Source organism: Lampetra planeri, chromosome 49 (genome assembly GCF_965212315.1).
Source record: "Lampetra planeri chromosome 49, kcLamPlan1.2.h2, whole genome shotgun sequence".
Lineage (NCBI taxonomy): Eukaryota > Metazoa > Chordata > Hyperoartia > Petromyzontiformes > Petromyzontidae > Lampetra > Lampetra planeri.
The window spans coordinates 5,868,542-6,381,239 of record NC_136155.1 but is presented as its reverse complement, the minus strand read 5'-3'; the positions used below and the strand labels follow the sequence as shown (position 1 = coordinate 6,381,239).

At 45.7% G+C, this 512,698-nt stretch overlaps 4 protein-coding genes across 4 annotated transcripts; 1 reads left to right on the top strand and 3 right to left on the bottom strand.

The window, feature by feature from the left end:
• Nucleotides 1-12,186: 12,186 nt before the first annotated feature.
• Nucleotides 12,187-47,120, top strand: LOC144733911 (carnitine O-acetyltransferase-like). Its single transcript, XM_078615916.1, has 15 exons — nucleotides 12,187-12,515; nucleotides 18,390-18,513; nucleotides 19,939-20,174; nucleotides 25,031-25,149; nucleotides 29,060-29,113; nucleotides 31,021-31,186; nucleotides 33,327-33,501; nucleotides 34,307-34,485; nucleotides 35,357-35,457; nucleotides 35,995-36,117; nucleotides 37,364-37,486; nucleotides 37,731-37,866; nucleotides 38,623-38,685; nucleotides 40,727-40,864; nucleotides 41,989-47,120. Exons 1-15 carry the CDS (start codon nucleotides 12,489-12,491, stop codon nucleotides 42,220-42,222), a joined length of 1,998 nt encoding a protein of 665 aa, XP_078472042.1. The 5' UTR covers nucleotides 12,187-12,488; the 3' UTR covers nucleotides 42,223-47,120.
• A 3,533-nt stretch (nucleotides 47,121-50,653) lies between these two features.
• Nucleotides 50,654-235,429, bottom strand: LOC144733910 (voltage-dependent P/Q-type calcium channel subunit alpha-1A-like). The gene is made up of 50 exons (XM_078615915.1): nucleotides 234,995-235,429; nucleotides 227,298-227,558; nucleotides 219,746-219,851; nucleotides 214,321-214,460; nucleotides 176,978-177,069; nucleotides 175,920-176,072; nucleotides 174,845-175,038; nucleotides 159,658-159,761; nucleotides 153,024-153,139; nucleotides 146,367-146,423; nucleotides 144,829-144,933; nucleotides 141,947-142,156; nucleotides 140,137-140,249; nucleotides 139,442-139,554; nucleotides 138,043-138,174; nucleotides 136,645-136,717; nucleotides 135,643-135,760; nucleotides 132,103-132,170; nucleotides 126,301-126,407; nucleotides 121,611-121,637; nucleotides 118,384-118,831; nucleotides 116,973-117,136; nucleotides 115,239-115,387; nucleotides 113,378-113,525; nucleotides 108,051-108,180; nucleotides 106,185-106,244; nucleotides 104,975-105,081; nucleotides 102,891-102,987; nucleotides 98,854-99,014; nucleotides 97,211-97,351; nucleotides 96,843-97,044; nucleotides 95,522-95,686; nucleotides 92,704-92,814; nucleotides 92,127-92,210; nucleotides 88,311-88,427; nucleotides 85,748-85,813; nucleotides 84,055-84,146; nucleotides 81,998-82,148; nucleotides 80,669-80,796; nucleotides 78,641-78,737; nucleotides 77,945-78,050; nucleotides 72,697-72,804; nucleotides 71,449-71,558; nucleotides 70,675-70,934; nucleotides 67,509-67,638; nucleotides 61,234-61,344; nucleotides 58,291-58,326; nucleotides 56,205-56,367; nucleotides 55,144-55,364; nucleotides 50,654-54,785 (listed from the first exon to the last, which is right to left on the bottom strand). The coding sequence occupies exons 1-50, from the start codon at nucleotides 235,120-235,122 to the stop codon at nucleotides 53,904-53,906; spliced, it is 7,362 nt and encodes a 2,453-aa protein (XP_078472041.1). The 5' UTR covers nucleotides 235,123-235,429; the 3' UTR covers nucleotides 50,654-53,903.
• A 16,701-nt stretch (nucleotides 235,430-252,130) lies between these two features.
• On the bottom strand, nucleotides 252,131-266,220 carry EXOSC2 (exosome component 2). Its single transcript, XM_078616147.1, has 9 exons — nucleotides 265,995-266,220; nucleotides 264,006-264,107; nucleotides 263,281-263,326; nucleotides 261,273-261,362; nucleotides 259,223-259,288; nucleotides 258,053-258,121; nucleotides 256,544-256,720; nucleotides 254,783-254,911; nucleotides 252,131-252,611 (listed from the first exon to the last, which is right to left on the bottom strand). The coding sequence occupies exons 1-9, from the start codon at nucleotides 266,120-266,122 to the stop codon at nucleotides 252,531-252,533; spliced, it is 888 nt and encodes a 295-aa protein (XP_078472273.1). The 5' UTR covers nucleotides 266,123-266,220; the 3' UTR covers nucleotides 252,131-252,530.
• Nucleotides 266,221-274,990: 8,770 nt separating this feature from the next.
• Nucleotides 274,991-428,112, bottom strand: KCNT1 (potassium sodium-activated channel subfamily T member 1). Its single transcript, XM_078616014.1, has 30 exons — nucleotides 427,925-428,112; nucleotides 362,692-362,771; nucleotides 359,903-360,020; nucleotides 356,498-356,551; nucleotides 354,040-354,088; nucleotides 353,194-353,253; nucleotides 348,688-348,762; nucleotides 345,829-345,912; nucleotides 342,150-342,244; nucleotides 339,282-339,462; nucleotides 330,962-331,126; nucleotides 327,823-327,959; nucleotides 326,561-326,624; nucleotides 325,455-325,563; nucleotides 322,462-322,570; nucleotides 321,573-321,722; nucleotides 320,532-320,764; nucleotides 319,922-320,192; nucleotides 316,461-316,566; nucleotides 314,188-314,360; nucleotides 311,153-311,224; nucleotides 305,642-305,776; nucleotides 303,775-303,886; nucleotides 300,078-300,179; nucleotides 298,359-298,442; nucleotides 295,941-296,204; nucleotides 292,549-292,870; nucleotides 287,482-287,544; nucleotides 285,074-285,158; nucleotides 274,991-278,246 (listed from the first exon to the last, which is right to left on the bottom strand). The coding sequence occupies exons 1-30, from the start codon at nucleotides 428,110-428,112 to the stop codon at nucleotides 278,123-278,125; spliced, it is 3,864 nt and encodes a 1,287-aa protein (XP_078472140.1). The 3' UTR covers nucleotides 274,991-278,122.
• Between the last annotated feature and the right edge of the window lie 84,586 nt (nucleotides 428,113-512,698).

The following is a 512,698-nucleotide window of genomic DNA, read 5'->3' as shown; positions in this document are numbered from 1 at the left end:
TGAAAATATTTTTTTTGTTACTTTAGCCTCATTGTGTATTTCAGAGAGTAGACATCAACTTCGTCTTTACGATCTCATAAACTCTATGCAACACAAGTATGAAACGTATTAACTGGGCATGCAACAATTCTTGATTTTTCGGTCTTGTATTTTTTCCACACCATCAGCTTAAATGTATAATAGCCTTCCGTTGGTGCGTAATTTTCATTAACATAAGGTAACCCCGTTCTTGCGCACAATTCAATGCATACAGCATGAGCATAGGAATAGATTTTAGATAATGAATCGGTGCATGCCTAATGGGCAGAACAAAGTGCTGCGCTGTTTGGCAATCATCGCTCAAGTCAAAGTACTGGGGCATATGCCTGGACGGAAAATAACAGAATTCGATGTAGAACCTAACCCAATTAATCTCCCCTGACGCAATACCCCAAGTGAGCGCAGAGATTGCAAATTCCAGATCTTAGGGTTGCCACCTATCCTGGTTTTCCCAGGATTGTCCTCTTCGAGGTAAATGAGCTGGGATAAATGTAAGTCTTCCTGGGGCATTAAACGTTCATAAGGGGCCGTCCATAAATGACGTCACGCGATTTTGGACGATTTTTGACCCCCCCCCCCTCGTCACACGGCGTCACAAAATGTCAGACCCCCCCTCAAATATGATGTCACAAAGCTCTGCCCCCCTTCAAAAAAAGTATATAAAACATTCTTGAAATTGCTTTAAACTATTGTCATTGTAGTGCGTATTTAATGTGGCGCTGCACTCTGATGTAGGAGAAAACATTTATGAAAAAGTAGATTTAATTAAGTAGAACGTGTTGTCTATATTTATTTAAAGTTGCGCATTTTGATGTGACGTCACATTTCTCAAACCCCCTCGTCACACATCGTCACAAATGTCTGACCCCCCCACCCCTAGGTGCGTGAGTGACGTCATTTATGGACGGCCCCTAATAACGTTTTTGGGTTAGATCGCATAGGTATAAATGTGTCGTAAACCTCCACCACCCGATGCAGCTAGTAAGGTTTGTCACGTAAACAACGCGGCAAACGTTACTGGCTGTGTCACCATCCAGCTGGATGGCATTACCCGCGAAACGTCGTACTCAAGTTGTAAATGTTGTGGATGTACTCTCCAACACGCCGGTGGGCTGAAGTAGTAACTAATTGGCGCGTTGTTTACGTAACAAACCTTACTGTGTCGGTTGGTGGAGGGTTACGGCACAACATTTATAACTTACGCGATCAAACTCAAAAACCTTAATTATGAATATTAGTCGCGAAAGCCTACGTGTTAAGCTAAATATAAGTAGGTTTGATATTTTCTTGTTAAAAGCCCGGATTTTTTTTTATTAAACAACAAACGTTGTAGATTCCTTTGGCACGCAGTTCAACATATGTTCACTAGACGGCAGTGCATAACCACACATTTATTGGCAGGAAGCCGCGTAAGTAATTTGAATTCGGTAGTTTAAACTGGGTTAGTTGGTGGTGGTGCTGCTGCTGCTACTGCTTTAAACGTCCAAATGATGGGCCACTTTGTTGAGCTTTCATTTGTGGCCGGTCGCTTTTGGAAAATAAATTAATTCCTCAGTGCCTGCCAGGATGGTGATGGTTTAGTTGCATTTGTTTGTGTTTGGGTGATTTGTTTACCTTTCTTGTACTTGACACTACTATCGTGTTTTTGTGCTGTTTGTTGTTGTAACGTTCTTACCCGCCTCTACTGGACATATGTGAAAAAGAGCTTTATAACTCATCGGATTTCTCCAGTGTAAGTAAATATTCTGCTTTGGCAGGAAGTGCACAAAGCACAAATTGCAAAACATAAACCCTCAACGCATTCGTCAATGACACTACTTTAAAATTTATGAAAAAATTAGTCGACTTTTTGGCCAAAGCACATCAATCTAATTATGTACATGAAAAGAACGTTCTTTGCTCCATACAATTCAAACAGTTGGTGCGAACTCCACAGGATTGTCTTCTCAAGTGTGTGTACATTTTTGGCAGACGGGCAAATCATGCGCACTTGAGGTATTGCCTGGAATATTTTGATTTTCGATCTGACCATTCTTGTCAAACCGGTTAACCACATAATGTTGTTCCGGCTTTTTTTAAATGCCACAGCATATCGTGATTGGTTGTGAAAGTCTGAGCAGGAAAAAAACTTTACCACCATCCCAACAGGGTTTCTAAGTCGATAACACTATATTGCAATACCTTTGACCGGAGCTTCCAATAATTGCAGTCAACAGTCTTTGCTATTGCGATTGCAGGTAGCGTTCTAAGTCAATAATTAACTGACGAAGGTAACGTACAACACGACATACAGAGTTGTTCTATACACAAAAAAATCACCACTTGCAACACAAATGTTAAATACCGCACTATGTATAACACGTTACGTTAATTAACAAAACTACATTGCATGCACATTCCTTTACCGTTCATTATTTCAATAATTTTCATCAAAGGCAGAAGGGAAAATACAGTAAAATAATCGCCCATTAAGTGTGTAAGGACGGGCAGTGTAACTTTAACCTTTGGATTAGATTACGTGTGGAAGGGTGCCCGTGGCCTTTGTGGTTGGCTTGAATAACATGTTTGTTCTCGCTCAGACTTAACATTCTGAAGTCTGGTGCGGGAAAAGACACGGCTCATTGCAAGGGCAATGTTTGAAAGCTATTAATTTAGGACTTTCAAAAGGAAGGTTCAGCTTTTTGAAATAAAAGTTATTACGATAGGAGGGTGTTGGTAATGAATTGCCGCGATTTTTTAATCGCAAGTGGATTTTTTAGCAAGTTCTAACTCGATTGCTAATTGTAGGGGTGCCGTTAATTGCTGCTGTCATTCGCCAGTCAGGCAGGATATATGGTTGACTGCCGCAGTCGTTTATGATTTGTTGACGACAATACATGTGCTCTGACTTCCCTGTATTCTATAGAAGAAGAAAGTAAAAAAACACTATTCTGCGAAAATCTGAAATTAATAATGTCAAATGGTGTTTTCCATAAAAAGGGCGACAGATTTGTACAATAGGCCGTACACCATTTCCTTCCCTTGTCCTCCAAAAATAGCATAACATTCAAGTTCAATGCATGACTACTCAGAACTCTGTGTATCCATTGGGGAAAGAAAGAGAAACTAAATTAGAGAACCAACGTAACCTAAACATAATGGAAGGTGTCATAACAAGCAGTAGGAACATGCACGCAGCATAGAGGAAGTTGAGGATTTTAAAAATGAAAATACTCAAGTAGCCCTTGTAGAGCAGAATGGGACAATGCTGCGTAAAATAGACTATGACGTAACTAGTGAACACATTCTATGCAGGTATTTATAGCAAAAAAATGCATACACCTCAGGAAACTAATATTATTTTTCAGGCGAGGAGGAGGATGTTCTAGATTATACACCTGGAAGAGGTAACAATTTCCCCTCCAGAGAAAGCTCCCGGAAAATAATCACTTTGGACATCAAAGAAGTGGGACCTACTGCTGGATCAAAGTTATCTGAGCCATTTATTAAATGATTGCACAGAAATTGCCTCAAGTCGTTGGATGATGCCTCGATTCTTGGTCCGTTGAACAATCGGGGATACGAAAGTAATTTAACGAATTACAAACCCTTTGGTTTTTTCGACAAAGTCACGTAGGTAAAAAGGAAAATTAAATAAATTAAATCACGACGTTTCGGAGGCAACACAAGCTTCCGTCTTCAGGTGGCACCGTCACAACAAAATTACTGTACCCGAAACGTTGTGATTTAATTTATTTTTATTTTATTTTTTACCTAGGTGACTTTACCGAAAAAACCAAAGAGTATGGACCCTTGCAGTCACGAAAACTTAAAATCTAGAATGAATTACAAACCATTAGCATATTATTTATGTACATGAACTGCACATGAAGACCACATAGACCAGAATAACAGTCAATCCAGATGCCAACCAACCATGAGAGCAAGCTGGTTAATGAAAAGTATTATCCAAGATAAATCAGATTTTTTGGTAAAGTCACGTAGGTATAAAATAAAATAAATCACGACGTTTCGGGTGCAACACAAGCGTCCGTCATTAGGTGGGAAAGCTTTTCCGAAACGTCAAGATATAAATCAGATTCTAGATAGTACCAATGCATGTGAAATAATACTACTCCTAGGCTTTTGTTAAGATAATTAGTGGACTTTTGCAGGACACAATTTCTAGAAGGGACAATAGTTAAATTATGTGACAGCTGCAATAGCGATGCTGACGACATGGATGGGTCATCATCCAGCAGTGGATGGAGAAATGGCTCGTGATGATGATTACAACTGGAAGTGGCAAATCTAAATAAATGCATTGAATGATGCTCATTTAGAAATAGCTATGCTGTACAAAAGCATCTAAAGATGGCGTACAGAGCAATTCACATAATTATACTGGTAGGAACCACCTGGTTCCACCAGCCCACAGGGGATTATTGTGTCCGTCCGTCGTGCATCCAAAAATGGGAGGAAGGGGGGAGGGTGGGGAGGGGAGGGGCTGGGTGGGGAGGGGAGGGGCTGGGTGGGGCTGGGTGGGGAGGGTGGAGAGGGGCTGGGTGGGGAGGGTGGGGAGGGGCTGGGTGGGGAGGGTGGGGCTGGGTGGGGGGTGGGAGGGGTGGGGCTGGGTGGGGAGGAGCTGGTCAACGTTTAACCTACTCACGCCGGCTTGTGCCCGCCCTCACAGTCGGGCATATTTGCGGAATACACCACGCCGCCGTTGACCCTGGCCATTGACCGAGCAACCCAACGTTCCTACCAGCTCCCTCCGCAGGAATGTGTTAAACGAAAAATAAAAGTGACACATCAATAAAAGTATGACGTCATGTGATCTTTGTGGCAATATGGCAATGCACGCAGCTCATTATCATTAAGACTTTCTTTACTTCATTGCTATACTTTATGTTCCTTGTTATGATTTTGTCATCTTGGTTACCCAGGTCACTCTTTCAAATGTGACTCCATCCTGGCCTCTTGAGTTCTCACCTGGTTAGCGACCGTCCATAAATGACGTCACGCACCTTGGGGGGGGGTTAGGCATTTGTGACGATGTGTGACGAGGGGGGGGGGTTGAAAAATTTGACGTCACATCAAAATGCGCAACTTAAAATAAATATAGAATTGTTATAACAACACTGATTGTTATAATAACACTCCTACAACATCAGAGTGCAGCGCCACATTAAATACAATGACAATAGTTTAAAGCGATTTGAAGAAATGATGCTGCTAATCCTACATAATGCACGGGCATAATATGACTTTGAGACCCCCCCACCTCCTACGCATTCCACAAGTAGTGACTAATCCCATATCTGCATTTTCCATAAATATGCTAAAGTCCTCTTGATATGCAAATGCCTTTGTCAAGGCGCCCTTCCCGCTCTAACCCAGCTTAAATATACGCTGCCAAGCTTGGTGGTGCTCATTCAGACGCTGTCTTTCCGACAGACCTGTTCTTCACCTGAGGACGGCTGCTTGCGTTGTGGCCGAAACTTCGTGAGAATTGTATTTTATTATGTTTATTTTTATTCTTTTATTATTTTCCTTCTACGTGACTTTACCGAAAGAACCAAGAAGATTTGAAGCATGTTTTATTTTCAAAATGGAAATATGTTTTTGGGGGGCGGGGGGGGCAGAACTTTGTGACGTCATATTTGAGGGGGGTCTGACTTTTTGTGACGCCGTGTGACGAGGGGGGGGGTCAAAAATCGTCAAAAATCGCGTGACGTCATTTGTACACAAAAAAAATAACTTGAAAAATGTAACGTGAGTTCAAATGCCAAATGGGGCCAATTCAACCCGTAATCCCTCTATGGACAATACAATGCATACTTCATTCTGAAAAATAAATAACGGTAGTCCTATGAAGACAATGGTGTATGTCATTGAAATATTGATTTCCACCATCATTGGTTCTGAACTGCCACCCAGCGTTTGTTTGGGAATATGCATGCGTTACTTTGTCAATGATAAAGCATATAGCCTATAACTATACAATACTTAGATTGCCTCTCGGCCTAGCCCAGTGGTATTATGTGACCTAAATGACAAATAGCTTTCAAGTTAACACGTGAACGTTGTTGAGAATAGCCTGACCTTCATGCCTAAGTTATCTGCCAAAGCAGGCAATACCGGCTCAACAGGTATATTTGTGTTTGTCCTGATCGAGCACGTTTCCTTTTTATCACACACATCGGCCAAGTGTTTATTCATGACAGTAATGCCATGTGTCAGTTTTCTATACACGTTGGGAACTTTTACAGGAGATAATTTAGGAACTGTTTCGGGTATAGTAGTTTACTGAGTTCAGTTTTCAGCACGTGGAGAAAAACGTTGGACTCCATGGCAAACAAATACGCGATACAACCTCAACAGACATTGGATAGTAATACAGCAGGCCCGCGAAATCCTACGCCCTGGTTTAACAATTAACTACAGGAGCACGTTTTTTTTAAATCTATATGGCTTGTTGTGGTTGCGAAACCCGAATAGTTCATGTTATACCTTAACCAATGTGTCGTGGTCCATGAGTCAGTTGTGGCTTAGCAGAACCCATGTAATGTATCTAATTAAAATACACTGGGACTTTAATAGCGATTGGCACATATCCATTATCTGAACATTCAAATACAAAAATAGCCTTGGGTGATGGTGCTCACCTCATGTGTAGTGTGGGTCCCTATAGGTACTTAGCATCATAATTATAATCTACAGCCCTTTGTCAATCCACTGCTGGATGAGAACTCCCCATGTTGTGTCACTCATGCTTCACCATGCTGGTCACCGTGGGCTTGTGCAGGGCCTGGGGTCTGATGTTGGTCTGAGCTGGGAGTCAAACTCAGACGATTGGAACTGCACTGCCACGAACAACACGTTCCCAATCGACCATTCAATGTGTATTCACTTTCCATTCCAATGTGTTATTTGAATAAAAGTTGTTGGGTGTTAGGATGATAAATGTTTACGTCCTTCCAAACGTATTCACTTACTCGTGTTACTTAAAATAATACATCTTTTACATTCCGTCAAATAAATGCATTTTGACTTCTATTCGGCATACGACTGTCAAAATATTGTACAGTTGATTCATTACAAGACAAAAACAAGTATCTCTTGTGTAAGATAAGCAATTATATATTGGGGGACCTTTTGCCAGTATCAACACGGTGAAAAAAGAAGAATAGGCATTATCCTTTCTGGAAATAAAACAGGTGTTAAAAGATGTTCAAACACCAAATACATTCCTTGAAATAGATATCTATTTGGTGTTTGAATATCTTAACACCTGTTTATTGCAAAAAAGGGTAAGGCCTATTCTCATAAGCAATTATGATTCAGGGAATGTTAAATTACTCAACCCTTTTGAATACAAACAGGTTTTTCTATTCCCACAAGTTGATGGAGTGGGTGAGCAGTGGCTTCCAGGATAAGTTCTGAGCACAGCTAACATCAATGATAACTTAACTAGTCCAAAGTCCAGCTTCACCAATCTATACTGACCGGTGTGGTGAAGTATGGTCAAACAACTGCTCATTACATGAAGCAGTGGGGAGGCCTTCATGCCTTTATCTAACAGCAGATTGACGTAACTCTAGAAATTCTATTTTTGTTATGTCCTCTGTCTCTTAATGGAATCATTTCAGATCTTAAAATGTACGAGAAACCCCATCACAACAGAAAATGATTGCAGGCCAGACCAGCACACCCTATGTTTAACAACTCAATGACAACGCACTTGTCATGAACTTGAGGTTACGCTTATGCGTATAACTGAACTGCTGTAAATGCAATGCACATCTTAGTGTGTTGTTGTAAAATATATTCCCGTACAGCCAGCATATGTGGCTAAACATGATAATGTTTGTATCTACAGAGCATCACGAGATATAAGGTCAACAACAGTGAGTCAAACAGAGAGCCAAATGAGTCAAAGAGCCAACGATAGCTACACGAGTGGGAAACACAGTCCAGCCCTGGACAACAACAGCCGCCATTCGCCAATAAGTGTCGGTGATGTGACCACACCACTTGTGCCAGGCTAGGTGCACTTTGAGGCCGTGTGAAGTGTCGAAGGCTCGCTGGCAGGGCACTGGACAGGTGCAAGTGCCATGGGTTGAGTAACCACAATGACTTGCGGATGCACCACCTGTGCATGCCTGAGATCAGAATCAGAATATTTATACTGGAGGAATCCGACGAGCTGTAAAGCTCTTTTCACAGATGTAAGTAGGGCGGGTCAAAACGTTACGATACAAAAATATGATAGGAGTGCAAAGTAAGGTGAACAAATCACTTAAAAACATACAAATACAGCTGAACTATTTTTTTATATCTTACCCAGTAAAACCCACTAAGGTGTTCACTTATTTTTCAGAAGCGACCTGGCCGCAAATGACCGGACGTGCAGGCTTACGTCTAACGGACAGCACACGTCAATATAATAGCATTAAACTCCACAGCCACGCAGAGTGGCTTGCTGTGCGCTGCTGCAGCAGCAGCAATAATAATAGCTGCTGCCGCTAAACGCGTGGATTTAATTCTCAAGGTTAGGCTGTTTCCATCAGCTCGCCGCGACACCGGCAGAAGAAGAAGCAACTTGGCTACGAACGGCCATACCGCCAATGTCCTTTGGACACGCCGGGGTTGGAGTGGCCAATGCCTGTTGTAAGTTGGGCACAGCGGTGCGGTTCTGGTGAGAGAGTGCCAAATTGTGTGAAACAATAAGAATAGGTTTTACCCTCTCTGGCAATAAAACAGGTGTTAAGATGATCAAACACCAAAGAGAAACCTTTTGCAAGGGATCATGTCTGCATTAACCACACGTAATTGTGTGGTGAACATGCAAACAAAACATGCATTTATAACAGTGTAACAATTTTTTATTTGTTTTTGTTCCTGGGTAGTAAGTGTTATTTCCTCATTGCTTATGCCTCAATAGTACAGAAAATGACTGTTATTCCCGAGAAACTTTGCTTTTGTGACCAGGACATTGATATTTTGAAATGTACCTATTTTCCAGAACATTCCAGATAGATTCAGTGCTGAGTAAACTTGGAGTAACTTCTGGAACAGTATAGAACTTTCCAGTAATATAAACAGTAGTATAAATACAGGGGCCTTAAGCCCACCAGTTCAGTTTAGTTCCAGCTGCTAAGTGGACACATATTTGAATTTTTATGAGATGACATCAAGAGGCTGCAAGCATCCGGCAGACGCATTTTGCTGTGTCTGCGACCAATTTATGAAGACGAGCGAAAAAGTACTCTGAGGAAGCATCTGCTAAGATGTGTGAGGCCGACAAGGCATATTTTAGCATGCCTGTCGGGGATCAAAACAAACCCTGGGCACCTCATTTCACCTGCGAGCAATGCAAAAAAAGTATTTAAGGTAAGATGGACAATTGTTGCTTGGAATTTTATGTTATAAAATTTGTTACAATTTTTAAACTGTAAAAGTTTTTTTTATTTAAAAATGTTTTACAATTTTCAATGTTATTGAAAAAATATATATCATATAGGAAAAATGTTGCGAGAATCTCTTACACATTAGTCAAGGGTGAAATAAATGTATTTTTGTAGGATGTTACAGAGGGGAAAAGAGAGCCATGAAGTTCAACTATCCCAAGAATTTGGCGGGAACCCACTGACCACTCAAGCAACTGCTACTTCTGCATGGCGAACCCTTCCAAATGTCGGACTGACAAGAATGCACCTGCTATCACGTATCCGGACCTTCGTTCATCCATCGCCCCGGTGCCACACTGCCATGAGCTCCCCATACCCACTTCTCCGGAGAGAGAACAGCCATCTTTAGAAGAGAGTAGCAAGTCAGAGAGCGAGGAAGACGTTGTAGATCCAGATGACAATTTCAGAGGTGGAGCTGAGGAGAGAAACTCATACTACCCCAACCAAAAAGACCTCAACGACTTGATCAGAGATCTTGGTCTCACCAAGTCCAATGCCAAGCTTTTGACGTCTAGGCTCAAGCAGTGGAACTTGTTGGATGAAAGTGTGCCAAGTCGCAGATCATAGGAAGCGTCACCAACCTTTTTGCAGCTTCTTCACCCGTCAAGATGGGCTCTGCTTCTGCCACAAGTCTGTTTGAGGCAATCAAAATCGCCTGTAACCAGAATGAGTGGCGTCTCTTCATTGACAGCTTATCCAGGAGCCTCAAAGCCGTGTTGCTCCATCAGGATAACATGTACCCCGTCTCTTCCCCTGGCTCACTCGGTGCACCTCAAAGAGGATTACAACAGCATCAAGACCTTGCTGGACGCCTTGAAGTATGATGAGTACGGCTGGGAGGTCATCGGAGACTTCAAAATGGTGGCATTCCTGATGGGTCTCCAAGGCGGTTTGACCAAGTTTCCCTGCTATCTTTGCCTTTGGGACAGTAGGGACACCAAGGCGCACTACCACAGGCGGGACTGGCAACAGCGGACCGAGTTCTCTGTGGGGAGGAACAACGTCAAGTGGGAGCCACTGGTGGACCCCCGGAAGGTGCTGATGCCACCACTGCACATCAAATTGGGCCTTATGGAACAATTTGTCAGAGCTGTAGATAAGGAGTCGGCAACCTTCAAGTACGTTAAAGACTTCTTCCCTAAGCTGTCTGAGGCAAAGGTCAAAGCCGGTGTCTTTGTCAGACCACAGATAAAGAAAATTCTGGAGTGCAATGAATTCCCCAAGAAGCTCACTAGTAAGGCGAACGTGGCTTGGGACAGCTTTGTCGCAGTGGTTCGTGGCTTCCTGGGCAATCACAAGATCGAAAACTATGTGGAGCTGGTTGAGACTGGTGTAGAACTACAGCACAATGGGCTGTAGGATGTCCCTCAAAGTCAATATGCTTGATGCTCATCTTGACAAATTCAAGAACAGAAGCGTACTCGGAGAAGCAAGGCGAGCGCTTCCACCAGGATATCACGGACTTTGAACGCCGTTACCAAGGACAGTATAACGAGAACATGATGGGAGACTACATTTGGGGGCTGAATCGTAAAAGTGGTTTACAGTAGAATCGTAAATCTCGAAAAATTACTCACTTCTAAATATTTTGTAGTCATTTTTTTATTACTTCAGTAAAAATACATGTTCATTTTGATTCATATATTTTTTTCTGACTTTATATGAACGAAAAGACACAAATTCTCCCAAATTGAAAATAGGTAAATTCAAAATATCACTGTCCTGGTCACAAAATCAAAGTTTGTGGAGAATAATCGCCATTTTCTGTACGTTTGAGGCATAATCAATTAGAAATAACGCTTACTATCCAGGAACAAAAATTGTGTTATTTAATTGTAATTATATAAGGCATTGTTTATTTTACACTGATTGGCTTACACCAGAGACAGCCTTCTTTAGGGCCTTGTCTCACCAGTGTCAACCCAGAGAACGCCGAACGTCTGGTACAGCAGACCAAACAGTTTCAAAGACAATATTAATTATCAGAGCATGTTTTTCGATTTAAAGCTTTCGTGACTGCAGGGATTCATCTTCTTGGTTCTTTCGGTAAAGTCACGTAGAAGGGAAATAATAAAATAATAAAAATAAACCATAATAAAATAAAATTCTTATTTTTATTATTTCCCTTCTACGTGACTTTACCGAAATAACCAAGAAGAGCATCTTCTTGGTTCTTTCGGTAAAGTCATGTAGAACGGAAATAATAAAATAATACAAATTAAACATAAAATAATTCTCACGTTTCGGCCACAACGCAAACAGCCGTCCTCAGGTAAAGAACAGGTCTGTCGGAAAGACAGCGTCTGAATGGGCACCACCAGGCTACGTGACTTTACCGAAACAACCAAGAAGATGAATCCCTCCAGTCACGAAAGCTTTAAATCGAAATTCAAGAAGAGCATGTTTTGCTTGCACGTTCACCATCATACAATTACGTGTGGTTAATGCAGACATGATTCCTCGCAGAGGGTTTCTATCCGGCGTTTTATTGCCACGAAGGGTAAAAAAACCCTCTTATTTCTCCATACTTTGATACTGGCAATCACGAAATAAAGGTCCCATTAAGTTTCGAATCGCCTTTTCTTTGCCATGGCCCACCGTCGTTGAAGGGCATTGGTGGGAGGGGCGAGCGGTGTGGGCGGGGCTTGCAATGCACGGGGGGTGGAGCCAACTCGCCTTGCCCCTCCCCCTTTGCCTTGACACACGGTGACACCCACACACGCGTGTCCCGTGTGTCCCCTTCTGCCCAGCGGTAGTGTGGTGGTGGTTGTTGTTGGTAGTGGTGTTGTTGACGGTGCTGTCATGTCGTGTCCCGTCGCGAATCGGCGTTCACCAGCGCAGGCCAGCGAACTGCAATGCGAGCGTTGAAGAATAAAACAAACCACAACGAAGGGACCAGGCAAGCAAGCAAAGCTTCGTCTTCTTCTTCCCATCGTCATCATCAGTCACCATCCCTTCCTTCGTCTCGCTCTCTTGACGAACCGACGTGACGAGAAGATGCTGTCTCTTCTGAGAATTACAGTGGTAAGTCGTGGTGCGCGCTTCGCCTTACGCCGTCGTTTCGTAACGATTCAAAGCGTGGCCCGGGCGTGGGGGATGCGTGCATTGGGCGGATGATGTTGTGTGCCCGGGCCAATTGTGGGTTTCAGAACTGTTGTCAATTCTCGTGGTCGCGAGGGTGGGGGAGGACATACTGCTTGTCACTGTGATCACCGTTAGATTGTCTCACTGTACCACCCACCGTGCAACCCACTACCCCCAGCGCAATCAATGTTGCAAGACACTCAAACGGGGTGTACATCTTTCGCCTTTTGCATGCCCCGATAACAGCTGTGTTGTGTTTTTTTCTTCTTCCTCCCCCCTTTTGGTATTTCCTGCTCACAAAGTCCTCGCTGCCCTTGACACAATAATAAATTGTCGTCGTCATCGCTACCCCGTTTTGACAGCAACCCCAGTTAGCACCGTGCATTTTGATCTACGCGCATACATTTGCCTCGGGTGTCTCGCATGCACATTCTGCACTGGTGCAGCCCTGCCAGATTGGTATCCCCTTGCTGCTGCTGCAAATTCTGTTTCTGGAAGGACCCACTCACTATCACGCCCAAGCACGTCCTATCCTTGAGAAACGACCTTTACGTGGGGAAATAATGGAAGGATATGCATTTCATCTCCATACCCCCCCCCTCCCCATCTACAATACGGACATTGGTACAGTCCGCTGCAAAAGTCTTGAGGGCCATAGCAACAACGGCCTGCACCTGCGACCTTTTGGAATGTTTCATTTTACGTGGGGGTGGCCGGAAGGGATGTTCTTGAGACATTCACAAGCCTCTTGGTTACACGATGCAAAAACAACCATTACGTCATCTTGTTTTCTCTCTTATGGTTCTGCTCCAGTAGCAATTCGGCAAACTCTACGGTGTATATGTAGTAATAGGAATATTTTCAGCGGATATCAAAATGTGGTCCTCTGAGCCATTGGCATTTTAGAAAAAATATGGCACAGAATTTCAAACTTGTCCTGTTGTTTATGGCTGTGTTAGGTTTCTTAACAATGCACATAGCTCGTCTCCGGCTCAGATTTGTGTTACCTTTGGATATTTTTGTTGTTGCCAGGAAGATTTACCGCGAGTGTGTGGTTAATTATTATTCTTTTTATAAGCCACTGCATTATATACCGTGCAACGTAAATGTGATTCCTGGCCATGGCTAACATCACTGGCAAGTGATATTGGAGCCAGACCTGACCTTCCCCACTTCTGCCTGTTACCAACTATAGCTGACCAGCACGGCGAAGTATGATCGATGCGGCGTGGGGAAGCCTCCGTTCTGCAGCGGATCATGAATAATGATAATCTTGATTTCATGATGAGCCTTTTCATAATGAAATATCTCTAAACGCTGTACATTAGAAAAAAACACACTCCCAAGTTCTGTATAGGTAAAATCCAATCGAAATACAGTGAAAGCTGATAATCATAACTACACTCGCAATATAGCTAAAACGAAAAAAAACTCAAATAAAAGACAATAATCTAAATATACCCTTTATCCAGAAAAGCCTTTGTGTCACAGAACTTCTTTAGAATGGCACTGCATTAGAATGTTGGGCAAATTCTCGACAGCAGATACTGATACATGTAAAGTTTTTCCAAGGGTGGTTGAAATAGAAACCCTATTGATCTGGTGGCAACAAAACAAGCCATGTATTCAGTCCACGCGCCAGTAGTATTGAATGTCACCAAGGTACATTCATGCAACTCGGCTTCATTTTTAATGGGGGGACTATGCTCGCAGTCATGGATAATGGAGAAAAAGATACCTTCCTTAGCTAATCAGATAAATGTAATACATTTATTATGTAACAAACTCAATAGACAGCGAGAAAAGTACAGGAACACGTTGATAGTAAATTAATCTGTCTAAATATCGTAGTGTTTATATGTTCATATATTTGTTATACTGTGGTTACAAAATCTGGTTCATGGTTGTTTTATTGGAATGGAAACTCACTTTTATCACAGAGTGGAAACCAAAATTGGCAGTAACATTCCTGTTAGCTGTAAGTCAGCTACAAACCTCCTCAATGAGTGTCTCCAAATATGGTCGTTACTTTTACAATGTCAAAAACTCGCTCGTAAATAAACTTTGACCAGTTTCAGAAAAAAAAACAAAGTCAAATGCCAGGCCTCTATATATGTATGTAGTTTTCATTGTAACTGCCAGGTACAAACAGTGCCCAGAGTGACACAGCCCTCCCTCCATCTGTCTTATTTTGTCATTGTTTACAGGTTTCCTGACCTAACTCATGGTTATATTTAACTAGGAGGGAACACTTGATCGGGATGGGTGATTAGTTGTTACTGGACACCAAGAGCTGTCAGCCAACCAAATCTGCTCGCCAAAAAAAAATGGTAAAAATAGTTGCCCGTTCGCAAAGCCAACGTGTGGGATGTGTGTACCGCATACGCACAGTCATCTATCTCCACAGCTAAACTCTAGACCCCAAGCATCGTAACTTTTAGATTGTTGCAACAAAAATACTTTCACGTTTTTTGAGTTGTATCAAATAATTTCCCAGTGATATTTTTCAACAAACATCTCCTATGAAAAGATCCACCCACGATCGTAATACTAAATGCGCAAATGGCCCTGGGTAAATGGTATTTTATTGCGTAGATTTAATGTCAGAAATATAGTATAACTTCTAATTTTTGTAGTGATGTAGTGGCCAAAGATTGCAGATCCTATTTTCTGTGATGTCTGCTAATTTATTTTAAAACTTTATAGCAAACAAACATTTCAGATAATAGGAAGTTGTTCTGCAATATGGGATGGGAATTAACGTGGATAAATATGAAAAATATTAAGAATAGTGCACGGATAATAGGAGTATCTGCAGACCCTACAGCTCCCACAGATAAAGTTGCGGGTAATAGTTCTGCTGTTTTGTGGAAATGTATAAGATGTTGCTTGTAAGAAACGGTTGAATTTGTTTTCTTGTGCCACATGTCCCTCATGTCCCCACGTCATGTTTAATTATGATACGGTCCACAGTATATATATAGACACATATTAAAAGCTAAATATGTCTCCAAATACCCAGAAAAGTATCAGGAGCTGCTCATCTTGAACCGGCGTTGGAAATTCCACATTTAATTTGACAGGGACTAGCCTCGCTGAGAGAGTAACTGCTGTTGATTTCCCACATAGGGGTGCTCAAGATCGTACGAAATTTCCCCACCACTGAGAAATATTTACTAAGTCGTGTTTTTATGTATGTTGGACTTCTTTCGCACCGTACGTTGCCAACCGTGGAAATCGTAGATGTGGGGGAAGAACAACAAAGTAAACATAATTCTAAATAAATTAGTTTTCAATCTACCATCGTGTGAACTTGTGCGTCACAGAAAGACACCGCAGTGTAATTCAAACAAACAATCGACGACTTAATAAACAAGAGCTTGCTACCCTACCAACTGAGCAACTTCAGTCCTTGCAGTGTATACACACATCGAAATCGTCATCATGAGCCGTGGCCAATAACCATCATGAGATGAAACCACCTCTCAAAGCGGCCGCCACCTCCAGTAATTACACGATGCAATAAAATTCCGCTATGTGCTGGCATACCAGCTGTGATTTTTTCGTTCCATCTCATTGGTGGGTATCCTCTTCGATGCTTTCCATCCATTGGCTGCTATTCAAGTATTATTCTTGACCACCTGCCATCCCTTCTAGCAACGTGTCATGCCCACTTACTTTTCTTAAGAGTTTTAATGATGTTTTTAGCCTTCGTATGTTTTGAAATACACTTGTTCCTCTTTTTTTTCTTCTATCAGTGTAATTACAAAACTAAATATTTATTGAGTATTATAAATGGTAATGATGTATATAGAAAGGCTCGAAAAATGCTATTTGGTAAAGATAGTCTATTCTGAACTATAACTATAATATTATGAATTTGGACCTCCAAAAATTACAACTCCATAACATTTGGGGATGCAAAAAGTTTTGTTATAAACTGAGCTCGAGGAAAATATTCATCTGAATGTTTATAATTTTGCAGAATGCACTGGTTAATCATGTTTTGTAATCCAAACGCAAACAATTCACATTTAGGGCCTTACAGAATTTCAGTATTTATTTATTTTCGAATTAAGTTTGCATAAAACATTGCATTGTCAATAATTTAAACTATTCAGTACTTTCCAGTTGTTTGGGAAAACCAATAGAAAGCATGCGCAACCAACTTATATTTATAACTTGGTGAAATCACAACACCTTGCATTGCAGAGTATGTCTGAATTTGTAAATATATGGCTGGAATATTACAAAATATGCAAGCGGCTGTGTGTGAGTTCAAATGCCGGGTGGGGTAGGTACCTTACTCTTGGTTATTTCGGTAAAATCACGTAAAGTCAGCGGTTGTTTCTTGCTGTGGTTGTCCCACCTGATGACGGACGCTTGTGTTGCGCCCGAAACGTGATTACATTTATTTTATTTTTCTACCTACGTGATTTTACCGAAAGAACCAAAGAGTATGGATCCCTGCAGTCACGAAAACTTCAAATCTAGATTGGCGTAGGTACCTGTTTGTGCGGATGAGTTGGGAAAGGGTGTCTTAGCTGGATTCCCCTTGAAGTGCAACTGTAACGAGAGATGATCGAGATCACATGATGCAGGTTCACTGTCCCTGTACACAGCTTATCTGTATACATTACAGTACGATTGATCAGACCAAATCTATCCGCGACAATTGATGCCTCGATTCTGTGGTGTAGGACACAGTGACTTGTATTCAGAACTCTCTTCAGCGATCAATGTGTCAGGGAACATCTCTGCAAAATGACAGCCATTCCAAAGGCACCCCAATGGCACTCCAGTAAGCCAGTCTTCTCTTCCACAGATAGTGCACCTTTTACCCTCTGCAAACATTGCCCATCACGTAACATTTTTTTCTTTTGTTTCAGAGCTGCAAAATGCCAACAAAATGTAACGCAATTTTTTGTTGACTGTATTGAGAACATCCACTTGCTGCAATTGATAAGCTTTGTTTAATCATGAGTGTTCAGAACCTGTATTGAAGACCTGCTTCTCATCCGTGTTGTATCTTTGGGGATCCCCTGAGGCACATAGCAACCGCACTTGAATTGTACAGATATAAACCGTGAAAGTGTTTTTTTTAATTGTATTTGAAGTGTTGTTTTACTCACAAATGTATTCCTTTTGTGCTACCAGCATCATGTTATAAGATGGAAAAATCTATTCGGAAATCTTGCAGAGCAGTGCATCATCCAGTGTCGAAGAATGGCTGCACTTTCGTTTTATTACAGGGCTTCTCCAAAAATCATCCATCAAACGGCCTTTTTATACTTTACAAAGTAGGGTGCACACCTTTGAAAACACTCTGCTATGAGATTGTTTCATGGCAGTTTAACGGGTATACATTTTTTGTCAATAAAAAAAACTGGAATTTCGTCAAATGAATCAACACAGCCAAATAGAACACGACGGTTTGTTTGTTTGCAGTCATCGGTGACCAGGTGATGATCAGGGTGAGAAACCGGTTTTAAACGCAGTCTCACAGGTGCCAACTCAGTGTTCTGACCTCTGAGTCAACTTATAATATAAAATGTGTGTGTGTGTACTGCTGCATAGGTTTTTGTGATTGTGCTGTGTACCTGCCCAGTGTGTTTTCGGGTTTGACCACGTGCTGTTCGTCGTGATAGTGGACAATTAGGAACCAAATTTGCTGGGAGCTTCTTCCAAACACTGAATCGAAAGAGTCACCAGCACGAAACGTTGGACATCGTGCCGATCAAACAGGCAGCACGACTCGGAAGCGCGCGGGAGAGTTAAATGTGTGTGTTTAAAACTGTTTATGTAACCGTGCAGGCAAGGCCACTCAACGGGCTCAGGATCTATGGACAGCCGACTGTCGCGTGCCTTCCCAGCAGCAGTAGCAGCCACAGGGACCATGAAGCCCCAAGCCGTTGCTTTTCTGGTGGTCCCCTGCTGGGTAAGAAAATCACGCATTAGCCACCTGTGGGGGGGGGGGGGGTGATAATTGTTGTGTTTATGTACGGCAGGCTGAGGAAGCCAATACTGAAAGACAGCCACAATTATCGTTGGGATTCTGCCGCGGTGTAACGGGCAGCACACTGGACTGGTAATCCAGAGGTCACCGTGTTGATTCTCCTATCGTGGCAGATGAAACAGTGGTCTAAGTTTTTAAAAACCCCATGCCTCTGTCCACCCAGCAGTATAAATAGGTACGAAACAATGGGTTGGCATTTTGATTTAAAGCTTTCGTGACTGCAGGGATTCATATTCTTGGTTCTTTCTGTAAAGTCACGTAGAAGGGAAATAATAAAATATTTTTTTATTTCCCTTCTACGTGACTTTACCTTCTACATGACTTTTACCAAAAGAACCAAGAATATAGTGGGTTGGCAGTTAGACTGCGGTGGGGTGAAGTGTGGGTACCTCTTACAAGATGTCTGACCAGTGTGGAAGAGTAGGCCAAATACCTCCTAGGCTCTTGTGTCAGCAGCGGCACGAGCAAGAACATTGCAGGGTTACACCTTTACCTTATACCACTTTTCTATTTTTTCCCAATTATATATTTGTATTGATTTATTTGGAGGAAATGGAATTTTCAGAGAAAACTCATACATTCAAGTGAAAAAGTCTGAAACTCCACACAGATAGTCTGATATAAGCTACTTGCTCTGCTACCCTACCCTACAAGAGGGGGATACAGACTGGACTGTCAAGGACATGGCTCAGAGGGCAAGGGTAAGAGGCAATTGCTCCAACTCTGATAACTGCAGCTTAGTGCCTGTGAGTCCCACGAGAGAGAATATTTTTGGTGTTGGTAAACAGGTCATAATTCAGCTGGTTGCAAGACTCAACTCACAGCTGAAATGTCACAATTCTAAATCTTCTTCAGGGGCTGACTCAACTTGTCATCTCTCTGGGGGTGGGGTCCATAGATAAAAACCACCCTGTGAAAGGATAATAGTGGTTGTCTTTGCGATTGACTGGTCCTGACCATAGAATGTGGAACTTCAATCACTGTCTTAGAGATGCCAACAACGTATGAGCATCACTGAATTCTCAATTGTGCATTGGCACACCTTGAAATCTGTATATTGGTTATCCTAATATATAATTATTAATATATATAAAAAGCTAGAACCCCGATGTCACGCTAACTCCGTAACGCTACCATTAATAATAATCATGAGCGGAACATTATTTTCGATTGCATTTTTTCAGATTTACTGCAATACGTCCATCCTTGGATGGGCTATAGGCTAGTATATACACAATATCTGAGGTTTCTTATTGTCACGATTACACACTACCTGTCTATTAAAAGGATTTTGTGCTTGCACACTGTTTTAAAACGAACTGCGTGCCTGCTGTCCTCTGCCACCAGGGCCAGACCCAAGCCCAAGCCCCAGCACCTCCGCGGACGGTTCCTCTCTGCCGCGTCTGCCGGTGCCGCCTCTCAAGCAGACCCTGGAGCGCTACCTGCGTGTGCTGGAGCCGCTGGTGACGCCCGAGGAGCTGGAGTACACGCGCAAGTTGGTGGCCGAGCTGGCGCGGCCCGGGGGCCTTGGGGAGGTGCTGCAGTCCCGCCTGGAACGCAAGGGTCGCAAGACCGAGAACTGGGTACGAGCGTTGCGCCCCTCGTCATAATTGTTGTACAGCCACAGAAAATTCTGCAGTTGTACGATTGCATCATGTTGTTTACCTGATAGCAGTAAAATAAATCCGAAAAATGTGTCCCCCAAAATGTATTCCGATTCAGCTATCGCTGTCAGGTTGTGAGACGAACAATCTGTTTGGAGCTCTCCCACAGCAGTGTGACCAACCTGTGTTAGAGGACAGTCTGCAGAAGCAGCTAGCACAGAGCTACTTTCTGAGATTCCTTCAAGTAACCTCTAGCTATGCACGGTGCAAAAGAAGTTCAACATACATACATATATGGTTAGCAAAATGAGGGACAGCCCTTTCCAAAATACCCTCTAAAGTCCCTTTTAAGAGCTCCCTCTGGTGAGCACGCAATTGCAGGGATGTACCTTTACCTTTATAATGAGAAACAGATGCTACAGAACTTTTGTCGGATTGTGTTCTTGTCAATGTCCCAACGTCCATCTGTCCAAGCAGAACAGCCCCCAGCTGCCCCAGAAATCGAATTTTCCTCACGTGAAATCACTCTGTGTTGAGTTCACTAAACTTCAATGTCCTCAGACTTGTCTATGCTGTTATTGTTATGGGTAAACACCCCGGTGGCCAGGATGATATTTCTAAGCACAAATAGTGATGTTTATTTTCTTCTCCTGTGGCAAGAGATTGTTTATCATTTCATTTATGTTAAATACCTTCCAGTAAATCTTTCTGAAGTTGAATGTCAACCTCAAGAGGTCCTGAATTATAATCTTGCACACAGTTTATATGTGGAGTGAGTGTTACGATTCTACATATTTTTCGATTTAAAGCTTTCGTAACTGCAGGAATTCATATTCTTGGTTCTTTCGGTAAAATCACGAAAACTAGAAAAAAAATATTGCTGTAGTTTTCACACCTGATGATGATTGCTTGTGTTGCAATCGAAACGTCGTGAGAATTTTTATTATGTTTTATTTTTATTATTTTATTATTTCCCTTCTACGTGACTTTACCGAAAGAACCAAGAATATGATTCTACATATGCTTTCACGTTTGGAGGTACCAGCAGTGTCAAGATCGGCTTCTCTGAAGGAGGTTCGTGAAGGACGTGATTAGGGAGTAGAGGTAGTAGCCCTCCAGAAACAATGTTGGCCAGAGGAGTGACGCTCACAACAACGAGCAGAGCACCGGGCGGTTAAAATGCAGAAGGTTGGCACGGTGGGGAACACAGTTGGTGAATCGGCCAGTCTTCTTAGTCAGTCAACCCATGGCACCTGGGTCTGTTCCGTGACCTCCTACCAGCAGGCTTTCAACACTTCACGTGGCCTCAAAGTGCACGGAGCATGGCACAAGGGCCTTGGTGAGGTCACCGCTAAGTAGTGTTGAACGGCGGTTGTTGCTGCAAAGTTCTCCAATGCGTTTGTGGGTTCTACCGCATGTTGTTTGGCACGATGTTCGACAAATCACATATGAGGAAAACGTCAGACATAATGTAAGACATGATGCCGAACAACACGTGGCACAACCCTAAAACACTTTGGAGAGGGTGTAACAATGCGCCGATTTAAAAAAAAATTATATTGATTCTTAAGATCACGCTATATGTTGGTAATGGTTTCACATTACTATTGCAGCCACTAGTAGCACAACAATTCCCCACAATATAAAAAGAGAATTGACTGAATCACAACAATGAATCATATTCCAACAGATGGCTTCACGATAAACTTAGGAATTCACTTTTTTATCCATGGTAATGGAATCCATTGTAATGGACTCCATGGTAATGGAATTCAAGGAATTACACCATAGAACATGGAACCTGACAATCACAAAGTTTTAATATCGTTTTGGTTCATATGGATTATAAATGCTGTCACACACCAAGTTAATGTCGTACATAACAGCCCATTGCATTGCTGCATCTAATTTGCCTGCATTATTCTTTTAACTACATTGACAAGGAACTGCCTGTATGCAACACTGTACTAGATACTCGACTGAAATTAACATGGAGAGACAGAAAAAAATAACACGTAGCTTCAAGGACATAACGTGGGTTAATAACGTCATTGAAACTGGGATGACAGCGAATGGTCAATAATTTATGGAGTTGCAGGCAAGGTATGGAGCTCATCCGAGAGTACTGACCCGACTCGTGTGCTGGTGCTATGTGGATTATCGCACCGTGAGAGGTGGGGGCGGGGCATGGCGAGACCTTCATTGAGCAGTGGATTGACCATGGCCATATGCTGAGTGAACCATGCATGCGCCTGAAGTCACATCAAGACAAATAAAGAACCTGTATGGCCAAAGTCAAGTGAGAGTGTCTCCCTGCTCACAATTGGCTTGATTCAATCGTGGAAATTCCACATTCCCATGATGGGAGCCATACAGTAAATAGGATGATCACCCGTTGACTTCTCACAAAGTGGCACTCCTTTTAAAGGAAGAGTAGACGGAGTTTACGCTCACCGGAATTTGAACTGGAAACCTCCCGATTGCGGTTGGAGCGCTGTAACCGCAGTGCTCAAACTACAGTATACCATAAGTGGGGCATGCCACCGCATTATGATTGTTGCCAAAGCGACATTCAGAGACAGATTTAATTTCGTATTAAATCGCTTTACATTGTAATGCAATATGCACCATTATTAATGCGCGACAGCTAGACCATAGTTATAGCCAACTTAAATCCAACAAATCCTTTAATTTAAAAGCCACTTTTTGATTGATGTCCTTCAAATAACAGCTGAAACATATGCTTATCATAGCTTCTGGGTATTTCACAAAGCTGCTCATCATCATCAGCTATGGTCGATCTACTGCTTGATTAAAGGCCTTCCCAAGTTGCCGCCATCCCTCCAAAACCTGCGCTGTAGTAATCCAGCTAGCACCTGCACACATGCCGATTCCATCACTCCATCTCCTTGGTTATCATCCTCTTGCATGCGTTCCATTTCTTGGCTGCCACTCCGATATTATTATAATTGATCACCGGTCATCATTTCACCTAGCAACGTGATGGGTCCTAAGCCAAAGTTTTTTCTTAAGAGTTTTAATTATGTCACTAACCTGCATAGTTTCTCTAATCTATGTGTTCCTGTTTCCTTCTTGCAGTGTAATTGCAAGCAGGCATCTCTCGGCATGCTTCTTTGTGTACTTGTCAGTTTTTGTTTCCTTTTGTTATTGTTAATGGTCATGTCATAGTGAGCGATACTCCCTGAGTTTAGTAGTTCTTTTTGTTACACATTGATCTATAATTTGTCATTTTAAAGTTCAACTCCAAAGGCATGAATCCCAATATGCTGTTACATTCACTAACTGATATATTAATATGGCAAAGTATATGCCTTTTAATTATATTCATCTCACGAATATATACTTTGAACTTTGGATTAAAGTCAGATGCAAATACCACATTAGCATGGGAAGTACATCACACTGATACAACTGTGAAATGCCCACCCACAGCCATATACCCATTGACTATTGGAAACAAACCCGACCTGGTTCAACCTAATCACATTCCGTGAATCTCCCTGTCCATAACTCCCTACAACTGCAAGTGCAGGCAGCTAATAGCAAGGTGTCAAGTTCAGCAGGTCAGGCAACGACTGTGAGCTTTGCTCTCATGCCCATGGTTTACATTGGTTGTTTTCAAGCAGTGGAATCCGCTTCTGTTGCAACACACCCTGTTATTGCTCACACACTATTTTCATTGTCAAAGCCACCCCAATCCCCCATCCCGCCCCCCCACCGATCTCACCCATTGAAGCTGTAAGTAAACAACTTGAGCACTTCACCTCTGATTATTGGAACGCTGTCTGTGTTCCAGTGCATGATAATTATGTTCAGGCACGCACAGAATTCATAAACAACAACTGAAGTGCTGAGTAGGTTTGACCAGTGGTATGGAGCCCAGAGATGTAGCCTGTACCCTTGATCTACTTTTATGCAGCACGGATGTTTACGGAGCCTGATGCAAATAGCTGACAAGGACCTCACCCCAGATGAACTCAAGTTCGAATGGGCACCCTCACCATACTTCAACTGGGCCCCGGGAGCAGAGATTGTCGTATTTTGTTGTTGTTGCTGTTGCGATGTAGCCCCGGCCGCGTGTGAAGAAATTGTGCACGGAAGTATTTTTTTGTCGCTGCACGTTATAGAGTTTAAAAAGTGGGTTATATCATGATTGTTATGTATTTCAGAGCCAAACTTTGCCAGTTGATTTGCAGGATCTTTACAGAGGCGATGCTTGTCAAATGCATATTGGCATCTTTCAGTGGCTGCTATATTTTCAGATGCGGCAGGGTAGTACAGCATTGTTTGTGTTTCAGAGCAAGAAGCGCCTGGGTTTGATTCCTGACACGGTTGCCTTTCCGTGTGCAGTTTATACGTTCTCCCCCTGTTGTGCATGAGTGTCCTGCAGGTTCTTGGGTTTTCTCCCATACATAAAACAAAAAATAAAATATAACCAGCATTGGCAAAACCTTCCAATACTGAAAATATACCCGCGAATGAATTTTGGATTTTACGTAATAACATGGCCCCCTACTTAAATAGTTGAGCTTCAGTGAGGCTTTCCTGTGTAAACAAGTGTAAGAACAATAAAAACGTGTTGACATGAATAAGCAATGAAGTCAATGATTTTAAACTCCACTGCGGTGCTCTTTTTTTGAAAGCAGTCATTGTTCTCGTGCAAGATAGCCTATCGCTTAGGCAGTGGCTTGCTTCAACGTCAAAGCACGCTGATTGTGTGCTACTGATTGCCATCGTTGTGTTGCCAGTTGTGCCCAGGTTATGAGTGTTCATGGTTGTGTGTGTGCGTGCGCCTGTGCTGGTTGCTATTGCAGCTGTTGGACTGGTGGGTTAACACGGCGTATCTGGAGTGCCGCACGCCTCTCGCCGTTTACTCCAGCCCTGGGGTTGTCATGCCCCGGCAGAATTTCCGCGACACCCAAGGACAGCTCAAGTGAGTCCTCACTGATCATTTTGTATGGCCGATGTACGGTAACCATTGGAGATTCCGTTCCAATTTCTTCATTGGAAGTTGGTGAATTGCAGATACACCATCCTGAAAATTATATTTAGGGCATCTCGAGGTTCTATGGTCCATTGTTTGGTGTTGGTAGCTGCAGATACACACAGGAGAGTTTTTTTTTTTAAAGTTCCACTTGTACACAATCGCCTCATAAACATATTCCTTTGTTTGTGCAGATCCGGTTAAGCGGTGCCCATTGTTTAAGTGAAAGATGGAAGCCGGGCAGTATGGTGGTGGTGCGGTTGCTGAGCAGGTGTTTTTTGGGCACGTTGCTAGAAACCCTTCAAGCAACATAGGACACCAGTGACAAGCCGGTGGTGGAGCTGAAGGCAGGCAGGTGAAGGCATGGCCACATTAAGTTTATTGTGGGCCCTGAGTTGTTAACTTTTGAGGGTGCTTGGTTATTTCAGTTCTAGTTTTTTAAGTGATATACGAATCGTAATTTTTTATGTAATTAAAAATGAACAAAATTATTTATATTTTGGCACATAACTGATAAGTAACAAATAGCGACGCTATGGCTTAAATTACCAGGTGACCTATGGGATTTATCTTTGTGCAACAGTACTGTGATTCATCCATTAGAAAAGTCGAATGCCCCCACATTAAGCCGGCCCTGGCTGCAGGTCACTATTAGCAACAAATGCATTCATCAGTCGACTGCTGGATGAAGCCTTCCCCACATAATAAAACAGAAAAGGTCGAATTGGTGTACAATTTTGAAACCGACTAAACACATAAAGCCAATGTGTGAGCCTAATTGAGCATTATTACATAAATAATAATGTCCTGCCTCTTTGTGAACCTACTGCTGGATGAAGGTCTGGCTACCCCGTATCGATCATGGGAGTTGTTTGACCATACTTCTCCATACTGGTCAGTGCGGGTTGGTGAAGGGGGCACCCAGGTCTGGTTTAGATATCATTCACCACTCATTTTGGCCATGGCTGAGAATTGAAATCAGGTCACCAGTTGCGCTATGAACCACTGCACCACCACTCCTCAATGAAATTGTATGCGGAGGAATACATTTAATTGGAAACATGGGCAGGAGGCATGTTTGCTTGAAGATGGGAAATGGAATCTAAATATACATTGCGATAACTGAGGTCCAATGGATAGGGTTCTTGGCTGCCAATGTAGGAGACCTCATTAACAGCACATGCCAGTGGGGAAATTTTACTCCATGTATATACTTAAATTTCAACAAATATTGCATAGCAATATAGATGGGGTTTTCTTTTAAATGAGTTAACAAAACCAGTATTGTTCTTAATTAGGTGCACGTTACAGCAGACGTATTATTGTGATCTTTTCAACAATGTGATTGTGTTACCACCATGGGCAGCCAACCTGATACCCGCTGCTGCGTGGTATCCATGAGATTAAAACAAAGACACAATGGCTCAGAAGAATCTTCACAGTTTGCCATGAAAATACAGGTACAATCCACTGCTGCATGAGGATCCCCCAACGTGTTGTGCAGGTTGTCATAGGGGGATACTTTACCACACGAATCAGTGCGGAATGGTGAAGTTTCAGTTTCATTTATTTGGTAAAGCCCTGTGAGCCATTCGGCTCTTGAATCGGGTGCAACCGCAACAAACAAAAAACTAAAACATGAACAAGAAAACATCTTAAAGTGACTATGCGCAAACAGAAAAATACAGGAAAAAACTGCAAAGTCTTCCAGAAAAAAAAGCACTGTACACCAACGCTGTGCACAAATCCCAGTGGGATGCAAGTCAAACAACAACAACCACAAGACAACTTAGATTAAAGCCATCATTCTAACTCCGTACTACAACAAACAAACATGGCCAAACCAAAAAAACTTTTCGAAATCACCAAAATAAAGCCATAAGCAATGTAACAGTGATCATAGGAACTGTGACCGAAATTTCACAATAAACGACATAAACCACCATAGCTGGCTGCATGAGTCATTCCACAACAGCAGGAGCATCAGTCGGAGTATCAACATTTTTAAATGCACCTTTAAAGATCAGCACACAAGCAGAGAGCATTGATGCAGGAACAAAGTAGAGTGCAACAATCGATTTTGCTGCACTCCTCTCTGCTGTTCACATTGTAATGATACTAATTTTTATCTATAAGGCGAAAAATTCATACAGGGATCTCAGTGCGCCATGTACAAAGTTAGGACATATATATACTACAAAGTCAAGAAGCCACTGGTCATCCATGGCAAGTGTAGGCCAGGTGAAACAGGTGAGTCTTTAGCCCTGCAAGAGCTGATAACACCATTTTTATGCGTGGTAGTTGCCCATCAAATCACTTAGCTTTCGAGATTGCATGAGATTGCATGCATTCTGGATGAGTTTGTCAAAGGGGACATGACCTGAAAGTCGCCAGTTGAATATAACTTTGCAAGCAGCAGGAAAACATCATCAACGCTCCAGTAAAAAACGTGTTAGAAGTAATTTACGATTCAACACTTGCTGCTGACGTTTGAAATGCTGATGTGTGTTGATACTCGCAATATATACCGATTCATTTTCACTCCGAAACCTAAGCCCCATGTTGTCAGTTACAAGCAATCACAGGAATCTGTGTGCCCCTCAGGGTGCCATCACGTCGTGTCAAAACGCCTTCTCCGATTATCTTCATGGTGTCCACAATGTGCCGTTACCCCTGTGTTAAGATATACCATCACATGTTGCCCGCCATATAATAAGCGGTGATGAAATATAGAATGACATGCGACATATTGCGAGTGAATATAATTGGAATATGTAAAAAGGTAAATATAGGTCAAAGGTGCAGCCCTGCAAAAGCTTCACTCATGCTACTGCTGGCAGAGGGGCCTCTGCTAGAGGGAGCTGTAGAGGGTTATTTGGCCTACTCTTCCACACTGGCCATTCATTTTGGAAGAGGTAGGAGTATCCACACTTCACCCGACCACAGGCCCACTTGCCGATCGTATCACTGTGGTGTACCTATTTTCACTGCTGGGCGGGCAGAGGTGGGAGGCGTGGACGATTTAATTGGCGACCTCTGATTTTCAAGTCCAGTGTGATGACCATTTATCGACAGCAGTATCACCATGATAATATTTAAACACAAATCATGACGATGGGTCACGAAACATTCACAGCATCAGACCATCGCAGTATTCACTTGAAGCGGCGACTCGTCCAGGACGTTCGTTGAGTTATTAATCTCATTAGAATTGGAAAATCCTAAATCGCCCTCTGTGTGACTACCATTATGTTGCCTGTAACATTTACAACAAACACGCTTTAACCAAACAGAGCCTTAGGTAGCCGTCAGGGCAACAGGAGATTGAAGGGGCACCCTTTAAATCGGTGACCTTCAGCGATTTGGTGGGAACTCCACATTTTTATTGCAGGAACAAATTAACATCACGAAAACCACTGCTATTGACCTCAGACAGATGGTGAGCTATCGTCCCTTGTCCAGATTTTGAACTTGCAACGTTCAGATTGTGAGTTGAGCAGTCGTGCCATGTGCTAATGATGATGATCATCAGCACTGCTAGATGAAGGCCTCCCCACATAATTGCCACTCATCATATTCTCGCGATGCCACAATCCATTCCGCTCCTGCATACAAGCTAAACTCATCGCTCAATCTCCTCGGTGGTCATCTTGGGCAAGCTCCCTCATGCGACTGACATATCATCACCAATCTCCACTATTAGCCATCCACCCTTCAAGCAATGTCTCCTGCCCAATTAACTTATTTTGCATTTGTTCTGTTATCCACGTGTTCCAACCTCTTGTCAGCAGATATGACACCAGAGTAACAGCTAACATCTCGGTGAAAACCTAACACTGAAGTCTGTTTTCCATTGCAGGTTTGCAGCCAAGCTTATTTCTGGGGTACTGGACTTTAAGCATATGCTGGACACGTAAGTCACATCCTATTACAAATCTCAGAGAGAGAGAGAGGAACTTTCTGCTATGCAGAAGCGCCGTTTCCCCAAAATGTCACCTATTTTATATATTTCTTCCCTTTCAGGGCTCACGGTGTTATTGACAAATGTGTGACCTTGTGTTGGTAAATATTTGTGCCTGTGCACCACTGCCAACGCAGCACCAAAAATTAGATGTGTATTATGATTACCACTTGTTTGTGTGAAATGCATATTAAAGACCCGTTCTTGAGCTACAGTCTCTGTAGTCTTCCGATTGCGGCCATGCAAAGCTGTTATTGTAGATTGCCGGATGCTCTTGTGGCTGGGTTCGGATTAATTGAGACATCGCTTCTTTGTCATCACCTTCGGAAATGAAATGGCCAAAACGTTATCCGGTATGCTGTGGCTTTAGAGAGACGGCATTTGTCCTTTTTGGTAATGGAATATGACATCACGGTGCCACAAAGCTTGTACTTATTTATTAGCTTGCAGGACCTGTTCTGCAAGTGGTTGCTTTCTAAGTGTTACATTTCTATACAGTATATATCTAGCGTGCCCTTTATTTACCCATAAACGACATTGGCTGTGACAGTGTAAGGTGCAAGTGTGATGTGCAAGTCGTGGCACGATTTGCTTATTGTGTAGGTATTGTTTGTAAACAGCGTCAAGAAAACCAGTTTGAAACAAGCTGTCAGGTGCATTACTCTGACAATACGAATGCACAGTATGTGGTGTTCATTTGTGTTTGCTCAATGTATACAGCTGGGATTTCATATTTCAAAGAGACTGATCCATGTACGTAAACAAAGATCCTTTTGATTTATATCCTGCCATATGCATTTAGTGTAATTATTTGTTTTAAGTTTAGTTTTTGTCTCTCTACTGTTCTTTTGATTAGCATTCCATGTATTTGCTGTGGTTTACAGTAGCTGTTATTTATAATTGCAAGCTATAACTATGAAATTATAATTGTTTTACTGTAACTGAAACTATTAAGCTTATCCTTATTTGACTCATGTCTCCGTTGAAAATGATATTTGAATACTTTGTTGGTTCTTATGTTATTTAGGTTTCTTTTGGTACAGCTAAAATGATTATAATATCATTGCACATTATTATAATGTTACATGAATTTGCATTGCGGTACATTCTTTGTATAATTTACAACAAATACTTCTGTGTGAGCTCTTGTCAGTTGAAGCCAATGCCCAGATACAATCCAGAGCGACCCCTGCTGACGTGGAGGGAGTATTTCAGCTGCTCAGCCCTGGCCATATATTTGAAACGAACGGGCATCTGCAAACATTTAATCATTTGCGTTATTTTCATTTGTACCCTTTATAACGAAAGATGTTCAAAATGTAATCAAGTTTTAGTGTAAGGTTATCTTACTCTCAGGGATGTTTTATTTTGCAAGCCAACCATATTAATCAAACAACAGAAAAAGGACAGGGTGTAGATCTACAAAACACATTTGGTCTTGATAGCTACCCTTTGGCTTCCATATCGGTATTAAATACTTCTAAGGCCAATGACAGGTTGGAAAGTAAGTGTTACAGAATCCTTGCAAATGCATGATTTTCCTTGTTCCATATTTGTTTTTGGGTAAGGCCACGGAGTGATTTTTCCGGCAATTTTTTTTTCATTAACCCTCCACTCCCCGACAAGATTGCCACGTTAGCAAACACATTGTTCACACGTGCCAGTGTATCGATGAAAGTCTCTGTCCAATGAAGTTGAAGACATTTGTCACGACCGAATTCAACGCCTACACATGATGTTTCGCTCAAACTGCTTTGAGCACCACGAGTTGGTTCACCCGGCAATAATTGAACGATTTTTATCCCCTTGTTTTTGTATACATTTCCCGCCCCCCCCCCACCCCCGACATCTGACGGCAGGAATAGTCTGCCGCACGGCTACTTCCACGGCAAGCCGCTGTGCATGAACCAGTACTACCAGATCTTCTCCTCGTGCCGTATCCCTGGCCCCCGGCGCGACACGATCGTCAACTACTCTCGGCAGAACAATCCGCCTACCCACATCACGGTCGCCCACAACTACACCGTAAGGAATGCCGCGCGACTCCGCGCCTATGCTCAGGCTCGACAGCTGCGTTGCACAATCGCTTCGGTCCCCTAGAACGCCTTTCGCCTGCGGTAACGTGGGGAGCGCTGTGGTGGCGAGATGTTAACTATCGCGCCAGGTATGCAGGAGGTCGTGAGTTCGATCCCGACCCTGACGCCTGTTGCGTATGTCGAGTTTGCATTGTCTCTCGCCCTGTGGTCGCGTGGATTTTTCTCCGCGTCCTCCAGTTTTTCCCTCTACATTTAGACTCAACACGCGTTAAGAGTATTTGGCTGCTAGAAATTTCCACATGATCAGCCGCTTCGTTGAGCTATCATTTGTGGCCAGGTCGCTTCTGAAAAAGAGCTATGTAGCTCAGTGGGCCTTACCTGGTAACATAAACAATAGTTAGATAGTTAATGTTTAATAATAATAAAAATCCTTGGTCACATCATGACCCTGTGGGATGCACGAAGCAAACAAATAGCTGCGTTGAGTTATCGGAACAGATTTGTTTGTTTTAGGACATTGAAATAATTGTGATTAAAAATAAATAAACGTCGTGGCTGTGGAGGCCTGAGAACTCTATAAATAATCAATTGTGATTATCTGCAGAAGTGTGAACACTACTTCAGGAATGACAGCACAATATAAACAAATCAAGTCGGACAGCTAAACCCACAGATACAAATTCACGTATCATCACTGCACTGCTTTTCTGGACATCTGTGAAACTACTGGACATGTGTTAGAGAGTGCTTGATAGATAGCTCATGAGATTTCTCCAGGATAAGTGAAGACTCTGACTCTGAAATGTTCTGATTCGTGTTGTATATATTCGGTCTTGGAAAATTAATTATAATAAAACTACACCTTCCTGATTAACATAATTACATAAATTAGCATAATTTCGGGAAATTACACATTGTTCTATTTTAATTAAATGTTTATTATTTTTATTAATTTTCCAAAACCGAATATATACAACATTCGTTCCTAATATCCACACATTTTCATAAGTGATATACGAATCTGAGCAAAGAATATTTGTTACGCACTCCTATTTGTGCCTTGTTTTGTGTTTGAGATAGACTTTTTATAATGTAACACAACCTACTCGACTTCCGTGCTTTGTTTTACAAATTTGATAATTCCAAGACATCAATTTTCGGCAACACCTCAGCCGACAAAGTGAGAAATGCACGTTAAATACATCACAGCAAAGTCGATTCTCAAGCATCCGGGGTAATGGGGAGGAAGGGGTGACCAGACAAAAAAAAACACCGGTGAAACAAAACGGACATAAAACTAAGCGAACAAGTACAGGTTTCCCGAGCTTCGTGCGCTAGTTGATGCATTGCAAAAAAGAGGGCGCACAAAGCGAAACAGCACGAGATCGCTGCCTGCTGAGTAGCGCATACACCACAAACAGTACACAATGTTGTCGTCCGACCGCATAGCGGCACGTAAGTGAATTTAAACGTATAAAAAAGCTAATTTTGGTTAGAAATCGGTGAGCCGCATATACGCTAAATCGCACAAAGCAAACCCGGATAAAGCTAGGGAAGCCTGTAACATGTATTCCTTCCCTGCGTGAAATGGCAGTAAAGATGGAGAATGTGTGCCTGCTCCGCTTTTATTGGGGTCCTTTTAAAATAACCACCTTGCTTAGCGACGCGTTTGTGATCGTGTGGGCACCGTCATTGACCCTCGCACATTGAAGGTTAGCCCATAACCCGGACAGTCTGCTCACGGATAGTCACGGCTTAACTCTACTCATCTTATATTCTTGGTTCTTTTGGTAAAGTCACGTAGAAGGGAAATAATAAAATAATATTAATATAAAAACAATAAAAAATTCTCACGACGTTTCAATTGCAACACAAGCAATCATCATCAAGTGTGAAATCCACAGAGATAAATGTTTTTTTAATTGTTTTTATATTAATATTATTTTATTATTTCCCTTCTACGTGACTTTACCGAAAGAACCAAGAATATGAATCCCTGCAGTCACGAAAGCTTTAAATCTAAATCTACTCATCTTATCCCAAAGTTTTTTTATTTTAAGATTCAAGACTGTTCAATAATTATCTTTTGTCCACGCTGGTTTTTTTTTCTGCTGTTGTTGATGTCATAGTTCTTTAAGCTGGAGGTTTACCACCCGAACGGAGATATTCTCACAACTGGCGAGATCTACCAGCAGCTGGAGAAGATCTGGAACTCCTCCATCAAGACCACCAAGGAGCCGATTGGCATCTTGACAGCCGAACAACGGCACCGCTGGGGACTGGGCCTCAACATCTTGCTCAAGGGTGGGGAACCCACAGGCGGCAGCCTATAAGCACCCGTTTTGTGGAGAGTCGTCGGCGATCCAAGCCGGAGTCAGGCTGAACCCGACCTTAGCATTCTGAGATCTGAAGAAACTACATGAGCAGAAAATCACCCCTCCTTGCCATGGCGTATATGTCCATCCACATAAAATATAAACGTATTTTTTTTTTTACGAATCCCATGAGCCAAATCGACTGTCTTCTGGGACTGTGTTTTTTCAGTGTTGTTGATGGGATGTGTAAACATAAAAAAATTGCGCTTACATTTTTTTACATCGAGGGACAAATATAGGAAGAGAGGTGTATTGTCTTCTCATTTATCTTGTTACTTGTATTCTCCACAACGATGGCTCATTATTATTTTGGCATGTGAAGAGATCGCCCATGTTCCAGGAGAATTGGTCATGGGCATGTCCACTGTACAAGTAGAGGTGCAGCCCTGCAATTGCTTGTTCATGTCACTGCTGACAGAAGGGGCTTTGGAGAGCCTCCCTAGAGGGTAATTTGGTCTACTCCTCCGCGCTGTCCAGACATCTTGCAAGAGGTGGGAGCACCCACACTTTACCCCACCACCACATGGGACCTACACCGATCGACTATATCTGGTGTGTACCCATTTATGCTGCCGGGTAGACAAAGGTGGTTGTTTCTAATGCCGTACGGGGAAATAGGCATTTAACAGGTGACCAGTGTGCTAACCATTGTTCTACGGCAGTATACATCTCCTATCCGTGTGTCTGTGCAATACGTGAACGGCCGTGTAACAGCTGTGACGTTTTACCCACAGACAAGCTGAACAAGGAGTCCTCGCGGGTCATCCAGAAGGGCATCTTCGCCGTCTGCCTGGACGGGCCCATGCGGTGCGAGTCCAACGACTTGAGCATGAGCCAGATGGCCGCTCAGATCCTGCACGGCGGCGGCAGCAAGGCCAACACGGGCAACCGCTGGTTTGACAAGACACTGCAGGTGAGGCGAGGGGGCCAGGTGGCTTGAAGGTTGCCAGTTGACTGCCTTCGCAAAAACACAAATCCATCACCTTCACTTTGGTTAAAATAATAATCTCATCTTATGTAGATGTATATATCGCTTTATTAAGATTATGACAGTGGTTGATATAAAGATTGGGGGTTATTAAAAGTGTACATATCGTTGAAGTTAGGAGCACAGGTGGGAATGGTTAAGGAGGGGTTGGAGGTAGGCGTATTAGGGGTTTCCGTAGTGATAGGGGTTGAGGTAGTGATTGGGGTTGGGGTAGTGATTGGGGCTGGGGTAGTGATAGGGTTTGGGGTAGTGATAGGAGTTGGGGTAGTGATTGGGGCTGGGGTAGTGATAGGGTTTGGGGTAGTGATAGGAGTTGGGGTAGTGATAGGAGTTGGAGTAGGTGTTGGTATAGTGATTGGGGTAGTGATAGGGGTAGGGGCAGTGATAGGGGTTGGGGTAGTTATAGGGGTTGGGGTAGTGATAGTGGTAGAGGCTGTGATTGGGTTTGCTGTAGTGACAGGCGTAGGCCTGGTTGTAGCTGGGGGACAGGGGCAGGGAGTAGCAGCAGTAGGATGGGCTAGAGGACAAGAGATGGCGGTTTTTAATGGAGGATGATTGTTTTATGTTCAGTGGGAGTTTGTTCCAGTGAACTAACACTAATAATAGGCAGTGTTCCGGGCAATGGGACCCTCTTCATAGCACATAAATTACATGCTGGGAGCTTATTCAGCCGAGTGAGGGAGTTTTGTTACTCATGCTTGGGCACCACTGTCAATGCACCGTCAGCAAAATAATGTGTCGACCCCTTGATTGGAAACCTGGTGTTTGATTGTCATTGTTTAACGACGCACGACAGTTCATCATCGGCGAGGACGGCACGTGTGGCCTGGTGTACGAGAGAGCGCTCGCTGAAGGAGTGCCGATTATGCGGATAGCCGACCACGCGATGGCTTACTGGTAACAGTTCGGTCTTTAACACAACATCTGCAAGCACGGTGAACATTCCTTATCACAGCTGTCATCACTTCGATCGGTTTATATCCCTATAAGATCATCGTCGTCGTCATCATTATCAACGTCGTCGTTTTTTGCGCTTGTCATTAAGATTGAATATTTATCTGCATAGTCATCGCTGTAATCAACCCCTGTTATCAACATCATCATCTTTGTGCTAATCATTGAAATTGTATACTTATTGGCACTGCCATTGCAAAAATCACCACCTGTCATTGTCATTATCATCCTCGAAATTGAACACTTCACACTGGTGTCACGGCATGGGGGGGAGGCCTTCATCCTTCGGTAGGTTAACAAAAGGATGAAAATGGTAAAATAGCAAGTAAGCTTTTTTAAATATATATAACACCTTTTCACAAGAATTCGTGATATTAATCTAAATTTTCCTTTGGACTGCCAAAGTTACTGATACATATCAGATGACAGGTCCTGGCTTGAGCTTCATGGCGCACGTGTTTGACTTGTTTCTCGTTCCAGCAACAAGAAGGAGTTTACCAAGTGCATGTCTAAAGAGCATCTCCCCATACCCACCAAACTTTACTTCAACATCAACGAAGAGGTGAAGCGCATGATCGAGTCTGCCAAGTTCCACCATGACATGTGAGTGCACGGAGATATTCTTTCTGGCGTGTTATAAGTGCACCGGAGCTCACGGTAGAACACTACCCAACGTCACTGAAAATCTGCTTCTGATACCGAGGTCTTGAACTGTTACAGCCTCACGTCTGTATACACTACTATGAACTACACTATACACTACTACACACTACTATACACTGCACCACCATACACTACACTATACACTACTTGTCTGCAAAATCTGCCGCGTATATAAATGTCATTATATTGTATTATTTGAGGAGGGGTCGACCATACTTCACCACTCCGGCTTGCGTGGGTTTGGCGAAGGGAACGCCGAGTGCCTTGCCTGCCTGCTGTTGGGTTCCCCTGTCCCAGTATCGCTACTCGGGTCTACAAGGACATTAAAAGTCTCTTAAACTTGGGCAAGAAAGTGAATCTTTAAAGAGGTGGCTCATCCTAGGTTCTAAAAATAAGTACTTTAATGATAATTTTGTAGCGTTGTGCCTTGCTTTGGTTTTCATGACATTCGTTCGTTTAGGCATCACGATAAAACATTAATTTTTTTACAAAGAGTAAATTTCGATTTAAAGCTTTCGTGACTGCAGGGATACATATTCTTGGTTCTTTCGGTAAAGTCACGTAGAAGGGAAATAATAAAATAATGAAAATATAACAATAAAATTCTCACGACATTTTCTTGCTGTGGTTTTCACACCTGATGATGATTGCTTGTGTTGCAATCAAACGTCGTTATAATTTTATTGTTTTATTTTTATTATTTTATTATTTCGCTTCTACGTGACTTTACCAAAAGAACCAATAATAAAGAGTAAATTGTGAAACTACTTTGTATGTATTCACCATTGGGCTGTACAGCTCTCCGATGTGTTTGCGGGTTGTACCGTGTGTTGTTTGGCACGATGTCTGACGATTCGCATCACGTGCTGGGAGCTTCTTAAGGAACTGAAGAAGCCGAAGAAGCTCCGAGCACATGGAGTGAATCGTCAAACATCGTGGCAAACAAAACGTGGTGCATCCCGAGAATACATCGGAAAGTGAAATCTTTAGGCTTGCATGAGATGGTGACACAAAGTCTGAATCTCCAAGACTGCTGTCTAATTTTTTCGATCGCAGCCGTAGTTAATCATCTCACGACCTACAATTATGAAGTTAATTAATAAATTACTACGTTAAGTTTAAATGCTGTTGCTCGGCCTTTTAACCAGAAATGCAATAACTCCTCTCCCTTTCCTTTCCTTCACAGCCAAGTCGGAGACCTCGACATCCAGTGCTTTGTCTACACAAAGTTTGGCAACGCATTTCCCAAGTTCCACCGCCTCAGCCCTGATGGCTATATCCAGATGGCCCTACAGCTTGCTTACTTCAGGTGATGACCTCAAGAGAATACATGTGCGTAGATGCATATAGACTGGCACAAGCGCGGTGGTGACGTCACCGCCACTTAGTGGCTATTGGCGGCTGTTACGTGTGGTTAGTGCACTTTGCTATGAACCTGATGACCTCGGTTATATTTTCAGCGAACTAACACCGTAGAAGCGCGATATCTGAACCAGTGCTGGCTCTCCCCCTGGACGTCTCGGCCTCAAACAAATCCCCCACTTCATCCACAGGCTGCACAAGGAGCTGAGCGTGGCTACAGAGAGCGCCACCACGCGCATGTTCCACCTGGGGCGCACCGAAGAGATCCGCTGCACCTCCATGGAGTCGCTGCGCTTTGTGGAGACTTTCGATGACGCCAACGTGTCGGTACGGGCACCAGCTGCCAATCTGCCATTCAACAGTTGTCTCCGTCTAGCTCGCAACGACATGTAAATAAGCAGACGGTGTGGGGTCTTTCCATATCTGTCCTCTATGTAGAAATGTCAGTATTTTGTTTTCTTCTTCACAGCCCATCAGAGATACACGGCCTGCTGAGAGAGATTTATTTCTCAGCAGCGTCGGTTTAATACAAGCAAATTCTGTCCCTGATTCAACATTTAGTGTCTCATCAGCAGAGTCAGGCTTGCTGAACCCAATGCAAATATGGGTAGTATAGCCCACTTGCTATTTTGTTAGTTATATTCTCCAAAACCGATGCAAATTATTAATTTGTATTCTCTATCTAGTGTCATCCTTCTAACTCAGGGTCAATGTGTGATTATATACAGTAAAACCTTGGATTGCGAGCACAATTCGTTCCGGAAACGTGTTTGTAATCCAAAGCACTCGTATATCAGTTGTGATCACGTGACGCTTGGCAGACAAAGCGTATACACATACTACTCGTATTGCAAGACCTCGCTCGTTTATCAAATTAATATTTATTAAAACATTTTGCTCGTCTTGCAAAAAACTCGCAGACCAAGTTACTCGCAATCCAAGGTTTTATTGGTAGCTTCATTTATAAGGTGTCTTGCCTTAGTTTTTTTTTAAAACGCATGTTAATGCGATTGATCATAATTGTTGATATATATTGTTGTTACTCTTGTAAATACGAAGCGAACATTTTCCTTTTCTGAATAGAATGAAGAAAAGATGCAGACGATGAAAGTGGCTGTGGAGGCACACAAGGAGTACACGCAGTGGGTGAGTGCCATTAGGTGAGGGGTAACGGTGAAGCCCTTGCGATTCCTTTGCTCGCGCCACTTGGTGGAAGCGCCTCCACGAGAGGGAGCTTCATTTGTCACAGTTTCAATCTGACCAGACTTCATGGAAGAGGTGGAAGTTTCCCGCACGCTTCACCCTACCACATGCGACCTGCCGATTGACTTAACTGTGGCGGCACACACCCATTCATGCCGCTGGGTGGACAGAGGCGGCGGTGACGGCGGCGGCGATGATGAGTTAAGAAACCAGCTCCGTCATTTCAACTGCTGCTGCAGCCGCCGGCCAGGAGTACAAACCAGACCGGAGACTTGCGGGTTTCGCAAGTTCCCAGTGCGCTGACCGTTAACACCACGGCGGCATGAAGTGGCTACGGCTGTGGAAAATGTTTAAATAGATTGGGCTTGGCAGCGTTATAAACGGACTTTTTGATGAGCTATGAGTTTAAACTTGGCCACACTGCCACACACCAATGATTGTCACACTTGTGCACTTGCCACAGTTGTTTTTAGGCACTTTTGAATGCAAAGTATGGGCGTTAAACAAAGAATTGCATGACTAATTATGGTGTCATGTTTGGCAAGCATCCCCTTTCGAGAGGCCGAAATACCCTTTAGAGTGCTCCCCCTAGTGGAGGCCCTTCTATCAGCAGTGGTGTGATTAAACTAAAAACTATAAAAGAAAGTTATTTTTCCAGGTAAGGCCCACTGAGCTATATAACTATTTTTTCAGAAGCGACCTGGACACAAATGATAGCGCAACGAAGTGGCTTATTGCATGGAAATTTATAGCAGACAAATACTCTAAACGCATGTTTATCAATGGGGAGAGAAAAACCAGAGGACCCGGAGAAAAATCCCCGTGACTACGTGGAAAACATGCAAACTCCAAATATACAGGCATCAGGGTCGGAATCGAATCTACGACCTCCCTAGCAGAGCTGCACCTTTACCTTTTATGCTGCCGTTGTATCTAGGAACAACTCATCTTCAATGTGCCTGATCTCATCAGATCTTAGACTTTGGAAGGTGTGCAAGGTTGAGCCTGGATAGTGCTTGGGTGGGCAATTCCCTTGCATAAACAGGTGTTATAGGCGGCTGCTTCATTGTGGGCAGCAGAGGGAGTTCAGTAAAGTCTGTGGTTATACTGTACCACATCCCTCTCTATGAATATGCAGTGACGAGCGTGAAGTATGAGTAAATAACAGAGGTGGGACAAAGTCATTGTTATGCAAGTCCAAGTCGAGTCGCAAGTCATCAAATTCATGACTCGAGTCTGACTCGAGTCCAAGTCACATGACTCGAGTCCACACCTCTGGTAAATAATGGCCACATTCTGCACAGAATGGGAAGGCCCCTTATCCGGCAGTGGATTGACAAAGGGCCGTACATGTAAAAATGTAAATAATAAAATTAATGTGATATTAAAACGCAATAGACTACATATTTAAAAAAGTTAATTATGGAACGCACGTAAAAAAATTCTGTATAATATAAGACACAGATCTAGATTTGAAGTTTTCGTGACTGCAGGGATCCATACTCTTTGGTTCTTTCGGTAAAGTCACGTAGGTATAAAATAAAATAAATTAAATCACGACGTTTCGGGCGCAACACAAGCGTGGGACAACCACAGCAATAAACAATTGCTGTGGTTGTCCCACCTGATGCTGAAGCCGTTCATTCTACCTGATGCTGATGCTGAAGCATCAGGTAGAATGAGCGGCAAGGGGATTCCAGAAACGGGGTGATGTTGATATGTGGTTTTTACCTAACTAGGTATTTTTAAAGTAATTTTCAAACTTTGTTACATTTGACCGTGTTTGCCAGCACACATGGCTCACTTTGTTGAGTAACATCACGGGGTCTTCAGCTCACCTCTGTGAAGTTGAAGGCGCGTGCTATCCACACCACAGCAAGACTTCTGCAAACAAATTGCGCCATCGATGCGTGTCCATGTCACTGCGTTGGGTTTTGTGGTTTTCAGAGTGAGAAACGCAGGGATTTGTTTTGTTCTCTACCAGGCCGTCAATGGGCAGGCCATCGACAGGCACCTGCTTGGCCTGAAGTTGCAGGCGATTGAGGATCAGTACAACATCCCGGAGCTGTTTATGGACACATCCTATGCCATTGCCAGCCACCTCAAGCTATCCACCAGCCAGGCAAGCCACACATCACGATGCGTCAGTGTTCCTGACTTCATAAAAGTGTACGAGTTGCAATTGATTGAACGATGAAGGGTATTGTTTTTTTTACGAAGGTCATATGGAGGGGTCATGGATTTTGATGTGGGTATTGCACAAGCATCGTACAAAGCAAACAGGTTTTCAACTGGAACAAATTAACATGCATATTTAAACATCATAAGAGAAAACGGGTAAAAAATTATGAAAGAAAAGAGACCGGAGGCATTCATAAAAACCACAGGTTATGAACAACGATTCTAAATACGCCTAAAAGTAAATTCGGAATACAATAAATAAATATATATTTTTAAATGTACAGTGGTACCTCGGTATACGTCGTTAATTCGTTCCAGAAGGTAGGACTTATACCGAAAATGACGTGTACCAAACGAATTTTTCCCCTAAGAAATGAAGGTAAAGGAAATAATTCGTTCCAGAGTATAATAAATTATATTTTATATGGCATATTATACATTAATGGGGTTGTATTAAATAATTTAGACACTACTTATTACTAAAATGCATACATAAATTAAAATAAATAGAAATAAAAATTAAATTTTACATCACTTTACCTTGCTGAAAGGAGTTTATAGCCTACGAGGATGTTGGTGAGGAAGGGGAGGAGTCGTGAGCGGGGTCTACGCGGGTACGCGGTGACTCATCCCGACCCATACAAGTTCTATCAAGCGCCTCGTATCCCAAGCAAGACGTCGTATCCCAAGACATGTTTTTCTCGTCAAAACACGACGTATACCAAATTCGACGTATTCCAAAGCGGTCGTATACCGAGGTATGACTGTACTGTGCTATGAATCCGGCGAACAGTTTAATTCCTGTCTATGGCGAACGTCAGTGATGAGTGATATCTGAACCTGTCCAAGCCACCCCCTCCCCCCCGCCAACTCTTCAACCCACATAGACCAATTTGGAGAAGTATGCTCAAACAACCTCGCGCTGTGTGCGCCGAGTTCTACATCCAGGGAGCTGATTGACAAAGGGCAGTCGAGTGGAGTAATTGTCACGCGGCACAACGTAACCTCCCGTTTCTTTACCCGCCCGTGCACCGTTTGCACCGTCGCCACCCGTTGGCTCGGCAGGTCCCTGGCAGCATGGACGCGGTGATGTGCTATGGTCCCGTGGTGCCCGACGGCTACGGCGTGTGCTACAACCCGCAAAACGACCGCCTCAACTTCTCCGTCACGGCGCTCAACAGCTGCTCGCAGACGCACGCCAACCTGATGGCCGCCGAGATCGAGAAGGCTCTCACGGACATGCACGAGCTGCTGAGCTCGCGCTCCGGGGACTCGCCCTGGGAGCAGGCCCAGTGGTGAAGGCACGCGGAGGGCACAGCGGGGCACAGCGGAGCACAGCGGGGCACGGCGGAGCAGCAGGCCTTCGAAAGTAAACTAACTAACTAAACTATTTTTTAGTTTAACACGTAGGCTTACTGGGTAAGGCCCACTGAGCTATATAGCTTTGTTCAGAAGGGGCCTGTGGCTACAGATAATAGCCAAACAAAGTGGGTTATCACGTGGAAATGTATAGCAGCCAAATACCCTTAACGCATGTTGATGCTAAACTGGGGAGGGAAAAACCAGAGGGCCCGGAGAAAAATCCACATGACCACGGGGAGAACATGTAAATTCCAAATATACAGGCGTCCAGGTTGGGATAAAACCCACAACCTCCTGTATACCAGGTGAGATAGTTAACATCTCGTCACTGTGACGCCCATAAACCAAAGGTAAAAATGGCACGCGAGGTGGCTGGGTGGCTCAGAGTGGCGACGTGTCAGCGCGCCTAACTGCTGCTGCTGGGAATCCAGTTTCCACTGTGGGTTTCACCCACGTGATTGAAACGAGTATCTCAAGTAGGGTTGCCACCTGTCCAATCTCAGGACGTAGCCGTCCTGGGAAATTTGTTAAGTGTCTCTGAGGCATTCAACTTTAAAAGTCTCGGTTTTGTCAATTGTGCGATAAAACACCACTCAAACAACGTATATATACGTGGTTATCCATGTATTCTGGTATCGTGAAATATTCTATTTTTCATGATATCGCCTGGTTTTAAATTTTGTGGCAAACCCTACTTGCAAACCAGGGCTCTCCAATTTTATATAATATCCGTACAATTGAGGCAATTGCATTTAAATCCGATCATGGCATTTGGCAATCCTCACTAATGTATTAAATTATAATATATTATTATTAGATATGTCTGAGCCTACCGGGTAGTTGGTTTTAAAATATCAATCGTAATTAATCTAAGGCAGGATGTCGATGCTTCTCAACCTGTGTGCCAACCTTTGTCCTTCAGTGTTATCTTCGCTGGGGAGCGGGAGTGTAGCGGTTAGCGCAATGCGCCACAGACCTGTGAAACCCGGATTCGATTCCTGCTCACGGCCAACACCAGTGACGTTTATTTGAATCGGTCCTGGGCCTCCCCTAGGTCGACTTAGCCTCAAATAATTACCTGGTGCGATGTGTAAACATCGCCACTGGGGAGACAAAAGCGGCCGGGCATGGTGCTGGCCACCCACCCCCTTGTGTGCTGTGCCGGCCCTCATAGGTGCTCGCTAACAGAACTTGCCCCGATAGTCTGTTAAGGCTACATGGGGGACCTTTGTCTGCGCTGAAACTGTGAGAGTAAAATTAATAAACATAAGGAATCGTTCCCCGAAGACATGGTGCTACAAAGTTTGGGCCTTGCTAAATTTTAAATTGGCAAACCAAACGCCCTGCGGATTGAGTTATAACTAAAAAAGTTTGGAAAACATGACACCCAAGTGCAGTGAATGGTTATGTTTTTATGAATTTAAATTGACAAATTGAGAGAAATGCAGGTGTTTTCAGGGGCCTTAATGTGACATTAAATGCAAATGAGGCTTAGTTTGGCTATAAGGTGGACATTTCAAACCATCTCACTGATCCCTCGCACGTAATATTCCCAATGATGACTGTGACGCATTCTTTGGGAATGAATGTCAGATTAGGCTCCTCTGTGTGCACTGCTGTTTAGTGATCCTTCAGAGCTGAATCGCATAGCACAAGATGTCCACATAGCAGATACTGTGGTATAGCTAGCACCATGAATGGAAATATGCTACCAACACCCAGGAGATGTCTAGTTTGACTTAAATATCATGTCACGCCAGACCAAGTGTAAGTGACTCCCTGCGCAGATGCTCGCTGGCATGGCAGAAGTCAGTGGTGGCACTAGGCATTAGCAAACCAAGCAAATGCTTATGAGCCCAAGTAGCTCAAGGGGCCCCAGGTTCTTGAACAGTATAGGGCTGCATCAATTATCAGCTCAAATTCAGATGCGAATTAACAAGCTATTTAACGTACAAAAAGCCAATTAATATTTCATCTTTATCTTGTCCAAATCTTATCACTGCATCTACATGTCTACATATGTCTTATCTCGCAACATATCCACGAACTCCCTCCCTGAAGCTCTTTCGTGGCGAGAAGATGTTAACCTTGGTATTTAGGTCCTCAACATGTTGCCATATGCAAGAGTAGGATTTATCAAGTATAAATATCTGTTCTGTCATCTCGCTGGGACATGACATGTTGAAACTGAGCCCCCCCTCCACGAAAATGTACTATTTAGGCCCCCCAATGGGCTAGCACCACCACCACTGGCATTAGTTGTCCATTGGCAGCACTGAGCGAATAGTTGGAAAGCTATTGAATTCCAACAAAGTGGTACTAATTTTATTGACCTTGTTAGAGATGATGGGTTGAGCCAAACACCCAACCTGGAATTTAACTCGACTACCTTCTGATTGTGAGTCAAGGGCTCTTACAGCAGTGCCACCATTATCGTGAAACAATCAATGTGCGCAAACATCCTGTCATCTCTTACTGTGGTCATTTTATTTTAACTCAGGAATGTTTTGTTGTTAAGTAGATGTTTATTTTAAATAGTTTTAATGCTGCATTAGTGTGTTCACTGCAAAAGTTCCGTTTTAACTTTTCACGTGGCATTTTGTTAAATGTGTATTTCATTAAATATTTGCTCAGTTTGCATCTACCATAATACCTTTATTTAACTTTAAAATGTGTTGTTTGTCGTTATGGAGTATTTAAAAGTTATGTTGTACCGCATATATAATGTATTTATGCAAATGCTTGTTTTTGCATTTCCTTCAATGTGTTGGGCATTTTAAAACTTGTAGTTGCACTGTTAGCACCAGACTTGTGTGTGTTTTGCTTCATCTATGACAGCCACTTATTAAGATATATTTTACGACTGCATAGGTTTTCGCGATTGTGCACTCCGATGTAGGTTCGGGTCGCACCGCATATTATTCAGGATGATGTCCGACGTTTCACGAGACGTGCTGAGGACCTTCAGCACATGGAGCAAAATGTCAGACATCATACCGAATAGAACGCAATACAAGCTGAAACACATCGGAGAATCGGACACATTTTACATTGCAATGTGGCATGTCTTTTGTGTGCAAGAAAGGAAACTGTTGTTTAACTTTCAACTAATCCAACAGGGTGCCAGTGTAATGTATGTAAAAGCTTCATTGTCATCACCATCATCTTAATCGCAAAGGTTTATATCCTCTGTTTGGCACGTTTCGCTTGAATGGCTTTGACGTGAATGTGAAGCAATCTGCACCAACAACCTCTGTAATACGTGAAGTGAAGTGTGAGTGATTTGTTCCAAATCTATCTGCTGCTCCTCCACCAGGTAGTTTATTTGCTCCCACGCAAAACCAGCAGCCTCCGTGTACTGTGTGCACCTCTGCATGCTTGTAGTTCTCAACTGCAGCCACATTTAACAAATGAAACGTCAACAACAAAGGGGGCATCAGCGCTCGTAACAACAGCTGGCATATTAGTCCATGAGCCCAGAGCAAATACATTACTCGTTGGTACCCACCGATTATGGGGTGGCTTTCGTGGTTCTAATTTCTTGGTGCGGCCAATAACAGCGAATTGTGATATCCATTTGAAATGAGTGGGTTGCCGGGTAGTTGGCTCGTATTATTCACGTGAATAAATTGGCACGGTAAAATTTTAGTTCCCTTTGTGGCGGTACCAATGTCAGCTCATGCCCATGGACTATATTTCAGAATTCAACTCTAGTGGTAGTGTGTGTGATTAGATTGTGTTCGTGGTAGGTGATATTGTTGAGAGATAAAAACATTTAGACAAGGTGGCACCTAAATGTTGACAATTTAGATTGTCTTGCTTTATGGCGGGAACTAAATATTATATTGGCAGTTGAGCACTTATGGATTATGTAAGGCCTTTTGATTAAAATGTAGAGTATTTTGATGAATGTTCACTTTACATTTAATATATTTAATATAATGCACATGGCCAGAGTGGCATAAATAAGACATTTCAGGGCTGCATCTCCATCTATATACTCACACATATTACATGGATAGTTGACATAGTTTCCATAGATCAGAGAAGTAATATGCAATGGATGTGTACAGGAGTGTGTTTTTGATATGTCGAAAGCCATTTGAGTTGGACAAAATTATTGAAGACATCTTAAGAACCCTATTTCATTTCTTGGTATGAAAAAAATATAGATGCTTAAATGAAATGAAAAGCTAAAGCATATAAATGTATTTTAAGAGTTAAGTATTACTATGTATGTGTTGCAAACGTAAACCAAATATGTCTAATATATTGTAACATGGCTGAATTATATGTGTACGTGTGTATTTATGGTGTTTGCACTGTTCATGACTGGAATTTAATCAATGCAGCAGAAATATAGAATGAGGAAAATGGCCCTGCAGTTTGATTTCAATATTAAATCATCATCCTGAAGCCCGGATGGCATTTCCTGGCAACGTAACAAGGCCTATTCTTTGTTACCCTTTTAAAATGTCCCATTACAAACCTATTATCATCAGTCACTATTGGCCACTGCGAATTACCATTTGCCGAGTGCCTCCTTAATTTAACATTGCCGCAAGTGAAGCTTTACTCTTGCCGAGCCATTTCAGAGCTCATTCTGTCAAGAGAAGTGACAGATTTAGTCTGACATGCCTCAGTGTGCACACGCGAGAAGCAAGGCTTCTCAAATTAATTGCCTAAAATTAAAATCATGCCAAAAATGATTTTGTTTGAAGACCGGACAATGTTTAAATTTAACGTTTGCGTGAACAGGTTGATAACTGTGATCCCAATGATTTAATGACGTTATGCTCTTACGGTGAAATAAATGTTTTAATGTGTTTCATCTACATTCTTCTGCAGCAAGATATTCTTTGGATCTTTTTACATTTGCAATGCTTGAATTTTCTTATATATATGCTGCAATGGGGTCCAAGTGACCGCTAGCAGTCACTGGAGGCCGCTGCATTGACCACAGTGTTCAGCAAAAAAACTGATTATTTAATTAATTTCAGATCCCCCAAATCGTGAAACGTCATCATATTTAGTAGGATATGGGGGGCGGGGCAATAACCATTACACCTCTGTACATCAACAATCCTCACCATCACCCCCATGCAGTATAGCCAAGCTCTAGCTGTGTAACAACAAAGCTAATGCAGCAATGGCATGAAAACAGGCATGTTTGCCAGTAGGGATGGGGGGCGCGATATTGCTATATGGTTTTTCCACAATTAAGTAATTTAATCTAAACTAGATTTTTTCATTCAGGTATATAGCTCTTTTTCATAAGTGACTTGGCCACAAGTGATAGCTCAGGGAAGTGGCATATCGTGTGGAAATTTACAGCAGCCAGATACTCTAAACGCACGTTTCTCAATGTGGAGGGGAAAACCAGGGGACACCGAAAAAACATTCATGTCACCACAGGGGTGAACACGCAAACTCCAAATATACAACAGGCGTCAAGGGTCGGGATCGAACTCATGACCTGCATACCAGGTGAGAAAGTTAATATCAAAATTGGACACGCAATGCGAGCACACGTGGCAAACTCTTTATCGGATGTCACGGGATCTTCAATGACGACCGTGAAAGCAGTTGGTTTGCATTTTATTAATTCAAGCGCAGTATTAACCAGGGAAACCACTGGGCTCAAACCAGGGAAACCACTGGGCTCAAACCGCGTACCTTTTTGTAACAAGCAATATATCCGCTATCGCTGGGCCATATAGCGATGGCTTTAATAATGAGTTGTAAAGTATTGTTGTCGTCCTGTTAATATATCATTGCCATTGAGGTCCCTAAAATATCGCATGTAAAACCATCGAGATTTGTAATGCCAAGGCTGGCATATCCGCTTCTATCTTGGGTTCCCAAGTAATGGAATGTAAATAGTCATTTAACAAGTGGAAAATCGTGCTCGAAGCATCTGTAATGCTTTAAGCACGATAAAGTAACGTGTTTACCCGCCCCCACTGGACATCTGTGAAAAATTTAACCCGTAAAAACAAAGTTTTTCACTAACAGGACCCTGCGGGGTGAGCTGGTAGGAACGAATAACCAAAGAATATAAACATAATGTATTATTACACTTGTTTAGCCAGGAAAGCCCCACTGATTCTAAAGGTTTTTGTAGGGTCCTGCCAAGTGTTTGCAGTAGGGGGCGATGTTGCTACACCGAATCGGACGATACGAAGGGAGAGTGTGAGGCCTAGGTCTAGGCTTTAGGCCTAGCTGTAGGCTTTAGGGCGCCGTGAGTTAATTTTTAATTTACCTGTTTTTATAATTCATGTAAAAACTTTAAATTTAAATGTCTCTATTTAAAAGCATCAGGGAATGTAACATTGATAAACATAACTCCCTTGCACACACGCAGGGGAACGATACGAAGGGAGAGTTTGAGGCGTTGTTCGAGGCTTGAGGCCTAGCTGTAGGCTTTAGGCCGTCGAGAGTTATTTTTTTATTTAAATGTTTTTATTATTTATGTAAAAGCTTTAAATTTAAATGTTTATATTTAAAAGCATCAGGGAATGTAACATTGTTAAACATTAACTCCCTTGCACACACGCGGGGGTACGATACGAAGGGAGACTTTGAGGCCCAGTTCTAGGCTTTAGGCCTAGCTGTAGGCTTTAGGGTGCTGTGAGTTTTTTTTAATTTAATTTCAAAGTTTTAATGAAAATATATCTCAGGGAATTATCAGGGAATGTTACACGTGTTTAGCCAGGAGCCTCATTAATTTAAATGTTTTAATTAAAAGCTATCTGAGGGAATTATAAGGGAATGTTACACTTGTTTAGGCAGGAAAGCCTCATATAGTCTAAAGGTTTTTGTAGGGTCATGCCAAGTGTTTGCAGTAGGGGGCGATGTTGCTACACGGACGGACGGACGGACGAAATAATCTATTGGTGGCTGGTCCACTTCGTTCCTACCAGTATAAATCCTTTATATGCGTGGCATCGGTTTTATTTTATTATTCATTTCTGTTTTTCTTGAGTAAGAGTTTCATTTTTATCACATTGGTATTTTAAATTAAATATGAAATTTTTTTTTCCTAAAAAGTGGAAAATTTTGGAAAAAAATTTCACGAAAATAAATTGTCACGCACAACGAGTCTGTGTGTAAAATGTCAGCTCGATTGGATCACGGGAAGTGAGTTAAAAAACGACCGAAAAATTTGCACGGTCGTAAGCGCGCAAGCAAGCAAGTGAACTTAATATAAAGGATTTAAAAAGAGCTTTATAGCTCATCGGATTCCTCCAGTGATTCTCATTCTAATGCGCACAGCGGTCTGGCCACAGTGTTCACTGCATTCATGTTGAGGTCTCTGGAAGTGGTTGAACTCAAGGTTTGTTATTCTTGAGTTCGTCGGGAGAGTGAATTCCACGCGACAGGGCCTTCTGGAAAGCGCGGGTCGCCACGCGTCTCGAGGCGGGGTTCGTCTCACGACGACGACGATGACGAGGTTCCACCACGAGCAGCAGCAGCAGTCGACCTAACGAGTTGTCGATCATTGGCGACATGCGCGTGAATAATACCCGACGAGTAGTCCTTGTTTGTCCTGAAGCTAGAAATGTAAACAAAAGGAGAATGGCTGCTTAGAATGAAGTGAACTCGTCTATGGCAAAAATTGCCATTTTCCTAATGGACCGCTGATAAAAATGTACTGGGTTATGCATCACTGTCAATATTTGAAAGCATCGACGGAAATAGAAGCACAACCAACTGCTTTACTGGCTGGTAAGATGACAGATTGAGGCTTCAGTGTTGCTCCCAGCACACATTGTGTGGTCTGCTATTGGTAAGTGCTTCAATTCTTAAATGCCATGTGGTGGCATTTGCAAGATAAAATGTAAAAATGACAGGACAAAATATCAACACTATACCGTTTCAACTCCACCATGGACTTTGAAGACCAGAGTCGATATCCAATACAATGAATTATAATTTACAGCCCGCTAATAATCCACTGCTGGAGGAAGTCCTCCCTACGCCATGTTCGGCATGGGGTAAGTTTGACCAGACTCGACCATGCTGATCAGTGTTGGTCGGTGAAGGCAGGGAGCATATACGTCAGCGCATAGAAGTACAGTACAACAATGGATTTTGCTGCATTGCTGTGCGATGTGCATCGCAGGACTCAATATCAACTGGTTTAGTTCACCGTGGTCACAAATCCAAGCACGATCCACGCTCAGCCCTGCTTTGCTTTTGGGACCTGATGAAAATCGGGCACATTCCGGGTCTTTTAATAGTCGACGGCTCGATCATGTAAAGTGTTTGTATGGCATTAAAACGTCTCAAAACAATGAGCACATGTGAACGAAGTGTCGGCAAGTCAAACGGTAAGAGCGTCACACGGGAGTCTGAACAGTTGCATTCTTTCATTTTTTTTATTTTAAAGGTATATTAAGGACTCTGAATAATACAAAACTGTTTGGATAAGAAACAGCATCAGGCTTTTTTATTTTATTTTTTCCGTGTGTGATATTGTGTCTAACAGCTGTGGGCTTCACAAAGACTGCTCCCTAGGGATGCAGAACTCACTGGGCACGCCCGTGCACTGTGACCCTTACGCTCTGCCATCTCAAAAGCGGAGAGCTTTTATTACTATCACTCTATATACGTTTGTAAAGTTGTATGTTGTATTATTTATTTAAATTGCAAATAGAAACTTTGACACCCACACACCCCCCCCCAAACCCCACACCGTCCCCTTTTGCTCAATATGAAACCCCCAATAAAATCCACAAAGATGGATGCGAGAAACGAGGTTAACGTAAAATCAAATCTTGAATTTGTTAATTGTTTTCTTCCAAGTTGCCCACTCTGCCTGTTGCGGGTTATAGCACACTTTTTTTTTTATCGCATGCACCACATCACATGCATATATTTGTTGCAGAAAAGCACAGGGTTCAATGAGCGACGCAGCAGCAGCGTCGTCGATCTGGACCGGTAACGAGGAGCGAGGCTTGACGCTGGCCGCACGAATCGAATGAAGGCGCGCTTTGAAAATTAAACTTGACAGCACGCCCACACCCATCCGCACCCCCCCCACCCTCCTCCCCAATGAGTTTGGTCGTCAAACCACCGTGCAACCTGCGTGTGAAACACTCATTTTGTTACAAACAAAAAAAACACCGACATCACGTTTGTAAACGCTGGGGTATTCTGTTTTTGAATGTACTGCGTGTACATTGTCATTTCTTGAAAAGCGAATATTTGTGTGCGTGCTGCCGTGCGGGAATTAACGCCGCCTCTGGCTGTTCAGTGATTGCTTCCAACGGTGATCTCTCAGAATGGGTCACATGACCAAGCTTGGCCGTTTTCTTGGTGGACATTTAAACCATAGTTGAGAAAAAATTTCTACATTTTTTTTTATATCAACACTGCAATTAATTTATTCAGAACTAATGTTGAATGAAAAACACCCTCGGCTAAACATCATCTCAACTTTACCACATTACCATCATCCAGTAATTTGTTTTACTGAGCCGAGCATATTGCTAAAACACTGAGAAATATTACAGTATTTTAAAGCTATATAATACTCTTTGCAATTTGCCTCAATTGCAAAAGAACATTATTGATTTGTTGATTAAAACTGAGTGTTTGCTTTGGGGAACTAATTAAGATCAATACAACACCATTACATTCTTTAAAACAATCGTCACTATTAAGTCATTCTGCTTTCCATAGCATACCACTTGTTATGACGCTTTATACAGCGCTGATAAGCATCACAGTATTTGCAGGTTTACCAATACAGTGCTTTAACCTAAACAGACATTTTACTTGAAATTATCCTGTTTTTACACAGAGCCTTTCCCAATAATATACCGTGCCAAAAAGAAAATATTAAGTGACAGAAAAAAGCCCTGTATAATATAAAATAGGATCTGTGAGAAAAAAAAATGTATAGAAAACAATATAAATCATCATCATCATCATCAGCAACCATGGACTACCTACTGCTGGATGAAGGCCTCCCTCCACACTATTTCCATCCGTCACAGTCCCATCTCACTCCTGCGCATCAACTGATCTCATGGATTCATCTCTGCGGTGGTCGTACTAGGGGGTACGTTCTATGCTTTGGTTGACAATCTGCGGCCAATTTCGTCCATTGGTCTTTTCAGCGATGTGTCCCACCGAAGCCCACTTTACCTCCTGTAACAGTCAACGTGATGCGATATCATTATGGGAATTGTTCGAATTTACAGAATGTAAATAAAAATCACGCAAGCTACGTACAATGCGAAAAAAATACAATCGGCATTCGAAAGAACATACTGGACATCGTATGTACTAATACATATTGATGGAATAAAATAAATGCAAAAAGAAAAACCCATATTGCAAGCTGTTGACAAACCTCACCTAAATTCAAAAGTAATTTCCCCCAATAAACATAGAAAACCATCTGCGCTTTACACGCATACCATGTTCAAGTCAAACAATTTGACCGGCAGCGCCCATTGGTGTGCTCGTTTAATCATCCACATTTAAAGTGTAGCTTTCCTGTCCTTTACACAATGTAAAACATTTATCAAATGTATTGCCCGTTGATAAATTATCCTGCCACTGGCAACTCGAGTTGGCAAAGGAAGGGTAAAAAAATTAAATATCCATTAAAAATGTAATAACGACGACAATCGCCATAACAAAATGAATCAATATGCTCAATATACACGATCCGAAATCCCAGAAAGCCCAGGCTTTCAACCATGTAGCAACGTGAGTTAGGTTTTGGCCAACATCGCAGGATTAGCGCTGCACAAGGTACAAACGTAAACATGCCCACGCAAAACGGTAAGGGCCAATCTCTGATCGTAGCGCGACTGACTCCCGCAAAAACCCGCGGGCGAAAACGCACACCCAATTTTTTGTTGTAAATCCAGCCGAGCGCCAGTAAAGTCGCCTTCTCCTCCACGCGTTACTTTTGCGAATACTGCAGTAACAAACGGGGGACGGGGAGGAAACCTGTTTAAAATCTGCGGAGCAGATTTTTTTTCCCGTTATAAAACAACCGTATATATATAAATCAATCGATTAAGAAATACAAATCCTGCGGGTACTCCGCAAAAGGCTGGGTGGCAACACCAATACATACGCACGCACACACCCACGCACGCACGCACACGTCTCAAAAGCATGCAAAACGGCGCGCAGTTGCATAGCCTTCGTCAAAGGCCACAAAGCGCCTTGGAGCATTTCTGCAGCATGCGTAGATTTAACGGAGGGGGTCTTGGCACCCACCACAAAACAAGCGGACTCGATCGGCAGAACAAGGCAGTCAGATTCTTGCAAAACAGCAATGCAAATAAAGCATGCTTGTCGACGATCGGAGAGGAGCGATGGCACGACTGAATTCGGAACGAGCTGAAAAACCCAAGGCATGACCAACGTTACCGTGAAAATCAAGCTCGAGATCTGGAGGAGGAAGTAGAAGATGAATAATAAAAAACAAAAAAGACTTTGCCGTCCTTCTCAAAGCCGCCATGCAACTGTTTCCACTAAAGTCGCTCTATTTTATTACTGTCGTGTGTCCCTACTGGTTGACGCTTCATTCGGTCGCTCCGGAGGGCTGCTGCGCGCGATTGCGCACCCCCCCCCCTCCCCATTCCTCGCTAGCACCAGTCGTCTTCGTCCGTCTCGCTGAATGTGTTTCGTTTCCTCGCGGAACTGCCCAAAACCGCCCCGGCTCTCACGCGAAATCCGTCCCCGCCGCCCTCAGTCCCGTGCCGGCCGCCGGCCGCCCCGGCCCCGCTGTCTTCCACCGTCACCGCCACCGTCGTCGCCGCCGCCGCCGCCGTCGCCGCCACCGCCACCGCCGCATCTCCTCCTCCTGCCCCGGCGCCAAAATGGTTCCCGTTGAGAACCCTGCGGCCTCCCGCCGCGCCAGGCCCGGCACGGCATGGCTGCTGCTGCTGCCCGCCCGCTGCCCCTCTGGACGGTGCCTTGGATGAGGCCGCGCCACCTCCGCCTCCCCCGCCCCTATCTCTGTCTCGATCTCGCTCCCTCCTTCCCACCCTCGTCTGCTCATCCACGCAGAGGTCCAGGTAAGGATCGGAGGCGTGGTGTTGCCACCTGCGGTGCTGCTGCTGCTGCCGCAGTTGCGGTTTACCTTCCAGCAGCCGCTCGGTCGCGCTGGCGTCATCGCCGCACGCCGTCTCGCCCACCGTCGCCGCCGCCGTCGCCCCCGTCGCCGCCCTTCTCAGACGGGGAGACACGTTCCCCGGCGCCTGTTCCCCGCCGCAGATCTCCCCGCGACCACGCTGCGAGGCATGCGGAGAGGACAGGGGCGAGTAGCCCTCGAGGACGAGCGAGGAGACGCGAGGCGTCGTCGTCGGCGGCGGCGTGCCAGACTTGGCCGCGCGACGGGCCGGGGAGTACATGACGTTGGGCCGCGGCGTCGCCGGGGTCTGCGGCAGCTGGCGGCGGCCCCTGCGGGGCGTCACGGAGCCCCCCGGTGACAGCAGGATGGGGCTGCCGCTCAGTGAGCGACTCGTCTGTGTGTGGGGGGGGGGGATGAGGGGGGGGGGGAGGCAACGGTGAGTCAGAATCGGATTTAGACTGGAGGAATCTGAAGAGCTGTGAAGAGATTTTTTTCCCACAGATGTCCAGTAGGGGCCCGTCAAAATAAAAATGTGGGGGCGCATGGAGCACTGGACACACGAGCAGAAATTCGCCGTGACACGGAGCTACTGTGCTCACGAAATCGTGCCGATCTGTAATATCTGCCCCTTCCAGTATTGTGAAATATTCACGTTCCCATGATACGGCCCGCTTTTCTTTTTGCACCTCGTGAGGCGGAGCATGCACGTGCACGCGTGCCGAGGAGCATAGTAGCGGCACAAAACCGCTTACCTGCCTGCCACGCTCTGGCGAGCGGTGGTCCGGACAGGTGGGAGGGATGCCAGGGCCCAGGGGCTGCTTGGAGGGGTCACAAGGGCCCGGCCGAGGTCTGGGCCTTGCCACTCGCTCCATGTCCATGTCCACCAGAGAGCCGGTGTGCTGCTCTTTGCCTCCTCCTCCTCCTCTCGTCGTCCGCTCTCGGTCACCCCCGACAACGAAGCCACTGCTCCCTACTGCTGAGAATCAGAACCACACAAGGTCCGTGTATGAGTCTTGCGTTTTTTGTTTGTTTGTTTGTGTTTCGTTACAAAGTTGGCGAGCACAAACGTAAAGGCCCAACAAAGCACAAAGCGACCAGCAACAAATGGCGCTGTCAGAGTTGCTGTACTGCAAGAGTGAGCGCGTTTCTTAAATTGCGTTTCTTAAAAAGCTATGCGCGCTTGACAAAACAAACGATGGGAGGGAAATCCAACATGCGCAGTGTAAGAGAAGAAGCATAAAGAGAAGTGTGTGATGACCTGCAGTGTGGCGAGTGAGCGGGTGAGTGAGTGGGTGAGTAACTGAGCGACTGAGTGGGTGAGCGAGTGTGTTGTTGTGACCTGCAGTGTGGTGAGTGAGTGGGTGAGTGAGTAAGCGGGTGGTTGAGTGAGTGAGCTGGTGAGCGAGTGTGTTGTTGTGACCTGCAGTGTGGTGAGTGAGCGGGTGAGTAAGTAAGCGGGTGGTTGAGTGAGTGAGCTGGTGAGCGAGTGTGTTGTTGTGACCTGCAGTGTGGTGAGTGAGTGGGTGAGTGAGTAAGCGGGTGGTTGAGTGAGTGAGCTGGTGAGCGAGTGAGTTGTTGTGACCTGCAGTGTGGTGAGTGAGTGGGTGAGTGAGTAAGCGGGTGGTTGAGTGAGTGAGCTGGTGAGCGAGTGAGTTGTTGTGACCTGCGGTTGAACACAGTAGGGATGAGACAAAACGGCCGATCTGTTAGACTCGAGCACTTAACATGGGTGGAGGAATGACCGGGTGAAGTTTATGGGAACAGTGACCAAGGCAGTAGCAGTAGCAGAGTGACAAGGTGGTTAACTTCGCACCCGACTCCCCGCTGTAGCGGTGTCGCACGCTGCGTCTCTGGGCCCTCGGGGCCCCGACCGGGCTGACCCTCTCCAGCGAGTAGTCATCCAGCTGCGGCCCAGGGGACTGCGCCTGCCCCAGCAGCGACACGGACCGCTTCATGGGACTCGTGTCTCTGATTGGCTAACGGGGACACAGAGAGGGGCCCACACGCGCATGTGCACGCACACGCACGCACACGCGCGTGTGCACGCACACGCGCATGTGCACGCACACACGCGCATGTGCACGCACACGCGCGCACGAGCCAACGCGACAAACGTGGGCGCGGCGAGCAGCACGGCCAACGACACAGAGGACAGAGGATGGGGAGGGGGGGGAGGAAATTGTTAAAACGATTGCTTCCCCCTGAAAATTGAACAAGCAAAGAAAATCATGCATATGCATAGATACGGTTATGCTTTCTAGCGTGCGTTTGTCCTCGGAATGATTTATTTTGATGTTTTTAATGAATGCCGCAGAGCGTTGGGCTACTTCCTTGATTAATTTGGCCGGTTTCCAATGGAGTAAGTCCTCAATAGCAACACAACTTTACACCACAGACAAAAAATAATTCCTTTTATTAATCCAGGAAAGCCTCAGCGAGCCTTAAATCATCTTTCTCAGCCAGGTGACAGGAACCAGAATACCGTAGAACACCCATGCACAGATAGATTCAAGAATCCACTTTCATGCTGGCATCTCCTGGATAACTCACAGCCCAAGCCTATATCACCTGGTATGCTTGGCAGTTTCCCATCCAAGTACTAAGGAGGCTCAACCCTGCATAGTTGTTTAATGAACTGACAAGATGTGGCACAATCGGTATATACAGTTAATACGACTCATGTATACATCTCTGTGAAATGCTTAGAGAATATATCAAATGCGTTCCAAAGTAACGATTTTCCAAACCTGTGCAGGCAAATCCAGAGACCGCAGATGGGATGCATGCCATGCAGTGGTCACAGTACGTTCATGGTGAGTGAAATTAAGCGTGTAAATAATGTACAGGTGTGTATCGACCATCAGCTGTGTTCGTGTTGATGTTTCTGTGAAAATTGGGGCCCAGAACCGAAGTTCAATTAAAATGTAAAAAATAATGTTTTAACCATAATAAAACAAACATACTCGTACAAATTTGCAACATGGATGTTACTACGTGCCCAGAAGTCAAACCCAAGCCGTGTCAAATCTTCTAACGAAAAACGTGCAAAGATGTGGAATGCAACCTTTGCCCCCATCACGCACAGCCAATTTAAACTTGCATTCGTAACGGATCAATAAACTGTGGTTTATGCCCCTACGAAGGGGGGATCCAAACGACCATCATCATTACCCATATTTAGCAAACGTTCGTCAATAAAAATGTGGTCTTAAAAAGAAAGAAAAAAAACAAAATATATAACAAGCAACGTTGTTGGAAATGACCCTTATTCAGAGCAAATACACCTTCACACCATTTTTTTGCTATGAAGAAGGATCATGACCGATAATGCTGTCCATTCTATATTTTTCCTTTTAAGGCCAAGGTGTTATTGACGAATGCGTTGAGTTTTGTGTTAATTATGCCTATGCACCACTGCCAATAGAGCAGCAGCATCACCAAATAATCCCACTGTAGATCAATCCACAATTAGCCTCTCATCACGTGTCTATAAATGATTCACCAAGATTATTTGTAATGGAATACTAGAATATGTAGAGGCTAACCAACCACGTGAGCGAGCAAGATTAAGGATGGCTTCTCTACCGCCAACCACGTTCATACTATCATGCAAGTGCCGAAAGACATCGATGGATTTCAAACACCAATGTGGGTAGTTAAGTCTCTGTGCTCTATGAAAAGGCATACAATTCAAAACAACACGGAACAAATTTGGCATGACACCCCATTCGCGAGTACCGACACCCGTGGGCAAAATGAGGCGATTGGTCGAAGCAGGGAGGGGGAGGAAGGGCGACGCAGGATGGTATTGTGAAAAGTGTGACGGGCAAGACTTTCTGGCGCACCAGACGCAATGTAGGTGAACAGTGGGAAGGGTATGAAAAGCAGGCGTTACATACAGGGAGGCTGGGACGCAGAGGCTGAGAACGTCTCTTCTGCACACGACACAGCACCACGTGACGGACGGACGGGTGGGCGACGGCCAGAGATGGGTTACAAGCCGTGGACAGGAGACGACACACGTGACCAAAGACGACATTTCCAAGGAGCGGACAAGGGGAGGGACAATAGAGAGACAAAGGCAGGGATTGGGTCTCAGAGTCAGTGAGCAATTAAGGCCTGGTAGAGCACACTGCACAGCTGATGGGAGAGTTAGTCACCAATTAAAGCGTTATTATAATCAAAGGTCAATAGGTTCATGTTTCCTTGATCAAATGAGCAGTGAGGTCAGGGCCACCCGGAGGTGGGAAAAAAAATTCTGCCATGGACCTCACACAAAGTTTTATTGTCGCTAATGCATAAGAGGGCTGGGCCCCACATTGAATCTTCCCTGGGCATCGACATCCAGGCCTCCAGGAACCCATGGGCAGCCCTGAGCAGAACTGACTTCAAGTGGTGAAAATTCCATGTTCTTGTGGCAATACCAGTAATATCAGAGGATGGCGACGTTTGACTCTCTGCAAGTGGTACTTATTTTTGTCATGAACTTTGGAGGAATTCTAGATCCCTGACTGGAGTATAAACATGCCATCTTCAACTGGTACACCTGTGGCATTGACCACAGCTGCTTTACAAGTATATTAGAACAGTCTTGCATTGTAGAGCAAAACAAATGTCTAGATATTTTGAATGTGCTGTTGGTCTGCTGCAATAAAACCTGATACGCAGGGTCAGGTTTTATTGTCTAGAGATATTGTAAAGAAAATACAACTACAGTAAGGTCTTAGAGTACGCGGGATCAGAGTACGCGGACCCGCTCACACGCAACTACTTTTGCTACTCTCACGGGGCGGGAAATGAGTAAAATTAGCCCCCACCATCACGTGAACGTGTACTTGCGGGCGTGTAAGAAATTAGTCCAAATAAATCTCTAGTGTTCTATCTGACCTGGATGCTCCCAATGATTAATTAGTCATTTACGGCACAGTACTGTACTTTGTTAAAGATTCATGTACATTTATATACATGATATATACTCACGCTAACATTTTATATCTACACTCGTATATAGGCAGATGCCAACTTACGCGAATTCGCGCTTACGTACGCGGGGTTACAAGGAACCTAAACCCCGGCCGCGTACTCTGAGACCTTCCTGTAATTCTAAGCCTCTACACATCTCCCGCGAATCTCAATACACTCATTACTGCCTGTGACGTCCTCCTCTGAAAGATAACGTTGAGAGAGAATGAGCCATCGTTTCACAGTATTCAATCGCGAGTTCGGGGAGGGAATTAAGGGGGTCATTAGAAATCAGTGGGGGAGCTAAAAATGAATCACCCTGTATTAAAATACAGATCTAGCGTCTCTTCTCAACAGGTGATTGAATAATATAAAGGTGATTGTTCCGTATCTCACAGAGGACCAGAGCAAAGATGTAACACGTGTATCGATATCGGTGGGAGCATATGCTGAGCATTAAAATGTTGATTTCTTCTTTTTTTTTGCCAAAAAATAAATAACACCTCGGGGAAGTAGTTTATTATTGAACTAAATGTTTTGGTACAAGTCTAAATTGAATAAGTGGGTTTCTTGCCAATGTTTTCAGGTGATAGCGGGTAAGTGCGTGTGTGTAAAAATACACACGTGTATAAAAATGTTCATTTATATGTAATTCCCTCGATTATTTTGGTGGTGCATCCGTCAATATTTGGCAGCAGTGGTATGTCAAGAAATTGCAGCCTTTAACGTTACCTCGATAAATGGATCACCCTCTATGTTTCTGGATGGATGTGTGGCTGGACCATATCCAATGTGCATGAGTAACAATCAAATGTATACCAATCACTGTCTATCACACGAGGACTAAACTTAAATCAGTTGCTACATGGGCATATATTCAGAAGTGATTTTATTGGATTTCAACAAGATACTTCGATGCGCATCCACTATGTATATGTAAATCTACAAATGCCCCATCACTTACAAATGATGAATGTTTTTTTAATAGGAAATTATTATTTTGCATCATCCACTGGATGGCAAAAGAGGGCCTTGGAAGAGGAATTCAAGCTCCACCTCTTCTCTATTTCCCATTCTCTTCTTCTCCTCTCACCCCTCCATGCTTTCCTGTCCCTCCCCTGCCCTTTCTTGCCCCATGAGTACCCCTCTGTCGTTGTCACTCATTCCTCAACCCTTGCAGCACGCCCTCTGCCATCTAAATCATTCTATTTTGTCACCGTTTTAAATATTACTACGTTAAGTGCCTTGAGTGATGGCGTTCTACGAATATAAAATACGATTAAATTAATTGCCATCCCATGTTTTTTTTTATCCTCTTTGGCCTAAAGTTAGAAAATGAACGTGGTCCACCTTAACCTGCTCCTGTTTAAGGAGGGAAGCCTACACAGAGAACACCACAACTCCACTGTCATGCTGATACTCGTGTTTATATGTGCCCTCTGCTGTGATCGTTGATGTTGGTTCAATAAAATAATAATAAATGTATTAGTTGCTTCATGAGACGCTCGATATGGGATCAAATAGACCCCCAAGAGCCCCATGCTGTGTGACTGGGCTTAGGTCAGCCGCTACTCAGTCATCCAGCTGACTCCCCAAAAAGCCTCAGCAAATGCCCACGGTTATTTCAATCACATGCATCATTACGAGTCAGATTAACTGAAAATTTGACTGAAATAAAAGAGGAAAAAGGAACTAAACCTACATGAAGGGAGAGGTTGGGGGGGGGGGGGGATTACATATTAATTTATTACAAGTGGCCAGCCAGCTGTGATCTGAGCCCTTGTCAGAAGAGACAATCCAGCTTTTGATAAAGTCCACTCTATAGGCGTACAAGGCCCATGGTGCGATAGCAAGCGGTGTGTGTGTGGGGGGGGTTGTACCTGGATGTCAGGCGTGAGCTTGGGTAATGACGTTGTGCGCCCGTAACTCTCCAATGCCATCTGTGCCTCTGGGTCGTAATACCCAGGGTGCACCATGTCCCGCATTTCCAACTGCTCCCGCATCACAAAAAATAATAGCAAAAACAAACTGTGATGGATTTGTTATTATTTGCGATGGATTTGTTGTGAACACTGCTCACATTTCGGGCAAATCACCCAATGATGCTGGATGTAATTACCAGCGAAACGTCGTACTCAAATTGTCAATGTTGTGGATTTACTCTCCAAAACTCCGGTGGGCTGAAGTAGTAATTAACTGGCGCGTTGTTTACGTGACAAACCTTACTATGTCGGGTGATTGAGGGTTATGACACATTTATACTTACGGGATCTAACCCTAAAACCTTTATTATTAATACATTTTACTTTCTATTCTAAAGGCTTGGTTTTTATTTATTTAACGCGCCATTGTGTACCTGTACAACCCGCTAGTCGACCTACACCCATTCTGACCTATCAATCTGGACAGCATGTGTGTTTTTGGTTAATGCGGGCAGCATCCATGTGGGAGCACAGAAAGTAAGGATTGTGAATGGATTTTTCTTTGCCTTCATCAATATAATCATGCAGCAGTAATAAATAATTCGCGACAATTGTTTGATGATATACACAATGACATTTATACCAGCATATATGCATTTGTAATGACCGTAATTCTAGACCACTCATCCGAAACAAACGTGCAGCCAAACAGACTACCAGGAGGTAGGCCGGGGCCTTCCTATTGGTGCAGAGAGGCCTTCATAGTGATTGGTTGGGAGGGATGGTTTGAAGTGATTGGAGGATAAGTTCAAACTAAAAAAGGCAGGAAGCGACGGTGGAGAAGCGTTGAGGGAGAAGGACGGTGATTGGCTGAAAGGAGGGTGGCGAGAGAAATTTCGAAAGAAGGGGCTTGAAAGGGATACGAGGGGTAGGCCTCGGAAAGGTAAGGTAAAAGGTAAAAACAACGAGCCTACCTTTACCCTACCTTTTATCTTACCACAATACAATCACTCTAACCTTGCCTTTTACCCTTTAGCAAGGTAAGGTAAAAGGTAAAAGGTCAAAAGCAACGAGCCTACCTTTACCCTACATTTTTCCCTTACCCCATACAAATTACCCGATTGCAGGGTAATTACTGGGGTACTACACATGAAAAAGGTGTATAACAGGTAAAGGCTAGGTAGAGCGCTTTATTCATATAGAATACTCTCGATGATTCCAATTTTAAATGGAGGCCACGGACTGCGCCACGGAGCTTTTAACGAGCGGTAAACAAGGTATTTACCGGGTAATTCTTCCGCGCTACCTTTACCCGACCCTTTACCCGACCCTTTACTTACCCCTTGGCATGTCGACACCTTTACCCTTTACCTTTACCCTTTTACCCGGTAAAAAGGGTAAATTACTCTCCCCGAAAAGGGATTTTCGGGGAGAGTAGGAACTTCAAGAGTGAAGCCAGAAGCGGGGCCCAGTGTTGGTGCTGTGTCAAATAAATAAAGGCTCCAAGTACATTGCGTGTCGGCGTCTTTACACATGCGCACCGGTAGAATTTTTACATCTCAGAATCACAAGCGATTGCAACGGATTGGGGAGATCCTTATCCAGCCGTGGATTGATCATGGCTGATGCTGATGATAAACACGCCATGCTACCTGCATGATTCCACGTAAACAACAAAAGATTGGCCACCTTTGCTCCTCGAATTAATAACACCCACGTGGATGGTTAAGCGAATAAAAAAATCATTACCGCGAATAAAATCTCGTTGCGCCACTGAAAATAATTTTTATCGAGTCAACGTTGTGTCAAATTGTCGACTGAACTGTGGGGCAGAGCCCTGCTGTGGACACGCCAGCCGGGAGGTTTTGTCTCGCTTGGCCATCGTCGTGGGCTGGGGGGCGAGAGCCAACATCAATGTTCATTATCTATGGCACCTTTTTGCCAGTATCAAAATTGGCGTTCTCTGTTCTAAGACCGGTGAGACAAGGCGAAACAAAAAGGCTGTCTCTCTGGTGTAGGTCCCATCAGTTTCAAAGACAATGCATTATTTTATCAGAGCATGTTTTTGTTTGCATGTTTTGTCACGCGTATATGTGGGTTAATGCAGACTTGGTGCCTTGCAAAAGATATCTGTTTGGTGCATGGACATCTTAACACCGGTTTTATTGCCAGAAAGAGTCAAACGTATCGTTAATATATATTTCCAAGCCTGCTTATTCCGGGAAGACGTCACATTTATGCTGTTGGATCAATCAGTTTCAAGAAAATGCATATATTATCAGAGCATGTTTTTGTTTGCATGTTCACCATAAGTACGTGTGGTTAATGCAGACAGGATTCCTTGAATAAGGATTCTGTTTGGTGGTTTAACATCTTGACACAGCTGTTTTATTGCGAGAAAGGGTAAAAATCTATTGTTATATAGTTGTGTAATAAGAGGCTCACGTGGTGATCGGCTCTGCCGGTCCTGCTTTACAGCCAATGGGGGGAGAGCCTGGGAGCATGGCCCTGGCGTGATCGAGGGGTGCCAGCTAGGGTGATTGGTTATGCTGGTTTTGGCCTCAGCCAATGGGAAGACAAGTCAGGGGCGTGGTCCCGGGAGTTGATGGGGAATCTAGAAGATTCGGCGCAGGCTACCAAGGATTGGCTGGAGCGTACCACGTGACCCAGGCATTAAATAAGGGGAGAGATGAACGACACGTGGTCAGACGAACGAAGGAAGAGAGGGGCCACGCGCGAGCGGGGCTCAGAGTGCCACGTGGCCGTGCGTCCCTTGTGGTCTGTCTGCCCACTTCCCGTTGCCTGCCAGCAGCGGGGAGTACTTGTGAACTGGAATAAATAAAAGGACCGATTCCACAAGTCGTCTCCAAGAGTATTATTACAGTCGGATTTTCATCGCGTTACACTACGTAAAACTTCTACAGTGCACGCAGACACACGGGCAACACCGAGCCTCTTAGCTGAATTGGCTGAACACAGCACTAACAATGCGTGCATTTTACATTCTTACAAACGTATCGTACTCCCGTTTCCCCCAATATATATAAGTGGTTTAAAAAAAAAATCAATACAGATCGACTTGTTCTTGTGAGTTAAAATTGGCAGTGATAAAGAAACTGTCCCTGTCAAGAACGAACAGCCCACATGGCAGCCGTCGTTTAGTTTTGACGCGTTGACAATCTGTGTGTGCGAGTGAGGGCACCTCGACTAGATCCCGTGGCCTTGCTACAAGGTGTTCCTGACAGTGATAAGACTCCAACTACTGGTCAGGTCCTGTCTCATATGCATACAAGGAGGTTGCCTCTGGTGTAGGCAAAATCCGTTTCAAGGACAACGCATATACTATCAAAGCATATTTGTAGGTGTATATTTGGGGTATGAACATCTTAACACCGCCTGTATTGTTGCCGAAAAGGCTGAAGCCTATTCGTTTTTCATCATCTGGATACTGGCAAAAAATGGTCCCACAGATATAAACTGACTTGAGCTTTCGCCTACTTCAGCAGTTTTTTCTTGCTGTAGTTGTCCCATCTGATGACGATTGCTTGTGTTGCGATCGAAACGTGATTTATTTCATTTTATTTCTACCTACGTGACTTTACAGAAAGAACCAAAGAGTATAGATATAAATCTATATTCCCTATGCTTCTTTGGTAAACCCTATGTTTAAAAACATATTCTATTGTGGCTTTAAATACATGGTTATGAATGGCTATGCATGTTTATGTAAATCCACTGCTGGATGAGAGCCTCACAATGCCATACTTCACCACGCCGGTCAGTTGGGGTTGGTGAAGGGGGTGAGACCCAGGACTGCTTCAGATATTACTCGTCGCTGATTGTTGGCCATGACCCGGAGTCAATATCGGCAAGGAGGGGTCGTAGCGCAGTGCGCGAAGCACTGCGCTACCAAGCAACCTCAATATGTGAGCACTGCAACCTTAATACCGTGATACAATTTGAAGATAAAGCTAAAAAATGTTTTCAGGCTGCCGTCTTCAATGATTTCAGGTTACCACAAGTTAAGCTAAGCCAATCAAAACTAAAAAAAAATATTTAAAAAAACTACAGAAAATTCTGATGATTGTAATAATGGTTAAAAAATAAATGCTCAAGTCAGTTTCCATGGCTGCCATTTGTCTTCACACAACAAAGCACAAAGCCTGCCTTCCTTTAACATGCAAATTATGAAGCTAATAAAAATGTGTTTACCGGCGCAAGCGCCAAGAGAACGTAACGGTGATAAATATTGTGCGTCCGTTCATTTGATCACGCACTGCCTTTATAAGCCCAAAGTGCCTTTTGGCAGCTGAGCGGAAATAATATATGAGAAATATAATTGCACATAAATCGCAGGAACTGCATGGGCAGTGCTGATAATGCATAAGCCCAGGTTGTCTGTCATCTTTGTGACCAAGGCTCGGCACGAGGGAGAATTAAACACCGCATATACGCAGAACGAACGCTCCGTGCCCTTCATCACAGCTGAATGAATGGAGATGTATTTTATTTGGTCTCGGTAGCTCGTACAAAGCCAGAGAGATCCTATGACTCACGTGCAGAGAGATTTTTCACAGTGAGTGCTTAATAAGAAAAGCACTGTCAAGAGTGACGTACATATATATGCACTACCCACTACAAGTGTTCTTTTGACTTGATGCGTAAAGTCAGGGCATGGCCATATAACACTGGGAAATACATCTAATAGTGGAATCTGAATAAAATGCAGGTCCTAGACTGTTAGCCATGTGTTAGTGGAACCAAGGGGCATAGTAACAATGCACAGGTTACATAATCGACATTTATTGTAAAGCTCTCGATACATGCATCGAATCGTTGCGTTTGAGAATCTATACATATGTAGTGACAGGGTGGCATCTGTTGACCAGGAGGGATAATTACGGGTATGGGTGCGTTATATAATAGCCAACCATAAGAGAGGCGCAACTGGGCTAAAGGTCAGGGGCGGGGATCAGTCGGGAAGCTCCGGAAACCTGCTCGATGGTTCTAGAAGGGGGCGTGGCCGGAGGCGGAGCTTGGCCACGCCAAGGAGTATATAAGGGGGACGTAACCGGGGGTTTGGAGCTGTCGTGGGGGTCCGGGTCCTGGCTGCCATCACTGTCTTCGCCGTCATCCCTTCTTCATCGTCCGCTGTACGGCTCCCATCGTCGTCGTCGCTGTATTAGTCAGCCAGCTATATAGTTAGATGCCGGCGATGGGGCGTTTGAGTTGATCAGCTATGCGTAGCCCAGTATTTATATGTCTCTCAGTGATTGTGCCTGTAAAGCGTGAGAAATAAACAAGGAGCCCTCAACACGTCGTGTCTCGGAAGTCGCTCACTACACATAGACAGGGAATCCTCGACTTACGGACGAGTTAGGTTCCGGAGGTCTATTCGTAAGTCGATTTTTCCACTTACAACTTTACTCCTGTCGATTCCAAACATGTACGGCATGTACCCTAAACACGGGGAATGGCTTTAAAAGTTGTATAATCTCCTGTAGATGCCACTGGTTCTTCATATTCTGCAGATGTAAATGCCACTGGTTCTTCATGTTCTGCAGATGTAGATGCCACTGGTTCCTCATGTTCTGCAGATGTAGATGCCACTGGTGCTTCATGTTCTATAGATGTAGATGCCACTGGTTCTTCATGTTCTGCAGATTGTAGATGCCACTGGTTTCCTCATGGGCCGACCATCACACTCACCTTTTTCCGTCGAGGAGCGTAAAACCATCATCAAGCGAACTTCAGTCATGCTTGCAGCAGCGGCTCTCAGCTAGCCATCGAACAAAGATGGTCGTCGCCGCATCGCGCGACACTTTCAGATGCGTTTCTGGGGCCGTCTGGAATGCTCTTCCTTGTGATATTAGGTAGCCACTGGAGCTATGCACTTTTAAATCATCTAGATTGAAAACTAATTTCTTTAGAATTGCTGTTTGTGTTTAGTTTGTTGTCCTTTCCCCGCACCTCCGATTAACATGATTGGTTATGTACAGTGTGAAATAAATTCAACATACATACATACATCACGCGGACATTTATAGCACCCAAATACTCTAAACGCATGTTTCCAAATGCGGAGGAAATAACCAGAGTACCCGGAGAAAAATCCACGTGACCACGGGTAGAACATGCAAACTCCAAATATACAACAGGCGTCAGGGTTGGCATTGAACCCACAACTTCCTGTATACCAGGCAAGGGAGTTAACATCTCGCCACCACGCTTACCTGGGAGGGCGGCCGTGCGTCTGGCTGCTCGTCGGACCAGCCCCGCTCGCCAGCCCGGCGCTGCCGCGTGCGCTGCACCATCTCCTGCGCCCGCTGAGTCACCCACGACGGAGACGCCCGTAGATCCCCGCTGCCCAGATCGGCAAGAGCCCGGGTTGGGGGGGGGGGTATAGCGGCAGGAGAGAGGCGCAGAGTTTCGAGATTCAGATTCAAGACTTTCACTAATAGAGGTTTTTTTTTGGGTTAGATCGCGCCACCACCTGGCACAGCCAATTAGTGAGGTTTGTCACGTAAACAAAACATGCCAATTAGTTACTAGTTCAGCACACCGGTGTGTTGGAGAGTAAACCCACAACAGTTACAATTAGAGGACGACGTTTGGCCAAACTCAAGACTTTCTACTTCCTCCCCTCTCTTCTGGCAATGACCGACGCGTGTCATGTTAAACGTGTCCACCCAGCGCTCGCTGAGCTGCGTTGGCTTCCGGTTTGAAAGTCCATAGCTCCAGTGGCTTCCTGATATCGCAAGGAGGAGCATTCCAGACGGCCACAGAAGAGCATCTGAAAGCGCGCGATGCGTTGGCCATCTTTGTTCGATGGCCGGCGAAAATCCGCTGCCGTGAGGATGACCGGAGTTAATTGAGCGCAAAGACGCATGGCGCATTATATCTCCTTCCCAAGTTAAGTCATTGTTCGAGCACAAATCATCAGACGAGTAGAAGACTGAATGCTTTTGAACCAAAGTCACTCACAGGGTGCCGGCTCATTTGCATGAGCCATGCAACAGTCTACTTTCTACATCCTAAATCGCCTTTGTCTCTTTATTTCCTATCTTCTCTGTGGCCGCCCGAGCTGCATGTGTCAGCGATTCCATGCATTACGCACAGCGAACCGAACGAGACAGCCCACTGTCCCGAGCAATGAATTACGAGCCGATCGTGGAATCATTCGTACGAATAATGAGAAGAACAAGTAAATGTTGCCAACAGTGTAGCAGAGACCGGAATAACACGGCGCTACATTCTCAGAATGTATGAGCATCAGCTGATGTTGCAAATGTGCTGAGAAAGCACTTGTGAGGATATGTTCCACCTGCTAACAGCAACAACAACAGTGCCGCACATGCACAACCAACGCAAGGGCGGTGCCACGCGCAAATTTCTCGGTCCTTGGTTCGTTGTTCTCAAACGTGCCTTATCGGTACTCGCTCGGATGGCAATTGCAGACACAGATTTTCGTGAGCAATTTTACGTCTCGATCAGAAATGCTGATGACATCAAGGTTTTTGTCACATAGTCTCACGTAGGAAATGTGTCATCAAGGAACGCTCCGACCGTGATTTTGGGAGAGAATATCGTTCTGAAAAAGATGGAGAAAGCAGCAACTAATGTTAGATTTGAAGCTTTCGTGACTGTAAGGATTCAAACTCTTAGGTTTTGTCGGTAAAGTCACGTCGGGGAAAATAAATAAATAATAATTTAAAAGAAAATCTATTAGTAATAAAATTCCTAACAGAAATAATAATAATATTAGTAGAAATTAATATTTATTTATTTATTTTCCCTTACGTGACTTTACCCAAAAAAACCTAAGAGTAGCAACTAATGTGACATGAAACAACGACGGAACGTGAATGTAATTAGAAAGCGTGTCTACATGAATCACAACGGCATACGCACGCAGATTTATTCCCATAGTGGATATCAGCAGCATTTGCCACCCAAAGTGGTACCTACACAACCCCCCTTTGGTCCCATGGGTTACCTCCAGCCAATCAAAACGACCGGCGCAATGCACTTGGGCAGCATGATGTGTGCAGGCCGGTGTGAGGTCTTTCGGGCCTCCGGCAGACATCCACAAATGGGGTCCCCCAGGCACCCCCTTGGATATGCCTTCATTGCTGCAATTAAAATAAAAACGTGCTGCTGCTTCTGCTGTTTCCGTGCCTATGCACCCATGGTTAAAAGGTTTTTAGTAAAATGCACGTTAAGTCTAAGCTTAAACGCGTGTTCCCACGATGTGTCTCCACGGGGTTTCAGAAACTACTTTAGACTTAAAACGTTCGTGACTGCAGGAATTCATATTCTTGATGAAGACCGCTTGTGTTGCGATCGAAACGTCGTAGGTTTTTTCTTTAATTTTTTTAATTTCTTATTTTTATTTTATTTTTATAATTTAATTGTTATTTTATTATTTTTTTTCTTTAAAACTTTTTTTATATTTTTTGGTTTTCTATTTACGTGACTTTACCGAAAGAACCAAAATATAGACAAACTACTTTCTTCAGCTGCGCGGCTCGGCAGTGTGGGAATTGTGTGCGTATACGCGCGGAGCGAGACTGCACGTGGCGACGTTTCCTCATCTCACTTCTTTGTCCCACCATGGGATGGCTGCGGGCTGATTTCATAGCGCACGCATGATTCAAAGTTGCATCGTTGCACGTATTTATTCATTGCCTGCAATGTATATGATATATATTTCCTCGCTTAAAGCGTTTTTTTTTGCTGAACGCGGCACTATTCAGGAATGCATCTACTGCGTTAAGCGGAATTACCGTACAGTGATACCCTGGTTTACTTAGGGGTGGGGGGACGGGATTCCTTCCTGAAAGGTGCGACAATGAATATCTAAACGACGTCAATCAAAGCGACTTACGGGGTGAGGTGGAGGCGAAGGTTGAGAGGCGACGGGTAACAGACGATGCCGTTGGCGACGTGAGTGTGGGTTGAGGCGACGCAAATCAGGAAGTGGTGTTAATGACGGGAGAGACGAAAATCAAGGTAATATCATCCATAATAAAGGTTTTTTGGGTTAGATTGCATAAATATCTGGCTGCCGCCTGATGATGCCGGTTGTAATTACTGGTGGAACATCGTAGTCATATTGTAAATGTTGTGGATTTGCTCTCCAACACACGGGTGTGCTGTACTAGTAACAAATTGGCATGTTCTGTTTACGTGACAAACCTTACTAATTGGCTGTGTTGGGTGGTGGCGGTTTAACGACACATTTATATTTACACGATCTAACCCAAAAAAAACTGCATTATGTCTAAATCAGGGTATTACTGCATCTTTGGTTCGTTCTGAAGAGGTAACCGGCGACCTCTTGATTCCAAGCCACAGCGCTCTCACCACCACGCTATCCACGTCACAGCGCTGCCTCACCAGCGATTGGGTTCGCCCAGGAGCGGCTGTCCGAGCTGCAGGTCCTCCGGCCGGCCGGGGGGCGGCATGTCCATGAGCTGTCCTCCCGGGCCGCCGGTTCCCATCGGGCCCCTTGGGTCGCCCCCCGCCCCCCAGGGACCTCCGGCACCACCGACGCTCCCAGCAGCCACCACAGCCACGACCGCCCCCACCGCTCCCACGGCACTCCCGGCACCGCCGGGCCCTCCCGGTCCTCCCAGCCTCTGGAAGAGCGTGCGGTTCTGCGGTGGGCGACCGCGGTGACGGTCAAAGAAAGTGAGCGTCATTTTGCTGCAGTTGTTCAAATGGGGCGGTGCTCATCCTATTGGGGGGTTTGTACAAGATGGCTATCGCACGGGGGGAGGTTACATCGATGAAGGCTGACCAGGGACCAATGGCGAGGTTTCTGTTAACCAATGATAATAATATTATCATCACTCATTAACCTATGGCATACACACCATTCGTATGATATGGTGGTTAAATGACATCATTATCATTTTCTGACAGCGCGTGCTTTATTAGCGTCACAGATTGCAAAGCTGCAAGTGATTCGAGCACCGCCGACGTCACCAATTCCCCGCCGACCACCTCCCGTCCAGTGGCACTATTACGTCGGGCGATCGAACCAACAATCGGTCGGGTAAAACTGATCGCTCAAAAAAGTTTCGAGATGCCGGCGCCGGCTGCGTCTCAGCCGCCACCGGCGCCCGGCAGCGCCAGTTCGCTCTCAGGGCGACGAGCGGACGTGCGAACCTGCTGCATGGCGGCGGCCTGCTGGAGCTGCATCTTCTTGTTCTTGTTGCTCTTGTAGTAGTTGTAGATCATCATGGCCGCGTACACCTTGCCCACCGTGAGGTCGACGGCTGGAGGTGCAAAGCAAATCGCCGTTCGCATCGAGAGACACTCTCCCCCCCCCCGCCCCACCTCCGACCAGACGCTCTGCTCAGTACCACGTGCACGGTCACACGGCGTTGTTGGGACGTCCCTTGACCACATCTAAAACTGTTTTGGGATACCTTCGCCGTACCTAAACATGTTGTGGGTGTTTCTCAGCTGTTTTTGTTGTGTTGCGGCATGTTTCATTATAATAATGCAATTTATAACGCGTGCAAATTTGCGGACGCAACGGCCGCAACTCAGAGGCGCGGAGCCATAGCCGCATGTAAAAATGTTGAGGGTGTCTGGGTCAAACACAACACCTTATAGTGGCTCTGCCAGAACCCACACATGTAAATGTTATATATATATTTATACAAATATATATTTTGCGAGATAATCCAATGTATTTCTCAGCAGGCATTTTTCGTTATCATGTTATTGTCCTTCCCCCCGCACGTCCGATAAGCACAATTGGCTACGTACGGTGCGAAAGCAGTTCAACGTACATACACGTGCATACATCTCGACTTATCAGCAGGTTCAAGGTCAGAGTGTCTCCAAGATCGAACAAGCGCTGGCAAAATGCTCATTCCCATGATGAGTCCTCATCATGAGACGCTTGTTGTTTTGTTCATTGGAAGTGGTGTCAAAGTGTCTCCGTACATGAAATGAGCACGACTGCCGCGATTTGTTCGGCACGATGTCTGACGTTTCGCACCACGTGCTGGGAGCTCCTAAAGCAGCTCTCAGCACGTGGAGCGGACCGTCGGACATCGCGCCGAACGATCGCACGGCACAACCCTAACACCACATCGGAGAATCGCACAGCACGACCGCGACAACCCCTCGCAAACCTGCAGCTCCAGAGCCGCACGCGGATCTTTCAGGACCGCTTCGTTGACGTTGCTTATTAAGGACCCACCGTCTCGTATTCACCACATAGTGCATTGTGGCTCCTGAAATATTGAGGATTCTTTTGATTGAATTCGTAAAGAAAATGGCTCTTCCTATCACTTTGGCTGCCGACCCCCTGGTCTATACGATTGCAATACTCTCACGTTCACGTGAATTCTCTCACGTTCACGCGTCTTCCCTCGAATCTTTAGTGAAAAGTAACGTCACCTCTGTGCGGTGGCACCAGGATGTCCAGCGTCTTCTGAGAGAGGGTTGGCCAGATTGCCATCATCTCCTTTCGCAGCTCGCTGTCGCACTCAAACTTGTCGGCCCCAGCTGCCAGAACAAACCGACAAGGCATCATCAGTTAACGGGCGCCATAGTGGAGAGATATTCACTACATCGTGAGGTATACAGGAGGTTGGTGGGTTCGATCCCGACCCTGATGCCAGTATATTTGGAGTTTACGCGTTTTCCCCATGGTCACGTGGATTTTTTCTCCGGGTCCTCCGGTTTTCCCCTTCCATATTTAGAAACGTGCATTTAGAGTATTTGGCTCTGATACATTTCCACATGATAAGCCACTTCGTTGACCTATCATTTGTGGCCGGGTTGCTTCTGAAAAAGAGCTATATAGTTCAGTGGACCTTACCTGGTAAAATTAAAAGTTTATAGTTTTAACGTCAACGTGCCTCTAAGGAGCCAATGACATGAAAGGGGAAGAGACAAACATGCCCCAGTTAGCCCAATGGACTGAAGGGGGCAAGCCAAAGTCACGCTAGCGGAGGCCCAGGACAGGTTTAGATGCCACGAAGCAAACGCTGTGGATTAGCCACATGCTCAGCGGTGACAGCTTGACGATGGAAATTCTGGAAGGAGGGATGTTGCGAAGGAGGTCATGCTTGCAGGCAAAGTAAAATTCTGCTTGACGATTTAAAGGAATGGTGGGGGGGGCTTACATTGGCATGAATAAAAAAGCTCAAGATCAGAGAGGATGCCTTGCAATATAAATTATTGGCCCAAACCACTACCTATATTATTGTACTCTGTAAGCCCATGAAGGAGATTAAACAAATTTTATCTAGTATCATGGGGATGAAATTATATGATGAGGAGTGCCAAAATTATTCTCGGAAACAGCGTTCCGAACTGTTCCGCCTTAAGTTAACCACTGAATAGAACCCATGCTGTCAAGTTCACAGGGCAGTATGCTAACCCACTGTGCCACGGCTCTAAACGTAGCAGCAAGCAGTAGCAGCAGTAGCATGAGCACTCAACTGGAGCTGTAATGAGCAACAGCCTTGAGGGCACGTGACATCAGTTCACGGTGAAAGAGAGAGAGGGAGAGAGCACTTGTGCCGAGATAAATGTGTGAGCACAGCCGGCTTAGCCACTCATGGGCTGGCAGTGCTCACCAGCGCAGATGAACGTTCAGTGGTGAGCAAAACTGCTCTGTCGAGGCTCTTGAAAAATCTCTAAACATCAACACTGTGGAGGGTGAAGTTATTTGCATCAGGGACGTGCGGTCAGGGGAGGCAGGTGAGGCAGAGCCTCATCTGTCATACTCCAATGAAAATGGCTGTTACGAAAAAAATAATCAAATCAAATCAATATTTTGATTTTTTCCACTGATCTGTGTTATAAATGTCATTTCTGTACGATTCCAATCATTTTTATAGCCAAAATCGCCAAATTTTCTGGTCTCCGCTGCAAATACAGGAAGAGACGAGAGGTGAGGCTGCGAAAAGCTCAGCCTCCCCTCTGATTGCGCAACCCCTCAGTAACTGGATGGAGCGCGGGCAATAAGCGCGTGCCTGTTACTATCTCAGTATGTCACCAATGTAATGTTTGTAGACCCCTTAATTTCATGCCCTCGCCTTCCATACTTCAGGTAACCTATTTCACGTATGTGTATAAAGATATTTAGGCTCGCTGGTCTCGTCATGAAACTGCAATGAAAAAGCACCAGGGGAGGCAGCTATCACATCTGCCTCACTGAGGGGGACGTGTCTAACACGCCCCCCTCAGTGAAGACACGCCCCCTCAGTGAGGCCACGCCCCCTCAGTGAGGACACGCCCCCTCAGTGAGAACACGTCCCCTCAGGGAGGACACGCCCCTCTCAGTGAGGACACGCCCCCTCAGTGAGGACACGCCCCCCTCAGTGTGTGAATCTGGCTCTGACACGAGCCAGTGCCTCCCCAGCCATTGACCTCACTGCACGTCACTGATTTGCATGCAGCTGTCATTGAAGGAAGCACACTGGCCATACTGCGTGTTTGGGAATTGCCTTTTTGAATAAATTAGCTTTTGTCTCACTCGACTTCAACACTGGCACCGGGCCTGTGCAGAGCACGGGTGATGTTTGTGTAATTTCGAGGCAAGGGTGTTGGTGGATCATGCAGAGATGCGGAAACTACGAAACCCTGGTGGGCTGCGAGGTGTCCAGAAGACGTCAGCACAACTGAGCCCATAATATGCACGCTGTTGAGTGGTTAGCCCATTGTATGTGTGGGGTTTCTCCGGGTTTCTCAGGTTTCATCCCACATACAAAGCAACGAACTGGTCAAACATCCCAACGCAGAGCCCTCCTGGAAAGGGTCTCAAGACTCACCGCTGCTTTCCCGAAGTAATACATAAATGACGTAATTCTTATGGGTCGTATGTATTTTGTACTTCTTTCGCAGCGTACGTAGCCAACCGTGCTAATCGGAGGCAGGATGCGTAAGGCGGGGGGGGGGTAAAGTGTGGGTACCGCCACCGCTTCCATGAAGTCTGGCCAGCATGAACGAGTTGGCCAAAACACCCTCTCTAGAACTCTTCCTCAAGTGGAGGCCCTTCTGCCAGCAGTGGCGTGAGCAGGTAATTGCAGGGCAGAACCCTTACCTTCATGATTATGGTTGGTCATCAATGACATGTGATCATTGCTAATGTGGACAGAATGTACAGGGTGATCTATTTACAGATATCCCCACTGATTTCCAATGACCTTCTTTCTTCCCAACAGGTGATTGAATTAATGTGAAAACGATGTGGCTCTATCACCTCACAGAAGAGGAAAATAAAATGTTCCATAATGTGTGAGATTGATAAAAAACATGTAAAGGCTTTGGAATAAACCGTTCCTCTCTCGAATTTTCCCTGTGCCATTAGTGGGGTATCTACAAGTAGATCATCCTTCACTCGTGATTATTATCATCGGCCACTGTCAATCCACTGCTGGATGAAGGCCTCCACAAGCCATCACCACCTCTCACGATCACCCTGTACTACATACAGGTGCCGATACCTTGGCATAATTTTCAGGAACAAAAAAAAGTAGATTCTCCACTCCCCTCGAAGTGATGAGGAATAAACAGAAACAAAACCACACTGAACCACAAACACTCCTGGTTCAGTTCGGGCCACTGCGGGCAAAGCAAATGTCAGTTTAACACGCTTTCGGGACTAATATTATCCATTATAAAGGTTTTTTTAGGGTCAGATCACGTAAATATATAAATCACAATGGATAACTGTGAGCAATAACAAGTATTGTGATATTTTGACCCAAAAACAGCAAAATATACAATACATAATGTACATGCATAATGTACATGCATGATTGACATGCATTATATATGTTGATTAAGTGTGAATAACACAACCAATAAAATATATCCATTGTAATTTATATGACTACATTAACTACCCCCTGGCCTTCGCACCCGATTGGCTCACAGGTGATGACATCACATGTATCCCTCTATTTAAGACCAAAAGAGGAGATTTTTCCACAAATCTGGCTGTCGCCTGATGAGGCTGGTTGTAATTACCGGCAAAATGTAGTATTCAAATTGTAAATGTTGTGCGTTTACTCTACAACACACCGGTGTGCTGAACTAGTAACGAATTGCTACGTTTTGTTTACGTGACAAACCTTCCTAATTGGCTGTTGGGTGGTTATCAGGGTTTAACGGCACATTTATATTTACGCGATCTAACCCAAAAAGAAAAAAACACTCTTTTGTGGAAAGCAAATGTTATCCGCCGTTTGGCCATCATGGCAGCAGCATGCTCAATGGCAACGCGCAGATGAGAGCCCCATGAAAATTTTGACGTCTGCAAAAGAGCTGACACAGGTGGCGATATTTACATGCTGAAGCGGAGAGCCCTTTTAGTCAAGCGTTTTGCGTTGATGCAGCCGTGGACCGAAATAGCCATTCCACGGTTTGATCTACGGCGCCTCTAGGTACACAGGGGATCTGATTTGCACGAAAAAATATATAATAATATTGTGATGGCACACTGAATCAATTAACGTTTTTTGGGCACCCGTTGTACGTGTTATTTTCCAGGCGCCCGCAGATCTAATCCATCAGAGATGTCGTCTGAGTCGTGAAAACATATTGGTATTACATCACTAACCCAAGCAAGGGGCGTACGATTTATTGACGGAAGTTTAAAAAAACTTACACCCACCAGTTGTTATAGCACAAATATTAATTTGGGCCTTGTTTATTTCATTTGTAACATTTCCATGGGCACTGTGATATTACCAGAGTCAAGTGAAATGGCTTCACCGGTCGCACGCGCGAGAGAGGAGTTCTGTGCTGAAACTCATCGTCGTCAGCGGTGCTGAGCCAACGCATTGATTACAACTCGTGAGAGTGGCGAGGGGCTTCGATGGGCAATGTGAAATAAATACCCGTTGCTTTAAAATATCTTGCAAAAGGAGATTGACTTCAAGTAATGAAATATGATTACGTTGCATTTTGCCAGTTTTGGTTGACAGATTGCTGACATGGTTGCTAAGTCAAGAAACAAATTTGCCAAAATTCCAACTCAGGTCAATGGGTTCAAAGTGCGGTACGCAAACCACTGCACCGTCGCTCCACCGAAACAACTACGGTACGAATCTTTAACAGCGTAAGGGATGCCGAGAGGCAAACCCTATTCAGTAACATATAAATAAATGGATATGCACTCACCGGGTCTAATGGCTCGTGAATTTGAATCGCGGCGCTTGACTCTCATTGGCTAGGAGCTATCATGGGCGGAGCCAACGTAGGGGGCACAAATTTTAATTTGAAGGTGGAGAACGTTCAAATCATCGGATCAGTTGTCAGGGACAACCAAGTGGAAATTAGGGGAGTGTGGTTTAAGAGACCGTTAGGAGAAATTAAGAAGATTGGTGGAGAGTCTTGGGAAGTTCCAGTAAGGATGGAGAAGAGAATAAAAAGAGGGATTGAATGGTATTTGGGGGGCCTGAAAGTTCGTATGTTGAACTTATTTCGCACCTTATGTAGCCAACCATGCTAATTGGAGGTTTAATTACCTGATGTGTGTAACACGCTGTGCGGAAGATGTAACAAAGACAACGTTCAAGACTCACCCGGGCTGGAACTCCTTTCCAATAGCACAATCACATTATGAAATCACAATTAAACATGAATATTTCAAGGGAACTTCAGATTTCGGCAAATACAAGCTACCTACCCTTGGCAATCTTGATGTCCAACGCTGTGCGAATGAGTGCCATGAGGGTGGTGGTGAAGTGAACTGTGTTGTCCTCAGCTATCGGCATGTCCATCCGCACGAGGCGCTGGCACAAGAAACACAACAAGAATCCGAGATAAATTATTAACAATAATGATCGAGAGAAAGAAAAAAATCAACCATATGTCTAATATATTTTTTCTCTCGTATATGTATTCCAGAATAATAATTATTATTTCAACCAGATTTACTTAATTTACTTTTCAAATAGAAGACTACAAGTCATATCAGAAATGTATTCCAAGGCCAGTACGTTTTTCCCGCAGCGATGAAGTAAACGTATATTTTATGTATTGATGCCATATCTGCATTTCAAACTCTGACCAAGCAAGACCCAGGCCACTTGTTGCGATGCGTCATTTGTAAAGACAAAGCTTCACGGGTTAAAAACGCGAAAAACTCCCCGCAAATTATTCAATAGGGTAACACATCGCGACTTCGGTCCCTGCTGCGGTACTTGATGCAGGACCCCTCCTAAAGAAGACAGCCTTGCGACTCAGTGAGGCTTTCCTGGGTAAGTAAAGGGCACGAAACTAACAAACAAATAAGTAGCAATCTGGGTCTGGGCCTCGCCGCCGGTCACTGAATGAACAGCACAGTGAGTGTGCGCGAGTGAGTCGACGGTACGGAATGCACCTTGTACGCGATGCGAACTGGGCACTTCTTTCCGAGGCCGAGCGGAGGGGACATGTGACGCAGGAGCTCATACATCTTGGTGTACGTGATGCGGCCTCTAAACACACACACACAACAAAGACAATAACCTTGACAGATTGTTGATGCAAGTGCTCTTAGCGAGCACCTATGAAGGCCGGGTGACGTCAAAAGCACCACGCCCGACCGCCTTTGTCTCCCTAGTGGCAATGTTTGCACACTGCACCAGATGCTCATTTGCGGCTGGGTCGACCTAGGGGAGGCCCAGGACCAGTTCAGATAATCGTCACTAGTGTTGGCCGTGAGCGGGAATCGAACTTGGGTCGCCGGGTTTGTAGTGCAGCACGCTAACCCGCTACACCACCGCTCCCCACTATACACACACACACACAAAGCACCACGCTCAATGTACAGTGTGTGGGTACAGCAGCGTTACGGCTCTCCGATGCGTTCTCGGGTCATTACCGCGTGCCGTTCGGCACGATGTCCGACGTTTTGCTCCACGCGCCCGGGGAGAGCTTCTTTCGGGAATAGAATTCGGCACGACATTACAATGTCTGAAGACTATTACGAAGCATATGATCAAGTTAAAGGTGCAAGGGCCTTCATTCTAAAACGAGAATAGTAGACTCTCAATAATTATCCGCATATATTTCCGATTTGTGCACCTGAGATTTTAACATAAATAAATAACTCATGGATTTTTTCTTAAGCCCAAATTAATAATATAAAAAACAATTATACATTGTTATTCTTGGAAATATCTATTGCAAGTCACGTGCTTAAATCAGACAAATATGTCCTCTGGTTAATCCGAAATTCACGTGATCGGCTCTACAGTACAGTAGTTGCATATCTTTACAACAGTGGGTGGAGTTTTATTGATTTTCATAGGCGTGGTTCTACTATACACTTAGTTGTCTTCTATTAACAAACTCAATTGCAACAACTTAAACATAATCTATACCTATATTAATGGTTATTGGCATAGAGATCCACAGAAAATTGTGATATATTTTTGGATTCATAATATAGGTTTTTGGGTCAGATCGCGTTATTTATAAATGTGTCGTAACCCTCCACCGCCCGATACAGCCAAACAGTAAAAAATGTGTCACGTTTTTCAAAGGACAAAATAATTCACTTCTTTAGCCCACCGGTGTGTTGAAGAGAGAATCAACAGCATGTTAAAATTTGAGTACGAAGTTTCGCTGATAATTACAATCAGCTTCATCGGGCAAGAATGGTGAAGCTCTCCTGTTGCTTCCGGTCTTAAATAGAGCAGCATCAGGGTGACGTCATCATTTAATTCAATCTGGTGCAGTGATTCGAGGCAAAGAGGCGGATTGTATTGTAATTATATAGATTGGTAATCATTCAATTGTTATTCATTGGTATTTGTTTCCCTTATAAGGAATTGTAATTGTATTTGTTTGATAATACGCTTCCAGGCCGCACTAAGCCTGTAGCTGTCAGAGCGATTCAAGTTATTTCTGTTTCTCTCAATTTCAATGGATTCTCTAATTAGTCTTGGCCATTCGCAATTTTTTATTATCCGCGGATGTCCTCCCTATCATTATCGCGGATAATCAAGAGTCTACTGTCATGAACCAATGCTCATCCCATTTTGTGATCCTGAGCCAATTGTGAAATTCTTCATTCCCATGATGAGGGCCAGTCTCTCCATAAGACAGTCAGTGTTTTGTATATTAAGAGGAGTGTCCGAGTCCAAGTGTTTCCACGCTCAAATGAGCATAACTCTGTAACTCTCCGATGTGTGTTTCGATTTGTGCTCTATGTTGTCCGGCATGATGTCCGTCGTTTTGCTTCATGTGCTGTTTTTTTTTAACGAACTGGATAATAATTGCTCAGCACACTGAGTGAAACGTCAGACATCACGCCGGACATCACGCCGGACATCACGTGGGACAACCCTAAAAGAGAGCTGTACAAGCAGCACAATCGCGAACATCCGACGCGGATATAGCGCCGCAGTTTCTTTTCACTCACGTTGCAGCCGGATCGTAATCCCCCCAAATTCGCACAAACTCGTCGAGGTGATGAGGCCCCAGGATGGACGAGTCCCGGGTCAGGTACTCGAAGTTGTCCATGATGACTGCCACGAAGAGGTTGAGCATCTATCCCGGCAGGAACAGCACAACGTAGTTTAGATACAAGAAGGGTGCATGTCCCTGCAATGGCTCACTCACATCACTGCTGGCGGCCACGGCTAGAGAGGCAGCTGTAGAGAGCCCCTTTATACTGGTAGAAACCTCCTGGTTACACCAGCCCACAGGGGATTATTTTGTCCGTCCCTCCGTCGTGCAGGGAGGGACTGGGTGGGGAGGGAGGGGCTGGGTGGGGAGGGGAGGGTGGGGAGGAGCTGGGTGGGGAGGGTGGGGCTGGGTGGGGAGGGGATGGTGGGGAGGGGCTGGGTGGGGAGGGTGGGGAGGGGCTGGGTGGGGAGGGTGGGGCTGGGTGGGGGGTGGGAGAGGTGGGGCTGGGTGGGGAGGGGCTGGTCACCCCGTGGTGCCCTTATAAAACTCGACGTTTAACCTACTCACGCCGGCTTGTGCCCGCCCTCACAGTTGGGCATATTTGCGGAATACACCACGCCGCCGTTGACCCTGGCCATTGACCGAGCAACCCAACGTTCCTACCAGCTCCCTCCGAAGGAATGTGTTAGAAGGTACCGTGCCTACTCTTTCACGCTCGTAAGAGGTGGAAGTAGCCACACTTTAGCACACCACACGTGGACCGGCCGCTCGACTGAATGTGCTGAACCCGTTCAAGCGTACGCTGCTGCTGGGTGGACGGAGGCACTGAGGGATTTAATAAACTTGCCCCATTGTGTCCACTGCCATGCCAGGAGATCGAATTGAATCGAATTCAACCATTGCACCACAGCAGCATCCCAACACAACAGCCTTGTGGAGCGTGAAAAAAATGTCGCTTTTAGAGCTGGCCTCGGTTAAGTTAAGTCAGCAAAACTATTGTCCGTTCAAGAACATAGTTTCACTATTTTAAGTGGCTTCTCGATTTGAATCGGGGATCTCAGTATTGTTGGCTCAAAGCCTGTGACACAGTCCCCATTATCTGAACCGGTCCTGGGCCTGCCCTAGGTTGACTCAGCATAAAATGAGTACCTGGTGCGGTGTGTAAACAACACCACTGGGGAGACAAAGGCAGCCGGGCGTGATACTGTGCCACCCACCCCCTCGTGTGCCCTGCTGGCCTTGAAAGCTGCTCGCTAACATCACTTGCCCCAACAGTCCGTAAAGGCTACACGGGGGATCTTTGTCTTTGGTTTTTGCGCGTGGACGTGCGTGCGTCGGGCACCAGGAACGAGCAGAGGAAGATGAACGAGACGAAGTAGAAGTAGGCGAAGTCACTGCCGCAAACGTTCTCGCCGTTAAGCGAGTGCTGCTCACACGGCTTCTTGCTCAGGCAGGAGAGCATGATTTCTTGCCACGCCTCCCCGGTGGCACTCCTACATGCCCGGCACCACCGTCGCATGTCATCACAATACCATGGACTCACAGTCGGAGATCATCGCAATACCACGGACTCACAGTCGGATATCATCGCAATACCACGGACTCACAGTCGGAGATGATCGCAATACCACGGACTCACTGTCACATTTCATCGCAATACCCTGTTGCAGATCATCGCAATACCACGAACCCATCATCGCAAGGATTGAATATGCAAATACCATGATGCCAATATTATAGATTATCACATGACCATAAACTCACCATGAAAGATCATCGCAACACCATGAACACATTGTCAAAGGGACAGACACAATACCCTGGCCTCAATGTCATAAATGACCACAACACCATTCAACTCACGACTACAAATTATTTATGGGTTGCAGTGCAGCTGCATAGTTAAACGCCAATAAAAGCAGAATTCCGTTTGGTATCTCCATATAACATTAAAAAAAAAAACTTTCAACCTATCAGGCTATCGGCCCACCAGACAAACATTATCAGGCAGCATTTGTTTCGTCCTTCCGAATCAAGCTCATAAAATAAAAGATTTTGGATCAGCAGATGTTATAGGCTAGATTACTCCCATATATATGCATTATTTGACTCCATTCAATATAAAACACCGTCAAGCATAATGGCTGAAAGGTTACTGCAATACTACCAACTCAAGATGACAAATCCTCACAACACCGTGAGCCCATCATCTCAAGGACAGACACAATACCCTAACCTGTGACGCAGATGCCCCACAATACCATGACCATGACCTCAATGGCGGAGAAGTGGCTAAAATTCGTGGCACGCACTATCACAGATCACAACAATGCCCCCAGGACTCCACCCGTCACAGAGATTGACAGAAGACACTGACCTCATCTTCAAAAGTACAGATACAATCCCACAATTACTATAAGATCTTGACCCCACCATGGCAGGTCATCACTACCCTCAAAGCTGATCGTGGGCAGGCACAGATACGAGGATCTAAAGCCTGTTGTGACATATCATCGAAATGCAATGACCTAAATGTAAAAAACAAATCAGCACAATACCTGAACCCTACCGCCACAATAACAGACACAACCAAGTGACAACCGCCATCCCCCTCCCCACAGACACGGATCATTAGAACGTTCGGAAGTCACTGGAATCTTCACCGACCAGAATGGTGAAGTATGGTCGTACGAACCCCCATGACCGACGCGGCACGAGAAGGCCATCATCCAGCAGCGGATTGACACGGGTTTGTAAGTTATCATCGACAACAATGTGCACGTGTAACGCGGCAGCGATCAACGATGCTGGTCGTGACAAAAAGTAATATTTAAAAAAACTTCTTTAAAAACACGCTTTTATGAGATGTACCCTACTAGTAATGGAAGAGCTCCACGACTCCAGGAAGTGGCCCCGAAGCTTGCCATAACGTAAGGGGCCGTGGACAATTACAGCCAACGTCAGTTTAACGTGGACAATTAGAGCCAAGCCGATACATAACATATAAAAAAGAATGTTTAAAAATATGTTTTAAAATTTTTTATGATAGAATATAGTATTGTCATCAGTATGACATAAGTATGGCAAGTTTGCAGTCGATACCGCATTGGGAAGTGGGTTAAAATTGAGTTACAAGATTTGAGCATACAACAACGACAACAACAGACAGAGTTAAATAAAAGCGTGTAATAATAAAAGCATGTAATAATGAAAGTGTGTAACAATGAAAGCGTGTAACAATAAAAGTGCGTAATAATGAAAGCGTGTAACAATGAAAGTGTGTAACAATGAAAGCGTGTAACAATGAAAGTGTGTAACAATGAAAGCGTGTAACAATGAAAGTGTGTAACAATGAAAGCGTGTAACAATGAAAGTGTGTAACAATGGGCCACAGCATACCTGAATAGGAGCATCAACGCTTGAAAGAATGTCTGGAAGTTGTTGTGCTCGGTGATGCCCCCCTCGTCATCGAGTTTCACGTTGCCAAACACCTTCAGATGCGCACAGGTACACACACACACACAGAAGACAAAAGACAAAGATCCCCTGTATAGCTTCAACAGACTGTTGGGACAAGTGCTGTTAGTGATTAGTGAGCGCCTATGAAGGCCGGTGCAGCACACGAGGTGGTGCTGTGGTCAGCACCACGCCTGGCCACCTTTGTCCCCCCAATGTCGATATTTACACACCGCAACAGGTACTCATTTGAGGCCGAGTAGACCTAGGAAAGGCCCATGACCGGCTCAGATAATCGTCACCGGTGTTGACCACGAGGGGGGAATCGAGCCCGGGTTGCCGGGTTCGTAGCGTATTGCGCTAACCACTACACTACCGCTCACCACACACACACACCGCCCCCCCCCCCCCCATGGATTAGTGTTGCTACGGGAAGCAGCATCGTGTTTGACCTGCCAACACAGAGGATGTCACGAGCTTTGTGGGATGAAGGCACCGAGAGCTGCAGCACTAAGTGGCTCATAGTCTCCGATTATCCTCTCTTGCCGTGAGAATTAACGAGGCACCCCCCCCCCAACTCACACCCCCCGCATAAATTACCGCGCTGATCCCCGGCCACGTACGGCAACTGAGCGCCTGTAATTAAATACAAAATACAAGATTCAACTCGGCACTGGTGACCGGGTGGCTCATGGGTCAGGGAGCCGAGCTGACACTGCTGACAACCTGAGTTGGAATCCGGGCAGTGGCGTGCGAATAAAAAAATCAAACATCGTGTTCAATTCCATTCTGCAACTCAACTTGGCTGAATACCAGCTGCGAAAATGTTTTTTTTGTTTGACTGTCATGCAAAGGATATCGCTCTCGTATTCCGGGTGGGTTGGAGAAGTGATGTGCCAGCCCCTCCATTGTGTGGGAACCAGAGATGCACAGAAAAAACTCGAAGTCGACACATCAATGGGGCTCCGTGACATCCACTTCTGTGGGCCATTCTCGAGCACAAAGGCTTGCACTGCTCTGTGAGAGATGGCAATGGATCCTTCTTCTCAGGGCGTGATGCCAAGAGCATAATCGGGTTAACATTGTGGGAAATTGATTACCATGTACACGTATTCAAAACCATATTCAACTTGCTAAAACTTTCGTCATTATGTCGGCCGGCATTATTGACATATTGCTATATTGGCATGTTGCTGTCCATCTTGTTATACATGTATATACATATATATATACACTGCATCTGAGTGGGTTGTCAATTTAGGAATGAATTTGTTAATTAATTAATTTGTAAGTAGGTAGGGGGAGGGGTCAAGCATGTAAGAGAGGGGGACAGGAGCGTACGTCGTGGGTAACGAAGGGGTCGTGGACGGGGAAGGTGGCAGAAGGTGAGGAGTCTGGGGGGTTGAGAGGGGCTCTGAGAGACAGAGCTAAACGAAGCCCTTCCTCTATTCTCCCGTCGTATGGGTTGCTTCAAAAAAGCAGACTTATTGTAGGAGAAGCAGAAAGTTGCCAAAGGTTTACACCAACGTTCTGCAGAAAATCCAGGGCCTCTGGGGTGAAGGTTTTGGATGGCCTGAGCTCAGGGCATGCGGAGAGAGTATCAGAGAAGGCCAAGCGTCGATCCCCACCACATTACCTGCATGCCCACGATGGCGTAGATGAAGAACAGCATCGCGATCAACAAGCAGACGTATGGCAGAGCCTGCAGCGACACGGACATGAGTGATCACATCACAGACGCTCTGAACAGGTTCTTCCTAGACACAGACACCCTGAACATGTTCTTCCTAGGCAAGCTTTGCATGCATTTTTACCCCGGTTCTCATAACTTGCTATTGCAAATTAAATATTTGTTCTGTTTGAAAACCAGTCAGGTCTTTCCTTTAGACGTCCTCACTAATCACAAACGTGCACAAAAGTAGTTGTTCATACGAATAGTTTAGATGCGTAACAATGCATCGATTATACAATGAAATTGATTCCTATTCTAATGAAACACAAGTGTGAAAATATAATATGTACGATTCATATATATATTACTCGTTAATCATTACCATCATGGTTGCTGTTCTCTTGAACTTCACTCATTGAATCCTTAACCCATATTGAGGCCTCGGCCTATCAGATTCTGACTGTGTCATCTCATCCACGCTGTCGTCAACCACCACCACTGCCGCACTGCAGGTCACCTCCCACTTCTCTATCAGCCCTTCCACTCGCACTGCTCCGCTCGCACTGCTCCGCTCGCACTGCTCCGCTCGCACTGCTCCGCTCGCACTGCTCCGCTCGCACTGCTCCGCTCGCACTGCTCCGCTCGCACTGCTCCGCTCGCACTGCTCCGCTCGCACTGCTCCGCTCGCACTGCTCCGCTCGCACTGCTCCGCTCGCACTGCTCCGCTCGCACTGCTCCGCTCGCACTGCTCCGCTCGCACTGCTCCGCTCGCACTGCTCCGCTCGCACTGCTCCGCTCGCACTGCTCCGCTCGCACTGCTCCGCTCGCACTGCTCCGCTCGCACTGCTCCGCTCGCACTGCTCCGCTCGCACTGCTCCGCTCGCACTGCTCCGCTCGCACTGCTCCGCTCGCACTGCTCCGCTCGCACTGCTCCGCTCGCACTGCTCCGCTCGCACTGCTCCGCTCGCACTGCTCCGCTCGCACTGCTCCGCTCGCACTGCTCCGCTCGCACTGCTCCGCTCGCACTGCTCCGCTCGCACTGCTCCGCTCGCACTGCTCCGCTCGCACTGCTCCGCTCGCACTGCTCCGCTCGCACTGCTCCGCTCGCACTGCTCCGCTCGCACTGCTCCGCTCGCACTGCTCCGCTCGCACTGCTCCGCTCGCACTGCTCCGCTCGCACTGCTCCGCTCGCACTGCTCCGCTCGCACTGCTCCGCTCGCACTGCTCCGCTCGCACTGCTCCGCTCGCACTGCTCCGCTCGCACTGCTCCGCTCGCACTGCTCCGCTCGCACTGCTCCGCTCGCACTGCTCCGCTCGCACTGCTCCGCTCGCACTGCTCCGCTCGCACTGCTCCGCTCGCACTGCTCCGCTCGCACTGCTCCGCTCGCACTGCTCCGCTCGCACTGCTCCGCTCGCACTGCTCCGCTCGCACTGCTCCGCTCGCACTGCTCCGCTCGCACTGCTCCGCTCGCACTGCTCCGCTCGCACTGCTCCGCTCGCACTGCTCCGCTCGCACTGCTCCGCTCGCACTGCTCCGCTCGCACTGCTCCGCTCGCACTGCTCCGCTCGCACTGCTCCGCTCGCACTGCTCCGCTCGCACTGCTCCGCTCGCACTGCTCCGCTCGCACTGCTCCGCTCGCACTGCTCCGCTCGCACTGCTCCGCTCGCACTGCTCCGCTCGCACTGCTCCGCTCGCACTGCTCCGCTCGCACTGCTCCGCTCCCACTGCTCCGCTCGCACTGCTCCGCTCGCACTGCTCCGCTCGCACTGCTCCGCTCGCACTGCTCCGCTCGCACTGCTCCGCTCGCACTGCTCCGCTCGCACTGCTCCGCTCGCACTGCTCCGCTCCCACTGCTCCGCTCGCACTGCTCCGCTCGCACTGCTCCGCTCGCACTGCTCCGCTCGCACTGCTCCGCTCGCACTGCTCCGCTCGCACTGCTCCGCTCGCACTGCTCCGCTCGCACTGCTCCGCTCGCACTGCTCCGCTCGCACTGCTCCGCTCGCACTGCTCCGCTCGCACTGCTCCGCTCGCACTGCTCCGCTCGCACTGCTCCGCTCGCACTGCTCCGCTCGCACTGCTCCGCTCGCACTGCTCCGCTCGCACTGCTCCGCTCGCACTGCTCCGCTCGCACTGCTCCGCTCGCACTGCTCCGCTCGCACTGCTCCGCTCGCACTGCTCCGCTCGCACTGCTCCGCTCGCACTGCTCCGCTCGCACTGCTCCGCTCGCACTGCTCCGCTCGCACTGCTCCGCTCGCACTGCTCCGCTCGCACTGCTCCGCTCGCACTGCTCCGCTCGCACTGCTCCGCTCCCACTGCTCCACTCGCACTGCTCCACTTCGGAATTCCCTCTCCCATCGTCTCGCCTCCCCACACTCTTTAAACATTACCTCGTCTGTTGCAAACTTCAACGGTGCTGTTTGTTGCAGGTTGCTTGGCATCTCGGGCCTTTGGGTTTGTGCTTAGCAATGGTGATTAGAATAATGATAATAAAAAAAAGTGTATATACTGTAAGTATCTGGGCTGTACCTTGAACGACTGCAGGAACGTCCAGAGGAGGATGCGGATGGTGTAGCCCTGGCGTAGGAGTTTTATCAAACGTGCCGCCCGGAAAAGCCTTAAGAAGCTTAGGTTGATGAAGTTTTTCTGTAAGGAGCAAGGAAAAGTGCCTGGAACATAAGAGACTTGCCAGCGGCGAAGGCCATGGCACAACGACGCACGCCATTCATGGAAATTCAAAGATGCTCTTTGGTTCTTTCGGTAAAGTCACGTAGGTATAAAATAAAATAAATCACGACGTTTCGATTGCAACACAAGCAATCATCATCAGGTGGGAAAACCACACGTGATGATGATTGCTTGTGTTGCAATCGAAACGTCGTGATTTATTTTATTTTCTACCCACGTGACTTCACCGAAAGAACCAAAGAGTATGGATTCCTGCAAGTCACGAAAGCTTCAAATCTAAATCCAAAGATCTCAATTTAAAAGCATACTTTTTTACGATGACTTTTCAACAAGAAAAGTTCAACAGTCTGATGTGAATCTCTCGTCCGCGCGACAATTTATGGCTCTCCGGTGTGCTCTCAAGGTTGCACCGCGCGTTGTTCGGCAGGATGTCCGGCGTTTCGTTGTGCGCTACCACGCCGGGAGCTTTCGTCAGGAATTGAATTTATTAATTCAGGAAGTGGAATTCATTTTTCGATTTAAAGCTTTCGTGACTGCAGGGATTCATCTTCTTGGTTCTTTCGGTAAAGTCACGTAGAAGGGAAATAATAAAATAATAAAAATAAAATATAATAAAATAATTATCAGCCGTCCTCAGGTGAAGAACAGGTCTGTCGGGAAGACACCTGCTACGTATTGTTCAGCGTCTTCCCGACAGACCTGTTCTTCACCAGAGGACGAAACGTCGTGAGAATTATTTTATTATGTTTTATTTTTATTATTTTATTATTTCCCTTCTACGTGACTTTACCGAAAGAACCAAGAAGAAGTGGAATTCAGTTACGGAAAGAAGCTCCCGTACACGTGGAGAGAAACGTTGGCCACACCATATCGAACGCTACACGATTACGAGCTGAAAACTAGACGTGGAGGGATTTAAACCGTACGTCACGTTTCTGATATTAAGGTGTTTGTATGATGACGATCGCTTGTGTTGTGCATGGCAAGCAACCCAGTCACTGCCTTGCAGCATGAGAACTGCTCAAGGCTACTGTCCAACACTGACACTCGTCCGCTAAATGAATGCAACAATTATAATAATCAGCAATGCAGCGAAGTCACTGCAATTAACATCTTGTAATCTAGCATCTAGAAAGGCAGAAAAGGGTCTATGGACCGGTCAAGCGATTTAAAGACCGTCATGTAGGAATATGCTGTGCATTCACAATTAAAATTTTACATCAATGCCACTCTTCGACCAAATACCAAGCAGCATTGTTGCCACAAGTGCTTTTTGTCCCAATTGCTGTTTGATCTCTTGGCCCAGTATTCATAAACCGCTGCCACCACATCTCTCCACATTTCTCAGTGGATTTTTGTTTGTTTGTTTTAGCACTTGTCATGACACCTGCTAACGTATTGTTCAGCGTTGGAAATGTCACGTGTTCTGTATAATACACGATGTATGTGTGTTGATCTTATTTTCGCACTGTACGTAGCCATTCATGCTAATTCGAGGTGCGGGGGAAGGACAATAACATGATAACTGAACGTGCCTGCTGAGAAATACATTTGACTTTCTCGCAAAATTTAATTAAATGTCTATAGAATATTTACATATATGGGTTATGGCAGAACCCCTGTAACCTTTTTTTAGATGCGGCTATGAGATATGCCGCAGCATAACATAAAAAATGGCTGAGAAACACCCACAACATTTTTAGATACGGCGAAGATACCCCACACAATTTTTAGATGTGGTTAAGGGACACCAAAAAAACGTGTGTGACCGTGCATATGGTATACATACACGGAGAGCTGTTCACAATTCAAGTCAAAGTACATCTCTACATATTTACAAAAATAACGATAAAAAAACTATATATTTTTGTAACCGCAATCCAACCACCGCAGTCTGCGCCACAATGGAGGGGACACAAAAAGCCACGACGTACAGATGAGAAGAAAGTGTGGCGTAAATATGCATGTGCGTATGTAGACTTTATTTTGCACCGTGCGTAGTGAACCGTGCTAATCGAGACACGAACATGAACGTGTGTGGCACCGACTCAACGGGGCGGGGGGGTAGGGCGGGTGGGAAATAAAACCACAGCCACCGTGTGTGCAAAGCCATGCGACTCGCGTGCTCGCGTCTAAAAGGACCGTGCCGTGTGCATGCAAAACTAACCGGGCCGGGGCTCTTTATGGGAGATGGCGTGGCAATGGCATGGAAGATGGAGGAGAGGGAAGGCAGGGGGACAGGGCAGGACGTGGTCAGGATTGACGATGCGTCGGGTGGGTGTGTGGAGTGGTGGGGGGGCGGAAGGTGATGGAAACAAACGCACACACGCGCAGAGACGCACGCATGCACGTGCGCGCGCGCGCACACACACACATCAAGAGCACGCATCGAGTCAATCGGATGGTGCGTACGAACATCAAAATGAGTTGAAGTCAGCGATTAATAAAATTTGAAGGCAGGGTCGGGGGGGGGAAGAGTATGGTTGGGGGAAGAGCGAGCCGATCCTCCGCACGGTCACCGCTGTAGATGCTTTGTAGAGAATCGATCGTTCGATTCGCACCGCCACTCAGGCGGGAGAATTCGCAGAGCACTCCATCTGCGCTAAAAGTGGCTGTTTTGAGGCCCAATTGCAATGACAGGAATAGCCCATCGTGTGCCGAAATCAAACCCATTATTTCAAAAATGCAAGTCAAAAGATTCCCGGTTCATGAGAGCAATGGTGTGGCACTAATTTCTGTTCGTGGCCCAAAAGCAACGGTGGATGCTGTTTCCGCATTCCCATGGCAGTGGTCAGTTTGTATCCAGGACAATGATGGAAAAATGAATCGTGATAAAAACGTAAAAAATGTCTTCATGGGTCTCCATTATTAAAGACAAGTATAGAATGAATATCACCGTGATGACAGTTAAATGAAGCTCAATGATTTAAATATGAAGAGATGAGACATGTAAGCTGCAAAGGATGCCAAGGGTGGCATTGTGAATTTTAAAACAACAATTTAGCCAATGTGTTCAATTCTCTGGAAATTAATTTCCACCTTTCGAATAAAATAATGAAGCCATTTAATTTTTACCCCTAAACTTCTTTATATGCTAATTCAATGCAGGCTAACTCTAATCAAGTGTCCTTCTAATTGAGCAATATAACAATAAAATATTAATCGACATATTCTTTGGGTCATGTAGACAGAAAAAAATAAAAGTAAATAAAATAAAACTACGACATTTCGATCACAACACTCGCTTGTGTTTTGATCGAAATGTCACTGGTTGTGATGTTTCCTTCTTGTCACCTTCCAAGTTCCCTTTCTTTGTCACCTTCCGTGCTTCACCATGGTGCTCTCTGACCCCAGGGCACATATGCCCCGCCCACTGCATTCCGATGCCAGGACGCTTGTGCCACGCCCATTTTAAACCTTTAAAAACAGCTTGCCTTCAGTGGCCTTCAACCATTTTTCCTCCTGATGACGATCGCTTGTGTTGTGATCGAAACTTCATAGTTTTATTTTATTTACTTTTATTTTTCTATCTACGTGACTTTAACGAAAGAACCAAAGAATATGAATTTCTGTAGTCACGAAAGTTTTAAGTCAAAATTTAGTAATCGACAAACATAAATGTGTGATCGACTGATATTCGAATACGGACAAACTTACCCCAAGCTCCGTGACGAGAATGTCTGTGATGCTTCCCAGCACAGTAACGAAATCGAACACGTTCCAAGCATCCCGAAAATAGTTCTGTTGAGACAAACAAACACGAACTTACAAAAGTACTATTACAAAAAAGAAAATCAACATGTTCTGCTTATTGAAGCGACGAAAAAACACTTGGCGTTAAGGTCAAAGTGCCTCCCTGCTGAAATGTACAATTGCACAGCGCTGATCTCCATTGGCAGCCTGGGACCAGTGGTGGGTATTCCACATACCGATGGTGGGAAGCTGACTGTGCATGGCATGACGACTATTCAGGGCTTGAGTTCTCATGGAATATTTTCTATAGCCCCCCACCCCCACTAACCCCCAAAATGACTCAGAGCTGGACCACTCTGGCTGAAATTAAGCCCTGCTTATTAATGGACTCCCTGCAGCATTGGAGTGATAGGCTAAAGTTTCCCAGACACCACGATTTTGAGCTCACAACCTGTCAATTGTGAGCACAGCACTTTTAACCGATGATAACACGCCGCGCATAATCCATCATCCCTTTAGCACACCGTGTGGGGGAGCGTACCAGAATTCCAAACGCTACAATCTTCAGTTTGCACTCCAGAAAGAACAGCACGGTGAAGATGATGTTGAGGTTGCGCAGAATTTTCTCGTACTCAGGTGAAGCTTCGTGGTACTGCAAGAGGGAACAAAACGCTGCACATACAACTATACCATTGAGCACAATATATATTTTTGTTACAACTCAAAGAGAGCCCGATACAAAGCGCCGATCACAGAACGGAGGGAGGAGGGGACGCAATATCCGCGAACAGCAGCCCCCGAGTTCGGTACAACAGGGCTTAATGAAGTGGGGGAGAATTGGCCTCACTGCTCAACCCAGGTGGGGAACCACTAACGGGGACGTGAATGCTCATATATGGGGAGGAGAAAATGGTTAAGGGAGAAAGATAACTAACATATTGGGAGAAAGAGAGGGACAGGGGAAGAAGAGGAACCAAGGGGGGGGGGAGCACAATTTTTCTTCTTGGTTCTTTCGGTAAAGTCACGTAGAAGGGAAATAATAAAATAATAAAAATGAAACATAATAAAATGCAATTTACATGACGTTTCGGCCACAACACAAGCAGCCATCCTCAGGTGAAGAACAGGGCTATCGGAAAGACAGCGTCCGACAGCCTGCAATCACGAAAGCTTTCAATCAAAATTTGAGCACAATTTTCTTTTTAATATCACAATTACCGAGCACAGGTCCAAAGGCCCAAGACACGCAGTGGGCAGAAGGCGTAATTCATTATATTTAAAACGTTTCTTGAATTTCTGACGGTTGTAAGAAAATGGTAGAGAAAAGAGAGACGATGAGAGGGATTTAAAAGTCGGGCAGTATGCGAGGGAAGAGCAGTGTTGTGACCTGCACTATGGGGGTTAAACACAGGACTGTATGGGTTGAGACGGAGCGGTCGGTCCGATCGTCTGAATTCTCAACATGGGATTGAGGAGTGAACGAGCAAAGTTCTTGCGAATGGTGACCACGATAGCAGCGAGAGAATGACAGGGAAAACCAAAATTCTGCAAACGCAAAGCTATGCGCAATGCCAGCTTGTGGCGGAGGTGTGATGCAGGGAAGGTGGTTTAAGAGGGTATTCAGAATGCGACAGGAAGGATGTCACGAAATCGGTGGTTGCACTCTTTTTTTTGAGGAGCACTGGTCTGGAAATAGCCAGCATCAGTACATGATTTGATGTCACTGCAAATTAATTATCCATTTCGTTTCGTGAATGTGTCACCTAAAAACTGCAAAACCCATGATGAAATGTGTCACCCTCTCCACCAAAATAGAGCCACAATCTGCCACTTAAAAATACATGTTTTAAATATTTCAAGAAAACCCCACACTGAAACTTTTAATTGATTCAATGGCAAATCTGACACAAGCCCATAGGTCCCAAACACAGACTCTTCGGGGCCAGGCGCTAGGTGTCCTCGCTACAAACGATGATAAGTAATAATTTCACAAAAAGAGAGAATGACTCAGTGATGCGAGGAATCACACAGATAAGCGGGAAGGCAGCCAGGTGGAAAGGTGGCATCAACAATTGCCCAAGCTCTGCGGGTCCTCGATATATGGAGATGTTTTCAGCCAATTAATTTGTCCTTTGAAAACGTGACACATTTTTTACTGTTTGGCCGTGTCGGTTGGTGGAGGGTTACGACACATTTATAAATAACTCGATCTGACCCAAAAACCTATATTATGAACAATTAATAAGTGTTTACACGTGGGAGGAAGCCGCAGCAGCCTGGAGAACACCTACACATGTGAGGGGGGGCAACACTCTATCCCACACAGATGGAACGATAGAGGTCAGTCCACATGTTGCTGGTCTGCGTTCTCATGGCAAGCCAGGGTATGGTTCCTCCTAGAATGCCACAACGTTTAGGTGATCCACCAACCCTCGCAGCCTCTGCAGTGCTGGATTACAGGCGCATGCCACCAGTGCTTGGCTATGAGTGTGCGTGCATGTCAATTAACCCCAAAATCGCAACTGATTTCATGAATTGTCAAGATTCAAGGTTGCAATTCAATTCAAGGACAGATTCATTTTTGTCTAATTTTAACATCTCATTTGCATTGTATATAATTTTCTTTAGTCTAATACAATTTGTTCCGTCCATTAGCCTAAATGTAACAAGAGCATAACATTTGCATGTAATTTCCATAGATCATAAATAACCGAGCCTCGCACGCACATTTCTAATGCACGTTCTGCTAGCACAACAATAAACCAATTAAATAAGGCATCATTATATACATATCCACAGCTCCAATCTTCAGTTAGCGTTTCCGTGTGTTCACCGTCTCATATACCTCATTAACATTGGCAAATCCGAACATTGTATGGTCCTCACAATACTGCTGGTTTTCTATTGGCTATTTTTCATGCCAAGCCAGAACCAAAAACGGTGGCATGCTGGCCTCACGAGACATCTAAATCTGGTTCGGGGCCAAGCAATGCGTCCACTGAGTGTGGCATCAGTCAAGTTCGCAGGTGACACAGCATCGCCACCTCCATGCGACTCAACTCGTCAATGAGTGTGACATCAGTGGCACGGCTCGTGTCCTGCAATGGAAGAACAACCTGGGCACCTCCTGACCCGTGCCGTGCTCGTTTGGAAACAACTCCGGCGTGGCTCGGTTTGTACAGCAAGAAAATTGGCATTTAGTGCCACCACTACTGCAGCTACGGATCGCAGGCCCTCTCTAGAGTGGCTCCCAGCCTCCATGATGCAACCCACCCGGTCACCCCACCCAGACCCACTGCTGGCGCGAAGGGAACGGGCGGGAGGGTTGGGGGTTGGGGTCGTGATAGGGGTAGAGATACCTTCATCATGAGGACGATGGTGTTGAGCGCGATCATGGCCATGATGAAGTACTCGAATGGCGGGGACACCACGAACTTCCACATGCGGTACTGGAAGGTGTTCCTGTTCTGGGGCATGTAGCGCGTCAGGGGCTTGGCGCTCACCACAAAGTCGATGCATGCCCTCTGCGAGAATAGGACGCATGTGGGACAGGAGTGCGAAGGCATCGGTAAATGGGAGGAAAGTGAGAGCGGGGTTGGCGTTTCAACGCAATGCATTAGTGTGTTCAGAGATGACCCGCGGTGCCAGGGTTTGAGCAATGAGTCAGCACCACCAAGATCCCCGCGTTCAAATCTGGACAGCAATTGGGTGAATAAATAAATGTCAAACTTTAAGTCGAGTCATTTAGTGAGGTCAAAAAAAGATAAAGGTTCAGCCTGCAATTGCATGCTCACCCCACTCGCTTGTGGCAGGGCCTCCACTCGAGGCATATCCACAGAGCTCTTCTCTTTTCTTGGTGAGTGTATAAGCACTCATTATTTGGCTGAGATACATTTCCACATGATAAGCCACTTCGTTGAGCTATCATTTGTGGCCAGGTCGCTTCTGAAAAATATAGGCTCAGTGGAGCCCTACAAGGTAAAATAGAAAATATATGTTTTTTATAGTTTAAAGTTGTACTTATAAATTGGCTGAAATTATCTCAGAATTAAAAACCATCGCAGGATCCTGAAAAAAGTCCCTGGGCTCATTGTGGCATTCGTGGATACATGTTTGGAGGGTATTTGGCTTACTCTCCCACGCTGGCCAGAAAACTTAGAAATAAGCACACACTTTACCCCACCACACCCTACCAACCTGCTGATCGACTAACTGTGGTGCACTCATTTATACTAAACTATAAAACGCTATTTGATTTTACCAGGTAAGGCCCGCTGAGCTATACAGCTCCTTTTCAGAAGTGACCTGGCCACAAATGACAGCTCAACGAAGGCGGCTTATCATCGTGTGGACATTAATATCAGCCAAATACTCCGAACCCGGAGAACAATCCACGTGATCTCGGGGAGAACATTCAAACTCCAAATATACAGCAGGGGTCAAGGTCGGGATCAGAGCCATGACCTGCATACTTGGTGAGGGAGATACCATCTCGCCCTATCCTGCTTGGTGTACAGGGATAGTGGAGAGAGGGGTGAATTGAAGAAACTACACCCAATGATTCAAGTGCCACGCCAGGAGATAGAATAGCAGTGGCGACCTCTGGATTGTAATTAACAGTGCATGCAGACCAGTCCACCGTGGCAACAGCTCCACCACGAACACCGGTGCACCACCAACCTCATTTTTCTCCAAGCTGTACTCGGACATGACCTTGTCTCCTTGCTCTTGGAAGGTGATGATAATCAAGGCCACGAAGATGTTCACGAAGAAAAATGGGAAAACGACAAAGTAGACCACGTAGAAAATAGACATCTCCATGCGATAGCCGGGGCTGGGGCCTTGCTCCTCATAGGTCGCCTCCACCGAGTGCCTGAGAACTCTGCACAGACAAATTAAAAACATATTATACAGTTACTACATTGTAGTCGGTGACGGTGCAGTCCTTCACGTCACTGCCAGGGCGAGGTTCTCCGTGCCAGAGGGAGCTCCGGAGAGCCCCCCCCCCGTGCCCGCTGTGGGGTGTGCGTTTTAAAACGGGCACCCACTCTGGCCAGCCTTCACCAGTGGACACCGTGAAGAGGGTGAGAAGGGCCCACAGCACGTTGTCGTAGTGGAAAGGGAACTTCTTCCACTCGCGCCTCTCCGCCTTGACCGCGTTGTCCTTTCCATAGAGCAGGTAGTAGCCACTGGAGAGGAGTTAGAATAAACTTTAATTCTCGATTTTAAGCTTTCGTGACTGCAGGGATTCATCTTCTTGGTTCTTTCGGTAAAGTCACGTAGAAGGGAAGTAACATACTATTAACATTCCTTCCCTTTATTAATGCTACCCCTATCCCCTCCCTTTGATGCTGCTAATCCTGCATAATGCACGGGCATAATGACTTTGAAACCCCCCCGCCCACCTCCTACGCATTTCACAAGTAGTACTAATCACATACCTGCATTTCCCATAAATATGCTAAATTCCTCTTGATATGCAAATTCTTTTGTCAAGGTGCCCTTCCCCCCTTCCAACCCAGCTTAAATATATGCTCCAAGCGTGGTGGTGTTTCATTCAGACGCTGTCTTCCTGACAGACCTGGTCTTCACCTGAGGACGGCTGCTTGCGTTGTGGCCGAAACGTCGTGAGAATTATTTCATTATGTTTTATTTTTATTATTTTATTACTTCCCTTCTACGTGACTTTACCGAAAGAACCAAGAAGATGAAAATTTAATTCGTTCACGTTCAGAATTCCATCGTTATTCCCTAGGGATACACGCTCCGGAGATGCTCGTGAATAGTGAAACGTCGTGGATAATGATATTGGCCTATAGCTATTGCACAGCACAACGTCTGCAGATGCTTCTAAAGCTTCAAGAAGTTAGCTCTCTCTCATCTCTTTATCTCTCATCACTGTATCTCATCACTTTCTCGCATCACACTCTCGCATTACATTCTCTCTCGTCCCTATATCTGTCATCACTTCATCTCATCAGTTTCTTTCTCTCTCTCTCAATGCAGTCGCGTAGAGTTCCAGATGTGATTAGCGGATACCTAAAATCGCGAATAGCAAGTTCATGAATAACAATGAATGCTGTATATAGGTTAACATCTAGTGTACATTTGATTGATTGTTTCTATGATGTCTTGACATAAGAAGATGGGTCAGGTGACACTGTTTTAATGACTTCCTGGATTATATTCAGACTTCCATAATCTCAAGCAGAAATCCACCCATACAGAGACCCACAGACTCGCATAGATAACCATAGACACACACAAAGGCCCAATGAGAAATTGAAATCTGCTGGCAGTGGCATAAAGAGCAGACATGCAGTCATCATCATTAGTGCCTCTCTGCGTGGTGGTGGTAGTGTTGGTGGTGTCAATGCTAGATTGGCCTCTGTGGAGGAGGTTCGTGAAGGATGCTGCTGGGGAGTTGGAGACAATCGACCTCCAGCAACAACGGAGGGCAGAGAAGCGACGCTCTCAACAACGAGCGGAGCGCGGGGCGGCTAAAATGTAGCAAGTTGGCACAGTGGAGAGCACAGTTGGCGCATCTGCCAGCCATCTTAAGTCAGTCAATCCATGGCACCTGGGTCTATTCCATGACTTCCTGCCAGCGGGCCTCTGACAATTCACGTGGCCTCATCGTGCACCTAGCATGGCACAAGCGCCGTGGTGACGTCACTGCCACTTGCTTCACCTGCACTCCTTCTCCAGGGCCTTCGAGTTGTCGGTGCAGTAGAAGAACTTCCCCTTGAAGAGCTGCACGGCGATGACGGCGAAGATGAACATGAAGAGCATGTAGACGATGAGGATGTTGAGGACGTTCTTCAGGGAGTTCACCACGCAGTCGAACACGGCCTGCGCGGGGAGGAGAGAGCAGCAGCAGCAACAGGGCAGGAGGAGGGTGAAGGAAAGAGACATGCTACTGCGTAGAATTTTTTCTTCGGTCGTTAATGCGACCGATATTATCCATTCATAAGGTTTTTGGGTTAGATCGTGTAAGTATACATTTATCGTAACCCTCCATCCACCCGACACAGACTGTAAGGTTTGTCGCGTAAACAAAACGCGCCAATTAGTTACTACTTCAGCCCACCGGTGTGTTGCAGAATAAATCCACAACATTTACAACTTGAGTACACCGTTTTGCTGGTAATTACATCCAGCATCATCGGGCGATTTGCCAGAATAATATCCATAATAGAGGTTTTTTTCGGTTAGATCGCGGGAATATAAATGTGTCGATAAACCCGCCAGCACCTGACACTGCCAATTAGTAAGGTTTGGCACATAAACACAATATGCTAATTCTTTACTACTTCAGCACACCGGTGTGTTGGAGAGTAAACCCACAAGATTTACAATTCGAGTACCGCGTTTCGTCAGTAATTGCAACAACCAGCATCATCAGGCGGCAGCCAGAGTTGTGGAGAAATCCTCCTGCTGTTTCGGTCTTAAATAGAGGGATACATGTGATGTCGTTACTTGCGAGCCAATCAGGTGCCAGGAGGGGGGGGGGGGTTAATGTTTCTCATACAAATTATGCAAATTAAATGCTTTCCTGGTTGCACTGCGCAGCTCTGCGACGCGTCCCCCCCCCCCCCCCGTCCCCCAGCAGGGTGTGCAGCGAAACGTCGAACACCGTGCCGAACATCACGCGGTACCGACCTTACCACATCGGAGAGCCAGGTAAAAAGAGACGTATTACACGTATCTTATCTAAATTTACATAGTGCCTTATTCCAAGGCGTTTTACAGCAATTATACAATTGTACACGACCTGATAGTGGTTGAGAGTGAGTGGGGTTGTTATTCAGAGTGGTGGTGTAGTTATGGTGACATGAGAACAGGTGGGAGTGGTTAAGCAGGGGTTTGGGTAGTGATAGGGGTTTGGGTAGTGATAGGGGCAGAGGTAGTGATAGGGGTTGTGGTTGTGATAGGGTTGGGGTAGTGATAGGGGTTGGGGTCGTGATAGGGGTAGTAAAAGGGATTTCCGTAGTAATATGGATTGTCGTTGTGATAGGGGTAGTGATAGGGGTAAGGGTCGTGATAGGGGTAAGGGTATTGATAGGGGTAGGGGTAGTGATAGGGGTAGGGATAGTGATAGGGGTAGTGATAGGGGTAGGGGTAGTGATAGGGGTAAGGGTAGTGATAGGGGTAGGGATAGTGATAGGGGTAGTGATAGGGGTAGGGGTAGTGATAAGGGTAAGGGTAGTGATAGGGGTAGGGATAGTGATAGGGGTAGGGATAGTGATAGGGGTAGTGATAGGTGTAGTGATAGGGGTAGTGATAGGGGTAAGGGTATTGATAGGGGTAGGAGTAGTGATAGGGGTTGGGATATGCCTGGCTGTAGCTCAGGGGCAGGGAGTAGCAGTAGCAGGATGGGCTTAGGGGACGAGAGGTTTGGGGTTGTTGTAATGCAGGAACGGAAGCAGGTTAGTGAAGGTGATTGTTTGATGTGTTGCAGTGGGAGTTTTTCCAGTGAAGGGGAACAAGAAGGGCAAATGAACAAAGCATAGACACGTGGCTATGTGATCCACACCACGCACACACACACACACATATGAAAACAGCACACATAAATACCTCATATGGCTTCCATGTTGGGGGAACCACTGTTAGCGAGCACCTATTAAGGCTGACAGTGCGTATCCAGAGGTGGTCTGGTCAGCACCACACCTGGCCCCAGTGCTGATGGTTACACACCAAGTACTCATTTAAGGGTGATTTTACCAATCGAAATTCTCTGGATTGATTCAAATATCGCTCGCCACCGATGTCTGCCGTGACCAGGAATCAAACTCGGGTCACTGGGGTCTTTGCGCAGTGTGCTCACCACGACGTCACCGTTCCCAAGTAATGATCTAATTTCACTCGAAGGAACAAGGGATGTGGTATTGATGATGAGCAAGACCAGGAGTCAGAAACCTGAATAACAAGAAGAGCCGCAGTTTTAGAATTGAGAGCTTCTCGCAGCTGGAGTATTGCAATCATATAGACCAGGGAGTCAGCAACCAAAATAACGAGAGCCATTTTTTCTACAAATTCGGTCAAAAAAAGATCCTCAATATTTCAAGAGCCCCAATGCATGTGAATAAGAGATGGTGGTCCTTAATAGATAACCTCACGGAGCAGTCCTTAAAGGGCCGCACGCGGCTCGGGAGCCGCAGGTTTTGCCGACCCCTGAGTTACGCTCATCGCATTGCAAGTGGTGCCACACGGCGGTCAAAGTACAGATACTCCTATACTTACGGAAGAGTGAGGTTCCAGAGGTCTCAGCACTTAGCACAGGATTTAATTCATCTCAGTGTTTACTTATCAATGCTCAAAGTTAGGACTATGTCAGAGCTGACTTTCACACGCTTTTTGTCATTCAGGACAGAGAGCATATGCATATTAATCTGCTTCTCTTATCTCATTTGCCCTGCCGTTCCACCACCCACTTGAGAAGCGACTTGGACCCATCGTGACAATCGCACAAGCGTTGTAGTGTATAGATACATTGTGAGTCTTTTTAAGAGGGGCGGTTAGAGTAGAGGGATTTCTCTACTTACAAACGAGTTAGGTTCCACAGGTCTGTTCATAAGTCGATGTGTTCGTAAATCCAACTTTTCTCCAAACGTGTTGTATGGCATGTACACTTAACACGGGGAATGTCTTTAAAAGTTTTATAATCTCCTGTCGGTGAAGATGCCAATGGTTCTTCATGTTCTGCAGTTGTAGATGCCGCCATCGCTACCTATTGCTCGGCAGTTGAACTTACGACTCTCGGTCCAAACAGGCAACTGGACATACGGACAGGTTGGTTCGTGTCTCTGAAAGTTTGTAAGTCGAATGTTCGCATGGAGAGGAGTCCCTGTATGGGCATTGCATCTGAAGATGCTTGAGTGGTGGAGAACGAATTCTAATGAGGATTCAGGTCATCCATGCTTGGCCATTTTATTTACAATTGCAGTTGATATATAATATCTTTTATATATTGGACACAGACAAATAACTGATTGAGATGCGATATTGGCACTAGAAATGTAATTCTAGATTTGAAGCTTTCGTGACTGCAAGGATTCATACTCTTAGGTTTTTTCGGTAAAGTCACGTAGGTAAAAAATTTAAATTAATAAAAGTAAAATAAAACAAATTAAATGTATTACTACAGAAGGATACTGCATCTAAGCTGGTCCCAAAGAATGACCAATGTATAAGTAATAAAAAAAAGTTGTGAATAGTAGAAGGCATTGATGAGAAGGAAACTGCCACTATTTGGGCACACATGTAGGATGGACAACAACAGAAAAACGTAAAGTGTGTTGTTGTTCAGAAAAATGGAAGGAACCGGAAAGAGAGGAAGACCGAACAGAGAATGGCTTGATGATGACGACATAAGAGATCGGTGCCAGAAAGATGTGGCCACTACTTGAGCATATTGTCACAAGACAGAGGAAAGTGGAGATCAATTACGAAATGTGCAGTGGACACCTATTGGTGATCGGCCCATGTATTGTGAGGATGATGATTTTATATATAGATATCGCATCGAATAGGGCGAGTATAGCTAATCAACAATTACAGTACTGTAGAGATATACCTTAAATATTTCCGCAATTATGGAGGAAGAAAAAAAATCTGAATCTCTATATATCCTGGAGTAGTCCGATGAGCTATGAAGCTCTTTTCACAGACGTCCAGTAGGGGGCGGGTCAGAAATCAATGCATGAAAGACGACGGTGGTCATACCTTCAGCTTCGGGAGACGTTTGATGGTCTTCAGGGGCCTCAGCACACGCAAAACCCTGAGGGACTTGATCGTATTAAGGTCCTTGCCTCCCTTGTTGCTGGAGGTAGCGACGGACAAACGCACGCACGTGCACACACACACACACACGTTGCCACAGGGAAGTGAGATAATGAGGAGCTGTATCACAGCCGAGAACAGTTGCACCACATGCACTTCAGGCAACTGTTCTTCTCGCCATCGCTCAAATTATTAATATTTGGATGGGGGGGGCGGAGGGCGGTGGGAGGGAGGGGGCGCGGAGGGCGGTAGGGGTTCCACGCCTCTGTCTGTCTTCTGCAGCCATCATGCTTTGACTCGCCCCAATCTGAAACCATAGGGAGCGTCCTTCCACTTTGGTTCGGAAATTCGGACTCACGCTCTGCGTGACAAGACCAAAACGGGGGGGGGTGGGGGGAGGTGCTACAAAGCGGCACGTGAACAAGAACGTCCTCGGTGGTGCCTGTGGCGTCAGGTTCGGGCAAGTCAGAGGGGCGAAAGTTTCTGTTGCAAGTAGCTCTTTATTATTCCCTTCGTTATGGCTTTTCTCTCTCTCTCTGCATCCGGTGCCACATGCAAGGGAGCATATCTCTACGTGAGTAATGCACATTCTTTTTTTTGTGGGTGCCTCCGGGCATGCTAGGAGTTCTGCCGTGCAGGGGTGGAGAGGTTCAGAGGTGAAGAGGAGGGGTGGTGCCGTGCGAGTGGCTCCGTGGACATTTACCCTGAGGGAGTCCTGTGTGGTGTTTTCGAGGTGAGTGAAAATCAAGGGGACGTTGGATTTGAAGCGGAAGAAAAAATAACACGAAGGCGTTAGGGGGAAAGCTAAAAAGAAAACAGAAAACACATCACATCTTTCACTCACACAAAACAAAGACAAAGACAAAGATTCGCCCGTATAGCCTTAACAGACTGTTGGGGCAAGTGCTATTAAGCGAGGACCTATGAAGGCCTGAACGATACACGAGGGGGTGGGTGGCTAGCACCATGCTCGACCTACTCGTCTCCCGAGTGCCAATACTTACACACCACACCAGGTACTCATTTGAGGCTGAGTCGACTTATGGGAGGCCCAGTACCGTTTCAGATAATCGTCACTGGTGTTGGCCGTGAGCGGGAATCGAATTCGGGTCTCCGGGTTCGTAGTACAGCACGCTAACCGCTACACCACCGCTCCCCACTCACTCACACGCACGGAGCACGCGGACGCTCATCTTCTCGACAGGCCCAGGACTGGACACCTGGGGCAGAATGCCACGTGGGGCCTCCATTATTCGTTGGTGTAAAACAAAAACAAATGGCCCATTTTTGGGCCCATCTTTGTGTTAGACCCAGAGTAAATTGCCCGTTCTGATCCCACCCTCCAAATTCTGGGCGGCACTGCTTCTCAATGTCAAAGGCACATTACCGAAAGACCCAAAGAGCACACATTACAAGTATGTTTATGCGTTACATAGGGACAAACACAAACTATCTTCCAAGTATTCGTTTTGCTCATATTTTCACCCCATTAAACACATTTATTTTGAGGTCATTATGCCTCAACGATGCCTTGCATCAGGCAGGGGTTGGGGGGTGGGCTCAGCCCCCCTTCTGAATTCTCACAGTCAAGTTATAAATGCTGGTCCAATAATAATCACCACCAGTGGCAGAAACTCTCCAAAGTTCACCATTTCGGTGAACACCAATAACCACATGCAATCATAATACAGCCATTTACTCATAAACACAGGAGGGTGGGAGCTAGAGCGGAACACAGGACATACAAAAGCAGACAGCATAGCTTGTAATTCTGTTGGGCATTGAATATTTCTTTAAAGTTTGTTTAGCATTGACTGTGACATGTGTTCCCCGCTGAGTATTTTTGTATATCCCCCAACCTCACCCCACCCAACCTACCTGTAAACACGGTCACGTTACACGGTTGGCTAACACGGCAGGTGCACTCACAATACTCTCCAATAAACGTGGTGTTTTTTAATATTTGTTACACTACGGCAAAAAAAAAACCCGCGTCTGTTGTGCAAGTGTGTCCGCAAACTACTCACGAGAAGACGTATGCCATCAGAGCACCACTGACAACAATGAAGTCCAAGATGTTCCACAGGTCACGGAAGTAGGCTCCGGGGTGGAAGACCAGGCCCAAGTCGATCATCTGCCAAGCACGGCGTTGCATACGAGATACTGTACCAAATAAGACTGAAAAATTAGTATGTATTTATTTAATCTACCGCTCTAATAGTAATAATCATGAAGAATAATATGCAAAGAGAGATGGGACGTCTGGAACGGGCTGCCCAAACGTGTTTGTGGAACCTGATTCACTGGAAATTTTCCAGAAATTAATGTGTCGTAACCCTCCACCACCCGGCACAGCCAATTAGGAAGGGATTTGTCACTTAAACAAAACGCCAATTAGTTACTACTTCAGCCAACCGGTGTATTGGAGAGTAAATCCACAACATTTACAATTTGAGTAGTACGACGTTTCGCTGGTAATTACATCCAGCATCATCGGGCGATTTGTCTACGTGTTAAACAGGTGTATTATTACACATTTGGCACAATCGGGGACGTTTACGGTACCGGGTAGGGCATACTGATAGATGTCTTAGCACAGCTGTCTCAAAGGGAAGATGATCCTGGGAAAAAAAACGGGACCGGTGGCAACCACGGTCTTGCCACTTTGGGGTGTTTGGCTTAATGAGTGCGGAAGGAAACGCGAGAAAGTCCACACGCATATCAGCAGTTGAAACTCAGTGCTGTCGTCTCGTATAAGTTAAGTAAACATGTAAATGCGGAACCCTGCAGGTGCTTGCCCATGCCACACTGCAGGCAGAAGAGTTTCCCGCTCGAGGGAGCTCTGGATATTTTGGCCTACTCTTCGACGCTGGCAAGACGCATTGGAAGTGATGCGAGCACCCGCACTTAAACCCCACCGCACACGCGTCTTTACTAATCGGCCGTGGTGCATGCATTTATCATGCAGCGCGTACTGAGACAAAAGGGGATTTAAGAAACTTAACGATATAGGGCAGTGCCAAGAATTTGCACGAGCGTTTTCATTAGTTGCACCTGTTAACGTCTTCAAATGCAATACACTTATACCAATGCACTACGGAAATTTGCATGTTTTTTTCATTCATGTGCACTTCCACTTGCAAGCAAAAAATGAAGTCTGTTCTTGCCCACCCTTGCTGGAGCTCGCATGAGGTGTACGTGAAATTAAAAGTGGCGTATGATGATGAGGATTCATACTTTTATGAAGAGCTCAAAAGTGAACACTCCGGTGAAAACATAGTCAAAGTTTCTCAAGATCTGAAAGAGAGGCAAACAACACGAGGAGAGACACAGCAACGTTGAGTGCAACATCATATCTGCCCGAGTGAATCATTTATCAAACCGAGTAATACCCTCCTACTGAGATTCGCTATATGCATGCACTGCAATTTCTGACAATAAATAGAGCAGCAGTTATGATTTTTTATTTGGTGGTTAATTTAAAAGTTTGCCATCAGCACTACAACACTTGGCATGCAATAACCTAACTTTTTTCGAATTACGATCCAGGAGGTTTTTGTGGGCGTACTTTCAAGAAACGTGCAACTCCACAAAAAGCAAAATAGCCATTGCTGCTGAAACACATCGGTGCACAAAAGCATCAAAGGCCGATTGACAAGTAATACAATTGATGTTATTCGCATGGAGAAATGGACTTTACAGGTCCGTTCACTACTTTAATGAAAACAGACCACCTGTTTGTTCACTGCACATTCAATTCACACGGTACAACATCGCATATTCGACTCGCTGGGAACATAGGTATAGGCGGATATGCGAAAAGGTCGGATATGTGAGCATATATAGATAATCCCAGTCGCAACGTGTAGGAAAAGGTCACCGAGCAAAAAACAAAAAGAGCAAACTGCTTTGAACGCGGGGTAACGTGTCGCTGTGCTTTAGACGTAAGCGAATTTGTGAACATCTGTCGAGAAAACGGCAGCTACAACCATGCACAGACAACGCTGTGCCCTGTGCGGGCGATGAGGCGATCGCGGTGGATATGCGATGGTTGCACCGAATACAGGAATCAAAATGGACGTCCTCTCCGTTAATTTCGCTGTTCGTCACAATGGTCTTTCACAATTGGGGACAACCTGTTCCGCGGTCTTCCCTGCTAGGTGCAAAAGCACAACGGATGTCATCGAAGTGGCGGTCGAACGGCCCACAAAAGGCATCCCGGCTTGAAAACAACAGTTGAAAAGGTCCTTCTCAGGTGTGAAGCTTTCGTGACTGCAAGGATTCATATGCTTAGGTTTTTTCGGTAAAGTCACGTAGGTAAAACATCAAAATGAATACAAATAATTTTGATATTTTACCTACGTGACTTTACCGAAAAAAACCTAAGAATATGAGTCCTTCTCAGGGCCAAAGTGAAGTGAATTGCCATACGAAAGACGAATAATCTTTCACAAGAGCTCAGAGTTGGTTATATTTTGTAAACACATGCCTATGCTGTGCGTCCCGGATAGCCCTACACAAGTTTGAAGCATTGTTAGCGGGGGGGGGGGGGGGGGGGGAATGGATTTTATGTTATTTTTTTAGGTTTTTTTTTGCTCTACCAAGTGAGAACTCAAGAGGCCAGGATAGAGTAGTCTCATTTGCAGGACTGACCTGGGTCACCAAAAGGACGAAAGCAAAAGTAAAATACAGCAATGAGGAAAAACAGAAATTAGCGCAAAGCTACTGCATCACACGAAAACATCGCACGAAACATAAATCAATGTTAAGTAACAAATGGCACTCCCATGGAGCTTTCATCTTTAAGAAGGACACACAGCTGAGGCAAATATCTATAAGATATAAGCTACTTGATTTTTGTTCTGGTTGCCATGTTTCTATAACGGCCGCTCCACCCCCCCCCCCCGCCGCTTTGTGGCTGAGATATTGCAACTTCTGACTCACTTGCTTCCTTGCATTGAGTAGTCGCGAGTCATGGATACACATCGAGGAACCAAGAGACGAAGCAACGTCCAGGACGAGCAACGGCTGGCTACGTACGTCGCGAAGCTAAAAGTTCAACGTACGTACGTACGTAGACATAACGCGACCTCCGGCCCCCACCTTGTTCCAGGGCGAGTCCGCCTCCACGGGGTCTTCAGCAGCGAGCGCGATGCTGCTCATGGCTATGACGAGCAGGATGCACATCTCGAAATAGCGGAGGGTGACGATGTAATGGCACAGCCTTCGGAGCCTGCAAAATAGCACAGATTTGTTAAAGCACGACGGTAGTAGCTCGATGTGTACGTAAGCGCGTTGGACTTCTTTTGCACCGTACATAGCTGCATGTGCTAATCGTAGGTGTACGGGGGGGGGGGGGGTCAACAAACTATGGGTCTCTGTGTGAGTCTATGGGTCTCTGTGTGAGTCTATGGGTCTTTGTGTGAGTCTATGGGTCTCTGTGTAAGTTTATGGGTCTCTGTGTGAGTCTATGGGTCTCTGTGTGAGTGTATGGCTCTCTGTGTGAGTCTATGGCTCTCTGTGTGTGTCTATGGGTCTCTGTGTGAGTCTATGGGTCTCTGTGTGAGTCTATGGGTCTCTGTGTAAGTCTATGGGTCTCTGTGTGAGTCTATGGGACTCTGTGTGAGTCTATGGGTCTCTGTGTGAGTCTATGGGTCTCTGTGTGAGTCTATGGGTCTCTGTGTGAGTCTATGGTTCTCTGTGTGAGTCTATGGGTCTCTGTGTGAGTCTATGGGACTCTGTGTGAGTCTATGGGTTTCTGTGTGAGTCTATGGGTCTCTGTGTGAGTCTATGGCTCTCTGTGTGTGTCTATGGGTCTCTGTGTGAGTCTATGGGTCTCTGTGTGAGTCTATGGGTCTCTGTGTAAGTCTATGGGTCTCTGTGTGAGTCTATGGGACTCTGTGTGAGTCTATGGGTCTCTGTGTGAGTCTATGGGTCTCTGTGTGAGTATATGGGTCTCTGTGTGAGTCTATGGGTTTATGTGTGAGTCTATGGCTCTGTGTGGTGAGCCTATGGCTCTCTGTGTGGTGAGCCTATGGGTCTCTGTGAGTCTATGGGTCTCTGTGTGAGTCTATGGGTCTCTGTGTGAGTCTATGGGTCTCTGTGTGAGTATATGGGTCTCTGTGTGAGTCTATGGGTCTCTGTGTGAGTCTATGGGTCTCTGTGTGAGTCTATGGGTCTCTGTGTGAGTCTATGGGTCTCTGTGTGAGTCTATGGGTCTCTGTGTGAGTCTATGGGTCTCTGTGTGAGTATATGGGTCTCTGTGTGAGTCTATGGGTCTCTGTGTGAGTCTATGGGTCTCTGTGTGAGTCTATGGGTCTCTGTGTGAGTCTATGGGTCTCTGTGTGAGTCTATGGGTCTCTGTGTGAGTCTATGGGTCTCTGTGTGTGTCTATGGGTCTCTGTGTCAGTCTATGGGTCTCTGTTTGAGTCGATGGGTCTCTGTGTGAGTCTATGGGTCTCTGTGTGAGTCTATGGGTTTCTGTGTGAGCCTATGGGTCTCTGTAAGAGTCTATGGGTCTTTGTGTGAGTCTATGGGTCTCTGTTTGAGTCGATGGGTCTCTGTGATGAGTCTATGGGTCTCTGTGTGAGTCTATGGGTCTCTGTGTGGTGAGCCTATGGGTCTCTGTACGAGTCTATGTATGTGTGCACGTTGAACTTCTTTCGCACCATACGTAGCCAACCGTGGGGGAAGGGATACAAAGATATATGAAGCAGACACGTTGCTGGAGCTTCGTGCATATATTTAAACTTCGTATATTTAATAACTTATAATATTAGCACTTTGGGGATGCGTTCTTAGCCTTCGTAACTTAAAACTTCGTACTGTAAGCACTTCATAACTTGCCAATCATGTTGTAAACAAAGACAATTTGTATTGAACATAGTATCAGATTTTATATTGTACGGTGTCAAATCAGCTTCAGTTTACAGCTCTAAGTCAGTGCTGTAAGTTCCAAGTTCCTATGGCAGGGGCGAGTCTCACCATAGAACAACCACTGTTGACTAGACATCCGTGAAAAGGAGCTGCACTCTTCCAGTGTAAATCAAACATCTGATTCTGACTTCCCCACAGAGTGTTACTCACTTTATCGACCCCCAAAGGGACGATGGGCCGAGTCAACCCCCCTCCCATACCCTTACAATTGTGAGCCGTTCGCTCTCCTGCTTAGCCACCCTGCGACAAAGTCGAGCTGCTGTGGGGCAGACAGCCACTGTGGAATTGTGGGAAACATTTCCAAGGCAACCGGTGGCGTTCCTTTGACTCGCAACATCGTGTTCAAACCAAAAACGGTTTCATTTGGGTTTAAAAGTTGAACGCACGAGATGGCCTTAATTGAATCATGAGGTCATGACACACCCCATTAAATAGTGTGTAAGAATGTATTGCTTCAGCTATCCGTTCATTAAACATCTATATCATCTATAGATTCGCACTATGAAAGATTACACGCGTACCTTCAAAAACTACTAATATAAACGTCAAATTATCCATATTTTGGGCAAGTTACTGAACCCTGCACTCCTAAATACATTAAAGATCTTGAAATGCAGGACTTTCAAATGCACGTCAATTGGTGAGATTATTTTCCCAGGAGAAACTTGCCGAGTCTCAACACTATTATAAAGGAGGGGTCCTACACATGGGTGTTTGGGTTTTTTGGCCCAAACCTCACAGCCGAAACCTACAGCACCTGGTATTGCAAAGGAAGTCTCCCACCCAAGAACTAACCAGGCTCAACCCCTGCTTAGTAAATCTATACAAGCAAAAGGTGGTCTGAACATTGTGCAAAAAGATACACACAATACGAATTGATATATTGCCTTACATCCTCTACTCTGATTGCCTATAATGAAAATGCCCCAGAATGCACCTGATCCCATCATATCCCAAGAGCTAAGCAGGATGTGGAGGCTGGATAGTGCTTAAGTGGTAGGCCACCGTGCAAGAAACGGCTTGTCACAAGGAACACGGGGACTACGTTGCGGACAGCGGAGGTCAGTGTGGCAAAAATCAATCGTTGTACTGTGCTTCTACGCTTCCACATCGATGATACCCCTCCACCACCACCCGCACACTGGTCAGCGTGGTGACACGTGGTCAAGTGGCTGCGGAGACGTTCACGCAGCGGCGGTTCAGAATCAGAATATTTACTTCGGACTGGAGCAGGAATCCGATGAGCTAGGAAGCTCTTTTTTTCACAGATGAGGAGAGGAACTGTACAGACGTGTGCCGTGGTAAAATATTGAAAGCCATATTCTTAGGTTTTTTCGGTAAAGTCACGTAGGTAAAACATCAAAATTAATTAAAATAAAATAAAAACAAAAATCACGACGTTTCGGAGGCAACACAAGTCTCCGTCATCAGGTGGGACCGTCACAGCCGAATTAGCTGCATCAAGTGAGGCATCAAGTGAGGCTCACTTGATGCAGTTAATTCGGCTGTGACGGTCCCACCTGATGACGGAGACTTGTGTTGCCTCCGAAACGTCGTGATTTTTGTTTTTATTTTATTTTATTTTCATGAATTTTGATGTTTTACCTACGTGACTTTACCGAAAAAAACCTAAGAATATGATTCCTTGCAGTCACGAAAGCTTCAAATCTAGTATTGAAAGCCACTTTTTTCAACGGTAGGTTTCCCTGCGGGGGGGAAAAACCGCTGCTGAGCTAAATTAATGTTCCTGTTTGGTTGCTGCTGCAGCCAAGCTGGCTACGATTGGAGTGCGAATGACGAGATGAGATTTGCAGGTTAAATAAATGCAAATCACCAGCAAACACACATTGCCACACACAGTATATATATAAATCTCCTGTCTATTTTAGAATGAAGCTCAGCTATTCGAAAACAACCCCATCAGCAGAATATCCAGATAAGAAAGCGGAATGAACATTTCCTGCCGCACCCAACGTCCACCATTCAATTATAGTTGAGGCTCTTAAAAGTAATTTGCTGCCCTCTGTCAATCCAGTGCTGTTTGAAAGCCGTACCCAATGCCACGTTGGTCATGGCGTTTGTTTGACCATACTTCACCATGCTGGTAAGTGTCACGTGTCACTTAGTGAAGGTGTGGAGAGGTAGGAGGGGAAGACTCAGGATCAATTCAGAAATCAATCACCGCCAATTTGAGCCGTGGATGACAATTGGACTCCCAGTCGCTGAGTTCTTAGTGCAAGGAGCTATAATGTTGACCTCAGGGAGGCCCAGAACTGATTAAGATAATCGCCACTGAAATTTACCATGGCTGGGAATTGAACGCAGGGCATCGGGTTTTGTAAGGAAGTGTGCTAACCACTACGCAATTGCTTCCCACATGCAAGTGATCAGAGTAAACATACGCACACACGCGGTAACCTCTGAGTCGGAGTAAATTAGTCAGCTACCATGCCCTCCTATGACATCCCATGCAGGATAAAAAAAGCATGTGTATGTTAAAAACATTAATTCAATAGATCAATTTTAATATGACATTTTCTGGAGCTCTCCATCCACATAAATGCCAAAGCCACATAATGCCTCATGTGTAGAACATTCTTTTTTTCCACAGCCAATATTCACATTAACATTTAACATGAAACATCGGGGTCGCGCGAACGACTACTCACGACTCCACGTCCGCGCAATAAACGTGTCCAATGAGACTCTACTTTTCCAATCGTAAATGTTTTATACGTGCAGTATTTGAACCCCAGGCTCTCGCGTAAACATTATATTACAATGTAAACAAAAACTTTGTTCTTTTTCACCAATGGGTTTGAAGGATGGTGGCAAGTGTTGTCTTGTTAAACTATGCCTTTTATGTACTGTTTACAAAGTGTGTGAACACACTTTGTAAACAGTACATAAAATAGTACGCGTTTTCAATGCGCTGTTCATATTGTAACAAGCGCTTATACCAATGTCACTCTACAGAGTAGTGGGTCGCCGCTCCTCTTATCCGTATTGATACGAGCGGTATGTGAGGACTATGGCTTAACCGCAAAAAAACTTATCTGCACAGAGGTAATAGGATTGTCATCGATTGATCCTGGCTGCAGACATTGGTAGGTCACAAATAATAATGACGATAAGAGGGCAGTTTCACTGTATTATGCATACCGTTATGCCAAAGAAAGGACTTAAGTCGTGTAGGCAGTTTGAGCAGCTTTGGATAAGACTTATGATCCTGCCCATACCCGAGCATGGAGTAAATTCTCTTGTTCAGCTCTGCGCATTCGTCCTCGCCGCTGTGCTTGGACATAACATGACAACAGAACAATCCGCGCTAGGCGGGTCGCGGCGTTTATGTGCGCGGTGGGACGGAGTCGCCAAAAATAAATGATTTAATAACGATTTTGACTTCCGTTTATTCTGGACCCCGGGGTCCCGCCATGAGGTGCATTCGAACGCGGCCAGGTGATAAAGGCATTTTCAAAAGGGCCTGTACTTACGGATTAGTGGAGCTGAATATAAACATGGAGCTGTACGGCAGGATGGGCTTATGACGTTTGTCATCATCGTCATCATTATCTCCCTTCTCGTCTTTCTCCTCCTCGGCCACATCATCCGGCTTCTTCAGTTTGACCAGGGCGCCGATGTCTGATCGTAGGAGCGCACAAATGACACTCGTGAAATCCAACACCCTCCGAAGACAATGGGCAGGAAGGGTTAATACATTAAGAGGCAGCTGTCGTCCAGTGTGCATGAATAGACGAACACACTAGAGCGTATTTAACCCGCCTGACAAATGCATTTGTGTACAAAAGAGCTGGTTACATTTTTTTTAAAGATCAATATTGGTGGCGTGCACTATGCCGTATAGAATTTCTGCGTGTTTGTTGGTAAACAACACCATCTGCGTTCTTGCGTTTAACAATTGCAGGTGACGGAACAGATATATACATGTAAATAAAAGATGCGAGAAAATACATTGTCCTAATTTAAAAATATGTACAATGAGCGTGATGCTGTTTTTATTTAAGTTTCCATTGGAAGTCGTACATTATTCTTGGAATGGTCATTACGGGAGTATATAAAGAAAATAATTATTTTTCAGACTAAGAGGAAAATTGAAACGATCAAAAGGCTTCACATCACACACATTACTCCATCCGCAATGCGGAATAGTTATGATTATTGCTCGCTACTCAATAACACTCAGTCTTAATGTGCTTTACCCGATCTAACCCCATTGGCCTTTTCACACATCAACCGCACGCATTCACCACAGTAGAACATTGCTTTAGTGTGGCCACCAAGGGCCCAATTCTGTCGCAGAAGGCCTATCTTGAGATTTTTATCATTGACGAAAAAAATCGAAAATTAACAGCACCCTTTTGCCAATCCACTGCCGGATGAAAGCCTCTCACCATGTCGTCTCAGTCACAGGGGTCATATTTGCCCATGCTTCACCATGCTGGTCTTGGTGAAGATGGGAGGGCGGGTGGGGGGAGGGGCATGACTTGGTTAAGATATCACTCTCCACTGATGTCAGCTTTGGCCGGCAATCAAAGTTGAGGTCGCCAGGTTCATGTTCATAGCACTGCTTTTTCCACACTTTTCTTTCTTTCTATAAACCATCATTCGCCATTAAAATGCATAGCAAGCGTCTGTCGATTTACACAATGGGCACGTTAGAGACCACAGTTATGTGTGAACGCTGCCATTCTTAAAAGGTCAAATGCGATCGGAACAATTTTGTCATCTTCACGTTCTTATTTGATTGCCCGTATTGTCTGCGTCGTTGCGGTTGCCACTGTGGGAATCGGCAGCGGAGTGGGCCGAGCAACTGCGCTCCGAACCCGGCGAGGCGGAGTCAAAACCAGCGTGGGGCTGAAGTCGGTGACAACTATCTCAACCGGTCCCTGGGCCTGCCTCTCCCTAGCTCGCCCCAGCCTCACGTGGGCACTCGGCGCGGCGGTGCAGCCACCAGCACTGGGGGCAGAAACCAAGGTGGCCAGGGGTTGGGGTGCTCGCCACACCACGGTCTTAATAAACAGGGAAGTCCAGAAAGGGGAGGGGTTGTGGAGTGGGGGGGCATTTGACATTTGCTCCGGGCCTCACGCAAAGAGTTTCCCACAACACGCCCCGTTTTATTGTTGTTAATGAAAAAGGCCTTCCCCCTCTCCCCCCATCCTCTTCCCCAACCTGCCTCCACCTGACATTCTGCAATGGCCTGTCGCCCGAGGCCTCCATGAATCTATAGATGGGCCCGCTTAATAAATAGGCTGGCTCGCTCACAGTACTTGTCCCAAAGGTGCATCTCGACTACAGCGGAGCTCTTTATCTTTGTTGCTGCTGCTGCTACTGCACCTGGCGCATGAGCAGACTCCCCGGAGGGCCCCGTAATCATGACAGGAATCCTCACGGATGGGTCCATCTTGTTGATCTTCTGATTGGGCAGCTTACTGCTGACGACCGTCTTGTCGGAGCTTTTCAGGTCTTCCATGTGGCCGGCTTTACTGCTTAGGAAAAAAACAAAAGCAGTGAAGAAATTAAAACGTACTGCTTAAGAGAAGGAAAACCGATAAAATAATTAAAACGTATAGACAGTCGTTTTGTTAAGAGAGAGAGAGAGGGATGTCATTCTAAAGATGTTATAGAAAGGCTAGAAAACCAACAATGTGTCACATATATAAACAAGTAATAATTATAATAATTTTGATTCATTTAGCATCTTAATATGAGGAACATATATTTAAGCTGTAAAGGAACAAATAGTTATACCAAGTAACATCATAGAAGTCGATGCTTATAATGATATAAAATACGAAAAGCTACATTTTTCATCTTGCCCTGCCTTCAACTTTAGGCTAACATTTGAACCGGTTGTTCATTGAACCTTGGAAAGTTTGTGTTGGGTAAACGTAAAGGGTGCTCCTTCCAAATATGACATACGGCTTGGAATAACTCACCTTTATCAGGTTATTTTTGTAAGCGCGCATTGCAAACCACGTTTACCAGCTACGAACACTCAACCAGCTGACTGCAAAGGTCAGAGCCATGGTGTTAAACTTCGTAAGAAAACACAGCATAAGATGCCCTTTCGGATTCACCTTTTTAAACAAATCCACGTCACCTGTGCCGTTGACCTTACACATCAGGCTTACTGTTCTCCCGGTGATAGTTTTTTTTCAGAACTGTGCAAAATAACAAACAAACAAAAAATCCCAGGGGAAGGAGGTCTCACGACAGGACAATCACCCACGAACATTCACATCGTTTGAACCCCAAGCCAAAGCGAAGTGCTATCTGATGAGATACCGGGGTGGTTGCATATTTTAGAAGGCTACAAATGGTTGTTTTGTGGGACAAAAGAAAAGCGAAAATATTGTTTTTTGCAAAACCTTCGCATCTGTTCAATTCGTCTCTTGGGCTCTGCCACACTGGGAAACGTGGTGGGGGGGGGGGGGGTATTTACATGTTGATTCATGCAGCCGCTAAATTACCGATTGTGATGATAATGCTGCAGCGAGAAACGTGTGAAATCATAACACTAATCATTCTCCAAATTACCATATGAAAATTGTAATATATGTTTAATCCGGCATGTAACAATTCAATGATTCTTACCCCCCCCCCCCCTTCCCAACCCTCCACCTCCCCCCCCCCCTTCAGTTTTGGTTGCTTCTCTAGTCTGTGCATTCGTTGCATAAATTGCAAACACGGTGGAACTCCTCCGCTCATCCCATTACGTGCGCCCTCTATTCGTGCACATGGCCTCCCATTGCCCACGCGTCAAATCTTCGCATTACCCGCACTTCTACACGGATAGGAGGAATAACCCGGAAGTCATTGAAAAAGTAGGCCTATTGTGAGGACTTAACCACAGTTGTTTTGCGCCCCCATTTAATTGCAGATGCCAGATGTTGCGCAATTTCATCGAATGTACCGTGAGTGTACAAGAATGAGCTTTATTGATCAATGGATTGCTGCGGAGTTACAGACCCAACGCTCGCGTACACAGCGAGGCTCGTCACCTATGGCAGTGGGGCTGAGAACGGGCCACGGGAAAACTTCGTTTTTATTTGTGTTGTGTAACCTCACCTGCGCTGACGGGCCTCCTTGGATGCGGGGTCGTCACGGCAACGACCTTTGCCCTCTTCCTGCTCGTCCGTCTCGTAGGTGGAGTGCGCGCGGTGGCGCTGCCTCCTGCCCCGAGCGAGGTCCTCGTCCTCCCCTTCCATCCCCTGCACGGCCAGGGCAGGTATCTTTGTGGAACACAAGGCAGTGTGAGCGACGGTGCAAAAAAGACAAAGATCCCCCTCCCTATAGCCTTAAGACTACTATTTAAACCATTTTTTTTTATCTTACCAGGTAAGGCCCACTGAGCTATATCACTCTTTTTTTATTTCTTTAGAACTTATTTTTGCATTTAGTTTGTTGTCCTTCCCCCCGCACCTCTAATTAGGACGGTTGGCTACGTACAGTGCGAAAGAAGTAAAAAAGACATAAATACAGTATTGATGTGACCACAAATGATAGCCCAACGAAGTGGCTTATCTTGGGGAAATGTATAGCAGCCACATACTCTAAAACGCATGTTGATTTTAAATGCGGAAGGAAAAATCGGAGGACCCGGAGAAAAATGCACACAACCACGAGGAGAACGTGGAAACTCCAAATATACAGGTGTCAGGGTCGGAATTAAACCCACAACCTCCTGCATACCAAGTTGCAGCGGCAAAAGCTTTTGGGGCAAGTGCTTTTCGCGAGCACCTATGAAGGCCCACATGTCACACGAGGGGTTGGGTGGCCGGCACCACACCCGGCTGCCTTTGTCTCCCGAGCGGCGATGTTTATGCACCGCACCAGGTACTAATTTGAGGCTGAGTCAGTTCAAATATATGCCACTTATTGGTCATGCGTGGGACCTGAACTCAAGTCACCGGGTTCATAGCGTAGCGCACTAACCACTTTGGATAACCACACACACACACACAGCGCCGACCACACTCGCCATAGCCCAGGACCAGATAGACCCAAAATGCACCCAATCGCATCGCAACTTGGAAGCTAAGTAGGGATTAGCCTGGATACATGCTGGGCGACCACAGTGCTGAACAGGTACAAAATGTGGCATGGATATGTGGCATGGCAGCGCAGGTCAGTGCAGCGGAGTCTATTGTTCTATTCTACTCTCGTGCTCCAAAATCTATGCTCTCCGCCTTTACCGAATCACAGTGTCCAGCGCGAGCATGGTATACTCAAACAAACTGCCACAACCAACGTGGGTTGGGAAGGCCTTCATCCAGCAGTAAATGTTGCAAGTAATTTGTCGTGAATACACCGCAGAAAACACACACACACGCATATCTGCATTTATTTATAACACAAACGCTCTTTGATCATCTTGGGGTAACAACAACATTGCCACATTTGATGGAGGGGGGGGGGGGAAAGGAAAAAGAGAAAAAAAATGTAAAAACTTTCAAACAAAAGTCGTCCAAACTCGTACCGGGCGCAGATCGTTTGGCCTCCGCGGTGCCCGCTGCTCGCGATCCTCCTCCAGCGCCTGCTCCTTGGGCTGCCTGCGCTGCTTGCCACCGCCACTATCGGCCGCCCCTCGATCGCCGAAGGCTGCGACGGCGACGGCCACGGCGCCGCCGTCGACGCCTCGTCCGGCCTCGGGCAGGAAGGGAATCCCGGCGACGCCGGCGGCGCGGGCGACGTCGCTGACGCGGCGCCCGTCGCAGGGTGGGGGCGACACGGTGAGCGGCCGGTCAAGGTGGCTCTTCATGTCGGGGCGGATGTGCAGCGACGAGGCGAAGCGGCGGCGCTCCTCGGGGTCGAGCTCGCTGTACAGCGCCTCCGAGCTGGCGCGCAGGTTGATCCGCCGCAGCTCGTTGGTGCGCTGCTCCCACACGGAGCGAGGCTTGCCGCCCTTGCCTTGCGCGTCCTTGCATCTGGCGTGCGTGCGTGCGCGTTGCGAGAGCGCGTTGCGGACGACAAAGAACGTACGGCGGTTAGAGACGTCGCCCGAACTGCGAGGGAAAGATGCCGCCGCTGCTGGGAGGGATCATGGCCCCGATGGTCAAGAACACCGACGATGGAGGGGCGGCCATGGAATGGAACGTGTTTGGGAGTACGCCCACCAATGGAGACGGAGCGATGGAATCAGCTCGTGCGCAGGTGGATTATTGCATCGCAGGCACACGGGAAATGGTTGCTTGGGGAGGCCTTCATCCAGCAGTGGTTTGATCATGGCTGATGGCAGAGGTGGGACAAAGTCATTGTTATGCAAGTCCAAGTCGAGTCGCAAGTCATCAAATTCATGACTCGAGTCTGACTCGAGTCCAAGTCACATGACTCGAGTCCACATCTCATAGGTGGGACAAAGTCATTGTTATGCAAGTCCAAGTCGAGTCGCAAGTCATCAAATTCATGACTCGAGTCTGACTCGAGTCCAAGTCACATGACTCGAGTCCACATCTCATAGGTGGGACAAAGTCATTGTTATGCAAGTCCAAGTCGAGTCGCAAGTCATCAAATTCATGACTCGAGTCTGACTCGAGTCCAAGTCACATGACTCGAGTCCACATCTCATAGGTGGGACAAAGTCATTGTTATGCAAGTCCAAGTCGAGTCGCAAGTCATCAAATTCATGACTCGAGCCTGACTCGAGTCCAAGTCACATGACTCGAGTCCACACCTCTGGCTGATGGTGATTAATGTTAACAAGTAAAATGATGTTGAATTGGGGATGTGTAAATAACTGGTGTTAAAGCCATTCGAAAGCGGGTGAAGCCCACTACGAGCGCATAAATAAAATGCATCCATACAACAGTGCACACAAATAAATAAAATTCTCGAACATAATAGAATCCGGTAATGACAAAACAAACTGTAAAAACTCCACCGATGTTTCTACTGTTAAGAAAAATAGCACGTGTGATTTAGCCGCGCGCACCGCAGAAGGTTGACTGGCTCGCTCACTTGCTTTGCGTGTCTTGAAGCGTGAAAATAATAATATACAACGTGGCAAATAAACACCGACTCCCAATTACGACGGGGCTACATCGGAGAGACATCATTGCACAAACGTCAGCCGATGAGGCAAGAGCAGAAGAAGTGCCAGAAAACAAATTAATGAGTATGTGCCCAAATGCACTGCAGAGATGGCGGGTGTTGTTGATTTAAAAATGGAAAAAAAATTCACGTTTAATTATTTAACATTTACCGAGCAGATTCGAGCAACATTAGTCGTGCGGACGTTCAACACGAGTTTTCGCCACATCAATAAAATGCGTAATGTACTGGAGCAGAATGGCAATGCTTCATTAGGCGCGCTACATTATTTCCCCATGATTAGCATCGTGAATGCATGTTTATCGCTACATTAATTTACACTATGCACATACATCCGATGTTATTACGGACCCCCTACTTCCAGTTGCCCATTCAATAAAGAGATCTATTTGATGGCCTAATAACACAAACTGGCTGCATGCTAAATGTTCATTGGAAAATGTAAAAGATTAGTTGCCAACATTATGCTCCATCTATCAGTGCTCAACAGCATAACTAATCACCTGCCCGTGGCAGCAGAATAGATTGGATGCATTTGTCCTCCAGGTGATTTAAGTTCGTTACGCAACACTGCGCTTCTACGTGTGAGACCCACAAATAGAAGCGTTGCGAGCGAATGCGTTGCGAGCGAATGCGTGGAGAAGAGTTCACGTTAAGATCGGCAACGGAAGCAGAGGACAAATATTGTCAGGCTTTTTGCCTTCAGTGCTATCGATGAATCTCAAACGCGTTTTTTTTCAATTCCACAATCGGCGTCATGTGATGAGACGGAGCGCCCTTCTTGGGACTCTCGCAAGACCAGTGCCTCGTCCTGTGTTAAAGCAAAGAGAGAGAAAAACGCAGAAGGAGATATCCAAACCAGGGCCACTGCGCTTTCCCAATTGTCCTACGAGACTGAAATGTCTGCCACATTACAGCCAAACTTAAAAGCTTAATTATCAGAGCTGGATTTCGTTTGAAAACTTTTTAAAAAAAATATATATTTTTTACTTAATGCGATGTTTCTTTTGTGCAGTCATTGGTGGCTGGACTGACACAACTCCATCAACCAAGAACCCACTTTAATCCTTCGGTAGCGGCGACCCGGAATCGAACCCAGGCTCAGCACTCGGCTCGTGGGCAAACCAGCCACCTCCCCAAAGCTCAAACCCCTGAAAAGATTAACTAATCACACCCTGCACTGTCAATTGGACACAATACACCAGCTGCATTGGGCAAGTTCAATTTGAGAGAGACAAATGTTTGCAGATGGCATGTACTGAAGCCCCACGTCATGTTTTAAGAGGTTTGAATTAGCTACTGATTCGTGTGGAGACAAGTCATTGCGGTTTTCTTTTCGTCGTTACACGTATTTTGTCTTTCGTCTCATTCCACGTCATCTAAATATTAATATGCACCTAGGCCAGGTGAAAGACTACAACTCTATCACCCGTAACACGCAAAAAATCCCATCGGGTAATAAATGCCAGTGCAGGAAGGCGGTTCAGGAACTTAAAATGAACCCGGGAACGAACCTTGGCTTCATTCGCTAAGCGTCATTCCCCTACGGAGCAAGCAAGCAAAAAAAAACCTCCTCGAATCAGCATCTCGCTAGAAGTCGGCCGCCCCTGAAAACAAGAACCGACGGGAGCGCCGACGCGACCGACGCGAACTCACAGGGCATTTAAATTGAGGGTCGACGTCCTGGGCAGAGCGGAGAGGGGGGATTGATGACGTCGAGCCACGCGCGTCGAAACGTGCGTCAGCGCATGGGTGAGAGAAGAACACAACAAACACATCGACGTTAAAAGGTCGCCCCGGTCAAAAGGTCGTCGACGGCGGCCAATTCGACCGGGGGCCCACAGGCGACGTTTCTAACGTCGGGAGGAGAGGAGAGGAAAAAAAATCCCTAAACCCGTCGATTTTTTTTTCTCTTTTTTTTGATCATTCTTTCCGAGCTGCACTGCCGCGCAACGAACGGTTCCTGTAAATCTGCAACCTGATTTGCATGGTCGCATTGTCTCTGGGGGAAATGCTACCGGGAAGCGGCGGCATCGTGCGCAGTATCAGGGGGGTCGTCTGTTAGGGCCAACAGCGCGAACAATAATTGTGGGGTAATTGAATCAAGATGGGCGGGAGAAGAAAGAGTCGGCAACGATTTTAAAATGCTCGGGTCTTTTTGTGGAGACGCTAAGGTTTGCAAGCGATGTGTATCTACTTATTTGTAAACTGTTTGGTTAAAATGATAATTGTTTTTTTAGCCTTCTATCTGGCAACAAAACTGACACCTTTTTTACAAGGAGTCATGTTTGCATAGACCACAATACCTGCAGTCATAATGCAAACAAAAAACACAACTCTGATAATGTATGCACTGTCCTTGAAGTTGATTGGTCCACACCCGAGACAGCTTTCCTTAGAGCCTAGTCTCACATTGTGTTGGACCAGATGAGGTTCCAATGGTGTTTGGTTAAACTCATTGTGCCCTGCTGTGGAACGTCACGGGCGAGAAGGTGTATAAACAGACCTCCGTTGTTCTGTCTCCACTTAATGATACAATGTTTAAGATATTGGCCTACTGCCATTGCATTCAATATCATCCATCAAAATTTCTTTAACAAGCCAGACCCCGCTAATGAGGCCAAGAAGGTCGAAACCGGTCCAGAGTTTGCTTGCTTACACAAGTGCCGCTGCGGTAATATTGGTCTGGAAAGCCAATAGGTTGACGGACTAAACAGATATTGGACTTGTATGAAGAGACGCATACCAGAGGTATGTGTATTAGATGTCATTCAGGTCGTATGACTGATACCCCCAAAATTCAAAGAGGCACCATTATCGTGCTTTCGGTTGTTCTCCCTCTAACTCTGTGTGGTGAGGGACCTACGCTTCAATCGCTGTCGACCTTTGAAAGTGATCTCGCCGTGACAGGCTGCCATTCACAAACGTGGCCCACACGCGTTCAACAAAGGCAACATTTCACTGCTGGACTTTGACCCACTGCCCATACAGAGACGGCCAACGCTGTGTCCAACAAACACCCCCGTGGCACGCGATCTCGCCGGGTCTCAGAAACTACGCAAGGCTGAGTGAAATATCTGGTCTGCATGACCATTGAGATGAGCCAATTGGTCAAATATACAGGGTGCTTTAAAAAAATGTTAACACTTACGTGGACCTATCATTTTTAATGGAAAAAGTACACGGATGATACGCTGTAACATGATAACAAATCGAATGTTAATAGCTTCAAAAAGTCAAAGAGTCACCACTTATTCGCCATCATCGTCAACACATGCCTGGAATCTTCTCCAGAGACCAGAGGCACATTTCTCATGGTATTGTTGCAATTTCTCAGAAGTGTTAAACATTTTTTGAAGCACCCTGTATATTGCGCCGGTCGGACCTGTATATCGTTAGCGCTCGTGTCAACGTAAACAAAAACTAAGTCCAAGTTTATGCCCCCTCTTGATTTGCTGCCTAGGAACAAATAAACCAAACGCACCCAATAGTGTCCCGTCTCGCAAGCTAAGCAGGGCCGGGTCTGGATATAGCTTAGATGGACGACCGCATGTAACTGGTGTTATATTCTGTTAGGCTGCATCGTGGGTTGTGCATGAAAAAAATCCATTGTAATGCTCCCATCTCTATAATTCCACCCCTTCTCCAATCAGCACTGGCCAATACGGGTGAAGTATGGTGAAGTAACCCCCTTCTCACGGTGTGGAGAGGCCCTCATCAAGCAGTGGCTTGACGGGGGGCCGTTCACTTGGACATTCAGACAGTCAAGACATTGCGCATTTACATATTTTTGTAGAAAATCTGTACATATACGTTATCTGATGCAAAGACGTGAACTTGGCATCAGGTTTACAGGATTTGGCACCCATATGATTTGAGCTCCACATCACAGCTGCTTGTGTAAAATACCGCTGCCAGCAACGTTTCTTGCGCTGACACACACACACACACACCTGTAGATACGATCACGCAATAAATTGCAAGCACGGCAAGGTTAAACACGGCATCCTTGAGCAACAATAATAACGTTAAAGCCACACGCTGTTATTATATTACACCAAGGCCACACGTGCATCAAATCACATCTAACAGTTGAATGTGAAGTGGTTGGAACACAACTGGGATTTATTACAGACCGGGTTCTCAAAATGTTGTGAGTCAATGGTCTCACCCCGGTCACCAATGACTGCACATAAACAATGCAAATTTGGTTTTCGCTAAAGTTGGCCAAATTCCAGATATGAGAATTGAAATACATTCGTTCGATTGCCGTGCAAACGAAAATCGTTGCTTTTTTCCTCCTGATGACGATCGCTTGTGTTGTGATCGAAACGTTGTAATTGTTTTATTTTATTTACTTTTATTTTTTCTGTCTACATGACAAAGAATATGAAAACAATAGCAGCGTGGGTGAAAGCCCCTCCTCCCACTCCCCTGCCCCCCTCGTCCCGCCCCGCCTAATGTGTTGACATAACAAAGGCCTCCTTGAAGGCGTTTTGCGGAATAAGTTGAGTGAAATATCTCGGCCATTCGCACACACACGGAGTTGCGACGCTCGGTGAGATATCCAGATGGATTTTTTTCTGGGATTACGAGACCGGTAGAGAGAAAAAAACGACCAACACAAATATTTAGAGCATGGGACCTTCTGTGCCAGTACCAAAATATGAGAATAGGTTTTCCCCTTTTTTCTGGCGACAAAACAGGTGTTAAGATGTTAAAACACCAAACTGAAACCTTTTAATCGGAAACGCCTTTTGGCGTCCTCTGGTCTAACACCGTTTTGAGACTAGGCTCAAAATAATGCTGTCTCTGGTGTGGACCAATCAGTTTCAAAGACAATGCATATAGTATCAGAATACGTTTTTTGTTTGCATTTTGACCACAAGCATTGTGGTTAATGAAGACATGATTCCTTGTAAAAGGTTTCAGTTTGGTGTTTTAACATCTTAACACCTGTTTTGTTGCCAGAGAAAAGTGGAAAACATATTCTCATAAATATTTAGTGCAAAAAAATAGACACATTTTACGATACACTACAAATAGAGGAAACGGACATCTAGAGATTGAAAGGGCTATTTTCTTGGAGCAGAGTATACGGGGGTTGCATCGCACGTGCTCGAGAAGGACATCGAGACGGAGTTGTGACGTAAGTGTAGATGAAGACACCTCGTAGAGAGCCAATTCGTAGGCAGAAGATGAAAGGATTGCAGCCAGTTGCATAATAATATTCCTCAAGTGAAATGACCTCGTCATTCACATTGGTGTGCACTACAAACGCAGGAGAAATATCTCTCGAAATATTTAACGCAACTGACCACCAAGTCTGGGCTGCAGTGGGAGTCTCAAGCAATGTGCATTGCCACAGGACAGGAGTTTTATTCTGTAGGCCCAGCAGCAGCAGCGGAGTAAGTTCCTAGCAAGTAGGCCGATGTTCATCACATGCATAACCTGTGTATCCCTGTGTGTGTATAAACGCGCGCAAGTATTGTTAAGATCATGCACATGTGATGTTAAATTACCAGTCGAGTTTTGATTTAAAGCTTTCGTGACTGCAGGGATTAATATTCTTGGTTCTTTCGGTAAAATCACGTAGAAGGGAAATAATAAAATAATAAAACAATAGAAAACATAAAACAAATAAAAAAATATTTTAATTATTTTCTTATTTCCCTTCTACGTGACTTTACCGAAAGAACCAAGAATACCAGTCGAGTGTATATATTTATTTATACAGTCCCATTATTTGTATGCATCCGTCCAATGTGGCGCATCTGGCAGAGAGATGGACCCCCAATGAGATCCTGAGCTGTGGGTCCACTCAATCTTAATCAGAATCTGTGTTTATCCTGGAGAATCCGATGAGCTATGAAGCTCTTTGTCACAGATGTCCAGTAGGAGCGGGTCAGAAAGTTACAACAACAAACGCTACAAACAATGATCGGAGCGCAAAGTTACGGGAAAGGAATGAAAATCACAAAAAAAAAAAAATACGTGAAATAGATAAAGTATATAATTTCAAATTGCAAGGTACACCAATTCCCAAGTTGGTGCAAGGCAGAAGAACAACAGATAGAGCAGTCCCAGACCACACCAAGACCACACAAAGTCCCTCAATAAAATTGCACGTAAAATGTTTACTATCGTGACACTGGCAAGGATAAAAAGTTACAAATCACATTCCCAAAATGCAGCCGTATCCGGCACCAATCTTCTGCTTCAGCATGTTTTTTGTTTAAGGAAGATTTTTTTTACGAATAGGGGGGAGTGGGAAAATCAAGATTGTTCCAACAATCAACAATCAATCGTCGAGCAGTGATCATCGACACAGCGGTGGGACACTTACGCGCTGACGGAGAGGTTGGTTGCCGATATAGGGCTCACTTCAGCCACCTCGCGCGCCTTTTGTATCGCCAACTTCTGCGTCGCCGCTTCTTCCTCCTCCTCCTCATCCTGGCCGGACAGATGCGATCAAGTCACTCGTTAAAAATCGACACAGTCGTCGAGGGCACTTGGCGCGACAAAATGAAGGTGTGCGAAGCAAGCCCGCGTCGTCCTTATAGTGAGTTCATTTCTATATTTGAAGTTTTCGTGACTGCAAGGATCCATACTCTTTGGTTCTTTGGGTAAAGTCACGTAGATGAAAAATATAAATAATAACAAAAATCAAATCACGACGTTTCGGAGGCAACACAAGCTTCCATTATCAGTAATTTTGCTGTGGCTGTTCCACCTGATGACGGAAGCTTGTGTTGCCTCCAAAACGTCGTGATTTAATTTTTGTTATTATTTATATCTTTCATCTACGTGACTTTACCGAAAGAACCAAAGAGTATGAATTCATTTTATAGAGCGTCATTCATGCAATTGTCATCCCACAACGCTGCAACATCAATTTGCCGGTCCCTTACACAGATGATACGAAAAACAAAACTCACACTTAGCAAATAAAAAAAATAAAAGACGAATACATAAATAACGAGAGAAACAAATGCACATAACAAGAAAATGATCATCATAGAGATGACCGTTAGTTCCATCCCTCCCAGCCAGCCAGCAAAACTTTCTATCTTATATAGAGGCCTGTCTCTCTCCACCTTTGTCTTACCCTATCTGTACTTTATATCTCAACTCATCTCGATTGCTCGCGTTGTCTCTTTCTATTTGTTTCTCCATTCATCTGTACCCTCGTCTACCCTCTCCCTCCCTCAATATTCTTCTCCCTCCAGTGGAACTCACCCACTTCCGTCTCCCCAACCTCTCGCCCTGCTTTTTCCGCTCTCTTACCTCTCGCTCTCTCTATTCCCACCTGTCCCTTTCCCAGCGCAATCTCTCTTAACCCCTCCCGAAACCTCCCCTCCCCGCTGCTTGTCGCCTCCCCCCGCTCTCCTCTTTCTGTTTTGCTCTGTCTCTCTTTCCTCTCCATTTGACAACCCTCTCACGCTGTGCCTGCCCCCTCTCTTCGGTGTCCCTCTCCTTTCTCCCTCCCTCCTCGATCTCCCTCCCACCCTCCTCGATCGCATTTGCGTGGGATACACGGCCAGGATAAATGGCGTAATGGAGAAGCACGGACTGGTCTCAACGCTGTGGAACGAGAGTGACATCGTCGTCGTGCCTACGGTGCGCGAACACGCACACGTACCCACCCGTGCGCCAGCCAGCCAGCCAGCAAAACTTTTCTTTCTAAAATATAGTATTGGAACAAATAGTTTAACGCCGCTCATACAGGGCTATAGCCAATTAAACGCATGGATAGATTATAAATACCGTACTTTGAAGTAAATGTATTTTATGAACCCGAATGATATATCTAAGCAAAATATTTTCACTGCAAGATGTCATTATGAAAATGAAGAAGGATCCCAAGAAGTGATGTCCTATGAGACATTACTGCTGTATACCGTACGTGGATGAGCAGTGGCACGTGGGCTACAGCACTGCGCTATAAATCTAACAACCTGAGTTCAATTCCCAGAAACATCGATCCCAGGATATTATCTCTCCCTTCATCAAGCTACACCGACCAGCACGGTGAAGTATTCTTAACGACTGACAACATCTTAACTACCTCGTTGGGTATGTAGGAGGTCGTGAGTTCGATTCTGACCCTAAAGGGTTGTATATTTGGAGTCTGCATGTTTTCCCAAATATCGTGTGGATTTTTCTCCGGGTCCTCCGGATTTTCCCTCTACATTTAGAAACACACGTTTAGAGTATTTGGCTGCGATAAATTCCCACGTGATAAGCCGCTTCGTTGAGATATCATTTGTGGCAAGGTGAGTTCTGAAAAAGAGCTATATAGCTCAGTGAGCCTTACCTGGTAAAGCAACAAAAAAGTGTTTATAGTTTTAGTGTATTTTAGTATTATGAATGTATTGCTTTATGAAAAAAAAATTATTGGGTAAATACATTTGAAATTAATATGTATGTACGAACTTATTTTGCACCGTACGTAGCCACTTCCGATTAGTGTCATTGGCTATGTATGGTGCCAAAGAAGTTCAACATACATACATACAACCGTGCTAATCGGAGATGCGAGGGAAGGACAACAAACTAAACACAAAAAAGCAGTTCGAAAGAAATTCGTTTTCAACCTACATTTAAAAGCGAATAGCTTCCTAATATCGATCAGAATGAAGAACATTCCAGACCGCGACAGAAGCGCATCTGAAAGCACGCGATGCAAGTGGTTGCCTTTATTCAATGGTTAACCAAAAGCCGCTGTCAAAATATTATAAATAATTCGGGTTTGTTTGGCTTCGTGCCAATATCTAAAGCAGATATTTGGGTGCCGTCATGGATATATTTCCGTAGCCAATTCCCACCGTTCGACTCCCCTTCGCTTGTTCCAGGCCCTCTTGACATTACACTCCGTAGGATCGACGCCTCAATGTGAGCATTCACGTTCTTTCTGTTGTACGCCACCCACTTCGTCATCTCACCCTGCTGCGTCCGTCAGACTTCCATAACCGCGGAACCATCCACATTAATGTTACAGACTCGTGACTCATGACACCATCTTCTTGGTTCTTTCGGTAAAGTCACGTAGAAGGGAAGTAATAAAATAATAAAAATAAAATAATAAACTAATTCTCACGACGTTTCGGCTACAACGCAAGCAGCCGTCTTCAGGTGAAGAATGAGACACTGCCAAGCTTGGAGCTTATATATAGGCTGGCTTGGAGGTGGAAGAAGAGCGCCTTGACAAAAGAATGCGCATATCAAGAGGAATTTAGCATATTCACGGAATATGCTAAATTCCTTTTGCATATGCTAAATTTCTCTTGATATGCAAATTATTTTGTCAAGGCGCTCTTCTTCCACCTCCAACCCAGCTTATATATAAGCTCCAAGCTTGGCAGTGTCTCATTCTTCACCTGTAGACGGCTGCTTGCGTTGTAGCCGAAACGTCGTGAGAATTATTTTATTATGTTTTATTTTTATTATTTTATTACTTCCCTTCTACGTGACTTTACCGAAAGAACCAAGAAGATGAATCCCTGCAGTCACGAAAGCTTTAAATCGAAATTCATGACACCATGGCTGGTGCTATTAGGATAATGAGATCCAGTACTTGCCGGTAGAGGCCTGGTGTGTCAATATAGCTGTTCGGTCTCAACGTCTTGCGACGTCTAATCCAGAAATGTTGAAGGCAACCAGTGGGTCCTCCTTCCCTCCTTGTGTATGTGTTGGTCAATTTCAGACACTCTCATTTCCATTCAAGTACTTAAAACATAACATTTGGCCAGGCAAGACGACTTTGCTGAAACGGGTCTGTAGACTTGGTGAGGCTTTCTTGGGTGAGCAAATTAATTATTTGCCAATATTATCAAGGGATGCTGCCGGTCGGCGAATTTGACTTGCAATTGAGAGATCGCCCCTGAAAGTGTGGAAACTGCCCTGTGGGTCTTAGAGAAGTGGGGCAGACTCGAGAACAGAACGTTTTGTTAAGGACTTTGAATGTAGCGGCCAGAAAAAAACATTGAGTACGTGGAAGAATCACGAACACCCCCCCCCACCCCTCCCATACACAACGGCTGAATTAATCAGGCCTAATCCCAGCACTGGAGCAATCTGAGCTCTAATCTCAGAGACAAGGAAGGTTTAGACTGGCCTAAACCTTAGATCGGTCTTAAATACCTGAGACCAGAAGGGCAATGACCTGGCCAACGCTCCCTCCCACCTTGCCCAAGGAGCATCCCCTTCCTCACTCTGATGACTCCGGCGTGCCTGATATGCCGTCGACGTGCCCGGCAATTGCGTCCAGAACGTCACGATGTTGCGATGTGTGACGTGCGGGGAGGATGTGGAATATGAAAAATATTGAAATATATTAAACTATTTTATTGCATCTGTCCACGCAGCAATGGGGTTCATGGGTGGAGTTTGGGGGAGCAGGGAATGGGGGGGGGGCAACGAGCCCCTCCCCCAAACTGAACACCTTGATTCAGATATCTTCAGTAGTTTACAATTAAGATGAACAAAATATTAATCATCTGCACCCGCGATTCCTCATGTGAGGGACAAAGCGAACCCCTTGCTCCCCCCACCCCAAATATAGAAGTCAAACTCTGCCCATGGGTTCACCGTCGTCAATCCCCATCGACAGGCGATGTGCAGTGGGGTGACACGTGAATACTTCCACGTCTGGTGTGCGGCCAGTGTGGGTAAGGAGGCTACAGCACTCTCTAGAGGGGCTCTCTCATGAGCGGCTCCCTCTATTGGAATCCCATCTGCGGGTTGAATTCATGAAAGAAAGAAAAAAAAATTAACCCGTAAAAACAAAGTTTTTCACTATAAATCCTTTATATGCGTGGCGGCTAGAGTCTTCTCGTCCTCTGGCTTGAGATGGCTGCCACCTATGGGTCAGATGATTGTCTGGCAGCATTAAGCAATTGGTAATTAAATATTTAAAAAATGTTCCATAAACAGTGTAAAATTTTGGAAAAAATTTTTCACGAAAATTCATTGTCACGCACAACGAGTCTGTGTGGAAAATGTCAGCTCGATTGGATCACGGGAAGTGGGTTAAAAAACGACCGAAAGATTTGCACGGTCGTAAGCAAGCAAGCATGCAAGCAAGCAAGCGAACTTAATATAAAGGATTTAAAAAGAGACCGGTGCATCAAGTATGTGTGTATGCTGAACTTCTGTTGCACCGTACATAGCCGACCGTGTAGTTATGCTTCCTCCTAATTGCTTTCCCCACCGAGATTGTCGCTGCACTCGTGACATGACATTTCAACCCCCGAATCTTCAGGGTGATGGATAAAAAGCATTGTGATAGGGCTTGGCAGTGGGCGCATGTTTAATAGTTTTGACGTTTCAACTGGCACTTGACTTTGGGCTTAGCGTGGAGCAGCACAATCCTTGAATCAATTAAATAGTCTTAGCTGGGATGCTCTGCAGAAATATATTTATGAAGATGTAATATAACATTTTTCAAGAAATCCTCCATCTATTAAATCAGACCGATGCTTAGAATATTTTAGGCTATAATAGTTTAAAAAAAAATATTTGTAGTGACTTTGCACGCCATTTTTTCTCACAGCATGTAGAACTTTTAAACCTTGAATTATTTTAATGCGAAAAATATATGTTCCTTTTCGAATTCGTATTGTAGTGCACCCACAATTAATTACATTCTGACACTTGCAGTGTGCAATTGTGGTGCAACTCCCGACCAATAACTCGAAAAACAATGTAACCAATCGTTTCATACGATTGACGCAACATTTTTAAATTAAACCACAATACCAATGTCACGATGGCCATAAATAATAAATCGACGCGTGCGTGGGGTTCTCTCAGTCACATATTCACTTTAAGATTTTTTGTTGTTCATGTTTTTGTTTTTTGTTTGTTGCGGTTGCAAGAGCCGAATGGCTCACAGGGCTACACCTAATAAATGAACTGAACCTCTCTCTCTCTCAATCTTCTTGAGTTGTCATACACTTTTAAACAGATGCCGGTAGACACGCACAGCGACACGGGGGGGGCCCTACAAACGGCACGTAAATATTTAACCACAGCCGCCGCGTCATCGTCAGCCACACGTGCTCACGTGCAGAGGACCTCGTTGTTAAACGAGCCGGTGAAACGCTTTCCGTCCCAGGGGGTGGGTGGGTGGGGGGTGTACACGCACCTTCGTGAGCTCCTGCGCGTTGGCCAAGTTGTCCACGGCGATGGCGAGGAACACGTTGAGCAGAGTGTCTGAGTTGGCGCGCTCGTTAAGGCTATACGGCCGGGTCATCACCTCCGCGTGCCCGCTGGCAAATCGACAAAAAACGTGTATTCTCACATCTAAACGGAGCCTTTGTGAGATGGGCGCTATCGATAGTTCCGAGGAATCTCGGCTGCGTTCTTCGGGTCATGCCTTGTGCTGTTCGACATGATGTCCAACGTTTTCGTCACCCACGTTCTGGAAGCTTCTTCAGTTGCGAAGAACCCGAAACACATCACAAACACGGAAACCGACTAAGAGGTTCCCGAGGAATGTCCCCTGTGCTGCCATCTCGAAGGCTGCTCAGGATTCACCTCTTACTCCCAATAATTTGAACTTCATGGTTCGGGTTCATGATTCCATTAAACAAATGAATCCTCTTTTATTATTGTTCTCCTGCCTCTTTTGTATTAATTCTCATTTATTCTGCCCATTTTCTACAATGCCATTATCTCCACTTGCCTAATACAGCATCAACATCTCAAAATATTCGTGAGCAGAGTCGGGGCTCTATTGAGCTCGTCCGAGTGGAGGCCCTTCCACCACCAGTGGCCTGAGCACGAAGTTGCATGGCTGTCCAGTTTGTATCGCAGCTTCCCTGGGATCAACCGACAATAATCCGTTGCCTATGTTTCTCTTTTGCTTGTATCTTTGGTTTCATTGTATCGTGATTGGGTCCTTACTGGTGTGTACTTGTCTTTTTTTTTTTATCTCTGATGCACAACGCTTAGAGATTTGAAAGCCGTTTTATACAACGGAGTTGATTATTGTTGTTATTAAATTTGCAGCAATTTTATACAAACATTTTCTCCGCGCATGGCTCGGCGCATGTGGAACGTGCGTAATAATAATACATTTCAATCAATTAGTTGATGCGCAGTTTGTTTATTTATTTATTTTACTCGGTGAGGCTCACTGAGCTATATAGCTCTTCTTTCAGAAGCGACCCCAATGAAGTGGCTTATCACGTGGCAATTTTAATAGCCAAATTCTCTAAACGCATTTTGATTCAAAATGTGGAGGGAAAAACCGGAGGAACAGGAGAAAAAATCCACACGACTACGGGGAGAGAGAGACACGCAAACTCCAAACATACAGTCGTCAGGGTGGGGATCAAACTCACAACCTCCTGCATACCAGGCGAGGTAGTTAACATCTCGCCATCACGGCACTCCCATACTGTCACGTGACATGCCTCATACTGTTAAGTGCGGGAATCACATGCTAGCATTGCTTTCGTAGACACAAGCAGGATTAACTCAGGAAGTGGCCAAGCATCCCCAGTAGGAAGTTGTCTTGAAACATTTAATTCGAGTTTCCTATGTTAACAATGCAAAGAAACAGCGCATTATAAATAAATTAGAACCAATTTATCCATGTCATCTTTCACAAAAGCAATGTTGTGAAGGTTTAAAGGGATGACTACACTTTCTATTCATGTTTCTTACATGAGTTGCTTGGAGCCACAATCCATTTTCCTACATTTTAGAGATTATTTCTTTATTTGCCTAGGAAACTAAACACTAGCAAACTCGTATTGAATTTTACACGTAGGCTTTCCAAACCAACATTATCCATAATAGAGGTTTTTGGGTTAGATCGCATAAATCTATTTGTCGTTAAACCCGCCGCCACCCAACACAGACAATAATTAAGTCCGAAACAGGAGGATTTCTCAACAGCTCTGGCTGTGGCCTGATGATGCTGGTTGTAATTACTAGCGAAACTTACTGCTCGAATTGTAAATGTTGTGCCTTTACTCTCCAACACATCGGTGTGGTGAACTGGTAACGAATTGGCACGTTTTGTATACGTGACAAACATTACTAATTGGCTGTGTCGGGTCGTGGCGGGTTTAACGACACATTTATATTCACGCGATCTTACCCAAACACCTGTATTGTGGATGGTATTGAATTGAGTGGTGATTGGACTTTGGCTAGGGATCAAAACTATGTTTTTATTTATACTGTCTGTGGAGCCAGCTCGGCCAGGATTGGGCAAAGTCTCGCCAACTACTTATCACCCAGGCAACTGGAGAGAGGCACAGACTAAGTGTTACCAACCTAACTATAACTCATTTAATAACAATTAAAAAGACAAATGATGTATACAATATATATATATTTATTTTTTATCTCATCAATGGTCCACAAAAATAATTCCTTTGCATAGGGGCCACCGGTTAAGAGCAATTAACTCGCCATAGGAAGGTGGTCGTGAGTTCAAATCCTGATAGTGCGACAACTTGGCCCCCATAAACCCCAAAAGGCGCGCACATTCAAAATGTGGACGTTTCAAGGAGAAACTGGCTCACCGCCATGGCAATGTGACACCGCTGGCTCTGTGGCTCAGTGGTGTCAAGAGATTAGCAGCACTGCGAGCTCATTTAGGCAGGGGAACACTACGTCTGAAAGGACTACCGAACTATAACCGTTACACACTGCTTACGTGTTCATCACCAGCCAGCGAATACTGTGCTTCCACGACCAACCTGTGCTGGGTCATTCTGAGAAAACCCCAGAAGGGCGTGTTTCTTGTCCTAACACACTCAGAGTTTAGTCCCTCTAATTCTGTCCCCTCCACCGTATCCTTCTCATTATTTTTGTTAGGTGTAATGTATGTTTGGATGAGATTTAGACTTTTAAAAACTAAAAATTAACACATTCCTGCGGAGGGAGCTGGTAGGAACGTTGGGTTGCTCGGTCAATGGCCAGGATCAACGGCGGCGTGGTGTATTCCGCAAATATGGCCGACTGTGAGAGCGGGCACAAGCCGACGTGAGTAGGTTAAACGTTGAGTTTTATAAGGGCACCACGGGGTGACCAGCCCCTCCCCACCCAGCCCCACCCCTCCCACCCCCACCCAGCCCCAACCTCCCCACCCAGCCCCTCTCCACCCTCCCCTCCCCACCCTCCCCTCTCCACCCAGCCCCACCTCTCCCATTTTTGGATGCACGACGGACGGATGGACACAATAATCCCCTGTAGTCTGGTGGAACCAGGTGGTTCCTATCAGTATTAAATATTCTGCTATTCATTTTCAACTAAAATAAGGCCCCGGCCTTGACCGACACAAGAGACACCACTGACCACGCGACTCTCTCCGATGGCAGCCCAACGTGTCCCAGTTAAAGGTCGTCAACGCAGCCAAGTTTGAGCCGTCGAGCCAGCTCCGTGGAGGTTCCCAAGACAATCGGAGCCCACCTGCCAGGCGGGCATACTCCCCAGCGGTGGTGAGAAAATGGCGTCTATCTCGTGCGCCAGTGCGAGTCTTGAACGCCACGTGCGCATCGCGCGTCATCGACCGGACGTGGCGTGCTAAATCCTAAATGCGTAGCTGGTGGGGGAACACACGGAGGTGGGTGGGGGGGGGGACCTCCTGAATGAATGATTGAATGTGCTCCCCTTGCTTTAAGATGGAAAAGCAGAGTTCGGATGAATTCTCTGCGAGAAAGGATACAGTTGCCGAATAGCGTGAGGACAATGAAGTAGATGCAGAAAATGGTTCCTCGATTGATGCCACCCTGAGATTTTATCGCATCGTACATGACGACATTCCAGTCCTCTCCAGTGAGAATCTAGGACAGGAGAAAATACAACGAGTAAAAAAAAACCATCGCTGAGATTGTATGGCTTATTGTCAATAAAACTCTTGGATCAATATCTCCCCCCATGCCATTTCGATCATTAGGGTCACTTGACTACACCATGTTGATCAACGCTGGTTGGTGAAGTTGGGAAAGGGGGCTAGGTTTGGGGAGGGTAGGGCCAGTCGAGATATGACTCACCACTGATATTCGTCATGGCCAGAAACGATACTCAGGTCACCAGGTTCACAGCACAATGGTTAACCACTGTCCCACTATCCAATAATAATTACAAGGAATGAATGTCAACTATGTCTGTCCAGGTCGTTGAACTGGAACATATATCTGAACCCTGGACACCACATATCCAGTATACAATTCACTACAGGCTGTGGCTACTAACCACATGCCAACTACTCCAATCAAACAGCGACGTTTCCATTGCATTGGGATGTTTGGTCAATCAGCATGTGGGAGGAAACCAGAGTACGGTAAGTCCTCGGCTTAACGCGTGTTCTCATGGCGTGGTTTCACTCGGCCCAACGCTGCAGAGGTTCTGAGATTCAGGGAGATTTGGGCAATTAACATGTGTCACAATTATCATGATCTGTCACCAACAATCTTGAAATTATTTTCATTGACATCATTAATATAATTTGTCCGACCCAGTGTAATCATCATCAGCATCATCATCAATAATTATTCCACACAGATGGCAATTAATATAGCACCTAATAGTCTGACTGTACCAGATATAGCAGGTTCATAAATAAATTTGATTTGAGACAACGGAGCCAAGTTCATCCCGCAGAAAATTCAGTTAATTAATTGATGATGATAAAATATTTTTTTTTATAAAAAAAACTGTCTCTCACCTGGAAAACTGTCATAATAGCAGCTGGGAAGGTGTCGAAATTAGTCGGTGGAGTACATTCTTCAAAATTAAACCTAGCGACAGAGCAGCATTAATGAACGTTAGACTCGCTCAGTCGAAACGGGCATGTACGAGCTTCGCGAAGACATCTCTATTATATAAATACGTTTAAAATGTAATCAAAATATGAATCTGTTCAAAATATAATGGAGACCGTCAGGATGTTCACGGTAACGCCCAGAGCAAACCACCGCATCTAAGAGCATTTTAAACGTGTGTTGGGGTGACGATTATCACCATTGGTCGCCCTGAGCCTGCGGTGGAAACTCTACATTATCAAGGCAGGGTCCAGTCTCGCCATAGGAAAACGACTGCAGAATTCCCACGAAACGGAACATTTGTTTGACCACAGAGAGATGACGGGTCTAGTCGACTACCATCCTTGATTACAATTCACGACTTTGAACTCATTGTCCGCAATGCGATGTGCCCTGGTGAGATGTGCACTTAAAAAATGGAAACAAAATATATACGGGTAAGGGCATGCACTCCATCCAATGTTCCATGCAACCACATCCATAGGCAGCACAGATGCAGATAATAAAGCGTGGTTTCATTTTGCAAATGGTTTAAATCACGGCGGTTTCAGAAATGCCGTACCCGTGTGCCAAAGCATTTGCGAAAATATGTACATTTTCTTTTACATTCTTGGTTCTTTCAGTAAACTCACGTAGATAGAAAATAAAAAAATAATAAAATTAAATCAAATAAAAATTATTTTCTATTTATTCTTTTCATTTTTAAATTGTCTTTTTTTGTACGTCCCTTTACTGAAAGAACCAAGAATATGAATTTCTGCAGTCGCGACAGTTTTAAGTCAAAATTTATATTTTCTTTGTTTCCAAAAAAAAAAAAAATTCCGTTCTGGCCCACATGCACAACGAACGATACCGTCAAAGGGAATCGTGTGCGGCGATTGACAAGATGAGTAGACGTGGCCAATGTCAGAAATATTTGAGGAGGCCGATGCCTACGAGCATGGCACGTGGTTGACTGGGCGTGGCCATTGAAATGTGGGTGGGGCTGACTGCGGGAAGGTCGCCCTGGATTTCGATTTGAGCCTACGAAAAATATTTGGAAGCTTTAAACTATTTTAAAAAATTTAGCAGCCAAATACTCGGAACGCATGTTTCTAAATGTAGAGGTAAAAACCCACAGAACCAGGAGAAACATCTACGCGACCACGGGGAGACCACGCAAACTCCCTATCTACAGCAGGCGTCAGGATCGGGATGGAACCCACGACCTCCTGCTTACAAGGCAAGGGAGTTAACATCTCGCCACCGCGACTGCGATCGATTAGTGGCGGCGAGGCCAAGGCAAGGTGGACACCACTCACTGGCCGCCAAACAGTTGCATTCCCAGGAGGGCAAACACCACGATGAACAGGAAGAGCAGGAAGAGGAGCGAGATGATGGACTTCATGGAGTTTAGGAGCGACACCACCAGGTTCCGCAGAGATGCCCAGTACCTGGCAATTGCAGATAACGACAAGACAGCGACTCCCTCGACGTGAGACGTATTTACATGCATGCACGTATGTAGTGGTTAGCACGGTTTGATTCCTGGACACGGCTAACATCTGCGGCAGGTGAAATCTGAACCAGTTTTTCACGAACCCGCACTGGCCAGCATGGTGAAGTCTGGTCAAACAAATGCCCACAACTGATGTGGCATGGGAAGGACTTCATCCAGCAGTGGATCTACAATGGAGTGCAGAAAGAGCTCTAGTCAGTGTTCTCTGCTATAGCTCTTGGCTGGAGGCAACGTGTCTTCTCTTTGAGCAGATTCATTATGCTCGAGCGATTGACTGAAATGAAAAGTAAATGCTCTAAATAAATCCCTGGCAGCTCTGTGTTACAGGCAGTTGGGAATGTGTACGGCAGCATTGAGTGCCAAGCTGGCACTACTGAGATCCTGAGTTTGAATCCAGGTAGTTACCGGTGAATAAATTGGGTTCTCAAGTGGAATGAGTTGATGGTACTCGCCAATTCACTAATGGCTGGTACCATCAGTTTAACTTTTATCCTGCATTTAATTTTGCTAAATTCCAGCCATGAGAATTAAATATTCGGCTTGAATGTCGTGCGACGAGACGTTTATTTCATATGCAGAGGAGGTGGGTAAGTGCTGCCATCGACTGTGTAGACAAGAGGTCACTTTCAGGGATCTCAGAGGTATCTCTGTGATATCCACTTTCGTGGGCCCATTCTACGACACACAAAAATGTTGCACTGCTCTGCTGCTGTGAGAGATCCGAATGGATTATCCATCTCATGACATGACCCCGTTAGCACGTCGGAATAAAATAGTGAAATGACAAAAGCATTTAAACTCTCGGGTTTTTTTCGGTAAAGTCACGTAGGTAAAAATAAATAATACGTAATAAATAATAAAATAATAGAAATAAAATCATAAATCACGACGTTTCGGGCGCAACACAAGCGTCCATCATCAGGTGGGACAACCACAGCAAGAAACAAGTTGCTGAAGTGGGCAAAAGAGCTGCTGTAACAAGGGGCTATATAGGTGAGAGACGGGGGAGGAGCCAGGGAGGAGATATAGAGGAGGGGGGGGGGAAGTGGGCGGGGCTGGGAGTGGGAGGAGGAAGACACTAGAGATGCGGATATGAAGGGGGCTTTTGGCTGAGTTTAGGGGGGGGGGTTTAAAGCATTTAAATCTAAAACTAAAAAGAGATCACTGCTCCAGTCCGCCGCCCATGGCTGACGGCCACTCACTTAGTGACTTTAAAAATCCTGAGCAGACGCAGCGCTCTCAGCACCCGAATACCGAACGATGTTCCTGGCTGAATCATGGCCCAGATGATCTCAAAGATGCTGCCAATAATGACCTGGAAAGAGAACGGTGCAGTCCTTTATTGATATCTAACATTATAGCACGCTACTTGTTTTATTATTATTAATAGGCATGTAACAATTAATCGGTAAAAAGTTGAATGTTATTCTTGAAATATCTGCATCAATCGGTCGGTCTAAGAACGAATTATTTCGCAATTCATCTTCATGTTTTGCCAATTATATTTGCGGTAACATTTTTGCTCATGCGAGCCAACATTTTTGCTCGAATCAAAATACGTGTTTTTTTTTATTTCTGGTTACAGAATGGAGTTCTGCTAATATATTATTTTATACATTATCCTGCACAGCAACGCATAATGAGATTGTATACAAAGTAGACCGATGGAGCGAATACAATTGAAATAGGAAAGGAGACAGCATGAAGATGCGGTAAAAATGGCAAAAATATATTATTAATTGCTGGTTGAATTGCATCACCATCACGAACTGCGACAACTTATCAAATTGCTAGGGGGGAAGGGGGGCGAATCATTACATGCCCATGAATAAACAAACATTAACCGTATATATAAAATCAACGATTGATAAATAAAAAAGTCAAATTATTCACGTACGCCAAAGTCAAAGCAGTTGAAAGATGAGTGGAAGTAGCTGCGTGTGCCGAGTCCATACATCTTGAGAAGCATCTCGGACAGGAACAGACCCAGGAATACAAACTCTGCGTAGGCTGCAGACACAAGGGAAGGCGAAGATGATGGCACAATGGGGGCAGCACAAGAGAGACGGCTGTGGCACCGGGGCACAAATAGTTGACACAATTGGGTGGTACAGAAGGGGCTGGCGCAGCGGAGTAACTACACAGCACGCTGGCACGTACAACGTTTGGTTGCGGTGGCCAGGTGTCACAGGGGTGAGAACATTAAGCCGGCAAAGTTGAGATCCGGGGTTTTCATTCCAGGTAGCCCACCCGCGATAAAACTGTCTTTAATAATTGTACGCGCGCGCGCGTGTGTGTGTGTGTGTGTGTTGTGTGTCGGTGTTGCACAGATGGCACAGTTTGGGGGGGGGGGGGGGGGGAGCAACAGTTGGTGAATCTGTCAGTCATCTCGGTCCATTTAACCTACACCCGCGCGCTTTTGTCCCAGTGACCTGCCGCTGCCACCACCGCCAGCCGTCGGCAATTCCGCGTCGGCCTCCAAATCGCACACACACACAGCGCTGCGGCGATAACACCACCGTCGTGCCGGATGAAGCTAGCGCGGGGCCTGTAGCATATGTTATCAAGGGGCCCTAAATAAATAAATAAACACATTCAAACACACACATTTTAACTTGCATAGCAAAGTAATTGCATTTTCTTTTTGTTTATTTTGGTAAAGTCACGTAGAGAAAAAAAATAGAATAACACGTGTCGATTGCAACACAAGCAATCGTCATCAGGTACGAATGAATGGTGTTGACTTATGTTAGCCGACTCTCTGTGTTGTATCGCATTATATTTCTAAGTTTACTAGGTTTGTTTTCTCATTCATTCGGACCTGACGATGATTGCTTGTGTTGTAATCGAAACGTCGTATTCTATTATGATTTAATTTATTTTCTTTCTACGTGACTTTACCGAAAGAACCAAAAAGTATATTCCTGCAGTCACGAAAGCTCCAAATCAAGTTTGTATTTTCTTATTTGCTATACAGGCAGATAATACGACAAATCACTAACTTTAAACACCCAGTCGTTCACAAAAGTTTAAGGCAGTATAGTACTATAGTAATAGAGCAAGTGCATAATCACTGAACCGGAATTGATAGCTTGAAAGCATTAGCGTGGGGCCCTTCAAAGTGCGGGACCCGTAGCATGTGTAAGCTACTTGTGCTCCGAGGATAATCCGTCACTGGGTGGCCGTTGTCTGAGTGCGGCAATGATTGCGCTACGCTGCGCTACGAACCCCGGCTATGACCCGAGTTCGATCCCCGCTCGCGGCCAACACCGGTGACCTTTATCTGAACCGGTCATGGCCCCCCCCTAGGTCGACTCGGCCTCAAATGAGTACCTGGTGCGGTGTGTAGTAAACATCGCCACTCGGGGAGTGTTGGCCACCCACCCCCTCGTTGTGCCGTGCCGGCCTTTGTAGGTGCTCGCTAACAACACTTGCCCCAACAGTCTTGTTAAGGCTATACGGGGATTTTTGTATTGTGTGTGTATATGAGTGTCGGTGTTTGTGGGAGCACTGGCACGTGTGTGGTTCGGTCGGTATGCGTGTGCGCGTGTCTGTGTAGTTATGGTTCGGGGAGGGATATCGGGAGCAGTTAGCACGCCGCTCCACTCGCTAACAGCACTTGCCCCAACAGCCTGTGCAGTCTATACGGGGAGGGGGGGATCTTTGTCTGTTCATTTGTGTGTAGCGGCCGGGGGGGGGGGACTCACTGAGTAGGTCGGTGAGCAGCACGGGCTGGTCGTAGTGGACGATGGCGACGCACAGCGTGTTGAGGCCGACGAGGCACAGCACGGTCCAGTAGAAGGTGTGCGACTTGACCATGCGGCGGATGAAGAAGCGCATGCGCTTCTCCTTGCGCTGGAAGTATGACGACGTCTCCTGCTTGACGCTCACGATGCTCGCACGAGCGAACGGCGAGCCTGCGGTGCGCACAGTTTGTCCCCGGCCAGAGAACGATGTTGGCCGATGGCATTCGGTTGTCGTACCCACCACCACACCACCGCCCCCCAGCCACTCCTGCCCAACATCTAATTCTCCCCGAGTTACTTTGCGATTTGTATTGTGCGTCTCACTTGCTAAAAGGTGTTAGTTCTCGCATCCCCCCCCACTCCGTTCCTTCCTTCCCCTCTCCCCCATCATTCTCCCTGCTCCCTCTACCCCCTATCCGTTCTTAAGTTCTCCCTGCCTTGTGTTCCCCTCCACAATAAAAAGTACATTTTGCTCCCGCACGCGGTCCCTACCTAGGTGGGGGCAGCGAGCCCGATCTCCCCCCCCCCATATGCCCTCCTCTAAACCCAGGAGCACATAGGTCAGAGTTCGGGACTTCTCTCCCTGAAGTTTCTGTGCCCCCTTCCCTGCGTCGCGGTTCGTGCTCTGTACCGGCCTATTGTTGAAATACAATTTAAAACAAATTGTTAGTTCTACCTTCTTCCAATGATCTAATGCGAAATTAGGACATGGTTTGCATCTATTGGCATCTATCGGAAGCAATAGAGGGCTCGAAGAAACCCACGATTCGACGCGCGTCTACATCGCGTGAACTAACGAGATGAAATGCGATCAATCACCGGTGTGTGCCTACTCGGTCACGTGAACGTCATCAAATGTGGAGGCGTTCGGTGTCTCCGCGCACAGTCGAGGCATGCGGTGGCGCTCATCTCCATTGGTGGCCGCAAGTCAGCGGTGGGAATTTCACGTTCCCGTGGCGGGAGAGCCAGACTCGCCGTACGATCGCCACCGCTAAATGATAACGAAGTCCGACCGGGTATTTAACCGATGTACTTCTGATTACGAGTCAGGCCCTCTTTCAACAGTGTCACGCAGACAATACATAGAAACATCTAATAACATGGACACAACTGGAGAAGCGGTGGTGCAGCGGTTATCGCACTGAGTCATGAACCCGATAACCTGAGTTTGATTCCTGGCCACGGCGAACATCAGTGGCGAGTGATATCCCTAACTGGTCTTGGGCCTCCCTTCATTGACCTGCACTTAATGGCTCAGAGAAGAAGAAGAAAATAATACCCATGACCGGGTTTTTATGCAGCAGTGCTTTGATGAAGGGCTGTTAATTGTGAGTGTTTTTGTTATTATGATGACTGACACAGTAACAATATCAAAACGAGACGCTCATGGTATTGCTCCTCTATACTGTGTCACTGCTGTGGGTTAATGTGGTAGCATTATGATCTTTGAACAACATTAACCTCTAGATCGCGTGAATATAAATTTGTCATTAAATCCGCCACCAGCTGACAGCCAATTAGTAATGTCACCTAAACAAAACGTAGCAATTCGTTACTAGTACAGCACACCGGTGTGTTGGAGAGTAAACCAACAACATTGACAATTCTCCAGATCCTGTACGTAAAAAAGTGTGTTGGGCTATGTATCTGCCTTGCTAAAAAAAAAAAAACTTAGTACTGTCACTATTAATAAGCCCTGCTCTACAACTCGTATATATATTAAAAGGTAAAGGTGCATCACTGCAAATATTTGCTCATGCCACTGCTGGCGAAAGGGCCTCCGCTCGAGGAAGTTCTAGACAGCCCCATTCGCGAGGCTGTTTTGGCCTACTCTTCCACGCTGTTCCAGACATCCTGGAAGTGGTAGTGGGAGTCCTCACACGTCACCTAGCTTCGGTGGTACCTATGTATACTGCCGGCGTGGACAGGAGTGGGGTGGTGGTACTTTGAGAAGCGTGGTCCGTTGTTTCAACTCTCACACTGGCAGATCAAACCGTATGGATTGCAAGTGCAGTGCTTACCACTACAGCATGGCATCTTCCGTATATTTCTGTATACGAAAGGTAAGTTAGCTCGAAAGCACTGTGGAAAGAGTGCCAGACTCAAAGTTGTAAGGTTACGAGATAACATTCCGGTCGGTAATTCGCTAAAATAACACTTCTGCGTTAAGGTCTACTTTGTAGTAAGTCAACAAATGATTGTCTGCTGCAGAGACTGACTCAGTCACGGCTGTCAACGGAGGTGAGCGCCATTCGATTCCTCTGAAGCTGTTAAGAATGTACCATTTAAAAAAGCAGTGCAGGAAACAGGGGCAAAGGCAAAGCACATCGAATGAATGTTGGAGATAACTTTTTGAGAACGTGGTGCTTTTTTCTCGCTCGCAGTTTTATATGAGACGGCTTTCCATTCGCAAGTAAGTAATGCTCCTGCGTAGGTTTCAAAGGTTGCACTGTTTATCTCTCCGATGGGGCTTTCGGGTTGCACCATGCGTTTGTCTGGGTATGATGTCCGACGTTTCGCCCCATGCACTTTGAGCTTCTTATTAACGGTATTATTATCATTATCATCATCATCACCCACTTCCTGAAGAAGCTCCCAGCACGTGGAGAGAAACGTTGGACATCACGAGAGATACCATCGCATCATCTCGATTGTTATCCACTTCACGAGGAAGCTCCCGGCAACCGAATGTCACCGTTCGCCGCTGGACCGTGAATTCACGATCCACGTCGCACTGAACATCGCGCGGCGCAAGCGGAAAAAAAACGCATCGGAGAGGATTGGGGGTTTAACGCGGCTGGATGTTTGGCTGCTCGATGGAGCAATGCGGCTTGTGAACCCACCCGAGGCTTTCCCTGTGGATGTGATGTCAGAAAACCTCTCATTGAGACCCTCTTCTGCTTGAATCAGATCGGTCCGACTCTTCTTGAGCGTCGCTCGTCGAAGCACTGTTACATTTAACCAACGATAATAATACAGGGTATAGTGCACTCATTTCACACTCTGTGTGTGTGTGTGTATTTATATAAGAAACAAAGAGCCCCCCCCCATGTCACCTTTTTTTCAGGTTGCCGGGGCAAGTGCTGTTAAGCGAGCACCTTTGAAGAAGGCCGGCACGGAGCATGGAGGGGGTGGTGTGCTCAGTACCGTGCCCTGCTGCCCGATGCCAATGCTGATGTTGACACACCGTACCAGGTACTCAATTAAGGCCGAGTTGACCTCGGGTAGGATATTCGGCACTGATGTTGGTGGCCGTGATCGGGAATGGAACTTGGGTCACTGGGTTTGTGGCGCAGTGTGCTAAACCACTGCTCTATAACTGCCCCCATTGTTATATTTAGTCACACAGACTAAACAAAATGAGAGAGATCCCTTGTGTCAGGATTACAGACCGTCGGAGCCAGTACTGTTAGCGAGCACCTTTACAAGCACAACAATTCTGATACATCCATTAAAAGCATGATACAATGCGGCTAATTACACCACAAATTTGGATATAGCACCGGTGAAGACATATATATGAGCTGCGGGGGAAGGACAACAAACTAAGCACAAAAAGCAGTTGTCAAGATATGAGTTTTCAATCCATAACACCAGTGGTTTCCTAATATCGGAAGAACATTCCAGACGGCCGCAGAAACGCATCTGAAAGCGCGCAATGCGGCGACCGCCTTTGTTCGATGGCGAGCCAAAAGCTGCCGCTGCGAAGATGCTCACAGAGAGTTCGCGTGATGATGGTCTATGCTCATTGACTACTGGAGAGGGGAAGGCGGGAGGTCGGGAGTGGCTTGCCTGAGGTTGTTTCCTCTCCTGTAATTCACAGCACACCGGTTTTTAAGCGCTGGTGTAAGTGACACACAGCGCCGAGACACACTTTAAAAGTGCGCTGCTGCGTGCTTTTAAAGTGCCGCAACTATTGATGAATGCACGCCCCATGTCATTTTTGGACCTCCTGTGCCATCCAGTTACGGTGTTGCATCGGCGTGGACAATACCACGCTGGAGTCCCACCTCTGCCTTTAGGCCGGGCCTCGATGTTTACACACTGCACCTGGTGCTCATTTTAGGCTGAGTAAACCTTAAGGGGGCGGAGGTGGGGGGGTCCAGGCCAGCTTCAGTTACATTGGGAGGAATTTAAACCCAGATCACCAGATTCGAGCGCACTGCAATTTGTTCCACTGTGTCACCACTGCCCCCCCCCCACCATCATAAGTTCACAAACATGCACGGCAAAATGATCCCGCATCCCATCCCAGCCTACAATGGTGCCTTTGTTTACGCGTTTTGCCAGCTGCATCTCAAGATGCCGGTGTCAAGTGGGGGCTCTCCCCCCACCCCACCCCCCCACCTCGACGACTCTGAGAACCGACAATCCTTGTTACCGTCGAAGGCAGACTTGTCCTCGGCGTTCCGGTCCTCTTCCGCCAACATTACCTCTTCTGGAGGCAGCAACAGACAGGCGAACGAAAACAAATTAACGAGAGATAGAAATAAGGAAACATTTGCACGTAATGTGGCAATGTAATTATTCAACCGCGCTTTCTCTCTCTCTCTCTCTCAACATGTATGTTTTATTTCACCAGGTAAGTTCCCGCGAGAGCTCGACGGCTCTTTTTCGGAAGCGACCTGGCGATCACAAACGAAGAAGTGGCTTATCAGCACAAGGAATGGCGGAGCCAGGATTTTCAGGTAGGGGTGGCAACCCCTCCAGCAATGAGTTGTTAGTAAGTGAGGACTTGTCCCTTGCTTTTAATTCGACGCATGTGCAGCGATGGCGCAGCCATCGATCGAGGGTCGAATTCGAAACGCGTCGTGTGATCGGCATCGCGCTCGCTGAAGGTGTTTGCCTTCAGGGAAGTCGTGTGCTGTATACGCAACTGCGCACGATTCTGTGAGTCACTTATAACTGTTTTGCCGTTACTTTTTGACAATTATGGACTCAGACTATTGTCCTATCATCTCATAGAGTCCCTGGCACGTAATAATATGCCACACAGTGGCAGTGGGTGTCGCAAAATGCTGATTTATTACTAATAAACGCCAATGATCCCATCGAAATTAGGGATTTCGATCGGATCATTGGGGGGGCACGTGCCACCCCACCCCACTCCCACACCCCCCCCCACCCCACTGGCTCCGCCAGTGATCACAAGGAAATGCATAGCAGCCAAATACTCAAAACACATGTATCTGAAGGTGGAGGGAAAAACCGGAGGACCCGGAGAAAAATCCACGCGACTCAGTGGGCCCTACCTGGCAAAAAATAAAATTCGTTTCGTTTTTTGTTTAGTATTGACCTCAAACACATGATGGGACAGTATACGCCTGATAAGGATTTGACCTCGCGACTTTACGATTGCCAGTCTCGTGGGTTTGACCCGGTGCAGCACCGAGCTTAAAAAAATAAAACGTGAACACACATATACGCACACGCACGCACGAGCACACAATATATATGGGACAAAGTGGTAGGACCTTACTCCCCCCGGAGGCAACACGGAGTGTAAAAAAAAAAAACATAAACACATGGACAAGTAAATAATATAAATTTCGATTGCAAGCATGCCGCCGAGTGTAAACATTGACGAGGAAGAGAACGATAAGAACGACGAATGCAACGTCACAGCCCCCAGTAGCTTTCGTGAAAAAGCGATTACGGCAAAATGGATAAGTTTCACGTCGAGGGACGATCGACGGGAGAAGGAATTAAACTGAGGCCGCTTAGAGGCGCCTCTTTTAAAGTGTGACCATTAGGAATTCAACAAAACGCGGCGGCACGCAAAACTGGCTTAATGGACGCGCCGCGGCACCGTCTCTCTTCCGCTTCCCACATTCGTCTCCTTCTTACCCGCAATTGGTAAATCCCGCGGATCCCACAGTGACGGCCAGAACGGGGAAAGCCAATTAATTCGGTCAGTGCCCCCGTGTGCCCCCACGTGTGTCTATAAATAGCGTGTCACAGAATCATTCGCGTGTTTTACTTAACCGGACAAGCGTTGCACACGTACGGATTTACACAACAGCGCCTCTGCGTGAGTGCGTGCGTGCGTGCTTGTGTGCGTGCTTGTGTGTGCGCCAGTGCTGCGCTGGAAACCGAGATGCTGTGTAGGTATGTATTTGAACTTTTTTTCGCACCATACGTAGCCAACCGTGTTAATCGGAGGTGCAGGGGAAGGATAACAAACTCAACACAAAAACAATTCAAAATGAATATTTTTTCAATACATACATGATTTCAAAGTGCACAGCTCCAGGGGCTTCCTAATATCGGAAGAAAGAGCGTTCCAGACGGCCGCAAAAGCGCACCTGAAAGCGCGCGATGCGGTGACCGTCTCTGTTCGATGGTTAGCCAAAACCCGCTGCTGCTGCAAGGATGACCGGAGTTTGAGTGATGGGTTTATGCTCCTTTTAACGAAATCGACATGTGCCGTGGAGACCCAGCGACTATACAGCTCCACGTGGAGGTGTGCCAGGTTGTGGGATCGTGAACGTTTGGAGGCCGCGCGGATAGAGCCTTCGTCTGGCAAATTTTGTTCAGTGGTTAGTTTGTTGTCCTTCCTCCCGCACCTCCGATTAACGCGGTTGGCTACGTACGGTGCGAAAGAAGTTCAACATACACACACACATGAGTACATTTGGCATACGCGCGCCATTTTTGTCGCGCAAGGCCATCACGAAGGCGCTGCGTTTCACAGATGAGCATAGTCCGCAGCCGTTTCAGCGCAGGTGACGCCGTTGCTCTCCAGTGATTAAGTAATTTGCGGGTAATTTTCCTAATTTGTAAAACTTGGAGTGTGACACCAGCAGACATGGCCAACTCCACGTCTGGGGATCTTTCCCGTCCACTGTGAAATGGGCAGCGTTTACGTTTATGGTTCTTAAAAAAACTATAAACTATTATTTTTATTTTACTAGGTAAGGCCCACTGAGCTATAAAATTATTTTAAAAAGCAACCTGGCCATAAATGATAGGTTAACTAAGTGGCTTATCACGTGAAATTTTACAAAAGCTAAATACTCTTACGCATTTTTATTCGAAATGTGGAGGGAAAAACCGGAGAACTCAGAGAAAAATCCACGAGACCACGAGGAGAACACGCAAACTCCAAATATTCGTACAGGCATCAGGATCGGGATCGAACCCACGACCTCCTGTATACCAGGCAAGGTAGTTAACATCTCGCCAAAGCGGCCGAATTGAGTGGGTGGGTTGACGCTGGCTGATGATGATGATGATGACAATGATCAGTGGGCGATTGTGAGAGCCTTTGCTGCACCAGCAACTGAAAATCAGCGCTTCGTTTCACGAAGAAAAAATAGGGGGGTGAAGAGGACAGGGCGGTTAATGCCACACAGGCATCACTTGGGACAGACAGGCAGACAATAAAGCTCAACAAGGGGGCCGAGCTGATGCATCACTTTATCTAACGTAGGCAGGCAGCAACGCGCTGTGATTGAGTGTGGCATGCCAATGTGCGGCCATTAAGCCGACCCTCCCGAGTCATAAGATAGGAGGGTCTTCTCTCGGTCCGTCCAGCCACGTTGAGGGCTTTTTTGTTTCCAGCATACCGCGTTGCGTTGCGCGTCTTTTTGGTGCCGTGGCGGGCAGGGGGCGCGCCTGGCAGGAAAAGTCCCCCCCCCCCCCAACTGCCCCGTCACCGGTCGCCCCCGACGAGTCGCCGTGAATGTAATCAGCTGACACCGGTGGTGGGTTTGTGTTACGACGGAGATGAAATTGCGCCAATTTCGTTGCGGTTTTGAATGCGTCGCCGCCGCCCCTGCTGACCTGCGGAGCGATGAGCTCGGTAGACAACAAAGATAGCTTTGTTGCGCATTTTAAAATAGCCACTTAAGAAGTGTTGGCAAAAAGCTGCTGGTAGCCGCTTTAGTATAAAAATAAAACATTGCAACAGAATCCCGCTCTGCTTTCGTTTTTAAACAAAGCAGATGTTGTGATTTATGATAAAAAAAATTAAGGGTTAGACTGATCACGTAACGATCTGACCGATTTTTTTTCGGTTTCGCAACCCTCCAGTCTCTGACGTAGCCAAACAAATAAAATGTTCGCGTGTGTAAGCATTTTACATGCAAATTTTTTTTTATCATAATCGCTTCGGCTCACGAAGAGCAATCCTGAACAACCAAACGTAGCCATTAGATAGCGACGTTTGGCTGAAAACTGTGTCCAACAACATGAGGTTAGAAACCAGGAAGGCAGAATGGACTTTGGCTATGTTGGGTGGTGGAGGGCTACACGGAAGAAATTAAAAATTGGCGACATCATTACATGGCCTAACCCAAAGATCAATTTTCAATCAAAGGAGCCAATGTAGTGCAGTTATCTCGATAATGGGCTCGTGATAATAAATGGCGTTTACTGCGTGTGATATTTTGTAATATATGATACGGCAGTAAAGGTGCATCCCTGCAAATACTTGTGCGCCCTGTTGGTGAAAGGGGCATCCACGAGAGGAAGCCTCTAGAGCAGGGGTCGGCAACCTACGGCTCCGGAGCCGCATGCGGCTCTTTACGGGCTGCTTCTTGACAATATGTACGTATGTACAGTATGTACTCAGATGCATTGCGGCTCTTGAAATACTGAATTTTGTACCGAATTGGAAAGAAATGGCTCTTCTTGTTATTTTGGTTGCCGACCCCTGCTCTAGAGGTAATTTGGTCTTCTCTTCAATGCTGGCCAGAGCTACGAAAACCCACACTTTGCCCCACCTGCTGATCAATTAACTGTGGTCGTAACCATTTATTTTGCTGGGTGGATAGTGGCGGTGGGGGAGGGGGGCGATTTAAGAAACTTGTGCCGTTATTTCAACTGATGCACCGGGAGATGAAACCTTCTACCTCTGGGATAAAAGTTCAGTGTGCTCACCATTACACCACAGCGGCATTTTTGTCAGGAGCGACCTGGCCACAAATGATAGCTCAACGAAGCGGCTTTCCACGTGGAAAATTTATAGCAGATAAATAGTCTCTACGCATGTTTCTAAATGTGGAGGGAAAAAAAGAGAACCCGGATAAAAATCCACACGGCCACAGGGAGAACATGCCAATTTTAAATATACAGGCATCAGGGTCAGGATCGAGCCCACGACCTCCTGGTCACAAATGATTGCGCGAAGAATACCCATCATATTACATTTGGTTCTGCAATTATAAATTTGGCTAAATTCCGTCACGTGATGAATATTTCCCCCAGTGGCAGAACGGCTGCTATGGAAGTGCTGCCCCATATTGTGCACCCCAGAGGTCTCTTGGAGGGGTCACAGATGTGGCTCTGCGATATCCACTTCTGTGGGCCATTCTCAAATATAAAGGGTTGCACTGCCTTGTTAAATATTTAAATGTATGCTTTGTCTCAGGAGATCACGATCGAGACAAAGTTGGAGAAAAAGATGAAGACAAAATGTAATTCCTTGTTACTCATAGCAACGTACGACCCAACCTTTTTGAAAGGTGCAAGTGATCGCATTGCCAAGTAAAATAATATATGGTAATTACTTACTATATTCTGTAATGGGGCATAGAATAACATTTTAACTTAGCTTAATCACAGTGTCTAAGTGAAAGCATTTGAGTAAAGGTTTATGTTTTCAACAAGTGTTAACATTAGCATAAGCATTTGCACAAATGTTATCATTAGAGATTTTTTTTGCTGTTAACTAAATAAAAACAAGACTTCCCCACGTATTTATTCCGGTTTTAAAAATTAATATAACCCTTGGTAACTTAATCAGCATCATTAAAATTACGTTGAGGTGGCCGGGTGGGTCAAAGGTCACAGTCCAGAAACAGCAACACTGAGAACCTGGGTTCGATCTGGGATTTAGCTGCCCATGGTGGTGAGGTGACGATCTCAATGCGGCCACTAATCTATGAAGAAAAAACCCTCCTTAATAAAAAAAAAAGTTGCTGTAAATACATAATGAGGTTTTCTATTAATTTCGGCGATGACAGTTAAAACATTGGTTTGATAAGTTAAACTATACAACTATACAATGTTTTTATTTTACCAGGTAAGGCCCACTGAGCTATATAGCTCTTTTTCAGATGCGAGCCTGGCCACAAATGATAGCTCAACGAAATGGCTTATCACGTGCACATTTATAGCAGCCAAATACTCTAAACACACGTTTCTAAATTTGGAAGGGAAAAGCGGAGGACCCAGAGGAAAATCCACGCGACCACGGGGAGAACATGCAAACTCAAAAAATACAGGCGTCAGGGTTGGGATCAAACCCAGGACCACCTGTATACCAGGTGAGGTAGTTAACATTTCTCTACCGTGGCGCCTCGCAGTAGCCATGCAACAAACTCAATTCCATAGCATCGTGTTTGTAAAAATTGGTAAAGACCAAATAACTTCCTGAAGGGTTGAATAGGGCTTGTGTAGCACTTCTAGGATACGACGCCAATAGTGAGTCAGGAATATAATCGGTAAAAGACCACCAAAAATCGGTCACCACATGGTGTCTATTATTACATTCCACCAAATATGAGAGCACAGGGACTAAGAGTGATATCATCCTTTGGTTTATCGGTAAAATCGATTCTTATGCTCATGATACATACAGTAAATCGAATCATGCATGGCAAGAATCAACTATTTCAATCTGTAAAGCCTGCACATAATTCGCTATCATGTTCCCTGCTGCCACTCAAGGCTGCCACAATCACCACGACATTAAAAACAAGGTATGAAAAATCATGCATACGCATGGATGTTGTAATGCTCTTAAACATGGTTGGATGTATTTAATTAAGCAAGTTGTTCATCACAACACAATAAGCCGCTTCATATCGGCTCACATTTACCGACGTCACCGTTGACAGACGGAAAAGACTAAGCTAACGACTGAACACTTTCAACGCCAGTTGGAAAGTGATGAAAACATATATTCCGTTATTGAATCAAACCGTGACCTATGATCACGATAATCTGTCAAACCGGCAGGGGAGAGAATTGTTAAACGTTTCACAAGACACTGCTGGGACAGAGATGCCTCTGCCATCTTGCCGGACCATACCTGCTTTGCAGATCCACTCCATGTAGCCGTTGAGCTCCCGTTCTATCTGCTGTTGGCGCCGGAGCTTGAGAAAAGCCCTTCGATTCTCCACACGCTCTCGCTCCTTGGCAAACTCCCTGTGCCCCACCGCACAGCCCAAAGCGCCAATGACACACACGCGGACACACGTCATCACGAAAGGGCAGCACGTCGGTATCGCGGCCAGAGTTCGTGATGTTCGTATGTTGAACTTCTTTCGCACCATACGTAATCAACCGTGCTAATCGGAGGTGCAACTGCTGCTCGTGGATTTTTTGTTTGTACCACGCAATCCCACGCCCAGCATCGATTGCAATCTCGTACAATGTCCTCCCGACCTGCGGAATGTTTCAGTTTCAGTGTCATTTATTAGGTATAACCTTGTGAGCCATACGGCTCTTGACTCGGGTGCAACCGCAACAAAACAAAAACATGAGCAAGAAACATCTTAAAGTGACTACACGCAACAGAAAAATCCTGGAAAAAACAGCAAAGTCTTCCAGAAAAAAACACCTTATTTCAACGCTGTGTGCAAAAATCCGAGTGGGATGCAAGTCAAACAATAACAACCATAAGACAATGTAGATTAAAGTTAGCAGGCTAACTCTGTACTACAACAAACAAACATGGCTAAACCAAAACGTTTTCAAAATCACAAAAATAAAGCTATAAAAACAATGTAACAGTGATCATAGGAACTGTGATTCAAATTTAAGAATAAACGATAAGCATAACATGTACGACCAAACTTTGCAGCCATAGTTGGCTGCATGAGTCACTCCATAACAGCAGGAGTATCAGTAGCAGAATCAAAAAATTTTAATACACCTTAAAGATCAGCACACTATCATCAAAACTCAAGATCATACTTTGCAGCGGTCATCCGGAATGATACATTTGATTTCAGGCCATTCTGAATAGCAGTGGCGGCTAGGGGTGTACAACTCCTCTAGAGCAGTTTGGAGTGAAGATCTCACAGGTAGTGATCCAAGTTGCAGTTTATTGGCGATAGCATTCCAGACCCTGGGGGCATCAATAGAAAAGGCCCTTCCTCCAGTATTTGTACGGCAATAGGGAATGTGAAGCTGGTAAATGAGCGAAGACCTTAGGTCACATTTGTTCTTCGAAACAGTGAGGAGATCCAGCAGGTAGTCTGCTGATTTTTTTGTAAGTACATCGTGAATAAATAAGATCTGATGCACAAGCCGTCGATCATTAAGAGAAGTTAAGTTTGACCCAATGTAGAGATTGCAGTGGTGGGTCCTATATGGGCAAAACTATTTCACCTTTAGGGAGGCCCCAAGAAGCTCTCTCAGTGCAGACACAGCTTCAATATCCTTCCCACTAGGCAGTCTATAGCGATTATTTGGGAGAGTTATTTTGAGTTATTCTGAGAGCCAGACCTTCAAAGCAACATTTTTTTACAAGGAGTGAGCTGGTGAACATGCAGTAGTATTACGAATATAGATGGCAATTCCACCTCCTTTAGACCCTCGGTCAAGCTGAAAAAGGTTGTCGTTAATTGGTTCTTTACCCTTCTATCTGGCAACAAAACTGACACCTTTTTACAAGGAGTCATGTTTGCATAGACCGCAATACCTGCAGTCATAATACAAACAAAAGAACATAACTCTGATAATGTGCACTGTCCTTAAAGTTGATTGATCCACACCCGAGACAGCTTTCCTTAGAGCCTAGTCTCATATGGGTTGGACCAGATGACGCCAAAAGGCGCACAACTCAAAGACAATGCACCATCAGAGTATGAGAGCTCGGGGCAAGCATCTACACTATGGGAACCTCAAAAGGTGTCAGTTTTGTTGCCAGATAGAAGGGTAAAGAACCAATTATCATATTTTTACTGGCAAATGAGGTTCCCATAGTGTAGAAGGTCGTAATCTGCAAGTCATTGACGGCAGGAGTGAGAAATGTTTCTGTTAGGCAAAAAATGTCCGGGTCCAGATTTGCCACTTCTAGTTTTAGTTGACATAATTTAATCACAAGCCCTCTGATGTTGACATGTAGAACGCCAACACCTTTTCTGCCTGAAAAATCTACAGAATTATACGAGTTCTTTACATTTGGGCCAGGATGAAGCTCAATACCTCCCAGAAAAAAGAAAAGTCGAATTCATAGTTTGCACAGGTATTTTCTGTGAAAGGATGAAGAGCGGCGAACCTTGTACGAACAGCAGCAGCTCGCAGATGGCGACATTTTTAAGAGCAGAATGAGTTCTCCCCGTGGTCTCGTGGATTTTATTCTGCAGGTCCTCCGGTATTTACCTCCACATTGCGGTGAAGAATACTTGGCTTCTGTAAATTTCCACATGATAAGCCATTCGTTGACCCATCATTTGTGGCCATGTCGCTTCTAAAAAAGAGCTTAATAGCTCAGTGGGACTTAGCTGGTAAAATAAAAAAAAAGTTGTTTAGTTTAACGGTAATAGTTTAGGTCAGGATGTTTTCAGCCACTTAACGATCACTGTTTATGCACGTGAGTGGAAACCAGAACACCCAGCGAATAACTCCCCCACACAGATCGGGCGGGTGATATTAGTCCACATTTTGTCGCACCCCCTTCGCCTGGCTAGCCACTGTCCAGCACCTCGACTCCCACGGGAAGGGATTTTTGCAACATTTGTGACATCCACCGACCATTGCATCCACAGTGCTGGATTACAGGTCAAGTTGCATAGCCACCACCACCGTGATTATGGACTCAGTACTTAAGGTGCATGCCCAGGATAACATTTGCTTTATAAACATCAAGTCAGTTGCGTCAACTGGGTCGGTCATTTTTTTTCTTTTATAAACCACCGTCCACAGAGGAACAATTTATTATTCAGCATGCTCTCCGAGTCAAGTTCAATTTGACAAAGTAATAGCAACCCACCCCCCCGCTCCCGCTGCCCCCCCCCCCTCCCCCCCGCAAAAACCACCACCACCCACAGGCACCTTTTTGTGATTTAATTTCCCGAGTGCTCTGTCATGTATTCGGAAAACCTCCATAATGTGTAAGCTTTAGGCCCTTGAAACATGCAGATCAATTTTAGGATGAATGGCGTCTTAAGTGAAACGCATTTTTTTGCCTTTTCCCTGGGAATTAATTTGTTCATTAAATACGTTTGCTGTCCTTAACAGCGCTTTGGGGGGAAATGTGTGCAAATATAATTTTGAAAATGAAAAGCGCACTGCTGCCTGCAAGATATTTAAACAATATAACATGTTGTAAATTAAAATGTACCTTATACAAATTTACGTTGAGCGTTTACCATTATTAATACTATCATCATGATCCATATTTAGTAATTTTATTTACTGAAAGTAGAACCAGTTGAGCCTTCACGTGGCAATCACGAAGTGTGTCAGCACTTACTGTGTGACTCGTTTCACGGTGACTTCTCAATGAGCGCAAAAGTGCTGGGCGTGTTATTAATTCGCTTCACGGCGTATTTATAAAATGGAAGGCAACACCGTTGTTCCGAAGCTCACGGCACATAAAATGTCGCGGTTTAATAACGTACAGTTCGCCACTCTTGTTTTTCCCCTCGGTACAATGAAAACGTGCGCACGGTTCGAAGATAAGCCGCTCACAAAAGCTGAACAACTGCAATCTACGAATACAAATCTGCCCGGGTGGCTCAATGATAGGGCAAGCGCCTCGCAGTCGGAAGTTTGAGGGTTAAAATCCCGTTTGTGGTGGGGGAGGGGGGGGGAAAGGGGGTTATTGACTCAACCCATCATTCCTCCGGGATCGTGTAAAATTTGTACCACTTTGCGGTTGTTCTTTGCAGAGATACCCACCACCCCCCACAGCCACAGGGATGTGGAATTTCAGTTGTCGGCTGAGGGCTGCAAACAGAAGATGAGCACCGCCTCGATGCTCACTTCAGAAGGAAAATCTCGTTGACTTTGAGTTGTTGTAATGTGCGAATTCGAGTTGGACTTTAACCGTGTCATCATCGTCTGCTTGGACATCACTGGATACAAACCGAGAAGCGCGTCAAGAGTGACGACAAAGGAACCGAGGCATCCTTTGTCCATTCCGCGGCATGCAGGTCAATCCAATATGGGGCCAATGAATAATTTGAAATCGCAGGGTCAGTACTTCACAAGGCAAGTCCACACCACCGCCGGTGCTGAAGTCCACAGATAACAATGGTCCCGCAAAAAAAGAAAACCACTTCTGTTACGGCATTGCGTTACATCATATCGACCCCGCGTGCATAAGTGGTCATGAGTAAAATTATTAAGCACCTTGCACCACTTAGGATCACCCATCACTCAATGCATATGTGTGTGTGTGTGTTTGAGTGTGCGTGCGGGGAGCGGTAGTGTGAGCGGTTAGCACGCTGCGCTACAAACCCGGCGACCCGAGTTCGATCCCCGCTTACGGTCGACACCAGTGACGATTATCTCCCCTAGTTCGACTCAGCCTCAAATGAGTACCCAGTGTGGTGTGTAAACATCGCCACTGGGGAGACAAAGGCGTGGTGTTGGCCACCCACCCACTCATGCACCGTTCCGGCCTTCATAGGTGCTCGCTAACAGCACTTGCCCCAACAGTCTGTTAAGGCTATACGGTGATCTTTGTCTTTTGTGCGTGTGTGCATGGGCGCGTGCATGGGGAGCGGTGGCTCTGCAGGTAGTGCTACGAACCCGGCGACCCGAGTGAAATTGCCCCTCTCGGCCAACATCGGTGAAGAATATCTGAACTCGTCCTGGGCCTACCCTACGTCGACTCAGCCTTAAAGGTGCAGCGTGTAAAACATCAGATCTGTGGAGACAAGGGCTGCGTTGGCCTTCGTAGGTGCTCGCTAACAGCACTTGCCCCAACAGTCTGTCAAGGCTATACGGGGGATCTTTGTCTTTTGTGCGTGTCTGTGTGCTGCGTGATTGCGTGCGTGAAGACATGCACCTGCGTAGTCGTCATTTGCACCGCATTACGTACGCGAGTCCGTGTGTCTGCGTCTGTCACATCAATCGATGCGTCCTTTACGCACGTCTTATCGATCCACGATTTTATGAAGTCAATCGCACACATTCCACCTGCACAGCATGACATGAATCCCATTCGGTTTAACACGTAGGCTTTCGCGACCGATATTATCCATAAAAGAGGTTTCTGGGTTAGATCGCTTAAATATGTGGGTTTACTCTCCAACACACCGGTGTGCTGTACTAGTAACGAATTGGCACGTTCTGTTCACGTGACAAACCTTACTAATTGGCTGTGTCGGGTGGTGGCGGGTTTAACGACACATTCATATTTTGATTTAAAGCTTTCGTGACTGCAGGGATTCATATTCTTGGTTCTTTCGGTAAAGTCACGTAGAAGGGAAATAATAAAATAATAAAAATATGAAACAATAAAATTCTCACGACGTTTCGACTGCAATACAAGCAATCATCTTCAGGTGTGAAATCCACAGCAAGAAAAATTTGATTTTTTTTTATTAGAGAATTTTATTGTTTAATATTTTTATTATTTTATTATTTCCCTTCTACGTGACTTTACCGAAAGAACCAAGAATATGACACATTCATATATTTACGCGATCTAACCCAAAAACATCTCTATTGTGGATGAATCCCATTGTAAAGATGCCTCCCCATGTCAAATGCTGTCCCGACACAGCACCTCATAAGCAGGCCTGCCAAGAGAGATTTGGGGCCTCAGGTCCATAATATGTTGGCTGGAGCCCTCATCTCTTCCCATCCTCCATCGTCGCTCTCAAAGGAAGAAACCTTGCTTCGGCTAATATCGGCCATCATTGTCATCATCGTCGTCGTCATCATCATCATCATCAGCCATGATCAATCCACCGTTGACGGCCTCCCAAACCCATCACCATTCCCCATGAGCTCGCGCTACAATAATCCACCGACCGCCTGTTGCACGAGTTCTCCTGCTGTGTTTGTTTCACCTGATGACGGTTGCTTGTGTTGCGATCGAATCATCGTGATCTATTAATGTTCTACCTAAGCGACTTTAGCGAAAGAACCACATAGTATGGATTCCCGCAGTCACGAAAGCTTCAAATCGCGATTGAGCTGATGCTGTCACTGCAGTGCTTTGGCATACGTACGTACGCATGCATCAATCTGCACCGTCCATTCCTCCTATGCAGGACATGGCCGTTGCCTGCACACCATCGGAAGATTCCGCGCATGCTACCGTGCCCCGGAGTATAAACTAAAAACGGAACATTTTTATTTTATATTCTTTGGGTCTTTCGTTAAAGTAACATAGATAAGTTCATAGAAAATAACAAACAAACTACTTTTTTTTATTTTACGAGGTAAGGCCCACCGGGCTATATAGCTCTTTTTTTCAGAGACAACCTGACCATAAATGATGCCTCAACGAAGTGGCTTATCCTTGTGTAAATTTACAGCGGCCAAATACGCACGTTTCTAAATGTGGAGGGAAAAACCGGAGGATCCGGAGAGAAATCCACGCCACCACCAAATGTCCAGCAGGCATCAGGGTCGGGATCGAACCCACGGCCTCCTGCATGCCAGCGAGGGAGATAACACCTCGCCACCGGTGGTGCCCCAGTGATTTGCTCGTAACTTGAAAGGTGAACCCGTGCTGACGGATGTGTGCTGCTCACCCGGATAGAACTCCCAGGACAAGGTTGAGCATGAAGAAGGAGCCGAGTATGATGAGCGGCACAAAGTAGAGCCAGTTCCACGTGCTGCCCAAGGCGTCGTTTGTCTGTGGGGACCACGGAGGGATCGGGGGGAGGGGTGTTAGGGGGGAGAGGGACCGGGAGAGAGAGCGGGGCCAGGAGAGGGGATACCGTTCGTTAATATTCTTAGGTTTTTTCGGTAAAGTCACGTAGGTAATAAGTTTAAATTAAAATTAATAAAAGTAAAATAAAAATAAAATAAAAATCACGACGTTTCGGAGGCAACACAAGCTTCCGTCTTCAGGTGGAACCGTCACAGCACGACTGCTGCATCAAGTAAGAGAAATTCCAAGAAAACAGTCCTTGTATATATACTGGTTGAGGGTGGGAGGAGCCATTGTGAGGTTCGGTGCGGCTGAAGCACGTATTCGCTAACAGCACTCGTTCGTTAAGGTGGAGCTGCGATCTCGTGGGACTAGTCAGGCTTTAGCGTTGTGATTTCCAGATATATAATGAGCAATGACAAATATACGCAGAACCTTAATTCAGTGTCTCCGTGGATATACATTTTAAAAATATGTGTTTTAGTCAATCAGCCTATTGGCGGCTCCAGACCAATTTTTGTTGACACGGTATTTGTTTAAGTTAAGCAAACTTTGCAGCAGTTCAAGACTTTCTGGGTTCCACCAGCAGTCTGTTTTTTTTAAGCTGGTTTATCTAATGTTACTGGCAAGAGAACTCCTGCTCGGACTCCTGCTAGGACTACTGATGAAAGAGAGTCGGTCCCTGTAATTAGGCTTCTTCATCAAAAGGTCGCTGCGACTACGCACGCATAACAGTGCAATGCGAATGACGAAACTATGTTTTATGCACGCTTTGAAAAAGTCAATGAAAGTGTGGAAAAAGGTAACGTTGTCGTAAAAACTCACAAGTCAATGTTTACAATGTCGGAGTGACTAAAACCTATATATATCATATATTTCAGTATTTTTATTAGAAGAAATGACAGGGCATCAGCAGGAACAAAGACAAGGAATTGCATTTGTGGGGGCGTCCTAAACCGGGAGAGAAATAAAGCACTTTGTTAAAAAACACACACACAAAATGAACATGATCAAACGCGCACATTATTTACGCGTCATGTGATACGCGACATGCAACGAGAAGGCACTTCAATGTGGCAGTAAAGTACGGCTCCCACGACTCGCAAGTCAAATAATCCTCAACCTCTTTCATGCAAAAAAAGACGTGAGATGAAGATCCCCTCCCCCCACATACAGCCATAGAAGAGTGCTGTTAGCGAGTACGTTTTAATGCTCGTGGAGTGTCAACGATTCAGAGACGAAGTTTCTCGGAGGCACTTTCTTAAATAACAACTTTCACGCTCTCGTCCACACACTCTTCACAGTAGCTCAGCCTCGCCTGTACACAACACCAGCCGTCTAACACTGACGGCGCTGACCGAGATAGCCAACTACTCTCCTTCGTAGCGCAACGTCTAGCGGGGACGTTTAGCGACGACGGCGACGAGACGACAGCGGCGACGAGACGAGTCCACTCCCAGAACCGGCAGCCTTGAGCCCCCCGCTCTCGGCTCCTTTTATGCTCCCAGCGCAGCCTGGCTCCGCCCTGACCGCGCCTCCTTCTCGAACCCGCTAGCAGGTTCCAGGGGCCTCCAAACAGGGTCCTCCGTGACCCTTGCCCTAGTTCCTCCGCACTGCCAACACCACGTGATCACGCTGACTGGCGTGTGTACTGTCTGTCCACCACAGTTGCCGCCGCTGTCCACCAGCCGGCGCTATTACACTGCACTAGTATGCATAATCGAGGTTTTTAGTGTTAGATTGTGTAAATATATAAATGTGTCGTTTAAACCAATCACCACCAGACACAGCCAACTAGTAAGGTTTGTCACGTAAAGAGAACATGACAATTCCTCACTAGTACAGCACACCGGTGTGTTGGAGAGCCAAGCCACAAACATTTGCAATCTGAGTACGATGTTTCGCCAGTAATTACAACTAGCTTCATCAGGCAACAGCCAGATTTCTGGAGAAGTCCAACTGTTTCATTCCTTATGTAGAGGCGTAGATGTGGTGACCACGCTTCTGCGCTCTTGCGCCACGTGGGGGGGGGGGGGGGTTACTGAAGTAACGTACATTATGCGAGCACTTTTAACTTGTCCTTCCTGTCTATTGTGTGTATTAACATAGCCGTACCAACGGTAATCTCTATTGCAGTATGCTGCCCTTTGCAGGAATGCATTTAAATAACGTGTTATTTGATGATTCGCTTCCACGCAGCAGTAAGGCGGTTAGCTATCCGAACGGTTAAAGTTATTTTTATTTATTTAAATTTCGATAGATTCTCTAATTATTCTTGGCCAGTAGTAGCTAGTTTTGCACAAGTATGCGTGTTAAACTTATTCCGCACCGTACGTAGTCAACCGTGCTAACCGCGGGTGCGGGCAGGTGGGACAACTAAACACACACACACACACAATGGAACATAAAGCAATTGTGTGGCCAGGACAATGCCCAACCTCCTTTGCCTTCCCAGTCGTGATGGTTGCAACACTGCTGGCTCAAGCTGGGAGAGAGTGCAAAAACGGTGCTGAGACCACTTTCCAAACTGATGTTATCCATCGTCGGGAGTCTTGCCGAGTTCCAAGCCCGGTGTGGATGAAACCACCGCACGAGTGGTACCCAGAAGCTGTCATGGGCCTGAAATGAGTAGCTGGGGCGAATGTGTGAACGCCTGCACTGGGCAGAAGAAGGCGGTCAGTTATGGCGCTGGCCAAAGTACCCCCGTGTCATGCTGCCGTTAAAAGGTGCTTGCTAGGACATCGCGTTTATGTTATTTTATTTCCGGTTCTGTTTGGTTACATCCCACCCCCCCACCACCTTCTTCCCCTCTGCCATAAATACCCCTTGCTCCCAATCGTTACCCCTCTACCGCTGTAGGGCATTGAGTCCTCCCCCAGACCCCCCCCCCATCACCCCTTCCCCGATCGATCCCTAATTTAGAGGGTGCATCGCGCCGGGTTTCGTTCATATAATTTGCTGGTTCCCCCCCCACCCCCTTTTCGAAACATACTTTGTATTCTGGGTTCTTGAATTACTATAAAAAACACACACATATAAAATATATTTTTGAAAATCGCCTGTTAACAGCGCTTATTATAAACAACTGCCGCACAGATCGGCGGCACGATGCGGCATCCTAAAACAACACCCTTGGCCGACACAGCATTGGACTGACAGTGGGGCGCAAAAAAAAATATTGAAAAATAAACAGCAGCGGTGCAAGCAGTCTACATGAGAGAATAGTTTTGTTTATAAGTCCATTCGCTGCACGAATGCATTACACACGCACACTGTTCAGCCTCTCTCCTCAACTGATTCCTGAACTCACTTCTCTGAGATGGAAACAGCGCAGACACATTTTGAAACAGCATGGGGGCATGTGATCTGTTTGGTTTTGTGTGACACCTGCAATGCATTGATTTTCAATGAACAATTCTAGTTTCGTCTGCCATCTAAGATGCTCCTCTGTCAATAGTAGGGTTGTCACCTCCACGGTATATTCAATAAAAATTGACATATCGTGGGAAGAAGCAAGTGTCTTTCACAACACAGAGAGAGGAAAGAACTTGAGTGGTGTATCATTATTGTACAACTGAAAAAAAACAGGAGTTTTAACGTCCTGGGACGACTGTTAGAATTTGGCAGACAGCTACCTCAATAAGAGGGCGATCCCGTGAAGATCTGGATGTTTCAATCCTCCGCGGTACTCTCAAAGGACTGAATACGAAAAAGTGGAATTCCAGCGAGGAACCCAACACGGAGCGCTTGCACGGAAGTGTAATACAAGAAGCACAGATGAGGGAGGCTCCATCTGACAAATGACGAAAGCTGATGATGAATGGCTTTGGTTTGTGGCCAAGGGTTTTTTTCATTCAATTCGTTTGAACGGCAAGGATAGGAATTGGGAAATAGACACTGACCGGGAGTGGGTGGATGGGTGGGCGGAGCGGGGAATGGAATGGCAGTCAAGGTAACATCGGCTTCATATTCTTAGGTTTTTTCGGTAAAGTCACGTAGGTAAAAAATTAAACCTCTCACTTGATACAGCTATCGTGCTGTGACGGTTCCACCTGAAGACGGAGGCTTGTGTTGCCTCCGAAACGTCGTGATTTTTATTTGATTTTTATTTTACCTTTATTAATTTAATTTTTTTACCTACGTGACTTTAACAAAAAAACCCCCAAGAATATGTAACATCGGCTCTCAAACATCGCCCAAAGCCCAAGCCCCCCGCGTTGAGCGCGGGTGGCAGCACCACAGCCGCACAGCGGGTGGGGGCCTGCCATTCGTGCCACGACATTTTCAGCAACGCCCCAAACGGCGACCGCGTGGCTCCAAGCGCCGTGGCTTCAGGGCTGCAGGCATTGCCCCACCCCCACCCCGGCTTGTCGGTCCCCCGTCGCCCGCGTGTCACGATCAAACTAAACGGGAATGCGTTGTCACGTTCACGGCTCCCCGTGTGGCCGTCACACTCGGCACCTCCGATTAGCGCACGGTCGGCTACGTGTGCCCCAAAGCGAAGTGCAGCACACGCACGCAACGCACGTGGGCGGGCGGGCCCCTCCGTGCTACCACGCTGAGGATGCGCACCCGGCCCTGATGACAACGAGTTTGGCACGGACGGTTGGTGGCGCTCGGCAGAAGCTTACGGGTTGCGCCATGAAATGAAAGCTCAAACTGAGATCCTTGCAGAGCGAAAAATCTCACAATTCTACTGACACCGTTTAAACAATTATCGTCAACGGAATAATGAGTCTGTTTCCTTCGCTATATCCCACACTTGCGATGCAAGCGAGTTACGCATCTTGTCCGTCACGTCATGTTTGTCGCCGGGCGATGGGTTCCCCCCAAAATGTTTGGTGGTTCGGGCTCCCGGGAAGCACCACTGAGCACAGGGTGACGTAGGGCAATATTCCTCATCGCCGACAGAATGACAAATCTGCACCTCACGCAGATCAACATTCACTTTGGTCATTGCAGCCAGGGGTTTGAAATGTATCAGGATTTGATTGCTGCGCATACAAGAAGGATTCTGAAGTGATGGTCCACACCTGTCTGGGGTTTTTTCGGCCGACTTGTCAAATGAAGGAGTTTCAGGCTGCTTCTGCGATCCATCGTAATATCACAATCATAACAGTTTGAAAAAGTAACGTTCTTTCCTATTATCCATGACAATGGTGTAAGGGTGTTTTGACAACGTACCCTTGGATATATGTCAATAAAATATGAATACTAGAATGAATCTGCCACCACTGCCGGGAAATTCATTTTATCCATAAAGACCGTGGATGATGTGATTAATACGTCACTCCTGGGATGTCCACTTCCTAATGACCCATTCATTGATGAGCGTCCAAAATGGGAAGAATTTGCTGTCATTTGTGGGTCACTTCTCTTGTCCATGGACACATTTGAATAAAATTGCAGTGTTTGAATAAGCGTGGCTATCAAGACTAATAAAGTTGTAAATTTCATGGGTTTTCTGCAAATCAATTGATAAGATGAAGAGCAGTTATGTATGTATGCAGATTTGAAGCTTTCGTGACTGCAAGGATTCATATTCTTAGGTTTTTTAGGTAAAGTCACGTAGGTAAAAAAATTAAATTAATAAAAGTAAAATAAAAATAAAATAAATATTTTTTTTTTTTAATTTTTTTACCTCCGTGACTTTACTGAAAATACCTAATAATATGTATGCAGAACTTCATTTGCACCGTTCGTCGCCATCCGTACTCATCAGGGATGTAGGGTGTGTCTTCCTCTAAATTACGGTGTGCGATGCTCTACTCTCTAAAACGTGATTTCCAATGTTTTGACAACGGAAAGGCATGTTGGTCATTCTGAAAAATGAAAGATATGATATGAGGACACATCAGCAGATCATACCCTCTTCCACTTGATCAAACTGATAGGCTCTACACTGAAGAGTGGTCACCGCACAGACAAAGTTGACACATGTACTGTCTATAGTGTCCTATAATAAGGTAGCGTTAATTACATTGCCCGCTGGACTGTTTTCAGTCCATACGCCTAAATGTGTCGCTGTCAACACAGTCACGTACGTGATAATTGTCCCGAGTTGCCCGAGTGCATGTTTCTCAGCCTCCTGACGAATAGCCCCCCCCCCCTGCCACAGTTAAAATGCCTCGGAATATCTCGCGCACCGAATTTAACCACCTGCAGTGTTATCTCACGCAGCAGCTCCCATATGTTTGGCCTCGACCACGCACGTTCACAATGCTTCGAGTACATCTGAACTAACGGGCGCAATAGCCAGTGAGTGCTCTCCACCATCCTGTTCACTCAGAGCACTCTGCTTGGTGCATTAACGTGCGGTCAGGCGTCTTATATAACTGATGCATTTGTATGCGGAGGGTGCGATTATGAAGGTGCATTTTTCCTAAACACTGTTACCCTTTAATGGGATTTACATTTTGACAGCCAAGCTCCGGCAATTATCATTTTGCGCAAATGCCCCGTTTTAATTGCCACGTGATAAAATTATTTGACCATTACCCGTCACCACTGTGAAAATGAGGCTCCGTATTAATCAGTTTTAAATTGATAAATTTGCATTGCATCAATGAAGAACGTAGGCACGTGTCAGTCATAGCTATTATCGGCAGTTCATATCTTAAACTCGAGCCGCTGTAAAAAATAATTACACATACCATGTAAATCCGCAGCCCTTCAAATCGTTACACCACTACTGGCGAAAGGGCCTGAGTGAGACGGAGCTCTTATAGAGCTCCTCCAGAGAGTATCTTGGCCTACTCTTCCATGCTGGCCCGGCATCTTGGAACAAGAGGGAATACCCACATCATTTCTCACCACAGGCGACCTACGCCGCGATCGACTAACCGTGGCGTACCCGTTCATGGTGAAGTAAGAGCTTTGCCCGTTGTTTCAACTGCAGCGCCGGGATTTCGAATCGGCGACATCTTGGGCGCATTCCGGTGCGCTGACCAACGGCAGCATCCCCAATTGCGTAAGACTGCCACGCGATAATAATAATAATAGTTCAATTTGTAACGCGCGCAAATTTGCAGACGTAGTGGCCGCAACTCAGAGGCGTGGAGCCAAGCTCAGAGTCGCTCGAAAGCACGTGGATTGTAGAGGTGAGTTTTTAAGTTTCTCTTGAAGGAGGCGATTGAGGTGATGCTGCGAATGTGCAGAGGGATATCGTTCCAGACTGTTGGGGCTGCCACCGAGAAGCGGGGCATAGACATGACCATCCTAAGACACGGGAGTCTTGAACGTGGGTTCATTCACCACATGTGCTTGCTGAGAAAATGTTTTCACAGAAGTACTGCGATTCCTTGAGACCGCTTGAAGCAGTCAACGCATCCGGCGTTGTCGCACTGTGCCAAATGCCAGCTGCGTGCCGTTGTTCCGCGGTCAGATGCCTCGTGGCCATTATTTTACTCCGAACTGAAAGTCCTGGTATCCGGCCCCCAGGTTGAGCCTCCAAAAAAGATAAGTTCTTAATTAAAAATTGATTATCTGCCACTGCATTCCGGGTGGGCGTAAGGCGGCGTGGCGTATGTGTGGCTTCTCGCAAAGCCAGAAGAAATGAGCTCTTTCAGAATCTCCATCCCAGAGGGGAGCGCGAGAAAAAAATGTTGCACCCGCCCACCTACGGCGAATAACATCGTGCAAGCACATTTTTTTTGTTTCACTACACATCGGAGTTGCAGAGCCACGGGGCCAAATGCCCTAAATGCCAAGCAGCATCACGCAGCACCACCGAAGGTCTAAAAGATCAGAGTTGGGGATGACTTTTGTAGTTATTATTCTACCCCGACAATGCACTTACCATTAAACAGGGCATGCTTCAAAGTTGTTGTTGTTTTTTAGCAACAGTCGGTACACTTCGTGACATCATACTGATCAGACAATGAGAATCGTTAGCTAAATTTAATGACGTCACCTCTTTAAACTGGCCTTTGACCCCTCATTCTAGCTGTTTACCCTGGTCCTGTTTATTATTTCCTGATTTCTATACATGACACATTGGGATCTATTGATAAAACGCGCCTTACAAATGTAAATTAGTAGTATTGTTATGCTCATCACAATATGTAACAAAAACACATCCGACAACAAAACAACACTTGACCCCAAAATGTGAAAGTTGTGGAGTGGTTTTTGGAGAGAAAATCTCCAATCATCCCGTAACAACATGTTCTCAGCGAAGTCAAGTGGTCTCACGTGCAGGGCGAAGAGTCACATATGCAGTCCTTCACGATGACGCTCGACTACGTTACAGCAGAGAATGCTTTGTTTTTAATGAAAGGTTTTGTGAGCACATCGTCTGAAACTGATATGCAGGCCGCCCCTCCCCCCCTGACATAAATCCGCATGGCTTTTTTTTATTTGGAGGTATCTCAAAGAACAAGTGTTCGAGGAGAGAGCTACCCTGCGAAAAACCCTGAACAGGAGCAAGCCATGAGCGTTGTCAGTCAATTCGACGGTGATCGGAGTATTGGGATCCTTGGATGGCGTTCAACTTACAAATGTAAATTATTATGAATATATCTGTTGACTCACGTGATGGACACGCCTGTGTGTATGCTCCTTGCACTATCATCAATGCACCAAGTGATCACATCGAGCAAAACTGGCACTGAACCTTCTTGGGGGTGGGAGGGGGGGGGGAAAAAGAACACGTTTAAGTGCGCTCGAAGTAATGGTAAAGGTGTCAGAATGATAGCTGTTGTACTTTAATATTTATAGAATTTGAAATGGTGGTAAATTGACCGAAGAACCCCCTTAATTCGTCAGAAATAAATAAATATAAACGTGTATTTTATCCAGATCCCATCAGCCACATGGCCTTCTGGTAGTGCATAATTTCAGCAGCGTTGGTTAAATACACATCAACGATGGACTGGTTTCAACATTCAGTCTATCATCAGACGTCAGGCTTGCTTAAACCAATTCCAGATGTTTCAAAGCCAACACCCTCTCTGTTAGTGATGGGCCCAACAAGCGTAATCTGATCATTTGGCTGCTGGATTTAACAACACACGCACACACCTGTGTTTGCTCAGAAGCAGCAGCAAGGCACAATCGCCATTACGTCTTGTATGCATGTCATGTGATCACTCCATTGTACACACCGTACACTGCTGTCGTCACACATGCGATGCGGCGGTGACATGGGATGCATGCAATGCATGATGGGAGTCGTGTGCCTTCTTGCCGTTTGTGAGCGGCACACCTTTCCATGATGCCAAATCAATTTGCTTCCAGCCGACACGCATTCTCCTCTCGTGAGCATGGGCTTTCTCATCGTTTGCAGAAAGTGGTTGGATTTGAAAAAAACGCGACTGCTACTCTCTGAAGCTAGATGAAATTTGAAATACGCATCCCGAACAACCAGACCCCTTAATTACCATAAGTCTCATAATACCCTAACATGCACACCTTTACCATTATATACACCTAGCGATTAAAGTGTAATTTGTTGTTGTTGTGGAAGATTACATGACTCTAATAGTAAAAATAGGGAATAATTACGTTAACAGAGTTCTAAGGCAGCGCTGGTTGTGAGACATGAGGTGTGGTAACAATCGTTCTAAATTGAGTCTTTAGTTATATCTTTAGAAGGCGCTAAACAGTATTTTCCACCATAATTATTGCAATTAAATAGAAGCATGATAATCATAATTGTGTTCAGAGCAGTATCAAACAGAGCAATGTAATTATCCTTAAAGGAGAAGCTTGCTTATTCCTAATTCCATCGTTTAGTTATTTATTTGAAAAGTTAACAATCAAATTAAGTCTGTCCTTTGCAAGCGTTAAAACATTGTTTTCCCTACATATTTTTAAGAACGTTAAGAACTGCTATTTCGCAAACTAATGTGAATGAAAACCCAACTTTAAAAGGGCCTTCATAGTACGCTAATTTTTAAGATGACAAATCAAAGTTTGAATTTCATCCAAACATCGTCTCTGACCAAAAAAATCACACTACACGCACGGAACTCATTACATCCCAGAAGCTAAGCAGCTACGAGCCTGCTAAGCACTTTGATTTGATATAACCGGTGGACGGATGTTGCCTAACAGGGACCTCGTCAGCAATTCTGTCCGTCCAGATGCCTGACCTTGACCTCGCAAGGCGCCAGTGGGTTCAGTTGAACCGCTTCCGGTGTGACCAGCAGGCAGTGTGTGCCCCTTCAGAACATCGATGGGGCGTACTTATCCGTGACAGCCCCACGATGTGAACGCGGGGAGCCAGGAGATCGTGGCGTGCAATGTGAAGTCCGTCAGAGGTGGCTGTGAAGTCCATCAGAGGTGGCGTGCCGGGCACACTGATTGTTGTTGCCCTGTTGCGTGGCTCTGTGGCTACCGTGGGCTGACGTCCACTCACAGACATATATAACATTGACGTACATATGTCGGGATTTAATTTGTTATTTGTCTCGTATGTCTGGTGCTCTTACTGTGTAAAAGTCAAAAGCATTCGAAAAAAAAATAATTTGATGGGTCACCACGAGGGCTGTGCAGGTGGTAAAGGCATGGGGTTAAGAGGTGGCCATGGCATGGCTAAGCTGACTGTCCAGCCCCTTCTATGCACGGTGAGTTTTTTTTCCCCGGGTTCTCCGGTTTTCTCTCTGACACGAAGCCAAAAGCTCATGCATGGCATTTGCGAAACATCCAATTGCAGGACATTTCTCACAAAGAGTCTTGAGACTCATTGGTGAGGCTTTCCTGGGTAAATAATAATAATTAGTATCATCATCATCATCTAAGTGGAAGCTTTTCTAAAAAGCACACCCATGTGCTTAATGATTGCTGGTAGCAGCAACTCATTGCTCCTGTATGTATGTTGAACTTCTTTCGCACCATACGTAGTCAACGTGCTAATCGGAGGTGCGGGGAAGGACACTAACTGCCATAAGAGTGTGCGGTTATGAAGATGCCTTGACAATTGCATGTTTACTGGCACATTCAAGTCAGTACTACTCAAATGACACATTTCTAGCCCCACTGGTATCAGGAAATCAGAACCCTCACATGGTCCAACCCAATTTGAATACAAAAAACCCACGATCTTTGTTCCATTGTGTGTCTGCGTGTGCATGTGAATATGAATGTGTGTATATGTATAATTGCAGCCATTGTTTACTCGTGACGAATAGACAATGGCCAATATATGACCTTGCCCTGGGCCTCCCCTCCATCGGCTCAGCCTTAAATGATATACCTGGTGCACCGTGTTGGCCTTCATAGGTGCTTTCTAAAATCCCTTGCCCCAACAGTCTGCTAAGGCTATAGTGGGGGGGGGATCTTTGTCTTTGTAATTGGATGTACTCACGTGGCGGAGTGCAAGACTGAGCGCGCAAACCTGGTGACCCGAGTTCGAATCCCGCTTCCTGATAACATCAGTGGCGTATATCTGATCCGGTCCTGGGCCTTCCCGAGTTCGACTCACACTCAAATGAGATGCCTCGTATTATGGGGGGAGAAAAACAAATATTCTCCACTGGGAAGGTGAAGGCGCCCGAGCGTGGCGTGGCGTTAGCCCCACCATCGCCACGTGCTCCGCGGAGCCCTTAATAAGTGCTCGCTAATGGCACATTCCCCAAAAAGCCCGTGTGACTGCAGGGGGATCTTTGTGTGTACTTAAACGAGGAGCCATATTTAGCATGGCTATACTTTCATGGTAAGTGCTGTTAGAAGGCACTTATTGCGGCCGTCGTGGTTCACAGAGTAGCAGTTAGGTCAGCACTGCCCATATGCCTGGTGTTGGCAAACTGGACAATGTACCTAAAATAATACGAATGCCAATGATTTCCCCACGAAAGCCTTATTGATTCTCAAAATTTGGCTGCATGTGGGTGAGATGCAGGAGTATCTGGAGAGACCCACGCATCGTTACAATGGATCGACTGGCCCCGTCATGAGAATGTAGAACGTCCTTCACTGACTCAGGGTCACCAATTAACCGGGATGAGCATCATTCCAATGTGTTGACATTCACGTGGCGAATAATCTTAGGTCACACCTAACAAAATAAACCAGAACAACCAAATCATGACATCCCATTGCCTTTTTTTTACATGAAGCACGTTCAAAGTAAATTAGTTATTTTTTACAATTTTGCGTAATAGTAAGTACACTTGACGAGCAATGCACAGGTCGCTAGTTCAATGTCCCACCATGGAAGTTGAAATTATGGGCAATTTCCATCCCTATGCCTCTGTTGACCCAGCGATATCAATGGCGACACCACAGTTAGTCAACCAGCAGGTCACGTGCGATGGGGCAGAGTGTAGTTACTTCCACCGCTTCCAAGACCTCTGGAAGAGTCGACCAAGGTACCTTGTGAGAGGTGCTGTCTAGAACCTCCTCTGGTGGAGGCCCTTCTGCAGCAGCGGGATGAACAAGCAATTGCAGACCTGCACCTTTTATTTCTAAGCAGTCATGAGGCTGCAGACATATATATACCTGAGGGCTTCTGCTATGCAATCCCACATCGGCCTCTCCAAGGCCATTATAATCAATGGCATTCAGATGACCTGGTCTGTGGTTGTGGCCCAAAGGACGTAAAAAAAAATCAGTGCGCATCATCCCAACCAACGAATGCATTTTTATTGCCGGGCACTGCAAGAATCCATTTCGGAATGAAGCAACTGCCGTCGTTAATGTCGTAATTACTGTCATTCAAAACCATTAGCACGGTGACGAGCAGACGCCATTTCCTATGCCGAATGCAGCATTTGAGCATTGCAACAAAATGTTTCGCAGAAGTGCCCGGCTTTGCACGGAACAAAATCATCAAAGATGAGATGTAATCGTAGATACCGAGGCATGCATTTTAACGCCTCCAATGCAATCGAGAGCGACGGCACAGTTTAACCGAGAAACCCGATATTGCTGCATTTGCAATCACCCCGAGGATAATTCAGTGGCGCCGTGAATGCAGACACAATGGGATTGCAGCCCACCCCCCCGCCGCACTTGAATAGCACTGATCAGTATTCAGCCCCAGTCCCTTGCGCTTATTTGCCCGAGGAGCGCGGTAAAGCGATAGTCATGGCAGGCGCGCGCCAGTCCATCCCATAGCACGCGCGTGTTTGCTCCCCCCCCCCCCTCGTGCCCCCCTGCACCCCCCTGTGCGTGTTTAGCACGCAGACACCACCTCTCGCCCATGATGTGAAATTAATCAGGGAACCCCCCCCCCTCCCCCCTCCTTTCCTCCCCTCGTGGGAAGTCGTGGTGGGCAGGTGAGAAACTGTTAGCGAAGCCGTCGGCGCAAAAAAAAAAAAGATGTTTGTTGAAAGCTGGCGCCGCGTTTGCATCCTGCACCCTGGGCTGCGAGATGGCAACGCATTCGCTGCGCTTCATCTCGATGGGTCAAAGCGGGGGGGGGGCGGGCGGGAGAGCGGCTGGAGAGAGATGTGAGGGAGGCAGGAACGTTGCAATTGACTGAACTGCAGCTCTCAAAGAAACGAATTCACAACCGCATCCTCCTCATCTTCCGCCTCCCCATCGCCCTGCCGTCTGGCCGATTGAGGAGAAGATGATCGCTCAGACATCAATCACATTTCTCCCAACGCCCCCCGCCCCCCCTCGCCCCTGCAACGTGAACGCGTCTTTTCCTCTGCTCAAACCGGCGTCGGAACGGTGGCGCTCATTTCCGACGGGAACGTTCTCAAGCAGGCCGTGGCATTTCCACATTACTATGGCGGGATTAAGTATTTCCCACGTTGTATGTATGCATACCTTTTGTCGCACCGCACGAAGCGCACCGTGCTAATCGCAGATATGAGGTGAAGGACAACGAACCATACACCAAAAGCAGCTCAAAAGAAATTAATTTTGAATGTAGACTTCCTAGAAAAGCAATTTGATCATTCCTGCAGAGATGATGGGATGGTTGTCCTCAACCGAGACTATTAACTCAGGGGGGTAAGGATTCCGCCCTTCTGAACTTTGTCTGGAAGGCATTCCATCAAGCGTGCTTTCATCATCGTCGTCGTCGTCACTGAACGTGTACATGGCGAGCAGTGAGTCCAGTTTTACCCCTTCAGTGGGCCCTGTCGTGCCAAACTCGGGTCTGCTGCTCGCAAAACTTTTGTCGCCCCTCCCCCCTCTTCCGTTTTGTGATCGCGTTGAGTTGTAGTAAAAACAATAATAATAATAATAAATACTATTGGTTCTTTCGGTAAAGGCACGTAGGTAAAGAAAATAATAGCGAAAGAACCAAGAGTATGGATCCTTGCAGTCACGAAAACTTCAAATCCAGAATAATAATAAAACTCATGCAAATGGTGCCTTCCCATGCAGTTCATCTTGGGGAGCCCTGCAGCAGGGGACCCCCCCAGGGGCAGCTGTCTCTGTGCGGCACAACGTGAACGCAGAACCGGCCTGCGTGCGGACGTAAGTCTGCCAGTCAGGAGGCGGTGATGCTGTGTGGCTTCCCAATTCAGTAATTTGCGAGAAATTGATCATATTTGGACTATGATGCCTGCGCACGTGACCTGCCATTTTACGAAAAGCCCAACGGAGTCATTTATTATGACCGGGAATCAGACGTGTGTGTGTTTGTATGTGTTTAAGGTGGGGAGCGGTAGTGCGGAGGTTAGCGCGCTGCGCTATGAACCTGGAGACCCGAGTTCGATTCCCGCTCACGGCCAACACCAGCGACGATTATCTTAGGTCGACCCAGCCTCAAATGAGTACCTGGTGCAGTGTGTAAACATCGCCACTAGGGGGACAAAGGCGGCCTGGGCGTGGTGCGAACCACTCACTCCCTCGTGTGCCGTGTCGGCCTTCATAGGTGCTCGCTAACATCACTTGCAGCAAGTATTTTAAAGGCTATATGGAGGATCTTTGTCTTTGCCTTTGCTATGGGTAAAACACCTGCAAGCATTAACCAGGGCGGCCGCCAGGCTCAGCCCTACCTCCGCTAAACCTTTGCGACGAGTGGCAAAGACGCGAGATGCGTCTCGGCTCCGTCACCGTTTCCTAGCGAGCGGCCAGCATCGCAATAAGACAAAGGACGATTCGAGACGCACGCAACACCCAAACGGAGAGCAGCAGCGGCAGTAAGTAGAAGAAACCCTCACGTTGTAGAGGATGTCGGTCCAGCCCTCCATGGTGATGCACTGGAAGACGGTGAGCACTGCGTACAGGATGTTGTCAAACTGAGTGATGCCGTAGTTTGGGCCTTCCCAGTGGCCCCGGCACACCGTGTCGTTGGGACACACGAAGCCTGAGGAATCGTTCAGACACGGCTTCTCATTCTTCGGGTCCGGTTCGTCTGTGAGGAAACACGGGGATAAGAAAAAAGTATCCGATTATCCACAACCCCCGATTATACACTGGTCAACACACTTTTTCTGGCAGAAGGTATTCCAACGGTTTTAAGGTAATTTTGGGGTGCTGATTCCAAATCTGGCATCAGTTTTTGTCCATCACATCAGGTTTTTGAGATATCAATATTGCATTTTCAATAAAAACTGAAGAAGAAAAATATGAAATAAATGTGGATATCTACATAAAATGATATTATAAACACACTATCCAAAAAATACAGCGCCATATTTTAACACTAAAGCAGTCACTGACTCGCAACAACTTGCAATCATAAGTGACAGAGTTAATTTCGGGTAAAATCAAAGAAAATGGGGTATGCCGATAGCATAAAAATGAGATGTGATAGGGCAAATCTGAGATCAGATTTGGAATCAGCATCCTCAAATTAGTCTAAAACAGCTGCAAAAGTCCAGGCCAGAATTTTTTTTTGTTGACCAGTGTTATCCGTAACTCCTATTACCCGCGAATCCACGGGGAAATAGATAGGGGAGTCCACAAATAAATCCTGTTGAATGTGGCCTTATGCGTCTCATTATCCATAATTATCCACAGTGTTCGCTCATACTTAGCGAAATAGCTTCCGAATTTCATGCGCCAATTATTTTCGCCGATGACAGGAATTGCATGGCAAATTAATCCCACTCTTCATAGCCACTGCCCAGGTAGCCCATCCCTTTGCCAATACGTTAAGTCAAGACTCTTAGGCAGCCTGAAACTGGCCTTGCCAGGCTGTGAGGAAGCTTCATTGGACATGGAGGATTTTGAATGTTTAAGCGGTGGTGCATAAGCAAGAGGGCTGCTTGAAGTTGCTGGCGTTTCACTCACTTGTCTTGGAATCAAAGCAGGTGTTGTGCAGCTTCCCCATGTAAAACTCCAGCCCGATAATGGCAAAGATGAGAATGGCGAAGAACAGCAGAAGACTGATCTGTAACAGCGGGATCATGGCCTTCATGATGGATTTTAACACAACCTGAAGACCTGAAACACACACAGACACGCACACAAGGGTGCACATCAAGTTTATTTTGTCTAACGAGATGAGAACTCAAGTGAGGAGGATAAAGTCACGTAGGTAAAAATAAATAATAAAAATAATAGAAATAATAATAGAAATAAAATTATAAATCACGACGTTTCGGAGGCAACACAAGTCTCCGTCATCAGGTGGGACCGTCACAGCTAGATTTACTGTATCAAGATTCAAATCTGTATCAAGCTTTAAATCTAGAATGAGGAGCATAAGTCTAATTTGCAACGGCGGTCTGGGTGTTGAAGGGAAAGATTAGAACGTCGGGAAGTTTACTAATGAGAAGGAATCATTCAGTCCACATCGCTCATTAGGGCAGGAAGTCACATTGAAGCTGGAAACTGGCGCTTACTACAATTGCACCCCAGTACGGGCTGGGGTGGTGAATACTCGCTAGAAGAAATCCTCATCGAGTCATTTGCGGAAGAACAAAAATAGACGTAGTCCGCGAATTTGTGCCATGATGCCAGCACGCAGTGGCCTATTTTTTGCAAAAGACTTCACCGAATCTTTAAATTTACATACGTGTTCAATAGGGTAATTTTTTTGTTAATCGTGGTCGCAGAGCGCAGGCACACATTTTCCCAAAATGCGACCTGGCCAGCGTCAATTAAAGGAAAAAAAAAGAAACGCAAATTTTATTTTTTATGCTGTAATGGATGAGAGTCACCACCCGTCATGAATTGATCAAGGTTAAAATAACTCGGGAAAAGCGGACAATGGGAGGATTAATCCAAAGGAAATGCCGACAGAGAAGTTGTTTGCGACCTGCGGTGTGGTGGTGGTTGAACACACCCCCGTACGGACAAATCCGTCGGTCTGTCGCCGTGAATTTTGTGGGTTTGGAAACCCTTACTTGGAATGCCCGAGACCAGCTTGAGAGGCCGGAGGACACGCACGGCCCTCAGCGTCCGCAGGTCGTAGTACATCCCCACCTTTGCCATGATCCTACAAAGCAGAGTGCGGACGGTTGGGGCGACACATTCAGGTTAATACCACGGTGGGACTTTTTGCCTGGTAGGATGTTGATGGTTTAGTAAAATTTTTCTGTATGTTTTTTGAGTGATTTGTTTGAAACGTTCTTGTACTCTGCACTCCCGTTGTGTGTTTGCATTGTTTGGTGTTCTAACGTTTGTACCCGCCCCTACTGGACATTTGTGACAATGGGCTTTGTCACAAGGAAGAACTTAAGTGAGTGGGTATAAGGGACAGGGAGAAGGGGGGAGGGGGAGTGCACTTAACAAACTGTGAAATCAAAATAACTTGCACGCGCCTAGTGAAATTATCAACCAGATAAAGTCCCGCAGAGCGGTAATTAACTCCTGTCCATCCCCGCCAAATGGTGATTGCTATTCATGACGTTTGATAACCCCGGGGAAGACTCACTGAGTTTCAAGACTTAAGCAAGGACGGTCTTATCACGTGTTCCCACTGAATTCGCTCATGAAAGCACTGATAAACGCCGTTTCTCACTAAACATAATTCGATGGATGTACGATGGGCTTCGGAGTCGATATTAATTGAAGAATCAATGCATTACGAATCGACCCGTGCTCGTAAAAGCCACCCATATATTTATCCTGTTAGTTTTTGATCCGCTTATGGATTAATGTATTTAAACGAAACTTGCTCCGTATGATACTGTTCTAACCCCTAGGTGACTCTGATGTGTTAAAAATATTTCGCAATATACAAGGTGCAGCCCTGAAGTTGCTTGCTCATGTGACTGCTGGCAGAAGGGTTTTCACTTCAGAGAGCTTTAGATAGCCCCTCTAGAGGACATTTGGCCTACTCTTCCATCTTACCCAATCGTCTTGATTGCCACAAATGAACCACATCTCGTCATCATGCGAACTCTGGTCATCCTCGCAGCGGCTTTTGGTAGGCCATCGAACAAAGACGGTCTCACTGCATCGCGCGCTTTCATCTGAGCTTCTGCGGCCGTCTGGAACACTCTTCCTTGCGGTATTAGGAAGCCATTGGAGCTATGCTTAAAATCTACATTGAAAACGAATTTTCTTTAGAACTGCATTTTTGTGTTTAATGTTGTTATGCTTTCCCCGCATCACAGATTATCACGGTTGGCTACGTACGGCGCTAAAGAAGGTCAACATACCTCGATACATCTTGAAAAAGATGGAAGTAGCCACATTTTACCCCACCACTCACGACGAACGGTGGTGTACACATTTATACGCCTGGGTGGACAGGAGATTGATCCAGCAACTTGTGGATTCCAAGTCCAGTGTGCTACCCACTATACCATGGTGACTTCCATAAATGAAATGTTCCTGTAACTAAATAATGACTCTCATGGAACGTTGTTGGCAATACACATAAACAAATATTCTTCCGACAGATCAACATGTATTGGCGTTCAGTTTTGTCAACTGCCTTAGGGAACGATTCAATCTCCGAAGTAACGCACGCGAAAAAAAAATCCCTGAAAATTGTAAATGTGGGAAGCGCTTTAACCGTGGCTGTTGCATCGAGACGTGAGCCCAGCAGCCTGAACTGACCCCCACTCAAGGCTAAAGTCATTGGCAAGTGTTATCTGCACCGGTAATGCCCCCCCCACCCCAGCCTCTCCACCACCACAACTTCGTGAAACCTGGCCTGACCTGCGTAGCGAAGCACGGTCAAACAAACCCCGTGGCCAAAATAGACGTGGGGAGGCACTGATTCAGCTTTGAATATCGAAAATTGCCTTAAATAATTTGTGTTGCAATTCACCGACTACGATGGGCGTATGCGAATTAACAATGCGATAACTTGAAACATTACACTGGTCAACAACAACAAATTCCTGGCCTGGACTTTTGCAGCTGTTTTAGACCAATTTCAGGGTGCTGATTCCAAATCTGATCTCAGATTTGCTCTATCACATCTAATTTTTATGCTATCGGCATACCCCATTTTCATTGATTTTACCAGAAATTAACTCTGTCACTTATGATTGCAAGTTGTTGCGAGTCAGTGACTGCTTTAGTGTTAAAATATGGTGCTGTATTTTTAGGATAGTGTGTTTATAATATCATTTTATGTAGATATCCACATTTATTTTATATTTTTCTTCTGCAGTTTTTATTGAAAATGCAATATTTGATATCTCAAAAACCTGATTTGACAGACAAAACCTGATGTCAGATTTGGAATCAGCACCCCAAAATTACCTTAAAACCGTTGGGATACCTTATGCCAGAAAAAGTGTGTTGACCAGTGTAATCGATGCAAGGGCAGATTTTACTCTCATTTAGATCGTGCACACATCCTAATGCGCCGATGCCACGAATGCAAATGTATCCACAGCTAGCGTCAGTAGCTCGCACATTTTCTTCTGCGGTGTCGTTAGCTCCATTCCCGCAGATTCAACATTGGCATGTTATTGGGGTACAATTTCCGTCGAGTGCAAAGTATAATCAATGCTCATGTCGCTTGGCTCTCCGCGTGCATCGTGAGCGTAACGATCCATTCCAGATCGACCAATGGGATGCATCGTCGCGCACCTCGCGTGCTCATACACAGAATCAACAAGGAGCCCGCATTGAGCACTCACGAACAATCAGGTGCGCTTCAACGCGGATTTGAAGTCACTCATTACGCTAGAGTCAAAAGCTGGCTGGGAGCCCACAGACAAATATCTGCATCACTTAACGGAGACCTAATCTGGGAGATGCAAATGTTTTTTTTTTCTCCCCGACGATACTTCCAGTCTTAGGTTTTTTTCGGTAAAGTCACGTAGGTTAAAAAAATAATAATAATAAAATAAAATAATAATAAATGAAAATAACTCAATTAAATCACGACGTTTCGGAGGCAATACAAGTTTCCGTCTTCAGGTGGGACAGTCACAGCTAAATTTACTGTATCAGGTGAAGAGAAATCCAAATCTTGTCTCTTGGATTTCTCTTCACTTGATACAGTAAATTTATGATAATTGGTTTTTTTTCCCTTCTATCTGGCAACAAAACTGACACCTTTTTTTACGAGGAGTCATGTTTGCATAGACCACAATACCTGCAGTCATAATGCAAACAAAAAACAGTAAATTTAGCTGTGACGGTCCTACCTGAAGACGGAGACTTGTGTTGCCTCCGAAACGTCGTGATTTAATTGAGTTATTTTCATTTATTATTATTATTTTTTACCTACGTGACTTTACCGAAAAAACCTAAGAGTATGAATCCTTGCAGTCACGAAAGCTTCAAATCTAGATACTTCCAGCGTCAACCGTTACAGGAAGAGAAAACCACATGCACATTTGCCCGCGTGCAAAACCTTCGGCAAACCCGCCCAGTGTGTCGTGTGGCACCTGCGCAGGCGCTTACGTCACTTCGATATTGGACGATTTTTGACCCCCCCCCCCCCCATCGTCACACGACGTCACAAAAAGTCAGACCCCCCCTGAAATATGACGTCACAAAGCTCTGCCCCCCCCCCCAAAAAAAATAAAACATGCTTCAAATCGCTTTAAACTATTGTCATTGTAGTGCGTATTTAATGTGGCGCTGCACTTTGATGTTTTAGGAGAAAACATTTATTAAAAGTCTATTTAATTAAGTAGAACGTGTTGTCTATATTTATTTAAAGTTGCGCACATTTTGATGTGACGTCATATTTCTCAACTCCGCCCCCCCTCGTCGCACATCGTCACAAATGTCTTACCCCCCCCCCCCCCCTAGGTGCGTGACGTCATTTATGGACGGCCCCTTACCTAGCCATCGCGTCAAGCAGACGAAGCGACGTGGGCAAAAATAGACGCGGAGGAGACGTCACAGTCCACCATGAAACAGCATCTCGCGCTCCAAAAAAGCCGACGTCTATTTTGAGCTCTTGGCTCATGATTTATTTATCTCGGCGGTCTCGCGGAAATATATCGTGATGGGGGTAATAGAATGAAAACGGGTGGAATATTTATGTATTTATTCTCCAATTCCATTACGGTGTTTAATCAAGTTCCAGAGCAGTTGTCACAACATCGTGGTGACGGGAACTTGACGGCTGTTCCCGCACGCCCGCCGGACATTTGTCGTGAATAAAATGAACGCATTCCTCGTGCACGTAAGGCATGAGGTTATTTGCACGCGTTTATTTAGACAGGCAGTCATCGACTTACGAACGCCCGACGAACGAACACCCGGCACTTACGAACCGGCTTCCATGAAAGATTTGATGTTGTTGTAGTTGTCGTTTAAACATTTGACTCAAAACGCGTACTCTCATTTGTACGTTAGAACCGCGGCACTATGTTTTGTTCGGCTGAGCGATCGTGAATGAATCAGCCTCGCGCGTGGAGTGAGTGTTTGTGTGTATGTGCGGGCAAAGTGGTGGGGAGCGGTAGTGTAGTGGTTAGTGCTACGAACCTGGCAACCCGGGTTCGACTCCCGCTCACGCCCAACACCGGTGACGATTATCTGAACCGGTCCTGGGACTACCCTAGGTCAACTAAGCCTCAAATGAGTACCCGGTGTGATGTGTAAACATCGCCACTGGGGAGACAAAGGCGGCCGGGCGTGGTGTTGGCCACCCACCCCCTCAAGGTGCCGTGCCGGCCTTAATAGGTGCTACTCGCGTAATGGCGGGTGGTTGGGATTGGTGCGCATGTAAATGTCAAAGTAGATTATTGTGTTCAGACTTTACGAACGGGCCTCCGTGAACGAATAGTGTTCGTAAGTCGATAACTTCTCGTACCTGAGTTGTAAACAACCCCCCCCCACTTCCGTTCTTTCTAATACAGCGGGCCCCCCGCAACGCAATTGCAGGAATTCAATTACATTTATTGTTACGTGAAGCTGGGTGTGTGGCGGGGAGGGGGGGTGGTGGAGTAGTGGTGTGGAGGAGTAGCGGGTTCGCGCACCGTGTAGGTAAACTGTGGGGAAAAACTGCGTTCAGATCGCTAGCCGCACGGCTGAAATTGGCGGCGATAGAAACGTGTATAACCGGACCTAGAGCCACCCCTTTTACCGACCAGGGCTGACCAGCACGGGTGAAGTATGGTCAAAACAGCCCGCCATGACAGAAATGCATGGAGAGGGGCTTCGTCGAGCAAGCGGATTGACAAACCGCTGTCAATGAGCGAATTAGATCTGGTGATCGATTTGTAGGTACCCCACTAAACTAGAACATAACTTACGGAGTCAACAACTTTTGATGCTTTTTGTGTTGTCCCCCCCCCTCCCGTGCTTCTGTGGCCGTCTGGAACGTTCTTCCTTCTGGTATTAGGAAGCCACTGTAGCAATGAATTTTTGTTAATCTAGATTTAAAAAATTTGTTTTTGTTTTGTTAAGAACTGTTTTTTGTTTTTAGTTTGTGCTCATTCCCGTCCGCACCTAGGATTAGCACGGTTGGCTATGTACGGCGCGAAATAAGTTCAACATTCATGCATACATCCATTTGACTTCAACGCCTCTACATATCGCCCACCAATCTCAATACAACTATAAAATATATATGTATATGTTAACACTCTCCACTGTGGAATGGAGCCATCGCTTTCACAATTTTCAATTAAACTACCTGTTGAGAAGAGGGTCATTAGACATCAGCGGGGTAGATATAAATGGACCGCCGTGTATAATTAAAGCTGGTACCTGTTTAAATCAGCTTCATCGTAGGCCTGCAAGACGATGTCTGTTAGATTATTGTAATCAAAACCTTTTCAGCACTCCTCATATATTTATGCATTTGGTAAATTGCAACGTTTGCTTTCACCCCAGTAACCATCTGCGAGTCGATTAACGAATTACGAATTCACAGATGATAATTAATCATATTAATTTGCAACGCGCCGCCACTCGCTCTCGTAGAGTCCTCAAACACGAGGTGAACCGACACCACATCACGCTCCCCCAAGCTCTGCTATCCTCTATTTATATGAAGGTGTTACCGGACAATTAATAAGTGTTTGCATATGGGAGGAAATCGCAGCACTCAGAGAAAACCCTATCTCATGCAGATGAATAGAGATGAAGTCCACATTTGCTGTACCGCCTACTCTCATTAGTTTGTTGTCCTTCCACCAATCCGCACCTCCGATTAGCACCGTCGGCTACGTACGGTACGAAAGAGGTTCATCACACGTGCATACATATGTCAAGCGAGGGTATGGCAACATCGTCAAGGCCCACGGGGAGTTTCACAATATTTGGGTTATCCACCATCACAGTGCTGGATTATGAGTCATGTGCAAAGCGACCAATCGTAACAATGTTTTTATTTGTCTCAATGAGTAAGCACGAACACAATTCAATTCACCCGTCTTGACAGTGTGTGTTACACACACACGCAATTTTGAATTGTAATTGTTGTGGGTTTACTCTCCAGCACACCGGTGTGGTGCTGAACCACAGTCGTAACAAATTGGCATGTTTTGTTTACGTGACAAACCTTGACTTAAAGCTTTCGTGACTGCAGGAATTCATATTCTTTGGGTCTTTCGGTAAAGCCACGTAGATAAAAATAATAAAACAATAATAACAATATCACGAAGTTTCGATCGCAACACAAGCAATCGTCATCAGGTGAAAAATATAGCGGGAGAGCTGCTGATCGAAACGTCGTGATATTGTTGTTATTATATATTTTTTTCTATCTAAGTTACTTTACTGTATGACACAAAGAAAGTGACAAACCTTACTAATTGGCTGGTTCGGGTGGTGGAGGGTTTAACGACGCATTTATATTTACGCGATCTTACCTAAAAAACCTCTATTATGGACATGCAATGTTGTTCGCTTGTGTGAGTTAACTAAACCAGTTGTGGTAGCAATGAACGAGAGAAGAACGCATGGAAAGAAAACCATTATCGAACGCTTCACAACACAATAAAAGACAAATGTGCCTTGTGAACACAAGTTAAATGGCACAAAATAACCTACATAATCAACGGTTATTCACAGTGGCACACCAAATTGTTACACAAAATTCCTCAGCACATGTGTGAATGTTTTTTTTTTCAAATAGGAAGTTCAATTTATTTTGCCCGAAAATCCCATTTATTTTGCCCGAAATTACTCTTTTTCCTTGTAAGTAGCTGCTGTCACATCCACAAAAAGGACTAACATCTGAAAAGGCCGACAAAAAGACACACATCCCAGGTATGGAGATATGTGCACTAAGGAGAAACAGAATTCAATTTGCCTATTTACCCACGTAATTGAAATATGGACAGGGTCAGTGATCATGTGGACCTGCAAGGGTAATTAACATCTACAGATGAGATGGGTCCCTCAGTTTCCTCAACTTGGACGGGAGGGTGGCGCAGCGTTAACACTCGTGCCCTCCAGCAAGAGGAACCTGGGTTCAGTTCCTGACTCGGGTGCCTCTGTGTGTGTGGAGTTTGTATGTTCTCTCTCTGCTCTGCAGGGGTTTGCTCCGATTTTCCTCCTATAGCAACAAATAAAAACCCCAAAAAAAAAAAACTGATATAGGCCAAACATTCAAATGCTGAAAATGTATCTTGAAACTACTCAATTGGGATGACACAGCAGATTATCGCCCCCCACCTCCTCCCCCCCCACGACTTCGCCTACCAAGTTTCTATTGTGGGTGAAGGAGGATCCTGCCAAGTTTCTATTGTGGGGGAAATCGTGAGACTCAATGAGGCTTTTCTGGGTAAACAACACAATAAAAACAAATAATACAGTAGTGGACTCAACTCTCAACTTATCCATGTGGGGGGGGGGGGCACGAACACAGATACTGTTTACTATTTTTAATATAGCCTATACAGTGCAAACTTTATTGTTTATTTTTTTAAAGGAGGCAGTCAGTCATGGGCAATGAAGGAAAGGGAAAGCCTTGAACAGTGGCACTGAGTTGACAGCGCAGATGGGCTGGCGAGAGGTTTTACTGCCCACAGAGAGAATACTGACTTGGGGCTTTGACAGAACGTTCTTGGTTGATGTAGAACAGAGAGGAGAGTAGCGTGAAATGACGGGTGGAGAGGCAGGCAGAGGAGAGCCCATGGAAGATCTTGAAAATGCCAAGTGCGATTTTGAAATCGATTGGGAATTTGGACCGAGGGTGAGTGGATGGATTCATGTAGTGGTGGTGATGTCGGTATCATTTACATGTTCCAGTGATGAGGTCTCTGACAAGTGGCATTTTGGTTCATCTAACGTTCAGAGGTGAGGATTATTGGGAAAGAAAGAACCAGAGAATATGGCTATAGATCCTTGCAGTCACGAAAACTTCAAATCTAGAATGAATATAGGGAATTGAAGAGAGAGCTGAATTAGGCAACTCTAGAGGGGCTGTGAAGGCACGTTTGAGAACCTTCGCAATGGACAGGGTGACGAAGTGAAAGATATGGGAGACGTTGGGCAGATGGAGCTAATAGCTTCTGCAGAGTTCAAGATTTGCCCTGTTAAGCTTGTGATGGTTTTTTTTGTTGTGGTCTCAATGTGGCGAGTCTGTGGGAATAAACTCATTTTGTTCTACGATTTTATGAAACTGATTTTCCTTCGAAATGGATTTGCGATGACGTGGTAATCAGTGCACAATGTGTGACCTGACTTTGATTCCCGGTCATGGCTAACACGATTGGTGGGCGATTTTGGACCCAGTCCTGGACATTCCACCATCGCTAACTCAAGCTGACCAGCATGCTGCAGTAAGGCCAAACACTATGGCATGGGGGATGCCTTCATCCAGCAGCGGACTTTTACAATTGCTGTGAATATATTTTTCTGTTCTGCCTTAAAGACAATTGTAAAAAACATTACCCACTCACTACAAATAAGAACCGTCCAAGCAAGCCATCTTATATAATAGACTTCTTACAATATATAGGAAATATATGCGATATATTAAAAATACTATTAAATTGCACGGTTGTTTAAAGTTTGATTATGTCCGATTACATGAACAACAATAACTGCCATTCGCCACTAAGTGGCAGTCACGTCACCACGGTGCTTGTGCCAGGCTAAGTGCACTTTAAGGCCACGTGAAATGTCACGGGACAGACCCAGGTGCCATGACTGACCGATGCAGCAGCTGTGCCACCTACTGTGCCAAGTTGCTGTGTTTTTACATAAACACACACACATACACGTGTTATATACAAAAAACTCAGCCATAGAAGATAACTCCTGGCATCCTCATGCCAGCGTAAAAGTGCTTCTCAAGTTTCCATTTCACGCCGCTGTTGACCCGAGCCAGACGCACGGCTCCCGACATGCTCCTGCCAAATGCTCGCACCACCACTTACCCGGCGTGCCACGTCCACAGCACATTGCCACGTGCGTGCCACGATGTCAACAAATTATAATCCACCACAGTCGGTTCGCGTCCTCGCGCACAGTGTGTCAATAGTGCAAAACGAATCAAGGCATAGTTCATACATTCCAAATATTGTTACGATTCACTGCATTCTGGATCGAGATATTGCCTTTATTTATGTCGCCGTTAAAGCAACGTTTAAAAAAAATCCGCATTGGTGTCCTATAAAAATATTGCAGGGAATTGCATGGGAGAGAAAATGGATCTGAACTACGAACTCTCCCATATTAAAAATGAGCAGCCCTCACACCCCCCCCCCCCCCCACGCTTTAAACGGGGTCAGGCTACGGGGTTAAGCCCTGCCCTCAACCACCGCACACTCACTGTCCGTGCTCCATTGTATTTTTTTTGTCATAAATAATTTGTATTTACATAGAGTACAAGGATTCTGCTTAGATACGTACGTGCGCTTGCAAATAACTGTCCTGCAGCAACGCATAATGAGGATTTACATTGAACAGAGGCCCATACTTTAACTCGGCTACTCATGCCCAATAACATCTGGTAACACAGCAGGAAGTGTGACACTCTGCTGGTGAAACCCAGAAGGTTGAAACCAGTACAGAGTTATTTGGTCGATCAAATATTGCTGAGCAATATTGGTCTGGGAAGCCAATAAGGATGATGGACAAAAAATAGTTAAATTCGATTTGTGGAGACACAAAATGCAGCCCTCGTAATAATCCACAGCAACGCGTAACGATGTTACGTATCGTTGCTTTTTGCGATGAACAGGGTACACTTGGCAATAGCATTTGGCAACACAGAGGCATTGAGCCTGGTGGACTCAAAAAATGTGCATTTCTACGTGCAGACACAGCATGGAGTTCTGCTCACATACCCTGCCACACTTGTCAGAAGCGTGAACCCTCATGGGTGGGACAGAAGGTCACCTGGACAGATTGGACCCTCATATGACCAGGCCTAATTGTCCCTAAGCCTCAACAATCACAAGGGCAGGGGTACCATCAGGTGGATTTTCATTTGCGCACCTCCACAGGCAAGGCTCGGCGATGCTGCGCAGATGGTGCTAATTAATCCGTTCTTAGTCCAAGTTACATTTATTGGCAACGGGCGCAGAATATTCAATGCACGTCTGAGCACTTATAGACGCAAGCATGCACGCACGCACATTAAGCACACGTGTCACATATGCACTCACGTGCAAAAACAAAGTACCGCGTGAAAATTAAAACTGCGGTGGTTTACGTAACATCGAAAGCCAAACATTGCCACCTATTTTTGCAACTTTGCACAGTTGATACTCGCAGAAAATACTAATTACTCAATTTCACAACCTGCCATTCCAGAGTTCCCTTTCTTCACCAGAGGCCCTCTCCCCCCCACCACCCACCACGATAACCTTTCGAAGTGAAACGCTCGAACCGTCTTCCTTTCTCCCCTTGAAAAAAACCCCTCAACCTTACCCTTCATGTCACAAAATGCCAGACGTGTTCACTCACGTCGAGCACAGAGAACTTTGATATTTAAAAATGTTTCTGACTTCTTCTGGATGGGGGGTGGTGAAACAATATATAGCATTTTGTTTTCATCCCCCTCCCCACCCCCCGAATCCAGTAGTTTGTTATAATTTATATAGCGAGAGCGTCCGATTCTATAATCAATTCCTGGCACGCGGTCAACCATCCCACCATTTGCTTGGGAAAACAACAAAATAATGTAATAACTGCCACGCGCGAAAGGCTTGGCATTTACACAGCCTTGGGTTATAAAGGAGGAGGAGGATGCGGTGGGGTGGGTGGGTGGGTGGGCGATACAAGAAGCGCGATCTAACTCTCGCTTAGAACACATCGCAGCAGAGTTGAAAATTGAAAATCGTGTCCGCAACGTTTGGCTCTCTCGCGCTTACACGAATTAAAAAAAAAACGATGTAATCGCGCCGCCGGTGGTGACTTCCCGCTCGCAAATTCTCCTTTGGTCTGCGGAAAAACGCTTTTCCACAGTGCCATTAATTATTAAATGAATTTATGTCAGACACTTAGAAAGGGGAGAGAGAAAAAACACACACACACAGTCACTGTGCCCTGCCTGACAGTACCCCGAGATTTTGTTTTTCCATCTTAGAAAAATATAACTGTAACGCATCGCTAAGTGACCAAAGAAGCCACCAACACGACACCGCCACCACGAAGAGGTTCATAAACACCCGTAATCGATTTGACCTTAAAGCCTACATAATCTGATGTCAGTTCTAACTCAATGAGCGCCCTGCATGGATGGGCTCCTCCGTAACGATCACAGGAGTCCGCCGGTTGCAGAGAAGCGCCGGGATTCATGCGGACGAACCCTCCGGCCGGTTTATCCACCGCATGAATGATTGGTTTGGTTTGCGTACCACCGCAGAACCACCTCTGTCTAATTCTAGATTTGAAGCTTTCGTGATTGCAAGGATTCATATTCTTAGGTTTTTTTCCGGTAAAGTCACGTAGGTAAAAAAATTAAAATTAATAAAAGTAAAATAAAATAAAAATCACGACGTTTCGGAGGCAATACAAGCTTCCGTCTTCAGGTGAAACCGTCACAGCACGATAGCTGTATCATTTGATACAGCTGTCGTGCTGTGACAGAAGATTGTGTTGCCTCCGAAACGTCGTGATTTTTATTTTATTTTTATTTTACTTTCATTAATTTTAATTTTTTTACCTACGTGACTTTACCGAAAAAAACCTAAGAATACACCTCTGTCTAGGCCGTCCCAGATTTAGAAAGCAATCGTGCGCGCTTTTGTCGAAAGGAGAATGTGGTCACAGTGGTCGGACTTTAATCTTCGAGGAAATAGAGTCGAGTGTCAAATTGTGCAGGAAATGCACACGGCCAGACATTTTGCGTAATTTCATTAACACATTACAAGGGAAGATCTTCATCTTCCAACAAGATAAAAATGTCGCGTCGCATTTAGAGGCCTTTAAAATGTGTGCGTGTGTGTGTGTAGCGATAGCTTATCAAGACTCTGAAAAATATATATTCCTTGTCTGAACGGTTTTAATTATACGAGGACATATTAAATGAGGTGAGCCAACATTTCACAAGCCCTTTTGCTTTTCCAGTTCAGACATTTCAAGGAGTGCGGGGAAAAGGTGCAACGTGCTAACTCGGCGGGGATGTCATACGGGCGAGGCCTTTCGGTGGCCACGGTAATGATGCAGTTACGAACCAACTAACTCACTTGGCCAGCCTCTCTTCCCCGTAGCATCCTCCCCTTTAACAACACAACCCCGTGAACCCCCACCCCCCCCAGCCCCCCCGCGCCACGGAGCAAATGCACCACAAATCCATAAAATGCTCGCACCACAACGACTGCACGTGAAAGAACATTGCAGTTTAAAAGGCTGTACGGACAGAGACGAGGAAGGATTACCAAGACGAGCCGAACACTCTCGATGCTTCTTCAATGCAGCGTTGATCTGCGCTTGTCCCTCGCCATATAACCATTCGCAACCCCCTCCCCTGATTGTGACAATTGGGCACCGCAATTTGATTTCAGAATCAATTGTTACTCGTCCCAATTTTCGCATGTCATTTGTAACGTTCGTATTTTTTGTCGTCGTCGTCGGTACGATTTTGCCCACTGCACACCACCCCCGCAGCGCTGCGTCATGGTCACCACCGTACGAGGGCTTGCAATCCACAGGTCGCCGGTTTGATTCGCTGTCCCGGCGAGGCAGGAGAAACAGTGGGCAGGTTTCTTAAATCCCTCTGTCCACCCCAGCAGTGTAATTTGGCGTACGTTGCAGTGAGTCGATAGGCATGTCACGGTGGCGAGACGTTAACTACCTCGCCTGGTATACAGGAGGTCGTAGGTTCGATCCCTAACCCTAGGGTTTGCATTATCTCCCCGTGTTCGCGTGATTTTCTCTCGGGGTCCTTTGGTTTTCCCCTCTACATTTAGAAACACACCTTTAGAGCATTTGGCTGCTCTAAATGTCCACGTGATAAGCCACTTCGTTGAGCTATCGTGTGTGGCCAGGTCGTTTCTGAAATAGAGCTGTAAGTCGCGTGTGGTGGGGTAAAGTGTGGGCACTCCCACCTCTTCCTAGATATCAGGTCAGCGTTGAAGAGCCGACGATGTACCCTCGAGGGAGACAGCCTCTCTTGGAGGCCCAAACGCCGGCAGTGGAAAGACATTTTTTTGGGGGCTCCACCTTTTTCATTCACCACAAGCCGAAATGTAACATTAGCCTCTCGTGTGCGATTTATTTGCATGCATTGCAATGAATTCGATCCTTGCATTGATTTTAGTCTTTGAATCAATGCGTAGTGACGTGCCTCCTCATCTTCATTGGTGGCCCTGTGCCTGTTTAGGATATTCCCCATGGCTTGGGGTAGAGGCCACAATGAGCCGTTGTGGGTTTTCAACCTCACGCCGTGATTTAAAGGAATCATCTTGTATGCAAATTAATTACGCGTTGTTGATGTTGTGGAGCTTTGAAGGTTGAAGCAAACACACGCAGAACTTGTTTATGTGCCCCAGCATGTAAATATAACATAATATAGGTTTTTGGGTCAGATCGTGTTATTTATAAATGTGTCGTAACCCTCCACTACCCGACACGGCCAAACAGTAACAAATGTGTCACGTTTTTCAAAGGACAAAATAATTCACTTCTTTAGCCCACCGGTGTGCTGTAGAGAGAATCAACAGCATTTTAAAATTTGAGTACGACGTTTCGCTGATAATTACAATCAGCTTCATCGGGCAAGAATGGTGAAGCTCTCCTGTTGCTTCCGGTCTTAAATAGAGCAGCATCAGGGTGACGTCATCATTTAATTCAATTCATATAAATAACGCGATCTGACCCAAAAACCGATATTATGAAAAATATTGGTCGCGAAAGCCTACGTGTTAAATATAACACGTTTTAGTCGACCAGCCCATTGGTTTTCCAGACCAACAACATCCAGAAGAATTTGTTTAATCAAGAAAACTCTGGACTAGTTTCAACATCTGAGTCTCATCAGCTGAGTCGCGGGCTTGTTAAGTAAATGCTGCTGGGTAATCAGATGTTATTGGCAAGAGCACTTGATCTAAAATGATGGGGCAATGTTCAACGCAAAATAAACATCGTATACAGAACTCAAATTACGTGTCAACTTCTTATACAAATTACAAAAAAGGTTTATTCTATGAGCCTATTTGTTCTCCAGATCAATATTATGCAACAGAAAAAACCACTGTACATTGAAGAAGAAGAAAAAAAAACCCCAGTCAGTTATTTATTCATTGCACAAACGTCGATCACGTGTGCCAATTTTTTACGGATTGACATTGCCCATGCTCCCTCCCCGGGAACTGCTTGGTTGGATGAAATTCGCCACCTCGTGAGACGCGGGGAATGATGAAGCCCTGGATGGGAAGGGACTAAGGTTGGGACCTATTTGGAGGTGGCAGTGGTGGGGGTGGGTGGGCGGGCGGGCGGGGGAGCGGGTTGCCATTTGAGAACCGAGAGTATGTCTGACAGAAGCTGATAAAATTTTCTTGCAATGTGCTGCTGCTGAACTGACCATTAGCACTCCAGGTGTATTGGTGGTGCGGTCCCATTGGAGGCCTGAAGCAGACATTCATTTTGGCATTCCCCGCCCCCTTTAAATTTGTAAACTCCTAGTCTCCTTCTTTCGTATGAGCTGATATAGATGCAGAGCAAAAGCTACAATTTCACATTCAGGTGGTCAAGCCAAACAACCGCATCAGGAGCAGCGAAGTGTATCGCTGTGATGTCTACTTCTGATTTGTGTGACGGTGGCAATGCGTCGGTATTACGTTGTGTGTAATTAATACGATGCAACTCTCGTTACTCCTACTGAGACGTCATTATTACATGTTATTCTTGTGTATGGCAATGTGTTCAGATGCAGTAAGATGAAATAACAGATCTGCAGACAAGATAGAGAAGAGCGAGATGAGTGAGCTGCTTTATGGTAATTGGATTTTATATTTGTTAGGATCTGAATTCGAGCAGAAATTCGGTGCTTTCAATTTAATGTTCACGAATCTGAGTCCCCTTGAGCCTCTTGGAGCCCAAAGCTTAATTTGAAAATGCGAGATTTAAAAAAAGCATGCAAAGGTGCAGCACTGCAACTGCTTGCCCACACAACTGCTGGCAGATGGTCCTCCATTCGAGGCTACTCTAGAAAAGCCATCCATAGGATTATTTTGCTTACTCTTCCGTACAGGCCACACAATTTTATCAGAATATATATTAATAGTCGGGGAATCCGATGAGCTATAAAGCTATTTTTCACAGATGTCCAGTTGTTGAGGTACGTGGTTAGAACGTTAAAACAACAAAGAATACAAAAACACACATTTTACCAATCGTTTCAAATCTAGAACACATTTTACCCTGCCATACACACAACCTGTTGATTGACTACCTGAGGTCTACCCGTCCAGGCTGCTGAGTGGACAAAGGCAAAAGGAAATTTTAGAAACTTTCCCAATCGTTTCAAATGCCTCACCGGGAGATCGAATCGAACCAGCGACCTCTGCATTGCGAGGGCGGTGCGCTGCTGACCATTACACCACATCAGCAACCCCCACGAAACGAGGAACAAACTTAAAAAAAACGCTTCAAGCATGAGCGTCTGAGATGTCCCTTCCTCCAGGAAATTTAGTAAAAAAAAAAATACAAAACCAGTCCATTAAATGGAAGGGACACATGGGGTTGGTTTACCCGCAACCCATATCGCTAAGCGTGGGTTTCTTTCGTTCTTTGCAGTCTTGTTGACATTTCTAGAACAAAGCCCGTTCGAATGTGGCCACTCCGAACTATGCTTCTTAAGTTGTACTACTTTGTATACGGATACAAATATTTATCCCCCTTATTTTGTGGCCCGAGAATTGATGTTGCAAATAGACCGTATTTTATAGGTCCCAATAAAATACACGAACACCACTGCGCACGTAAGACAATTGTATCGTAGGTAATGAAAAGCATAGCGCATGAAAGAATATATAGCGCATGAAAGAATATATATATGCAGTGCTGTGTATATAAAGTAAAGATTGAAAAGGCTACTTTCTTTTGAATTAATTTGTCAAAGGCCAGCTTCAGCAATAGCTCCACTTGACGGTGCCCATTAACGTGAGTTTGTATACGAGAAGCTGGGATGGAGTGGTGGCACAGTGGTTAGTACACTTCGCTATGAACCCAGCAATCTGATTTCGATATCTGAAACTACAAAAGCATGACGGGCAGGGCGTGTGGAGACCTTCATCCGGTAGTGGATCCACAAAGGGTTGTACGTTAATATTATTATTTCAAACCGATCCATTGTGATGTATATTACGGGTACATTTAAATCAAGTGGCTCAGCCGTTGTCGTTTAACCTCGGTATCATTATACCGCCATCAATAACCATTTGAACTGAAGAGAAAGAAATCGGCAGAATTTTGTCTCGCAAATTAAAATGCGACAATAATGACGTGGAATCAGACCGCCACGGTAATAGTGTTCTGCAGGAGACAGAGAATACTGCCGTGGACGAGAAGCAGGCGATGCTATTTTTAACCGGAAAACAGATTTCTGGTCGATCAATAAAAGCAAAGAAAGAAAGCCTAGCAGCGTGGGTCCCTTTGGCTTGGGTATCTGCAAATAATACCTCCACGTGATTTCATTTCATTCATTTCAAAGGCCTGCTTATTTATTTTCATTTCGACAGGTATGTGTACTCTGTATATTGTTTTTTTGCGTGCGACGTTATTTTTTTCATGAATTTGAAATTATATTAATCAATCCCTATCTTTTTGCGCCATTTTAGAAAATGTGTTCCGGGCACGTTTCTCTTTGTACGCATTTAATTGTTTCAGAAATGCAACGAAAAGTTAAAGGCACAGCCCTGCAATTCCTTGCGCATGCCACTGCTGGTGGAAGGGCCTCCACTATGGGGAGCTCAGCGGGGCCTCTCTAGAAGGTGGTTTGAGACTTGACATGCGGCTTCCACGCTGGCCAGATGTGTTGTAAGAGGTGTACATGCCCACACTTTACCCCTCCACATGCGAACTGTCGCTGAATGTAATGTGATTTTGAAAAAAATGTAACATTATATTTTAATAGCTTCTTCTTCATTCTCAATAGAAGAATGGCATTAACAACAAAAATGTTAATTATGGGTTTAAAAAAATACTATCTATAAGAGAGGTTTTTTTTGTTGGGTTAGATATATATATTTACGCGATTTAACAAAAAAAGAAATAAAACACCCTGTATTATGGATAATATTGGTCGCGAAAGCCTACGTGTAAAAACATATATCGAAAAACATGATGTAAAAAATTACAAGTCTGAAAGACACATTAAATTTGTAATCATCATCATCATAAGCCTTGGTCAGTTCACTGCTGGATGAAGGCCCTTCTCAAATCAACAACATCTCCCATGATACCCGCGATGTAGTAACATTTGTAAAATCTGTCTTGATTTAATGAATTAACTTCAATGGTAAAAAAGCAAAGTGGCCAATGCCAGTAGAACACTGACTCTTCATACTTCACGTGTGGCAAGAGTGCAATGGGTTTTGACATCGCTGGACCGTGATGGATTGGTAAGAGCATGGGCAGGCTTTCATTCAGCAGTCGATAATGGCCAAAAATATTGACGATATGTTAATATGCTTATCTTTTATATGTATCTCCAACGATCTTTGTAATTAATAATTAATAAATAGTATATATTAGTTTTTTTCTCGTCTCGTGTATATGTGAATAATGTTAATACATACATAAATACACTGACACACACACACATATATACAGATATAGAACCGTGTGTACATCTAATTACACCGGGGAATGGCAGTTCCATGTCCCATAACCGGCTCCAACTCACAGCACCATCAGTTCCCAAAATGCCGCAACGCCTTGCAACGCGAGGATGCGCCAATTAAAATTCCGCACCTGCACGGACATGTGGGGGGAGGGGGGAGGGGGGAGGAGGAGGGAGGGAGGGCTTCGGTGCTTTTGTGCACGCGAGCGTGTGTCGGAGTGGAAAGAGCGGCGAGGATTGGGGAGACCGAGTGACTATCTCCATGGAAACAAGAGGAGAGGCAAAGAGATATGCGGTGCGGAGAGGAAGAGAGGGGGGGGGTGTACGGGGTAAGGGGAGGGTTTGTGGGTTGTGGGGTGGGGGCGGTAGCAGTGGGGGGAGGAGGAGGAGCGGATATGGGCTGGAAAAGGTCGATGTGCACGTGGGGCGAGGGGGCAATGCGATTCGAGGTTGGATGCCAGCAGCGGTAAAGCCACTGCTGTTCAGAAATTTGCCGTTGCTTCGATGTGTCCGGAGCGCTGATTGACGTGGGCAAGAGGCAGTCGCGATGATGGTGATAATGCTGGCCCTGAACATGCGCAAATATATCATAGCCGACGTTTCGGGCAACGGCCCTCCGTATCTCTGCTACGAAGGATCGGCCACTGCTTGGAACGCCGCGCGGACGCTATTTATATGTGTTCCATTTAGAGCAAGGTTGTCGAGGCGTGTTGAGTTTTCGCTTCTTGTGCACCATGCACCACTGACAAAGCAGTATTGTCACACAAAATGTTCAATTACGATCAAATGCTTGTAATTATTTAACCCCTGACCACCCGGCGATTTGATTAACTGTCACGGTCACGATTTTACCATTTTTTTTCATCTTTTGCGTCGTTTATATTTTTTCTCCCGTCTTTCTCCGGTGGTGGGGGGGGGGCCGGTTTTTTTGTCCACTCCCAAAATCATAAACGTAACGTCGGCACGTAATTTGCCCATGGTTTGCATGAAATTGTAAGCAAGCCAAAGTCTCACCCACGTGACTTCATGCGCGTTCCGTGAGTGAGTTAAAGCTCTTTCCCAATCAACGACTAGATGCATTGTTACAAACCCAATTATGATAAAATTATATTCCTAGTAATACAAAGGATTGGGGGCAAAAGGGCTTTGGAATAATATCGTAATACAGCATTGCTCCAATGCAATTATACTGCGAATTTAAAATGCCGTCTATACACACTAATCGTATTGTATGATATTGCATTTTTGTAAGAGGCATAATGAAAATTACTTTATTGATCAATTATATGCCTAGTGCGAGTCTGCGTATAATTTGTAAAGGCTGTCCTCATGTCTATTGACTGTTGCAGAATCCACAACAAATCGACTTTCCCTGCATCATTTCCGATTTATTTATTTATAAAAATGTTAAAAAAATTACGTTGAAGGTATTTATGCTAAATCAACAAACCAATGTTTTTTTTTTATAAAAATGCTCATACAGAACCTGTTGCTCTCATCACGGTCCTCAACGTGGAGTACTACAATTCTTGACACTTATTCCATAAGATTCTACATTCTATACGAGTCAAAGAATATTCTGGTGAAAGAATAACTTTCATCGGAGCGCACATTTAAAGGTTAGAGCAATTTGAAACGTTGCTACTCCCACCTCTTTGGTGTCACTATCTTTATTATTATTATTATTTATCTTCCAAACTTCTACCATCATTTAAATTCAACTCAGTGTTTCCGTGTTACAGGGAATAATTTTAAAGCACTTTTTTTAAACACGCTTTTATGAAATGTACTAGTAATGGCAGAACTCCACGACTCCAGGAAGTGGCCCCGAAGCTTGCCATGACGTAAGGGACCGTGGCCAATTACAGCCAACGTCAGTTGACCGTGGACAATTAGACCCAAGCCGAAACGCAACATATGATGAATAATGTTTAAAAATATATATATTATATTTTGTATAAGGGAAAATAGTATTGTCATCAGTATGACATAAGTATACCACGTTTGCAGTCGATACCACATTGGGAAGTGGGTTAAAATTGAGTTACAAGATTTGAGGATACAATGACAACAACAACATACAGAGTGAGTTAAATAAAAGAGTGCAATAAAAAATCGCGTGCAGCCAGCTTCCCAGCTTGTTTCAATGGCCCGCAGCCAATAACAATTATTATTATTGGTGAGTGTCGAGAGTAGCCCAGCCAGCAGCCAGCCAGGAAAGTCGAGGCATTGATTATTATTATTTTTGTTTTAATTACTCTTTGGTTCTTTCGGTAAAGGCATGTAGTTAGAAATTAATTAAAATAAAACAAATCACGACGTTTCGATTGCAACACAAGCAATCATTATCAGGTGGGAAAACCACAGCAATATATTTTTTTTACTGAAGTGGTAGAGAGAGCTGCCGTGGCAAGAGCAAAACAATTATTGCTGTGGTTTTCCCACTTGATGATTGCTTGTGTTGCAATCGAAACGTCGCGATTTGTTTTATTTTAATTTATTTCTAACTACGTGACTTTACCGAAAGAACCAAAGAGTATGGATTCCTGCAGTCACGAAAGCCTCAAATCAAGTTTGTTTACATTGTCGTACGATAGTACACATTTTATTCAACATGCACATGCGGTGGCATCAAAAGTCAAAATCCAAACTCGGTGAGTGATAGGTTTGGTTACACTGGGATGAGACAGAGGCATCTCTAATTGCTCATGTTGTCTCTTATTTCGATCACGGGTGGCTGTGGCCAGCAATGGTAAATATTCATATCTATGTATATATAAAAAGGACATTTGTGAATATGTGTGTTTGTTCGAAATGTTTAGCATACTTCCCGACATGCAACAAACTTGAAATTTGGCATGTGGGTAGCTTCCAGACTGTACACAATGCAAAAAGTATAAAAATAGACTTTTGTATTTTAGGGGGGGGGGGGCGCAATAATGGATATATTTTGCACGGCAAGTGAGCGATGACGTCACATCTGTGATGTCACCCGCATGCGGCAGCGTCACGCAGTGTGCCTGCTGACGTCACGCATCCCCCCCCTACCCTCCACGGAGGCCTTGTATTAATCCAAGACAAGAATCCAAGTCTCGGGCGAAGCCGGGTAGTAAAGCTCGTCTTTTACTAAAAGGCCCATTTCAATTGTGGCTATTAGCAGCAACAAAAATATGCGCATTTCCAACGGTGTATATATTGTTTCGGTTGACATTAAAGGGACTCCTTTGCTTACAAACTTTCAAAGATACGAACAGACCCGTCTGTATGTCCAGTTGCCTGTTTAGACCGAGAGTCGTAAGTTCAACCGCCGTGCAATAGATGGGGGTGGTGGCATCTACATCAACAAAGCATGAAGAACCAGTGGCATCTACATCTACAGGAGATTATACAACTTTTAAAGCCATTCTCCGTGTTTAGTGTAGATGCCGTACAACATGTTTGGAATCGATAGGAGTAAAGTTGGAATTACGAACAAATCGACTTACGAACAGACCTCTGGAACCTAACTCGTTTGTAAGTCGAGGAGTCCCCGTACTCTAACCACCCCTCTTTAAAAAACTCACGATGTATCTATACACTGCAACGATTGTGCGATTGTCACGATGGGTTCAAGTGGCTTCCCAAGTGGGTGGTGGAATGGCAAGGCGATTGAGATAAGAGACGCAGATTGATATGCATTTGCTCTCTGTCCTGAATGACAAGAAGCGTATGAAAGTCAGCTCTGACAAAGTCCTCATTTTGCGCATTAATGAGTAAACACTGAGATGAATTTAAACCAGTGCTAAGTAACTGATGAAATTCTCAGACAAATTACAAAAAAAAACTCCACTCAATTTAGACTGCAGTTGGGTAAGGGAATTAATTACACGTGTGTAATTATTACTGCCATAATGCAGCAAGGACATGTTTGGCATAAGGATAATTCATGACAGTCGTGAAACCAATAGCATAAACACATTTTCAATAACATTTTACAGTGGGGGCATTTTTTAATTCAACCAAGTGTCTGCGGAATAAGAAAGTAAAGCGTTTGGTTTAATTAACAATAACAACAACCAATTTATTCAGACACTGTCTTCCCGACACACCTGTTCTTCACCTGAGGACGGCTGCTTGCGTTGTGGCCGAAACGTCGTGAGAATTATTTTATTATGTTTTATTTTTAAATCCTTTATATTAAGTGCACTTGCTTGTTAAATCCTTTATATTAAGTTCACTTGCTTGCTTGCTTACGACCATGCAAATCTTTCGGTCGTTTTTTAACCCACTTCCCGTGATCCAATCGAGCTGACATTTTGCACACAGACTCGTTGTGCGTGACAATGTATTTTCGTGAATTTTTTTTTCCAAAATGTTACACTTTTTAGGAAAAAATAAATTATATTTAATTACCAATTGCTTAATGGTGGCAGCCATTCATCTGACCCATAGGTGGCAGCCATCTCAAGCAAGAGGACGAGAGGACTCTAGCAGCCACGCATATAAAGGATTTATAGTGAAAAACTTTGTTTTTACGGGAATTTTTTGTATTATTTTATTATTTCCCTTCTACGTGACTTTACCGAAAGAACCAAGAAGATGAACAACAACCAAATTCAACCCGTGTCAGTCATGGGGGGTCACGAATGCACTCACTTCTAGCCAGCAGTAGAAAAAGTGGCACACAAGCCGAGGGTTGCCCCCCAAATTCTGGTTGGTGAGGTCAGCTCATCCAATCATCCCACTGGGGTTGACATTATGGCTGACCTTCGCCATAGCAATGTGAAATGTACGCCACTGACCCAGGGCTATAAATGGGTGATGGCCACCACCGCAATGCTCATTTGAGCAAATAATCACATTTACTTTGCGTGCACTAACCACAGGACCGCCATTCCACATAGTTTGATTTAATTGTGACAATGAACCACATCATAAAATAATGAATATTTCATATCTTTGCAATTATTTTATATAAAAAATACATTTATTTGACATTACATTATTTTTCACCATAAGACATTTTTTTTGCCAGGGCTGTGATTGTCACCAACATAAGTTATGACAAATTAGAGCCAACTTACTTTGTTCACTTGGGCTCTGCAATTAACCTGCTAAATTCCACCGGTGTGGCCTCAAGCCCTCAAGCATGCTTTGTTAGTGCTGAGAAGAGGACATCTCGTGCCCATGCTCAATTCAAAAGCTAAAAAATATATATGAATGTGCGGCCGTGAAATGTCCTGCTAAAGCCGCTGCCGGCGAAACGGGCCAACACGAAGCAACTCAAGGGAGAGCCTCTAGAGTATAATTCGGACTGCTCTTCCATGTTGGACAGATGTCTTTGAGGAAGAGGTCACAGCACCCAGCACACCTTTACCCGACCACGCGCAAACCCTGCTGATTGGCTAACCACAGTCCACCCAATCTGACACTTCTGTGTTGACAAGAGGCGGAGGACTTTAATGCAACAAAAAAAACTTGCACCGTCCTTTAACTACCGCGGCAGGAGATCGGATCGAGCTGGTGCCCCATGGATTGCAAGTCCAGTGTGCTCACCATTACACAGCAGTAGCGAGTAAATCGAAACGGAGGCAACTAAAAACAACTCAAGTTACCTAAATTTAAGCTGGCAAAAGGTGCGTTTTCTTACTGGCTAGTTGAATGGGAATGTCAACCTTTAACCCAACACCACACCAGTAGAACAAATGCAATTTACTGGGAGAGCACATTACGCGTGCCTTGAACCCACTACCGCAAAATAAAAAGGATGTGCTCTCATTATACGGGTGAAATAAGTCAGGGTCAAAGGAGCAGCCCTTCACGGTCTTGCTCAAGCTGCTGCTGGAGGATGGGCTTCCACGAGGGGGAGGTATAGACGGCAATTCTAGGGGTATCTTTGCCTACTCTTCCACACTGGCGTCTCGGAAGAGGTGGGAGTACGCACACTCTTTATTATGACCAAACCGCATGAAACCTGTCGACTGGCAGTGATGTAACCCATTTGTACTGCCAGATGGATGGATACCGGGGCATTTTAGAAGCTGGCAAATGAACGAGGTCTATATTTTACGTGATTAAGCCCACATGTGAAGGTTTTAACATGCTTGGTGAATGTTTTCTTCTCTATGAAGCAATGCATGTTTCATGGCCAGCTTTGGGTGCATTGCGATAAATGTGACATTACACTTAGATTAAACTTAGTGTGCAGTACCACTTGTAGACGTTTAAAATAACTATTTACGGTTACACTATGGGGTTTTCCCCCCCCAACAAATCATATTTACATCCAGGTAGGAATCCATTGAGAGTACAAGTCTCTTTGTTAAGGGAGACCTGGATTACAAAAACATACAATAGTAGATAAGGCACGAGAAGAAGCAGCGCAATAATTGCAAATAACATTCAACAAAGATAAAATTAAAGGTGCAGCCCTGAAATGTATTTCAGCCCGAACTTGTCAGTAACATTGCTGGCAATAAAGCAGTCAAATAGCCGAAAGAATAAACAGATGTTGTGTGCCACAGAAACGAGGTTGCCGATTAATCTCAGGAATCTCGAGGCTGGATCATGTCAGATATTAACAGACGAGGAAGAAGGGAAAAGTGGTACTCATCTCAGACAAGCTGAAAAAGTCAAACGATATGGCTTCAGTGCATGTGAGAATACCACTAAATAAAACTGTACCCGATGTCTCTCTCTCTCAACCTGGTACATTTCCGGGCAGATAATTTCGATTGGTCTGGAGCAATAAAACAAAAAATTACTGCGATCACAATGCCACGTTCAGTATAATTCCTTGTTAGAACGTGCACATCAACCAGGTCTGAAATATCCACAACTGGCACACCACGTGACTTTACCGAAAGAACCAAGAAGATGGCACACCACATCTTGTTATGGCTGTGTCTCTTAGTCATTGGTTTACTTCAACCTCTCTGCCACCCAGCAACTCATCATCATCATCATCACCATCATCACCGCCTACGATCAATCCACTGCCGTCACCATCTCTCGCAATGCAATAATCCACTCAGCACCCCAAGCAAAAAAAAAATATGCCGACTGATTTGCTCGATCTCCTCGGTTGGCATCTGATGACATGCTTTTCATTCCATGGCAGCAATTTCATTGTGTTATTGTTGACCATTGGGAATCAACCCCACCCCCTCCCCTCCTAGCGACATGTCCTGGCCAATCCCACTTAGTTTTCTCAAGTCAAAATAGTGTCATTTACTCGGATGATTACAATCTGCCAGCGACCTGGAAAATGGGTCGTGAGAAATTAAGTACATCGAAGACAAAAAATAATAGAAATAAAATAATAATAAATGAAAATAAATCAATTAAATCACGACGTTTCAGAGGCAACACAAGTCTCCGTCTTCAGGTGGGACCGTCACAGCTAAATTTACTGTATCAAGTGAAGAGAAATCCAAGAGACAAGATCTTAAATACTGGTTAAGGGGAGGGGGGAGGGGGCTTATCTGAATGTGGTAGTCAGGGAATGGAACGGTGGGGGGGGGGGGTAATTGCTTTATCTTCATTTATTATTATTTTATTTCTATTATTTTTTACCTACGTGACTTTACCGAAAAAACAAAGAGTATGCACCCTTGCAGTCACGAAAGCTTCAAATCTAGAATACATCGTAGACATCCGCATATTTCCTTGGTGACGCCTTGTCGGCAAGCACCAGTGCTCCCCTTTCAGCCAAAACAGTCCGAAGCACTTTTCCGCATAATTATTTACAGACGCCACATTCGTCCTGCCTTATTTTATCCCCATATCTTTTTGTTTTCATAGGAGTTCAGGCCGATAGGCTACAACAATACAGGATTATTACGGATAGGAATATCGTTTACTCTCGTGGTAGTGCCTTATGTCAATAATTCCTGCTCCAAGCCAGCCGAGCAGCATTCCAGAAAATATCGAGCGAAAAATTAAGTCCTCGCTAGAACCTTTGCCTCCCGCGGAGGGGCCCTTTATTCTAAACAGTGTTGTGTATTATCCTGGAGTGAGCGGGCCCGACTATATATGACACGTGTGGTGGGTGGGTGGTTCATGGGGGGGGGAGAGGAGTGGGGCAGTGCGCAGAGGTCGCAATCGGGTACCCGATACCCGTCCCCTACCTGATACCCGGCTACCCGTACCCGGCCGGGTACGGGTACCCGTTTGCGACCCTGGTGCGGCCGGGTACGGGTACGGGTAGACAGTGAGTCACTGGTGAGTAACCGTTTGTCACTCATTTCCCAACGTCTTGTCTCTTTACACAATTCAAGTTCCTAGAATCAACCCACCCGCGCCTGCAACATGGCTTCATCCCAGAGGTCGCAATCAGGTACCCGATACCCGTACCCTACCCGTACCCGGCCGGGTACGGGTACCCGTTTGCGACCCTGGTGCGGCCGGGTACGGGTGTACGGGTAAGGAATCAAAACCCGTTTGCGACCTCTGGCAGTGCGGCAAAGGGATGGTTAGCCGAGATGAACGATGCAGCGGTTCCCCAGAGACGCGCCGCCGTGTCGTGGATTGATGGCGATAATAATGGAGACGCACCTTATTGTAATAATAATAGACCTTCTCACAGCTCGGGATACTTCAATTATAGGTGTACACAGGCCGAGTTAATCATTCCCATATTGAACGGGCACGTGTGCGGCGAATGTTGAAAGGCCGTTTGCGCGCGTGCGCGCAAGAGAGTCGCTAACGAGATTGCGGGTTTCCGCGTCGCAAAAATTCAAGTCAAGCATCACGCTATAGTCTCTTGTCAGCAGATGTGCAAACATCTGCTTGCATGAGGCATCTCTCGGAGCAGGTGGGCTACTGTGGTGCCGTCAGGGTGGGAGGAATTGCACGGATGGTGGGTGTTGGCGTACGGTGGAAACGAGAGGTGTGGGACCAGTGGAAGTGGATCGAGGTGATGGGGACTGGCGATGACGATGGGCAATAGGTAAGGATTTTCTATTGTAAGGCACTCAAATGCTTCGGTGAACTCAAAGCATCTAACGTCGTAACGCATCTCAACCATTCCACGGCAGTTTAGCCAAGGGAACTCCCAGTGGCAGCTGTCCTTGTGCGGTGCATGGTATATGCTGCAGCACCAGCCTCCAAATGGTCACTAATCTGTCAGCAGGAGGCGATGTTGCTATGTGGATTCTCCCAATGAAGTTATTTGCGAGAAAAGAGCGAAATTTGCCAAGTTTGGAACCATAACGTCAACACATATTGTGTCATCTATAAAAAAAAAATAACAAAAATATGTAACATCCACCGAGTATCAGACAGTGGGTATTTGAGCATAATACACCCACAAAATTAGCCGGGATAACCGCCGGGCACAATCCACAAACTACTGCAACAATCGTTAACATACTGACGATCTGGCCGTGTGTCACAAACGGTGACCATGCGCCGGCATAACGGTGCCTATAACGGTTTAAATTCTGACACATAGGAACTCAAGGGGCTTTAGTAATGCCCCCTCCATAACACATCTCAGAATTATTTTGCTGGCAATGCCTCCTCGAAAGAAAAAAAATCTTACATTTTTTTTTGGCACCTGTCACAAAACCACCGCACACACGCAGGGCACCTGCCAACTTGAAATTCACGAGCAAAGGTGACGGAAACAAAGAAAAAAATGACCGTGACAAGGATGTATAAAAGCCATCGGGGTCATCCCCTACGCTCCACAGGTCAAGACTTCGCCAGAGCTATCCTGGGCGAGCGCATTTCGCTCAGCAATCGTCTCAAAGACCTGTGCTGGTGGCAAACCCCTTGGCACGAAGCTCTCGTTGAAAGCCTTCAGTTATGACCCAGGTTGCTGTCAGCAGCACTTTGCCTCTGAATAGATCACTCTTAATGCACCCCCCCCCCGCCAACCCCATTGGATCTCTGAAGTTGTGCACAATTGAGCCCGGTTCTATTCACAGCGATATGTTCGGGAGCTAAATGCCAATGTCGAGGTCTGCTTGACCACGACCAGAGTACTTCAGGAGAGAGGTCGCAAAGTTTTTCTCTTCTCACTTCATTGATGGAGTGCGGATTGCAGTGGTTTACGATATGGTCCAAAGATCGGGCTGCATGGCCATTCGTACTGTGGCTAAGTCTTTCGTCGATGGGACGGCATCTTAAAGCAATGAGGTGTTTATCTGGACATCTGTGTGGTTCCATCCTGATCGCTAGCATTGCTCTGGGTCTGGGTGAGATTATAGGATTTTGACAGCGCGATCTCAGTAGGGGGGTCGAGACTTGGGACAATGGCGAGGAACGCTGTTGAGGTCTTGGTCGATGGGTAGCTTGTGGTTGGGCAAGTGGACGTGGAAAGTAATTTTTAGTTTGCATGTCTCTGCGGATGTTGAGTGGCAGAATGTTCGCCTGCAACAGACAGACGGTTGGGATTGGTGTTGGTTTCAGTGTTCCAATTATTATTGAACCTGGTGGTGCACTTGAAAAGTTATTAAAACATCGTGTCTATGTGAACATCATTCCTCAGACGTGGCACGTGTGCATACAAACAGACATCTTCTTATTCTGGTCCCTTGGCCTTTATGACAAGTTTGGGTTACGACCGTTTCCTTAACTGATATCTGCTGGCAGTGGTCGCTCTCCAATTATCTCTGTCTGTCGCTGCGTTTATGAATTGGAACAGCTTCTAAGCCCGTCGACCTTTTGATGTTTGATGTCCGGTCAGATCCTGGTCTTGCCTCTTCCCCAAGCACCTCTCACCAATGTTCCCTTCCATTACCATCTTTTGCAGTCGTTTGCCATTCATCTTGGTGTGTTCTGCCCAAGCCCACTTACGTTTCTTAAGTCAATGTGATGTCTTTACATTTGGTGTATCTTCTCTATTCCGTGTGTGCCTCTAATTGCATGTCAGTATCATTTTGCTTATTGGCACACTTTTCCTTCTATTCCATTTTCCTTATCGATGTCCATGGTTTTGCTCAGTATGCCAAAGTACATAATAAGCACCGATTAAAATGTCTTCTCTAACAGGTAAATGTTGACTTGATACATTTTCAAAAAGCATCCAACCTGCTGTCATCAGCCTCTTTAATTCCACGTTGTGTTTATCCCAGCCTGTCTACAATACCTTTAAAGTGTGTTCTACTTATATCTCTCAGAGAGACATGGACATATTTCTGCAATATGTACTTACAATTTTTTTAGCGAACTGGCATAACATGGCGAGTGATGTTACCTGTACTCATACATCTCAGACTGATGGTGCAAGTAAATATCGATAATCGGTATGTCGTTTTATACGGGAAATTTGGACTTAAGCCGTTGTTAAGGCTTTCCAAGTATGGTTGAAATCATTAATGCATTAGAGCTGTCTGTCCGTCCGTCTGTTGGCAACATGGGGCTCACAATAACCGCCGTGATTCAATGTGAGCACAACTTTAGAGTTGTGTTGCTGTTCGGGGACTTTGAAAACTGGCGTTGATATTCGTGGATTTTATGTTCACGCTGTTCTCCAGAAACGCATTTTCCCCGCAAACATGAAGGGGTTTGCCATGGTTTCATTTCTCACCCGAACATTTCTGCTCGGCCGGCTTAACGTAGGGATTGTCGGCATACGGCACTACCACTAGAGTCCAAGGTATGGACGTCCATGAGAATTCTATATTCCTACAATCCTATAATGGAAGAAATATGAGATGAATGAATGTAGCACGTCAAAATAATTCGCAGAAAAACATTCCAGACTGTCCCGGCTGAAATTCTGCACATTGTGTGTGGCGTGATAAACTCCCTCTGTTTAACCTGAACAGCATATCTCTGGCTCCTGAAAACACACTCGTCATGTATTTTGTATATATAATAAAAATTGCATTTAGAGTGTATTGAGGAGTGCAATAAAGCTGTGCTCCGTACGTGTGTGTCTCATCGCAGTCGGCACACAGCACGGGCTCCCAGTGGTGCCCAATGTATGCCGGATTTAACTCGGGGGTGGTCAGAGATTTAGCAGAAGACGGCATCGACTCGCTTAGAGCAGGTGCCAGACTAATGCCGCCTTGAAATTAAGCCTCCGCTAGCCTGCTTACGGCAATGAGACTCTTCTTAATGACAGATGTTGATGGGTTTTTTTCTGACAAGTCACCTTTGCCTCATATCAAGATATAAATGTGCACGTTGGTGCCATAAAATATGTTTAATATTGTACTATTAAAGAAATGTTGTACGATTAAAGGAATTATAGTATGGCCTAGACCTGCAGTCATTTGATAATTTTAACACTTTCCAACCAAGGTCGAATGTGTTAACGCTTAATCAGTATCCGCGTGTCTATATAATCTTATGTTGCCATTTAGGACTTGGCGTTTAGAAAACTGGCCAAACTGACCAAAGGATTGCTGTGTGCTCACCATTGCATCAAGACAGCCTGCACGCACATGTCAATGCCCCGTTGAAAATCAGCCCTAACATTGAGACTTTCCCGACTAAAAAGTTGGCATCATGTTAAAACGTAGCTTTTTGCAGCCAAAACTAAGATCCATGTTGGGTTTTTTGATTCACCAACGTAGTGAATTAATGCCACTATTGGCAGTTTTATTATCAGTTGGCATTGTTCTTATTAGTAGGACTAAGCATACTTCACTTAGTCATAACGTAAGAAATGCGAAGCCTGCGTAGGTCGCTTTGGGGGTCACGACACCTGGTACTGGGAAGCAATGCGACTCCCGCGACTAAAACTGGCCAAGATAGGAGGAAGACAATTTCCCCGGCGTGTTTACACGCCCGTGCCTTAAACACAACGCGCTGCCGGTGTGCATTACAGCAACAGAGCTGCGGTGACTCTCGGCCCTCCAGACTGCACGAGGCACAACGGAGAGAGCTGATCGATAGTGCTGGCTATGAGTCATGACAATGGGGTTTTAATAACTACTCCACAAAGGGAGACTGTTTGCACACACGGTGACCTTTTGACACGGCCGAATGCTAATGACAAAGATCCCCCCTCCCCCCTACACCCTGCATAGCATTAACAGACTTCTATGGCTGTTATCGAGCACCTATGAACGCCGGCACGGTACATGAGTGGCCAAAACCCCACGTCCGGCCACCTTTGTCTCCCCAGTGGCGATGTTTACACACCGCATTCATAACTACTACTGCACTAATTTGATGCTGAATCGACCTAGGGGAGGCCCAGGACCGGTTCAGAAAATCTTCACTGGTGTTGGTGGTTTACGTGGCCTGGAATAAAGCGATTCGTAGTACAGCTCGCTTACTGCTACACGAGACAATGCACACCTTGAACGAGTGTCGAGGACACAATCATCTGCAGTCGATTTTACCTTCCTATAGATATGGCTATCGTGGTGGTGCTGCAGTAAAGTGCTTAGCGAGCTGAGCTTCGAGCTGCTGAGTTTGATTCTCAGCCACGGTGAACAGCAATGGCATTAGGTTGGGCCCTTTCTCTTCACACTCGACATAAATCAACAACATCACTATTGTAACAAAAAATAGACATACTCTACGGAAAGTCCTCGAAATAGCGGGCTAATTCAGGGATGGGGTGGCCCGGTAAATCCGTGTTCTTAACGAAACCCCATTATTTCCACGAAGCGCCAGATTTAGCCCACTTATAACTTTGTGTACAGGATGCTGAGCGGTGGACCCTGGTCAGGGCAAAATTCAGATTTCCTTTGGAATACGGTGGCAGGCGGGCCCTTCCCATTGGCAACAGCTGTGGGCCAGGCAGGTTCACAGTGATTGGCCGAGTGGAGCAGCCAATCAAGATGACTGATTGGCAGCTGGAGGTACTCCCTGCATTTGCTGGGTCCTCCTTGTCACTTGAAATGTCATTCATATTGCTGTTTAGCTTCCAATGTAAAACAAAAGCTAAACAACAACATTCACCCGTGAAAATTACCAAAAATCACAAGAAGATTCGGAAATGCACAATAAAACCTGGACAGTGTGGAAGCACGACACGTATGAATTTGCTTTTCTTTGTGCGCTGTTTATATTTTTTAGATTAAAAAGTGGTGCCATGGAAGTGATGTGACTTGCTGTGATGTCACAATTTTGGATAAATCTGAAACGGAATCAATAGATATCGTTCATATAAAATATCGCATCTTGGCCTCATCTTTTCAGATTAATCCAGAAACTGGGAACACATGCCTAATCTCCACCAATGTAACCGGAACGATTCTTGGAGACAATTGCAAGCAGGACACAACTGTCAAATAAACATCTCCTCGGCAAAAACACAAAGCCAATGGCCACGATAGCCATTCAATTAGTGTAAACATTTAGCCAGCAATTGCCATTTATCCGGCAATTAAAAACATCCTGCAGTTGCACTTATTAACTAGTTACGTACAGAGCTGGCACAACACATTTACAGCTGTCTGCCCCGTGAAAATGGGAGAGGGGGTGGTTCCTCAAGAGACAGAGCTGATGGCAGCTTTGGGCCAATTATCCTTTGCTAGTACTGTACTGTTCGAGTATTATTTATTGCATACTGTATATATTGCACGGCGCAGCTCATGGTTTAAAATAATCTATGACAGGGCAAGGTCTTCTGCAACGCGGTGATGTGGGGGTGCAACACCATGAACCCTGTTATTTGTGCGATAATCTGCGAATTTACGCCACTTCCCCGTGGGAAAAAACAATGTGGCGGATAGTAGGAAATATAGGGCGGCGGATAACAGGAGTTTGTGTGGACCCTACAGCCCCCAAAGACTCATTGTAGGAATTAGCTCCTGTCGTGTTCGAGAGGTGGAGAACGTTTTTTTTCCTCTCGTCTTCACATCTAGCTCAGATTCAGATCCACAATTGGGCCTTCGCAAATGTCTTTTCTGCCGAACCGTTTGTGTGTATGTACGTAGGTGTGAGGAACGTGTTGTCGATTTGTTTTTTTTTATTAACATGAAAAAAACGAACATTGGGCCGAATCGTTTAGGAATATTTCATCACAGGACAGGACGTAACTTAGTGTATCACGTCCATGTTTTTTGTGATTAAAGTGACGTCATCACGTGATGTAATTGTGACAATGCAATGCCACTTTTGTTAACATTAAAATGTAAAAATGTCTGCATTAAAATCGTTGTTTTATGGATGGTACTTCATTTAAAATAAATTATCAATAAAAAAATTATGTAAACAACTAAATTCAGTGCATATCCAATAACGGTTATTAAAATGTAATCCCTTCAAATCTAAAATCCCCAAATTAAAACTGAAAATCTGATGTCGAAAAATATGGGAACGGATTCTGAATATATATGTTTATATTGTGTTTTTTTTCTCATAAAAGTCATGAATTAACAATGGAAGCCTTGAAAATTCTCAAGACTCTTTTTAACAATTGAAATGTTTGGCTCTTGCCTCAATGAGCGTCTCGCACATTGGGAGGAAACCAGGGTACTCCAGATGAATGGAAAGGCACGCATTTATACGTGGAGAATATTCGTTACAAAACGCTGGTGCTTTTGTGAACATATCCGACGGATAAGGGTCTAGTTAGAAATATAACAGGGGTTCCAAAACACTTCGAGATCGTAATGCAGGTATCCCTCACTTTACGCGGTAGATGGATTCCGAAAGAATGGGCGCACAAAGTGAAAGGGCACAAGACGCACTGTACGCGCCGAGTAGCGCTTAAGTGCGTACACAGCGGTGTCACACATCCAGCCGCATACGAGCGAAATCAAACCGCATGTGATCGCGAATTTTGGGTAGAAATAGGTTCGCCGCATAGATTTGGCGAAATCGCACAAACCGAACCGGCGCAAAGCGAGGGAAACTGCTACATCAGTGGCAGGTGTATGTATGTACGTATCTTAGATAATATGCATGTCTATACATTTCATTGTGTCTATAGAGACACTGCTATTATAATGATTAGGAGGAATGTAACAAACCATCAATTAAAATGTATTCTTATGCTCATACATACACCCAACTGTGTGCAAAGAAAGGTGTAGGTGCAGCCCTGCAATTGCTTGCTCACAACACTGCTGGCAGAAAGGCCTCCAACTACAGGTGGCTTACGACAGCCCCGGCAGTCGACACTTGGCTTGCTCTGGCCAGGCGACTTGGAAGAGGTAGGGTTACCCACACTTTACCCCACCACACGTGACATGCCAATGGACTACCTGTGGTGAACCCATTTATACTGCTGGCTGGACAGAGGTGAGGGGGGGGATTGAAGAAACTTGCACCGTTGTTGCAACAACTGGGCAGGGAAATATTTCGAGGGGACTAACCATTACGCAATGGCAGCATCCCCATTGAATTGTGGTGACAACAGTTGCTATTCGGTTTATTATAGGCAGTTTGTGCTATGGAGAAACATTCAGGGAAGTGACGTAAATCAATTTTCGAGACATTGTTTGTCATTGGTCTCTTGGTCTCCTTTAATTACAGTGATGTTTAGAAAGTCTGCTGATGAGACCCAGATTGTCAAAACTGGTCTGGAGATGATTCTAGATTTGAAGTTTTCGTGACTGCAAGGATTCATAGTCACGTAGGTAAAAAAATTAAAATAAATTAACTCACGACGTTTAGGAAGCAACACAAGCCTCAGTCATCAGGTGTAACTGCTACAGCAATTTCACTGGAGCGGTTACACCTGATGACAGAGGCTTGTGTTGCTTCCGAAACGTCGTAAGTTAATTTATTTAAAAAATTTACCTACGTGACTTTACCGAAAAAAACAAAGAGTATGGTCTAGAGATGGTTTGTTTGAACAAATCTAGCCGGTCAATCTGCACCTCCGATGAGCACGGTTGGATACGTACCGTGCAAAAGAAGCTCAACCTACATTCGTACAGAGGAGCGGATAGAGAACGTTCTTTTTGTCACTTTTATGTGGATACACAAAACGGAAGTCGATTCATCATTTATTATTTACGTACTTTGTGTACGTTTCATTTAGGCTAATGGAGCGAACGAGACTGTACACGGGAACAAACAAAAGGAAGCGATGCAAATGAGACGGTAAATTGAAAAAAACGTGTCCAAATAAAAACAACCGATTCCAGAATCAACCGTCGGCCCCCACGAAAGGTGACAATTCGTCACATCGCAGGGGACGGTCATTCATGACACCGCAGCTGAATTTCAGAATCACACGGACTCCACGTTTGTCTCGTAATAATTCCGAATCAGAATACCATTATACTGGTAGGAACCTCCTGGTTACACCAGCCCACAGGGGATTATTGTGTCCATCTTACAGGGAGGGGTTGGGTGGGGAGGGGCTTGGTGGGGAGGGTGGGGAAGGGCTGGGTGGTGGAGGGTCGGGAGGTGTTGGGTGGGGAGGGTGGGGCTGGGTGGAGAGGGTGGGGAGGGGCTGGGTGGGGAGGGTGGGGAAGGGCTGGGTGGTGGAGGGTCGGGAGGTGCTGGGTGGGGAGGGTGGGGCTGGGTGGAGAGGGTGGGGAGGGGCTTGGTGGGGAGGGTGGGGAAGGGCTGGGTGGTGGAGGGTCGGGAGGTGCTGGGTGGGGAGGGTGGGGCTGGGTGGAGAGGGTGGGGAGGGGCTGGGTGGGGAGGGTGGGGCTGGGTGGGGAGGGGAGGGTGGGGAGGGGCTGGGTGGGGAGGATGGGGAGAAGCTGGGTGGGGAGTATGGGGCTGGGTGGGGGGTGGGAGGGGTGGGGCTGGGTGGGGAGGGGCTGGTCACCCCGTGGTGCCCTTATAAAACTAAACGTTTAACCTACTCACGCTGGCTTGTGCCCGCTCTCACAATCGGGCATATTTACGGAATACACCACGCCGCCGTTGACCCTGGCCATTGACCGAGGAACCCAACGTTCCTACCAGCTCCCTCCGCAGGAGGAATGTGTTACCGGACGAATGAGATGCGGGGCTCTTTTTCACTCCAGTGCCACGTGTTTTTGTCCCCACAAACGCGGGTCGTTTTTTTTTTTTGCCCGAGCCACTCGCTCGCAGAAGCTGCGATGGACACGGCACATCTGCTAAGCCGACCGTACAATGAATCACAACCAATTACTCGCCTTCATCCTGCAGTTCTTCACTGCGCACGTCACGCTGAGATTTAGCACACTTGTAATGCATCCACACCAATTAAACTGAAATACGTTACCGCGATGCTTTGTAAGCGTCCCTGTTCTCGGAGGTTGAGAATCACGCCGTTGTTATTTAATGCCACTTGTTTTGACAATAATTAATTACGCCTGGGGCTTAAATGTCAAACGTGCACCAATGGCATGTAAAAATAAATCTTGCAAAAAAATATCCAGCCTTTCAACAAATAATATGAACAAATAGAAGCGAATACTGGAATAATTAATGATCATATCTTAAACAACAACCCGATGAGCTATGAAGCTCTTTGTCATAGATGTCCATGACTTGATGAAGGCCTCAACACACCATGTCGCTTCTGTCGGTTGTTTGATCATACTTCACCAGGACTGGTCCAGATGTTACTCACTACTGATGTTAACGGTGGCTGGAACAGACCACAAACCAGCAGCTTCTGAACTAGCATTTGCCGTAAAGAATATAATAACCGTTGTTTACGGAGGAAAGCCACACCTAGTCTCACTATTTTTAAGCAGAGTCCTCTTTGGGAAGTTTGCTCAATGCAGTTAAGGGGCGTTTGGCATGTGGGAGGAAAACAGAAATACCTGGAGATAACTCATTACTATCAAGCGACCAACAATCTCATGGTGCATGTGTGTATATTTGTTGATCTTCTTTTGCAAACGTATGCAGCCAACCATACTAATCAGAGGTGCGGGGGAAGGACAACAAACTAAACACAAAAAGCAGTTCTAAATTAATGAGTTTTCAATCTAGATTTAAAAGTGGATTGCTGCAGTGGCTTCCAAAAACCAGAAGGAAGAACGTTCCAGACGGCCACAGGAGCGCATCTGAAAGCGATGCGGCGACCGTCTTTGTTCGATGGCGAGCCAATAGACGCTGTGAAGATGCCCGGAGTTTGCGTGATGGGTTATGCTCCTTGGCGAGGTCAGCAAGGTATTGTGGTTCATTTGTGGCAAGAACTCTGCGTGTAATGAGTGCAAGGAGGTGGGCAACGAGTGGAGCAAGTGGGAAAGTGTAAACCATACTGAGTAGAAGCAAAATAAGAAAGCCACTTGGTATGCCCGCCCACGCTGCGGTGCGTCACGACAACCCACGTACATCTCACGTGTGCACTCTTACCCGGTGACCACCACCACGAAGTCCATGATGTTCCAGCCGTTGTGGAGGTACGAGCCTTTGTGGAACACGAAGCCCAGAGCGATGATCTTAATGCCGGCTTCGAAGCAGAAGATGGCAATAAAGTATGGTTCCGTTTCGTCCTATGAAAAATGAAAAAAAAAGACAAACATTCCCAGCATAGCTTTAATAGACTGTTGGGGTAAGTGCTGTTAGCGAGCACCTATTAAGGCCAGCATGGCACACGAGGGGGGGGGGGTGGACAGCATAACTTAAGGTCGTCTTTGTTTCCCCAGTGGCGATGTTTACACATCACACCAGATACTTATTTGAGGCTGAGTCAACCTAGTGGAGGCCCAGGATCGGTTAAAAAAACCCTCATTGGTGGTGGCCGTGAGCGGGAATCGAACCCGTGTTGCCAGGTTCGTAGCGCAGTGCGCCAACCACTACACTACCGCTCCCCATCCTCCGCGCACGCAAGCACACATACACACGTGTAGACATCCGTGTAGCTTGGGAAGGCTTGGTCGCTTAGAGGTCAGAGTGCTGAGTAGGCACCGCTGAGAAGCTGGATTCAAATCTAAACTCAAGCCACCCGTATTGAAACCGGATTCTCAAGTGTGGCGAGTAGATCGTCTCAGCACAGCCATCAGTAAACACACTAAACACCATGACATTAGGAGAAGAGGTTTTCCACTTTTGTCTGGCAACAAAACAGGTGTTAAGATGTTAAAACACCAAACTGAAACCTTTTACAAGGAATCATGTTTGCATTAACCATGAAAACTCGTGGTCAGAATGCAAACAAAAAACATAATCTGATAATATATGCATTGTCTTTGAAACTGATTGGTCCACACCAGACAGCTTTCTTTGGAGCCAAGTCTCAAAAGGTGTTAGACCAGAGGACGCCAAAAGGCGTTCAGTTTGGTGTTTTAACATCTTAACACCTGTTTTGTTGTCAGAAAAAGGGGAAAACCTATTCTCATATTTTGGTCCTGGCAAAGGAGGTCCCATGATATACCATGACATTAGGTTTGTTTGTTTGGTTTATTTTTCAATTAGTTTGTCTGATTCCAGCTTTGAGAAAAAACAAACAAAAAATAGTTTGATTAACAAGCGGTAAACTTCCTTCAAAGGAAATGTAAATGGTGTGCCCCGAGTGTGGAGAGGAAGCCCATTGAGAACCAGGGTTTGAATCCGAATTTCATAAGCCTGTGGCTAAATCAGATTATCAAGTGCAGTGAAATGATGGTCTTAGCTCAGCCTCCAATGATTGCACAATTTTTTTCTTAACAATCTATCATATTAAATTTGGTTTTGCACTTGATTTAGCGAAATTTAAGCTCCGAGGAATACACACATTTGGTTTGAATGTCATAAGGCAAACATTCTAAATGATAGGGCTCTTTGGAAAATGCGTCCCATGCTGTGTAACTCTCTTCCACCAGACATTATCTGTGCGATTTCCAAATGGAGTCTTAGTGTCATGATGCCATGAGGACAATCACACAACTGGAATATATATGTATAAATATAACGTGCGAAAAATGTAAACAGGCGCTATACGCACAAACACACAAGTGGATACGCACGAACATGATCGACTGCACCACTCAACACACAAATGCATTAACACACATAAAGACAACACGAATATGTGTACCAAATCCATGAAAAGGCGGACATGCAAACATTCGGTCACACGTGAACACACAAACACACCGTGGGCTTAATGACATGCCTCTTCGTTAATTAATATTTTCACTTTCACATCCTGTACTGGTTGTTTAATGGTTGCATTTGTTTCTGACATCACCGCAAGTCTGTTTCACAGCGCCCTGTCGGAACGCGTGGGTCGCCATAAATCATTCCCATTGTACCAAATAGCAATCTCCGTGCGGCGCATTGCACACTCATTTGCCCACGCTGCTTCGGCGCGGACGCAGAATAAAACGCGTTGCGTACAAATGCACAATCGGGAATTACATTTATAAACAAACAAACAAAACAATACGTGTGCAATGGACGCGATCTGTTGCCCATTCCGTTTCACCGGCAAGTCCTCGGACTGACGTTAATGATCCGTGGTGTGGTCAACGTGAGCAGGCATTACCAAGGCACTGCCACTCCCAGTTATCAGGGCCAAGTCTGCTGCAGGTGATTGTGTCTAGCCCATTGGGGGGGGGGGGGGAAGCAGAGATCCCCTAGAACTCCCTCGTCGCTATAAATTATTGCACCCGCTGTTAATTAATAACAATAATTTAAATTTGTATGCCGCATTTCATCCACAGATCCCAATGTGCCCCGTGTGTGGAAAACAGGAAATAAATAGAGCTGAGGTAAATGGCCAGAACTCGGGGATGAATGACAATTTAAATCGGTGACTTCTCAAGACGTACTTAAATGTATCTAACGACTGTGATCGTCTTATTCGTATGATGTCGTATGAGCAAACGCAACGCATGCCAAGGCACCGGCAAAAAATCTCGATCACCCGGGGATTGATTGGCAGGCCGCGTATGATCGGGATAAAGTGTGGAGCACCCCTGCATCTTCAAATAAATCTGGCCAGCCTGGAAGAGTAGGCCAAACGGCCTCTCTCTCGAGAGGGGTGCTCTAGAGCAGTGTCGTTAGCGAGCAATTGCAGGGGCTGCGCCTTGGCCGCCCCGTTCTAGCAGTGACCCCGTAACAGGACACCGCGAACAAGGCTTGTTGGTGACTTCAAAAAGCAACCAAATCAACAAGCGGCACGCAGGAATTAAAATAACATTAATGAGCGAACAGCACATCATTAAACCGTGTTTTTATTTTCTATTATAAAACAGTGCTAATGATGTATGTGCTAGATTTTTTGGTTTATTTACATGCATAGTTGTGCTCTTCACGTTTATCAATGCATTCCTTTAATGGGATATATATGATACGTTATATGATGAGTGTGTGTGTGATAGGACATGAATAGAACGTGCAGCAAAAATTCCAACAAAATAAATGTTCTTCTTTTTTCCAATTCAGCACTGAAATACACGTCACAGACGACGTTTCGGGCAATGTTCCTTCTTCATAGCATGTAAAGATATTATTAGACGTATTTTTTTATTTGTACACACATCGTGGTGATTGTGTAAGGATCCTGTGTGAAAAAAGCAATACAATTCTCTTGTTTTCCTTATTCAGGTGAATTGGAACATGCAGAAAGTGGTTTCTGGAAAAGAAAGTGTTTACACAGCCCTTCCTGCAATGTCCGGCAACTAACAGGTTTTTATTTGATTTTACAAAACAGAGCTATACTGCTCTTTTTAAAAGAATCCTGGCCACAAATGATAACTCAACGAAATGAATTATCACATGGACATTTCGAGAAGCCAAATACTCTAAACGCGTGTTTTCTAAATGTGGAGTGAAAAACTGGAGGAACCGGAGAAAAATGTACGTGACCACGGAGAGAACATTCAAACTTCAAATAGACAGGCGTCAGGGTCGGGTTCGAACCTACGACCTCCTGGATACCAAGACGAGAGAGTTCAAATCTCACCACAGAGGAAACCTTGCCAACGTTCTTGGCCTGTGATCATCCTTGTATACGAGCTGCTTAGCTTATTGGGCCTTGCCAACTGAAATAAAGAGTCTTGAGTTCAAACAAAGACTTCTCCGCTAGAAGCCCATCCAAATGTTGTAACATATTTCCACGAAAAGCAGACTTTTGAGCATCGAGCACTGTTGTATCAGGAAATACGTCCGCATCGCATTGAATCAATTTCACCCGCACATGCCCGTGTGGGGTGATTGTTTAACATCCGAGATGGGGTCTTTCCCTCCCCTCTCAAAATGAAGCCACGAGCCAAAATATTGTCTCACAGATTATAGCCCGTGGGCTCAGACCAATAATGTTGCTGAGGCCACCCGAGATGGCCTACACTCGAATTTGCCAACGTATTGAAATGTCCAACTATAACCGAATTATGCGACAACTTTTTAATTAATACATTTATTTGATCACGTTATTCACTTTTATTAGCTCGCCCATATATGCTTACACACAAACTGGAATCACGAAATGTTGGCCACCCCCTGGTGATACCCTTATTCTGCTCTGGCCTGTGGAGTAAATGTGAGACTCTTAATATATAACTCTGCTATTCAGTTGCCTGACTATAACGAGGTTGTTAAAAGCATTGGTGTGTTTGTTACTTATCACGAGGAAGTTGATGGAAAGGCCAAGCCACAGAGAGAGATACTAAAGAATACTGACCAAAAAATAGCTGCGACAATTGTCATGCATACATCTATTTACATGTATTCATTTACTGTGTATATAGCCTGCATGTATTTACTGTTTTATGCGGTATTTGTTTTCCCATTGTTACTCCATTTGTGCCATTTGTGCCACCAGACAAAGTGTCTGTTTGTAATTCTTATGGAGCAATGCATCATCCCTTGTTCCAGAATGGCCTGTGGACGTTTCTATCACAGAACTACATCTGAGAGCCTCCCTTGTGGCTTCTTATCCGCAGCGGGGAGCAGCAGCAGCAGTGTGCCACCGCGCTCTGCCGTAGAGATGTTCGTCGCATTGAAATCAAATCAAATGTTTTGAAATTCTCAGAGCTGTTTATCCAAATTTAGTGAAGGACACGTTTATAATGTTGCGGTTTTTTTGCGTGCAGTTGTCGGTGATTTGGTTATGAACTATAAACTCACGAAATGTGATAACTCAGTTTAATCATGGGTGGCTTCCTGGATTGGACCCAGGGTCTCAGTCGTGTCAGCTCAGTGCTCTGACCTCTGAGCCACGCGGTCACTTGGACAAAGCGTACAGTTAAAGTATCTCCACGCTAAAAGAGGAAGGAGATGGCATTTGATTCTGTGGGCAGCCATAAGCCAGAGGTGAAAATGTAGCATTCCCATTTTCTCCATAAGACAACTGTCGTTGACTTTTGACTTCTCACAAAGTGGAATGGAATTTTATTAACCACAGAGGGATGGGTAGGCCAAGTCAGCCCCAGACCAGGATCTGAACTCACAAAGCCCCAACTGGTTACTCGAGCACTCTAAACAGCACGCCCGAGTTGGCTACAAATACATACGTATCAGGCCTATGCCAAACATAATGCTTGTATGAGAATTGTGAAGTTGCTAGTTTTTTGTGAGACCCCTGTGTTAACCATTTTAAGGATTTGCATTGCAAGCATTTCAAACTGCCTTGCATCACATTTCACCTCTTCCGCTCCGCTGCCCTGCAGAATTCCGGACAAGGGGACCTCATTGGCGAACTGTCCCTTGCATGGCACGAGGTGTGCACATCGCTGGCCTGCAAATGGGTCCGGTCTGCCAGTAGGTGGGCACGTCTCGAGTTCCCACAGAGTAACGCGTTAGCATTTGGAGGCGACGGATCGAGCGCGTTGCTTTCGTGCACTTGGATACGTACCAGTTTTTTGGACATGGGTGTGCGGTCGTTGTTGGGAAGGTGCTGCTCCAGCGCCAGCACGATGCAGTTCGCCAGGATCGTGGCCAGAATCATGTACTCGAAAGGAGTGAGACAACAAGTCAAGGGAAGGGCAGCAACAGTGATGCTTAAAACGAAATCAAAGACACCAATGTACCACTAATACGATCACGTCAAGGAGCATAAACCGTCACGCGAACGCCGATCATCCCCGCAGTGGCAGCTTTTGGCTAACCAAGGAACAAAGACGGTCATCCGCGTCGCGCGCTTTCAGACGCGCTTCTGCGGCCGTCTGGAACGCTCTTCCTTCCGATATTAGGAAGCCACTGGAGCTGTGCAATTTTCAATCTAGATTTTTAAAAAAACGCATTTCTTTGAAACAGTATTTTTGTGTTGGCTGTGTACGGCGTGAAAGAAGTCCAACGCAGATACGCGCAACGATGAAAACGCTTCCCCTCGCTTCGCTCATGCGACTCGACTCGTCCATTGCAAGTGACCCAAGCGACACAGCTCGGCTTCTCGCAGTGGATATTAAGAGAAAAAAACTGGCTCACAGGACTGGCTTGCCACAGCCTCGGCAAGGCTTTGGATGTGCCAGTGAAAATGAAGTACCGAACGCAACCCTGTATGTATGCATGTTGAACTTCTTTCGCACCGTACGTAGCCAACCGTGCTAATCCGGAGGCACGGGGGAGGTGGTGGGGGGGAAGGCAACAAACCAAACACAAAAAAGCAGCCTATGCAAGCAAGGCACAGCACTTGTGCAGTCTTGCCAAGCTCGCAGGTGCAGTGGGACGAGCACGGCTTAAGCCGGTTTAGGACAGACCCGATTTAATCTTTTGGAGCCTATTCGATCCAAGCGACTTATTGTCCCACTGAGCTGCACCTGTCCAGTTCCTGTGCGGGTTCCGTGTGACGCTAATCAAAGGCTCTGGATGCAACTTGGCCCCTCTCCTCCCTCCCTCCCCCAGTGCTCTTTAAACAATGAGTGGACAATGCTTGGAGGAGGGATGTGTGCTAAGGTGTCGTGTTTTGATTGCTTTGGGACGCGCATCCCTGCCACATAATTAAACATGCTGGAATACATCTGCCGGGCTGTAAAGGATGCTTCGTTTGATATCTTCCCATCCAGTTTTGTTTTGTTGGCACAACTCATTAGGCGAAATGTTGTTTACATCAGGATATGCAATAGTATCGCACAAATATGTGTCTATTTTTTGTTAAATATCGGATTAAACATTTCAACTAGGCTCGTTTCTTAGCTACAATTGTCACACTCATTGGTTTTTTATTGTTCGTTTTTCTATTTTAATTTGCAGAGAGAAAAAAACTGACTCGACAGGGGATTTTCAGCAATGAAAAGGGTCCTCAACGCAAGGCGATGTAAGGAGATGTGTCAACGTATCACCCACCAGAAATTATATGCAATATATTAAATGTATGTGTATCGGTTTTAATAAAAACAATAAAACACATTACCTTTTTTATTATCCGAACAAGGCCAATAACATTCGGACATTATTATCTTCATACCGCTTTTTTTCTGGAGTAAAAATAGTGTTTTCATTTTGGCCTGAATATTAACACGAATGCAGTAACATTTTAGCGTACAAATGAACGTTTATTATGAACGTATTTATGTAAATATATTTATGTGGGCAATATCCTTTATTTAATCAGCTGAGAATCCCTTGATGAGTCATCTTTTTTTGAAGGAGAATATCCTTGAACTATAATGACTAATTAAATAGGGCAGTTATTTTTGGTGTGTAATTGATTTTGTAAGTCAGCTGCTGATCGTACTTAAAAATGCAGATTTTTTTTTTTTAATTTGGATAACTCCCCTCTTGCGAGTGACGCGACAGCATCTTTAACATCCGTCTTAGTCTATCGCGCATGCCGTTCTCCTCCACTGCTGGATGGGGGCCTACCCCTTGTTGTGATGGTCATGGCGGTTGTCTCTGGCCATACTTCACCAAACTGGTCAATGCGGTTTTGGGACGGGGGTGGGGAGGGGGGCAGAACCAGTTCAGGTATCACTCATCACTCTTCACGACCATGGATAGGAACTGATGTTGACGGTTAATTCTAGATTTGAAGTTTTCGTGACTGCAAGGGTCCATACTCTTTGGTTCTTTCGGTAAAGTCACGTAGATGAATAATAAAAATAATAATACAAAATATTAACATGAAAATAACTAAATTAAATCACGACGTTTCGGAGGCAACACAAGCTTCCGTCATCAGGTGGAACAGCCACAGCAAAATTACTACAGTAATTTTAAAGCATAGCATGCTAACCACTGCACCATTGCCCGCACCTCTACTGCTGTGCTAACCATCGACTGGACTATTTATATCCAGTAAAGTGTGTTGTGGTTGAGATGACAAACAGTAATAAAACATTTATTTTTGTTAAATACCCAGTAAACATAATTTCCTAGCGCAATGGAATTGTATTTACAGAGTCTACTGGCAATTGATTTGATACGGTTAGGGTTGTCAAAGCGCAGACGCTAATATTAAATCAGGTGTTAATTGTATAATTGCAGTATTTGTAACGAGCGGCACACATCGCCCGGCGTTGTAATTTAGTTATAGATATATAATTAGCATCTTCTGCACTGCTACACCAACGTCTGGTTCACAAGAACCAGCAGCAGCAGCAACAACCGCAGCAGTAGCAGCTGGCCCGGTGCGCTGCATTCTATACAGAGCCTCTTTAAAGTATGCATAAATGATGTCTGAATCCAGGGGCTTTCGCTGGCGCATTGCTATGCCGGTCGCATCCATGCTCCAGTGCTTGTTTAATATTAAAAGCACAGATTTGAACCCGCCCTTTTCACCCTTACAATGTGACACGGTGCGGTCATGGTATCCCATACGTGTTGATATTATTCTGTAGACAAGCACTCGGACACAAGACAAAGATCCCCCCCCCCCGTATAGCCTGTAACAGACTGTTGGTGCAAGTGCTGTTAGCGAGCACCTATGAAAGTCGGCACGGCACACGTGGAGGTTGGTGGCCAGCACCACGCCCGACCACCTTTGTCTCCCTAGTGGCAATGTTTTACGCATCGTAGCAGGTACTCATTTGATGCTGAGTCGACCTAGAGGAGGCCCAGGACCTGTTCAGATAATCGTCACTGGTGGTGTTGGCCGTGAGCTGGAATCGAACCCGGTTCTCCAGGTTCGTAGCGCAGCGTAGCGCTAACCACTACACTACCGCTCCCATGGTCACACACACACACTGGCACATACACGCGCGCGCTCGCATATAAATAGATGTTCTACTGATTCTACTGCCCTAGGTTTGGATATTTTAAAAATTCAGTCCAAAAAGGGAAAGTCAGCATACATTTTTTGGACTGCATTTTCTCATGAATAGAAATTAAGAATGGGTGAACAAATAGAGAATGGAAATTATTTTCGAACCGCCTCCGGTGTGTTTACATTGCACATCGCTCTCATAAAAAAAAAGCAACTTGTTGGGTATTAAAATAAAACAATATATATATTTCAAACCTACATTTCCTGTTGGAATTACGTACGTGTTATTAATGCACACCATATCACATATGTAAAGAGAGAAGAGTGGTGTGGTTGGCCGGGGGGCAGGGTGGGGGGAGGCTGGGAGATGTTGAGGTTACTATGTATTGATCTGGACATTGCACGGGACACGCTGCGCATGCGTCCACATATGCAGCAGCCACCCTCGTATCAATTATCGCTTTGAGCCGAGTTTTTCCACCGAGCTACCCAGGGCATAGGCTGGCCCCTGGTGTTTATGTTACCATTTGCCGTCATCAACAATCCCATGTAATAGGTAGAAAGAAGATGCCCCCCCCATTGGGCTAAAATATCAAGGTGTAATTTTCCTTCCAGTGATAAAGAAATTAATTTTTAGTTTTTTAGTCAACCTGTTATATTTCACAGCGTACCGATGAATCTGCAAGACAATTTAAATGCCATGCATGATAGGGCTGGTGGAAAACGGCTTAATCCAGCAGTGGATTGATTGTAGATGATTATTAAACATCTGCGGATGTCCTCGTATTAAAGACTAGCAATTCATGTCAGAATGGGGACTCATAAAAGATGTAGTGACGGCTTGTCCAACACGAAGTGATCCATAATGCTATATGTTGTTGGAAACCTTCGTAATTAAAAAGAACATTCGGTGTGATTTAACTGCCTTGTTTGAAAAGTTGGTATCATGGTTATAAATATTACATGTGTACATCTGACATGCTATTTTGTCCATACATGTCCTATTTTAGGCAATGGGGATGTGTCTGAAATAAATGTGGCAATAAAAGCCATGAGTTACTGAAATAAAAGATCACGTATGAATGACTATAGATAAATAATGTGGCAGCGTTATATTCCAACACAAATTTAAGCTTGACTGGTTGGAAGAATAACATTGGGCAATGTATTTTTTGAAAACTTTTGCATTTGTTAAACTGATGATATTTCATTTATCCCCTTATGTTTCTACCCTGTTGCGTCAGTTATTTTGTGATAATAGCACAATAAGTAATTTACAAAACAATTCAGATTTTTTTTAAACTACAGTGTGCATGACATTATTTAAAAAGCAAACCTGGAATGAAGAGTAAAACATTTTTTTATAATAGAGTCCAATTTCTCAAAAAATGTTTTTAAATATATTACCAGATAAGGCCCACTGAGCTAAATAGCTCCTTTTCAGAAGCGACCTGGCCACAAATGATAGCTCAACAAAGTGGCTGAGCATGCAGAAATGTATAGCAGCCAAATAGTCTAAGCACATGTTGATTCTAAAAGTAGAGGAAAAAACCAGAGGATCCGGTGAAAAATCCATGCCACCACGGGCAGAACATGCAAACTCCAAATATAAAAGTGCCCGTTTCGGGATCGAACCCACAACCCCCTGTATACCAGGCGAGGTAGTTAACATCTTGCCACAGTTTACAGGCCCGATCGCTCCTTGGCAGAAAGACTGCTCTTTTGTAATGGTACAGACATGTAACCTATGGCATGCTGTGTGATCTCAATTGCATGTGGCTCATCAGAGGTGGCAGTAAGGGAAGTTGAATCAGTGTGTCATATTACATGGGGAGTTCATAACTCTCATGTTCAGTGTGTTTACAAGGGGGTGGAAACATAGTCTTTAAACCTTCCCCTATTATTTATGTCCCACCTTCTCCCACCATAATCTATGAACGCAGGTCAGATATTTCACTTGTGGCAGAACTGAAGTGGTTCTAATTTCTTTATGTGACCAATAACAGTGAATGACGTGATAACCATTGGACATGAGTGGGGGTTATCAAATGACCTATCCTTATTGCCCATGTAAATGAATCGATTACGACGAAAGTTGCGTTGCATCACGTGGTAACAATGTCAGCCCACGGACTACCAACTGCCAAACCAGTTCAGCAGAATAACAAGGCAGGGCACCTTGTTCAATTGATCTGTGTCCCATATCCCCATAACATGAATCAGGCCCACTGACCTATATAGCTCTTTTTCAGAAGCCACCTGGCCACAAATGATAGCTCAACGAAATGGCTTATCACGTGGACACTGAGAGCAGTCAAACACTTTAAACGCGTGTTGATTCTAAATGTGGAGGGAAAGACCAGAGGAACGGGAGGAAAATGCACGCGACCGCGGGGAGAACACGCAAGCTCCAAATACGCAGGTAACAGGGGTCGGGGTCGAACCCACGGGCTCCTGCACACCAGGCGAGGTAGTTAACATCACGCCACCGCGGTGCCCTTCTGTACACTCTGCATCACCACTTACAAATAGACGCACGTGCATTGACCACCGGCGTTGTTCTGGCATTAATTAATCGCTGCTGTTCTCACATGCAACTGCCGGTGGGAACATCGCTGTGTCAAATGAACGTCGTGATGTTTAGGCGGCTGACATTACGACAGCTCTACACAATACCACGCAGGCGAACACCATACCCTATGCGTGCGCGTGTGTGTGTAGGGGGAGTGGTAGTGTGGCGCTTCGCGCACTGCACTACGGACCCGGCTCACCAGAGTTTAATTCCCGTTCACGGCCACCACCATTTATGATTATCTGAACCGGTCCTAGGCCTCCCCTAGGTCGACTCAGCCTCAAATGAATACCTAATGTGATGTGTAAACATCCCCACTAGGGAGACAAAGGCGGCCGGGCGTGGTGCTGATACACCCACCCCTTCCTATGCCGTGCCGGCCTTCATAGGTGCTCGCTAACAGCACTTGCCCCAAAAGTCTGTTCACGCTGAGCGGGGGGAGAGCTTGGTCTGGTACAACGCATCACTGCTCTTTGGATTTGCGAAGCACGGGGAGCCTCCAAAGTCGCTGTATGAACAACACTCGCTCTAGAAGTCGCGCTCGGTGTATCATTATTCCAGTAGCGTGCAGGGAGAGGATAGCGCGTCCGAAAAAAAGACGCGTCCGTTCCAACAATTTCATATCTGCGCTCTTCGTACTAACATCACGGCGTGTGCAATCGGCGCGCTTACAGTCTCCAATGCTTGTTGGATGGGTGGGTGAGGGGGGGTTCTGTGTGTATAAGTGTATGCATTAAGCATCTCCTCTCTCTCTTATCCATTACACTAACCCCCACGATCTACATACCTACACGCGCTCAAGCACCCCCCCCACCCCACCCCGTCACACACACACAACGGTACAAGGCGTTCTTGCGCTTGACACCGGCGTTGACGTTTGGTGGAAACGAGGAGGCGATTTTTTTGCACGCAAGCGGCGAAATATCGGTCCGGCCGGCGGGTAGCGCGAGAGAGAGCGAGAGGAGTCGGAAGATAGAGTGGTCGTGGTGGTGGTGGCGGGAGGGGGGAAGGGGGGAGGAGGAAGGGGTGGATGGGTTCCAAAGAACGGCTGTCGATCGATTCAACGGCGAGGCGAAGCACACAATGCAACACATTTATCGAAACGCAGAGTAACCCATGCACAGCCTCCACACAAAGCGCACGCGGGGAAGCTTCGGATGGCTACACAGGAGCAACAGCTACCGCTACCACAGCTGCTATCGGAGCTGCTGCTGCTGCGCTGTTGTCACTGACGCGTATTACTCCCACTATTATTATCATCATCATCATTAGCATCATCAAACAAACCTATGGTCGCCGCTGCTGTTGTTAATGTAACCGCTTGCGAGAGAGCAGCCACCTGTGTGTGTGCGCGCGCGAGAGTGCGCAGGAAACAATCATCCGCGTCGCGTAGCGCCCGGAGAGCCACCACCACCACCGTTAGAACCACCGTAGAGCCACCACCACGGTTCCTGCAGCACACAACCACCCGACTCTCTAAACCGCGCGGCGCTCCAATAGCTCTCCTCTCTCACTCCATCAATACGCGGCCGCCCCAAAACGGCGCACACACGCACACGCACGCACGCACATGCACGCACACACACACGCACACGTGCACACACACGCACACACACATGCACACGCACGCACACACACGCACGCACACACACGCGCGCGCACAACCCCCCCCCCCGCCCCAAACAAGGATATGGCCACTCGATGATCCTCTTGGCGAACTTTCGGACGCCGTTGTCTTCGCCAAAGAGGAAGAGGGAGCGGTTCTGCGTGAAGCAGTTCTGCCGCACCGGGATGGGGTTGTACAGAGCCATCGTGCGCGCTCGCTGCGCCTTGGTCTGCTTGAAGACGCGCTGCTGCTGCTGCCCGCCTCCGCCCTGCGCGCTGCCGTGTCGGCTGGGGCCGCCGACGCGGCCGCCGATGTCTCCGAGGCCGTCGTCGTTGAAGCGAGCCATCCTGCGCGGTTCGCACGGAAGGCCCCGGGGTCAGGGTGGGTTCGGAGGAAGGCCCCCGGGGTCGGGGTGGGTTCGGAGGAAGGTTTTCAGTTGCGCTCGGGGCACGCGCGCGCGCGCGAGCGGACGAGCGGACGAACCCGCCCGTGGTGGCTCCTCGTTCCACTGGAACTCTCCCTTCAAGGCATGAGATCAATCCCCTCGCTTCTGTCTTTCAGCAGTCCGCCAGTCGGTCCGTGCGCACCACCCAAAGCGCCCGCCCGCCCGACTTTCCCCCCCCCCCACCGAGCCTTGTGGGGCTCAGATGTTGCCGTGCTCGTTCGCTCGCCGTTCCCCGTTTGAACGCAGCGGGTGCGGTCAATGCAGCAGCATCAGCAGGCTCGGATAATAAATAAATAACTATGAATGGATGCTATGTGTGTCCGTATGTGTGCGTGTGTACACACACGCACGCGCGCCTCCTCCACTGTTACGCATGCACTGTGTGCGTACTCCCGTCTGACGGATTTAAATAAATAAAAACTACGACTGCGAACCAGCGCTCGCATGAACAATCGCCCTCGCTGTCGTCATCTGTGCTGCTTTATCATTCCGCCTATTTACTGTGGCGGCTGATAATGGTATGAAAAACAGAGGGTGTGTGGAGGGGGTGGGAGGGGATGGGAGGGGGGTTGGGTGGCGAATGGGAGGGGGGGAGAGAATTGTAATAAATAAAATAAATAAATAAAACTCGCTGAAAGAGTGCCCTCTCTGGCCACGTTTAACCATTCACGAGCGCACGCGATGCGAGAGAGTCTGGCAGGCAACCCGCGGAGCGCCTTGTGACATCACGCGGGAGAGGGTGGTGGTGGTGGTGGTCGGGGGGGTGGGACAGTGGCGAGCGATTCGGTGGGAATGTTTGCGCGGGGCGCGTGCGTCGTGTAGGCGGGGCTCCTCGGCGTGCGGCCTTTTCCTCCACACGCAGCCACGAGGCCAACGATTCCCACCACCAACACCCCCCCCCCCCCCCGTGTTGCCTGTAACAGCGAGTGCTGTTAGCGAGTTGCACCTGTGAAGGCCGGCTACGGCACACGAAGGGGGGGGGGTGGGTGGCCGGCGCCACGCCCGGCCGCCTTTGCATCCCTGGTGGCGATGGTTTACACACAGCACCAGGTCCTCATTTTGAGGCTGAGTCGACCTAGGGGAGGCCAAGGACCGGTTCAGATATTATGTCACTGGTTTTGGCCGTGAGCGGGAATCGAACTCGGGTCGCCAGGTTCGTAGTGATACCGCTACACTACCGTTCCCCACCCGCCAACACACACACATGATGCATACATGTGTGTGTGTGCATACATTTGTGTGTGTGTGCATACATGTGTTTGTGTGTGCATTCATGTGGGGATTTTTTGTCTGACGCATGAGCCATAATAAGTCTCCCTCGCACTCCTCCACTAAACGCCACCCACCCCACCCCACTTAGCCCATTTAGAATTGCCCTTCCGAATGATATTAAGCGATGGGCTAATTAATTAATGGCAGATTACGAGATAATTGTTCATAAATCAATGGGATTATTACGTAATTACGCAACCATATGTATATGTTGTGATTTGTTATTGACGACTGACGAGACGGATAGACGTATGTTGGCTCGCAGTTTATATATAAATTACATTTCAAAAAAATTACCTTACCGACGGATGGAACGTCTGCTCATTTTTGCAGATAATCAATTGATGCGCAGTGAATTCTAGAAATTCATCATCCACCCCGCTGCTGGCGAGAATGCTTAGCTCGGGCGGGAGAGCGAAACGGAGAAATGAACGAGGCGGCGACTGCCGTGCATGGTTGTGTAAGCGTCGACACACACACACATGGAAGACAAAGATCCACCGTATAGTCTTTAACAGACTGTTGGGGCAAGTGCTGTTAGCGAGCACCTATGAAGGCCGGAACGGCACACGAGGAGGTGGGTAGCCAACACCACGGCCGGCCGCCTTTGTCTTCTTAGTGGGGATGTTTACACATCGTACCAGGTACTCAAATGAGGCTGAGTTGACCTAGGGGAGCCCCCGGACCGGGTTAGATAATGGCCACTGATGTTGGCTGTGTGTGGGAATCGAACTCGGGTCGCCGGGTTCGTAGCGCTGTACGCTAACAGCTCCACTACCGCTTCCCAACACACAAAAATACACCGACACACATTGTGTACACACGTACTAACAAATGCGAGCGGACACTAACGCACTCAAAAACGCGTACAAACCATAACAAAGACAAAGATCCCCCGTATAGCCTTAACAGACTGTAGGGGCAAGTGCTGTTAGCGAGCACCTATAAAGGCCGGCACGCCACACGAGGGGGTTGGGTGGCCAGCACCACGCCCGGCCGCCTTTGTCTCCCCAGTGGCGACGTTACACATTGCACCGGGTACTCATTTTGCGACTGAGTCGACCTAGGGGAGGCCCAGGACCGGTTCAGATAATATAATCGTCACTGGTGTTTGCCGTGAGCAGGAATCGAACCCGGGTACCCAGGTTCGTAGCGCAGCGCGCTAACCGCTACACTACCGCTCCCCACAAACCATACCCCCCCCCCCCCAAAAAAAAAAAACAAAGCCAAAGATCCCCCCTATATAACCATAACAGACTGTTGGAGCAAGTGTTTTTAACGGTGACAACCTATGGAGGTCTGCACAGCGCACGATGGGGGCGACGTAGCCGACACTACGCTCGACCGCCTTTGTCTCCCCAGCGCTGACGGCTTACACGCCGCGCTAGGTACCCATTGCAGGCTGAGTCATCCAGGCACGCGCACGCACACGTGACAAAATCAACGACGCCGAGGTTTTTGGGGGGTTGTGGTATTGGGGGGGGGGGGGGGCGGTGGAGGCGGATACAGAGGGAAGAGGGCGCACAGCTCTTGGATGAATACCAAACGAGGGGGGAGAGCGTGTGAGCAACGCTCTCTTCGCTCGCACGTTAGGGGGGGGGGGGAGGCACACGGGATGCAAGCAAGCGATGAGCGAGCGTTGGCTGGGGCTCTACCGAGGTACGCGAATGCCCCTGGGGAACCCGAAGCGAACCAGCAAGAAGGGCTCTCTGAGGCTTCTGGGCTCGCATGCAACCTCAACAAAGCCCCCCCCCCCCCCCACGTGTGCCGCTAAATGCGTAATTCGAGTATATTTAGTCTCGCTAGACAGCAGGCTGCGATATGTGATTTTTTTTGTTACAATTTCAATGTAGATCGGGTTTTTTTTACACCAGTGGCTTCTACGTTGCTCCGCAAGATAATGTGTGTAAACATTTGTTGTTTTACTGTTGATTAACATTTAAAATAAAAAGTGCAAACCGCAATACTGTCGTTGGATATTTCGAATAGGTCGGATTCATCCAATAGTGATTGAAGAATAGGTGATGAATACACCGTGTGCTAAGATCGTTCATAAGACATTAACGGATTGCCGAACATTATTCATCATGTTTTTAAAATGATAACAACAGAGACCGGAATTCACGATATGACTATCATTAATAATGTATTGACCGAGACAATGATTATTTAGATTATTGTGTAATAAAAACATGACTTAATTTCTTCCAAAATGCTTGTTTGTTTATATCTGTATATGATTCATGCCTATATATCGTGCACATTCAGAAACTCGTGACAGATACATTGCTGAAACATACATTCCTCGATTTTTCGATTCATGGAACAATGCCTGCCATATACAAAATATATACTGCATTTAAAGCATCTCATACTCATAGACAAACCTCACTGATGCAAATATTTACTATGTTTGAACCGAGCTAGAAAGCTGATGTTTTACACAAATGTAGTTTATGCTTAAAACTACATGAAGCCGAAAACTGAAATGTAGAATTTGGGACCCCAAAATTATGGTTCCGAGGTTGAATAAAATCTCAATAATTATTTATATTGGACGAATTCTACGAGTTCTAAAGCTATTTTTCATAGATTCCCAGTATATTGGTTTCATTCATAGGGCAGACTCATCCCAAATGTTTACATTACTGTAGGTCTCATGCTAAATCCGTAAAGATATATGATCATCGTTATCATCATCATCATCATTAGTGAATCAAGTGGTTTACGTACTGTGGAGTGTCACGGTCAATTCTTTAGAAAGCAGGGAGTGTTCACGACTTGTTGCTTGTATGTCAATATCGCTCGTAGTATGAGCTCCTTCAATGGTGCAATATAGAAGAAAAACTGCACGAACTCTCTTTCCTGAAGCCCTTTCATCCTGGCTGGCAGACCTCAACATTGGCATTTAGCTCGCTATCCAGAATAAATAGCATACCGCGAGTGGATTTTAATGTGTACAAAATCACTGCGTCTAATGTCGCTTTGACAATCGCAAAATGAATAATATAAACCTTGGCAGGTGAGTGCAAAAAATGTGCAACAAGCATTTAAAAGATGCAGGATATTCTACTTAGCAAACGGTAAATTTAGGTTGAAAATCAAGCGTGCTGGCAATGTGAACAGCCGTTTTCATTTACGGGGCTTACGAATCCACATTGAATTGCGAAGACACGGTTAATACCATTCTGCCTGCCCTATGCCGTATGGAGCTACTTTGCCTTCCAGCATCACAGACAGCCTCCCATAAAAAGCGGGCGTCTTCAGCACCACGGAGAGCTCCGCAGTGCTGTACCATAGGCAGACACTCATAACTAGATCAGTGGTTTCTTAACCTTAACTGCAGTCTTGCACCCCTTTGGTACTCAATCGTAGGTGGCCGTGCTTAATTTGTGATTCGATGATTTACCTTCTAAAAAAAACCTGGCCATGTATCGCACCCCTAGGAGGTGCGTGCACCCCAGGTGAAGAACCACTGCACTAGATGCAGCCTTTAGTAGACGATGTTATGATGCAATGATTCATTAATATCGATTCTTCAAGGTTCATCATACATCATGCCTCGAAGTTTGTGTTAAGAATCGATGGGGGTTTAATATATGCAATAATACACACATCTGCCAATGTAACAGTCGGGCGAGTTGAGCAACCAAATGTGAAATAACCACAACAAAACTAGAGAAACATTGAACTGATAAAAGTAAACAAAACAAAATAATGAGTGAAATCGCTGTCCCGAATTGCGATTCGCCGAGAGGAGAGGGACGCGGGAGGGGAGGTGGAGGTGGAGATGGGGGGTGACGACACGCCGATGCCCAACAGCAATCGCTACAATTCGGCGTCACGATTCAGTTCAGGAATCAATTATTGCACATTTTTTGGAATTACTCAGAATCTTGTACAGCTCTGATTAGGATCCACGAGTCTACATGTTACACTGCGATATAATTGCCATATAATTTGCCTGCATTGAAACATAACAGCTATCCTTACACTCCAAATTAGATGCGTGCATTGTGAGCCTTAATCATCAATGCTAATGGATTGATCAAGGTATTGTTATAGTCGTTTACAAACAGCCCTGTATTTGTTTAACACGTAGGCTTTCGCGACCAATATTATTCATTTTCAACGTTTTTTGGGTTTAGATCGCGTTATTTATAAATGTGTCGTAACCCTCCACCACCCGGCACGGCCAATCAGTAAAAAAGTGTCACGTTGACAAAAGACAAATAGTTCACTGCTTTAGCCTACCGGTGTGTTGAAGCGTGAAACTTCGTACTCAAATTGTAAATGTTATGGTTTCAAGCTTCAACACACCGGTGGGCTAAAGCAGTGAACTGTTTGTCTTTTGGCAGCGCTGTATTTGCTAAATCAGACTCAGTATTACATTGGCATATCATGTTAATTTCATTTTCCTCAACTCAAATCAAACAAGTGTTACGCTGCAGCTTAGATGCATGCATACATGCACGAATAGTGTATGCTGATTCTTCATTATTCATATTAATCGATGAGAATACGAATCGATTTCGAAATCAATGCATTGTCATAACCCCCCCAGGATTGGACAACTTGCTCACTACCCGAGGCAGCCTTCAGCACCACGGACAGCGCCCTTCTCTCCGCAGCCATCAACACAGCGAGCGGCTCGCACACAGAGCCGCGGGTGAGAGGACCATTGGCTCCACGCAGGACTCACGCGTTCGCTAGGCGGCGCGGCGCCCATACGGTTTTCGCGAAGCCGTACAATCGTTTTGGCCCGGGGTCAAACTGCGCGTAAATTGTTTACGGGTACGCTCGTGTGCACGTAATTACGCACACGCTGTCCCTGCCAGCAATGGGAGGCGCTATATATTAGAACAACAAAACCAGCGAGACGCGTACACGAGATGGGAAAATCATTAAGGGGGGGGGGGGGGCGGTTGATGCGTTTTGTTGGCAACTGTATGTGTCACGTACGTGTGTCGCCAAACATTTGGCCCGATGCGGTTGCGCGCACGCCTGTAATTCCTAGGCTTTGGAGTGGAACTCTCTCGTTCTTTGTGAAACTGCCATTTCCCGCTGGGCTGTAACGGGGCCAGGAGATGGCATCACACAAAAAGTGGGCGGTTTTCTCACCCATCCGTGCGGACCTTTAATGAATGGTGGATTTTTTTTTCTCTCACTTACATCGGTTCCCGTTCATGTGCAAGCCACTTTCTGAAAATAACTTTCAAATCAAAGGAGCATTGATATTCAGTTTTTTTTTCTTCTGGACAATAAATGCCCTTATTGTAATTGTCTTAGGACTGCAGTGATTTTTTTGCACTGAAGATTCAGACATTTGGAACAAAATTTATTTTACTTACCACACCCGGCCAGACACCAGTGGGTTTACACGTCCAGTTAAGAATATTTTTTTAGACATAATGGTATTAATATATGGGACCTATTCATCTATGAGTCATCCGATGAAGCTGAATTAGTTGTGCAGCTTTGTGAGCCTATATCTCAGTGCACTTGTCAGACATTTGTATATGAAGTATATACTATGTGAGTAGAGTACTGTATATTTAAATGTTTGACAGCTCTGATTGGGCTCCCACGAGTGGCGCGATTAAATCTGAATCCAGCGCAAATGATTTCTGATTATTTTTGTTCTGTTCACTAAGAAGCACATTTCTAGGCGTTATCGGTTGTGTCAGAATGCATTCTTCCACAATATTTTCAACTCGGGTGTGCACTTCATCGTGTTGTAAAAAATAACAAGAACTTCTTTCACAACCACGTGAACGTATGACACAGTTGTGTTCAATATTTATGTTCTTATTTTAACCCTTCCAGCTGACAGCAATGCAACCCCGCCGAATTACCCTGCGGGCTAATCCACAATCGCTTTCTGACTCTGGCGGGGTTGTAATGTTAATCCTATAATTCACCTGCAGCTTGACGGATAAGGCGTTGCTTTAAACGGCAAAAAAACCCCTATAAATAATTTACCTGCTCTACATTCTACTCACCATGAACACCCCCATCTCCCCAATTCCTCCCAGCTTCCAGAGTTCTACAAAAGGTTGTACTCACTCCCATGCCGCGCGCCGTGCTTGAGATCCACTGCCTTTGCTGCCGAGGGCTGCCCTGGCCGCTCCCTTCCTGCCCCGTGATCCTCTTGCCGTGCTCCGGGGAGAATCCTTCCCGCAGACGGAATCCATCGCCGCTTCGTCCACCCTCACGCTGTACACGGCGTGATAGTAGCTGAGCGCCTCCACGCAGCACGACGGCTCCTGCGAACTTGAATCTCCGACAGAAGATGAGCCGTCTCCTTCTAGCCCAGAGTGAGCATCCTCCTCCAACAGCTGCCTGGGAGCTCGCCCCTTGCCTGTTCCCACCAGCTCCTCCTCCTGCCGCAGACCCAACGGCTCCTTGGAGATATGCGACTTCTCCCTGATGTTGCCTTCGCCTGCCTCCACGTCCCTGGACCTCGGGCTCAGCTTGTGCCACACGGCGTGGCACAGCAGCCTCCAAACTGCAAGAGGGTGACGGTGGAGAGTGAGCGGGGACGGATGCACGTGGGGCTGGTCCCGCAATCCAGCCACGCTTAATCTGTCTTGCACCTCAATAGCACGCAAACCGCCACCGCCTAGTGTAGCTGCCATTCCTAATTCACTTTTCCCTTGACTGATTGCACCAGACCGTTCAATCCAGAAAATGAAAATGAAATTGCTTTTTCATTACTTGATGTCCTTCGAAAAAAATCGAAGACACGTGTTTGCATTCGCGTGCTTTATCCTTTTGTTGTTTCCCAGCACAAAGAGAATGCGCCAAAGAAAATTGAAATGTTTTTATTTTGACACATTAATTTGGGATGTGTCGATTGCTGAGTTAATTTTAAGCGTCGAGTAACCAAAACTAACCGATGAATTGGGTGAGTCATATTTTTTTGTATCGATTACTTACAATACAATAGATATTAAAGCAAACGTCTGTACGTGCTACATAACTAACAGCATCTCTTGAGATCGATGCCGTGCAGAGCAACTGGGAGGGTGAAATCAAAGTGCAAAGGTCAATCGCCAACACTGACAACACACTCACCTACACTGTCCATCATAAACACCCCTGCCCTCATCAGATGTAAGAAGATAGGCGGGATTAAGCCTGGTTCATACTTTCAAGTTTCAAGTTTCATTTATTAGGTATAGTCCTGTGAACCATGCGGCTCTTAAGTCGGGTGCAATGACAACAAGCAAAATTGTGAACGTAGAACATCTTAAAGCGATGACGCACAACAGAAACATCCTGGATAAAGCAGCAAATCTTCAAAAAAAACGCTGTGTGCAAAAATCCCAGTGTGATGCAAGTCAAACAATAACAACCATAATACAATATAGATTACCCATGTTTTCAAAATCACCAAAATAACGCTATGAAAAACAATGTAACAACAGTAATCATAGGAACACGTGTGCGTGTGTCTGCACAAGACCTGAGTGAACTTCATACTTGGATTGATGACCACCAGACTTGCCAGGTGTTGTAGGTGTAGAGCTGCGAGGTGGCCAGCAGATGACCGCATTGAAGCCAACACTCTTGAAAAGAGTTATACAAATATCTAAATGTAGGACCCGTGGCGTAGCTGCCGAATGTGCAGGAGATGCAACTACACCAGGGCCATGGGTCAGAGGGAGGCCGTGGTGCCGGCCTTTTGAAGAAGAGTCGGGGGGTGAGGGGAGGTGAAATTGGACAGGGGGCCACCACTTCACGTCTTGCACCAGGGCCGATGCCAGCGATGCTACGCCACTGTGGTGTAGGTCACCAACAGAAACACCGTCTTGAGACTCGCTGAGGCGATCCCCCGGTAAATAATTGGCTCCATTGGTATTACTCGCTATATATTGCGTCACGGTAGACTGCACGTAAATTAGCTGCTTGCGTTACGGGGTGGGGGGGGGGGGGTCTAGCTGCAGTCGGCTTTGAGACTGTTTTTGTTTTCATTCTCAAAAGTCTAACATTTCTCACCTGTGGTGCACGTCAATAGAGAATGGCATGGAAGTGAGCGATCCAGCGGTGGTGGCAGGCAGATGCCCAGCCGGTTGTTTTATCGTCACGGTGTCTATGAAAAAAACGATGTCGCTATTTCTTTATGTTTACCAGGAAAGGCCCGCTCAGCTCCGTCGCCCTTTTTCAGAAGCGACCTGGCCACATATTATAGCTCAAGGAAGCAGCTTATCAGGTGAAAATGTGATGGCAGTCAAATAATCTAAACGCACGTTTCTAAATGCAGAGGGGAAAACCGGAGGACCCAGATATACAAATCCACGCGACCGCGCGGAAAGCGACACGCAAACTCTAAATATGCAACAGGCGTCAGGATCGGGATCGGGATCGAACCCACGGCATCCTGTTTACCAGGCAAGGGAGTCAACATGTAACCATCGCCGCACCCCCAATGTGTCGCTTGTGAAAGCCCATGTAATATTTGTGTCAAATGGGAAATGGAGGAATAAAAATGTCTAAATCAAGACGCAGTGGGCGCTGAAGACAATCTCGCGTCAAGGCCCATCAAGCGGGCTATGCATACGGGCTGCAGCGTGTGGCAAATAGACTAAAAACAGCATGCGGTTACTGCGCGGCTCTCCTCTCTGCTGGAGAGACACGGCAGATTTGTGTGCCGCATATTGAAAGACTATACCATTGGAAACAAAAAGCTGGAGGGTGCGTGTGTGTGGGAGTGGATGGGTGAAGAGTCAGTTACTATACAAATAACATGACATTCGTGCATAAGCATGGGTATTGACAAAAACACGTGAACTGAAAAGTGCGCCAAGAAGGCGAGGTGCATGGTTTCATATATATATGCGTATAATATATAATTAATATTTAATATATTAAATTATATGTAATAGATAATTACATAAGTGCGTCCTACATCCATTTCTAATTCATGTGCAGCGTTGTGGGACACAATTAGCATGAATGGCGCTCTATAAAATTAACTTATCATTGTTAGATTCGTATAATTGTTCCGCTCACGTGACATCGAGTGGCAGAACGTGAAGCACGCGCATTTGCAAAGCACGCGCTTTGAGAGTGTTTAGAAAGGTCCTGGGCAGGGCATGTCGCTAGGAGCGATGCTTCTGTAGCTGTCACTCTCTCAGGGATAGTGATTGAGTGGCAGCCAAGGAATGGGACGTGCCTGAAACGACATCCAGTGAAAAAGATGGAGTAGTGACATCGGTTCGTGCACAGATGCTCGGTGAATTATTATATCATTGGATTGTGAGAGATGGTGGTGACCGCCTGGATTGACAATGGCCGATGATGATGATGATTGTCGTTACAATTAATGATCCTCATTATCAGGGGAGATCATTAACATAAACATAATCATCCCTTTCATCTGTAGATCCTTCATCACAGCCTGATTTCAGCAATATCACTCAATTATATGTAATAATTAACTACGGTAAACGATGTTTGGAAAAATTGCTCAGGAAGAATTCCGTTATCATCAACATCTTCAATCATCATAATCGCCACCATCAACTCAATTTTCATCTCTACTATTGTCATATCCTCCTCCAAAATTTTTAAATAACAACGGCATGTTCACCCCAGCCAGGACCACTGAATAAGAATTCCTCCATCGGCAGTGGGCCGGGTGGTTTAGAGGTGGGGGCGCTGAGCTGACACGAGTGAGATTCGGCATTTGTATTCTGGCTGCCACCCACGATCAAAGCAAGTTCTTAAGCGTAGCGAGTTTATTGTCTCAGCATGACGATTAACGACTGCGCGAAAAAAAACTTAAATATTTTTTTTACAATACATTTGCCGAAATTACAGCCCGGAGAATCTTGGGTTGACTGTCATACGATAATTTCATAGATGAGCGCATGGGAAAGTGCAAATCCTACTTTGTGAAGGGTAATACGGCCACTTGACGGGTATATTCTGGGATAAGTCGTTTGGAAAATCTCTGACACATTGGGTGTAACGCTCTGCAAGATTTCAGAATGGATTTGTCATCTCATGCCATGATGCTGATGGCACAATTGCAATACACTTGAAAGGTGGGCTCCATAAATATGTAAATATTTGAGATGGATCAATAGCTCCATCATTATCATCACCACTCCCTTTTGAGCTGTGCAACAACGATCGTCATAAGCCCCATTCGAACATCAGCATGTAAGAAGACCGGCTCACGACAGTAAGACTTTCTCAGGAGGCATTCCTTTGCTGAGCAGTTTCGTCTTGAGAGAAAAATCGTGCTTCGTTAAAAAAACTTTAATCGGCCAGATCGCTCAGCAGTAGAGTGGCTTTCATTGGGAATCTCGAAAGTTCAAATACTGCTTGGAGGTTGACTCGGCCCATCAGCCCTCTGCTATCGATAAATTGTGTCCAGTATCGCTTCGTGGGGGAAGTCAAAAGTGGTTGTCCTACGAATCTGGAATGTCTACCGCTGTCTCAGTGAGGTTTACGGGAAATGAGCACTGCCTCAAATGCTCATTTGAGCAGGAAATCACTTTGACTTTAGTGTCATTTTTTCTCCCACGAAAATCCAACAAAGTGAGCATTGATTGTTGCGCTTGAATGACTGCCGAACATATTCTTTGGGATCCTCTGAGGTCAATGGCAGGGGACTTTCTGGCAGCTGCCAATATCTACGTCACAGTTACTGGGCAGTGCCATGGAAGCTCCTACAGAAAGTGCTTCCCATTGTAGCACGGTTGGCTACGAACGGTGCGAAAGACATTCAACACAGTACATACACTGCTCTTGGCATGCCACATGCTACCCACAGTGAGATATTTGCTCGCTGCCTAAACCTTTCCTTTCATCCTCAAGTCGATCTCATTCCCAACAGAGCTCTACGATCAGAGCCGCGTCCTTTGAAGTCAAATTAATCGGATTATTCCTGGGCTGATGAGCAAATGACAACGCGTTTAGCGCGCAACAGGTATGCAAGCAAGCTTTAGTGATCAGATCGGCTGTGCATAGGTGCCTCTGATAATGATGGCGATATAAACAATGTTTTGTTGTCATTATACAGGAACGTGAAGGGTGGCGATGGCTTGGGGAGACGTACATCCAGCAGTGGATAACAATGGCTGCTGATGATGGACAATGAATATGTTCAATGGTACAGACTCCAGTTACCTTCAATGTATGGCAGTAGTGCAAACCCATCAAGGACCATGGATGACAATAACAGCGAGTGGAACCTGAAATGATCCTGGCCCCGCTTCACCAAATCCGAAATGACCTACGTGGCGAAGTATGGTCAAATAAACACCTCCCCCCCCCCCCCACGACACGCGCGCAGGAGTGTTGAGACGCACATCTAGCAAAGGATTGACAAAGAGAGGGCTGTGCACGCTAACGAGCTAATTTGCCACTATTTTTGGGATGGGGGGCAGAGTTCCCGGCACGTGCGCTGTTAACCCAGGGGCCAGCGTTGAGTGGGCATCGCTCGAGCGTGAAGTCTGCATTGGGGAACGAATGAATCTATCCGCTCCGCGTGCACAAGAGAAGGCGACCTTAAATCGGCGTGGTTTCAATTATAAGAGTGGTTCTTAACCTCTGCTGCCACCTCAAATGGTTCTCAATTGTCTAAAAAGAAAGATGTATAATGTTAATAAATGCATGGGGTTTGATGAAACAAAGTTCCCGTGCTTAATTTGCGTTTCGTGGATTTATCTTAAAAAAAAAAAGATCTGGCCATGTCGCGCACCCCCAGAAAGGGCATCTCGCACGCCCCACGGGGTGCGTGCGCCCCAGGGTACGAACCACTGGGTTAGAACAACCCGCCCACGTACTCGCTGTATTTACTCGTGGAAATGTTACCCTTGGGGAGGGGGGGGGGTGCAAAAAACATCCTCACCTTTCCCTACCACTTCCACTGTGACTATTAATAGCACGAACAAAAAAACCCGAATGCATTGTTCACCATTGCAGATAACGCATTCCCACGTGGTGCATAGATAAATATTTGACACGCATATATTTGAAAGCCCCCACTGCTGGATGAATGTCTCCTAACGCCTTTTTAAACCACTTGCACGTTGCTATTCTTAACGATTCGTGGAGTACAGGTGGTTCCCTCGCTTTACGCGGTCGTAGTAGCAGTAGCAGTAGATGATGCGTTTCTCAAACAAAAGGGCACGCATTTTTATCAATCCACTGCTGGATGAATGTCCCCCAACGCCTTTTTAAACCACTTTCACGTTGCTATTCTTAACGATTCGTTGATTAGAGGTGTTTCCCTCACTTTACGCGGTAGCAGCAGTAGTAGATGATGCGTTTCTCAAACAAAAGGGCACGCATTTCTATCAATCCACTGCTGGATGAATGTCTCCCAACGCCTTTTTAAACCACTTGCACGTTGCTATTCTTAACAATTCGTGGAGTACAAGTGTTTCACCCGCTTTACGCGGTCGTAGTAGTAGTAGTAGATGATGCGTTTCTCAAACAAAAGGGCACGCGCAACGCGACACACCGCACGAGGAGACAGCTGCCTGCCGACTCGCGTCTTGCAGTCCACGGCAACACGGAGCGCGCCCCCTACAGCGTCAAATGCCGCGTACTGCCGAGTGAAATTCAAACCGCACGATACAGTGAATTTTGGGTTTAAACGGGCGAACTGCGTAACACGCGACATCGCACAAATCGAACGCGCACGCAGCGAGGGAAAGCTGTAATGTGTATTTGTAAACAATTGTAAATAATGCATTCTTGTAACATGTTTAGTTTCACATACAACTAAGAATATGTTGGTACTGGCAAAGGAGGTCCCATGATGAAGCTGCTCACCCCGAGCTCTCATTACTCTGGTAGTGCGTTGTCTTTGAACTGTGCGCCTTTTGGGGTCATCTGGTCGAACACCATATGAGACTAGGCTCTAAAGAAAGCTGTCTCTGGTGTGGACCAATCAGTTTCAAAGACAATGCATAAATTATCAGAGTATTGTTTTTTGTTTGCATTTGACTGCAAGTATTGTGGTTAATGTAAGCATGATTCCTTGCAAAAGGTGTCAGTTTTGTTGCCAGAAAAAAAGGGGAAAAACCATATTAGTATGTTTAGTTTTTTTTTAATATCATACCCCACCACAATAGTCAGTGCCGGTTGGTGGAGCATGCTCAGGACCGGCTCACATACAACTCGCCACTGATGTGCGCCGTGAACCAGTGGCGTATTGACTACATTATCAGCTCCAGGGGGTGCGGTAATCGGTCACGTGGGGCTCCAATGTTTAGTTTGTCTCGCACGGTCGCACCTTGGCTATCTGTATAACGCGGCTACTCTTGACATAATCACATCGTCGTTACTCTCACGGTCTCGAACGTTTAACGCTGTCGGGGCGCGCTCCGTGGTTGCACCTCTTTGCAACATAACGTCACTGCTCTCGTTAAATTAAACTGAAACGTGGAACGTAATTTAAAAATTATATCCCCCCCCCCAAAAAAAATGTTCACCGCGTTTTAAATAAGTTGTAGTTATTTTACACCGTTGGTGCAAACATATCTTATGGCGGTTGTCAAGGGGGGCACCAGCTCGTAGCTTTGACCACCAAGGGGGGCCCAAGGCACCCCCTGCCTGCCCCCCCCCCCCCCCACGCTACTGCCGTGTACTGAAGTCGCCGGGTTCAACAAACGCAACGTCCAAACCACTGCGCCAGCACTCGCCACCCGATGTGGACCCGTCGTGCAGTCCCCGTTCAAACTGTCGCTCGGCTCACGTCCGCTCTTTATTATCACGTCCAGAGCACAGAGACGCAGGAGGGGGGGGGGGGGGGCTTCATAAGGATACTCATACTAAGCGCGACGCTCTCTCAAAAAGGAAATAATTATTGGTAGGCGATCCTGCGGTACGTACACGCCGGTTATCGATTCGCGATTGTCCACGTTCCTTCCAGCATTTAATTCCGTCGCCTTTTTTTGTTTATTTTCACGATCCGTTTTGCCCAGCAAACCTAATTTTGTCACCGAGGATATGTGGTTTTTTTGATGATCAATCTCGTTATCTGTGTCTGTACGTGTCTGCATATACGACGTGGGGACAGCGGTGTAGCATTGCTGCTCTGCGACGAACCCGGCGACCCGAGTTCGATTCCCGCTCGTGAGCGTTTAACAGTGGTGCAAATTTTAACCGGTCCTGGGCCTCCCCTAGGTCGCCTCAGCCTTAAATGTGTACCTGGTGCGGTGCGTAAACGGCAGCACTGGGGAGACAAAGGCAGCCGGCAGTGAAATATTGGCCGCTCACACTCTCGTGTGCCGTGACGGCCTTCATAGGTGCTCGCTAACAGCACTTGCCCCTGCAGTCTGTTACAGACTATACGGTGGATCTTTGTCCTTACATCATATATGCCGTTCGACACTTGTTTGCTTTTCACAGAAAATTCCGCGTTTGACCGTAGCAAGCCTCGCGCTATTGAAACCACTGTCAAAAAAGTGTTTTTGGAATTCAAATCGCACCATTACCACTAACCACAGTGTGTGTATATATACATACAGTATACACATATACTCGCACTACCATTTGTGTTACCTTGCTTCGCATCCCGAACGCCGTTGCAACGACTGACGGCTCGCACGCACGCAATTGAATTAACGCGTCGTACACAATTCGCATCGTCTGGAGCACACTCGCGATTGTCCTCCTCCTGCATCCACGCGCAATCCAACAGGTCGCGGTCCAGTCCCGATGCGCTACATGTCTCGCCGCGTCATTCCTGTGCTGTAAGCTGCTGTCCTTAAGAGCCCGCAGCATGCCATGACAACACCCTCCCTCCTTCACCTACCGTACACCAGTGCACACTTCCTCTCCTCCCACGGCGAGGTTCCAGGTGCGGCTCGATGATCAGGAACGGCCATAGATGATGGGTGCAGCCTGGAGCCACCGGAGGACAGTTGAGCCGTGGAATAATTCACGCACCCCCCCCCCCCTACTCACTCCTCCTCCTCTACCTCCTCTCTCCTCCTCCTCTGATGGCCCTCACAGGACACGCACGCACCTCTTTCGCCCTCACTATGCCAATGAAGGTCGCGCGCGTAACGCAACTATAGCCGCCGCGTCTTACGCACACCCCGACTCCTGCTGTTGCTGCGACCAGATGTCATCTGCGTTGCAGCAGCGGTGGCAGCAGCTGTAGCAGCTGTAGCAGTAGCGTCGAGTGAATTTTTTTGTGCAGGCTACCGCGTTCTCCAGCGAGCACCCTCGCGGTTTGCCATGCGTCGTAACGCCGGTGATGAAATATGGGGACACAAATTCCCTCTTTCGGCGCTCGCTGAATGCATTAAAGGTCGACTGCCACTGCTCTCTCTCTCTCGTCTCTCGCTCTCGCTTGCTCTATCTCTCGCTCTTGGGCAGGCGGACGGACGGAGAGACAACACCAGGGCAACAACAAACAAAAAAGACTCGCTCGCCCGTCTCGAGGCAGGCTCGGGGCGCCCCGTCTCCGGTCGCGACGTGAGAAGAACGCTAAAAGATTTCGCAATTTTAATCCGCTCGTCGCAATTGCGCACCCATGGTGACAATCGCGGGCTTTGGCACCCTCGGGGGGGGGGGGGGGGGTGTCTCGGGGAGGGGGTATGAAGGGTGGGCGAGATTGCTGGGTGGGTGGTGGTGGTGATCAAGGTGGGGGGCATTGCGGTGGGGGTTTTTTTGTGTGTGTGTGTGGAGAGGGCGGGTTGGGGTGCGGGCAGAACGTATTGGACGTCATCACGCGGTCACATTGAGAGATGAATTAGGGACACTTTTATATTTTTTTTTTTGGGGGGGGGGGGGGAGGTATTATTGGTTTTACAAGTTGCCAACTTTTTCAAGTTTGTAAAAAAATTCAAACCGTGCAGGGAAATCACTCATTTCAACAGGCGGATAATTGTCCGACAGTTTGAAACCCTTTTATAGCTCGTCAGCCAGGGAAAGTCATCATGATAAATGTGCGTTTCAACCCTATTGCTCACCTATTCTGCCTAGCCTTGCAGAACTGTCCGATAGGAAAAGTATAATTGGCGTACATTACAATACATTACCGTATACTGTCGCGTGTACGACGAGACAGATTGTAATGTATAATTGCCAAATGCTTAGCATTGTAAATCTAAATTTAGTTAATTTGCACAGCCTGCACATTTTCCCTCACGTGAGATTTACCAATTCTGTTGCAGAGGAGTGGTGGCGCAGTGATTAGCGCACTGTGCTATGAATCCAACTCCTTGAAATCGATTTCCAGCCACGGCCCTACCATCGGTGGTGATATTGGAAATGGCCCAGCTCGGAACTCGCCCCCCCCCCCCACTACATTATCACCAACCTATACTGGCAAGAGTGGTGAAGTATGGCCAAACAACCCCCATGATCGACAGGATGAGAAAAGTCCTTCACCCGGCAGTGAATTGACAAATGTGGGTAAATTTGTTATTTTATTCAAATACAGTTTAACTTAAATTTCGATTTAAAGCTTTCGTGACTGCAGGGATTCATATTCTTGGTTTTCGGTAAAGTCACGTAGAAGGGAAATAATAAAATAATAAAAATAAAACATAATAAAATAATTCTCACGACGTTTCGGCCACAACGTAAGCAGCCGTCCTCAGGTGAAGAACAGGTCTGTCGGAAAGACAGCGTCTGAACCATTCAGACGCTGTCTTGACTTTACCGAAAGAACCAAGAAGACAGTTAAACTTTTTTATTGTTGTTGTTCCCTCATCATCCTGGTCATTGAAGCCACCTTATAACAGGAACGCACAACGGCGAGACGCTTTTGGAGAAAGAAAAAACAAACTCGTACGGAACACAAGTTGCCGGACATCCAGACACTCTCTCTCTTGACTTCGGACCCACGGAGTAGACCAGGCAAATCCGCTCATGAGCCTACACGCTCACCCGGGCACTACGCCACATCCAGAACTCTTGATTCTGCTACTGATATTCCTGCTGTTATGGAGTGACACATGCAGCCAACTATGGCTGCAAAGTTTGGTCGTACATGTTATGTTTTTCGTTTATTGTTAAATTTTAATCACAGTTCCTATGATCACTGTTACATTGTTGTTATAGCTTTAGTTTGGTGATTTTGAAAACGTTTTGGTTTAGCCATGTTTGTTTGTTGTAGTACAGAGTTAGCCTGATAACTTTAATCTACATTGTCTTATGGTTGTTATTGTTTTACTTGCATCCCACTGGGATTTTTGCACACAGCGTTGAAACGCGGTGTTTTTTTTGGAAGACTTTGCTGTTTTTTCCAGGATTTTCCTGTTGCGTGTAGTCACTTTAAGATGTTTCTTGTTCATGTTTTTGTTTTGTTGCGGTTGCACCCGAGTCAAGAGCCGCATGGCTCACAGGGTTATACCTAATAAATGAAACTGAACTGAAACTGACGAAAATGTCACCAAATGTGTGTGTTTTTTATTGCGTGCAGTCAGTCTCGTCGCCACGCACCAAGGCTATTGTAACTCCCTCCTGTGCCGTGTCAAATGATTGCCTCAGCAGCAATGGCGGAGCCAAGATTTTCAGGTAGGGGGGGGGGCAACCCCTCCAGCCATGAGAAATGATAGAGGAGTTGTTAGTAAGTAAGGACTTGTCCCTTGCTTTTGATTCGACGCGTGTGCGGCGATGGCGCAGCCATCGATCGAGGGTCGAATTCGAACCGCGTTGTGTGATCGGCATCGCGCTCGCTGAAGGTGTTTGCCTTCAGGGAAGTCGTGGACTGTATACGCAACTGCGCACAATTCTGTGAGTCACTTATAACCGCTTTGCCGTTAGTTATTGCCAATTATCGACTCAGACTATTGTCCTATCATCTCATAGAGTCCCTGGCACGTAATAATATGCTACACAGTGGTAGTGGGGGTCGCAAAATGCCGATTTATTACTAACAAACCCCAATGATCCGTTTGAAATTAGGGATTTCGATCAGATCATTGGGGGGGCATGTGCACCCCCCCCCAAATGGCTACGCCAGTGCTCAGCAGCCAACGTCTTCAGCGCCTTCAGAACTCCCTCGCCAAAGTCGATTGTCTAACCCCCCCCCACATCCCCTCCCAGACCCACCAGCCACTCTCACGAGCTCTTCGCAACCTTCGCAAATGCCTACTCTGGTTGTCAGTGCACACCGACAGCCGTGTTCACCTTCAAAGCGAGGACGACACCGGTCAACTAACCAACCTACCGGAGCCACATCATCCACCCGCATTCACCACCACCGCAATCTCGGCTCGTCCTGGAAGTGACCTGGCTGCGTGCAAAACTCAACTCGGAGCTTCTCATCGGCAGCCCCCGATGGGCTGGAACAACGCGGTCTGTTAAGTTCGATCAACCAACAATGATCGACGCTTTCAAGTGCAGAATGACAAACAAAAATACGTTCTTTAATTTCCAGTGTCCATCGAGTCGAGTCCGATTCTCCATAATCCGTGCGTCTGCCTCGTCTTTGTAGACTTGTGACGCGTTGTGCATGTTACATTGATATTCTTAGGTTTTGTCGGTAAAGTCACGTAGGTAAAAAAAATTAAAATTAATAAAAGTAAAATAATATAATATACATTGATTTAGGAAATGGTCTTTTTTTCAGACAGCTCTGAAACATACAGGGCGCTTCAAACATATGTTATAACACTTATACGGGACTATCGTTTTTAATGGAAAAAAGAACGGAAAATACTACACTGTAACATGATAACAAATGTATGTTAATAGCTTCAAAAAGTCCATAGTCTCCACTTGTTCGCCATCGTTGTCAACGCGTGCCTGGAATCTTCTCCAGGTGGTCTACAGAGCCCGGATGCAGCACATCTCTTGTGGTATCATTGCAAATTCTCAAAAGTGTTAACATGTTTTGAAGCACCCTGTATTTGTTTTCCAAGCGCTTAATTCATTAGAAACGATGCTCTACGATTGACGATGGTGATATTTTGTAAATTGTTTGTACACGGTCACCAAAATTCATAAATTTGTATTTGACGTTGGTTCAAGCCTTTGAACGGATCACTAAACGAACTCGGATGGACAACTTTTCGCGGATTTGTAAAATCGTCATGTCATTTGGCCTGTCAGACTCTCAAAGCCTCAAACAGGCTCAGCTAAATAAAACAAAAAGGTCACCAATGACTACGCAAAACATAACATGCTGTGATTCACGTAATTTGGCAAATAGCACCTGAGAATGTAAACGTCGGTGTCACGTGACACATTTTACTCTCCCTTGCAGAATGGATGGGAGTGTGCTATCCCGTACTGTGGACCAGAGGTCATGTGATGGCATCACGGAGAGCTCTGTGATATCAGCTTCCGTGGGCCGTTCTCGAAAGCGAAGGGATGTACTGCTGTCCGAGATTGGAATGGATCCGTCTGACGGCATGATGCCAAAAGTGCAATATGGATACACATTTGGGTGGAGGGAATCACAAATAAAATGGCAAATATCCAGAAACGGGCCTTGCGTAACTGGAGTTTGCAGGCGTGAAATGCAAGGGACTTGGGTTTCCAAATTATGGATACGACCGTGAGTCTCCACGTGAAAGAGAGGTGATGAATTATTCAAGGCTGTTCAAATCCCAGCAGATTCCTCGTCGCAAATCCTACATACACCACCCAAATCAATGACATGATCCCGACTTAAGTTAACTCCTTTATACCTTTGAAAAGCAGGATTTTAAGAAGCATGCAGCTGCCCAGTGCAATGTTCAAATTCCTAGTTTCGATTTGATTTGTTTACTTGTATTATTGTGGAGTCAATAATTATATGACCTACAGCCAGATTTGAATCACTTACGTACTGCACAACCAAAAAAATTAACCCGTAAAACAAAGTTTTTCACTATAAATCCTTTATATGCGTGGCGGCTAGAGTCCTCTCGTCCTCTGGCTTGAGATGGCTGCCACCTATGGGTCAGATGATTGCCTGCCACCATTAAGCAATTGGTAATTAAATATAATTTATTTTTTCCTAAAAAGTGTAACATTTTGGAAAAAAAATTTCACGAAAATAAATTGTCACGCACAACGAGTCTGTGTGCAAAATGTCAGCTCGATTGGATCACGGGAAGTGGGTTAAAAACGACCTAAAGATTTGCACGGTCATAAGCGCGCAAGCAAGCAAGTGAACTTAAAATAAAGGATTTGAAAATAGAATTTCCTTCATAACGGTAGTTGATCTAACACTAAACGTTTGATCAGGTAAGGTTCATTGAGATATATCTTTTTCAAAAGCGACTTGGCCACAAATTATAGCTCAACGGAGCGGCTTATCGTGGAAATGCATCGCAGCCACTCAAAAACATGTTTCTAAATATGGAGGGAAAACCCGGAGGAAAAACTCCACCCAACCACGGGGAGAACACGCAAACTCCAATATACAGGCGCCAGGGACGGGATCAAACCTACGACGTCCTACATACCAGGCGAGGTAGTTAATATCTCGCAACCGCGACGCTCATTGGGGTTATCTTGAGTGTCGGATGTTGGATTCATGAGACTAGTTAGGAGGATGTGAGAGGTTAAAATAATTAGCATTGGAGTTTTGGGTGACGCTCAATTCTTGGGGCTCCGGTTGAAGGCAATCAATGCATTCATGTAGAGGTATTCTATTACAGTATTTAGTATGAGGTGATAACCCGCAGAGATTAAGTCGATTTTGCAAAGAAGCACTGGGGCTGCAGGGGAGTGCCGACTTGGAGATGGGATTTAATAGAGGTTATGGATTAGGGGTTATTATTAGATTATACCAAAAACAAGCTCCCCGTGGAATCATTGCAAAGGGAGCATAAGCCCACATCCTGATGAAGACATTATCCCACACACACCACTTGCATTATAATGCTCCCAAGTGCACATAACCATGGTTCAAGGTCTCATGTGCAGTACATGCAAACCCCCTACCACCCACAAACATCAATCACCATCACATGCAGGGCCATCCGCCAAATAAGCACCACCACAACCACCAGTCGTGCCCTGTGGTAGCATGTTCGTTACCGTTGCAGAAGTTCACGGTTCGAATCCAGTGGCCACCTCAATTAGGGCGCTATCAAAATCCGAAATAGAATGACACCTGCAGGGAGAATCACAATACTCGCAACTCTGCTTCACAGTGGATGTCAAAGATACATTGACGTCATTCACAGAGGCGATTATTTTTTTATTTCTGGCATCACGGTCCAAATAAAAAAAACTATCCGCAAATTACTAAATTGGGATTACACACAACAAACTGTTCCTTTTTGTCAGACTAATACACTGGGTTGACTCGCGCAAACGATACTATTTTGGTATCTCCGTGTTCTCACCTGCTAAAAATAAACGTGCATTTAAAAAAACCCAGCAGAAGCAGCACCACCACCACCACCACGCACCACCAAAGCAATGGCCACACCTGCCCCATCGTTTTTGATTTGTTTGGAGGAAAACCCAACACGCGGTTGCGGCAAGGGAGTTCGCATCGCAGCGAGGGATCGTCTCGTGGCGCGCACTCTGCGACGCCTTCGCTCGAGGCGCGAGCGACGCTGTCCACAGCAGAGCGGGAACGTTTCACACTTCGCGACTCGTCAACACGACCACCAACGCCGTTTGGTCACGGAGTCAAACGGGCGCCTGACAGCACAGGCGATGCGATGTCTATGCACGCACGCGCGCGTGTGCATCACAACGCCGCAACCAGCCAGACTAGAATGAACTCGTGCGTCTATCGTGTTCACTGCAACGAGCGGTGGTGGAAATTCCACATTTGTGGTGTGCGAAAGTCCATCCGTATGATTAACAGCGTACGCATTTTACTCGGCATGTACCAATCCTACAATGGCTTGATACATGTATCCTTATTCACAAAACATTGATTAAATTCCATTTTGTTTCGTTGTCTATTTTCCTCCACTTGTAATATTAGGGATACCGTACGATTCAAAATGAGATGCGTAAGTTTTGAATTAGAATGAAATGTTCATGATGCTTGCAATGATTTGCGTAAGAATCAATTATGTACGGGATTTAAGCAAATTATAAACTGAGGCCAACGTGGCAAAGCAGTCCAATTGAGATGGGGAATATGTAGAATACAAATTAGATGGCGAGAACGAGACTTACAAGTGACCTCGATGTCGAACGCCACAACACGCAGATTGTTTCTCGCAGCAGGACCTGATTGCCATCAGGTTTGCAAATGTAGTCTTACGCTCTATAACACATTCCTGCGGAGGGAGCTGGTAGGAACGTTGGGTTGCTCGGCCAATGGCTAGGGTCAACGGAGGCGTGGTGTATTCCGCAAATATGGCCGACTGAGGGCGGGCACAAGCCGGCGTGAGTAGGTTAAACGTTGAGTTTTAGAAGGGCACCACGGGGTGACCAGCCCCTCCCCACCCAGCCCCACCCCTCACCCAGCCCCACCCTCCCCACCCAGCCCCTCCCATTTTTGGATGCACGACGGACGGACACAATAATCCCCTGTGGGCTGGTGGAACCAGGTGGTTCCTACCAGTATACACACAAGGGTAACTCAATGAAAGTACACTTCAAAGCAGAGAGTATCCGAGGAAACACTATTAACTTGCGGATATCACACATGCAGGTTACAGGTTCTAAACTCAACATGCTAATTATATTCGCTTTAAAACCATTTCATTATATTTCTTCTTTGTTCCGAATATATGGTTATGCACCCGCGAAACACCAGATAATTCATTTCAACGAATGACGAAGTGACACGAGTTTGGTAATTGTGCTGAAAATAGTGAAACATTTTTACATCTCTAGGCGGAGTAATTTGTTTGCGGGCAGCGTGATTGTGCCTGCGTCTACGCAGCGCCAGATATAATTTGACCGAGCTAACTGGGCCTCCTACTGGTACGTTCAAATCACTTCCGTAATTTAGAAACATGTGGAAATGTATAAAAAAAAACATTCACGTTGTGTTTTTATGTAAAAAAAACTAAAGCTACAATTCAGACTTAACAGTCGCATAGCAAAATAATACACCCCACTTATCTAATTGTTTGACAATTCTAGTCGTGTAAATAATGTAAATAACACGAACTGCAGTGTATATTTAGACGTTGTTACAGGCAATGTGAGATTATACGGCAGCAAAAAAAAGTGCCCTATAAACTTGACTGAAAATTGAATTAAAAATACAATAAGCTTTTCAAGTGTCACTGATGTGAAATGCAATTTCTGGCGTTTACTTTTTTATTCATAATACTTTTGAAATAAAAAATTAATCTTTTAACGTATTTTGTCAATGTTTATTGCAAGAACATACACAAAACCCAACACTCTTCAGAAACGTCTTTCTTCCAAACTATCTCATCCAATTTTAAATTGATCCATGTTATTTATTAAAGCACAATACATTTGTCTTTTCAGTCGTGCACGCGACTGTTATCTATTATATATTGATTGGAAAAAACAACCAACATTGCTTGAAATTGAATTGGCCAATTTGGGATAAACACAGTGAAATCATTCAAATTCTATTCACGGCAAGAAAAATACAATTCCCTGAGCGGTGTTGCATTTTATACATTTCCGATTTTTTTTAATTTAAATTTTAAATGTGAAAGAGGACCAGAGCTCCGTGAGTTTATATATATTTATTTTATCTTGTGCCTTGTTCAAAACTAAGCTCGGCTTATCCCTCCTGCTCCAACAGTCGCCGTCTCGTCTCCTCCACCACTTCCTCTGCCACCTCGGGCTTGAGGATGTCTTTGATCTGTTGGCAAGAAAAATAAATATTACCAACATTTAGTGCCTTCAAAAACACACACACCGCACCACTATCACATAACAATAACAAGCACCAAACTACAGAAAATGGCACAGATCACAGACCAAAGCTCTCATTGCTCATCTTTAATTGGTGAAACATATATAGAAAGTACATTGTTTTTCTTCCACCAATTATATTTCAGTCACGCTGTCAAAATTGTCACAAGGTAAACGATTACACCGACGAACTACTTCTGGAGTCACCCGAGTAGGTCTTCATCTCCACACTAAATGGTGCTCCAAGGGGTATTTAAATAACCACAACAGCCATATGATCAAATTAAAATATTTGCATCATAAGACCCAGGCTAAGCCTATATAAGTAAAAACATAATGCATATGAATATTAATGTATTATATGTGTAATGATTTTGACTGGGAACAGTCCACCAAACGTTGAAACCTGGCTTCATAAAGACGGGTATCTGACTCCCAGATTCAAAACGCAGAGTGTCTCCAGTAGTACTGGGCTCTCTCCGTTGTCACACAGCATTGGTCCCTTGAGTGAAGCTGGTCACTTTGCAACCGTCCATTATTAACACAATCAATTCCTTTCACCGCACAACAGGTGAACGCCCAGAGGGAAAGTCAACTATAATAGCGGAACGCAGCATGGGCCGTGCAAATGGAGCGACACAGCAGGCATTTTTGTTCTGTCGCTTGCACGTTTAACTCTGAATTCGGCACGCCAGCATCACGTGACAATACGCGGCACCACCACGGAGGCTGCTGTACGGCAGGCGACTAAGCGATCAATGGTTTAGGGAGCCGTGTGAGCTACTGCCGAGCTCGGCGCGTTGTTGTTCGCCAATGTTAAAGTCTCGCCGTTAATTCCATGCGAGAATTAGCTGTGGGGGAACATGCAACTGAACACGCTGGAGGGGGGGGGGCTTTCATAAAATAAAATAAACCCAACGAGAAAGCCAAAATGAAAGACGGTCAATAGGTTTCATTTGTATAAAAATACCCACGGGATGCCTCAAGCTCGGCGGCGGTTGGCTGCGTGCGTTTATCCGCACAGCCCGGCTCTTAAGCGACGCAGAAGCGGTTTATAATATTAACGGGCCAAAATTTTTCACACTTCATTTTGGCAGCTTGTGGGTATTACACGGGGGGGGGAGGCATTGATTTGTCGGGTCACGTTTACACGCTCCGCCAGCAAAAGCCTCTGCCCCTCCCCTCCCCCAATTTTGGCCGCAAGTAAGGGAGCACAGCAGAGGCAGTCAACTGGATGAGGAATTACAGATCAACACCCCACATAACTCTCTCTGTGCTCAAACAAGCCCATGCAAATTGAGGCTGCAGCTCAGTTCAGGGACACAACAGGGACTTTTACCGTGAAATGATTAACTACCAAGCACGAATTCATATCCTCTGCCACCACAATCAATAAACATCAAATGTAGACACGTTTACAAGCTGCCAATTATTTTAATTCTAGTGAATACAGGTTTGCACAATCAGCCGCAGAGAATGTGTTCAGTGCCCCCAGCTAAATGTGCTTCTAAAGGACAAGATTCATATTATTTGTGCACTTGACAATTTGATTCCATGTTCACTTCGGCGTGGCCATTGGCGCCGTCTTGCTATCACGGCAACGTCTGAAATGAATGGGCATGGAGACCCCAACTCTCTCTTCGCCTCGTCAAAAATTGCACTGTTGCTCCCTCCCCGTATTCATTCCATGTCTATTGCTTTGCAACTTGCAAAATGGCAGCGAGGCGGTGGTTGCCAAACAAGTTCGTTCTTTCCGCTAAACATTATTTTGCCTGCTCTCCAGGTCAACTCACGCCCTCTTAACAACATATAAACTTGCAATTTGGTAGAGTAATCAATTACTTAATGACTTTGATAGCCCAGCTCTGAAAGGTTTAGGTACAGGTGCATGATACAGGTGTACTCACAGGTGCATAGTATACATGATGTACTGACAGGTGCACGGTGCAGGTGTTGTGACAGGTGCATGGTGCAGGTGTAGTGACAGGAGCACGATGCAGGTATTCTGAGCCAGCTACAGGCTCTTATACCAAGTTCACCAACGACTACGACTTGCGTTTGGATGTTTCCGTGCAGTGGTCAAGGCTCGCACGTGGCCACACGCAAAACGGCCCTCACCTGGTGCTGCATGGACGCCTCGTAGCAGTAAAGGACACTGGTGTCGTACAGCATCATGCGTTGCCATGACAGGGCCGTCACGCAGTTGCGGAGACGCGCAATCACCTCTCGCTCCGACAGTGCCGTGGGCTACAGGGAAGCAACACAAATTAACTCATCGCGAGGTCGGAGGGCGGGTTTTTTTTTATTATCCCAAGAGAATACACAGTGGACTAGCATGGCTATATATCCTGGGGCACAAACACGGATTAGCTGCAGGGCAAGGCCAGCTGGATTAGGCTGTCCCTTGGCACGAGAGTGAACCTGAACTCATCACACACATCCAAGACATGTAAAGCCTTTTGGCAATGCACTGCAAAAATGTCGGAAGCATTTAATGCCAGTGCAGCAATGGATTTTTCTGCACTGCCATGGACTGCCCATCACATAGTCCGATGCATTCTAGGTGACTTGATCAAAGGCGATGTCCAACACAATAGGAATTTAGGATTCAAATAGTGTCAAAATACAGAAACAGCGGGATTATCTATGTTATGAAGATGCCGTCCACTCTACGGCAATGTTACGGGTGAGTTTGCACCGTCTCTACGCACAATCACCAGCATTCTTTATTACCTTTACATCCTTCTAAAAAAGAAAGCTGTGATTATATCTGGAATGTGCTTGTATCAAAAGCTTCCATCTGCCTTTCCTCACCAGTGTAATGTAAACATGTGTTGCTTATATTAGAATGGTGCTTATTTAAGTTGTGCCTATATACAGTTTTGACTGTGCTTATTTCCTTAAATGAAGTGATAACTGACAAACATTTAGGCACTTTGCAGTGCTGAAGACCTTGGGAGGTTTTCCAAACGCTGTTTCTCCCACCCATCCCAAGTACAGATTTGAATGACGATCAATATTCGACACTGACATGTACAATTACTAAACAATGTGTCTGACCTGTGTCTGTTGAACGAAAATTAAAAATGATGATCTTCTTGGTTCTTTCGGTAAAGTCACGTAGAAGGGAAATAATAAAATAATAAAAATAAAACATCATAAAAAATATCACAACGTTTCAGCCACAACACAGGCAGCCGTCCTCAGGTGAAGAAACAAAGCTGTCGGAAAGACAGCATCTCTATTTTTATTAATTTATTATTTCCCTTCTACGTGACTTTACCGAAATAACCAAAGAGTATGGATTCCTGCAGTCACGAAAGCTTTAAATACAAATGATGAGCGTATCGGAAGGACGAACGTGAAGAATTACATCTTGAAAATGTTGCAATGGCCCGTTACAAAGCATCGTTCTCTTCTTATAGCTCGCCGTTCTACCTAGAGCTCGCCGGTGTATTCAGATTGACCTGAATATTGTTCAGCAGGTCTGACGTGTTGCCCCCAAACCTGGGAGGTTCTTCAGCAAGTGCATTTTATTTGGACAGGCGACACCGAAGTTAAAGCGGTTGGATTCACGATCGTGATATTAAACGTTGGGAAACAAAATAAAAAAGTGTATCTATCATAAAATACTGAACTCATCATCCATTCAAGGCCGATGACATGATTACCACGATACATTTGTATTCCTATGGATAGACTTTCCCTACCGATAGGGAAGTGGGATTTCCACCACTGGTTCACGACTGTAAAAATGAGATGAGCCCCAACTCAAGACTCGTAAGCGCAAAAAAAAACGGTCACGCAGACTTCAATCTCAGTCCCCATAGTAAGTGTGGGTTCCTCTGGCACAGTGGCCTACTCCAGCACACTGCACACCTCCAAGTCGGTGTAGAAGCCGCCGCTCTCCTCTGCGTGGCTGTCGCTGGTCGGGTAGATCCACACAAAGCCATTGTTGCCCAGGATGATGGAGGCGCCGCAGGGCAGCGCGTGGAAATGCGTCTTGCGCCGTTTCACCAGCGACGGAGACACGCGCACCAGCACGCCCTGGCCCAGCTGTCGCGGGAATGCAGTGCCACAGACCCGAGTGGGGAGGGGGGGCAGGAAGGGGAATTGGTCATTGCGGGGCCAGTGGCTCCCCCAAAAAATGTCCAGTCAATGGCTTCACAGTGTATTACAACAAAATGCAAAAAGGTAACTGTGCAGGCCTGCAACTGCACATTGATGCAACTTCTAGCGGAAGGCCCTCCACTTTAGAGCTATAGTCAGCCCTGCTAGAGGGTATTTTGGACGAATATTCCATGCTGGCCAGACATTTTTAGAAAAAGTGGGAGTACCCACACTTTATCCTCACCAAACAGGACCTGACAATCGAGTATGGTGTACCTATTTATACAGCTGTGTGGACAGAGGTGGGGGGGGGGAGTTAACGACTGCCACGCCTGGACATCTAACTGAACCGGTGACCTCTGCATTGCAGGTCCAGTGTGCTATGACCATTACTCCATGACGACATCCTTCGCACAGATCATCAATTAACTGATGGATGGAGGCCACCCCACGTCTTTTGATAACGTAGTTGGTAAAGAGGGTATCCAGGACCGATTCAGATACTCGCCATTGGTCTGGCTTATCTATGTCCGAGAATCGAACTCGGGTCATCAGGTTCATAGCACAGTACGCCATACACAATCATCGTGTCATCTCCCCTCGTGACACACAAGTACGATGAAGAAGTCTTCTGGGTGGCTACAGTGGTTAGAGTGAACGGCTCACAAGTGGAAGGTTATGAGTTAAACTCACACCGAGAGGTGGATTCAACCTACCATCCCGCTGTGGTTGATATGAATACCAACTCGTGGGAAGTGAACTGGCCTCTGCCATGGGAATGCAAAATTTCTGCCCCTGGCTCCAGGTTAACAGTGCAGATGAGTTGCCTCCCTATTGCTTGATTGAGCGGGGAGACACAAACTTCACTCACATTGTTGCTATCTTTCTAAATGGTGCAAGTGAATCGCGACAGTTTAGTTATATGGATGTCAGTGATTCTTGCCCCAGCAGAGGGCAATTTTTTGGCTACGTCTTATTACCGCTTTCAGCTCCTGTAACTCCACACTTCATGCAATGCCATTCTTTTAATATAGATAACTTGGAAAGGTACATTCGATCACAATAAAATGAGGTTCGGAATACATTTAAACCCAGAAAATTAGGAATGTATCTGCAATGGAGATCAGCTCGCTCAGCTAAGTTTAAACCTTGTTACAAGTTGGCAATTGCTCGTTTAAAATTAAATAATACTTCAACGAAATGGAGAATAAACTGTCCAATCACGTGTGTGTGTTTAGGCAGTTCTTGTCCCACTCCCCGGGGTGTGCGCCACTTCACCTTGCCATATTTAAGACTCCTGGTGTGTAGGGAAAGTGCACCGTCTGAGAAGACCGCTTGTACCTCAGCCTGCATTAAATCAACGATTAAGGAGCGACACGACAGGTGCATTTACAATAACAGTCGCTCATGAGATGAGAAACACCTTGCACCACTTGCTCAGCAAAGTAGCACACAAGTAATGCTTGTAAACATCTGGGCCACAGGCTAATACAGGCGTGCATGTACCGCCCCTTTGTCAATCCACTGTTGGATGAGGGCCTCCCTCATGTCGTAAGGGTTATTTCACCATACTGCACCACGCTGGTCATTGCAGGTTGATAAAGTTGGGGATCAGATGTGGGTGCATAGATTATAACAATGGATTTTGCTGCGATGCCCTCTGCTGCTCACTATGCAGCCCAGCAGGTTATGACTGTTATTGGTGGGTTGAGCATCGAAGTACTATCAAGGTTCAATGCTACTTAGATTTCAAGATGCAATATCAGATGCAATCTGGGTGCTTTCGTCGAAGGCAACTCACAAGTAACAATAACTAAATAAAAAAAATGCACGGGCATAAGTAGTACTAATCACATACCTGCATTTCCCATATCCCTTCCCTTTGATGCTGCTAATCCTGCATAATGCACGGGCATAAGTAGTACTAATCACATACCTGCATTTCCCGTATCCCTTCCCTTTGATGCTGCTAATCCTGCATAATGCACGGGCATAAGTAGTACTAATCACATACCTGCATTTCCCATAAATATGCTAAATTCCTCTTGATATGCATATTCTTTTGTCAAGGCGCCCTTTTCCCCCCTTCCAACCCAGCTTATATATAGTCTCCAAGCACGTGTGCTGTTTCATTCAGATGCTGTCGCCTCGACAGACCTGGTTTTCACCTGAGGACGGCTGCTTGCGTTGTGGCCGAAACGTCGTGAGAATTGTTTTATTATGTTTTATTTGTATTATTTTATTACTTCCCTTCTACGTGACTTTACCGAAAGAACCAAGAAGATTAATCCCTGCACTCACAAAAGCTTTAAATCGAAAAATAACTAAATATCTACTTATATTCATGTAAGGTCTGACTTAAGTGGATTGATGCTGATGATTCAACTTCATATATATTTTAGGAAATTCACATTCGGCAGGACTTTCATGCGAAATGTTCAAGGATACGCTGATGAGATCACCCTCCTGCAAGTAGTCCCTCATCGCCAGCTCATCCTCTGCTGATCGCCGTCGCTAATAAGACAAGGGAGAAAAAAGCATGCACAGGAATGGATTCTGTTCATGTATGCGTTGCCCATTAAGTTTCAGGCCATACAATTAAATGGTCACGTGACGCATGACATGTGATAGTGATATGATGGCACACACAATGACGTTACCAGGAGGGCAGGGGAGAGGGAAGGCATGGATGCTTCTACCTCCAGGGAACGTTTTGGCATAGATTTTTTGTCTCAAAGTTTTGGGGAACGCCTTTGATAAATTTGCCCAGTTTTCTACAGGGTCACCTTCTAGCAGCAATCAAACTTTATACTCAAGTTTTGGTGACATTGAATTATATATATATATACATGAGAGCTACCCTGTCCCTGTGTTTCAGACAGACGGAGAGTAAAAATATATTAGGATTTACATTTAGTTGGATTGCATAAAAATATTAGAAAACATTTTTATATTTAAACACCACAATCAACATTTGTACGTCCACAATAAACATGACGTGGATAACATTGGAAAAGTAAAGAGCTCCCGGTGAAATATGCAGCAAGAAAGACCTGTAAGTTGCCTACTTCTTTCAACTCATGCAACGATTAAATGCGACTGCACAATGTGCAAAAAGTGACATTTTTATACACGACTATGTTTTTCGAGGACAATGCCAAGGTTGGCACCAATCGAACTCGGCATATTTTGCGATGATGAACTTCCTCTAAAATTATACTGAGTATCCTTTGATAGAATTTACAACTGCACAATGCAATAAGCTTTGCCAAACATTTCAAATTAATCTGGTTCCATTGCATCCTGAGTCAATAACGTGGAAAAAAGCCAGTGCATTACTTTTTTGGCAAACTGGGATTTTGGGAGATGTCCAGGTGGCGGCTCAGGGTTAGAACACAAGAGTTGGCACCAGCTGAGATCATGTACAAGAAGCCACCGCGTTACAATAGGTGTTAACCTAATTTAGTGAACTTACGCCTACCCTCCCCGCAGCTTGCACTGGCTACCGGTCTCGCTTCTGCATCAAATTCAAGGTTGCTCTTCTAACCTTCAAAGCATGGCTTGGACGCGCCTAATCCTCAGCCACATAAAACGCACTCCGTTCCACAGGAAGGGTCAAGACTTGACCAGCCCAGGATTTTTCACCTGACACTGGGGGGGATAAATCCTTTGAGCGCAGCCCCAAAAACCTGGAACACCCCGACTGCCACCGGACATGTGAAATGCGCCGAGTGTCTCTCAATTCCGTGGTCTGTGCAAGACACACCCATTAAGACTGGCCTTTCCATAAAATCTAAGATTGAAAATGAAAACGGTCTCTTTACTTTTCATTTATTTTTTATTTACGACTTACCTTTCCTTACGTTATTCGTTGCGCACAGTTGCAATTTACTTTGCTCGGTCGGTGTTAGCCGCTGAGGGCGTGACGCGTTTCTTTTTTCATTCCTGTTGCTCTATGCCCCCTGTACCGTTCAAATTCCGTTGTAATGTGCAATATTGAGGGCGGTATTGGCACGTAAAATAAAGATTGATTGAACTTCTAGCATTGAGAATGAAAATATATCATCGCACTGTGATAGTAAACTCAGAAAATGTAATGATGTGGCACAGCTGCAAAGATGTTTTATTTCACGATTACTCTTATCCGGCTGACAGCCGACTTTGAAGCTTTAAAAACTATTTACGGACAAGGGTGGAGGAGTTTATTTTGGTCGGATGGAAGCTTCAAAAGAAAAGATGGCTCACTCAACCCGCTGTTGCTCGGAGGCTAGTGGAAGATGTTACTGGATGACAGAAGGGTATCCTGGATATGGCATAGAACGAGCTTTGATTTTAGTTCAAATGTCTGCTTCATACATGCAATATGCATGGCAAATGTCATGTTCGAGTGAGCAGCACCCCCCCCCAACCCTGACGTGCCATCCTCAGTAACTCCTGGATAGGGAGAATAACCAGTGAGAGACAGGTGATGAACTGTAGAGAGTAATGAAGCACCCACCAGCTCTCCCCCTGGGAGATTCACAGACGAAAGCAGCAGCACTGAATCCAACCGGGAGTTTGTGTCCACCTTCCAACGCTTTTGCTGTACCTGTGCATTTTAAGGAGAAAAAAAAAGCATTCAACTCATCGTTCATTATCGACATTTCACTCAATGTGGGTGGGATATAATTAGGCATTCGAGAATTACAATCAATACTTTTTCATTCATTATAATTACATACGAATTTTTGTTAGGCAAATAAAAGAGGCCATGTACAGCAAACGGCATAGACATGAGTAATCGCAAGACAAATAGTATAGATGAGACAGCACACACAAGACAGACGGTATAAACAAAGCAAACAAAAATCATGGAAATTCCTGGAAATTGCAGCAGGTTTTAGCGCGAATCATTTCACCATCACTCCAGCTACACGTTGAATTTTCTTCCTCAATAATTCTGTCTTTTCCCAAGCTGTTTTAAACATTGTATAATTTTGCAGTATTCTTTGGGTATTTCAGTAAAGTCACATAGATAGGTTCAAAGAAAATAACAAAAAACTATGACGTTTCGATGGCAACACAAGCGGTTGTCATCAGGAAAAGGGGGGTTAAAGGTTTGAAATGGGCATATCCCAAATGTCAGCAGCCAATGCAAGTGGTGGGCAGCGACCGCGGCGGTGGTGGGCTTTCCACTAATCACAGGGCTGCCAGGCGGAAATTAGCATGTCAATGCAAGATTGCCGAGCATTCTCCACGGCGAGTGCGCCAAGGTGGCTATGTTAATGTAAGATATTAGCATGTTAATGTGAGAGAATAGCATGTTAATGTGAGAGAATAGCATGTTAATGTGAGAGAATAGCATGTTAATGGAAGGTCGTGAAGCAACAGCCTCAAGGATGGCGCGCGAGGTAGCTGTGTTAGTGAGAAATTGAATCTGTTAATGTAAAAAATCAGAGAGCCGAAAATAACTAACATCGGAAGGTGATTACTCAATTTGTACCCATCTATATATATGGATGGCTTTATGAACGAATCTTTGTTGATAGCCAGTAGGTTTGCAAAGTACCTTCGTCTTACAGAAATACATTTTGTGCGAGCGTACCGGGGAAACGAAGCGACACGTCTCGGACTGTTCGTGAACATAAGGCAGATCTGAAACACGGTAGGACCAATACCTCAGCCGTGGCTGATCATTGTTTTAATGCGGTGGGCTCACACGAAATTGATTTCTCTAAGACGAAGGTACTCTGAAAACCAACTGGCTATCAACAAAGATTCGTTCATGAAGCCATCCATATATATAGACACAGACACAATTTCAACCGAGAAGATGGGTACAAACTGAGCAATCATTGGAAGGACGTTATTAACCAGTTTAAATCATAACTGGCTGTGATGTTCCCAGCCTACCCACCTTCTGATGTTAGTTGGTATTTTCAGCTCTCTGATTTTTTACAATAACAGATACAATTTCTCACTAACACAGCTACCTCACGCGCCATCCTCGAGGCTGCTGCTTCACGATCTTCCATTAACATGCTAATCTCTTACATTAACATGCTAATCTCTCACATTAACATGCTAATCTCTTACATTAACATAGCCACCTTGGCACTGGATGCTCGGCAAACTTGCATTAACATGCTAATTTCTGCCTGGCAGCCCTGTGATTGGTGGAAAGCCCACCACTGCCGCGGTCGCTGCCCACCACTTGGATTGGCATTGGCTGATGACATTTAGGCTACGCCCATTTCAAACCTTTATAAACAGCTGTCGTTAGAAGCTAACCCCCCTTTTCCTGATGACGACCGCTTGTGTTGCCATCGAAATGTCGTAGTTTTTTGTTATTTTCTTTGAACCTATCTACGTGACTTTACCGAAAGACCCAAAGAATATGAATTCCTGCAGTCACGAAAGTTTTAAGTAATAATTTAGCAATCTCTGGCTTGATTGCCCAAGGAAAACACTGTGAACACATGCCAATAACTGTTGAAGCTTGCAAACTGAACCCATGTCTCACTCACCTCTGTTATCCTTCCCACCACCACGTCACCTATTTCCCCATTGTATCTACAGAAGGCAATATATAAGCACAGTCATGTTAATGATGACCTAGCAGACACCACTTGGGAATAACAGAAAAAAACACTATAATGCACCCCAATGGACACTTGTCCTGCACCTTTAAGAGTCATTTATGCATTCATATGAAAATCTATCAATGAAATATGTTGTATAAACCTAGTCGGCAGTTCCACAAATTAGGCAAACCCAGTAAAATAAAAAAATACCCCAATAATACACATTAGGTGTAATTTTTAAGGTAACGAGCGATACATTTATAAAATATAACTTATTTCTGAAATACGTACAATGGCTCCCACAAGACCGTGCGGGAGCATGTGTGGCACAGTTTTTTGCACCAGCTATCATAGAGTGTGGTCGTGTCGCTATAGTTCTCTGCGGTGAGTAAGATGCCTCTAGATAAAATTAACGCTAACCGCTTGCACGGTCCGAGATTCAGTGGTGAACAGGACCCACCCTGAAACTTACAGACATCTCGAAACGGGAAAGGGCTAAAAACCTAAGCTTTACATGTTAACAATTACAATTGTGACCAGACACCAACAACAACACAAGGATGATCCTGATTAAATCAGTTTTTTCCACATAGCACCCTTTACAAAATAATATGCGGCAAGGGCCTTGTCCTTGCACAGTTCGCTAGGGTGGTGGAAATAAAACTCACCGTGTCTTGAGAGGCCGCACACAGATCAGCTTGTTGACCCTTTCCACCACTCCGGCCACTGATGCGATGAGCTTATCGTCCTCTGTGTAGGTGCCATGGCCCCTGCACCAAACAAAAAACACCAACGCCATTACCACCACCACCACCACCACGAATGGTGCACAATAACAGAACGCTAAACAGTAGGCTTACACCAGGGGTCGGCAACACGTGGCTCCTGAGTCGCGTGCGGCCCTTTTAAGAACTGCTTCGTGACGTTATTTTATTAAGGCCCATTGTCTCGTATTCACCACGTGCATTGCGGCACTTGAAATATTGTGTTTTACTGGTAGGAACCCACTAGTTCCACCAGCCCACAGGGGATTTTGTGTCCGTCTGTCGTGCAGGGAGGGGCTGGGAAGGGAGGGAGGGGCCGGGTGGGGAGGGTGGGGAGGGGCTGGGTGGGGAGGGGTGGGGAGGGGTGGGGCTGGGTGGAGAGGGGCTGGTCACCCCGTGGTGCCCTTATAAAATTCAACGTTTAACCTACTCACGCCAGCTTGTGCCCGCCCTCACAGTCGGGCATATATGCGGAATACACCACGCCGCCGTTGACCATGGCCATTGACCGAGCAACCCAACGTTCCTACCAGCTCCCTCCGCAGGAATGTGTTAGAGTTCGAAAAAAATGGCTCTTCTTGTCATTTTGGTTGCTGCCCCCTAGCTCATATTGAGGTCAAATTGCCCTTCTTTGCAGCAGTGAGTGTAGCAATATGTTGCTCCAGTCAGGGATCCCCATTATAAACTACCAATGAATGAAAAATATTATTTAACAAAAAAATAATGATTGTTTTCTTGAACCTAGCATCTTCCTATCCAAGAAATGTAAAAAAATTCTATATTAAATCTTGACTTAAAGCTTTCGTGACTGCAGGAATTCATATTATTTGGGTCTTTCGGTAAAGTCACGTAGAACATTTTTCTTCTACGTGACTTTACCGAAAGACCCAAATAACATTAATTCCTGCAGTTATATCATAAATACACATTTTAACTCTATAATTGACTAGTACCGTTCACGAAAACGTGCTCTAATAATGTCCACGTGTTGCACATGGCTCTAACCGCGTGTCACTGAGTGTGCGTGAATGTGCCACAGAGAGGAAAGAAAACTGGAGTGTGTGCATCTTGAAGCCACAGGGGGTCTTAGATGGGATCATCAGAGTTTTTAAAAGTTCAGTTGCTTAACAAAATGCCGTTGCATAACATTAGTACAACAATATATTGTTTGGTGTAGCATGACATGCGTCCTTTAATTGGTCTGTATTTATTAGCATTATTGAACCTTGTCAACACTAACTTGCCTTGCTCAGTAATAATACACTTTACACGCCCAACGATTACTGGCCTTCTAAATATTAGAATATTGTCTTTTAATCGGTCAAATGTAACGATCCACACACATATCTGCTAAACACCATTCTGGCGAATTGCCCGATGATGCTGGATGCAATTACCAGCGAAACGTCTTACTACTCAAAAATGTGTAAATGTTGTGTTTTCACGCTTCAACACACCGGTGGGCTAAAGTAGTGAACTATTTTGTCTTTTGTCAACGTGACACTTTTTTGTTGATTGGCCGTGTCGGGTGGTGGAGGGTTACGACACATTTATAAATAACGCGATCTAACCCAAAAACTTTATTATGAATATTGGCCGCGAAAGCCCTACGTGTTAAAACACGTGTTTTTATTTTAGAAACCCCATGACACAAAAACATGCAATCCCACCACAACATTATACCAATTAGATTGCTGAAGAAATTATGGTTTTGTACAAAACCTATGTCAAAAGCCCCAGGAACCCGTTCAGATAATCGTCACTGATGTTGGCCGTGAGTCGAGTTCTTAGCGCAGCGTAGCGCTAACCGCTCCACCACCGCTCCCCCAACACACAACACACCATGCGGTCTCTCTTACACACAAGACACACACACACGTGTCCGCGGCGCACCTCATGAAGCCGGCGTCTCCCGTGATGACATCTCCCGGAGCGACGAGGTGCCTCACCGCGCCTCCGCCTTCCCCGGGCGCCCTGTTCCCGCGTCTCCTCGCCACGACCGATCGAACGTCCACCGCCATGCCGCCTTCTTCACTGACTTGTCAAGCAGCCCGCTTCGCGATCGGGGCAACAAATCGTCGAGGACTCGTGGGCGCCATCTTGCTAAGGGCGGTGCGAGTCGTGCGGGCGCGGGGTGGAGGCTTTAACCCCTCCCCCTCACACCACCCCGGGTTATGATTTCGTGTTGAGTTTCCTCCCTGACTAAGATGGTGGCGCGCGGTGACGGTTTGTTGTGATGACGACACCGATGACGACGACCGCCAACGTCACGGCGGCTTCCCCACGCACGCGCCGGCGATTTTATCGACCCGCGAGTTGTTGGGATGGGCATTGGTCGGTGGTGGTGGCGGCGATGGTGGTGCAAGCTTTGGTGGTGTAATCTGACGGTCACGTCGCAGTCAGCCAACCTGATGTGCCCGGGGCTGCGTTGTGTTGCTGTCCCGAGACCTAGCCTCCATCACTCCTTCTCAGCGAAGCCATTCGACACTTGAACGCGCGGAGCCTCGAAGTGCACCTGGCCTGGCACAAGACGACGCGGTGTCGTTAGCGTCAACTTCGTGGCGAATTGGGCGGATGTTGGTATCGCATTGCCATTTGGCAGAGACGGGCGCGATCACCCCCACGTGTGTGTGGGGGGGTGGTCCATTCATTGTTGCGGGAGCTCCACGTTTGAACACGTGGAGCCAAGCCCTTAATTCCACAAATGTTCACCCACTTACGGACATTCCTCGACTTACGGACATAATTCGTTCCTGACGCTCGTGCGTAAGTCGAGCGGTTCCGTAAGTTGGAACACAATCGTGTAAACCTGTTTAAATAGCCATAAAGTCGGTGTTAGTGGCGGCTCGTGACATTGCCACTAGGTGGGGCTGTTGTGAGTGACCTCTGAAAGTACGGTGTTCTAATTAAGAAAAACCCCGTCCGTGTTATTGGCGTGGAAGTGATATAAATGCGTTATATGGGTAGGAACGAAGTGGACCAGACCACCAATAGATTAATGTGTCCGTCCGTCTATCAACATCGCCCCCTACTGCAAACACTTGGCATGACCCTGTCCGACAAGATGGCCGCCTGCTCCCCCTGCGATCTGTGAATTAAATAAGATGGCCGTCGCTTCCGGCGCATCACGGCAAAACTTTAAACTTCGCTTCAAAATTACTTTACTGAAACGCAGCACGTTTATTTAAAAAATTACTTTACTGAAACGTAGCACGTTTTTTAACATAGAGACAAGAGACATTTATTAACACAGAGACGAGATACATTTAATCGCCTTATTTGTGCACGAAAAGCGCGGCTTCGCGAGGCCTACTGCAGAGGCTTCGCGAGGCCTAGTGCAGAAGGCGTCGCTAAGTCTACTGCAGAGAAGGTTTCGCGAGGCCTAGTGCAGTAGGCTTCGCGAGGCCTAGTGCGGCAGGCTTCGCGAGGCCTAGTGCGGGAGGCTTATTAACACAGACGAGATACATTGAATCGCCTTATTTGTGCATGAAAAGCACGGCTTCGCGAGGCCTACTGCAGAGGCTTCGCGAGGCCTAGTGCAGAAGGCTTCGCTAAGTCTACTGCAGAGAAGGCTTCGCGAGGCCTAGTGCAGTAGGCTTCGTGAGGCCTAGTGCGGCAGGCTTCGCGAGGCCTAGTGCGGGAGGCTTATTAACACAGAGACGAGATACATTTAATCGCCTTATTTGTGTACGATAATTTTTTCTTTAACTCCTCTATACCCGGTCGATATCCCTGTACCGGTACTAAGTATTATTCCTACCAGCCCACCCCGCAGGGTCCTGTTCTACCAACGGTAGGTATTTATAAACTAGCCTATAGCCTGTCCAAGGACGGGTGTATTGCAGTACATCTGAAATATTCAATGGAACATAATGTTCTGCTTATTGATTATTGCTTCATGTGGAGTGATGTGACCCGTTCGTGATAATTATTAAGGGGCCGTCCATAAATGACGTCACGCGATTTTGGTCGATTTTTTAACCCCCCCCCCCCCCTCGTCACACGGCGTCACAAAAAGTCAGACCCTTAAATATGACATCACAAAGCTCTGCCTCCCCCCCCCAAAACCATATTTCCATTTTCAAAATAAAACATGCTTCAAATCACTTTAAACTATTGTTACTGTAGTGCGTATTTAATGTGGTGCTGCACTCTGATGTAGGAGAAAACGTGTATTTAAAAAGAGGCTTTGGAAAGCTGAAATTTTGCATAAAATTAACTTGAAAATATTCAACGTCTAACTATAACTGCAGATGTTCAGAATATATTGAATTGAAATCTATATATAAAAGGGAAATTTGTGAATGTGTGTTTGTTCAAAATGTTTAGCGTACTTCCCGACATGCAACAAACTTTAAATTGGCCATGTGGGTACTTCCCAGACTAGACACCATGCAAAAATTAGAAAAATAGACTTTTGTATATTTTTTTTTGGGGGGGGGGGGGGGCACAATAATGCATATAGTTTGCACGGCAAGTGAGCCGTGACGTCATATCTGTCATGTAACCCGTATGCGGAAGCGGGTAAAGTGAAACTTAAATGTTAGCTTCATTAGGCAATTCACGTTGAAAGAATCATGTTTTATTTTTTTGAAACCGATTTATAGAAAAGTATGTTTTATTAGAAGAATAATTTCTCATCTCCAGCTGCTTGGTGTGGCGGCGCCTCAACGCCCCTAGTGGACGAACCGCGCCTGTTTATGAAATCCCCCCCCACCCGCCCCGGACAGTCTTCGACTTACGAACACAATTCGTTCCTGGGACTCGTTCGTAAGTCGAACGGCTCCGTAAGTTGGAACACACAATCATGTACCGTATTTAAATGGTCATACGGTCCAAGTGTTATGAAATGTGTTACGGTTCAACAACTCGTAAACATGAAGAAATATTGTACATTTGAATCTAACAATAAAATAAACTGAAAAGTAAATGTAACATTGAGTCATGATGCCTGTCGGTAGGGGCACAATGAGTGACCACAATTGCACACAAAAACACAACACCCGCCATTCAACACTAAGTGGTGGTGACATTACCACGGCGCCTGTGCCAGGCCAGGTGCACTTTGAGGCTTCGTGAAGTGCACCTGGTCATGGTGTCATGGGTTGACTGGTAAGTGCACCAGCTGTGCGCCCTACTGTGCCAACTTGCTGATTTTTTTTACCATCCGGTGTTCCGCTCGCTGTTGGAGGGCAACTGCATCCAACTCCGCAGTAGCATCCTTCGTCGACAAGTCAGCTCAGCCCCACATCTTTCTATACCAAATAAGCCAATGCATAGCCTGTCCCGCACCCAATTAGCCCCTCCTATCCAGTCAAACAAGCTACTTGGGCAAGTGGTGGCTTGCAACCTTCATCCACTAGCCAAGACCAGGCTGTTGTGGAATTGAATGGAGTCCTAGGTGGACACTCACCACCACCGTGGAAGTATAGCAGGCACATCTTATAGATGACAAGATGATGGTCAGTGGGCAGATCATCTCCATGATTGGTCCTGGTGTCAAGGACATGGGCTCGCATTCGCAGATGTTCTTGCTTAGACCCTGCATGCTTCCATAATATGTGGATGTGCCGATGCCGGAATGGCGTGTTGGTGATTACAAGCCCATGGGCTGCATATAAGTCGAGCAGCATCTTACCATTGTTATTGAGTTGATCTGGCCTATGCCTTCCAATCACTGTGACCCAGGTCCCTGTCTTATGACCTACCCAGGCATTAAAGTCACCCAACAGGATGACTATCCTGAGGAGCCACTTTAGCCAGCACCTGGGACAGGCGGTAATAGAATGTATCTCATCAACCTTGCCTGCATTCCTCCACTGATGTCCACCTTTGGTGGGGGCGTAAGCCACCACCACCACCATTCTTTACCTATTGAGGGGAAAGAAAACCCACAACAGCTTGGGGACTCATAGCTTCCCACACCTTGCCTCCATGCTCTCACGGCCCCCTTTAATATTTTGTTTGTCAATTTCCTGCCCTGAGTGGAGAACTGTCCACTCCCCATGGCGGCTGGAGCTGTAACCAGTTAACCAGACCTGTATTCCACAGCTCCTGACATGAATGGCAACCTCGAATAACAGATATGCAACTTTAACAATATGCAACTTACCTCAGTCACAGCCCAGCTGTGATACCATGGTGGTCATATCGCATAGGGACTTGTATGGCCACGGCTGTCGTGTTGCATGTGGATTATCCTGATGGATGATTGGCTGGTGTAGGAGTTATGATGTAATCTTTCGCAACCACTTTAGGGCTGCCATTCTCCCTGATGTTGTGCGTTTTGCACTTCGCTATTTAGGACCATACGGAAATCACTTCGTGGTATGCTTTATGGAGTTGTTGCTATGGTTTGTTATGTGCTCAGACCTCTGGTGAAAGAAGGGATACTGGCCAGAGCTGTAATGGCATTTTATGGGGGGAAAGTGTAAGAGACTCTTCTGACAAATCATTTCCAGTTGAAACTTGGAATCAGGGGGTGCAGGGAATATAAAGAGTGCACAACTATTAAAAAATGTACATGTCAAAAATAATGACGAAGTGGCAGCCAAGTTAATGAAATTCGTCGAAGAGTACGTCTCCCCAGGAGATGGGTCGATGAAATTGGCTAGTGTGCAAGTGCTAGGTGGATTATTAATTTGTAGGATCGCGATAGATGGAGGTGGTTTGGGGAAGCCTTCAAAAAGCAGTGTGGAGTGTCCATTGCTGATGATTTAAAACAAGACACATAAGAGCTCACACAAAGTAAGGAATCATTTTATTTGCTTAGGAGGGTTCAGTTTCAACGTAGGAAAAGTATAAAATGGTGAAACTCGGTCTTATAGATTACAAACGTCAGTTAATTCGAGCTTAATACATTATGTATATGTTTCGTGTTATTTACTGAGTCACTATGTTAGCGCATTCACAAGTTTGTAAGGACCATTTATATCATATATACATATGCGTATGGACTGGCACAATTTCATGTATACCTTTTGCAATATATTACATCACGAAGATTTACCAAACACTTTTCTTTAAATATATTCTATCACAGGCACTGTTTTGTAAATGTTTGTAAACATGCAGGATTGGCTCATACATTTTTTTAAATTTTCATCATGCTTTTATACAATTCAGCAATTGAGCATGTACGTTTTGAACGTATGGGATAACTGGACCAGGGCCAAAATTGATCCAGGACTAATTCGTTTTAAATCTGAAGACAAATACACTACAGAGTTGATAGGGGGCGTGTGGTAAATGGATACCCTTGTGCTTTTCTGTGATTATATAAATGGGTGCAGCCCTTCAATTGCTACTCATACCCTTAGTTCTTTCGGTAAAGTCACGTAGGTAAAAAAAAGAAATAAAAATTAATAAAAAATAAAACAATAAAATCACGACGTTTCATAGGCAACACAAGTCTCCGTCATCAGGTGGGACCGTCACAGCCAGATTTTTTTTTTTACCTACGTGACTTTACCGAAAGAACTAAGAGTATGAATCCTTCAATTGCTGTCTCACACCACTGCGAGCAGGAGAAGGCTTGAGGGCCCCCTTCTAAACGGTTATGTGGCCTACTCTTCTGAGATGGCCAAACACCCAACACACGTTGCACAACCACACACGACCTGCCGATTCACTGCGCACCCATTCATACTGCTGGGTGGACAGATGAGGGTGGGGGGTACTTAAAAAATGTGGTATATAAATAGTATCTTTCAAATCGAAACATTTTGCCCATACATCTAAATTTACAGGGTGGTCCAAATGTCGTGTGACCCAAATTTAATAAACTATACAGATATTTGTTTAAAGGTTATTTTAAACATGAATGGATATGCAAAGGAACGAACAATGTTGGGTGGGGATCAATTAATTGGGGCTTACAATACATCTGGATCACCCTGTAGAGTGACAGCACACCATTTTGGCAAATCTCAGCAATCTGTTGCGACATACAGCACTCCTCTTAAAATGTGACCCATTGACCTGCTGAGACAGACTTTGCTGTCAGTGAAGCCTCCGTAGCGTGTGGTGGTATCACACGACTTGTTGGCCACGTTCATTCATCATTTTTTTTTTCTCAATTCGCATTTTCACAGTAGAACAAAATCCCTTATCTCCGACCTAAACCGTGATATCGCACGTGAGTCGTGAACTTAAAATTCACCTGCTGGGTGTAGCGTAGCAACTCTTTTGGCAACATGCCGTTCCTTTTCACAACACTTTACGATAACAGGAATATCCCTGCAAACAGAGTAGAGATGACAGCACTTTCAATGTTGTGGCTAAAGCTTTTAGCAGCTGAGTGAGGGTGGAACGCTGCTGCATTGTGAGTCTAGCAGGAAAAAGCTACCTCTCTCTACCACTTTCAGTGTACCTTAATAATTGCGCTGTAATTGTAACAATTGTAACAATTGCAGCCCCTAGGTTATATCTGTAAAATAACATGTACAGTAGTAGCAAACGTTTTACCTGTGTAACACCACGGCAAGAGGATTAGAGCCAAGGATATAAAGCATGGGAGCATTACAATGAATGGGAAAGACGAGAGAAGATAAATAATAGGAAGTAAGAGGAAAAGTATGGGAAATTAATGGAAAAACTGGACCAAAGGGTCAGGAAATGTAAAATAAAGAGTAAATGTTTCACAGGGGCCTCGACGCCTCTGTTTTCACACGGGGTGGGGAGACGGGAGGTATTGAGAGTGGAGGTTGACCACACAGAAGTGATTTGCAGGAGGCTTGAGCTGAATTAGATATATATATATAAATACGTGCAACCCTTTTGTCAATTTATGGCTGGATGAAGGCCTGCTCATGCTAAGTCTGTCGATCGTGGAGGGTATTATTTGACATTACTTCGCTCTGCTGATCAGTGTGGGTTGGCATAGTGCGAGGGGCATTGACATGGAAGCAGAGGACGGTATGGGTGCAATGCCGTCTGCTGACAGCCAGGTAACACCGCAACTGCCTATGGCAAATTTGTATATTTAAAATTGTTAAATTACTTTTTTGTTTACCAAGTTAAGGCCCACTGAGCTATATTGCTCTTTTTTAGAAGCGACCTGGCCAAAAATTATAGCTCAATGAATTGGCTCATCATGTGGAAATTTATATCAGCCAAATATTCCAAACGCATGTTGGTTTTTAAATGTAGAGGAAAAAAACGGAGGACACGGTGAAAAATCCACGTGACGATAGAGAGAGAGACATACAAACACCATATACAGGTAGTCCTCTACTTACGATGGAGATGCGTTACGACGACCCCATCGTAAGTCAAACATATTGTAAGTCGAAGATGGCCTAGCCTACTCAGGAGTCTTAAAGAATGGTGATAATTTAGCAAAACAGCAATTTATAGTACCGTACTATATAAACTATATACTGTATGTATTTATTAATTACAATACTGTATTGCACAGTAAAATGTAAAGTAAAAAACAAGGTAAATTCTTAGCCTACCTATATGAACTGCAATTTAATAGAACGTTTTTTCAGGAAACAATCCTGTCTGCACCACACAAGGCGGGAGATGCGTACATCCTGGCAGCGTCCCAACGTACAGCATCGTACCTCGTACGCTACTGCGTTTGCCTGCCGCGCGAAATTTAAAAGTATTTTACAAATTTGTCGTATCGCTATCGCCATCGTAAGATCGAAATATCGTAAGTCGGACCATCGTAACTCGGGGACTATCTGTATACAGTTGTCAGGGTCAGGATCGAACCCACGACCTCCTGCATACAAGGTGAAGGAGTTTATATCTTGCCACCGAGATGTGACAATCCATCATATATTCTTGGTGGTCGCCCATTCAAGCAATATCCAGGTTCAGCTCTGTTTAGCTTCCTAGATCTCATGTCAGGCTCAAACCTGGGTGATTTTTTCATAGGCTATGAAATAAATAAATAAATACATCTACATTTGAGATACGTTTTATTTTTCGGTAATATTCTTGATTTGACTGCTTACATGATGGGATACAAGACTCATGCTTATTCCTGTGTGATATTTGGCATGTGATTCACTTTCCCAGTAATTTGATGAATTTCCATGATTCAGGGTCACAATTCAGTTCAAGGACGTATTATGTTATCTTGTTCTTACTCGATAATTTGAAATATTTCCATTTTGTTCAGTTTTAGTGGAATTATCCTCAAATGTAAGTGTATAATTTTCTTATATATCTATGATATGCAGATTAAATGATTGTATTAACTGCATAAGTTATATTTCAAGCAGAATACATGTTTTTTTTTTTATTCAATCGTAACCCTGATTAGTGACAATTCATCAGCTCAATGGTGGATGGGATGGTTTAATCATTCCACCTCTACTTATTATGACCACATTTGATATATAAAAACATCTCAATTGCCTTATGGGCATCATGCTGTGAGATAAATCATAAATTTGCAATTGTCTGCGAGAAGTATTAGATAATGGCCTGTAGGAGGAGTTATCACGTGACTACTTTAATGATCTCATGAAACCTCGTATCCACACTACGGGGTAGGACTTTCCCAAGTTCCATGCTACAGAGTATCAAAGTCAAACTGATGTTTAATTCTCAAATCTGGAAACTGGCACAATTGAGTGCAGAATCAAATGTTGTATGGTGAGGTTTTTTAAAAAGTCATTATTGACCATACTCTTTGTTTTTTCGGTAAAGTCACATAGGTAAGAAAATAAATAAATGAAAAACAACTAAATTAAATCACGACGTTTCAGAGGCAATACAAGCTTCCGTCTTCAGGTGAAACCATGACAGCCAAAATCACTGTAACAGTTCCACCTGAAGACGGAAGCTTGTGTTGCCTCCGAAATGTCGTGATTTAATTTAGTTGTTTATCATTTACTTATTTTTTTACCTACGTGACTTTACCGAAAAAAACAAAGAGTATGAATCCTTGCAGTCACGAAAACTTAAAATCTAGAATCATTATTGACCAGGCTGAACCCATCAAACTCCCAACACCTGAGAGAGAACCCGATTCAATCGCAAGTGACTGCCCAGATCTCAGCAGTACCAGCTCAGCGCTCCGACCTTTGAGCCACACGGCTAACTTCCAAGGTGCTTATTAAGAGTTTCGGGGGTTCACTCCACACTGTTACTCAAATCGCGAGAGCAGCTGCTCTGCAGGTGTGGACTTAAAAGACAGATAATTCCACTAAGTGCATGGATAGTTTATTGACAAAGTAGCTTAATGGATATAATCTTTGCCTCTATTCCCTGCCGTGCTCAAGAGCTGAAATGCTCAATCTCTAAACAGTGGGGGTGCTCCACCTGGTAGGGAATGCAATGGAGCCAGGATAATTTTCTGTATTATTTGCATGTGCATGTTGATAATGCCCTGTCAAATCCCGAAACATCAACATTTGTCTGCAACACAAAAATAAACGTAAGAAATCAATTGAAAGAAAATCACATTTTATTACTGTACCTAAAAAATGCATTTGATTGCATTGTCTATTTGAAACTGTAGCAGGCAATGAAATTGAGATTTGTTTATGCTTAATCTCTTCGTACAAAGCTTTTTGCAATTCATAGAAGCCAAGTTGTAATGTGTATGCTGCGGTGTATTAAAATATTTGAAATTAATGCTCAAAAACAATGTCTGTGTTGTATAGTACACAGCAATTTACTCGGCACGACGATATGATTTGTATGCGAACCACATGCTGGCCATTGCACAAGCAAGTCAATATATGCCATGCGGAGTACATTCCTATCTCCCGCTAGCCAAGGCTAACTGCATTATGTTTACACCTCACGTGGAAATATGAGTGAAGAAAAGACTGCACCTGAATTAAATTAAGCGCACCGTAGTGTAAAATGATAATAAACAGAGCCCACTATTCGCTTCTCCACATTATTCATGGAGGCATCAAGTGTATTCATGACCTTATAGCTTGACTAATTGCCAATTTGAAATGCTGTTGACTCTTCGACATTGAAATTGGTGACACCAGCAAGGTTAATATTGACAATAAAATGGGGTTAAGCCCATGCTCGGGTGATCTGGATAAAATTGAGTGCAACTTTATACAGCGGAAGCGTGCGTTGGTTCAGAAGACAAACATTAGTTTTTTTGTGAGGATTCCCAAAAAAATATGTATGCAGAAATTGCCCGTACGGATTGGCGCGAGCACAAATATAAGGTTGTAGTCATTGAAATTAATCGTACGTTTAATTGGCCACGGGGCCTTGAGAGGCTGTCCAGTGATGGGCTCTAGTCACACAAGAGTTGCTGCCACAATCCTCCAGGGACAAGAGCCCCCCTTTCTCGCCGTCATACCAGGCAGCCGTTATAAACGCTCCTTTGGCTACTGTAGCAGAAACGTGTGTGCCTTGGCGTTCGTAGGAATTGAATTTATGCTACGTTATAAAGCTGGGGACAATTCGTCGAAGAGTTGATTATAATCGAGTGATGCTTTAAGCAACTACTTTTTTGTGGTGAATTGTTCGGTGCCCATTTTTAATTGGTGTCTGCCCCCACATCCTGACTCCCGAAGGCAGCAAACCACCAACGCTCACCCGTTTATACGACATTCATGTTGTCAGATTAGTCGAGTAATGCAACTGATAATCTGTGGAGTAGTCGAATACTGAAATAATCGGATAGCCCAGCCGGCCAACATTACACTGTCTTTCCGACAGCCCTGTTCTTCGCCTGAGGACGGCTGCTTGCATTGTGGCCGAAACGTCGTGAGAATTTTATTATGTTTTATTTTTATTATTTTATTATTTCCCTTCTACGTGACTTTACCGAAAGAACCAAGCAGACTTCATGGTAAGTTTGAAATCTGTCACGCATTGACCACCTGCATGTTTAATGACCAAATAATGATTTGTGTACAGGATACTTTACTTACATTTATATTTGGGGAGCTGCTTATATTTGCCATTCATCTTTGGGACAATAATGTGACTCATTAACACAAGCAGAAGTTATGGACAGTAGTATCGTTTGTGCGGTTTGCAGTACCTCCTCGTTCATGCTGTAAACATTTGCCACAATTTCACAGCCTATGGGAACTGAATTTTCTCAATGGCAATACACAGTGGTAGTAATATCTCTAGACTGCAGGAGGGGGCAGTCGCACCCTGTGTTGTACGGCAGACACAGACGCCAATCATTATTACGTGCACGCCTTCAATACCCAGGGCAGAGTCCCACAGAAGATGTGTAAAAAAAAATACCCACGCTGAGTGATTTTATATACGTATCTATTTTTTTGAAGTTTAAAATTAAATTATGCTTTAAGTGTGTGTGTGTGGATTTTCATCTAAACAGCATACAGTCAGGGGTATAGTGCGTAAACTTCATTTGCTTAGCCGCGCTAAGCAAATGAAGTTATTTGTTTAGTTTTTTCTCTATATCTCCCGATGTGCTTTTGGTTCGTACCACGTACTGACTGGCACGATGTCTGACAGTTCGCTCAACACATGCCGAGGGCTTCTTCAACGAGTTGAAATGACGAAGCTCTCGCGTGGAGCGAAATGTCAGACAGGGATCGATGCCGAACAAGACGCCGAACTCAAAAACACACCGTAGACCCATGCAGCACGGCCGTGAATGCCTACACAGCAATGTTGTTGTTTTTTATCCGCACAAAGCAAGGCTGTAGCTAATGGTAGCTCCTAACAGGTCTCGTTTTTTTGTTTCTCCAGCTGTCTCGCGTGGTGTCATGTATGTATGTTGAACTTCTTTCACACCGTGCGTAGCCAATCATGCTAATCGGAGGTGTGGGGGAAGGACAACTGAACACAGTGTCTGGTGCACCCAGACGCATCACACCAAACTGCCCACATCATGTACGGCCCACACTCAAAGGGGGGCCCCACATGACGCACACACACACACACACAGAGTTAGGGTGCCATGCACCTTCCCTGCGAATGCTTGTGTCTCCCAGAACCTTTTTACAAAATAAATAGTGCCGCGTCAATGATGTTGAATCCCCCACGTGGCAACGTGGCAGTCGTGGAGTTGGGGGGGGGGGTGCTGGAGGCTCTTACGCCTACAGCTTCGTCTCATCCCTGAAGCCGAGGCCCCCGTCCAGCTGGGCGTTGATGTCGTCTCTGTTGCTGCACGAGCCTGTGCTGCTTGACACGTTCGCCAGGGGGTCCGGCCGGATCAGGTAGCTGTGCGCAAGAGATGAGGAGCAAAGACACGCGGCAATCAGAGGCGCTCCCAAGCGGTGCCAGCCGGGCCCGATATGCTGTGCGAACACAATGCTCGCAATCGTATTACTTGCGATTGTGTTCACATTATAAATGCTCCTTTGGCTACTATATGGCGAGATGTTAACTCCCTCGCCAGGTATACAGGAGGTCGTGGGTTTGATCCCGACCCTCACACCTATATATTTGTAGTTTGCATGTTCTCCCCGTGGTCTTGTGGATTTTTTTCTGGGTCCTCCGGTTTTTCCCCTTCACATTTAGAAACATGCATTGAGAGAATTTTGGCTGCTCTACATTTCCACGTGATAAGCTACTTCGCGCTATCATTTGTGCCCAGGTCGCTTCTGAAAAAGAGCTATATAGCTCAGTGGTGAAATAAAAAAAAAACTGTTCAATTTATTTAATATAACAGAATCAGGTAGCTGTACAATAGAGACGAGGAGAAAAGACACGCTGCAAACAGAGGCTCTCCCAAGCAGTGCCTGCTGGGCCCGATATGCAATGCGAACACGACGCTCACAATCCTATCGCGGACGATTGTGGTCACATAAACCCCACGGCCACTAGAGGTGATAACATTCACCACTGTTTAAAATAGAATGAGTCCTTGAGTTGATTCACGACCCTGAATCAGGATAATTCATCACATTGTTGGGGAGTTTATGGGCCGGATTAATTATTCCCACCTCTACTTATTACCACCACATTAATTTTACATGCAATTTTAATAAATGTTTCTCTCAATTGTACAGTAATTGTGCTATTGTCATCATGCCATGTTACGAAGAAATATCAATTAGGAATTCGAACCAACCACTTTTCCACGAGTGGAAACTCACCTCTAAACATTACAATGTAAAATGTAGGCAGGAAGGACGTTTAATTTAACGTCGCATTTTTTTTTTTGCAACACGGTCTTGACTTTTCACTCAAAACATATTTATTGGAAATGTTTTAAAATATATAAATTAATAACTTGGAGAGTAATAGAAACACCACTTTTGCAACAAACTTCAGCCGTACTTTACCGAGAGCAGAAGCTAATTCAAGTGCACTTGAATTCACAAGTGTTGACTGACCATGGAAGATAGATCAAAGAAACATCAAACACCGTGCAAAAGTACTTCTGAAATCCCTTCAAGTGACATCTCCTCCGTACTGAGGGTGGCTTGGTTCCCTGTGGAATTCCCTGGACGCAGCTCCTCCACACAATGGGCGGTGGTGCCTTCTGCTATGCTGCGCAACGCCTCACCGAGACTTCGTAAATTCGGACACAACTGTGGTGTCCGAAACCTGCCTAAAGAAACGTTCACTCTGTCTTCAATTCGGTGGTTCTATGATGTAGCGTCTATTAGTCTTCTTAGGTTTTTCTTCCCATGGTCTGTGTTTTTTTTATTATGATGTATATAGCACATTGAGTAGCTTATAGAGATGTGCTTTATCAATGTAATTTAATATTATTTATTTTATTATTACACAACTAAAACGAACTTATTTTTATTTGATCAGGTAAGACCCACTGAGCTATACTGCTGTTTTTTTTCAGAAATATCTATATAGCTCAATGAAGTAGCTTATCACGTGGAAATGTATCGCAGAGAAATTCTCTCAACGGATGTTTACAAATGTCGAGGGACAAATTGGAGGACCCAAAAAGCAATCCACGCGGCCACAGGGAGAGTATGCAAACTCCAAATATGCAGGCGTCAGGGTTGGGATCGAACTCACGACCTCCTGCATACTGGGTGGTGCTCTTCTCCACATTCCCTGCTCTAAAAATGTTCACCTAGCGAAGAAAACTATATGTTAGACTCTGAGAGATGGGGGACTTTTTATTTTCAAATTTAAATGAAAACAAAATATACGTTTTTTTTGTGGCGCAGTCACATCAGTGACCAGGCTGATACCATCAACTCAAAAATGGCTTAATCCCAACTTAAAACCCAGGATATTATGTGCTGTCAGCTCAGTCTTCTGATTTGTGAGGCATTCGGCAATCTCCAGAGTTGTATTTATAAAGCATCTCGATAAAACCGCATCTCACAATCTTAACGTACTGTGGCGCCCCCGAACAACCATGTACGGCCTTCGGCCAGGAAAGTCACAAAAAAATTGCACACGAACGACGCATTCACGCAAGCACCCGATGCTCCGTTTTGAAGTTATAAAATGAAACATGTTTGAATTGTATTATGCATTGAATTAGATCATTGTATTTCTTCATTAAAAGCTTATATAATTTTACATCTGGAAGACTTAATTGAAAACGACATTTCGTGTGAATTTTCTCTCGTCGTTAAGTAGATGGCCTTGCTGGGGGTTCGGTTCGATGCGGACTTTCACCTGTTTGGGATTGCGGGATCGAGATAAGGCGACACAGAGCTGCTGGCCGTGCGAGAAGACCGCCGTCTGCAGATCGATTCCAACGTGATCGAACGTCGGTCCCTGCGCCTCCGTCGTTCATGCAGGGGGCGTGTAGCTTTGCAGCGCCCCCTGCATGAAAAGTTTCAGTTTTTCATTTATTTGGAACGACGGAAAGTGCAGCGTTCATCATAGATAGATAAAGTTGTGCGCTTATATAAGAGTATTTTTGCCTTTTTTCATATTTCAAATGTGCCATCTGATGTGCAGTTTCGTGGTTAGTTTGCTAAAATCCCCAAAGTAAATAACACATTAGAGCGTATCAAATATAAATACACCGTAATATTAGCCAAATTTCACCATAATTTAATGCATTGAATTACGTTTGGTCTGGAGCACATTCATTGTCCAAATCTTTAGGGTTTATTTGATTTCTCTAAATCAGCATTTCTAAAACTCCCGTGCTCACAGCTCCCCACGGTGCAGCCTTCTGTGATTGCCAATCATCAAATGTGTGCATGCATAGTGGTTTAATTTGCATATGAATGCAAAAATATTGTAAACTTTCAAAGGCACACAGCAAGGGGGCTGCAATGGCTGGAGAAATTATTCTTCAGATATCAGTTTCCAGGCAACTTCAACATTAACGCAACATATTCTTACATTTGTTATTTAGATTTTAGCGTATTTTGTATTATTATAATTACAACTAATTTTAATACGTAAATTTATAATCGTGCTAACTACAAATATATTTTTTTACAGTAAATTTAACACGCCTAATCTTTCGCGAGCAATATTACGATTAATAATTCATGTTTGGGTCAGATTGGATACGTAGATTGTGTGTCAAAAACCCTCCACCAGACACAGCCAATGAATAAATTTGTCAGGTGATGAACAAGCGTGCCTATTTACTATTGCTGCAGCAGCACCACCAGTATGTTATACAGCAATCAAGAACATTTAATTTTCGATTTAAAGCTTTCGTGACTGCAGGGATTCATCTTCTTGGTTCTTTTGGTAAAGTCACGTAGAAGGGAAATAATGAAATACATTTTCAGACACTGTCTTTCCGACAGACCTGTTCTTCACCTGAGGACGGCTGCTTGCGTTGTGGCCGAAACGTCGTGAGAATTATTTAATGTTATGTTTTTTTATTTCCCTTCTACGTGACTTTACCGAAAGGACCAAGAAGAAGAACATTTAATGTTTTGCTGGTAGCTATAATCGGCATCATTTAAGGCCCGAGACTGGAGGACATTTTCCTGATTCTGAAAAACTGCCTGATGATGCTGGTTGTAACTACCAGCAAAACGTTGTACCGAATTGTTAATAAATCTTGATTGTTTCGTTTATTTTCTTTAACTTTTTTAAAGTATCGTAATTAAATTGCAATGTTGTGATTTTTAAATCGCGCCGTTAAGACAAATACAATTTCTTGCGATTGTTTAATTTCATTGAGCACTGAAAATGTGCAAACTACATAAAGTGTACGCTTTGGCAAGGTCATATAAACTACGTCGTTAATCTTGTACTCAGACTTCACCGGCCATGACCTTGACATATCTGTATGCCCGCGGGTAGCAACAATAAGCTTTCAACTTTACTTTCTACAAGGGGGGCGGTATGGGTGCGGGGGAACGAGCGGGCGGTGGTGGCTTTACTGCCTCAGTTGAGAATACATGTCGAAAACGAGATTTCAATATAACACGTAGGCTTTCACGACCAATATTATTAATAATAAAGGCTTTTTTGGGTTAGATCGCGTAAGTATAAATGTTGTGACGTAACCCTCCACGACCCGACGCATCCAATTAGTAAGGGATTTGTCACGTGAACAAAACGCCAATTAGTTACTACTTCAGCCGGGCAAATCGCCAGATGATGCTGGATGGCATTACCAGCGAAACGTCTTACTCAAATTGTAAATGCTGCCGATGTACTCTCCAACACACCTTGCGGGGGAGGCTGAGGCTGTGGGGGGGGGGTCACACCTGGGACGGCCGATTCCCCTCTGCATGAACGGCGCTTTGACATTGCTAATTTGAAAGGCGCTTTATAAAACTGAGTTCATTATTATGATTATATTACGAGCTGTAAATGCTCTGAGACGTGCATTGTCTTTGTGCTGTTCGCCTTTTGGCGTTCTCTGGTCTGACACTGGTGAGACTAGGCAATAAAGAAGGCTGTCTGGTGCAGTTTCAAAGACAATGGAATATTTATTCATCAGATCATGTTTGTTTGCATGTTCACCACAAGTACGTGTGGTTAATGCAGACCTGATTCCTTGCAAAACGGATACATTTGGTGTTCGAACATCTTCACACAACTCCTGTTTTATTGCCAGAAAGGGTAAAACCTCTTCTTATGTTTTACACGTTATTATTATGATTGATCCGTCAAATTAATTTGATTGATCTCAACAGTTTTGGAGGTGCCTGGCACATGGATGGTATTCTTAGGTTTTTTCGGTAAAGTCACGTAGGTAAAACATCAAAATTAATGAAAATAAAAAAAAATAAAAAAAATCACGACGTTTCGGAGGCAACACAAGTCTCCGTCATCAGGTGGGACCGTCACAGCCGAATTAGCTGCATCAAGTGAGGCAATGATTCAAGATGTAATCCCTTATAAGCAAGTTGAAGGGGGGAGGAGAGGGGGGGGGCTCATCAGAATGTGGTAGCCAATGAATGGAACGTATCGGGAGGGAGGGGGGTCGGGAGGGGGGGGCCAAAAAAATTGAACGACGGCTTGGACGCGGTTGCTGCTGCACACGCCAACACAATGGACAGAGAGGGGGATGGTGTTCAATTGCGATAGGTCTGAGCGTGTCGGTGGCCACCGTGTGAACAATCCACAACCGCTTCAACTCTTATTTCCATCGTGAAGAGCTGCGGAGCTCAACAAGTTTGGGGAGACAGGAATCCGGTGACGAAAATCTATATTCTGAGCACTGCCAGAGAGGAGTTATTCCATGTCAATTTCTCTCCTGCCCCCCTTTATTATGCATCACTTAATGGGTCGGGCAGGCAAGCTAAAATCGCGATCAAAGGAATGTATGACTCCTTCCTCGCACAAGTGTCTGTTCATCGCCGCAATGTAAAGTGTGATGAAAAAATATATGAGACACATGCATTGCATGTACGTATGTAGAACTTATTTTGCTAATCGGAGGTGGAGTTCTGAAGAAGTGAGTTTTCAATTTCAGAAGAATTTTAGTTTTCAATTTAGCAAATGCGCAGCATGTACGAGGTACGGAGGTAGCGTTTCCCGATATGCTGTTACATAACGTGTGCAGTGTTGTGCGGATTATAAGATGCTCCGGAAGGTAAAAAGACCCACCCTCGCATTTTTAGGGTCGCTTTGAAAATAAGTGTTTTATAAATTGGGAGAATTCGGTCCTACGGAGAAGTCACTATCTTCCAGAAGATGATTGCGCTGTAATCGGGAGGAGATATCTTCTCGAATATGATTTTGAACAGCTGGCAATGTCCTCTGTAACCTGCGTGCTCAAGGTATTGCCAGGAGAACTCAGTATGATGAATGAGTGTTATGATTGTTATGAACAATTCGATTCACACATGCATCCCAGAAGACCAATGCATTCCTCGGATTACAAGATGCACCCCCTTCCCCCCCGCCCCCTCCAATTTTTGCATGAAAACACTGGGGAAATAAGTCAGTCATCATAATCTGGAGAGTATGGTATTTTACATGTGGAGGCAGCGTCTGAATGTGTGCTTCCCACCCACGTGCACGTTCCAAGTCACGCGGTAATGTTTCAGCAGACGCTGGTATATGACACGCACGTATCTACTACGGTGTGTTGAATTTCATTGACACCGTGCGTAACCGTGCTAATCGGAGGCGCGGGGGAAGGACAACAAACTAAACACAAAAAAGCGGTTCTAAAGAAATTAGTTTTCAACGTAAATTAAAAAGTGCGTATCTCCGGTGGCTTTCGAATACCGAAAGAAAGAGTTGATTCCAGACGGCCACCGAAGCGCATCTGAAAGCGTGCGATGCAGTGACCGTCTTTGTTTGATGGCTAGCCGAAAGCTGCTGCGAGGATAGGTTAGAGTTTGCGTGATGGTTTATGTTCCTTGACGAGATCAGCAAGGTATTGTGCTTCAATTGCAGCAAGCATTGCCAGGAGCGCGACTTTATAATGTATTAGTTCGGCAAACCGAAAGCCAATGCAGCTCAGCGAGCACCGGACGGACATGGTCAGATCTTGCAGTACCCGTCACTACACATGCCAAAGAATGTTGTACTCGCTGCACACATCCCAGTGAACGCTGGGCCACTGGACCAACGTTGTCTGAACGTTGGTCCAACATTCCACGTCCGCTGGGTCGTACACGGCACCCCCTGTGCGCCGTACACATTCACGTGGTGGTGTTTCACTGGGCGAGGTTACTCACACGATGTCGTTGAGTTCCAGCCTCACGTCGGGAGGGGGGTTGATGAGCACGTATGACAGCGTGTTCTGCTGGTCGTTGATCTCATCTGCAAGGTGGCATTCACACGAGCCGTTATTGTACAGCACTGCTACGTGACCGTTTAAGAAGCTACTACATTCGTCACATTACTGCAGTGCCAAAGCAAGTGATAATTCGCCGTTGTTGTAAACACTGATCAAAGTCGAAAGTTTGCCTCTTAGCTCGAGTAAGCATTAGGCGCTGCTCTTCACTGTTTTTAGGTTCTGAGCCAGTGGTGGAAATTCCTCGTTCCTATGGCAGATTCGAGTCTGTCCAGAGGACAACCACAAATGATTTTTCACAAAGTGGTACTTTTCGTTTTCCAACCTCAGATGGATGATTGAATGAGCTGACAATGAGGTGGGAATTGGAACTTCCAACCTTGCGATTGAAAGTCGTGCAGTCAGAGTCCCTATAAATCTCACGTGATGAATGCCATTAGATTGGAAGAAAAACAAAAACGGACCCAAGCTACTCCCCTCCACAGCGTACGTAACATGACTCCGCATCTTTGTAGGACAAAACATGTCCGGGGACATTAATAATGGAACAAGACAACTTTAATAGGAGAGATAACAAAAAAAACAAATCAACATGAAAAAAATATTTTTGTTTGTTTACATTTCTAGAAGGGGTAGATTTATGAAAACGAGTGCTGACTAATTGCAGCAGGGCAGATCATGCGAAGGACTTGCAGCCGACATTTGCAAACATAAATAAGGTCATCGTTCTAACAAGGCTTTCATTTATGATTCATAATCGATCTTCAGGTAGCATAAGCAAAATTGTGCGTCGTAAAACCTCCTCCCCCTGACACGGCCAATTAATTATGAAAATAAACTATGAATCATAAGATCATCATTCATTTAAAGGTTGCTCTTCAATTCCTTCTTTAATTTTGTCAAATATTGTTTCAGACAGCCGACGAAGGTTGTGCATCGTCATAAACTGAAACGAGTGGTTCCCTGCTGCTTACGTGAGGTTCTAGGCGGTGCTCACTCCCGCTCACATCCCTGAGCCAGTGGTGACAATTCCACATTCCCATGGCAGGGGCGAGTCTATCCACAATACCACCACGATTGACTTTTCCACAAGGCAGTACCAATTTCTATCAACCGTGGAGGGATGATGGGCTGGGTAAAGCCTCAATCAGGATTTGAACTCGTAACATTGGTATTGCGAGCCGTTCCCTCTACCGTTCTGCCGACGTACGGCGCGAAAGAAGTTCAACAGACATACGCAAATGCACTCCTGCGTCGAGGGGGGAGCTGGTAATTTCGTGGACAATACCAGGGTGACACCCTCTACAGCACGCACCTGTGGGAGATCGCCAGGTCATTGAAATGCAAGCAACGTCCCAACAACGATGTTACGCTTGGATTTTTTTTTTGAGCAAATCGAAGCTGACGTTGCTTTGTACGTTTTTTTTAAATTGTCCTGTCAATTGCAAATGAAATATTTTACATTTGTCCGATATACATATGGGTGTATTTTTTTTATTCAAGGCTAACGGCAACGGTTGTGCCAGTTAATGCTCTAGATTCAATGAAATCAAGGAGAACATTTAAGGAGATATTCTTGGTTGGAGAAAAATAATTATTTCGGGGGTGTTGCTCGCTAACAATCGCCAAACGCCAATGCCCGTATTTTTTCTTCTGTGGCGGGGAGTTGATAGGCAACGTGTGTACACGTCCGTGCCGAGGCTGATGGAGTGAGCAAGCGAGCGAGCGAGCCAGTGGACGAATTCAGGAGGAGCCTGATGAATACCTGAAAACGCTGACAGCGAACGATCGAAGCTAACGCCAACGCCACTCGAACACAACGGACTTGGGTCTCGCAAAATGCTAAATGTGGATGCTGCGCTGCGATGCGTAGAGCACAGTTTGCTAGCCCTGAGACAAGACAGCATTTTCACAACGAGGGGTACTAATTGCCATAATTATTGCACAGTGGGGCTGCAATGTCAGGTGCTACCAGTGGTACATTGGTGCTGGGTATATGCACACAACAGCTTGCTGTTGCCTAAAGCAGGTTGCCGGCGATGTTTGGTTAGTGTTTGTGAGCCCAGGCTGATGGGCTTTCGAAAAAAAGACAGCAATTGAAGGCAACTTTAACTTTTTAATGACCTTTTGTTTTTGGAGGAAGGGAAGGAGGAAGGGAGTGCAGAGGAGCAAGAAGGACACGTGAACACAGCGTGGATAGGACTGACGGTCGACAAACAATCGACACGTTATTTTGAGGCAGGCAGAGGAGCGATAGGAATCGTCGCACTGCATACTTGAGAGAAACCGCAAAACAACCGCGGAGGCTGCGGAGGCGTGAGAACATTCAACGCTGGACATTTACTGTACCTTTCAGGTATCCCAGGTTTACACGATTCATCACATCAGAGGCAGTTATATTAACAATATCCTCTACAGTTGGGGCGGGGGGGCAAACAGAACAAAAAAGATGAATTATGTCAGAAAGGTGGTACAGGAACAAGCGGCGGTCGCGCGTGCCTTCTTGAATTACGCCTGCCATGAAGCGAGCAGCCTCCGTGCGCCTGTCACATGCGAACGGCAGCGTGAAATATTTGAGCTAATGGGCGATGCTCCAAAGCCAACACTTATGATGTTCAATCTAACTAACGTATATCATCATCATCGTCACTTAAAATTTTTCTGTATTTTGCTCCCATGTGGTACATCTCAAGATGCCCTGTGGAAGTCTAACAAAAAGGGGACCTCCCATTGGCAGCTGTCCCTGTGTGGCACAAGTGGAAAGCAGCAATGACCTGCAAGTTGCCATTCGTCTTCCAATGAGGGGTAATTGCTCCATGGCTTTTCCCAATGAAGCAAAATATCAAATCTGCCAAAGTTAGACCGAACATATGTATATACATAGAAGCAAGTGATTGTAAATGTAGCCAATTTAATCGGATTACGTAACATTACTTTCAAAAAGCCAGATATGGGATAATGTTCCGCTACTTCTGAAACGTCATTAAGAATGACGTTGATTACTTTGTAACACTGAGCCTCCCAACACTGAGTGTAGTAGCCCATACAATTGGGCAAACAGTTCCCATCTTAGGTGTGGCATTGGTCAAGGGAGGATGGCGAACGTATGGAACAGGAGTCGAGCGTGGGTGTATGTCTGGGTGTGAGTTTGTGTGTTGCGTGTTGCATGACCAAATAATAATTGCACGGGAATACCACGGACAATGATAACAGCCAACGCGTCTTCCTCCTGAAGAGCTAAGTGAAGTGGTGGTTATCGCCATTAGTCGCCAGTGAAGGAAATATCTTATTTCCATGGCTAACCATCGTTGAAAGCGTTGCATCAATTGTATTCACTCCAGAGCGGTGACAGGCTGAACGGCATACACATTTGTCCTCCTTGGATCGCGAGTCCAAGCGCTCTATCCCAATACAAAGCAGCAGAGGTGGGACAAAGTCATTGTTATGCAAGTCCAAGTCGAGTCGCAAGTCATCAAATTCATGACTCGAGTCTGACTCGAGTCCAAGTCACATGACTCGAGTCCACATCTCAGAGGTGGGACAAAGTCATTGTTATGCAAGTCCAAGTCGAGTCGCAAGTCATCAAATTCATGACTCGAGTCTGACTCGAGTCCAAGTCACATGACTCGAGTCCACATCTCAGAGGTGGGACAAAGTCATTGTTATGCAAGTCCAAGTCGAGTCGCAAGTCATCAAATTCATGACTCGAGTCTGACTCGAGTCCAAGTCACATGACTCGAGTCCACATCTCATAGGTGGGACAAAGTCATTGTTATGCAAGTCCAAGTCGAGTCGCAAGTCATCAAATTCATGACTCGAGTCTGACTCGAGTCCAAGTCACAAGACTCGAGTCCACATCTCATAGGTGGGACAAAGTCATTGTTATGCAAGTCCAAGTCGAGTCGCAAGTCATCAAATTCATGACTCGAGTCTGACTCGAGTCCAAGTCACATGACTCGAGTCCACATCTCAGAGGTGGGACAAAGTCATTGTTATGCAAGTCCAAGTCGAGTCGCAAGTCATCAAATTCATGACTCGAGTCTGACTCGAGTCCAAGTCACATGACTCGAGTCCACATCTCAGAGGTGGGACAAAGTCATTGTTATGCAAGTCCAAGTCGAGTCGCAAGTCATCAAATTCATGACTCGAGTCTGACTCGAGTCCAAGTCACATGACTCGAGTCCACACCTCTCCAAAGCAGCAGCCCTTTGTCAATATATTTCAGAATGAAGGCATCCCCACACCTTTAAAGTAAAATATAAACAAGTTAGCGTTACAAATTTCCAACGTGCAGTTTACGCAGATTTAGATGCGCGCAACACAGACGAGCAGATAGGCAGCCTGAAACTGACGCCAACAATTTCCCAAGTTCTGTGGGCCTACATTGAGATATTTTGCTGAATGTTTGACCTGCGTCACCATGCAATTCAGTGCAGGTTGATGAAATGGGATGCCCATGACCGGTTTAGACACCACTCACCACTGATATTAACCGTGGCTGGCAATCGAACTCTGCTCGGCGAGTTCACAGTGTTGTGCGTTGGCCACTGACTGCGCCACTGTAAAAGCACTGTAATGAGATTGATTGGAATTTAGAGATGCTGGACTTTTAATGACGTACGTGTACATCATCAGTATCTCTTCCAATTCCTTTATCGGCATGTCTTCGGGTCGCAAGACGCACCGAGGCTCCCACAAGGTGTGTGGCAGTTTGGCGCCAGTTATCAGAAAAGTGCGGTCGTGTCGCGAGAGTTCGCCGCGGTGAGTACAATGTCAACTGCGCTACTACGCCTCTCTAAATAATAGTAACGCTAACCGCTTGCGCGTTTCGAGATTCAGCGGTGAACGGGACCCTGCAACTTGCGGACGTCTCAGAACAAGAAAGGGTTAATAAGACGCCTCGCGATGGAGCAGTTAACGGGGGCTCTTGTCACGTCCATGCCGGCAAAAACGAAATGGCTTTCACCTCATCTGGACTTGACAGGCGAGATTGATGTAAATCCACTGCATTATTTACTCTGTGCAGTCGACCCTCGAATGTGAGACTTAGCCACGCGCACGGTGGCATTAATGAGATCAATAAATCAAGCCAACTCGATTCTGGGCACGCTATTTTCTGACAGGCTGCATTTATATTCACGTGAACATTAAAAACAAAATAACCTGGTTTTGAGGCAATTGACAGGGGTATCTTAGCCAGAATCTTGCATACCGAACCAGATTTGTTTTTTTTTGTCACAGCACTGTACGTAGGTGATCTTAGAACGTACATTTATAATATTGCTGTTGATTGGAAGTTTGTGAGGTGAGCGAGTATTTTGTGCATCCTTACAAGTGGGTTTAATTCGAGGCGTACAAAACAGAACGTTTATTTTTCAGAAGAATTCTTAAAATATGAATTTGACGAGTTCAAATACCAATAATTGCCTTATTCATTAACGACGTGTATCGCAACACACCATAACTATTGTATAAGTCATGCTGAAATAGGTTTTGATGAAAACACATCTGGGAGCTCTGCAGCACAATCGCGAAATTAGGAATGATAAAAGGAATATTCTATTTTTGTTGTCTCGTACATACATCGACCGTGTGTGCCACGGTTTCCCCAAAAAGAGGGCTGGCACTCACACGAGGAGTGAAAGAAAACATTCTCTCACCTATGTGATCAACAGCAGCAGTGATGCGCTTGCTTTAGCCGGAAATTAGTTTTCATAAAAATACAAATAAACTGATAGATGGTTCCACTACAAATACAACTAAATATGAGCGTTACTCAATCTGAATAATCCATCACACGCGTTTTCAGCCACAGAACAATTACTTTTTCACTCTTCACGGGAAATTCTAAAAATAAAATGTGTTATAAATAGCGGTCGGGCTTGTGGAATTAAAACAAACAATATCTGAATCGCACCCCCTTTGTTCATCCACCGCTGGATGAAGGCCTTTCAAAATGCTGGGTCGATCGATTGAGCTGTTTGACCATGTCCAGGTTGGTGCTGGGAGCAGGGGTCAGGGGGTGCCAGCACCAGTTCAGATATCGCCACCAATGTTAGCCGTGGCCTGGAATCAACTTCATATCAGCCGGGTTCACAGCCTATTGCTCTATCCAGTGCACCGCTGCTCCATACCAAACGTACAATCTGAACTACAACAAACAAAACTAAAGACAGTGGCATAAATTCCACAATTCATATGGGCAAGGGTCTGGCCTATCCAGTGGAGAATGTCCACTGACTCCCCACAAAGTTGTCAATAATTTCACTGAACGCAGAGGGATGATGGGCCGAGTCGAGCCCCTTGCACGAGGTTTGAACCGGCAACTTTTGGGTGTGACTCGAGCACTTTAGCCAGAGTGCCACTCAGCCAGTGCGCATACAATTAGGCAGAATAAAACGAGCAGCTCTCTAGGCTTGTATCAACTCTAAACTAAACTTTTAATTTTGCTAAGTAAGGCCCACTGAGCTATATACATTTCTCAGAAGCGACCTGGGCACAAATGATAGCCCAACAAAGCGGCTTACCACGTGTAAATGGACAGGAGACAAATACTCGAAATGCATGATGTTGATTGTAAATGTGGAGGGAAAAATCGGAGGAACCCGAGAAAAATCCACCCGACCACAGGGAGAGACACGCAAACTCCAAATATAAAGGATTCAGGGTCGGGATCGAACCCACGGCCTCCTGTATACCAGGCGAGGGAAATAACATCTTACCACCGCGGCGCCCCGCACCCCCTACACGGTGATTCTACGAATCGTGATTTTTCATGATTACTTTTACGATCTCATTTGTATTGCGTGTCATGCTTTTCTGCCCCTTTTGCAGTTGTGTTTGATCAGTTAGCCTACATTTTTGCTTGGCATATTATTTATATTAATTGTAAACTCGTCCGATTTTCAAGGCAGACGATTTGACGTACGCGCGTAATACAAGCGCAAGAATCAGTTGTCTTACCAACAAATCGGCACCTCGTTTTATAACGTAGGTTTTCAAGGTTGTGCTGTCGCTGTATGATTCTCTGATGTGTGTTCAGGTTGCACCACGTGGAGTGAAACATCGGACATCGTGCCAAACAAAGACAAAGATCCCCCATATAGCCTTAACACACTGCTGGGGCAAGTGCTGTTAGCGAGCACCTATGGAGGCCGACACAGTACGGGAGGGGTTAGGTGGCCAGCATCACGCCCGACAACCTTTGTCTCCCGAGTGGCGATGTTTTTACACATCACACAAGACATCTATTTGAGGCTGAGTCGACCTAGGGGAGGCCCAGGATCGCCACCGGAGCGGGAATCGACCTCGGCTTTGTAGCGCGATGCGCCGACCGCTGCACAACCCCGCAGGCACGGGGCGAGTGCTGTCAGCGACCGGCGCTCCGCCGCAATGTCCGTCCACGGCTTCGCTCACCGTATCCCGTCGTGGACAGCCCGAGGTGCTTCATGCGGTTCTTCACGAGCTCCGACAGCTCCTGCCGCTCTGTGCGCTGGTAGAGCGTGCGCCGCTGCCGCCCGATGTTCTCCGCCGCCGCCTTGCGCCCGCTGCCGCCCCTGCCCGCGCGGCCTCCCCCCTTGCGGCTGAAGCGACGGGCCCAGTGCATGGTCTTGTGCCGCAGCAGCAGGTGCTCCGAGGGGTCCGGGGCGGAGCCCTGCACGGAGCCCGCGCGGCTCACGTAGTCGTGGCTCTCGCGCGCCACCTCGTCCGCCTCCGGGATGCCGATGGAGACCTGGGACTTGGCGGTGGCGGCGAGAGAACGCGCGGAGGGGCGGGTTGGGCCAGGGTCAGCGCGTCGACTTTACGGGGGCTGGAGGCCCCGGGGCGGGGTGCGGCCCGCCACAAATGTGCACACGGCCGGCCCAAGGGCCTCCCACAGCAAGGAGGAGCTTGCCTCGAGGGTGACCCAGCTCGAATATAAGACGGTCAAAGATTGAGCTTAAAGGGGGTGTGGCAGAGATCGCAAACGGGTTTTGATTCCTTACCCGTACCCGTACCCTACCCGAAATGAGTGACAAACGGTTACTCACCAGTGACTCACGGCCTACCCGTACCCGTACCCGGCCGCACCAGGGTCGCAAACGGCTACCCGTACCCGGCCGGGTACGGGTAGCCGGGTATCGGGTAGGGTACGGGTATCGGGTACCCGGTTGCGACCTCTGGGGTGTGGTGGAGGGATATGCCTGCGCTCTTTCCGTGGTGGTGGTATGAATGAGGGCAGCGCTGAGGTTGCTTGTTCGCACCACTGCAGGTGGAGGGGCCTTCAATACAGGGGGCTCTTTGAGAGCCCCTTTGTAGGGTATTTGGCCTACTCTTTCAGGCTGGCCAGATATCTTGGAAGAGGTCAGAGTGCCAACAATTTACTGCACCACACACGATCCGCCCGACTGAATGTGGTGTCGCGAATGATTCTGCCGGGTGGACAGAGGCAGTGGGGGGACTTTAAGAAACTTGTTTCAACTGCCACTCCACCAGATCTAATTGAACCGGCGACCTTTGGATTACAAGACCAGTGAGCTAACCATCACACCATGGCAGCTTCATGTATGGAATGTATTGTTTAAACATCCATTGCATATAGGTTAACTATCCATTTGGTATTGATACAACTGCTGGCCACTCTTTAGCTAAAGAGTTTAGGAGCTCCCAATCGATTCTGCTGTCAATGCTCCAAATTACAATCATGCATAACCACACTGAACAATCGGATCGTGTGGATTTAATTACACTCATTTTGGACTCAAACGGAGAATGTTTCCACAGCATAATACTAAACTTGCAGAGGCCCTCCCACCATTATATAATTCTAGTAGTTTGCAAGCAATTTTCATAATGCCCATGATTAATTTTTCATAAATAGTCAAATGCATTGTTTACTTTCCGTTAGAGGCCGACCGAAATTCGGTTTCAGTTTCTGCGCCGAAAGTTGGCAAATAGCCTCTTTCAGCATACTTTCGGTTTCGGCCGAAAGTCAACTTTTAACTTTCGGTCTGGTTTCGTTTTTGACCGAAACTGATATTGACTATCGGTCGTCATTCGTAAACCGAAGATCTATTTAGAATATAACGCTAGTGCTACGTCTATCACTCTGCCTATCGGCCGGTCAGTCGGCGCTAGGCAATCCTATGCGATAGGCTGCAAACACACACGTCAGCAGCAGCAGCTTGGGAGCGAGGTTACAGCCACAACCATGGTCTGCTAATGTTTATATGACCGGTCAACAGACGGCAGCCTGTCTGGCTGAATGCGGACAAACTGTTGTTTCTTAACTACAACATTCGTTTGTTTGTATATAATCACAAAGTAACACCTAAAGATTTTATATTTAGCGACTCTTACTGCAGGCTCTGAATGATTAGTTCTAGATTTATTTTTAATTAAAGTAGCATTGCATCATGGCATATTTCATAAATCTTGTGTGCGGTAACTTCGGTTATATACCTTTCTATTTCGGTCTCGGTCGAAAGTGTAGTTAAATTTTCGATTTCGGCTTCAGTTTCGGCTGAAACCAGAAATTCAGTTTTGGTCGGCCTTCTACTTTCCGTACAGGCATTTAAAAATTGAATGAGCTATCACTTTAAAGCTTACGAAAGCCTTAGACAATACCCCAACAAAGTGGGCAGTTTTAATCCTCATGCACTCCCGTGGTTCTGCAAAATTTGCACAAAGTATTAACATTACATATTATACCAATTATACCAACCTCGCGCCTCCCTCCCCCGAGTCAACACCAAGGTGTGCGCACAGCGAAGGGGCTTTGACTAACTGAGCAGCAGGAATGGGGGATTGGAACAACTGTTCCACCTGTAAGCCCGGCAGCGGTTTGCAGGTGAGGATTTGAGTGGGGGATTACGAGAGCGGAGTTGGGTTTGCCTGTGCGGTGAGTGCCGGCGGTGGATTTCGCAGGGTCGGGTTCGTTTAAAACGAGAGCACCACTGGTCCACGGTGGAGAGCTCAAGTGGCAGCCTCTGCCTAAAAAACCTCCCACAGCCACCAAGATCAACGGCCGGTCGACTTGTCAACTGCCAAAACCAATACACATTCTGGTACAATCGGCGCTTATATTTCAAATTTTATGTTTTTTTACAGGAATTGTTTGGGCACCCAGCCACATCCCTCTTTGCATTATTTTGTCTTCGTGATACCGCGGTGGTGTTTGCGGTGATGCTGGAAATAGTGCACAAACAGCGCTCAGGGTTGCCAGATAACATTCAGGACAGCATAGTACAACAATGTAGGATTATTGTCGATAGGCGTACCTTGTAATCTAGTGGTCGTGCCTGATGGCGATAATGCCTAAAAGCATTCCAGAAACTACCGAGTGAGAAATGAAGCTCTGGGCACAAAAGGAAGATCCAACTTTCGCGAGGATTTTTTTTCGGACAGGGACCCGGCATCTTCATAGCCCAGCTGATGCCATGTGAGCAGGTAAAATATACATTACAAGACCATATAGGAAAGAAAGGGCAGCTGAACCCCACACTCTAAACTAAAACTAAACTCGTTGTATTTTACCAGGGAAGGCCCACTGAGCTATATAGCTCTCTTTCAGAAGCGATCTGGCCACAATATATTTCTGAATGAATTGGCTTGTCATGTGGAAATTTATCGTAGCCAAATGCTCTCAATTCTTGTTTCAAAACGTGGAGGGAAAAAACCGGAGGACCCGGAGAAAAATCCACGCGACCACGGGGAGAACACGCAAACTCCAAACACACAGGCGTCAGGGCCGGGATTGAACCCACGACCTCCTGTATACCAGGCGAGGGAGATAACATCTCACTCCGTTTACCCAGAAACACCCTCACTGAGTCTCGAGACTTTATTCGAGAGGGTTCCGCTAAATTCTCGCAGTAAGGAGGTGACGATTGCTGTGTACGTTCCAATTGGGATGTGGAGCAGGGGTGGTGGCAGTGTGGAGGGGGGGGGGGAAATCGGCTGACCTCAGAGGGGTTGAAAGCGTGGGCCTCTGTGCGGTAAATTCCGATGGGGATCTCGCCCGTGGATGAGCAGAGCTTCTGATAGAGTCGTCCATACGTACGGATCCACAGGTCCTCTTCATTCACCTTCATCTGCGTCATCGTCACCACCACGTAACATCGTCATCATTGTCATTATGGTTAAATATTACGTATCAAAATCAATGTTATTCTGGTCTGTGCATTCTCTTCTGTTTGGGCGATCGCTGTCAGATGCGTACGCCGTGGGTGTAATGGCGAGCACACTGGACTCGCAAAACCAGAGGGTCACCAATTAAGTTAGATTTCTCGGCGCTCACAAATTTAGGCTGAAGTGTATGTTTTTCTGCAGGGTATATTTGTTGAAATTTGATAAATGTGTGCTGTCGTATTCAGATGCAGACAAGCGGGATACGTGGTTTATTGCATCTGGTTCTGATGCGGTGCCTCTGTGGTCATTATAGCAGGCGACGCAAATGCTCCCTGACGGAGCACTGTCGGCACAAAGTGCCGTCGCCACATGACCGCCCACGTTTGTTCCGGCCTCGTGAAGTTGTTTCAGCCATCTCGCCCGATAATCGCGTGAAATGGATGGAGACGAGAACACAACGTCAACTTAATGTCACTGTCCCTCGAACGCCCTTTTTTGGTTGTATGTTTTTTTAAGCCGGCCTGTCCTCTCGCTACGATCGCAGGAGGACAGAGAGACAGCACGGGTCGGCTACAACCTGCATAGCATTCCCACCACCCCCCCGCCCCCCGCATATTTACCAAAAACTACTGCCGGGACTGTGGCGCATTGCGTCCAACAACTGCGGTCAATCCACTGCTGGAACTAAATCCTCAAGCTGCCACCGTCCCTCGTGATCCTTGGATGGATCAATCCATCCAGCAACTGCAGCTGATTTCATCGCTTCACCCTCCCGATGGATGCGTTCCATTCCTCGGCTACCCACTCCATTTTCATTATTCTTGACCATCGTCACTTTTGGTCATTGACGTGTCCAACCCAAGCCCACTCACACCGAAGGGTGTCTCCGTGTCTGTGACTCTGTCCCTGTGTCTATGTGTGTCTCCGTGTCTGTGTGTGTCTCCTTGTCTGTGCCTCTGTCTCTGTTGTCTTCGCAACTCCGTTCCTTGCATCGCTCGGAGAGACACAAGGAGGGACAAAGACCCCCCCCCGCCGCTGTCTTTGAACATTCCGATTAACCACAATTCTTTTACAGGTAAGTGGAGTCGTGTGGCAAATTCATTCTAATACCCATGAGTTTTCTGTGGTTATTGGACGACTTTAAGCTTACGTCATTACTCCCATTGTCAACAAAAAATTTTCGTGGATAAGTGAAGTCACGCAGCAAATTTTCAGATAACAACACAGATAACAGGGCACACGATACGGGTCTCCGATATCAAAACTGATGAGACGAGTTCTGTAAATGTACTGTAAAAATGTATATTTCTACCTTCTGTCCGCGCTTTAAAAGCGTTCTTCCTTTGATATGTCCTCTACAATAAAACCTCTGTTTACATGCTAATTAAGCGCCGCATGGCACAATTCTGTGTTGTACAATATTCGTGCCGAAGGAATCAAGAGCATCTTTTATGTTTTATTTGATTACCAATGCGCAGCCAGCAAGAAGCTGATACGACCGATAGATGGATAGTGACACACAAAGCTGCGATATTTAAACAATCACTGTAAGCGCGGGGCAATGCTATCCTGCATTGAAGTCAACAAAAAACTGTCAAAGTGATTTCTACACAAATTGAATTTGAAAGAGTGAAGATCAAAAAAAATTTGCAGAAAAAATGTAGCGGCCCCCTGCTCTTAGTAGTTGTGATGGGAGTGCCACTCAGAATCAGAATATTTATTTACACAGGAGGAATCCGATGAACTGTATAGTTCTTTTTCACAGCTGTCCATTAGTTTCACAGGTGTCCAGTCGCATAGATCCCGCACTTGCGATTAGCACGGTCGGCTACGTGCGGTGAAAGAGAAGATCAACATGCACACATTCTGGCATGATGCTGGATGTAATTACCAGCGAAACGTCGAACTCAAATTGTAAATGTTGTGGATTTACTCTCCAACGCACCGGTCTGCTGAAGTCGTAACTAATTGGCGTGTTTTGTTTACGTGACAAACCTTACTGGCTGTGTCGGGCGGTGGAGGGTTACGACGCATTTATACTTACGTGATCTCACCCAAAAAAAAGCTTAGTCGTGAATTACGCGCACATAGTTCAACGTGCGAGAATGGTCACTCACTGCGCACAGGTAGCCGGACCCTGGCGTAGTGTCCAGACCCAGAAGAAGCCTTGTGATGGGGATCATGTAGTCCTTGACAAACGACTGCAGGGGGAGAAAGCACAGGGAAACGAGGGCGCGTGCGCCAGTCTCCCACGCGCCGTCACTGGACCCCCAAGGCAGGACATGCTCACGAGAGGTTAATTGTGTAGCCGGTAACAAAGATGTTTGCTTTGAACAAACACGGCCTAAGTATATAAGATGCATATATTTTAGCTTGGTCCTTATTTGTCAAATTACGTTTCGCGATCGGGAATGTTGATCGTTGGCGAATTATGCACGACCCTGACATTTGTATTAATTACGCATTACCGTGAAATTATGCTTTAAAGTGAAGAAAAAACACGGACGGAAAGGCCTTGGTTTAAAATCCACACTTTCCCACTTCTCTTAATGGGGCTGAGGTGGCCAAAATATGCCAGTGTTGAGTGTCACCCCCTGTGTAGGCTTTCTCCGGTATGATGTTGGTTGTAATCACCAAAATGGCATACTCAGTTGTAAATGTTGTGGGTTTGCTCTCTTACACAATGGTGTGCTGAAGTAGCAACACATTGGCATGTTCCGTTCACGTGACAAACCTTACTAATTAGCTGTCGAGTGAAGGTGGTTTCACGACACGATCAAAACCCAAATAACTTTTTCATGAATTTCTCCAGCTGCTTCAGTTACTCCCACGTGAAGCCAAAAGCTCATCAATAAAATTGGGCAAACATCCCGATGCAGCACAACCCTCTTAAAAAAAGTATTCAAACCCTGTGAGGCATTATTTATTTTATGATTACGCTCTTGGCATTTAAAAAAAAATCAATAGGGTCCTGCCAGGTTCTCGCAGTAGAGGGTCGATTCATGCTTTGTGTAAATCCCAACTGAGTAATTTGCAGGCAAGTCTTCACATTTAGATTTAAAGCTTTCGTGAATGCAGGGATTCATCTTCTTGGTTCTTTCGGTAAAGTCACGTAGAAGGGAAATAATAAAATAATAAAAATAAAACATAATAAATACAATTCTCACGACGTTTCGGCCACGACGCAAGCAGCCGTCCTGCTTGCGTTGTGGCCGAAACGTCGTGAGAATTGTATTTTATTATGTTTTATTATTATATTTTATTTTTATTATTTTATTATTTCCCTTCTACGTGACTTTACCGAAAGAACCAAGAAGTCTTCACATGCGTGCAAATTCGGAGACATGATGGCAGCACGCGGTGGGCTACTCTTGACGCACGACGTCACGCGGCCTTTAACGTCCACTGTGCAAGCAGACGGCCGCGTATTTTACGGCCCATACAGCGGCAGTATTAACCGGGGCGGCCACTGGATTCGGATCCGTGAACCTCTGCAACAAGCGGCGAACGTGTTACCGCTAGGCAAGGGGTCGGCAACCAAATAACAAGAAGAGACACATTTTTTTTCGAATTCGGTACAAAAAAGATAAATCGTTAATATTTCAAGAGCCACGATGCCACGCGGTGAATACGAGACGCTGTTCCTTTCATAAATAACGTCAATGAAGCGGTCGTTAAGGAGCCCGCCGCGCGTGGCTCTGGAGCCGCGGGGTTTGCCGACCCTGCGCTAGGCTACACCGCCGTCCTAGACGCTCGTCAGCCGGTGCATGCCCCCTCTGCGGTCTACAACGAGGCTAGATGCGGGGGGATCTTTTCGTGAATGCGCGGAGGCGTACCTGGTAGAGCAGCGTGTCGAGCATGCTGACGCTGAACACTCGCCCGGCGGCAAAGGGCAGACGGAACATGAAGGCCAAGTTGGAGCCTTTCTCCCGCTCCTCCTGAGCAGCGGAACGCACGGGGCACATTTCAGTTACAAAAACCGGGAAGACTTCAACGGATGCGAACCGTTGCCGGCGATCACGAGGGCACCTCGAGCAAACTCAACGCGGGTCACCCCCCCTCACCACCTCAAAGAAGCGGGTCACAAAAAACGTTGCGTTGCCGACGTGTTCTAAGCGCGTCTGTTAAATGTTCGCGATGTGAAAAAACAAAGACGTGAAATCAAAAGCGTTCCAAAGAGACGGTCGCGCGCTGAGATCAAGCGACGCATCTTTGATCGCGCGCTCTCAAGATGCGCCCAACAGCTCTGCACATCCCGAGATGCTCGGCGTTCATCTCAAACCGCTACGTGGTCCGTTTCGCGCAACGTGAAAAATACGCAACACACGTCCAGAGGCAAATTTCCAAAAGGCTTTGTGCTACTCACTGCACTTGTGCTGGCATCGCATTTAGACTTTCAGTTATTGAGATGAGGCGTCAACAAGTCACAGCTCTGACTGGGAGCAATCCATATTCTAGCTCCCATTTCAAACAGATCCGAGATGTATTACGTTTTACACAAAGAGAGAGGAGAGAGAAGGATGATTCTGCTGTAGACAACGCTAGCCGAGGTCTATTTCAATGATTCAATAATGTCAACGTTGGCCGAGAATTGGGCACGTCTGGAATCAATGCTGCACCCCCCCCCCGACCCCCATCGTGGAGGACAAAGCCAACAATCTGTTTAATCCGTTACAATGAACGGCGTTAGCAATGACCAAGTGATCCCATTATCCACCTAACAGATCACATCTCTTCCCCAATCTCTGCTCAAGCCCCCCCCTCACCTCAAATCATTGCTCTTGTCTCGATTCAATGTGCCGACGTTAACATCACGCGTTCAGTCATGGCAGCCCCTGAAGCTGTGCTCGACTCTGCTAAGCGCGCTGTCGCACGATCACACGGCAGGACAACGGTGGCTAGGAGATGTTAACTACCTCGCCTGGTATGCAGGAGGTCGTGGGCTCAATCCCGTCTATAACGTGGATTTTTCGTGGATTTTTCTACCGGGTCCTCCCGTTTCTCCCTCCACGTTTAGAAACACGCGTTCAGCGTATTTGGCTACTGTACATTTCCACGTGATAAGCCACTTTGTTGGGCTGCCATTTGTGGCCAGGTCGCTTCTGAAAAAGAGCTACATAGCTCAGTGGGCCTTACCTGGTAAAAAAAAAGTACATTTAAAAAAAAAGCATTGTCATCATTGAATTGTACTTATTGCCTTGAGTCAAGGAAATAGCGCTATTGTCAGGCGATGATTGGAACTGTCTCCACATGTATGTGTGCATTGGTTTGCTGCTGATTTGAAGTGTGGCGCTGAGCCAGTGGTAGAAATTTCACACTCATATGGTGGGGACCGGTACATCTCCATATATATAAAAGGCAAAGTTGTGATTATGTGTGTCTGTTCAAAATGTTTAGCGTACTTCCCGACATGCAACAAACTTGAAATTTGCCTTGTGGGTACTTTCCAGTACCCACATTGATTTTTTGCACGGCAAGTGAGCTGTGACGTCAAATCTGTCACGTGACCCGCGCATGTGGAAGCGTAACGCAGTGGTAGTGTAGTGGTTAGCGCGCTGAGCTACGAATCCAGTGACACGAGTTCGATTCCCGTTCACGGCCACCATCGGTGACGATTCTTTTAACTGGTCCTGGGCCTCCCCTAGGTCGACTCAGCCTCAAACGAGTAACTGGTGTGGTGTGTGAACATCGCCACTGGGGAGACAAAGGCGTCCGGGAGTGGCAAAGCCGGGTAGGAAAGCGAGTCTAAAATAAAGCCGCTGCTAATATTTTTGCATTGGTCATTCTTCCGTAGTAGTAGTTTGCGTGTGGTGGCGCACACTGCCGCCTTTTCCTAGACAACCGGCCAGAGCGGAAGAGTAGGCCAAAATAGCCTCTAGACTCTAGAGCTACATCTAAGCAGGAGGCCCTTCCACCAGAAGTGCCTTGAGCAGGTAATTCAAGTTCAAGTTCATTTATTAGGTATAGCCCTGTGAGCCATTCGGCTCTTGAATCGGGTGCAACCGCAACAAACAAAAAAACAAAAACACGAACAAAAAACAACTTAAAGTGAATATGTGACTAAGTGCAAACAGAAAATCCAAGAAAAACAGCAAAATATTGCAGAAAAAATTGCGGGGGAGCTACAACATTTAACCCTTCCGGGAGGGATCGAAGCGGAGTGTCCCTGCAAAAAGAACTTGGCGGCGAGCTTGCCAATCACAGGGCCACCCAGGCACCTCCTCCCTGTGTTCTCTCCTTGTTCTGGCCACACCAACTCAGCGATGATTGGTGATCACTTCAGGAGCGCCGCCGAGCGTAATTTCACACCATTCATTGGGAATAATCTGGGTAACGCATTGCCTCTCTCGCTAAATACTCTTCTAAATGCAAATTGCCATTGGTAACAATCGGGAATGTTTCGTATGTGCACTGGGGCACGATTGCACGTGATATAAAAAAAACACACACAAAGGACGCGCTCTGGGCTGGGCGAGAGCGCTATTCGGCAAAAGTTGCGTTTCGCTTTTGAGGTGATGAATTTTATAGCGCCTTGGTGCCTTTCACTGCAAAGGATCAAGGTTGGATTGGATGTTTGAATACAAGCAGCACACAGATGCTGTTTCTTCTCAGTGTGCCTCATTATTTAAGTAGGGTCGGTGAAGACGAACAGGGCGTTCTGGACGGACACACCACGTCCATCACAGAGATTCTTAATCGTCAGCCTCTCGTTGCCCCCTTTAAGTTCCCAAATATTCACGTGTACAATTTGACATCTGCGCGCAATGAATCTATCATCATTGGAACATGTGTCTGAGTTTAAACAAACAAATGTAACACTCGACCGTTGGGAGACGTATGACTGATTTTCGAAAGCTTCTACTCCCAATAACGATGGAGGTGTGGATGCTGACACACAAAACTTGACGCTTATATGAGTTAAAATTCAGCTCAGAGGTCTAAGTATTCCATCATCATTTCGGGGTTCATGAAATAAATACTAGTTTGTGGGTTGTAAACAGTGGGTGTCATTCTTGATTTGAAGCTTTCGTGACTGCAGGAATCCATACTCTTTGGTTCTTTCAAAAAAGTCACGTAGGTAGAAATCAAATAAAACCAATCACGACGTTTTGATCGCAACACTATCAACTAAACTATTAAAACTAAACTTTTTAAAACTATTTTAATTTTACCAGGTAAGGCCCACTGAGCTATATCGCTCGTTTTCAGAAGCTATCTGGCCACAACTGATAGCTTAACGAAGTGGCTTATCAAGTAGAGCTTGATAACAGTCAAACACTATCAACGTTTGTTTTGAAATGTGGAGGGAAAACCCGGTGGACCCAGAGAAAAACCCACACGGCCACGGGGAGAACATGCAAACTCCAAATATAGGGCGTCAGGGTCGGGATCGAACCCACGACCTCCTGCCTACCAGGCGAGGTAGTTAACATCTCGGCACTGCAGTGCCCTATGGGGGGAGAAGTGGGGGGTGGAGGGGATGGATGGGGAGGGCGTAATACCATCTGTATAAAAGTGAACAGCATTCATTACCTTCTCTAGTTTGGAGAGAGCGAGTGAGTAGCAGTCCTTGGCTCGAAACTGCATGAAGCGCATGTTGGCCGGGTGCGTGAGTTCTGTGATGATGCTGAGACTGGAGAACAGCCTGCGGACAATCGAATCATATCGCGAGTACGTTTAATAGCGCATTGCTATCACGAAGAGCTACGTTTCACAAGCGAGTATAGTTCACATTTGTTCCACATTGGGGAGGGATGTTTTCTTTTTTGCACAATTAGTTGGTGATGCTGCATCGGCGGTGTTGCACAAGCAAAATTAACAAACAAAAAACTCAACACGTTCGTCAATAACACTGCGTGACCATAATATGGCCCTTCTTTATAGCACTTGAATTATCCAATTGGGTAGTTTGCATGTAATTTTGTTTTAAATCTGTCAAAATTTGGAACATGACACTAGCAGCACATATGATAACTAAGAAAACAAAAGTGTTTCATCTTTATATTTTTTGAGTAAAACACTAATATTGCATACCGCATTCCCTCGTTATCCTCGAGGGATACGTTCTGGAGATGCTCATGAATAGCAAATTTTGCGGATAATGATATTGACCTCTGAAAATCTATCCGTTTAATGAATTGCCTTAAATAAATACGTAAATAAGCTGTTAAATACGTGAAAAGTAACACTTTTTCACATCACGTTCTCTCTCATCACTTTATCTCATCACTTTCTTTCTCTCTCTCTCTCGAGATGCAGTCGTGTAGAGTTTCAGATGCGATTTGCGGACAGCCAAAATCGCGGACAGCGAGTTCGTGGATAACGCGGGAACACTCGACGTACACACATACAAATAAATAACCACCTTGGCATAGACGCAAATATTTTTCCCTGTAGGCTGGGATCGAATAAGCAGCCTCACTATCCCATCTTCTGCACCCCTACCTCCCACATGGCGATGTAGGTGGAGCACGGTGTAGCAGCCCCGTATCCCCCGTCCAGCTCTTCGCTCGGTGAGGAGAAGGCATCAGACAAAGCAAAAGCTCCACTTACGCCGAATGCCAAGTAGGAAAATTGCCCGATTCCCAATCAACCACTTTGTCAAAATGTGGTCGCACTCTGCTGCCCCCGACAAATAGGGCCGCACAGTGCTCAAAGACTCAAATTGAACGCTGTTCCCTATCCGCCACGGTGATTATCTGTTTAATGTTTAATGAGTGTTTATCGAAGCAATAATTGCAGCGTTTGTCGTACAACATACAGTAATGCTTCCTCGCGACGTCTCGATCGACGCGTAGGATTGACATTTCCGTCTGGGTCATTTGCCGAACCCTGGTGACTCGGTGACAGAGTTCGAGGCTTGCAAGCGGAAGGAATGGATTCGAATCCAGTTTGGGGGGGGGGGGGGGGTTGACTCAGCCCATCATCTATCTGCAGTTGATATAATGAGTACCACCTTGTGGAAATGTCAACAGCAGTTGTCCTATGGATAGACTCGCCCCTGCTATAGGAAGGTGCAATTCCCACCAGTGGGTCAGAGGGCTGTAAACGAGAGATGTTCTTTCGAGCGGGAAAGCTTTTTTATTCTTTATTATGTTTTACTATGTGTAGAAGTGTCGTGTCGTCTTCCTGGCAGTGGCAAACGTGAATAAATCAAGTTGCAGTTGTGTCTAAACTTGACGCACACTGCGCCGGACAACGTAACAATTCAATTTGGATAAATGACAGCTGCCAAAACAAGTGAGAAAAACACATTCGGGATTCGATTGAAAGAGCAGGGGGAAGGGGGGGCAGGAGAACGCGCAAACTTCAAGTACACATCGGCATCGTCAGGGTCGCGATCGAACCCATGACCTCCTGCGAGAGAGCCAGGGTACTCGCCAGCGCGTCGGCGCCCCACCTGAACATGGTCTGCACGTTGACGATGGTCTTGGCGTCTGCCATGTAGTCTTCCTCGGCGCTCATGGTGCTCTCCTTGTCCACCACCACCACGTTGTCCGCGTAGATGATGCCGCACTGCAGCAGGTTGTCCAGGCTGATGGCGAGAGCAGTGGAAGAGGACGGCGGAGAGCGCAATCGGCAACGCGAATTGCCCGATGGTGCTGGATGCAATTACCAGCGAAACGTCGTACTCAAATTGTAAATGTTGTGGTTTCACGCTTCAACACACCGGTGGGCTAAAGCAGTGAACTATTTGTCTTTTGTCAACGTGACACTTTTTTTACTGATTGGCCGTGTCGGGTGGTGGAGGGTTACGACACATTTATAAATAACGCGATCTAAACCCAAAAACGTTGATTATGAGCGACGCGTTGTGCAAAGCAAATGGATCATCGTCGTCGTCGTCATCAGAGGCATCGTTAAATTGTCATCGACGACGTCATCGCTGTCGGCACCGTCCGGGTCATCATCAGCACCGTCATTATTCTCGTCGTCATCAGCATTGTCACAATTTTTATCGGCATAATTGTCGTTGTCGCCGTCATTGTCACTCGATATCTTCGGTGTAATTAGCATCAGCATCGTCATCAGTCGTATCATCATCATTCTCCATCTTCGTCCTGACCATTGAGCAAGTAACGTGCAGCATGGCTGTATGTTTAGATGCAATCTTAAAACCGTGTCATTGCAATGCACAGGGGGTTCAATTACCCCTGCAGATCATCACATAATCAACCGGTGCACATGCAGTTTCATAGGTAATGAAAACAGCGATGAGTCTACAGTATAGTGTTTGAGATTTAAGGGGCTGAGAGTCCTTGGCAAGTCGATTTCTCAGCTGCCCATGTTTCATGTTATCAATTTCCGCGATGCAGCGCACCAACGCATGCGACTGTCTGTAGGTTAACAGCTCACAAAGGAGATAATGTGCACCGAGAAGAGGCGACTTAGGAGTGGAGGTTTATGAGCAACGCATCGTACCGATTTTTTTATTACGGAAAACTAAAAATATTTATATCATCACGATTGCTGATCAAAGACCCGAAGGTCGAAAACACCAAGCCACGAGTTACAGACAGCACTATTGTAGGTGTATTAGATCAAGCATTATACTGGTAGGAACCTCCTGGTTACACCAGCCCACAGGGGATTATTGTGTCCGTCCGTCGTGCAGGGAGGGGCTGGGTGGGGAGGGTGGGGAAGGGCTGGGTGGGGAGGGTGGGGAGGGGCTGGGTGGGGAGGGTGGGGCTGGGTGGGGGGTGGGAGGGGTGGGACTGGGTGGGGACGGGCTGGTCACCCCGTGGTGCCCTTATAAAACTCAACGTTTAACCTACTCATGCCGGCTTGTGCCCGCCCTCACATTCGGGATTATTTGCGGAATACACCACGCCGCCGTTGACCCTGGCCATTGACCGAGCAACCCAACGTTTCCTACCAGCTCCCTCCGCAGGAATGTGTTACGGTTCTTGAATTGAGTACAGTGAACTCATCGCAATGAACTCACTGTGCTCTTATATTCACGTCGATAGGAACCTATCTATGTGACTTTACCGAAAGACCCAAGAATATGAATTCCTGCAGTTACGAAAGCTTTAAGTCAACATTTCACTGCACTCTGACTGATGAGGGCACAGAGGGCATTCATTGGGGGGTTACAGATTAAATGTGCCTTACAATTGTAAATTATTATTGCCACGCGCGCCTAGAGAGCTTTGAATTGTAAATGCAATAAAATGCCAAGTCTCCTGTGCATGAGATAACGACCTTGATGCTGTACTTCTGTAAACAGAGCCTGGTGATTGAGTGTTGAAGTGCACGTCTCCGACACCAAGCTAAAGTTTCACGTGGTTGGCGGTAAGGTAATCCAAGGACTTAAAACATTATATTATGGGATTATGTTTGCCAGTATATAACTGCTCGACTAGAGCTATGAATGCTTTGACATTTGCTTTGTCTTTGTGCTGTTGGCCCATTGGCAATCTGCCGTCTCACATTGTTGGTGTTAGGCCAATACATTTAAAGGGCAATGCATACATTATATTCTTGGTTCTTTCGGTAAAGTCACGTAGAAGAGAAACAATTAAATAATAAAATAATGAAAAACAATTAAATTCTCGCGATGTTTCGACTGCAACACAAGCACCACTTTTTTTCAAATTTTCTTGCTGTGGATTTCACACCTGATGACGATTGCTTGTGTTGCAGTCGAAACGTTGTGAGAATTTTTTATTTTTTCATTTTATTGTTTCCCTTCTACGTGACTTTACCGAAAAAAACAAAAATATGAATCCCTGCAGTCACGAAAGCTTTAAATCAAAATGCATACATTATCAAAGCATCTTCGTTTGCACGTTTTACCACAAGTATGTGTGGCTAATGCAGACTTTACGTCACGATGATAAGTGTCACTGTGGTGTTTGAAAATCTTAGCACCTCCCTAAATTCTTGACGGGAAGGGTAAAGCCTACTGCTGTAACACATTACATTTCTAACCTGTGCAGCTGAAGCAAATTGCATTTGAACAACTAGCGGTGTGCATCACCAGGTTGCTTGTGAGCTCGATCTCCGCTGTGATTTTCACGAGTGACGCCTGGACCATCGCGTTCCTCTTCTTGACGCCGCGCAAATGTATTTGACACCGGATAAGCATGCACTCTATTTGTTGGAGATTTCAAACATGTTTGTATACGTGTCATGTATTTGTTTTTCTTTTACCAGGTAAGGCCCACTGAGCTATATACAAATGCCCCTTTTCAGAAGTGATCTGGCCAAAAATGATAGTTCAATAAAAGTGGCTTATCATGTGGAAATGTATTGGAGCCAAATACTCTAAATACATGTTTCTTAATGTGGAGGGAAAAAACCAGAGGACTCTGAAGACAAAAATCCATACGACCATGGGGAGAACATGAAAACTCAAAATATACAGGTGTCAGGGTTGGGATCAAACCCAAGACCTCCTGTATTCCAGGGAAGGTGGTGTGCTTGCTATGTACATATAACTTGACACTGGATATCCTTGAAAATTAAATGTTCCATCCCAACAGATTATGCAGGTAAATTATTTGAATATTTTTTTTCGATCCACATTTTATTCCTCACAAAAGCTCCTGGCCTCACAACTCCATTCCATCCGAGTCATAAGGTCCGCGTTTTGCAGAACCCCAAGTCACTCCGGCAAGTTACGTGCACATTAAGGCAAATTTGATCAAGATTCTGCAATATAATGCAATCAAGAATGCACAGGCGAATGTTTCTGGAGATTTGAAGCTTGCGCTGGCTAACTTGCATGCCTAAACTGTGTAACAAATCCTGCCAGAGGGTGGCATGATTACACAAAGGCCCTTTTGAGTTGCAAACGTCAGCTGCCTGCTGGCATCATAAAAGGCGCATCACCTGGTGCTGTTGTGAGGGAAGTTCAATGTATTGGCAGTTGTATCGATAGTGCTTTCTCGGTCTCGTTAATCAGTGGTGCCGTGAACAAAAAAACTTCCCCACGTGAAATTAATGAAGGGGCAGCGCTCGCAATTATCTCCGTCGGTGGCTACGAGCCACTAACAGTGGGACAAATTCCACGTTCCAAAGGTTGGGGGCCAGTCCATTCGTAAGGCGATCGACAAAATGGTTTCTGACGAATCACAAAGCGTTACTCATTTTGACTGACCTGGAGGGATGCTCGGCTGATATGTATGCACACAATATTGATTGTGAATTCGGCATTGTAATCGGATTACTAATAATAGTGATTATAATTTAAAGCCATTTTAAAATCCACTGCTGGATGAAGGCGTGGAGGACCATTGCTTTGAATGCTGGTTTATGTGAGTTGATCAGGGCCAATGATGGCAGCCAGGGTTGGGATTCGAACTCAGGTCATCGCGTTCATAGACAGTGTGTACATCACTCCACACAGCAGTGTGCATAAACATACAAAACAAAGATCCTCTGCAAGCCTTTCACAGACTGTTGAGGTAAGATCTGTTAGTGAGAACCGAATTAAGGCCAGCATGGTACACGAGGGGGGTGGGTGGGCAGCACTACGCCCAGCCGCCTTTGTCTCCCTCGTGGCGATGTTTACACATCGCACCAGGTACCATTTGAGGCCAAGTCGACCTGGTTCCAGTAATCGTCACTGGTGTTGGCCGTGAGCAGGAATTAAAACCCGGGTCGCCGGGTTTGTAGCGCAACGCACTAATCACTGCACCCACACCCCAACTTGTAAGAAAATTCACATGCGTTTTGCTGCCCAGATTAATGAGCATTAAACTTAATTAAAACTACGTTCATCTCCAAGTAGGTGCCTGCACGCATATGCATTTGTTAATGGCTACTGACGAAGCCAGACATGGTTAATCTAAATTCCGACCGCCTCCGACAAAACTCGGTCCCGCCGTGAATACAAATGTCGAGTGGTCAATGAGGCATGCGCTTCGTGTGTCCACACAGGTCCAGTCTGATTCACCTGAGCACACCAAGGAGGTGTGAATAACGCGGGGCAAAGTGTCACGCAGGCGCTGTGGAATATTAAGCCTGCGAGGCTGCAGGTACCAATTCCCCGCCTCCCCTCGCTTGTTTGGCCGGGCGGTTACGTGGTGAGAGCACTCGACTCAGAATTGGAAGGTAAAATTACAGCCCTGCAATGTCTTGCTCGTGCCACCACCGGCAGAAGGGCTTCCACTGAGCTGGAAATGCAGAGATCCTGGGTTCAAAATGCAGGCAGCTGGCTGTGATTCAACTGGGTTCTGTCGTACAGAGCAGCGGTTCTTAACCTGGGGTACACGCACCCCTTGGGGGTGCGAGACGTGGGCAGATTTTTTTCGAAGGTAAATCATCGAAACACAAATTAAGCACGGGTAATTTCGATCAGATCATTGGGGTTTATTAGTAATAAATCGGCATTTTGCGACCCCCACTGTCACTGTGTAGCACATTACTACGTGCCAGGGACTCTATGAGATGATAGGACAATAGTCTGAGTCCATAATTGGCAATAAGTAACGGCAAAGCAGTTATAAGTGACTCACAGAATTGTGCGCAGTTGCGTATACAGCACACGACTTCCCTGAAGGCAAACACCTTCAGCGAGCGCGATGCCGATCACACACGGTTCGAATTCGACCCTCGATCGATGGCAGCGCCATCGCCGCACACGCGTCGAATAAAAAGCGAGGGACAAGTTCTTACTTACTAACAACTCCTATAATTTTTTATTGCTGGAGGGGTTGCACCCCCCCCTACCTGAGAATCCTGGCTCCACCATTGCATGCATTTGTTAACATTATCAAAAAGTGAGAACCAAAGGGGTGCATGGCTGCAATAAAGGTTAAGAACCACTGTTACAGAGAGTGGATGGTCTCAGCCCAGTTACCAATGCCTGCACAAAACAAACCCCGTCGCGTTAACTTCGATACTGCACCTAATTTGACTTTCGTTTCGTTTAATTTGTGCCAAAGAGTGTGTGAGAACTTACTTGTCGATGGATCCGACCATGTAGTACACCATGGGGAAACAGCAAATAGCCTCCAGAAAGTGGCAGTCAGGTCTGTGGACGGCATCACAAGTGGGAGCAAGTTTAAGCTTGGAGGCACAACAAAACGAATACACAAGACGCAGGCAACAGGCTGTCTATAACCACGTAAACCACAATTTGCTCGATCTTGTCAGATGTACGCACGTACGTCGCACGTTATGTTGCACCGTACGTAGCCAACCGTACCAATCGGATATTGAAAGCTAAGCGACCACGGGGAGAACATGCAAACTCCAAATGTATGGGCGTCAGGGTCGGGATCGAACCCACGACCTCCTGCATACCAGGCGAGGTAGTTAACATCTCGGCACTGCGGTGCCCTATGGGGGGAGAAAGGGGGGGGGGGGGGGTCGGAGGGGAGGGATGGGGAGGGGGTAGTACCATCTATATAAAAGTGAACAGCATTCATTACCTTCTCCTGTATACCAGGCGAGGTAGTAAACATCTCACCACCGTCTCCTTTGTTTCCGAGCTGTTGCGAGATCAGGTGAATTTGGTGCTATTTGCTAACAGTCAGGCAGACTCTTGTTTTGATGATGTGCGTGAAATAGGTACAACTGCACCGTGGCCCATAATCCACCGTGCTCACAGTCATTAACGCTGCTCATCAGAACACGTGGCAGGCAGTGCTCTGGGCGGGGGAGTTGGGTGGGAGCCAAGGCGTAGGACCGACGCAATGACTCCAGACTCGCTGTGAAAGGAAATGCACTGACAATTTAACTGACTATTGCCAACGCGGGAGCATGTCTCTCTCGAGTCGGAACATTGCGAATACAAAACGTCGCCTAACTCACGCGTGCCATCTGGAACATATTTTACCGACGTGTTTTTGTTTGTTTCAATTCAGCAGAGGTCAGAGGCACCCTAGGGCTGAGCACTGCAATTAAAATTGTCATTGTTTAAAGGGCGTCACGGTGTACCACCTCAAAGTTGTTTTCACAGCAACACCACTAATTACCACACAATGCCAATGACAAAACTTCCGCTTCTTTCAAAGAGCCGCGTCGCTTTGACGGTTGTGCTGTATATCCCTCCTGTGCGTTTTCGGTTTGTACCGCATGTTGCTTTGAATGATTTCCAATTGAATTATGATTTATTCAGTCCGAATTATTGTCAAACACATTCGTGGCGGAGGGAGCTGGTAGGAACGTTGGGTTGCTCGGTCAATGGCCAGGGTAAACGGCGGCGTGGTGTATTTCGCAAATATGCCCGACTGTGAGGGCGGGCACAAGCCGGCGTGAGTAGGTTAAACGTTGAGTTTTATAAGGGCACCACGGGGTGACCAGCCCCTCCCCACCCAGCCCCACCCCTCCCAACCCCCACCCAGCCCCACCCTCCCGACCCAGCCCCTCCCCTCCCCACCCAGCCCCACCCAACCCACCCAGCCCCCCCACACCCTCCCCACCCAACCCCTCTCTCCCCACCCAGCCCCTCCCTGCACGACGGACACAATAATCCCCTGTGGGCTGGTGTAACCAGGAGGTTCCTACCAGTATTATTCGTGAGGCAAAGTGGCCTTGCGGTAGCACATTTGCCACTTGCTGCAGAGGTCCACGGTTCCAAGCCAGCGGCCGCCCTGGTTCACGCCACGGGTGCATGAACTGTAACAATCTGCGCTGTCTGCTTCGCAGTGGACGCTGAATGACCATGCGGCGTCATTCGCAAGAGTGGGCCACGGTGCCCCGGCATCATGGTCAAAACTTGATCTGTTAGAAACTCACCTGCACATTTCTCAATTTGGAATCTCCATGACAATCATCCGGACCCTCTTGAAAGAGCCATGAGACTCAGTGAGGCTTTCCCGGGTGAACAAAACGCTGAAGTAAAATCATAGTTCACGAAGGTGTTGACCGGCACATGGAGCGAAGTGTTGGACACCACGCGGAATAACAAGTGGTACAAAGTAATTCTAGATTTGAAGCTTTCGTGACTGCAAGGAATCATATTCTTAGGTTTTTTCGGTAAAGTCACGTAGGTAAAATATCAAAATTAATGAAAATAAAATAAACAAAAAGCAAAAATCACGACGTTTCGGAGGCAACACAAGTCTCCGTCATCAGGTGGGACCGTCACAGCCGAAGTGGTACAAATCCATTAACACATCGGAGAGGCATTCATTGGATTGTACATTGGCGATTGCCACTTTGAATACATTACCGATCAGCATGGGGTTCCAATTAACTTAGCAGCAGCAGCAGCAAATCATTCACTTGCATGTTTTGTTTCACTTGCTTAATTGTCGACGTTAAAAGCTTTCCGAATGAGAAAAAACATAAAATGTGGAGAAAATATCTTTCCCGGTGAAATTTAATTTCTTCAAAGATGTTCCTGAATGATAATGTAGTATGTGGATATGTAGCTGGAGGTTTGACAAAACTGCTGTTTGTCAAACTCACTAACAGTTTCCCACTCACTAAAATGCCGTGCACAATAGCAGGACAACTTCAGCCTTTAAATTAAATCCACATCGACCGTATCATATTTTGGAGTAAACCTGTACTGTACAGTACTTTTATTATTTGTCGCCATCATCATCATTAGCCATGATCCATCCACTGCTGGATGAAGGCTTCCCAAACCGTCCCCCATCTCTCATGGTGCTGAGATAGACTAATCCACCGAGCATCTGCACGTGTTATTTTTTGGACATCGGCCATCATCCTTTCTCACCAAGCTTTCTACCCAAGCCCCACTGACATTTCTTCACAGGTTGAATTATGTCATTAACCGGCGTACGTTCTCGAATGCATGTGTGCCTCCTCCTGCCTCTCAGCGTCATTCCAAACGTGTATCACTCCACATTTGTTTACTTCAACACGCTTTTCAGTTTTTGTTTTCATTTTGCCTGTTAAATGACACTGTTTCTAAACCATGAGCGAGTAGTGAGCACCAATTGTAAAACAGGCATGTTGTCCACGATCCCACCGTGAGCGTGCCCACGGGCCCCACCGTGCATGTGCCCGGCACGCCCTTACGGGTTGTCGAGCAGAAGCACGATTGGGTTGAGCTCCCTGTGGGGTCGGTAGTAGGCCCGCAGTGGCACGATGAACGTGTAGAGGCCGTTGCCCGCCGTCTCCGCCGACACAATGATCAGCTTGTTCTTGAAGCTGTAGGCCTTGGCATCCTCATAGCTGTAGTGCTCGCAGCCCTGCCGGGAGGAGAGACACGGCAAACGGCCGTGAAGATTTTCAGAAGCGACCTGGCCACAAATGATAGCTCGACAAAGTGGCTCATCATCACGTGGACATTTAGCAGCCAAATACTCTAAATGTAGAGGGAAAAACCGGAGGTACCGGACAAAAAATGCACACGACCACGAGGAAAACATGCAAACTCTAAATATACAGGCGTCTGTGTCGTGATCAAACCGACGACCCTCTGTAAACTAGGCGAGGTAGTTAACATCTCACCACCGTGGCACCCCACTGTTTTGCATGCACGATAGCTTTATCTTAATTTGAATCGGTGCTCTCCATCTCATGTGGGTCACACACACCTACGCACACCAAGATATCTATCTTAATTTAAAACTGCACCCCCGACATCATGTAAGATGTGTGTAGCAATTATCGGGCTTGTGCAAGCTTGTAACGACACCAATTTGTTTGAATAGAGGAGATAGGTAAATGTGGAACAGTGTAAAGTGGTAGTTCCCGAGATCTGGAGTTTCGAAATATCTTCGTATGAAAAAAAACAAGAATAGGTTTTACCCTTTCTGGCAATAAAGCAGGTGTTGAGATGTTTAAAAACCAAATAGAAGCTTTTTGCAAGGAATCGAGTCTGCAATAACCACACGTACCTGTGGTGTTGCATGCAAACAAACATGCTCTGTTTAACACGTAGGCTTTCGCGACCAATATTATTCATAATATAAGTTTTTGGGTCAGATCGCGTTATTTATAAATGTGTCGTAACCCTCCACCATCCGACACGGCCAATCTTACCAGTGTAAGACCAGACAATGCATATATTATTAGAGCATGTTGTTTGCATGTTCACCACAAGTACGTGTTGTTAATGCAGACATGATTCCTTGTAAAAGGTTTCAGTTTGGTGTTTTAACATTGTAACACAGCTGTTTTGTTGCCAGAAAAAAAGAGGAAAACCTAATTCTCAGACAAAAATGATGTGACTAAAGAAAAACTGGTTTATTTATTAATTTTGACAATTGGTGTCAATGATGCTAAATATAATGCTACTGTCTGTGATCTTGCATGCTGATGCTGCTTGCTTGATATGTTGATGCACACACTCATGTTGTAAATGTACAACAATAAACACAGAACATTATGAAGGATTAAACTAATTCTTATTTTTTGCCCGTATTGAAACGGCTGTACGCCGTGTGGACCTGAAAACTCAATTTCCCTGTACAAGAATACGGGGTAAGCCTCATGGGTTGACAGCTATGCAAAAGGTTGAGAGTTAAAATCCCAGTCGGGGGTTGACTCAAGGCCATTCATTATTCCTTTAATGGGGAAATAATACATTTACCACTTTGTGGGAAATTAACAATGGTTGTGCTATGGAAATAATGATCCCTGCCATAGGAATGTGGAATCTTTACTGCTGGCGCAGGGCTGCTCCACCCAAGGCTTAATTGAGAAGTGAGACATTTCTATTTTGTATTTTTCCTTTGGAAATGTGGATTTTACACCATGTGTGTTGAGGCAATGTTTTTTTTCTGTCTTTCAGTTTCGACTTAACCTTTATCCTCACGAATACAATTTCAGCACTGTGGTCTGTTGCAAACATGAGTTTGTGGGCTATGAATTCTGCATGCTTGCATACACACCAGAGGTCACAATCGGGTACCCGATACCAGAGGTGGGACAAAGTCATTGTTATGCAAGTCCAAGTCGAGTCGCAAGTCATCAAATTCATGACTCGAGTCTGACTCGAGTCCAAGTCACATGACTCGAGTCCACATCTCAGAGGTGGGACAAAGTCATTGTTATGCAAGTCCAAGTCGAGTCGCAAGTCATCAAATTCATGACTCGAGTCTGACTCGAGTCCAAGTCACATGACTCGAGTCCACACCTCTGCCCGATACCCGTACCCTACCCGATACCCGGCTACCCGTACCCGGCCGGGTATCGGGTAGGGTACGGGTAACCCGGGTAACCCGGGAAACCCGGGTAACCCGTACCCTACCCCCGGCCGGGTACGGGTACCCGTTTGCGACCCTGGTGCGGCCGGGTACGGGTAAGGAATCAAAACCCGTTTGCGACCCCTGATACACACTGACCTTATCCAACCGAAGGCAACAGAACGGAGCCCTCTTCCTCAGCAGATGGCACAGCGTGGGAGAGCTGCCGATGTACGGGGAGTTGGGTGGGTAACCTTTTACCCGGCTATGACAATAACAGTCCACAAACACACGCACCGCACACAAAGATGATCAAACACAGATCACCCATATAGCCGCCGTCACGGACTGTTGGGGCAAGTGCTGTTAGCGAGTAGCCGGCATGGCACACAAAGGTGTGGGTGGCCAGCACCACTCCCCGACTGGGTTTGTTTCCCTTGTGGCGATGTTTACACACCGCTCAGATAATTAATTGTCACTGGTGTTGGCCATGAGCGGGAAATCAAACTCGAGTCGCCGGGTTCGTAGCGCAGCGCACTTATCACTGCGCCACCACTCTCCAGACACGTACACATCAACACACACTGAGTGGCGAGTGAGACAGCGTTATCCTGTCAAGGTACACAAAGGAATCATTATCATCGTCATCGTGATCATCAGCCATGATCCATTCACTTTTGGATGAAGGCCTCCCCATGCCATGTCAGTCACGTTTTTTAACCATACTTCACCATGCTGGTCAGTGCGGGTCGATAAAAGGGAGGAGTGCCCCCAGGATCAGGTCACATATTATTCACTGTTGTTGCTAGACACGGCCGGGAATTGACCTTAGGTGGCATAGTTGATAGCACAGTAAGTTCAACACCGCACCACCACAAGTCATGCATTATCATATTTGTAATTTTTGAGAGAGAAAAAAATCATTAGTAATTGATTTTAACCCACACACAATTCAATACTTGCACCCTGAGCATACAAATCAATGTTGATGGATGAACTTATCCAACCTGGTACACACCTACAGCTCGCCAAATGTGGCCCAAAAAAACCCATCATATTATATTTATTCTTAGTCCCTTGGCCTTTCGAACCATTGAGGCATGCCCGTCTCTTGGTTTGAATCTCCATGCAGTGTCTCTCCACTTCTCTCTGTCCATCTTTCAACTGAGCTAGCGTTCATCCCGTCCAGCGTTTGATGTTTTGTCGTCAGGCAGATCGAGGACCTCCACTGCCCGCTTGGACCTTCCGACGTTCCCTCCATCACCATCCCTTTGAAGATGGGTCACCGTTCATCCTGGTTACATGTCCAAGATACTACTGCCGTTTCCGGTACTTGACCTGCCGTAAGTAGCATCATCATGGCAACAAAAAAAGGGGAAAACCTCTTCTCATATTTTGGTACTGGCAAAGGAGGTCCAATGATGTTGCTGCTCACCCTGAAGCTCTCATTACTCTGATAGTGCGTTGACTTTGTGCTGTACGCCTTTTGGCGTCCTCTGGTATAACACCGTTTTGAGACTAGGCTCAAACGAAAGCTGTCTCTGGTGTGGACCAATCAGTTTCAAAGACAATGCATATATTATCAGAGTATGTTTTTTTGTTTGCATTCTGACCACAAGTATTGTGGTTAATGCAGACATGATTCCTTGTGAAAGGTTTCAGTTTGGTGTTTTAACATCTCAACACCTGTTTTGATGCCAGAAAAATGGGGAAAACCTTTTCTCATAAGTAGAATCATGTCTATGCCTTGATGCTTAATATTACATTTTTATTTTTTTATAAATCAGGTACAGCTATGCTCTGAGTTGTGAATTGAATACGCGCACTGCTGACCCACCCATACTGGACAACTCATAGGGTTACTCCTCCAGCCTAAATAAAGATTATGATTCTGATGCATTGGATGATTGACAGGCGAGTGAATCACTCTTTAGTAGGCAGGAAGGAGCACTGTCTGGTATTGGACAAACAGAGCAAAAGGTGATCTTGCGTTGGCAGTGGTGCACAAGCAACGCACACATTCGTCAATGATACTGCCCGACAAGAGGAAACACTACGTAATTAGGAAAAAGGTGACATTTCAGTCCATGGCTCTTTGATAGCAAACAGGCGAAGAAGTGCCATTGCTCAAAATGTCACCTGTTACATAATCTTCCTTTGTAGGGCACGGGTATTGATACATGTGCTCAGTTCACATTCATAACAGGGTAACTGTTATGTGTGCACCTTCATGCCTTTGGCACATAATCATTCGTGAATACCAGCGATTGCATTTTTTGGTTGCTTAATTTTTATCTCAATAAAAACTTCATGAATGTGGCTCTGATTTCACCATGCTTTGGGGCACGGTCTGGTTCATTTGAGTTATCGGCGTTTACATTGTGAAATGAAAACATCCATATTTATACCATCTTGCCGCCACCGCAGTGTGCATTAAATATTGACGACATAGTAAAATATGATCTAAAACCACACATGAATATATTATAACAACAGTGATGGAAAGGGTGACCAGGCTCGCTGACCATCAGGACAACCACTGTTTTAACATGAGCCAGGTCCAACACCGTCTGCGAGGCTCTATCAAACCCAAACCCTGGTGGCACCAGACCACAAAAGCTTCAGCAAAGAGTTCTGACAACTGACACCTGGACCAGTGGCAGAGAGTGAAGCGTTAACTCGCAAGGCTACTGGACCACGCAAACCCAGCTCTCACAATCATTCGTGTTCAGACAATTAAAACACTGAAGTGATTGATTAGCCGATGAGTCGGGTAACATATTCATTAATCAGTACCCATATCTGAATGAGAGGGTTCTTGCCTATAACAGTCTGCCAATTCGCCAGCGGTGATTCAAGAAAAGCCTGCTGACAAAACACTAAATGTCGACACCAGTCCAGAGTTGGCTTGTACTGAATCAACGCTTCTGAAAGTAAGCATTCCCAGAGTGCAGTGAGGCCAATGGGTTATGTAAGAAATACTTTTATTTCGCTATGTGGAGAGACGGACATAAGTAGAAGACATCGTCTATGTTTGTGTTTAGTTTGTTGTCCTTCCCCCCACACTGCCGATTAGCAGGGTTGGCTACGTACGATGTGAAAGAAGTTCAACATACATTACATACGTGTATGATATTCCTAGTTATGTTCTTCTTTGTGTTGGGGTTTAGTGCTGCAAACCATGGGAGCATCATCAGGCTACTGTTTTTTTACGTACATATAATTGTCATTATAATTCAGTCATGCTTTAGGCAATCATGCAATATGTGTGGAGGGGGGGGGGGACCTCGCAAAAAAATGAATGCATAAATGAATAGTTAAATTAAACGTTGTGGGTTGTTGTTTGTTTATGTGCCACTGTCAGCTCAGACTGTCAACTTTATATTGAACTTAGATTATGCGGTTAGGTTTGTTCTGGGAAAGACAAAGGTGCAGCCCTGCAATTTCTTGCACACGGCACTGCTGGCGCTAGGGCCTTCACTTCGTCATCTAAATTGAAGCTCTTTTTAAGACAAGAGACGGCAGAAACAATGTGCAACAATGACGCTCGAAACCAACATTGTTCACGAGGACGACAAAAACGTTTCGAAAAGCCTTCCACATTAACGTCCGTGGCTTACTCAAAGTTCACGGTGCCTTCCTCGTCCGACTGGTTCGCTTCATCCTCCGAGGGGTCGTTGAAGGGGTCAGAGGGCTCGGCCTGCAGCACAGGGTCAGCGACCTCCAGCACGGGGGCAATGCTGGGCCGTCTGCCGGTGCCCGATCGCTCCGCGGGCAGCGAGAGGCTCCTGCCCGCCCCCGCCTCGCTCGCCGGCACGGCTGGCACGTGCACGTCGACCGGAGGGGCCGCCTGGCTGGGCTCCGTGCCGTGCAAGTCCATCGCCACCGAGCCTGTGGTGCGTAGAGAGGCGGACATGGCGGTGGTGGCTCAGTTAGTGCGGCTGAGATGTTGGGGGCACCTGGTGAAACGTGCCACCCTCGTAAACCCTCCCGCTATTGTGCCGGTGGGAAAAGAGGAATTGTTGGAGCACAACTGTGATATCAATAGTATTACAAATTTCAGTTATTACCCTTTTTTTATTTATTCCCACAGTATTCTGGGTTGTTTGATGACATAAAAAAAACGCTTCTGAAAAAAAATCAATTTCGGCGGCACGTGGCAAGCCATCAAAAGGAGGCGCGATGAGTGGGACACTTGTATCGGTAGGAGAATGCCAACGGAGACGTTACCCAGGGAGGCGAGGATGCTCTGCACGGGAATGCGAGCGCCTCTGGTAGCCGACCCATTGGAGAGGCCTTTCTTCTGCTGCTCGTGCTGCTTGAAGATGAAGGCCGAGTTCTCCTCCTTGGTGATGTTGATGTAGAAGCACGTGTCGGAGGTGGCCATGATGTGCCGGGGGCCCGGGTTGAGCAGCATGCTCCGCTTGTCCTCTTGTCGCACGCCAATCAGGCACACGCCGTACCTGTGAAAAGCAAGCGGAGCATTTGTTTTACCATGTAAGGCCCACTGAGTGATATAACTCAGAAGCGACCTGGCTATCACATATGATTATTCGACGAAATGGCTTATCGCGTGGACATTTATAGCAGCCAAATACTCTAAAACGAATGTTTTTAAATGTGGAGAAGAAAACTGGAGGACACGGAGAAAAATCCACCCGACCACGGGAAGAGAGAAATGCAAACTCCAATTATTTAAGCATCAGGGTTGGGATTGAACCCACGACCTCCTGTATACCAGGCAAGGTAGTTAACATCTCGCCACCGTGGTGCCACTATGGCTAGCCACTATGACTCGCAAGAGTATGGTTAGAGTGTCTTTTATTTACAGCCAGGTGAAACGCAGTAAAAACACAACGGGCATATGAACATCGTAAAAAATGATATTATCAACAACATGTGGAGCCGGCCCATCCCGTCTCTCTCCCACTGCGATCGTAATGAGAGAACGGGCTAGGACAGGGAAGACAGATGTTATTCTACGTTGTGTATTTCTCCCCTCCCGCGTTACGTGACAGATTGAGATCTTTGAGATGCAAATACTCATTACATGGACTAAACCGACTTAATATATAGAGGAGGGCAGAGCTTGGGCAATTGTTGGCACCGTCTCACCGTTCTCTGTGCTCGAGAGCGAGCTAATAGTGTGCAGCGCATTCCACGAAGTTGAAATCAGAATTCGTATTATTAGCTCGGGTGCCCTGGAACGATTTGGCTGCGTGAACCACTCAGCCACCACCACCAACACCACCCTCCCCGTGCGTTTCGTACTTCTTGTGGGAGTGGAACGCCGCGAATGTGAAGCTCTTGCCCTCGTACTCCCCGAAGAACTTGCTCTCCCCAAGCCGGATGTGGTAGATTTCGTTGCCCGAGCAGCGGCCATACATTCTCTGCCACTGCTCAGGAGACTCTTGACCCTCCCTGTGGAAAGTTTGGTGTTTCACAATCAGCGGTGACTTCATATCGACGTACCTGTAAATAATGCCTCCTTCCCATATTTGTTTCTCTGCGTGAAAGTAAAAAAAAGCACAAGCCTTCGGCCGTTTGGCCTTCTGGTAATGCATCTCACAGCAGCATTGGTTCAATACATGAACACTCTGGGACACACGTTTCAAGATTCAGTGTCTCATCATCAGTCAGGCTTGCTTGAATCAGTGTTGGTGACCTGCCCGATGTTTAACGGCAAGGGGCCCTTTTTGTTCATAGCTTTTTTTATTTCTTCCAATAATTAAGGGCCTCCTGACACAGGCTTTTACGTTTTTGTCTTGATTGTAATTACATCTGGAACAACAACAAATGTTTAGCCTCTAGCAACAATTATTCAGATTACACCACTGCTCTGCTGTAATGCCAGCTCGTTTTTTGTTTTTTACTTACTTAATTAAGGGCCTCCTGAAACAGGCTTTTACGTTTTTGTCTTGATTGTAATTACATCTGGAACAACAACAAATGTTTAGCCTCTATCAACAATTATTCAGATTACATCATTGCTCCGCTGTAATGCCAGCTCGTTTTTTGTTTTTTTACTTACGAGGAGGCGATGCAAATTGTATACAAGTGCGAGATTTGCACAGCTACAGAGAGGCATTGGTGGACGACTTAATGAGCAAATGCAATACGATCCCGCGCATCAAAACGAGCCAAAGGAGAGACAGCTTACTGGCCGCGGGAGGTGTGGACCAACAGGGTGATGAGGGTGGATGTTGCTGGGCAGACGCAGTTGAGCGCCAACATGGCGTACTTGAACTCTTCCTCGCACACAACGTGGTCTGAAAAAACACGGCGACGGCAAAAGGTGTTTTTTCACGGCTGCCACGAACGGCCGATGAGTGTTTGGATTGTGCGGCGCGCCGCTCGGCGGCTCCACGGCTTCTGAAGAAGCTGCCGGCACCTGGGACATCAGGCCAAACGACAACTTCGTATGACCCCACAACACGTCAGAGAGCAACGGTGCTTCACTTACGTATAGAAAATCAACTTTACCAGCAAACACATTCAGTTTCGATTTAAAGCTTTCGTGACTGCAGGGATTCATCTTCTTAGTTCTTTCGGTAAAGTCACGTAGAAGGGAAGTAATAAAATAATAAAAATTAAACATAATAAAATAATTCTCACGACGTTTTGGCCACAACACAAGGAGGACGGCTGCTTGTGTTGTGGCCGAAACGTCGTGATAATTATTTTATTATGTTTTATTTTTATTATTTTATTACTTCCCTTCTACGTGACTTTACCGAAAGAACCAAGAAGATGAATATCATTCAGATTGAAGAAAAATGAGAAAAACGACGAATCCTTGTTTGTGCGTAAATGTGAAGCCGTACTCTCACGCTTATATTTCGATAGGAAATGGAAATGCGCAATAAATATGGAGCCTATTCCATTTGCCTGACCGTTCCTGGATCTGCGGTGCATTGCAGTGTGTGCCGCTATTTGGAAGGACAATAATTTCCGGTACGTGTCACAGATAAACAAATACGGCATAAATCAACGGTAGTATCAGTGCATCAATTAGGTCGATTGAACATTGACGGATGCATTCATATACGCATCAAATCATACACGTGAGCATCAGTTACCTACAATCTATATAAATGATATGCCTTTTATATGAGTAAACGTTAACCCTTGGCTAACAGAGCAAACGGAGCTGTACAAACAAGGCAAGAAAAACCCAGCACAAACGAGATGGCAAAATTGAAGCAAAAAAATCGTAGCTTCAACGTAATTGTGACTCTATTATCATCACATCATCATCACAATCCATAGACAGATCGCCCATAGGTGTCCACTGCACATTTCGTCATTTGTTCTTTACACTTTCCTCTGTCTCGTGCCAATATGCTCCAGTAGTGGGCCACATCTTTCTGGTACCAATCTCTCATCATCAAGCCATCCTCTTGTTAGGTCTTCCTCCCTTTCCGATTCCTTTCATATTTCCGAGCAACGCACTTTTAACTGTCCTGTTGTTGTCCATCCTACATATGTGTCCAAATAGTGCCAGTTTCCATATCGTGGCAATTTATCGAATTTGCTGGAGGGGAGGGAGTGGATTATTCAATGCCTACAGGTTTCGTTCTTGTGAAAATGATATTTAAAGCTTTCGTGACTACAGGAATTCATATTTTTGGGTCTTTAAAAAAGCCACGTAGATAGAAAAATAAGAATAATATCACGACGTTTTGATCGCAACACAAGCAATCGTCAACAGGCAGCTCTCCCGCTATATGTTTTTTTTTACCTGATGACGATTGCTTGTGTTGCGATCGAAACGTCGTGATATTTTTATTTTTCATTATTATTTTTCTATCCACGTGGCTTTACCGAAAGACCCAAAGGATATAACAACGATGATAATCGTGAATGCGCTTGAGCATGTTCACAGGCAGTCACACGAGCGCCACGCTCGGACTGCGTGTACCTCCTTCAAATAACGAAGCCACCGACACGGAGCTGCGTGACTCAAGTAATGGAGCATGAATATGCGCACTTAGGTCACCGTGACATTTGACGTCATCCGCCGAGGCGCCGGCTTTGCATTAAGGGGCGCTGTCGTGAGGCGGTCGGATTGGCCGAGAGGTCGTCGCAGTGCTGAGCTTGTGCCGCTGTGAGGATCCTTGGTTGCAGCCCATGCAGCTGTCTCTGGCCGTATGTTTTCTTCAAAATGAACGACATTGCTGGAAAAGTTTGCGTTAAAATATTCATCTAAGTGAAGCACCTTTGCTCTCTGATGTGCTTTCCGGTTGTTATCCAGTGTCCCGGGAATGCTCAGTGCGGGTTGGTATGTATGTTGAACTTCTTTCGCACAGTACGCAGCCAACCGTGCTGATCGGTGGTGCGGGTGAAGGACAACAAGCTCAACACAAAACTTAGTTCTCAACTGGATTCTCATGTGTAGGGAGTTGATGATTTCAACTAAATCGCCAATAACCGTTTAGAAGAAGCAAAACTCATCACATTAAGTCCAATACAGCAATTAATTTGACTACTTAAAAAAAAATCATTAGCTGGATAATGCTCTAAAATGGAACATCTAATTTGCAAGGATGATTCAATTCCAGCTGTGAGAATTAAACATTGGTTTCACAGTCATGTGACAAAACGTTGCTGTCTGTGTTAGACCGTGTGGGGATGTTCTGCACACTATTTTTTGTTTTGTACACAATTGACATTCATCACTTAAATGAGCAAACACGCCACTTCTAAGATTGCTTACATCACTTTGGCTGTGACGAGATAATCTTGCAGGGGAGTATGTGGGAAAGTGTGCCCATGACTGCGTAAAAGGGTCAACAGACCACTTGAAGGATTTGTCATAAGAAGCCATTCTCTGAGCCGTATGGTGCACCACTCTGAAAAATTTCCAAATTGATTGAGCTCATGACATGACACGGATTGCACAACTGGAATAAATTGTGTGTGTGGGGGAAAAGATAAAAAATATATATTGCAAAAAATGTAAGCCACCACAAATCTATGGTACCCTAACAGTACCTGCACATATTTCGACCAAAGCAAAAGTAGAACAAGTAGAATCAGGACACAAACGATCACTGCAAGTGGTACAGACCAATGCGATCTAAATCAGCAACGAGCAGTAGAAAAAACAACAACAAGAAAAACAAAGAAAGTGAACAGCACACAAAAAAATACCTGCAAACTTTACGTGGAACTTATTTTCAGGCTTTAGGATCTGCACGTAGAGAGGGCAGCTTGGAGCAAAGTCTTTGACGGCCCAAGCTCGCAGGATTGTCTGATGATCCTTCACACAGAGGCAAGGCAACAACAGTGAGCTCTGCACACATACACACACGTCATCATCAGCCAGCCATGATTTATCCACTGCTGGATGAAGGCCTCCCCAGGCCACCACCACCATTTGGGATGGTTTTGACCACAACCCGGGAATGAGCGTTCTTCACGCCGGACGAAAACGGGAGTATCCGGGGAAACCCACCATGCATACGAGGGGATAACAACTCAAAGCTCTCCACAGATGCATGCTAAAAAAGTTTTCATGGTAATGACCAACAATCTCAATTGAGGTCCCACGTGAAAATAACAGCCTTGAGACTCAGTGAGGCTCTCTTCTGTGTGTACAGGGCTGGAGTAGTGTTGTAGTAATATGCACACTGGATTTATAAACCTGGTTACCAGGGTTCAGTTTAAGGTCATGCTAACTTCAGTAGCGAGTGATATCTGAACTGGACCCGAGTCCCAATTCACAGGCCTGCATTAACCATTGTGGTGAAGTATAGTAAAACAACATGGCCAACATGCCCTGGGGAAGCCTTTATCCAGCCTAGCAGCGGATTAAGAATGGTATTAGTGAAACATCTGAATGTGTCTATTCAATAAACACAAAAAAAAATTGACGGCACTCTATAAATATGAAATTACATTACATAACATTATTAAAACGCATTAAATTAATAGGTAATTTGTAAAACCGCACATCGATCTTCCACCGGTGATTATCGCATTTGAGAGGAAAACACGTTCTGGCTTCTTGCAGGAAACCTTTAAGAGCACCCAGGCAGACACACAATTACGCACGCGCCACACAGACACCGCACCGCACTCTGCCTGCACACAGGGCACTCAAACAATGTCCCCGTCGAGCGGGTTTCCGTGAAGTGGGGGGCAACAGCACGAACTCTTGCATTACTCTCCCAATTTCATGGCTCCCCCCCAACGTATTAAGAAGAAACGTCCCAGGCCATGCATGCAGCGTGTGATGAGAGAGAGAGAAGGCTTACCGCTGCAGTGCGGTCCACCTCATTCCTGCTGGTCAGGATGAAGCACGCCTCAGCATCATCGATCCTGGAAAATGCAGCGCGCAAAAGTCGCTCATAGTCACGGCCGGGTTTTTTGTTTTTCCCGTTTGTGTTTTTGTTCTTTCTAACTTCCTCCCCCCCCTCCCCCCACTTTGCGCAAGAGCGCAGAAGCGTGGCCACCCCACATCTACGCCTCTATTTAAGGAACGAAACAGTTAGACTTCTCCACAAATCTGGCAGTCGCCTGATGAAGCTAGTTGTAATTACCGGCGAAACGTCGTACTCACATTGTAAATGTGTGTGTCTCTTGAAGCAGACGAGTGGTGCTGGATACAGCAGTCGCATTTGCAAAATGTGATTTGTAACTTTCATCCCTTACCTTTATATCGATATTCTTTGTTCTTTCGGTAAAGTCACGTAGAAAGGAAATAATAAAATAATAAAAATAACATAACAGCAAGGACATTTTCTTGCTGTGGTTTTCGCACCTGACGATGATTGCTTGTGTTGCAATCGAAACGTCGTGAGAATTTTATTGTTTTATTTTTATTATTTTACTATTTCCCTTCTACGTGATGACTTTACCGAAAGAACCAAGAATAGGAATCCCTGCAGTCACGAAAGCTTTAAATCGAGATGTTTATCGATAGTTCAATGTCAATGTCCATTGTACTGCTGCGTTGTGTTATCTTGGTGTGGTCTGGGTTGTTGTTGTTGTTGTTTTTTCCGCCTTGCCAAAGATTGATAAATCGGACTTATATAATTTGTGCATTTATTATTTAGTTACATTTCGTGACTTGTTTAGGTTTTCCCCCATTTTGCACTCCTAATAGTTTTTTTGGTATCGTTTGCTGTTGTGACTTGCTGACCCGCCCCGATTGGAAATCTGTGCAAAAGAGCTTCATAGCTCATCGGAATCCTCCTCCAGTATAAAAATTCTGATTCTGCCCCCATCTCCCCTACCAACTCGTTCCCTCCCCCCCTCTCCCCTTTTATGTTAGCTATCTCCTCCCTTACCTTGCCCTAACCCCTTGATATAAACTTCCACTTCTCTGCTAGAGGCTCCCCCAGTAAGCCCAATCTACCCCTTTCACCAAACCCTGCCACGCCAATCTTGGGCTTTTTGCTCGCGTGATTTATGCCTCCCTCCTGCCCCCTCCCCCCCCCGTTCTTGTTCTGTGATCGGTGCCTTGTACCGGTCTCTGAGCGAGACAAAAAGATTCTCGATTCTGCTGTCGTCTCACTTGACTCGCACGAGGTCCTGGTCCTTGAGAGCTGAGCCCTGCAGGTAGATGACGCGCTGAGCCCACAGCGGCACGTGCAGCATGCGGCGCACCTGCGAGTCCATGTCCGTGGGGCACAGGATCACCGTGTAGAAGTCCTGCGTGTGTTGGGTCGCGCGGGAGATGATAGCGTGGGGGACAGCACGGGTGAGCACGGGGGAAGCGCAGCGGAGCCACGTGTACAACGTGATGGAGAAGCATGGGGGGGGGGGGGGAGCGTCACAGAATTGTGCAAGAAGGGTTTGGGAGCACGGGAGGAGCATTCGGGGGGCACAATGGAAGCACAGCACGAGCAAGGAATGTGCAGGACAGGCACACGTTGGGTAAAGGAGAACGTGGGGGAATAATGGGAGAGCATCGGGGTAACACGGTGAAAGAGCAGGGAAAGAACAGGGGGAGCATGGGGTAGGGCAGGGAAGTACTGCGGAGAAGCATGGGAAATAATGGGGGTGGGGGGGGGGGGTGGGCACAATGGAGAAGCCCAGGTGAAACACGAGGAAGTAAGGCAGAAGCATGGTGGGTAGCAAGAGACATGGAAGGATAATGGGGCATGGAAGGAGCACAGATATTTGTAGGAACACGATAAGAGTAGCAGAGGACACGGAGCGTGAATGGAACATGGGAGAAGTATGGGGGAAGAGCACCCAAGAACATTATAGTGTTGGCCCTCGATCGATATACATTAGGGACATCATCACGGCAGAGGTGATTACCCAGTGCCCACTAATTAGAGCAGCTACGCTTCGATGATGCGTGTCCACGAGGTAATTGGGCTCAGTGATGAGGCAAGTCTCATCACGAGATGTACCCCAAACGATGCTTATACTCCGACTGCACGGCAGACGCGGCCAGTCCCTTGTACCAATGGAGAATTCGGAATAGCGCACCCAATTGTGAGTGAGGTCACCAGTTTAAAACGACGGACCGCATAGCAACACCGCAGCTCGCTTCGATCATTCGCCAGCAGCGTCCTTAATGTAAGATATGGGGAGCGGTAGCAAGAATGTTGAACTTCTTTAGAACCGTACGTAGCCGACCGTGATAACCGGATGTGCGGTGAAAGAAGCCGTCCGTTGGCTCACTCACCAACATCGACATGAACGTATAAAAAATTAACCCGTAAAAACAAAGTTTTTCACCATAAATCCTTTATATGCGTGGCGGCTAGAGTCCTCTCGTCCTCTGGCTTGAGATGGCTGCCACCTATGGGTCAGATGATTGCCTGCCACCATTAAGCAATTGGTAATTAAATATAAAAAAAAAATCCTAAAATGATGAAATTTTTTGAAAAAAAATTCACTAAAATAAATTGTCACGCACAACGAGTCTGTGTGCAAAATGTCAGCTCGATTGGATCACGGGAAGTGGGTTAAAAAACGACCGAAAGATTTGCACGGTCGTAAGCACGCAAGCAAGCAAGCAAGTGATCTTAATATAAAGGATTTAAAAAGTTGCTTACAGAGTCCTGCCACTCTCCCCACCGCCCCCATTGCCATATGGAAGAGAAAGCGCAACTGCTGCGCTTGCCCTTAGGGCTGCTACTGATCTCCGCGAGAGCTCCATCGATCTCATCGGTGACGCCGGACAGCCGACAACGGCGGCAGCAGCGGCGCACGCAGGCGGACGGCTTTGAAACAAAAGCGTGTATCTGCTCTGTAAACAACCTGGCAAAATTGATAAATAGAGGCAGGCACACAAAGCACACTCTCTTTTTGTTTGTGATACTGCCGCCGGCGGGCAGTGATGCATCAGCGCAAACAACAAAACTCAACGCAATTATGCGTGTTGTTGTAGAGAATATAAACAACATGCGGGAGACGCGTCTGCTTATTTATTTTTAATGTCTGATAATGATCACTTTTGAGTTGCGTTTTTATCTAAATTTGTACTTTTTTACATCATTTATAATTGACAAATGTGTCGAGTGTTTGTGCCCAAGCAATTTAGTATTTATTAGTTTGGAGAAAACAAGTTTGGCGCATACGATAAAGACATTGCTGCATGGCGTAGGGGCCCACGTATTGTTGAATTTATTTTCACCTCGGAATGCTTTAACACTGCGTACAAGAATATACACACGCTTACCCTATATTCAGTCAATTAAAAGCGGATTAATTTGTGCTTTCATTTGAACTTTCACCTCGGCTTTAGGAATGCTCATTGGACCACCATAAGACTCTGAAGAACGTGAATAGTAATGCGACAGGTATTGAGGCTTAGACATTGCATTCATTGCATTCATTGCAGTCTTGTCAAGGCATGCCCGGCGTTCCTGATGGGATGAACATTTAAAAAAATAAATAAATGGGTAGAAATTGATTTAGCATTTTAAGAATATTTTCTCCTGTGCAAAAAAAGCCCAAAAAATAAATAAACGACTACGTAGCATCAGCGTCGTCACGTTTAAAGGAGTGTCGAGTGGGCTCACATTGAAATGTGAAAATTCCATGTGCAGCCGTAGGTGACCAGAGTGGGACTATTAACTCACTGCCAGACTTGAGAACCCGGGTTTAATCACAGGCAGCTTGAATTGATTCAAACCCAGGATCTCATCAGTGTCAGCTGAGTGCTCTGACCTCTGAGCCTACCCACCGCCCATTGCTTGTATAATAAATACGGTAAACTACACGAATAGTGAATTACTCTTTGGTTCTTTCGGTAAAGTCACGAATAAAATAAAATCGAATAATAGAATGCGACGTTTCGATTGCAACACAAGCAACCATCATTGGGTAAGAATGAATGATGAACACACAGACAAGGAAACAACTTAGGCAGACACACATGCAGAGAGAGACACACACAAAGACACACATCCTTCTGTTTGTCTTGGTTTGTCTCGCTCGCTGTGTCTTTGTGTGTGTCTCTCTCTGCATGTGTGTCTGCCTATGTTGTTTCCGTGTCTGTGTTCTCATCATTCATTCTTACCTGACGAAGGTTGCTTGTGTTGCAATCGAAACGTCGTATTCCAATTATTATTTCATTTTCTACGTGACTTTATCGAAAGAACCTGCAGTCACGAAAGCTTCGAATCTACTTTGAATAGTGAACTCACTCACGAATTCATCGACTGACATCTAAACGCCGCGGCGTGCCGCACCTGCAGACGAGGGTGAGCGTAGAACTCGTTGAGGAAGTCCATGAGGAGGTCGAGCTTGAGCGAGCTCACGCAGAGCACCACGTGCTTCTCCGTCTGCGCTCTGTAGCGGCTGTAGTTGCCGCCGGACTTCTGCCGCTCCATGTACAGGTAGACCAGCTCTTCGAACTAACACAGGGTCAGGGGGCAGAGTGGAACACAGTGCCTGGAGGATCTCGCCAAGGAGCAAAAACCGTCACGTGAACTCTGGTCATCCTCGCAGCGGCTTTTGTCGAGCCACCGAGCAAAGACGGTCACCGCATCGCGCGCTTTCGGACGCGCTTCTGCGGCCGTCTGGAACGCTCTTCCTTCCGATATTAGGAAGCCACTGGAGCTGTGCACTTTTAAGTGATCTGGATTGAAAACTAATTTTTGTTTAACTGCTTTTTGTATTTAGTTTGTTGTCCTTTCCCCGCACCTCCGATTAACGTGGTTGGCTACGTACGGCGCAAAAAAAGTTCAACATACACGTATACAACAAACAATGGGGCAAAGAGTTAACCGCTGCCCACCTAAGACCATTGAACGGCAGCGGCAACCAGCGACATTTAAACATACAGCACTGGTTCCCAAAGTGTGGACAGCGCTCTAATCTGGCACAGCCTCTTGAAAATGCGGTTGCTCTTATATTCTTGATCAATCCACACCGCACTGTATTGTATGCAATCCTCTTTTGCTTAGTCGGTTGGTTTGCTCACCCACATCTTCAATGTTTCCGGAGTAAAACGGTAAAAACAATCAAATCATCTCCACACTCAGGGGGAGTGGTCCAGTGGCACTTATTCTTCTTGGTGGCCAAGAGCGAGCGGTGGGAATTCCTCATTCAATTGTCTGGAGTCATTATCTCGGCAGGACAAGAACAAAGTGCTCCTCGTGTTACTGACCTGAATGGGACATCACTTGCTTTTCTAATATGATAGGCGCATTCGCGTGCTCGTTCCAATATCATGCCTTGTTAATTTGAGGAACCCCCCGATTGTGATATTCAGAATGTATATTGAAAATAAAAATAATCTGCAGTGACATCCTGGACACTGTGGCGATGAGAATGTGATGCCCTACCACTCCAACGTTGGTGCATCGAGCAAACGAGCTTGGGACAGGAAGTAGTGCTGCACGCCAGAGGTCGCAAACGGGTTTTGATTCCTTACCCGTACCCAGCCGCACCAGGGTCGCAAACGGGTACCCGTACCCGGCCGTTCCCGTACCCTACCCGTACGGGTATCGGGTACTCGATTGCGACCTCTGGGATGAAGCCATGTTGCAGGTGCGGGTGGGTTGATTCTAGGAACTTGAATTGTGAGAAGAGACAAGACGTTGGGAAATGAGTGACAAACGGTGACTCACCAGTGACTCACGGCCTACCCGTACCCGGCCGCACCAGGGTCGCAAACGGGTACCCGTACCCGGCCGTTCCCGTACCCTACCCGTACGGGTATCGGGTACCTGATTGCGACCTCTGGGATGAAGCCATGTTGCAGGTGCGGGTGGGTTGATTCTAGGAACTTGAATTGTGAGAAGAGACAAGACGTTGGGAAATGAGTGACAAACAGTTACTCACCAGTGACTCACGGTCTACCCGTACCCGGCCGCACCAGGGTCGCAAACGGGTACCCGTACCCGTCCCCGGCTGGGTACGGGTAGCCGGGTATCGGGTAGGGTACGGGTATCGGGTACCCGGTTGCGACCTCTGCTGCACGCCTCTCCAATGTGTTTTCGGGTTGTACCGCGTGTTTGTTCGGCACGATGTCTGGACCGAATTGTTCCTGCAGCTGAATACAACTCCCATAGTACGTGGAGCGAAACGTCGGACGACATGCCAACAACAACAACCCGAAAGTACATCGGAATTTGAGAACGCCTTTCGTTCTTTGCTTGACTATGGGATAGAACACATTACTGTTCAGTAAATAATTGCTACCGTGAGCATTTGATGGCAATTGTGTTTGGCATTTGCCTCATGGGCAGTGAATAAAGCGAGAGAGAGAGAGACACACACACAGCAAACACAAAGAAAATACTTTCTATGCACTTAAGCTTGCGTTAGGGTACAGGGTTCATTGCTCCACGGCAAGAGAACACCGCCCTGTTGGCATGGCACACTCGGATGCGTAATCTTCAATGGTAAATTGCATTGTGCAACAAACAGCGCCGGGACGGCTATTGATTATCCGTACCACGTTGGTGGCCGTGCTTTGTGAAGTGTGCGTTTGAAGTCTAATAACACCGTGTGGGAGTGCGCCCGTGAAGGCGCTTGATAAATGTACCGCACGTCCAGTACTTCAACATTGCCACCAAATGGGTGCGAGGGGCTGCCTTACTCAAAAAGGGGCTTTGCGGAAAGGTGCGTTGGTATTAAACTAAACATTTAAACTAGTTTTATTTCACCAGGTAAGGCTCACTGAGCTATATAGCTCTTTTTGCGCAGTTACCTGGCCACAAATGATAGGTCAACGAAGTGGCAGCCAAATAATCGAAACACATGTTGATTCTAAATGTGGAGAGAAAAACTGGAGGGCCTGGAGAAGAATCCACGCGACAATGGGGAGAGAGACACGCAAACTCCAAATATACAGCAGGCATCAGGGTCGGCATCGGTGCCACGACCTCCTGTAAACCAGGCGAGGTTGTTAACATCTCGCCACCGCCGCGGCGAACACTGCGAGCGAGCCGCGGAAATGTGCACAGCACAGGATCTGCTTGCGACGGTGAATTTACGTTGGGTGACAATACTCTTGGTTCTTTCGGTAAAGTCACGTAGGTAAAGAAAAAAAAAATCACGACGTTTCGGGCGCAACACAAGCGTCCGTCATCAGGCGCGGACAACCACAGCAAAAAACTAAATCTAGAATGGGTGACAATATTCAAACGTCAAATTTGTGGGAAGCAGTATGCTTAAGTTGGCTTGCAGCATTACATCCGAAGGACGTTGTGTTTTACAACACCGCACCCGCGCAGTGCATTAAGCTTAGGTCAAAATGCGTCTCCAAAATGTGTTTCGGAAAGAGTGAATACAATTCTAGGTTTGCCGTCTTCATGTTTAAAGACACGATGAATGGTGACTGGCTGCATACAATAGTGGATAGTGACGGAGAGAACACTGCCTGGCGTTTGGGGAAGGGGGAGAAAAATGTATCAAACATCAAATACTGGACGGGTTAGAAGCTATTTCAGGTGGAAGATGCAGAGACGGACAGAGGGAAGTGGAGAGACAGACCACGGAAAGAAAAGTTATGCTCCACTCAGCTGAATATAAAAATAACAAGGAAATCATGTTTGTATACGTGTCATTGACTGTTTGCTATATGTCACTTGACATTCCCGGATACCCATGCAAACAAGAAGTTCCACCTCAAGGGATTATCCAGGTTAATGTGCTCGAATAAATACATAAATACCCCAACTGCCCAAAAAGGTCGAGACTAAAATACGAACGAAAATTTTCCAATTGTCGCTGAATTTCTACTCAGAAATAGGAGAAATTACTCAACCGAATAGGTGAGTGACTTACCATTTTCCGACATGTATGTGCTTCTCGTTAATGGTCACTACAATTCCCCTGTGTTGTGATGAATGCGTTGGTTTTTACAGCAGTCTTAAAATTACAGAGTGATCCCTCGGTTTACGACGCCTTCGACTAACGATATTTCGATGAACGATCCGCATCAATGTGGTGCCATTGTTAACGTAATGTTTTACGATATCACGCGGCCGCCTATTTGGGCCAACTGGAACGGATCCTGTGGTGACTCACCAGAGCCCAGCCAACCCCAACTGCTCCATCAACCCCTTAAGCCATCCCTCTTCTTAGCCTAAGGTAAAAAATTGTTATTTCATGCTCTATTTGTGCATCTTTTTACGCTATAATATATTTAAAAAAACATTCATAATAATGTCTTCTTGGTTCTTTCGGTAAAGTCACGTAGAAGGGAAGTAATAAAATAATAAAAATAAAACATAATAAAATAAAATAATTCTCACGACGTTTCGGCTACAACGCAAGCAGCCGTCTTCAGGTGAAGAATGAGACACTGCCAAGCTAGGAGCTTATATATAAGCTGGGTTGGAGGTGGAAGAGCGAAAGCTTTAAATCGAAAAATTCATAATAATGCTTTAATATGTTCTTATAACGTTTATTTATAAAAACTAAAGACTTCCGCTCTGTGAACTTCCGATCATCTTGGAAACAAATCAAACCTTTAAGATGTATTTCCTGCATTCGATTAACGGTCATTTCAATTAACGATGGTTTTCGTGGAGCCAATTAATATGGTAAACCGAAGGACCTCTGCACTGTATTTGCCTGTGATGTTGCACACAACCCAACTGACCATTATCGTTTCCATTTAAAACATTTGCTGCATCATAAATGCATGTATTCAATCAAATTTCAAGGATGCGTACATTTATATTCTCTTCACAAGAAAGGTAAGGCTTTCGACAAACGCGTGCATTTTAATCCGTCATATCTGTTTGGCCAAATAATTTCTATTCAAATAAACGCCACTTGTTCGAACGAGTGATGTTTATTCGTTCCCATGAACGTCACCCACTTGTTCCTCCACTCTGTGTTAAACCACCACCATCAACACCACACTGCGGATCACAACGCAACATCATTCTGCTTCTCCCCTCGCACATTTTTTTTTTTACTAGGTAAGTAAGGCCTAACTGAACTGTGTAGCTTCCTTTTCAGAAGCAACCCCACGACAAATGATGTCTCTCAGAAAGTGGCTTATCATCACGTGGAAATTTATTGCAGCCAAATGCTAAATGTGGAGGGAAAAACCGGAGGCCCCGGAGAAAAATCCACTCGACTACGGAGAGAACACGCAAACTCCAAAAATACAGCAGGCGTCAAGGTTGGGATTGAACCCACGACCTCCTGTATACCAGGCGAGGTAGTTAACATCTCCTAGCCACCGTGATGATGATGACATAGAGAGAGAGAAACTCAAACTCCAAACATACAACAGGCGTCAGGGTTGGGATCGAGCCCACGACCTCCTGTATACCAGGCGAGGTAGTTAACATCTCGCTACTGTGGCACACTGTACCACTTTTAAAATACACCCCAACAGCTCTTTTATCACGTGTTAACGACCTTGCTCAAATCGAGGGACGTATTAACTACTGATCCATGACACATTCAATAGCGCCGATTGTTGCTGGTCGCTTGGCATTTTGGGCAACAGTTATTTTTAAAAAAAGCATAAAAAATAAATGTTGTTCTTGCGTACGATGGCAATATACTCAGGAGATAAATGCCATTTTTTGGTATGGAGCTAAATGCATGCAATAGATTGATATAGGTTTTCCAAGTAATGAATTGCCTCCCCCGCCATCAGATGAATTGCCAAGATTCGGGGGGTCATCGTTCAAAAACTAAATATTGTTTTCACGTTTCGGTGATTGTAGCGCCTCCATTGGATACAGGGAATCACAAAAACCCCATTACGATTGTGAGTGCGTTAATCAATTGTAACTGAACAATCGATGCAGAGTAATAACATTTTATGACATTTTTTTTTTTTGACAAATTATGTTTTATCTAACATTGTTTTCTTCGGACCATTTGCCTTTATGTGTTGGTGTTTCGTGCACGGGAGGCTCTGAGAGGAAGTGTAAAACAAGAGTGGCATTGGAACACAAAGAGATTTGACAGCGACAAATCAAAAGGCGCCTTCCCTCGTGCCTCATTTATTTCTGCCGTTTTCCTGCTTTGGGACTATTTGCGATTAACCTGCCAGAGCCAGTCATGTAATCTGAATTGTCTACTCATTAGTGTGGCACCTAAACGTTTGTAATTCATTTTAGACTACTTTATATTTCCACCTCGGGAAATTCTCTGGACGTTTGTGTAAGTGAGTGCGCAAAAAACCTGAAGGTTATTTTCACACGGTGCCATTAGGGCGTCGCGGTGGCTCGGCGTTTACTACCTCGCCTGGTATACAGGAGGCTGTGGATTCGATCCCGACCCTGACGCCTGTATATTTGGAGTTTGCATCCCCGTGGTCACATGGCTTTTTCTCCGGGTCCTCCGATTTTCCCCTCCCCGTTTAGAAACACGCGTTTCGAGTCGAGTATTTGGCCGCTAGAAATTCCCACGTGATAAGCCACATCGTTCAGCGATAGTCTGTGGCCAGTTAACTTCTGCAAAAAAGCTTTATAGCTCAGCGCAACTTACCTGGTAAAATAAAAAAATAGTTTAAAGAGTTTAATGTGATCACGTGCAACCTGTGTAGGTTTGCGCGCTCATGCTATGGCTCTCCGGTGTGCTTTTGGTGTTGTATTACGTGTTCGGGCAGGACAACGTTTCACCCCACATGCTGAGAGCTTGTTCAGGCAGCGTACACTCTATTCACATTCGGGAACTCACCACTGTACGAATATTTAAAAAGCCGCATCACAGCCGTGCTCTGACATCGTAACAGCCCAGCAATTATTTTCTTACGCGACTCCTGGAAATAGGGCCTCCACTCGAGTGATCGCTAGACAGCCCCTCTCGAGGGTAGTTGGCCTCCTCTTCTACACTGGCCACACCTCTCGGAAGATGTGAAAGTACCTACACTGCTTCCCACCACGCACACCCTGACAATTGTCTGTAGCGCGCCTAATTGAACTATAGGGTGGACAGAGGCCAGTGGGTTTAATTTAAAAAAATCGTACCCATTGTTTCAACTGAATGTTTTAGCAGTACTCTCTGGTTCTTTCGGTAAAGTCACGTAGATAGAAGAAGAAAAAATAATAAAGGAACACGACGTTTCGGTCGCAACACAAGCGTCCATCATCAGGTGAGAAAGAATGATCTGCTGTTGTGGCTTTATATAGGCACGGGAGGGGGGGGGGGGTTTGTAGAGTCGTAGCTGCAGGAGTTCACGGGGGAGAGGGGGGAGGGTTTGTGGCGTGCAGGGATGGGTGGGGGCTGGAGAAATTAGCCATGAGCTTGAATTAGTAAACGAAAACAGCACGGGTGGGTGAGTGAAAATCGACGTGACTTTACCGAAAGAACCAGAGGGTATTGATTCCTGCAGTCACGAAAGCTTCAAATCAAGATTGTTGTAGCAGTCACAGAAAATCCCATACCCGAGATCCCACGTGGCTTGCTAATGTTCTGTGCAACAGTGCGTAGCGTTCCAAAATGGAACCTGACACTGCTTAATGGCACGTGTCCGTTAATGGTGCAAAAATCCAAGGGATGGGGTCTGCCGTGAACTGTGTCACGTGCTTGTAAAATGGTGTGCAACACGCTCCCTCTGCAGACGACATCATCATCGTCAAAAATAATGTTGGTGGGAGGCCATCGAGACAAAATTTTAATCTACACTTGAGGCAAAAAAAAAACACATAAGGCCCTTAATCGATCATGTGAAAACATAGCCAGTCAAACATCGTTGTATTCAAGCTGCCATGCAAGGTCAAACAGATTATATTTACAGCCACAATTATAATCAGAAGCCAATATTAATACATATATGGTAGCAAACATCCACAGTACAGTATCAGTTGACTATATGAGGGTTGTAAAGGTACATTTGTACTTTGCAGAAAGGTTAAGTTTAGCAGCAGTCTGACCTTTGTACGTGTGGGTGGGTTCGGTTCCATGAGCCCAAAATGAAAGCAATTACATTTGCACATTTGTCTTTTTATTTATTTTTATAAAACATTTCCTAATGATTATTCTGACTGTGCCATCAGACGAAGAATCCATTCAGAACTCTTGCTGAGGGCCACAGAAGGAGACATCGGGAGGGATTGATTGACTTGTCTTTGTTGCGTGTGTTGATGGTCAATGCATCGTGAGGATGCGGCGTCACGGCGTCGCCTGCACGTGTCTCGACTAGTTCTTCGCGTGCGACGTGAGCGGCATGGCCCGGTTTCTGCAGTGGAAAATGGTCCGGTTGGCTTGGCACGGCCCCAGCTGTTTGGCTGTAAACTAAACTTTCATTTCATTTTACCAGGTAAGGCCCACTGAGCTATATAGTTCTTTTTCAGAAGCGACCTGGCCACAAACGATAGCTCAATGAAGTGGCTTATCATGTGGAAATTTGTAGCAGTAACCAAATACTCTAAATGCACGTTTCTAAATGTGCAGGGAAAAACGTGGAGGACCGGGAGAAAAATCCATGTGACCATGGGCAGAGACATGCACACTACAATTAAACAGCTGGCGTCAGGGTCGGGATTGAATCTATGACCTCCTGTATACCAGGCGAGGTATTTAACATCTGGCCACCGTGGCGCACCCGGTTGTACAGCGAGCGGCAAAAGAAAAGCGTCTCACCTGCACGGGCAGCACCATGAGCGCCACGCAGATCATGATGACCACAAGCAGCTGGGACGGCCAGATCTTGGGCAGCACGTCGCCAAATCCCACGGTGGAGAAGGTGACGATGCAGAAGTAGAGCGACCGGAAGAGGGAAATATTCTCGGCCGCTCTCTCCAGATGCTGGAAGCCGCAGATGCTGCTCGTGGCGGGCAAGGGCAGGGTCGGGGACGTCCGAGGGAGTTACGGTTCGGCGCCGAGTTGGCGGTGAAGGCGGCGGGGGGGGGTGAGGACGAGAGATCAAAAAGTTCGGTTCAGAGAAAGGAAAGCGATCGAAACGCGGGCAAGACGTCAGTGATGTAAGCAGCGGGAGAGATGTAACACTTGGGAGACAATAGAAACAGCTCAAGATCGTCATGATAATTTATGTTTTTGTGCAGGCAAACCCCACTGAGCTATGAGCAATTGTTTTGAGAAGCGACCTGGCCGCAAATGAGAGCTCAACAGAGTGGCTTATCACGTGGACATTTATAGCAGTAGCCAAATAGTTGTCGTCACGGCCCAAGCCGTTGATGCCACCACACTTGCCGACGCTTCGTGCCCTCGACCCAAAGCCAGCAGCGACTGCACAAGAGAGGCACGTGACCTCCAAGCTGTGTCCTTAGAATATCCCACCGTTTGGTCTCAAGGTCTTCATCTTGTCTTCTTGGTTCTTTCGGTAAAGTCACGTAGAAGGGAAGTAATAAAATAATAAAAATAAAACATAATAAAATAGTTTTATTTTATTATTATGTAGAAGGGAAGTAATAAAATAATAAAAATAAAACATAATAAAATAAAATAATTGTATTATGTTTTATTTTTAAATAATAAAAATAAAACATAATAAAATAATTTTAATTTATTATGTTTTATTTTATAATAATAAAAATAAAACATAATAAAATAATTGTAATTTATTATGTTTTATTTTTATTATTTTATCACTTCCCTTCTACGTGACTTTACCGAAAGAACCAAGAAGATGAATCCCTGCAGTCACGAAAGCTTTAAATCGAAAAGTCTTCATCTTGGTCGCTGAACTCATGGGGCAGACTACTCCACTGTCTGTGTCTAAAACACAAACGCGTAATGCTTCGAGCATTCTGACTGCTTCTTGCACACATTATTTAATTCACAGACGCACTTTTTGGTGAAGTGTGCTCATTTGCTTAACTCAATGGAGCATCCCTATAGTCCTACAGCATATGTGCTATCGTTATTCTGACAAAGAATAATTCGAAGTTGGCATTGGAGTAAACCAAATAGTAGACAGATGGTAGACCGTTATGCATTCATGTACAGCAAATTAGATACAATGTCCCACAAAATAATGATGATACTTTAATTGCTTCTTAGGTAAATGGACAAATTACTGAGCGCTATTCGGCCAAGAAAGGCTTGTATTGTGTCTTAAGATGTCTGTCAGTTTGTCTTCCAAAATCGAACGCAGGCATAGCCATCCCATTTGCAAAACTACATTACGTAATCTCTCCCAGTGGTAACCACGGCTGAATAAGCGTGTGAGCGAGACAAAGAAAGCCAGTATCGCCGAGGCAAGCTGCTCACTCACACCTTGGGTGCGATGCCGCATTGAGTCTATGTATACCGCAGCAATTCACATTGCGGTCACAGAAAATGCCGCTCGCCATCTGGGCGATTTGTCTTTGTGTGTGTGTGTACGTTGAACTTCGTTTGCGCTGTACGGAGCCAAACGTGCTAATCGGAGGTGCTGGGGGGTAGGGAAGGACAACAAACTAAGCACAATAAGCAGTTGTAAAGCAATTCGTTTTTTTAATCTAGAATGAGTTTTCAATCTGTACAACGAATGTAATTTGCGAGCACAGATTGTTACTTACGTTTAGGGGCTACCCACCCACCTCGCGTGCCATGCCGCCCTTCATAGGTGCTCGCTAACAGCACTTGCCCCAACAGCCTGTTAAGGCTATATGGGGGGGCTTTGTCTCTGCGTAAAAATAGTAAGACGTTTATGGACACATTGATAGTTTCTGCTCAAATGGAAATTTAGGCTCGCAAAACACTCAACGAATCATTAATGTGCGAATGGAAAAAAACAAGTTTATGCTAATTAGATTAATATAAATCTACTACATTTAGGCTCATGGACTGAATAGAACTGGAGAAATTACACGATTCTTTTTTTTAAATATCGATTGCTGAACCAAATCCTGATGCTCTCTCAGGAAATTGTATGGAATCCCTTAAGAGTGATTCATGACATACCTAATATACCGCACATATAAACATTGTTCATATAGAAATGCAAAACGTTGTGTCTTCACTGTGACCAATCTCAACGCTTTAGACAAATTTCAAAATTAATAGCGTGAAGTTAGACCCGACCTCATCGCGCGCACACACACCTACCAGATCACAATATGCACCACCAACCTTTGCTTTCAAATACTGTGCATGGGGAAAAAAGTGCAATACAATTCAGTGAATATGGTATATATATAATGTGTTTCCCCATAACCGAGGAAGAAATGAGTTTACGCTCATCTCCATTGGTCGTCCCTGAGCCAGGCGTGGAAACTCCACATCCCTGCGGCAGAGATAAGTCTCTCCGTGTGACAACAACCGTCAAGCCTCTTCCAAAAGGTGGCAGCCATTGCACTGATGGATTAGTACAGAGTGCAAGTGGCTAGAATTCATAAAGTTCAGCAAGCTGAAGAACAAATCAGCCTCAACAGAAACGTCGAGGCATGGCAGCGCCTGGCTGAATTTTGGTCAATACAGAGCTGCGTCCGTGTCCCCACTAAAACGCAACGCGCGCTTCCCACCACCACCACCACCACCTCCTCCTGTGCGTCATGAGTGACTCACAATGTGAACATGAGGCAGAACAGTGTGCAGATCAGGATGAGCACCTGGTTAAACATTGCTGACTGCGTCCTCTGGATGGCTCTGTGCAGGTCATTCTGTGGGGACAAGAAGGAGGGAGGAGAAGGAGGAAGACGAGAAAGAGGGCAGGAGAGGACACGGTGTGACTGTGTAGATATAGGCGGTCATCCTGTATAGCTTGCAAACGTGTTTTCAGGTTGTACAGAACTTTCTATGAGTACTTTAAAATTGTATTCTTCTCCCGAACGCAGCGGAACACCATATCGGCTGGCACACATCTGGCAACACTATATAATCGAGTGAGAAAGTGACTGAACTAAAAACTATTTTTTTATTTACCAGGTTAAGGCATATTGAGCTATAGAGCTATTTTTCAGAAGCGACCTGGCAACAAATGATTGATTCTAGATTTGAAGCTTTCGTGACTGCAAGGATTCATACTCTTAGTTTTTTCGGTAAAGTCACGTAGGTAAAAAATGAAATTAAAATGAATAAAAATATTATTATTTTATTTTTATTAATTTTAATTAAAAAAATGAAATTAAAATTAATAAAAATATTATTATTTTATTTTTATTAATTTTAATTTCATTTTTTACCTACGTGACTTTTCCGAAAAAACTAAGAGTAACAAATGATTGCCCAAATAAGTGGCTCATCATGTGGAAATTTGTAGCAGCCAAATACTCTAAACGCACGTTTCTAAATGTGGAGGGAAAATTGGATACGGATAAAAATCCACGTGACCACGGGGAGGGAGAACATACAAACTCCAAAAATACAGGAGTGAGGGTCACGATCGAACCCACGAACTCCTATATGACGAGGTAGTTAACTTCTCGCCACCCAAGCGCCAAAGTGAGCTGCTCAGACCAGTGAAGGAAGAAGTCCCGAGCACGTGGAGAAAGAAACGCCAGACCTCGTGGCGAACGACACGCGGCACAAACCCAACACACGCGCGACGGAGAGCTATGGGAGGGCGGGCACCGTTGGCAGTGGTTGAAATGTTCGATTACGTAAACGCACCCGGCTTGCTCTTGATCACGAGCAAAACAAAAGATAAATCGATGGCATTTTGCCGCTTTGGGAATTGCACGTTGCACCCCTTGGATGGAAGGTTATTGCGGAGTGCAAATTGTGCGGGAGAACGCGGCGGTGCAAAAGATAACTCGGGTAAATTTGGCCGTGGAGAACGATCGCATTACATCTCGTAGGCGGTGTTAATGAGGGTTGGGGAGCACGCAGTGGTAGTGGCAATTGTTATTTTTTTCATTGCTGAGTCCATCTATTGAAAACTTGTGAGCATTAATCACAATACAATACACTTTGGAATTAACAGAGCATTACGGTTTGATTCCGGCAGGCCTGGACCCGATTATTGCCGTGGGTGCATTAACCATAGAATGAGTGTCGTTCACCGTGGATGTTAAAGATCCTGTGACATCATTCGAAATGAGTAGGCCGTTGTGTGCCAGCCTCGTGGTTCAAATTCTAAATAACGACCCGCAATTTGGATTACACAAATCAATCGCGTGTGTATGAATGTTGAACATCTTTCGCACCGTACGTAGCCAACCGTGCGAGTTGGAGTTGCTGGCAGACTAATGCCCAATTGCATGCCGATGCCTAGTCGCCTTGTACCCCATGAGGACAGCTGCCACTGGGGGTACCCTTAAAATGTTTGAAATTAGATGCGATGACGCAAGGTGCTTGGAGTTGCCGGTGCGTTTAAGCACCACTTAGAAGTGAGGATTATTGCAGGGGAAATAGCAGAACGTTCTGATCCCGTGCCCCTCTTGGGCATCGGTGAAAATTTGCTTTTATAGCTCATCGGATTCCTCCTGCAGTCAAAATATTCTGATTGTGGTATAGTCTAACTGCTTGCGTACATCTATGCTTAGACGTTAAATAACTTTCTGCAAGGGGGGTACACGCAGGTATGTCATCACACTGAGATGAGGCTGGTAAGTGATGAGCTATGAAATAATACATTTTTCGCTTGGAAGAATGCAATGCCGTGCTTGCAGAACACAGCACTCAGTGACGTGTGAAGAAGCACACAGCGACTCAAGGAGGGAGAACGTTGCTTAGAAACTGCAGAAACAAACAATGACCATGGATATGCTGCGCTCAGAGCAGCCACGCGTGAGTGCGTGCATCCGCCAGGGTGGGCAGTGGTGGTGCAGCGGTTAGCGCGCACCGCTATGAACCCGGCAACACGAGTTCGAATCCCGCTCACGGCCAACACTCGTGAAAATGTTGTCAACCGGTCCTTGGCATCCCCTCGGTCGACTCAGCCTCAAATGAGAACCTGGTGTGGTGTGTAAACATCGCCACTGGGGAGACAAAAGCGGTCGGGCGTGGTGCTGGCCATACACCGCCTCGTGTACCGTGCTGGCCTTCATAGGTGCTCGCTAACAGCACTTGCCCCTACAGTCTGTCAAAGGCTTCACGGGGGATCTTTGTGTTCTTATGGACGAGAGTTGCCGCCATGGTACTATATATTGTACGCTATGAGGTCGACAGTAATTGTGTACTGTCCGAGCTGCACAATCTCGTGAAATAGTGATTACATTTTGCTCATTTGATATTTCTTAAATATTTTATTGCGTAACTAAATATTCGTATACATTTTTTTGAAATAACAAATGTGCATAATTAGATTTCTACATCTGTGGCTATTACCCATTGAAATGGTTAAGTGCAAACGGTCTCGGGGAGTAGTTCACGACATGGTGGTTATCTACTCCGTTTTTAATAACTGAATGGGCATGTATTACTGAGTTGCAGAGGTGTGGACTCGAGTCATGTGACTTGGACTCGAGTCAGACTCGAGTCATGAATTTGATAACTTGCGACTCGACTTGGACTTGCATAACAATGACTTTGTCCCACCTATGAGATGTGGACTCGAGTCATGTGACTTGGACTCGAGTCAGACTCGAGTCATGAATTTGATGACTTGCGACTCGACTTGGACTTGCATAACAATGACTTTGTCCCACCTCTGCTGAGTTGTAGCATGACATGAGGAAGACTATGACTGGCTTATGTTGAGGAAACTGAGGTTAATGTACGTCATTGGAACCTCATTTGCCAGTAAAAAATATGATAATTGTTTTTTTTTTGCCAGATAGAAGGGTAAAAAAAACTATTATCATAATTGTTTATGTCTCTGGAAGTACAAAAAAATACTATAAAAATGATAGACGGAATTTAGAGTGAAAACATGATATCACGCAGGCAGCAAGGGACATGAATATGGTTTACCCGCATTATAATTGGAACTGTATGCGTGTGTCTCCATGTCTCTGTGTGTGTCGCTGTGTCTGTGTATGTCTGCGTGTATCTCTGTCTCTCTGTGAGAGTGTATTCTTATCAGTGGGTGTCTGTGTGTCTCTGTCTCTGTGTGTCTCCGTGTGTGTGTGTCTCCGTCTCGATGTGTGTCTGTGTGAGTCTCCATGAACTTGACCCGTGGTATATCCAAATCTGAGGTGTGAGCATCTATGTTGTATTGGGCTTTTACTCCAAAAACTTACGAAAAACAGAGACGGGGATAATCTCCGTGAAATTGAACATAATTTCTCATCATGGAAACAACGTCGTGGAAATGTATTTCGTCGTGCGCTGATGCGCGAGTACATCACGAACGAACACTCACTATTAGGTTCTGAAGGGCAATCTTCGCCAGCCAGCAGTTGAGAAAAACTGGGATGAAAATGTTCCGAAGGTTTGCCCAAAAAATCTGCAAAGATAAAGAAAAAGCGGACGTTAAAACGCTCGGCGGACATAATGAAGCGCTGCGATTATGTTGCCTGTCATCGCATAACCTGGGCTAGGTGGTCCGCAGAGGGCTGTGTGCCAAAATCAACCGTTGCATTGTACTGTGTTGCAATGCCACTGCTCCCCGTATTCAACCAGCACTAACCAGCATTGTTCTTCTTGGTTCTTTCGGTAAAGTCACGTAGGTAAAAAATAAAAATTAATAAAAGTTAACTAAAAATAAAATAAAAATCACGACGTTTCGGAGGCAACACAAGCTTCCGTCTTCAGGTGGAACCGTCACAATAGCTGTATCACTTGATACAGCTATCGTGCTGTGACGGTTCCACCTGAAGACGGAAGCTTGTGTTGCCTCCGAAACGTCGAGATTTTTATTTTATTTTTAGTTTACTTTTATAAATTTTTATTTTTTACCTACGTGACTTTACCGAAAAAACCTAAGAATAACTATACAGCTTTTTTACAGAAGCGACCTTGGCACCATCACAAATAATGGCTCAACCAAAGTGGCTTCTCGCGTGCAAATGTATAGCAGCAGCCACACACTCTTTACACATGTTGATTTTGATTTTAAATGTGGAGGGAGAAAAAACCGGAGAACCCGGAGAAAAAGTCACGCGACCACGAAGGAGAGAGACACGTGTCAACCTGCACAATGTGGTGAGGCCCTCATCCAGCGGTGGATCGACAAAAAAAGGGGCTGCTCTCACATGTGAAACAAACTTAAAGATGTCGGGAGCTTTTTGGTCTTTGGGCCTTCAAATGCCGAGCACATGGACATCTCCTAACTTCACCCACCTTGTAGGGACTGAGTCTTTGAGCTGCAGTGAACCACTGATTATGCCGATTACTAATGTCTGATATGGCTGTTGCACTCACAATTGCATCCAACAAAGAAACATGTGAACTGTTGCTTTTGTGAACTATAGCCAGTAACCGATACACAACACGGGCACCCAAGAGTCATGAGCTGATGAAGGCCAAATTGCCACTGTAGGTGGGCAGCCACAGCTGAGACGCATCAGGCTAAACCAACTGCATTACAAAATTGGCAATTTCCACTTCACTTTGTTAAACATGCATTTTATCGGACACTTCTAAAGCATTTTATAACTCTCATCTCGCCAGGATGTGGTGAATGATGGGCTGAGTTTAACCCAATTTAAGCTTTGCAACTGCAACATTTTGTGAGAGTAATTGCTCCGTTACATCAACACCCTGCCAGATTTGTTTTAAATATATAAAGTGGCCGATGATAGCCGCATCATGGATGGGTACATCCAGTGCTGAATATCAACCTGGAACAGAGTCTGGGGTAATGTTCCAGGAATTATTTTGTCACGTCACATCCATCTTGCCTTTTTTGTCCTCGTAAAAAAAATTCTAAAGCTGTTAATATTGAGTAAAATAAACAGTGGAAGGAGACATTACAAAAGGAGACTTTACAGCGGATCAATCCGCTGCTCCTTACGCAGTTATCTCCTTTGACCACCTGAATGTGAAATTGTAGTTGTTGCTCTGCATCTACATCGGCCATACAAAATAAGGAACGTGTGGGGTCAAATAATGCAGAATTTGTATGGATAGGTCTACCTTGGATCCTAATGGGGGTCCTGATAATTTCCACAAACTACCACAAATGTACACAAAGCACCACGAACTACTGCTAGTTTATCTCGAACGACAACAAAGCACCACATACGACCGCATATTTACTGGCCCATTTACCATAAATACCGCACATTTGCAGCAAAGTACCTCAAAGGGCCCACAATCCACCAAACCCCCTACCCCCCAGATGCCCACCTCTCGTGCACTCTTCCATAGCCCCCCCCTCCACTCCCATGGTCCCCGTACCCCACCCCGCATTTCCCATGCCGTGCTCCACCCATGGAGCCAGGCTCCTCCGTTGACCCCTCCCCATGCACCCTCATGTTCCCCGTGCCATGATGAAACGCGCGTTCTGATTGGCTGCAGCGTGTTCTAATATTGGCTGCAGCGCATTCTGATTGGCTGCAGCGCATTTATCTGCAGCGCGTCCGATTGGCTGTAGCAACTTCTGATTGCCTGTAGCGCATTCTGATTGGCTGCAGCGCGTTGATTTGGTGCAACGCATTGCCTGCAGAGCGCTCTGATTGGCTGTAGCATATTTTGATTGGCTGCAGTGCGTTCTGATTGGCTGCTGTGTATTCTGGTTGGCTGTAGGGTTGGGGGGGGCTATGACACCCTAATAAATATGCGGGACTTTGCAGTAATTTGCAGTACTCTGTGGTAATTAGTAGTAGTGCACTGCTCTGATAAACCATACTCCAAGCCAGCCTTGGCATCTCGGAAAAAATCGATTGAGGGATGAAGCATTGCATAGTATACTCTTTGGGTCTTTCGGTAAAGCCACGTAGATAGAAAAATAATAAAAATAATAAATATATCACGCCGTTTCGATCGCAACACAAGCAATCGTCATCAGGTGAAAAAATACAGCAGAACTGCTGTATTATATATAACTATATTTTATATATTATATTGTTTTGCTGCCTCAGCAGTTCCCCTGCTGTATTGTTTCACCTGATGACGATTGCTTGTGTTGCGATCGAAACGTCGTGATATATTTTTTATTTTTTATAATTTTTCTATCTACGTGGCTTTACCGAAAGACCTAAAGAGTGTGAATTCCTGCAGTCACGAAAGCTTTAAGTCTTGCATAGTATGTTCGTGTCCGTGGTCTTGCCGCACGTACCGTGATGATGAATGGGACGGAGGTCGTGAGCTCCAGGATGAATGAGATGTGAAGGATTTGCTCCCAGATGTTTCCCTGGTCAAGTCCACAATTTTTCGGTCAGAATGTCAGAGGTCACACAGAAAAGCCATTCATTGATTTCTTGAAACTAAGACAAAATGAAAGATGATCTCGTTGTTTTCCTCGCTAACCCGAGCTGTCATTTTAAATCACGCATACAACCGTCAATTTAACTGGCATCGGCTGAAATGTCAATTACATTCACTTAAATTGTATTCCTATTCGTAAACAAGAAAACACATTCATATACACTTTCTATATATACACCCAGGGGGTTGACACAAACAAACAACGAAATGTAATAACAATGACACAATAATCGCTATACATTTCAACTCAGTGACCGTGAAAAGGTTGGAATGTATTATTTAATAACCTCTAAAGTATGGGGGTATATCATTAAGTATAGGTGCCTAACAATAGAAATTTACGTAATTTAGTACACAGAAAAAGGTTTGACGTATAGTCATTTCCAAACACATCAGCTGGTTATGCAAGTCTCAAATTTAGTAAATGATTTTTTTTATGTGGAATAGTTTAATTCACTATCAAAGTGAGGGAATGATTCAGTGGCACAGGGAACTACAGCCAAGTGGGAAGGCAGCCAAAATCGGCGCCAGCAATTGCCAAACTTCTGTGGTCCTGTATTTGGATGTTTGGCCAACTCCATTAATGAGTGGTTCTACATTCACTTTAGTTCTTTCGGTAAAGTCACGTAGGTATAAAATTAAATAAAAATAATTTATTTTTGGTTTTATTTTATAAGATAAAAAATAAAATAGGTATAAAATAAAAAAAATATTTTAGTCACGTCGGTATAAAATTAAAAAAAAATATTTTATTTTATTTTATACCGACGTGACTTTACCGAAAGAACTAAAGAGTATGGAACATTGCAGTTACGAAAACTTAAGATCTAATCTGGTTCTACATTGCTATTTATTATCTCATTCTCGACACTTTATCCGGGCCAATTCAAAGTGTCTTCCTGCTCAAGCAGGCAATGATTTGACACTCATTGCTATTATGTTGCTGGAATTTCAACATTTCCATGGTACAGGCCTAGGCACTCCATGGGGAATGATTGCAGTTTATTTCCCACAAGGTAAGTACCCACTTTACCAACCTCGGAGGGATGATTGAATAAAGTAAATTTCCGACCGAGATTTGAACTCACAGATGTGTGTCATAACGTTCTAACGACGGTGTCAACGACTCTGCTCAATGCCGCCACCATTGCATAGCTTTTAAAAATAATGTTTAAAAGTGACTTTGAAAGCTGGGAAATGTCCAGTGTCATTTGGCGTTCATGATAATTAGACAGATGTTGCATCCAGACCATTAGCGTTGCCACGAACACGGCTAATGAAGGGACCTTGAATAGGCAAATAATATCATCTTTGCTTCAGAGCGTTTGGGCGCAGTGTGATTGGAAGCTATGTGGCAACTTACTAATATTTTTATTTTACCAGGTGAGGCCCACTGAGCTATACAGCCTCTTTTTCAGAAGCGACCTGGCCAAATATTATGTGGAAATGTATCGGAGTCAAATACTCTAAATGTGTGATTATGCGGAGGGACAAACCGGAGGGCCCAGAGAAAAATCCACGAGGAGAACATGCAAACTCCCAATATAAAAGCGTCAGGGTCGGGATGGAACCCACGACCTCCTGTGTGCCAGGCGAGGTAGTTAACATCTCGCCACCGTGACAGTCCACTTGTCCTCTTTGCACCGCACGCCAATCAGTGGTTACACCGTCACGCATGGCTCCTTAATGGGCTTCATAATTGCGGGCCGCAGCAAAGATAATAAGCTCGGAGGGCAATGTTTGGCCGCAGTAATTGCTGATGTAAATGCGTGTCCGATGGCTGTGCCGTGCAAGGGCGCGGGGAGAGTGTGGAGGTCAGATAACCTTGTCCGGACCGATCGTCAATAGGGCCATGACGTCTGAGCTTTGGCTGTGATTATTTCCGTGTTTTATTTCATCTCTTTCTTTTTTACCCCATTGAGCTATCGGCGTCACGAGAAGAAAAACACAATTCCAAACCAAGACTTTCAGTAAATGATGAGAAAACCCATCAATACCAGAGGAGAATGCGTACCGGTTGGACACTAATAGATTTAACAATAGGCAAAGGTCTGTTACTCACAAACAGCAGAAAGACACGACTCCCATCATCCCTTGCATGCATGTCATGTGATCGCCACATCGCATGTATAGTACAATGCTCTCAGAATCCATTTGGTCATATTGGAGAGAAGTTTTTAAATCCTTTATATTAAGTTCACTTGCTTGCTTGCTTGCGTGCTTACGACCGTGCAAATCTTTCGGTCGTTCTTTAACCCACTTGCCGTGATCCAATCGAGCTGACATTTTGCACACAGACTCGTTGTGCGTGACAATTTATTTTCGTGAAATGTTTTACATTTTTTTTTACACTTTTTAGGAAAAAATAAGTTATATTTAATTACCAATTGCTTAATGGTGGCAGGCAATCATCTGACCCATAGGTGGCAGCCATCTCAAGCCAGAGGACGAGAGGACTCTAGCCGCCCCGCATATAAAGGATTTATAGTGAAAAACTTAGTTTTTACGGGTTACATTTTTTTTTTGTCTCGATCTTTTCTTGGTATTTGTCTTGACAATTTTTTTTCCAGTTGTGCTCTCAGCATCATGTTACGAAATAAATTATCCGTTCGATAATGTCACAGAGCAATATTCCTTGTGGGTCAGCCAGCAGCCAGATAATATTTTTTTTCTTTTGCCTTTACACAGTAAAAGTATGGTCACACCTAGATTTGAAGCTTTCGTGACTGCAAGGATTCATATTCTTGGGGGTTTTTTTCGGTAAAGTCACGTAGGTAAAAAAATAAAATTAATAAAAGTAAAATAAAAATAAAAATCACGACGTTTCGAAGACGGAAGCTTGTGTTGCCTCCGAAACGTGATTTTTATTTTACTTTTATAAATTTTAACTTTTTTACCTACGTAACTTTACAGAAAAAACCCAAGAATATGGTCCATGACCAACACGGTGTGGAGCGACCTTCATCCAGAAGTGTGTTTGCAACGTGCTGTACACGTACACAACGCAGCGGGAGAATTTGTGTACGTGTGTACATTTGCAACGGCAAGAAACTGATGTTTTTTAAAATTCTTCTTAAATCTCATAGCTGGAATATTCCGAAGCAAGCGCAAAACAAATATTCATTGTGTTTTTACAATCATTGGTGACTGGGGCTGACAATCGACTCACTATACTTGAGAACTCGGTGTAATCGCAGGAGGATGAGATCCGCATCTGAATGCAGGATCTCAGCAGTTCGACACTGTGACCTCTGTTATATATTTATTTCTGGTGGCGTAAACTTACCGAGCTGATTCGACACAAGCTTCTCCGCTGCCTCTTAGCAGCAGCAATCCCATGGATAAGACGACTATATATATAAACACTCTCCTCCCGTGAGCTGGGATTTGAATGAACCCTACAACGTATGAGTTTTAGGCACGTAAGCTGCAATCCCGTGACTGTAGATTCAAAAGATAACAATGTTGTGCCAGACTCATAGGGAACCCTGCCCTCTACCAAGCTAGCTTGATCTCAGTGCCAAATCTAAAACAAATCAAAATGGATTTTGCAGATGACAGTTTGTATATTGGCACGTGCACAATTTTTCAGAGAGATTTAAAATGGTATCATACATTTTTGTGATTATTAACAATAGGGCCACAAATGTGGCATGATGAAAAGGATTCAGCTGGTGTGTGTATGTTTATGATTCACTATCTTGTGTGTGTTTTGATTCACGATCTTGTGCCCTTTTGTTTGTTGGGTTCTCCTGCTTTGCGCGCTTTCAAATGCGCTCCTGCGGCCGTCTGGAACGCTCTTCCTTCGCATATTAGGAAACCACTGGAGCCATGCACTTTTAAATCATCTCGATTGAACACTAATTTCTTTAGAACTGATTTTTGTGTTTAGTTTGTTATCCTTAGGCCCCCGTACACTTCCGATTCGCCCGATTCGCACGGTTGCCTACGTACTGTGGTGTGAAAGAAGTTCAACATACAGGCAGCCCTGCAAATCCTTTCTCACGGCCTTTACTACGACAGCCCTGAAGATACCCACGAGAGGGGCTCTATTCATCTTCCTCTCTCATGGGGGCCATTTTACAGCGGTGGCGTGAGCAAGGAAATGCAGGGCTGCACCTTTATTTGCCTTCATCTGGTTCGTGTAAAATGTTGCATTCAGCTAAGCATGACCTGACCCTGCAACCTCCCTGCTTTGCAATGAACCATCTAACTTGTTAAAGGCCACTGAAAATTAACATACTTTTTTGGTTCGTGAATTATAAATATATTCTACTTCGAGTTACATGTTTGCTTAACGTCACTCCGATCCGGGGAGTATTAGGATTGTCAGCGTGACACACTGCTAAGCACACACCTTGTAATTGAGGTACATTAGAAGCAAAGTCTCCGTGAAGCTGATGATCGCCAGGAACACCTAGTGAAAAAAAATTACAGAATCGTAGTTAGAAAGTAGACAGAGACAAAGACACCCCATATAGCCTTAACAGACATATGGGGCAAGTGTTGTCAGCAAGCACTTATGAAGGCCGGAACGGTACACGAGAGGATTGGCTATGTCCAGTCCGGAAGAAGCTCAACATACATACATACAATTTCCAATGTTGATCAGCATACCTCGAACAAAAACTGACAAAACATATTTAATGAAAACAAATGTAATGCGGGCGTAAACGGCCTCGCGGATATGACGTAACGGGGGGAGGAGTTAGGTCACGTGGGGGAGAAGGGAAAGCTCTTAAGGGCGGGAACCGGAAGAGACGGGAGGAGAATGTAAGAATAAAGATGGGAGGAGGCCACGCAGGGCAGAGAGTGGAGAGTGGCGCGATCGCCACAGGACGGACTCGGCACCGTTGGGCAGCGGTGTCCGGGCACGGAGGAACCGGAGAGCAGCGGTGGGGCTGCAGAGAGAGCAGCTGAGAGACTGCATAAAGGCGGAGAGGCTGAGAGGAGAGCCAGCAACGGAGCTGCATCGGGAGCGAGGAGAAAAGGCTACGTGAGCGACGGCAGCTGCCAAGCTGCCAAGCGGGAGGCGGAGAAGGCTCTGAGCGAGGGCCGTGTGGGGCAAAGTTGTAAGAACCCAAATAAAGGACAACGGAGACAGACACAGTGGAAGAGTCCTTTATTACACAAACATGAACAATAACAAGCGTTTAAGACGTTATGTTGTAACAGTGCTAATGAGAATATGGAGGTGCCTTACCTGACAGGCCCATAGCGGAGTACTTCTGTTGACCCATATAATGGATGTCCTATACAGCAACACATCGTAACACGGGAGCACAACATGAATTAAATTTGAATATCCCACGAAGGTTGAAAGCGTTGATGCATCCGCAATGATTGTCCAATGTGAGTGGAACTTTAATACATACTGTACAGTAGTTGTGTTGCTATAAGAGACTCATCAAACAGAAAATGTATCAAACATGGTGGCCCAAAATGTGTGAGACCCGCACGGGAGTGATTTGCAAATTTGAAAATGTATTTTACCCTGGCAATTTACCCAATGGCTTTTGTACCGCAAGTCAAATACTTCAGAAAACAAAACACCCATTGGAAAGCATTGCAGAATCCATTAATGCTAATGGTTTTCCGTGATTTGTTTACAAGATCAATTTTTTCCAGAAAACAAAAAACGAGCACATTATCATCATTTGGAGGTGCACCTCCATTTACGCACGGTGCAAAAGACGTTCAACATACATTCAACGTACACACATACATTGGCACGGGCGCCTGAGATAGTAACTGAACGAAATTCTTAATATTACACGGCGCTTTGTCACTCCACTGCTGGATAGAGACCTCCCAATGCTGTCGTGGTCTTGAGGGTTATTTGACCAAGCCTCATCGCATCGCTTGCCGTGTGTAGGTGAAGGTGGGTGGCTGTGTGTAGGTGAAGGTGGGTGGCTGTGTGTAGGTGGGTGGCTGTGTGTAGGTGAAGGTGGCTGTGTGTGGGTGAAGGTGGGTGGCTGTGTGTAGGTGAAGGTGGGTGGCTGTGGGTGGCTGTGTGTAGGTGAAGGTGGGTTGCTGTGTGTAGGTGAAGGTGGGTGGCTGTGTGTAGGTGAAGGTGGGTGGCTGTGTGTAGGTGAAGGTGGGTGGCTGTGTGTAGGTGAAGGTGGGTGGCTGTGTGTAGGTGAAGGTTGGTGGCTGTGTGTTGGTGAAGGTGGGTGGCTGTGTGTAGGTGAAGGTGGGTGGCTGTGTGTAGGTAAAAGTGGGTTGCTGTGTGTAGGTGAAGGTGGGTGGCTGTGTGTTGGTGAAGGTGGGTGGCTGTGTGTAGGTGAAGGTGGGTGGCTGTGTGTAGGTGAAGGTGGGTGGCTGTGTGTAGGTGAAGGTGGGTGGCTGTGTGTTGGTGAAGGTGGGTGGCTGTGTGTAGGTGAAGGTGGGTGGCTGTGTGTAAGTGAAGGTGGGTGGCTGTGTGTAGGTGAAGGTGGGTGGCTGTGTGTAGGTGAAGGTGGTTGCTCTGTGTAGGTGAAGGTGGGTGGCTGTGTGTGGGTGAAGGTGGGTGGCTGTGTGTAGGTGAAGGTGGGTGGCTGTGTGTAGGTGAAGGTGGGTGGCTGTGTGTAGGTGAAGCTGGGTGGCTGTGTGTAGGTGAAGGTGGGTGGCTGTGTGTAGGTGAAGGTGGGTGGCTGTGTGTAGGTGAAGGTGGGTGGCTGTGTGTAGGTGAAGGTGGGTGGCTGTGTGTAGGTGAAGGTGGGTGGCTGTGTGTGGGTGAAGGTGGGTTGCTGTGTGTAGGTGAAGGTGGGTGGCTGTGTGTAGGTGAAGGTGGGTGGCTGTGTGTAGGTGAAGGTGGGTGGCTGTGTGTAGGTGAAGGTGGGTGGCTGTGTGTAGGTGAAGGTGGGTGGCTGTGTGTAGGTGAAGGTGGGTGGCTGTGTGTAGGTGAAGGTGGGTGGCTGTGTGTGGGTGAAGGTGGGTGGCTGTGTGTAGGTGAAGGTGGGTTGCTGTGTGTAGGTGAAGGTGGGTGGCTGTGTGTAGGTGAAGGTGGGTGGCTGTGTGTAGGTGAAGGTGGGTTGCTGTGTGTAGGTGAAGGTGTGTTCCTGTGTGTAGGTGAATGTGTGTTCCTGTGTGTAGGTAAAGGTGGGTTGCTGTGTGTAAGTGAAGGTGGGTGGCTGTTTGTAGGTAAATGTGGGTGGCTGTGTGTAGGTGAAGGTGGGTGGTTGTGTGTAGGTGAAGGTGTGTTCCTGTGTGTAGGTGAAGGTGGGTGGCTGTGTGTAGGTGAAGGTGGGTGGCTGTGTGTAGGTGAAGGTGGGTGGTTGTGTGTAGGTGAAGGTGTGTTCCTGTGTGTAGGTGAAGGTGGGTTGCATCGATGCGGGAGCATTAAAGTTCTGCACAATGTACAAAGATGGATTCTCCCGCACCATCCTCTGCTGCCTGCCCAAAACGTAGCCCCACAGCAGCGGAGGCCCTGGACCGATTCAGGTATCACGTGACACTGATACTCACCCTGGTCAGGTATTAAACTTAGAATGCTGCTAAGTTGGTACGGCGGTGCGCTAACAACTGTGCCGCTGCTCCTCCCAGCAACGAAATACGTGGCACGAAACCCAATTTTATTTCAAAATAATTGTTATTTTTAGACATTCGCACAAGTGATGGCACACAAAGCCGAAAAAAGGAATCGTCCTTGTAATTTGAAAAAGACGGATAAATGTGCTCACCAATCAATGTTTTCCGGTTGGCGTGATGTGTTGTTTCCTTTCAGGCCGTGCAGGCTGACAACGAACGAAAGAGAAGAACCAAAGAGTGGGGGGAAAAAGATTAGATAAACATCAACGTGGCCATGCGGAGTTTATGAAGAGGAGCGATGTGTTTTGGAACACAGCGCACAATGAGAGGATGCAGAGAATAGCTCCTCACCAAATCCAATAGAGCCGCTTTTCTATTTGTGCCAGCAATTCAAACTGACTGCCTTGCGCGGCTGCTGTTATATAATGTTTTACGATTAGGTAAGATTCAAAAATCTAATTTCGGAAAATGGCATTTTTGCAATATTAGTGCCCATTGCATTGGTTTTCTGCATGACTTGAACGTTTTTGAACTGCAGTTCACTCAACATAAACCTGACAAAGGAATGATGATGATAATAATTGCACTATATAGCATTCTAATGCACATGCTGCCAGTCATACAACAAAACAAGTAACTGAAAATGAAAATTCTGACATTATAATTGCTATTCTGACAACTAAAAAGTGTTTTGCAAAGCACTCGTTTAATGGATAGTGGCTACATATTTACAACTTGCAATTATCCTGTTTGTTATTTCATACATTTCTTGTCCGAAATAAAATGTTTAAACAAAAGCAAAATGAGCAAAGATCAACCACGATGTAATTATGTGTAGCCAAACGAACAATACGACAGTCGTGTACCTTATATCGTACAACATATTGAACCATCATAATATCACCGTGTTGCACTGGCAACATTTATCAGCGTGAGGGACAAGCCTGAGCAACCCTTTTAACTGGAGAGATGTTAACTAACTCGCCGAGTATACAGGAGGTTGTGGGTTCAATCCCAAACCTGACGTCTGTATATTTAGAATTTGCATGTCTCTCTTTCATTTTTCTCCAGGTTCTCTGGTTTTTTCCCTCTGCATTTTTTAAAACGTGAGTTTAGAGTATTTGGCTGCTGTACATTTCCACACGAAAAGCCACTTCGTTGAACTTTCATTTGTGGCCAAGTCGCTCCTGAAAAAAAGAGTTTCATAGCTCAGTGGGCCTTACCTGATAAAATAAAAATAAATGTTTAAATAGTTTGTAATCATGATAATGAAAACCCTGGGAAGTAACCTGGACCCTGGACAGCAACAGCAGTGATGAGAATGGGGAGAAGATTATTGTGAAAACATCACAGATAACCACGACAAAAATAATGATGATATAATGGAATGAGGGAAAATGGCCTTGAGTTTGTATGCCTCGCTGCATTAAGAATTCCACCCCAAGGCGCACAGTCGATATTTTCTCCACAAATCTGTCTGTCGCCTGATGAAGCTAGTTACTGGCGAAATGTCCTACTCAGATTGTAAATGTTGTGGCTTTGCTATCCAACAAACAGGTGTGCTGTAGCTGTAACGAATTGGCATGTTCGGTTTTCGTGACAAACCTTACTGATTGGCTGTGTCGGGTGGTGGCGGGTTTAACGACACATTTATATATTTACGTGAAAGCCCATGTGTTAAATCGAATATTTTAATTATATAGTTTTTGCAATCGCTGATCCTCGGGTTGTATTGACGGCCAGTGGTGTATATTATTACCAAAGGGTACCATATACATGTTTTGTTTTGCAAGACTCAGCCCAAAAAAGACGATGATTTTGTGGTGGGGGGGGGACATATTAAGAGCAATTGTCACGAGTTAGTGTGATGTGACGGCGGTGAGCTTGACCAACGTGAACTGTCAGTGTTGAACCACAGCTTCAAGGAGTGTGGGTGTCGATGATGTGCTCTCAGCAGGAAGCGGGACGGTCGCGTTCCATTTGCTGCCGCTCAAATAATCCCATTGTTCAATTTGCGGCAAGGGACAGATGCGGTGAACACTTATTGAATTATTGCAGTGGCTGGCGGGTATTGCGACACTCAGGGGCCCATTGTGTCGAGGCTATAAAATACAGCGAAGCAACAGAAAGAGTTGAGAATGTGCCGGACAGCGCGGGTGCTTAAAGCAGTTGCTGTGCCGTCTGCGTTCCACGTTTCTCTGTCATGCATCTGGCAATAGCGTTGTGCCTGTGCACACCGCGCGCATCTTTAACTACGACGACGTTAAATTTCGATTTAAAGCTTTCGTGACTGCAGGGATTCATCTTCTTGGTTCTTTCGGTAAAGTCACGTAGAAGGGAAATAAATAAATAATGATAATTCTAATTCATAAATAAAAATGAAACATAACAAAATAATAATTATTATTTCCCTTCTAAGTGACTTTACCGAAAGAACCAAGAATATACAACGACGTTAAGTTGATGATTCTGTTCACGCAGTTCACAAGGATTTTCCGGCCTTGTGTGGTTGCGACATTGATCACTTCCCAGGAGGCTTCATAGTACCCCTGCCGATGGATTAGCAACGCGCTTGGTGTTGAGATGTTATCACTGGTGCATTGCATGTACTGGAGGGTGGCGATTTTATCTCCAAAGCATCGCGTGGTGGCGGTGCTGCTGCAATTGGGCCAATTGCGTCCGAGGGATGCGTAATGTGGAAGGGCTCGCTTGCTTGTCGTCACATTTGGAGAGATCCCCCGCAGGACGAGCAACTCAAATAAACAATGCAGTTACAGAAAGTCCTGCCATTGACATTTGTGCCCAAGCTTGTTGATTTGGCAGCAGGAGGTGGCAATCGGAATATTTTATTTAGACTACAGGAGGGATCTGACGAGCTAAGAAGATTTTTTTTTTACAGATGACCAGTAGGGCGCGGGTCGGAAAGATGCAATGACAATCGGGTCTGTTCAGCCACTTCACCCTGGATAATTGAAAGTATTTGCAGAATAACCGTTTAACCTGTGGTCTGGAACCCAGGTTTTTTAGATGGCCACGCCGGGATATTTGGAAGAGAACCGGGTTTGCCGACCTCCCCCCCCCCCCCCCCAGATAAACAAATTCACAGATAATCGGGTCACAGATGAACAGGGTTTAACCGTCATTTCTGAAACGTTGAAAGACGTGGGCACTCACGCCATGCACGCGCCGTGACGACGTCGCCGCCGCTCCTTTTTCGAACGTCACAGGATCGTTCGCGTCCACTGCACAGCAGATGGTGCGTATTCGTGGTTTAACACCCGCGCAGTAATAACCGGAGGGGGGTGGGGGGGGGTAACTGGGCGGGCTTGAACTGCAAACCTCTGCGACAAGCGGCAATAAACGCTCGGCCCCACATCGCCAGCCAACCACCCCACACCTCCCCAACGGCGGAGGATCCGAGCCCAGACCGCGGGCAGAGTGGAGGCGAGACGAGTGAATGGGAACGGAGCCGACCGGGAGACTTGCTGCTGCTGCTGCTGCGAGTTCCAATGCAACCGGTAGCGCTGTCACCCACTGCACGACAACGCCTTCCTTACCAGTCGCTTTCCTGGTGCTCATCTCTGTCCTGGTGGGGATTGTCCAGCCCCACGCGCACCATGTACAGGATGCAGGAGATGAACTTGAGGGCAAGGGTGAAGAGACGGATTCTGAGACCTGTGAAGCGGAGGCAGATTACACTGGTCAACACACTATTTCTGGCATAAGGTATCCCAACGGGTTTAAGGTAATTTTGGGGTGCTGATTCCAAATCGGGCATCAGTTTTTGTCTATCACATCAGGTTTTTGAGATATACAATATTGCATTTTGAATAAAAACTGCAGAAGAAAAATATTAAATAAATGTAGATATCTACATAAAATGATATTATAAACACACTATCTTAAAAATACAGCACCATATTTTAACACTAAAGCAGTCACTGACTCGCAATAACTTGTAATCATAAGTGACAGAGTTAATTTCGGGTAAAATCAATGAAAATGGGGTATGCCGATAGCATAAAAATGATGTGATAGAGCAAATCTGAGATCAGATTTGGAATCAGCACCCTGAAATTAGTCAAAAACAGCTGCAAAAGTCCAGGCCAGAATTTTTGTTTTGTTGACCAGTGTAATTCCACTTAGTGTCATCGCACTGCGGAATATTCTTATATCTTGCTGAGTTTATTTTATTTTTTACACATTTTTATTGCAATTGTTTTTTAATCGTCATGACCCCAATGATGGCACTCGATACAGTCGAAATTGCCCTTTGGAACTCCCACACTTGAGCAGTGCACCACCCTGAGTCAGAGAACGGCTCCAAACAATGAGCTTGTTTGTACAACTATTTCTAAAGTCACTACAATGGGCCCCTTCACTGATCTTGATGAACATTTCTCATTTACACTATTGCGGTTCTGCATTGATTTAGTTTTATTTTTTTCTCTCCCCTCGCTGCATATAGTTTTATTCCTTTTAGTTATTTCGGTGAGCCAGCTCCCTTGCTAAAAAAACACACTCTCCTGGTTCCTTGAGTTGTATGTATGTATGTTGAACTTCTTTCGTGCCATGCATAGTCAACCGTGTTAATCGGAGGTGTGGGCAGGGATGGACAGAGTTTACACCAGGTTAAATAAAAATAAACCGACTAATTAACCCACGCTTTGAGTACAACTCATAAACGGGCTTCACAGAATGTTCATTGAATGTCAATGATACTGACCTATTTTATGTTTACATGGGTCTACAAGTAGGGGATGATGACTGTTACGTAACCTGTGGTCCCAATTGAAGGACTTGCGGGCAAAATTTTAAATTTGGCAAAGAAATTCGACCCTGATGCATTTGAAACAATCACAACTAGGACCTTGCCAATGCCACGGGCAAACACGTGCACGTTTAGAGGGGTTGTGATTCGTTCAATTATATGCTTACATGGCCAAGTGTGTGTGTGTGTGTGCGCGTATGTGGTTTCACTACCCTAGCTCAAACCCCCTGTCTAATGTTAACTTTTAATAATCAATTATCCCTTCATGGACACATTGGACACACGCATTACATGCAATCGTAACTCGTTCATTGTTTTGTTGCTTTGAAAAAATACATCGCAATTTTGTAAATTTAATTTCAAAAAAGCCTTCATATTTTTGCTCCTCTCACTCAATTTGGTCTTAAATGCATCGGCGCTGTAATGTACAAATATGCTTTTCCCATTTTTGGTTCCCAAATTGGAATTCAATTGTGTAGATGATTATGTCAGCCGTGAAATGAAGTCATTCATTGTCGGAACATTTTAATAGACCACAAAGGCAGTGCTGTCCATCAATCTGGAAATGCAGTTTTGTTCACTTACGCTTTACCACAAACAAAAAATATTAACCCTTTCAATGAACTGACCTTTTCTATAAACATTCTTCGTGTAAAAAAATACAGTGGCTATACATTGCATCGGACATACGGTGGCGCTCCCCTCTTACGTGCAGCCCTGGGTGAGCGGTGTACATTCCACATTCCTATGGTGGGGCCAGGTACTTCCAGCAGAATATCCTCTCTTGAATTCCCTCTCTATTTATATGCAATTAAGAAGGGCCATTGCCCGAAACGTTGAATATTACGTGCTATTTTTGAGGCCGTGATTTAGATGCTACATAATTAGTGATTGGTGAAATAATGCCAGTGAAAGGAAAATACTCGACACCTCTTATCCATGATGATGTGTGGGAATATCACGAATCCTTTTTAACACGTAGTAAGCTTTCGCGACCAATATCATCCATAATAGAGGGTTTGTTTGGGTTAGATTGCGTAAATGTATAAATGTGTCATTGAAACCCGCCGCCACCCGACACAGCCAACTAGTAAGGGTAGTCACGTAAACAGAACGTGGCCAATTCGTCACTAGTACAGCACTAGTGTGTAGTGTATAGTGTAGTGTATAGTGTAGTGTATAATGTACTATACTAGTACAGCACACTGGTGTGTTGGAGAGCCAAGCCACAACATTTACAATCTGAGTACGAAGTTTCGCCAGGAATTACAACTAGCTTCATCAGGCGACAGCCAATTCTGGCTTCTATTATGGATCACAAATCCTATTATCTGTGGGGATTATCCGAGAATTTACTCCATGAGAAAAAAAAAGAGGCAGATAATAGGAATAATAGGGCCTCGGAAATGGGAATGTTTGGGGACCACTCCACCTCCCTCGGATAATAGGGAGTCACGGATAATAGGGTTGCGGATAAGAGGAGTGCTGCTGTGTTGAGTGCGTCTTTGAGAGATCGTTTGTCGGTGCCGATGCCGTGGCGTTCGCGCGCGAGGTGCTTCGCCCGGACGTGCTCACTTGATCTTTGGTTTTTGATGAAGAACAGCTTGAGTCGCTCCTTCACCATTTGCTCGTCGACATAAAATTCCACCTGCACCCTGTCCGTTTTGGGGACAGGCAGGCACAAAACAACAACAAAAACGAAACGCGATTTAAGTCTCGGTTGAATTCCAGGAACTAGTAGCCTTCCGATGAGCTGAATAAAAACGGCGGTGATTGTTTCGCAAATACGGCGGGCAAATGTCTCCCCGTCGGACTTGTATGGAGCCAGGGCAGTCTTTTTTTTAGTGGAAGGCAGAAATGTGTCCAACACCAACACCAAGCCTGGCCACCTTTGTCTCCCCAGTATGTTGAACTTTTTAAAGTAAGTAGCCAACCGTGCTGATCGGAGGTGCGATGTTTACAGGATGCACACGTGCTTATTTAAGGCTGCTGCACTCAAACGGAAGGCCGGGTTCAGAAGCCATCTGCCACTGTTGTGCGTGGCCAAAATAGAACTGAGCTCAGTGGGGTCATGTCACAGTCTCATGTCGACTGCAACCAAAGACGAACACCCCCTGTTATCGTCTGAATAGGCTGTTGGAGCAAGTGCGATTAGCAGGAACCTATTAGGGCTGGAATGTCACACAAGGGGACTGTGGTAAGCACATTGCCTGACTGTCTTACTCTCCCCATTGCTGCCACTTTGCAAACCGTACCAGTTACTCATTTTGAGGTTGAGTTGACCCTGGGGAAGGCCCATGACCTGTTCAAATGTCACTCGACACTGGCGTTGTCCGTGGCTCGTGATCGAACTCAAGTTGCTGGATTGGTGAGTGCAGTGCGTGAACAACTGCGTCAGGCCTCCCGCACCGATCACTGCTCCATGGAGGTCGACCTCCCCATAGCGGTCACGGAGGTCGTTTGGGTGGAGCGGACGTGCAGCGGTTAGTGCTACGCTGCGCTACGAACCTGGCGACGCGGGTTCGATTCCCGCACACGGCAAACACCGGTGACGATTATCTGAACTGGTTCTGGGCCTCCCCTAGGTCGACTTAGCCTCAAATAAGTACCTGGTGCGGTGTGTTAACATCGTCACTGGAGAGACAAAGGCGGCCGGGCGTGGTGTTGGCCACCAACCTAATTGTGTGCCGTGCCGGCCTTCATAGGTGCTCGCTAACAGCACTTGCCTCAACAGTCTGTTAAGGCTATACGGGGGATATTTGTCTTTGTGTTGAGGTTCTTTCACACCGTACGTAGCCTACCGTGCTAATCGGAGGTGCGGGTGGGGGGGGGAAGGACAACAAACTAACACACAAAGAGTGGTTGTAATGAAATGCGTTTTCAGTCAAAATTTAAAAGTGCAAAGGGGGGATGCAGGGCCGGTTAAGATATCACTCGCCATGGTCGTGAGCGGGAATGAAACTCAAGTCCTCCGGTTTGTAGCGCAGTGCAATGCAGTAGTCACTGCCACTCCCCACACACATAAACCACTGCACCGCAAACACACACAAAGGGAATTCACAGAGAACAGGAAATGTATTCCTTGTTGCCTCTGTCAGATTGACTAATTCTCGCATTTCCACCTCGCTATAGACAACATGCGCTTTGTGCATGAAGTGCTCTCAGTGCTCGCAAAAAAACGCAACCAAGACAATGTTAATTTAAATTAATGTGGAGAGTCGGAGCAGTGTTCAATTAAGTGACCGAAATTAAAGCCCTCAAATATTAATGCAAATTTAAGTCTATCAGTGTGCTCTTTGTCAGCCTGATAAATTAGTGGCTCTCGGCCGTGCACGTTTACTTACAATACATTTGAGGAAATGCGCTTTGCGCAGAGATTGGATTTCGCTCGCCGATGGCTGTCCAGCTCCATTTATGAAACGCCGCGGCGAGACCACGCACACCGTGTCCTGTGTACTTCTGCGTGCGTTTCAGTGGCCGTGCTGTGCAGCTCTCTGATGTGTTTTCGGGGGTTGTGCCTCGTATTGCTCGGCACAACGTCCGACGTTTCGCTCCCAAGTGCCGGAAGCTCCTACCAGAACTAAATAGACTTTGCTCGCTTTCTCCCCCGATTCTAAGCAGCGTTGCCGGCTGCTTGTCGGTTCTGGCGGTGATTGACGCTGATTGGCTCTTTGATGAAGGGCAGCCATTGCTGTTGTAATTTTAAAAAACCACGACGTTTCGATCGCAACACAAGCGGTCGTCATCAGAAAAAGGGGGTTAGCCTATCCAATCAAAACCATCATCTTGCCATACATAGCAGGGGTAACCAAAAATATTTCCAAAATCATGAACAAACACAAGATGCAGGTCCAATTTAACACAGTACATCAAACGTGTGATCTGATCCCATCTGTGAAGGACAAGATCCCAAACATGCAATATCCCGGCGTCTACAAACTAAGCTTTATCTGCGGCAGCAGTGACATTGGGGAAACATAGCGACATGTCTCGGACCGTGTTCGTGAGCATAAGGCAGATTTGAAACACGGAAGGACCAATACTTCTGCCGTGGCTGATCATTCTTTTCATGCGGCTGGCTCACGCGAAATTGATTTCTCTAAGACGAAGGTCCTTTGCAAACCCACTGGCTATCAACAAATATTCGTTCATGAAGCCATCCATATATACAGACATCGACACAATTTCAACCGAGAAGATGGGTACAAACTCAGCAATCACTGGAAGAACATTATCAACCAGTTCAAGTCAAAACTGGCTGTAATGTTTCCATTTTAGACCTGGCAGCCCTTTAATTGGTGGAAACCCACCAACAGTGCCGTCACTGCCTATTACTACCACCACTCACATTAACATCAGCTACCCCGCCTATGCTGCTGGCACTTGGACTACGCCCATCTCTAAACCTTTATAAACAGTTTGCCTTTAGAGGCTAACCCCCTTTTCCTGATGACGATCGCTTGTGTTGTGATCGAAACGTCGTGTTTTTATTTTTATTCACTTAATTATTTTTCTATCTACGTGACTTTACTGGAACAACCAAGGCATATAATATAATTTATAAATAATAAACAATTGCGAAGGGCAGTAATCCAATGTTCATAGAGTCTTGATGTTTATAATGTTTTAAGGCATGGCCCAGGAGGAAGCGTGGTTTAGACACAAGGGAGCCCTCCCTTTCAGCTTGAACAATTGAAGAGTTGCATTGGAATAGAATCATTATTTAAAATAAGTGGCCATTTAAAAACAAAAATATAGACTTCATTAAGTTAAAGAAAAAAATATCTCGTAACAACCCATAATGGTGATGTCTCTTGTACAGACATGGGTATATTATTTTTCCAGACATACAAGTCTGGTCTAAGGCAAACATGTTCACATGGGTAATTGCTTTGCACGCTTAAGAAGATTTTTGTATAACGAAATATGATCACGGACATGCAATATGGATGTCCATGAACCGTTTCAGATTGAGTCAAATGAGATTCAAGTGTAATTTAAGCCACGGCGTTTCCATCAAGATTGCTCTCAATTCATCTGAATAACAGTAATAATAAAGCACAATTTACAACATTTTGTCAAACCACTGCTGGATGAAGTCTGGCCCACGCCATGTCGGTTGTGTGCGATTGTGACCATATTTCACCATTCCGGTAAGCACAGGGATGTTAAGATGGTATTGAGTGGGCACTTTCCACCGACGTTGTGTCTATGTTGAACTCTTTTCGGACCGTATGTAGCCAACTGTACTTATCGGAGGTGTGGAGGAAGGAACAACATGCTAAACACAAAAAGCAGTTCTATAGAGATTTGTTTTCTAATCGAGATGATTTAAAAGTGAATAGCTCCAGTGGCTTCTTAATATGCGATAGAAGCGCGTAATGAACGTGAGCTGCTATGTGGGCATCCTCTGACACGAGGTGATAGTGTTAGCTGGAGAGGCACAGAAGCAAATGTCTGGATCTCAGGACATGATGCCAGGAGCACAATTTGAATGACCATTTGCAAAAGAAATCCCTGCCCCAACTAACATTTATATTCTTGGTTCTTTCGTTAAAGTCATGTAGAAGGGAAATAATAAAATAACATAAATATAAAACAATAAAAATTCTCACGACGTATCGACTGCAACACAAGCAATCATTTTTTATTGTTTTATATTTATATTATTTTATTATTTCCCTTCTACGTGACTTTACCGAAAGAACCAAGTATATGAATCCCTGCAGTCACGAAAGTTTTAAATCAAAATTCAACTAACATTTCATAATGGAACTTGTGCAATAAATAAAAGTAAAATGGAACATCTGAAGCCCTTGTGTATTCATTATAGAAAGAGCCCTGCAGCCTGACGGATATGTTCAATTAAAAACAAAGAGGTCTCATCTCGACTATGCCGCGCGTTGTTCGGCACGGAGTTCGACGTTTCGCTCAACGCGTTAGGAGCTTCGTCAGTTCTTGAAGAAGCTCTCGTCGAAATTATGGTAAATCTTGGCTCACCTGCATTATGGTGGTGCCGACTGCCGAATGTTGGGCATCACGTGGTCTCCTCCCCCTAAATCACCCTGTCCACCGGGTGTCCTCTCTACTCGGGCATTTTCTGCCAAATATCGGCACAAAGCCCACCCGTGTGCGAATCGGGAAGCGAGTGTAGCCATTATTCCACGTACGGTTGTGGCGATCGAGTAGCGTTGGACTGGCTCACAAAGCCCACCCGTGTGCGAATCGGAAAGCGAGTGTAGCCATTATTCCATGCACGGTTGGAACGATCGAGTAGCATTGGACTTGGCTTGCACCCTGCCCCACCCACCACCACCACCCTGCATGCGCGACACCGAGAGCCCCGTGACACGTGTTCGGTGAGAAAAGGCGGTCAAAACCTCCCGCTCGCGAGCCCGCTGGCCGCGTCGCGCCCACGTCTCGGTCAGTTCCAATCAGCAGTTGAGCGGCAAGAGCCCCCCTCCAGCCCCATCCCCCACCCCTCCCAGACGTCGAAAAAATGCAAACGCTACGGGGACCTCGCTGGAGATTGCTGCCATCACTTGTTAGTGTCAGGAGAGGATAGCCAAACTCCGCTTGCATACGAAACAAACGGCCATCGCCACTGCGCCTCTGTATAATGAAGGCCCCCCTCCCCTGCCCCACCACTGACCTTCACACTTATTGTTGCATTAATGACTCGCATGATCGTGCCACACTTGAATTTTATCACATTAATGTTTTGTGATGTTTCCATTAATGAGTTTCCGTCTGCAACGGAAGGTTTTGCTGCCGTGCTGATTGTATTGTGTAAGTAAAAAAAAAATCCATGAGAGAATCTAGATGTCACAGAGTATGATGAATAACAAAAACAAGTGTTCTTTAAAAATTGCAATGACAAGATAACTCAAACTTTTTTTTCATGAAAGTTCAAAACGCATTGTTTCTTTCATGGTGGGAGATGTTGCCAGAGTGCAGTGGTTATAAACTGTGTACGCGATTGGATACCATGTCCACCCAGCAGTATAAATGTTGTTCACCGTGGCAGTTCGTTGGTGGCAGGGTAAAGGGTGGGTACTCTGGCCACCGTGGAAGATGAGGTGAAATATCATCTGTAAGGGCCATCTACAGCTCCCATCTTGTGGAGGCCCTTTTGCCAGCAAGCACATCCAAGGCTGCAACTTTGCCTGGAGCTTTTATTGTATTATGATGGTTGCTACCATCAGCTAGGTGGTAGTATTCATGGCAATAGTTATGGTTTTTATGGTAATTCCACATTCCTGTCGCAGAGGCGAGTCTACCCATAGGGCAAGTATTGTTGACTTCCCGCATGAAATGGTATTTATTTAATATAAAATAAAATTGTATTTTATACCCACGTGACTTTACCGAAAGAACCAAAGAGTATGGATTCCTGCAGTCACGAAAGCTTCAAATCAAGATTGGTACTGTATTTATTTTATTTACCCCGGAAATCGATCTCCAACCAGGATTTTTAACCCTCTCAATCTTTTGAATTGTGTGCCACTCGCTTTACCGCTGAGCCACCAATATCATCTAAACATCCGAAAATAAATGTGACTTGTTTGTGTGTGTAAGTTGGCGAACCGAGTGTTGCTTGCAGCTGCATTGCAGGCAAAGTAACCGTATGGGTAATGTCATTTATAGATGGGTGGGTTCAGATGACATAACACTCATCGTGTTTCGATGACCCTGAGCTGATATGCCATAGATCCCTCACAGGCAAAAGGTGCTTAAAGCAATATCTGACACACGCTGAGCAATTATTGTTATCGATGCCTCATTTGTTGATGGATGTAAGAGTGTGTGGGTTGAGGGGTAACATGTCAGTATTGATTAATGAATGGATGGAGTGACATACACACTTGATGGGACCTTACTGACTCTACAAGCCTTCGCATATATACCCATAAACACACTGTGAAGTGATCATTATCATGGTATTATGGAGGGCAATGCGATATTTTGTAAATTATAGGGTGATGATAGTAATCTTGGCTTTTTTTCATGTTCCCCAGTAAAATGTAACGGAAGCCTCAGTGACACCAATTTGTCCCTCTGACCGAAAATAGAACTCTGTTAATATTCGTTATGGAAAAATATCCACCACGAAGATGGAGAAATGAAATACGCTCGTGTGCACGCATGAGCTGGATCAGTTTAACGCGTAGCAGGGCTTTCGCGACCAAAATTATCCATGACAGAGGGTTTGGGGTTGGATCGCGTAAATATAAATGTGTCGTTAAACTCGCCAGCTACCCTACATGGCCAATTAGTGAGGTTTGTCACGTGAAAAATAAATGGCAATCCGTTACTAGTTCAGCACACCGGTGTGTTGGGGAGTAAACCCACAACATTTCATCCAAAATTACTGACGTCGCAGATGGATTATTGCGTCGCAAATGTATTATTACAACACAGATAGATAATTATGTCGCAGGAGCATGAGAGATGGTGATGGCTTCGGAGGCATTTATCAAACAGTGGATTGAGCATTGCTGCTGGCTGATGATGATAATACAATTAACACGTAAAAAAAAACATTCCTCATTTTTATATATAAACTATTTTATTTTTCCACTTAATAAAAATTTACAGAAATTTGTAAATCCATTGCCGGATCCAGGCCTCTGCGAGACCATTGCAGCCGTGGAGGCTGTTTGACTACACTTTACCAGACTGGTGAATGTGGGCGGGTGAAAAAGGGAGCCCAGGACCGGTTCAGATATCGTTTGCCAATGATGTCAACCGTGGTTGGAAATTTAACTCATGTTAGGAAAGGTCCATAGACACACACACAGTGCGCTAAGCACTGTGCCACAGCTCCTTTTTAAATGCTGGTATAAGATGCCTATATCCTTGCAAAAGGTGTCAGTTTTGTTGCCAAAAAAAGGGGAAAACCCCTATTAGTATGACTTTGTGACTTTACGCTCACGATATGCTTGCTGTGTTAACGCATTTAAGAACGGACGAACATCCTGCCGCTCATAATAGAACATCGTGCCGCTGTTCACCAAAGTGCTACTGGCAACACATCGCTCTGTTGTATACATTCATACGCATGTCTACAGGGAAGTGATGCACGGGTTGGCATAGATTGAGCTGATGCCTTCGCAGCTGCGACGGGTTCTGCAGGACTTTTACGTGCACAGCCGGCAATGTTGTTGTGCAAATGTCCACGTGTCTGTAAATGTGCGTGTGTCTACCATTGCCTATATCCATGATTAGTTCCCGAGCTCACCCCACGACCCCTTAATCTCCCCCTCATAACCACCACCGTCCGTTCCCTCTTCATATTCTCATTGCATGGCTATCACTCATTCCCCAGTCATTCCATCCACGCATCATCATCATCATCATCTTCTGTCATCAATTTCACTTTCACCGGAATTCACGCATCACAGATTCGCCCCCATTGCTTCCTCTCATCTAATTCATCACCTCATCTCCACCAGTAAATTCACACACGTCGTGACGTTGTTGAGTCTTTGCAAAGCGCCTTGCTTCAGGCGCTATATGTATTGCATTAAGATGACATACGGGGAGCGGTATTAAGTATTTTTAACTTCTTTCCAACGGTACGTAGCCAACCGTGCTAATCGGATGTGTAGCAGTTAGTGCTTCGCGCTACGAACGCGACGACTCAGGTTCGATTCCCGCTGACCGTAACAATGATCTGAACTGGTCCTGGGCTTCACCTAGGTCGACTCAGCCTCAATGTGTACTACGTGCGGTGTATTAACATCGCCACTGGCGAGACAAAGGCGGCCGGGCGTCATGTTTGACACCCTCTACTCTCTCGTGTGCCATGCGGGCCTTCATAGGTGCTCGTTACAGCACTTTGGGGCCGTCCATAAATGACGTAACGCGATTTTGGACGATGTTGTAGGAGATTTTTTTTTTATTTTAAAGTCTATTTAATTAAATAGAACGTGTTGTTTATATTTATTTAAAGTTGCGCATTTTGATGTGACGTCCCACTTCTCAAACCCCCCCCCCTCGTCACACATCGTCACAAATAGTCTGACCCCCTGCCCCCCAGGTGCGTGACGTCATTTATGAACGGCCCCTTTCCACGACAGTCTGTTACAGGCTACATGGGGGATCTTTGTCTTTGGAGCGGTGACATAGTGATAATGGCACTCTAGAGTACTATAAACCCATCGAACTAAGTTCGATTCTTGGCCACAGCTGCAATCAATGTCGAATATCTGTACCGTTACAGGGCCTCCCCTGGTGTCGTGTCAACATCGACATTGGGGAGACAAAGACGGCCAGGCATGGCACTGGCCACACCTCACCTTCACATGACATGATGAACAGATGCTGGCTAAACCACACTCGCCCCTGTGGTGTTTAAAAAGTTGATATTCGAATGTGTGTGTGATCACAAGCACTTTACTTTATCTGTCGATGATTGATGTTTTTTCTGCAATATTTTGCTGTCTTTTCTTGGATTTTCTGTTTGCACTTAGTCACATATTCACTTTAAGATGTTTTTTGTTCATGTTTTCGTTTTGTTTGTTGCGGTTGCACCCGATTCAAGAGCCGAATGGCTCACAGGGCTACACCTAATAAATTAACTTGAACTTGATGTTCTATTGACGTTGCATCTGCGATATACCAACTCTCAGACAAAGCACTTGAAGGAGTGAGTCACCTCGGGCTAAACTCGTCACTTCACTGACAACACAATCATCCCCCTGCGTCAAGACTTTGAAGTCTTCACGAGACCACGTGGCCTCAAGGAGTCCTTAGCTTGGCGGTGGTGGTAAGGGTGTGTGCTGCTGATAGGGGCCGTCCATAAATGATGTCACGCGATTTTGGACGATTTTTGACCCCTCCCCCCTCGTCACACGGCGTCAAAAAAAGTCAGACCCCCCCTCAAATATTACGTCACAAAGCTCTGCCCCCCCCCAAAACCATGTTTTCATTTTGACAATAAAAACATGCTTCAAATCGCTTTAAACTATTGTCATTGTAGTGCGTATTTAATGTGGCGCTGCACTCTGATGTTGTAGGAGTGTTGTTATAACAACTAATGTTGTTATAACAATTCTATATTTATTTAAAGTTGCGCCATTTGATGTGACGTCACATTTCTCACCCCCCCCTCGTCACACATCGTCACAAATATCTGACCCCCCCCCCAGGTGCGTGACGTCATTTATGGACGGCCCCATAGTGGCGATGAAGGTGGTGGTTGTGCATGGCACCTCCGACGAGCGCAGTTGGCTACGTGCCGTGTGAAATAAGTCCAACATGCACGAGACAGTATGGTCCAGGTGTCTTGTGACCCCCCCCCCAAATGAATTGACCCCGTAACATTCGTTTTACCTTTGCATGTTCATTTCTGTTTTTACCTTACTTAAAAATATTAAATTAAGTGAGAATAGGTTTTCCTCATTTTTCTGGCAACAAAACAGGTGTGAAGATGTTAAAACACCAAACTGAAACCTTTTGCAAGGAATCATGTCTGCATTAACCACAATACTTGTGGTCAAAAATTGAATCAAATTTTTGAGAAAGAAAACGAGGGGGGGGGGGTCACAAGACATCTGGAGACCCTGTACACAAGTGCGCATGCAGCCAATGTCTGAACGTCATCATCCGTGGGAATTCTCAACCCATTATCGAAAGTGAAAGCGACCACAACGTTAGGAGATGAGTGGGAGCAGTGGCTAATGTATACGCTGACACTGGAGCTAATCTCCGCTTCCGTCAATCGATCTGCAATGCGTAACCACTGTGTAGTGCCTATCAAATACAATGACGCGATGTTAACATCGCTCGCGAGCATGTTTACTTTATTGTTTTTGCGCCCAAGAGAGTTTGAAGCACCATACGCGAGTGCATTTAGAATCCATTCGTCCGAACGAGATGCCAGTTGCGGAGAGATTTTGCTGTCCAAGCTGCAAACGCATTTGCAACAAATTCCAAAATCCCTTACCGGGACGAATCATTTAAAATGTCTATAAAAGTGGGAGACGATGATAAGTATTGATCAATTGCTTACTCTATGCAACTGCTGCATGCACTTGAGTTACTTACGTGGATGTATTGTACATTACCTCAAACAACCCCAGAGTGAATTTGATAGACTTAAAATATTCCGTGTGAAGATTTTCTGGGTCAACTAAACAGAACGTCATTGGATGGTTGAGATGGTTTTACCTTATTAAGCCTGGACGCACGGAAAGGCACGGATTTGTGATATGTTGTGTTAACGTTCATATTGTCTAGCCCAGTGTTCGTCATTGCAAGGCCACTCCCAGCTCCTGGTGGCCTTTAGTGCGGCCCCCGACAAAACACAAATGCGGAAACACCCCATCGCGCTGTCACACCCCGCTGGTTTCAAATGTGTGGCGGCCCTCACACTGATGAGGTCCTGTCGGCGAAAGTGCCCGCCTCTGAAAATTTGCAAAGAACACGGCTCAAGCCCATTGTCAATCACATGCCTGGATGAATGATGCACTATGCCTTTTGGTCGCTGAGGTCATTTGACCATACTTCACCACTATGGTTACTGCTGGACCAGTGCAATCGCCACTAAACGACGATTGAACTCTGGCTGCCGGGTTTATAGTCACGCCATCATAACCAGCGAGTGGTCAATCCACTGCTTGACGAAGACCTCCGCAGGCTGCCTTCACATTTCATAACCTTGCAATGTAATAACAACAAACGCCATTCACCGCAAAGTGGCGGGGATGTCACCACGGCGCTTGTGCCAGGCCGTGTGCACGTTAAGGCCACGTGAAGTGTCGAACGCCAGCCAGCAGGAGGTCACGGGACAGACCCAGGTGCCATGGGTCAACTGAGATGACTGGACGATGCACCAACTGTGCCCCTTACTGTGCCAACTTGCTGTGCCAACTTGATGTGTTTTAGCCACCCGGCGCTCCGCTCGTTGTTATGTACTAATCCACCCTAGCACCTGCACGTGAACTGCATTCGTAGTTCCATCTCCTTGCCAGACGTCCTCTGGGATGCGCCCCATTGCTTGGATTCCACTCGGCACTAACCACCTCAGCCAGCTCTCTTATGGCTGCCACCAACACACAGCGATTACATCTCCAGCAGCACTCGGCGTAGCCTTGGTCCGATTAACGTGGTCGCCTATGTACGTCGCGAAAGAAGTTCAATATACATGCATACATGAGCATTTTGGACAAACCAAGATGTGTGTCAGATTCACATAGAGTACCAATTGCCGTTGGCGAACACACGTACACACATCACACACACAAGACAGAGACAAAGATCCCAGGGCAGTATAGCCTTTTTTAGGCTGGTGGGGCAAGTGCAACTGGCGAGCATCCACGCAAAATCGCCACGGCTCCGAGAGGGGGTGGTGTGGACAGCACCACTCCCGGCGGCCTTTGTCCCCTCCCCACCCGCCCAGTGTTGATGTTTACCATGTTCTACCGACTCCTCATTTGAGGCTGAGATGACCGAGGAGAGGCCCAGGACCAGTTGAGACTATCGTCGCTGGCGTTGACCGTGTGCGGGAATCGAACTCGGGTCGCCGCGCTAGCCACTGATCCACGCGCACACACACACACAGCAGTGATATTCATCAAAGAATGTCATCAAGTAATGCTGTTATGAAATTGCCACACCATGTATGTCACGTCCATATGGGTAAAAGGTGTCTCATCTGAACGCCGACGATCTATAAATGTAATTACTGCTCTTTGCTCACTCGGTGCACACGGCAGTCATCGCACACACTGGCCACTCGATGTGGAAAAATGATGTCAGCTCACGCCTCTACATCCGTTAGTTTTGCAAACATTAAATGCAGGCTACCACCTGCTCTGATAAATCAATAGTAATAGCAAGGTCAAAGTGTCTCCACGCTCGAAACACCAATGGGGCGGCACTCATTCGTGTTGGCAGTCCTGAGCCAGCGGCTGAAATTCCACATTCCCGTGGTCACAACCGATACAGAACACACTGCAAGGTGGTGATCATTTCATCAACCCCAGGGGGATGATAGGGTGAGTTAATCCCTGCCCATTCAATAGTATGAATGGATACACCACGGTTAGTTGATGGCCACGTCGTGTGCAGTGTGGGTACGCATATTTCTTGCAAGATGTCTGGCTAGCATGGCATATTAGGCCTAAATACCCTCCAGCCGCACTGTCTATAGCTCACTAAAGTGGAGGCCATTCTGCCAGCAGTGGCATGAACAAAACAATCGCAAGGCTGCATTATTCTTTACCTCTCCTCGGTATAGATTTTATTTGGTTGGATGCATCTCCACCTGCCCGTGCACGTGTTGTCTGCGTACCCGCTCGGCCAGTCCCAGTAGATTTACGGCGTACATTGGATCACAGAAGGGTAGTGGAGACTGCTCAGCGATGGGGATGAATGCGCAGTAGAGGATGGGAGATGGAGGCTCGGCTCTGCTGTTTAAACGTCGCAGCGGCTGCAGTGGTGTGATGCAGGGGTCGCGTGAACCGATTTACTTGTACGGATCGAAATCGTTGAACCGTACGCAGTTCAACGCGTTGTAGCGGTGGCTTTAAAGTAAAGGCAAAGAGAAGGGCCTCCACTGGAGGGAGCTCTAGAGAGCCCCTCTAGAGGGTTTGTTGGTCAGCTCTTAGATGCTGGTTAGAGGTCTTGGATGAGATGGCAGTACCCACACTTTACCCCACCATACAAGACTTGCCAACTGGCTAAGGAGAAGCCACATACTCTCTAGAGAGGCTCTCTCGCAGCCCTTCTGCCAGCAGTGGCACGAGAAAGTCATTGTAGGGCTGCACCGACACCTCACCAGGGTAATGGTCCATTCACTGCACAGTTTTGACTGAAATCATACTAACGTAGCGAACAGAATTATCACAAATCTCTTAATGAAACACCCCCCTTATTATTACATGGGTGTTATTTTACATACATAATTTCACGCTTCATGTTTATATACTATATTGGCGTATTTATTTCCCCCTGTAATTATTGATGTTGTCTAGCAGCTCAATTTAATAAATATAATTGTTTGCATATATTTTGCCAGCAAAGCATCATTTTTTTTATTTCAAATATATTTTCAGCCAATATTTTATGAGTGTGGGGCTGGGGGGAGAGATGCAAACCGGAGTACTTAGACTGGACTTCCATGGTAAACTGGACTCCCATGGTAAACTGAACTCCCATGGTAAACTGGACTCCCATGGTAAACTGGACTCCCATGGTGAACTGGACTCCAATGGTAAACTGGACTCCCATGGTAAACTGGACTCCCATGGTAAACTGGACTCCCATGATATACTTGACTCCAATGGTAAACTGGACTCCCATGGTAAACTGGACTCCCATGGTGAACTTGACTCCAATGGTAAACTGGACTCCCATGGTAAACTGGACTCCCATGGTAAACTGGACCCCCATGAGGGGGCAACACTCCATCTCCGTACAAACCGAAACAGATGATAGCGATTAGTCCACTCGCCGTACTCCGACTTCGCTTGGCAAGCCAGGCCCGTGGCACCTCCTCGACGCCCGTGGGAAGGGAGTTTCACAACATTCGGTGCATCCCACAAACTCTCGCCTCCAACCAGTGCTGGATCACAGGCTTCGTGAACAAGCCACCTCACAGCCACGAATACCTTGGCTAACGCTCACCGTTATTTACCGCTGCATACAAATGCAGCGTCAAATGAGTATCGTGGATGGCTCTTGAGCAAATTAACAATATAAATCCAGTGAAGTGCATTATTGCGAGCATATGTTATATATATATGAATTACATCTGAAGGCAATGTATGCTAACGTGTGCATGCATGCATACAAAACAAAACAGCAATAGCGTACAGCAGAAACGGGTAAGCTCAGGCACGATTTGTAGATTAATTGCAGGATAAGGACACGTGATTTATTTCTGTTTGATAGCGTCTGTGTTCACAGCTGATTAGCTGAACACTATCCAAATAAGAATATTTCTGCAAACAACAGACGCGTCCATCCAGTTAATGAATGACTGACACTACATGTGTAGGACTTGAGAAACACGCGTCGGGTTGAGATGCGCGCACGCGGCGTACAGTGAAGGCAAACGGGAACACAGGGCGCGGAGCGAGTTACTGTTGTTGTTGTACCAATTAAGGTGGTATGGTAGTTAAGGAGGGCCTGCAGGTGGCCTGGGGTAATCGTGAACGCAGGCCGGTGATTGGACGAGAGGTATGGGTGTCTGGAATTGGCGCTGCGGTGTCTACAACAACAACAACACCACATGGGACTGGGGGCTGGAGGCGAGTAGCGTAGCGGAGGATGGTCCAATGAATTAAGGGGAATTGGTTCAGGGATAAAGGCGGAGAGCGTGGGGAGAAACGAGAGTTGGTGCCTGGGACGAGTGATGAACGGATGGAGAGACGGGGCAGCGGATAGAGTGAGTATAGTATAAGGTAGCAGTGGACAAAGAGAATACAGGGTACGGTAGCAGTGGATAGAGAGAATACAGATAGAGTAGCAGTGGACGGAGCGAGTACAGCATAGGATAGCAGCGGAGTAATGGACCTTGGTGGCGACCGAGCTGGAGAGAGAGGAGCAGAAGGAGAGCGAGCGGAGCGAATGAGCGGAGGGACATTGAGTGATGTTGATGGGGAGCTGTGAGTTGAAGAGTACGGAGGGACATTGAGTCATGCCGACGGAGGAGATGTGAACTATACGAGTTAATAAAGAACCGAGAAAGACAAAGAAGCTGTCGCGTCAGTACGAGTCCTACACATGTTTCCTGATCAAGCTTAAATTAGCTTTAAATAATATTTTTTGGAGGAGGGTCACGCTTTGAAATATTATTATGCAACTTCCATAAATGAGTGAATGTCTGGCTTTTAAGTCAGAATATGGAAAAGGATTTGGACCTACAAGTACGATGGTTGGACACAGAACAATACAGGATAGTCAATGCGATTTGCTGCTCAAATAAAAATTGAGGCTGTCTGTAACCGCGTCCCGTTAACAGCCACGAGTCGGTGGTGGAAATTCCACATCAGAATCAAAATCTTCATTTAAACCAAAGGAATCTAATGCGCTATGCAGCTCTTTTTTTTCAGAGATGTCCAGTAGGGGCGAGTCAGAACGTTACAGAACGTTAACAACAACAAGAAATCATAATAAATGTTTTTGGGTTCGATCGCGTAAGTATAAATGCATCGAAACCCTCCACCAACCGAGGACGGCCAACCAGTAAGGGATTTGTCACGTAAACAAAACGACAAATCGTTACTGCTTCAGCCCACCGGCGAAGAGTGAATCCACAACATTTACAATCTGAGTAGTACGCCGTTTCGCTGGTAATTACATCTAGCATCATCGGGCGATTTGCCAGAATAGTGAAGCCATCCACCTGCTTCCGGTCTTAAATAGAGCAGCAGGTCGACGTCATCACTGAACCCAATCAGGTGCAGAGATCAGAGGCGGGGTTGTAATTATATACTAGACTAGCTTTACTACCCGGCTTCCCCCGAGACTTGGATTCTTGTCCTCGATTAATAGACGACCTTCTCGGAGGGTGGGGGGGGGGATGCGTGACGTCAGCAGGCAGACTGCGTGACGCTGCCGCATGCGGGTGACATCGCATATGTGACGTCACCACTCACTTGCCGTGCAAAATAAATCCATTATTGCGCCCCCGCCCCCCAAAATACAAAAGTGTACAGCCTGGAAGCTAACCACATGCCAAATGTTAAGTTTGTTGCATGTCGGGAAGTATGCTAAACATTTCGAACAGACACATATTCACAAATTTCCCTTTTATATATAGATGAGTAATACGTTAATTAGTATGTTTCCCCTATAAGGAATTGTAATATGCATTACTTAATAATACACTTACAGGTTGCACTAAGAATGTAGCTATCAGAACGGTTACAATTATTAGTATTTCTCTCAATTTAATGGATTCTCTAATTAGTCTTGGCCAGTAGTAATTAGTTTTACATAACACTTCAACGTTACCAAAATCAATTGAGTGTCCTTGTTGGCAAGCATGTTCTGCCACTACCGACAATTGTGTTTGAGAGAATTTAATACTTCTTTGGTGTTCTTTTAGTCTTACGCTGATGTTACATCCCGTCTGTCCAAATGTAGTATTGTAAATAAAGGTGGCCGACTTCTTGTCTTCTTCGTCTGTACCGTACCAAATCTTACTTCAATGTTTTGCTTTTGCAGAACACGGGCTAATTTGTCAGTTACTCCTGAGATTTTTGGTATTTTAATTGTTTTAATAATCACTTTCAGCAGTATTGTTGTTCAATCTTGATTTGGCATTCAATGCTGTTAATTTGAGCATTATTGTAGCCATTCAGTCGTAGTGCTTCTTTCACATGTTTAATCTCTCTCCTTAGACTTTCACCATCTGGCACTGTTTTAGCCTGATGTATGAGCGTCTTGATGAGAGAGGATTTCTGTGCGGGATGATGATGCGAATCTGCATTCAGATGGGCATCAACGATGTTTAATCTTTCCAAGTAATGTCCACTAAGCTATGAACTTATTCTTTTTCAGAAGCGGGCAGCTTTATCTCCTTGTGTGTTCGTGCATTAAAACTATAAACTATTAAAACGATCAGCTATTTTTATTTTACCAGGTAAGGCCCACTGAGCTATATATATATATTTTTTTTTCAGAAGCGACCTGGCCACGAATGATTGCTCAACTAAGTGGCTTATCACGTGGAAATTTATAGCAGCCAAATAATGTATCCATAGGACAGCTACTGTTGACTTCTCCACAGTTGTACTCATACTGGTAGGAACCTCCTGGTTACACCAGCCCACAGGGGATTATTGTGTCCGTCGTGCAGGGAGGGGCTGGGTGGGGAGGGATGGGCTGGGTGGGGAGTGGAGGGTGGGGAGGGGCTGGGTGGGGAGGGTGGGGCTGGGTGGGGAGGGGAGGGTGGGGAGGAGCTGGGTGGGGAGGGTGGGGCTGGGTGGGGAGGGGCTGGTCACCCCGTGGTGCCCTTATAAAACTCAACGTTTAACCAACTCACGCCGGCTTGTGCCCGTCCTCACAGTCGGGCATATTTGCGGAATACACCACGCCGCCATTGACCCTGGCCATTGACCGAGCAACCCAACGTTTCTACCAGCTCCCTCCGCAGGAATGTATTTCTATTGACCCTGGAGGTATGATAGGCCAAATCAACCCAGAACAAAGATTTGAACTCGCAACCTTCCAACTACGAGCCACTTCGTTCGACCGCTAAGCCACTATGCTGGACTGAACCCCCTACAGATGAGACAACGCAGTCAGTCTGCGAGACTGAGTCCTCAATATGGGTCGACGAATCAATGAGTGAAGTTCATGGACATGCTAAGCATGGTAGTCGTGATAGAAGGGTGCTGCGGAGGCGACTGACTGCCAGTGAGCGAGTGACTGGAGTGAATTAGTGAGTGCTGGATCATCAGTCTGTTTTGTGCTAAATTAAATCAAGTGCAGTGAGGTATTAATTGGGTTATCCACCCCAGATGTAACAGGATACACATCAATTCACAATTTCTGGATTGTCCAGCTATGAGGAGAGATGTGCTAAAGCTGTGTCAAAATTTCCGTGAAGGTTGGTTTCAAAGAACGGCCAAATTTCCGCGATATTTTGCCAATTTAGTCGTTTTTCACCCGACCAGTTAACCATGGTGGTAGCAAGAGTAGAGTATTATTGTTTGGTCCTGGCTTTGTTCAAGTACGGCCATTGTAAGAATCAGGCTTGAGCCCACTCGCAAACTCACAAACATCGCCAGCCAGGCTTTCTATGGTTGTGGAAACGCAGCAAATGGATCCGATTTCGAGGCCTGAATGCGTCCACATGGTCCTCTAAAGCTTCGACGAGTTAAACAAGGAATATGTAGATACATTCTTGGTGTGGGATGCACCGGGATCGAGAGTTGCGTGAACTGGAGTCCGAGTAGCTCGACAAAATAATATTAAAATATTTAATTCATGCACATGCACATCAAATGGCAGACACAGACAGACAGGCGTTGGTGTATAAGGTGTAAGTGGTTCATGTGGTCAACATGAATCGGAAATTCACAGTAGAATAAACCGGTTTCTCCATTCTTACGTGAACATTGGCAGTGCCCATATCCATTATCGGCCCTAAACAAAGTGGCGGAAATGCCACGTTCCTGTGGTGGGGACCAGTTAATCCATAGGGCCAAGACACATTGGCTCACCACAAAATGGCACTCAAGGTACTCGCTGCAGAAAGATGATAGGCTCAGCCAGGGGTCGGCAACCCAAATAACAAGGAAAATTGTTTTCAAATGCGGTAAAACACTCAATATTTTAAGAGCCGCAACGCATGTGAATCCGAGACGGTCCTTAATAAATAACGCCACGAATCAGTCCTTGAAGAGCCACATGCAGCTCTAGAGACACAGATTCCCAATCCCTGCCCATGGTAAACTGGACTTCCACGGTGAACTGGACTCCCATAGTAATTGTTGATGTTGTCTTGCAGCTCAATTTAATAAATATAATTGTTTTCATATATTTTGCCAGCAAAGCATATTTTTTTATTTAAAATATATTTTCAGCCAATTAATTATCAATGGGTGACTGAGTATTTTACGAGTGGACTGGACTTCCATGGTAAACTGGACTCCCATGATATACTTGACTTCAATGGTAAACTGGACTCCCATGGTAAACTTGACTTCCACGGTGAACTGGACTGCCATAATAAATTGGACTCCCGTGGTAAACTTGACTACTATGGTAAACTTCAATTCTATGGTAAAGTGGGCTCCCATGGTGAACTGGACTTCTATGGTAAACTGGACTTGAATGGTAAACTGGACTCCAATGGTCAGGCAACCAAAATAACAAGAAGAGACATTTTTTTTTATATTTCAAGAGCCACAATGGAGTCTTGAAAGAGCCACCACACGCGGCTCTGGTGCCAACCTTCAACCCCAACCTGGATTCCAATAAATGAATCAATCCTTAATTTTAAAAGGGGATGACAGTCTGATGAAACCGAACGTGACTTTATCGAGGGAGACACAAATCATAAAAGCAATGTGGTATAACATGCGATAACGGAGAGTATATAAATCATAAAGGGATAATATAGTAAATAATACCCCAAAAAATGTGTGTTGTTGCCATAGCATAATGATTATCACACACGGGCTTGAGATTCACAAGTTCCCAGTTTGATTGCCCGGCATGGCAGTTGAAAGAGTTAGCGATATTCGACCTCTGTCCACCCGGCAGTATAAACGTGTCCACCACACATTTACAGTGCTGTCGGTAGGTGACGCGCGGTGGGGTAAATTGTGGGTACTTCCAAGATGTTTGGCCAACGTGCAATAGGAGGGTTAGGGTTCGAGTCGAGGCTCTTCCACCGGCAAGAGATTACAGGATTGGACCGTCATCGTTTACAAAAGAAGCAATCTTAACGAATCCAAATATGTCATCAATTAAAACATTAAGCAGTGTAACTTTTTTTTTGCAAAATGTAACATTCCAATCGATGGCTGGGAAGGAATATTTTTTTTGGATGAAAGAAAACTGGACTTGAACTCATAACCTCCCTACTTTACTGAACGCTTTACCAAAGCACAGGACAGCAGGAAATTATGCAATGTCACCTGTACAGCCACATATTGGATGCTGGCGGAAGGAAGTCAATACGATTAGGCATCACAAAATTGTCTCGGTCTTGTCGCTCCATCACAGGGGCAGTGAGCGGATAGCGGTGTACGTGCATCGCCCCCCCACGATACAAACATCACGGGGCGAAGCCGCAACAGCTTTGACGCTTGCAAAAAAACGCAATTGGTCTTTTGAGAGGCGTGCCATCACGCAATGCAAACCGATAAGGTTGTCCAACGAGCATTCGATAATATTGAATTAAATCAATTTCCGGATTGAATGGGCGACGAAAAAACTAACCGCACCAAAATCAAACCCAAGGAGGAATGGCGATGGGCTTGCGGAGGATGCGTGGTGGAGCGGGACCAGGGACGTTTGACACATCATAGGCTTTCGTGACCCATATTATCCACAGTAAAGTTTTTGTTTGTGACGGTTAGATCGCGGAAATACAAACGTGTGTTTGACCCGCCACCACCCGACACGGCCAATTAGTAAGGTGCGTCACGTAAACGAAACGTGCCAATCAGCTACTAGTTCAGCACACACGCTGGAAGTTGATAGATGCAGAGGAAGACCAGGATCTGATCGCACGTCAAACATGAAAACACTGGGAGGGATGGAAGCTGTTCCAGTTCACAGACGCGGCGACGGCAGACAGAGGTAATTGGAGACAGACCGCTGCAAGAAGATATCAGTGAAGGAAACTGACACGCGCCCAAATGACCCCCAAACAAGTAAACCCGTAAAAACAAAGTTTTTCACTATAAATCCTTTATATGCGTGGCGGCTAGAGTCTTCTCGTCCTCTGGCTTGAGATGGCTGCCACCTATGGGTCAGATGATTGTCTGCCAGTATTACACAATTGGTAATTAAATATTTAATTTGTTTTCCATAAACAGTGTAAAATTTTGGAATACATTTTTCAGGAAAATTAATTGTCACACACAACGAGTCTGTGTGGAAAATGTCAGCTCGATTGGATCACGGGAAGTGGGTTAAAAAACGAGCGAAAGATTTGCACGGTCCTAAGCAAGCAAGCGAACTTAATATAAAGGATTTAAAAATATATTCGCCTGTGGAGGACGCAGGGATCGATCCAGCGACCTTTGGCATGGGAAGCAAGGGCGCTACCAACAGCGCTACTCCGCCACGGCCTGTGGAGGGGTTACGCTCTGGGCTCCTACACTGTGACGTTCAGCCAAAGTTATGAATGAGTTATATTTGAATAAATGTAAAATAAAATTTTTTTGCCTAAAAAGCGTAAAAATTTTGAAAAAAAATTTCACGAACATTAATTGTCTCGCACAACGAGTCTGTGTGCAAAATGTCAGCTCGATTGGATCACGGGAAGTGGGTTAAAAAACGACCGAAAGATTTGCACGGTCCTAAGCAAGCACGCAAGCAAGCAAGCAAGCACGCGAACTTAATATAAAGGATTTAAAAAGACCAAAGCGACTAGAAGATGAAGGATATAGAAAAAAAATAAAACACACACCATATATGCTGATTGTTCATTGTTTGCGACGAAACATTCGTGCTTTTAACTTGCCGCTTGGATGCGAAATGCTGAAGCGTCTGAACTCAACAAAAATGGCTGGTATGACCATTGCACCTCTGTGGGTCCATTATCTGACGTAATTTTCAGCCATGATCAATCCACTGCTGCATGAAGGCCTCCCCGAAGCCATCATGACCTCTCGCTATCCTGTGATGTAACCAACAACCGTCATTTGCCACTAAGTTGTGGTGACGTCACCATGGCGCTTGTGCCAGGCCATGTGCTTGTTAAGGCCACGTGAAGTGTCGAACGCCCACCAGCAGCAGGTCACGGGACAGACCCAGGTGCCGTGGGTTGACTGAGATGACTGGCCCGATGCACAACCTGTGCCCCCTACTGTGCCAACTACATGGCAATGTAACAAATCCACCCAGCACTTGCACACTAGCTGATTTCATCGCTTAATCTCATCTGTAGATGTTCTCTTGGACAGGTTCCTATCCCTTGGCTGCTGTTCTGCACATTTTTTACGACAATCGGCCATCATCTCCGCTTGGCACGACGTGTCCTACCCAAACCCATTTAATTGAAACAGTTATAGTTACGTATATTTTTTACCCGCGTATGTTTTCTAAGCAATGTGCTCCTCTTGTTGCCTCTCAGCGTAATTCTAAGCAAAGGATGTCCGTGCTTATTCGTGCAGTTGGCCATTAATGTTTTATTTTCTTTGTTAATGTCAATGTTTTCTGATCCGTATGTCATAGCAGGTCATACATAATCAGAATAATAATTCATACTGGAGCGATCAGATGAGCTATGAAGTTTTGGTTGAAATCTTTTGGACTTAACCCATCACCTAACCCAAGCTGGTGAGAGCCAGAAAGTCCAAACCAGTAGAGAGTTTACTTGCTGAACCAAATGCTGCTGGGTAGTTTTTGGATGGGAAGCCAAGAGGCCGATAAACTAAAAAAAATTCCATTCATATGAACCTCATGGCGGTACCCCGGGGTACCTGCATCACTGTTTCATGGCTTTATGTTGGTGATTTGGAAAAGTTTTTTGGTTTGGCCATGTTTGTTTATTGTAGTACGGAGTAAGACTGATGGCCTTAATCTAAGTTGTGTTGTGGTTGTTGTTTGACTTGCATCCCACTGGGATTTTTGCACACAGCGTTGGTGTACGGTGTTTTTTCTGCAATATTTTGCTGTGTTATCTTGGATTTTCTGTTTGCACTCAGTCACATATTCACTTTAAGATGTTTTCTTGTTAATGTTTTTGTTTTTTGTTTGTTGCGGTTGCACCCGATTCAAGAGCCGAATGGCAAACAGGGCTATACCTAATAAATGAACTTGAACTTGAACCATAGTACCCCGGCTCTTGCATAATGTCCGTGATGCAGTAATTTTTAGTCTGTTGATGGTCGGCGATGCGGCGATCGACTCATCTCGACGAGCTGTACACGATGCACCACTACGGTGCGTACGAGCGTTCAGGGGTTCAGCACAATCGTCCTCACTGCGTTTCGACATCGTGGAGTAGCACTGATTTGAGATTGATTGGTACCCCAGTCGCGGAGTGAAGTACACCCCTGGAAAAAATAGTGTCCCAGAAATAAAATATTGAATTGCCTCCGCCAATTTGTATTATTTGGTACCCCGGGGTACCGCCATAAGGATCATATTTGGAGAGACAACATGTAGTTCTGCTTACCCAGTAAACCCACTCTATCCAGGAGGGTTACATTCTTGAAAACGCTCGCGAATGCAGAATTCGCGAATGCAGAAACCTCCTTCCGATGGAAAAATTGTGGTTGTGTTCCTGGTACGAGTGAACATTGGGGGGGTGGAAATGGTAAAATATTTAATAACAATGGCTACAATGAATAAATCACAATTTTTTAAAGAACAATGTGTTTTTGTTATTACCTTTGATGATTTGACGACGATGGAGGGGTGGTGGTCATGGTGAGGAATTCAGGGGGGTGACTGCTCAGGAGATGAAGGCGCTTAGATCAACGCCTCAACAGCTGTTATCATTTTAGTCTCTCTGGGGTGCACTAGCCGCGACACTTTCCCTGATTGCATTGTGCGTTAGTTTTAATGGACCTCACAGTCGACTCGTTTATACTAAAATGTGTACACACGAGTTGACTGCAGTAAGTACGTATAAAGTAAGAAATGCACAATAGCGAGTTCAGAGCGGAATTACTGCGACACTGAGAACACAGTGGCCAGCCGAGCGGTCGTGCCAAAATCTACGCAGAATGTTTCAAACGTAACAACATTCTGCGTGCATCTCCCCGGTGTCGGTCGTCTGGAGGCACAACAGAGACTCGCGAATAATGGAGTCCGGGGCGGGTCGCCATTAGGGAAGCAATCAGAGGCGGGCCGTCAGGTTCAGCAAGGCCTTCTCTGCTGGCCTAAAGATTGTCAGAATCAGAAATTTTTATTTTTCATAATTTAATATATATTTCGATTTTATAGCTTTCGTGACTGCAGGGATTCATCTTCTTGGTTCTTTCGGTAAAGTCACGTAGAAGGGAAATAATAAAATAATAAAAATAAAACAATAAAATATAATTTTCACGACGTTTTGGCCACAACGCAAGCAGCCGTCATCAGGTGAAGAACAGGTCTGTCGGAAAGACAGCGTCTGAATGAACATTCTGAATGAACATAAAATATAATTCTCACGACGTTTCGGCCACAGCGCAAGCAGCCGTCCTCATGTGAAGAACAGGGCTGTCGGAAAGACAGCGTCTGAATGTTCATTCAGATTGTCAGAATCAGAACATTTTATTTTATTATGTTTTAAATTTATTATTTTATCATTTCCCTTCTACGTGACTTTACTGAAAGAACCAAGAAGATTAATATATATTTTCATTAATGATATATGTATTTTACAAAGTTCGTTCCCATCAGTCTATTAACGGCATTTCATTGCTACTCTCTCCCTCAGTTGTGCTGCTTCAAGTGCAGCTCATAAATTAGAGCTTTTATCCAATCATATTTTCCACCTGTGCTGACTCCGCCTCTCCGGGTGAAAAATCTACCCAGAGGCCTTCAGAATGTCGAGTGAATCCCCTCTGCTGTTGAAGCAAATGGGGACGATGTTGTTGTCATATTCTTTAACCAATCAGATTTCGAGTTTGCCATGTTGGGCGTATTCTTTGAAACGCCGGAGCCTTCTAGCTGGCCTAGCCGCCTACATTACCATTTTTCGTGTGGCGTGATCGGTGGGCCAGTTAGCTAACTGATGTAAAACTAGCTAGCACGTAACGTAGCATCATCTAAAATTTATTTAAACTTTCTTTCGTGACGTTGAGATTTTTGATGTAGTGGTTTAGATATGTTTGTGTGGGGAAGCCTGTTGACTCCTGATTGTGTTATTTGCGTTTTAAGGCATTTTTGCTTGCTTGGTGGTCATATGAGTAAATGTGACTGGTTGTTGTGAGTTTGTTCTTGTGTCTTTGGTAATGACATTGATTTGGGCTATGCGATGTATATTTGTGATGCAGCATCCTGTCATTCTGCGTCATAGTGGTACATCCTTGATGGTTTCAGTCACCATGTATTCATGTCTCTGCAATTCGTGTATTGTAACTCTCAATGGTGTTGAGCCTCGTGTTAAATCACTTTATTCCACTCGATAAAGGTCACTGTCACTGTGAATATGGGGTGGTTACGTCGAATGACAATAGTCAATAGCCATAGTGATAGCACTGAAGGCGTAGGTGTAAAATACACAACCCGCCACTGGAATCAACAGACACTTAGTAAACTCGCGAATATGAGAAACTCGCGAATCCAGAACTCGCACTTACCGAGGGTTTATTGTACTGCGTTTGTAATTTCCCTGTCTTGTATACTCTTTGTAAACCTCAACATTGCCTGACGAGGACACGTTGACTGAATGTGCCAAGATTTCCCTTGCATCTGAGCGACAATAACAAAATATAACAAAAAAATATATAGATTTGAAGCATTCGTGACTGCAGGAATTACTCTTTGGTTCTTTCGGTAAAGTCACGTAGAAATAAAAAATAAATCATAGATCACGACGTGTCGATTGCAACACAGACAACCGTCATCAGGTGCAAGCTCGGATGACGGTTGCTTGTGTTGCAATCGAAACGTCGTGATCTGTTATTTATTAATTTTTACTTTCTTCGTGATTTTACCTAAAGAACCAAAGAATAACAAAAAATATTAACCTGTCTAATGATGACCATTGCCCAACCTGCAATGTAAAACTCGCAATTGTTAGCTACCATTTGTAGAGCTTGTTCATTATTTGACAATGGATACACAAGGTGGCATACACAACACAGTGGCATTCCATTTCAATTAGCCATGCCAACAGCATCAAGGGGTGACTGGCAATGGTCAAGAATAATGATGGAGTGGTAGCCAAGGAATGGAAAGCGTTTGAGAGTCGACATCCAGCAAGGAGATGGAGCGATGGAACCGGCTCGTGTGCAGGCGGCGGGCGGATTATTACATCGCAGGCTTGTGAGAGATGCCGACGGCTTGGGGAGGTCTTCATCCAGCAGTGGATTGATAACATTTGATGATGATGCCACCAGAAATACTCTGTTCGTACTGAATGAGGCAGATGCTGGGCCTAGTCCATGCTGTTACAAAACAGCCACTCGCAGCCACTAAAGGCTGTTTTCTTTTAGATAATCACATTATTGAGTCAGGAGAAACATTCAATTAACCCGAGTACACGCAGATTGCCCTCTGCCTTCCATTACCAGATAAGCACTAATCAAAACAATCTGGCCAGCCAGTCACACTGAGAAGCATGCAACCCAAATACAAGGGGACAGAAGTTAGACAAACACCTACGCACTCACAGTCTATACACATTGGATGTATAGGTCACAATATGTATTGATAATAAAAAACAAGACTCCTTTAACGTATCTTGTTGTCAAACAACACGAAAATATAATACGGGCCTGACGCTGGTGATGGCGAGCTGTGAAGGTAAGTTTAGTAACAATTCATTTCGGGGAATTGCAGTTTTTTTTGCGTGTGTAAACACGTGCAGTGTGCTCAAATAGACACGAAGCCGTATCAATTTCGATTTAAAGCTTTCGTGACTGCACGGATTCATCTTGGTTCTTTCGGTAAAGTCACGTAGAAGGGAAATAATAAAATAATTAAAATAAAACATAATACAGTATTTTATAATGTTTTATTTTTATTATTTTATTATAAATAAAACAATATTTTATAATGTTTTATTTTTATTATTTCCCTTCTACGTGACTTTACCGAAAGAACCAAGAAGACGAAGACGTATTTCAAGGCCATTGCAAAACGTAGCCAATCGGATTCCTTAAGAAAAACAACTCAACGTCTCCGTCATGGATTGCTGCCTCGTGTTCACGAGGGTGATCACGCTTTGGGAACGGCCTTTCTTCAGAGTGTGGGAACAAGGTGGCGGGATTTGATTGCACCGGCGGATTGATCAATTGAGCAAATTTCACCCCCCCCCCCCCACCTCAAAAGATCTTCCTTTGAAAAATGTAACTTACAATGATTGTGAAGTCCCCTCTCTTGGCGAATTATGTCGATGCATCGCTTCAAACAAGTCCGGTTTCAAGTTAATACAGCGGCCCGAATATTATATTCGCCCAATAGAAATGTATGATGAAGGCACAAATTGCTCATGCCGACGACAATTACTCCAATGACACGCAACATTCCATTTTTATTTTCAAAAGCGGGATCAAAGTATATTACCTCAAACGTAGAGGTATGTAGACTTTTCAGAACTCTTTCAATTGCTTTCTATTACGTACAGCTATTAATCTGTTCACCTTATTCTAATGACTCTATTTTCTCGAGTCTGCAATCATTTAAAATTACAGGGTCACAAATACAGATATCTGCATCCATTTTTTTCCCCTCTAAGCCACAAGCTATACCCCCCTAGTGTTGACATTAAACGAAAGATATGATATTCGATTGAATGGTTGCAATTTTACATAAAAACCAATCTTACTATATGTCCAAGTGACAATGAAGTGGCAGTGCCCGTGATTAACTAAATGGGCAAATGAATGGACGTGTGCGCGTGCGTGCCCATTGTGATCAACCTTGAAGTTCTCTGATGAGACGTGGGGTCGAACTGCGCGCTATTCGGCACAATGTCCCCGATATTTAGCTCAGCGTGCTGTTGGGAGCGGTGAAGTGACAGAAGCTCCCAGCAGGCCACTCTGAGGAATTGGCGACTCTGCTGCTGAACCTGGAGCGTGCCACCAAGAGGTGGAACGTTCGCATCGGCCCACCTGCGATCCATCCTGGGTATGGATTCTGTGAGGAGCTCGCAGATCCTTGAAAGATCTGGACACGCATCCGATTTGGTGAGTTCCTCCGGCAGGCATGGTTGCGTTCACTGGGTCATGTAACCCGCACGTCCAGCCGTCACATGTCTAAGCAGCATCTGTGTGGCCGGATAGAGAGGGCTAAACGGACATGGAGATAAGAGATGAGTGGACTTTCTGATGACTGGTATTTGCCGTGTCAAAATCGGCCTCTGTGGAGGAGGCTCATTAAGGACACTACAATATTTGGAGCAAGTCACCTCCTAGCAACAATGAAGGGCAGAAGAGTGATGCTCACAACAATCAGCAGAGTGAAACGGAGCAAGTTGGAACAGGAGCACAGGTGGTGTATCTGTCAGTCATCTCGGTCAGTCAACCTGTAACACCTGGGTTCTGCCTCGTGACCTCCTGCCAGCGAGCCTTCGACACTTCACGTGGCCCCAAAGTGCACCTAGCCTGGCACAAATGGTAACTTCACTGCCACATAGTGGCGAGTGGCTGCTGCTGCTCCTGTTGGTGTTGTCTCTGCGTGTGTATTTGTGACAGTGTGCGTCTGTTTACGTGTTTTAGTCATGGAGGCAGTGCAGCGGTTACAGCACCGCGCTACTGAACCCGGGGACCCGAGTTCGATTCCCGCTCACGACCCAACACCGGTGACGATTATCTGAACCGGGCCTTCCCTATGTCGACTCAACCTCAAATGAGTACCTAGTGCCGTGTGTAAACATTGACACTTAAGAAGACAAAGACGGCAGGGTGTGTTGCCGGCCAGCCGCCCCCGCGTGTGCCGTGCCGGCCTTCATAGGTGCTCGCTAAGAGCATTTGACCCCAACAGTGTGTTGAAGATCTACCGGGGGATGATCTTTGTCTTTGTGGCTCTGACCGGCCCCCAATGTGATCAAAGACATGTTCGCAATTCCCGTGCGTAAATCTCGCAAGGGGGTCTCAGAATTGGGATAATTCTTGGGAAATGTCATTTTTTGGGGAAATTTCGTAAGTCGTCTTGGGCTCAAGGGGGCCTTGCTCCTTTTCCTAGGCAATTGCTGATGTTTGCACAGCCGAGCATGTACAGTCGTAATTTAAGCCCCAGTCGACCGAGGGAGGAGATTATGTGGGACGGATGCACACACCAATTGCCCCTCGCGCAAACATGGAACTTGTGTAAATAATTCTGAGAAAAGGCTGTTGTTGTTGTTGTGACAGAAAAATAGTGCGGATCGGAAAAACCCCATACGTTTCAAAACAACACGCCAAAAAATACGTGTGCGGGCAACAACAAGAAACATCATCATTCCCTCCCTTTGTACATTTTGCAAAAGCCAGCAGCAGTTCACGAAGAACTGCATTGTGGTCTCCTTGTCTTAGGCCACCGTCAAAATAAATCGGTGCAAATGTGACCGACTGACAACGAGCAGCAGAAGCATGAGCAGAGAGAGATGCACAACCCTAAATCGGTTTAGACAACTGCAGGCGACACACCGAGACGTAAGACACATTCAAACGTGACCGCCCTGCAACACGTTCCATCTTATTTGCACCAATATCAACCACAGGGAAAGGCAAGCACTTTAGAGCACACGCAAGCAGAGAGGCAGAGACAGCGCTAAAGCTTCCTCACCTTGGACTATCATTCGCTGAATCCATTCGACTTAGGAACGACATATTGGCCGGACGGTGGTGGCGGTGGCGGTGTTTGAGACGCGTGCTCTGCCCTGTTCCTGGGCCACTGTCGTTTTGCGCAAAATTATTCTGGAGGCACCGACTCCGCCGCGCTTTGGCCGATCTGTGAGAGGCATTAGAGCCATTACGCGCCTCCTGCCGATTAAATATTCAAAGGCCTCTGGGCCTCGTTCGAGGCACGTATCACTTCGACACGGCAAAAAGGGAGGTGGGGGGACAGAGAGCGAGGGAGACGCACACACACACGCACGCACGCGCGGACGGACGCACGTGCACTCGCACGCACGCACGTGCACGCGCACGCACCCGCGCGCGCACGCGACGCGTGTTCGTCCGTTGCGTACGGCCGTGATGCCGGACCAAAAATGCGCAGTCGGTGTTTTTTTCCCCCCCTACCCATCAACGATCGTCCTAAAACAAATACGAACCAATCTGCTCTCATTCACGTTTAGGTGGGGGGTGGGGGGGGGGACCCTAGCTTTAATTTTGCACGCGTGAAAATAATATTAATAAACGCACACCACGGCTGAATTGGGTTATTATTATTATTAGAGACGTTAATCTTTCTCGATGATCCGTTGTTTTACGATTACATTTCTGCAACGACGACAGACCCACATCATCGGCCAGCCCAATTCGACGTCGCCTCCGCACCTCTGCGCAGGCTCCTCGTATTCGCTTCTCTCCGCCCAACGCTAAGCGCCGTGTACCCTGACCTCGCTTTATAACGTGCCCGGAATGTCCCTTCTCCTTTGTCTCCCTCCTTTGCGCGAATCTTCCAGGGCACGCGCCAACGTCACGTGACGGGGGCGCGCGCGCGTCGTAGAGATGGGGCGGGGAGCGGTGGCGTAGCGGTGAGCGCACTGCGAACAACGCCAGCGGCGATTATATCTGGGCCTCCCCTAGGTTAACTTGGCCTAAAATGAGTAGCCGGTGCGGTGTGTGAAGACATCGCCCCTGGGGAGAAAAAGGCGGCCGGGAGAGGTGCTGTGCCGGTCTTCATAGGTGGTTGCCAACAACACTTACCCCAACAGTCTGTTCAGGCTATACGTGGGGGTGGGGGGGGGGTCTTTGTATTTGTGAGCTGTGCTCGTGCGTGCGAGGATCGTGGATAGCAATCGATATCCACGCTCGCTCCCTCTTGTGAAATTATTATCGGAATCAGAATATTTATACTGGAAGAATCCGAAGAGCTATAAAGCTTTTTTTCACAGATGTCCACTAGGGGCCGGTCAGAAAAGTCACGACGACAATGCAAAAACACGATAGGAGTGCAAAGTAAAGGATAGGTAAGCAAATCACCTGAAAATTAACGAAGCTATTTTTTTATTGCCACGTCTCAGAATCTCTCACTCAATGACCCGTGTGGCTGTGAGCCCAAGGCCAAGTTCTTCCAGGATTCTTCAGGAGGGGGTCGTGCATTTGAAGATGTCTTCAAACAATTCATGACCATTTACACGCGTGGCAGAAAACCGGAGCGCCCGGAGAAAGCACACGCGTGCGAGAGAGCAACGCTCTATCCCCGCACAGGCAATTGGGGCGAGTGTTGTTCGCGAGCAGCACCGATGCAGACCGGACACGACACACGTGGTGGTGGGTGGCCAACGTCACGCCTGGTCGCCTCGCACACAAATACAAATATCCCCAATATAGCCTCGAACAGACTGTTGGGGCAAGTGCTTGTGAGCAAACACCTATGAAGATGGGCTCGGCATACGAGAGGATGGGTGGCCAGCACCACGAAGGCGGCCTAATTGTCCACATTCAGTCAGTTGCGCCCTGCGCTTTACTGTTATAATTGTTATAATAATTACCCTTGTTTACTCAGGAAAGCCTCACTGAGTCTCAAGACTCAGGAGGCTCCTGCCACGTTTCTTTGCGATTGGAGGCAATGATTGCGACGCTATTTCAGTCATCCTTGCAGCGGTGTTCGGCTAACCCGTTGAACAAAGACGGTCACCGCATGGCGCGCTTTCAGACGCGCTTCTGCGGCCGTCTGGAACGCTCTTCCTTCCGATATTAGGAAGCCACTTGTACCTATGCACTTTCAAATCTTAATTGAAAACTCATTTCTTTAGAGCGGCTTTTTTTGTTTAGTTTGTTGACATTTTCCCCGCACCTCCGATTGACACGGTCGGCTACGTACGGTGCGAAAGAGGTTCAACATACACGCAGATATTATTTTTTACAAATTTAGCAAATTTGGACCATGTTTAGTTCTGCTTACAGAAGCAGTGGCTTAATCAGGGATTTTCCTCTGCCAGATGGTGAAATTAAAAATCAATGCAGTTGTCCAGGAGAACTGGCATGGGAAGCCCAGCGCTCAGGCATTTATTCTTTACCATCATCATCATCTTAATCATTCATGGTCTTCGCATTACATTTATTGTATTTCATAACACCACTCCTGGTAGAGGGGCCTCCACTAGAGGGAGCTCTTAGACTGCCCCTCTGGAGGCTATTTTGGCCTACTCTTGCATGCCTGCGAGACATCGACTGCGGGTTACCCATGTATACTGCTGGAGGAGGCCAGTTTGGGTTCAGTGTTAATTATTGCCGAAGGCTCATAGATCCAGAACTAAGCAGTCTTAAGCTTATAAGATTCCTAATGTGTTGTTTTATCGTTTAAAAAAAAAAGTGGAAACATTCAACAGGGACGAAATTTCCCGTTATCTATAATTTCGGAAATTAGTGGCTTCTGAAAGCGCCGATATGAGCGCTTCCGGGAATGTCTGCTTGCTGACATCTGCTGTGTGGCTCATCCGTATGAATTAATAAGAAGGCTGCCAGCTGCGTTATCATGTTAGCGTACGCGACGGTAATCCAGCGTCTGTGAAGGCGAGGGCTGGTGGAACGGTACAAATGTTGTGAAACTCCATTTATGCGGGCGTCGAGGTGCCGTACCCTGACTCGCCAGGAGAAGGCAGTACAGCAAGTGGATTAATAACCATCTCCTTTCATCTGTATGGGGATAGAGTGTTGCCCCCTCGCACACGCGATTTTTCTCTGGGCGATCCCCCCCCCCACCTTCCCATGTGTATAATACAACACTCAGCTTAGCACGTAGGCTTTCGCGAAGCATATCTTTCCATATAAAAGGGAAATTTGTGAATATGTGTGTCTGTTCGAAATGTTTAGCATACTTCCCAAGATGAAAAAAACTTGAAATTTGGCATGTGGGTAGCTTCCAAACTTTACACAATGCAAAAAGTATAAAAATAGACTTTTGTATTTTGGGGGGGGGGGGTTGCAATAATGGATATATTTTGCACGGCAAGTGAGCGGTGACGTCACATCTGTGATATCACCCGCATGCGGCAGCGTCACGCAGTGTGCCTGCCGACGTCACGCCCCCCCACCCTCCGCGTAGGCCGTGTATTAATCCAAGACAAGAATCCAAGTCCCGGGCAAAGCCGGGTAGTAAAGCTAGTTCATAATAAAGGTTTTTGGGTTAGATCGCGTAAGTAAAAATGTGTTGAAACCCTCCACCACCCGACACGGCCAATGAGTAAGGGATTTGTCATAGTAAACAAAACATGGCAATTTGTTACTACTTCAGCCCACCGGTGTGTTGGAAGAGTGAATCCACAACATTTACAATCTGAGGACGCCGTTTCGTTTGTAATTACAGTACATACCGCATCATCGGGCGATTTGCCAGAAAAGTGAAGCTATCCACCTGCTTCTGGTCTTAAATAGTGTAGCAGGACGACGTCCTCACTGAACCCAATCAGGTGCAGAGATCAGAGGCGGAGGGGGGGTATTGTAATTATATAATAGATTAGTAATCAGTTAATTAGTATGATTCCTCTATAAGGAATTGTAATATGTATTACTTAATAACTGAACCCAATCACTGAAACCAATCAGGTGCAGAGATCAGAGGCGGAGGGGGGGTATTGTAATTATATTATAGATTAGTAATCAATTAATTAGTATGATTCCTCTATAAGGAATTGTAATATGTATTACTTAATAACTGAACCCAATCACTGAAACCAATCAGGTGCAGAGATCAGAGGCGGAGGGGATTGTAATTATATAATAGATTAGTAATCAGTTAATTAGTATGTGTTTCCCCCATAAGGAATTGTAATATGTATTATTTATGAGAATAGGTTTTTCCCTTTTTTCTGGCAACAAAACAGGTTTTTTACACTATGAGACCTCCTTTACCAGTGGCAAAATATAGTAATAGGTTTTTACCCTTTCAACTGGTAGAAAAACTGACACCTTTATACAAGGCATCATGTTTGCAATAACCACAACACAAGCAGTCAAAATGCAAAGAAAAAGAAACAACTCTGATGATGATAATGATATGCACTGTCCTTGAAGTTGATTGGTCCACACCCGAGACAGCTTTTCTTAGAGCCTAGTCTCCATTGGTGTTGAACCAGATGACGCTAAAAGGCGTACAACTCAAAGACAGCTCACTATCAGAGTATTTAGAGCTCGGGACTAAGCATTTACACTATGAGCCCTCCTTTACCAGTGGCAAAATATAGTAATAGGTTTTTACCCTTTCAACTGGTACATTTTGACTGGTTGTGTTGTGGTTATTGCAAACATGATGCCTTGTATAAAGATGTCAGTTTTTCTACTAGTTGAAAGGGTAAAAACCTAATATTACAACAAAACTGGTGTTACGATGTTAAAACACCAAACTGAAACCTTTTACAAGGAATCATGTCTGCATTAACCACAATACGTGTGGTCAGAATGCAATGTTGCCAGAAAAAAGGGGAAAACCTATTTTCATATTTTGGTACTGGCAAAGGAGGTCCCATGATGTGTTGCTCACCCCGAGCTCTCATTACTCTGATAGTGCATTGTCTTTGTGCTGTACGCCTTTTGGTGTCCTCTGGTCTAACACCGTTTGAGACTAGGCTCAAAAGAAAGCTGTCTATGGTGTGGACCAATCAGTTTCAAAGACAATGCATACATTATCAGAGCATGTTTTTTTGTTTGCATGTTCACCACAAGTACGTGTGGTTAATGCAGACAGGATTCCTTGTTTTAACATCTTGACACCTGTTTCATTGCCAGAAAGGTTCAAACCTATTGTGATAGTTGCAACTGTTCTCCGATAACGCGGCCGTTGCGTTCCTGAACAACACCACGTTATGGGAAAGTCGCCTTCTCATCAATGACATAGGGTAAAGCAGAGTTCGCGATAACACCTGAGATGCGCACGCAGGCAGAACGAGTGACTGAGGCGCGTTGGTAGCGTCTAGAAGCATCCAGCAGCATCCCGCTGCCTTGTGCGATGCTACGCCGAGGCGGCCGTACGACCGCTTATTTCAACTCACGCGACGTAGTTATGTTCGCTCCGTCGCGTTATATCCCATTGGTATCCGCGTTATAAAAAAAATGTGGACCCTAATACATTCATATTCGCGTTATGAAAACACGCAGCGTTACTAACTTCCCATGCACTGTGGAGGTCAAACGGGTTCAATTCCTGGCAGCAACCCTGTAGGGGTGGCCTTATCTAAAGAGGGAGAGTCCACAACATCTCAGGTGTAAGCACGACACGGCCAATGTAAAAGGAGACGAACTTAAAACAAACAAACGTGAGTTGCTCGGCAGAACGAATAACGGTAAAATCCGCTTTACTTTGTTGTGCATTTGTGCATTCTGCACGATAAACTGTTCTGGCTCCCACCCCGTCCTGTGTGTGCAGGTGGCGAGATGTTAACTGCCTCGCCTGGTATGCTGGAGGTGCAGTGGGTTTGATCCCCGACAGACCTGGTCTTCACCTGAGGACGGCTGCTTGCGTTGTGGCCGAAACGTCGTGAGAATTATTTTATTATATTTTATTTTTATTATTGTATTACTTCCCTTCTACGTGACTTTACCGAAAGAACCAAGAAGATGAATCCCTGCAGTCACGAAAGCTTTAAATCGATATAAAAGGTTGGTTTATTATCTGCCCCTAGAATTAGTTTCACTTGATTTGAGGTTTTCACAGACTTGATTTTAAAACATCAACTTTATTCCGGTAACTTTATTTAGTGTTTCAACTTTATTTACACACACACACATATAGTCATACCTGAATACAGTTAAAAAACCTTACTCAGAAGTAGTTTTGTGATATCAACTTCCGCAGGCCATTCTGTAACACAGAGGGCGATGCACCACTGTGTGAGAGAGTTCCGGATGGACACATCATCTCAAGACATGACTCTGATAGCAAAAACAAAAACCACGTCTCTGTATTGCTGGACATATACAGCTTTGGACAATGACTCCGTGTCCACGTGCTCTAAAGAAGACCCTATCAGTCGTCGAGCGCTTGAAATGTTTGTTGGGCAAGCAACGCACAAAGCACACACCGGCATCAAATCCGTCACTGCCCCTCCTTTGATCCTATTTCTAAATAAGCAGCTCCTCCGTCGGCCAAGCAGTCCTTAACGGCAAACAACAGAGGGAGCACTGCGTCTGTCGCAGTGGACTGAAACGAGGCAGTTTAATGCCAAGTTTGCATGGCTTTGGGCGTGTCTGCGTGGCTCGGCGTTCATAATGTGGAATAATCTCTATTTTGTAAAGCGATTTTCATCTCGAAATATCTCAAAGCGCTGTACGTACGAAAAAAAAATAATTCTACACTCATAAGTACAGACGCAATCTAAGCGAAATACAAAGTTGATAATTAGACTTTCAATGACAGCTTCACTCGACATGCAAATAAAATGCAGATCTACGATACAAACGAACGGTAATAATTGCACAACAATCCAATCAGATGACAGGAAAAGCCAATTAACAAATCTTAAGTTACGGGCAAAGCCTGCAGTACAAATAGGCGAGTTTTTAGACGTGATTTAAAAAGCCGAAACACACTCAGAATCCAAATTGGACCGAGGAAAGGGGATTCCACAATCGTGGAGGCTGACTGCGAACGGATCTAATGAATGACTGCACCAGCACGATATTGACAAGCACCCAAAGTTCCTGGGTTCCAAACTGGACTTCAGCCCACCCGTGTTTTTTGCGTGTAAGCGAGTTTATATAGCCGCGGCCCGTTCACCCGTGGTCAGGTTTTTGAAACAATGGTGCGGATTTCTTAAACGGCCAGCCCCCACGCACCCCGCGTCTGTGTATCGAGCAGTGCGAGTTGGTAGCACAGAAGTTAGTCGGCAGGTCACGTGTGGTGGGGAAAATCGTGGGCACTCCCCTCACTGCCAGCATGGCAATCGTTGGCCAAAACAACCCTCTCATTAAGGGGCTTTCTAGAGCTCGCCTCCCGGTGCAGACCCTTCCATCCAGCAGTGGAATGGCATTGGAAACCCTAGGACTCTCTATCTCTCTCTTCTACCAATCTGTCAACGATGTCACGACCGAATCATGGTAGGGCCTCATCTTTGCCATTTGATAATTAATGGACCCAGGCAGGTTTTTCAGATTCAGTTTCATTTATTTGGTGTAGCCCTGTGAGCCATTCGGCTCTTGAATCGGGTGCAACCGCAACAAACAAAAAACAAAAACATGAAACAAAAACATGAACAAGAAAACATCTTGAAGTGACTAACGGATGCGCCTGTTCAGTGATTAAAATCGAAATCGATCGCTAACATTCATGATGAGCGCATCCAATGCCGTGTGTATGTGAGAATAGATCACGGTTAAAATGTTTACGTGTCACGTGTGGTCGGTTCACGGCAGCCGCTGTAGTTCGCTGCTATGAAAATAGATTCTTGAATCGGAAATTGTTGCATGGGTAATGATGATTGTACACATTTGTCATTTGAACTTGCCTCAGGGTGCATCGAGTATACTTTATAAGTGGTTAAACTTACGTTTTTTCCCAGTGCTTTATAACTGTAATTAGTTTAATAAACCCCGTAAAGGCCTTCAGCTGAAGCATAACACCATTCGGTTGCCACATGGGAAATATGTTAATGCTGCAATGTCTTTTAGCGTGACAGAGTTCACTGGATGCAAGCATTGACTTTCTGTCACAAGGAACCCTAATGGTGTATAATGAGGCCCTCATCGTGTAGTGGTTAGCTCACGGAATTTGCAATCCCGATGTTCGCCGATTTAGATTGTTCTGTTCCAGCACGGCAGTTGGAACAGTGGGCAAAACACATTCCTGTGGAGGGAGCTGGTAGGAACGTTGGGTTGCTCGGTCAATGGCCAGGGTCAACGGCGGCGTGGTGTATTCCGCAAATATGCCCGACTGTGAGGGCGGGCACAAGCCGGCGTGAGTAGGTTAAACGTTGAGTTTTATAAGGGCACCACGGGGTGACCAGCCCCTCCCCACCCAGCCCCACCCTCCCCACCCAGCCCCTCCCCACCCTCCCCACCCAGCCCCTCCCCACCTTCCCCACCCAGCCCCACCCTCTCCACCCAGCCCCTCCCTGCACGACGGACGGACACAATAATCCCCTGTGGGCTGGTGTAACCAGGAGGTTCCTACCAGTAATATATTCAATCCTTCCCTTTCTCCTCTGTCTACCCAGCAGTCAAAATTTTGACTGCCGGGATTAAAGTGTAGGTACTGCTGGAGCTTCAGTATCGGTACTCCCACCTGTTCCAAGATGGCTGACCACTGTGGAAGAGTAGGCCAAATACAGTTTTTTTTTTAAATATGCGGGTTCGGTTTGTGCGATTTAGCGAATATTCAGCTAATCTATTTCTACCCAGAATTCTCTACATCATGCGGGTTGAATTCACTCACGTGCGGCTATGCGGCCGGACGTGGGACAACGTTGTTTGTGTGTTGGTTCGGTTTCCCTTTGTGCGCACATTTTTTTTGGGATGCATCGACTACCGCGTTCTCTAGAGAAACACACAAACACTCCGCAGGCAGTGGCGTGAGCAATACATATCAAGGCTGCACCTTTACCGTTAATCTCACGGTAGAGTGACCTCGTCTCATCTTCCGAACGTGACGCTCCTTCACACTGCCGGCTCCGGTAATTACAAAAGGACATTTCTGCATCTCATGCCCAGGCATAGGAATTAGAGCATATCGAGTGCTTAACCAGCCGTGACAATAACTCCTGTGTAATTTCCCAACGGTGAGTTTTTATTTCGTAATTTTTTTCTAATCCAAAGGCCGATAGGTGAAGCATTAGAATGGACACCCAGAGCTCAGCATTGAGAGGGAAGACCTCAAGCGAGAAGACGCTATGCTGAGCGGTAAGCCTGTAACGATTGGCTCTACTCTCCATTCAATTGTCTCGAATGAGGGTTGCGATTCAATGTGATGAATGTCGTGGACTCCAATGCCAGCTGGGGTCACATGAACCCAACTGCATTGGTTTTCGTGGTCGCGCTGTACAATTCTCCAATGTTTCAATCTCATTTTTTGCGGGATGTAACGCAAGCTTTCCGCGTGCAAATTCACGGCGAGCCTTTCAGACTCGGCAAAAATTCGTTACCGTGACCCCGGCAATACCACGTGACCCACCTATTTGTCCAAACGACAACAGCGACAACAACAGCAGCAACTGACGCGCAGTCTTCGGCGTCCGCCGTTTGCGCAGGCGGCGCGGATCCACCAACACCGGCTGTCCGCGCCGTTAACGAGGCCGAGCAGACACCGGTCACAAAGCCACGAGCGCCTGCAACTAGGCAGCAAACGCGCCACCGCCCGGCGAACTCACCGCCCGTGCGAGAGTCAGAGGGTTCCGGTTTGAGGGAAGCGAGCAGAAGGTTGGGGGGGGGGGCGGGGGGCGCGTGGACATCGACGGCGTTGCATCGTGATGATCTGCCACCGTTTAATGTTTACGGATCGCGAGCCGGCGAGTTGGCGAGGCTTGCGGCAGACGGCGTGGGGCCATTCGGAGGTCGTGGGGTTCCTGGGCTGCCCGTCACCGAGCTCATGGTCTGCCGTGTCAAATGGCTCCGTGCGTTCATCGGCAAGGCAGTGAGGCGAGGTATTGGGCACGCGGACAAAATATAATGATGTAGCAGAATACGAATTGTACTGCACGGTGATTAAAAAAAAAATGTCAAGCGTGAATTGTAATTTAACACATCATATGAGAATAATTAGGTCAGGTTTTAGTTGTGGTTTGAATGCATAGGAGTCTGCAGTTGTAAATGAGTGCACAACACATTCGAATTCATGGTATTAAAATTGAGGATGCCTGGAGGTTAAGGACCAGTAAAGGGACACGCACGGATTCTGTGGGGAGTTGGACACACGTAGAGATGGCGTACGTGTCCAAAAGAAACCTCTTAAAATGTGTGCATTAGCTCTGAAGACACCATCAGTTGGATTCTAAATGACGCAGCATCAAGAATTTTAATCAGCATTCTCCGCAGTGCCTATTCTGTGCTCATTAGTGGCGAAAAAGGAGAAGAGAGTGGAGGGACAGTACTGGCACTTGACATGCAATTATGGTCACAAGGTGCCACAGGAAATGTTGGACGACGGCATAATAACGCAGCAGGGACACGCCGTGGTGGAGAGGAGATGTCTATCTCCCTCGCCTCGTGTACAAGAGGTCGTGGGTTCGATCCCCGACGCTGACGATGCCTCTTGTATTTTTGGAGATTGCGTGTTCGTCCCCCCCACCTCGTGCCGGTCACGTGGATTTTTCTTTGGGTCCCGACGGTTTGCCCCTCCACATTTATACTATTTGGCTGCTTGTATAAATTCCCTACGTGGTGATGATGATGATGATATCAGCCACTTCGATTAGCTGTCATGTGTGGCCAGGTCACCTCTGAAAGAAGAGGGCATAGCCAAGTGGGCTCTTCCTGGTGAATACAATTATCTCCGCTCAGGGTGGTGTCACGTTTGTGGCGCTTGACTCGCAATTGCAATTTTCCGAGTTCAAATTCCAGTTCACGAACGAGTCCTCCTCGTGTGCGTCAATAACACCGGGACCACACTGTGACAACTCAACAGCAATTGAGCCAAATGTTGACGTGCCCTCGCTGTAAAGGGGCGGTGTAGGCGCAGCCCTGCAATTGTTTGCTCACGTCACTGCTGCCCGATGGGTCTCGACTAGGAGGCGCGCGAGTAAACCCCTCTAAAGCGTATTTGGTCGACTATTCCAGACTTAGACAGACGTCTCGGACGAGACGGGAGTGCTCACGCCGTAACCCAGCACACATGACCCGCCGACTGACGAACTGTCCACCCGGCATTGACACTGCAGCGTAGACAGAGGCTGCGGATTTTTACTGGTAGGAACCACCTGGTTCCACTAGCCAACAGGGGATTATTGTGTCCGTCCGTCCGTCGTGAATCCAAAAATGGGAGGGGTGGGGCTTGGTGGAGAGGGGAGGGTGGGGAGGGGCTGGGTGGGGAGGGTGGGGCTGGATGGGGGGTGGGAAAGGTGGGGCTGGGTGGGGAGGGGCTGGTCACCCCGTGGTGCCCTTATAAAACTCAACGTTTAACCTACTCACGCCGGCTTGTGCCCGCCCTCAAAGTCGGGCATATTTGCGGAATACACCACGCCGCCGTTGACCCTGGCCATTGGCCGAGCAACCCAACGTTCCTACCAGCTCCCTCCGCAGGAATGTGTTAAGTAGCTAAAAGTGCAAGTGTGCGGTGAGGTAAAGAATGGCTACTCCCACATCTCCCGAGACTTACAGCCATCGTGGCAGAGTTTGCCACGATGGCTGAACAACCAACGGCAGGGACGGCACTTTAGGGGCCGTCCATAAATGACGTCACGCGATTTTGGACGATTTTTGACCCCCACCCCCCCCTCGTCATATGTCGTCACGAAAAGTCAGACTCCGCCCCACCTCAAATATGACGTCACAAAGCTCTGCCCCCCCCCCCCCCCAAAACCATATTTCCATTTTGAAAATTAAACATGCTTCAAACTATTGTCATTGTAGTGCGTATTTAATGTGGCGCTGCACTCTGATGTTGTAGGAGTGTTGTTATAACAATTAGTGTTGTTATAACAATTCTATATCTATTTAAAGTTGCGCATTTTGATGCGACGTCACATTTTTCAAACCCCCCCCCCCCCATCCTCGTCACACATCGTCACAAATGTCTGACCCCCCCCGCCCCCCCCTAGGTGCGTGACGTCATTTATGGACGGCCCGTTAACCACACTTTCTCTCGCGGTACTGAGACTGCACGCTGGTGGATTGCGCTTGACGTCACGACGGCCCCGCGTGCCAACCGTGGCATTTGTCCGACGCTGATTGTGGGCTACTAATGGGAGCACACAGCACGCAGCCGCCAGTCGCTGTCCAACGCAGCCAACGGAGCAGCTGTCGGGGAGAGAGGACGAAGGGTAGGCGGGCATACGCGCGCTTGACCAAAGAACCTCCCCCCTGCACATTCGCTCCCCTACCCACCCCCCCCGTGCAATGTCAGACATTCCACACGCGCTGTTCTTTCTCGAATCTGTCGCTGCCAGGTTTTTTGTTATTTTTTATTCCCCTCCTCCCCCCCAGCCTCCTACAACCAAGACGATGTAGTCAGCGGCACCGAGGCACCAAGAAGCAAGTGTCGGGAGAGAGGGAGAAGGGGCAGCTTGGCTGACAGGCCAGATGGAGGCTCTGCACGCGCGCCGCATGAACGCCAGCGTCGCGAAACGAAACAACGCTAACCGACCGCTCACGTGTAGTATAAAGCGGCCCCCGTAGAGTAATACAAAGTAAAACATTAGAACGTTAAATATTACATCTTTATTTTGGTTTCGCTTACATCAACCGCGTATTGCGTCTAGGTAAAGGCGCAACCCTGCAATTGCTTGCTCAAGTCTCCGCAGGCAGATTGTGCAGACAGCGCCTCTCGCGGGTATTTGGCCTATTCTTCCACATTGACCAGACACCTTGTAAGCGGTGGGGGTACCCACCACACATTACCCGACCACACGTGACCTGTTGGTGTATATGTCTATGTGGACGGAACAATTGCCGCAGCGGAAGATCGAACCGGTGACCTCTGCGTCGCGAGTCCAATCTGCTGACCGTTACACTAAACTAAATATAAACTAAGATGTTTTTGTTGTTTATTTTACCAGGTCAGGCCCACTGAGCATCATAGCTATTTCTTAGAAGCGACGTTTTCAATCGCAAATGATAGCTCAACGAAGTGGCTCATCACGTGGACATTCATAGCAGCCAAATACTCTAAACGCGCGTTCATTCGAAATGTGCTGAGGAAACTGGAGGACCCGGAGAGAAATCCGCACGATCACGGTGAGAAGATGCAAACCCCAAATATACAGGCATCATGGTCGGAAAACATCAAAATTAATAAAAATAAAATAAAAATCACGACGTTTCGGAGGCAACACAAGTCTCCGTCATCAGGTGGGACCGTCACAGCCAGATTAGCTGCATCAAGTGATGCAATTGGGGTCAAACGTCGTGATTTTTATTTTTTTATTTTATTTTTTATTAATTTTGATGTTTTACCTACGTGACTTTACCGAAAAAAAACCTAAGAATATGAATCCTTGCAGTCACGAAAGCTTCAAATCTAGAATCATGGTCGAAGTCGGACCCAAGACCCTCTGTATACGAGGCGAGGTAGTTAACATCTCGCCGCCGTGGCACCCACCATCTCAGCGTGTGTCTCTTGTTTCTAGTGCGACATAATTTACGGAGTCGTGGTCAGCAATTCGTACGAGCTGTGCGCCCAGTGACCCCAATTGTATGATATTGCTTTGTTGTGCTATTTTTTTTTAAGTGGCTTGGCATACTTGCCAAGCAAACAGTTTACAATTCACTCACCTATCTTATCTCCCAAACAGGACACACATGCACATTTAATGTGGCTCGCAAAGGGTAGTGGAAATCAGCGGACGGCGATTCAGGAACACAGCGTGCCCCGACGAATACTATTTAAGATAACGAGGAAGAAAAATCACGCGCATTGCATGGATTCCGTAACACTTCCCAATGTGCGTTTGTCCTCGGAACTATTTGATGAGCGATAATAATAATAACGGTGGCGATCGCGCCAAGTTGTAAAGGAAACAGTCAGGACGTCGGCCACGATAACAGGGAACGGATAGCGGCTCTGCAGGAAAGGGCTTTGGGCAAAGTTTCGATCAACGTGGCCCCTTCTTACGTAGGTTAAGTCCCTTAAAACAAAAACATAATGTGAAAATACGTTTTGTTCATATCGGATCGTGTTTCCGTATGTATGTATGGTTGAACTTCTTTCTCACCGTGCTAATCGGAGGTGTGGGGAGAAGGTCAACAAACTAAACACAATTAAGCCGCTGTAAGGAAATGAGTTTTCAATGTAGATTTAAAAGTGCACAGCTCCAGAGGTTTCCTCGTGTCAGAAGGAAGAGCGTTCCAGACGGCCACAGAAGCACATCTGACAGCGCGCGAAGCAGTAACCGCCTTTGTTCCATGACTAGATTTAAAAGTACAAAGCTCGAGTGGCTTCCTCATGAGAGTTATCGTGCCCCGCTCCTGTTTTAGATGGGCAGATGGACGGACAGGGCTAACGCATTCACGCATGTCAACCTTTATTTTTTAAAGCAATACAGACGCACGTGATGAAAACCGCATTCTGTTTATATGGCCGTTGCCTCACACAACTGCATTACATTCATCACTTCTTCCACTATCACGTCAAAGGCATGAGCAAGCATACATTTGTGGGAACCCCAGTCCGTGTGTTTGTATTTCGATGCGTCTGGGTGTGGTGGGGGGTATGGGGTGGGGGGTATGGGGTGGGGGGTATGGGGTGGGGGGTATGGGGTGGGGGGTATGGGGTGGGGGGTATGGGGTGGGGGGTATGGGGTGGGGGGTATGGGGTGGGGGTGCCGCAGTGGCGAGATGTTAACTACCTCGCCTGGTGTACAGGAGGTCGTAGGTTCGATTCCGACCCTGACGCCTGAATATTTCGAGTTTGTATGTGTGTCTCTCTCTCTCCCCGTGGTCGCGTAGACTTCTCTCTGGGGTCATCCGGTTTTTTCTCTCCACATATAGAAACAGGCGTTTAGAGTATCTGGCTGCTATACATTTCCACGTGATAAGCCACTTCGTTGACCTATCATTTGTGGCCGGGTTGCTTGTGAAAAAAAGATGTATAACTCAGTGGGTCTTACCTGCTAAAAATAAATATTCTGTGCGTCTGTATGCCTGTGTATCTCCCCCCTCCCTCCTCCTCTTGGTGGTGTATCCGTCCACATTGTTTAAACCATTTGACAAGTCTGCGCAGGAAATTGCAGGATTAGTCCGAAGAGCCTTCAAAGGACAAGGACAGGGCTTTGTCGGATTCAGGAAGCTTTCAGGTCAGTCACAACCATGGGCTACTTGCCGAGCAAAAACAAAAAACGATCATCGCTAAGGATGAACGGATAGCTTTGTTTTGTTAATATAATTACAGATGATTTCAAGAAAATTTAAAATTGCACATTCATAAAATAAAGTAGTCTTGTTTTTTTTATTCCAGAATAGGCTTCACGGTAAGGCTGTCATTAATTAAGAATTCACACACAAATCCCACCCTAGCTAAGCCGCTTAATAATAATAATAACGCTCAGACTTAAACCTTATCGTGACGGACGCACATAAATATCCCGGGTGTGGATTTTTTGGTGATATCAGAAATTGGCTTGCATTAAAATGCATTTGGAAGAATTGCCATGGCAAGCAATGTCCAGGTCAACACTTGTGAGTGCATAGAGAAAATGCATAGCATTACCCGAAAAAAAACTTTATTATGGAAGATATTCAATATATCTACATCTTTTATGTAGTTTTACTGCCTATGCCAATCTCTGCTTACGCGATTTGGTTCTATTTATAGAGCGAACATTGCATCTGGGTGTTTGTGTGTCGACCAATAGCTTCGAGTCAGTTAACCCGTAACACGAAGGCCTGACCCGTGATTTCCTGCTAGAAAACCTTTGACACTTCAAATGGGCTAAAAGTGTACATCGCCATGCACAAGTGCCGTGGGGACATCACCGCCACTTAGATGCGAATAGTAGATGTGTGTGTGTGTGTTAAGAAACCACGAGTCTGCCACTTATACCCAGCTGATTAACCTTTGCAACATCACCTTGTCTGTACATATGTGAGGTTTGCATGTTGTCCACGTGGTCGCGTGTATTTTTTCTCCGGTTTCTCTGGTTTTTCCCTCCACATTTAGAAACATGCGTTTAAACTGTTTCGATAATTTTGCTTGCGATAAATGTCCAAATGATAAGCCACTTTGTTGAGCTATCATTTGTGGCCAGATCACTTTTCAAAATTAAGTTAATCCCTCAGTGGGCTTTGTATGGTAGGATGGGGACTATTTCGTTTTATTGGTATGTGTTTGGATGATTTGTTTACCTTTCTTGCACTTTGAACTACTATCGTCTTTTTGTACTGTTTATTGTTGGGGCGTTATTACCCGCCCCTTCTGGACATCTGTGAAGAAGAGCTTTATAGCTCATAGGATTCCTCCTGGATAAATACAGACTCTGTACGAAGCTTGGTAGAAACGCAAAGGCAATGTCCCGACCACATAGTTGTGGTGAACAGGAGCTGTTGATGTTCTTGTACGTCTGTGCATTATTGTTGTAGAGTGGTGGCACAGTGGTTAGCACACTGTGCTTTTGATCCTGTGCAGCCTTTGATTCCTGGCCACGGCTGATGAGATAAATTGGTATCGGAACTTGTCCCTGGCTTTGCCGAGGTGAACTTGACGGTAAGTGAATAGCAGGTGCAGTGTACAAACATAGCAATGAGAAGACAAAGGTGGTCAAGCATAGTTGTGGCCACACCACTCTATAATGAACCAAACCCATCTTGATGGGTGCTCGCTGACAGTGAGTCTAAACAAGGCTGCATCAGGGATCTTTGCCGTAATCTAATCGTGCCAGACTTTGTATGAAATCACAACATTGTTCTTCTTGGTTCTTTCGGTAAAGTCACGTAGAAGGGAAATAATAAAATAATAAAAATAAAACATCATTATTTTATTATGTTTTATCATTATAATTATTTTATTATGTTTTATTTTTATTATTTTATTACTTCCCTTCTACGTGACTTTCCCGAAAGAACCAAGAAGATGAATCCCTGCAGTCACGAAAGCTTTAAATCGAAATCACAACATTGTTGTCAATAACTCCGAATCCAATGCAGGTCGCGTGTTTTCTCAGCCTTCGTGATAATCACCATCATCATCATCATCAGCCATGGCAAATCCACTGCTGGATGAAGGCCTCCCCGAGTTGCCGTAGACTCTCACAGTCATGCGAAGCAACAATCCACAGGGCACCTGCACAGGAGCTGATCGGATGCGTTTCCATTCCTCGGCTGACGTTCTGTTGCCGTTATTTATTCCGTTACACGTAAGTGCCGTCGCAACATTCACAAGGGGTAGATCGAGTTTTCTACATCCACTCCGGGACGCGGAATAAACCCCTCGTGGTTCTGCCCAGGGAGATAACACAAGTGGCAACTTTCTCACCATTGGCCATCATCCCTACGAGCCGTGTGTTTAATAAAAACTAATTTTGAGCGCGAGTCATGTTTACCGCATTATTCACTTAGAGTGCGATGCAAATTCATCCGAGCCAGCTTCACCTGGGAATCAGAGCCACGGATCATGTGAGAGGGTGGTCTCACAGGACCACTGATACTAGTGAACTGCCATATATTACGCCAAGCAAGATAACGCGTCATATCCATGGCTAAAGTGGCACCTTGGAGAAATTGGAAATTGTCAACGAAAGCGAAGGCAAAGATCCCACGTGTAGCCTTCACAGACTGTCGGGGCAAGTGCTGTTAGCGAGCACCTATGAAGGCCGGCTCAAGAGGGGGTGGGTGGCCCAGCACCACTCCCGGCCGCCTTTGTCTCCCCAGTGGCGATGTTTGCACACTGCACCTGGTACTAATTTGAGGCTGAGTCGACCTAGGGGAGGACCAGGACCGGTTCAGATAATCGTCACTGGTGTTGGCCGTGAGCGGGAATCGAACTCGGGTCGCCGGGTTACACGAACACATATAAACAAGCACAAGATGTAAACCCCTTCACATACATGTCCTTACCACGTTCAAAATAAAAGTACTTTCTACAAATTGCATCAGCCACATGGCCTTCTGGAAGTGCATGATTTCAGCAACATTGGTTCAACAGAAGTACTTCTGGGACTGATCTTGACATTGTGTCCCAACAGCAGTCGGGCACGCTCGAGGCAATGCTGGTGAGCTGGCAGCTGTTTACAGGCAAGGATATTTTGACATAAAACATTATAAAGTTGTTACACATGTTAACTTATACTTAATGTCATTTAATAAAAAATAAAATGCTTTGCAACGATTGATTTGTGTTGTTTAAATTAACACGTTTATTTTCATGTTGGTGAAATGCGGTCAGCTGAGGCATTGTTGCTTTTGATAATAAGAATCATCATCATCATCATCAACCAGGATCAATCCACTGCTGGATGAACGCCTTGCCAAAGCCACATCTCAAGCCACCTAGCACCTGCCCATGAGCTGATTTAATTCCTCCGTCTCCTTGTTTGACGTCCGCCTGGTCACGTTTCATTATATCACTGCCCCGCCGCTATTATTGTTGCTAATGATAGTAATGATTGGTTTTTGTTGTCGGTAACGTGTTTCTTCTTCTGACAATTATTCATACGCGCATCGTTACGTGTCGGCAATTTTTTTGTTTTCTTTGCAAAAAAAGAAATATAGCTGCGTCAATGGGAAACACTTCCAAAAACATGATGGCGAATTTTTAAAAAAAGCGATTTTCAGCAGAAATGGCCTGCCAAACAACACACTTACTTTTTCAAAAACAAACTCTCCGATGTAAGACAACATTGCCACTGGGTACAATGAGAAGAAAAAAAAACATCCAGTTCACTGCAAGAGATGCTTTGCTCCATCATACGTGCACATGAAGGGCGCCACGGTGGCGAGATGTTAATTACCTCGCCGGATATACAGGAGGTCGTGGGTTCGATCCCAACCCTGACGCCTGCAAATGTTCTCTCTGTGGCCGCGTAGACTTTTCCTCCGGTTTTCCCCTCCACATTTAGAAACATGCGATTAGAGTATTTGGCTGATATACATTTCCACTTGATAAGCCACTTCGTTGAGCTATCATTTGTGGCCAGGTCGCTTGTGAAAAATATCTATATAGCTCAGTGGGCTTTCCTGGTGAAATAAAAACAGTTTATAGATATTTTCTAGAGTTTATAGTTTTAAACGCACAAGCACTCACACAACGAGAGACGAAGCTGCCCGATATATCGTGTGGAGACTGCTGGGATGAGTGGCCTTCGCGAGCCCTTGTCAAGGCCTGAACGGCAGATCAAAGGGTGACTGTGGCTCGTCAATACCACACCTGGCCACCTTTATCTTCCCAGTATTGATATTCCTATACTTCACCAGATACAAATGTATGGCTGAGGCAACCTAGGCAAGGCCCAGGACATGGCCAACTGATGTTGGCCATGGTCTGGAATCTAACTTGCCAAGTTCATAGTATTGTACAGTGACTTTGCACATTCTCTGCATCAAACACATACATACGCACACACACAAACACCATAATCATAACATCTGTTGCCAATTTCCGACCAAAGTAAACTGTTTGTCGTCTTTTCATTTACTAGGGTAAATAGCACTGCTTATTTATATAAAACACTTTCTCATATGAAATATACGATTGAAATCACGTGTAATTACTCATACATTTAACCCCTACTCTCAGTTTAAATCCAGCCACCACAATTATCCCATGCCTACCATTCACCAGCATCTCTCTTGCACATGCACGAGAGATAATGTAACTTCACCGGTGAACCAACGGTGCCCTTTATTTACCCAGGAAAGCCTCACCAACCTTTTTTCCAGTATTGGGGCCTGCATTGCGACGTTTGGCCAATTCCACCAAAGAGTTGTTTGGGAGAAAACCATAATACTGATCGCAAACTCCACCATCCGTACGAGGAGGTAAACTAACGGTGCCGCACAGATAGACTCACGAAACCACAGCGGCACTTACATCTCCTGGTAGGGTTGATACAATGAAACTGGGACGGCCAGTTCAAGCAATAATCATCGAAGAAGATCTGACAATACCATGAGCGGGGGAGAACTACATTTGAACGCATTGTCTTGGACGGTATATTGTCATAGAATTGACAAAAATTCGGGAAGTTGATGTTCCCGGGAAGACATCCAGATTTCCCGAGGATAACTACCTGATAAAGAGGGCAACCAGTTGCACTTGTATCTCCTGGCAACCTCACAGCCCAAGCCTACAACAGCCGGCATTCCCAGGTTATCCTCCAGCCATGCACTCGCCAGGCTTGATACGCTTCTCAACTCCTGACACGTGCAAGATGAGGCACATCCAGTGGTGGTTTGGTAGTGGCTGTCGCATTCATTCCAGGTAATAAACCGCATGACCGGTGGGTTGATTGATCCAAGAGTGCTTTAGCAAAACTAAAAGTGGCGGCTGGAACTAAGTCAGAGCACTGTACAAATGGATTTGGCGGTGTGTGTGTGAGCCAGTGAGTGATGCTTTATAATGGGGAGCGGTAGTTCTAGCGGTCAGCGTGCTGCGCTACGAACCCGGCGTCCCGAGTTCGATTCCCGCTCACGGACAAGACCAGTGATGATTGCTTGAACTGGTCGTGGGCCTCGTCGAAATCGACTGAGCTTCAAATGGTACGGTGTGTAAACATCACCACTAAGGATACAAAGGCGGCTAGGTTGCCGTTGGTCTTCATGGGTGTTTGCTAACAGCACTTGCCCAAAAAGTCTGTTCAGGCTATATGGGGCATCTTTGTCTTTTGATGCTGTATCAATCAAGGTTAAGAGACACAACATTCGAGTGGAAAAAAAAAACGATCGACTGAACTTGTTCGCAATTAGGGCATCCGTAATTTAAATCTGTTTGCCGCGATCAAGCCGGCAGGTGAGTGGAGCACGTGTCTTCACACATCTGGGTGCTACTCGTGACACACTGGGCTTGTGATCCAGAGGTCGCTGGGTCGATTTGCTGCCGCGGAAGTTGAATAGAAGGTACGAGATTTCTGAAATCCTACCCCCCCAACCCACCTACCCCAATTTTGTTCAGCCACAGGTAGTCGATCGACAGGTCGGGTGTGGTGGTGGGGAAAAGCCTGGGTTGCTCCCACCTCTTCCAAGATGCCTGGCTAGTGTGGGAAAATTGGCCAAAATACCATCTACAGGTGCTCCCCTACGCCCAATTGAGCCTTACAATTGAGACATAGGTAACTGATGGATCACGTGGTGGATGCCAACATTTGATATCGGAAAACTACGTACGTAGAGGTGTATGCTTGATGCAATGCCAGCAGGGGAGAGTACAGTACGTCAAAATCATCTCTTGGATGATTCTCCAGAGCTCAAGAGCTCCCTCAGCCAGAAGTAGTGTTTGTAATTTCAGGGCTGCACCTTTACCAATTGTTTTGTTTGTTTACCATTGTAACAATGGCCACAATTCACTGACACATTTTACATTACATAAGCGTGCACCGAGTGTACACAATACGCAGACACACACGAAAACACACACACGCGCGGGCCTCCGCTAGTACGTGATGAATGCGCCCCGAAGTTAACAGTGAAGAGCTATGCCCTCGAGTGAAGACAAACAATAACCATTGTAAATATTACATATGATGTCCCCACTGCGTCTATCAACCCCACAGGCTGTCTGGGGGTGACAGCGTCGATAGCTTTTGCTTATGCACCTGCCATGTGACACCGTTCCCGGCAGTGACTTGTACAGATAACGCTCTGGTCTCAGTAGTGCCCTGAACTTTTGTTGGAGATTGCTTTTCTTTCGTTATGGCCGATCTAGACACAGAGCAACGGGCTGCAATTTCACATTCAGGCGGTCAAGCTAGATAACCGCGTCACGAGTAAGGGAGCGCAATCGCTGTGTGATGTGTCCTTGGAATTTGTGGATCGGGACATTGCGTCGTTGTTGTGTTGTACGGTCCTGTTTTGGTTGGTCGCAGTCGCACACTCATGGAGAGTTTTTTTTTTATTTTCCATTTGTGCATCATGTATCCGCATCTGCCATGGTATGTGCAGTGGATGCGGACGGAACTGGTTATCTATTCTTAGGTTTTTTCGGTAAAGTCACGTAGGTAAAACATCAAAATTATCTATGGGTTGCACCATTCATGCTGGGCCTTCAGGGACTGAAGCCCAATACCTTAATTTTTTAGAGGCACTCAAAAAGCGAGAGTCAAAGTGATATTCTACTCAATCGAGCTTTATGATATCGGTGCTCACACCTCCTGATGACAGCTTGGAGCCAGTGGTGGAAATGGAGGGGTTAAGTCCTTAACATGTCACAGCCACTGTTGACTGCTCCACAAAATGGGTACGTATTTTATTGACCCCCAGAAGGATGATGGGTTGAGTCAATCCCGAACCAGAAGTTGAACTCGCAGCCTTTCGATTGTGAGCTTCTCGCTTTACTGCTGAGCCACGAAGGTTGGGTTATCTAAAACAAATATATAAATGCGGCTTGATAAAGACTGTAGCACGATGGTAAATCTTATAGGTGCTGTAATTTGGTCATTAATGGGACAAGCATCACTGTGTGTGTCACTACTAGCTACGTGCCAACATATAAATAGTTTTATTTTAACTTGAATTCATTTGTACAATTCGTGTATCACTTAAAAAGTAATATTTAAACAAACTTTTTTTAAACACGCTTTCATGAAATGTACTAGTAATGGCAGAACTCCACGACTCCAGGAAGTGGCCCCGAAGCTTGCCATAACGTAAGGGACTGTGGCCAATTACAGCCAACGTCAGTTGACCGTGGACAATTAGACCCAAGCCGAAACATAACATATAAAAAAGAATGTTAAAAATATTTTTTTTGTATGATAGAATATAGTGTTGTCATCAGTATGACATAAATATACCAAGTTTGCGGTCGATACCACATTGGGAAGTGGGTTAAAATTGAGTTACAAGATTTGAGGATACAACAACAACGACAACAACAACAACAGACAGACAGAGTTAATAAAACGCGTGTAAAAAAAGCAGAACTTAAATAACCAAGGTAAATAATAACGGAGTGTTTGGCACATGGACATGATTGGTGGTGAAACAACCCCAGGCCCCCCATCAAACTTAAATCCGAGCCGTCACTCTCCACAGATGCTGCGTCACTGCGTGCGGACTGAACACACATCGATGGGGCGAGCATTGAAGTCCAGTTGTGGCAGCAGGACCTTGTGATGAAAGCGACGGACCGTGGGCGATGACTACGGGGCCATCCATTTAGTACGTACGCATGGAGGGGGGAGGTTTGGAGGTTAACCCAAATTCGTTCCCTTGCGTATGGGGGGTCTACTGACAATGTACGTACAGCATAGGAAACGGACGGGGAGGGGAGTGATGCCTCGATAATTACACTGTGTAACAAAAAAAAAAATGTTCCTGGGTAGTCAGTGTTATTTCCTAATTGCTTATACCTCAAAAGTACAAAAAATGGCTATTATTCCCCACAAACTTTGCTTTTGTGACCAGGACAGCGATATTTTGAAATTGACCTATTTTCAATGAGAACACGCGATGTGCATTTGTGCCTTTCGTTCACATAAAGTCCTGGTCACAAAAGCAAAGTTTGTGGGGAATAGGAGCCATTTTCTTTACTTTTTAGGCATAAGCAATTAGAAAATAACACTTACTACCCAGGAACAACAATTGTGTTACATAGTGTCATTTGTCCACATTGGCCTTCAAATGAGTTAGATAGTGCGGCGGTGGACTATCTGTTTGCTTAAACACGTCAATATTATTAATCCTTGATCGTTTCTGCGTGGATTAACTATCGGCCGTTCTATATGATTCGGGGGGGGGGGGGGTCAAGCGTACGTACGCAGGTGGGGAGGTGGGGGTGTAAAAAGTACACGTGCATACAGGGAGGGATCAAGTTTCGACAGATTTTTGCGCACGTACTAAATGGATGGCCCCTAATCATGCAGTGATTCGCGTGTTATGCTACCAACCCAGCGACCTGGGTTGAATTCCCACCTAAACTTAAACAAATCAAAAAACTTTCATTGACCAGATGAAGCCCACTGAGCTATTGGCTCGTTCGCAGAAGTGACCTGGCTAGCACAACTGATAGCCCGACGAAGTGGCTTATCACGTGCGCGGATTTAGAGTAGCTGCAACGTCATCTAAGCACATGTTGCTACATGATAATAGGGGTTTTCTCCTTTTTTCTGGCAACAAAACTGAAACCTTTTTACAAGGATTCATGTGTGCATTAACCACAACACTTGTGGTCAAATTGCAAAAAAAAACACACTCTGATAATATATGCACCAGAGACAGCTTTCAAGGACAATGCATATATTATCAGAGTGTGTTTTTTGTTTGCATTTTGACCACAAGTGTTGTGGTTAATGCACACATGAATCCCTGTAAAAAGGTTTCAGTTTTGTTGCCAGAAAAAAAGGGGGAAAACCCTATTATTATATTTTGGTACTGGCAAAGGAGGTCTAATGATGTTGCTACATGTAGAGGGAAAACCCTGGAGGACGCGGAGAAAAATCCACGCGACCACGGGGAGAACATGCAAACTCCAAATATAAAGGTGTCAGGGTAGGGACTGAATGTACGACCTCCTGCACACCAGGCAAGGGAGATAAAACCTCTGCACCACGGTCCCTAACTGGTTCTGTGGTCAGTTGCATACATATATCTTCACTGATATTTTCCCTTAGTTTCCAGTGTAAATCAATGTGAACAAAAGGGGGAAATGCCACTTAAGTTATTTTATGCAACTAGCCACCGGGCTTACCTTGGTCCAATGAAATCTTTCAACGAGTACCCGTTGTGGTGCGTTAGCATCAGCACTGGAGATACAAAGGTGGCCCGTGCATGGTGCTCGTCAAACGACTCCTTCATTCACTGTGCTGGCCTCCATAGGTGCTCACTATTCAGCACTTGTCCCAAAAAGCCTTTGTGTGCTGCTCATTTTTTAACGCGACTGTGAGTAAGAGTTGGTGAAGACAATAGCTTCCAGAGCCAGCCACCGAGACAAAGCGATTTTTTTCTGAGCGTGCCATGGAAAAAACTGCATTTGTTTAGCAAAGCCAATGACAATAAATAAAAGAAACGAGAGCTGAGCGGAGCAAACAAAACAAAAATACACAACTCATCCTTGAATCGCTTTGTAACTTCTGGGCTTCGAAGTCCCAATGTCAAGTTTAAATGAATGCCACAAAGACAAATATCCCCTATTTCGCCATAGCGGACTGTTGGTGAAAGTGCTGTTTTCGAGCAGCTATCAAGGGCGGCTCGGCACACGAGGGAGTGGGTCGGTAGCACCACTCCTGGGTCCATAAAATGCGTGCTACTTTTGTGGGGAAGTCAACAGTGGCTGTGCTTTGGATAGACTTGACCCTGCCATAGGAATGTTGAACTTTCACCACTGGCTCAGGGCTGTAAACAGGAGGTGAGCACCAATGGCTCAATACGCATTTGAGCAGGATATCGCTTGCAACGAGATGCATGAGGATGAACAGTCGCACGCATTTCAAATGGCGACGACCGTACGAAAATGATGAACGCGAGGTAAAAAAAAAATAATAAAAGTAAAATAAACTAAAAAATCACGAAGTTTCGGAGGCAACACAAGCTTCCGTCTTCTGTGTTGCCTCCGAAACGTCGTGATTTTTTATTTTATTTTACTTTTATTAATTAATTTAAAAAAAAATGTACCTACGTGACTTTACCGAAAAAACCTAAGAATATGAATCCTTGCAGTCACGAAAGCTTCAAATCTAGAACTCGAGGTAGTCTTATGCTGTTTGGTGATTTTTTTTCTGGACTTGTTCATTTACCTGTATGGTAGGTACACAAAGAAAAAAAATTTGAAAGCATATGGCTTTGAGGTCAGCTCCTCCCTCATGGCGATGTCACGCGAACGATTTGCCGTAAAGAAATAACGACTGCGGCGATGGTTTGATGTGCAAAGGTCCGGCGATTGGATTTTCGTTTCCACTTTGAACGCCGGCTGTTCACCGGCCAATTTCAAAGCAGCCGGCTCTAAAGCAGTGAACGGCGGCGCAAAAGCTTGGCAGCGCGATCGTTTTGGGAAAACTAAAAAAAAACAGAAATTCCTCTTCCACATCCCGATTCAACGATGAAACCGCTGCAGGGGCTCGGCCGCCTTAATGCACGCGATTATCACGGAGGAAATGGTTTTCGTTTGTGATGCAAAAAAATAAGATTACGTTTTACCCCTTCTGGCAATAAACCATTAGGTGTTATGACGTTCAAACACGGAATAGAAAACCTTTCTCGAGGAATCAAGCCGTTCTTGCCAGAAAGGGTAAAACCAATTCTTGTTTTTTTCATACATTGATACTGGCAAAAAAGGTCCCATGATGGAGCCGCTCACTCCGAGCTATAAATGCTCTGATACGTGCATTGCCTTTGTACTGTCCGCCTTCTGGGGTTCTCTGGTCTGACACCGGTGCAGGCCAATGAGTTTCAAAGGCAATGCATACATTGTCAGAGCGTGTTTGCATGTTCACCACAAGTACTGCTTTTGTGGTTAATGCAGACCCGATTCCTTGCAAAAGGTGTCTAATTGGTGTTTTAACATCTTAACACAAGCCCTGGTTTATTGCCAGGAAGGGTACAAACCCTATTCTGGTTTTCATTTGGTTGGATGTGCTTCTGGTATGTCGCGCGCAGTGCGTCTGCGTCCGTGTCGGTAGTCCCGCTTGGCCAGTCGGATTGTCTACATGGTGTCTACCTACGAACCACAGAGAGACGCTCGCTGCCATGCTCGTAGCGGTGAGCAAAACTGGACTGGCAATCCAGAGGTCGCCCACTCGACTCGATCTCGGGGGCGCGGCAGTTGAAACAACGGTGGCAAATCTTCTTGGTTCTGTCGGTAAAGTCACGTAGAAAGAACCAAGAAGATGAATCCCTGCAGTCACGAAAGCTTTAAATCGAAATTTAACGGTGTCAAAGTCTCTTCAACGCCACCTCGGCACAGCCTCCGTCCACCCGGCAGCATACACGTGGATCGTACACCACAGGTTGTTGATGGGCAGGTCACGTGTGGTGGGGTAAAGTGTGGGTAACTCCCATCACCACTTCCCACGTGTCTTTCCCCGCCTGGAAGAGTAGGCCAAACTATTCTCTAGAGGGTGGGGGGCGGGGGCTCTCTAGAGCTTCCACGAGTGGAGGCCCTTCTGTCATCAGAGATGTGTACTCTTTGGTTCTTTCGGTAAAGTCACGTAGGTATAAAATAAATCACTTCAGCAATTGTTTATTGCTGTGGTTGTCTCACCTGTTGATGGACGCTTGTGTTGCGCCCGAAACGTCGTGATTTAATTTACTTTATTTTATACCTACATGCCTTTACCGAAAGAACCAAGTTCAAGTTTATTTATTAGGTATAGCCCTGTGAGCCATTCGGCTCTTGAATCGGGTGCAACCGCAACAAACAAAAAACAAAAACATGAACAAAAAAACATCTTAAAGTGAATATGTGACTGAGTGCAAACAGAAAATACAAGAAAAGACAGCAAAATATTGCAGAAAAAACACCGTACACCAACGCTGTGTGCAAAAATCCCAGTGGGATGCAAGTCAAACAACCAACAACAACCACAAGACAACTTAGATTAAGGCCATCAGTCTAACTATGTACTACAACAAACAAACATGGCTAAACCAATACACTTTTCGAAATCACCAAAATAAAGCCATGAAAGCAATGAAACAGTGATCATAGGAACTGATGGAATTTTCACAATAAATGGTATAAACAACATGTACTACCAAAAGCCTGCAGCCATAGCTGGCTGCATGAGTCACTCCACAACAGCATGAGCATCAATCGGAGTACCAAAGCGTATGGATCCCTGCAGTCACGAAAACTTCAAATCATGAGAGATGTGCTTCGTTTGCTGTCCTTCTCCTGCACCTCCGATTGGCTACGTACGGTGCGACAAAAACGTCCAGCAGACGCACGCACATACGCAGTGGCATGAACAAGACAATCGCACGGCTGCATCATTCTTTGCCTCTCCTCAGTACAGATTTGATTTGGTCGGATGCATCTCCACCTGCCCGTGCCGCGCGCAAGGACGTGTTGTCTGCGTACCCGCTCGGCCAGTCCCAGTGGATTCACGGCGTACATTGGACCACAGAAGGGGAGTGGAGACTGCTCAGCGATGGGGATGAATGCGCAGTAGAGGATGGGAGATGGAGGCTCGGCTCTGCTGTTTTAACGTCGCAGCAGCTGCAGTGGCCTCTGATGTCGTGCAGGGGAACCAATTTACTTGAACGGATCGATAAGCTTTTTTTTTCGATTTAAAGCTTTCATGACTGCAGGGATTCATCTTCTTGGTTCTTTCGGTAAAGTCACGTAGAAGGGAAATAATAAAATAATAAAAATAAAAGATAATAAAATAATTCTCACGACGTTTCGGCCACAACGCAAGCAGCCGTCCTCAGGTGAAGAACAGGTCTTCCCGACAGACCTGTTCTTCACCTGACGCTGTCTTCCCGACAAACCTGTTCTTCACCTGAGGACGGCTGCTTGCGTTGTGGCCGAAACGTCGTGAGAATTATTTTATTATGTTTTATTTTTATTATTTTATTATCTTTTATTTTTATTATTTTATTATTTCCCTTCTACGTGACTTTACCGAAAGAACCAAGAAGATGGATCGAAAAGCGTTGAGCCGTACGCAGGTCAACGCGTTGCAGCGGTGGCTTTAAAGTAAAGGCAAAGAGAAGGGCCTCCACTGGAGGGAGCTCAAGAGAGCCCCTCCAGCGGGTTTGTTTGTCATATCTTAGATGCTGGTTAGAGGTCTTGGATGAGATGACAGTACCCACTCTTTACCCCACCACATGACTTGCCAATCATCAAAGAATCATTTTCGGTCACGATGAGCAATAATGTTTGATGAATAATTTGAATGTTTTGTCACCCGACAGGCATGGACAAGAAAACAATCGTTATTGTTGTTGTTATTGTTGTTGTTTCACAAATGTTGCTCGTTACTTTTTGTTCGCTGTTGTTTGTTTATTGGAGGAGAGAAGGAGATAAGAATGTGTGGAAGTTTACCAAAAAAATAAAACAAGCTCTCCTGCTGACAAACAAGATATGTGTGTATAACCTTGTGAAAAATCCACTTTTCAAAAAAATCCTTGCAACAAAACTTTACTTTACTTTTCCCTCATGTGGCACACGCACAAGCACAGAAAACGACGACTCGAAACATTCGCAAAGAGCACTGCCCTGAAGCGGATGCAATCCGTGCCTCATTCTCTGGATTATATCAGAATCTTTATTTTAGACTGGAGGAGGAATCCGATTAGCTGTGAAGCTCTTTTTCACAGATGTCCAGCCCACCCCCTCCATAGCCTATGCCAAAATGTTGTTGTCAACAAAAACGTATACAAATCTGGTCTCACACACCCACACACACACCTCCCCGAAGATTATAAAGACTAATCGCCAACTTTTTCTGTAGGCGAAATAAACGATGTTTCGCAATCGGGAGAAAAAATGGTAATCGGTGACGTTTCAGGCAATGGACCTCCTTCAGAGCAGCAAGCGGGCGGCGCAGATGCGAGGACGAAAACAAGGTTGCAATTTCCCCCACAATGACTTTGTCCAAAAGAGGAGCCCACACAGCAGGCCTCTGATTTTGTCGTCCACGATCCAGGCGGCCCCACGTGGCAATCTGCACCTCCCCCACGGCCATCCAGCCCTGGGCCTCCGGGAACTTATGGGCCACCTCCGACGACAGACAAAGACACATCATCGCAGCAGATGCACATCACTCACAGCTTTCTCAAAACCAAAGCATTTGTTTTTTTTTTCTTCTTTAGGGTGACTCCTCTATGAGAGAAATTCTCTGCAAGCAATGAAGCCCATGGCATCTGTGTGAGACCCCCACACTTATCAGCTGTTGAAGCACTCCCTCTCTGTCTTGTGAATGGCTGCAAGAACACCGTAAATGCAATTCACGTCTGGCTAAATTGCACTTTGTTCCTCTCCCACAACTACGGTGCAATTGCTAATTGATCTTGTCTGGTTTTGGTACAAAATGTCCTCCTTACATAATGTGCGAGTGGTGTGGCCAAAGTTTTTTTTCTTTCAGAAAGATGACGTGTTATAAAAAGACATGCTGACCTAAACGTTCTAGACTCGTTTCAATCGATCAATAAATATACATTACGGTAGACGAAGTGACAGCATGTTCAGATTAAAAGTCTATTTTCCAACTTACTTCAATCAATCAATAAAGTCTAGTCAAGATTTTAAAAAATGGCATTATGTTAAGGAATACAGGAATACTTGAATACTAAACTTTAAGTGAAGATAGGAAACAGTGCAGCCCTACAATTGCTTACTCATGGCACTGCTGGTGAAAGGGGCCTCTGGCAGAGAGTTACAGAGATCCACTTTCGAGGGTATTTTTGGCCTACCCTTCCACACTGGCCAGAGGTATCGCAAGAGATGTGAGTACCCACAACTTTATCCCACCACACGAGACTTTCCGATCAAGCAACTGTGGCCTATCCACGTGTAGTGTAATATCGCCGGCTGGCGGACAGCAGCGTAAACTGTAGTGGACAGGCAGTACACACGCCGTGAGCGTGATCACGTGGTGTTGGCAGTGCGGAGGAACTAGGGCAAGGGTCATGGAGGACCCCGTCTGGAGGCCCCTGGAACCTGCTGGCGGGTTCGAGAAGGGAGGCGCGGTCAGGGCGGAGCCAGGCCGCGCTGGGAGCATAAAAGGAGCCGAGAGCGGGGAGCTCGAGGCTGCCGGTTCTGGGAGTGGACTCGTCTCGTCGTCGCTGTTGTCTCGTCGCCGTCGTCGCTAAACGTCTCCGCTAGACATTGCGCTACGAAGGAGAGTAGTTGGCTATCTCGGTCAGCGCCGTCAGTGTTAGACGGCTAGTGTTGTGTACAGGCGAGGCTGAGCTACTGTGGAGAGTGTGTGGACGAGACCATGAAAGTTGTTAATAAAGAAAGTGCCTCCTAGAAACTGTCTCTGAATCGTTGACACTCCACGTGCATCCTAGTGTGTGGGTGACCAGATCCCGGTGTTTCATCAACAAAGCCGGTGGTGACCTGGGAATTGGAGCGAGATGGATTGCAGCGGGGGCAAAACCATGAGGCATGGCGACTGTTCATCTCGCAGTGGATAGATAATAGTTGACGAGCTCACGAGGGTTTAGAATTTCTAGATTTGAAGCTTTCGTGACTGCAAGGATTCATATTCTTAGGTTTTTTCGGTAACGTCACGTAGGTAAAAAAATGTAATTAATAAAAGTAAAATAAAAATAAAATAAAAATCACGACGTTTCGGAGGCAACACAAGCTTCCGTCTTCAGGTGGAACCGTCACAGCCCTACTGCTGCATCAAGTAAGAGAAATTCCAAGAAAACAGTCCTTGAACATATACTGGATGAGGGTGGGAGGGTTTAGAAGTAGAATGGAAAATTAATCAAAGACTCCAACCCCTTGTCCTCTTATCCCCAGAGTCTATCCCACTTGACATTTGAGAGTAAAAAAGTTGTAACATCCAATGCCACACATGGCACCGTTGCCAGGTGGCGTCGTGCCAATTTCTTAGTACAGGAACCCCCACGTGGCAAAGTGTCAGCTTCCTGCCCGACACACAGTACGTGTCATTAACAATTCCCAATAGTATAGTATACGCTAAGTAGTCTGAATTAACACGTGTCCACTATATCATTATTGATATTATTTAGCAAGAAAAACTGGGCAATGTTTTGCCCACTGATTATAGGCAACCAGTATTGGCAAGGGCAAGTCCGTTGACATTTAGATTATTTCGAGGGTGCTGAATTTATATATATCGAGGCCAAATATAAAGCAAATTTCCAAATATAAATTTGCAGTGGCGACCGTGGCGACGTATGGTCAAACAGCCCCCCATGAATGACACGACAAGGGAGTCAATCGAGCCATGGATCGGCAAATGGTTGTTACATTATCGTTATTATTAGTGGAATAAAAAAACAATTGTGAATTCTTGTATTATTTGTTGTTATTTATACGCAAAACATTTGTCAATCCGTTAATCTTGCAAGCCGGCTAAAATGCTAGATGTGCAATGAGTCAAAATATACAATCAATATCAAATGTTGGTCCTCCCAAAATAATTCAGGACAAACTTGTTTTTTGTACGATTGGGTTTAAGTCCATTAAAGTTTGTATCTGTGCGTGGGTGGACACAGTGAGAGAGCACACATGATAATTAAACATCAAAGGCACAGCCGACAAACAAATGTCCTCTGCCACTCCCACCGCGACTTAAATGTGAGCAGATTTACCAAAAGCACATTAATTAACACCTCCATATATAGAGGACCGCAGACCTTTGGGGGATGGGAGAGGTCGTTGCTGCATCACTGCATGGCTGCCTTTCCCACTTAATTGTGGTCCCTCGTGCCTTTGAGATGATCAAGAATCTCGGTGTTTCTCACCTTTCCATTTTTCTCCCTCAGGGTCCACGGCTATTTCTCCGCTCCGAAGCCCTCAGTATGCCCAGTACGCTGGTTCAGCGCGTCACACCATCATTTCAATCATCAAGCAAAATCATAAGATGCAGTCCAAGTAGCTAGCTCAATTGAAAAGTCTGTCGAATCATCCAATCACCAAGCACAACTTTAAAGTGTATCATTTGAGTCATGCGATTCAATTGGGAGCCCATCATACAATCAGTCACAACTTGCTGAGCCATCCCCACCGGACATCTGTGCACAATTCTTTGGCACAGATGTCCAGCGCTCCCCGAGCTGAATTGGGTTCCGGTTGCCGAACGAACACATTATATGATCGCACTCATTGCACACAAAGTGCTTGTCACAAATGAACCACAATTCCTTGCTGATCTCGTCAAGGAACATAAACCATCATCATACGAACTCGCATGCGCTTCTGCGGCCGTCTGGAATGTTCTTCCTTCCAATATTAGGTAGCCGCTGGAGCTATGCACGTTTAAATCTCGATTGAAGATTATTTCTTGAGAACTGCTTTTTGTGTTTAATTTGTTGTCATTCCCCCACACCACCGATTGCCACAGTTGGCTACGTCCGGTGCAAAAGAAGTTCAAGATACATAAACATTCTGACTCATCGTCATCGTCGTCGTCGTCATCATTGGCAGCCATGATGAAGGCCGCCCCAAGTCGTTGGCCCCTCTCTGCTGTTGGGTAACCAACACACATCTGAGACGTCATCTGCATGATGATTAAGAAAAGTAACGGGCTTGGGTAGGCCCCGAAGTTGGATGGGATGTTAGCCGTTGGACGAGACTAGTGACAGAGTGGCAGTCCAATGATGGAATTAGAATATGTATTCATACTGGAAGAATCCGCTAAACTACGAAGCTCTTTTTCACAGATTACCAGTAGTTTTCACACATGTCCAGTAGAACGTCTCCATGGTCACGACGGCCGTCGAGATGAAGCAATGACAACAGCTCACGTGCACAAGCAGGACCGATTGTCGCGGCACTGGGCCGTGAGAGTTGGCAGCGGCATGGGAGAGGCTCTCATCCAGCAGTGGATAGAAAACGGATGATGCTGGTGAGAACAATCAACGTGTCATGCTTAATAGGCGCTGCCCTTCAGCCACCCCTCAAGAGAGAGATGGGAACCTGAATCAGATAATTGGCGTTAATTGGCTACAACAGTACACGAGCATTAAGTGGCCTCAAGACAGTTTTTTTGGGGATTGCGATCGGTCACTTGTAGGCTGTCGGTATGTATGCCTGGCCGGTCAATACTGTGATGTGTTCATTTATTTTTCTGGAGGATCCATGAGGTCGAATCTACCATCCTCCTGCCTCCAGCTATAAATAACAAGTTGCGGTGCCACTGTACGCCAGAACAGATCCGCGATGCTCAACTGTGGTTGTGAAGTTTTTGGCTCAACCACAAAATCATTGTGAGCTGAAATGATGAAGGAAGCTTGTAATAAAGTAATGGCCATGCTGCCGACGTAGCCTTGGGGATATAAATAACACGTAAATAAAACTATTAACATTTCAGATGTAAAAGTGCAGGCCTTCAATTGCTTAGTCACAACACTGCTGGCTGCTGGGCCCTACATGAAAGAGAGTTATATAAGCCCCTCTATATGGTATTTGGCCTACTCTTTCACGCTGGCCAGCAATTTTGGAATAGGTGAGAGTACCCACCCTTTACCTCACCAGAGAGGCGGGTTGGGATTTAAGAAACTCATCCCATTGATTCAACTGTCTCCGGACTGTGCATCTCATAGAGTGTTTCATACTGTGGGAAATTGACGGGTATGTGTTCATTTTGCCTTCTTACATTTACAAATGTTGTAAATTCAACGTTCAGCTATTTTAACTTCATCAGGTAAGGCCCACTGGGCTGTATAGCCATTTTTTCAGAAGCGACCTGGCCACAAATTATAGCTTATCATGTGGAAATATATAGCAGCCAAATACACTGAACGCACGGATCTCAACATGCGTTTAGAGTGTACATTGCATACAGGACAGGGCTTCCAAATTGCACCATACGAAGCTAAAGTCATCTTTCGATTTAAAGCTTTCGTGACTGCAGGGATTCATCTTCTTGGTTCTTTCGGTAAAGTCACGTAGAATGTAAATAATAAAATAATAAAAATAAAACATAATAAAATAGAAAGAACCAATAAAATAATATTTTATTATGTTTTATTTTTTATTATTTTATTATTTCCATTCTACGTGACTTTACCGAAAGAATCAAGAAGATAAAGTCATCTTCCTTCTTGTTTTAAAATATTTAACCCGCACCACTGGGTGGGGCCAAAATGTTGAACTTTGTGTAACTTAAACAATTTTTTTTACTAATGTAATCATTTAAGTGCAGCATGCTGCTCGTCTGCGTCGGGGGCTGCCCTCGAGTTGTGATGGAGAGCCGGGCCGAGATGATCAAATTGGATCGCGCGAATAAAATGTCACGGATCTACATCGCCACGAGATTCAGTGGCGCTACTGAACTGAACACTCGTGCCCAGCGGTGTCATGCTCAGTGGTCGTATAATAAGCAGCGGGCCCGCTAGATATTTCTCTTGGAGTTTTACACATTCACATCACCGTTCACTCGCATCACGGGACTCGTTATCGTGATAATAACGTGCAGGCCTGCATGGCAGTACAATGCTCAGAGTGATATTCTTTATCTTATTAGTGGCGATATTAGATTTGATATTGAAATGATGACAGCATTGCCTTGAAGCCGTACCGCGTGTCTTAAAAATACCGGGCTGGATTCAGGGGAAATAGTATTTTTATAACACAATCCCGTTATTTCCACGAACACCACATTTAACCCATTTACAGCTGGTATTTTTTTTTTTACCGATATCAGTCTCCATTGTAGGGAACTGCAACATCATTAGTCGGAAATAATAAAGGGAGCGGTGGTCAAGGCATGGAACAGCATCTGAGATCACCTTCCACTGCGGAGATGGGGTGATTACATCCACTCGCGTGGTGCAGGCGCTACGCGGATTACCACATCGCCGGGTCGCGAGAGGTGGCGGTCGGTCGTCTATATACTGTACGTTGAACTTCTTTCGCACCGTACGTAACCAACCGCGCTAATCGCAGGTTGGGGAACCCTTCATATTCACCATCACGAAATCTACGCTCATCTGGCACGGCCCTCCTTGCTGCTGCTGCTGCTGTGAAATCCACTCGGCTTAGAAACAGCAGAACGGAGCTGTTCATCTGCAGAACGGAGCTGTTCATCTGCAGAACGGAGCTGTTCATCTGCAGAACGGAGCTGTTCATCTGCAGAACGGAGCTGTTCATCTGCAGAACGGAGCTGTTCATCTGCAGAACGGAGCTGTTCATCTGCAGAACGGAGCTGTTCATCTGCAGAACGGAGCTGTTCATCTGCAGCCTGACCCGTGGTCTGGAGCAGTCTCTGCCAACGGATGTCCACTCAGCTGTGACAATCTCTCGCTTTTAGGGCCGAATTGAATGTTTTTTTTTAAATAAGTTGTTCAGACCCAGGCATCGCGTTGATGTTCATTTATTTTATGCGATTTTGTTCGGATTACATTATCCCACCCACCCTTCCCTTATTCCCTCTTTTTCTCCTCCCTCGATAAAGACGCTACGCACGATCGTCAGAGGAGTAGATTGTGCTGGGTGGCAGACCCAACCTTCCCCAATAGGTCCCATACCCGGACACCTGATACCCGCATTTGGTTCTCATGTATACCTTCTGGAATAACTGCACAGTTGGGTTGTCGTAGAGTAAAATACAAAAAAAAATTATTCTGTAAAGTTTAATTTAGTTTAATTTTGATCCGTGCCATCCGCACTCCCATCCGGGCTTTCTTTGCTTAATATGGCCGCGTCATAAATCGTGGATAGATCGATTCCAAGAAATATATAACCTATAAATACCGCGGAAACCCAATGAGCATCACAAGCCAATGAGGGAACGACCAAACCAACGCTGCAATTATTGCTGTACAGGACAGTGCTGAACTGGAACCACATCGGCTCCACGGTGTTTATCAGCTGGCGTGGAGACGCGGTTAAACACAGGTCAGCATTGCTCAGCATGCCGCTCGATTTTTTGAGCTTTGGGAGTCTGCGATGTCCAATTTTGCCTTCAATAATTTTCAATTTATAAGGGTCCCTCTAAAAGGATCGGTTGTTTGCGGGAGATGGTATATCCGCCCACGGCATCTCGAGAACACACGCGGCGCGATGAGTTTTTGTTTCGCTTTGGTCTCCAGCTATGTTTTATATAATTGGAAGAGGACTATCACAAGATACCAGAAGATTGGAGAGCTACGTTGAAGCACAGAATTACATTCTGCATCTCCAAATATAGATTTATATTTAAAAACTGTCCATCAACCTATCGGATTTCTGGACTAATATTACCCAGCAGCATTTATTTCAAGCAATAAAACTCTGCACTAGTTTCAAGCTTCCGGGTCTCATCAACAGAGTAAGGAGATTCTTTAACAGCATGTGCTTATGTTTATATGTAAATTTATCATCGCCTTAAGTAGGTGCATTATTACACATCAGACAAAAGCCATGACTTTTAACGTTTCCGGTAGACTTACAGATGTCCGAGGACATCTAATTCAACAAGTGGACGATTCTGGGTAAACCAGAGCAGGTAGCAACCCTCCCGTGTTCCCCGTTACATTGGCGGAGTCAGTGTCCGCCGTAGCTGCCTTATTGGTCTTCTGAACGAGCGCTTACCGGGAATGCAGCCTCCAGCTGGGCTCATTATGCTTTGCGGCCGGCACATCCGCGTATTATGCAAGCGAGTGTTTGTGCCATCAAAGGGAGATCATTTCGCCGCGTGGGTAGACACCGTGAAATAAGATATGCCGCTCTCTGCGTGCCGAGTTCGACGTTAAAGTGGCATGTGAAACTAAACTCTCGCGAGCCAGTAAATAGCGGCGTACGATGAGGTCCATACGAACAAAACACCCTCGATTGTAAGAAACACATCGAGGAGGCTCAGAAGTCAGAGTGGTGAGTTGGCTTAGCTGTGATCCTGGGATGTGAATTCGGCCGGCCGCCTGCAATTACAGCGGGTTCTCAAGTGCAGTGAGTTGATGGTCTCAGCCTGGTCACTGACGACCGCACAGAATCTGGTAATGCCCATCATCTGGCTACATTTCAGCTTCGGGGAAGAAAGTGATGACCAGAGGTGTGGACTCGAGTCATGTGACTTGGACTCGAGTCAGACTCGAGTCATGAATTTGATGACTTGCGACTCGACTTGGACTTGCATAACAATGACTTTGTCCCACCTATGAGATGTGGACTCGAGTCATGTGACTTGGACTCGAGTCAGACTCGAGTCATGAATTTGATGACTTGCGACTCGACTTGGACTTGCATAACAATGACTTTGTCCCACCTCTGGTGATGACCACTCTGGTGTGGATCATAGGTTGCTTGAAGGTGTCTCAGAGGTAACTCTGTGATGCCTGCTTCTGACATGAAGGGTTGGACTGCTCTACAGGATATCCCAATTGCATCTTTGTACAACAGTGACCAGCACAATGAAAATAATTTTGTGGGGGGAAAAATTTAAACATATTTAAAGACATCAGGAGGTTATCACTTCAAATCCAACAAAAGGGGGACCGACTGGGCTCTACAAAATGCCTACTGCAGTTGTCCTGTGGATAGATAGGCCCTCACTACTGAACAGGGATGTGCAATTACAATCCCTGGCTCAAGGCTGCCAATTAATGAGCATTCATCCATAGCTGATCTCAGCTATGGTCGATGGCTAGCCATAAGCCACTGCGAGGATGACCAGAATTCGCGCGATGGTGTATGCTCCTTGACAAGATCAGCAAAAATCCGATAAGTGAATATCCAATCACGGGAATGGAATTCAATGTAAAACTGACATTTTGCCTGCCAATGCTCTTATAATCTGGAAATACATTGCATAAACTCACTCGGCATTGGACTCAATGTTCCAGGGGCAATGGCTTAGCTTTAATTATGTATCTTCATTTATTCATCATGGAATAATATTGATATATATATATCTATAATTTTCAATCCTTTCATCTAACTACACGGTGACCGAATTATTTACGTATGTATTCAGGATACATTTGTATATTATTGATGAAAGTTATATTCATGTACAGACTATGGGGCAATGACGAAACTGTGCTTCTGCTTTGTGTGTGTGTGGAGTGGTGAAGCAGTTATCCCATAACACCTGGGTCTGCCCCATGACCTCTTGACAGCCATCCTTCAACACTTCACATGGCTAGATTTGAAGCTTTTGTGACTGCAAGGATTCGTATTCTTAGGATTTTTCGGTAAAGTCACGTAGGTAAAAAAAACCTCCCAGTTCAACCAGTCTACACAACAAAGGCTCATTCCTAGCAGCGTGCTACAGCCGCACCGAACCTCACAATAATAATATCCAGGTGCCTGCCTTGGCTCCTCCCACCCTCAGCCAGTATATATACAAGGACTGTTTTCTTGGAATTTCTCTTACTTGATGCAGCTATCGTGCTGTGACGGTTCCACCTGAAGACGGAAGCTTGTGTTGCCTCCGAAACGTCGTGATTTTTAATTTTACTTTTATCAATTTAAATTTAAAAAATTTTACCTACGTGACTTTACCGAAAAAACCTAAGAATATACTTCACATGGCCTCAAAGTGCACCTAGCCCGCCACAAGCGCTGTCGTAATGTCACGGTCAGTTCGTGGTGAGTGGCAGCTGTTGTTGTTGGCATAGTGGTTAGCGGTAGCGTGGTGGTTAGGGTGGTGGCTAACACGATGCCAAATGACCCCAGTGACCTGAGTTCACTTCTCAGCCGCAACTAACATCAGTGGTGAATGATATCTGACATGGTTCGGACTCCCACCCATCTTCACCAACCAACACTGACCAGTGTGGTGAAGTATGGTGAAACAACCCCCGTGACCAAACATAGCATTGGGGGGCCTTCATCGCACGGCGGATTGCAAAAAAGCGCCTGAAAATTATTATGAATATAAAATTGGTTTGTAATGTGTTGAGTAATTTTCTAGTTAAATTATAAGGACACTGTTAGCATAGTTCTCGAAGCCTTTGGTGTCATTAACATGAACATTTTGAAACACATTTGAGGGCGTATTCATAGAGGAATAATTATCAAACATGACTATAATAGGCAACCGTAATTATAATTTCGCAAAAATTTGGGAGAGGAAAAAAACTTTTCCGATGTAATTGTAAGTGACAACCTTGCCGCTGTGATTAAGGTTAACGAGACAACTAGGGCCAGCATTAAATGGCTGCTTCACGAGGCAGTGAATATATGATGGGATTGTTTTTCATCTCTTTGATTTGACTGACGAAGTGAATAATGAAATAAGGACAGACAGATCAACGGAAAATAGGCTTCACCCTTTCCGGCGTCAGCACAGGAGGTGTTAAGATATTCAAACACTAAAAAAGACACACCTATTGCAAGGGCATCAAGTCTTCATTAACCACATATGCCTGTGGAAAAACAAGAGCAAAAAAGGTTGTTTCTGGGGTAGGCTAATCAGTTTCAAAGACAAGGCATACATTATTATCATCAGAGTACGTTCGTTTGCATGTTTTGACGCAAGTCAACGTCCAAGGTGATTTCAGTGATTTCCAACTCACTTAAAAAAGCCCCAAGTAATTTCTTGACTTATACCCCAAGTCATTGTTGCGCTGTTGTTGGGAACTCGGCAAAATTGAATGAAAGGAAATTGCTGCCAAGATGTTTACTCTGCAATTACTCTTTGTCTGGCTAACAGGGGGGTTATTTAATTTAGTTGGTTTCATTTATTTTATTTTTTACCTACGTGACTTTACCGAAAAAACCAAAGAGTAGGGGGGACCTTGTTTCTTGATGACAATTTTTCATACAGGGGGTGGGGAGTTTGTTCTGGGTCAAGATGGATGGTACTGATTCTGCATGTTCACCCAGGAAAGTAATCTGCGGTGTAATCTTCCAAAATGAGCAAATTTTGACGTCGACATCGGCAGCCAATGGCCTACTCTTGCCAATGATGTCACGGGATCTTTACCGTTCACTGTGAAGCAGATGGTGCCTAGTATTTGTGTAATGACGACTTGACACACTTCCCTTGAGATGGAATTTTATTGAAGACACTTTCACTTGGCACAGGCGGGGAGACCTCCACCACTACAGCCCCGAGTCTCCCACGCATCTCCCCCTTTTAAACCGACACGAGGCCACGCTCCCCTTCTAGAATCTTCTCGCTGACTCAGGACGCTCGCTCTAACCGGCAGACTACACCGTCCTCTTCCGTCGCCTGACCACGCTCCCTTCTTGATCATTCCCGTAGCCACCAGTCCCTTCGCACTCGCAACTGACTCCCCTGTCATTACCTCCCGTGGCCACCAGTCCCTTCGCACTCACAACTGACTACCCTGTCATTACCTCCCGTGGCCACCAGTCCCTTCACACTCACAATTGACTCCCCTGGCATTACCTCCCGTGGTCACTAGTCCACTAACACCGCATGTAGACTGTATTGACATTACATTTGTATGGCTAATGCACCCGGTGTCATAATGAAGTGGGCAGCCACTGGATTCGAACTGTGACACCTCTGCAGTAACCTAAATGTAATTTATATATTCTTGGTTCTTTCGGTAAAGTCACGTAGAAGGGAAATAATAAAATAAATAAATAAAACAATCAAATTCTCACGACGTTTCGATTGCAACACAAGCAATCATCATCAGGTGATCAGGTGATAATGATTGCTTGTGTTGCAATCGAAACGTCGTGAGAATTTTTATTTTTGTTATTTTATTATTTCCCTTCTACGTGACTTTACCGAAAGAACAAAAAATATGAATCCCTGCAGTCACGAAAGCTTTAAATCTAAATGTAATGTATATATTTTATATATATATACTGAAAGTGTATATATTACATATCAATTATCATTAGATACAGTGGTCCCTCGGTTTACGATGACATCGATTAACGATACAATATTAGATTCATGATCCGCCTCCCATAGGGTCGCGTTGTTACTATTAACGACGCATTTTCCATTGACGGTGATGTTTTACGAGATCATGAAGATCCGTCAATTTCGACCAATCAGAGCGCTCCCTAAACGAACGTTTTGAGAGAGCCTAAGGCAAGAATTCGTTGTCAATGCTCTATTAATTCATTATTAATCTACGTTTCTATTAATATTAATACTTTAATTACGTTCTTATAACATTTATTGAAGTATTTGAAACGTATTATTATGTTCTTGGTTATTTCGGTAAATTCACGTAGAAAGGAAATAATAAAATAATAATAAATTAAACATAATAACATATTTATTTTATTATTTTTATTTAAATGTGTATTATTTTATTATTTCCATTCTACGTGACTTTACCGAAAGAACCAAGAAGATGAATCCCTGCAGTCACGAAAGCTTTAAATCGAAATTTATATTATTATGTTTGGAGGGTGAAAAAGGTCAACTTCCGATCGTCTTGGAACAAATTAAGTCTTTAATCTATATTTTCTAAACTCGATTAACGATAATTTCAATAAACGATGGTTTTCGTGGAACCAATTAATATAATTAACCGAGGGACCACTGTATTTACTGAGCGCCTTCACTCAAGGCACTTGACATAGCTTACAATACGGTGACAGAATAGAATGATTTAGATGGCAGGAGCGTGCTACAAGGAGTAAGGAATGAGTGATAGCGACAGAGGGTGCGAAGGGATCATGAAAAGCTAGTAGAGGGATGGGAAGGAGTGGAGGGGCGAGGGAAGAGGAAGAGAATGGGCAATAAAGAAGAAGTGGAGATTTAATCGTGGAAAGAAAGGAGGTGATGGAGGTGGACTGCCTTAATGTAGAGCGGCAGTGCTGAGTCTGTGGGCAGTGCTGAGTCTATGGGCAGTGTTGAGTCCATGGGCAGTGTTAAGTCTATGGGCAGTGCTAAGTTTATGGGTAGTGTGAGTCTATGGGCAGTATTGAGTTTATGGGCAGTGCTGAGTCTGTGGGTAGTATTGAGTTTATGGGCAGTGCTGAGTCTGTGGGTAGTGTTGAGTCTATGGGCAGTGCTGAGTCTGCGGGTAGTGTTGAGTCTATGAGCAGTGCTGAGTCTATGGGTAGTGTGAGTCTATGGGCAGTGTTGAGTTTATGTGTAGTGTTGGTCTATGGGCAGTGCTGAGTCTGTGGTTAGTGTTGAGACTATGGGCAGTGCTAAGTCTATGGATAGTGTTGAGTCTATGGGCAGTGTTGAGTCTGTGGTTAGTGTTGAGTCTATGGGCAGTGCTGAGTCTGTGAATAGTGTGAGTCTATGGTCAGTGTTGAGTTTATGGGTAGTGTGGGTCTATGGGCAGTGCTGAGTCTATGGTTAGTGTTGAGTCTATGGGCCGTGTTGAGTCTGTGGGTAATGTTGAGTCTATGGGTAGTGTTGAGTCTGAGTAGTGTTGAGTCTATTGGCAGTGCTGAGTCTATGAGTAGTGTTGAGTCTATGGGCAGTGCTGAGTCTATGAGTAGTGTTGAGTCTGTGGGAAATGCTGATCAATGTACATAGGAAGATGCTACCAGTGGAGGGATGCAATGAGGGAGAAGGACCGGCGATGGGATTGGGCACAGGGAGAAGGAGGGACACAGAAAGAAGATTTGAAACGAAGGGGACGAGAGGAGATGGGTCACCCCCCCCCACACCTCTGCAGGTGGGAGAGGCGGTAGCTGGCGGAGGATGTTGCTGAAAGACAGAATTGTTCCCTGGCAACAGATTTGTAATGCATATTAAGCGGAGAGGTGGCCTCCAGTTCCGTGTATATGCATCTCGCAATGAGAGCAACGGCTGCCACGGAGAGATAGCAGGAGTCACAACATTCGACTGCGCACAAAGCAAACGTATAAATAGCCTGGTGGCAACCGACGAGTGAATTTTTTCAAAAATATATAAATAATGTTTGTAGTGTGAACTAGAAAAATGGGTGTGCGCGCACGTGCGTGACTGATGGAAATGGCTGGGAACTAAAAAAGACGGGCAATGGTCTAGCGGGCATACACGAGGCCATCACCTGCCAAATAAGAAATCAGCATGAATGCAAGCATTTAATTCTCAGAGTCACAGAGGTCAACCCATACATGAATTATGCATTGCTTTTTTAAATATTTATATACTCGTTCGTGTAGATTGAAATCAAAGCGTCTCCCTGTTTTATTGAAAGTGGGGGGCGGGGCCCAAGCAGTAGCACGATCTCCACTTTTCTTGTGACCACAGGTTTGTGGTTCGAACCGAACGGCCAACCTTGGTTAATACGGCCATCTGTGCATTGACATCGCGGTCCATATTTTGCAATTTTGAAACATTGCTCGCAAATTAATTCATTGGGACACAGTAAACACGAAGAAACATCTCTTCCAACTGACAAACTAATGCGCATTTTTCATCCGGGCACCACGCTGGCGAGATGTCAACTACCTCACCTGGTATGCAGGAGGTCGTGGGTTCGATCCCGACCCTGACGCCTGCTGTATATGTGGAATTTGTGTCTCTTTCCCCGTAGTCATGTGGATTTTTCTCCAGGTCCTCCGGGTTTTCCCTCCACGTTTAAAATCAACATCACGAGTATTTGACTGCTGTTAATTTCCACATGACAAGCCACTTCGTTGAGCTATAACTTGTGGCCAAGACGCTTCTGAAAAAGAGTTATGTAGCTCAGTGGGCTTTGCCTGGTTTAAAGAAAAAAGTAAAAATAGTCAATCAAATCGCATTACCTTGAACTACACAGGAACAACTGCCACTGGGGGTGACCTTGGATAGACTGATGCAGGGCATAGGAATGGTTAAGATGAGATGTGGGGCACTTGAAGATGCTGAGACATTCAAGGAAATCCTTATCCTCGTGTCCATCTCTTTTGGTAACACTGAGATAAGAGCAGAGATTCCGCATTTCCTATGGTTCGGCCAATTCATCCACAGTACAAAAATACGCGATTTCCCACAAAGCGGTACTGATTTTGGTCACCCGTAAGTGATGATATACACAATTATCTTATAAGCAGGCACTCGACGTTAGAATTAAGCCAACCTAAAAGACTTACAACTTATTTAATTATATCGTATTCATTATTGCAATAGCTTCAATTTTAAATAATTGTTCATGAAATGCACTTGCACAATTATTTCGTTTTCAGAAACAACAACAACAGCAATCAACCTGTGTGTCGCAAGACATTAGCTCGAATCATGCGTCCGCTTTTGACAATCGCCCTTTGTTGTCACTTGCGAGATGTAATTCCTTTCACAATTTGCACTCTCGGCCATTAGCATGGCCGAGAGACAAGTGGGAAGGGCACAATAGCTCTCGTTGCGGGCGATGACACCGGGGGACAGGTGGCTAAGTGTGTAGAGAGCACAAGCAAGCTGCGTACTACTAAAAACATATTTATGTAAAAACACAATTACAGTAAAACCTTAGATTGCGAGCATAATTCGTTCCGGATACGTATTTGTAATTCAAAGCACTCGTATATCAAAGCACTCGTATATCAGTTGTGATCACGTGACGCTCGGCAGACAAAGCGTATACGTACTACTCGTATTACAAGACCTCGCTCGTTTATCAAATTAATATTTATTTAAAAACATTTCTCGTCTTGCAAAACACTCGCAGACCAAGTTACTTGCAATCCAAGGTTTTCCTGTATTATTATTTTTCCACACTGCATTTGCAGTCAAAGTGATGTCCTCCTGCTCGAATGAGCGTTTATCCAGTCCTTATCTCCTGTTTACCTGCCACGGAACAGTGGGCGATAATTCCGCAATCCTATGTTAGGGGGGAATTTCCTTCAAAGGACAACCTGAGCTTTATCTCGGTAAACGTCTGGCCAGGTAGCTCAGCAAATGACTCGTTTTATCGATGCCCGGAGGGATGATGGACTTGTGTCAGCCCCACCCCCCACCACCCCTAACCAGGATTCGAACTCGCAACCTTTCCGATGTTGAACCCGCTCGCTCTATAGCGCCCGAGCCACCTGGCCGGATTTATTAACGAGTTAAAATCTCCCCACGTCCGCAGTGGCCAAATGTGTACGTGCGCACAATGGCGTCTCTCAACATATGCACCTGCTTTCGCCCCGATTGCAGCGTGTCGTTGGACACATCGGTGTACCGCCAGGGAAAAAACATATTTTATTGTTAAAAGGACAGGGCCTTACCAGGCGTCTTGCCTCGTGGCCATGCTGATTACCCTCGTGAAGGTCAGCGTGCAGAATGCAAGGGCTGACTTCTTAATGGCTCGCATTCAAGCCGCGGTGAATTGTTTTGCGCGCTAGCCTTGCCATTTATTGAGATGAAAATCTTTACTGCCGATTAATGGACAAGCTGCAGATGGGGAATTGTGCCTGGACTCTAGAAAACACCTTGAGCGCAGCCCAAACAAAATTGTTGGACTGAAACGTTCCCACTTGGGGCCCTCTGCGATTCTCTCCAGGCAAGTGCCGCCAACGGCTCGTCACTTTGCCGGGCGGTAGCGTCGCACGCCTGCAATCCAGCACTGTGGAGGTGAAGGGTTAGTGGATTGCAGTGTGATCCAGTTTGATCCACCAACACACTCGCCCCCTTTGCTTTGAGCGCCGAGGTACAACGCCCTGGCTATGCCAGGAGAAGACGGTGCGTCAAGTGTGGACTCCGCCTGCACCATCAGTATAGCATAGATTTAGTAATAGGTTTTGAACCCTTTCAACTGGTACAAAAACTTACACCTTTATACAAGGCATCATGTTTGCAATAACCACAACACAAGCAGTCAGTTTTTGTACCAGTTGAAAGGGTTAAAACCTATTACTATATTTTGCCACTGGTAAAGAAGGTCTCATAGTGTAAATGGCATAGATTGTTGCCCCTTTGCACTCGTGGGTTTTCACCGGATGGTAAAATTGGTCTTTTTTCCTCCCCACACGTATACACGCTCAATAATTGGCTGATAACACCCTCATATATGGAGAACCGCACATCTTGGGGAGGAATGTGGTGCCGGCTCATCGGCTGATTGCTGCCTTTCCCACTTGTCTGTGGTTAATCGCGTCTCTGAGTTGGCCATGCGTTCGCTCTCTCTCTCTCTCTGAGAGTGAGTGAATACTGCATGACGCATTACAAGTTGTATGCACGTACGTATGTTGAACTTCGTTCACAGCGTACATAGCCAGCCGCGCTAATAGGAGGTGCGGGGGGAAGGACAACAAACTAAACACAAAAAGCAGTTCTATAAAATTTAGTTTTTTATATATATTATGTGAAAGTGCATAGCTCCAGTGGCTTCCTAATAGTGTAAGGAAGAGCATTCCAGACGGCCGCAGAAGCGCATCAGGAAATTGAATTCACCATGATTATTTATTGATTTCCTGCACTTTATCAAACCTGGATGGTTCATGGGCTGAGTCACCAATCGATCATGAATTTGAATTCACAACCTTCTGATTGTGAGCCGCTTGCCTTACCCATGAGCCACCTGGCCAGGTCTCTCGCCTCATCTTAGTTTATACTTATAGAGCTGCTTTGCTCAAGGTGTTTAACATAGTATGGTAACAATGGACGCATTTGGTAACAATGGACGCGTTTGGTAACAATGGACGCGTTTGGTAACAATGGACGCGTTTGTTCAATGCCACCGCCTCTGTTCACCCAGCAGCCTAAATGGGTACGAGGATATTTCGTCGATCGGCAGGTGGTGTGTGTCAGGGTACATTGTGCGTATTCCTGTTTCTCCCAAAACTATCTGGCCAGCCGTTGCAAGACTCGGCCCAAACACCCTCTAGAGCAGTGGTTCTTAACCTTTACTGCAGACTGCACCCCTTTGGTTCTCAATCGTAAACATTTTTTTTTAATAAATACATGGAATTTGACGAAACAAAGAGGTTGTACTTACGTGCCCGTGCTTAATTTGTGTTTTCGACGATTTACCTTTTTAAAATAATCTCCGGCCGTGTCTCGCACCCCCAGAAAGGGCCTCTCGCACCCCAGGGGGTGCAGCGTGCCCCCCAGGTTAAGAACCACCGCTCTCAAGCTTCCTTGAGCGGAGGCAGTTCCACCAGCAACGGCGTGAGTGAGCAATTGCAGGGCTGAACCTTTACCTTTTCACCACAGTGGAAGCATAATTTCCCTCCTGCTGCCAATTCAGGTAATTAAGCCAAGCAGCACTTGAACCAAGACTTCCTCGATTTTTTGGGAGGTTTTTATTCCATCAAAAAAACACTTTTTTGTGACCATTACCATCCCAGCGTTTTCAAGAGGCAATAACGTAGCGGCGGTGCCCTTCAGACTCTGGGCAGGGACATTGCAGCGTGGGCAGCGAACAGCTACGGGGCATCACAGAGGCCCTGGGAGGCGCTCATTAATGCCAGATGCCAATTGACCTTCTAGAAACGCTCTCTTATTACGTAACACGCAGCAAAAAGGTGAGGTGAAACACGGCAGCGATATTGCCATGGCCGTGAGGCGATGCATACCCTGAATGGCAAAGCCACCCCCTTGGATATACCTTCACGGATTGCCGAGCAAACAATGCGCACTTTAAAATAAAGTCAAAATGATTTCTTGCTCCGATGTGCATTGAGGCAGTGCTCATTTTGTTGTTTACAGCCCAGAAGCAGTGGTGGAAATTCCATTGGACAATTGCTGTTGGCTTCCTCCTAAAGTAATACCGATGTTAACACTGGCGAAACCAGTGGCACGTGCCCCCCCCCCCCCCCATGAATGATCTGATCGAAATCCCTATTTTCGATCTGATCATTGGGGTTTCTGAGCAATGAATCAGCATTTTGCCACCCCCACTGCCACTGTGTAGCATATTATTATGTGCCAGGGACTCTATGAGATGATAGGACAATAGTCTGAGTTCATAATTGGCAATAAGTAACGGCAAAGCAGTTATAAGTGACGCACAGAATTATGCGCAGTTGCGTATACAGTGCACGACTTCCCTGAAGGCAAACACCTTCAGCGAGCGCGATGCCGATCACACAACGCGGTTCGAAATCGACCCTCGATCGATGGCAGCGCCATCGCCGCAAACACGCGTCGAATAAAAAGCAAGGGACAAGTCCTTACTTACTAACAACTCCTATCATTTCTCATTGCTGGAGGGGTTGCCCCCCGCTACCTGAAAATCCTGGCTCCGCCATTGGATGTTATCGACCCCGGTGGAATGATGGGTTCAGTCAGCCCCTGATCAGCATTTCAACTCGCAACCGTCCAATCGCGCGCTCCTCGCCCAGCTACCTGGCCGTAGAGACGGTAACAATGGGCACTCAAGCGTTCAATTCGTGCCTTCCAGGGGCATAAGAAGGGAGCAAAACAACCCAGTGTTTCACGGAAGGAATTGGCGGTTCAAGTGTCAAATGCCCTCGCGAGTACGCCCCCAAAATTGGTGGCGTCGGTGTGCTGCGTCAGGCAAATGTTCCGCAACAACGTTGGGATGCTTCTCGAGAAGGTGGCCACGGGCCGCGTGGCGAAAGGCGGCCACCGTCGAGTGGAGCCACTGGAGTCAACACACAATGAGTCAGCCTCGTGAGCCATGACCAATCCACTGATGGATGACGGCCTCGGCAAGTCGTCGCCATCCCTTGCACGGCTCTGCGATGCAGTGCTGGCAACTTTCAAGAATCTGAGTCAAACTTTTGGAAATAAGTATAAATACAGGCAATCAATGTATTTGCCGTTTAATACATAGTAATTAGTAAATTATAGCTTTAATAATAAATGATTGTTACGCCATTACCGTTCGAGCTATAATAACTCTAGATCGCTGTTAGAAAAGCTAAATACATCATTTGTATTGCTTTACAAGTGTAGTGTAATATCGTAAGGATAGTTCTGGTGTGGATTTAAATTCCAAATGTCACAGTATCGTGCTGGATCCAGCTGGTCAGCCAATCACCATGCATATTCTAAACAATACATCGATAAGAAGGTGATCAATGCGTACGAGCGCAGGAATTAGCCCAGACGCATGAGTCCCACGCTTCAGTGAGTGATGTCTTTGGGCGACCCTCTAGGGCGATTTGCAACAACTCGACGAGCGCACGGAGCCGATTTCACCAACGGCTCGATCGAGGTTCAAAATCCTGTTCCTCGGCCACCTGTGATTAAACGTTGTTCTCAGGTGTGGCGAGTTGATGGTGCCAGTCTAGTTGCCAACGACTGCCCCCCAAACCCCGCCGATTAACCCCCCCCTCCCCCTATCACGTTCAATTTGATTTGTCATTTTAGTTGGCTCAAATGCTGCTGTGTTGCAGCAAGGGTAACTCGCAATCCATGCTCGCAATGCAGAGGTCGACCGGTTTGATCTCCTGGCATGGCAGTTAAAACTAAAAATTGCATGACTTCCTCTTAATCTCACTTAAGTGGGCTAATGTACGGTTCTCGGAATAAAAATGAATGTTGGATTGAAGAGCATTCTATGTACGGCATGTTCAATGCGTGTCCCTTGGTGTGGAATAAATGTATTATTAATAATAATAAATGTATTAATAATAATACATGTATTAAAAATAACAATAATAAATGTATTAATAATAATAATGATGACATATATAATGAGCCAGATTTCGCAGACAAGTCAATAACTCAGTGCAGAGCCAGTGCCAAAGACTGCTCAAAAACCTGGCCCAGAACAGACAGAGTAGGCCTTTAGATGTTATTCTTGGTTCTTTCGGTAAAGTCACGTAGAAGGAAAATAATAAAATAATCAAAATTAAACATCATAATTTTTTTTTAAAAACATTCTCACGACGTTTCGGCCACAACACAAGCAGCCGTCCTCAGGTGAAGAAACAGAGCTGTTGGAAAGACAGTGTCCCAATGAACACCGCCAAGCTTGGCAGCGTATATTTAAGCTGGGTCGGGGGGAGGAGAGCGCCTTGACAAAGGAGTTTACATATCAACAGCGGAATTAAGCATATTGATGGAAAATGCAGATATGGGATTAGTCACTCCGTGTGGAATGTATAGCTGGTGGGGGGGGGGGTCTCAAAGTCATATTATGCTAGTGTATTATGTAGGATTAGCAGTGATAAAGGGAGGAAGTAGGATTAGCAGTAATAGAGGGAGGGACATTTTAATCGTAAGGAGCCGCAGCAGCCAAACCACCGCGTATCAAGCTCGTGCATTGTGTGGGCAACAAAAAAGTCAGAGTGCATATGATGTTGCGAACGTGCAAAGGGATATAGAGAGAGTTCCACACCGAGGGAGCGACAGCAAAGAGCCGACACGAGGTTGAACCAGTTGGAGACCTCGGAGTCCGAAGCAGATTTTGAGTGAGGCTGCTGCTGCTGCTGCGTAGGAATCTACCGTGAGCCATCGGTGCAAGGCGAGAGTAGTGAGGCGAGGTGTGATGGAGAACCGGTGGTGAAGGCGCGATGACAAAGGCAGGCGCGATTTTCATCTGAATTCAGGAGTAGTTCTGCAATGTCATCTTCCAGGGCCGTACATGTGGCGCACTGTTCGCTGTGACTGTTCAGAATGTGAGTTTCTTCATCTCGTGACGTGACAACAATGGGGATCATTTGGAGAGACTTTTTTTTCGAGGAAAAAAAAATCCCCAAGTTCTTTTACAATATGGGAACCTCATTTGCCAGTAAAAATATAATAATTGGTTTTTTACCCTTCTATCTGGCAACAATGTCTTTTGTTTGTATTATGACTGCAGGTATTGCGGTCTATGCAAACATGACTTCTTGTAAAAAAGGTGTCAGTTTTGTTGCCAGATAGAAGGGTAAAAAAACAATTATCTTCTTTTACAATGTCAATTCAAATGGCATGCGCCAACTGCTATAGATAACCAGGTCGGGGCGATGATGTTTGTAAGTGTGGCACGGTCTGTCAAAATTAAGTGCCATCACGCTGACATTTTTTATTCTTACACAAGTACATCTTGAAAAGAACATTTTGATGAAGTGCTACGTGAAACCAAAGTCACATTCTTACCGACGCTTATCGTAACCCCCCGTTGCCCGATAGCGGAGGTGGGGGGAAAACTACCAATTGTTTAGCAGTTGATGCACGGTTTAATAAGCTCAGCTTGACGCTTCATTCATCAGACACAAGTGGTATGCACTCGCTTCTGATTTCAAGGGCGTTGGACTTGTGGAATCTAACGATATAAACTTTGTGCGTGGGCTATGTTGTTGGGAATGAGGTTAATCGTGAGCGTGACACGTATGCTGATTGCAGATGATACATAAAGTTTCAAGATTTAAAGAAACATGCACCGTTCTTGCCGCTTAGTTTTAAAAAAAAATATTTTCAATACAACTTTTACTTGAAGTTCTACAAGTAGAAGTTGTATTATAAAGTAGTGGTACATTGTTAACATATTTCACACGTTCTCAGCTCCAGCAACAAACGATTTCCGCCCACAAAGTCTGCAGTTGCTTTCCACTCTGGCGTCCGCTCTATCGACTCCCTGACACTGTTCAAGTCCAGGCTGACTAACTTTATATTGTTAATATATTATAGTAATAGGGTTTAACCCTTTCAACTGGTACAAAAACTGACACCTTCATATAAAGGATCATGATCCCTTTTGTACCAGTTGAAGGGGTAAAAACCTATTACTATATTTTGTCACTGGTAAATGCTTACCCCGAGCTCTCAATACTCTGATAGTGCGCCGTTTTTGAGTTGTACGCCTTTTGGCGTCATCTGGTCCAACACCAATAGAGACTAGGCTCTAAGAAAAGCTGTCTCGGGTGTGGACCAATCAACTTCAAGGACAGGGCATATCATTTTCATTATCAGAGTTGTTTCTTTTTGTTTGCATTTTGACTGCTTGTGTTGTGGTTATTGCAAACATGATCCCTTGTATAAAGGTGTCAGTTTTTGTACCAATTGAAAGGGTTAAAACCTTTTACTATATTTTGCCACTGGTAAAGGAGGTCTCATAGTGTTAACATGTGTTTTCTCCTTCCAACTACTGACCGCCTCTAAGTATGACATCAGTATGCCAACGTTTTGTCCGTACATTGTCTGAGGTGCTGCTGCATTTCGATGCAATATCAAATGCAAATCGTCAACTCAATCTCGATGTGCGCTGTGCACTTTATGTCAATTAAAGGCATCTGAGAGCGCTTTACATGAACGAAAAAGGTACAAGAATGTGTGACACACAATATATGTAAAAAAACGCAATATATTTAGTTTATAAACAACAAAGCAAAATACAAGATACAGGTGCAGCACAGCAATTGCTTGCTCATACCACTGCTGGCAGAAGGGGCCTTCACTAGATGTAGCTCTAGACAGCCCCTCAAAGGGGGATATTTCGCCGATTTCTCCACATTGGCCTCACATCTTGGAAGAGATCAAAACCAATGTCACCGGGGCACACACGTCACCTTAGCGACACACACGTGGCATCACACTGCCGATGGATGTGACGATGTGGTGGTGAAGCTGGATCCCCAGTGGGGCGCGTTGGTGTGCTGCATCGGTGTGCTGCATCGGTGTGCGACATTGGTGTGCTGCACTGGTATTCTGCATCGGTGTGCTGCATCGTTGTGCTGCATCGGTGTGCTGCATCGTTGTGCGACATTGGTGTGCTGCACTGGTATTCTGCATCGGTGTGCTGCATCGGTGTGCTGCATCGATGTGCTGCATCGTTGTGCGACATTGGTGTGCTGCACTGGTATTCTGCATCGGTATGCTGCATCGGTGTGCTGCATCGATGTGCTGCATCGGTGTGCTGCATCGGTGTGCTGCATCGTTGTGCGACATCGGTGTGCTGCACTGGTATTCTGCATCGGTGTGCTGCATCGTTGTGCTGCATCGGTGTGCTGCATCGTTGTGCGACATTGGTGTGCTGCACTGGTATTCTGCATCGGTGTGCTGCATCGGTGTGCTGCATCGGTGTGCTGCATCGTTGTGCGACATCGGTGTGCTGCACTGGTATTCTGCATCGGTGTGCTGCATCGGTGTGCTGCATCGTTGTGCTGCATCGGTGTGCTGCATCGTTGTGCGACATCGGTGTGCTGCACTGGTATTCTGCATCGGTGTGCTGCATCGCTATGCTGCATCGTTGTGCTACATTGGTGTGCTGCACTGGTATTCTGCATCGGTGTGCTGCATCGTTGTGCTACATTGGTGTGCTGCAGTGGTATTCTGCATCGGTGTGCTGCATCGATGCGCTGCATCGATCAATGGACACGAGGAGAATCCCCAAGACAGAACATTAGTTGACAAAACACCATTCACCCTCCAATCAATCAATGGAACAATTAATTATGCACACTTCTCGGCAGTTATGACTGTAATTAACACTGCCTCGTAATCCGTCACAATGGAGAGCTCTGCTTGATTCGGATCTCACGCACCACGGGGGAGGGCGTGGGCGAGAGGGGGGGTGGCATTCAAATTCACATTTCACTTTTTCTTTACCACGTCGGCACGGGCGGCACTTTATTTACCCTTCTGCGAGACCACTACGACAGTTCCATTAAAGGTGACGTTGAACTGACGGGGGTGTTTTTTTTTGCTGGTGTCGGAAGGCCCCCCGTGATGGAGAATGAATAGATTTCACTGCCCTCCCTCCGTTCCAACTCTCGCCATATTTCGTGTTCAGTCCCTTGGCCAATTACCCTTGCAGACTACGTTAATCAGTCTTGGTGTTTCTGGGTCTTGCCAAGCAACAGCAATTAAAAAACACATAAACATTTCATTTGAGCGAGAAAAATTGAACCAATTCCAGATCAACTAAATCATATTTAATTTGATATACCCAGCCTGCTCCCCAGTGCAACGATGGTGCACTAGTTAAGTGTACCGTGCTAAAAACATGGCAATCTAAGTTATATTATGGCGAACACCAGCGGTGGTGAGATGTTAACTACCTCGCCTGGTATACAGAAGGCCGTGGGTTCGATGCCGACCCTGACGCCTGTATCTTTGGAGTCTGCGCGTTCTCCCTGTGGTCATGTGGATTTTTCTCCAGCCACCTCCGCTTTCTACCTCCACGTTTAGAAACACGTGACTCCAGCATTTGACTGATGCTATAAATTTGCACGCGAAAAGCCACTTTGTTTGACCTATCATTTGTGGGTGGCCAGGTCGCTCCTGAATAAGAGAGCTAAATATAGCTCAGTGGGCCTTACATGGGAATAAAAAAATAGTAAATCGTTTAGGTCGTCCTTCAACAACAACAAAGCACTGGCCACAACGGTGACCATTCCCACGCCCCCCCCCTCCCCATCTCTCACCGGTCATCCCCCTGCCAGGACGGGTCGCCGAGCAGGAGGTCCCGGAGGCGGTAGCGCGGATGCAGGGGCGGCACGCCGCTGTCGGGCGCGCTCATCCCGAGGCTGTCGGGCGAGAGAAGCAGCCCAGCGTCCGGCACCGCGAGCGGGGCTGCGGCGCTCGGCGGCGGTGGCGGCGCTTCCTGCTGCTCCTGCTGCTGCTGCTGACGATGCTGATGCCGATGGCGACGCTGATGATGATACTGCCGCTGCTCGTGCGGTAGCGGTGGCGATGGCGGCGGCACCAATATCGACACCGACTTGGCCGACGGCGCCGGCAGTGAACCCGGGGGCAGTCGCTCTTTCCGCCTTATTGGCGCTTTGGACGATGAGGACGTGGAAGGTGCGTGCTCGATCACAGACGGCGGGGCCAGCGGTGAGGATGACTCTGTAGGTGCTGCTGCAGGCGATGATGATGATGATCCCGCTGCAGCCGCCGACGCTAGGAGGGATGATGAGGATGCGGATGCCCGAGGGAGCCGCAAAGCCGCCTCGCCGCCCGTCTCTTCATCGGACCTCAGCGAGTACCTACGCAAGCTGGGGGGGGTGGAAGAACACACGTTCGTGATGACACATGGGCGCAGTCAGAGTAATTTGCTCTGCACGCCACAGCGACACGCGCTGCTCTCGATGGAAGGCGACACGTGTCCCGCCGTTAGGGCTTCGGAACGAGTCGGAGGTCGGTTTCGGTGGATAGAAACTCAAGGGCAGCGGCAAGAAACTAGATGTTGTCTGTGCGCACTTGAAGGCATAAACCACCCACATCCCCTATGGACACACAGTGGGTGTTAGTATCGCCATCATGGTATTTAATACTGCTGATCACAGCAGAGCCCTACGCACCATCATCGAACGGCCCGCCGTGAGATTGGAGACGACCACGGGGAAGGCACCGATTGACGTGGACTAAGTGCGATTGAGGCTGATCTTCCACCAGTGTGTACAACATTCTCTGGCGCGTGTCGTGACGGGTACTCCAAGATCCAACCGTGTCCGTCCAGTGCTCGCCGAGCGACATTGGCTTCCGGTGGCTGAACGAATACATCGTGAAGTCGCACTCAATATTCACACAGTGCTTGCCACAAATGAACCACAATACCTTGCTGATGTCGTCAAGGAGCATAAACAATCACGCGAACTCCGGTCATCCTCGCAGCGACTTTTGGCTAGCCATCGAACAAAAACGGTCAGATGCACTTTTGCGGCCGTCTGGAATGCTCTTCCTTCCGATATTCGGAAGCCACTGGAGCTACGCGATTTCCCATCATTTAGTTTGAAAACTAATTTCTTTACAACTGATTTTTGTGTTTTCGTTTGTTGTCCTTCCCCCGCACCTCCTATTAGCGCGGCTGGCTACGTACGGTGCGAAAGAAGTTCAACGTACAGACGTACATACCATGGCCTTGGCCTGCACTCAGCACTGTGGCGAGCGCTGGGTAGGGTCGCCTGGCAGGGTCTCGTGGGGTCCCCTACGCCCCAAGGGGGTTTGCGCCCGATGACGACGATGATGTCCGCTCATCTTTTGTCCACATTTTCAAAACCAGCGCGTTATTCCTCACTCAACATTTCATGTAACGCTCCGAGGCTGACTGAGAGTAGGGAATGTCGGCGTAAGGCACTAACACTAGAGTATGAGTGATGCCGACCCTTAATAATCTAATTGTACACAATATTTACTTTAATCCTATCAACAGATGCATAACCGAAAAAATATTTGAAAATAATGGCAAAATAATTCCCACAACAACGGTCTGGACTGTTCCGACTAAAATTTAGCAATTGCTATGATTCTTTATCTCGCTGGGGAAGCAAGTTAACTTGGCTCTGAGCCAGGGGTGTTCTAATGGACTCAAGAGACCATTAAAAGGCATGGCCTGATGTTGTTGTTCTTTGGGAAAAATAACGACACCGGCACGGGTGCTTGTGTGCAGAGGTAGATAACAAGGGCCCGAAAAACGCGACGCAGCAGCGCGGGTCCATTTCCCAAGTACCAATTAACATGCGATATTTTGTTTTAAATGTGATCACAGCAGTACGTTCACAAAGAAAAAAACAACATGTTTATCACATTGACGTCCTTCTTGTCGCTGTTAAGAAGAGACCAGCAGGTCCTTAGATCACCCCGTCACAGTTTCTAGGGCTACGATGCTGCCAGTCGTCGTTTCCAATTAACACGCCTCTGCCAAAAAATGGGACGCGCTCAATGGGATGGCTTTTTAAAAACGCGTTCTATCGTCGCGATCTATTTTGCAATGGAGCAGCATGCTCCCCGCTCTCACTCCGACGAGTGCTTCTTCTCCTAGCCGCTACGATTGCCACTCCTTGACCTCCTCGCATTTACACTTCATCTTCGACCCGCTGTGCAAGCAACCCCCTCTTTGTCCAGCTCCTTTCCCTGTTCCCATGGGCAATTGTTAGGTCTATTCTCTGACCTAATCTGTATTGGGGGCACGACAGGCTGCCGAGGGTCCGACCCACAATGTCAGTTTTGTTGACCAGTTTACGAGAGTTCTTTGGGCATGCTCGATATTGCTGCCTGATCATGCCCGGCTTTTTAAATCCCTCCCCATCATCTCTACGTTCTTGTAAACTGTTGCTCGAATCTATAAATGTATTGACTCCATAAGAGAGTTTTTTTGGGGGTTGTATCGCCTAAATATCAATGTGTCGTTAAACACAACACTGCTCGACACAGACAATTAGTAAGGTTTCTCGTGTAAAAAAATATAAATTCGTTACTAGTACAGCACACCGGTGTGTGTTGGAGAGTAAACCCACAACATGTACAATTCAAGTACTCTACAACACACCAGTGTGCTGTACGAGTGACGAATTGGCATGTTGTGTTTACGTGACAAACCTTACTAATTGGCTGTGTCGGGCGGTGACGGGTTTAACGACACATTTACATTTACGTGATCCAACCCCAAAAAAACACCTCGACTATGGATAGTATTGGTCGAGAAAGCCTACGTGTTATAATATATTGACTTTTCGAGTCAAAGTTATTTTCCTGCTCAAATGGCTCTCAAGACGGTGCTCACCTCCCGTTCACATTCTTGAGCCAGTGGTGGAAATGCCACGTTCCACAGGAAAACGAAGATTGACGTCCCCGCAAAGTGATACTTATTTTAAAGGCCTAGGAGGGATGATGAGCTGAGTCAACCCCCTTATCAGGATTTGGAACTGACAACCTTCCGATCGGGAGCCACTCTCTTTACTCCAGCGGTTATACCTTCCGTAGCGCTGTTTGTTGCAGACCGCTGCACATGTTGGGTTTTTGGGCCCTGTGCTCAGCAACTGTGATTGAAGCAATGAGAATGAGAGATGAGTGGAGCTAGATTCGTGGCAATTCCTATTGTGAAATGTAAAACTTAAAACTTTCGTGACTGCAGGAATTCATATTCTTGATTCTCTCCGTAAAGTCACGTAGATAGAAAATGAAAAAGAAAATAACAAAAATAATATAAACAGTTTGCCTTTGGAGGCTAACCCCCCCCCCTTTCCTGATGACGACCGCTTGTGTTGCGATCGAAATTTCGTGGGGTTTTTCTTTCTTTCTATCTACGTGACTTTACCGAAAGAACCACGACTATGTTAAACCAGTGCTACGTAAGGACCAGAGACGCCTGCTTCTAGCCTTTCCTAGCTGAGCATGTGCCCCTGAAAAAAAAAAGAATCTGTTTATATCACCGATAGATCTGAATGCTGTCTTGCAACTCAGCCGTGATGCGAGACTCCTTCATGATCTGCACCTGCCTTGTATTCCACATCCCCAGAGAGGCAATGAAGTGATACAACGACAGGCAATTCTATTTAGCTACCTTTCTAATTCTAGATTTGAAGCTTTCGTGACTGCAAGGATTCATATTCTTAGGTTTTTTCGGTAAAGTCACGTAGGTAAAAAATTAAAATTAAAATTAATAAAAGTAAAGCAAAAATCAAATAAAATTCACGACGTTTCGGAGGCAACACAAGCTTCCGTCTTCAGGTGGAACCGTCGTGCTGTGACGGTTCCACCTCAAGACGGAAGCTTGTGTTGCCTCGTGAGTTTTATTTTGATTTTATTATACTTTTATAATATTAATTTAAAAATTTTTACCTACGTGACTTTACCGAAAAAAATCTAAGAATACCTATCTAATTTATTCAACAACAACAACAACAAAAATCCACTCCGCATATGGAGAATATCATGAACGTTCACGTTCATGGCGGCACCACAGTGGCTAACGCGTTTCATCGTGATCCCAGAGGCCTGGGTTCAATTGTTGACTTTGCATCGTTGGTAAATTACCGGTGTGTGATTCTCGGCCAGAACGGTGCAGAACGCTGCTCTGGGAATGATTTCGGCATGTTGCGTCCACCTCGCCTTATTTCTATCCCACCACACTACGTCAAATTTATGAAATATTGGATGAAGGCCCTGCCCCCCCCTCCACACCACCCACTATGCGGTCTTGGGTGTTGTCTAACCATACCTCACCGCGCTGGTCAGTACAAGTTAATGTAGGGGGAACCCAGAACCCGTGCTACTGATGCAAGCCGTGTCTGGGAGTTGAACTCAGCTTCACAAAGTTGAAAGTGCAGCGTGCAACTGGCTGTTGTGTATTGTCTCTGTGTGTGTGCACTTGTATTGGAGGAGCTCAGCCTTCTGCTTGATTATGATGAGCCCAGTATTTAATGTTGGATGGTGCCTCTATGGAGACCTTGCATATCTCATGAAAGACACAACGCACACAGCAATCGAGTTCGTCCAAAAAACTGTCGTAAGATTCTCAAAATTGTACAATAAGGTTATCAGACCTGAGCTTGTGGAATAAATTATCCTTTTCCATTCTTACAGTGCAAAGTGTCTCCAAAAAGTCCTTACCACACAGTAATAGTAGAAAACATTTAGTTAACATTTCACATTTTTATTCTGTCACATCAGATTTGTAGTACAGAAATAAAAAAATAACATTTTCTAAATCGCAAATGGGAGTTGGAGATGGAGGGCGGTGTGCGGATGAGTGGCACGGTGGTTGGCATACTGCGCTTCCAATCTGGCAGACTGAGCTGAATCGCTGGCCATGGGGAATATCTGTGGAAATCTGTGAAAAAGAGCTTCATAGCTCATCGGATTCCTCCAGTATAAATACATATTTTGACTATGAAAAGATCAGTTGCAAACGGTATCCGCTGTGCGGTATAGTTTGGCCCCGAAACCCCTGTGACCGACATGGCCTGGAGAGGCCTTCATTGGACATGGGGATTTAAAGAACAAAAAAAGGGCTGGAAATTAAAATGGAACAAATGAGATGGACAGAACAAGACAGTTTGTTGTCCTTTCTTGTTTTTTTTGTTTTTTTTCTCGCATCTTGAATGAGTACGGTTGACTAAGTATGGTTCGAAAGAAGTTCAATATATTTTTTATTTAAAGCTTTCGTGACTGCAGGAATTCATGTTCTTGGTTCTTTCGGTAAAGTCACGTAGAAGGGAAATAATAAAATAATAAACATATAAAACAAGAAAATTATCACGACGTTTCGACTGCAACACAAGCAATCATCATCAGGTGTGAAATCCACAGCAAGAAAAATAAAAAAATAAAGAAATGTTCTTGCGGTGGATTTCACATAGAAGAGAAAATAAATAATCGATTAATGCGTCAAATCGTTAATCCATTTTGTGGCAGTTCATTTTAATCGTTGAGCAGTCGACAAAGAGCTGTAAATTATTATAATTTGTTTTCATTAAATACCACAGTGCTTAAGAGACTATAGCCTCCAGCGGAACACTGTGACATTTAGAAAATTAAATTCAGTAGCCTTGGGCGTGTGTTCTCTCGCACCGCACGCAGGACGCTTTATGACCGTGTGCTCGGCACACTTATCGGGTGACACTTGGACCAACACGGTAACAATGCCCCCAGCTGTGACAGTGCAGCACAGAGCGCGGGGCCAGAACGCCATTAGCCATGCACTCTCCGCACAGACACAAGTTCAAGTTTGTGTCATGGCCAAAAGCCGTTGATGCCACAACCGCACTTCGCCAGAGCTCACGCGACCTCCAAAATCTGCCGGGGCAGAATCCCACCAACTGCCATTATGTATGTATTTATGCTGTTGAACTTCTTTTGCACCGTACGCAGCCAACCATGCTAATCGGAGGTGCGGGGGGGCCAGGACAACAAACTGACATTCGGTGTGATCCCTTGGTGTGCGGTACTCATCGAGACCACTCCAGTATCCCGCCTTGGAAACCGGCAAGCACGGATGAATGCGGGAGGTGCGTTTTGGTGCACGCCGACGCGTCGTTCAGGGCATCGACCCAATCCATTATTTTTAGATTTGAAGCTTTCGTGACTGCAAGGATTCATATTCTTAGGTTTTTTTCGGTAAAGTCACGTAGATGCATAAAAAATTTAAATTACAATTAATAAAAGTTAAATAAAAATATAAATAAAAATGTATTATTTAACTTTTATTAATTTTATTTTTTTATCTACGTGACTTTACCGAAAAAACCTAAGAATACCAATCCATTATGTTTGCAGGGTACGGGAGCTGAATGAGAACATCCCTATACCACGTGGGTTGTGCGAATCGTTTGGCCATACTTCACCACGCTGGTCAGTGCAAGCTGGTGAAGGTGGGGAGCATAGACACGTGTGTGCTTAGAAGTGTCGTGACACAAACCGGGTGTTTAAAAATAAAAAAAATGGTACCATGATGTAGCTGCCCACCCCGAGCTATACATGCTCTGATACGTGCATTGTCCTTGTACTGCTCGCCTTCTGCCGTTCTCTGGTGTGACACCGGTGAGACTAGGCCATAAGGAAGGCTGTCTCTGGTGTAGGACAATAATTCTCAAATACAATGCATATATTATATTATTGGTTCTTTCGGTAAAGTCACGTAGAAGGGAAACAATAAAATAATAAAAATTTAAAACAATACAATTCTCACGACGTTTCGAGCAACACAAGCATTCTTCATCAGGTGTTAAAAAAAAATCTTGCTGTGTTTTCACAGCTGATGATGATTGCTTGTGTTGCAGTCGAAACGTCGTGAGAATTTTATTGCATTTATATTTTTATTATTTTATTGTTTCCCTTCTACGTGACTTTACCGAAAGAACCAAGAATTTGAATCCCTTCAGTCACGAAAGCTAAAAAAATGGATATATTATCAGAGCGTGTTTGTTTGCATGTTCACCACAAGTCCGCGTGGTTAAATCAGACTTAATTCCATGCAAAAGGAATATATTTGGTGTTTGAACACCTTAACACCTGTTTTATTGCAAGAAGTGCTAATGCATATTCTTTATTTTTCAAACGGGATCGTTGCTGCGTGCCGTTCTACCAGCCTGCCGCGTATCAATGGCTCGGGCACGTTGTATACACCGGCACCTGATGAGATTGGGCACATTCATCGACTCACGCTCAGACGCGTGAGTCAGAGTTCTTGCCTCAAAAAAACCTCCTCTGTAAAGTTGAATCACTCCAGTTATAATCACTCTGAGTCCCGATGATTCACTCACCCCCTGGGCAGTGCAACGAATTTTGGTGATGAGAGACCGCAGAAATTTCGATTTAAAGCTTTCGTGACTGCAGGGATTCATCTTCTTGGTTCTTTCGGAAAAGTCACGTAGAAGGGAAATAATAAAATAATAAAAGCAAAACATAATTAATTATTTTATTATGTTTTATTTATTATTATTTTATTATTTCCCTTCTACGTGACTTTACCGAAAGAACCAAGAAGAGAGGCCGCAGGTTAATGATTGTGCTTCTTCTTATAATGTAGCGGGCTCTAATGCCTGCAGGATATCCGTCACGTAAACCCATTAGAAACGCCAAATACAACAATCAAAACGATTCATATTCTTAGGTTTTTTCGGTAAAGTCACGTAGGTAAAAAATTAAAATTAATAAAAGTAAAATAAAAATAAAATAAAAATAAAAAAAACTTGAAGACGGAGGCTTGTGTTGCCTCCGAAACGTCGTGATTTTTATTTTATTTTTATTTTACTTTTATTAATTACAATTTTTTACCTACGTGACTTTACCGAAAAAAAACCTAAGAATATGAATCCTTGCAGTCACGAAAGCTTCAAATCTAGAATCATAACGATACCGATAATAATGCAACACAATGACGACTCATTTACCAATCCACTGCTGGATGGATGGCCTCCCTGCACCATGTCGGTCATGGGTTTGTTTTGACCATACTTCACCGCGCAGGTTAGGGGTGACGATAGGGAGGCCGAGGAGAAGTTCGGATATCACTTGGCACTGAACTGCAGCCAGTAATCTTCTTGGTTCTTTCGGTAAAGTCACGTAGAATGGAAATAATAAAATAATAAAATTAAAACATAATAAAATCATTCTCACGACGTTTCGGCCACAACGCAAGCAGCCGGCCTCAGGTGAACAGACAGACCTGTTCTTCACCTGTTCTTCACCTGAGGACGGCTGCTTGCGTTGTGGCCACAACGTCGTGAGAATTATTTTATTATGTTTTATTTGTATTATTTTATTATTTCTATTCTTTGTGACTTTACCGAAAGAACCAAGAAGATGAATCCCTGCAGTCACGAAAGCTTTGAATCGAAAAATGCAGCCAGTAATTCATTTCAGATTTCCCCTGCTCTTTGCACAGTACGCTGACCACTACGCCACCACCTTTAGGGCAATTTGGGACTGACTCCATCCTTCATCGATATATCCTTGCAGTGGTCTCTCCACTTCCCTATATCCATTACCGCCTCTTCTCAACTGATGATAGCTGTACAACATGCACGAAGCGATAAAGACGCAAACGTAGATCCTTACATCTGAAATGTGATGCACGTGGCAGTAGCTGAAGAATCAATATTCAGCCGCGGTCACCAATTGCAGAGAAAAAAAAGTCCTGCACCATAAAACATATTTTGTTCTACTCTTCATTCTCCTGAATTCCAGCTGCGAGAATTAAATCACCAATTTGTCTGTCGTGCGCGCTCCGTTTTGTGCATCAGAGATCATACTTAATTTGGAGCTTTCGTGACTGCAGGAATTACTCTGTGGTTCTTTCGGTAAAGTCACGTATCAAGAGAAAATAATAAATTAAATACTAGCATACGACGTTTCGATTGCAACACAAGCACTCATCATCAGGTATAAATGAAATAGAAACACAAATCTAGTATACTTAGAAATGTAATGTAATACAACAGAGAGTCGGATAACATAACAGTCAACACCCTACCTGGTTGATTACGTTCTTCCTGACAATGCTAAATTTGAGAGAGAGATAAAACACAGAACCGGAGACATATAGACAGACATATAAGTAGAAACAGATATCACAGAGATACATAGAGAGAGAGAGACATAGGCACACAGAGAAACCACGCCTCTGTGTCGAGGCCTTAAATAGAGAGAGGGGGCGGGGGCGGAGAGAGAGGGAGGTGTTAGAGAAATTAGCATGTCAATGAGTGGCACGCTGCAGAAGCTTGGAATAATTAGGGGATAGGGAGAGAGACACACTGAATTAAATAACCTAGCAAAATTTCGAAATGTAATGTAATGCAGGGATCACTTGAAGGCATCTCAGCGGCAGCTCAACAGTGTCTGCTTCAATGGGCCGTTCTCTAAAACGAGTGGGGCTACATCGCTCTGCGGGAGAGATCGTAACATGACGGCGATTGCGCAATCAGGATATTTGCATATTTACATATTAATGCATTAATCGATCGAATAATGTTCACCAACAACAAGTGACGGTGTGTAACCTCACGCATTGTTAGTGTGGGGGTCCTCAACATCCATTCGACAGGGTTAAGACCGCTATTGACAGCATTTAACATTTAACAGCGTCCTTCCTATAATTACTGCAGTCTGAACATTTTTTGCCACATTCCCAATGTTTATTCCTAAGGCAACGCAGCTGAAAAAATGCCTCCAGTATGCGCACAATTACTAAAGATATATGAATATTGATAAGCTCTTACACCCAACGAATTTTAAATTACTCCAATGCCTTTGTTTGCTGGCACAGTCAGTATGTTTTTGACAGCACAAGTTAAAACTCAGGAAACGATTTGAAATAGGGCAATGCATCTTGATACTGCGATGGCCTAATTAGTACTTGTTTACGGGTGGGCATGAGCTCTGGGGCACAATTTGCACGCGTTATGCAACGGCGATGTTGATGTATTATTAAGCACAAGAAAGTCACATACTCACATCGTCATTACTTTCATTTCCACCACCAACAAAAGTACAATTGGCAACGTTCACCATTACTACTACTACCGCAGTTGAGGTGTTCATAAATTGTTTTTATTTCATAAAGTACCGAGGAATTGGAGTTATGTAGGCCACGCCGCGGCCATGGTCTACCTTTGTCTTAACAGTGGTGATGTGTGTTGAGCGCAGTGAACTCTTTCATGCTGAGGCGACCTAGGGGTTACAATTATAATTGGCACTGCAGTATTCCCTCGTTATTCACGAACTTGCTATCCGCGAATTTGGCTATCCACGAATCGCACCTACGCGAACTATGCACGACTGCATCAAGGCAGAGAGAGAAAGAGAGAAAGTGATGACATAAAGTGATAAGAGATAAAGCAATGAGATAAAGAGATAGAGATGACTTCTCGAAGCTTTAGAGGCATCTGCAGACTGTACGATATTCGGAGGCCAATATAATTATCCGCGAAAGCTGTTATTCATGAGCATCTACGGAACGTATCTCTTGTGAATAACGAGGGGACAATGCAGTGTTGTTCGTCGCAATCCAAAATTCAACTTTGGTCGCTGAGATCATATTGCAGCATGCGAGTCAATACATCACCCTTCCCCCAACGCACACACATGACCACGAAGACAAACAGCCTCCAATAGAGCCACAGAGAACGTTGAGGCAACTGCTGTTAGCGAGCACCAAACGAAGACGACACAGAGACAGATGTGCAAACACAAAAAGACAATGTGGGAAGAACATGAGCCATTGAAACAAATGATCAACCGCTGCATGCAGATGTTAGCTAAACGAACACAGATAATTAATACACGGTGAAATAATTACAGTTTCCAATTGCTCAAACAACATGTGGGTAATGCGTGATGCGCCTAAGATAGCGAGATGCATCTGGATGAGCTGGACTTTCTATATTTTTTTACGTAACATTAATCTGATGGCACTCGAAATCTAATTTCATTCAGGGCCTTTACGACATAGTTTCCATCATTGGTATCCTACAACGCAGGGCTTGACGTGTCACTATAAAAGCACGTCGAAGAGAAATTCACTTTTTTGGTGTTCATGTCGACGAACGAGCTTGCAACAAAATAAAATCACGAGAACAGAAGTTACGCGTCAACGAAAGACACACGCATGAAACATGCTGGTCATACGCATGCATGTTGAACGTCTTTCCCATCGTGCATAGGCAACCGTGCTAATCGGACGTGCTGGGGAAGGACACCAAACTACGTTTGCCGTAACATACCCGCAAAGTGGTTAAAGCATTGCACGTATATCTTTGTACATGTACACACGTGTATGTGTTCACAGACAGGTAATCATGTGTATGTAAAACCACGCCAATGTCTCTCCAATTCAATATTCATACGGCACAGCTCGTTCCATATTCACTGGATGTCCTTCACATCTTCGCTGATCTTTCGTGTTGCGTAGCTTACATACCGCAAAGCCAGCAAAACCTAATCCATTATATATACAGCTGTCTATAATTATGCATTTATGCAGTATGTAATGTATTCTAAAAAAAACGCATCGAACACATTTAGTCTATCCCAAACGTGTGTGTGTGTGTTAATACACCCTCTATTACACACTGCTGCTTTTCCCCCTACCCCAGTAACAAGCACTCAAAACATCCTCCATCACATCACACGGCACACAATGCAAGGGCCATTTCTGCTTCACGGCCAACAGTCAAAGAAAAGGTCGGTAATTGAAAGGAGACCAAAATGCGAGTTAAGTAGATACGATCGAACGGGCATCACCACAAGCATTTCGCGCGCGATTTGCGCGCTGCCGGCCGCTGTCCGCGGTGCTGAAACAACGCGAGGCATTTTACCACCCCGCCCCCCCCCAAAGGCAACCCCCCCGCCCCCCAAAACAAATAAATGACAGCAAGCACTTACATCGGGAAGAGAAGGAACCCCTTCCCTGTCGGGTGATACGACGAGCATCCTGTCACCATGCCGCATCTATGTCTCCATATCGGAGTGGGACCCCCGTGCGAAAGAACCCTCGCTAATATCGCGAGCGGGAAGAGGAGGTGGTGGGGGGGAGAGTGTGTGGGGGGGGGTGTCTCCTACCGTCGAACGCTGTACGCCGTACGCTCACCGTCACCTCCCCCACCGCCGTTACCCCACTGCCCCGCCTCCCTAACCGCTTCTGTCCCTGGGCATTGATTTTTTTTGTTTCTCTCTCTCTCTCCCCCGTTTTTTTTTGGTGGGGGGGGGCATTTGTGCCAAGCCTCCCGGCACGTACGCAACGCTGCCGTCGGCCTCGGCTCGTGACGTCACGCGGAGCACGTGGCGAGTGGAATCCTCTCGATGCGCGCTGCGCTCGGTCGGGTGCAGCAAGCAGCCCTGACCAGATGTGGGGGGCTCAATGCCGGTGCCCGCAGCCCCCCCCCCCCCACCACCGCCTCCCCCCCCCACCCCCGTGGCCACTGATGGAAATTTGAAGATAGCAGGATGGGCCACAGAATGTGTGTGGGCACCAAAGGCAATCCATGAAGCGCATCATCTAAACGCTGCCCAATCTGTCGTGGCCGAGTGGTGGAGCGGTGGGACGGCCACCTGCTTGTGGAAGAGGTTCGTGGATACGATCCCCGCGGTCGCCCTGGTTAATGCCGTGGGTGCGCTGTGGATGTTAAAGATCCCGCGCGACGTTGTTCAAAAGCAAAAATAAAGAAAAGAGTAGGTCACGTGTTCCCCGCGCCCTTGTCCAAATGTGAGAAATCACCTGCTGCGTATCGCCCGATTTTATAAAATAACCGTCGTGACATCACCCCCCTGCTGTGATGCCCCCACAGACTACGACCTGCGTAACACACGGAGCTCTCGTGCCAGCATTGCGCGACAAGCATGGCACTGATACCAAATGTACGCGATTGTATTTGATTCGTGACCAATTCCCGCAGATATCCACAGCATCACGACCACCATGGCCTCGACAAGGACGTTGATCACCACTAACCCCCGCCGTATGAGAGAGCCTAAGCTCGGCTGTTGAGATTATTAATGCGGCACTGAGCGGATGTCTGATTTATTTTTTTAAAGTCCCTTCAGGGCATTGGACTCATGAGGACTCATATACCTTTTTTTGCAGTTCTGAACTCAAGTGGTTTTTCATTTAAAACATTTTTTTTTATGAAATACAGGTGTGCATTTGTGTATATACTGGGAGGACAGTCGCCCCGTGGTGCAGTGGAGTGCCATGAAGCTTGCCACCTGAGTTTGATTCCTGGCCATGGCTAACATCAGTGTTGAAGTATGGTCAAAATTCCCCCGCGACTTACACAGCATAGGAACACCTCCAACCAATCGTAGATTGATAAAGGGTTTTGTTTTCATGTAAATACGTGTGCGTATACAATTATATTATTTTTTTGATTTATGATGCGCCATTCACCAAGGCGCTTGACAATACTTATCGACTACGGCACAAAATGGCAAGATAAGGGATGTGAATCGGGTAGTGACCAGGGGTGGAGGGAGCGAGGTGGAGGGGCTTTTGGGTTGTTAGGCGGTGCTGGCAGGGGTGGCGGAAGATGAAGGGGAGACGGGACGGCCCGAGGGCAGTGCGGAAATAGGAAAGCAGAGGGGGGAGAGTCGGATGTCGAGAGAGAGTTTATTCTCTTGTGTTTTTCGGTAAAGTCACGTAGGTAAAAAAAATTGAATTAAAATGTTTACAAATAAAATAATAAAAATCACGACGTTTCGGAGGCAACACAAGTCTCCGTCATCAGGTGGGACCTTCACAGCCAGATTTGCTGTATCGAGGGAGTTTGTGCCGACGTAAAGGGGGCAGGCAGAGAGAGAGGAGCCAAAGCGAGACTGGGCGCAGGGTGGAGGAGGGGCAGCAAGAAGATCGGCAGCTTGTGACCAGAGCGGGCGTGATGGGGCATACAAGGAAATGAGAGAAGACATGTAAGGGGGGCCGGGGGGGGGGGCAGTCATTGCAAAGCTTTGAATACTAAGGTGAGTAATTTAAAGAGGCAGCGGTGACAGATAGGAGAGGTGAGCAATGAGTGGTGTGGAGACTGAGGTACAAGCAGATATGAGAACGTCTCTATACAATGACAGTTACACCGAGGTTAATTCGTCAGCGCGGATAAGTGATGATGAGATATGCCATGTTGTGCTGTATATATAGTAATGTATACAGTACGTAATGTATACAGTACGTGCTTTACATATATCAACGTAACAATGTGCCAACGATTATGATGATGATTCCAAAAATATGTTTTTTCTTACTGAAATGGGACTGTGCTCAATTCTGTTTATTGCCCAGCGACAGATGTGTAGATTCCACATTCCCATGGCAAGGGTCCACTCTCTAGTCGTGTGCACTAGCTATATTATACACACATTTACTCGGAAATAGCTTCCTAGATTTACTCTTGAAGGCACACACCAAACAAGGCTTTTTATTTTTGTAATAAAATAATAATAATCGAAGGGTAAAAAAAAAACATCTCCTTGAAGGAACCCGCAGCAAGAGAGTTGAGGCTGGGTGAAGCGTTGCTTCCTGAATATGGCTCTTTGCATTCAGGGAACGCTGTCGTGCTTGCAGTGGCGAGCCCACTGCACTTGAGATCAGGAGGTCGCTGGTTGGATTCTACCTCCCTCAACGCGGCACTTGAAATTGTGGTGGCAGATTTCTTAAATTCCTACCACCACCACAACCACAGCCACCACCACCACAAGAACCACCACCACAACAACAACCACCACCACAACCACCACAACCACAACCACCACCACCACAACAACCACCACCACAACCACCATCACAACCACAACCACCACCACAACCACCACCACCACAACAACCACCACCACCACTACAACCACAACAACCACCACCACAAGAACCACCACTAGAACCACCACCACCACCACACCCACCACCACAACCACCACCACAACAACCACCACCACCACAACCACCACAACAACCACCACCACCACAACCACCACAACCACCACCACAACCACCACCACAACCACCACCACCACAACCACTACCACCACCACAACCACCACCACCACAACAACCACCACAACCACCACCACAACCACCACCACAACTGCCTCTGTCCACCCGGCGGTATAAATGGGCACGCCACACTGAGGTCGTGTGCGGTGGGATAGAGTGTGGGCCCTCCAGCCTCTTTAAAATTAAAAAAACCCCACGTATGGCCAGTGAAAAAGAGCTTCATAGCTCATCGGATTCCTCGAGTTTAAATACATATTCTAATTCATATTCTGGAAGAGGAAGCCATACTCCTCTCTGCAGGGGCTCTAGACCTCCATGTAATGTATACTCTTCCGCTCGGAGTGGTGAGAGCAAGCCCAGGCAAGGTCGTATCTGTACCTACCTTTACCTCGTTGTATACATTATTAATTTCTATTGCGCGCCGTCATACAAATATGTGGATGCATGCCCTTCGAAAAAATACAGATGATTTTAGCATTGAAGGTAATGGAAGGAATTACAGCGGCGACGGGCAAATGCTGACCCTATCTCCCATCAAGGCTTAGTGGTGCCGACTCAGCGATACACAAGTACACACACACACAAGCATCGGGAACACGAGACCAGGGATTTGCTTACTGCGAAGTAGATGGCATTGCCCTCTTTCTGATCTCCTCCTGGCATTGCGTGGACTCTGGAGAGAGCATGCACACACTGGGTTTGCATTTAGAATGAGTAAAACTCAGCTGAATTGAATTCAAGGAAGACTTGTACAAGTTGAGTAAAGGTACACGTGTAAAGGTGCAGCTGTGCAATTGCCTGCTCAAGCCAACTGCTGGCAGCAAGGTCATTAGTTGTGTTGTCCTTCCCCCACACCTCCGATGGGCACGATTGGCTACGTAACGGTGCGAAAGTTCAACGTACATACAGAGACAGAGAAAGCTTTAGAGATCCCATCCAAAGGGTATTTGGTCTACTCTTGCACGCAGGCCAGACATCGTGGAAGAGAACGGGGATACTCGCATTTTACTCCACGACACGTGACTGCCAATCGATAAAATGTGAAGCACCAACTTACACCTTTGGGGATGCGGGGATTCAATCGACTTGCACCAACTACCACACCAGGATTTTGAACCGACAACCTCCGAATTGCAAGTCCAGTGCGCCAAACCGTTAGGCCGTGACACCATCCCCTCCTATACATTTAATGACTTTGACTATTTATGTACAACCGGAATTGTGCCGAAAAATGTAAACGGCCACATCTGTGAAAACTACTGGACATCTGTAAAAAAAACTACTGGACATCTGTGAAAAAGAGCTTACCAACTCATCGGATTACGACAGTAAAAAAATAAATATTCTGAAATGTTCTGTATACTGCGATTCGTCCCTTGTTTTTTTACAGCTCGTTCCTGATTAGAACTGTCGTAATTACCCCTCTTGGGGACTCTGGCACAAAAATCTCCTTGCCTTGGCGGAAATGGAGCACCTCAGCCATAAGCGTAAAGGAAAATAATTGGAGAATGAGGCTATGTGGCAGAGGTCGCAAACGGGTTTTGATTCCTTACCCGTACCCGTACCCGGCCGCACCAGGGTCGCAAATGGGTACCCGTACCCGTACTCGGCCGGGTACGGGTAGCCGGGTATCGGGTAGGGTACGGGTATCGGGTACCTGGTTGCGACCTCTGCTACGTGGTCGCCCCTCCCCCCAACCCAGTTTCTACTCAACCCAGCGTGAATAATCGGAACGGTGGGGGCCTGGGGGGAGGGGATTGACTCCCGATACCGAAACATCGCGGTAGGCTCCTGCTCACCGTTGCTTCTCGGGGCAAATAATGAGGATAAACCCAGACATTGCCCCTTATATTTCGATTTAAAGCTTTCGTGACTGCAGGGATTCATCTTCTTGGTTCTTTCGGTAAAGTCACGTAGAAGGGAAGTAATAAAATAATAAAAATAAAACATAATAAAAAAATTCTCACGACGTTTCGGCCACAACGCAAGCAGCCGTCCTCAGGTGAAGACCAGGTCTGTTTCATTCAGACGCTGTCTCCCCGACAGACCTGAGGACGGCTGCTTGCATTGTGGCCGAAACGTCGTGAGAATTATTTTATTATGTTTTATTTTTATTATTTTATTACTTCCCTTCTACGTGACTTTACCGAAAGAACCAAGAAGATTGCCCCTTATGTTACTTTATTTCTTGTTTGCTTATATTACTTGACCCCGTCAATCTGCTGCTCCTACTGTGGTGGCGAGGCAGTGAACCCAAGTGCCTCCAGACACGCCCCCCCCCCCATTTGAAGGTGTATTTGTCCGGGTTAGACCACGTGTCCGTCGTTTGTGTCTCCCTCTGTGATGTCCGTGTTCTGGGTTCTTGAAATGTTTTTAAAAAAATATATAATAGGATGGCATTTATCGGATGTAACATTATTTTGCAGCACTCCTCTTTTATATATAGTAGCGATTCTATTCTTGAGGCTATTATTATTGGCAGACTGGGAGAAAAAGCCATCATAGTGCCGATTCACGAAGAGAATGTTAAACGAGACTGACAGTTCCATGAAAAGCAAGGGGGTAGGAGGAAGGCCTGGAGCCTGGGACATGAACGGAGGCAGTGAGTGGACAGCACGGACGGCCGGCGGAAGGCAGTTTCAGACAATGCGACAGCAAATCACAATTGGCGATCTCCCACTGAGCTACGGTTGACTGCGAGTTTGAACAGAATGTCTTGGCTGTTGGAGTGTGATTCGAGGACGGACTGGGAGCCAGTTTATTAAGTATTCTTTTGAACGTTTCTTTTTTTTTGCAAAGAGGAGAGAGATGCGTGTAGAGAGAACACTATTACTGGAATGAGCAGACTTTTGAACAGCAAGAGGTACACTCAATGCACCAACTGTTCATTGTCACACGGATATCCAAGAAAGTCTACTTGAGAAGCACCACATCAAACGTCGGTCTAGCTGAAGCGATCACCACACGAATACTGGTGGAAGAGGTGAGACACAGAGATAGTTAATGCGATCAAAATTATAATTTTAAAAACATTTCTGGTACCACACGAGATGCCAACATTTGAGTTGCAGCAACATCGTTAAACTGCCAATGAAAGCGAATTATGCAATCGCCTTGTTTAATTGGCACGTTATCCCACAATCCACTTAGTATGTGCCAGCTCCTATCGCACCGAATCATCACGGAGCGACAGAGAGAGAGAGAGAGGGGAGACGTTTTATTGACGGACAATCATTCACTGTGCACTCAATACAACATACTCGACGAAAACACGACGGATGCATAACATCTGATCACCATCTGTGTGCAATTATGTAAGCAACATTTTTTAATCGAACAAATTGCCACTTATTCACACAAAGACCTCAATTGGAAACCCCGGCAACAGAAAGCGTGTATACGATGACAGGAGGTGGGTGACGCGTAGCAGCAGCGTGGGATTTATTTAACGGGGGGGAGGGGGGGCAATGCGGTGGGTTACGTGTGGATCACTTTATGACAATTGCATTTCAACGCAAATAGCTGAGGGCTTTGTTTTAATTAAAAGATCCACCACGGGAAAAATCACGAACCCCTCCCCCCCATACACAACGACTTCATTCACGAGGGCCCAATCCCAGCACTGGAGCAATCTGAGCTCTAAGCTCAGAGACAAGGAAGCTTTAGACTGGCCTAAACATTAGACCGGTCTTAAATACCTGAGCCCAGAAGGGCAATGACCTGGCAAACGCTCCCTCCCACCTTGCCCAAGGAGCATCCCCTTCCTCCCCCCGCCTACTCTGAAGGGCAATGACCTGGCCAACGCTCCCTCCCACCTTGCCCAAGGAGCATCCCCTTCCTCCCCCCGCCTGCTCTGAAGGGCAATGACCTGGCCAACGCTCCCTCCCACCTTGCCCAAGGAGCATCCCCTTCCTCCCCCCGCCTGCTCTGAAGGGCAATGACCTGGCCAACGCTCCCTCCCACCTTGCCCAAGGAGCATCCCCTTCCTCCCCCCGCCTGCTCTGAAGGGCAATGACCTGGCCAACGCTCCCTCCCACCTTGCCCAAGGAGCATTCCCTTCCTCCCCCCGCCTGCTCTGATGACTCCGGTGTGCCTGATATGCCGTCGACGTGCCCGGCAATTACGTCCAGAACGTCACGATGTTGCGATGTGTGACGTGCGGGGAGGATGTGGAGTAGGAAAACATATTTGACGCCAAAATAAAAAAGGTGCCGCCACAATTCTGGGATGTGCGCGAATCGAGGCCCTTTTCATCGCTGGCAGTGAACCCAATTAGCCCGGTTCCTGGGCGCGCAGCGGAGACGCAGCGATCATTTTTCTTTGAGCAACTCCACCGTTGTCAGCCGCACGGAGCTCGGTGTCTTCTTGGAAGCGCATTCGTCAGAGAGCCCCCAGTGCACGCAAACGGGGACAGGTGCTCGTCCAAACAGAGCCAACAAACAGGCGTTTGCAAACGCGTGTCGTGTTTCAAATGTAAACGTGAGACGAGTGTGCGGTGTGAGCGGTGGCGCAGTGGTTATGGCGAGCCGCACGATGACAAAGGTCACGTGATTCTAGATTTGAAGCTTTCGTGACTGCAAGGATTCATATTCTTAGGTTTTTTCGGTAAAGTCACGTTGGTAAAACATTAAAATTAATGAAAGTAAAATAAAATAAAAATCACGACGTTTCGGTAGGCAACACAAGTCTCCGTCATCAGGTGGGACCGTCACAGCCAGATTTGCTGCAAGAGCTTGCATCTTGAATCCCTGCCTCACTTGATGCAGCAAATCTGGCTGTGACGGTCCCACCTGATGACGGAGACTTGTGTTGCCTCCGAAACGTCGTGATTTTTATTTTATTTTACTTTCATTAATTTTAATGTTTTACCTACGTGACTTTACCGAAAAAACCTAAGGATATAAAGGTCACGTGGTTTCGATTCCTGTCCGCCGCTGCGTAGGGCAAAGCGAATTCCTCGCACTCGTCAAACGCTCGTTATAAAGTGGTGGAATTTTTTTTTATAGATATCACAATTCAGGATGTTCGCGAAAAATAGCCTTTGGACTCAGTGAGTCGTTTGCTGGGTAAATAGGTGGCATTAATAATTATTCAGTTTAACACGTCGTAGGCTTTCACGACCAATATTATCCATAGTCGAGGTGTTTTGGGTTAGATCACGTAAATATAAATGTGTCGTTAAACCCGCCACCACCCGACAAACCCAATTTGTAAGGTTTAATTGGCATGTTTTGTTTTCGTGTATGTCGGGTGATGGCGGTTTTAACGACACAATTATTTTCACGCAATCTAACCCAAAAAAACTCATCTTCTTGGTTCTTTCGGTAAAGTCACATAGAAGGGAAGTAATAAAATAATTAAAATAAAACATAATAAAATATGTTTTATTTTTATTATTTTATTACTTCCCTGCTACGTGACTTTACCGAAAGAACCAAGAAGATGAATCCCTGCAGTCACGAAAGCTTTAAATCGAAACCAAAAAAAACTATATTATCGTTAATCATGATTCATCGGCATTCATGAAAGCGAGTCTCTAGGGCGTGGCCATCATCAGAATCAGAATCTTTGTACTGGAGGAATCCGATGAGCTATAAAGCTCTTTTGCACAGATGTTCAGTGGAGGCGGGTCAGAAAGTTACAAGGACATACAGTACAAAAACATGCTAGGAGTGAACAGTATGAGAAAGGAAAGCACATCACTAAATAAATCAAAAGCAATTCTTTATTTATTTTACCATTAAACACCATAATACTTGTAGAGAGGGCACCGTTTAAAAGTGCTATTGTGCACTTTGGCGATATGCTTCTTTTCAACCTCTAATCTGAAAGTCGCTGCCTGTAGCTCCATCGTCTGGAGACCCTTTTTGCCAACGTCAATTTCAGGGCTGCACCTTTAGTTTATTATTATTTTACAAATGATACCAAACATGCCTAAAAGGTCAATTAACAACAGACGCCACTCTCAAAGTGGAACGAAGAAACGATGCAACCTCATCACGTATCCATGTTTCACCATATGTGGGCAGAATGCGGCTATTGTTGTTGTGGTAGTGGCAGGGCCGTGTGAAGGGAGTCGTTATTGCTTGAAAACTGCCCGATTGCTGACCGGGAAGGGCAAGAGGCTGCGTGCAAACCATTGACCGCACCATCGATCCCGCCACGCTTAAGCGCATCAAAGAAAATTGTTTAAAGTTCATTCCTCTCAATGGCTGAGCCGTGGTGGTCGTGAGCAGATCACATTGCCAAGGCACGGCGGACAGGCAGGCACGCGTGTGTGTGTGTGCGGAACACTTTATTTCACTTCAGGTAAGGCCCACTGAGCTGTATAGTTTGTTTTCAGAAGTGACCTGGCCGCAAATGATCGGCAAATGAAGTGACGTATCACATGGAAATTTCTAGCAGCCAATACTCGAAACGCACGTTGATTCAAAATGTTCAAGGACCTGGATTATTGTGTCCGTCGTGCAGGGAGGGGCTGGGTGGGGAGGGAGGGGCTGGGTGGGGAGGGTGGGGAGGGGCTGGGTGGGGAGGGTGGGGTTGGGTGGGGAGGGTGGGGAGAATGGGGCTGGGTGGGTAGGGAGGGGCTGGGTGGGGAGGGGAGGGTGGGGAGAATGGGGCTGGGTGGGTAGGGAGGGGCTGGGTGGGGAGGGGAGGGGAGGGTGGGGAGGGGCTGGGTGGGGAGGGAGGGGCTGGGTGGGGAGGGTGGGGAGGGGCTGGGTGGGGAGGGTGGGGTTGGGTGGGGAGGGTGGGGAGAATGGGGCTGGGTGGGTAGGGAGGGGCTGGGTGGGGAGGGGAGGGTGGGGAGAATGGGGCTGGGTGGGTAGGGAGGGGCTGGGTGGGGAGGGGAGGGTGGGGAGGGGCTGGGTGGGGAGGGTGGGGCTGGGTGGGGGGGTGGGATGGGTGGGGCTGGGTGAGGAGTGGCTGGTCACCCTGTGATGCCAATATAAAACTCAATGTTTAACCTACTCACGCCGGCTTGTGCCCGCCCTCACAGTCGGCCATATTTGCGGAATACACCACGCCGCCGTTGACCCTGGCCATTGACCGAGCAACCCATCGTTCCTACAAGCTCCCTCTGGAGGAATGTGTTCCTCGTGCTCACGTGACTTTTTCTCCGGGTCCTCCGTGTTGAGAGTGATTGGCCACTATCAGTGGCGTCACGCGGGTTGGTGTCACCCATCATGGACCTCTGCCCGTACCAGACCATAGAGAACCCTTAGTAATGTTTTTTTGTACTAATGTTACTCGTAAATCGTAATTCCTGTATATCACTGAATGTAATGGCAATAGTAGTGACATAAACAACTAGCAAAATTAAAATGACACCTTTAAATTACAATATTTCCTTTACTACTTCATTAAATTTTGATTTAAAGCTTTCGTGACTGCAGGGATTCATATTTTTGGTTCTTTCGGTAAAGTCACGTAGAAGGGAAATAATAAAATAATATAAATATAAATAAATGAAAATTCTCGCAAATATGTTTTATTGTTTTATATTTATATTACTTTATTGTTTTATATTTATATTATTTTATTATTTCCCTTCTACGTGACTTTACCGAAAGAGCCAAGAACATACTACTTCATTCTCAAAAAAGTTATTGCTATAGGTTCACAAATACTAATCACCACAATATTGTAGCTGAAACACCAGGAAATTTGACAAAATCAGCGACTATAAAAACGCCAGCAGCGACGAAAACAACGGCGCGTGCTGGCAGCGCGTGCAGACGAAACCACGTGACTCGAAGCGTCACTGCAGTTGGGTAACAATGACGGCTCTGACCGGAGCGTATTAGAAGGTTCAACAAGTAAATTAGCACAGAGTTGTAGCCTTGTAGGTATATTGATACAGCACATGCAAGCTGGGCTTACGAAAACAAAATTTTGTTGTTAGAAAAAAAAAGAATAAATTTCTGCTGAAACACTGCACAAAAATTGTTATAGACAGACGTTTTGGTGTCACCCCCCTCTGATGGTGTCACCCGGTGCGGTCCGCACCCCCCTAGTGACGCGACTGGCTGCTATAAGTGTCCACGTGACAAGCCACGACGTTGAGCTATCAGTTGTGGCCAGGCCGATGCTGAAAAAGAGCAACGGGGCCGTCCATAAATGACGTCACGCGATTTTGGACGATTTTTGACCCCCCCCCCCCTAGTCACACGGCGTCACAAAAAGTCAGACCCCCCCTCAAATTTGACGTCACAAAGCTCTGCCCCGCCCCCCCCCCCAAAATATGATACATGCTTCAAATCGCTTTAAACTATTGTCATTATAGTGCTATTTAATGTGGCGCTGCACGCTGATGTTGTAGGAGATAAACATTTATTAAAAAGTATATTTAATTAAGTAGAACGTGTTTATGTGACGTGACATTTCTCAACCCTCCTCCCTCCTCGTCACACATCGTCACAAATGTCTGACCCTCCCACCCCTAGGTGCGTGACGTCATTTATGGACGGCCCCTATACAGCTCAGTGGTACTTATCTGGTAAATAAAATATAAATTGTTTATACTCTGTTTTTTTCGGTAAAATCATGAAGATAAAAACAACTAAATTCATTTTTCATTTATTTTATTTTTTACCTACGTGAATTTACCGAAAAAAACAAAGAGTATGGATATTTGCAGTCAAGAAAACCTTTAATCTAGATAAAAAAATGTTTAGTTGTTTAAAGTATATTTCGGCAGAACAATCAATCACTGTGGTCAATGATAATTACGGAGTGGCAGCTAAAGGATGAGTCGTTTTCGAAAGCACCTCCGCCGAGGGGAGACGCAGAACTTAAATAAGCTCATTCAGCAGTGGATTGACCATGACTGCTGATGGCGATGATGCTAAAGTTGACTTGAAGCAGACGAAGCTTGCCACCGCTAACTTGTATTATAATAGCCCTTACTACAATTTATTCTTGATATTGGTTATACATTTTAGATTACTTTTATTGTTGCAGAATGTATGTCTGGTACTTATGGAGCATTGAAGGTCAGGTCCATTAGCAACATGCACGAATAATGCTTTGACTGGATGCATGCATCCGGGGCCATTACATTCTCGACGATGTATTTCCTTTTGGTGCTGTTGTTACGTAACCACCTTGCTCCCTGCAAATCACAAAGGCGACAGCAGCTCTAAACAGGACACACTCTGAACGACGAATACGAATGACACGGCAAAATTCACCAATCTAGTTGTCGGTCCTTCTCCCTCATTTCACCCCTCCACTGGAATCAACTTCCCCTGCACATTGAGCAGCACTGCCCATAGACTCAGCACTGCCCATAGACTCAGCACTGAGACCCATAGACTCAACACTGAGACCCATAGACTCAACACTGAGACCCATAGACTCAGCACTGCCCATAGACTCAGCACTGAGACCCATAGACTCAACACTGAGACCCATAGACTCAGCACTGCCCATAGACTCAGCACTGATACCCATAGACTCAACACTGAGACCCATAGACTCAGCACTGCCCATAGACTCAGCACTGAGACCCATAGACTCAACACTTCCCATAGACTCAACACTGAGACCCATAGACTCAGCACTGCCCATAGACTCAACACTGCCCATAGACTCAACACTGCCCATAGACTCTACACTGCCCATAGACTCAGCACTGCCCATAGACTCAGCACTGAGACCCATAGACTCAACACTTCACATAGACTCAACACTGAGACCCATAGACTCAACACTTCACATAGACTCAACACTGCCCATAGACTCAACACTGCCCATAGACTCAGCACTGCCCATAGATTCAGCACTGAGGCCCATAGACTCAACACTTCCCATAGACTCAACACTGAGACCCATAGACTCAGAACTGCCCATAGACTCAACACTGCCCATCGACTCAGCACTACCCATAGACTCAGCACTGAGACCGATAGACTCAACACTGAGACCCATAGACTCAGCACTGCCCATAGACTCAACACTCTCCATAGACTCAACACTGCCCATAGACTCAGCACTGCCCATAGACTCAACACTGCCTATAGACTCAACACTCTCCATAGACTCAACACTGCTCATAGAATTAACACTGCCCATAGACTCAACACTGCCCATAGACTCAGCACTGCCCATAGACTCAACACTGCCCATAGACTCAACACTGCCCATAGATTCAGCACTGTCCATAGACTCAACACTCTCCATAGACTCAACACTGCCCTTAGACTCAGCACTGCCCATAGACTCAACACTGCCCATAGACTCAACACTCTCCATAGACTCAACACTGCCCATAGACTCAGCACTGCCCATAGACTCAACACTGAGACCCATAGACTCAGCACTGCCCATAGACTCAGCACTGCCCATAGACTCAACACTGAGACCCATAGACTCAGCACTGAGACCCATAGACTCAACACTGCCCATAGACTCAACACTGCCCATAGATTCAGCACTGTCCATAGACTCAACACTCTCCATAGACTCAACACTGCCCTTAGACTCAGCACTGCCCATAGACTCAACACTGCCCATAGACTCAACACTCTCCATAGACTCAACACTGCCCATAGACTCAGCACTGCCCATAGACTCAACACTGAGACCCATAGACTCAGCACTGCCCATAGACTCAGCACTGCCCATAGACTCAACACTGAGACCCATAGACTCAGCACTGAGACCCATAGACTCAACACTGCCCATAGACTCAGCACTGCCAATAGACCCAGCACTGCCCATACACTCACACTATCCCTAGACTCAGCACTGTCCATAGACTCAACACTACCCAAAGAGTCAACACTGCCCATACGCTCAGCACTGCCCCTGTACATTAAACAGTCACCCTCCTTCACCTCCTGCTATTCCTCCCTTAAAGCCTCACTTCTTCTCTATTGCCCATTCGCTTCCTCTTCCCTCCCCTCGCCCCTGAACTCCTTCCCGTCTCTCCCCCTAAACCTTTCGTTATCCATAAGTACCCCTCTGTCGCTGTCACTCATTCCTTACTCCTTGCAGCACGCCCCTGCCATCTAAATCATTCTATTCTGTCACCGTATTGTAAGCTATGTCAAGCGCCTTGAGTGAAGGTGCTCTGTAAATAGCGATTAGATTCGATTGTTTATTGTTTGTACTTGTGCACCACTCATAATTGGGCATAGACAAATTATTTGTTTAGGTTATGAATACTGAAATCGATGGCGATTATTTCCAACCTCGTCTTCCTAATCGAGGCCTCTCCGTGCCCGTGCGATAGCCCCCAGACTGTGTTCAACTGCAATCTATCTCTGTCACACACATGGCCGACTTTCGCGTTTTCATCTCCCTGACACATTTGTATTCCCTTTCCAGCCTTTTTAGAGGGAATCACCAATTACAGTATGTCCATTAACAGCCACTCTAAAATAAATGAATTTCAGAACAATTTATGCATCGTGTATTTTTTAAACGTGTACGGCAATAATAAGTGTAATGCGCTTCATTATTATTTATCATGTGTTCCCTCCTTTTTAATATTTCACATCGACTGCCCCAATGAAAGGTCGAACAGTGAAGCAATTCCTAACAAGTAAATGCGATTACGGCTCGGGTTGTTCCGAGACTGTGAGCGTGGAGGTGAGCGAGCCATGGAACGAATGGTGATGCCTCAGTGGGGAGATGGTATCTTCCTTGCCTGCTATACAACAAGTCATCGGTTCGATCACGACCGTGACACCTGTATATTTGGTGTTTGCATGTTCGCCACGTGGTCGCGTGGATTTTTTAAATCCTTTATATTAAGTTCACTTGCTTGCTTGCTTGCGCACTTACGACCGTGCCAATCTTTCGGTCGTTTTTTAACCCACTTCCCGTGATCCAATCGAGCTGACATTTTGCACACAGACTCGTTGTGCGTGACAATTTATTTTCGTGAAAATTTTTTTCCAAAATTTTACACTTTTTATGAAAAAAGAAATTATATTTAATTACCAATTGCTTAATGGTGGCATGCAATCATCTGACCCATAGGTGGCAGCCATCTCAAGCCAGAGGACGAGAGGACTCTAGCCGCCACGCATATAAAGGATTTATAGTGAAAAACTTTGTTTTTACGGGTTAATTTTTTTTCTCTGGGTCCTCCGGTTATTCCCTCTATAATTAGAAACGCGAGTTTTGAGTTTTTGGCTGCGATACATTTCCACGTGGTAAGCCACTTCGTTGAGCTATCATTTGTGGCCAGGTGGCTTTTGAAAAAAGAGCTATACAGCTCAGTGGGCCTTGCCAGGTAAAACAAAAATAAATGTTTTGTTTAGAATGCGTAATGAAGCATTTACGCATTTGGGTCACAGTGGGAGTGGCGCTCACAGCAAGCACTACCTAAAATCTGAAGACGACAACCAGAGGAGGGTGATAATTGTTTTTTTACCCTTCTAGCTGGCAACAAAACTGGCAAATGAGGTTCCAATGGTGCAGAGGAGGGTGGTTGAGATAAAGGTACAGGCCTGAAATTGCTTCGCTCGTGCCACTGCTGGCGGAAATGGCCCCTCAACTTCGAGTGAGATTTAAGAGATGCCCTTGTTGGTATTGTTGGCCTACTCTTCCCACGCTGGCCAGACGTCTTGGAAGAGGTAGGAGTACCCACACTTTACCCCACCGCACGTGACCTACTACCGATCGACTAGCCGCCCATGAATACTGCTGGGTCGACAGAGGTGGAGTGTGGGGGGTGAGGTGTGGGGGACGCGGAGGGTGGGGATTTAATAACATTAAGAATCTTCCACCAGTGTGTCAGCTCCCGTGCTGGGATATTACATTGAACCGGTGACCTCTGGATTGCAAGTCCAGCTAGCGAGCCAACAATACACCATGGTAAAGTCACGTAGAAGGGAAGTAATAAAATAAAAATAATAAAAATATTATTATATTTTTTTATTATATTATTTAATTTTATTATGTTTTAATTTTATTTTTATTATTTTATTACTTCCCTTCTACGTGACTTTACCGAAAGAACCAAGAAGATGAATTCCTGCAGTCACGAAAGCTTTAAATCAAAATACACCATGGGACCAGGTAAAAAAAAAGATCAACGTCTTGACACACTAATTAACTAGCAGTGGGCCTCGTCTGCTTTTTGTAATCTACCATATCACACACTCCACAAGCGGTTACCAGTGACTACTGTTCGCCGCAGAAGCTCTAGGATTCATTATCTGCTTAATATATATTACGGAGTCCCGCGGAAAATTAATCCTATTATCGTCAGGTTATCCGTGTTTTTGGTATTCATCGCCAAAGGCGCTATTGCGTGATGACATGTTGAAGGAATGTGACGTCAATTTTTATTTTTTTAAATTGACAGATACAAATATTTACATCAATGTTATTGTTTTACACATAAAACTTTACAAATATATAAATGTAACTTTAAATAGTTATCAATATTATTACATTGAATGAAAAGCAATGGGAGTTATTCAAATTATATACGGTAAATCTGAATACAAAAGTCCAAAATGAAATCTAAAATTGTAAAAAAAAGAAAATCTAAATTATCCCAACTTATTCAAATCAAACTTGAAGCAATCCCATCATTTATATTTCACAAAAAAATCGTTAAATGCCTTCCTCCAAAAAACTTCCTCCCTAAAATACCAATGCTGAACTAGCATAGCTGTGAGGTCATCTGCTGGGCGAGCCTTGGAACAGCACAAAGACAAAAATCCCCGCCACCACCACCGCTGTCTTTATTAAAAACTCCTCGCAAGTTGCGCAAATCTGTAAACAACATTATAAGGTCGTCCCACTCATTACACACACAGTGGTTGCCACAAATGAATCACGATAATGCCTTTCTGATCTCGTCACGGAACTATGAACCATCACACGAACTCCGGCCAGCCTCACAGCGGCAGCGGCGGCGGCAGCGGCGGCGGCAGCGGCGGCGGCAGCGGCGGCGGCAGCGGCGGCGGCAGCGGCGGCGGCAGCGGCGGCGGCAGCGGCGGCGGCAGCGGCGGCGGCAGCGGCGGCGGCAGCGGCGGCGGCAGCGGCGGCGGCAGCGGCGGCGGCAGCGGCGGCGGCAGCGGCGGCGGCAGCGGCGGCGGCAGCGGCGGCGGCAGCGGCGGCGGCAGCGGCGGCGGCAGCGGCGGCGGCAGCGGCGGCGGCAGCGGCGGCGGCAGCGGCGGCGGCAGCGGCGGCGGCAGCGGCGGCGGCAGCGGCGGCGGCAGCGGCGGCGGCAGCGGCGGCGGCAGCGGCGGCGGCAGCGGCGGCGGCAGCGGCGGCGGCAGCGGCGGCGGCAGCGGCGGCGGCAGCGGCGGCGGCAGCGGCGGCGGCTTTTGGAAAACCGTCAAACAACGACGGTCTCACTGCATCATCGCGCGACGCTTTCAGATGTGCTTCTGCGGCCGTCTGGAACGCTCTTCCTTCCGATATTACGAAGTCACTTGAGCTGTGCACTTTTAATTCATCTCCATTGAAAACGAATTTCTTTAGAATTGCTTTTTTGTGTTTAGTTTGTTTTCTTTCCCCCGCACTGCCGATTAGCACGGTTGGCTACGTGCGGTGTGAAAGAAGTTCAACATAAGATACATTAATTCACTGCCGTGCAATCGCTATGCTTGACCATCGTCCATCAGCCCTTCGACCTATGCACGTGTCCCGCCCATGCCCACTTCGCTTTGCATTTTGAAGTATGCTATATAACCTATGTATGCCCTTTCTAGATTTGAAGCTTTCGTGACTGCAAGGATTCATACTCTTAGGTTATTTCGGTAAAGTCACGTAGATAAAAAATAAAATTAAAATTAATTTTAATTTTATGTATGTTCTCTCATCCACGTGTTCCTCTTTCTGCCTCTCCATGTGATTCGAAACAAGCCTTATCCAGTGCGGCGTGCTATAAATTAAGGAGACGTTCTAAACTAAGCCCACTGACATTCTTGACTTTAAACAGCATTAGAATGCATCCAGACACAGCCTCTTATATATAAAGCACTGCTGCCTTATAAATTTGTTAAGCGACCAGATTATAGGCTCCACGTAATTAATTCGTGCCACTTAATGCACTTATTTATTGAATTTAATGAAATTAAAATACAATCCCTCCTGTTGAAGGGGTGTAGAAAAAGTGGCACGAACATCTCCGAGGATTTAAACAACTTGAGGCAATGGCTTACACACATTCCACCGAGCGTGGCTGGACCCAAGCTCACATCGCCCTGAGCGATACGGCGACTGTGAGAGGTATTATCAGCGCGATGTCTGTACGATACATGTGACAATCATCATCATCATCAGCAGCAGCCATGATCAATCCACTGCTAGATGAAGGCCTCCACCAAGCCATCGCCCCCATCTCTCATTATTTCCGATGATGAAGATGCACACGAACCGATTCCATTGCTTCATCTCTTTGGCCGACGGCCATTCAAGCGCACGTTCCATTCTTTGACTGCCAAACTGCTATTATTCTTGACCATCGGGACATCATCCCTTCTGCCAACGTGTCCGGCACTAGGCCCACTTACAATTTGTCACAGTCTTTGGTTTTTTCGGTAAAGTCACGTAGGTAAAACATTAAATTAAATACATGAAAACAACTAAATTAAATCACGACGTTTCGGGCGCAACACAAGCGTCCGTCGTCAGGTGGGAAAGCATGGCCTACTGTTGATGCAAAAACAGTCTGCATCAGCAGAAAGCATGGCCTACTGCTGATGCAAAAAGAGTCTGCATCAGCAGCAGGCCATGCTTTCCCACCTGATGACGGACGCTTGTGTTGCGCTCGAAAAGTCGTGATTTAATTTAGTTGTTTTCATTTATTTAATTTTTCACCTACGTGACTTCACCGAGAAAACATAAAGAGTATGAATTCTTGCAGTCACGAAAGCTTCATGTCTATAATTATTTGTCACAGTTTGAACGATGTAATTAACCTGAGCATGTTCCCTGATCGGTACGTTCCTTTTTCCGTCTCAACGTAATTCCAAGTGCGCAATGGTTTCCCCATGCTCTTTGCGTATTATTAAAAAATAAATTTTAAATGGTAACAATTTGTCGATTAAAATAAATTGACTAATATTCACATACTGGATCAGTGGCCGAGCAGTTACCATTAATCCGACGTGAGTTTTAGTCTCGGTCACTGGCTAACATCAATGGTGAGTGATACCTGAACCAGTCCCGTGGCCCTTATTCACCAACTTGCACTGAGACAAGTGGTTAAAGTATTTCCAGACAACCTCCATCACCAACACGGCCTAGGGAGGCCGTCATTCATCACAGAGTGGACAGTAAAAAAGTCAAGGACAGCGAATAAAAATGGCACGAACACGACAGAACAAGTGAGACAGACAGTACTTACGAGGCATACGGGACAACAAATTATCGATTTCTGAGTCCAACCGTGACAATGAATTTTGTCAATTCATTAAATCATGGAGATGTGGAGAAGGTGAATTATTACAATCCCAATATCTTATATTTAACACGCAGGCTTTCGAGACCAATACTATCAATGATAACGTTTTTTGGAGGTGTTGATTTGAAGATTTGAAGCTTTCGTGACTGCATGAATCCATACTCTTTAGTTCTTTCGGTAAAGTAAAGTCACGTAAGTGACTTTAACAAAATAACCAAAGAGTATGTTTTCTGGAGGATTAGATCACGTAAATGTGTTGTAAACCCACATCCACAATTCAGGCAAATCGCCTGATGATGATGATGCTGGCTATAGACACCAGCGACATGTCACACTCAAATTGTAGACGTCGGTTTACTCTCCAGCACACCGGTGTTCTGAAGCAGCAACGCACTGACGCATCGGCACGTGACAACCCGTACTCACTGGCTGTGTCGGGTTCAAGTGAGTTTACGACACATTTATATTTGCACAATCTAACCCCCCCCCCCACAAAAAAACCGCTTTCACACGAATACCTTCTATCGGACCGGGCGTCCCATCCCTGCGGAAAAAGAACGCGTGAAAAAAAATAAACATCCGCGCGCGAAGTCAATTTACATCTCAGCCACCTTTTCGGATGAAACGGCCGCGTCGAACCCTCGACGAGGAGACGCCCTTTACTCGTTCTATGCATCGCGGCACAGACGGCTCTCTCCCGTGCACTAGGCGACCTGATTGATTGAAGTGGCGGCCTCTCTTCTTGTTCGCGGATTCAGGTGCATCTCCGAGCAGCAGGGTCACACCGCTCAATCCAGAACACCCATTATCCGCCGCGCAGCCTCCTCGCGCGTGGACGTGCGGCTTCCTTTCCATTCCTTTCGGTGAACTGCACAACGGGGAATTTGCTGCGGCTAAATTTAAAGTCACGTGGTGTGCGCCGCGGACCCGTGTGAATTTGACTTTGCTCGTTCGCCGCCGAGGTTTCCACGAAGCGTCCCCAGAGTTTGAAAGCGAAAGTCGAAGCCACTCCAGTGAGATGGCGGCGCATCTCCTGTTTTGTCAGTCCCTGCGGAGGAATTCAGTTGTTGAAGAAGGTCCCGGTACATGCAGCAAAACGTCGAACAACACCGCGTGGTGCAACGCGTCATGAAGCTATGCGGCACAGCTGCGACAACATACGCAGCAGCTACACAATCTAAACAAATTAAAGCCGTTTCCATTCTGCTCACAGGGAAACACTTACGAAACTAAATCAATTTTATTTTTTATTTTACCAGGTAAGGCCCACTGAGCTATATAGCTCTTTTTCAGAAGCGACCTGGTCACAAATTACTATGCGGAAATGTATAGCAGCCAAATACCCTAAATGCATGTTTTGAAATGTGTAGGGAATAACAGGAGGACCTGGAGAAAAATCCGCGCAACCACGGGGGGAACACGCAAACTCCAAATCTACAGCAGGCGTCAGGGTCGGGATGGAACCCACGACCTCCGCACACCAGGCGAGGTAGTTAACGCCTCGACACTTCAAGTGTAAACAAATAGCCAAACACCCTGTTCCATCTGAATGCACGCATGCATGCTTTGTGAGCACATCAGCAGCAGGCAGCCATCGCTTCCTCTCGCGGATGCCGCAACCCACCTAAGCTCCTGCACACGAGCCTATCTCAAACACTCCGTACTCCTTCCATCGGTCTTCACTGCCCTCGGCAAGCGAATGGCAATCACGGGTGCACCTGCTTGCAGCACTGCGATGGGAGCGTGCCACGACGCAGGGATTAGCCCCTGGGACGTAGAGGCGACACGAGCAAATGGGCATGCGTGTGGCAGCGACGCGCTCGGACGACAACTCTGAATTTCTGGTTTGCACACATGGCGGAGTGTCACGTGGTTGTGAATGCTGTTGTGGAATTCTTCAACGCTCGCCTTCATGCCGAATAATAATGATGATGATAACGATGTCTCGCAAAGCGGCCACGCAGTGTTCTCCACTCGCTCTCGATGAGAGAGAGAGAGAGACGTGTGAGGAACCACGGACAAGCGGGGAAAAGGCAGCCACGCGGTCAGCCGGTGTCAAATTGAACCCCCTCCCAAGCGCTGCAGTCCTCTATATATTAAGATGTTTTGAAGCAAATTACACGTGACCGGAAACCGGAGCACCTAAAGAATACCCGTGGCTGCGAGGGAGAAATACTCTATCCCACACAGACGGAAGAGGTGGGGGGGGGGGTCCACATTTGCTGTACCGTCTTCTGTAAGCCAGAGTCCACGGCACCTCGACGCTCACCAGAAGGGAGTTTTACAACAACTCTGTGATCCACCAAGCCTCGCCTCCACAGTGCTGGATTAAAAAGGCGTCCATAGCCAACAACACCCAGCGAACAGCAATCATATAATTAGTCTTTGTGAGGATGGAGATAATTTAACGTAACGCTACCCAGCATATTAGGTGCATCACGATCTATCTATCGATGAATCGGAATCAATTATTTCGATCGCTGCACGTGCGTCGAAGCAGCGCAGGTAAGAATCAATTGTTTACAACGAATTCAAAGTGTATGTGCAGATGACGTGGAGCTAACAGATATCGTACAACACGCGGAGAAACGATGAAAACGAGACGGAAAAAAACGAGCGAAGAAAGGAGAAACCCAGTGAACACATTACATGGAAAGACATTGAATCTGCTTTTCTTGTGTTTAGTTTGCTATCCTTCCCGATGGGCACGGTTGGCTACGTTCAACATCTACACACACGCATACGAATCGCTGGCAGTGTCGAAGATCGCCTATTTTATGTTTGCGGTATAAACTTATTTACGCAACTACTTTATTGGCACCGTGAGCAGGACGGGGAGAAAAATCCCTTGACTGAGTGTCCACACGTCATGTCCAAAGGCGCAGCCGTTGTTCGACAGTTCAATATTTCGACGTGCCACATCAGCATTTACTAAACGGCTCAACAAGGGACCAGAACACATTCCTGCGGAGGGAGCTGGTAGGAACGTTGGGTTGCTCGGTCAATGGCCAGGGTCAACGACGGCGTGGTGGATTCCGCAAATATGCCCGACTGTGAGGGCGGGCACAAGCCGGCGTGAGTAGGTTAAACGTTGAGTTTTATAAGGGCACCACGGGGTGACCAGCCCCTCCCCACCCAGCCCCACCCCTCCCACCCCCCACCCAGCCCCACCTTCCCCACCCAGCCCCTCCACACCCTCCCCACCCAGCCCCTCCCCACCCTCCCCTCCCCACCCAGCCCCACCCTCCCCTCCCCACCCAGCCCCTCCCTGCACGACGGACACAATAATCCCCTGTGGGCTGGTGTAACCAGGAGGTTCCTACCAGTAAGAGGGGTCCCGTGTTGAGCCGTGAGAGTGATTCACGGCAACTCTCCCCGTGCACAACGTGAACGGTCCCAACGACAACCGCTCAGCCAGAGCGGTGACTTGCTGCGCTTGCGACGAGAAGTGAAAACCAAGATCACCCCCCGTGTATTTTATCATATCCGTGCATGCGATAATCACGAACAACATCAAACAAGCATCTTATCTTGCAGCGAGGCAATTCCCGGGTCTCGTTTTGCGGCGGTGAAATGATGCCGCCGGACACAACGGCAGTTTTCTTGCCGTGGTTGTCTCACCTGATGACGATTGCTTGTGTTGCGATCGAAACGTCGTGGTCTATTATTTTTCCTACTTACGTGACTTTACCGAAAGAACCAAAGAGTATGGATTCCCGCAGTCACGAAAGCTTCAAATCAAGATTGGTTTCCACTCGTTGGTCCATTGCAGAGTTATAAATGACGAACGCTTTCCGCTTGGACGCTCTAATGGACGCAATCGAGACGCTTAGCCGACATTGTGAGTCGCCGCCGCTTTGAAATCACGGGGATGGTTTCCACGATTTTAATTTTTAAATCCTTTATATTAAGTTCGCTTGCTTGCTTGCTTGCGTGCTTGCGTGCTTGCTTGCTTGCTTACGACCGTGCAAATCTTTCGGTCGTTTTTAACCCACTTCCCGTGATCCAATCGAGCTGACATTTTTCACACAGACTCGTTGTGCGTGACAATTAATTTTCGTGAAAAAATGTTTTCCAAAATTTTACACTGTTTAGGGAACATTTTTTTAATATTTAATTACCAATTGCTTAATGCTGGCAGACAATCATCTGACCCATAGGTGGCAGCCATCTCAAGCCAGAGGACGAGAAGACTCTAGCCGCCACGCATATAAAGGATTTATAGTGAAAAACTTTGTTTTTACGGGTTAATTTTTTCTTTCCTAGCCGGCCGTGCGTTTCACCTTGCGTGAGCCTCGTCCACACGCAGCCTCTCAGTGTGCACGAAGATGAATGTGCGTCCAATTGCGAACGTATGCAATTTTTACTTTGGCGTTTTAGTTGATTTAAGCGTGCACGGTATTGATGATGTATTTGCGAATTAATCGATCTAATTCGGCGTTCAAACCCTGAGAAAACGTTTTACAGCACAGCCGTAGGGATGGATGATGATGACGCAGCAGCAGCAGCAGCATCAACCATGCGATGTTTAAGTTCTTGAAGGTCCCTTTCTTTGCTCGTGTAAGACTTCACTTTTAATTCAAACCCCAGAGATGAAAATCTAATGGTGTCAAGTCGGGTGAATGCGTGGCCTTTTCATTTTATAAAAAAAAATTAGGTTTCTTTTATTACAGTAAGAAAGTAGCAATCATTATTCACAACAAACTAAAACGTATAAATCGAATGCATATATGCATACGCAATTTATGTCAGTATCTCGAATAAAATGAAACGATTCAACCTTCTTTTGGGGATATAATCATATTCGCACACGAATTATCTAAAAAAAAAGCACCCATCCCGATTTCACGAAATTAAAATTGCCCTCCTGTATGTTTTACAGTTGCACCACGTTTCGCTCAACACGCTGTGAGCTTCTTCAAGAACCGAAACTTTGGGCTTCGCGCCGAGCAGTACGCGGGGGGGCCACGACCCAAAACACACACACACACATCGGGGCAAGAAAACCGAAACGTCGGACTACACAGCCTCACCCAGCAGTCGTCGTCACGCGGGCAGCCCACAGCGCGAGTGAGTTACCTGTCACGTGGACTTCCACGGCTTCAGAGTGACGAGCCCAAGCTGGGCAAGACCGTTTGCTCGGGACCAGGAGGAGCTGTGGGGCTAAAGTTGAAGTAGCCGCAGCTGGCGAACGCTCGAGGGGGTTGGATAATAATGAACGAGAGCGATGATCAACTTCCCACCTCGCTCGCAGCGTGTGGGCTCGCGATTCTGAATGCGACGAAGCAGACCGCTGCTGCTGCTGCTGCCGCTGCTGCAGCGACCCAGGCGGGACAGTTCGTCAACAGCAAAGGCGGCACGAGTCTAAGAATAGATTCAAAATGCACTTGATACCAACAAGCGCAGAGGCACTTGCCACTTACGCGTGCCTCTGTGTCTCTGTGCGTGTGTGTGTCCGTATATAGGCCTCGCCCTAGGTTGACTCAGCCTCAAATGAGTACGATGTGCAGTAAACATCACCACCGGGGAGACAAAGGCGGCCGCGCGTGGTGCAAGTCACACCACACCCTCGTGTGCCGTGCTGGCCTTAATAGGTATGCGCTAACAACATTTGCCCCAACAGTCTGTTCATGGCTACATGGGAGATCTTTGTCTTTTTCGTATGTGTGTGTGCAGGGAACCGGTTTTGGGCATCACCTAGGTCGACTCAGCCTTATATGAGCACCTATTGCTGTGTGTGAACATCAGCATTGGGAGACAAAGGCGGCCGGGCGTGGTGCCGCGCAAGCACTCCGTCGTATGCCGTGCCGGTCTCAATAGGTGCTCGCTGACAACGCTCTCCCCAACAATCCAGGTATTTTATCGGGGACCTTTGTTTTAGTGTCAGTATTATTGTTGTTGTTGAAATTCTCACCAAGCGCTGTCACACAAGGACACTGCACGTGGACGCGTGTGCTCCCAATCCACAGCTCGCTTGTCACCGCACGCTCTCACATCACGTGACCACGATGCAAGCGCTACCCATTAAACAGGCAGCTTACGCCCAAACTGTTTCACGTTTACTGGATACCGGCAATACTTACCCAGGGCAAGCTTCAACCGAGTATCAAATTATGAGTTTTTTTCAATTTCCAGGAGGGTCCCCAAATTGGAACGTATGCCAATTTTAAATTGTCAGTTGTTCGGTTTGTGCGATTTTGCCTATCGATATATCCGGCGAATCCATTTCACGCGGTTTAGCCCTCTGTGTGTCCCCCTTTTTTGTTCTTTTTGGAACGCATCCTACCGGCAAAAAAGCGAGAGAAATCTGTAAGTGTAAAAAACGGTAAAGGCGCAGCCGTGCAATGACCTATTCACACCGTGCTGCCAGAAAGGCTATTCACGATGGCCTCCTCTAATCCATTGTAAAGTTTTTCTTGGGTTGGATCGTGCAAATATAAATGTGTCGTTACAACCCACCACCACCTGGCACAGACAATTAGGTTTGTCACGTAAGCAAAACGTGCAAATTAATTACAACTTCAGCACACCAGTGTGTTGTAAAGTAAATTTACAATTTCAGTACGACGTTTCGCTGGTGATTGCAACCAGCTTCATCAAGCGATTTGCCAGAATCGTCCTTGCAAGTCGCCCGATGAACTGGTTGATTGTGGGTTTACTCTCCAACACACTGATGCGCTGAATTGGTAACTAATTGGAACGTTGTGTTTACGTGACAAAAACCTGACTAATCGGCTGTGTCGGGTGGTGGTGGGTAAACGACACATGTGTCGAAATGAAGGACGTGGGGCAGGTGCTCCAAATCGAGGGCAAGCACATTTATTGTGGTTAATAGCAATCTTGTGATGAACAGCACCGTCTCGATTTAAAGCTTTCGTGACTGCAGGGATTCATCTTCTTGGTTCTTTCGGTGAAGTGCTGTCTCCCCGACAGACCTGGTCTTCACCTGAGGACGGCTGCTTGCGTTGTGGCCGAAACGTCGTGAGAATTATTTTATTATGTTTAATTTTTCTTATTTTATTACTTCCCTTCTACGTGACTTTACCGAAAGAACCAAGAAGATGAAAAAAACAGCACCGTCACTCTGTGAAATGCACCAGCACGTGTCACACAACCAGCATTGCTCCCGAGTCGCCATTAACCACGTGACTGGTATATCCGCGCGGTCATTCAATAACCCTGCCAGCCACCTACAGGCCCGACTCAGTCATCACATGCTGCTGTACACACATGCATTGATGCACTGCACAGCACATTAGGACTTTCACAGAACCACACTTTACTCCCTTGCTGCACAAGGATATAATTAAAAGAGTGATCCATTCCTAATGTGCCAGACATGTATATTTGCGCGATCTAACCCAAAAAAACCTTTACTATGGATAACATTGGTCGCGTAAGCTTAATAGATGTTAAACTGGCCTCCTCTTCCATGCTGCAGAGTGTGAGTCCCCACACTTCACGCCACCGCACGCGACATGCTGGTCGACTAACTGCGGCGCACTAATTCATGCTGCTGGGCGGACGTGGTTTCAGCTGCCACGTCTGGAAACACTGGGAGTGCTTGAAGAAACCCCAACAAGGGTGCTGTTGTAGGTGGATAACACTTAAAAATCCACACACAGGCTAACCGGTGTACTGCCTGCACAAATATCAAGAGAAACGTCACTGACCCTGCCAGAAGATTTCTCAAACAGTGACCTCTACGCCCCATCTACAAACACGGCCTTTAAGAAAACCATATCGTAGGTAGGCACTTGCATGCCTAGCAAGCACTGCACAGTCGTCGAAGGCTGTTTCATTCATAGATACCGCATTGATTTCGAATGACCCCTCCGGCTGTGTCCTCAACAGGTGATTGGATATTTCGATTTAAAGCTTTCGTGACTGCAGGGATTCATCTTCTTGATTGGATATTGTGAACATATTAAAATTATTATGTATTATTAGTGTGTCGAGATCGGTGACAGATGGTGTGGGGGCTTCGAAAGGGACTTTGCCGTATTCTGCATCTCACTGTTATTTTAGTGCGGTATTTATGAATTGATCACACCTCACAGTACACATTTTTCAATGGATACACATTTTTAAAGAGAAAAATGTTGCAGGTAATGAATAACCACCGCATTTAGTGCTTGGCGTGAACAAGAATATTCCTTCATTCAGAGGGATTTGAATGGGTATTATTTTGCAGTCGAAGCGCCTTGACGGATTTTCATATACAAGCGTGGATTTTTGTTTATTATTCAAGCAGGCAAGGGGCAGGTGCGCTTCATCCTCTCTTGTTCGAGAGACAAGAGGCACAGCTACTGACCGTAAGCGAAGCATCAATTAATTATATTACTGTTCACTCTTAAGCCTCGCTACGCATGCATCGGATATCGCAAGCAACCCGTCTCAATGAATGTGCTTTTCATTAAACCAAGCGAAATTACAATTAGGGGTTGGAATTAATTCGGATCTGAAATGCGGCAACCTGGATGGAGAGGAGGCCTATCTTCTCTCTTTGCTTCACGCTGCAGGTTTGATATGCGGCCTCATATCTGAGAGACACCTGCCGACAGGGCCGCCGCTCAGGGTAGCTCTGGAGATCCCATCTAGAGGGCAATCGTGTAACACACACTTAAGCCCCACTGCTTACCATGCTGACCTCGTCGAGGAGCATAAACCGTGACGTGAACTCTGGTCAACCTCGCAAGCGCCTTTTGGTTGGCCATAGGTCACTGCTCCGCGCGCTTCCAGACGCGCTTCTGCGGCCGTCTGGAACACTCGGCCTTCCGATATTAGGAAGCCACTGGAGCTATGCATCTTTAAGTCTCGATTGAAATCCCATTGCTTTAAAACTGCTTTTTCGTGTTTAGTTTGCTGTTCTTCCGCCACACCGCCGATTTGCACGGTTGCGTTAAGAAGTTCAACGTGCAGTACAACACACGACAAGTGACCAGCTGATCGAGCAATTGTGGTGCACCAATTTATTCCGTTGGGTGGCCAGAGGTGGATGGATTGAAGAAATCTGCTGATGGCGTGAGCAAGCAATTACAGGGCTGCACCTTTTGCTTGACCCCTTTTGACACGTTTGTCGGTGGCTTTTCAAATGAACAGTGTGAGCCTAAAGGTTTTTTGAGCCCTCGGGCAAAGCTTAAGAGGAAGACTCCTTGGCTATTTATCAGACCTCCCCACACCGCCGCCAAAACCCCCTTGAGGTCCCCCATCTCAAGATCTGAAACCCAGGGCAAACCCGCCTTGCCTGCCTCAGTTTACTGTGACCCTGCGAATCAAAAAGGTACACATTGTTTTAAATGGAATTGTACTTCGCAACGCTGGAAATTACTTTTAGAAAAAAAAAAGAGGTCACGCCGTTCCAAATATTTCGCTTAAAAATGTGTCCCTTTAAAAAAAATATATATATAACGGTGACGAGTCAAGTCGACACACGGAAAGGGTTCCACTGTGCCCAGACCCCTACGGTGCTCCGCTATTGCAAACGTCGAATGCGCAGCTCCGCGCGGTCGTTCAAAGGTGCGGAAATAAAATTGCCGAGGACTGTTTAAGAAATCGCATGGGGCGGGGGGGGGCGTAAACGTCGCTCAATTTGCAGCGCGCCAAGAACAATTCGAATGTTCCAGCGAGGGTGGTACATGCCACTCGGAGAACAGTGAAGTTCGTGGACAATATAGCAACACGCTGCAATGCAACCACGAAACTGCGGGACGCTGATATCGCGATAGTCGTCACGTCGCGACATTTGATATCGTGTCGTATTTTGAAAAAACGATGTTGCAGCCACCCTATTTGCGACCCTTTTTCTGAGCACCTTACTGAGCTCGCACCCGTTAGAAAATGACATATTTCGTTTCCTCTCCCTCATTCAGGCCTGAGCTGTGGGAGGGCCCACGGACCAAAGGCAATCGTCAGAAAAAAATATAAAATCTTAACAACAGGTGGGTATGGTGGTCTTCCTTAGCAACGCCTTTAGCATCATCAATGTGTTCCCTTTCCTCCCTCCCTCCTCCTCCTCCCCCTGACTCTATTTTTTTCATGCTCTCACTGAGAGTGAATCCTCACAGTCTCAATATACCCCTCAAATAATGGTCCGCGTTGAACCGCTTGGGAACATCGCACGGCAGATGTGGTTCTCTCATCTACCAGTGCAGAATTCAGAGTAGCCCACGGTGCAACTGCGGTCACCAATATCAAGCCACCGACCGAATAGTTAACGCCGCAGCTCAGATGTCCACCAGGCTACTCCTGATGCCGTCCACTGGCTCACTCGCTGACTCACTCGCCAGCCTTGACATGCACGCATACACGTCGATGATCAACTCCCCGCCATAGTCAACGAGAGGCGTGTATTTAATACAATGCTCTCTCTCTGTCGGTCTATGGGCGTCTACGCGAGTCACTGGGTTTCATTGCAAGTCTATGTATCTCCACGTGAGCTTATATTTCACACATCGCAACACCACACTCTGGCAACGGTTCAGATATGAGCCAGGCTTCTCCTGAAACCCGAACATTGGCTCACGCACCAGCCTCGAAATGTAACTTTATTTTAATTTAATTTATTTTCTACCTACGTGAATTTACCGAAAGAACCAAAGAGTATGGATTCCTGCAGTCACGAAAGCTTCAAATCAAGATACACACATAGCACATGAACATTGCTGATGAACATCCCCCTGTCGCGTGAAAGATGATAGGTTGAGAGTGAAAAGCAACATGTTGAGATTTTAAGTGGCCTTCTTCAGACGATGTTGATGTCTACACAGAGAGAGAGAGTGCATGCAGGTGTCTCGGGAGGCGAGGTCGGGTAGGACACGGTTGCTCCATGGGACGTTTTAGATTTCATCTTTTTGTAGAGAGCATTTCCAGCCCGTAATATTCGCCCGAAGAGTCCGTGCTGTTGTTGTTCCGTGAATTATTTTGGCATGCCTCGTCCAACAACGATGAGTCCATTGCATGTGATTTTGGTTTATAAACCTGTTCATAGGATTATTGCTCTGTATAAGCATACCTGGTAGTGTCCTAAGCCGATTATCATTTTTTAAATCTCAGCATTACGGAATATATTGCGTGATAAAATTTAACTTTATCAATTACTCACCTACAAAGACTATGTAAGTCTCTATTTTTTCTGTAAATCGCAATGTTTCATGAATAAGTTCAATTGGCCAAAAACATTGAGCTCTTCCCTTCCTCTCAGTGACGATATAGAAACTGTGATGATTTATAAGCCACCGGTTATTTTACACTCACCAAAGTAGTGCGGATTGGCGCACTTTTATACCTCGTAGCAAGAAGCTCCTGGGCTCGAATATCAACTCGAGCGTTTTTCTGCGTGGAGCAGAGGTCGCAAATGGGTTTTGATTCCTTACCCGTACCCGGCCGCACCAGGGTCACAAACGGGTACCCGTACCCTACCCGATACCCGGCTACCCGTACCCGGCCGGGTATCGGGTAGGGTATGGGTACCCGATTGTGACCTCTGGGATGAAGCCATGTTGCAGGCGCGGGTGGGTTGATTCTAGGAACTTGAATTGTGAGAAGAGACAAGACGTTGGGAAATGAGTGACAAACGGTTGCTCACCAGTGACTCACGGTCTACCCGTACCCGGCCGCACCAGGGTCGCAAAAGGATATCCGTACCCGGCCAGGGAAGGGTAGCCGGGTATCGGATAGGGTACGGGTATCGGGTACCCGATTGCGACCTCTGGCGTGGAGTTGGTTTGTTCTGCCCCTGTTTAACACAGTTTTCCTCCGGGCTCTCTGGTTTCTTCCCAAAGTAAAAACAAAAACACATAATTTACAATGCAGCCGGTATTGGCCAAATATCCCAGTGATGAAAGATTTACCGGAAAATTACCTGGCGTCACACGCAGCAGCAACATTACACCATCCTGTGAAAACTTAGCAGGACTCTCCTGAAAAACAATCTTGAGGTTTTCATGGGTAAACAAACGTCGTAATAACAGTAATTTAATGAATAAAAAATAATGTTTTGTCCCTCTGCCTGTCTCTGTCTGTGTGTGTCTGCCTGCTTGTGCGTAATAAAATACAAATAGGCACGGAAATATGCCACAATGGTTCAGAAATTACGTGCCTCTCAAACCAACATTGAATAAGTAAGTAAACTAATATTTTTTGCAGTGTTTCATTTGACTAGACTATGAGAATGACTGAATGAAATCCACAGACTAAGCACATCTCCACAGATTGGCATCGCCCGGACCAAGGCTGTGACCAAAGTAAATGAGTAATTTAACACGTGTGAGGCTTTCGCGACCAATATTATTCATAATATAGGTTTTTGGGTTTAGATCGCGTTATTTATAAATGTGTCGTAACTATCCACCACCCGACACGGCCAAACAGTAAAAAAATGCGTCACGTTTTCAAAGGACAAATTAATTGACTTCTTTAGCCCACCGGTGTGCTGAAGAGAGAATCAACAGCATAAAAAAAAAATTTGAGTACGACGTTTCGCTGATAATTACAATCAGCTTCATCGGGCAAGAATGGTGAAGCTGTCCTGCTGCTTCCGGTCTTAAATAGAGCAGCATCAGGGTGACGTCATCATTTTATTCAATTCAATCTGGTGCAGTGATTCGAGGCAAGGAGGGGGAGGGTATTTTAATTATATAGATTGCTATATTGGACAGACGGGACGTAACATTAGTGTAAGACTAAAAGAACACCAAAGAAACATTATATCATCTCAAACACAACTGTCGGCAGTGGCAGATCATGCTTGTCAACAAGGACACTCAATTGATTTTGATAACGTTGAAGTGTTGTGTAAAACTAATTACTACTGGCCAAGACTAATTAGATAATCCATTGAAATTGAGAGAAACAGAAATAACTTCAATCGCTCTCACAGCTACAGGTTTAGTGCGGCCTGGAAGCGTATTATCAAACAAATACAATTACAATTCCTTATAAGGGAAACACATACCAATGAATAACAATTGAATGATTACCAATCTATATAATTACAATACCCTCCCCCTCCTTGCATCGAATCACTGCACCAGATTGAATTGAATTAAATGATGACGTCACCCTGATGCTGCTCTTTTTAAGACCAGAAGCAACAGGAGAGCTTCACCATTCTTGCTCGATGAAGCAGATTGTAATTATCAGCGAAACGTCGTACTAATTGTTTTTTTTAATGCTGTTGATTCTCTCTTCAGCACACCGGTGGGCTAAAGAAGTCAATTAATTTGTCCTTTGAAAACGTGACGCATTTTTTTACTGTTTGGCCGTGTCGGGTGGTGGAGGGTTACGACACATTTATAAATAACGCGATCTGACCCAAAAACCTATATTATGAATAAATAAGTAATATTAAAAAAACTTTTTTAAAAACACGCTTTTATGAAATGTACTAGTAATGGAAGAACTCCACGACTCCAGGAAGTGGCTCCGAAGCTTGCCATATAAACGTAAGAGACCGTGGCCAATTACAGCCAACGTCAGTTGACCGCCGTGGACAATTAGACCCAAGCCGAAACACAACATATAAAAAATAATGTTTAAAAATATATATCTTTTATTTTTATGATAGAATATAGTATTGTCATCAGTATGACATAAGTATACCAAGTTTGCAGTCAATACCACATTGGGAAGTGGGTTAAAATTGAGTTAAAAGATTTGAGGATACAATTGTAATAAGAGCCTATGTCCGGCTTACGTGGTGATCGGCTCTGCCAGTCCTGCTTTACAGCCAATGGGGGGAGAGCCTGGGAGCATGGCCCTGGCGTGATCAAGGGGTGCCAGCTAGGGTGATTGGTTCTGCTGGTCTTGGCCTCAGCCAATGGGAAGACAAGTCAGGGGCGTGGTCCCGGGAGTTGATGGGGAATCTAGAAGATTCGGCGCAGGCTACCAAGGATTGGCTGGAGCGTACCACGTGACCCAGGCATTAAATAAGGGGAGAGATGAACGACACGTGGTCAGACGAACGAAGGAAGAGAGGGGCCACGCGCGAGCGGGGCTCCGAGTGCCACGTGGCGGTGCGTCCCTTGTGGTCTGTCTGCCCACTTCCCGTTGCCTGCCAGCAGCGGGGAGTACTTGTGAACTGGAATAAATAAAAGGACCGATTCCACAAGTCGTCTCCAAGAGTATTATTACACAACGACAAAGACAACCACAACGACAACAGCAACAGAAATATTGAGTCAAATGAAAGCGTGTAAAAAAACGCTGACGATATTAACATCGCTCAACTCTGGCAGCAATACCCAGTGGCGAGCACCTTTGCTGTGCGTTGAGAAGTGACTAAGCGATTGATAATTCTAGATTTGAAGCTTTCGTGACTGCAAGGATTCATACTCTTAGTTCTTTCGGTAAAGTCACGTAGGTAAAAAATGAAATTAAAATCATAAAAATCAAATGAAATTATTTTTTATTAATTTTAATTTCATTTTTTACCTACGTGACTTTACCGAAAGAACTAAGAGTACGATTGATATTTTACAAATCCGATATCTCCCAACGCGATGAACGTACGGTCACAATGTGACACACGTCTCGAGCAGCAGACCGTATGCTGTTTGGCTGCCAGTAACGATTGTGATATGCCTCAAAGGGTCCAGGCAGCGTGCTCCTTTCTGGCGTTCAGGATTTACAGCTTTGCACATGAAAGGCATTTTGAATGTACATTCCCCATCAGCTGAGCACAGCAGCACATACGAAAGAGCGTCCAATTACGCCGTCAAAACTGTGTCCTTGTGAATGCTTTCCAAAACAAATTACAGAACCTCTTGCTTATAGATTAAGCATTTAGGCCAGGGGGAGCACGCGGGAAAACGCGGACTCCACACGCGGATCGTCACCAACAGACGGCAACGTTATGCAGTCGAGGGATGAAGTGCTCTGCTCAGTTCCGTCCCTGTAGAAGCTCCCAGCGTGGGCAGCGAAACGTCAGACATCGTGCCGGACAACAGGCGGTGCATGCCTAAAAATCTCATCAGAGAGCTGTGTACAGCACAGCCACGAAAACCTACACAGTGGTATGAAGGTAGTCAACAATAATAGTATCAACCTTTAACGTGCCGCACAGTATTTTCTCACTCACACAGAGATCGACTCAAAGGAGCGAGGAGGAACCACAGACAAGCCGGAAAGGCAGCCAGGCGGTTAGCCGGAGTGTCAACAATTGCCCGAGCTCTGCCTGTCCTCTGTATATTAAGCCTCTCAATGAGCATTTTACAGGTGGAAGGAAACCGGAGCACCCGGATAAAAACACACGCGTGCGAGGGGGCAACACTCAATCCCATACAGTTGGAACAGGTCTAGTCCGATAATTGTTTTTTTACCCTTCTATCTGGCAACAAAACTGACACCTTTTTTTTACAAGGAGTCATGTTTGCATAGACCACAATACCTGCAGCCATAATGCAAAAAAAACACAACTCTGATAATATATGCACTGTCCTTGAAGTTGATTGGCCCACACCTGATACAGCTTTCCTTAGAGCCTAGTCTCACATGTGTTGGACCAGATGACGCCAAAAGGCGCACAACTCAAAGACAATGCACCATCAGAGTATGAGAGCTCGGGGTAAGCATTTACACCATTGGAACCTCATTTGCCAGATAGAAGGGTAAAAAAACAATTATCATATTTTTTACTGGCAAATGAGGTTCCAATGGTATAGTCCGCATTACCTACACCGCCTTCTCCTGGCGAGCTGTGGTACGGCACCTCGACGCCCACGGGACGTGGAGCTCCACAACATTTGTGCGGTCCACCACCCCCTCGCCTGCCCAGCCGCTGGATCGCAGCACAGGCATGAGCCACGCCACGGCTGCCCGACAATGAAACTTTGGTGGATTTTTGCCGCATTCACTGGGGAGGTATTTTGGCTTCGCAGCGGCACCTCGAGCTGTCGCTCACAGCCGCACGCCACGGCAGTCGGCATTCAGCGGCACGCTCACCGTAGCTTCGGCCTCTGTCGAGTAAACGACACATCATCCTGTTGTCTTTGCTTTTGTTTACTCTGATAGTTTTTTTTTTCCCATACACCTCACTGTGTTGATTTTGAGTCGTAGATCATTATTCGATTTTTTTTATAGTTTATTCAGGAACTTTCGGAAAGTTAACATGTGTGCGAACTCATCACCGATAAGCACGGTTGGCTACGTACGGCGTGAAAGAAGTTCAACGGACATCGACGACTCTCTCGTGCATTTTAAAAAGTCTGTTTTTACTCTTCGTCGTGTATATCTTTCGATCCTGTTCTTTATTAAAGCAGATTCCCCCCCCCCCCCGTCCACATCGGCAATTTCCCACGGCGACGCAGTCGCAAGGCTTCACACGTCTGGCAGTGGTTGCCAATCTGTGGCCCGTGAATCAGAGGTCGCAAAAGGGTTTTGATTCCTTACCCGTACCCGGCCGCACCAGGGTCGCAAACGGCTACCCGTACCCGTACCCGGCCGGGTACCCGTTCCCTACCCGTACCCTACCCGAAATGAGTGACAAACGGTTACTCACCAGTGACTCACGGCCTACCCGTACCCGTACCCGGCCGCACCAGGGTTGCATACGGCTACCCTTACCCGGCCGGGTACGGGTAGCCGGATATCGGGTAGGGTACGGGTATCGGGTACCCGGTTGCGACCTCTGCCGTGAATCCCTGGTGGCCTGTGAGGAAGGCGGTTGGGGTTTGGCGGAATCTTTGTAGGCATCACCTCTATTTCTGTTCCCGCTTTTAAACTCTGTTAAAGCGCGATTGAGAGTCGCGTTCATTCTGAAACATACGTTACTGGTGCGCACCGGTTCCCGTAGCGTCTGTGAGGGTTGACGGTGAGTGAGTGGTATGCACAATCAGGGAGGTTGGGAACCACCGCTCCATATCAGATGCTACGTTGACAAAAAAGTGGGAAATGGGTTGATAGGACTATCACTTACCTCATTTATCGATTTGTTCATTGATCCGAATAAAGACCGGAGGATGTAAGACATTGGCTTGCGATGATATGTAGGGAAACTCCTGATGAGGCTTGGAAAAATTATTGCCCTTATTTTTGCCACAAAGAAGTAACACGTTTTTTTTGCCCACCCAAGAAATCCTCATGTAGTGTCAATGCCTGCACCTCCGATTAGCACCATTGGCTACGTACGGTGCGAACGAAGTTCAACATACCGACAACATACATACACACAATGCTCTTTGTCGACAGGGTTCTTGCATCGGGCACAATTAGTCGATCGGCAGGTCGCGTCTGCGATGGTGTAAAGTGTGGGGGGCTCCCACCTCGTCCAAGACATCTGGCCATTGTCAAAGATGTTGGCCAAAATAATCCTCAAGAGGGGCTCCCTAGAGGTCCCTCTGGTGGAGCCCCCCCCCACCCCCTCTACTGGCAGGTCCGTACCTTTACACTTACTCGCATTGGGACGTTTGGCGAAGCATGGGTGAGACTCTTGCACGTCGGAGGCAACCTGAGTACATTTGAGATGAAGTAACGCTCATGAAGTCTGCACGGACTGGTTAGGAACCCACTTGCTGTACTGCCACTCCCATGCACCTTGCATCCCAGCAAAATGGCAGGAAATTATTAAATCTCCTTGATCAACCAACCCCATAGCCTACGATCAAATTACCTTAAATGTGCTCCATATCATCAGATATCAGTGGCCCAGCAGATCTGAGCCTGGTTAATTCTTGGATGAGTGAATAAAACACACCAAAGATTGTTCTTGGCCGTGATACAAGGTGGTGGGCAGTAGACGGTAGTGCAATAACATCCGTACCTATGCTAACCTGCCTTTACCAACACATAATATATATAAATACTTTTCTCATATTACAGTTCAGTGAATGCAGCAAAGAAAAGTGTGCAGGTGAGACAACATTGGTGAAATAATTGAAAACAGGATTGTGAAACCGAGAACCAGAATGATGAATTCCTAAATAAAATTTGCAAACTCTAACTGTGAATTAATGGAGAGTAAATTTTATGATTGGTGAGCGTGTTGACCAGGGGTAATTTGTAAGAATTTCAGAGGTGGTTCTGTCATATTCATTTCTGTGGGCCATTCTCTGAGACGAAGAGCTACAGTGGCTCTGCGAGATATCCCAATGGATAATTTGAGTCTTGGCATGACTCCAATTGTGCAATTTGGAATAACATTCAACAAAGGGGTAAATTACGAATTGAGAATATCTTAGATGCCTAACAAAAACCCAAAGAACATTAATTATTTATTTGGGTTTGCCATGTACAGCTTTCCGTGGCCTATTAGCATGAGTTTTGATGTCTTGTATCTCTGCGGCGCTTTGATTTTGCCTTCCGGGCTACGGGCATTTAAATTGAACCATTATCATAGCCGTCCCAACTAATAATACCCAATAGTCCAAACTACTAGCAAATGCTGCATGTGTACCAAAAAAAATTACTGAAGAAAAAAACACATGTTCCTTGTTGTTGTTGTTGCTGTTGCATTATCTAGAAAGGTACATTAGAGACAAATTGCGGGCATGTTGGCCGGGCGCATTACTGGGAGTGGGGGGGGGGCAACTATACTTTGCAAGTTCAGGGGGGTTCCACCAGAAAATGGTTCCCAGTGGTATTGTTGGTCTGATTACAGAGGCACAGTGACCCTTATTGGATAATAAATGCGGTTGGCATCAGGGGCGGCCCGTCCATATTGGCGAACTAAGTGGGGCGCGAAATTCGAGGGAAAACAAAACAAATAAACAAAAAAGATGCCATTATTTCAATTCCCGTGCACGCACAGAGGGAATATGAATTATAATTCATTTCTCAACATATCTGAGAATGTATTGGTTGGAAAGATGGAAGAACGGACAAACCAAATAATTATGCCTCTGTTTAACAAAAAAATGCTTTAAAACATTTAACGGAAAATAGGGGCAAAATGATTTCCAGTTTACCAAAAACCTCAGCCTAGGTCTGCCCTTGGGGTTTGGGGCGCTGATTGCACGGTTCGCCTAGGGCGCCAGTTGCTGGCAGCTCGTCTAGAGCCACCCCTGGTTGGCATGCAATATGTAAAACAGAAAAAAAAACCAGTTAACACATGCTTAACTAACAGAGCGATTATTACTATTGTTTTCCAGTTGTCTGGATGTTCATCCACAGACCATGCAGGACAGTGCAAGCAGACTGCACACTTCTTTTAGAGACGCAGAGTTGAGACTCTTCGCAAGTGCCAAATCGCGGATAGGCAGAACATCACACCCGTGTTCCGGAAAGCAGATGCCATTCGGTAAGCCACGCAGAGACGAAACACGAATTACATGAAACCGAGTGCGGCGAGCTTTACCTCGACGTTAATTCTATGCAACTGCTGAATACCGACCGGACCCACTTCATTGCTCACCACGTCGGCATTTGTGTCGCCCTGTTAAAGGGGGTAAAAAAAAACGCAGACTCCCCAAAAATTCCATGGAATTAAAAAATCTGATCGGAATAAATAATTCCTCCTTCCCATATTTTGTCCACTGAAAATATTAATATTTTTTTGGCACATCCCGCCTGTTGCACGGCCTTTGCGGAGTGCATCTCATCAGCAGCTTTGTCTCAATGCAATAGAAACTCTGGACCGGTGTTGATATTCAGTGTCTCATGAGCAAGAGTTACGCTTGCTTGCACCAATGCTGGTGAACTGTCAGATGTTTCGAGGCAAGGAGCATTTTCTGCAACACGAGTCGTAGTTTGACACTAAAACTGCTTATTGACGTTTTCCACAGCGACTATTAGTTTGTTTGACTATTTTGTGGGTACCGCTTGGCCAAATCAAAATATGACGGGGGTGTATGGATGACACCCACAGTTGCTGCGCTCCTTGCACGTATGAATTGAGAAGAGAGTGAATATGCAGGATGCTCACGGTGGACATCTGTGAAAAAGAGCTTCATAGCTCTTCGGATTCTCCCAGAGTAATTAAAGAAAAATAAATGTTTAGATTCTCTAATCTTGTCAACAACACTTGATTGAGTGGCAAGAAACATAATACGAGTGAATGTAACTGTAATGAGTTGACATTAAAGCACCATTGATGGTGATGGGTAGCTTTACTCAATTTTCACAGCAACACACACCGTCAGCGGTAGAGCGAGCGGCTTGCCATCACAATGTTGAGAGTTTAAATCCTGGTTGGGGGTTGACTCAGCCCATCATCCCTCCGGCATCAATGCAACAAGTGCCACCTTGTGGCAAAGTCAACAACGCTTGTTTTCTGGATATACTCGCCCCTGCCATAGGAAAGTGGAATTTCCAGCACTGACTCAGGGCCATGAACAGACGATGAGCACTGCCCCAATGCTCATTTTTACACTGCTCAACAGAACTGTATTCCTATTAATCTGTTACATGTCCAGAGGGGCAGTGAGTCAACATTAAATTAATTTGACAGAATAGAAACTTACGTCACCGCTGTGTGTGACGTCTTAGCTGCAGCTTCCATTGTGCAGTATTACTCGAAACAAACCTGACGTGGGTAAGCCATGGTCATTAATGCGCACACATCAAGGACGTCCTGTGCTATGTTTAAAGCAGGACCGGATTAAGTTCGATGGCCCCGTTACGGATTTGGGGAGACCCTCTTTCCATTTCAATTATTTCTATTTTTTTATCACCACCACCACTACCCATCATCACAATGCTTAATGAGTACCTGTTACCGTGTACAGACGTCAGCACTGGGGCAAAAAAGGTGGCCAAGCGTGGCACTAATTGCTTAAATATCAGGTAAAATCTCTTTTAGAAAAATAAAAGACTCAATGAAAAAAAAAACTACTTTAAACAGCTACATTGTTTATGGAGTTTGGGTCTTGAGAAATGTCTTTGCCTTATTCTAGTGGTCGGCTATTGCTGGCGTGAGTGCTTTCCTTAACATCTGACAACTTCCAATACAACCCCATTGTTGTAAGCACAGAATACAATTACAAGTTAGCGTATAGATGCAAAAAAGCAGGGTGGCTGGTTATATTTCTAACCGTTGGATTTGTCAGAACGCGTGCGGCTGGGAGATGGACATTTTAACTCTGCAATATTTTTTCCCCGTGTGATTGAAGCAACAATAAGCTAACATCAGACGCTTTTAAATAAAACAGCCTGAAAAATGCATTTTCTTTGTGCTCAACACGTGCGATTTGGTGCCTGTGTGTACTTAATGATATAAAAGCCATCATTTACGTGATTCATTCAGACATCACAGGAATAGACTTTATTATGCCAAATTACGTGATGCTAAAAGGATTCGTTTTGTTCGCTGGCAAGACTGGGACAGCTCGTATAAAGTTTCCACTGACAGTGTAGCCGAGGCATAATTTTCGGATTGGACATTTTAATATCTTCAGGTGCCTTAGGACAATTTTAGATCTCTTCTTGGATGTTTCGATGTATGGATCGTCTATATAATGAAACAACTCAAGCAACATTCATGCTCACAAAAGTGATGTCACATGATGCCACGTGAATACATGTGGCCGGAAATACGTGGAAGTGACAGCACAATGTAAGTGATGGCATTCAGTCCAGGAGGTGGTGGCACACGCCTGTAATCCAGCACTGTGGAAGCAGCGATTGTTGGTGGATCACACGCGCGTTGTTGAGACTCCACTCTCATGGGCACCGAGGTGCTGTACCCTGGCTTACCAGGCGAATGTGGTGCAACACAGCGTGAACTAATCTTCATCTGTTCCATCTATATGAGATAAAGTGTTTCCCCCTCGCACATGTGATTTCTCCAAGTGTAAACACCCATTAAATGGAAGATAGTATCTTAATATACAGAGGACCGCAAAGCTTGGAGGGGGATTTTGCTCCGGCTCAAAGCGTGGTTGCCTTTCCCATTTGTCTGTAGTTCCTCACGACGTGTCGTTTTCCCTGTTCGAAAGCGAGCGAATATTGTGCGACCCATTACAAGTTGAAATTATTATCTTGTTATTATGATTGTTTCCTGTGGCGCCATGCTTAGGATAAATTTGGAACAAAACAAAAATTCGGATTATCGAAAATTTCGTATTTAGGCTCAAAGTTTAGCTTTTTTTCGGATTAATTCTCAAATTGTAAACACGTCCTTACTGTAATAATATTATATCATACACTCAACATATGTGAAGGGTACAGATTTACCACCTGTTAAAGTCTATAAGATAAAAAATAAAACTCGTTAACGTGCGCCAGTACAATACGTTCTTCACTTTGAGTGTGGCGAGTACTGAATGTGTGGTGCATGGGTGCGCATTTCGGAGGTGGAGGTGTGCATTTTCATATTTAGATACAGCTACACAGCCAACTATGGCACAGCCAGAAACTTCACGGTAATTCTGCATACATGGTGAAATATCTTACGATCTGCCTCTCGCGTATTATTCAAAACCAAAAAGGTGCTACTGTGCGTCGACCTTTCCACATCGATGCTACTAAATTAAATTACAATTTTTTATTTTATCAGGTAAGGGCCCACTGAGCTATATAGCTCTTTTTTAGAAGCGACCTGGCCACAAATGATAGCTAAACGAAGTGGCTTATCACGTGGAAATTTATAGCAGCCAAATACTCGAAATGCATGCTTATAAATGTGAAGATAAAAAAACCGGAGGACGCGGATATAAATGCGCACGACCACGGGTAGAGAAACATGAAAACTCCAAATATACAGCAGACAGTCAGGATCTGGATCAAACCCACAACCTCATGCATACCAAGCGAGGGAGTTAACACCTCGCGATCACGGCACCCATTACCTTGAAAGCACAGGATGTGTACAAGGGAAGACATGGGACTTTATTGTCGAAAATAAAGGCTACAAATGACTATTTAAATAAAAAAACGACGATACCAGTAAATAAAAAGGCAGCAATTTATACTTTGGAATGATTCAAATATGAGACCAGCGTTTATGAATGTACAGACATGATTTTAAATTATTAGCATGTATTTGCAGTCGGCATAAATAATGGTACGTGAATAGGCAACAAAGGTGGGAGTGTTGGCGCAGTGGTTACGCTATCATGAACCTGGCTACCTGAGTTCGATTCCTGGCCACAGTGGCAAGTGATATATTACAAATCCTGTGCCCCCTGTCACCAACCCGCATTGACCAGCGTGATGAAGTATGGTCAAACAATCCTTATTGACCGATATGGCGAGGGAGGGGGTATTCATCCAGCAGTAGATTGACAAAGGGCTACCAAATAAATAAGCTACTAAACCTGGTGAGGCATGATATAGAGGATTGTAGGGAGACACAAAGCGGTAAATTTAAGGATACATTAGCCTCTGCCATGAGAATGTGTAATTTACAACACCGACCTAGGGATCTTAATGTTCCTTCATTTATGTTTCTATCCATGAGTCTGTTTCATTATCACGACGATCATCATCATCATCGTCGTTACTATCATCACAATCACAAGTGACCAAATTACCCTGAAAATGCCCGATCTCGGCAGATTTCGGAAGCTCCGCAACATTGAGCTTGGCAAGCTGTTGGATGGGAGATTGTCTGGAAATACCAGGTGTTTGTAACCGTGGTCTACAAGATGTCCAGGAGGTATCAGATACAGATGTGGATTCTTAAATGTTTCTCTGCAAACTCCGGTTTCCTCCCACGCGTGAATGGAATTGGTCAAACATCGGTGTGTCGTAGGACCCTCCTGCAAAAGTCTTGAGACTCAGTGAGGCTTTGCTGGTTATAGAAATCACATTATCATCCTTATTAGCTCATTTGAGCTTCAGGACTTTTGCCAAACATAGAGCAAATTTTGCTGGAAATCATGACTCAATTATGCCACAGTGGCGAAATGTTAATTACATCACCTGGTATACAATAGGTCGTGGGCTCGATACCGACCGTGACGCCTGTATATTTGGGGTTTGCATGTTCTCCCCGTGGTCGCGTGGATTTTTCCTCCAGGTCCTCCACTTTTTCCCTCCACATTTATACTCATGCGTGTCGAGTCATTTGGCTGACATCAATTTCCACGCGACGATAAACCACTTTGTTGAGCTCTCATTTGTGGCCAGGTTGCTTCTGAAAAAGAGCTATATACCTTAGTGGGCCTAACCTGGAAAACATAAAAATAGTTTTTAAAATAATGCTGTCCGAAGCCATAAATGATGTATATTTTTCAACAGATCCTGCAGAGGTTATTTTAGTTGTGCTGCATAGCTCTATGATGTGTTTTCGGGTTGTACCACGTGCAATTCGTCACGATGTCCGACGTTTAGAGCTGCTAGGAGCTTATTGAGGAATTGAAGATCCCAGCAACGTGGAGCGAAATGTCAGAGAATACCAAACAACATGCGGTGCGTAGAAACAACACAGTGTATAAACATCAACTATACACCAAGTGACACCACCCCTCATCAGCATTGGAAGCTGTTATAGTGATGTCCAAACATTTCATCCTCAGCCAACACTGATACATACTCACAAAGAACAGAGTGCATGAGACAGTGAGTGAGTGGGTGAGTGCGTGAATGAGGGGGTTAGTGCATGAATGAGTGAGTGGTGAGTGCGTGAATGAGTGGGTGGGTGAGTGCGTGAATGAATGAGTGCGTGAAGGAGTGCGTGAGTGAATGCATGAGACAGTGAGTGGGTGAGTGCGTGAATGAGGGGGTTAGTGCATGAATGAGTGAGTGGTGAGTGCGTGAATGAGTGGGTGGGTGAGTGCGTGAATGAATGAGTGCGTGAAGGAGTGCGTGAGTGAATGAATGAGACAGTGAGTGGGTGAGTGCGTGAATGACGGGGTTAGTGCATGAATGAGTGAGTGGGTGAGTAAGTGCATGAATGAGTGAGTGGGTGAGTGCATGAATGAGTGAGCACGGGAGTGGACGAGTGAGTGCATGAATGAGTGAGTGGGTAATTGCGCAAATTGGTGAGTATGTGAGTGCATGGGTGAGTGTGGGAGTGCGCGATTGCGTGAATGAGTGAGTGCGTGAATGCGTGGATGAGTGCGTGAATGCGTGGATGAGTGTGCGAATGAGTGGGTGAGTGCTTCAATCTCGATTCGAATGAGTTTGGTGAGTGCTTGCCTGATTGAGCGAGTGCGAGTTTATCCGGTCACGAAGTTACCTCTCGTCGCAGTTGTCATCCCTGTAGCCGTCATCGAAGACGAACGACTCGTTGGTGTATCCTCCCTGCTTACTGCCGTTGTTGTTGCTGCTGCTGCTGCACCCTTGCATCCTGAGCGGTCTGCGTGCGCCCCTCGATTTGCAGCGACCTCCGCCGCCTGCTCCACCGCTCCCCAGCTGCCTCTGGTTGAACAGCATCTGAGCGCTTGCGTATGAGCATAAGTGACGAGTGGAAATTGGGAAACTCCTGCACTCGGATATTTTTGTTCCTTTTTGGGGCGATCTTTCGGCACCGTCTCTCTCAAGAGCTCACGACGACTCGATGCTTGTCAGCTGGACATCACGCGACCAACGAATGCCACATCTGGTCTGAATTTTTTTAAAAAAAATTGCAGTCCAATCTAGTTTCGTGCGGGTGTGTGAATGTATTTAATTATATCCAGTCGATCTATATCAGTATTTATATACTGGACGACGGCTATGTGTGCACACAGGTGGGTGCGTAGTCTCAGCGTGGATCACGCAGGCGCAATGGTACCCGTGGCCGTTTGCGAGCTTTGCAAAGCTCTGCCGCTGCTGCTGATCATCATCATCGGCAGCAGCATCAGCAGCAGCGATGGTAACGGGGCCACGCACGGAGAGCGCTGTTGGTTGACGCGCTGCTGTGAGAGTGGCAGTGTTGACATCTGCTGGACTGTGACCGTCATTGTGGGTGAAGTCACGCGCGCCACCACCACCCCCCCCCCACCCCGTCTCTGCGTTGCTGTTGTTGAACAATTCGCTTTGAATGGCCCCATTAGGGTTTCATGGAGCTGGTAATTACCGTATTGCGATAGTGCCGTGTGTTACTGTGGCTAATTGGTTGCGCCTATTATAATTAAGAGAATGGCTCTTGTTGGGAGCCACAGAAGTAATTGTTTTGCATTTTTAGAAACATGCGCAGAGAGTATTTGGCTGCTGTACATTTCAACGTGATTGGCCATTTCGTTGAGTTTTCATTTGTGGCCCAATCGCTTCTGACAAACAGCTACAGAGCTCACAGTGGGCCTTAGCTGGTAAAATAAACAAAAAGTGTTTATTTCATAATAGAGGTTTTTTTTGGGGGGTTAGATCGCGTAAATATATAAATGTGTCGTTAAAACCCGCCACCACCCGACACAGCCAACTAGTAAGGGTGTCACGAAAACAGAACGTAGCCAATTCGTCACTAGTACAGCACACATTTACTTGTTGTGGCTTGGCTCTCCAACACACCGGTGTGCTGTACTAGTATTGTACACTATACACTCCACTATACACTACACTATACACTACACTATGCACTACACTATGCACTACACTATACACTACACTATGCACTACAGTATGCACTACACTATACACTACACTATACACTACACTATACACTACACACTAGTGCTGCACTAGTGACAAATTGGCCACGCTCTCTTTACGTGACAACCCTTACTAGTTGGCTGTGTCGGGTGGTGGCGGGTTTTAACGACACATTTATACATTTACGCGATCTAACCCAAAAAAAAACCTCTATTATGGATGTTTAGTTTCGTTAAATAATTGTAGTTGTGTGCACGATATTTCTTTTTGGCATTGGACGGGGTCCCAAATTTTTTTGTTATGGAGTGTGCTTGCCAAATAGCTCCTGGTAATCTCGATGCATTTGTTTGACAAGCCTGATTCTGCTGATGGGACAGAGTTTTGCTTGATCGCTTAAACCTGTGGCAATGATTAACCTTCACAGCAGCTCTGCAAGCCCTTTGTGTTCTAAGTCGTTACAATGTTTTATAATGTTAACTAGCTTTACTACCCGGCTTCGCCCGGGACTTGGATTCTTTTCTTGGATTAATACACGGCCTTCGCGGAGGGTGGGGGGGATGCGTGACGTCAGCAGGCACACTGCGTGACGCTGCCGCATGCGGGTGACATGACAGATGTGACGTCACCGATCACTTGCCGTGTAAAATATATCTATTATTGCGCCCCCCCCCCCCCCAAATACAAAAGTCTATTTTTATGGGAAGTATGCTAAACATTTCGAATAGACACACATTCACAACTTTCCCTTTTATATATATACATAAATACCTAGGGTATGATTAAACAAAGCAGTTGTACTTACGTGCCCCTGCTTAATTGGTGTTTTCCATTATTTACCTTATTAAAAATACACATCTGGCCATGCCTCGCACCCCCAAGAAAGGGTATCTTGCACCCCCAGGGAGTGCGTGCACTCCAGGTTAAGAACCACTGGCTAAAACGAATGCTGCTTTTAAAATATTGGTCTATAAAGCGGTCTGGCTGATTGACCAGACGGACGTATCTATATATATAAAATCGCAAATCTGTCTGTCTGTCTGTGTGTGTGTCTGTCTGTCTGTCTGTGTGTCGCCGGACCATACGCACTTTCATTGGACGACCGGCGCGGACCACGGCGGTTGCTCCTGGCAACGGGTAGCGACGCATTCGCTGCGGGGTGGACGCCATTTTTAATTCCCGTTAAAAATATGCGCACGCATTAACATGCGACTATGAGGTAAATTCATCAAAGTTTCACGTCCTCTTCACTCCCCCCCCACCCCAATGTGTGCAATTACTATTATAGGGTCGGTAGATAATAAAATTATAGTGATTAGACAGTATTATTGTAGCGCGGGGGGGGGGGGTAACGGCCCCAGTACCCAGCCTCAGCCGAATGGTCAATCTAGGCGAGGCCGGAGGCTCTGCACGGTACTAGGCCTCGACACCCCACCCGTGTCAAGCGACGACTTTGTGGTATAAACTCGATATACCCAGCGTTGCCCAGGGGGAAAATATATTTAAAATCTTCTGAAAACTTTCAAACATTACATACCAATGAAAAAACAACTGTGTAATTACTTTTAAACCCGACGCGCCAATAATCGATTCTTTAAATGTTGACTGTACAAATAGTCATTAAGCTGGGTGAGAGTACTGGCAGTCTATAATGTAGACTGTAGCCTGGTTATTAAGCTGGGTGGGTGTACTGGCAGTCTATAATGTAGACTGTAGCCTGGTTATTAAGTAAAGTGAGTCAATTTGTAACACGTAGGCTTTCGCGACCATTATTCATAAACAACGTTATTGGGTTTAGATCGCCTTATTTATTAATGTGTTGTAACCCTCCACCACCCGACACGGCCAATCAGTAAAAAAGTATCACGTTGATAAAAGACTAATATTTCGATTTAAAGCTTTCGTGACTGCAGGGATTCATCTTCTTGGTTCTTTCGGTAAAGTCACGTAGAAGGGAAGTAATAAAATAATAAAAATAAAACATAATAAAACAATTCTCACGACGTTTCGGCCACAACGCAAGCAGCCGTCCTCAGGCGAAGAATGAGAACATTATCAAGCTAGGAGCTTATATAGGTGTAGCGAGGAGGAGCGCCTTAACAAAAGAATGTGCATATGAAGAGGAATTTAGCATACCAATGGGCAATGAGTAGGAGGTGGGCGGAGGGGTTTCAAAGTCCCATTATGCCCATGCATTATGCAGGATCAACAGCACCACGGGGGGGGCGCAAGGAACAGCGTTAATAAAGGAAAGGAATGTTAATGATATGTAGCTGCATTTACCAAACAACCACGTAGAAAACCAAAGTAAAAACTACATAAAAAACTAAAATATAAACTGATACTTACTATACTCTACAATAAGCTGAGTTACTAACAACAAATAATAAATTACAATTCTACGTCGTAAGAAGTATATAATATACTTCCATCTAAACTTTATTCTCTTAGCATATACAGTACTATATACTGCCATAGATAAACCCAACATTAAATTATATACTGTATTGCTGTAAACCACCCTATACTTTATACATTTTAATATAACACTATGTATTATTCAACTCACCCTAATGTGTATCGAAATGGTTTATTACGTCCTTCCAATGATTGCTAAGCCTGAATCCATCTTCTCGGTTAAAATTGTCTCTGTGTTTGTATATGTGGATCGCCTCATGAACGAATCTCTCATGATAGCCAGATGGCTTGCAGAGAACCTCCGTCTTGGAGAAGTCAATGTCATGTGAGCCCACTGAGTTGTAACAGTGGTCTGCCACGGCTGAGGTGTTTGTCCTACCGTGTTTTAGATCAGCTTTATGTTCACGAATGCGGTCTGAGACGTGTCGTTTGGTTTCCCCAATGTAACTGCTACCACAGAGGCAACTTATTTTGTAGACGCCAGGGTACTGTATGTCTGGAATCACATCTTTTACAGACGGTACCAGATCACGGATTTTATGTACTGTGTTGAATCGGACCTGGATCTTGTGTTTAATCAGGATTTTGGAGATCTTTTTTGTGACCCCAGCAATGTAGGGTAAGGTGATGGTCTTGAAAGGCTCCTCAACAGGATCTTTCTTGATGGTTGGAGTGATGGCTTTGCGGATTGTGTAGTCGGAGTAACCATTAGCCTTAAGAGCTTGGCGTACGTGTTTGAGTTCACTGGAAATGTGTTCATGGTCGGAGATGCATTGGGCTCTATGATATAGAGTCTTGATGAGGGAATTCTTCTGGGATGGATGGTGGTGGGAATCCGGTTTTAGATAAGCATCCGTGTGGGTGGCTTTCCTGTAGACAGAGTGGCTCATTGAACCATCAGGTCTCCTTTTGATTAGGACATCCAAAAAGGGTAGCTTGCCATCATTTTCGACTTCCATGGTGAATCTGATGGCTGGGTGTATGGAATTGATGTGGCCGAGAAATTGGTCTAGAGCAGGCCGGCCATGTGGCCAGATGACAAAAGTATCGTCTACGTACCTCTTCCATAAGGTCGGGCGTAGAGTGGCAGTCTGGATGGCGTCCGTCTCAAATTTTTCCATGAAGATGTTGGCTACAACCGGAGATAGGGGGGAGCCCATTGGGGTGCCCTCAATTTGCTTGTAGAAGGTTCCATTCCAGGTGAAGTATGTATTGGTTAAGCAGTGTCTCACCAGGGGGGGTACCCCAGCATTTAGTCCTTGATGAACCAAGTCTTCAATGATTGCGATGGTGTCAGGCACAGGCACCTTGGTGAACAAGGAAACCACATCAAAACTGACAAGCAGGTCGTCTGGGGACAGGGCAATCCCCTTGATTGTCGATACCAGGTCAGTAGAGTTTAGTACTGCAGAGGTGGTTTTTCCAGTGAAAGGCCGTAGGATTTCGGACAAAAAACGAGCCAGTTTGTAAGTGGGGGAGTTGATAGTAGAGACAATGGGACGAAGAGGTGTATCTTCTTTATGTATCTTTGGCAAGCCGTACAATCTTGGTGGCCTGGCTGCAGAAGGTTTCAACGAGAACTGTTTGGTCTGATCAATTAATGCGGTTGAAGCAGAAATGATGTTGTTGGTTTTGGAGACAAGGCTGTTGGTGGGGTCTCTTTTTATTTTTGTATAGCTGCCATCGTTGAGTAGTTCTTGAATTTTGTTGTTGTATTCTATTTTGTCCATGATGACAGTGGCATTGCCTTTGTCGGCTGAGAGGATGACAATGTCCTCCCTCTTTTTTAATTGAGCTAATTCAAAACGCTCATCTTTGCTGATGTTGCTAGCTGGCATCTTAGCGTTTTTGAGGGTTACAGAGATTTCAGATCTTGCTACGTCTGCAGCGATGTGACTCAAGCCCTTGAGAGCTACATCTACTCGAGCAATTATATCATTAACTGGTATGTGTCTAGGTGTGACTGCAAAGTTTAGTCCTTTAGCTAAAACGGATTTCAAACCTTCAGAAATAGGACTGTTACTGCGATTAATTACGACTTTGTTAACATCTAGCTTTTCAATGTGTGGGTCCGGTTTCTTGTTTGAGAGGCGGTTGAATTTGGAAATCAAGTTGTCCTTACATTTAGTCGACATAGCGGCAGCTGAAGAGGCAGTCATTTTTTCCTCGTGTTCCCAATCCGATGTGGACATTGTTGCACTCAAAGATAAGTGTGATTTGTAGAGTATCTTGTCTAACTGATCTAGTTCGGTGCGCGTAAGTCTGATTTTCTCTGAGATAAGAGCTAAGCTAGTTCTAGACAGAATTCGTTTCGCATTAGAAGAAAGATACATAAAGAAGATACACCTCTTCGTCCCATTGTCTCTACTATCAACTCCCCCACTTACAAACTGGCTCGTTTTTTGTCCGAAATCCTACGGCCTTTCACTGGAAAAACCACCTCTGCAGTACTAAACTCTACTGACCTGGTATCGACAATCAAGGGGATTGCCCTGTCCCCAGACGACCTGCTTGTCAGTTTTGATGTGGTTTCCTTGTTCACCAAGGTGCCTGTGCCTGACACCATCGCAATCATTGAAGACTTGGTTCATCAAGGACTAAATGCTGGGGTACCCCCCCTGGTGAGACACTGCTTAACCAATACATACTTCACCTGGAATGGAACCTTCTACAAGCAAATTGAGGGCACCCCAATGGGCTCCCCCCTATCTCCGGTTGTAGCCAACATCTTCATGGAAAAATTTGAGACGGACGCCATCCAGACTGCCACTCTACGCCCGACCTTATGGAAGAGGTACGTAGACGATACTTTTGTCATCTGGCCACATGGCCGGCCTGCTCTAGACCAATTTCTCGGCCACATCAATTCCATACACCCAGCCATCAGATTCACCATGGAAGTCGAAAATGATGGCAAGCTACCCTTTTTGGATGTCCTAATCAAAAGGAGACCTGATGGTTCAATGAGCCACTCTGTCTACAGGAAAGCCACCCACACGGATGCTTATCTAAAACCGGATTCCCACCACCATCCATCCCAGAAGAATTCCCTCATCAAGACTCTATATCATAGAGCCCAATGCATCTCCGACCATGAACACATTTCCAGTGAACTCAAACACGTACGCCAAGCTCTTAAGGCTAATGGTTACTCCGACTACACAATCCGCAAAGCCATCACTCCAACCATCAAGAAAGATCCTGTTGAGGAGCCTTTCAAGACCATCACCTTACCCTACATTGCTGGGGTCACAAAAAAGATCTCCAAAATCCTGATTAAACACAAGATCCAGGTCCGATTCAACACAGTACATAAAATCCGTGATCTGGTACCGTCTGTAAAAGATGTGATTCCAGACATACAGTACCCTGGCGTCTACAAACTAAGTTGCCTCTGTGGTAGCAGTTACATTGGGGAAACCAAACGACACGTCTCAGACCGCATTCGTGAACATAAAGCTGATCTAAAACACGGTAGGACAAACACCTCAGCCGTGGCAGACCACTGTTACAACTCAGTGGGCTCACATGACATTGACTTCTCCAAGACGGAGGTTCTCTGCAAGCCATCTGGCTATCATGAGAGATTCGTTCATGAGGCGATCCACATATACAAACACAGAGACAATTTTAACCGAGAAGATGGATTCAGGCTTAGCAATCATTGGAAGGACGTAATAAACCATTTCGATACACATTAGGGTGAGTTGAATAATACATAGTGTTATATTAAAATGTATAAAGTATAGGGTGGTTTACAGCAATACAGTATATAATTTAATGTTGGGTTTATCTATGGCAGTATATAGTACTGTATATGCTAAGAGAATAAAGTTTAGATGGAAGTATATTATATACTTCTTACGACGTAGAATTGTAATTTATTATTTGTTGTTAGTAACTCAGCTTATTGTAGAGTATAGTAAGTATCAGTTTATATTTTAGTTTTTTATGTAGTTTTTACTTTGGTTTTCTACGTGGTTGTTTGGTAAATGCAGCTACATATCATTAACATTCCTTTCCTTTATTAACGCTGTTCCTTGCGCCCCCCCCGTGGTGCTGTTGATCCTGCATAATGCATGGGCATAATGGGACTTTGAAACCCCTCCGCCCACCTCCTACTCATTGCCCATTGGTATGCTAAATTCCTCTTCATATGCACATTCTTTTGTTAAGGCGCTCCTCCTCGCTACACCTATATAAGCTCCTAGCTTGATAATGTTCTCATTCTTCGCCTGAGGACGGCTGCTTGCGTTGTGGCCGAAACGTCGTGAGAATTGTTTTATTATGTTTTATTTTTATTATTTTATTACTTCCCTTCTACGTGACTTTACCGAAAGAACCAAGAAGAAAAAAGACTAATAGTTCACTGCTTTAGCCCACCGGTGTGTTGAAGCGTGAAACCACAACAATTACCATTTCAGAGTATGACGTTTCGCTGATGCTGGATGCAATTACCAGCGAAACGTCGTACTCACAAAATTTTCTGTCCGTCTGTGTACGCTCGCTTGCAAGGGATTTGCCGGGAGGCACGTCCCGTGCCCCGCGATGGGAATAGGCATGTCAGTTTTTTTTATCCGTCACCTTTAAAGTGGTTTAATGATCGATTTAGTGTTATTCACCTTTATTTATTTATTTCATCTGTGTATATATGTAAGATTATTAAGAAATATATTTTTCACCCGAGCAACGCCGGGTACTTCTGCTAGTATTTGCTATATTTCTGGAGAGACGGAATGGAGTTCCTGCCTACGACGTATTTGCATTGAACCATTATTCTGTCGTCACAATCCACTATCCTCACATATATATGTCCAGGGACTACCATACGCTGTCGTGACCCATAGCCTTGCATGCAGAATCATAGACATACACACTCACCACACACACTCACACATTGTCAATCGATAGAGTTACGTATTGAGAACCGTAGACCTCTTCAATGTAGAAAGGAATTGTATGCAGTACGCAGTACATTCATTTGTATAACTTGTCTTATAGATGTGTATAAAACCCTGTTTGCAAACAGACACATTTTAAGGGTGAGTCTTACTTTCCGGAGTGTCTTATGAGCCGAACAATACGGTGTATTTGCTTATTAACCCAACAAATGCAGGTTTTAAAGTGCGACCGATGGACGAGATCTCGCAATTTTTTGAGAGCGCGCCATCTGCTGGGAGCAATATGATCTTAGTTTAAGTAACATTTACAAAGCGATCCATTTATAGATACAACATGCGACCTTCCTTGCCAGAATCGAAATATAAGAATAGGTTTT

Excerpts from the sequence above, each read along its gene's own strand:
- LOC144733911 (XM_078615916.1), top strand. The coding sequence starts at position 12,489 with ATGCTGTCTCTTCTGAGAATTACAGTG. Across the intron at positions 18,514-19,938 it reads TTCTGGTGGTCCCCTGCTGG|GGCCAGACCCAAGCCCAAGC; the intron begins GTAAGAAAATCA and ends CTCTGCCACCAG. Across the intron at positions 38,686-40,726 it reads ACAAGGAGTACACGCAGTGG|GCCGTCAATGGGCAGGCCAT; the intron begins GTGAGTGCCATT and ends GTTCTCTACCAG.
- LOC144733910 (XM_078615915.1), bottom strand. The coding sequence starts at position 235,122 with ATGGATTCCGTCTGCGGGAAGGATTCTCCCCGGAGCACGGCAAGAGGA. Across the intron at positions 214,461-219,745 it reads CACCCATGTCCAAAAAACTG|GACGAAACGGAACCATACTT; the intron begins GTACGTATCCAA and ends CATTTTTCATAG. Across the intron at positions 92,211-92,703 it reads TTGTAGCGTTTGGAATTCTG|AACTATTTTCGGGATGCTTG; the intron begins GTACGCTCCCCC and ends TTGTCTCAACAG.
- EXOSC2 (XM_078616147.1), bottom strand. The coding sequence starts at position 266,122 with ATGGCGGTGGACGTTCGATCGGTCGTGGCGAGGAGACGCGGGAACAGG. Across the intron at positions 264,108-265,994 it reads GGAGACGCCGGCTTCATGAG|GGGCCATGGCACCTACACAG; the intron begins GTGCGCCGCGGA and ends TGTTTGGTGCAG. Across the intron at positions 252,612-254,782 it reads AGGCGTCCATGCAGCACCAG|ATCAAAGACATCCTCAAGCC; the intron begins GTGAGGGCCGTT and ends TCTTGCCAACAG.
- KCNT1 (XM_078616014.1), bottom strand. The coding sequence starts at position 428,112 with ATGAACAGCTCCGTTCTGCAGATGAACAGCTCCGTTCTGCAGATGAAC. Across the intron at positions 326,625-327,822 it reads CAGGACCTCGTGCGAGTCAA|GATCGATGATGCTGAGGCGT; the intron begins GTGAGACGACAG and ends TGCATTTTCCAG. Across the intron at positions 320,193-320,531 it reads GAGCATCCTCGCCTCCCTGG|GCTCGGTGGCGATGGACTTG; the intron begins GTAACGTCTCCG and ends TACGCACCACAG.